The 570,031-nt window shown below is 48.2% G+C and overlaps 12 protein-coding genes and 2 long non-coding RNA genes across 76 annotated transcripts in view; 6 read left to right on the plus strand and 8 right to left on the minus strand.

Annotated features, from left to right (window-relative positions):
* Window positions 1-13,709: 13,709 nt before the first annotated feature.
* Window positions 13,710-179,044, minus strand: RNF216 (ring finger protein 216). Of its 16 annotated transcripts, none has more exons than XM_074034385.1 (19): window positions 178,921-179,044; window positions 165,565-165,677; window positions 162,335-162,452; window positions 161,038-161,173; window positions 151,941-152,074; window positions 139,484-140,155; window positions 138,118-138,194; window positions 130,444-130,546; window positions 129,149-129,313; window positions 124,733-124,847; window positions 121,082-121,221; window positions 116,557-116,607; window positions 114,723-114,860; window positions 112,682-112,830; window positions 111,712-111,790; window positions 49,271-49,368; window positions 39,442-39,664; window positions 18,028-18,097; window positions 13,710-17,081 (listed from the first exon to the last, which is right to left on the minus strand). In XM_074034385.1, the coding sequence occupies exons 4-19, from the start codon at window positions 161,102-161,104 to the stop codon at window positions 16,762-16,764; spliced, it is 2,601 nt and encodes an 866-aa protein (XP_073890486.1). In that variant the 5' UTR covers window positions 161,105-161,173; window positions 162,335-162,452; window positions 165,565-165,677; window positions 178,921-179,044; the 3' UTR covers window positions 13,710-16,761. The 16 variants fall into 16 exon arrangements, 15 of the variants coding, with proteins under 15 accessions (XP_073890486.1, XP_065397702.1, XP_073890485.1 ...); XM_065541630.2 differs by having other exon boundaries at window positions 139,484-140,326; XM_074034384.1 differs by having other exon boundaries at window positions 162,335-162,474.
* Window positions 179,045-179,091: 47 nt separating this feature from the next.
* LOC102138097 (uncharacterized) lies at window positions 179,092-261,184 on the plus strand. 21 transcript variants are annotated; one of them, XR_012432190.1, is made up of 9 exons: window positions 218,461-218,858; window positions 225,929-226,042; window positions 230,744-230,785; window positions 237,052-237,177; window positions 237,858-237,953; window positions 249,042-249,559; window positions 250,503-250,715; window positions 254,864-255,172; window positions 261,004-261,184. XR_012432190.1 is itself a non-coding variant. In XM_074034390.1 (8 exons), the coding sequence occupies exons 1-8, from the start codon at window positions 218,510-218,512 to the stop codon at window positions 261,009-261,011; spliced, it is 1,059 nt and encodes a 352-aa protein (XP_073890491.1). In that variant the 5' UTR covers window positions 218,461-218,509; the 3' UTR covers window positions 261,012-261,184. The 21 variants fall into 21 exon arrangements, 5 of the variants coding, with proteins under 5 accessions (XP_073890492.1, XP_073890491.1, XP_045243799.2 ...); XR_012432196.1 differs by lacking the exons at window positions 218,461-218,858; window positions 237,052-237,177 and adding an exon at window positions 179,092-179,307; XR_012432192.1 differs by lacking the exon at window positions 237,052-237,177.
* Window positions 261,185-274,213: 13,029 nt separating this feature from the next.
* Window positions 274,214-294,956, plus strand: LOC135970080 (putative oncomodulin-2). 4 transcript variants are annotated; one of them, XM_065541637.2, is made up of 5 exons: window positions 274,214-274,414; window positions 289,120-289,187; window positions 290,728-290,860; window positions 292,466-292,575; window positions 294,663-294,956. In XM_065541637.2, the coding sequence occupies exons 2-5, from the start codon at window positions 289,127-289,129 to the stop codon at window positions 294,686-294,688; spliced, it is 330 nt and encodes a 109-aa protein (XP_065397709.1). In that variant the 5' UTR covers window positions 274,214-274,414; window positions 289,120-289,126; the 3' UTR covers window positions 294,689-294,956. The 4 variants fall into 4 exon arrangements, 1 of the variants encoding a protein (XP_065397709.1); XR_012432203.1 differs by lacking the exons at window positions 274,214-274,414; window positions 289,120-289,187; window positions 290,728-290,860; window positions 292,466-292,575; window positions 294,663-294,956 and adding exons at window positions 274,792-275,480; window positions 276,893-278,069; window positions 278,561-280,897; XR_012432204.1 differs by lacking the exons at window positions 274,214-274,414; window positions 289,120-289,187; window positions 290,728-290,860; window positions 292,466-292,575; window positions 294,663-294,956 and adding exons at window positions 274,792-275,480; window positions 276,893-277,276; window positions 278,561-280,897.
* Window positions 294,957-308,317: 13,361 nt separating this feature from the next.
* On the plus strand, window positions 308,318-335,739 carry LOC135970079 (vacuolar fusion protein CCZ1 homolog B). Of its 2 annotated transcripts, none has more exons than XR_012432189.1 (15): window positions 308,318-308,535; window positions 309,812-309,909; window positions 310,002-310,095; window positions 310,387-310,464; window positions 311,170-311,217; window positions 312,161-312,244; window positions 314,618-314,793; window positions 320,147-320,228; window positions 321,815-321,876; window positions 322,806-323,978; window positions 329,111-329,144; window positions 330,082-330,199; window positions 333,153-333,311; window positions 333,617-333,744; window positions 335,398-335,739. XR_012432189.1 is itself a non-coding variant. In XM_065541633.1 (15 exons), exons 1-15 carry the CDS (start codon window positions 308,416-308,418, stop codon window positions 335,451-335,453), a joined length of 1,449 nt encoding a protein of 482 aa, XP_065397705.1. In that variant the 5' UTR covers window positions 308,318-308,415; the 3' UTR covers window positions 335,454-335,739. The 2 variants fall into 2 exon arrangements, 1 of the variants encoding a protein (XP_065397705.1); XM_065541633.1 differs by having other exon boundaries at window positions 322,806-322,917.
* A 251-nt stretch (window positions 335,740-335,990) lies between these two features.
* LOC135969945 (radial spoke head 10 homolog B-like) lies at window positions 335,991-376,408 on the minus strand. The gene is given in 19 exon segments (XM_074036517.1): window positions 335,991-336,315; window positions 338,259-338,288; window positions 338,290-338,452; window positions 342,866-342,959; window positions 344,844-344,972; window positions 348,158-348,301; window positions 349,104-349,208; window positions 354,173-354,317; window positions 355,931-356,045; window positions 361,199-361,256; window positions 361,372-361,548; window positions 362,432-362,552; window positions 363,648-363,733; window positions 365,230-365,403; window positions 369,311-369,379; window positions 370,406-370,481; window positions 371,969-372,307; window positions 372,449-372,540; window positions 376,287-376,408. Coding segments are annotated over 17 exon segments (2,121 nt in total). The 5' UTR covers window positions 372,223-372,307; window positions 372,449-372,540; window positions 376,287-376,408; the 3' UTR covers window positions 335,991-336,134.
* Window positions 376,409-378,982: 2,574 nt separating this feature from the next.
* LOC102126622 (protein PMS2CL) lies at window positions 378,983-399,732 on the minus strand. Of its 5 annotated transcripts, XM_074034392.1 has the most exons (9): window positions 399,609-399,732; window positions 399,231-399,366; window positions 397,564-397,622; window positions 395,803-395,900; window positions 393,302-393,401; window positions 390,105-390,189; window positions 386,971-388,142; window positions 383,213-383,382; window positions 378,983-379,276 (listed from the first exon to the last, which is right to left on the minus strand). In XM_074034392.1, exons 3-7 carry the CDS (start codon window positions 397,576-397,578, stop codon window positions 387,340-387,342), a joined length of 1,101 nt encoding a protein of 366 aa, XP_073890493.1. In that variant the 5' UTR covers window positions 397,579-397,622; window positions 399,231-399,366; window positions 399,609-399,732; the 3' UTR covers window positions 378,983-379,276; window positions 383,213-383,382; window positions 386,971-387,339. The 5 variants fall into 5 exon arrangements, with proteins under 5 accessions (XP_073890493.1, XP_073890495.1, XP_073890498.1 ...); XM_074034394.1 differs by lacking the exons at window positions 393,302-393,401; window positions 395,803-395,900; XM_074034397.1 differs by lacking the exons at window positions 395,803-395,900; window positions 397,564-397,622 and having other exon boundaries at window positions 399,231-399,614.
* A 9,278-nt stretch (window positions 399,733-409,010) lies between these two features.
* On the plus strand, window positions 409,011-417,712 carry LOC102118303 (speedy protein E16-like). Its single transcript, XM_074036518.1, has 8 exons — window positions 409,011-409,075; window positions 409,163-409,335; window positions 410,303-410,521; window positions 412,143-412,361; window positions 413,755-413,813; window positions 415,078-415,163; window positions 417,232-417,475; window positions 417,595-417,712. The coding sequence occupies exons 1-8, from the start codon at window positions 409,011-409,013 to the stop codon at window positions 417,676-417,678; spliced, it is 1,149 nt and encodes a 382-aa protein (XP_073892619.1). The 3' UTR covers window positions 417,679-417,712.
* Window positions 417,713-427,652: 9,940 nt separating this feature from the next.
* On the plus strand, window positions 427,653-432,145 carry LOC135970082 (uncharacterized). The gene is made up of 2 exons (XR_010585532.1): window positions 427,653-427,760; window positions 431,836-432,145. It is a non-coding gene; the product is annotated as an uncharacterized lncRNA (long non-coding RNA).
* A 4,875-nt stretch (window positions 432,146-437,020) lies between these two features.
* ZNF12 (zinc finger protein 12) lies at window positions 437,021-455,226 on the plus strand. 3 transcript variants are annotated; one of them, XM_005549073.4, is made up of 5 exons: window positions 437,021-437,554; window positions 438,747-438,811; window positions 445,535-445,661; window positions 445,910-446,005; window positions 451,057-455,226. In XM_005549073.4, the coding sequence occupies exons 2-5, from the start codon at window positions 438,797-438,799 to the stop codon at window positions 452,910-452,912; spliced, it is 2,094 nt and encodes a 697-aa protein (XP_005549130.3). In that variant the 5' UTR covers window positions 437,021-437,554; window positions 438,747-438,796; the 3' UTR covers window positions 452,913-455,226. The 3 variants fall into 3 exon arrangements, with proteins under 3 accessions (XP_005549130.3, XP_045243821.2, XP_073890500.1); XM_045387886.2 differs by lacking the exon at window positions 438,747-438,811; XM_074034399.1 differs by lacking the exons at window positions 445,535-445,661; window positions 445,910-446,005.
* A 9,146-nt stretch (window positions 455,227-464,372) lies between these two features.
* On the minus strand, window positions 464,373-480,951 carry LOC135970087 (uncharacterized). Of its 2 annotated transcripts, none has more exons than XR_012432206.1 (3): window positions 479,755-480,951; window positions 466,458-466,593; window positions 464,373-465,004 (listed from the first exon to the last, which is right to left on the minus strand). It is a non-coding gene; the product is annotated as an uncharacterized lncRNA (long non-coding RNA). The 2 variants fall into 2 exon arrangements; XR_010585536.1 differs by having other exon boundaries at window positions 464,373-465,008.
* Window positions 480,952-489,512: 8,561 nt separating this feature from the next.
* On the minus strand, window positions 489,513-508,770 carry ZNF316 (zinc finger protein 316). 8 transcript variants are annotated; one of them, XM_045387878.3, is made up of 8 exons: window positions 508,650-508,770; window positions 508,091-508,134; window positions 504,198-504,288; window positions 503,408-503,790; window positions 503,087-503,208; window positions 502,214-502,340; window positions 501,567-501,680; window positions 489,513-493,636 (listed from the first exon to the last, which is right to left on the minus strand). In XM_045387878.3, the coding sequence occupies exons 4-8, from the start codon at window positions 503,760-503,762 to the stop codon at window positions 491,319-491,321; spliced, it is 3,036 nt and encodes a 1,011-aa protein (XP_045243813.2). In that variant the 5' UTR covers window positions 503,763-503,790; window positions 504,198-504,288; window positions 508,091-508,134; window positions 508,650-508,770; the 3' UTR covers window positions 489,513-491,318. The 8 variants fall into 8 exon arrangements, with proteins under 8 accessions (XP_045243813.2, XP_045243809.2, XP_045243808.2 ...); XM_045387874.3 differs by having other exon boundaries at window positions 504,198-504,335; XM_045387873.3 differs by having other exon boundaries at window positions 504,198-504,400.
* Window positions 508,771-522,879: 14,109 nt separating this feature from the next.
* Window positions 522,880-531,496, minus strand: ZNF853 (zinc finger protein 853). Of its 2 annotated transcripts, none has more exons than XM_045387887.2 (3): window positions 530,913-531,496; window positions 529,801-529,918; window positions 522,880-526,106 (listed from the first exon to the last, which is right to left on the minus strand). In XM_045387887.2, the coding sequence occupies exons 1-3, from the start codon at window positions 530,922-530,924 to the stop codon at window positions 524,200-524,202; spliced, it is 2,037 nt and encodes a 678-aa protein (XP_045243822.1). In that variant the 5' UTR covers window positions 530,925-531,496; the 3' UTR covers window positions 522,880-524,199. The 2 variants fall into 2 exon arrangements, with proteins under 2 accessions (XP_045243822.1, XP_045243823.1); XM_045387888.2 differs by having other exon boundaries at window positions 529,801-529,923.
* An 8,044-nt stretch (window positions 531,497-539,540) lies between these two features.
* Window positions 539,541-561,952, minus strand: INTS15 (integrator complex subunit 15). 6 transcript variants are annotated; one of them, XM_005549074.4, is made up of 6 exons: window positions 561,499-561,952; window positions 560,124-560,345; window positions 557,040-557,205; window positions 550,224-550,751; window positions 546,073-546,112; window positions 539,541-540,299 (listed from the first exon to the last, which is right to left on the minus strand). In XM_005549074.4, exons 1-6 carry the CDS (start codon window positions 561,688-561,690, stop codon window positions 540,098-540,100), a joined length of 1,350 nt encoding a protein of 449 aa, XP_005549131.1. In that variant the 5' UTR covers window positions 561,691-561,952; the 3' UTR covers window positions 539,541-540,097. The 6 variants fall into 6 exon arrangements, with proteins under 6 accessions (XP_005549131.1, XP_073890515.1, XP_073890517.1 ...); XM_065541638.2 differs by lacking the exon at window positions 539,541-540,299 and adding an exon at window positions 545,211-545,569; XM_074034414.1 differs by lacking the exon at window positions 560,124-560,345.
* A 1,051-nt stretch (window positions 561,953-563,003) lies between these two features.
* Window positions 563,004-570,031, minus strand: part of ZDHHC4 (zDHHC palmitoyltransferase 4) — a 13,373-nt gene continuing 6,345 nt past the window's right edge. For all 4 annotated transcript variants that reach the window (XM_065541640.1, XM_074034417.1, XM_005549075.4 and 1 more), the window contains 3 exons: window positions 569,165-569,290; window positions 567,329-567,573; window positions 563,004-563,363 (listed from right to left, as the gene is read on the minus strand). In XM_065541640.1, the coding sequence (XP_065397712.1) occupies window positions 563,070-563,363; window positions 567,329-567,573; window positions 569,165-569,290 (665 nt within the window). In that variant the 3' untranslated portion in view covers window positions 563,004-563,069. The remainder of the gene's footprint in view (window positions 563,364-567,328; window positions 567,574-569,164; window positions 569,291-570,031) is intronic.

Raw genomic sequence — 570,031 nt, forward strand, 5'->3', positions numbered from 1 at the left:
GGGAGGGGAGGAGTCCGGCTCATTTCTGCCCACGGAACTGACCTAGAATGACCCTAAGGTCCTCCGAGCCGAGGCTCCGGCTGATTCCGAATTCCATTCATTCTGCAAAATTTGGCGCCTACCACGTGGCCGAGATTTCTGAGGCTGCAGCCAATGAACATGGTAGTCCGATGGGGGAGGCTGGAAGGGCCATTCACGAGATCTCTAGGGAGGAGTTGGTAGGAGCTGCCCAGCTGAAAGGGACAGGGGAATAACGGGGTGAGGGACCTGCCCAAGCCCTGCCCTTTGAGGGGAAGCCAGGCCAGGGGCCGGGGGCATCTCTGGGGTCCCAGGTGAGATGTGGGTCGAGGGAGCCAGGTCATGGTTCTCCAGACCCGCGTGGAGGCCACGAGCATCTTCCGGAGGAGCGGGGACCGGCAGACTCTGGGGCACCCGGGCTCCCCATCTCCTGACTTTTTCACACCTTCAGGTCCCTCCTGTCAGGACAGGTTCTGGAGCTCCCCGGGGCAGGGAGCCGGGGCAGGGAGCCAGGGCAGTAGGTGCAGTTTCCGCTCCTGCCTGAGTCACCTTCGCTGTCTCAGCGATTGTTCATTCACAAGGGCGCAGCCTATCACATGCACTCACACACTTGTGAACTTGCATGCACACAGGCGGCTGAGGCTGCAGTGAGCTATGAATGGCACCATTCTCTGCACTCCAGCCTGGGTGACAAAGCAAGACCCGGTTAAAGAAAAAAAAAAAAAAAAAAGGGAAAAGAGGCCGGGTACAGTGGCTCACACCTGTAATCTACTAAAAATACAAAAATTAGCCAGGCGTGGTGGCAGGTGCCTGTAATCTCAGCTACTTGGGAGGCTGGGGCAGGAGAATCGCTTGAACCCAGGAAGCGGAGGTTGCATGAGCCGAGATTACTCCACTGCACTCTAGCCTGGGCCACAGAGTGAGACTCTCCAAAAGAAAAGAAAAGAAAGAAAGAAGAGACTGAGCTACATTGCCCAGTCCAGGCATGTGGGCGGTCTGGGTCTGGGGGACAGTGGGGCGTGCTCTGTGTCTTAGGGCCCCAGCCCTGGGTGCCCCCCTGCTGTCTGCTGTGACCTCCTCACTTAGGAGGCCTCATTGGGAGGGACCCTGAGTCCTGCTGGGGGCTGTGGAGCTGTCACCAGCCCCAGGAGGACTCGGGCAGGTCCCTCTGGTGGGCGAGGCCTCTGAGCTTCCCAGTGTGTCTCCATGGGACACCACCTGCAGACCTCCTGCCCCAGCTCAGCCCCTTCCAATTCATTATCGAGGGTGGGGGAGGGGACAGGAAGCCCCAGACTCAGCTGGGCCCATTTCCTCCAGGGCCACAGTGGCCTCTCCCAGAGTCACGGGGATGGGGACTGACCTCACTCTTTTTTTTTTTTTGTTGAGACAGTGTCTCGCTCTGTCGCCCAGGCTGGAGTGCAGTGGCGCGATCTCGGTTCACTGCAAGTTCTGCCTCCCGGGTTCACGCCATTTTCCTGCCTCAGCCTCCTGAGTAGCTGGGACCACAGGCGCCTGCCACCACGCCCGGCTAATTTTTTTTTTTTTCAAATATTTATTTTTAGTAGAGATGGAGTTTCACCATGTTAGCCAGGATGGTCTCAATCTCCTGACCTGGTGATCTGCCCGCCTTGGCCTCCCAAAGTGCTGGGATGACAGGCGTGAACTACCGCGCCTGGCCTCTTTTTTTTTTTTTTTTTTTTTGAGATGGAGTCTCACTCTGTCGCTTTTTTTTTTTTTCTGGGACGGAGTCTCACTCTGTTGCCCAGGCTGGAGCGCTGTGGTGCGATCTCAGCTCACTGCAATCTCCACCTCCCAGGTTCAAGCAATTCTCCTGCCTCAGCCTCCTGAGTAGCTGGGACTACAGGCGCCTGCCACCACGCCCGGCTAATTTTTGTGTTTTTTAGTAGAGATGGGGCATCACCATAGTGGCTTCCCAAAGTGCTGGGATTACAGGCGTGAGCCACCATGCCCGGCCCTGACCTCACCTTTTTTAAAAAGTCAAATACTTGGTGCTTGGAATCCCAGCACTTTGGGAGGCTGAGGCAGGAGAATTGCTTGAGCTCAGGAGTTTGAGACCAGTCTGGGCAACATGGTGAGACTCCTGTCTCTGTAAAAACTACAAAAATTAGTCAGGCATGGTGGTGCGTGTCTGTAGTCCCAGCTGCCCAGGAGGCTGAGGTCGGGGGATGGCTTGAGCCTGGAAGGTTGAGGCTGCAGTGAGCTGTGATTCCACCACTGCACTCCAGCCTGGGCCACAGAGCGAGATGCTCTCTGAAAAATAAATAAATAAAGGCCGGGCGCGGTGGCTCACGCCTGTAATCCCAGCACTTTGGGAGGCCGAGGCGGGCGGATCACAAGGTCAGGAGATCGAGACCACGGTGAAACCCCGTCTCTACTAAAAATACAAAAAATTAGCCGGGCGCGGTTGTGGGCGCCTGTAGTCCCAGCTACTCGGGAGGCTGAGGCAGGAGAATGGCGTGAACCCGGGAGGCGGAGCTTGCAGTGAGCCGAGATCGCGCCACTGCACTCCAGCCTGGGCTGGGCGACAGAGCGAGACTCCGTCTCAAAAAAAAAAAAAAAAAAAAAAAAATAATAATAATAAATAAATAAATAAAATAAAATAAAAAGTCTAACACTTTTCTTTCAAACGATGGCTTTTGGGGCTCATCAGGTGCGTGAAGATGGAAAGGGGGCCCGGCAGTGCCCATCTGGGCTCCTTGGGGACCCTGGCTTCCCTGGAGACCCTTGAGCAATGAGCGGTTGGTTGCCTGACCTCCCTGAGTGGGCTGTGGGCACTCAAGGTTGTCTGGATGGGGGAGGGGCTCTGAGACCCTTGAGGGCAGCAGAGGGAGAAGGGAACAGATGGAGTCTCCCAGACAGAGAGGCCTGGAGGGGTGGGGCGGGGCCGAGCATTTGGCATAAAACCCAAGCACCTTAAGGGGGCTATAGCTTAAACTGGGGGGAGGGGCCTCTGTGATGTGCAAATAATTAACACAAAAGCCTTCACCGTGCTCCCCTCCTCATCCCAGGACCCAGGTCTGACCCTCAGGAGGGGAGGAGGTGAGCAAGGGGGGAAACCCACCTTCCAGGGACCCCCAGCTAGTGCCAGGCACCAGGCAAGTGCTCTAAAAGGCTTTATTAATATTATTGTTATTTGAAGAAACTAAGCTAATAAATAGGGTATAAAATCCAAGGGTACCCGGCCGGGTGCGGTGGCTCAAGCCTGTAATCCTAGCACTTTGGGAGGCCGAGACGGGCGGATCACGAGGTCAGGAGATCGAGACCATCCTGGCTAACCCGGTGAAACCCCGTCTCTACTAAAAAATACAAAAAACTAGCCGGGCGAGGTGGCGGGCGCCTGTAGTCCCAGCTACTCGGGAGGCTGAGGCAGGAGAATGGCGGGAACCCGCGAGGTGGAGCTTGCAGTGAACTGAGATCCGGCCACTGCACTCCAGCCTGGGCGACAGAGCGAGACTCTGTCTCAAAAAAAAAAAAAAAAAAAAATCAAAGGGTACCCACAGATATAAACAAAAATCCACAGCTGCCCCGGCCCCAGCCCTCTTTCCTTTGGAGGTAACTGTGTTAATGGGTTTTTATACCCCTCTGGACATTTTTTGTTTTTTGGGACGGAGTCTCGCTTTGTCGCCCAGGCAGTGCAGTGGTGCGATCTCGGCTCACTGCAACTTCTGCTCCCCGGTTCAAACGATTCTCCTGCCTCAACCTCCTCAGTAGCTGGGACTACAGGAGCGCACCACCGTGCCTGGCTAATTTTTTGTATCTTTAGTAGAGATGTTATCCATGTTATCATCATGTTATCCAGGATGGTCTCAATCTCCTGACCTCGTGATCCCCCTACCTCGGCCTCCCAAAGTGCTGGGATTACAGGCATGAGCCACCGCGCCCGGCCAAAATTTTATTTTATTTTATTTTTGAGACGGAGTCTCACTCTGTCGCCCAGGCTGGAGTGCAGTGGCCGGATTTCAGCTCACTGCAAGCTCTGCCTCCCGCGTTCACGCCATTTTCCTGCCTCAGCCTCCCGAGTAGCTGGGACTACAGGCGCCCGCCACCTCGCCCGGCTAGTTTTTTGTATTTTTTAGTAGAGACGGGGTTTCACAGGGTTAGCCAGGATGGTCTCGATCTCCTGACCTTGTGATCCGCCCGTCTCGGCCTCCCAAAGTGCTGGGATTACAGGCTTGAGCCACCGCGCCCGGCCTTATTTTATTTTATTTTTGAGGCGGAGTCTCCCTCTGTTGCCCAGGCTGGAGTGCAGTGGCGCGATCTTGGCTCACTGCAAGCTCCGCCTCCCGGGTTCATGCCATTTGCCTGCCTCAGCGTCCTGAGTAGCTGGGACCACAGGCGCCCACCACCACGCCCGGCTAATTTTTTGTATTTTTCTTTTTTTAGTAGAGACGGGGTTTCACCGTGTTAGCCAGGACGGTCTTGACCTCCTGACCTTGTGATCCGCCCACCTCAGCCTCCCAGAGTGGTGGGATTACAGGTGTGAACCACTGAGCCCAGCCAAAATTGTTTTTAAATAGAGATGGGGTCAGGCTGGGCATGGTGGCTCACACCTCTAACCCCAGCACTTTGGAAGGCCGAGGCAGGAGAATCACTTGCACCCAGGAGGCAGAGGCTGCAGTGAGCCAAGATTGCACCATTGCACTCCAGCCTGGGCAACAAGAAGGAAACTGTCTAAACAAACAAACAAACAAAACATATATATATATAGAGAGAGAGACAGGGTCTTGTTACGTTGCCCAGGCTGGTCTTGAACTTCTGGGCTCAAGCGATCCTCCTCCTGCCTTGGCCTCCCAAAGTGGGTGGTGGGATTACAGATGTGAGCCACTGTGCCTAGCCCTTCCAGAATTATTTTATTTTATTTTATTTTTTTGAGATGGAGTCTTGCTGTGTTGCCCAGGCTGGAGTGCAGTGGCGCGATCTTGGCTCACTGCAAGCTCTACCTCCCAGGTTCACACCATTCTCCTTCCTCAGCCTCCCAAGTAGCTGGGACTATAGGCGCCCGCCACCACGCCCGGCCAATATATATATATATTTTTACTAGAGACGGGGTTTCACTGTGTTATCCAGGATAGTCTTGATCTCCTGACCTCTTGATCCTCCCGCCTCAGCCTCCCAAAGTGCTGGGATTACAGGCATGAGCCACCGCACCCGGCCCTTTTTTTTTTTTTCAGACTTCTAAGGAAAGCAACGCTAAGAAAATATATTTTAATAAATTATTTGGCCAGGCACGCTGGCTCACGCCTGTAATCCCAACACTTTGGGAGGCTGAGGCGGATCACTTGAGGCCAGGAGTTTGAGATCAGCCTGGCTAACATGGTGAAACCCTGTCTCTACTAAAAATACAAAAAATTAGCTGGGCACAGTGGCATGCGCCTGTAATCCCAGCTACTTGGGAGGCTGAAGCAGGAAAATCCCTTGAACCGGGGAGGCAGAGGTTTCAGTGAGCCAAGATCGAGCCACTGCACTCCAGTGTGGGTGACAGACTGAAACTGTGTCTCAAAACAGAAGTTTTGTTTGTTTTTGGACATGGGGTCTTGCTCTGTCCCCCAGGCTGCAGTACAATGGGGCAGTCTCAATCTTGGCTCACTGCAACCTCAAACTCCTCGGCTCAAGTGATCCTCCTGCCTCAGCCCCTGGAGTAACGGGGACTACAGGTGCATGTCACAACATCTGGCTAATTTTTAATTTTTTTGTGTAGACAGGGTCTCGATACGTTGCCCAGGCTGTTCTCCACCACCTTCTGGGCTCAGAGATCTTCCTACCTCAGCCTCCCAAAACGCTGGGATTACAGGTGTGAGTCACCATGCCCGACCCTGATGGATACCTTCATGTTTATTTCTCATATTTCTTCTCGAACAAACATTTCCAGAGCATCCCAGACTCTGAACTGTGGCTGGAGACTGCAGCACAGAGTCAAATGGGCTTCCCGTCTTTCCCAGAGTCAGGCACTCTGGGAAATATGCCACAAGCAGGGAATTAACCCAAGATGGTCAGTCCCTCCAATGAGGAAAAGAGGCCGAGGGACTGCACACGCCTCAGAGCCAGATGTGACAGAACCGGTGGGTTGCGGGGGCACTGAGCGCCTGGTGCTTCCTGCTGCCCCCTCCAGCTCTGGCAGTCCTCATCCTTGTCCTCCCCATCGGAAAGGAACAGTCATTTGTCTGTGGGATGTGCCAGTGTCCCCCGTTCTGAGGCTGGGCGGGCTGCGGAGCTCCAGACATGACCTGCTACCCACTATGGAGCCTCCTGGACTTAGTTCCAGGCTCTGCCCGATCCTCTGAGGGCGCAGCTTCAAAGCCCTGCTTGGGCCTAAGGCCATCCCAGGGCAGTGACTGAGGGTAGACTGAGATATCCCTTGGGCACCAGTCTTAGGGTGCCTGGGCTGGGGGGCTTCAGCTCAGGCCCCCCAGTGCCCGTCCTTCGGGTGAGCGGGTTTCCGCAGCACCGGCCCTTTCTGACCTTACACCCCTGTGCGTCCTCACTGGGGCTCTGGGAAGGTGAAAGTTACACTAAGAGCTGTGCCTATGGTGGCCAGGGAACCCCGCCAGCAGCACGCCTCAGAGGCCTCATCCTAGGCTCTGCTCGCTTCTTCTTTTTTCTCCCCTGCCACCTTTTTTTTTTTTTTTTTTTTTTTTTTCCCAAGACAGAGTCTTGCTCTGTTGCCCAGGCTGGAGTGCAGTGGCATGATCTCGGCTCACTGCAACCACCTCCTCTTGAGTTTAAGCAATTCTCCTGCCTCAGCCTCCTGAGTAGCTGGCATTATGGGCGCCCACCACCACGCCCGGCTGATTTTTGTTGTTTTAGTAGAGATGAGGTTTCACCATGTTGGCTAGGCTGGTCTCAAACTCCTGATCTCATGCTCTGCCCGCCTTGGCCTCCCAAAGTGCTGGGATTACAGGCATGAGCCACCGTGCCTGGCCCTGCTCATTTTCTTACCACAGCTTTCCAGAAATAAAGTGAGGATGGGGCGGGGGAGAGAGAGAGAGAGAGAGGGAGAGAGAGCGTGCGCCACATTCAGAGACAGGAGGGTTCTCAGCAAGAAGAGAACTCAGCTCAGAGCTGAGAATGTCTCAACTCAGCTGTCTGCCTGCTGAGACGTCCTGGGCTCAAGTATCCCCTCACCCCTACGGGGCTGTGACTGCACACATGGGTCACAGTAGAGCTTGGTGTTTGGAGCAGGCTGGGTTGGTGGCTTGTCTTCATCTCTCGCCTGGCGCTGTGCGGGCCTGTGGTTTGCTTTGGCTGCTACCATGTGGAGGGAGAGGTGCTCAGGGCTGGCCCTTGGCAGCCCGGGCTGTGTCCATGCCTGGCCTCTTGGAAGGCCACTGCTGTGATGGAGAGAAGCTGGGGCCAGACCGCTGAGGGCTGAGAGCCCATGGGCAGGGATTGTGGTCTCGGTCAAACCCCAGTTGGCAGCTGACCGCAGCCACCCCGGGGTCCTCAGATATGGCACAGCTGCCTGGCTGAGCCTCAGCAAAGGGAAGCCTTGTGAAAAATAACAACTCAGGGATGTTGTGAGTAGTGGGCTGAGCTGTGGTTTATTTTTTTGAGACAGGGTCTTGCTCTGTCACCCAGGCTAGAGTCTACTGGTGCAATCATAACTCACTGCAGCCTTGACCTCCCAGGCTCAGGTGGTCCTTGCGTCTCAGCCTCCCGAGTAGCTGCTAGGACTACAGGTGCATACCACCATGCCCCGCTTGTTTTTTTGTTTTGGTAGAGACAGGACCTTGCTAGGTTGCCCAGGCTGATCTGTAACTCCTGGGCTCAAGTGTTCCTCCTGCTTTGGTCTCCCAAAGTGCTGGGAATACAGGCGTGAGCCACTGTGCTGGCCTTGGGGTGTGGTTTTATGCAGCCATAGATGACTGAGATGGCTGAGAATCGGGACCTAGGGGAACATACAGGGCAGGGGGATCTGACGGGGGGATAGGAGGGCAGACAGCTCCTGGAAGGCCTGGGAAAGAGATATCAGGGCTGGGCCCTGGAGAAGTGGGGCTGTGAGGAGGGGAGAAGATGGGGCCTGGCGGGGTGTGGGCACTACTCCCAGGTCAGAGGGCATCGGCGGTCTGAGAACTTGCGGGAGGAAGGGCTGCCTCCCAGTGCTCGGTGCCCTGGCTCTCCTCCTTGCTGCCAGCTGGCCGCCTCCTCCTCATGCATCTGCGTGTCCTGGAACACAGGGCACCTTCTGCCTGTCCAGAAAAGCAGGTGCTCCTTGGGGCCTGGCCTGCTCGGCCCTGTGTCCAACTGGTTCCCTGATGCTCCCTGCTGCCATTCCTAGGCCTTTGGGCTTCACTGCCTGGGGTGGCTGTGCTCAGCCCCACCCTGTGATGCCATGGCCTCCCCACCCCTGCCCCGAAGTGCCCCTGGGACCGCTACCTTCAGCTCCCAGGACAGGGCCTGGCCATCCCTGTGGACTCTCCCTCTTCGTGGACACCCATTGGCACCCAGTCTCCTTGGACTGTCTTCTCAGCCTCTCTCAGATGTACCCCCAACTGTCCCCTCTCACCTAGAGGCCACTTGGCAGCGTCCTCCAGGACTCCTGCCCTTGGGGAAGTCTCCGCCAAGGTCAAAGCGTGACTGCGTCCCCAGGAGCTGACTTAAGATCTGGTTCTCAGGAACACCTGGAACTGGCCAGTCAGCATCCCTGGCCCTGGGGTCTGTACTTGGACAAGGGTCAGGCAGTGAGGATGAGGGGCAGGCGGGGATTCTCCTGGAAGCCTTCCCAGCCTCCTGGGCCACCCCAGTGGGTCCCCTCTACTGACTCAGCCTGTTCCCTGCCACCTGGTGCTGGTTTCTCTGTGGCACCTACTAGGGGCCGAGTGCCCTGGGACTGCCCAGCTAAGCAGTGCCATCCAGGTCCGCACCCAGGTGCGCTCAGGGCACGTGCACAGGTGAGCAGCCCGGCACACAGGCACCTGCCAGGTGCGGGTGTGGACTAGGTGCTCCCCGGGGTCCCAGGTGGAGTTGACAGTCTCAGATGACCCTGAGAGGTTGGTCTGGTTAAAGGATTAGGCTTTTATCCCCAAGGAGTCACTGAAAACGTGGGAAGAGACAGCACAGCTCTGTGGGACGGCACAACCACCACCATCACGGCTGCTGTGCCCTCCCTGCCATCCTTGGCCAAGCACTTTTCCTGTCTCCCCCCGCCAATTCTCACAGCCCGAGGAAGAAGATGCTGCGGCGATTCCCACTTCACGGCCAACGCCAGGCCCAGGCGTGCCATGCCGCTGCCAGAGCTCTCGCCACCCCACCTCGGGTGACACCCAGCAAGATGGGGAGCATGGGGCCTGACCCAGAAGCCGGTGCTCACCCAAGTCCCTCTCCTGCGGGTTTAACTCCTGAGGAGAAGCAAAGCCAGAAGTCAGTCCTGGGCCATCTCCGCCAGACATGTGTGTGGATGAAGGGACAGGAGGCGACAAGTGGAACTGATGATCAGACTTCATCCTGACCAAGAGGCACACACAGCCAGGGACTGTAGAAGTGACCATGTCCCCCCCAGGGGTCCTGAGAACAGGACTGGTGGCCTGGCCTGCGTCAGCTTCACACCGGCCTAGATGACTGCAAAAAATTCAAAGAGAAGGCAGATGGAACCTGCTGTGAGAGGTTCTCAAAGGCTAAGAGCTAATTAAACAGCCTCTTTCAGAAGCACTTGCTCCTGTCTTGTAAATGCTCCAGAAAGGAAAAGAAAAGCAGAATGAAAACCTTCATGTCCTCTGGGCGCGGTGGCTCACGCCTGTAATCCCAGCACTTTGGGCGGCTGAGGTGGGTGGATCATGAGGTCAGGAGATCGAGACCATCCTAGCTAACACGGTGAAACCCCGTCTCTACTAAAAATACAAAATATTAGCTGGGCGTGGTGGCGGGCACCTGTAGTCCCAGCTACTTGGGAGGCTGAGGCAGGAAAACGGTGTGAACCTGAACCCAGGAGGCAGAGTTTGCAGTGAGCCGAGATTGCGCCACTGCACTCCAGCCTGGGCGGCAGAGTGAGACTCCATCTCAAAAAAAAAAAAAAAAAAGGAAACCTTCATGTCTGGTTCACTGGTTTCATAAGTACTGTATATATCACAGAAAAAGGTCACACCATGCAGAAATACATTGAGATGTGATCAGCAGTTATCTTTGGGTTACAGAGCATGTCTATTTTTGCTTTATATTTTTGTTTTCAAGATTTTCCTACTTTGCACATAAATTTTCTATTTTTTGTACACTTTTGATTGGCAAACATATTTTGTTTTTAGAGGGAGTCTCGCTCTGTCGCCCAGGCTGGAGTGCAATGGCGTGATCTCAGCTCACTGCAACCTCCGCCTCTTGGGTTCAAGTGATTCTCCCGCCTCAGCCTCCCAAGTAGCTGGGATTACAGGCACCCGCTACCATGCCCGGGTAATTTTTATATTTTTGTAGAGACGGGGTTTATACCATGTTGGCCAGGCTGGTCTCAAACTCCTGGCCTCAGGCGATCTGCCCGCCTCGGCCTCCCAAACTGCTGGGATTACAGGCATGAGCCACTGCGACCGGCTGGCAAATGTATTTTTAAAGACACTTTTACTTTTTTTTTTCTTTTCGAGACAGAGTCTCACTCTGTCACCCAGGTTGGAATGCAGTGGCATGATCTTGGCTCACTGCAACCTCCACCTACTGGGTTCAAGCAGTTCCCTGCCTCAGCCTCCTGAGTAGCTGGGATTACAGGCACCTGCCACCATGCCCAGCTAAATTTTGTATTTTTAGTAGAGACAGGGTTTCACTATCTTGGCCAGGATGGTCTTGAACTCCCGACCTCGTGATCCACCCGCCTTGACCTCCAAAGTACTGGGATTGCAGGCATGAGCCACCACGCCCAGCCGAAAAAGATACTTTTTAAGGATGGAGAAATAAAGGAGGCTGGGTCCGGTGGCTCACACCTGTAATCCAAGCACTTTTGGGAGGTTGGGGTGGACCAATTGCTTGAGCCCAAGAGTTCAAGACCAGCCTGGGTAAATGGTGAGAACCCCCTTTATTTGTTTTTTATTTTTTGAGACGGAGTCTTGCTTAGCTGCCCAGGCTGGAGTGCAGTGGTGCGATCTCAGCTCACTGCAACAACTGTCTCCTGGGTTCAAGTGATTCTCCTGCCTCAGCCTCCTGAGTAGCTGGGATTACAGGTACCCGCCATCATGCTCAGATAATTTTTGTATTTTAGTAGAGATGGGGTTTCACCATGTTGGCCAGGCTGGTCTTGAAATCCTGACCTCAGGTGATCCACCCACCTCGGCCTCCCAAAGTGCTAGGATTACAGGAGTGAGCCACCTTGCCCGGCCATTGAGACCCCTTTACAAAAAATACAAAAATTAGCTGGGCATGGTGGCCCATGCCTATAGTCCCAACTACTTGGGAGGCTGAGGTGTGATTGCTTGAGCCTGGGAGGTTGAGGCTGCAGTGAGCCATGACTGTACTCTGCACTATAGCCTGGGAATGCAGTCTTAGATCTTTTTCTAAGACAGAGTGAGATCTCGTCTCAGAAAGACAGAAAAAAGTAGGCCAGGTGCGGTGGCTTACGCCTATAATCCCAGCACTTTGAGAGGTCGAGGTGGGGGTGGATCACTTCAAGTCAGGGGTTCAAGACCAGCCTGGCCAACGAGGTGAAATCCCGTCTCTACTAAAAATATAAAAACTGGCCGGGTGCAGTGGCTCACGCCTGTAATCCCAGCACTTTGGGAGGCCAAGGCGGGCAGATCACAAGGTCAGGAGTTTGAGACCAGCTTGGCCAACATGGTGAAACCCCGTCTCTACTAAAGATACAAAAAATTAGCCAGGTGTGGTGGTACATGCCTGTAAACCCCGCTACTCGGGAGACTGAGGCAGGAGGATCGCTTGAACCTGGGAGGCGGAGGTTGCAGTGAACCAAGATTGTGCCACTGCACTCCAACCTGGGCAACAGAGCAAGACTCTGTCTCAAAAAAAAAAATAAAATAAAATCATGGAAGACATAAAAAGAACAAATTGGATGCAGACAGAGCTATAGACCTGGAGGCCAGTCCATGACCGTTAAGGGAGAAAAGCAAGAAAAACAAGGTACTAGGCCGGGCGCGGTGGCTCAAGCCTGTAATCCCAGCACTTTGGGAGGCCGAGACGGGTGGATCACGAGGTCAGGAGATCGAGACCATCCTGGCTAACACGGTGAAACCCCGGCTCTACTAAAAAATACAAAAAACTAGCCGGGCGAAGTGGCGGGCGCCTGTAGTCCCAGCTACTCCAGAGGCTGAGGCAGGAGAATGGTGTGAACCTGGGAGGCGGAGCTTGCAGTGAGCTGAGATCTGGCCACTGCACTCCAGCCTGGGCGACAGAGCGAGACTCCGTCTAAAAAAAAAAAAAAAAAAAAAAGAAAAGCAAGGTACTAACTTCTTTAAAACCAAAGGCCCCAAGTCCTGATCAGGCGTGTTGCAATGTGCTGGCCAGCGCCTGGGGAAGGTGGGACGAATACCACCACCCTGGTCACTTTGGATGGAAAAAGGATAGCAGCAGAACGGATACATAGCTTTTATTTATTTACTGAAATTGCAGAAAATTTTATGTTGTTGTTGCAAATATAGAGGAGGAACAGGAACAATGACTGCATGCCATGAACAAATTAAAAATAAACATGAATTGGGTCCGGTGTGGTGGCTCACGCCTGTAATCCTAGCACTTTGGGAGGCCAAGGTGGTCCGATCACCTGAGGTCACGAGACCAGCCTTGCCAACATGGTGAAACCCCGTGTCTATTAAAAATACAAAAAAATTAGCCTGGAGTGGTGGCAGATGCCTGTAATCCCAGCTACTCAGGAGGCTGAGGCAGGAGAATCACCTGGTAGGCAGAGGTTGCAGTAAGCCGAGATCATACCACTCCATTCCAGCCTGGGTGACAGAGCGAGACTCCGTTTCAGAAAAAAACAAAAACGCATTGTTTAGAAGCTGGAAATGTAGGTAACTTTTCGGGGGATGTAGCTTTTCTCTTGAAGCTTTTAGTATACTTTTTCTCAGACATGCGAAAAACAGGTGATTGTTCTATAGAAAGTTGCATATGGCAGGAGACCCCATGTTTTATTAAAGCGAGCTGTGGTCCATCTGCATTTGGAGGTCACAGCTTCCCCTGTGCCCAGGGCCCCCTTCAGATCTAGGGTCCAGATTCCTGCCTGGCCTGGTACATGGCAGGAAGGACTCTGGAGGGGAAGAGGCTGTGCCAACAGCAAGGTTAGCAGGGCCCTGGCACTGCAGCATGTCACCAGTCAGGGAAGGGGCTCAAATGCCATGGCCTATCAGCCCAGGCACCTCCTGTTCTTGGAACCTTGTCCCTTCCTCAGCTGGGTGAGGCTTCTCCTGGTTTACCTGACCTTTAGGTGGGCAGAGACTGGGAAAGGGGCCTGCAAAAGAAACTGACTGCCCTTTTCTTGAAGGGGATTCTGTGCCAAAAACAAATAGACCCTTTGTGCCCAATCTGGGCCTTGGTAGCCGCCCTAGCGGGATTTGCCTAGCAGATCACCTGATCTTCCTCCCTCGCAGGGGAGTGGTGGGGGATTCTACTACTGGGCCTTTCAGGCCTGAATCTGCCAGGACCCAGTCATGAAGGTGCGGATGCTGGTTTAGATCGAATCACTTGGACGAATCTGTCAGCTGCCCCTGTAACTTGCCGGATGGCGGTGTGGAGAGATGAAGCCAGAGGGAGCAGAGCGCACAAACATTTATTTACAAAAAGTCCCAGTTTCATATGATACAGGCTTTTTACACACAGTAGTTGAAACGGAATTATTTTATCTATTTTTACTACCAGAAGGTAAAGAAAAAGTTTAATCGTTTTTTCTATTTTTATACAAAGTGACAGATCATGCATTTTTTTTCAGTTTTTAAATATTTTGCTAAGTGCAAATACTAGATTCCTCTCTCCAGTTTTAAGGCAAGTAAGAGGGGGCTGTGGCTGGGGAGCCTTGTGCCCTGGGGCAAGCCCTGCAGGGGAAGAGGAGGTGCCAGCTGCCTCAGGGTTGCCTGTGGTCTGACCTGCTCTCTGGGCACCGGCACGACCTCCTGCTGGCTGCTCAGAAGACACCCAGTGCTTTTCTCCCATCCCTGGTCCAGGCAGGAGCCTGAGGTCCAGGCCCTGCCTCTGGACAGAGGGGCCTGGAGAGCCAAGGTGGGTGCTCACAGCAGCCCTGCGGTCCCCTGTGCCTGGCTCAGGGAGGATCCTCAGGAATCAGGGACCCTCCAAGGAAAAAGGCAGCAGCTCCTTCCCCACCAGCCCAGTGTGGCCAGAAACAGCTGGAACTCCTCTCAAATGACCCACCCTTGGGGTTTGGCCTTAGGAGAAACATCACTCTGGGTTCCCCCTCCCCTGCCAGGGTTGAGGCCAGCACCTGTCTAGGGCTGTTTCCGCAGCTGCTGCCTGCTCCCTTTGTCCTGCCTGGGGCCCTTGCTGGAGCCACGTGCCTAGGGTGCAGGGCAGAGGGAGCTGAGACTCCCTGGGCCTGAGGTCACCTCCTCTTCAGCTGGCATGTCTGCAGCTGCGCTCTGCTCCCAGAGATCCTCCCTGGGAAAGCACAGGGAGCATATTTAAGGTACTGAAGACAATCCTGTTGCTGCCGCGTGGAGCCTGCCTTTCCAAGGCACTGTCGTTCAGGCTGGTAGCAAAGTTCAGGCAGCCCAACAGGTAGGGGCGCAAGGACATAGCAGCAGGCTGCCCCCAAGCCCAGCCCCCCAACGCACCCTTACCCCATGCCCAGGTGACCACCTGTCTTCAAAGCCTCCATCCTGGGCAAAGGCAGAAAGAATGGGTATCTTAGAATTTTTTTTTTTTTTTTTTTTGAGAGACAGTTTTGCTCTTGTTGCTCAGGCTGGAGTGCAATGGCGCAATCTTGGCTCACTGCAACCTCTGCCTCCCAGGTTTGATTCTGCCTCAGCCTCCTGAGTAGCTGGGATTACAGGCATGCACCACCTCATCCAGCTAATTTTGTATTTTTAGTAGAGACGGGGTCTCGAACTCCCGACCTCTGGTGATCCGCCCACCTTGGCCTCCCAAAGTGCTGGGATTACAGGCGGGAGCCACCGCACTGGGCCATCTTAGATCTTTTTAAACCCACTTTAGTCCGTGAAATACATCTGAGAAGCCAATGGCAGCAAATGATGGTGCCTGCCTGCCCTAGGCACCTCGGGTGGGCCAGGCCCTGATGTAGGAGGTGGCAGGCCACTCCGGAGGCTGACACAGCCCCACCCCAATGGTTGTCGGGCTCAACTGTGTCTGAGGTCTGTGAACTCCAAACCTCTTGGAACCTCATGGTAACATGACAACGCAGGCCACGGGGAGGAGAAAGTGATGGCCTGTAGCCAGGAAGGTTTCAGGCCTCTCATCTCCCAATGGGCCAGAGTGATGCCTTGGGCATGGCTAGAAACCTGGGGCGGGACAGGAGGCGAGGAGGGCGAGTGGGGACATGGCAGGGCTGAGCTGATGCTCAGCTGACCCCATGAGAAGGGAAGTGGCCCTCACATGGGAGGTACTAGACAGCACCCTCTACCTGCCTTCACCAACCACTGAGAACACCCAGGGGAACACACGGGGCAGGGGCAGCACCCAGGGTCACCTGTCTCCCTCAGGAGGCCCACTCCTCCCCCAAAAAGCCAGAGAGGAAAAGCTGCTTATCACCCAGGGTAGCAGAAATGTCTCCCTTAGCAGTTGGGCTGCCTGGCAGGGCCACCAGGCCTCTATCTTAGCTACCTCAAAAGGCTCTTTCGATGGGCCAGCTTCAGAACCATCCAGTGCGCTGCAGCGGCCTGGCCTGGGAAAGGATTTCTCAGTCTGACTTTCCAGAGACTGAGGGTGAGACAGACCGCAACAGAGCAAAACCCCTGCCGCGAGAAGGGTCTGCTGCTGCCTCATCTGAGTAGGTCTAAGAGTGGAGAGAACAGGTGCCCTCAACACTCACTGCAGTGGTGCATGGGTTCTAGATGGGGGGACAGCATCTTGGCCCTCATGGTGGTGGCAGTGCCTCTGTGGGCCATGGTCCCGGCCCCCCACCCTGAGCAATGCTTCCCGGGCCTGCAGGTGTAGCCCCTTCTGCCCAACTGTGGGCCCCTCCAGGGAAATGCTCTCGGCAGCCTTGCTCCCCAGGGGTCCACTCCGAGGAGGCCCAGGTGAGAGTAGCAAGGGCCTGGCCTACGGCCTATGCCATGGACAAGGCAGAAGGGCTGCCACTGGTGGCCTGGGGGGATGGGAGGGGAGGAGCAGTTCACATCGAAGCTCTCTCTGAACTCCACCATTTGGGACTTCATTTTTATTATGGATCTGTCTGTGCTATGTAAGGAAGGCTCATGTGGTTTTAATTCTGAGAGGTTTTTCCCTGGTGTTTGCTAGGAGTAAAAATGAATGCAGGCAAAATATTTCCTCTTGGTCTCTTTCTGTAGGGACTGGAGTGACACAGCAGCCAGGGCCACCATGCTGCCTGCTAGGATGGCAGATCTCTTCAGGAAGGGCTTCAAGGCCCTTTTAACTCTGCCCAGTGGGAGCCAGACCAATCCCATGCAGGCCCCCAGAGGGCCACCAGCTGTGACCACTCTTCTGGGAGCAGTGGCCCTTCTGGGAAAGGGGTGGGAAGAAAACCAGCCTACCCTTCAACCTGATCTAAGATGCAATGGCATAGCCACCAGCCTTGGGGGAGGGGTGGGGGAGGGTTCTCTATACACACTCCCACCCCAAACGGGTTCTGTGCTGCTCAATGGGGGTTCGGGGCCATCAGAAGCGATGCCGCGGCTGGGGGCCAAAGTGCATGGGCAGGTTGTGCTCTAGGGGCATGTGGACGGGACCGAAGTCATAGTTGACCCGCACGTTGGGCAGAGGGGGCACGTATGGGGCTGGGATAGGCCCCATGTTGAGAGGGAAGTTGTTGAACACAGGTCGCACGGGAGGCAGGGGGAAGGGTGGGTGCACAAAGGCGTAGGGCGGCATCTGTGGCTGTGGCAGGTTCTGCGGAACGGGCCTCGGGAGGGCCTCCACCCTCTGCACCTTCTCCACAGGCTTCTCTAGCGGCGGTCCAATGCGTTTGAAGGTGTTCTCTGAAAGGGATATGGGGATTAGTGGAGAAAAACATTAAACCAACCTCAATGGAATCTAGCCTGGGACCAGGGCAGCAACCTCTGGACACAGGAGTGGCTCCACACGTTGATCAAAGCACAAAACGTGGACACCCCTCAAATGCCACTACAAGAAACCAAGGACAAATCTGCACTTCCCCTGGTGTCTTGCTCTACAGTGGCACCTTGGAAGGTGGCATGTCCATCCACCCAGGTCAGCAAAGCATCCTTCAGAGCCAGGGCCTTGATGGGCCATCTCAGTGACTCGTTACATTTTCATTTTTTTTCTTTTTTTTCTAAATAGATGGGGTTTTGCCATGTTGCCCAGGCTGGTCTCAAACTCCTGGGCTCAAGTGATCCACCTGCCTCACCCTCCCGGAGTGCTGGGATTGCAGTTGTGAGCCACTGCACTTAGCCCTTTTTTTTTTTTTTTTTTTAAAAGGAAAAACAGATGGGGTCTTGCTATTTTGCCCAGGCTAGCCCCAAACACCTAGGCTCAAGTGATCCTCCCATCTTTGCCTCCTGAGGAGCTGGGATCGCAGACGTGTGCCAACACATCTGGCTTCACTGCTTTTTAGCCTCGGAAGCGTCAGCTGGGCCTACTTTTTCTTTAGCCAGGTGTGGCCTGTTTGATTCCAGAGTGCAAACCCATCCCTTGGGACTTCCTCACCATCAAGGAGATGCCAAAACTATACTGAAGGCTTTGAGGGCCTTTCCACAGGCCTGAGATGTGGCTGCGCGGGTGGAGTCAGGTCTATTGCCACCTGAGGGACAGCACCCCCTCCTCTCCCGTGCTGGGTTGAGTGCCAGGACACCCAGGGAGGCCAGCAGGAGCCCACATGGCCTGTGGTCCTCTGCTCCCTCGGCAGTGCTGTGCTGCAGGGCGGGGCTGCTGCTCTGTCCTGGGGGCCTGGGGAGGGGCACTTGCCTCCATTCTTTCTTTTCTGTTCCTCTTCAGCCTCCTTCTGAATTTCCTCAATAAGCTTCTCATCATCTTCCTAAAATGCAAGCAATGACAAGGATGAGCCTGCAGTTTCATGCAGTGCTGAGACCCCATGTGACAGAGGGGAGGCCGCCTGTTCCTGGTGGCCATGAACAAGCTCGAAGCCTGCTGCTGGCCACTAAAGCCTGTGCTGCACACCGTTCCTTCCCATTTCTCTGAGCGCCTCTTTCCTTCATCAGCCTGATGGCGTTCCACGAGGAGGCCATCCACAAGGCTGGGCAGAGGGGTCTGAGCATGGCAGGCAGCTGCCTGGTGAGGTGGGGGAGGGTGGAGGGCCTCAATGCACTGAACAACTGCGTGCAAGTGGTGGATATGAGAAGGGTTTGGAGATGGCTGGGTCTGAGTGGGCAGAGCCTGAGAAGTTTCAGATCCCAAGTCCACAAGCGCTGGGCATGACAGCCTGTCTGCAGAGCCTGGAGAAGTCTTGCAGATATCCTCAATTGAGATGGACAAATGTCCAGTCTGGCCCTGCCTAGCCCCAAGGCTGGCCTGGGTTCCTGGGCCAGGCCTCGGGGAGGATGGTCCCCCTCTGATCTTCCTGTCTCTTCTCCCAAATCCCATGCTTGGTAGGCCCGAAATGACAAACACAATTCACACTTGGGTTATACAAGACAGGAACGGAGAGGCACTGTGAGTGCAGGCAGACATGGGAGCTGTGCTGGGAAACTGAGGGGCCACCCTGGGCAAGCCCCAGAGGTTAGGTTTTTGCCATATGCAGCTCCCACACCTCCACCTGCCAGCAGACACCGTGGTGGGAGGACCGGTCTGTTGCCCCAGGACAGACGACCCGTGATGCCTGCTTCATGAGTGCTGCTGACCTTAACCCCTCTCCTCAGTGACCCACAAAGCAGCCTTTAAGTTTGTGGGACTGAAAAAAGACTAAGTGGGCCGGGCGCGGTGGCTCAAGCCTGTAATCCCAGCACTTTGGGAGGCCGAGACGGGCGGATCATGAGGTCAGGAGATCGAGACCATCCTGGCTAACACGGTGAAACCCCGTCTTTACTAAAAATACAAGAAAATTAGCCGGGTGAGGTGGCGGGCGCCTGTAGTCCCAGCTACTCGGGAGGCTGAGGCAGGAGAATGGCGTGAACCCGGGAGGCGGAGCTTGCAGTGAGCCGAGATCGCGCCATTGCACTCCAGCCTGGGGCACAGAGCAAGACTCCGTGTCCAAAAAAAAAAAAAAAAAAGAAAAAAGACTAAGTGGATTGAAAAAACCCACCAAGTGGGTGCCCATCTTTCCTGGCTGGCTGCAGGGCCAAGGGTCTAAGGTGTGGCCCTGAGAGGGCTGAGGCTCACAAGAAGCAGAGTGGGAACACCGTGGCAAACCCCAAACACACCAACTGCCGGCTCAGCACGCAGGAAAGAGAGGGCTGACTATAGGAGGGGCTCTGTTCCCTGGGGTCCTCCAGGAGTTGATAGCAGCCGAGCTGGGCAGAAGGAAGGAGAGGGATGGTGGTCCCTGATATTGTGAAGGGATTAGCAAGTCCCCAAAACGCAAGCAGTCTAATGAAAGCACATTTAGTTTCCTAGACACGGCTTCAGAGCCTAACCATATGGCCAATTTCTTTGCTTTGGGATGAAATATTAATAATGACCACTCTGGATTTTTTCATGCCGATCTGATGACACCCAGAGCAGCAACTGGAAGGAACACAATCCGTGGCCTGCAGGAAGATGGCAGTTCCATGAGGGCTAAGCAATGGACAGTTTGCAGGTTTACTTACTAGGTTATTAATGTCACAGCCGAGACAGAAATCAGTGATTTCCCCACACACAATTGTTTGTGGACCTGAAGGATTCTGAAGTTAGCAATTTCCTTCACTAAAGGTGCACTGAATGCCTACTCTGTGCTAGACACTGATCTAAGTTTACTGGTTAAACTTCAGATCAACAATGAAACAAAGGTAGATAGAATGAGTAAGTAATTAGATAACACATTCCCTTGGTTTGGTGGATGAAAGATTCTTAGAATAGAGTCCCCGGAGACTGGCTCTGTCTGCAATGTGGATGACACTATTCAATTCTCCTACATTCTCTAGGCCTCAGATGCCAAGTGATGGGTTGGACTAAAAGGTCTCACAAGCTTCTTTCCAACTCTGACACTTGGACATAAAGATACTCAAGTATGTTTTCAGCAGAAGCAGCCTCCTTGCTGCTGCCTGGCCAGGTGTTCTGAGCAAGGTGTGAAGAGAGGAGAGGTAACAAAAGTCAAGTTCCCATCATGCATATCAACAGTTGCGAAGTGTCCAAGCACACCATAGAATCGTCTAGAAGGAATCCTGAGGAAGCTGTCTCTCTCCGGGGTTAACATGTAAGAATTCTCTATCAAAACCCCAAGACGAGGTCATCTAGCCTCTTTGTGAACACTTCACAAGGGGGAACTTACTACCCTCAACATAATCACTAAGCGAGTCAACATGAAGGGCTTCCATAACTCAAGAGGGTTGGGTGGGCAGTTTGAAGGCCTCCATGTGAATATCAAGATAGATTCTATCAACTCTCTAGACTGGGAGCTGGCAAGCCTCTTCATTTTGGAGCCAGCGGCAGGCCTCGGAAAAAAGATTAAAAAAAAAAAAAAAGAAACAAAAAAACCCCAACAAATTAAGGGAAGTGATCCAGAAAACTGGTGGGATCACTTGAGCCCAGGAATCTGAGACTAGCCCGGGCAATAAAGTGAGATCCCATCTCTACAAAAAATACAAAAATTAGCCAGGCATGGTGGTGCGAGCCTGTAGTCCCAGCTACTCGGGAGTGATCGTGCCACTGCACTCCACACTCCACCCTGGGTGACAGAGTGAAACCCGTGTCAAAAAAAAAGAAAGAAAGAAGAAAGAAAATTGCGCAGCAGGAGAGCCGTGGGCCTACACCTCTTAGCTAAGTGAGGTCGGCAGGTTCCTGAATATACCTGCGTCTAGGCAGCTCATCTGTAAATGGGCTGCTTTGTCAAGGACTGAATGAGCTCAAGTATGTAAAGGATGTAGCCCAAAGTAAACGGTCATGATTAGGACACAGGAAAACTGAAAAATGACAGGTAGAGAGTTTTAAAAGTTGAGAAGTTTCATAAAGAAGTGGTGCACACTGGGAGACACCCACACTGTTTCTTTCAGGGTTCCTGACTCTGGTCCGTTATTAATCACAACCAACAGGACTGCACAACCACCACTCCGCCTCACCCCAACCTCTGCTGCATCTCCTCGATGCAGTTACACCATCAGTCCCCCAGGGACACTTACGGCCTTCCATGGCACAAGGAGGTACCTTAGGAATCATCCATTCCAACCTCTGTAGCACAGAAACCGAGGTCCCTGAGAAAGTACCTCGTTCAGTGTTATGGCTAGTTGGCGGTGAACTGGGACAAATGCACACACCGGGCCACTCAATGGTCCTTCTGGAGGAAATCCACAGAAAAGATATCCTGAAGGTGTCCCTGCCCCATACAGGGCACCCACACCAGTCAGGACCGTGCTAGACGCTGCAGACACAGTGAGGAGTGTGGCAGCCCTGGCCCTCCTTGTCAGGGCCTCACGTCTCTGCTATGAGCACCGTTCTAGCCAGCACCCCTCTCCGGAATTCCATGTGGACAGAAGTGGCAATTTCACAGCATTAAAGACTAGACACTTGGTGGCTCACGCCTGTAATCCCAGCACTTTGGGAGGCTAAGGCAGGCGGATCACGAAGTCAGGAGATCGAGATCATCCTGGCTAACACAGTGAAACCCCATCTCTACTAAAAATACAAAAAAATCAGTGGAGAGTGGTGGCACGCGCCTGTAGTCCCAGCTACTTGGGAGGCTGTGGCAGGAGAATCGCTTGAACCTGGGAGGCAGAGGTTGCAGTGAGCCGAGACCACGCCACTGCACTCCAGCCTGGGTGACAGAGGGAGACTCCGCCTTAAAAAAAACAAAAACAAACAAACAAAAAAACCAAAACTAACCACTAACCCTTTTTTCCTCAGACTCTCCCCCCCGATACAACAGGATGGACAAGAGAGGCTCTCTTTTGGGTAGAAGAGCTCTGGCCCCCTGTGGCACTGCTGAGGCTGAGAGCATGTAGGCCACTGCCTGATTTTTTTTTTTTTTTTTTGAGACAGAGTCTTGCTCTGTCGCCCAGGCTGGGGTGCAGTGGCTGGATCTCAGCTCACTGCAAGCTCTGCCTCCCAGGTTTAGACCATTCTCCTGCCTCAGCCTCCCGAGTAGCTGGGACTACAGGCGCCCGCCACCTCGCCCGGCTAGTTTTTTGTATTTTTTAGTAGAGACGGGGTTTCACCGTGTTAGCCAGGATGGTCTTGATCTCCTGACCTCGTGATCCGCCCGTCTCGGCCTCCCAAAGTGCTGGGATTACAGGCTTGAGCCACCGCGCCCGGCCACACTGCCTGATTTTTATCACTAAGCTTCCGTGATAAATCCCAGTGCTCCTGAATAAATCCTATTTCAGAACTCCCTCCTGAGGCACCTGCATAGGAGCACAAGCCCAGGTTTCTGATACAGACTGGCCGGGTCTGGAGGACAGTGCAGATAGAATCTTCCCAGCCTGCCATTCAGAATTCTTCTTGGGCCGGGCGCGGTGGCTCAAGCCTGTAATCCCAGCACTTTGGGAGGCCGAGACGGGCGGATCACGAGGTCAGGAGATCGAGACCATCCTGGCTAACGCAATGAAACCCCGTCTCTACTAAAAATACAAAAAAATTAGCCAGGCGAGGTAGCGGGCGCCTGTAGTCCCAGCTACTCGGGAGGCTGAGGCAGGAGAATGGCGTAAACCCGGGAGGCGGAGCTTGCAGTGAGCTGAGATAGCGCCACTGCACTCCAGCCTGGGCGACAGAGCGAGACTCCGTCTCAAAAAAAAAAAAAAAAAAAAAATTCTTCTTCTTGGAGAGGAAGAGGGAGCCTTAGAGTCCCAAGGAAATAAACGCTGCATCCTCACCCTCCGAAGACAGCCACCCCGGAGCTTTTCTTCCGATCCCTCCCTCTATTCTGATCACTCTCCTGATTGACAAGTGGAATCAAGACCCTTTGTCCTTGAGTCCCGTCTTGGGAGTCAAGCCCTTAAGAGTCTAAAGACAATCTGGGGTTTGTATTTCACCCAAAATGGTGGCACTCAGCTACGATGATCTGCAATTTTACCATAAATCATGAGCAACTGTCAGTTATACCTAGATATGGCTTGTTTCAGATTTCAACTGTCTCCAATTGGCTAGAGCCACAGGACACTGTGCTTAGTAACTTTAATAAAACAAAATTTTTTCTTTTTTAAAAAGAAAAAAGTTACACTTTTAGCTAATATGTTAGACTCTAAGGGAAAGATTTATTTCCTTTTTTTGAGACAGTGTCTTGCTCTACTGTCCAGGCTGGAGTGCAGTGGCACCATCATAGCTCAGTGCAGCCTCCACCTCCTGGGCTCAAGAGATCTTCCTGCCTCAGCCTCTCACAGTAGCTCAGCCTACAGGCACCCACCACTACATCCGACTTTTTTTTTTTTTTTTGAGACAGAGTCTCGCTCTGTCACCCAGGCTGGAGTGCTGCGGTGCGATCTTGGCTCACTGCTACCTCTGCCTCCCGGGTTCACACCATTCGCCTGCCTCAGCCTCCTGAGTAGCTGGGACTACAGGCGCCCGCCACCATGCCCGGCTAATTTGTTTTTGTATTTTTAGTAGAGACGGGGTTTCACTGTGTTAGCCAGGATGGTCTCGATTTCCTGACCTCGTGATCTGCCTGCCTCAGCCTCTCAAAGTGCTGGGATTACAGGCATAAGCCAGCGTGCCCAGCCTAACTGGTTTTTTTTTGGTAGAAATGGGGTTTCACCATGTTGCTCAGGCTAGTCTTAAACTCCTGGACTCAAGTGATGCACCCAACCTTGGTCTCCCCAAAATGCTGGGATTACAGGCATGAGCCACCACACCCAGCTGGAAGATTTCTTTCTTAATTTGGGGTGGAAGTTCCTTCCACAATCAGTTTCTCTGACCCATCTGAAATTCCTCAAGAGTGAAGACAGGCCAGATGCAGTTGGCTCATGCCTGTAATCCCAGTACTTTGGGAGGTCGAGGTGGGGGTATCACTTGAGGCCAGGAGTTGAGAGACCAGTGTAGCTAACACGGCAAAACTTCATCTCTACTAAAAATACAAAAAATTAACTAGGTGTGGTGGCACGTGCCTGTAATCCCAGCTACTCGGGAAGCTGAGGCAGAATTGCTTGAAGCCGCAGGTGGAGGTTGCAGCGAGCAGAGATGGCGCCACCCCACTCCAGTGTGGGTGACAGAGCAAGACTCTGTCTCAAAAAAAAAAAAGTGAAGACAATCCCAGGGCTTTGGGAGGCTGAGGCAGCAGCATCGCTTGAGGCCAGGATTTTCAGACCAGCAAGGGCAACAGAATGAGAACCCAGCTCTACAAAATTTTAAAAATTAGCCAGGTGTAGCATATGCTTATAATCCCAGCTATTTGGGGGGCTGAGGTGAGAGGATCACTTGAGCCCAAGAGGTTGAGGCTGCAGTGAGCTATGACTGCACCATTTTACTCCAGCCTGGGCAACAGGGGAAGATCCAACCTCAGGAAAAAAAAAAGTGAAGACAACTGAATTGTAAACTTAAAAAATGGCAAGTTTTAGGCCGGGCACGGTGGCTCAAGCCTGTAATCCCAGCACTTTGGGAGGCCGAGACGGGCGGATCACGAGGTCAGGAGATCGAGACCATCCTGGCTAACACAGTGAAACCCCGTCTCTACTAAAAATACAAAAACTTAGCCGGGCGAGGTGGCAGGCGCCTGTAGTCCCAGCTACTCGGGAGGCTGAGGCAGGAGAATGGCGTGAACCCGGGAGGCGGAGCTTGCAGTGAGCTGAGATCCGGCCACTGCACTCCAGCCTGGGTGACAGAGCGAGACTCCGTCTCAAAAAAAAAAAAAAAAAAAAAAAAAAAAAAAAAAGGCAAGTTTTATCTTATGTTTCGCCACAATTAAAAAGAGGGAGGGGCCAGAAGCAGTGGCTCACGCCTGTCATTCCAGCACTTTGGGAGGCCGAGGCGGGTGGATCATGAGGTCAGGAGTTTGAGACCAGCCTGGCCAACATGGTAAAAACCTGTCTCTACCAAAAATACAAACATTACCTAGGAGCAGTGGCACGCATCTGTAATCCCAATTATTTGGGAGGCTGAGGCAGGAGAAACACTTGAACCCGGGAGGCGGAGGCTGCAGTGACCCGAGATAGCTCCACTGCACTCCAGCCTGGGCGACAGAGCGAGACTCCATCTCAAAAAAAAAAAAAAAAAAAAAAAAAAAAAAAAAAAAAAGAAAAGAGGGAGGGCAGGTTTAGGATTGATTTTGAGGTTAAACATGAGGCCTAGTCCCTCATCAGATACTTCTTGGGCTTGGGCTAAGTGACAGATGGGATATTGAGTCCTTTCTGGAGTCAAGTCCCTCGGGAAACATTCCAGGCATCCGAGCATCACCAGCCTGTGAAGAGGACACTTGGAAAAAGGCCACGCTGCAAATCTAGGACACACTTAGGCTGCTGGGAGAGGGGAAAGACGATGATGAGGTGCCGGGGGCTGAGCTGGATCACAGTACAACTGTCCTGCCCTCTCTGGGGCTGAGTCACAAACAGGAAACCCTGGTGGTAGAGCTGCCTAGATGGCAGGATGAATTCATTTTAAAGCACTGCTGGCGGCCGGGCGCGGTGGCTCACGCCTGTAATCCCAGCACTTTGGGAGGCCGAGGCGGGCGGATCACGAGGTCAGGAGATCGAGACCATCTTGGTGAACACGGTGAAACACCGTCTCTACTAAATATATAAAAAAGTTAGCCAGGCATAGTGGCGGGCACCTGTAGTCCCAGCTTCTTGGGAGGCTGAGGCAGGAGAATGGCGTCAACCCAGGAGGCGGAGCTTGCAGTGAGCCGAGATTGCACCACTGCACTCCAGCCTGGGCGACAGAGCGAGACTCCGTCTCAAAAAAAAAAAAAAAAAAAGCACTGCTGGCTTCTTCAAGAGAGGGTGCTGGCATCACAGGAAGAACTACAACTCTGGGGCTCAAGATCTGGCTTGAGTGTATATGCAGCTCTATCCCCACTACCTAACCTGGAACCCACTCCTTTCCAAAACAGGTTAGGGTGAGAAGCAAATCATTTCTTACTTTTTTTTTTTTTTCTTGAGACAGGGTCTTGCTCAGCCCAGGATGGAGTGTAGTGGCGTGATTATAGCTCACTGCAGCCTTGAACTCCTGGGCTCAAGTGATCTTCTCACCTCAGGCTCCTGAGTAGGTGGGACTACAAGTATGTATCATCATGCTCAGCTAATTTTTAATTTTTCTTATAAAGACGGTGGGGGAGGGGGAGTTCTGTGTTGCCCAGGCAGGTCTCAAACTCCTGGCCTCAAGCAATCCTTCCACCTCCGCCTCCCAAAGTGCAGGGGATTATAGGTGTGAACCACGGCACCTGATCTGATCACTCTTATAAAGTGCCAAGCACAGTGACAACAACAGTAATTAACATGCACTGAGAGCTTACTATGCACCAGTCCCTGTCTACACACCTCACATGGACCTCAATTTCACCACAGCTCCCTGAGTCAGGTGCTACGAACTGATTGCCACATTGCAGATGAGGAAACCCTGGCACAGCCAGGTTGTGACGTTGTGACCCAGGCACTCTAGTCTCAAAGCCTGAGCTGTTAACCACATAAACCCGTTTCTGAATCGGAACTTCTGGCAAACCTGACTGGGGTCCTGAGAACACTGCTGTTAGGCTGGGTGCATGTGTCAGCGGCAACTATTCTAAGGTGTGCTTTATTCCAGAAAGAGTACAGAAACATAAGAGGGTTCCTTCTGAGAAGGGCAGAATTCTAAAACCTCCTTTCTCCCCTTACAAGACATAATAGGGCAAAACAAAATAAAACACTTCTACTCAAGGAAACAAACAGCCAAAAAGCAGAGCAAGGGGCTATGTGTTTTGGAAATTTTTAGGGAACAATCCTCCTTTTCTCATGCTCAGCTTACCCAGAAGTGCATGTGCCATCCCCTGAAACAGCCCACTTGTTGGCCTCTGGTCCCTGGCACTTGGCCTTTGGGATAAAAGCCAGTAGATTCCTCTTGCCCAGAGCGGGAGTGGGGAGCTTGGGAAAGCCCATAAACCTCATTTCTTGAGCCAGAAATCTAAGCGGCACATGGGGGCCCAGCACTGAGGCAAGCAGCTGTAATGCCTCCCTGGGTCACCGGTCTCCAGTGGCCTCTGACCAGGTGCTGTTCTCAGCTCACTGGTTTTGGTCCATCTCAAAGGTGGAAACGAATACTTCAAGATTTCCTTGCCTGACATGTTTTCTCCTGATGCTACCAAGTTACTTGAATCCCATGAGGGTCCCGTGAAATTTTCTGTCCTCTTCTTGTCACAAAAAACTCAGGGATTTGGTTCTCATCAACATAAAAAAAAAATGCCATTATTTCCTTTCCTTATACATACTGATTAAAACAATCTTGGGAAATGCTGAACAAAACACCACAGCTAAAATCACCCAAAATTCCTCACCAGAGATCAATCCTGGGAACATTCTGATATCCTTCCCCTTGGCTGCTTTTATATCCACACCTCACTGTCAAGCCCACTGAGATTCCATTGTAGAAGGTCACGCTCTGCCCCCATGAGGTCCTGCTGCCTTGTACAGATTGCTTACTTCACACCCCCTCTCCACAGGAGGCTGGCAAGGATTTCACAAGAGGACCCCGAGGCTCAGAAGATGCAGAGAGTAGCTGGACCACCAACGTGGGCAGTGTGCTGAGGCCAGGGCAGGAGGTCTGGACTTGTAGGTTCCCAGGCCGGACGGCAGTTCCCAACTGTGTGTGACTCAGGCTGGGTTGGTGGGCTCGCCCTGGACAAGCGTCTATAGAGGTTCACCTGAACCTCTGAGTTCCTGTTCATGCCGTTTGCCCTGGCCACTGGGGGCAGCAGGGGCTGCTGGCTGTGTCTGTACTTGCTGCCACGGACCCCATGACTGACCATGGTACATTCCCCCGAGTGCTGCAGCCTCTCTACCTCATCCTTGGCTTCTGGCATAGGCCTTAAGAAGGACCCAGCTGGCCTGGATGAGTTCTCTCTCTGCCCTCCTTCTGGCCCCTCCTAATCCCAGTGAAAACTTTCAAACAAATCCTCAGCACAGCTCCTTTCTGATGAGCAAGGCCAGGCTGAGGCAAGAGGGAGTGGATGGTGATCAGCGACCAAGCTGTCCCTGGATCAGCAGGGCCTCAAAAGAATAAGCGTAATGATGCGTCAGGCCAGGGTAGAAGTGAGCCCTCTAACCACCTGAGGTCAAGAGTTCGAGACCAACTTGGCCAACATGGCGAAACCCCATCTCTACTAAAAATACAAAAATTAGCCAGGCGTGGTGGTGGGCGCCTGTAGTTCCAGCTACTTGTGAGGCTGAGGCAGCATAATCACTTGAACCCGGGAGGCACAGGTTGCAGTGAGCCAAGATCACACCACCGCATTCCAGCCTGGGTGACATGAGCAAAACTTAGTCTCAAAAAAAAACACCCCAGCACCCCATCGCTGCCCATGGCTACTCCAGAAGGTATACCTATGGACCACAGGAGAATCCAATAAGTACCATGAGGAAGCACACGAATGGCACCATAGTGGGCAGCACACCCCAAATGCAGTGTCGAGGACAAACGTCAAAGCAGAGAGTGAAATGGAGTCTCACTTACCCAGCGGAACTGGAAGAGCATTTTTTTTTTTTTTGAGACACAGTCTTGCTCTATCCCCGAGATTGGAGTGCAGTGGCGCTATCTCTGTTCACTGCAACCTCTGCCTCCCAGGTTCAAGCGATTCTCCTGCCTCAGCCTCCCAAGTAGCTGGGAGTATAGGTGCCTGCCCCACGCCTGGCTAATTTTTGTAGTTTTTTTTTTTTTTTTTTTTGAGATGGAGTCTTGCTCTGTCATCCAGGCTGGAGTGCAGTGGCCGGATCTTGGCTCACTGCAAGCTCCGCCTCCCGGGTTCACGCCATTCTCCTGCCTCAGCCTCCCGAGTAGCTGGGACTACAGGCGCCCGCCACCTCGCCCGGCTAGTTTTTTTTTTTGTATTTTTTAGTAGAGACGGGGTTTCACGGTTTTAGCCAGGATGGTCTCGATCTCCTGACCTCGTGATCCGCCCGTCTCGGCCTCCCAAAATGCTGGGATTACAGGCTTGAGCCACCACACCCGGCATTTTTGTAGTTTTAGTAGAAGGGGTTTCACCATATTGGCCTCCATCCGCCTCGGCCTCCCAAAGTGCTGGGTTTACAGGCATGAGCCACCAGGCCCGGCTGGCAGAGCACTTAAAAAAAAGAAATAAGGCCAGGCGTGGTGGCTCATGCCTGTAATCCCAGCAATTTGGGAGGCCTAAGCAGGTGGATCATTTGAGGTCAGGAGTGTGAGATCAGTCTGATCAACATGGTGAAACCCTGTCTCCACCAAAATACGAAAATTAGCTGGGCCAGCCTGGGCGACAGAGCGAGACTCCCTCTCAAAAAAAAAAAAAAAAAAAAAAAAAAAAAGAAAAGAAAAAAAAGACAAGACATAAGCAGATTGCTTAACAGGGAGGGAGAAGGTTTGTTTCCTTTCCTTGAATTCCTTTGAGCTCAGCAGGGTGCAGAAAGCACTAAGCCCGACACAGAAGACTCTGGCTTGCTGCCTGCTGCATGCAGGTAGGGTGGGTGGGGAGAGGAGGAAGACACAGCAAGAGTCTGGGGGGATGGCGAGGACCCAGCCTCTTCAGAAACTTGCTGCAGTTGAAGATGGGAAGTGAGGTAGAATTTACCAGAGAGGTTTTAATTAAGAAGAGAGAAACAGAACACACACAAAAATCCTCCCTTAGCTTGTCCCTCAACAACTAAGCCCCACAGTTCTGTCCATGCAGCAGGGTATAGACAGGAGAAAACGAAGAAAGAGAAACTATGAGTGATTAAAAAGGGGAAAAGATTTGATTTATTTTCACAAATCAGATATGAACCGTAATCACCAGCTACAGGCTGACAGTTCCCAAAATAGCTGTTTGAGCGCTTGGCACAAAACTGTTCTTGCCAAAGCCTTTACGATCCTTTTGAGCCTGTTTTTTCAACACTTCTGGTTACCAGGGCTGGCTGTCCATGTGCCTGCTGGTCAGCCTCTTGTGACCATGGGGGAAGAATAGGTGGCTTTTCTTCTTCATTGTACTTTTCCTCCCCTTAGAAAGGTGACTGGGAATTGCAAGTCTCGACTGCTGCTTCCCCTCTGAGATTCTGGGGGTGGGTTGGGGCTGGGATCCAGGTCATGTGTGGCCACAGCTGTTGTTAATAAACTTGCAATGATTTCATGAAACGCTTCCAAAGAGCTGAAGATTTAGTTTCAAATTATTCCCAGATCAGCCACAGATCGCCTGAGCAACAGCAGACCCTTAGCCCCCAACCCTTGCTGTCCCCAGCAACAGGAAGTTGGGGGAGGGAGCAGCGGAGCTTGGAGCAGCACATGCTGTGCAGCTGTGGCCGGGACGGGCGGGGAAGCAGGACAGTGTGCTTGGGAGGAGTGGAGACTTCATGGGCTCAGGGCTGGCCCTGGCTTCTGCAGCCACCTCCTCAGGTCAGAGAGGCCCGGCACCCAAATACCACTATCTGGAGCACCTCCCCAACAAGAACATGGAGGTGGGGGCAGAATGTGGCCATGTTTTAAGTCCCGTCAGGGTCAAGTGCTCACCCAGGGGCCTGTTGGGTCTGCTGAAGACAACATGTAGTAACAAGCACCAACAGGCCGTGTGTACTGGACTGTGCTGCCCTGCTTGGGAAAGCCCTCAGTGACGCTGAAACCCTATCTGGGACACTGTTGGGGTGGCAAAACTGCCAGGGCCCCTTTCTACTATTTGCAGCTTCGTTCATCCATGGGGAAGGAGTCCAGCAAGGTCCCCACCCCTCTGCAAGGCTTACCTGGTTCATGGGGCTCAGGGACCCTATGGGCACCTAACGACCATGTATTTGTTGAAGGAGCCAGATATTGGTCAGAAGACCTGGGCTCATATCCTGGTTTTACCAAGCTGGGGGATCCTAGGCTAGTGACCTACACATGATCTCTGTCATCTGCAAAGTAGGAAAGCAGTGCCTCCTGGCCCCATGCAGTAAAAATCACACTGCATAGCACACTCACATGGTGTTGGCTGTGTGGCTATTAAGAGGAAGATGAAGAAACCGAGGTCAGTTTTGATGACAGATCAATGATCACACCCACCCACTCACTTTTTTTAAATTTTAAACACACAATGGTATTTGTGACAGTGACGAGAAATAACAAGCCAAGGCCAGCTGCGGAAGCTGGGTGATGGGACAACCTGGGGGCTCACTTTATTCTTTTGTAGAAGTAAATTTTGAAGGTTAAGGAAAAAATTCTGAAGCCAAAAATCAGTTTCCAACCTAAAAGTCTAAAATACCTTTCCTTACCAGGTTTCTGCATTTCCTCATCAATCCTCCCTTTCATAGCCTTCCTCCCTAATTCTGACAACATCAATGTCCTTCCCCCGCCACTTAAGCCAGGGCCCCAAAGGTCCCCAGGACTTTCTACATGCCTGACCCACCAGGGAGATGCTGCACTGACCTGAGGGGAGAAGGCAGATCTGGACACAAGCTGAGGACAAATGACCCGGGTGAAAACCTAGGCTACCATTTACTGGCCACAGTCTTAAGCAAGTTTCTTCATCTGTAAAACTAGGATGATACATCTGCCTTCGAGCACTGCTACAGAACTGAATGTATTAACATCTATAAATGTTAGGCTCAGTCCACTGTTGGTTTGGAAAAATTAGTATGTCTTAACCAAATGGTTAGGTAATAATTGTACCAAACTAAACTGGCTGTAAAAGTCCTAGGGTTTTATTTGAACTGGGCAAGTTTCAAACTCTTATATTCAAAAGACAAAGACATTGTAGAAAACAATTCTCTGTGGTTTCTCGTAGCCAAAACCCAAGACAAACATGGACTTTGTTTTGTATTGAAAGAGAACATGCTGTTTTGAGTTTTGCCATAGTCTCGAATCCAGACTGCCAGGTGCCTGTTCCTCTCACAATTCGCGCTACCACTCCTGTGGCCAAGCAAGGACCAGTCAGTACATTCATGTTCAGTAAAGTCCCAGGATCACTCTTCCCTTACTGCAAAATAACATCTGTTCACTTATTTGTCAAGAGCTGGCTTTCCACTCTGCTCCCTAATCCAGAAAACTGTGGTTTGCTGTGACTGTTCGCTTCTGGTTTTTTTGCTTCCTAAAAAAGACATCTTCTTTATAAGACTCTTAGTTGAATGCTTTTGGCTTCATTTTGATAACTAACAGGGAAAGTAAGTTACTATTCACCACTTGAGCTCTTAATGTGGAGTGGTAGTTCAGGTTCCCAAGCAATCCCTAGTCATTAACGATGAAAACTCAACTTTCCTCCAAAACCATGAGGGGACAACTCCCTCACTGACAAATAAGAGATTCTTCCTGGCCCTGCTGGTTAATTAAGCCGGAGAACAGGCTTGTGTGACAGTGCATGCTTTGTTTCACTGAACTTCTGAATGGCTTTGTGTTCTCAGAAGCCCCAACAGATGCTGGGTTGGAATTGGATCGGTCTCCTGGTGAGAATCAAGGAAACGGGGCTGATTGCTGTTTTGATGGGAACGGGACAAAAGGAACAGAATCTCCAGCTGTGGCTACCAGAGGAAATTGGAGGGATTTGTATTTGCCTGACCTTCCTTTCAAACTTTATTTTGAGCAAATCTAGAACCTTTCTCAGGTTAGAAGATGATGATCCAACAAGAAAACAAGTCAGTGCATGTGATGGCACCCAAACAAGGGAACAGCACATGAGAAACCCACACCATCAATCCCAGGCATGGGAGGAGGCAGCAGAAGACACAGAACAAGGAGGAGAAGAAAGAAAAACGGCGCTGAGAATAGGCCAGACTGTTAACACCCGCCCTCACGCTAACTCCCACTCTGCCCTTTGTCTCTAGAGATAAAATACTGCCTGTGGAGCTCTTCAGAGTTCCAGCTGAAAAAAAAAAATTATTTTTTGCAGGATTCATGAAGTTCCTAGAGATGGTTGCCTCCCACTGTGCTAGCTGTGGGGGGTGGGGGAGGCACTGAGGAGGTGAGTCAGCAGAAGGGCTGTGCCTGGGAATGTCTGTCACAAAGGGGCACAGCCTGCATGGTGAGCGCTTCCCACTGTGGCTGCACCTCCAGATCACCCAGCAAAAGAAGGATGACTCCGGCTTGGCTTTCTATGTACAAAAAGCCTCCCTTTCTTCTACACATGTCCTCAGTGAGAGGAGGGCAGGCTAGCTAAAGGCTTCATTGGGTCACAAGCTTTGTAATCTGAGTGACTTTTAGGAGTCTCTTATTCCAGCTTCCCACCCAGTGAGGAGCTTGTTCCATGATAAAACGTTCCTGAAATGGAGAACACCCGGTTACCACAGAGGACTCACATCTTTTCAAAACCATGAGTAGCTCTCAGGATTATACATGTCTTTCCCTTTTTTTTTTTTTTTTTTGAGACGGAGTCTCACGCTGTTGCCCAGGCTGGAGTGCAGTGGCGCGATCTCGGCTCACTGCAAGCTCCGCCTCCTGGGTTCACGCCATTCTCCTGCCTCAGCCTCCCGAGTAGCTGGGACTACAGGTGCCCGCCACCGCGCCCGGCTAATTTTTTGTATTTTTAGTAGAGACGGGGTTTCACTGTGGTCTCGATCTCCTGACCTTGTGATCCGCCCGCCTCGGCCTCCCAAAGTGCTGGGATTACAGGCTTGAGCCACCGCGCCCGGCCTCCTTTTTTTTTTTTTAAAGATGTGGTCTGACTCTGTCACCCAGGCAGGAGTGTAGTGCGCAGTCAGGGCTCACTGCATCCCTAACCTCCCTGGCGCAAGCAATCCTCTTACTTCAGCTGGGGGAGGAGCTGGGAAAATAGGTGTGCACCACTACCCCTGGATAACTTTTGTATTTTTTGTAGAGATGGAGTTTTGCCATGTTTCCAAGGCTGGTCTTGAACTCCTGAGACTCAAGAGATCTGCCCGCCATGGGCTCCTGAAGTGCTGGGATTACAGGCATGAGCCACTGCGCCCAGCCCAATTACGCATTTCTTTTTCTTTCTTTGAGATCAAGTCTTGCTCTGTTGCCCCAGCTGGAGTGCAGTGGCGTGATCTCGGCTCACTACAATCTCTGCCTCCTAGGTTCAAGTGATTCTTGTGCTTCAGCCTCCTGAGCGGCTGGGAGGTCCTCCCAGCAACAACCTATAGTGGCTGAGCAGCAGCCCCTTGGCTGGGCCCCACACCCTCTCCTTGGCCACAGTCCCCACCATGCCTTCCTGCCTCCTAGGCCTAGTGTGCTCCATCCAGACATCATTTCTGCTACCACCTGCCCCTGTGGTAACTTGGGTCTGTGACCCCAGCAATCCATGCTGTTTGTTTTCTATGTGAAAATTTTCCCATGTTTCTTTTCCTCCATGTTTTAAAGTGCAGATATATATATATATATATATATATATAAAAATTACTTTTTGTACTATTCTAATGTAAGCATATATAAAAATTGACATATCTCCTATTTTTTGGGATGTTTAAATGGTGTTGCTAAATTTATACAACTTTAAATAACTCAGTGAACAGTTGCAGACAGAACTTTGTGAACTTGTCCAACTGTCTCCTGAGGATAACCTTTTCTTTTTTTTCTTTTTTTTTTTTTTTTGAGACAGAGTCTTGCTCTGTGCCCCAGGCTGGAGTGCAGTGGCGCGATCTCGGCTCACTGCAAGCTCCGCCTCCCGGGTTCACGCCATTCTCCTGCCTCAGCCTCCCAAGTAGCTGGGACTATAGGCGTCTGCCACCTCGCCCGGCTAATTTTTTGTATTTTTTAGTAGAGACGGGGTTTCACTGTGTTAGCCAGGATGGTCTCGATCTCCTGACCTCGTGATCCGCCCGTCTCGGCCTCCCAAAGTGCTGGGATTACAGGCTTGAGCCACCGCGCCCGGCCGAGGATAACCTTTTCTAATTAAGTGGAACTCCCAGATCAAGGACACGCACTACATCTTCTGATTTGTACACCGTAACTGCCCACTATGCCCAATTACAGTGTAGGAGATGCCAACAAATCTGAAAATTACCTACTAGCAGCCAGGTGCTATTTTCATTTCCATTTACTTGATTATTAGGGGTGGCTGTTAGTCAATTCCACCAGATTGTGGCCAGGTAGAAAGGCAAGCAGCTTTTTTTTTTTTTTTTTTTGGAGACAGGGTCTTGCTCTGTCACCCAGGCTGCAGTGCAGTGGCACGAACATGGCTCACTGTAGCCTTGACCTCCCAGGCTCAAATGATCCTCCTGCCTCAGCCTCCCAAGTAGCTATGACGACAGGCGAGCACCACCAAATCTGGCTAATTTTTGATATTTTGTAAAGACGGGGGTCTCACTATGTTGCCCAGGCTATTCTTAAACTCCAGGATGCAAGTGATCCTCTTGCCTCGGCCTCCCAAAGCACTGGATTACAGACATGAGCCACTGCACCTGGCCAGCAAGCAGCTTTTTTCCCTACTTATAATTCTTTTTTTAAACTTCCTCTGTCCATTTTTGAGTTGAGGTGAATAGACCATAGGGAGACTCCTCAGTATAACATCTTCCTCCACAGACATTCTGGCTGGGTCTGTAATGGCTACTACTTCCCATCTTGCTTGCAGTTGGGGAAGCATGTCATTAAGTTCTGGCTGATAGGACTGAAGAAGTAGTGACCTGTTGCAGCTTCTGGAAGCCTAACATTACTTAAGAGACAGGTAAGCAGTCTCTTTAGCCTTACTCCACCCCTTTGCTGCTTGCAATGTGGATTTATCAGCCAGAGCTCCTTTTCAGACAATGACCACATGTGATCTAGGGGTGGCAGAAAAGAATGCTGGAAGCAACTGGATCCTAGATAAGAGGTGCTAGACCGTCCCTGAGCTGTTCACCTCTGTACTTACACACAGAGGAAAAAGACACTTCTGTTTTTCTTTTTTTTTGAGATCCCAAAGTGCTGAGATTACAGGCATGAGCCACTACACGCGGCCCCACTTTTTTTTTTTTTTTTTTTGACAGAGAGTCTCACACTGTCACCCAGTCTGGAGTATAGTGGCGCAATCTCAGCTCATTGCAATCTGTGCCTCCTGGGTTCAAGCAATTTTGTCTCAGCCTCCTGAGTAGCTGGTATTACAGGTGTGCAGCACCATGCCTGGCTAATTTTTACATTTTTAGTAGAGACAGGTTTCACCATATTGGTCAGGCTGATCTCGAACTCCTAACCTCAGGTGATCCACCCGCCTCGGCTTCCCAAAGTGCTGGGATTACAGGCATGAGACACTGCGCCTAGCTTTAATTTTTTTGTTTTAAATGAAATGGGGTCTCGCTATGTTAACCAGGCTTGTCTTGAATTCCTGGGCTCCCGCGATCTGCCCACCTTGGCCTCCAAAAGTGTTGGCATTATAGGCATGAGCTACTGTGCCTGACCCTTTCCCCCAGTTTTTCATGTATCCCTAATCTTTGTTTATGATGTCATTTGCCAGTGAGAATTTATGGTTTTTTAGTCTGGCCTTGATGTAATGCTTCTCTTGATGTAATGCAGGAAACCTTCTCTTCTCCAAGATTACAGAAGCCATTCCCTTCATGCTGCCCTCTCTCTCTCCATGTAGCAGCTAGAGTGACCTTGGAAACATAGCCCCCTACAATGCCCTGAAATGGCTCTAATCACACTCCAGACCTGAGGCCGGCCTCTGGGCCAACGGCTGTCACGTCCCTGTGGCTCTCCACCTACAAACCTCACCTGCTTTCTTTCTGATCCCCAAACAGGCCCTATGTGTTTGATTTCCTTGCCAGCCTTGCTCCTCCTCTAGGTTGCACTGCAAATTACTCTGGCCCCCATCTATTTAAAAGCTGGCCTCCCTCCTCCCACCCGACCATTCTCTATTGCATCACCTGTTCTTCTGATATGGCATTAAATACTCCACAGATTCTTGTAGATTGTATTAGACCATAAGCCCAATGAGGACAGGGGCTTTTCTGTTCAGACTAATTCTGGCAACACTGCACAATTAAGAATTAACAGATAAAGGCTAGGCACAGTAATCCCAGCACTTTGGGAGGCCGAGGCAGGTGGGTCACGAGGTCAGGAGTTTAAGACCAGCCTGGCCAACATGGTGAAACCCTGTCATTACTAAAAATACAAAAATTATCTGGGCGTGGTGGTGTGTGCCTGCAATCCCAGCTACTCAGGAGGCTGAGGCAGGAGAATCACTTGAACCCAGGAGGTGGAGGTTGCAGTGAGCCAAGATCGTGCCACTGCACTACAGCCTGGGTGACAGAGCAAGACATGGTCTCAAAAAAAAAAAAAAAGGAATTAACAGATAAATACACCTATATAATTTCTCCAATGATTTTAAATGGCATTTAAAAAAATCACACATTAATTTCTGTTTCTGGTCTCTATCTTGTCCCTTTGATCTATTTGCCTATTATTATGTTCACCTACGTGTATTAATAGCTTTACAGTAAAAAGTAGTTTCATTTTCAAAATAAGTCAGTTTTTAAAAATCCTACTGAATTTAGATGTGAATTGCATTAAATTTCTAGGTGACTTTGGATAGAGGTGATCTCTCTGTAATACTGAATGTTTTCTTAGAGGACAGGAATGTTTCTCCACTAAACACTACCAAGGCTCCCTTCACTCTTCCCAGTGAAAGCTGAGAAGTGCCATGTGTCACCAGGCCTGCCTCCTAGTGGCCTTGGTCCACTCGCTCCAGGTCAGCAGGGAGCTCACTGTCACATGCAATCGCCTTTTGGTAAAGATGTCTTCTTGCATTATGACATTATTCTGACCAGGTGTGGTGGCTCATGCCTGTAATCCCAGCACTTTGGGAGGCCGAGGCAGGTGGATCATCTGAGTTCTGGAGTTCGAGACCAGTCTGGCCAACACGGTGAAACCCCATCTCTACTGAAAATACAAAAATTAGCCAGGTGTCGTGGCATGTGCCTGTAGTCCCAGCTACTTGGGAGGTTGAGGCAAGAGAATCAGGAAGCATTTGAACCCGGGAGGTGGAGGTTGCAGTGAGCTGAGATCACACCATTGCACTCCAGCCTAGGTGACAGAGCAAGACTCTGCCTCAACAACAACAACAACAAAAATCGTTATTCTTATAGATCAGCTTTGAACAGTGTTTGTGCTTGATTTTAGTTTAAAATAATTTTAAGAATTGATATTTTTTTTTTTGAGACAGACTCTTGCTGTTGCCCAGGCTGCAGCGCAGTGGCATGATCTTGGCTCACTGCGAGCTCTACCTCCCCAGTTAAAGTGATTCTCGTGCCTCAGCCTTGTGAGTAGCTGAGATTACAGGGGCGTGCCACCATGCTTGGCTAATTTTTGTATTTTTAGTAGAGACAGGGCTTTGCCATGTTGGTCAGGCTGGTCTCGAACTCCGACATCAGGTGATCCACCCACCTCGGCCTCCCTAAAGTGCTGAGATTACGGACGCGAGTTACTGCGCCCAGCCAAGTTTTCCTTTCTTTACATATAAAACACTTATAAATAAAAGTACTTAGAACAGTGTCTGACACATGGTAGGTGCCCAATAAACATTAGCTATGACTGTCTCCAGTATCTACTATACCTTTTACTCTCTTAGCTAAGTGCACTGACTAGCAGTTTCAGAACATAGGATTGCTGATGTTATACTTGACTTTATTTTACTACTAAATGTATGCTAACATCTGTATTGAAATTTGGGGTCTAAAAATATTATTAAGGAATCATCTTTGTAATACTGTATTTTTAAAGCTTAAATCAAGAAGAAATATTTGATTTCTTAAATGTCTTTTCACCATCTACAGATACCATATAATGATTTACGTTAATAGAGGTTGTTAATATTAAACCATCATTGCATTTCTGGAACAAACTCACTTAGTCATGCTTTATATTTGCTAATATTTTATTTAGATAATTTAAAATCTAGATTATATGTAAGTCTCATAAGAACATCTATAGTTTTACTTGTTAGGGCTATCTCCATCAGGCTTTGGAATCAGTGTTATGCTGGCTTTGAACAGATACATGTATAAGTTTCCTTACTTTGCTCTGGAATATTTCAGAGGGCATAGAATAATTTTATTTCCTGAAGAATTAAAAGAATTTGCCTACAAAACTGTTAGGGCCTGCTGCTTTGAGCAGCATGAGTAGCAGCTGATACTTTCTCAAATTTTTTCTTTGGTTATCAGTCTATGTAATTTCCTATATTCTTTTCCTAAGTCAAATTTTGTTATGTATATTCAAAATACTTGTCATAAAAATATATTTCTATTTTCTCCCTATAAAGCAATAGCCAGCCATGTGTCTACTTACAGTGGGATCGGTCCAGAGAGAGCACCTTGAACACTCTTGGCAAGGGGCTCCTGGGGAGCGGGGATGTTGGCAGAAATGGTCATATCCATTGATAGAAACTCGACAGAGGTAGCACATCTGGGCACCACAGCGGCAAGACATGCGGTTGCAGCCTTCAGATTTGATGAGGCCAGTCCCACACTTGTGGCATTTTCTAATGCGGGCAGCAGTCATTTTTTCTTCACTGAAATAAGAAAATATAATTTGGAGCTGGGAGGGACAACGAGGAGGAAAAAAATATGGCCATTAAACATTTATTTATTTCCACATAAAATGATCACTTATGGCTTTTTGTGACATTAAGCAGTGAAAAGAGCCTAGGTTTTGGAGTCTGAAAACTGCTTCAAAGTTTTAATTCTATGATCTTTGGTAAATTATTCACCTGCATGGAGACTCAGTTTCCTCATTTTTAAACTGTGAAAACACAACTTTCTCATGGTGTTTTGAGGATTACAGACGAAATATAAAGCACCCTGGCACAGTGCCTAGTAATTGGCATTTAGAAAAGGACTGCCCTATTTGTTATAGGAATCCCTGTAGGCTTAAAATGGAGAGAAAAGGCTGAGCATGGTGGTGCACGCTCCGTTCCGGTGTAATCCCAGAACTTTGAGAGGCCAAAGCAGGAAGATTGTTTGAGCTCACAAGTTTGACACCAGCCTGACCAACATGGTGAAACCCTGTCTCTACTAAAAATACAAAAATTAGCCAGGTGTGGTGGTGCACACCTGTAATCCCAGCTACTTGGGAGGTTGAGGCAGGAGAATTGCTTAAACCTGGGAGGTGAAGGCCGCAGTGAAGTGAGACCGCGTCACCACTGCATCCCAGCTTGTGTAACAGAGCGAGACTCCATCTCAAAAAAACCCCCAAAAAACAAAAAACCACACACACACACACACACACACTGTCAAGGAGACAAAATTTAGATAAAGTGCATTTAGTACTATTACCTTAATGAGTCACCTTAGTAGTACATCTGTTTATGATTTTAGTTACTCAGCAACTGTGAAGACACTACTCAATGTTCTATGACTCAAGGTTCTACCTTTTTTTTTTTTTTTGGGATGGAGTCTTGCTCTGTTGCCTAGCCTGGGGTGCAGTGGCTCCATCTCAGCTCACTGCAACCTCTGCCTCCCTGGGTTCAAGAGATTCTCCCACCTCGGTGTCCTGAGTAGCTGGGATTACAGGCACCCACCACCATGCCCGGCTAATTTTTTTTTATTTTTAGTAGAAATGGGGTTTCACCATGTTGGCCAGGCTGGTCTGGAACTTTCGACCTCAGGTGATCCACCTGCCTTGGCCTCCCAAAGTGCTGGGATTACAGGCGTGAGCCACTGTGCCTGGTCGATTTTTAAAAATTTTTTTTTGAGACTCACTGCAACCTCCATCTCCTGGGTTCAAGCAATTCTCATGCCTCAGCTTTCCAAGTAGCTGGGATCACAGGTGCGTGCCACCACACCACCACACCTGGCTAATTTAATGCCCGGCTAATTTTTGTATTTTTAGTAGAGATGAGGTTTCACCATGTTGGCCACGCTGGTCTCAAACTCCTGACCTCAAGTGATCTGCCTGCTTCGGCCTCCCAAAGTGCTGAGATTACAAGTGTGAGCCACTGCGCCCGGCTAGACTCAAAGTTCTAATGAAAAACTTTTCAATTTGAAAAGCTATGTGCCCAAACACAACTGCAATTTTCTACAGCACAAACCTCCTTTGTAAGAGCACCCTGAGACTGAGGTGTGGCTTTAAGTTGTGGCACTCCAGCTGCCGGGGGCTGGCTGACTTTCCCTGGGAAGCTGCTCAGGGAGAGAAGAGGCTGTAAAAAATTAAGGTTACAGTCTTTTCACGAAGGCTTGGAAAGACGGTCTACTTGCTTGCTCATCCTGGCACTGACATGAAATAATAATGAGTATGGAGGGAGAAGAAAAGGCTCCCCTAAAATGGACAGAGGAATACATAAGGCATGCCTGCAACTCAACATTGCTGAAATGTTCAAACAGCTATTCAACACTGCACATCTACTCAAATCCTTTGCTTCTGCATTTGTAAGTGTACTACTGGATAGGGCCAGAATGGAGTGTTGTTATGGGATGTGGTGACTACCTAGCCAGTAATACAAAAGTGAACAGTGAAACGGGGGAAAAATCATGGTTGATTCCTTCAGAGAAAAGGTGGTTTGGCAACTAGATTCTCAATCAGGCAGGAAACAGCCTCACAGGATGTGCTCCTGGGGCAGGACAGGAAGAGAAGCCGGGGCTGTGACTGTGGTTGCTGACCTTGCGCTCACACAGGAAGGCTCAGGGCCTCCTCTATGCAGTCAGCGACAGCCCGCACTCCTGTAGTTATCTGCGCTCACCACCAGCCAGCGTGTGGCTAACTCCTCTCTGGGAGCCGCGCCCTTCAGATCTTAGCCCATCCCCTTTGTGAGTGTGAGGATGCATGTGTGTATTTATTGTTTTGTTGTGGTAAAATGCACATAAAATTGACTTTTTAAACCATTCTAACATATGCAATTCAGGGATATTTTGAGTATTCACGATGTTATACAATCAATATCACCACCTAGTTCCAAGAGACTTTTAAAACCCCAAAAGGAAACCCTGTACCCATTAAGCAGGCATTCCCCATTTCTCCCCGCCCTGCAGCCCACAACTTGCTTTTGGGCTCTATAGATTGCTATTCTGAGGCTAGGCGAATGCCCATATACCTCTGATATTTCATAGGAATGGAAATCATACATGTGCTTTTGTGCCTGTCTTCTTTCACTTAGCGTGTATGAATATATCACATTTGTTTATTCATCAGTTGATGGATTATTTTTGCTTTTTGGCTATTGTGAATTGTGGTTAAATGAACATTCTTGCACAAATTTTGTATGGACACTTGTTTTCACTCATGTTGGGTGAGTACCGGAGAGTGGAACTCCTGGGTCACGTGGTAATTCTATGTTTAACTTATTGGGGAAAGCCAACTGTTAACTATGGTGGCTGTACTATTTTCTACTACCACCTCAATGTACACTGGTGTCATTTCTTCTATATCCCTGTCAACATTTGTTTTTTTCCACTGTTTTCATTATAGTCATCCTAATAGGTGTGAAGTGATATCTTACCATAGTTCGATTTGTATTTTCGTAATGACTAATGACGTTCAGCATGCTTTCATGTGTTTGTTGGTCATTCGTACATCTTTTTGGATAAATACCAATTCACATTGTTTGCCCATTTTTTTTTGAGACAGAGTCTTACTTTGTCATCCAGGCTGGAGTACAGTAGTATAGTCTCAGCTCACTGCAACTTCTGCCTCCTGGGCTCCAGTGATTTCCCACCTCAGCCTCCTGAGTAGCTGGGAATATAGGTTAACGCCACCATGCTGTTATTTTTAAATTTTTTGTACAGACTGGGTTTCACCATGTTGTCTAGGCTGGTCTTAAACTCCTGGGTTTAAGCTATCTGCTTGACCTTGGCTTCTCAAAGTGTTGGGATTATATGCGTGAGTCACTGTGCCTAGCTGTTTGCCTATTTTCTTTTCTTTTCTTTTTTTTTTGAGATGGAGTCTTGCTCTGTTGCCCAGGCTAGAGTGCAGTGGCGTGATCTCAGCTCACTGCAACCTCCATTTCCCAGGTTTAAGCGATTCTCCAGCCTCAGCCTCCCGAGTAGCTGGAACTACAGGCATGCGCCAGCACGCCTGGCTAATTTTTGCATTTTTAGTAGACATGGGGTTTCACCATATTGGCCAGGCTGATCTCGAACTCCTGATCTCGTGATCCACCCGCATCAGCCTCCCAAAGTACTGGGATTACAGGCATGAGCCACCGCGCCCGGCCTGTTTGCCTATTTTCTGATTGGGTCGTTCCCTTATTGCTTTCAAGATTTTCTATGTGTCTTTGGCTTTGAACAGTTTGACTCTGATGTATTGTGGTGTGGACTTCTTTTGAGTTCATCCTACCTGGAATTCATTCAGCTTCTTGGATGTATAGATTCTTGTTCTTCATCAGATTTGGGAAGTTTTCAGCCATTATTTCTTCAATATTCTTTCTGTTCATTTTGCTCTCTGTTCTCCTTTGGGCTTCCCCTTAATGTGAATATTGGTACATCTGATGAAGTTCTATAGGTCCCTTAGGCTCTATTCACTTTTCTTCATTCATTTTTCTTTCTGCTACTCCTCCAATTGTATAATTTCAACAGCTGTATCTTCAAGATCTCTGATTCTTCGGCCTGCTCAAATCTGCTTCTGAATTCCTCTAATGGAATTCAGCTCAGCTATTGTAATTTTGGGGTACAATATTTGTTGATTTCTTAATTTCTTTCTTTTTTTTTTTGAGATGGAGTCTTGCTCTGTCGCCAGGCTTGTGTGCAGTGGCGCAATCTCAGCTCACTGCAACCTCCACCTCCCAGGTTCAAACGATTTTCCTGCCTCAGCCTCCCAAGTAGCTGGGACTACAGGCATCCACCACCACACCCAGCTAATTTTTGTGTTTTCAGTAGAGACGGGTTTCACAATGTTGGCCAGGCTGGTCTTGAACTCCTGACCTCAAGTGATCCGCCCATCTCGGCCTCCCAAAGTGCTGGGATTATAGGCGTGAGCCACTGCGCCTGGCCAGTTTCTTAATTTCTATCTATACTCTCTACTTGTTCATACACTGTGCTCCTGGTTTCCTTTAGTTCTTTGCTCATGGTTTCACCTGGCTTTCTGAGCATATTTAAGACAGTTGATTCAAAGCATTTGTCTAGTACACCCAATGTGTCCTCAGAGATGGTTTCTATCAACTACTTTTTTCCCTGTGAATGGGCCATACTTTCCTGCTTGCTTTATAAATTATTGTTGAAAACTGGATATTTTGAATATTATACTATGAGAAGAGCCTAGAAATCACGTTGCTTTTTGTAAGGTTTGTGATTGTTTAGTGACTTTTAAAAGTTATTTTTGTAAATTAGCCAAGCATGGTGGTACATGCTTATAATCCCAGCTACTCGGGAGGCTGAGGCATGAGAAATGCTTGAGGCCAGAGGCGGAGGTTGCAGTGAGCTGAGATCTCACCACTGCCACTGCACTCCAGCCTGGGTGACAGGGCGAGACTCCATCTCAAAAGAAAAAAAATAAAAATAAAAATAAAAAGCGGGGCCAGGCGTGGCAGCTCACGTCTGTAATCCCAGCACTTTGGGAGGCAGAGGGTAGATCATGAGGTCTGAAGATCGAGACCATCCTGGCTACCATGGTGAAACCCCATCTCTACTAAAAATGCAAAAAATTAGTCGGGTATGGTGGCACACATGGCACATATCTGTAGTCCCAGCTACTCGGGAGGCTGAGGCATGAACCTGGGAGGTGGAGCTTGCAGTGAGCCGAGATAGCGCCACTGCACTCCAGCCTGGGTGACAGAGCAAGACTTCATCTTAAAAAGAAAAAAAAAAAAAAAAAGAAAACGCAGGGGACAGAAGAACAAGTTAAATAATACCATGGGAAACCAGCCAACTCTAGAAGACATTCTACAGGCCAATTATCCTTACTTTTTTCAGTAAGTGAATGGCATAACACAGTGTGTCGGGAAGAGAGAATATCCTCATTAAAAGAGACTTAAGAGAAATAATTATCAAATGCAATGAATCTCGTTTGATCCTAACCTGAACAAACTAACTGCAGTACACATGTAAAGCTAATTTGAGATAATTAGCAGAACTGTGAAATTAGTACGAGATATCAAAGACTTAAAATTTTAATTTTAGTATCATTAGTGGTCATAAAGGTAAGCGCTATAGAAGAAAAATTTTTATGGGAGAAATGACATGCTGTCAGGGATTTGGATTTGCTTGAAAGTACTATAGCAGTTTAAAAATAAGAAATGGACGGCCGGGCGGGCGCAGTGGCTCACACCTGTAATCCCAGCACTTTGGGAGGCTGAGGCGGTGGGATCACTTGAGGTCAGGAATTGAGACCAGCCTGGCCAACCACGGCCAACAAGGTAAAACCCTGTCTCTACTAAAAATTCAAAAATCAGCTGGGCGTGGTGGCAGGCGCCTGTAATCCCAGCTACTCGGGAGGCTGAGGCAGGGGAATCGCTTGACCCGGAAGGCGGAGGTCACAGTGAGCCAAGGCACTCCAACCTAGTTGACAGAGGGAGACTCTGTCTTAAAAAAAAAGAAGAAAAGAAAGAAAGAGAGGGAGGGAGGATCACTCAAGCTTGGGGGGTCAAGGCTGAGGTGAGCTGTGATTGTGCCAATGCATTCCAGCCTGGATGACAGAATAAGACTCTGTCTCAACGGGGGAAAAAAAAGTTCTGACATTTGGCAGGATTCTGTGGCTCTTTGGTCCCAGTGGGGCTGTATGATAAGGCAAGTTGAAGCCCCTGGAACACCATCTCTCTAAAGAAAACATACCACCAGATTCCTTTGGGCATCTTCAAGACTAGCACCACCATCAAAGACTTGTAAGATGCAGAGGCGATGATTCTCTCATGTCTCTTTTTACTTTTCATTTGGCTTGTACAGAAGAATGGCTCTTGGAGGACAGTGTACTCTAAGCCTCAAAAGATGCTGACTAGATGTGGCTGCTGTTCCAGATGTCGTTTCTCACCAGAACAAACTAACAGCCCTGGCAACTGGTATGCCGTGACTGATTTTGGAAAATGCTTTTCCTGTCTGTTCAATAATCAGAGAACACCAGCAGCCAGTGAGGACCTTGATTATCTGTCATCCAATAGGATAACACACTGTTCTACCACCCGAACGACACATGCAGATAGAACCTGGTGAACAGGAAGTAGCAAGTATGGTAGGATGTATTAATATGCTACATGAATGCCAGAAGGTGAGAGAGATATCCCTTGAATGTAGGAATGTGTAATCCCTATGAAGTTCTGGTGGTCTGGAGGTCAGGCATGTGTATCATGATATCCCTTCCAAAGCTAGACTCATGATAGAAGCATCCTCTATCACTAAGGAAGAAGCCCAACATTTGGGAGGCTGTTTTTGATTTTTGGAGTCAACATATATCACATTTGGATGTTCTGCTCTTATCCACTTACTGCTGATTTAAAAGGCTGCCAGGTTTAAATAGGACCCAGTGATGGGCTATGTGTGGCAGACCAATATGCTGAGTGGGACCCAGTGACAGGAATGGACAGGACGCTCAGAATGAAGGCTGTGCGTTGTAAGTGATTCTCCTTCCAAGAAACATCTCACAGCCTGCTATTGAGTCCTGGAGCAGTTCAGATGCCTGACCACAGGGCTGCATTCCTTCCTGGAGGCCTGAGGAGAAAGTATCTTTGCTGCTCATTTGGGTTGTTTGCAGAATTCAGTCGTTTGTAGAATTCAGTTGAGGTGGTAGGACCAGGGTCCTACAGGGTTGGTGGCTCACGCCTGTGAGCTGGGTTGGTGGCTGTCAGCTGAGGGTTGTTCCTAACTTCTATAGGCTGCCTCAATCCTTGGCTCATGGCCACCTTCATCTATCTTCAAAGCCAGTAACGGGGGGCGGTCAAGTCCTTCTTACGCTTGTCTGACTCTTCATCCCATACTAAGGGCTCTCTGCTTTTAAGGATTTGTAATTAGACTGGGTCTACTCGGATAATCCAGGTAACCTCCCCATCTCAAGGTCCTAAACGGTACAACCAAGGGCAAATCACATGGGCTCAGTTGCCTCATCTGTAAGAGAAGGATAATGGTATCCACCTGTGCTGCATACTTGGGAAACTGCCCAAATTGCCATTGCCCACTTCATTTTCTGAGTACCAAACTCCTTCCATATCCATTATATTTAAACTGGACATAAAGTCACCCAACTACAGGCTACATATGGTGCTTGCCTTGCCCATGTGATAATCTAGACCAATGTGGTACGAGCCGAAGTGAGATATACGTATATAATTACTGTATCACTCACAACATCAAGAAAAGCTGCCTACTTGGCAACTTACCTATTTCCCACTTTCTTTAGGTTTGAGTGTAAATGTGGCCACAATCTAGTTATAATCATGCAGATGAGACCACCACCCTCAGGGAAGGGTAAAGCAGTTAGACAATCTCTTTTTTTCTTTTTTGAGATAGAGTTTCCCTCTGTCGCCCAGGCTGGAGTGCAGAGGTGCGATCTTGGCTCACTGCAACCTCTGCCTCCCTGGTTCAAGCAATTCTCTTGCCTCAGCCTCCTGAGTAGCTGGGACTACAAGTGCGTGCCTACCACTTCTGGATAATTTTACTTTTTTATTTTTTGTAGAGATGAGGTTTTGTCATGTTGCCCAGGCTGGTCTCAAATTCGTGAGCTCAAGCGATCCGTCTGCCTTGGCCTCCCAAAATGCCAGGATTACAGGCCTGAGCTACCACGCCTGGCTGTGAGACAATCTCTGAATAACATCAGGAGACAGATATGCACCCTCAGCTGCATGGCAAGTCTAGATTGTTACGAGAGAGAGAAAGAGATTTTTTTTTTTTTTGAGACAGAGTCTCACTCTGTTGCCAGGCTGGAGTGCAGTAGCACGATCTTGGCTCACTGCAACCTCCACCTCCTGGGTTCAAGTAATTCTCCTGCCTCAGCCTTCCGAGTAGCTGGGATTACAGGCAAGTGCCACCACTCAGCTAATTTTTGTACTTTTTTTTTTTTTTTTTCTCTTGAGACAGAGTCTCGCTCTGTCACCCAGGCTGCAGTGCAGTGGCAGATCTCAGCTCACTGCAAGCTCCGCCTCCTAGGTTCACGCCATTCTCCTGCCTCAGCCTCCCGAGTAGCTGGGACTACAGGCGCCCGCCACCTCGCCCGGCTAGTTTTTTTGTATTTTTGTAGTAGAGACGGGGTTTCACCGTGTTAGCCAGGATGGTCTCGATCTCCTGACCTCGTGATCCGCCCGTCTCGGCCTCCCAAAGTGCTGGGATTACAGGCTTGAGCCACCGCGCCCGGCCTAATTTTTGTACTTTTAGTAGAGATGGGGTTTCGCCATGTTGGCCAGGATGGTCTCGATCTCCTGACCTTGTGATCCACCAGCCTCGGCCTCCCAAAGTGCTGGGATTACAGGCGTGAGCCACAGCACCCGGCCTGCATTTTAATAAGTGAGTATCTGTAACGTGCTCAGCCACGTAGAGAGGACTATACAAGTAATGGTTATTATTATCATAGGTGTATCATTTTGTATTCTGGAGGTGGGCAATTCTACTTAGGTCTCAGACCAACAGTATCCTGTAACACAGACATAAGCAACATCAGTGCAGTCTAAGCTAATTAAAACATGCTGGCCGGGCGCAGTGGCTCAAGCCTGTAATCCCAGCACTTTGGGAGGCCGAGACGGGTGGATCACGAGGTCAGGAGATCGAGACCATCCTGGCTAACACGGTGAAACCCCATCTCTACTAAAAAATACAAAAAACTAGCCGGGCGAGGTGGCGGGCGCCTGTAGTCCCAGCTACTCAGGAGGCTGAGGCAGGAGAATGGCGGGAACCTGGGAGGTGGAGTTTGCAGTGAGCTGAGATCCGGCCACTGAACCCCAGCCTGGGCGACAGAGCAAGACTCCGTCTCAAAAAAAAAAAAAATAAAACATGCTACTCGCTTATTTAGAAAATAAGGAAAAGGGGGACCATCGTTTATTGAATTCACATGTGCCAGGCATTTATATGTTAATTTGTCTACTGAAATAACTCCATGAGGCTGCAGAGATGAGGAAGCAGAGGCTCAGGGGTTAGGTCACTTCCCCAAGATCACTCCAGACTCGGGTGGCTCAAGCGTGTTCTTCCCACAATAGTGTGCCCTCTCTGCCAAAAAGCAGGTTAATGGGGAAGTTGAGAATCAGCCCATAGCCCCTCTGAATTCTGTTACTCACATAGAGGTACGGTACTTGATGTCATCTTTTTCAGCCAGCTCTTCACAGGTGAGGCCATTATGTTCTTTCCAGAGTCCCTGACACTTCCTACAGGTTTCCTGGGGATAAAGGACAGACACAAAGACAACTCCTGGTGAGTGGACACCACAGAAGTTCCTGTTCAACAAAAGGGATATGAAATGAGCTTTACTTGGCTTGAATTATCTCAGGATGCCTCTCCTTTTCAGGGGGGATACTTCTAAAGACATCTTTTAATAGAAGAGGTAAGAGGTGGCAGGGCCAGGTGACTCACGTCTGTAGTACCAGCACTTTGGGAGGCTGTGGCAGGTCAAGAGTTTGAGACCAGCCTGGGCAACACAGTGAGACCCCGTCCCTTAAAAAAAGAGAAAGAGTTGGGGAAGGTGAGGGGAGTGGTAAGAATCATTAGAAGGATGCACAAGGAAAAATTTCTCTCCCTAGATCAAAAGGAAGTGTTGCTCCCATCACCTAATTTGCATAAGGCTTTTTCTAAAATGCTCTGGGCCATGTGAAAAAACCAAAGGAGACGGATCTTGGGCAATCGTGGGTTTTTAAAACACAGTAGCACGAGCTGCTTGGAAGGGCCTGTCTGGATCTTGTTAATCTCTGCAAAATCCTTGTGCCCACATGCTGGCATCCAAAATGCGCTTCTACTGGATTGAAGAATGGCCTACTTCAGTTCATCAGGGGCTCCTAAGGGAGACTTTCCTCCGCTGCCCATCGCTCATCAGCATGGATGTCACACTTAAAAGTTTCACTTCAGACTGGGCACGGTGGCTCACGCCTGTAATCCCAGCACTTTAGGAGTCAGAAGTGGGCAGATCACGAGGTCAGGAGATTGAGACCATCCTGGCTAACTGAAACCCCATTTCTGCTAAAAATAAAAATAAATAAATAAAAAAATTAGCCGGGCTTGGTGGCGGGTACCTGTAGTCCCAGATACTCGGGAGGCTGAGGCAGGAGAATGGTGTGAACCCAGGAGACGGAGCTTGCAGTGAGCCGAGATAGAGCCACTGCCCTCCAGCCTGGGCAAAAGAGTCTCCGTCTCAAAAAAAAAAAAGTTTCACTTCATATATAAACATGCATGCTAAATAATCACCACCTTTATTCTAGGATCCTTTATAGTTTATAAAATGCTTTCATATGTCCAGAAACTATCCCACATCAATAAGAATAATTTAAAGAAATGTTAATCCAATGATCACAGGCGAAAGCCGAAATTATAACACTAATAAGTTATAGTGACAGTGCTGTCAGTCTGGGGAGACAGTGAAGGCTTGAGGAAGTGAAGCCTGAGATCCAAAAGACGAGTTAACAACAATTAGATGGGGCAGCGAAAAGAGATCAACACTCCAGACAATGGACAGCAAGAGAAGACTCTGGCAGGCAAAGCCGGACATGTTCAGTTCCTATGGCTGGACTGCAGACAGTGAGAACGGCCCTGGAGGCCTGCAAGCACCTGACCAGGCAAGGCCTTGAAGGGCATGAGGAGCAGTTTGTTCTTTATCCTATGAGCACTAGGAAGCCACCAAAAGGTGCCAAGTATGGAAGTAACAGAATCAGGTATATCTTTTTAAAAAAATCATTCTGGGTGGAAAACACTGGAGGGAGGAAAAGAGTGAACGTGCAAAAGACAGGAGCTAGTAAAGCCACTCGGGAAACAGGCCACCAATGCCCAGACCAGGGTGGTGGGCAAGGACAGGAAGACAAGGGGACTGACTTGAGAGCAAGGAAGGAAGTATGACTGGCGGGTGTGGAGACGAGCCGCTGTGCCTGGCCCTTTTGTACATTCTGAATTTTATACTATATGTGTACTATCTAATAAAAAGAATTTAAAAAGGGAGACAAATGGAACAGACTGCTGAGGGAGCTCAGAACCTGATCCTTTTGGTGGGATGTCGTAAAAAGGCTCAATCAGGCTGGACACAGTGGCTCACGCCTATAATCCCACACTTTGGGAGGCCAAGGCAGGCAAATCATTTGAGGTGAGAAATTCGAGACCAGCCTAGCCAACATGGCGAAACCCCATCTCTACTAAAAATACAAAAATTAGCCAGGCGTGGTGGCTGGTGACTGTAATCCCAGCTACTTGGGAGGCTGAGGCAGGAGAATCACTCGAACCTGGGAGGTGGAGGTTGCAGTGGGCAGAGATCACACCACTGCACTTTAGCCTGGGCAACAGGGCCAGACTCCATCTCCAAAAAAAAAAAAAAAAAAAAAGGCTCAATCAATGGGCTGGGGTGGGTGGGGCAGAGAGGAACTGAAGGGACATACTTCATTTAAATGCCACTGTTTCCGAGGGATGCGGAAGTGCTCTGGTCCCCCACCTGCATCCCATTCAGTAAACAAAGGTGATACATATTAGTGTGCCTATTGCCCACCAAAACATACAGTAGCACAAACCCATTTTTCTAAGACCTTGTGCCTGACTATTGCAGGAAGCTGGAGGATAAACAACAGCTGGAGAATAGATGAGCTGATGTTTGGCTCCTAACCTCTAAAACAATGCCAACCCAGCCCCTTCCAGGAGTAACAGCTTGAAAACAATACATGGCATTTAGACAGTTTTTAGCATTCCTGGCAATTCCGTTATTAATTCATGGGTCTTCTTCATAAGGGAAGAAACCCCATTTTTGAAGTGAGGCACAGGCCCACAAGGGCAAAATGGCCTGGCCAAGCTGGAGCCAGGTGTGTGTGAGGGCCACTGTGAGGCCCCTTGCCCTGCTCACCCTCTATATCACAGTGCTTCTTTTGTAGGTGAACGTGTGGGTTTTCAGCCAGGGTGCTTCTTACTGAAAAGCCCAAAGGCCCCAGGAGAACACAGCTGAAACGTCTTTTGAAAAGACTATGTAGCACTTTGGGAGGCCGAGGCGGAGGCATCACCTGAGGTCAGAAGTTCGAGACCAGCCTGGCCAACACGGGTGAAACCCTGTCTCTACTAAAAATACAAAAATTAGACAGGCGTGGTGGCTCATGCCTATAATCCCAGCTGAGGCAATCCCTGTGAGGCTGAGGCAGAATTCCTTGACGCAGGGAGGCAGAGGTTGCAGTGAGCAGAGATCGCACCACTGCACTCCAGCTTGGGCAACAGAGCAAGACTCTGTCTGGAAAAAAAAAAAAAAGACAAGACTATGTAGCTAGATACGAAACCTACAATTAAAATAAGGCAAGCAAACAGCAGGCTGCGGAGTTTAACACTTGGAGCTCTCTCTGTGTAGTGTCTTTAAAATGTACTCTCTCTTCTAAGAAGTATAAATTTTACTAAATTGTAGTTCCCTCCTCTCAGGCACAGATAGGCTTTGCTCCTAAACTCAACAAATGCTTACGCATATTAGGAAGAAATGCTCTTGAACGTTTTTTCTTTTCTTTTCTTTATTTTTTTTTGAGTCAGGGTCGCGCTCTGTCACCCAGGCTGGAGTGAGATCTCGGCTCACTGCAACCTCCATGTCCTGGGCTCAAGCGATCTCCCACCTCAGCCTCCTGGGTAGCTGGGACTACCAGTGCTCATGCCTGTAATTCCAGCACTTTGGAAGGCCGAGTGGGGCGGATTACCTGAGGTCAGGAGTTCAAGACCAGCCTGGGCAACATGGTGAAACCTCGTCTCTACTAAAAATACGAAAATTAGCTGGGCATGGTGGTGGGCGTCTGTAATCCCAGCTACTCCGGAAGCTGAGACAGGAGAATTGCTTGAACCCAGGAGGTGGAGGTTGCAGTGAGCCGAGATCGTGCCACTACACTCCAGCCTGGGTGACAGAGCAAGATTCAGTCACAAACAAACAAACAAAGTGCTGGGATTACAGGCGTGAGCCACTGTGTCCAGCATCTTGCATGTTTAACATGATAACCACATTCTTCAATCTGTGGTTTACAAGAAAGCCCCAAAGGACCATTTTGGAAGGCAAAGTACACTTTGACAAGTAACCTCAAAACAAGAAGAACAGTGTATCGTGGCCATCGAGCGGGACCACACTTTCTATCACCTTGTGCCTTTCCGATTGGTGGAAACCGCGGAGTTTACCATCATCCCAAATACAACAAGCAGGCAGGCAGCTCCCGCCCTCTCAGTGGGGAAGGAGCATGCATGTTGGGTAGTTTGTTAACAAACAGCCGCCAGGCCACGTTCTTCATGTCATCAGGGAGGTTGCTGTTTAAGTTTATGATGCCCTTTGGTCCTCAAAATACATTAAGGTGTTTTGACTGTTCATGAGGTCTTCACTTTACAACATAAACACTTCAGTCTTCCTTTATTCATTTTCTGCTGCCTGGATAATGATTAATGAATAAAGCAGAAGATTAAATTCAATTCCAGATGACCTTATCAGGGAGCTGAAATTTCTTCACATAAACACAGCTTTCTCAAGAACCAGTAGACAAATGTATCCGGCCATCACCTCCTCCAAGCCCAGCAAGTGATAATAATCTTGAGACCTTTGGGTCTGTTGGTAAAGAATCCAAAAGAAAATCTGAGCCCACAAGCCAGTCACCGGGTTCTGTGTTTGTTTCCTTGCCTTCCTTGCAAAGCCACCTGGAAGGTGTCCGTCCCTGTGCGCGCTAGATTTCAGTTGCTGACTTCCATCCACCCTTGTCTCAGAAGCAGAATACAGTACAAACTTCTCCCTTACTTTTAAAATGGTTCCTCCAGTGAAACCTGTCAACTAACTCTCTAGGGGAGAGAAGTCACTGACATGCCACAGGGCATTAGGTTGTGGTCAATCCAGAAGTAGCTTCAGAAATTTCAGCCCTCTGTTCTGTCACCTCAAAAAATGGTGAGACTGGGCCGGGCGCGGTGGCTCACGCCTGTAATCCCAGCACTTTGGGAGGCCGAGGCGGGTGGATCACCTGAGGTTGGGAGTTTGAGACCAGCCTGACCAACAGGGGAAACCCCATCTCTACTAAAAATACAAAATTAGCCAGGCATGGTGGTGCATGCCTGTAATCCCAGTTACTCAAGAGGCTGAGGCAGAACAGCTTGAACCCAGGAGGCAGTGATTTCGGTGAGCTGAGATTGCGCCATTGCACTCCAGCCTGGGCAACAAGAGTGACATTCTGTCCCAAAAAAACAAAACAAAACAAAACAAAACAACAATGGTGAGACTATAAATCCCCAGCACTCTTGAGGTAAAAGGCCTGGACACTTGACTATTCGCAAATGCTCAGCGAGGGACCACGGGACCATGGGCTTCCAGGCCATCTGTGTCTTCCAGTTGTCAGAGATTCTGGTCCTCCCCACCCATAGACCCAAATGACATACAGAAGGTCCAGAAAGACACTGATTTTAAGACGGAATCCCTTAAATCTCAGGGGTTTATGCTGGAACCCCTGAGAATCAATCAAGTTCAACAAAATCAAAGATTCAGTGGACTTTCTTTCCTTTCACTAAGGGAATCCAAGAACCTCTAGTTTTCCTAAGTCAAGAATGCACATATGAGCCGAATAAGGCTTGGTCCTTGCCTTCAAGGAGTGCATTCTACCAAGAGAGTTACATACTGGGGCAAATCAAGTACAGCATAATGGAAGTTCAGTGTAACGTGCACGCACACACGGCAGGGGAGCATGCATATGCATGCGGAGGAGAAAGAGGTGAGTCAGACAAGGATTCTTTGAGGAGCTGACATCTTCATGGGATTGACTACAGTAAATGCCATGAGTAATCAAAACCTCCATGCAACCAATAAAGTGCTTCTCCTACTGGGATCTACATCTTAGTGAAATGCTTTTCCAGCAATGAAAGCCATTAAAGCCAAGTATCTGAACCTCAGAACCAGATGCTCAAACCAAACATTTCAACAATGAAACATAGTTCGATAGATTCCTATTTTAATAAGCACAGAAAGTTTTCATCTCATTAAATAAAATTATTTTGGGCCGGGCACAGTGGCTCACGCTTGTAGTCTTAGCACTCTGGGAAGCCGATGTGGGCAGATCACTTAAGTCCAGGAATTTGAGACCAGCCTGGGCAACAGAGTGAGACCCCACCTCTACAAAAAATACAAAAATATATAGCTGAGTGTGGTGGTATGTGCCTGTAGTCTCAGCTACTTGGGAGGCTGAGGTGGGAGGATTTCTTGAGCCTGGGAGGTAGAGGCTGCAGTGAGCTATGATCACGCTATTGCAGTTCAGTCCGGGTGACAGAGACTGCCTAAAAAAAAAAAATTTTTTTTACCTCACTTGAATAAAACAGTATATTTTAAAGTATGATTCATTTCATTACACCCCCCTCTTTTTTTTTTTTTGAGACAGAGTCTTGCTCTGTTGCCCAGACTGGAGTGCAGTGGCACCATCTTGGCTCACTGCAAGCTCCGCCTCCCAGGTTCACGCCATTCTCCTGCCTCAGCCTCCCGAGTAGCTGGGACTACAGGCGCCCGCCACCTCGCCCCGCTAATTTTTTGTATATTTAGTAAAGATGGGGTTTCACCGTGTTAGCTGGGATGGTCTCGATCTCCTGACCTCGTGATCCGCCTGCCTCGGCCTCCCAAAGTGCTGGGATTACAGGTGTGAGCCACCGTGCCAGGCCTCATTATACTCTTTTAAGTTTTCTGTATCGGCCAGGCGCGGTGGCTCAAGCCTGTAATCCCAGCACTTTGGGAGGCTGAGACGGGCGGATCACGAGGTCAGGAGATCGAGACCATCCCGGCTAACACGGTGAAACCCCACCTCTACTAAAAAATACAAAAAACTAGCCGGGCAAGGTGGCGGGCGCCTGTAGTATTCGGGAGGCTGAGGCAGGAGAATGGCGTAAACCCGGCAGGCGGAGCTTGCAGTGAGCTGAGATCCGGCCACTGCACTCCAGCCTGGGCGACAGAGCGAGACTCCGTCTCAAAAAAAAAAAAAAAAAAAAAAAAGGTTTTCTGTATCTGTGTATGTTTTGCAATGTTACAACAGTAGCACACATGTAACCTACAAATAAACACATACGCTGAGGGTGTCCTCTGCACAATTTTTCTGATACGGCGAGCAATAAAATCGTGCATCTGCTGCTCTCAATATTGAAAGGCCATGGAGGAGGCCTGGATAGTGCAGCAATGTGTCAGAATACTTCCATTAATTAATGAGCTTGAGACCAAAGACAGAAAGATGGTTGAGAAGCAACTGGAAGAGTCTATGAAAGAGATGAGGGTGAGACAGAAGCCTAGAAAGACTTCTAGGTTTCTGATGTGGGACACTAGTAAGACTGGTGGAAACACAAACTTAGATCAAGTGGTGCAGGATAAGATCTGAGTAAGGGCGGGAGGTAGAGGCAAGTTTAGTTCCAGACCAGCTTACTTATTCACTCACTTATGTGCTCTTCCAATATTTGCTGAATTTCTGTCATTTGTATGAGACACTGGAGATACAGCAACAAACAAGTTAGGCTCAGATTCTATCTTCATGACGCTTATGTTTTATTGAAAAACACAGATATTAACAGAGACTAGGGGCCAGGAGAGCCATTAGAGGATGTGACATTTAAGCTGAGTCTTAAAGGAGGAGTCAGCTATGTACGGGTACAGAGGGAAGAGCAAGGGTGAAGGCTTCAGGGCAGGAGAGGGTCTGTCTCATGCTGAGAAAGTCAGTATGGCTGGAGCCCACTGGGGGAGAGCTGAGAATGGACCATGGTCACCCAGTAGGACTGAGGCTGTAAGGGAGGAGTTTGGAAAGCCAGGCTGATCAGGTGGGAAATGCAACCATCTGGTTGACATTTCAAAAGATTCTTCTGGCTGCTATTGTTAAAGGGATGGTTTGCTGGGGTTGTAGGACCTTGCAGCACCTCCTTTCTAAACTAAGGCCAAGTAAATAACTTCGAGGGGAACAGGCTCAGAGTCTGGATTTGATTCTTGGTTAGATTTCCGCAATAGTACTCCATAAACAAGGGCACAGCTTACTTCCTGAACCAAGGTGTGCCAACACCAAGCCTGGCAAGGGCAGGTAAGGCTGACCTGCAACGGGGCAACAGCAGCACACCTATATTTTTTTGTTAAGAATAAGAGAACCACATTTCCTGATACGGTTTCAGAAAGGGACTTTATTACTATTATTCTTAATATTTTAATTAATTAATTATTTTTTAGAGACAAGGTCTTGCTCTGTTGCCCAGGCTGGAGCACAGTGGTGCTATTACGGCTCGCTATAACCTTGACCTCCTGGTTCTAGAGGCAATTCTCTTGCCTCTACCTTCCGAGTAGCGGGGACTACGATCACGTGGCACTACAGCTAAATTTTGTTATGTTATTTGTACAGACAGGTATTGCTATGTTTCCCAGGCTGGTCTCAAATTTCTGGGCCCAAGCGATCTGCCCACCATGGCCTCCCAAAGTGTTGCCACAGAGCCCGCCCTGTTTTAATTTTTTTTTTTTTTTTTGAGATGGAGTCTCGCTTTGTTGCCAGGCTGAAGTGCAGTGGTGCAATCTCGGTTCACTGCAACCTCTGCCTTCCGGGTTCAAGTGATTCTCCTGCCTCAGTCTCCCAAGTAGCTGGGAATACAGGCGCCTGCCACCACACCCAGCTAATTTTTCTATTTTTAGTAGAGATGGGGTTTCACAATGTTGGCCAGGATGGTCTCAATCTCTTGACCTCGTGATTCACCCACCTTGGCCTCCCAAAGTGCTGGGATTACAGGCGTGAGGTACTGTTTTAATTTTAATGATTGATTGAGACAGGGTCTCACTGTGTCACCCAGGCTGGAGTGCAGTGGCACAATCTTGGCTCACTACAGTCACGACCTCCCTGGCTCAAGTCATCCTCCCACCTCAGCCTCCCAAGTAGCTGGGACCACAGGTGTGCACCACCATGCCTGGCTAATTTTTTGTAGAGATGGGGTCTTGCCATGTTGCCCAGGCTCGTCTCAAACTCCTGGAGTCAAGCAATCTGCAAGACTCAGCCTCCCAAAGTGCTGGGATTACAGATGTGAGCCACCACGCCTGGCCTGGGGAACATCTTTAACAAAGGTCTAACACTTCTGCTTTCTTTTCACAGTACTAGCCCAATGTTCCTGAAGGCTTAGGTTTTTTTTTTTTTTTTTTTTTTTTTTTTGAAGACAGCATCTCGGTTTGTCATCTAGGCTGGAGTGCAGTGGTGTGATTCCGACTCACTGCAACCTCTGCCTCCAGGGTTCAAGATTCTCATGCCTCAGTCTCCCAAGTAGCTGGAATTACAGGTATGCACCACCATGCCCAGCTAATTTTTATATTTTTAGTAAAGACAGGGTTTCGCCACATTGGCTAGACTGGTCTTGAATTCCTGGCCTCAAGTGATGTGCCCACCTCGGCCTCCCAAAGTGCTGGGATTACAGGCATGAACCACTGTGCCTGGTCCCTGTGGGCTGTTTATTGAAGGGATGGGGTCTCACTGTATTGCCCAGTCAGTGGTGCCAGCATAGCTCGTGGCAGTCTCCTCAGTAGCCTGAACTTAAAGGTGTGCACCCAGCTTGTAGGCCTAGATTTTTTGTTAAAGAAAGAAATGAAACCTGCTAGGACTGAAAATTTACACATCTTCACACAGGGTGCTTTACATCTCAATCTTCACAGCAACTCTACAGGGAAGTACTGGAGCATTATTTCCATTTTTAAAAAAGTAAATACGGCCGGGTGTGGTGGCTCACACTTGTAATCCCAGCACTTTGGGAGGCCGAGGCAGATGGATCACTTGAGGTCAGGAGTTTGAGACCAGCCTGGCCAACATGGTGAAATCCCGTCTCTACAAAAAACACAAAAATTAGCCAGGCGTGGCAGTGCATGTCTATAATCCCAGCTACTTGGGAGGCTGAGGCATGAGAATCGTTTGAACCTGGGAGGCAGAGGTTGCAGTGAGCTGAATTGTGCCACTGCACTCCAGCCTGGACAACACAGTGAGACTCTGCTCAAACAAAAACAAAAACAAAAACAAAAAAGGTAAGAGAAAAAGAAGGCTCAGAGGGTCCAATTAACTTGGTCGAGGTCACAGAGCTTTGGACATGAGTCTGTCTGATCCCAAATCTACTTGCTCTTTCTACTCTAGTCCCACTGCATGCTGACATGGTATTTGCTAGCAAGAGCAGGTCACTATTGACTGGAGAACCCAACGGCATGTGGCTCATGAGACAAACCGAGGTTACAATGGCATCTTGTGTGAGGAGACCAGAGAGGAACAATCAGCAAAGCTGGGTGTGAGCGTCAGGGCATCAAAGGCAGCTGCAGCTGTGCAGGATGCCTGCTTGCCTGGGCTTCCTGGAGAGCTGGGAATGCTAAGTAAGAGGCAGGATGGGATGTAATCAGACCTGAGGATACCCTTTCTTACTGGTAATGATAAGAACCTGCTAATCACAGGGTGATCTCAGACTGGACATATGTGAGGAAGTAGCTGTTCCTGCCACCTTTGGCCAGTTGCACGTCTGGCGGCATAGCAAAAGGAAGTCCATTTTTAGATTTCCATTACTGCCTAAACAGAGACAGGCTCCATGAAAGTGTTCCATAGTCACTCCTTCAACCAACCCCTGGACCCTTACTTATAAATACATGCCACTTACCTCCTCAAAAGTAGCCAGGATCATGGCATTAAGATGTGCTAATGGCATTGCTTGAGATTATCACCATCACTGAAACTGTTCTGGGTCAGTTTTGTTTACAGCAATGCAGGTAACAGAGACAGCTTCTGCACTGAAAGGAATGAAGACAGTCTCACGTTCCCACCTTTGCCCCTTCCACCAGTGCCATTGAGAGCCTTCCATCAGTGCTGCAGAGTGGGATCGGTATAAAACGAAGCCCCTGTCCTTTTAGAGTCTACTCACAAACAGATAACTCTATACTCTGAAGAAGATGGTGAGTACTTCAGAGGAAACTAAAGCCAAGTAAGGGGCAGGTAGTGTTAACAGGGAGGGTGCCATCTGACACTGGTTTGTCAGGGAAGGCCTGTGTGGAGCTGGCACTTCTGCTTGAACCTGAAGTCTATCTGGTAGAAAAGCGTTCCAGGCAGAGGGAATGCAAGCAGGACAGTAGACGGAGCTGGGACAGGAGAGAGAGCTCAGAGAATCAGTTCTCCCTGAGTCAGCACCCACACTCACTAAGCCCTCAATGGCACAAAACGCTGCCTAAGAATGTCCCTTCTCCTCTGGCAACACCTACTCACCAGTTCTCCTTTCAAATACCAGTGGCTCTGGGAAACCCAAATGACCCGGGAAAAGCTGGCATTTGCTCACTGGGCTCCCAGAGCCCTTGGCTTATGCATTGTTACTGCACTTTTAATGGCGTCTTGTATGTCACATCTCTTCCAAAAGCCAGGCGCTCCTTGTGGCAAAGATAATGTCCTGCTGGTCACTATGGACAGGCTTGGCATGGAGGGCTCAATTCATCCATTAAAAAAAAAGTTCACCTGGCCAGGCGTGGTGGCTCACGCCTGTAATCCCAGCACTTTGGGAAGCTGAGGTGGGTGGATCACGAGGTCAGGAGATCGAGATCATCCTGGCTAATACAGTGAAACCCCGTCTCTACTAAAAATACAAAAAAAAAAAAAAAATTAGCCAGGCATGGTGGTGGGCGCCTGTAGTCCCAGCTACTTGGGAGGCTGAGGCAGGAGAATGGCGTGAACCTGGGAGGCGGAGCTTGCAGTGAGCTGAGATCGCGCCACTGCACTCCAGCCTGGGTGACAGAGTGAGACTCTGTCTCAAAAAAAAAAAAGTTCACTTGAGGCTGGACACAGTAGCTCAAGCCTGTAATCCCAGCACTTTGGGAAGCTGAGGAGGGCAGGTCACAAGGTCAGGAGATCGAGACCAGCCTGGCCAACAGAGTGAAACCCCGTCTCTACTAAAAATACAAAAATCAGCTGGGTGTGGTGGCGCACGCCTGTAGTCCCAGCTACTCAGGAGGCTGAGGCAGAAGAATCGCTTGAACCCAGAAGGCAGAGGGTGCAGTGAGTCGAGATCCTGCCACTGCACTCCAGCCTGGGCAACAGAGTGGGAGTCCGCCTCAAAACAAAACAAAAACCCCGAAACAAAAAACAAGTTCACTTGAGTGCCTATTCTGTGCCACATGGGGATGTGATGGAGATGAAGCCAGGAGAATTCCTGACCTGGAGAGGCTTGTAATCAACCACAGTACGTCTCAGGTATCTTCGGATTTCTAGGGCCTAGCGCTAGATTTGAGCGACACAAGGTGCTGAATGTCTCAGGTGGAGGCCGGCAAGACAAAGCACATCTTCTCCATGCAGAGTTATAAATGTATCCCACCCAACTACTGGGACTTTTTTGTACTTTACATGGGCAAGAAAAGCATATCCACATCCTCCCTGAAAGAACATTATTTCCTCCCTATTGGGTCTTATTTATAATTATTCCAAGTAGTTTACGAGAAAATGAAATTATTAATATATACGACCCTTTCAGGTTAATTAATTACAGCTTGAGCCCTAAAGATATGAGTTACTGTCATTCCTTTCTTTGCTCCCTAATGTCTTTCCCCAATTTAATGCATTAAACTACAAAGAGCAGTTATCACCAAACGGCTAATGACCAAATGCTTGCAGATGGTGTGAGAAAGTACTGCATATATTTCAATTAGGATGTTCTTTCTTGATTTTCTCCTATAGTTTCAAGACGTGGAAGCTGGTATCTCTTCAATCAGGATAAAAGGAGCTCACAAAAAGAAAACCCTGAAAATGTGTGCCCAAGAGAACTTCCGGTTTAGAGGGGTCAGGACTGAAAATGCGCAGTCTGTCTGTCTGTGTCCCAGCCTGGCTCTCCCCGACACCCCCAGGGGCTGTGGAAGGCCAGTTGCTGCCCAAGGGTAGGATGCAGGCTTCCCTCACTGGCCAGCATTCTCCTGTGCACTCTCAGAAACAAGATAGTCCAAACTGCCTGGGTCCAGTTCTTAAAGGACACAAAATTCTTTTTTTTTTTTTTTTTTTTTTTGAGATAAAGTTTCGCTCTTGTTGCCCACGCTGGAGTGCAATGGCACGTTCTTGGCTCACACTGCAACCTCCGCCTCCCAGGTTCAAACAATTATTCCTGCCACAGCCTCCCGAGTAGCTGGGATTACAAGCGCCCGCCAACACACCTGGTTAATTTTTCTATTTTTTAGTAGAGACAGGGTTTCACCACGTTGGCCAGGCTGGTCTTGAACTCCTGACCTCAGGTGATCTGGCCGCCTTGGCCTCCCAAAGTGCTGGGATTACAGGAGTGAGCCACCGCATCTGGCCAAGACACACAAAATTCTAACATGAATTAATTCAAATCTGGGAGTGGCCAAGTGAGAGCTCTGGGAAGCATTACAAAGCCTCCCCTACCTCACCCCCTAGTCCTGAGGAAAGGGCTTCTTTGGGGAAGATTTCACGTTGTTCTTAAATTTTTTTTGGTTTTCATATACACCTCATCTACCATTTCTATGTACAGAAGCAGGCTTTGAAAAAATAAATCTTGAAGTCTTGTTTCTGTGGATTAGAAAAGTTGTTTCCCTGAGCCACCAGGATTAGGTGACAAATTGGAATAGGCGAAGCTTTATATGTGGTTTCTGTGCTAATGCTGCCCCCTAGGGATGGAAAGTTACAAGGCACCGAGACATCAGCTTGACTGCTCTGGGAGAGACCACACATAGCTGCTGGCTTTTTACTATACTATGGGGACCAGGGCTTCGAGGACAGAGTGGGAGGGTAAAGTCTTTCTGGAATAAATCAAAGTTCAATTTTATCTTTATCATAGTAACTACAAACAAAACTACCAATTCCCTTATATTATTCAAATACAGGTGACTGTTTCTCTCAAATGGCTGTTTAACAAAATCACTGACACTGCATCAGCAACACCCAGGCAATGGCAGGATGTGGACATTCATATAAAAATTCCAAGACCAATATGTGAGCTCCTACTAAGGACTATGGGTCCTGCTCTGCGGTGGGGACACATGTTAAGTGAAATATATAGTAAGACATGATTGTAAGTGCTGAGGAGAAAAAAAATACAGGAAGGAAGAATTCACTGGGGTGGAGAGGCGAAAATAGTTCACAACTATAAACTGGTGGTCAGGGAAGGCCTCTTTGTGAAGGTGCAGGTAAATGAAGACTTAAAGTCGAGAATTCCAGGCACAGGGAACAGGGAGGAGCAGGGTGGGCAGAGCTGTAAGGAGGAGAGGAGGGTTGGGTTTACAGGCTGCCTGGGGCCTGGGAGGTGATGATAAGGGCTTTGGCCTGTGCCCAGAGTAAACAGATGCTGAAGAGCCTCTGCAATGGCTTTGCATGAGGTTGATTCCCAGAGAACTCCACCTGCAGGGATCCCTTTCACGGGGAGCTCTCAAGCCCTCTGAGCTGCGCCTCTGAAGGTGGGGCCACTCTCGCCTTCCTGCCAAGCTTCGCAAAGCCTGGAAAGCGCAGGAGAGGCGGCTATGACTAAGCTCCTTCCAAAGGATTTGCTCCCTGTAGATGCTCCATACAATACAGGTTGTGGAACCGAAGTTACTATAGCAATGACTTCCTTTTTTTTTTTTTTTTGAGACAGGGTCTTATTCTGTCACCAGGCTGGGGTGCAGTCAGTGGTGCCATCATAGCTCACTGGGCTTAAGCCTAGACTCAAGTGATCCTGCCACCTCAGTGCCCATAGTAGCTGTGATCACAGGCGCATGCCACCATATCTGGCTAATGTTTTGTAGGGACCAGGTCTTGATATGTTGCCCAGCCTGGTGTCAAACTCCTGGGCTCAAAGGATGCACCCACCTCAGCCTCCCATATCCTGGGATTACAGCTGTAAGGCACTGTGCCTGGCCAGCCATGACTTTTAAAACTATAAACTGTGGCCCTTTGGTGGGTTGTAAAGTCATTTCAGGAGATTATGACTAGTGGTTTTTAAAGAAAGCTAAAACAGAAAATACTAGGGCACACTCCATGTGTCAAGTATTTGTTTTATAAAACTACTGTTTCTGTTATACCTACATTTATTTATGTTTGGATGAGGCTTATGGTAATTTATATTTCTTCCTATAGGTTACAAGCAAAAAGTTTAAAAGTCATTAATTTAGAATTCATTCAGAATCAAAGTTTCTTTAAAAAGGCATCCAAAGGCTCATTCTCACAATAGAAGTCCCGGGGATCACTGCCAGGAACTGAAAACCGGCCCCATCTCTAGTTACCCTGGAGGTGACTCTGCTGATGAGGAACAATGCCCGGGAACCAGGGGAACCCCAGCCTTCTCCATCCTGCAGGAGCAGGGCCATGCGTAGGAAGATCTAATAACACATCATTTCAAACTGTCAAATAGAAACACTGCTATCACTTGGGCAGAAACAAGCCAGGCTGACCTTGTCTTTGCTCACTACTTGGGCTACCCCTGGGCTTCCCAGGGTTTTACTGGGAATCCTGGCCTGGCAGGAACAGCCAGCAAAACCAGCTCTTGCCTGCTGGAACTCCGCTGTCAGCATGCCCTGGAAGAGAGGCTGCAGATTCCAGGAAGCTTCCTTCCAGGTAGGACAAAGGCCATCTTGACACTCCTCCTCATGCCCAGGTTGACAACAGCTGGACTTAAAGTGGCTGGACCAGGTCAGGAAAGGAGCCACTGGAGTCTGGGCATGTGGTGGGAAGGAGGAAGTCGAGGCTTCATCCAGAGTCATTCAGCAGAAGTGCTGGTTCCAGGGTACAGCGCAGCTTCCAGTTGAGCAGGTAACTTCGCATTGGTATTTTAGGGTGCCGTGTAAAGATGGCAGGAATTCATGTATCCAGGGATAGAAGAATACAAAACTGTCTGAACTTGGGGTTGATAACACCCCTTTGTGGACATCAGACAGGACATCTTGCAAAGTACTGTTTATATAGCAGGCATAGAAAAGCGGCTGCCCCGGTAGTTTTTCACATTCTCATAAAAATCAAATTCCTTTTCAGAGTAAATAGCAAAGCGGACTTTTTTTTCCTTTCTTTTTTTTTTTTTTTGGAGACAGAGTCTCGCTCTGTTGGCCCAGGCTGGAGTGCAGTGGTGTGATCTCGGCTCACTGCAAGCTCTGCCTCCCAGGTTCATGCCATTCTCCTGCCTCAGCTTCCTGAGTAACTGGGACTACAGGAGCCCACCACCATACCTGGCTACTTTTTTGTATTTTTAGTAGAGACAGGGTTTCACCCTGTTAGCCAGGATGGTCTCGATCTCCTGACCTCGTGATCTGCCCGCCTTGGCTCCGAAAGTGCTGTGATTACAGGTGTGAGCCACCACGCCCGGCCAAGCGGGCTTTTAATCTTTCCCTCCTTGCTAGTAAAATGTGACAAAAAGGGAAGCCTCTCTTGGGGACAGGAGATATGAATTGAGTATGAGGGTCACAGGAGGGAGGAAAAAAGGGTCAACTTGACACAGAAGAATAAAAAATGTAGGTGGGAGACACCCAGGGTGGAGGGCTCAGAAGCAGGGCCAGAGATCCCAGTTCTGAGAAAGAACGCTGTTAGGAAGTAGCCGGGGCCTGCTGTTGCCCTTCCAGGGCTTCATGCCCTTCATTCTCCTGGTTCACAAGGTTCGGGTATTCTAGTCATGGTATATCTTCCCCATATCTTTACTATGGGAAGTAGTAAAACACTATCTCGTTAGCATACTATCCATCCGATGCCTCCAGATGCTACTACTCTCATACCCTCACTCATCCCCACAGGGCTCTTATCCAGCTGAAATCTAGTCTTCTCCCCCAGGAATACAAGCAGTAGCATAAGTGATTTTTAGTTCTGTGAACCTAATACTATAAAGAGCATTAGAGAGTATTTCAACACAGGCAGCTGGCTACAGATGGTCCCCTTGGGGGAAACTATCACACCCAGTCCCTTGCTATGCAGGATAGGCAGGACTGTCTCCACCTGCCAGCCTGAGAGGAATATGGGCGGTCGGGCTCCGGCTATACCTACTAACCACAGTTGCATCTGACAAGATCTCTAAGTGATTCCGACACATAGTAAAATTGAGAAGCTCTGACCTCTTTTGATCCAGGTCTTGGTTTTGCCGATCCTTTGACACCTCTATTTAGAAAAGAAATGACGAGATCTTTAGAAGCCCAATCTTTGCCACTGGCATGCACAGGGAGGCTGACACACTCATTATCCACTCTTTTCAGTGCAGCTGAAAAGACTGGCAGAGTTTACTCAACGCTTATGAAATCATCACTCCATCTTGCCTCAAGTGAAGATTATTGACAGATTTAGCAGTAAGAGACCAAAGATGCTAGAGAGTGAGGTGAGGGGTCTGTCCATGCTTGTAAATCAAGACCTAAACTTTGTATCAAACCTGCCAGATACCATTGTTGAAACTGAGACTGTGTTGGCCAGGCGCGGTGGCTCACGCCTGCAATCCCAGCACTTTGGAAGGCGAAGGTGGGCGGATCACTTGAGGTCAGGAGTTTGGAGACCAGTCTGGCCAACATGGCAAAACCCCATCTACTAAAAATACAAAAATTAGCCCGACATGGTGGTGTGCACTTGTGATCCCAGCTACTTGGGAGGCGGAGGCAGGAGAATTGCTAGAACCTGGGAGGTGGAGATTACAGTGAGCTGAGATCGCATCACTGCACTCCAGCCTGGGCAAGACTCCATCTCAAAAAAAAAAGAAAGTGAGATTGTGGATGGTGCGTTTGGGAATCCTTTTTTTTTTTTTTTTTTTTGAGATGCAGTCTTCGCTCTGCCATCCACGCCAGAGTGCACTGGCACGATCTCTCGGCTCACTGCAACCTCCGCCTCCCAGGTTCAAGTGATTCTCCTGTCTCAGCTTCCCGATAAGCTGGGATTACAGGCACGCACCACCATGCCCAGCTATTTATGTATTTATTTTTACAGAGACAGGGTTTCACCATGTTGGCCAGGCTGGTCTCAAACTCCTGACCTCAAGTGATCCACTTGCCTTGACCTCCCAAAGTGCTGGAACTACAGGTGTGAGCTACAGTGCCCAGTCTGGAAATCACTTTCATAAACAACCTGGATGTGAGATTTTCAGGATCCATTTCCTGCACATGCACTGCTCCCCTGAGATGACACATGCCTGACCACAGTGCTGCTGCCCGACTGCAGAGGACCCAGCCACGTGGAAGTGGGCTCCTCCAATGTGCATGGAGGGGCTGACAAAAGGGGATACCCAGAACCAGAGGAGAGTGCTGAACTGATGGTCGGGTAAAATACAGACCGTCTTTTATTTCCTCTTTTTGCTTATTCTTGGATTTAAATTTTTGGTACAGTTAATCATGTATGAAACAAACTTTAGGAGATTCCATCATTTCACAGAAATATTTATGAGCAAGAAATTAGCCGGGCGCGGTGGCTCAAGCCTGTAATCCCAGCACTTTGGGAGGCCGAGACGGGCGGATCACAAGGTCAGGAGATCGAGACCATCCTGGCTAACCCGGTGAAACCCCGTCTCTACTAAAAAATACAAAAAACTAGCCGGGCGAGGTGGCGGGCGCCTGTAGTCCCAGCTACTCAGGAAGCTGAGGCAGGAGAATGGCGTGAACCCGGGAGGCGGAGCTTGCAGTGAGCTGAGATCCCGCCACTGCACTCCAGCCTGGGTGACAGAGCGAGACTCCGCCTCAAAAAAAATAAAAATAAAAATAAAAAAAAAGAAATTAAATTCTGACCCCAAAGCATGTTTAATTTCCACCCCCACTGGTTCATTAGTTTCTTCATGTCCGACAACCTAAGGTGACCTTTGGAAGCAAAAGTACAACTGAGGTAGTGTAACTGGGTCTTGTAACACAGTATGTTGAAATGTGACTTCCCTCTTTTTTTTTTTGAGTGGTGTTTTCAGCCTTAATCCATAGCCCAAATTCTCAGTTCCAGTTATGTGGCCTACCCGGGAGGAACTTGTCGTGGTGGACACATAAGGAGGCCGTCTGTAGCCTTTTTCAGGGGCGAGGGTCCATCCTAGGAAGGCAGGACTCAAGGTCTGCCCAGGAGGAACCACCATGCCTCTCCTTTCCGTAGGAGTCCTAGAGTGATTTCTGGGAACTACTTGGTTCTGGGAGAGCTGCCGGAGAGCCAGCCTGCTCTGGTGTTTGCTAATATTGTTTTTATTATTTTTTCTCTACAGAAACTGCTCTAAATAACACAGATGGACAACAGGATAAAACCTCACCAGAGGCAACATGCCTTTTGCCAGCCTCCCTAAGCTGCGCTCTACTTAGGCTCAGCAACTGCTCCATGTGCCCATGTGAAGGCTGGAAATCCTAATGAACACAGTGGGGACGCAGCTGCTCATGCGTGAATAGACTTGTCTTTGGCTCAACTCTACCCCAGTTGTAACTGCTCATGCTTTCTATTGTTTTCCCAACTGAATTACACGTGCTAAAAAGACACACCGTTTATCTGTGGCTGTTATGAACTGAACTGTGTCTCCCTCAAATGCATATGTGAAGCCCTCAACTCTGACACCTTGGACAATGACTGTATTTGGAGACAGGGCCTTTAAAGAGGTGATTATATTAAATGAGGCCGATAGGGTGGGTGCTATTCCAATCTAACTGATAGCCTTATAAGAAGGACAGAGAGACACCAGAGGAGCGCACAGAAAAGACCATGTGAAGACACAGCACGAAGACAGCCCACTGCAAGCCAAGGACAGGGGCCTCACAAGAAATGAAACCTGCTGACAACTTCATTTCAGACTTGTAGCTCCAAAACTGTAGGAAAACTGACAGCATATGTAAGCCCCTAGTCTGGTATTTTACTATGGCAGCTGAGCTGACCAAGACAGTGGCCATTGATGACTATCAAGCAGTAGATGGCAGTGGATCAGAGAAGTTCCTGTCCCTTCGTACACACGCTGTGCCCTCTGATCTTCTTCATACGTGTTGGAGACGTTAAGTCCTGATTCTGGGGGACAGATGGAAAGCAGGCTGTAGAGACTGGGACTAAGTCCCAGAAAACCAAGAATGGCACCAATTTATTTTCCATCCAGAAGAGCACATGGCTTCCTGGAAGCAGCTGCCCTTAAATACATGTTTACTTTGGAGGAATGATAATCTTGTAGTTGTATCAGTTACTTTGGTCTTTACTAATGTTTATATAAAAGGATCCCATTCTACAAAAACGCCAAGTTGGAGAGTTATGTTTGTTAAATTTAATAACAAGTGAAGCAACCAGACTTTAGAATGAAACTACACACACATGATGTAGTGCTTGTAGCATCAAGACAACTCGGAGTTTAACCCACTGATGAATTTCAACAGGAGCTGGACTCTGAATTGATGTTCTGGGGAAAAAAAGAGGTTTCCAGAATTCATAAAACACATGTTGAATTACATTTTTATCCACTTACATACATTCTCTTGCTGGTACCCAACGATAAACACTCATCACATAAATACTTAAGTGATCACATAAGCACACTGGTGCTGGTATGGAGCATGAGCCTGGAAGAAAGAAGGCCAGTGAGGAGGCTGCTGTGGCTTCCTGGTGAGCAGCGCAAGGTGGAGGATAGATGTGAGGAAGGACTCGAGACAGGATGCTGTAGAGAACTGGGAGGCAAGGAGCCGGGGCTCTCTGGGACACAGGCAGCACACTCCCAGGACAGTGCTGAGGAGCCCTACTGGGTTCTATCATTTGACCAAGGGGGATGTCCTGAAATTGGAAAATGTACAAAAAAGTGCTGAGATGTCCTGGGTTACGGCTCAGGATCTGTGGTTTATAGGTGTATTGTGTCTTTTTTTTTTTTTTTTTTTTTTTGAGACGGAGTCTCGCTCTGCCGCCCAGGCTGGAGTGCAGTGGCCGGATCTCAGCTCACTGCAAGCTCCGCCTCCCGGGTTCACACCATTCTCCTGCCTCAGCCTCCCGAGTAGTTGGGACTATAGGCGCCCGCCACCGCGCCCGGCTAGTTTTTTGTATTTTTTTTTAGTAGAGACGGGGTTTCACCGTGTTAGCCAGGATGGTCTCGATCTCCTGACCTCGTGATCCGCCCGTCTCGGCCTCCCAAAGTGCTGGGATTACAGGCTTGAGCCACCGCGCCCGGCCAGGTGTATTGTGTCTTAACAAGAGACACGGGGCAGGGGCAGGATGTATCCATCTTTCCACTGACTCAGGGTGAGACGGGGGCATAGGTGCATGGTGTGGGCATTCCCACCACTCTCTGGACCTCCTGAGACCAATGTGTCCTCTACAACACCAAACACCCCACCTGTGGGCAGTATTGCACTGGTCACCAGCACCATCCCAAGTGGGGGAAGTCAGTGGTTACTGAGATTCTTCTATGAAGCCACAGGGTGTAGACCATGGCCTCTGCCTGCCCACTTATCTACCCTGCCTGCTTACGGTAATTAGCGTGGTTCCTGTCAGTGCAGCTGCTGTTCAAGAACAGGCTCGACACAGTGGAGTGGGCTGGAGATGGCTTTGTGGAGACAGCAGTACAGGCCAAGGGGTGAAGAGCAGGTAGGAGGATGGGCAAAAGGATCTGCAAGAACAGACAGGCAGGTGGGGGACTGGCTTAGTTTGTGAGAAGGGAAGAAGGGGCCAGACTAACAAGAGTGACAAAGACTCTAGAAGCCCACTGCAGGTTCCAACTGGGGGTGATGTGAAGAACAGCAAAGCTGGCCTGTCACGTAGGGCAGTCTGCAGGGAAGACAGCAAGTTGCAGGATCAAGTGCAGGAGATCAAGGCCACAGCCCAGAGTGAGGGTCTGCAAGGAATTTCTCCATTTGGCTAGATTTGGAGAATAAAACATCCCATGTCATCACAGAAAATAAGAAAAATATTAAGCCTGAGCAACACAGCATGACCTTGTCTCTACAAAAAATAAAAAAAATTAGCTGGGTGCAGTGGTGCACATCTGTAATTCCAGCACTTTGGGAGGCTGAGGCAGGAGGATCACCTGAGGAGTTTGAGACAAGTCTCGGAAAGACAGGGAGACCTCCATCTCTCTCTCTCTCTTTTTGAGATGGAGTCTTGCTCTGTTGCCCAGGCTGGTGTGCACTGGCACGATCTCCGCTCACTATAACATCTGCCTCTTGGGCTCAAGCGATTCTCCTGCCTCAGCCTCTGAGTAGCCAAGATTACAGGCATGCGCCACCATGCCCGGCTAATTTTTAATTATTATTATTTTTTTACGATGGAGTCTTGCCTTGTCACCTAGGCTGGAGTGCAATGGTGTGATCTCAGCTCACTGCAACCTCCACCTCCCGGGTTCAAACAATTCTCCTGCCTCAGCCTCCCGAGTAGCTGAGATTACAGGCGCCCGCCACCATGCCCAGCTAATTTTTGTATTTTTAGTAGAGATGGGGCTTCACCATGTTGGTCAGGCTGGTCTCGAACTCCTGACATCATGATCCGCCCACCTCAGCCTCCCAAAGCATTGGGATTACAGGCATAAGCCACTGTGCCTAATTTTCGAATTTTTAGTAGAGATGGAATTTCACCATGTTGGCCATGCTAGTCTCGAACTTCTGATCTCGTGATCCACCCGCCTCAGCCTCCCAAAGTGCTAGGATTACAGGAGTGAGCCACTGCACTTAGCCCTCTGTCTCTTAAAAAAAAAAAAAAAAAAAAAAAAAAAAAAGACAGAAAGTAAGTCCAGATGTGGTGGCACACACCTGTAGTCCTAGCTACTCGGGAGGTCAAGGTGGGAGGATCACTTGAGCACAGGAGGTTGAGGCTGCAGTGAGCTATGATCGCATCTCTGCACTCCGGCCTGGGCAACAGAGGCTCTATCTCCAAACAAAACAAAACAAAAAAACAAATGAAAAAAGCCAGCTGGGAATTCTTGGGGAGACTAGTTCAAAAAGAGGTGATGCTCACTCATTTAGAGTTGTGGAAAGCAGGGGTCTTTAAAGCTGAGTTGAGATCGCGCCACTGCACTCCAGCCTGGGCAACAGAGTGAGACTCTATTTCAAAAAAATAAAAAATAAATAAAAATAATAAAATAAACAAATAAAGTAAATGTGGGTACAGAATGGCTACTGGTGAAACTGCTGAAAAAACAGCTTCATATGTAACTACAGCAGAGCTCCCACAATTTAAAAGGTGAATTTTTTAACAATGGCAGGGAAAAAAGTAGTGATTCTGGAATATTCAAATAAGGTACTAACTACTAACAGTCTGTTGTATGCTATTTACTGTGCTAGGCACTTCACAGATATCACCTTATTCAATTCTTATCCTTCTGCACACATGCTAGGTTCTGCACACACAAGAATTAGAGGCCCCAGAGGGGCAAGCTTTCCTGGGCCATATCCCAGGGGAAAGGGGAAGTGTGAGTTTGGCAGGGTATAGTGGCCCATACCCGTAATCCCAGAACTTTGGAAGGCTGAGGCAGGAAGATCACTTGAGGCCAGGAGTTTGAGACAAGCCTGGACAACAAAGCAAGACACTCTCTAAAAAAAATAAATTAAAAAAAGTTAACTGGGTGTAGTGTGCCCACTTAAGAGTCCCAGCTACTCAGGAGGCTGAGGCAGGGGGATTGCTTGAGGCTAGGAGGTCAGGCTGCAGTGAGCTATGATTGTATCACAGCACAGCGCTCCAGCCTAGGTGACAGAGCAAGACCCTCTCAACACAAACAAACAAACAAAGGAGCACGGTCATGAAGCCTGTAGCGCTAACTCTACTCAAATTCTTTTTTTTTTTTTTTTTTGAGATGGAGTTTTACTCTTGTTGTCCAGGCTATAGTGCAATGGCGTGATCTCAGCTCACTGAAACCTTCCATCTCCTGGGTTCAAGCGATTCTCCTACCTCAGCCTCCCAAGTGCTGGGATTACAGGCACGTGCCACCACATCTGGCTAATTGTGTATTTTTAGTAGAGACGGGGTTTCTCCATGTTGTTCAGGCTGGTCTCGAACTCCTGACCCCAGGGGATCTGCCCGCCTTGACCTCCCAAAGTGCTGGGATTACAGGCCTGAGCTACTGCACCTGGCCCTCTTCTTCTTTTTTCTTTCAATTTTTTTTTTTTGAGACGGAGTCTCACTCTGTTGCCCAGGCTGGAGTGCAGTGGCGTGATCTCGGCTCGCTGCAAGCTCCGTCTTCCAGGTTCACGCCATTCTCCTGCCTCTCAGCCTCCCAAGTAGCTGGGGCTACAGGTGCCCACCACCACGCCTGGCTTATTTTTTGTATTTTTAGTAGAGACGGGGTTTCACCATGTTAGCCAGAATGGTCTCGATCTCGTGACCTCGAGATCCACCCGCCACGGTCTCCCAAAGTGCTGGGATTACAGGCATGAGCCACCGCCCCCAGCCACCTTTTTTCTTTTTTTTGAGACAGAGTCTAGCTCTGTTGCCCAGGCTAGAGTGCAATGTGATTTCGGCTCACTGTAACCTTTGTCTCCTGGGTTCAAGCGATTCTCATGCCTCAGCCTTCCAAGTAGCTGGAACTACAGGCCACGTGTGCCACCATGCCTGGCTAATTTTTTTTGTATTTGTAGGAGAGATAGGGTTTTGCCATTTTGGTTAGGCTGATCTTGAACTCCTGGCCTCAAGTGATTGGACCGCCTTGGCCTCCCAAAGTGTTGAGATTACAGGTGTGAACCACCGTGCCCAGCCTCAAGTTCTTTCCATGCCAAAGAAATTTCTTTCTCCCCAGCTATACACCTTATAATTTTATGCAAACTTTTAACACAAAACAAAGCTGACCTTAAAAGTGCTGACGGCAGGTGCAAAAAGTATGATTCTGAACCAAGTCAAGCCCCATTTGTGAGAACAGCTGCTGGGGAACCCCCCTGAGTTGCACCTGCATTGAGTGCTCAGGTCAAGCCACTGGCCTCTGCTTCCTCACAGTCTCCTGTCCATCCTGCCTGCCTGGCTGTGTGACCACCACAGCTCTCATGGGGCTCCTGGCACACACAAGACACCTGGACATTAGAGAGGGCACCAGAGGGGAATACACACACAATTGGGAGGAATGGCTTCCAGCTGAAAAGGCTGGCCCCCTATGTCCCTATTCTTAAGGAATAATGGCATTTCAGGCCTAACAACTGGAAGAGAAAGAAGACTCACAAACACACAGTGCAACCTGAGCCTCGACACAGAAAAGCCACTGGCCTCAGGTTCCAAGCACTTCCTCTCTGGTCATTGTTCCAGGCTAGATTAAAGGCTGGCCCTGGGTCACAGGTATGCGTCCAGCTGGGGCACTTCAAAATGGGACCAGTGAACACTGGACATAACCTCATCCAAGGCCCCTTATTTCCCATAGGGAAGGGTTATTGCTCCTTAAAAACCAAACCAAAACCCACCAACCACATGAAATGAACCTCATAAGAGACCTAACTAGTGGCCTGACCTAAGAGAAATACCACTACAGACCATGTTTTTAGGGCACTCTGATGTATGGTTTACATAGTGTGGAAAACAGAAGTGATTTCATTTTCTAATGGTATTAATTCTACATTGTCCAGGTGTTAATTTTAGAGCAAACACACGTGACTTAGAGACTGCGCAGCACGTGCTTCTGTGACAGCAGCCAAGGAGTTGCCATCTGCTGCTGTCTTTGCTTCTGGACCTTATGTGCTCTACTGTATGGGTGGTCTGGGCAATGCCACCTGCATTCACTAAAGGCAAGCACTGGGTAAATTATCTCTATCATAAAACTGGACTGCTAATCACAGAACCATATTATTTTGGTTTTCTTGCCATTTTCTCAGGCTTTCCTCTATAAAGGGGGAAAAAAAAAGGAAATCTCGAAGAAAAAAAGAATGAAATAAAAGATCCAGGCTGTATTGAAAGGCCACATATACAGCTTTTGGTAGATTATTAATAATAGCAAACCCTCACAAAGGGACCATCCTAAGCACTTTGTGCTTAACCATTTGTCTGTCTTTCACATTTATGTTAGCATCCTCAGATTGGAAAGAAGTGACTAAGAACAGGTCTGGAATTGCCATTCAATTGCTATGAGAGGAGGTGAATACCCTTCCAGTCCTGGCATGACCTCATTCTCCACTTCCTGTGCAGAGTCCTGGGAGTGTTGCTCAGGAAATCCCAGGAATCAGAGTCTGCCCAAGGGGAAAGGTTGTCTATGCAGAGGCCATTAGAGTAACTAAATCAGAATCCAGTAGAAATCAGGGGAAGGGGGATATCTCAAAGTAACGGAGCTAGAAAAACAGCTCTTTGCTCTCTTCTGGGTTCCTGGTTTACATACAAAGCCCCAGCCCTGTTATCACACACCCATACTCTTAACTGGAGCAGGACCAGTGATCTTACCGGGGGTGACCAGATTTTGGGACTGCTCTTGGTATTCTACCTTCTCCTACACACCTCTCTTCGTCTTGGTGGTACTGGGGTTTCCTCCCAGCTCAGAGACGTGCACTCCAATGCCTGTCGCCCCACTGTGGAGCCAAAGGGCCCCGCCTACAGAAATTTGCCAATACTCAGGCATGTGCCCAAATCTAGGTTTACTTCTGAGGCTCTGGGGCCCTCTGCTGACCGCCTGCTGTAACTTTTAGCTCCTCACCAGACCAACAAGAAAACCAGCCTGAAAAATCTTCCCATTTTACTGCCATCTACAAGACTTTCAATTATGTTCTCTGAGCTTCTGCAATGTCAATATATTACCTGCATTTCATAAACAGGATCAGAAGAACGTTAAGGCTGACAGGCCCTGGGCAGGGAACTAACCATCGCCAAGGACTGACCTACGTTACCACCTCCCCAAGCACAGAGAAAAATGAGATTCAGAGATTCATGCCACCTGGTGTCCCCACATGACCTAGTGGTCAGGAGACTGGCTCTAGGCCCATCTGAGCAGTCCACCATGGCAACTTACTAAAGTGACCTTGGGTGAGTGACCTTACCTCTCTCAGCATCAGCTTCCCTATCTATAAAAGGAGTGCTTATAAGGAGACTGGCACTCGTAGTGACCAGTATCAGTTGCTGCTCTGCCATGGCTCCAGTCACAACTGTGCCTCCTGGGCCTGCTACCCTCCAAGCATGCTTCCAGGAAACTCTGCACCGTGGGAGCTAAGGCAGTGAGACAAACTGGAGAGGATGCTCCTCACACAGAAGGTGACAGAGCAGATTTCTGGACACCAGCTCACCAGGGAAGACGTGAGAGCTGGACTGGATATAACGCAAGAGGCAAAGGTCTGCAGACAGCCGAGGAGGCCAAGCCCCTAGAGAGGAAGTGGGGAGCATGGCTGGTTTATCAGTTGCTCTCCAATAACACTGACCACACAGGCACTAGAAATGGCCTCAGCAGAGCAACGAGGAAATTTATGGGAGCCACAAATGTAGAATATTTTATAGGCTACCGAGTAAAGCTGTAAAATTTAAGAGTAGAGAAATTAGATACAGTGGGATGAATAACAACAACAGCTATCGTATATTGAGTGCTTATGGATGAAACATTTTATTTACCAAATCATTTAATCCTCCTAACAACTTTTCAGGAGGATCCTGTTACCCTCGGGGAGGAGAAGGGGGGGAGGCCACACAGCTGACAAGTGGCGGGACAGGCATCTGAACATGGCCATGCTGCTCCAGCCGGCCCCCGCCAAAGGCACTGGACTAAGGGCCTGTTTGTCACTGTCTAGTGACATATTTTGGGGAAATTCTTCAGCCCTAGAATGGTGCAGAACAGGGCAAGCTGTGGCCTGGCCAGCCTCACAAGGGGCTGGGTAGTGAGGATGGAGGCGCTGAATGCACTGGTGCACACACAGATGTATCAAGTGTAATGAGGCTGTTGGTGAGTCCGGGGGAACGCAGTGAAGCCTCTCAGCAGCAAGAGTTCTCACCAGAGCCCCTTGAGGGTCCTCCCTGCCTCACGTTTCTAGAAGCCTAAGTGATCACCAGATGTGCAATTATTTGATAAGGCTTAGCTCCAGGTGCTATGGCAACAGACACAACATCAAAACCACTGAAATCAAGAGTGAGAATAGCCCTGTCATGGAATCTACCATGGAATACGCTGCTGCAGGGAGCAATTAAACAAAAAAAGAAAGGCAGGCACCACTGAGAGAAGAGCGTATCTGTGTGAGTGCTTACATTTTTAACAACTGGCCCTGTGTGAATAAGCATCTTCAGACCCTCAGCAGGACAGAATCCAGCACCCAGACCATCATGCTCTGCCGGGTCCCTCACTGGCCTTTCCGCTAAGTGGCCAGAATCCCTGGGCAGGTGAGCCAGGCGGCTCCACAGTCGGCACAATAGGGACCCTGTATGCAGAGTGAGTCCCTGAGGGTCCTGAGTGTTTCTTGCTGGGATCCTTACACCATCAGTCCTCTGCTACCAGAATAATCATGTGAGAGGCTAAATCTGATCATTTCACTACCCTGTTTAATGACCATGGACAGAATTCCTGCTGCAATCAGGAAGAAGTCCACATTGTTCACACAAGGGATGTGCCCTCCATGACCTGGCCCTGAAGCTTTCAGCCTCCTCACTCGCCCTGGAAACACACACTCCCCTCTACTTTAACACTCTGTGTCCTCTTCCGGAAGATTCTTCATGCTCTAATGCAGCCTTCAAGGTCCAACAGGGAAGTGGTTCCTTCGTCCCTCGCCTCACCGCCAGCCAGCTCTGTCATCATAGAATGCGGTCCACTCCCCCAAGCCCATGTATCCTACCCGAGCCCTCCACGTGGTGGGCTTGTCAGCTCACTGGTTACTCAACACTTCTTTATTTTTTACCACTGAGACAGAGTCTCGCCCTGTCGCCAGGCTGGAGAGCAGTGGCATGATCTCGGCTCATTGTAATCTCCACCTCCCGAGTTCAAGCGATTCCTCCGCCTCAGCCTCCTGAGTAGCTGGGACTACAGGCGCGCATCACTACGCCTGGCTAATTTTTTTTGTATATTAGTAGAGACGGGGTTTCACCATGTTGGCCAGGATGGTCTCGATCTCCTGACCTTGTGATCCGCCCGACTCGGCCTCCCAAAGTGCTGGGATTACAGGCGTGAGCTACTGCGCCCAGCACTCAACACTTCTACTTGGATGTCTAAAAGGCGCCCCAGACAAAAGATGTCCAAAGCACCACTTCTGGCCCCTGGGCTTCCCTGTATCCCTGAAGAACACAGCCACCCACTGGCTGCTCATGCAACAAAACCTAATTCCTCCTTTCTCTTTATCCTCACTCGATCCCCCAGCTGGTCCTTTCTGTTCCGCCTCCAAAATGCACCTCACACCTAACCCATTCCTATCTGGGTCCAGAACCCAGCCTAGGTCCCCTCTGGCTGGACCATGGCAGGGAGCCTGGACTTCAGTCCATCCCATCCCTCACTCCCTCTCATGCTGTTGCCTCCAGCCATACCCCGCAGATACCCCAGACCCTTCCCGCACTGGGGTCTCAGCTCCTGTGTTCTCACCTGAACAGCTTGTCCCCAGCTCTTTGAATGCCTAGCCTCTTGCTTATAATTTGGACAAGTCCTGAAGTGTTTGTGGTTCTTCAGAGACACTGAAGAGCCACCTGGGCCTTTAGCAGCACCTAAATGTTTCTCATACTATGCCTAATGTAGGAACCAACCTACCTCAGGAAATCCAAGCACTTATCTAGGGCCAGAATCTGAATTATCATCTCGTTTCATCTCCCATTATTTACCTGTTTTAGGAAAAAAAGCAAACTTTATTCTGAAAGAGAAAAGTTATCTTTGGCCCCAAACACATCACATTTCATAGCTACACAGAAACAACTGTGGATTACCATGTCCCCAGCAGCTTCTAAGCTTCTGGGAGGAAATCTGTAGCACTGACCCAGTGTGCCTCCCTCTCTAGTTTATTCCAAGGGGTGTTCTCAAACCTCAAGGGCTAGGTAGGACCTGCAGCACCAAGGACGGTGTCTTCTTCCCTCCTTGATTAACCCTACCCACTGACCACATTGACAACCTTTCAACATCGTTCTGGCTTAGGAAGTGTCAATGACGAGTCCCATTAAGTGAAGACGGGATCTGTGTAGCCCCTAATGGTGGAAACCCCCAGGGGTCTTCTACAGAATGCTACAAAGATGACCAAACTCCCTGTGCCACAGCAACCTTAGTGGACAATAGCGTCACAGCCCACTGGCACTCTGGCTCTGTGTGTGCCGCTTCTGTGGCCGGCTTCTGCCTCCTCTCAGGGTGGGGATGATGGAGAAATGCTTGCAGACCTGCCCACCCAGCAGACACAGGCACCTGAGACCATGCAGGCCCACACTGCTAGGAAAAACTGTTGGCTTTCTTTCCCCTTTTCTCAATTGCAAAGTTGGCAGATTCTGTACCTATGTGCTGGCCCACACTGACTTTTGCTCAAATCTAGACTCCAAAAATCCCTATTTTGTTTTGAAATCCTTTGAAATCACCTCAGAGGCTACTTGACCAGGTTACCCTCACACCCGTCCCTCTAAAAGGGCAGCCATGGAGCACATGTCACTACTTAGCTTGGAGGAGCCAATCTCTGGCCTAAAGGAGAGGCAACAGTTTCACTTTTTTTTTTTTTTTTTTTTTTTTTGGAGACAGAGTCTCGCTCTGCTGCCCAGGCTGGAGTGCACTGGCGCCATCTTGGCTTACTGCAACCTCCGCCTCCTGAGTTCAAGTGATTATCCTGCCTCAGGCTCCTGAGTAGCTGGGACTACAGGTGCCCACCACCATGCCCGGCTATTTTTGGATTTTTAGTAGACAGGGTTTCAACATTTTGGCCAGGCTAATCTTGAACTCTTGACCTCAAATGAGCCACCCACCTCAGCCTCCCAAAGTGCTGGGACACTGGCGAGAGCCACTGACATTTTTACTTTTAAGTAAGTAGCATGCACTAGAGTTAGAATAATCATGTGCAACACTTTTGGAAAGAAATTTGAAACTGTCCTCCAAGAGCCTTAAGCAAATGGATTCTCTTGGAATCAAGAGTCCTACTCTAAGGAATAATTCTAAAAAAGAAAAGGTTTTACATATAAAGCTTTGCATTGCATTAACTGTGGCAGCAAAACCAGAAAACACCCATTTCCAACTCAGGGGCAAGTATAGGTAAACCAACACACATCTGTGTGATGGAACGACAGCCATCCATGACAGGGTAACAAACTCCTTAAGAATGCAGAAAGTGCTATGTCATGCTAAGTTAAAAACAAAAACAAAAACAAAACAAACGCAGGGCACAACATTGTATGTAAGGAATGATTATAATTATGTGGTTAAAAAAAACCAAAAACCAAAACAAACAAAAAACCAGACACCAAACCACAAGCTAGAAATGCAGCATCACATGGTAGAAGGAATGAAGATGGGACCAGCAGAATCTGTGTAGTCCTTAGCAGCTCCTGGCCTCTTTGTTTACTCGCTAAAAAAACAGGGAAAACAAAAGACCTTGCTGGATTTTGTTTTATTTTTAAAGAGACGGTCTCTGTTACCCAGGCTGGAATGCAGTGGTACAATCCACAAGTTGGAGGCTTACTGCAGCTTCCAACTCGGGGGCTCGAGCAATCCTGCAGTCTTAGCCTCCCAAGTAGTTGGAACTATAGGTGCACACTACCATACCTGGCTAATGTAAAGATTAAATAAGAAAATTTAAGAGCTCAACACTGGACAGCTGTTATTTTCCTGCAACAGTGCCCAGAGGTGTCTATATCTAAGTGGTGCTGTCAGACTGCTCACCACATCCTGAAGTGGGTCCCGTATCACCTCCATCCTCCACGTGGAGAGACCAAGGCCACAGGCACATAGCATCATGACTTAACCACCTCATCAGAACTCTCTGAACAGATAAGATGTTCTGTAAGTCTCGTGATGGGAGAGAGGCACCAGCTGCGATCCTGGCTCTACCTCTTTGAGTGCATACTTAACCTGGAGCCTCAGTGTCCCCATTGAGAAGAATGAGGGCAATGTCAACCCTTCCCTCTCAGGGTTATTGTGAGGATTAGGAATTGTTAGTGCTCAGCACAGCAGTAGATAATCAATGAGCCATACAATTATCATCAGTGTCTATGGATAAAACCTGTTAAAAGTGCAAGATAAGTCGAGCAGAATTTACAGCCTAGTTGCTATGGCCATCATTACAGAAAAGAGATAAACAAGACATGAATTCTCCAGCCTGCAGAGAGAATAGGGATGGGCATCCCTTGTATCTGGTGAGAAGGCTGGCTACTGCTGAGTTAAGGACAAGATACAGTAGGGGTCTCGGGGCAGGATGTGTGAAGACCAAGGTGGCAGTAAGGTGATCTGTTCTGCCAGTATCAGGTGCTGGTCTGTGATGGTGGGACGGTGGGACCTGTGCTTCCACAAGCTGGGCCTTTTTTTTTTTTTTTTTTTTTTTGAGACGGAGTCTCGCTCTGTCGCCCAGGCTGGAGTGTAGTGGCGCGATCTTGGCTCACTGCAAACTCAGCCTCCCGAGTAGCTGGGACTACAGGCGCCTGCCATTGCGCCCGGCTAATTTTTTTGTATTATAGTAGAGATGGGATTTCACCGTGTTAGCCAGGATGGTCTCGATCTCCTGACCTCGTGATCCACCCGTCTCAGCCTCCCAAAGTGCTGGGATTACAGGTGTTAGCCACCGCACCCGGCCCACCCAGGCTAATTTTTGTTTTTGTATTTTCAGTAGAGACAGGGTTTCACCGTGTTAGCCAGGATGGTCTCGATCTCCTGAACTCGTGATCTACCTGCCTCAGCCCCCAAAAGTGCTGGGATTATAGGCGTGAACCACTGCGCCTGGCCCACAAGCTGAGCCTTCTAAGCTGAGCCTCTGCATTAAAACAAATGCTGATCTTTAAGTTCCTCTTGGAGTTTGTCAGCCCTGGCCTATTCCAGGAAGCACCAGCTAGCTGCTGGCTTCCCCTGGACCTGGCACATGCAGTTCAATGTTCCCTGGGGTTGCTGGAAGTCAAATTTGGCTGATGTCAGGGGCAGCAAAGCCCATCCCATGTAGCCACGTAGCTTTCCCAGTTCCACTTAGGCTATGGTGGCTGTCCCTTGCTGGTGAGAAAAAGGAACTTGACTGATATCTGAACAACACCCGAACAGCAATTCCAGTGGGTGTTAAAGCAATGTCTTCTTCAAGGCACCTCACATACAATTAGGAAAAATAAAACTTCACTTTTATCGAGTTCTTTCCTCTAATAAACCAAATGACATGCCTCATGTTTTTTTTTTTTTAGACGGAGTCTCGCTCTGCCGCCCAGGCTGGAGTGCAGTGGCCGGATCTCAGCTCACTGCAAGCTCCGCCTCCCGGGTTCACGCCATTCTCCTGCCTCAGCCTCCCGAGTAGTTGGGACTACAGGTGCCCGCCACTGCGCCCGGCTAGTTTTTTGTATTTTTTAATAGAGACGGGGTTTCACCGTGTTAGCCAGGATGGTCTCGATCTCCTGACCTCGTGATCCGCCCGTCTCGGCCTCCCAAAGTGCTGGGATTACAGGCTTGAGCCACCGCGCCCGGCCAATGCCTCATGTTTTTAAGATGATGAAAAGAGAGGTCAGTAAAATTTTCCCCAAGAAGGAAAGGGTGCTTGGGAGCTCCTGCATGGGGGGGCTGGGGATGGGGTAGAGTGTTGGTCTGTAGCTCTGTCACCCCACAGGCTTCAGGATGTGCAGGGGGGTGTCAGATTTGAGCAGTTTTTATACAGCATGGGTGGAGGGGTGAAGAGAGTGCCTGGGATTTTTGCTGATGGTGAGCCATGCTCTGGATGAAGGCAGTTCTGCCTGCCCTCAAGCCGCCATCTTGGGTCCTGGTTGCTCACTCTTCATTCTGCCTCTCTGCCTCACTGGAGGCTCATGGCCTCCAGTGATTGGGCTGCACATGGATAATGTCCACCATGGATGGGTGGGCATGGAGGTAGCTCCCCTAGCTGTGGTAGCTGGAGATGGAAAAAAACATAGTGAGCTTCAACAAAACCATCTCCTCCTCTTTGCTCCAGAGCCTCTGATCTCCTCCATCTTCAAAATTAACCTCAGGAGGCCTCTTTCTGGGTCCATGCTCTGTTGGTCTGTGTTCTTTCCTCCTTCCCACACAAGCCCTGGGATGGAAGCCAGGGTGTAAGAGAGGCTTGTTGCATCTTTGGGAGAGCAGGGCTACGGAAATGGTTCTGTTATCTTACTTTCTTAGACGCTAAGGGATACACATTAAACATTCCAACTTTGAAAACAGCAAGCTGGCCGGGCGTGGTGGCTCAAGCCTGTAATCCCAGCACTTTGGGAGGCCGAGACGGGCGGATCATGAGGTCAGGAGATCGAGACCATCCTGGCTAACATGGTGAAACCCCGTCTCTACTAAAAATACAAGAAAATTAGCCGGGCGAAGTGGCGGGCCCCTGTAGTCCCAGCTACTCGGGAGGTTGAGGCAGGAGAATGGCGTGAACCCGGGGGGGGCGGAGCTTGCAGTGAGCCGAGATCACGCCACTGCACTCCAGCCTGGGGCACAGAGCAAGACTCCGTCTCAAAAAAAAAAAAAAAAAAAAAAAAAGGAAAACAGCAAGCTACAAAGTGAACTACATCAAGGCAAATTCTATTACTTTTTCCTCAGCAAACTGAAAAGACAAAGTGGTGAGCTAAAAGTGAGAGGGGAGGGGGCGTAGTGGAAAAGGAAGTAAAACGCCAGAAGCCAACCCGACAGCAGTCCCAGTCTCACCTCCTCTGCTCTCAAACTCCCAGCCACATGGCAAGTCACCAGCAATGCAGATGCCCATCTCAGGAATAATTAAATCAAATTCATCTTGGGAAAAGAGCTTTAAATATCCAAAGCTCCATTAATCCTCATGCCTTGTAATTAAATATGTATCTTAAGAAGGCTGGACAAAAGCAAAACATTTTCAAAATGTGAATTCTTTATATTAGGAGCAGTATAATTCATTTCTAAGTACTGACCTTGTAGAAAACTATGTAAAAAATTCCATGAAGCGCACGCTATAAAAACATGGCAGGAAGAATGTAGATACAATCTCAGTCCATACTGAGCTTTGAAAAATATGTCTGGATAAACATCTTCACGAATTAAGGCTTCACATAATTTAACCAATGATAATCTCTCTTTTTTTTTTTTTTTTTGGAGACGGAGTCTCGCTCTGTCACCAGGCTGAAGTACAATGGTGCAATCTCGGCTCACTGCAACCTCCGCCTCCTGGGTTCAAGTGATTCTCCTGCCTCAGCCTCCCGAGTAGCTGAGACTACAGGCGCCCGCCACCAAGCCCAGCTAATTTTTTGTATTTTTAGTAGAGACGGGGTTTCACCATGTTGGCCAGGATGGTCTCGATCACTTGACCCCATGATCCACCCGCCTTGGCCTCCCAAAGTGCTGGGATTATAGGCATGAGCCAACATGCCCAGCTTAATCTCCTGTTTTTAACTCTTTCTGATCTTTGCTCCTCTGGGTTCTGAGGAACAGCAGCCCTCATACGCACCTTGGGAAAATCCTTGGTTTCTGTTGCACTGGGCCCTCCCTTCTACTTCTTTCCTTGTTACTGAGTGCAGCTTCACATCAATCTTCCAGGGACAGCCTCTCTTTGGTAATCAACCATTAAGGAGATGGGTCATTCCTATATGCTGTGTGTGCCGCATGGAAGTTCCCCAACCCTCCTTTCTAAAATGGAGTGTGGGCTGGGCGCGGTGGTTCATGCCTGTAATCCCAGCACTTCGGCAGGCTGAGGCGGACGGATCACCTGAGGTGAGGAGTTTGAGACCAGCATGGCCAACATGGTGAAACCTTGTCTCTACTAAAAAACGCAAAAATTAGCCAAGCATGGTGATGCACGTCTGTAATCCCAGCTACTTGGGAGGCTGGAGGCAGGAGAATCGCTTGAACCCAGAAGGCAGAGGTTGCAGTGAGCCGAGATTGCGCTGCTGCGCTTCAGCCTGGGTTGACAGAGTGTGACTCTGTTAATAAAATAAAATAAAGTAAAATAAAATAAAATAAAATGGAGCATGCTTCTGCAAACTCTCAAGAACACCACTGCTGCCATGTGGTCTCTGTGGGGGCTTCTGACACCTCTGTCAAAGAGCCCTTACCTACTGCAGCCTCGTTTGCTTCTCACAACTACCCTGAAGGGGGCTGGGACAGAAAACAGGATCCTCATTTCTCTGATGAGGAAAGTCAGAGTAAATGATGTGCAGACAGTCACACAGTAGTGGCTTAGAGTCTGAATGTTATCTGTTCTCTGGTTAAGTGCTTCTTAAACATCAGTGCCTTTAGGAAAGCTGAGGCAGGAAAGCCAAATCTGTACAATGCACACCAGTGTTCCTAAATTGATGTTCTAAATTGTGAGGCTTACTTAGAACTGCACTTGTCAGCTATTTCTTTAAATACGTGTGAGCTGGGTTTGGAAGATTTGTCAAAGAAGTTTTCAAAGGTAGTGCTATTTGTGGCAATGAAATACTACCTAAAAAAGATCTTAAAACAGCGGTCCCCAAAATTTTGGTACCAGGAACCAGTTTTGTGGAAGACCATTTTTCCATCGACAGGGCGTGGAGGGATGGCTTCAGGCATTAGACTCTCATAAGGAGTGTGCAACTCAGATTCCTTGCATGAGCAGTTCACAACAGGGTCCAGGCTCCTGAGAATCTAATGTTGCTGCTGATCTGACAGGAGGCAGAGCTCAGGTGGTAATGCTCACTCACCCGCCCAGTGCTCACCTCCTGTGTGGCCCGGGGATGGGGACTGGGGACCTCTATCCTAAAAGATAAAAGCAGAGCCCTGATTATTCTAATTAGATTCATCACCACAGTAAAGTGAATATTGTAGAAACACCAAGTTCAAAATCAAAATCTAGAAATTAAGGGAACAGTGGGTACCGTGACTCATGCCTATAATCCCAGCACTCTGGGAGGTTGAGGTGGGCTGATCACCTGAGGTCAGGAGTTTGAGGCCAGCCTGGCCAACACGGTGAAGCCCTGTCTCTATTAAAATAAATTGGGCATGGGGTGGGCGCCTGTAATCTCAGCTACTTGGGAGGCTGAAGCAGGAGAATCACTTGAACCTGGGAGGCGGAGGTTGCAGTGAGCTGAGACCGCGTCACTGTGCTCCATATCCTGGGCAACAAGAGTGAAACTCCATCTCAAAAAAAAAAAAAAAAAAAAGAAGAAGAAAGAAAGAAAAGAAAGAAAATAAATTAAGGGGACATGATATGAGATTTTTAGAAATCAAAGAGTCCACTCACATCCACTTTTGGACAAAGATACTGTAGAAAGACTCTCATATTGGCACTTGTGTACCTAAATGACATCTTAAATTTCTAGGTCTAAAAGGCTGTGACAAGCCCCTCTGCCCCTTGTGTAATCCTGAGATTAACAGATCTCATTAAAGAAGAGGAAACCAACACAGAGAAATTAAGTGCCCCCAAATGACCAGGAAATCAAGAATGACAAAAATGCCAGTGTTTTATTTCCAAGCACCCAAGGAAGGACAAGATAAAGGAATCCACTAGCATTTCCAAGGACCTAAAGTTTAAAGGTGCTAAGAGTTTTGCAAACATCCCCTCCTTCAATCTTCAGACAACCCAGTGGGTGAGGTAGAGATCATGATCTCACTATTTTACAGATGAGGAAATCAAGTCACAAAGAGACTGAAGGATGTGCCTAGATTATGTAGGTTGTGTCCAGAATCTCGGACTGTCATGCCACAGTTAATATCTTGTTATACTCTTTTTTCTATTTTCCAGCAGGGAAAAACAGCTGTTCTGACAATTTTCACTTTGTTTGATGGAAAGAACTAGTGACTGCAAATGGAACCAAAGAGGTAATGAGAGCAGTAAATAAACAGTGGACATTTCTGCTCTATGTCCTGGATTCCCACAGTTGGCTGATGGTGACAACAGGCTTTCACTTTGCTGTTAAAAGCACAGAACTGTGTAAAACTGAAAGCATTTGCAAAATGATTAGTCTTCTTTCAATTACTGTTATATTGAGAGAAAAAGCACAGTAGAAAGCTGTTAAAATATAATCAGACAGTAAATCGAGCCAAGGTAAAAACTGTACATAACACAACAGACTCACATATCTGGAAATCATAAACAAGGAGCTGCTCCATTTCAGACAAACCGCATGTCAGGGGAAAGTGCCCAGCTACACCTCTTTTCTATCCTAAAGCTTTTTAAAAAAAATTTAAATGTTCGTATCTCTGTTGACACTAGGAAAAGAAGAACACATACTGCATGTGCTAAGAAATACAGTTTTTATAAACAAAAAGCAAAAACTCCCCACTTGTCAGGCCTTCCCACAGCAGTTTGTGTTTCATGTTAAGTTTTGAAGAAAAAAGTTAAAGCTGCGTGTATTTATCAGCTTTATCCTTTACATGTATACAAAGTGAGCAGAAGGCTCACTCTGCACACCTTACCTTGCTTTACTCATCTGACAGTGTATCTCCTGGAGACTTCCTTATCCATACTTATTATCAGGCTTGTTTTATTTTTATTTTTTTTGGACTGGGATATTTGTAAAACTGTGGGTGACTTAGGATTGGGCAATTCTCAGTTTATTTAGCTTTCTTATTACTGAAAGAGTTGCTCTTAATAAGTATGATACGAAGTCCCAAATGATGATAACAGCTACTAACATTACTGTGCAGAGCACTGTGTTCTTGAATACAAAATTTAAGTCTGAACTCAATGTTGATTGAATGAGAGAAGTGGGAAAAATGTTCACAAAACTAAGTAAAGGAAATATTCCTTTTTCCTCAAGTGAATCTGAGAAGCCTGGCATCTTACTTGGTTCTGCTGTGGCTTCGTGTCTCATAAAAGAACAGGCTGCCGATTCTGTGAAACAAAATGATATCCTATGATATGGCACCACCATCAGTGCCTCGTGAGCCAATGTGGAGAACCAAAAGCACAGGAGGAGGCGGAAGGGGGTCCTGGAGTGCAGCGCTGAGGGTCTGGGCAGATGGATGCTTGAGGGGGGGTGCAGAGGGCAGGCCTGGCTCCAGAAGCTGATATGGCAGCATTTCGGCTGGTTTGTGAGGTATGGGAAAAGTGACAGAAGTTACGCTCAGTTTTTATAACCATGACTCACTCCAAGACTTTCTCAACAATGATCATATTTATAGTATTAAAAAAAAAAAAAGAAAGAAAAGTGAAAGGCAAAACATCCTAAGCTGAGGAGGCAGGGCACCTAGAAACCCACATCCCTTCTGCTGTCAAGTGATCAATGATTTCCCACTTTCTGGAGGCCATTTTCTTAAAAAAACAAACAAAAAAACCCTAGGCTCGTAGTCAAGCAGTTTTCCTTCTCTCTTGGACTTCCTACAAGTTTTTAAAGCATACGAAATGTAGTTTTAGGGCTGTAAATTCATGACAGACTTGAGTAAAATAATTTAGACATGCAGAGTTTAGGAAATAGTACAAGGGCCAGGTGTGGTGGTTCACACTTGTAATCCTAGCACTTTGGGGGTGCTGAGCTGGGTTTATCACCTGAGGTTAGGCATTCAAGACAAGCCCGGCCCGCATGGCAAAATCCCATCTCTACCAAAAATGAAAAAAAAATTAGCCAGGTGTAATCCCAGCTACTCGGGAGGCTGAGGCAGGAGAATCACTTGAATCCGGGAAGCGGGGGTTGCAGTGAGCCTAGACCGCACCACTGCATTACAGCCTGGGTGACTCCGTCTCAAAAAAAAAAAAGAGAAAGAGAAGAGTGAACAGGTAACCCCCATTGTTTGCTGAGTTCACCTGTATTATATTTTACTTACATCTTTAAAGATTTTATGGCCGGGTGCGGTGCGTGGCTCATGCCTGTAATCCCAGCACTCTGGGAGGCCGAGGTGGGCGGATCACCTGAGGTCAGGAGTTCAAGACCAGCCTGGCCATGGTGAAACCCTGTCTCTACTAAATATACAAAAAATTGGCTGGGCATGGTGGTGTGCACCTGTAATCCCAGCTACTTGGGAGGCTAAGGCAGGAGAATCGCTTGCACCTGAGAGGCGGAGGTTGCAGTGAGCCGAGATCATGCCACTGCACTCCAGCCCGGGCAATAAGAGCGAAACTCTATCTCAAAAAGATTTTAAAGACCCTTTTTATTTCCTGTTCCTCTATAAGCCATGTTAGCAATCCTCGGAAGCTAGGTCAATTTTAGTGATTGACTGCTTTATTAAGGTTTCCCAGGTAGTATTAAAGACCTGGAATGTATCAGCCGCTGCAGCAGAATGAAATTCTCCTCTCTCTGCACCATATACCACTTAGACAGGGGAGGAGGCTCCACCTTCACCTCCCCTAGAAACTTCAGCAGCTCCCATCAGCAATGCTTTCCCTGTACATCTGCAAGCATCACATAATCCTACATAGTAAGCAGGACTGGCATTGTATATCCTATTCTACAGAAGAGCAAACAGAAGTCCACAAAAGGAGGGGAAATGCCCAGGGCTAGTGAGAGGCAAAGTGAAGATCTCACCCTTCTCTGTCAATGCTCCTGCAATACAGCCCACACTAGCGCTCATGCCCCCTGACAGTCTGCAGGGATGTAAACATGCATATTCTGCCAGGACAGTTCTGCCACACCAGCCTGACACTTGATAACATGCACATGTGCAAAATGTACACATTCGTCATGGAATTGCGATTTGGGGGCTGAAAACTTACAGATGAGTCAACTTGGACTCCGTGGTTCAGGGCTTATCCAACACGCAGCCGGGAGAGGCTGAAGCGCCACCTTCACACACCCTCTGCAGCACCTTTTCTGCCACTTGCTTGTCTCTTCCCAGCTCACAGGGCCGTGCAAAGAACTCTGTTCTCACGGCCATGTTTTAAGTTCCGACAGAAGCACACCCATTTCTCTAACCTTGTGTGTAGATGGTGAGCCTGGGGTGATCAACGTGAAGAACACTTCTGCTCATGCCAACAGGGTGCTCTGCCAGGTCTACCCATGGTGAAGGGGAGACAAGCCACCTGACACCTCGCCACTCTGGCCGACAGCAGCAGTTGACTGCTAGGACACTGTCTTGTGACCCACTTTACTCCCTGCTCCTTACTTCTTAGTTATAAGCAGTAATTAGTAATGTCAGTGTTCCTGTTCTGGCTGGATTGCTCCAGGCCCATTAATAATACAAGAGCAGGAGCAGATGAATGCGTAAGTGTACAAGAGAGGTTTCAAGGTTAAAAGTAGTAATGGAGGCCGGGCGCGGTGGCTCAAGCCTGTAATCCCAGCACTTTGGGAGGCCGAGACTGGCGGATCACGAGGTCAGGAAATCGAGACCATCCTGGCTAACACGGTGAAACCCCGTCTCTACTAAAAAATACAAAAAACTAGCCGGGCGAGGTGGCGGCGCCTGTAGTCCCGGCTACTCGGGAGGCTGAGGCAGGAGAATGGCGTAAACCCGGCAGGCGGAGCTTGCAGTGAGCCGAGATCCGGCCACTGCACTCGAGCCTGGGCGACAGAGCGAGACTCCGTCTCAAAAAAAAAAAAAAAAAAAAAGAAAAGTAGTAATGGAGAGAGCTATGGTGGGGGCGGGGAAGACAGTGCTGATATCTGCAGAAGAGGTGGGGAGAGGGGGAATGTGTGTGTGAGAGAAACAGGGTATGTGTGTTAGTTTTAAGTCTATTCTTTAAAATGCCCAGCTTCTCTTTAGGGGTAACATGTATGGCAAAACATAACTTCTTAGTGTCCTCAATCAAGTGAAGTACAATCTTCTATCTGGCATGGACACATGGTTCTGGCCACCCAGCAGGGAGTCCATCAGTACTAACACTAGATACTGGAGAGCTACTAGTGTATGAAATTGAGGTCAGAGGAAACTATACCAATATCCTTCAAACATATTTTCGATGTTTAAAATAACTTCTCTTACAGAAGGCAATGCCTGCTTGCTCAGCAGAATTGCTACCTTCCCACTTAATGCTTTTACAGTGAAAGTCAAGACAAGTAATGAAGGACAGACCCTGGGGCCGACAGCCAGGCCCTCCTACTCTAGTGGAAGAGATAGAATACTTTATATTGTTACAAATGCCTCTGCATCCCTACAAATCTCCACGTTTTCAAGGAGGGATTTCAAAAGGTACAATTTCCGACATTCCTACCTAGAGCTTTGCTAAAAAATTGAATGACAGCAAATAAGCCTGCAAATTATGCCTAGAAAAGGCTTAGTATGGCTATTTGAAAAATATTTGCTTGGGAGATGGAAGAGGGAACTATGAATCGAGGCTGGCAGCCAAATGTGAATTCTTTAGTTGTTTATATCTACATTGCCTTCTAAGCAGACAAGGATTTGCCACTAAGCCTTTAACTTGTTCCTCACATACCAAAAGCTAACTGTTTTACATACTAGGAAAGTAACAACTTTATTTGCTGATTTCGCAACCCAAACTAAACATTTTAAAAAAGTGGTCATAGCAACGCTGGGTGAATCAGAACCCATCCTTATTAGTCAGACATACTCTGTGGGAAAAGGCAGCAGTTGGAAGCAGTCTTGAATTCTAACTACTAAAAGCCATACTAATTCCCGTGGGGCTCTGACTTCTGGTCCAAGGTCTCTCACTGGCTGCATCCTGTCCAGCAGTGCCTGAGCTTGCGCTGCAAGCAGGGCCTGTGCAGAAGGCGAGTGAGGAGAAACGCAGAGCTGCTGAGTTCCAGCTCCTTCCACACACCACAAAACCCATCCCTCACCTCCAGCACAAGGCAAGGCACTCCTTTTTAGGTAGTAAAATAAGCCTTCCAACAAACCAGAATAGCTTGGAGCTTGAAAATATACAAGCACATTTTAATAATTACATTTCTATTTTTCAAGTTATCTTAATAAAAACAAAACAAAAATTCTTTTGCTCATGTTCAGACATGACTAAGTTAATGACAATGGTTGTAAAAAAGTGACACACACATCCTCCTCCTCCCTTGACCCTTGGTGAGCATCCCCAAAAGCGATCCACTGCTATCTATTTCTTATCTATCCTTCCAAATAGATTTTATGTCTGTATTAGCAAGCATCTCTTCCTCCTCCCATTTAAGACACAATTGTGGGCATACTGCACCCATTGTTCTACATCTTGCTTTTCTCACTTAATATCTTGGAGACAGCTTCATATTTGCACAATGGGATTCCACGTCATTCTTTTAAATGCTATGGTATATGCTAGGGGCTGAAAAACTACAGCTCGTTGGCCAATCTGGCCCTCTGCCAATTTTTTTGTAAATATAATTATACTGGGACACAGCCACATTCATTTGTTTACATATTGTCTGTGGTTACTTTCACGCTACAAAGGCAGAGTTAGGTAGCTGGGACAGATACCATATGGTCCGCAAAGCTTGAAATATTTACAACCTTGCCTTTTACAGAAAAAGTCTGCTGACCCCTGGTACGGATGTTTACAGAAAAAGTCTGCTGAACCCCAGTATGGATGCTGACCCCTAAGTATGGACCTCCACTGTACAGATGTACCAAAATGTACTGAAATTGTTCCCTGCTGATGGGTATTGCATTGGATATCCTTAAGAATAAAATTAAACTCCTTTAATGCTGAGCAGCTCCAAGACATTTGAGGAAGGAAAGAGCAGGAACTAGCTAGGAAGAAGCCGGCATGAAGAAGCCAAGCTTAAAGAGGGAACTTCAGAGCAAGCTACAACCTCCCCAAGTGTCAATTCCTCTTTTTAGAGGAAGTAAGAAGAGAACTGTAGGTCTTTTGATAAGAGGAAATTCCCCTTTGCTATATCAAAGCTACTCCCTGTGCTTGTGTTGTTCTAAAGTTAGGCAAGACTGCCTGAAGCATACTGTGACCAAATTAGGAAGCAAGAAGGCTGATGTCTCTAAAGCTGGTCACCCATGGCCAGGCTGCCCAGGCACGCAAAGACAGAGATGGACGCAGGTGGAGACTGTCAGGCCAACAAGGAGATGCTATTTGCTTAAAAAATCGACCTTAAAAATGATACTTAATGAAAATTAATAACTGCTCTATAAGATGGAATTCACTTGCTGTTGTTGACCAAAAAAAAGGCTTCTAAGGTTTCCACAAGCAAAGAACATGAGAGCAGCACAGTGAGACGAATGCTCCCAGGCATCATCAGTTTATTCCAAAGGCAGTGAAGGTCTTGGAAAGTGCCAGGGAAATTATACCACTTCGCTCTTTGATAGATTGAGATAGTCAGTTTTACACTATTGAGAAAAGAAGAATCCAGAAAGGTCTTACTAAAAAGGACATTTTGTAAACTTTCCATTTTAGGACTGCCTACCCAATTTATTTGCTGGAATGGTTTTCAAACAAGTATTTCAGCTTCAAAACAAGGTCTAGGTATGCAGTACTTGAATCATTCACACTGAGCTTGCTTCAGCCACTGCTACTCAATGATATTCTCTTTCAGGAATGACTTCTGAGTTAACTTTTGGTTCCAAGCCAATAAGCTCAAAATCTATTCTGACCACCAGCACTATCTGGGTAACGACGTTTGACCTTGAAAATCCTTGCTTTCCTCCAAAACTTCCAGATCAGCAAGATTCTTGGACACAATTTTTATTCCCTTGGCAATGTGCTTAGTTCAGTTCCAGCATGTGCTATGAGATCAGTCAGTCAGAATTAAGGTAAGTTTAAACGACAAAACAAATCTCAGTTCTTGTTTACAGGAAAACCTTCAAGGAAGCCAAGCAAAAGGATGAGGCCCACTTGTGGCTCAATTTGAATACCTGCTTGCCTTGGAGGAGAGATCTGTGTGGTGGCCATGCCCTTCAGCCTGTGGAAAGTACATTCTCTGCAGCTGCGTAGCTTTTGTTGGGCTGGTCTCCTGGTCTGCCAGGGTGCATGGGGCAGAAATCTTACAGCCACTGTCTCAAAGTGTTCGAGGTGTTGTCAAAATAGCTAAGCATTTGCCTACCACCTACCTGTTTTGATTTTGAACATTTATTTATAATCATCTAAAGGACCCATACATTTTATAGAAAAGACAATATACTTTCCAAAGACTCTGGTTAACTGACATGCAAATCCACCAACTAAGAACTGTATTTCTATTAGTTAAGGCTTCTGTGGCTCAACTTCAACTGAGCCAAAATGTACACTAACGGGCCACTGGGGACACAGATGGGTTAGGGAGCTATCCCTGAACCCAAAGTTCATACATAACCAAGAGACAAAAGTTTGGTGACTTCAAGCTACACGAAGTTAGCACTTAACCTATCCACGGTTCTTCTTCATCTGTACAATAAGCAGGTCTGAGTTATATGACCTCCTGGGTCCCACTTATAAATCTAACACCTACAATTCCAAGTCAAGAGTACCAAATACCAATATACAAAACCACCTGCGCAGACCCAGTGCAGCAACTTGTACAAAGGTTTGAACCATGCATTCACACGTCCAGCAGCCAGAGAGACGAAAACGACACGCCAGCCTGTCCTGACCTCACACTCCCCAGTCTGAGGGCCCGGCAGAAGCGCCACATCGCCTTCCTCTCCTGTTTTTTCTTATGGCTGCTGCCACCTCGGAGCCTGGACTAAGAAAGGCTGTAGGCATGGGGTGAGCACGGCTGCGCCTACTGCTGAGAGCGCCTCTCCCTGCCGGTCTCCTTCTCTCTCTCTGCAGAGCAGAAGACTCCGTGGCTATAGACAAGTTCTGTTGTCCTTTTATGGTAGAAAAATGAATTGCTTGCTAACAGTGGTGCCGAGAGAGATGACAGAATGGAAAGTTGTCATTTGTTGTGGTTTTGGCAGCCACAGAATAGTGTTCTCCCCTAGTCATCCTTGGATGGATGGTGCACACCAGGCATTCACAGAGGGAAAAGCAAAACCCCTGGTCAAACTGTTCCCAGATGTGTTCTTCCCTTGCTTTGCCTGTGAACGGATGTGTTTATCAATGAACGGTGTCAAGCCCCATTGTGGAATTGTACTTTTTACAAAATAAGGTATCAAAAGGCTGTTTGTGTTGCACTGAAAGACTAAGCAGAGGTGCCCCAGAAAACATGTTTCCCGTCAGAACGCATCCAAGGAACAGACTTCATTTCCTCACACAACAAGGATGTAGGACTGGGCTGGGCACGGCGGGGACCCCACTTGAAGGAGTGGCTGTGGCTCTCAGCACAACCCAGCAAAGCCTTGATCCCTGACTCCCAGGAGGCATGGAAAGACAAGAAAGCAGTCACCAGCTCCAGACAAATCCAGCCCAAGGGGAAACACACTGACATCCAAAGTCCCTGTGGTGACGAACAGCAGTTGGTACCGCATGGCCTTAAATTGTTTGTATTTCTGTCAGGAGGCCCATGGAAAAAAAGCAGGGCTCTCAGCAGTTGGGAAAACATGTTGCAAAAGGAGAATTAAGCAATTCTCTGTATGCACATCACAGAGAAATTAAGCTGATCTGAGTGAGAGAAATTAAGCTATCCAACATGCCTTCGGCTGGAAAACAAGCCTTTTTAAATGAGTGGGGAAAAAACTTGTGAAGGTTATATGGTTTCCTCCTTATGTAAAGCACCTGAGGACTAAAACAAATTCACTGGCCAGTGGGAATGCAGCAAAGCAGCAACTGCCCAATGATCTACTCCAGGGCAGTCACACACACCAAAGGAAGGAGGAGCAGGCTGGGGCAGCCTCCTAGACACCCGTGCCCAAGATCGTGTCCAATGGCCTCGTGTCGGCCGCTGTTCCCCAAAGCCTCTTCCTTGGCCACTGCCATCCTCGCTTTTGACTACTGCCCTGTGTCTCCCCTCTTGCCCCCAACCTGCCCTTAGAACCAGGTTCCTTCAGGCCGAATCCCACCTAGGCCTTCTGGAAAATGGGAAAAGTAATCACCTGCAACACTGTACGAACGGGCTCCGGGAAGGTTGTAGAAGGACCGCGCGTCACCAGCTTACCTGCAATAACTTGCCATAGTAACTACATGGCCAAGGTGTTCCAATTCTCTTGATATTCTATATCTGATCTCTCCCTCCCTCCCTCCCACTCCCTTTCAAGGATCTACAAAATTCACCCTCCCCCAACCAGTATGTGACCCCACTGGGTCCCTCCATTACCCCAGCAACAGCTCCAAGGAGGGGGATAGAGGAAGTCTCCAGGATAAAATACACCCTCCTTGTTTTGTTCTGTGTTGCAAAGTCCTCAACAGGGTCTGTTTATCATCAAAGTCCTACTTCCTTCTGCTCTGGACACACCTGTCTACTGGCTGACCCTTCACCCAGCTTTGCCTGTGTCATTCTCTGGCCCTGGAGTAAAGCTCTCCCCATCTCCGCCAATAAGACCCCACTACGGCCTGGTTAGGCCCAGACTCAGGTCACTCATGCAGAGCCGCATGTTCCTCACAGCAGTCACCATCACTCTCTCATACCACTGATGGTCAGTTAGGGCCATGGCTGCCCTTTCTCTTTCTTACTCTCTTTGGCACAGAAATGCTCAATACATATTTGCTGAACGAATGACCAGACTTCAACCAAAGCAGAAATCAGCCCACATGTCTCCACATAGGCAGATGATAGGCAGCTGGTAATGATAGTGTTCAGAGAAGATGAAGTGTCAGGCAGGGTGAGGGGCAAAACCTTCATTGGCCTCTTCTGCACTATGGCTGGGCTAAGGATTTTTTATTCTTTTGTTTGTTTAAAGAGATGAGGTCTATGTTGTACAGGCTGGCCTCAGCCTCCTATGCAGCTGGGACCACAAGTGCACACCACCACTCCCAGCGTGGGGAAAGATTTTGATGGAGTCCAGAGACAGAAGGTGGAGAAAGGAAGAAAGAATCTTCACAGCAGTTTAAGGGCTTAGGATGCAAGGGTGTTCGCCTGGAGAAGACAGAAGCTAGGAGCAGAACAGGTTAGGTCAGAGTGGCAGGTACTGGCCTTGAGGGTGAAAAGTAGGTTTTTACGGGAGGCAAGAAGGCCTTGAAGCTAAAAGGGCTGTGGGAACATGAAATGTTTTTAGCAGTGAAGTCTAATAGAGCAGGGGAGAGAAGGGCAAAAGGACAAGCTGTAGTCAAAGATGAGAGGAAGAAATTGTGATCTATTTCACTCTCTTTGGGCTAGAATCTGGATCAGCTTCTCAGACACAGGCAGCTTTTGAAACTTAAAATGCTTTTCATACAAGCTTCTGATGGGAAATAAAACTGAAAAAAAAAAAGTACTTTTATGAGGCTATGGGGATTTCATCTGAGAAACTCTCTTAGCCTGTTTCTTTTTGAAAAGCAAATGCCAATCCTTGTTTAAAAATCTTCAGTTTTCGGCCGGGCGCGGTGGCTCAAGCCTGTAATCCCAGCACTTTGGGAGGCCGAGACGGGCGGATCACGAGGTCAGGAGATGGAGACCATCCTGGCGAACACGGTGAAACCCCGTCTCTACTAAAAAGTACAAAAAAACTAGCCGGGCGAGGTGGCGGGTGCCTGTAGCCCCAGCTACTCGGGAGGCTGAGGCAGGAGAATGGCGTAAACCCGGGAGGCGGAGCTCACAGTGAGCTGAGATCCGGCCACTGCACTCCAGCCTGGGCGACAGAGCGAGACTCCGTCTCAAAAAAAAAAAAAAAAAACTTCAGTTTTCTAGAAGTCACAGAGTTTGGGCTAGAGAGACACTTAAAAGGTCATCTGGGGTTTCTTCTGGTTGCAGCTGGACTGCATGTAAGCAGTTGTCCTACAGCAAGGAGGATCTGTTACAGGCTGTACAATACTCTCAACACAGAACCCCAGGCTTCCTGGGAACCCAATTCATTGGATGAAGTCTAGCGAGCTGTCTTAGATTCTTTTATACACACACGCACACATATATACACATGCATGCATGCTGGAGTGCAGTGGCACCATCATGGTTCACAGTAGCATGGATCTTCTGGGCTCAGGTGATCTTCCCACCTCAGCCTCCTGAGTAGCTGGGACTACAGATGCACAGCACCATGCCTGACTAATTTTTTTTTTTTCTATTTTGTGTAGAGACGAGGTTGTGCTTTGTTGCCCAGGCTGGTCTTGAACTCATAGCCTCAAGTAATCCTCCTGCCTCATTCTCCCAAAGTGCTGGGATTATAGGCATGAGCCACCGCGCTGGCCTCTTGGATTCTTCATAGGTAGTTTAAGTCTGTTTTCCCAGATAAGTTGGAAAACACCAGGTCCCTACCACTTATATAGAAGAATCTTGTGCAGAGAAACTACACAGGAAGCCTTTCCTCCTCTAGGATGAAGAACCCTTTAACCTTCCCACAAAAAGCTGTTGACATTTTCCTGTTATGTTACACATTTTCTCATCTCTTAAAAAAGTGAACAAGCCACAAAACAGAACATTTGAATAAGTGTCTTTCCAGTCCCCAAGAGTGAACTGGAAAGCAGCAAAGCAAATCAAAACACTGAGAGCACAGATAAAGCTAACACTGGAGAGAGCTGGAGTTTTGACCTCTTTTTTTTTTTTTTTTTTTTGAGATGGAGTTTCGCTCTTGTTGCCCAGGCTGCAGTACAATGGCTTGATCTCGGCTCACCGCAACCTCTGCCTCCTGGGTTCACGCGATTTTCCTGCCTCAGCCTCCCGAGTAGCTGGGATTACAGACATGCACCACCACGCCTAATTTTTGTATTTTTAGTAGAGACGGGGTTTCTTCATGTTGGTCAGACTGGTCTTGAACTCTCGACCTCAGGTCATCCACCCGCCTCGGCCTCCCAAAGTCCTGGGATTATAGGCGTGAGCCACTGTGCCCAACTTTGACTTTTTTTTTTTAAACTAACTGTTTATTGTAGAAAATTTTAAACATATACAAAAGCAGAGGATATAATGAACCCTATGCATCTGTTACCGTGTTTAATAATGATCGACTCATAACCAATTCTAGCTTATCTATACCCTACCTGTTCACTCATCCCCCCTTCTCCGTATAATTTTGAAGCAAATCCCAGATTACAAATAATTTCATTTATAAGTATTTCAGTTTGTATCTGCAAAAGATAAAGACTCTTGAAACTAATGCAGCATATCAAAATCACACCTAAAAACACAAATAACAATGAGAAACCCTAGATTGGACTCCTGATGCTGTCAATTCCTAGCTGTGTGACTTTGAGCAGATACGGAGTAAAAAGCCTCTAAAACCCAGGAAGAGTTTTATTAGCAAATACCTAGACCTCAGCCTGTTTTAACTATGATGCCAAACTCCCTGCTCAAGCTATTCTTCCCATACTGACCCTGATGACCTGACAGAATTGCACACTAGCTTTTTGTTGTGTTCCTCACCCACAGCCTCAGCAGATTGGATTTTGTTTCTCATCACTGCTCTGCATTACCAAGGAGATTCGGAGTCCATCTTCTCAGGGGACATTAGCATGTTGTACAGAAACAGAGCACGAACTGTTACTTAGTTTCAGAAGAGATGGCAGGGACTGCTCCCTTAGCCTGTTACACTGGACATGAAGGGCAGCAGGCTTTCTGGGGCTAGGTGGTTGATTCCACTTATAATGATGTACTGGCCACAGATACAGACACACATTTTCTAACTGTGCTCTATGGGAAGGCCATGTGGCCTCTGGGGACTGGAGATGTGACACAGACCCTCTGTATTCTTTGTCTCAAAGTCAAGAAGACACTGACGAATAAAAGGCCTTTTACACTCTTGGCTACATTGCAATTGGAATCTGACCTTGAATTCAAGAATAAACACAAGAAATTCCACCCAACGGCAGCTTCAGCTCAGGCTTTGCTCTCATCTTGCTCGATGTGCTGAACACTCCTCTTTGCTACTGTTCCCCTTCTCCACATTCCCCGCCCTGACACAGACACCCACGGGGACAGAGGGTGTTTTCATGCTTGTGGTATTACCATAGCAACAATTTCTCCTCTACCTGAAAGGCTGGAAACCCTGCAGTGCTCTGTGCTGAGAATGCAAAGAGGGAACACTATCACTCTGTACCTCAGCACACACCACAAGTCGCACATGTGCATTCACACACAGCCCCTTCTCAAGGACATCACAATGAGATCACGACAACAAATCAGGATGCTGACACCTAGCAACACAAAATCAGTGCAACGACAAAAAGGAGGCAAAACATTTCTTATAAAGAGGTATTTTGTAGGTTATCAATTCTTGAGGGATTTTTAATGTGAAATTTCTAACACGGATCTCTCCTTTGATGAGGCCACAGTCACAGAAAAATGTCATTAAATTATTTTAGTAAAATATACAAAGGAACTTAATAGGTGGTGTGTGGTTTCTAGAAAGAGGGCCGCTCCAAGCTTCTGATCTCCACAGGCTGTGACAAGCCTGAGAAGCAATGGCTAACTGGTACACAAAACCACAAAACAGAGCCACCTTATTTTAATAAAGTACCCATACAAACTCGTTAAAAATCCACAGAGAATCTTTTTCTGTAATTACTACAGACAATGTGTTTTAGTAGAGACTAAAAACAACAACAAAGAGACAAGTAGGTGTGTCCGTCCACTTCAAGGACAGTCCAAGGTGAGCAGCCCTGGCCTCCAAGCCTGCTTGCTGCTGTGGGTGGGCAGGATGACCAGTACCCTCCCAGTAGGACAAAAACTCATGCCCAATGCACCATGAAGACAAACCCTGGATTTCCATCTCTCCACTGTAACTAATTCGGAGTTCTCCAGCATAGTGTATCGCCGTCTTTGTTTCTAGGCCCTTCCTATACCCATTTCTTTTGAATGTCAACCCTGAGATTCCAAATCTTCTGGGTACGAATAAGAAATCAACATGAAACCTGAGAGGAGGGGCACAGCAGTGCTGCGGACCGAGAATGCAGACCCTGAGAGTGGGAGCAAACCCACGACAGCCTCCCCCAGCACGTGGCTCTGCCCAGGTTGCACAGGGCCTTTCTCTGAACTTGAACAACATGGACTAAAGGAGAGCTGTCATTTCTTATAGAATGTATTGGTTAGCAAAAATATCAGCTGGAAAAATCTAGCCCCTTTACATGGCAGGACACTGGGGAGCTGGTAGAAATGAGCTCAGTGGTGAGTGATGAGTCATCTTCTGCTCCCCAATGGGATTTTCCACCGGCCCACTTTAGGGGAACTCCATGCTCTTGTGGAAGCAGGTGGACAAAATTGGAGGCAGTTCCTCCTTTCTAGGATCTCCGTTCATCACCTGAGGCTGCACATCTGCACACACCGTCCCCACTGGGCAGCTACTACTTCGTGACACAAAGTGCCAGGCACTGGACTTGGCGCTTCACCCATGCTGTTTCCATTGGTTTTTCACACAAGCTCTGCGAAGTAGGTGCAACCATTCTTATTGTACAGGGAAAGGAAATGTGGCTTAGAGAGATCAAGTATTCACCCCAGGTCACAAAGCTAGTGAGCGGAGGAGATAGAGTTAAAGCATAAGTGAGTTTAATGTCAAAATCCCTTGTCTTAGCCACTGAGCTATACCGTTTCCCTCACTGTGATGCAGCAAAAGTCACGCATTTCCCTGCTACTCATGGCCTCACAGCACCCAGTGCTGTGCAGAGCTGCACATCAATGAACACTTCTCACATAAGGACTTCAAAAGAATTCTTGAAACAGAAAACTTACTATGAAAGCCCAGCTAAAGCCGTGTCCCAAACAATGCCTCTTCATATGAATGGAACAGGAGGTTTGTGATTGGTCTCCTGAGAAGGTGGAAACACTAACCCACAAAGACAACTCAGGACCAGAAGGGAGCCCCAGGATGTTGTCTGGGACAAGGAAAAGCCAGGCCCATTTCCTAAGGATCAGGGAGGTCGGCAATACCTGAGGCCCCAGGTCACTGCTGGGTCCTCAGAGCCCATGCTGACTCTAGACTTCCTTGGCTCTGAAATGCAGGTGGGTGTGGGCTCTACCACCTGCCGGGGGGTCAGCATTTCGAGGGGAGAAACCTGAGGGGCTGCAGCAGCCCTGCAGAGGGAGTGGGAGTAGCAGCATAGGCCGTGTCCACTCACAGCTCCCAGCCTCCTCCAAGGCAGGCCAAGGGGAGAGGCAGGTGCTTCTACCATTAGCGTCTGACATGAAGGATAAAGGAGCTGGAATACAGGGGAAAAAACTATTTCCGTAGAGTCAAGCAGAAACAAAAATAAAGTTTTTGTTCATATTGGTGTTTTGGTTTAATGCATACGTATTCTTACCTTTCCCTATTTCGGGTTGTCAGCTCTCTCCCTTCTGAATAATCACTGAAACAGCAAGCATGGTATTTGACTCTTAATGGGAAGGCAGGGTGGGAAGAGAGGCAAGCAACATTTGCCTTTTATTATTTTTGTTCTTTAAAAGAATCTCACAAACACATTTACTCTATACTGTATTTACTGTGCTTCAATAGCAGGTAAGGGAAGAGGATGTGCTTGCGTGTGTAATTAACCAAAATCTTCCCAGGATCAAGAAGTCTGTGAATAGATTCACTATGCTTTCAAATTTTAAAAAGTGAAATTTTAGAAAGTGAAAACTGACAAAAGTACTCAGACACAAGTAGAGTTAAAAATCCTGAAGCCGCCTTGCTATGACGCCAGCCCTGCTCAGTACTTGATGGAAGGGAGGCTCACAGGGATGGTGTCTGTGACCCACTCTGAGGCTGTTTTAAGGCCGGGAGGCTTCCCTTTGGGTTCTCAGCTCTGCCATTTACCGTTACCTGACTTTAAACCAGTGTCTATTTTGTAGGGCTGCTGTGGGGACCAACATGAGCTGAGAGCTCTGTCAGGCACCCTACATGATATACCTGTAAGGGAGAGTCCTTCTGTGGCCTGAACCTGAAGCTCTTCAGAGCGACTCATGTTGAGCTCTGAAGGAAGTGACTCACCTCGGAGGAGCAAGGGCAGGTCACATTCCATGATGAGGAATTCTCACACCACCCTCCTTCATATTTGACTCACATTATGCAGCATGGACTTCCACTCTAGTAAATGAGTCCTCATTTGTGGGCTTAAAAATCTTTTTGTTACCCAGACATTTGGTTCCTGTCAACGCTACTTCCTGAATAAAGGTCTTCCCTGATAGTAGGAACAAGTGGCCCAAGCTTCATTCATCTCTAGATAAATGTAAAGGCCTGTGCTCAGCACAGGAGTCAGCTGACTGGCTGGGCCCCAAATTAGAGTGCTGTTAATAAGTGCCAACCACCCGCCATCACAGCTGGAGGTGCCCTGGCACTGATAGCTGGTCCACACTCATTTACATTTTCTTCACGCAGCCATGCAGCTACTGTAGGCGGCTGCAGATGCCTGTTTTTTAACCAACAAACTGGTTCATTGCAGATGTGAATTTTGGTTGTACTTCATGGCTGTAAAGCTAATAACAGCAAATGCTACAAAGAATACGATGGGGCCTGGAAAGGGCAGAAAAACATAAGCAGGGAAGGAAGTTGGCAGGTAAGAAAGGATAAATAAATACAAGTGACACTGGGAAAAGATGGGTTGTTACACAACCACACACACATTCGCAGTTTCCACGAAAAGACTCCACACCAGATGTTCTTCAGTTACTCTGATTAAACTCTCACCACCTGATGGTCTCTCATCCTTAGCACTTGCTTCATGAGTGGGCCTAAACCTCCGCCTCGTGGCCCTAAGTTTCTGGAAAACTTGACTTACATACCTGTGAGTTTATAAAGCAAAGTTATGACTGTGGCAAGGCAGAAAAGACTCAACAGTCAAACTTCTGACTCTAAGAATATATACTCCAGAAGCATCACTTTCAAATCTCCTTTTATGTAACAGTCTTCAGTCCCACACCAAATATACCCAATTCATTTCTAAAAGCAGCACGCTGAAAACAAACTAATGAATTATCTGAGAACACACAAGGGAGCTGAGAGCCTTGACAAAAGCATTCCATCATATCAATGAAACAAAGACTCTCTCCATTTCATCAAAGATATAGTGTCTTATTCTTCAGGGATTCCAGAGGAATGATTCCAGCCATTCAAATCCTCCTCCAGAGAGCACATTAATATAAACGCCTCATTTCAGAACGACAAGTTTCTGAAAAGCCAACTGGAATTTATATTACTGGCAAATACATTGCAATGAGAAAGCAGGTGCCCTTACTCTCACACGGATCAAAATTAGCCTGTGGCTCATTTCTTAAATATCGGGAATCCTCAAAGATTAGCGAATGCTTTAGCCATCTTGCTAGAAAGAATGGCATAAGGAGAATTTGCACAATTAAGAAAGGTAAAAGTGTATGCGTTAATAACATGGACATCTTAGATGAAGTCTAAATGCATATAGTGGTTTGCTTTAGTACCTGAGCCTAAAAGAACTGTGTCAATTCTGCTTACAAAACAGGGTTTTGCTGACACACACTTTTCAAACACCCATGAGGAAGAAAACCCTTTCCTCACGGAGCATCAGTGCCACCTAGTGGCAACTCGTTCCACAGCCCACAAATAAGGACACAAGATTTAGGCATAAACAACTCCTCATCCAAAGGACAAGGTGGGACTTCTCTCATTCCGCTGGTAGTCACTGAGCCAGCTCCACCAGGCTGTCACTGCCTCAGGTCCCCATGTGATCACATTTTTCACTTTACTTTCCATAATGGGCCAAACACATAACCCTTACCCTAACATTAGAAACTAAAATGTGAATGCTATTATCCGTAGGTGAAAGTCAAGTTCTGAAGCATATTGTAATCGATCATGTAATCATAACACACATTCTCTCCACTGCAAAACATTGCTGAGGGGTATAAAAAGATGTGAATAAATGAAAAGACATACTTTAAACTTAGCATGGCCCAGCATTTCAAAGCTAATAATTTCCCTGATGGGCACCTTGCCCTCCACCTCTTTCCTCCTTTTGCTGCTCATTTCAGACTCCAAATTCTTCTTCTAGCCTAGATCTAGTCACTGATCTAGGGTCACCGATTTATGGAGCACCTATTATGTGCCAGGAATTGTAAAAACACATACACATTGGATGTCTCCCCTAAAATCTTAACATGTCTGAAACAAGAGTAACCTTCCCTCCTGAATCTTTTGGATTCCATTTCCGGTTTTGTAAACAGCATCATCAACTACATAGTGGCCTACACCAGACAAACCTGTGAGGCCTCTGACCTTCTCCCCACCTTTACATGCAGCACATCACCTTCTAATCCTCTACGTCTCAAATCCGCCCCTGTTCTCCACCTCCAAGGGCAGTTATGGTCGTTAGGATCTTTATCCATTAGGATGTGCTAGGTTATGCTGCTGGAACAAACTCAAACCTCAGTAGCTCAAAACAGAGACTTTCTTCTCACTCATGTTGCATATCCCTTTTGGCAGAGGGAAAATAAAATGAACCATATGCCCTTTTAAAAAAAACCGCAGTAGGCTGGGTGCGGTGGCTCACCCTGTAATCCCAGCACTTTGGGAGGCCGAGTCAGGCAGATCACCTGAGGTCAGGAGTTCGAGACCAGCCTGACCAACACGGAGAAACCCCGTCTCTACTAAAAGTACAAAATTAGCCAGACGTGGTGGTGCATGCCTGTAATCCCAGCTATTCAGTAGGCTGGGGCAGGAGAATTGCTTGAACCTGGGAGGCAGAGGTTGCGGTGAGCTAAGATCATGCCACTGCACTCCAGCCTGGGCAACAAGAGTGAAACTCCATCTCAACAAAAACAAAAACACAACACAACACAACTCAACCCAACCCAACACCACTTTGAGAGGCCGAAGCAGGCAGAGGATCATCAGGTCAGGAGATCGAGACCATCCTGGCTAACACGGTGAAACCCCATCTCTACTAAAAATACAAAAAATTAGCCGGGCATGGCAGCAGGTGCCTGTAGTCCCAGCTATTCAGGAGGCTGAGGCAGGAGAGTCGCTTGAACCCGGGAGGTGGAGGTTGCAGTGAGCCAGGATTGCACCATTTTACTCCAGCCCGGGCGACAGAGCGATACTCCATCTCAAAAAAAAAAAAAAAAAAAAAAAAAAAAGTGTGGTAAAAACACGATACCAAATCTACCCAATTAACACATTTTTAAGTGTATAGGATCTATTAGCAAAATTTTCTACAGTTGATCTCTAAACAACTTCATCTTGCATGACCGAAACTCTCCACTGCACAGACTCTCCACTTTGCCTTCTCCCAGCCTCTGGCACCCAGGGTTCTACTTTGTGCTTCTATAAGTCTGACTACTTTAGATCCTGCATTTAAGTAGAATTGTGCAGTATTTGTCCTTCTGTGACTGGCTAATTGCACTGAGCACAATGTCCTCAAGGTTTATCTGTGTTGTAGTATGTGCCAGGAGTTTCTTTTCAAAGGCTGCATAATATACCACATTTTAATCATTCATCTGTTGAACATGTCAGTAAGTTGCTTCCATCTCGTGGCTACTGTGCACAATGCTGCAATGAACATAGGAACATGCTGAGATCCCTTCTCAAAGGATTTCAATTCCTTTCCATAGGCTGCCTTTTCACTCTGTTGATGGTTTCCTTTACTGAAAGCATTTTAGTAGTCTCACTTGCCTACTTTTTGCTCGTTACCTTGTTTTTGGTACTAAACTCAGGAAATCATTGCCAAGACTGATGTCATGAAGCTTTCCAGCTATGTTTGCTTCTAGTTTTTATAGTTTCAGGTCTTACACTTAAATCTTTAATCCATTTAAAAAGTTGATTTTTGTGTTACGGTATGAGATATGGTATCAGGGTCTAATTTCATTCCTTTGCATGTGGATATTCCGTTTACAGCGCACCATTTATCAAAGACTACCTTTTCCCCCAGTGTGTGTTCTTTGCACCCTTGTTGAGGATCAGCTCATCATAAATGTGTGCACTGTATTATGTGAGCACTGTATTATGTTCCATTGGTCTACATGTCTGCCTGTTTAAATTACTGTAAATTTGTAATGTTTTGAAGTCATGAAGCGTGAGGCCTCTAGCTTTGTTCTTCTTTCTTAAGACTGTCTAGGATATTTGGGATCCTTTATGGTTCTATATGCATTTTAGGCGTGTCTTTCCATTTATTTATGTCTTCTTTAATTATTTCAGCGATTTTTTATAGTTTTCAGTGTATAAGTCTTTCCCTACTCCTTGGTTAAGTTGTTCGTAAATATTCTAACTTTTCTGATGTATTATAAATTAGATTTTCTTAATTTCTCTTTTTGGAGTGTTTGTTAGTGTACAGAAATGCAACTGATTTTTTTTTTTTTTTTTTGAGACAGAGTCTCGCTCTGTCGCCCAGGCTGGAGTACAGTGGCCGGATCTCAGCTCACTGCAAGCTCCGCCTCCCGGGTTCACGCCATTCTCCTGCCTCAGCCTCCGGAATAGCTGGGACTACAGGCGCCCGCCACCTCGCCCGGCTAGTTTTTTGTATTTTTTAGTAGAGACGGGGTTTCACCGTGTTAGCCAGGATGGTCTCGATCTCCTGACCTCGTGATCCACCCGTCTCGGCCTCCCAAAGTGCTGGGATTACAGGCTTGAGCCACCGCGCCCGGCCGCAACTGATTTTTATGTGCTGATTTTGTATCCTGCACCTTTGCTGAATTTATTAATTCTAACAAGGTTTTTGTGGAAACTGCAGATTTTTCTACGTATAAGATCATGTTATCTGTGAACTTACATGGAGATGGACGCTTTTGCTTTTTCCTGCCAAACTGCTCTAGCTAGGGCTTCCAGTGTTATGTAGCATGGAAGTAATGAGAGTAATGTCCTTGCTGTGTTTCTGATCTTAGTAAAAAAAAAGCTTTTCAGCGTGTATTTTTTTTTTTTTTTTTTTGAGATAGAGTCTCACTCTGTCACCCAGGCTGGAGTGCAGTGGCACAATCTCCGCTCATCGCAACTGCAACCTCCACCTCCCTGGTTCAAGTGATTCTCCTGTCTCAGTCTCCCAAGTAGCTGGGATTACAGGCGCACGCAACCATACCCAGCTAAATTTTTGTATTTTTAGTAGAGACAGAGCTTCGCCATGTTGGCCAGGCTGGTCTTGAACTTCTGAATTCACGTGATCCACCTGCCTCGGTGTCCCACAGTGCCAGGATGACAGGTGGGAGCCACCATGCCTGGACAGTGTGTTCTTTAGTTCTCATATTTTGTGAATTTTCTTGCTGTTTGTGATTTCTAAGTTTATCACCTTGTGGCTGGAAAAGATACTTGGTATGATTTTGATTTTAAATTTGTTAAAACCTGTATTATGATCTAATATTTTCTATTCTAGAAAATGTTCCATGTGCAATAGAGGAGAAAATGTGTTTTCTGTTCCTGTTGGCTAGAATGTTTTGTATGTGTCTGTTAGGTCTATAATTTTATTCAAGTCAGCTGTTTCCTTACTAATGTTCTGCCTGGTGGTGCTAACAATAATTGGAAGTGAGGTATTGCAATCTCCTACTATTTTTGTGTTATTTTTCCCTTCGGTTGTCAATATTTGCTTCACATATTTGGGTGCACCGATGCTGGGCGCATATATGGATGGTCTCCAACAATGGTTTAATTTACACTTTTTGACTTTACTGTGGTATGAAAGTGATACACATTCAGTAGAAACTGTAATTCAAGTACCCATACAATCATTCTCTTTTTCACTTTTAGTACAGTATTTAATAAATTACATGAGATACTCATACTTTTATTCTAAAATAGGCTTCCTGTGAGATGATTTTGCTAAATCGTAGGCTAATCTAAGTGCTCAGGCTTTTGTTTTCATTTTTTCAGGAGCTTGCAAGCTCTTGCTGCTTCTGGTGCCTGTCTGAGGTACCACAGGCCCTGTGGAGCTGCTGTAAGCTGCCCAGCTCTTTTTTGGCCTCAGGAGCTCCAAGGCATCTAGAGTACGTTGGGTTCTGCCAGCACTGAGTTGGGTGAGACAGAAGCCAGTCCCTCAGGCAGCCCCTTGAGAACTCCAAATGCTGGACACATGCTCTACTCTTCCCCTGGACCCAAAAAGCAGCCTTCTAGGTACACTGGACCGTGCCTATTGTACTGTGGGTCCTCTGGGGCAGTACAAGCCACCCAGCACCTAGCTTTCTCTTGTTCTCCGCAGCCCCCAAGGACCTAGACCATGCCAGGTCCCATCAGTGCTCCATCTAGTGAGAAAGAAACCAGAGTCTTGGGTGGGCTCCAGAAAACCTAGAATGTTGGACTCACGCTCCAACTCCTTCCCTCCAAAGAGAAGCAGGGAGAGGGCAATGAGGAGTCAGTATGTGCTAGTTCCACCATCCCATTTGTCCTCAGTGGTCCCCAACCTGTACCTTGAGCAGCCTCCTGAGAGGTCTGAATATTAGATATATGTTCCAGTCTTCTTTTTCCTCCCCATAAAGATGCCAGGAGTTGGGAGTTCCCTCCCAATCACACGGTGCTGTGCCAGGGGGAGGAGCTCTGGAGAGCCAGCATCACAAATTCCCCAGTCTTTGATGCAACTGGTTTCTGGATTTCTCACAGAGAGAAATGGTCCTTCCATTGTTGTTGAAATGGTATCTCTATGGGAAAAAGAGGGTCTGGGGCTTTCTCTTCTGTCATCTTGACATTATCCCACATGACATGCCTTTATGGTTTTTTCTGCAAGTGATCTAACTACTCACATGTTTCATTGGCCACAAGAAGATACATGGCTACCTCTAAGTTCAGCAGGCCATGTATATTCCTCCCACAGATAGAAACTAAAATATATGTGGTGTTCCTATCTGGGATGTTAAGAGCCCCTGGGAAGCTCTCATCAACATTCCAAGATGACGCTCACTAGATGCTGTTCCAGACTCATTTGTGTCCTCAGGCTTTTATTTTTTAGACTCTTTTCTTTTAAAGACAGGGTCTTACTCGGTTGTCCAGGCTGGAGTGCAGTGGCACAATCATGGCTCACTGCAGCCTCAACCTCCTGGGCTCAACTGATTCTCCTGCTTCAGTCTCTTAAGTAGCTAGGACTATGGGCACACACCACCGCTTCCAGCTGAGTTTTAAAATTTGTTTTCTAAAGACAGTGTCTCATTATGTCGCTCAGGCTGGTCTCGAACTCCTGGTCTCCTCAGTGATCTGCCCGCCTCAGCCTCTCGAAGTGCTGGGATTATAGGCATGAGCCACTGGGCAATAAATGCAGCTGCTTTTAAATGTCTTCAGGATGGGCGTGGTGGCACATGCCTGTGATCCCAGCTACTTGGGAGGCTGAGGCAGGAGAACTGCTTGAAGCCAGGAGGCGGAGGTTGCAGTGAGCTGAGATCATGCCACTGCACTCCAGCGTGGATGACAGAGTGAGACCCTGTCTCAAAATTTTAAAAAAAAAATGTCCTGAGAGAATAATGGTCTCTTCTCTTCTTTGACCTTCCCAATTGTACATAAGGACTTTCACTGGGAGACCTTATTTGAAATCTTACCAGGAAATGTAGTTCCCAGCTCCTTCTAAGCAACTCACGAAGACCCAAGAGGCGGTATAGTGCTGTACATTTCTCACCTGGACTACTCAATAGGCAAGTAGATTTCCCTGATATTTTACCTCTCCCCACCTTAGGACAGTGTGCTGCATGGGCCTGCCCCTGCTCAGCTTATGAGCCTCCTTCACACTCCTAGCACCAGTAAGCGTCCACACTGCTGCCACTCCTGGGCATTTCTCCATCTCCACTCCACCCCCACCCTTTCCATCCTTTGGCTACTTCCTCCCTATCTGCTGTGTCTTAGCGCAGGCATCACCTCCCCAGGCAGTCCAGCACCTGACCCACTGGAAGCACATAGGGAGAGGCCAGCACTCTGCTTTCTTATTTTTATTTTTAATGTTTTTTGAGACGGAGTCTCGCTCTGTTGCCCAGGCTGGAGTGCAGTGGCTGGATCTCAGCTCACTGCAAGCTCTGCCTCCCGGGTTTACGCCATTCTCCTGCCTCAGCCTCCTGAGTAGCTGGGACTACAGGAGCCCGCCAGCTCGCCCGGCTAGTTTTTTTGTATTTTTTAGTAGAGACAGGGTTTCACCGTGTTAGCCAGGATGGTCTCGATCTCCTGACCTTGTGATCCGCCCGTCTCAGCCTCCCAAAGTGCTGGGATTACAGGCTTGAGCCACCGCGCCCGGCCTAGCACTCTGTTTTCTTAGAGTTGCAAGATGCCAGCGACTGTTGGGACAATTGTTATAGCAACAGCCTGGGGTGCGAACATATAAAATGGCCAGAAATATTAATGCTGAAAACAAAAGAAATAAAGTTTTGATCCATTAGTTTAGTTTCTTCTTCCTTTTCTAATCTCCACCTTAATTTCTTTACTTTCCCCAAGGCAAAGATATTGCAGTGTTCAACTCTCATCACCCAATTTTAGAAAAATGGCTTAGAACGTATTTGTCTAGGTGGATGCTAATATTCACTAAAAACTCTAAGTGGCTTCTAAATAGTTGACAAATTTTAAGACACTCTTAGTTCACAGAGTAGGTGCCAAGTTAAAGGGAAGAAAGATCTGCAACAGTAATGCGCCTAGACAGCTCTGTTCCCACCTGACACAGTCAGTTCTTATGAGGAGAAACAGTCAAATGAAAAACCTACCAGATGTGATGGAGATGCCACTATGATGCCCAGTTCTTTAATCAAAGAAGCGTCATCTGGACTTTGAAAATGGCAAAAGGTGTGTGTGTTTGTGCGGGGAGGGGTAGCAGGGGGTATGTGAGCATAGGTCGTAAAGAGAGCAAGCAAGAAAAATGTTGACACAGTGGAAGAAAAACTAAACACTTCCCACTTTACATTATAGTATCTGTCCTAAAGAAGATGATATGAAACAGGAATCCAGAGCTTTGTAACTGGAGTGGCACGAGTGGCTGCCATCTCAGTAACCATGTCAACCGTTACTCACAAAGTACTCATCCTCATTTGCTTATGAAAGGAAAGCACTCAAATCCTTCTTATACATCAGCAGTCAGGTAAACAGCAGATATCTGGGCCATGAGGGCAGCCCGTAATACCATAATATACATCTAGAAAAAAATTTGCCTCCCTACCTTTCGGCAGCGAGGATTAGGACAGCTGAACCTCTTCACATCACTGTCCAACAGAGCAGGAAAGCTACAGGAGGGGCACCTACAGTCAGAACAGCAGAAGTGACATTACTTCAAATATTAAAGACTGACTTGGTTCCAGCTCCATGTGGCTATTCATATGAAGATGGAGTTTTGAGCTGGACATTCACATCCCCTTTATACTTGTTAGTTTTCCTGAAAACACAGATTGAGCCTCTTCTTTGTGCTGGCTCTTATCAGGAAACATAAACACCACCTGTGGTCCTGACTCAATATAAACCACTCAATAAACACAGCCTAATCTTAGTGAGAACTCCTTGCATATACCGATTTCCCTCCAGCCCAGGGCACCATGATTGTATCTACAGGCCAGAAGATCGGGGGTGCCAAGATATGTAGACAGAAGTTTGAGCTGCAGGCCAGGCGCAGTGGCTCACACCTGTAGTCCCAGCACTTTGGGAGGCCGAGGTGGGTGGATCACTTGAGGTCAGGAGTTGGAGACCAGCCTGGCCAACATGGCAAAACCCCGTCTCTACTAAAAAGACAAAAAAAAGCTGGACGTGGTGGCGCACACCTGTAATCCAGGCTACTTGGGAGGCTGAGGCATGAGAATAGATTGAACTCGGGAGGCGGAGGTTGTAGTGAGCTGAGATTGTGCCACTGCACTCCAGTACTCCATAACTGGGTGACAGAGTGAGATTCCATCTCAAAAAATAAAAAGAAGAAGTTTGAACCGCAGATTTTTCCATTAATAGAATTACTGGTTACTCAATGGTTTTGTGGTGTAAAAAATAAAAATAAATAAGTAAAATTAATGATAATCTTATTTCTCAGCAAGAAATGCCAAAAAACCTGGAAGATATACTCAATTTTCATCATCTGATGCAAGTGCCCAGGTAGTTTTCACAATGGGGAAGGGGTGGCAGATGGCACGCTCTGCCTGAGAACAAACCTGACAAGCTCGTCGGCGTAGGCTGCTGCAACCTCCTCCTCGGCTTTTCGTTCATAGTACTTATATAGGATGGTCTGGGGGAGCACCTTCTCCAGCTCACTGGTTGGGAACGAACACGTGCAGCTGCCTTCCATGCAGCTGAGCTCCGACTAGAAAAAGGCGAACAGGCAAAAAAGAAAAAAACCAACACCGTTTGTAGAAAAATAAAAAGCGTCAGTGGTTAAAAACATAGATCCTGAGACAGTAGAGCAAAGATCTCTCTGCCTGTTCGTCTCTGAGAAATCACAATTAAATCACAAAAACCATGAAACAAAAATCCAGTACATTTTTGATATCACTAGAGGACCTCTATCAGCCCAAATCACAATCCACAGAGATTGAAAGTGGAGCAAGGGTAAATGGCTTAGCAGACCAGAGAGAGAAGCCCATAACTTAGGGTCTGAAAAGGAGATGCTGGAGAGAAGTTGGTCCCCTCTACAGATATTAGAAAGCTGGAGACCCTCTGGAAAGCAGAGCTGAGTGGTGGGGAGGGGTGGGGACTCAAAGTAATAAACTGAAAACAGGGAGATGGGTGGAGCCTCTAGTTCCTACCCCCTTCAGAAGGAACTGGCTGACTCTGAGAGAAATGAAGAAGATCTGAACAGCTGGACCACAAGGCTCTGGCCTGGGAACCAGTCATAGAGAAGAGCAGAGCTGAGGGGGCCTGAAGTCAGAGTCTGAAATGAAGTCTGCATAATGAACAGAGAATTCTCCAGCCCCTTCCTCCCACTCAGTTTCAGAATATTGGAAAATGGACTCACACACACGAGGTAGGAGGCAGACTGAATCACCCCAGGGAAGAGACTTAAGGGCCATTCAGGTTCATAATATAAAAGTTAACTGGCTCCTAGGCACCTAGAGTCAAACCCACTGCTCTATAAGCCCCACTACTCACACTGCTTTCCAACAGCTCTTTAACATGAACAAAAAGTGTCAGACATGAGGAATGCATCCCACATGAAAGACAGACACCAAAGAAAACAAATGGAAAAAGACAACATCTTAAAAACAGCCAAAATTTATGAGGCATTTACCATGTGTCAAAGAGTAAGTTTATTAAATTCATGACCTCATTTAGCTTTCAAAACAATACTATGATTATTTCCATTTTACAGAGGAAGAAACTGAGGTTTAAGGCATTTAATGTGCTCAAGATCACAGAGCTTGTATGGCTGACGGGGGGCATGGCCCAATGCATTCTGCTTGACTCCAAATGTCATGCTCTTTGAAAAAACAGAAACTTTATTTATTTATTTATTTTTCTGAGACAGAGTCTCGCCATCACCAAGGCTGGAGTGCAGTGGTGTGATCTTGGCTCACTCAGCCTCATGAGTAGCTGGATTACAGGCACCCACCACCACACCTGGCTAATTTTTGTATTTTTAGCAGAGATGGGTTTTCACCATGTTGGCCAGGCTGTTCTCAAACTCCTGACCTCAGGTAATCCACCTGTCTTGGCCTCCCAAAGTGCTAGGATTACAGGCATGAGCCACTGTGCCCAGGCAAAAAGTCATCTTCTTAATCACTGTGTTAACTTTATATTGCTGCTGGAACAAAATACCACAAACTTAGTGGTGTAAAACAATGTAAAATTCCTATACTGTGTTTGTTATGGTGATGTCCAGAGAAACTGACTTTGGAGAGAGAAACATGATCTTGTGCAAAGTAAGTTATGTTATTTTAACATATATTTAATCCAATAGGCTGCAAGGTTCTCTCTTTCGGAGGTAAGCTTCCCTCTGATTATGAATAAGAAGATGAGTGAAGCCGGTGCTCCTCTGCAGCTAGGCATGGGGGCGTGGAAGAATTCTACTGCTCCCTGAAAAGAAATCTGCTGTGCTTAGAGAACCCACATAATCACACACAACAGGTAATGCCCATAAGCACATCAGCAAAATTCCACCTCACCCTGAAAGAGGCACTTACACTTATCTATCAACATGGTCTCCTTAGACTCCAGGAATGTGTCCTATATACATGGGACATATTACACAGTTCTTACCTTTCCAGATCCAAAGACTGCCTCTTGGGCATATCTGATGAGACACTCTTTGCAGAACAAGTGAGCATCTGCACACTGCGTCAGCTCCTCGAATGGAAATTCCCCATAGCAGCAGCGACACTCAATCAGTTGGCCGTCCTGCAGGCAGTCAAGAAACACACATGAAATGTCCTGCACTTAAGCAGAGGGAGAGCCTTGTCTCCCATCCTCATCTCTCTCCCACCCCCCAAACAAATTCTGAGGTAAAAAGCAACCCATTTTAGAGGCCATAAAACAATGATATGTTGTTTCGTGCTATATAAATTCAGCTCAAGATACTAGCACAATAGTAATCCATACCTAAAACAGCGACGTTTTCATGGGTTTTGTCTGGTATTCTTTAGAGTAATTCTTTGTATAAAGTTATCATATTCAATCCCATGGTGCAAAGGGACTAGAACATCTGCACTCAGATGCTAATGTGATTATAAAAAGCAAGGATAAGGAACACAAGAGATATTAACCAAAATGCTTTCAAAAGTTGAATTTTGTTCTTGTCATAAGGACTGGTCGTATCCAAGTCTGAGCTTTATTTTAAGGGACTACTGAAGCTAATTAAAGCAGCAATCTCAAATAATGTACCAAGCTATTGACTCCTTTTATTAACCACAGCAACTGATCCAATCAGCAACTGATCCAATCACCAACTCATTCTTTTTTTTTTTTTTTGAGACAGAGTCTCACTCTATCGCCCAGGCTGGAGGCGCAATCTCGGCTCACTGCAACCTCCACCTCCCAGGTTCAAGCGATTCTCTTGCTTCAGCCTCCTGAGTAGCGGGGAATTACAAGCGCCCACCACTACGCCCAGCTAATTTTTTGTATTTTTAGTAGAGACGGGGTTTCACCATGTTGACCAGGCTGGTCTCGAACCCCTGACCTTGTGATTTGCTCACCCTGGCCTCCCAAAGTGCTGGGATTACAGGTGTGAGCCACCGCATCCAGTGCCATTCTTTTATTTATTTTTAATTTTTATTAGAAATGGGGTGTTGCTATGTTGAGCAGGTTGGTCTCAAACTCCTGGGCTCAAGCAATCCTCCCATCTCAGCCTCTCAAAGTGCTGAGATTACAGGCATGAGCCATGATGCCCGGCCACCAGCCCATTCTTAATACCACATTAGAAAAGGTCACTAGCCAGGTGTAGTGGTTCACACCTGTTCCCAGCACTTCGGGAGGCTGAGATGGATGGATCATCTAAGGTTAGGAGTTTGAGACAGCCTGGCCAACATGGTGAAACCCCGTCTCTACTAAAAATGCAAAAATTAGCTGGACATGGTGGCACATGCCTGTAGTTCCAGGTACTCGGGAGGCTGAGACAGGAGAATCGCTTGAACGCAGGAGGCAGAGGTTGCAGTGCGCTTCAGCCTTGGTGGCAGAGCAAGACTCCGTTTGAAAAAAAAAAATAAAGAAAGAAAGAAAGAAAGAAAAGCTCCCTGTATGAGGGCAGTAGACACCATACAGAAACCCATCTTGCCCTGAGGTTAGACATACCTCTTTCTTTTAACTTTAAAGTGATATCTAAGTTGTAAACTTTCCTTTATGAGTCTATCTAATGACCGTCAGGTAATGATTTTTAATGGGAACATCTATTATCTCCCCTTCAATTCTGATTCAGTGTGGTGTAAGAGTGACTATACTAGATCATGTATCTGACTATAACTTGGCTGAACTGCAAACTCAGCAAATCAACAGGAGGTTATCCAAAAACAAATTTGCCATCAAAAATGCTGACAAAACATGGTAAGAGAAAACAGCCCATGAAAATGCCCAGAATAAACAAGGTGAGATTTCAAACTACCTTTTGATACTGTTCTTCATTCATCTGCAGGGCAAGCAAAAAGTCTTCATGCTGAAGAACAAAAAAAGGACACACTCAGACACAAATTCAGTAAAAATGACACTAACCATTTAGTATTCATTTCCATAAACATAACTCCAGTATTGTGATCTCTTCAATTACACAGGTTAGCAGTTCAAAAAGTTACCTGTGAATAAATTGTAAGTGGATCAGAGAGCTAGAAAATACAGGACAATTTTTCTTAAGCATGACTCAAAATGTAGAATAAATAAGGGAAAAGGCTGACACACAAAACACTTTGAATAGCAAAGAATAGCATCAACAAAAACAAACTGAACAAATGAAAACTAAGTTTGGCTGGGCGGGATGGCTCATGCCTGTAATAGCAGCACTTTGGGAGGCTGAGGCGGGCAGATCACCTGAGATCAGGAGTTCGAGACCAGCCTGACCAACATGGAGAAACCCTGTCTCTACCAAAAATACAAAATTAGCTGGGTGTGGCGGCGTGCGAATGTAATCCCAGCTATTTGGGAGGCTGAGGCAGGAAGATCACTTGAACTCGGGAAGCAGAGGTTGCAGTGACCTGAGATCGCGCCATTGCACCCTAGAGTCTGGGCAACAAGAGTGAAACTCCGTCTCAAAAAACAAACAAAAACTGTTTGACAACAGACTTCGTTGGCGAGGCTGTGTGGTAGTGGGCACCCTTACACATTACTGGTGAAAATGCAAAGCAGGACAACCACACTGGCGGGACACTGGCACAGAGTCATCAATGCCACTTCCAAGAGTCTAGCCCAAAGATGCACCTGGGCAGAAACAGGGAATGATGTATGTATAAACTTATCATGGCGCTATTTATAATCACGAAAACCTGGAAACCCTAAACGTCCATCAACAGGGGAATGACTGAATAAACTGTGGTATTACATAAAATGGTATACCAGCCAGTTTAAAAAAGGAAAGAGAGGCCGGGCGCGGTGGCTCAAGCCTGTAATCCCAGCACTTTGGGAGGCCGAGATGGGCGGATCACGAGGTCAGGAGATCGAGACCATCCTGGCTAACACCGTGAAACCCCGTCTCTACTAAAAATACAAAAAAAAACTAGCCGGGCGAGGTGGCGGGCGCCTGTAGTCCCAGCTACTCCGGAGGCTGAGGCAGGAGAATGGTGTAAACCCAGGAGGCGGAGCTTGCAGTGAGCTGAGATCCGGCCACTGCACTCCAGCCTGGGCTACAGAGCAAGACTCCGTCTCAAAAAAAAAAAAAAAAAAAAAAAAAAAAGGAAAGAGAAAAACCCCTATGAATTGCCACAGAGTGATTGCCAGGATGCATGGTTAAACGAAAAATGCAGTCACAGAAGAGTTCTTCACCATTTGGGATTACATTAAATTATTTGTGAGACAGCATCTCACTCTGTCACCCAGGCTGGAGTGCAGTGGTGTGATCCTGGCTCACTGCAGCCTCAACCTCCCAGGCTCAAGAGATCCTCCCGCCTCAGCTTCCTGAGTAGGTGGGACTACAGGTGTGAGCTACTACGCCTGGAAAACTCTGCTACTATCTGGATAAGAAAGACGGGTAAATAAAAATAGTATACATATTTGTTTTTCCATAAATAAGGAAAAATAAACCAAAGACTAACAATAATGGTTATATATAAACGAAGTAGGGGCCAGGTGCAGTGGCTCATGCCTATAATCCCAGCACTTTGAGAGGCCAAGGTGGATGGATCGCTTAAGGACAGGAGTTTTAGACCAGTCTGGTCAACATGGTGAAACCCTGTCTCTACTAAAAATACAAGAATTAGCCAGGCATGGTGCTCGCGCCTATAATCCCAGCTACTCAGGAGGCTGAGGCAGGAGAATCCCTTGAACCCGGGAGTCAGAGGTTGCAGTGAGCCGAGATCCTGACACTGCACTCCAGCCTGGGTGACAGAGCAAGAGACTGTCTCAAAAAACAAACAAACAAAGGAAAGTGGGAGAAAGGGACAGGACAAAAGCTAGATTTTTCTGAATATTCCTTGTTTTATAGTTTTGACTTCAGAACTAAATTTTTTTTACAAAATTAGATAAAAAAAAAAAAAACCAATTCTCTAAAAGTTCAAAATAAACAGAAAGAAAGAAACTTTTTTTTTTTTTTCTGAAATAGAGTCTTGCTTTGTTGCCCAGGCTGGAGTGCAAGTGGCACGATTTTGGCTCACTGCAACCAATCCCGACCTCCCAGGTTCAAGCAATTCTCGTGCCTCAGCCTCCCAAGTAGCTGGGATTACAGGCAGCTACTTGGAGGGATTACATGCCCAGCTATTTTTTGTATTTTTAGTAGAGACAGAGTTTTGCCATGTTGGCCAGGCTGGTCTTGAACTCCTGGCCTCAAATGATCGCCTGCCTTGGCCTCCTAAAGTGCTGGGATTACATGCATAAGCCACCGTGCCTATAAACTTGTTTATCAACTTAATGGCATAAGCACCAAGACATATTTCAAGCGACTTTAAGATATTTTAATTTTATATTCTCAGATATAATCTGACAAGAATAATGTTATTAATGTCATTAAGAACCAAGACTTTTAGCATCAGAGAAAAGAAAATAAAGTTGGCAAGGCATGGTGGTGTATGCCTGTAACCCCAACAATTTGGTTGGCTAAGTTGGGAGGAAGGCTTGAGGCCAGAAGTTCAAGACCAGCCTGGACAACATGGGGAAACCCAGGCTCTACAAACAGAAAAAAAGTTAGCCAGGTGTGGTGGTGTACACCTGCAGTCCCAGATACTCAGGAGGCTGAGGTGGAAGGACTGCTCAAGCCCGGGAGGTTAAGGCAGTAAGCCATGAATGTGCCACTGCACTCCAGCTTTGGTAACATATGGAGCTCCTCTGTCAAAAAAGAAAAGAAAAAAAAGCGAAGAAGGCACTTTGGAGAAATTGTTGAGTCCAGGTGAGAGAAAGCAGAAGTTGGAACGGGGTCATCTTGCTGTGCCCAGAAGCAGAGACACTGTCAGAGACTACAGGAGTCGGGTAAGAGAGACTAACTTGAAGGGGCAGCCACTAGTCAGAGACGGGACAATGTGAGTATCACCAAGAATAAATGACAATGAACGGCATTCATCAATTTGCTAATACTTTAAATACTTATCTGATAAGATTGGTGATATTAATGAATGTCATTCTGTAACAGATGGATTAAGATAATAAATTCTAATTTCTGCTTAAAATCTAGAATTTTGGTCAAAAATAATCACTTCATTCATTTTTGAAAAAATGCCTGCCAAATACCTAATTTTGAACAATCACAGTTTTTCTGTCACTTTTTTCCAAGTAAAAAGTGGCCAATGCAGCTGCTTTGTGTCTCAATTGCACAAGCACTTTCCTCATACCTGGATATAAGACAAGCTTCATATCCTGGGATGTGGCGGAAGCACTTTATGAAGACTTCATTTTATTACACAGAATATTGAAAAGATGTTTTCAAGGGTCAAAATTTGGTAAAATAATTTTTACTGCTTTATCAAACACATTTTTAGGTGAAACTGGTGTGTCTTAAAAATGTAAGCGCATGGTGGTGAAGAAAACAAAGATTATGAGGATGGCTCTATGCCACTGGTCTGATTCATGCCAAGGCACCACTGCTTTGCTTCTGCTGGTACAAATTCAATATGGTGAAAAAGCAAATACAGCTGACCTTGATCAACAGAGGTGTGAACTATGGGGACCCACCTATGTGCTCATTTTCTTCTGCTTCTGCCACCCTGAGACAGCAAAACCAGCATACCCCTCCTCCTCAGCCTACTCAACGTGAAGACCATGAAGATAAAGACCTTCTCATGCTGACCCACACTACCATTTAATGAATACTAAATATATTTTCCTTATCATTTTCTTAATAACATTTTCTTTTCTCTAGCTTACCTTATTGTAAGAATACAGCATGTAATACACAAAACATACCAAACGTGTTCATCGACTGTTACGGGTAAGGCTTCCTGTCAACAGCAGGCTGTTCACAGTGAAGTTTTGGGGCAAACATTATATGCAGACTTTCAACTGCACAGGGGGAAGCACTCCTAACTCTCATGTTGTTCAAGGGTCACTGTAATGTCTTAGTATAGTTATAAGAGGTTTGACCTTGTAGACCCCCAAGAGAGTCTTGGGAAACCCAGGGATCTCTGGGTCACACTTTGAGAGCCACTGGTTTAGAAGATACTTATTAAACAATCAATATATACATTCCAGCTGACTTGCACATTTGATACTGTATTAAGAAAAATTAAAGAACGAAATGGAACTGAGGCTGGTGGAGGAGGTAAAATAGATACACAGAGCTCCAATTAAAATTTTCTAACATAAAGCTGATTTATGAAACCACAAACATAAGTATTATGACAAAACCCAGGTTTTTTCTTTTTAAAAACTTTGCATATATCCAAATTCACCACTCTGAAGAAAAGGGAAATCTTAAAAGACAGTTTTGTACTAACTAAACCCTAAGAGCAAACCAGAATCCCAGAAACACACCCCAAGACCAGAGCACATCTTCCTACCTCTGCCATCTCTTTGATTTTCTGCTCATAGAACTCCTGCTCTTGTTGCACAGCTGGAAGGAGAGCACGCCGGTCATAGGACCTACAATGTCGTCGCTTATTTTCAAGAAAGAACATCCTCTTTTCTATTTTTATGTCACCTAGAAGATATATGACAATGCAAAAGCATGCAGACAACTGTGTATTAGGAATCTGGGCCAGCCATGTCCATTCTTCCCAGCCTCATCCTCCCTCTTCTCTCTGGTGGTTCGTTTCATGACTTCTCTATCACAGTGTACCATTTGGGAAGACTGGGTTTCTTACCATTTGCCAACCTACCATCCATTTTTTGACCTTTCTGGTTCTTTCCCTCTCTTTATGCTCCAATTGGAAGGCATCTCCTATTCTGTCACTAGTGTACTATGTGATTATACCACAATTTATTATCTATTTCACTACTGAGGACATTTGGGTTTACTGTTTTGGGTTAATCTGAATAGTGCTGCTTATAGCCATGTGTTGGTGAATGTATGTCCGCAATTTAGCTGGGAATTGCTAGATCATGGGATAGGCTTACTTCCAGCTTTAGAAAATAATGCCAGTGTTCCTAAGTGGTTGTACCAGTTTACACCCTTCCTCTATCAGCAACGCATGTGAGTTCCAGTCTCTCCATGTCCTTACCAACACCTATCCTAGGTTTTTAATTTTAGCCATTCTGGTGGGTGCAAATGTGCTGTATGTTTTTCAACCATTTTTATTTTGAAAGCATTCAAATATACAAGGGGCTGAAGGAATAGTACCTATATTCACAACAATGTATTATGAGAATAAAAGACAGCAGAATGACAAATATCAGACATGTAATTGATCTGTTTAGGTTTTGTATTTCTTTTGTTGATTTGGCAATTTATGATATTCTTTTTGGAGACAGAGTCTCGCTCTGTTGCTCAGGCTGGAGCACAGTGGCACATTCACAGATAACTACAGCCTCAACTCCAGGGCTCTGGCGACCCTTCCACCTCAGCCTGCTGAGGAGCTGGGACTATACAGGCAGATGCCACTACGCCCAGCTAATTTTTTTGTATTTGCCATGTTGTCCAGGCGGGTCTTGAAGTCCTGGGCTCAAAAAATCCACCAGCCTTGGCCTCCCAAAGTGCTGGGATAACAGGTGTGAGGCACAATGCCTGACCAATTTATGTTTTTCTACAAAACTTTATCTCATCCAGATTTTCAATGTACTCTTGTCTGTTCTTGGTAATCTCTTGATTTTAACATTTACTATCTGCTTCCTAATACATTTTATTTTGATTCTCCTTTTCTCTTGCACCTTTTCATGTTTTTTAAAATTCAAACCTTTTCTTCAGTAAACCAGTTTTTGGGGTCAAGCGCAGTGGCTCACGCCTGTAATCCAAGCACTTTGGTAGGCCAAGGAGGGCACATCATCTGAGGTGAGGAGTTCAAGACCAACCTGTACAACATGGTGAAATCCCGTCTCCACTAAAAATACAAAAATTAGCCAGGCGTGATGGCACACACACCTGTGACTAATCCCAGCTACCTGAGAGGCTGAGGCAGGAGAATCGCTTGAGATTGGGAAGCAGACTCCGTCTCAAAATTAAAAACAAAACAAACAACAAAAAAAGTTTTTGGTATTATGAGAATGGAAAAGCACATGTTTAGAGAGTAAGCTTTGAAGCCAGATTCCCAGCTCAGCTACTCGCTAGCTGTGTAACATGTGCCAAGTTACTTAACCTTTCTGTGCTTCAGTTTTTTTCTATAAAATGATAATAACGGCACATACATCTCATAAGGCTATTTGAAACATAAATGAATTAATCCATTAAAGCACTTAGAAAAGTGACTGGTACATATTAAGTTCTCGATAAATGTTAATTACTATAATTATCAATGCTAGAAATTAAAAAATGTTTTCAACCTCTATTTTTCTTTCATCTTTACTCAGTTCTTTTTGTACTCATGTTAATAAGATTTATTTTCAGTCCTTTATTTTTAAAAATAAATGCAATTAAGTCTACAAACTTTCCTCTAATGTATTTTCCTGTATGACCATAAAAAGGACAGAGGAGGGAGACCCTGTCTCACTCTTTGAGTCAAGCAATTATAGCCCAAAGAGCAGTGCTTAGATGGAAAACAAACTGAAAAGGAGAAAAATGGGATGCCTGGAACAGATGAGAGATTTTTAGCCTGTGTCCTTATAAAAAGCTGTTAAAAAAGGCTAAGTGTGAATCATAAATGTTAAACTATTAACATAAATCAAGTGTATTTTTTATCTCATGCTTCCAGGGTCCTTAAAGATTACCTGATAAGTAAAATTTAAGAATCACATCTAAATTAAAGCGCTATACTAGAACAAGGGACTGAATCAAATAAAATGAAGTTAACAGGGAAAACTGTGAGATGCAGCGAAACTGAGAGAGGTATATGACCTGACAGCAATGTGGGTGAAAAGGCCAAGGTTGAATGTGAGCAGACCTCATGTGGAGTATGATGTCCAGTCTTCTACACCCCAACTTTCAAAGAGACCCTGACAAGCTAGAGAAGGGCACGTAGGGACAGGGAGAAGGGCAGTCAGGCTGACAAAGGGGCAACAGCCAGAATCTGTCTCTCCACAGGCAAGAACTACAACCATGGCAAGACATTTCAGGAAGTACACGCTGACTTAATACAAAGGAAGAACTGTCTAAAAGACGGAGCTGACCAACAAGGGAGTCAACCATCTTGCAAAGCAGCACTTTCTCCACCACTGAAGTCAGAAACAAACGCTGTATGGCTATGTACAAGGATGCCTGCTCTGAACTGTGGGTAAATTTGGCTGAATGAAAAACCACCTACACAGTGCCCCTAGTTCTACATTCTGCCACAGGTCAGGAGAATGCCATGTCAGCAGAGCACTGCTCCACAGATTGGCTTGGGAACCTCAGGAGTCATAACCTAAGCAATTTGCTTTTAGATCCTGAAAATTTCATAGCAAATACAAATACTTTCCAGCTTTATAGTTACCTGAGTTCCCACTTAGTCATACCTGAAATCAAGTGTGGTAACTAAGTGCACACATAACAGAAAGGGATGATCTCTAGAAAAGTTGTAGTAACTCCTTTACTGGGTAGAAGCAACTCAGATAAAATCTGAGTTGGTATAAAACTCAAGTTTACATTTCTGGGGATGAGACCTGAAGTAACCTCTTTGAAAGGGTTTTCAGCAGTTATTTCATCAATAAGAATGACAAAATTTTGGAGAAACATGTGGCTACTGGCCATTCTCTCAGTGGCATAAGTGACCCTCCGCAGTAAAGCCTCATTCACAAGTCTGGGCAGTTTTCACCTAACAACACAGCCAATTCTCATCAAACCTTCAAGACCAGTTTTTTCCCCAAGCTTAAAAGCATACTCAAATACTTTCTCACACATGAATTTTCTACCACACAAAATTTTCCTGCCATGGTTTATCGTAAGTAGGAAGGAAGAGGCCAAAAAGTGCAGCCACTTTCTAAAAATGTCAATGTGCTGAAAAAATAGTTCCTGTCAGTCACTCCTCGGACTGGCATGGCCAGATGCTCGGCAGACACCTGTAGCACGGCCTCCTTCACTGACTGTGAAGAAGAAAAGGTACCGTGTTGCAGCTACACACTGCCAGCAACACAGTTTGCATTACCTTGTTCAAACTTGAAATCGATGTAAGAATACTGGTTCATTTCTTTTCTCTTCTTCCTTTTTCCACTGGTTTCTGGTGATAGCTCCTGCCATTTTTTAATGGCATCAGAAAAGGCCTAAAAATTGAGAAAGCGAAAGGTGACTTCTGTAAATGGAAAATAAGAATACACGAGACAGGCAATCCCTAAATGTCATTTTAACACGGTTTCAGCTTTCTTCCCAGCATGGCTAACAATAGGTAGTGGCGGCCGGGTGCAGTGGCTCATGCCTGTAATCCCAACACTTTGGGAGGTCAAGGCAGGCGGATCCCTTGAGGTCAGGAGTTCGAGACCAGCCTGGCCAACATAGTGAAACTCTGTCTGTACTAAAAATACAAAAATTAGCCGGGCATGGTGGTGCACACCTGTAATCCCAGCTACTCAGGGGAGGCTGTGGTAGAAGAATCACTTGAACCTGGGAGGTGGAGGTTGCAGTGAGCCGAGACTGCACTGCTGCACTCCAGCCTGGGCGAAAGAGTGAGACTACGTCTCAAAAAAAGAAAAAAAAAAAAAAAAAAAGAATTAGTCAGTGGTAAATAGGCATTTCTTTATTTTCATTTTCTTTGACTTTCATAAACTGGTACAGTGGTGGAAGCAAAACACTTACTGACAGATTAAAGAGTAAAGAAAAACTGTTGGCTGGGTGCTGTGGCTCACACCTGTAATCCTAGCATGGCAGGAGGCTGAGCGGGGCAGATCGCTTGAGCTTAGGAGTTCAAGGCTAGCCTGGGCAACATGGGGACACCCCATCTCTACTAAAAATACAAAAAGACAGCTGGGAGTAGTGGTCCACAGCTGTAGTTCCAGGTACTCAGAGGCTAAGGTAGGACAATCACTTGAGCCTGAGAGGCAGGGTTGCAGTGAACCATGATTGCACCACTGCACTCTATCCTGGGTAACACAAGAGACCCAGCCTCAAATAAAAAAAAACTGTCCAAGCTGTCTTTGAATAAGTACAGGTTAAATCACACGACAATGGGCTGGTGAGTTCCATTCTGTAGGCAAATCTTCCATGTTGTTTCCCTGGTCAATGCTCCTCTTTATTCTCCCCTAACCTGCTTCCCCCATGCTCTTCTCTGCCTGCACCTATACGCACCCCACCCTTCGAAAGCATGCTGGAGTTCAAAATCCTTCCACTGGTGAGGATCCCTTTTCTTTCCTACCTTCAGCTTCTCCTTCTTAGATTTTCCTTATCAGGATTTAAATGTGTTGAAGCCAGGGCGGGCGCGGTGGCTCATTCCTATAATCCCATCACTTTGGGAGGCCAAGGTAGGTGAATCACCTGAGGTCAGGAGTTTGAGACCAGCCTGGACAACATGGCAAAACCCTGTCTCTACTAAAAATACAAAAAATTAGCTGGACGTGATGGCATGTGCCTGTAATCCCAGCTAACTGGGAGGCTGAGGCAGGAAAATCGATGAACCTGGTAAGCAGAGGTTGCAGTGAGCTGAGATTGCGCCATTGCACTCCAGCCTAGGCGACAGAGTGTAACTCTGTCTTAAAAAAAAAAAAAAAAAAAAAAAAAAGGTGCTCAAGTCTGCCATCCTAAAAAAAAAGGAGGGAGAAGGGGTACCTGATTTGAACAGGAAGGAGGAGTGTGTGAGGTAAGGCCATCCTGCCTGGAAGAGAAGAAGGAAGAGTGGGAGCCTTTCAGGAAGACTGGGTGGGACTCTTGAGTGTGGCAGGGGGTAGGTGGCCTTAGGGCTCATGTCCTGTGGCTACGTTGTTAGGGTGCAGGGCAGGCTGGGGTCCAAGCCTGGGCGGCATGAGAAGGGGGGGTGGCTATGATGGCAGTGTTTGTCTGAAACTCCTGCTGAAACTTAATCCCCAGTGTGGCAGTGTTGAGAAGGTGATCTCATCTCTCTTTCAATGCCAGCCCCTCTTTTGTCCTCTCCTCTTTGTAGAGAAATTTATCAGAGGAGCTGTTTATCTGCTGTTTCACCACCTCACCCTTATGACCACAAGCTTTCCAGCTGTCTCTAATCTGGCATCTACCCTGCCTTTGCACTTACTAATCTATGCTTATTACTGAGTGGCCAAGTCTACAAGTCTACCATTTACATTTTAGTCCTCATCTTGCACAAACTCTTAGCAGTATTTAATAACAGGCTGGGCATGGTGGCATCCCAGTGCTTTAGGAGGTTGAGGTGGGAGGACAGCCTGAGGCCAGGAGTTCAAGACCAACCTGCACAATCTAGCAAGACCCCATTTCTACAAAAAATGAAAAGATCATCCAGGTGTGGTGGTGCACACCTGTAGTCCTAGCTACATGGGAAACTGAGGCAGGAGGATGGCTTGAGCCCAGAAGGTCAAGGTTGCAATAAGCCATGATTGTGCCACTGTACTCCAGCCTGGGTAACAGAGACCCTGTCTCTAAATAACAATAACAATGATGATGATGATAATACAGACTGCTCCAGTCTTTCAACTTCCTCCTTCCTGTCTGCCTGCCTCCTCCGCTTGCTCTTCACATGTCAGCAATCCTCTCTTCTCACCTGGTATCTCTGGGTACCTCATCCTGGCTGGTGAGATTTTCCATATGCTGATGACTCTCAAAGTCTTATCACCATAAAACCCAAGGAGATACACACACAAAAAAATTCCTATCTACAGTCTGTATTTTCCAAACTTTTTAGTCCATTGAACCTCCCAATGAATTATTTTTACTTAAGATGTCTCACAGGCCCTTCTCAGCACACTGGCAACCAATGTTTCCCAGATTGAATTCATGATTATTTCCCTCCAAAGCAGATGTTTATACTAGTTCTCACCCCCAATAAATGATACCAACATCTTCCACAACCCCTTTCACCAAACTCCTACCTGGGTCTGTGATTAAATGTTCCTTGCTCAGGGAGGCCCTTCTGGAGACCCTTGGTCTACTTTAGGTTGCCTCCTGTTTTACCCTTTCAAAGCCCCTCTATTTTTCTTTCAGTCTTTTTTTTGGCCAGGCGCAGTGGCTCATGTTGGTAATCTCAGCACTTTGGGAGGCTGAGGCAGGCGGATCATCTGAGGTCAGGAGTTGCTGACCAGCCTGGCCAACATGGTGAAACCCCATCTTTACTAAAAATACCAGCCAGGCGTGGTGGTGAGCATCTGCAGTCCCAGCTGCTCAGGAAGCTGGGGCAGGAGAATCGCTTGAACTGGGGAGGCAGAGGCTGCAGTGAGCCAAGATCGCACCACTCCACTCCACCCTGAGCGACAGAGCGAGACTCCATCTCAAAAAAAAAAAAAAAAGAGGTGGAAGGGGGTTGGCCTAGACCTCAGCATGAGCCACAGTCCTTGGCTTGGTTCTTCCCTTCCTCCAGGTAAGGCCAATGAGTATTTTAACCACTACAATAACTCCATGTTTGTCCTTTGGACAAAAGAAACATCATAGTGTTCGCTGAGCATCACAAGAATTTCAGTAGAATAGAATTTAATGGCAGTAAGGGCGAATGAGGAGTAAGCCAAGGTCTCTGCTGGCGCATGCACTTCTGTTCTGGCCACAGCTACAAAGTGGGCACCGTGTGCTGTCCTTCATGGAAGATGTCTGTGTTACCACCACGAACCAGCACGCTTCTCACCCTTAACAAAGGCCTTTAAGTGCTATCTATTTTAGGATCCTGGGGGGAGAACGGTGGGAGCTGTCAGTAGCTGTCCATTCTCCTCTGAGAGGGCAATGCTGTGTTCCTGGACTCTTTACAGACTTTACGTCCTATCACTGATAGCATAACTGAGCCATCTGGGGGATGGATGGTCATGTGACCTGTCCCAAGTCAGAAAGCAAATCAGGAAGGAGCAGGATTAGAACACATCTTTCATACTCCTGCATTCCACACTAGAATGTATTACCTTCCAGGATTTTATGGTCAAACCAGGACTTCTCTGCTTCTCATCTATCTATTATTTCTTTTCTTTTTTTTTTTTTCTTTTTTGAGACGGAGTCTCGCTCTGTCGCCCAAGCTGGAGTGCAGTGGCCGGATCTCAGCTCAATGCAAGCTCTGCCTCCCGGGTTTACGCCATTCTTCTGGCTCAGCCTCCCGAGTAGCTGGGACTACAGGCGCCCGCCACCTCGCCCGGCTAGTTTTTTTGTATTTTTTAGTAGAGACAGGGTTTCACTGTGTTAGCCAGGATGGTCTCTATCTCCTGACCTCGTGATCCGCCTGTCTCGGCCTCCCACAGTGCTGGGATTACAGGCTTGAGCCACCGCGCCCGGCCTCTATTATTTCTTTTCATTTAACCCTTCATGATCAGCAAATACCTATCTATTTATCTTCAGCCTAATTCCTTAGCAATCATAAACCATCCCAATTTCCACAAGCTGGACTGTTCATTCTGTTATCATGGGAAGATGTAGCCAAGAGGTGTGACCCCAAGAGGAAGACCAAGTAGAGCACCTTTCGGGTGATTGCATAGTGTCCTTTGAGCTCGTGCAGCGCCCACTTGATGTCCTGACTACTGAGCATTTTGAAGTCGGCCATGAGGAGGTCAGCAGCTTGGATGAAGCAGCGCTGGTCAAGAGGAGTCAATTTAGAATAGTCAAAAAAGTCTATTTTAGGCAACTGAAATGAGAGAGAAGCATAAAATCAGAGGCCAGGCAGTACATTTCCCATGTAAGGGAAATCATTTTAAGAATTACATGTGTAGAAAAGAATAATGTTTGTTCTAATTACTCTATAAGGAAGTTACCAGCCCTATAAGAGAGATGAGAAAATGGTGGCTCAGAGAGGTTAAACGAACCTGTCTGGAGTCGACAGACTAGTTTTACTAGTTATAATTAGTAAAGAAGTATAGTTGGGGATTTAAACCAATCTTTCAGCCATTCTTTCCACAACATATTTACACACAACTATTTTTTTTTCTATTATAGAATACGTAAGAGAGACAGTCAAAGAATCTATGGGGAGTTGGAAGATCAAGCAACGGATCTTAATAAAGTTAGTTCTCAACCATACTTTACCATGTAACACACTAAATGCCAGTTTGGATCACAAATAATGACAATGATTAAAGTTTTTAAAAACCAAGCTGTTTACATCTTGATATGAGACCTGGTTAAACAGATGTATAGTATACACTGTATACAAATCTCACATCAAAAGAAAAAAGATATTCAACTCTAGGTAATGATCTGCATGCTGATGTATTTACAGGGAAGTGTACTGATGTTTTTGCAATTTACTTTGAAATGCATTATAATGAAATGAAACATAACAAAGATGTGCTGATGGACAGACAGAGGACATATATATGATAAAGAGGATACAGTAAACTGTTAACTTTTTAGTAGCACCAGTGGTAGGGATATAGGTGATCGACGTAAAATATTTCAACTTTTCTGTAGGTTTGAAAATTTTCATAATAAAATGTTAAGAGTCCTGGCCAATTCTGGTTTTGTTTTAGGAATTTGCTTTGTAGGATTAAAGATATGGAGGATTCGTTTAATTCTTTGTGGGAAAAGGAAGATAAGAAGAATTACAAGGAAAGATAGAAGTTAAAGACAGAATTCAAAGTGGCTCAGAATGGGAGATCGCACTGAAGTGTAGACATATTCTGAAATCCTATGTCCCTCTGCTAGTCTTTAAAAACTTGTCCCAACAAAGCACTTTCTTCCCATACAGATAACAACAACAATAACAACAAAGCAGAGCATTTCCAGGTAGCGACTGCAAAGCAAGAACACCACACTTGCCTTTGTCTCATCCTGGCTGGCCAGCAGACTGCTACTGGGATTTATGATGATTCTATCTTCTCTCTTTGGATAATCTGGGTTTTCCAGAAGAAAATTACAAAGTCTGCAAAAACAAATGATGTTACTTTCATACTGCTTCCAAACCCCACACCTGCCCATTGCCTCAAATGCAATGTTTGAAGAATATAGTCCTTAGTCACACATTACAACTGGCCTAACAAGAAATTAAAATGTCCAGCCCAGAAAAACTAAACAGAAAAATAAACAAACAAGTGCATTGAATTCCTATCTTTGTGGAAGATAAAAAATTTAAAAAGCAACGAACATACTGATTAAGGCAAACTCCTCTGAAGTTTAGGTATCAGTTGTGTGTTAATGTAATGAAGTCACTGAAACTATTATTGGTTAAACTACGAAATTGGACAATTTGTAAGAAAAGTAGCTACTCTTTTGTCAAGAAAACTATGAACAAGAAAGAAGTGGAAAACTGTGTATTCACATTTACAATAAAAAATAGTCTGCTAAGAGATGTAATAAATAAATGAAATATAAAAGATCTTCTGTTAATTCATTAATACTTTTCATATCCCTCTGGTAACATGAATCTCTAAGGTAATATAAAGCTCTATGAGACACTGAGTTATACTCGGTTTATTTAGCTAGCTGTTAAGCTAGACTGATGAATAGATCATGTTTTCCTATGAACAGACACTCTTCACACCAAACCCATTAGCTTTGTCTATTATCATCATGAAATACTTCCAAAGTAAGGATATATAGAGTGAGATAACACACATTGATGTATCACCACCCAGACCCAACAAATATTAACTATTCAGGCTCTTCACAGCCAAATCAGACAACCACCTTGGAATGACTGCACAGTACTGAAGATAGAGTGAGTGGGGTACAGCTCTAGCCACATTCAGCAGCAAGGAAGTTCCTTTGCTCAGAGGTTAATGGGGACTTCCCCTTTTCTCTGTTCTTTCTCTTGCTCCAGTAGATTCCTAGGATGAACCCCTAGGTACTATACCTGCAGTTCTCACACACCTCCTTTCTACTGATTCTCTTTTGCCAGATGTCAATAGTAAGGCCTATAATAGTAGGACAGGAGGTCTGGCAGAAAGAAGGCAGAGAAAAAGTGCCCAGCTCTGCCTCTTTTTCTCACCCAGGTGCCAGTGTTTGGGGACTGGTTTGGACACGTTCGTTTATTCTGCAACCCCCGCCGGGGACCCATGTCAAAGCACTCTCGCTCATCCTGACATCTCAATGCATTTTCCTTTGCCATTACTTCTGGGAGTCCCATATACTTTTTGTCTCTAAGCTCCCCGCTTCCCTACCACCACAGCCTGCCCAGTCTATGGAACACAATGCCAGAGGCCCAAAGAGAGGAAAAAAAGCAGGAAACTCCTATTACAGAGGGAGACAAGAATTCAGAGTACATTTTCCTTTAAAACCATTGTCATCAGTGGTAATTCTCTGTCCTAGAATTCACTGGTGTGCACTGAGGTTATGCAAACCTTTGAAGGCTGACCTGAGAATTAGCCACCAGCAAAAATCCTGTCTGTAGGGAAAGGCCTGAGTTACAGACAACTCATTACATGTGCATATTTGACGCGGCGACAAACTAGACATGAACTAGCTTTAAAATGGTCTGTTTTCACGTTTTCTCAAGTACATGATACATAAGTACACCTCTACATGAAATACAGGTGGAACAGTAGATATGATTTCTTAAAAAAAAAAAACACATGTTTGAGAGGTTCATCTCTCCCCATTTTATATTTTCAACAATATTAAGAACTTCAAATACTGAAATGCTACAGATATGAAGTTCCACACGGTAGATATCAGAAGCTCTCACTATAAACTGTCAAAATTCATTTCTAGTTTAATCCTTTCATTATGCTTACCAACAGAGCTCTTCTGGAGGTTAAGGGACATTTAGAGGCCCAGAAAATGAAGGATAAAGTTTTTCTTCTACAGAAACAAGTGGTATTCTCTAATATCTGCACCCTGGGGCAAAAGCAGAGGGGAAGCCTGTTGGACTTCAATCTGCCTACCTCTTCATATGATGTCATGCTTGAGGTGATCTGACATGCTAGCGGATCTAGAGAAGGCACTCCTGCAAAGTAAGCCAGGCTAGTACTCCGACCTTTCAACCCTTAGATAGTTGTTGCTGCCTTCATCCAACTGAAGTTGACCCCACGTGAGTGAAAGGTCTAAGTTAACCAGCCAGAGTAGATTACCTGCCATGTGGTTCTCTAATGAATAGGCCCTTCCTGCTTAAAATGCCCAGATGGTTCCATCTGAAGGTCATTGAAAGATGCACATAAAGCAACTGAGACTGGGCTACAACAAAATCCCAGCCTGCTCAACTCAGCTTTGGGCCTTATTTCCAGTTTCCATTAACATTTTAGTTTAGTTGTGGAATTAACATTGTCCTAGGAGCCCAGAGACTAACGGAAAGGAAAGCAGTGTCAGGAAAACAAGATTGGCTTGAAAAGATGCAATACAATGACGGTACATTCCCTTGCTTTTCGGAATTTTTTTTTTTTTTTTGAGAAGGAGTCTTCTCTGTTGCCCAGGCTGGAGTGCAGTGGCACGATCTCGGCTCACTGCAAGCTCCACCTCCCAGGTTTACGCCATTCTCCTGCCTCAGACTCCCGAGTAGCTGGGACTACAGGCGCCCGCCACCTCGCCCGGCTAGTTTTTCGTATTTTTTAGTAGAGACGGGGTTTCACCGTGTTAGCCAGGATGGTCTTGATCTCCTGACCTCGTGATCTGCTCGTCTCAGCCTCCCAAAGTGCTGGGATTACAGGCTTGAGCCACCGCACCCGGCCTCATAAGAATTTTTATGTGTTTAAGGATCAATGTTTGTTTCTGAGTGACACAAAAAAGCACAGAGGGTCAGCAAGTCCCTAAAAATAAGTACACGTGTGAGACTCAGGAAGTAGAACAGAACTGTAACAGAAGGTGTCAATTTGATTACAGTTTAGTGATTTTTATAGACAATCTTGAAGATATACTTAAACATGATGTTCATTTGCAGAAGGAGAGAAAAACATTGAAGTATTCTTCAATTTCTATGAGGTTAAATTATTAAAAAATACTATAACAGGCCAGGCGCGGTGGCTCACGCCTGTAATCCCAGCACTTTGGGAGGCCGAGGTGGGCGGATCACAAGGTCAGGAGATCGAGACCACAGTGAAACCCCGTCTCTACTAAAAATACAAAAAATTAGCCGGGTGCGGTGGCAGGCGCCTGTAGTCCCAGCTACTCAGGAGGCTGAGGCAGGAGAATGGCGTGAACCTGGGAGGCGGAGCTTGCAGTGAGCCAAGATCGCGCCACTGCACTCCAGCCAGGGGGACAGAGCGAGACTCCGTCTCAAAAAAAAAAACAAAAAACAAAACTAAAACATGTTATCTGGTATTCAAATCATTGTTCTTTAAATGAGCTAAATTTATACTTTTCTGTACCATTTACATTTTCTGTAATGAACAAACCAGTATTACATTTCATAACCAGGAAAACATTAACCAAAACAAGAAAAAAAGGAATTCAAAGAGAAGAGAGAAGTAAACAATTCACATGCAAAGGAAATACAATTAATAAACAAATATATGAAAAAAACAACCAATTATCAAAGAAATGTCACTTATGCTACTTTATGCCTACCCTAGTTAACTACAAAAAATAACATAACTCAGTCTTATTGAAGAGTTGTCAAAGCAATTCACACATACAAGTTGCTTTTTAGGTGAGTGGAAGTCTACGAGAAAAGTTTTCATTGTAAAAATGTAGTCATTGCTGCTCATTTTTCCTGTAAACCTAGAAGTGCTCTAAAAAATAAAGCTTAGTGGCCGGGCGCGGTGGCTCAAGCCTGTAATCCCAGCACTTTGGGAGGCTGAGGCGGGCGGATCACAAGGTCAGGAGATCGAGACCACAGTGAAACCCCGTCTCTACTAAAAATACAAAAAATTAGCCGGGCGCGGTGGCGGGCGCCTGTAGTCCCAGCTACTCAGGAGGCTGAGGTAGGAGAATGGCGGGAACCCGGGAGGCGGAGTTTGCAGTGAGCCGAGATCGCGCCACTGCACTCCAGCCTGGGCAACAGCGTGAGACTCCGTCTCAAAAAAAAAAAAAAAAATAAAGCTTAGTAATTTAAAAAATGTAGTTATTATTATGCCACTTAGAAATCCAAAAAGAAAGTATTTCAAAAGCTAGGAGGGGAAAAAACTCCCCCACAAACAATTCTCCTGGAAAACAGCAAACATAGCCAACAGGAAGGTGGATGCCAGGGCGTGGGGCACGTAGAGTTCAGGAGACAAGCAGGAGAATGTTCACAGCTACATTATTTGTGACAGTCAGAACTCAAATCCCTATCAAAAGTAGATGGAAAATTTCATTGCTAAGTGGTATATGAAAAATATGTAAACTGTGGTTCTACCCAACATGAATAAGTCTCACAAACATAATGCTGAGTGAAAAGAAGTCAGACGCAAAAGACTATAGACTACACAAAATCGTTATGTAGTGTTCAAAGAGGATAGCAACATTCTATTTCTTGAAGATTTCTGGGTCGTGGTTACATAAGTGTTTGGTTTGTGATAAATTATTGAACTGTGCATCTTTATTTTCTTCATTTTTCTTTGTGTATATCATATTCTACAATAACCAAGTTTAAAAACTATACACAATAAATATGTGGAAAGGCTTGAGATGAGTGAGTAGCTGGCATGTAAATAACAAAATGGCTTTTTTTCCTCACTGTATGGAAGGTTAAATACCCAGGCAGAGTCTCTTGTTGAAAAATAAAAAATGCTTTAAGAGTTTGGGTAATCCAAGCTGGGTGAGGTAACACATACCTATAATCCCAGCTATTCGGGAGGCTGAGGCAGCAGAATCATCTGAACATGGGAGGCAAAGGTTGCAGTGAGCGGAGATCATGTCATTGCACTCTAGCTTGGGCGACAAGGGAAAAATTCTGTCTCTCAAAAAAAAAAAAAAAAAAAGAAAGAAAGAAAGAAAAAAAAAGTTTGCCGGGCATGGTGGCTCACGTTTCCCAGCACTTTGGGAGGCTGAGGCAGGGGACTAACTTGAGGTCAGGAGTTCGAGACCAGCCTGGCCAACATGGTGAAACCCCATCTCTACTAAAATACAAAAATTAGCTGGGCATGGTGGTGTGCGCCTGTAATCCCAGCTACTCGGGGGGCTAAGGCAGAAGAATCACTTGAACCCAGGAGACGGAGGTTGCAGTGAGCCAGGATCACGCCACTGCACTCCAGCCTGGGCAAGAGAGTGAGACTTCATCTCAAAAAAAAAAAATAAATACATAAATAAATAAAATAAAAAAAGTTTGTATAATCCAAAAACTTCAAGACAGGAATCTAAAGTCGTTTCAAACTGACACTGCCCTTGGGGACTTGAAAGAAGCAAAAACAATCCTCTCTAAAGAAACCAACTCTATCAAGAACTCAAGACATGAGCTTAGAGTCAAACTTAGAAAATACACAAGAAAATGAGGCACAATGGGAGCCAGCAGGAAGAACAGAATAAGATTCCCAATAAGATTCCCAAGAACTTAACACATCAGAACAATCAAACTCACAAAGAAGCGATGATTATTGTTTAAAGAAATAAAAAAAGATTAAAAATGTAGGCAAAGAGCAAAATTCTAGGAAAATAACCAAGAAAATTAAAAGCTAAAATATCATAACTGAAAAACAGTAACACAGTGGACGAGTTAAAAGATTACACTCTGCTGAAGAGAAATTTGTGGGCTAGAAGACACCTGTGAAGAAATCGTCCAGAATGCATCTCAGAGACAAAGAGGTGAACTTAGAGACATGGAGATTGTGGGAGAAGAGTTACAGAAGACAGGAAACAGCTACAAAATTTCCAGAACTGACAACATCACCAATCTATGGCCTGGTAGTATATACTCTTAATGGTTTTGCTTTACTGAGAAGCATGTTAAGTAAAATTGATAAAGATTAAGGGAAGGCCAGGTGAAGTGGCTCACACCTGTAATCCCAGCACTTTGGGAGGCTGCGGTAGGCGGATCACCTGAGGTCAGGAGTTCAAGATCAGCCTGGCCAACATGGCGAAACTCTGTCTCTACTAAAAATACAAAAATTAGCCAGGCGTGATGGCGCATGCCTGTAATCTCACCTACTTGGGAGGCTGAGGCAGGAGAGTCACTTAAACCTGGGAGGCGGAGGCTGCAGTGAGCTGAGATTGCACCATTGCACTCTAGTGTAGGCGACAGAGTGAGACTCTGTGTCAAAAATAAATAAACAAGTAAAAATCTGATGACAGTGGTTGCCTCTGTACAGAGGTGGGATCAGACAAGGCCACTACTGGCTCCAACAGTGTCATTGTACAAATTAGAAAAAAGTACCTACATTGGGTTAAGTACCTGGAAAGGGGTCCTTCCTTCTCAGCCTCAGCAGGGAAGAAACTCACCTGCACCCCTGACTGAGAACTACAGTATAAGATAGGAACTTTGAGGAAAGGTGTTTAGTGAACTATTTTAAGTTTACCACCAGGCTGGGCACAGTGGCTCACGGCTGTAATCCCAGCACTTTGGGAGGCCAAGGTAAGCAGATCACGAGGTCAGGGGTTCAAGACTAGCCTGACCAACATGGTGAAACCCTGTCTCTACTAAAAATACAAAAATTAGCCGGGTGCGGTGGAGCACGCCTGTAATGCCAGCTACTCAGGAGACTGAGGCAGGAGAATTGCTTGAACCCGGGAAGTGGAGATCGTAGTGAGCCAAGATCACACTACTGTACTCCAGCCTGGGCAACAGAACAAGATTCCGTCAACAACAACAACAACAACAACAACAAATTACGACTATTTCACTTCTGCAGATCAGAAGGAGGGGAAAGAGTATATTTTTCATTTTATATTCTTCAGGAAAACTTGTATTTTTAAAAAGCATATTTAAGACTTAAAAAAAAATTTTTTTTAAACAGAGACAAGATCTCACTCTGCCTCCCAGGCTGGAGTGTAGGAACGTAACATAGCTCCCTGAAGCCTTGAATTCCTGGACTCAGGTAATCCTCTTGCCTCAGCCTCCCAAAGTGCCAGGATTAAAGGTGTAAGCTATGTGTCTGGTCTATATTTATCCTTTTTATAATGAAAATTAAGAAATGCTTCTATGTATTTCTCCAGAGTGGTTGCAGAACACTATGTTACAATTGTAGGGAAGAAAATGTCTTAACATCTTGACTAAAACACAGGTAGTATCAATCTCAGAAACAACTCAGCATCATAATTCTGTAACCATGCAGTATTCCATAAAATCCAGAAAACAGTCTGTATATCACTAATGTCAGAATGAACAAGGTCATTAAAAAAGACATACCAAGTGAAATAAGCCAGTCAGAAAAGAATAAATACATGAGGCCCTGATAGCAGTCAAATCCATATAGAAAGAAAGTAGGATGGTGGGTGCCACTGGCTTGGGAGGGGGATGCGGAGTGAGTGTTTAATGGGGACAGTGTTTCATTTTGAGAAGAAGAAAGAGCTCTGGAGATGGATGGTAGTGATAGTTGCATACTTAACACCACCAAATTGTATATTTAAAAATGATTAAAATGGTAAATTTTATATTATATATATTTTACCACAACCACTATCACAAAAAAAGCATGGTATTATACTTACACATTCAGATCATAATAATTCTTCAAATGAATTATTTCCTCAATAAACCCATTTGCTACATCTGGAAATCTTGCTTCCTAGAAACAAATAAGAACATAATTTATATTTCATTCACTAGAATGGTTTCAAATGCCAATACAAGACAGATGGCAAAAGTGTAATAAAATGACTAAAGACTAGAAAAGGGCTTTGAAGCAGGTCTGTGTGTGTCTTCAAAGTCAACACTAGTTCTCAGATTCATCTGTCTACATAGAAGATTAGGTCTAGAAAGGTCTTGAGAGATCTCATTCTCTGTCCCCATTTTACAGATCCATTCTTCATTGTTTCAACAAATACTGAGCATCTCTGTCTAGACAAAGGGAATCAAAACACAAATAAGTTACAATCTTATACCAGCCCTCAAGCAGCTCACAACCTCATGGCTAGATAAAAACACCTGGGTGGCTGGGCGCGGTGGCTCATGCCTATAATCGAAGCACTTTGGGAGGCCGAGGCAGGCGGATCACCTGAGGTCAGGAGTTCGAAACTAGCCTGGACAACATGGTGAAACCCCGTCTCTACTTAAAAAAAACACAAAAATTAGCCAGGCGTGGTGGTATGCACCTGTAATCCCAGCTACTCAGGAGGCTGAGGCAGGAGAATCGCTTGAACCCAGGAGGCGGAGGTTGCTGGGACTACAGGCGCATGCCACCACACCAGGCTAATTTTTTGTTTTTTCAGTTGAGACAGGGTTTCACTGTGTTAGTCAGGACGGTCTTGATCTCCTGACCTTGTGATCCACCCACCTTGGCCTCCTGAAGTGCTGGGATTACAGGCGTGAGTCACCATGCCCGGCCCTTATATTACTCTTAATATCACCACTAATAGAACTTTGTAGGATGACAGAAACATTGTCCTCTATGCTTGATGATGAGGTAAGCTGTTAGCCTCATGTGGCTACTAAGGCTAAGATGTGACTGGTGCCACGGGAAAATGTTATTTAACTGTAAGACATTTAAATGTAAACTGCCACAAGGAGCTAGTAAGTGCCATATTGGACAGCATAGGTCTAGGTAATTCAATAAACCTGCTTTAAGGGTTTCCATTTGGAGTGAACTCAAGGAATTTGAAAAAAACGAGGAACTGCAGGTATGACAGCACCAGGCCACCATGATATGCAGTTAGAATCCCAGAGAGCTTCCTGAAGAGTTAAGTATAGTAAAGGAACCCCGATTCCATTTTCACATCTTCAGAGTGTCTCTTTTCTGTATATCTAGATATATACTTCTTAGAAAAATAAAGTCCACGCATACAACCTTTTTTGCAATAAAAAAAAAAGAAAGAAACTCAGTATATGTAGTGTCTGCATTTACTTGATAAAACTTACCGTTTCTTTCACTAATAGTTCAACAAGTTCTTGATCTACCTCTGCAGCTTCTTGCCCCCAAATGTTTTCCAAATTGGGCTCTTCAGATTCTTGCATTGGAAAGGCTGGACCTGGCTCTTCATCATCAATTGCTAACTGTTGGTCTTCAAACTCTCCTAGAGGATGGGCAGGCTGAGGAGAAGAGGGGCCTGAAATCCCACCTTGCTGGGGTTCTGGCCTTGGAAAAGCTGGCCCCGGGAATTCATGCTGAAACAACAAGCGGCCCAGTTCTGCTTCAGGCTGCCGTTCCTGAGGAACAACTTGGTTTGTTATTTCACGGGGCTGTTGGTTCAGAGACTGGAAGTAAGGATGATCTAACCAGCAGTCTTCTTCGATGGCCTGATCATCTGCTAGAGCAGCTGACTCTCCTGGATTTGATAACAGCTCTGTCTCTGAGTCTTCGGATGACTGGTTCTGAGTTTCTAAAGGATCGCTTTCTGTGTAAAGAAGGCTACTTTCTTCCAAGATGATGACTTTCTGCTCTGATCTGGGGTTGACAATGTCATTTGCTGCTTCGTTACGACTCGGTCCAGGCTTGGGTTCTTTTTCTATTTGGCCACTTGGCTTAGTGAATTCAGAGATTCCAGGAGGCCCAAGATCCAGAAATTCACCGTAGTCATCCTCAGAATCATCCTGTGCCCCAGAATCAAACAATGGGTTGTTACACACTGAAAAATAGCTGCTCTTATCTGATTCAAATGCTGCTCTAGACTTTTTAGGGCTTTCTTCTCCCAACCTTTTCAGATCTTGCCACTGGGCAGCTGGTTTGATGAGATTGGGTCGTGATCTCTGAGGTTTATTTGTCTAAGAAAAAATGAAATTTTAATAATTCAATTTCTTTCCTATGCCTATCCCTCCTTATGTACTTATATTGAGCTTCCGAGATAGGATAGGAAAGAAACAAAAACACCCTCCCCCTTAACAATACCTATATTTATATTTATCTTAACATTGAAATTTGATTACACTATGTACTATCTGTAAGAATCAAAGTAGTCATTCATAGATTAAAGCTTGAGATAGAGTTTGAATTATAACTTATTTTTACTTTTCAGACAGAGTTTTCCTCTGTTAACCCAGGCTGGAGTGCAACGGTGCGATCTCAGCTCACTGCAACCTCTGCCTCCCAGGCTCAAGCAACTCTTGTGCCTTAACCTCCCGAGTAGCTGGGATTACAAGCATGTGCCACCATGTCCAGCGAATTTTTATATTTTTAGTAGAGATGGGGTTTCACCATGTTGGCCACGCTGGTCTCAAACTCCTGGCCTCAAGTGATCTGCCTCCCTCAGCCTCCCAAAGTGCTGGGATTACAGGCATGAGCCACTGAACCCGGCCCTGAATTATAATTTAATCTGAGACCACTAAAACAAAAATAACTCCACAGCAGAGAAAACAATGAAAGAATGCTAACACATCAGAAGAATAAGAAATGTTCAAAAAACATATAAAAACAATCTAAATCTCATTAGCAACCAGCAAAATGAAAAATTAAAACAAGACAGTATTTTTTTCCCTGTAAAAGTGGCAAACTTTTAAATTAGATAATACCAAGCATTGGTGAGGATGGTGAAAATTCTTTTTTTTTTTTTTTTGGAGACAATCTCGCTCTGTCACCCAGGTTGGAGTGCAATGGCGTGATCTCAGTTCACTCCAACTTCCGCCTTCCAGGTTCAAGCGATTCTCCTGCCTCAATCTCCCAAGTGGCTGGGATTATAGGCACACACCTCCAAACCCAGCTAATCTTTGTATTTTTGGTAGAGACAGGGTTTCGCCATTGCCAGGCTGGTCTTGAACTCCTGACCTCGGATGATTGGCCCACCTTAGCCTCCCAAAGTGCTGGGATTACAGGCGTGGGGCACCATGCTTGGCCATGTGTGAAAATTCTTATACTATCATTTACTGCTGGTGAATTTAGGAGAGAAATTTGGCACTATTTATTAAAATAAAAAACGTAGCCCAGGTGCGGTGGCTCACACCTGTAATCCCAGCATTTAGGGAGGCTGAGGTGTGTGGATCACAAGGTCAGGAGATCGAGACCATTCTGGCCAACGTGGTGAAATCCCATCTCTACTAAAAATACAAACATCAACTGGGCACGGTGGTGCATGCCTGTAATCCCAGCTACTCGGGAGGCTGACGTAGCAGAACTGCTTGAACCAGGGAGTCAGAGGTTGCAGTGAACCGAGATGGTGCCACAGCACTCCAGCCTGGAGACAGAGCGAGACTGCGTCTCAAATAAATAAATAAATACACAAATATATAAATATAAATAAAAAATGTGTATCTGTCACCATTTTTTCATAATGTTCTATAAACCCTTATCTATCTAAAAAGGGCATATACAAGAATACTCAGCATAAACAGAAAAAAGCCTAGAGACATTCTGAAGTTTGTCCCTGAGTGAACGGTTAAATAAACTATTACTTATTTGTGCTACAAAATACTCTACAACTGACCCCTACCAAAAAAGAGGTAGCTCAATCTGTACTGAAATGGAAAGCTTCGCTAAGAAATGCCATTAAGTGAAGAAAAGCAAGCTGCAAAATCATACACAGAATGATTCCATTTACTTAAAATACGTCAATAAGACACAAACAAAATCATTTCTAAAAGTATGTGTATGTACACACATGTATATACACATCGATACATACAAATTCAAAGAAAAGACCTGGAAGGGTACATGCTAAACTGGTAACAACAGTTCCTCTGGGAAGTCCCTAGAAGAAAGGAGATGGTTCATCTCAGGCTTTAGGGTGGGTCCCTGAAGACTATGCCACTGAAGTAAAGGGGCAAGTTGGAAATACTCTGGACCTCCCAGGGACTGAATCCCAGTGTGGAGAGTTTAACTCCCTCAATGTGAGGTGCTGGTGCTCTTACTCTTCAAGAAACCAATTAAGGTCCTCTTTAGAGAAACATAACATCATATAGAATCCCAAAATTTTCGTATGCAATGACTTACACTCAATCAAAAATAACTAGGCATACAAGAACTTAATGCGCAACAGAAAATCAGAACAAGAGAAGTAACAGACAACAGAAACAAATATACAGGGACTTCACACAGTGAAGTTATCAACATGAATTCTAAAATAACAGCATGTTTAGGGAAATAAAGGACTAGCTTGAGAACTGTAGTCAAGAAGTAGAAGAATCAAACGCAAATTCCAGAATGGAAAAATACAATAACTAAGGTTGGATGGATATATAGTATTTTAAGTAAATATAGTTGAAGAGAGAAATTAGTGCATTAAAAGCCAGGTCAGAATAGCCATAGTAAGGCATAGACAAAATGGACAATTACGTAAGAGACCACGTCAAGAACAAAAAGGTCTTCAAAACATGTAACTGGAGTTGTAGAAGAGAAGAAGCTGTTTCTTTGGTACAGGAAGAGGAAGGAAAACAAGGGAGGGAAGGGAAGGAGGGGGACACATAATGGTTAGTTCAAATAACCATTTGAACTAAAAAAGGGATAAAACGTAAGGAGTCACAGATGAAGAGGAAGTAGGACAGCCGTCTGTTTTCTTTAATTCTATAGAATATATTCAAAACCTCAAAGAATACACTGGTTCTGAAGACTCTAACAAACAAACAAACAAAAAACAACCCTCGAAGAAATAAACAAAACTTCTGGGCCAGGTGCAGTGGCTCACGCCTATAATCCCAGCACTTTGGGAGGCCGACGTGGGCGGATCACAGGGTCAGGAGTTCAAGACCAGCCTGGCCAACATAGTGGAACCCCGTCTCTACTAAAAAAGACAAAAAATAAGCCAGCTGTGGTGATGGGCGCCTGTAATCTCAGCTACTCAGGAGGCTGAGGCAGGAGAATCGCCTGAACCCGGGAGGCGGAGGTTGCAGTGAGCCGAGATTATGCCACTGTACTCCAGCCCAGGAAATAGTGTGAGACTCTGTCTCAAAAAAAAAGAAAAAAGAAAACTTTGGGCCAGGCACAGCTGGCTCATGCCTATAACCCCAGCACTTTGGGAGGTGAGGCAGGTGGATCACCTGAGGTCAGAAGTTTGAGACCAGCCTGACCAACATGGTGAAACCCTATTTCTACTAAAAATACAAAATTAGCTGGGAGTGGTTGTGCATGCCTGTAATCCCAGTTACTTAGGAGGCTGAGGCAGCAGACTTGCTTGAACCTGGGAGGCAGAAGCTGCTGTGAGCCAAGATCACACCACTGCGCTCCAGCCTGGGCGACAGAGCAAAACTCCCATCTCCAAAAAGAGAAAAAAGAAAAGAAAAGAAAAGAAAAGAAAACTTCTAAACTTTTTATGAAGTCAGAATCATGTTTATATATATAAAAAAAATCTGTCAAGGATATCATACGTACACACAAACCTATAGGCCAATCTCCACTTATGAGATCTACACAGAAAACATTAATATTTGCAAAAGGAATCCCCAGCAGCACATTACGACTACATTACAACGCCACAACCAAGGGGAGTCTTTTCAAAGACAATAACTTACCAACTAAGAGGTCAAGGAAGAAAAACATGACAATCTCTGTAAGATGTTGAAATCAAATGTAACAGAATCCTACATTCACTTCTAAAAAAATTTTTTTAAGCCAAAGTAAGTAACTAGTTCCTTAACATAACTAAAAAAATGGTATCTCAAGCAAAAGGCACCATTAATGAAAAAACATTAAAAGTATTCCCATGTATGTCTGTGGCCATTCTTGTTCTTCTCTATCAAAACTATTAAAATTTTTGAGGAAGTACCATAATATAATTAGACAAGTCAAAGAAGTATGAAAATTGGAAAGATCAGATGCAAGTTTTCAAGAAATTAACAGTCAACTGAAAAATCACTGTAGACAATAATGGTAAGGTGATTGACTATAAAATTAATATAAAAAACAACAAGGGTTGGGCATAGTGGCTCACGCCTGTAATCTCAGCACTTTGGGAGGCTGAGGCAGGCGGATAACTTGAGGTCAGGAGTTAAGAGAGCAGCCTGACGAACATGGTGAAACCCCATCTCTACTAAAAACACAAAAATCAGTCGGGCATGGTGGCACACACCTGTAATCCCAGCTACTCGGGAGGCTAAGACAGGAGAATCGCTTAAACTCGGGAGGTTGCAGTGAGCCAAGATTGGGCCACTGCACTCTAGCCCGGGTGATAAAGCGAGACTGTCTTAAAAAAAAAGTAACAAGAACACTTTTACTCTCCACTTTGGAATGAAGAATGGCCTGATGCTAGAGTCACAATAAAGACAACTGAGATCCTTACACTATATTTGTTGTAATTTTGTCCTTTGACAGGTCTAGCAACCCAAAGGGACAGAGACTGATGATCTTGAGGTAACTCAAGGAACACAGGAAAACAGCTAACTCCCTTTTCTGGAGAGTAATGTTTTTCTCACGGAGCTGCAAGGGTTGGAAGTCCTTCTCAGGCCTGAGCTCTGCTGTCTTTTTAGCACCTGATCTCTCTGACTTTGAGGGTATCAAGGTTAGGCTGCACTGTGAGAGAGCGTTTGACTTTGCAGTACCTAGGGTTAATCTGGGCTATGGCGGGGCACATGACTTTTGGGAATGTGAGGGCTCACAAAACACTGGCAAGAACTGTATTTTTTGCTCCCTCTTTGCAGAGGTCTTTATGGCTTGAGTCAAGCCCCCAAGATTATGGCCAGACAGAAATGTGGGTGCCAACTCCATTTGCTGCTAGCATACAGGGGTGCAGTTTAAAGCTAACCAATCCCAGCTGTGTTGAGTGCAGGGAGGGTATAAACTCAGGCTTTTGGAATCTGTGGGTATGTGGATTCCTTTTCTTGCAGGCTTAGGTGAGGGAGGCCTCAGGTGTCTGACTGTGTCAGACAGAAACTGGAAAGTTATTGGCTACGTTGGACATCTTGGAGCCAAAGCCATCCCGGTCCTGAGATATACAAGGTCCAACATAAAAACAGCATCCCTAATTTCTAAAAATTGGAGTACTCTACCTTCTGGTAGTCCTGCCTTTTCATGTATAAAACTTCTGGCCCTAGAAGCTACAAATAGTTACAAAAGTGGCAAAACTTTACCAAAAATAATTCAGAATTATGATGACCATGATGTGGAATGTTCCAGATGAAAAAGAGTGTTCATCCAAGAAATTCACTTGAATCCTAGGCCTCCAAATTACACGGAAAGAACGAGATTCTTACTGACATTCAGAGGCCTCAAAGAGACAACAGGATTCTAAAATAGCTTTTTTGAAAGATTCACTGCAAAAAGCTAATGAAAAACTAGAAATGCAAAATTACCTCCCATACCAAAGACAGATAAACTAATGTAATTCCCACCGCTCTCATTTTACCTGAATACTGCATCTACTCCTGAATATTCACAGTCTACTAACTTTGAGTTGCCCTTCTTCTCTGAAAAAAACAGCTACAACTGTTTCCTTATAAAACAGAACAAACTGAAAATATAGCACGTAATTCCTGACTTACATGCTATGGATAAAAACAGGCCATAGTTTTAAAATGTCCTAAACCTGGGGAAGATTTTCAAACATTTTTTAAAGAAATCAGTGTCTTAATTATAACTTATGACCCTAGGATACCTGACTTTTACCAGCTAACATACATTGGTGGGACCAGGGGAAGGAGAGGGAGTAAAAACGGATAAAAGCAGCAGAAGCAGAATGTTATTTTCCTGAGGATGATATTCAGGACCTGACAAGTACCATCCAGTCTACTTATGGGCCATGCAAAGCCTGAAATATCAGAAGTGACCTTTAGAAAGCCATTCCCAAAATATTTCAGCTCTATGGTGTTATCTGAAAGCAAAATAGATGCCCCTTTATAAATTATGACAGATTCTAAATTTTGTCTGTTTTTTAAAAATTAGAGACAAAGGCAGACACAGGCCATGCGTGGTGGCACACACCTGTAATCCTAGCTACTCTGGAGGCTGAGGCACGAGAATCACTGAACCCAATAAGTGGATGTTGCAGTGAGTCAAGATTGCAATACTGCACCCCAGCCTGGGCAACAGAGGGAGACTCCATCTCAAAAACAAAAACAAACAAACAAAAAAAATTAGATACAGGGTCCCAGGCTGAAGTACAGTGGCACAATCATAGCTTACTACAGCCTTGAATTCCTGGGCTCAAGTGATCTTCCTGCTAGGCCTCTCAAAGCACTGGGATTACAGGTTTTGAGCCACTATGTCTGGACTGACCTTTAAGGTTAAGGAAACAAAAGTTACCTATGAGGTCAGGGTTCACGGTGACTGGTATGGCAACTCCCTAAATTCCTATGCTCCATGAAAAACCAAACTGTTGCTAAGCTCCCTACCAACAGGGTGTATCAGGCAAATATCAGACCCCTCCCTAACTCCGATTTACAACCCAGAAACCCACTACAACTCTTATTGGGACAGAAGACTGGCCTTACAAACATCGTTTTCTGATAAATGACTACATACAGATCTTAAACCAGTTTCTGCCAGCTTATAGAGCTGCACACAAACTGTCTTTGTGCCCTACAGTTCACCTTTTGAAGGAAAAAGCCAAATTCCACCTCATTTTAATGCTGAAACTCCACCCCAGGGAAGCTCTGGTTAGTCTTTGGCAGCCCTGAAGTCAGTAACTGATTAAGAAACTCATCAGGAAAGCTAAATTCCGAGTAGCTGGGATTATAGGAGCTCACCACCATGCCCAGCTAATTTTTGTATTTTTAGTAGAGACGGGGTTTCACCATGTTGGCCAGGCTGGCTTTGAACTTCTGACCTCAAGTGATTCGCCTGCCTTTGCCTTCCAAAGTGCTGGGATTACAGGCATGAGCCACCACACCCAGCTACCATCTAGTCTTAACTGGGCCTTTACCTTTGCCTTTTTTTGTTTGGACAAATTAGTATAGTGTTTAGATCTAAGATTTGTAAATTGTCTACCTTTTTTCATCTGGGAGTCACCTCTGTGGAAGTGCCAACTAAGAGGTGCCAGGTTAGCAATTGCTTGGGGGCACTGTAACAGGTGATTGAAGGACTGATGGTCTAAAGAGGGGATAGAAACTATGTTGACTCTTAAATGACATGGTTTGAACTAACAGGGTCCACTTACACATGGATTTTCTTCACTTGCAACACCCAGTATCTTCCCTAGCCAACTCAGTGTGAAGACCACACAGATAAAGACCTCTATAATGATCCACTGCCACTTAATGAACAGTAAATATATTTTCCTTAGGATTTTCTTGTTTTTTTTTTTTTTGAGACAGAGTCTCGCTCTGTTGCCACCCAAGCTGGAGTGCAGTGGCCTGATCTTGGCTCACTGCAACCTCTGCCTCTCGGGTTCAAGCAGTTCTCTGCCTCAGCCTCCCAAGTAGCTGGGATTACAGGTGCCCACTACCATGCTGGCTAATTTTTGTATTTTTAGTAGAGACAGGGTTTCATCATCTTGTCCAGGCTGGTCTTGAACTCCTGACCTCATGAGTCTTGAACTCTTGGCCTCGGCCTCCCAAAGTGCTGGGACTACAGGCGTGAGCCACCCTGCCCAGTTTATGATTTTCTTAACCTTTCCTCAGCTTACTTTAAGAATGCAGTATATTATATATATACACACACACACACATATATATACACACACATAATATACTAGTTAGTATATCATGATTAAGCATGTTAATCAACCATGTAATTGGTCAATAGTATGCTATTAGTAGTTAAGTAGTTATTAAGTAGTATTAAGCAGTTAAGGCTTTGGTCAACAGTATGCTATTAGTACTTAAGTTTTTGGGGAGTCAAAAGTTATATGCAGATTTTAAATTGCACAGGGGTTGGCACCCCTAACCACTATGTTGTTCAAGTGTAAACTGTATTTGAAAACTGGCAAATAAAGAATCTTAATGAAGGTTGTAAGATCTGCTTCTCTGTCTCTCCGTGTCTATATATGTGTTATGTGTGTGTGGTATTTCTCTACCAAAATATATCACAGAACTCTAATAACTGGTTTAAGGAAAAAGTAAGCACTTCAATCTTTTATCAGAAAAACAGAATCTAACTCCAATGCCTTTTAGTTCACATGACTTGGATATTTTTGGTAAGAAAGACCATTTGGAAAACAGCTGTGTGTCTTCTGATCAGCAAAAATGCCCACGTATTTTTTTTTTTTTTGAGACGGGGTCTCCCTCTGTCATATAGGCTGGAGTGCAGTGGCACGATTTTGGCTCACTGCAACCTCCATCTCCTGGGTTCAAGTGATTCTACTGCCTCAGCCTCCTGAGTAGCTGGAATTACAGGCAATGTGCTACCATGCCTCGCTAATTTTTGTATTTTTAGTGAGATGAGGTTTCACCATGTTGGCCAGGCTGGTCTCGAACTCCTGACTTCAAGTGATCCACCGTGCCGGGTCTATATGGATGTTTTTTATATTCCAAGATTATATAAAGCTCTTAGAAATCTGATATGTCTTGGTATATATGCTATCAGTCATAATTTTGGTTTAGAAATAACTAAATTTCCTTGTCAACTGTGTCACTATAATGAACTCATCAGGTTTTTAACTGCAGCCATTTTAAGTCTTGCTGTCCATAGTTATTTTGTTCTGACATTTTCTGAAAGCTCTCTGCAAGCAATTATAATCCGTAAGTGCTGTGTCTTCAAAGATGTATATGCGAAAAATGAAATGAATGCTGACAAATACAGGTTTGAGTTCACACTATTGGACTAAATATTCAAAATTCTAATGAAGAAACTAATGAATTTGTGTAACTGCTAACCAAGATCAAACAGCAAGAATTAATTACATGAGACTGAATTGATTAAAGAAGAATCATGGGTTTTTATGGCTTCTTTATTTGAAACACTGCTGGTTCTTTTAATGTTTTGTTTGCCAGATTTAAGGAAACTTTTTTCTTTCTTTTTTTTTTTTTTTTTTGAGACGGAGTCTCGCTCTGTCGCCCAGGCTGGAGTGCAGTGGCCGGATCTCAGCTCACTGCAAGCTCCGCCTCCCGGGTTCACGCCATTCTCCGGCCTCAGCCTCCCGAGTAGCTGGGACTACAGGCGCTGCCACCTCACCCGGCTATTTTTTGTATTTCTTAGTAGAGACGGGGTTTCACCGTGTTAGCCAGGATGGTCTCGATCTCCTGACCTCGTGATCCGCCCATCTCGGCCTCCCAAAGTGCTGGGATTACAGGCTTGAGCCACCGCGCCCGGCCGGAAACTTTTTTCTTTTAAGGTTTTTATAGCTTATCGCAATTTGGTATACTTTTATAATAAAAATGAAAATATTTGCTTTTCCTCCCAACAGGTTCCTTCCAGAATTTGCAAACTATTCATGAGTATTCTTATTTTTATGGCAATATCATTATTTGCATAAGTTCAATAAGAATCTGTCCTTTTAATAAAAGGACACAACTGGAAACTGGTTATGTTACCAAGGCTTTGAATGGAATGCCACATTTCAATACGTGCAAACAATGCCTGGCTTTAAGCGTTCCCTGCCTTACAGTGAGTAAATCTGTCTCTTCCTGGCAGGCTCAGGAACCTCCAGATGTTGGATACAGCAGGCAAAGACTAATGTCTGTCCTGGTTTGGCTTCCTAGCAGAGACATTTTTTATAGACCAATTTGAGATTCCTCGTCAAAATTTCCAGCAAAGGAAATTTAAATATGTGCTTTCAAATACGTGGTTAGTGAGGCAAACTGGTCTTACTGTGATTATCTTTGGTAGAAATGGGAGTGACTGTAGAGAGAAAAATTACATTTCAAAAGAAAACTCCAGTATGCCTGTTATTTAGATTGTAGCCCTGTTTATTGAGTTTTTATTATCTACCAGTACATTGCACTGAATTCTGAATTTTTTTTTTTTTTTTTTTTTTTTTTTGAGACGGAGTCTCGCTCTGTCGCCCAGGCTGGAGTGCTGTGGCCGGATCTGAGCTCACTGCAAGCTCCGCCTCCTGGGTTCATGCCATTCTCCTGCCCCAGCCTCCCGAGTAGCTGGGACTACAGGCGCCCACCACTGCGCCCGGCTCATTTTTTGTATTTTTAGTAGAGACGGGGTTTCACCGTGGTCTCGATCTCCTGACCTTGTGATCCGCCCGCCTCGGCCTCCCAAAGTGCTGGGATTACAGGCGTGAGCCACCGCGCCCGGCGTGAACAACCAATTTCTTAAACAGGGCAGTTTAAATCTTCAATGGGTATCATAATGAATTTCTCTCTGCTTTAATCCTTATACGGGAAAGGTGGTCTGAAGCAGCCTGATGTTAACTAATCAGTTATTTTTCTCTTTTGTCTCCTTGTCCCAGCCTGACAAGAGAAGTAACTTTGAAAGGACTTTGCTTCTGCTCTCTTTAGTCCTTCTCTGTCTATAAAGCCAACCACTTTTGCTCAGCTCAGAACACCTACTGAATTTTATGGAAGAAAGTGTTGTTTGGTTCTAGAACCACAATAAAGCCAACTGGGATCTTTAAACAAAAACAAACAAACAAACAAAAAAAAGGGCAACAGACTTGTAGTTTAAAAAACACAGTTTAAAAGTACAATGAAAGGGCCGGGCGCGGTGGCTCATGTCTATAATCCCAGCACTTTGGGAGGCCAAGGTGGGGAGGATCACAAAGTCAGGAGTTCGAGATCAGCCTGGCCAAAATGGTTAAACTCGTCTCTACTAAAAATACAAAAATTAGCCAGGTGTGGTGGCAGGCACCTGTAATCCCAGCTACTCGGGAGGCTGAGGCAGGAGAATCGCTTGAAATCAGAAGGTGGATGTTGCAGTGAGCCGAGATCACGCCACTGCACTCCAGTCTGGGCAAAAGAGCGAAACTCCGTCTCAAAAAAATAGAAGTACAATGAAAGAAAAGATGTCATTCACAAAAGCAACAGAAAATATAAAATAACCAAGAAAAACAAAAAATGTTTAAGATCTATATTAAGAAAAATTCAAAATGCTTTCTGGCTGAGGAATATAAAAGAAGTCTTGACTACATGAAAAGACAAAATTTGTTCTTGGTTAGAAAGAGCAGGATCATAAAAATTGCTCTATAAATATAACAGGAAGATTTGTTTTGGATTAGGCAAACTGATTACATATATATTTATATTTTGGAATTTAAAAGGTTGATTGTAAACTCCATATAAAAATTTAAGTGCGAGAATATCCAGGATGATTCTGAAAAATGTGGGATAATATGGAGAGAATAAGGCCAATCCAACAGTAAGATACACCATAATGTTGTAGCAATGACAACAGTGCAATCTGGTGCATTAATAGTCAAATGGAACAACGGTGCAGATAACTCAATCCAGAAGCAGACTGAAACATACAGCTTCTAAATCTAAGGGTACCTGAGGTAGAATGGAAAAGAGGTTCTCAGAACGAGTACAAGAGGTGCTCTCAGCTGTTCCACAACAAGGCCCACAAGAGTGGCTGAATACTTAGATCACCAACTTGCAATAATAATGTCACAATGTAAGTTTAAAGAAAACTCACTTCTGTCAGGATGACATCATCATCCAGGTCCTCTTCTTCATGCTGCTGAGGAGCTGGGGTGACCAGCATTGGAATCCCTTCCTCATCTGAAGAGTCAGATATGGTGATGGGCCCATCTCTGAGATTGATCCACTCTACAGGAAAGCAGAGAACACTGTTACTGGGAGGCTGGCAGTATCACATCCAACCCTTTAAGTTTGTCCTGACAAGGGTACAGCCTAAAGTCAACTTCATGGCTACTACTATAACGTACCTCCTTAAGCAGCCCACGCACTTAGGCATTAAGAGCCATGTTTCTATGCTGACTTTTGCCAATAACACATTTTGGGAACTGCTAGAGAACATCTGACAATTACTATGCTCAAGATTATAACTTTTTCTCACACTAGGTTGGAGAAATCTGTTCATAAAATTTTCTGGACTGCCAATTTCTTTAAAGTGAAATAATGGTCTCCCAATCCATCTCTATTCCTCCCGGGAATATGTGGCTATTTTATTTAAATTGTTTGGTTTGAAAAAATTATCACTCAAAAATAGTAAAAGTTTAATTATTTAAAATTTTGAAATTTGCTCATCTTAAACACAAACTTTAAGAATCATTTAGGCGAACCTATTTCAATGCTTTAGTCAAGCACCCATTTAGCACCTATGACAGTCAGCAATTTAACTTTCCAAGTTTCCTTTAAAATATATAATCTAACCATCTAGATGCAGTAATTCTATTCAAGGTCTTTATTTCCTTTTATCAATTTGAAAACAGGCCATGTTTGATAAGAATTACCGGGTAACACAAACTGGTATTTTTTCCTGTCTAGTTCCATAGGAATATCGAAGGTTAAATTGGACAATTTAAAAAAGCACTGGCTGGGAGCAGTGACTCACGCCTGTAATCCCAGCACTATGGGAGGCCAAAGTGGTTGGTTCATGAGGTCAGGAGTTTGAGACCAGCCTAACCAACATGGTGAAATGTTGTCTCTACTAAAAATACAAAAATTAGCCGGCCGTGGTGGCACACGCCTGTAATCCCAGCTACTCAGGAGGCTGAGGCAGGAGAATCATTTGAACTCGGGAGGCAGAGGCTGCAGTGAGCTGAGATCGCACCACTGCACTCCAGTCTGGGTGACAGTGAGACCTCGTTTCAAATAAAAAAAAAAAAGTCATTAAGTGACCTAAAAGAATGGAAGAAGAAAGAAGAGAGAAGAAAAGAAAGAGGCATCTCATCACTGCAATTTCTGAAATTCTTCCATTAAAGCTGTAATGTTTTTCTTTTGTGTGTGTGTTGTGTGTGTGTGTATGTGTGTGTGTGTGTGTGTGTCTGGGACAGGGTCTTGCTCTATCACCCAGGCTGGAGTACAATGTTGTGATCATAGCTCACTGCAGCTTCAACCTCCTAGGCTCAAGCAATCCTCCCACCTCAGCTTCTCAAGTAGCTAGGACACACTACGATGGACAGTTAATTAAAATAAAATTTTTTTGGCCGGGCGTGGTGGCTCAAGCCTGTAATCCCAGCACTTTGGGAGGCGGAGACGGGTGGATCACAAGGTCAGGAGATCGAGAACATCCTGGCTAACACCGTGAAACCCCGTCTCTACTAAAAAAATACAAAAAACTAGCTGGGCAAGGTGGCGGGCGCCTGTAGTCGCTGCTACTCGGGAGGCTGAGGCAGGAGAATGGCGTGAACATGGGAAGTGGAGCTTGCAGTGAGCTGAGATCCGGCCACTGCACTCCAGCCTGGGCGACAGAGTGAGACTCCATTTCAAAAAAAAAAAAAAAAATTTTTTTTCTTGTAGAGATGGAGTCTTACGATGTTCCTATACTGGCCTTGAACTCCTGGCCTCAAGTGATCCTCCCACCTCGGCCTCCCAAGAAGTCACTGGGATGATAGGCATGAGCCACCATGCCTGACTTAATTGTGGATTTTTAAGGATGAGGATTTGCCAAGCTCCTCATTCAGCCATTTCAGAAGACACATGTATGGGGGATCATTCTGAAGAGATACTGAGCAAAGAAAAGCTCTAGACATTGGTACATGAGGCACAGGAGTCAAGAGAGAAAAGATACACCACTGAAAATGGCCATAGTGAATAAGACCCCTGCATCCACAGGAAATTGTAGATTCCTCTCTTGAAGACCTGACCCAAGAAAAAGACACACAATCTTGGTGTACCCAATGAAAAAGTTGGTTTAGGTTGGGCACGGTGGCTCACGCCAGTAATCCCAGAACTTTGGGAGGCCCAGACAGGCAGATCACTTGAGGTCAGGAGTTCAAGACCAGCCTGGCCAACATGATGAAACCCCATCTCTACTATAAATACAAAAATTAGCCCGGTGGGGTGGCATGCAACTGTAATCCCAGCTACCTGGGAGACTGAGGCAGGAGAATCGCTTGAACCTGGGAGGTGGAGGCTGCAGTAAGCCAAGATCATGCCACTGCACTCCAGCCTTGGTGCTAGAGCAAGACCCTGTCTCAGGCAAAAAAAAAAAAAAAAAAAAGAAAAAAAAAAGGAAGGAAAGACAGGAGGGAGGAAACTGAAGGAAAGGAAGGAAAGGAGAGAGGAGAGGAGGAGGAAAGGAGGAAAGGAAGGGGAGGGAAGGGAAGAAAAGGGAGGGGAAGGGAGGAAGAAGGGAGGAGGGGAGGAAGAAGGGAGGAAGTAAGGGAGGAAGGGAGGAAAGGAAAGGAAGAAGGAAGGAAGGAAGGACAGAAGGAAGGAGGGAGGGAGGGAATGAATGAACCTATCACCTTATAATGAAGTCCAGTGTTTGACAAGATACCACACAACATACCACATGTAAGGTTCCAATTAGCTTTTCAAAGTATAACAACACAGCATGCTCTACAAATCAAGTGTACAGCTCTATGAATTAACACAAAAGGGACATCTGTGTATAATCACCACCACAAGGTCAGGAAATATTTATAGCACATTAGTAGCCTCCCTGTGCTTCTCCCAATCTCTGCTCTCCTTCATCCCCAAAGGGAGGATTTCTAATTGCACAGATAAGTTTTGCATGTTTTTGAGTATATATTCTGTGTCTGGCTTTCTTGCAAATAATGTCTGAGATACATCCATATTGCATGCTGCTATAATTCTTTGTTGTATATAATCCACTATAAGAATACAACATAAATTACTCCTTCTTCTGTTGATAGACATTTGAGTACGTGGCAGTTTAGGCTATCGTGGATAATACTATTATGAACACTCTTGTGCAAGTCTTTGGTGTACTCATTTTAGTTGCATACATTCTAGGAGTGGAAATGCTGAGTCATGGGGTAAGCATATGCTCCATTTTGGCAGTTAACACTAAACAAATTTTCCAAATTATACCAATTTACACTCCCATCTGCAGCGTAGGATAGTATGCTGCTTCACGTCCTTATGGGAACACAACCATGCTCATTCATTTATATACTGTCTATAGATTCTGACATGGTTTGGCTGTGTCCCCATCCAGAATCTCACCTTGAATTGTAATCCCATAATCCCCACGTGTCAAGAACGGGACCAGGTGGAGGTAATAGGATCATGGGGACTGTTTCCCCCATTCTGCTCCCATGATTGTGAGTCTTGAGGTATCTGATGGTTTTATAAGCACTCGCATTTCCCCTGCTTGCACTCACTCTATCCTGCCTAAGAAGGTGCCTGCTTCTCCTCTGTCTTTTGCCATGATAGTAATTTTCCAGAGGCCTTCCCAGCAATGTGGAACTGGGAGTCAATTAAACCCCTTTCCTTTATAAATTACCCAGTCTCAGGCATTTCTTCATAGCAGTGTGAAAGTGGACCAACACAGTTGCTTTCAGGCTACAATGGTATAGTTGAATAGTTGCAACTGAAACCACATGGCCTGCAAGGCTAAAATATTAACTTAGCTCTTTAAATTTGCTGAGCCCTAGTTATATTGGCTCACTGCAACCTCTGCCTCCTGGGTTCAAGCGATTCTCGTGCCTCAGCCTCCCAATTAGCTGGGATTACAGGCTTGCAACATCATGCCCAGCTAATTTTTGTACTTTTAGTAGAGATGGGGTTTCCCCATGTTGGCTAGGCTGGGTTTGTTTTTGGTTTTTGTTTTATTTTGCAACAGGGTCACTCTCTGTTGCCCAGGCTGGAGTACAATAGCATGAACCCAGTCCTCCGCAGCCTTGACCTACTGGGTTCAAGTGATCCTCCCATCTTGGTATCCGAAGTACCTGGGACCTGGTGAACCCAACACCACCATACCCAGCTAATTGTCTTATATTTAATTTTTGTAGAGATAGAAATCTCACCATGTTGTCCAGGCCGGTCTCAAAATCCTAGGCTCAAGTTATCCTACCACTTTGGCCTTCCAAAGTGCTGCGATTACAAGCATGAGCCACTGCACCTGGCTGAGCTTTTTACTTCTTGTCTAATGTATCTTAGGCCACAGTTTTCTTCAAAACATGGCATTACATGTATCTCATAAATATAAGAGGCTATATTTTCATTATCATGTAATTCAAAATAATCTTCTAATTTTCATTGTGATTTCTTCTTATACTGGGTGCAGAATCCCACCTAAGTTTATTACATTTTTGACAGCTTTCTTCCAATCTTCTATATTCATACAAGTGTGTGTGTGTGCTTGCTCTTTCAGTTACTGAAACAAGTCTTAAAAATCCCCACTATAATGGTGTATTTGTCCAATTCTGTTTTTAGATTTGCCAATTTTTGCTTTATTTTTCTATCATGTTACAAAGTATACAGGGATTAGCACTATTTTATCTTCCCAGTGTACTGAAACTTTTATCATTATGAACTCTATCAATGCTTCTGGCTGGAGTTTCTATCAATTTTATCAGATATTACACAGATATATCAGCTTTTTTTGGGGGGGGGTATGTGTGTGGCCATTTGCATGATGTACCTTTTTTCATTCCTGACAAAAACTTTTTAAATCTTTATTTTACCTTCATTTTTAAGCCTATTTCCATTAGGTATAGAATCATAGATGAGTAGGCAAAAACACTATTTAGCAATTAAAAAGGAATGAATTACTGATATATGCGACAACAGGGATGAATCTCAAAACATTACCTTTTTTTTTTTTTTTTGAGACGGAGTCTCACTCTGCCGCCCAGGCTGGAGTGCAGTGGCCGGATCCCAGCTCACTGCAAGCTCCGCCTCCCGGGTTCACGCCATTCTCTTGCCTCAGCCTCCCGAGTAGTTGGGACTACAGGCGCCTGCCACCTCGCCCGGCTAGTTTTTTGTATTTTTTAGTAGAGATGGGGTTTCACCGTGTTAGCCAGGATGGTCTCGATCTCCTGACCTCGTGATCCGCCCGTCTCGGCCTCCCAAAGTGCTGGGATTACAGGCTTGAGCCACCGCGCCCTGCCTAAAACATTACCTTTCACAAAAGAATTCAGGTACAAAGAAAACATACAGTATGTATAATTCCATTTATATGAAATTACAGAGTGAAAAAAAGCAGATTAGTAGTTTCCTTAGGCCTGGAGTGGGGTAAGAACTGACTGCAAAGAGGCACAAGGGAATCTTTTTGGAATGATAGAAAATGTTCTATATCGTAATTCAGGTGGTATATTCATTTGTCAAAACTTACTGAACTATACACTTCAAAAAAAAAACTACAGAGGTTGATGCATAATAAAAATTATTAATGTTGGCCAGGAGCAGTGGTTCACGCCTGTAATCCTAGCATTTCATAAGGCAGAGGCAATTGGATCACTTGAGCCCAGCAGTTCAAGACTAGCTTTGCCAGGCAACATTGTGAGACCCTCTCTTGTTTAAAGAAAAAAAAAATTAATGCAGCTAATAAAAACAAAACTTTATACACCTGAAAAAAGTTCTCATGATGGGTGCAGAGTAAACATACTCGTCTAACAAAACACATCTCCAAAGTCAGTAATTTTCCAAAAGGAATTAGTTGTTCTTAAAGAAACTGTTCAAGTATATTTAAGATCCAATTAAAAAACAAAAACCAACTACAACATTAATTGGATATACATGTACAGAAAATTTTGAAATGATCATAAATACAAGTTATAACTAAGATTAAAAATTGCCTGAATCCAATAAATTATGGTTACAATCACTACCAAGTTAGAATACACTATTAATAAAACCCTGAAAATTAGTCCTTCTTTTGTACTCATAATTTGCATAGCTTGAGCAATTTTATTACTCTTGACTTATTTACCTAATAAAATTTGCTCAATTTTAAATGCTCTGAAAGCCAAATACACAGTTGACTCTTGAGCAACACTGATTTGAACAGTGTGGGTCCACTTATTTGCAGATTTTCTTCCACTTGTGTTACTCCTAAAACAGCAGAACTGCACAAGGCTTTCAGGAGCCTATCCCTTGCACCAGTGTGCCCTGAATGTGAGATGTGGAGTCAAAGGAGATTATTTTGGACCTTTAAGATTTAATGACTGCCCTACTGGGTTTTGAACTTGTGTGGGACCTCTCGCGCCTTTCTTTTGGCCAATTTCTCCCTTTTGGAACAGGAGCATATACCCAATGTATGTACCCCCAATTGTATCTTGGGAATAACTAACTTATTTTTGACTTTACAGGCTCATAGGTGGAAGGGATTAGACTTGTCTCAGATAAGACTGAACTTTTGAGTTAATGCTGGAATGAGTTAAGACTTTGGGGACTGTTGGGAAGGCATAATTGTATTTAGCAATGTGAGAAGGACAAGACATTTGGGAGGCGCTGGGGCAGAACAGTATGGTTTGGATCTGTGTTCCTCTCCAAATTTCATATTCAACCGTAATCTCCAATGTTGGAGATGGGGCCTGGTGGGAGGTAATAGGATCATGGGGGTGGTATTTCATAAATGATTTAGCACCATCCCCTCTGGTTGCAACAGTGAGTTCTTGTGAGATCTGGTTGTTTAAAAGTGTGTGGCACCTCTTCCCCAATCCCTCTTATTCCTGCTCCAGCCATGTGAGACAAGCCTGCTTCCCCTTCTCCTTCTGTAATGATTTTTTTTTTTTTTTTTTTTTGAGACGGAGTCTCGCTCTGTCACCCAGCCTGGAGTGCGGTGGCCGGATCTCTGCTCACTGCAAGCTCCGCCTCCCGGGTTCACGCCATTCTCCTGGCTTAGCCTCCCGAGTAGCTGGGACTACAGGCGCTAGCCACCTCGCCCGGCTAGTTTTTTGTACTTTTTAGTAGAGACGGGGTTTCACCGTGTTAGCCAGGATGGTCTCGATCTCCTGACCTCGTGATCCGCCCGTCTCGGCCTCCCAAAGTGCTGGGATTACAGGCTTGAGCCACTGCGCCCGGCCCTTCTGTCATGATTGTAAGTTTCCTAAGATCTCCCCAGAAGCAGAGGCCACTATGTTTCCTATACAGCCTACAGAATTGTGAACCAATTAAACCTCTTCTCTTTCTTTATAAATTACCCAGTCTTGGGCATTTCTTTACGGCCAGTGGAGAACCAACTAATACAAGGACCAACCCCTCTTCTTCCACCTCCTCTTCAGCCTACTCAATGTGAAGATAATAAAGATGAAGACCTTCAGAATGGTCCACTTCCACTTAAGGAATAGCAACTATATTTTCTTCCTCTTCCTTATGATTTTCTTAATAACACTTCTTTTCTGTAGTTCACTTTATTATAAGAATACAGTATACAAAACATACAATATATAACACGTGTTGACTGTTATCAGTAAGGCTTCTAATCAACAGTAGGCTATTTGTACTTAAGTTTTGGTGGAGTCGTTTTTCTTTTTTTTTTGAGACGGAATCTTTGCTCTGTCGCCCAGGCTGGAGTGCAGTGGCGCAATCTTGGCTCACTACAACCTCTGCCACCCAGGTTCAAGCGATTCTCCTGCCTCAGCCTCCCAAGTAGCTGGGACTACATGCATGCACCACCACGCCCAGCTAATTTTTGTATTTTTTAGTAGAGACAGGGTTTCACCATGTTGGTCAGGCTGGTCTTGAACTCCTGACCTCGTGATCCACCAGCCTCGGCCTCCCAAAGTGCTGGGACTACAGGCGTGAGCCACCACGCCTGGCCTGGGGGAGTCATTTTTCTAAAGTCAAATGTAATTTACTCTCTACTAGAAAAATCATCTTTGTAAACACAAAATATTATCAACGGGAGAAAACAAAACCAGTATAACCTCTTCCATGGAATTTATAATTGCAAAAAATGAACATCAGGGTTCTACACCTCAGCATGAATTTTTTCCTTTTAGCCCAAGTGTAAATGTGAATTCGAACTTAACAGGAAATTTCATACACATTTAAGAATGTTATAGAATAGCAAGCACTATTCCCTTTAAAAAATCAATAAAATTCCCCAAAACTTTAATAACTGTAGAACAGGCCGAGCGCAGTGATTCATGCCTATAATCCCAGCACTTTGGGAGGCTGAGGCGGGCAGATCACCTGAGGTCGGGAAATCAAGACCAGCCTGACCAATATGGAGAAACCCCATCTCTACTAAAAATACAAAATTAGCAGGGCGTAGTGGCACATGACTGTAATTCCAGCTACTCGGGAGGCTGAGGCAGGAGAATCGCTTGAACAGAGGAGGTGGAGGTTGTGATGAGCCAAGATTACGCCACTGCACTTCAGCCGGGTAACGAGCGAAATTCCGTCTCAAAAAAAGAAAAGAAAAAACAAAACAAAACAAAACAAAACAAAACTGTAGAACAAAAAAATACATGTTCCAAAATTCCCCTCAAGGTTAAGCCAGAATACTCTGGCAAAAAAGAAATTAAGGATCATGGGAGGACAAGACTGGTTCAATAACACCTGTAGTATTTCAGGTCATAAAGGCCTAGTGGAGCACTCCTTTATAATCAACACACCTTCAAAAACTGATGCTGACACTCTCTCTTAAGACTCAATGACTGCACATTAACAGTGTCTTGCCAGCAAATTAATAGCTTATTAATCTCGTTGTAATGAACGAGTCTTATACTTCATTCATACCAGCAATATCATTATCTGATATAATTCTAGTCTAGTCTTTTTATATCTAAAAATGAAATGTCCCTGGATTCTAAATGGTACAAAATAGGATCATTTCAAAAGACAGAGCTGTGATACTAAAATAAAAAGCCACAGGGAAAGAGACAAAGTGAGAGCAAACAACTTACCTTGTCCCCGATGGCAGTGAAAGTTGTTCAAGTGAATCACCTCTTCATTGCTGTTTCCCTCTGCCATTTTCAAACGCAGACCTGCACATATGGGACTGCTAATATCTAAACATGGTGACCATCTGTTTCAAAAGGTCTGAAAAGGAAGCAAAGAGGAACAGTAAGAAAGAGGGAGTATCAAAACTCTTGCCATGTATCTGGCCAGGGAACATCTGAAGCTTATGCTGAAAACATTCCTTAAGAAAATATATCCTAGGGCCGGGCGCGGTGGCTCACGCCTGTAATCCCAGCACTTTGGGAGGCCGAGGCGGGCGGATCACAAGGTCAGGAGATCGAGACCACGGTGAAACCCCGTCTCTACTAAAAATAGAAAAAAATTAGCCGGGCACGGTGGCGGGCGCCTGTAGTCCCAGCTACTCAGGAGGCTGAGGCAGGAGAATGGCGTAAACCCAGGAGGCGGAGCTTGCAGTGAGCCGAGATTGCGCCACTGCACTCCAGCCTGGGCGACAGAGCGAGACTCCGTCTCAAAAAACAAAAAACAAAAAAAAAAGAAAATATATCCTAGGAAGTAGGTCAAAAAAAAAAAAAAACCCACAAAAACTCAAAACGTATGTCATTAAAACATATTTTTAAAATACACATATTAAACAGACAAAGTACAGACAGAGAATTCATATCTTGATACAAATATGTTAACAAAGAAATGAGTTAAGGGTATTAACAGGCAATTCACAAAAAAGAAAACACAGAAGACGCTCAACCTCACTAATAATCAGGGAAAGGCAAATCAGAAAATGAATTATGTTTCAGCCAGATGCAACGGCTCATGCCTGTAATCCCAGAACTTTGGGAGGCCGAGGCAGGAAGGTCACGAGGTCAGGAGTTCGAGACCAGCCTGACCAACATGGTGAAATCCCAGCTCTACAAAAAATATAAAAATTAGCCAGGCGTGGTGGCAGGCATCTGTAGTCCCAGCTATTTGGGAGGCTGAGGCAGGAGAATGGCATGAACCCAGGAGGCGGAGCTTGCAGTGAGCCGAGATTGCACCACTGCACTCCAGCCTGGGCAACAGAGCAAGACTCCATCTCAAAAAAAAAAAAAACAAAAACACCCCACGCACACGCACACATGGCCAGGCGCAGTGGCTCACACCTGTAATCCCAGCACTTTGGGAGGCCGAGGTGGGGGGATCATGAGGTCTGGAGATTGAGACCATCCTGGCCAACAAGGTGAAACCCTGTCTCTACTAAAAATTTTAAAAATAATAATAAATAAATAATAAAAATACAAAAATTACCAGGGTGCGGTGACGGGCGCCTGATATCCCAGCTAGTCGGGAAGCTAAGGCAGGAAAATCACAAGAACCCGGGAGACAGAGGTTGCAGTGAGCCAGGATCACGCCACTGCACTCCACCCTGTGCGACAGAGAGAGATTATCTCAAAAAAAAAAAAAAAAAAATTACAATTACAATATGCATAAGAATGACCTCAGCAACTTCAGGACAGTGACTATTTCTGGGTAAGGGAGAATGAAAAGGAACTTGAACTTGAGTTACATATAACATTTTTTTTCTTTTATTTGAAGATATTTAAAGCAAACAAGGCAAAACATGAACATATGTTAAATCTGGGTAGCAGACGTGAGTAGTAGACTTGCATTTTTGAAATCCATCCCTCTCTTCCTTCAAAAAGAGGTATCATGGTGTTAAAGCCAATACATTACATCTCCACGGACCAGCGATGGAACAGAAACACAGAAGTTAGTGATGGGGCTAAAGCTGCAGAACTATTGAACTCTGGGAATAGGAAACAGAAATATTTGGGAAATGGACTCATATGAGAGTAATGGGGACAAAAAAATAAATAAAAAAACAATCTATGTCTATTACGGAAAGAGAAAAGGTGGGTACCAACGAGGGAGTGGGTAGATTAACTGTTAAGTGACATGAAGGAACCTTTCCAGGCTAAGTCATGCTCTATATATTGACTGTGGTGGTAGTCACCTGGATATATGCATTTGTCAAAACTCACTGAACTATATACTAAAATGGAGAGATTTTAATTATATATCAGTAAAGATTTCTTTGAGGGCTGGGAGCGGTGGCTCACACCTGTAATCCCAGCACTTTGAGAGGCTGAGGAAGATGGATCACTTGAGGTCAGGAGTTCGAGACCAGCCCTGCCAATGTGGTGAAACCCCATTTCTACTAAAAATATAAAAATCTGCCAGGCGTGGTGGCAGGCACCTGTAATCCCAGCTACTTGGAAGGCTGAGGCAGGAGAATAGCTTGAACCCAGTAGACAGAGGTTGTAGTCTTTTTTTTTTTTTTTGAGCCAGAGTCTCTCTCTGTCATCCCCGCTGGAGAGCAGCTGCACAATCATGGCTCACTGCAGCCTTGAACCCCTGGGCTCAAGCAATCCTTCTACCTCAGCCTCAGAGTAGCTGGGACTACAGGCATGTACCACCATGCCTAGCTAAATTTTAAAAAAATTTTTTTAGGGACAGGGTCTCACTATGTTGTCCAGGCTGGTCTGGATATCCTGGTCTCAAGCATTCTTTCTGCCTTGGCTTCCCAAAGTGCTGGGATTACAGCTGTGAACCACCAAGCCCAGCCTGTAGCAATAAAGATTTTAACAAATAAAACAGATGGCTGGGTGTCATGCCTGTAATCTCAGCACTTTGGGAGGCCAATGCAGGCGGGCCACTTGAGGTCAGGAGTTGAGACCAGCCCGGCCAACATGGCGAAACCCTGCCTCTACTAAAAATACGAAGAATTAGCCAGGTGTCGTGGCAGGCGCCTGTAATCCCAGCTACTTAGGAGGCTGAGGCAGGAGAATTGCTTCAACCTGGGAAGCAGAGGTTGCAGTTAGCTGAGATCGTGCCATTGAACTCCAAGTTGGGAGACAAGAGCAAAAACTCTGTCTCAAAAGAATAAATTAATTAAAAAATAAAACAAAACAAAACAGGTAAGTATCCATTCAAGCCAGCAAGGGTGTGGTGAAACTATACTGTCTACTGAACAGTAGTAAAAATAAAACCACACAAAAATATGTCATAAGGTAAAACATTAAAACTGCAAAAACTACCAGAGGTAAAACAAGTATAAAAATAGACTCTTCAGGCTGGGCGTGGTGGCTCACACCTGTAATCCCAGCACTTTGGGAGGCTGAGGAGGGCGGATCACTTGAAGTCAGGAGTTCGAGACCAGCTTGGTCAACATGGCAAAATGCTTTCTCTACTAAAAATATAAAAATCAGCTTGGTGTGGTGGCATGCACCTGTAATCTCAGCTATTCAGGAGGTTGAGGTGAGAGAATCACCTGAACCCTGGAGGCGGTGGTTGCAGTAGGCCAAGATCACGCCACTGTACTCCAGCCTAGGCAATAGAGCAAGACACTGTCCCCTAAAAAAAAGACTCTTCATAAGAAGCAATTAACACCAAAGTAATAAAATATGATCTTTTATTACTAGCAGAGAAAAAATATAATAGTAGAAAAAATAGAGTAAATAATAGTAGAAATAATAGTAGAATAACAGTAGAAAAAATAGAGTAAATAGAAAAAATTAGAGTAAATAGAAAAAATAGAGTAAATGGAAAAAATAGATTAGAGTAAATCTACAGAGTAAAAAATAAATTAGAGTAAAAAATAAATAAATTAGAGTAAAAAAAATTAGAGTAAAAAATAAATTAGAGCAAAAAATAAATTAAATAGAAAAAATAGAGTAGTAGTAGAGAACAAATAATTGTAAACTTCAAATTCTATGATCCTTTATTTTTCAAGAGTAAGGGCAGGGGCTGGCTACAGTGGTTCATGCCTATAATCCCACCACTTTGGGAACCCAAAGCGGGACAATCGCTGGAGGCCAGAAATTTGAGACCAGCCTGAGTAAACTTGGTGAGACCCCATCTCTACAAAAAACTGAAAAAAATTAGTTGGGCATGGTGGCACGTATGTGATCCCACTTACTCGGGAGGCTGAGGCTAGAGGATTGCTTGAGCCCATGAGTTCCAAAGTTACAGTGAGCTATGACCAACCCACTGCACTCCAGTCTAGGAAACAGAGCAAGACTCTCTTTAAAAAAAAAAAAAAAAAAGTAAGGATGGGATAAAACAATTTTTACACTTTCAAAGACTAAGAGAGTTTACCTCCCACAGATACTCAAAGAGCTATTAAAAAAATGAACTTTAAGGCCGGGCATGGTGGCTCATACCTGTAATCCCAGGACTTTGGAAGGTCAAGGCCAGTGGATTGCTTAAGGTCAGGAGTTTGAGACCGGCCTGGGCAACATAGTGAGGACTATCTATACTAAAAATACAAAAATTAACTGGGTGTGGTAGCAGGTGGGAACCTGTAATCCCAGCTACTTGGGAGGCTGAAGTAGGAGAACTGCTTGAGTTTGGCAGGGGGAGGTTGCAGCGAGCTGAGATCGTGCCACTGCACTCCAGCCTAGGCAACAGAGTGAAACCCCATCTCAAACAAACAAACAAACAAAAAAATTAGGCGTGGTGGTGCACACCCATAGTACCAGCTACTCAGGAAGATGAGGCAAGAAGACGGCTTGAACCCAGTAGTTCGACACTGCAGTGTGCCACCATCATGCCACCGCACTCCAGCCAGGGTGAGAGCAAGACCGTGCCTCTGAAACAAACAAAAAGCATGAAAAAGAAACGTGGGGCCGGCATGGTGGCTCACATCTGTAATCCCAGTACTTCCAGAGGCCGAGGCGGGCAGACTGCCTGAGCTCAGGAGTTTGCGACCAGTCTGGGCAACATAAGTGAAACCCCGTCTCTACTAAAATACAAAAAAAAAAAAAAAAAAAAAAGTAGCCAGGTGTGGCGGTATGCACATATAACCCCAGCTACTCGGGAGGCCGAGGCAGGAGAACTGCTTGAACCTGGGAGGCAGAGGTTGCAGTGAGCCGAGATCGCACCACTGCACTCCAGCCTGGGTGACAGAACAAGACTCCATCTCAAAAAAAAGAAAAAAAAAAAAAAGAAATAGAAACACGAATCCTGGCTGGACACAATGGCTCAAACTTGTAATCCAGGAAACCAATCCTTGGGAGACCAAGGTGGGAGAATCACTTGACGTTAGGGGTTCAAGACCAGCCTGGGAAATATAGCTAGACCCTGTCTCTACAAAAAATAAAAATAAAAAAATTAGCTGGGCGGGGTGGCATGCACCTATAGTTCTAGCTACTCAGGAGTCTGAAGCAGGAGGATCTCCTGAACCCAGGAGTTTGATGTTGCAGTGAGCCATGAGTATGCCACTGGATTCCAGCCTGGGTGACAGAGACATGTCTCAAAAAACTAAAACAAAAACAAACAAACAAAAAAACCCTTGAGTCTAGAGAAATGAGTGGTGCTCTAAACTGTGTCACGCTTGGCCTCCAAATTCCTATACCGAAGCTCTGACCTCCAATATAATGGTATTTGGAGACGGAGTCTGTGGGAGGTGATTAGAATTAGATGAAGTCGTGGAGGTGGGGCCCTCATGATGGCTGGGCACACTGAGAAGAAGAGATACCAGAGAGCTTGCTTTTTCTCTCCATCATGTGAGAACACAGGCAGAAGGCAGTTGTCTGAGATCCAGGAAGAGAAATAACCAGAATCCAACAATGCTGAAACTCTATTCTCAGACTTCCAAATTCCAGAACTGTGAGAAAATAAATTTGTTTTAAATGTCACCCAGTTGATGCTATTTTGTTAGTCTATGGTATCAGCTGGCTTGAGCTGACTAATACAGGTGGAATTACAGAAACAACACATATAGCACAGAAAATAATGACACAGGGTCTTAATTTCAGGAAACGAATGTCTGTGGCACAACTTTTAAAAAATGTTTAAAAGGTGAAATTAAAATGCTATACAACTATAGAGGGTGCAGATGTATGTTTAGAGTGTGTATGTTTAGAGACTGATATTCACCAGATAGTTGTACAATGATAATGTCCTTGGGTCTTGTTCCAGAAGCTAACAGACAGCATAAAATTACAAGCCAAAATGAGGATGCTGCTATGTATGAGCCATTTTTCTTATTCCTTTACATGCATAACACATCTAATCCTAACAACATCCCTATAATCCTGGCATGATTATTCACCTTACTTTACAGAGATTTTGGTTCTGGCCATGACAAAGTATTAATAGCCTGTAGTGGACCAACTCTTTGCCTCTTCTTACAAATCCACTATAAAAAGACCAAATATATAAAACACATCTTTGAAGGCAATGGAGAAAACCCAGCTGGCAGGATTTCAGGGGCTCTGATCCGTGAAAAATGAGAAGCACATTAGGACAGGACACATTTATCCTGCATTTTTTGTCTCCTGAAGGCACTTCCCAAATCTTAACTGTGAAAAAATGGACCTGAGGCAGAAACAGCAATTTCAATGGGCTGAGGAGTTGAAGGTCGGAGTTTGGGGCTGCCAAAGTAGCTGAGACTTAAGGGACAAAATTCTAGCAAGGAAAAATCCACTGAGAAAGAAATCTCCAAAAACCAGAATAATAACCTCCTCACCCCCCCGACTAAGTTGCTGACCTATGCTACATACATGCAGGACTAGACTCCCCAAAATCCAATAGCAGAAAAGCTAAAGAGCTGAGCAGAGATCTCAGCAAACATGTATTGTTGAGAGGGGTTTTTTTTTTTTTTTTTTTGAGATGGAGTTTTGCTTTGCCATCCAGGCTGCAGTAATGGTGCAATCTTGGCTCACCGCAACCTCCGCCTCCTGGGTTCAAGCCAGTTTCCTGCCTCAGCCTCCCAAGTAGCAGGGACTACAGGCACGCACCACCATGCCCAGTTAATTTTTGTATTTTCAGTACAGAGGGGATTTTGTTATGTTGGCCAGGCTGGTCTCGAACTCCTGACCTCAGGTGATGCACCTGCTTTGGCCTCCCAAAGTACTGGGATTACAGGCATAAGCCACCACTCCCAGCCTGTTGAGAGAGATTAAAGGTCAAGCCCAACTAAAGTGGAGGAGTGCTGGTAAACACCGAGCTTTCATCTGAGATCCTAGGAAAGCCAAATCTTAAAGGTTAAGAGCAAAATGAAAATAGACTTAATACAGACCAAACTACGACAGGATCAAGATGATCTGCCGGTACTCTAATTTGCACACCTAAAAAACTTAAACCACAATGGAGGAGTATCATTTGGAACCTTCAGTTTTTTCAGTCATAACGTCCAGACTTTGATTAAAAAAAAAAAAAAAAATTTCCAGGTGCGGTAGCTCATGTCTGTAATCCTAGCACTTTGGGAGGCTGAAGCAGGAGGATCACTTGAGCCCAGGAGTTTAAGACCAGCCTGGGAAATATAGTGAGATCTTGTCTCTATTAGGGCAAAAAAAAAAAACAAAACAAAAGGCCAGGCCCAGTGGCTCATGCCTGTAATCCCAGCACTTTGGGAGGCTGAGGCGGGTGGATCACCTGAGCTCAGGAGTTTGAGACCAGCCCGGCCAACCCGGTGAAACCGTCTCTACTAAAAACACAAAAATTAGCTGGGCGTGGTGGCGCACGCTTGTAATCCCAGCTACGAGAATCGCTTGAATTGGGGAGATGGAGGTTGCGGTGAGCCGAGATGGAGCCATTGCACTCCAGCCTAGGCAACAAGAATGAAACTCTGTCTCAAAAAAATAAAATAAAATAAAAAATAAAATAAAACAAAACCACAAGGAAATTCTGGGAAGACAGTGGTAGTAACAGCAGAATAGTCTTTGCATAGCCTCAAATTGTCACATAGTAACAGAAAAAATTCCATGGACAACAGTTACAAAAAAACTAGACGAGAAAGAATCTCCACAAACACCAAATTACGGAAAACACAAAATTTAAATGTGCTTCTTGCTCTGTCACCGAGGCTGGAGTGCAGTGGTGTGATCTCAGCTCACTGCAACTTCCATCTCCCAGGTTTAAGCAATTCAATCCTTTTCTTCCTCTCTGAGAAAATCTCAATTTTCTTTGCCTTCCTAGGAGAAAGCACTGTGCCTCTCCAGAGGCAGTAAGCCCCAGATTGGGGCTTCTCATTAAACGTCTACAAAGAATTAATAGTCAGATAATATCAGTATTTTCTCAACTTATAAAATGTGAAGTTATAGATACCATCAAAATAGATAGATACCAAAACCAGGTTAGCAAAGTTTTACAACAGAACTTTCTGGCATTGATAACTGAACAAAGGTATTCCTTTTTTCTTTTTTAGACAGTTTCGCTCTTGTCGTCCAGGCTAGAGTGCAATGGCATGATCTCGGCTCACTGCAACCTCTGCATCCAGGGTTCAAGCGATTCTCCTGCCTCACCCTCCAGAGTAGCTGGGATTACAGGCATATGCCACCATGCCTGGCTAAATTTTGTATTTCTTAGTAGACACAGGGTTTCACCACGTTGGCCAGGCTAGTCTCGAACTCCTGACCTCTGGTGATCCCGCCTCAGCCTTCCAAAGTGCTGGGATTACAGGCATGAGCCACCATGCCTGGCCCCAGGTATTCCCATTTTTAAAACTGACATATACCAGCCTAAGTTTGGGTCTCTCATTTGAAATAATGATACTGATGTTATTTATAAGTAGCATGATACTTAAAAGAACAGTTCTGGTATCAAATTTGAACTGCATCTAATTTAAGTTCTTTTTTTCCCCAAATAAGATTTTTTTGTTTTGAGATGGAGTCTCCCACTGTCACCTGGGCTGGAGTGCAGTGGTGCAGTCTCAGCTCACTGCAACCCCTGCCTCCTGGGTTCAAGCGATTCTCCTGCCTCAGCCTCCCGAGTAGCTGGGATTACAGGTGCCCACCACCACACCCGCTAGTTTTTTGTATTTTTAGTAGAGATGGCATTTCACCATGTTGGCCAGGCTGGTCTCAAACTCCTGACCTCGTGATTTGCCAATCTTGGCCTCCCAAAGTGCTGGGATTACAGGCGTGAGCCACCGTGCCCAGTCAGATTTTTAAAAAGTATTTTGAACACTATTTTCAAGCCAAATGTCTTTTTTTTTTTTGAGACAGAGTCTTGCTTTGTCACCCAAACTGGAGTGCAGTGGCACGATCTCAGCTCACTGAAACCTCCATTTCCCAGGTTCAAGCAAGTCTCCTGCCTCAGCCTCCCTGAGTAGCTGCGACGACACATGCGTGCCGTACTGGTTAATTTTTGTATTTTTAGTAGAGAAGTGGTTTTGCCATGTTGGCCAGGCTGATCTTGAACTCTTGACTTCAGGTGATCTGCCTGCCTTGGCCTCCCAAAGTCCTGGGATAACACGCGTGAGTCACCGCGCTTGGCCTCAAGCCAAATTTCTTATCTTTCCTTTGGCCACAACTGGCTTCCTTCAATTTTACACTGGAAATCAAAGGGAGATGTGGGTCATTTTACAGCTAATTTAGTTGAAATGTCAGGCTTGTAGTTAAGCAGATTACTAGTAACTGTTTAAAAAAGTCCTCATGAGTGGCACACCAGTGGCCCCAACTTGTGAGAAGAAAAGAAGTCTGATGATGGAATTTCTCCTCTTGACTAAATGCAAGTCTCTGTATCAGGTCATGTAACTCTCTGACACTCAGTCTCTTCATCTGGGCTTCCGATCATACTGCCTATGTTTAAATCTTGGTTTCACCATTTAGTCAATCAGTGGCTCCAAATAAATTGTTCAACCTCCTGGGCCAATCTCCTCATTTGTAAAATGAGAATGCAGTTGTTTTAAAATTAGTTGCGGGTAGGTAGACAGGCATGTACCCAAGTCCCAGCTTGACTGTGGAAGCTGAGGCAAGAGGATCCTTTGAGCCCAGGAGTTCAAGGCTGCAAGCGAGTTATGAGAGCACCACTGCACTCCAGCATAGGTGGCAGAGGGAGAACCTACCTCCAAAAAAAATTCATTAATTTAAAAAAATAAAAACTTTTGGCTGGCGCCGTGGCTCACACCTATAATCCCAGCACTTTGGGAGGCCGAGGCAGGCGGATCACGAGATCAGGAAATTGAGACCATCCTGGCTAACATGGTGAAACCCCCCTGTCTCTACTAAAAACACACACACACACACACACACACAAATTTAGCCGGGTGTGGTGGCGGGCGCCTGTAGTCTCAGCTACTCGGGAAGCTGAGGCAGGAGAATGGCGTGAACCCGGGAGACGGAGCTTGCAGTGAGCCAAGATTGCGCCACTGCACTCCAGCCTGGGCGACAGAGCGAGACTCCGTCTCAATAAATAAATAAATAAAGAGCGAGACTCCGTCTCAATAAATAAATAAATAAATAAAAATAAATAAAAACTTTTTAAAAACTAAATCAGTTGAATTACATAAAGTTTTAGCATAGTGCCTGACATATACTAAGTGTTACATTATGTTATTTTTTTAACTGCTACCTGAGAAACAGAAAAATGGCAATATCTATTCTTATATTATAAGGCTATGTTGAAAAATAAGAGAAGCCACTTTGTATATGGTAAATGCCATCAAAATAGGAGCACTGTAATCACAAGTACATAGGAAATGCAGTGTTTATTAATAAAATACAGTTCAAGGGGAAAAAAAAATCTTTATTTTCCCATTCCAAGTTACTTTTTTTTTTTTTTGAGACGAAGTTTTGCTCTTGTTGCCCAGGCTGAAGTGCAATGGTGCAAACTCAGTTCACTGCAACTTCCGCCTCTAGGGTTCAAGCAATTCTCCTGTCTCAGCCTCCCAAGTGGCTGGGATTACAGGCATGTTGCCACCATGCCCAGCTAATTTTGTATTTTTAGTAGAGATGGCATTTCACCATCTTATGCTGGTCTTGAACTCCTGACCTCAGGTGATCCACCCCCCCCGACACTCATCAAAGTGTTGAGATTACAGGCAAAAGCCACCGTGCCTGGCCTCTTTTCTTATTTATAGTTGTATTTTCAATGCCTAGCACAGTTGTTGAATGAGTGGCTCCAAAACCTTCTTCCTCTGTCAAAGACTGGAGCTGTTATTCATCGTGGCTATAGAACCAGAGTCAGGAAACATGGCCTAGGCAACAATTAGGATTTTCTTCAGTTATCAAGCATTGCCCATTACAGATAATATGGAAAACAAGGAAGTCAAGAAGAAAAGAGAATCACTCATGGTTCTCTCACCCAATTTTCTGGTTTTCAAAATCTCACCTTCACTGCCTCGTGACCAGAATGCTTAAGTCTGTCTTCTACAAATCATTTTCTTCTCCTTGTTCTATTCAGGTTGCTTCTCCATTTTTCCTTATGTATATGCTCCTAAACTACTACTGCATGATCCTGGGGCTCTGTAGTGCCCCTGGCTCTCCAGAATACTTTCTGTAAATATGTCTGCCACTTCTGCAACAGATTTGGGGGTTATTAAAGACTTTCAAATTTAATGAGTTAATCCCTTTGACTTTCCAGAAAAAAGTGGGCAAAGCAGGCCAGGCATGGTGGCTCACACCTGTATTCCCAAAACTTTGAGAGGCCGAGGTGGGTGAATTATTTGAGGTCAGGAGTTCGAGACCAGCCTGGCCACCATGGTGAAACCCCGTCTTTACTAAAAATACAAAAACCAGTCAAGCGTGGTTGCAGGTGCCTATAGTCCCAGCTACTCAGGAGGCTGAGGCAGGAGAATTGCTTGAACCCAGGATGCAGAGGTTGCAGTGAGCCTAGACTGTGTCACTGCACTCCAGCCTGGGTGACAGAGAGACTCCGTCTCAAAAAAGAAAGAAAAGAAAAAGTGGGCAAAGCAGAGCTAGTCACAGGCGGGAAGATGACATGCCCATGTCATACCAGGCCTCCACAATACCTCTTCCTAGCATGTTTTTAAAAATGCCTATAAACAATTGTTTTTCATTCAAATACCATTTGCTCATCCTAACCATTTTTTGGATATCCATCCTAAGCCTGTACTAATATAATCAATATTAAATCAATACAGAAAAAGTTTACTGTCAGATCCCCATATCCAGATGTGAAAGCTGTGGATACGGAGAGCTGACTGTACTACAGCATTTTATATAACAAGAATTGGTTATGCATCATCGGGAATACATCAAAAGAAACTCTCGGCCGGGCGCGGTGGCTCAAGCCTGTAATCCGAGCACTTTGGGAGGCCGAGACGGGCGGATCACAAGGTCAGGAGATCGAGACCATCCTGGCTAACACGGCGAAACCCCGTCTCTACTAAAAACACAAAAAATTAGCCGGGCGAGGTGGCGGCGCCTGTGGTCCCAGCTACTCGGGAGGCCGAGGCAGGAGAATGGCAGGAACCCGGGAGGCGGAGCTTGCAGTGAGCTGAGATCTGGCCACTGCACTCCAGCCTGGGCGACAGAGCGAGACTCCGTCTCAAAAAAAAAAAAAAAAAAAAAAAAAAAAAAAAGAAACTCTCACATGGATTTTTGTTTCAAAGAACTCAGAGCCCCATCAATCAGAGAATAAAGTTACTAGAGCAATAAAGAGACTATAGGGGAAGGGCAGGTAGCCAGGGAAGGTTGAGCAAGAATAGCCATATCAAGCCAAAGTGAGAGCTGTGTCAGATTTGGGCTTATCCTTTAAAAGCACAGCAGCCCCCAACTCTACTAAAAAAAATACAAAAATTAGCTGGGTGCGACGGCACATGCCTGTAATCCCAATTACTCTGGAAACTGAGGCACAAGAATTGCTTGAACCCAGAAGGCAGAGGTTGCAGTGAGCTGATATTGTGCCACTGCACTCCAGCCTGTGCGACAGAAGGAGACTCTGTCTCAAAAAAAAAAAAAAAGAAAGAAAGAAAAGAAAAAAGAGAAAGAAAGAAAACAAAAGGCACAGCAGCTTTCACTTAGGGTTCCTGGGCCCAGAGACATCAGGTAAAAAGTCTGAAAACCCTGCTGAGAGATCACACAGAAAGCCCTGACACTACATGCGGAGGGAAAGAGCCAGCTGAGACCAGTCTTCCAGCCGTCTTTGACAAGGCATGTGAACGAAGAAGCCATTATGGAAGCGGATGCTCCAGCTCTGGCCACCTCTAAGGATAGCATGTGGACCAGAGAAAAATGGCCCAGGTCAGCACTTCCCAATTCTCCTGACTCATAAAACTGTCAACAAACAAAATTACTCTATGAAGCCAGTGAGTATCCAGGTGGTTTGTTATGCATCAACAGATAACTGAAACAGAGCTCAGATTTTATTTTCTAGCCAACGGGAAGCAACGCAATGACAGATGTGCTTCAGAAAAATCAACCTGGCTGCAATGCGTAAGATGGCCTGTAGGAGACAACTGGTGCCAGGAAACCCAGGAAACAAGAGCCAACAGTACCTAGGGGGAGGAAAACAGTATCTACAGGGAGGAAAACAATACAAGACACTGATTGCAGAGTTAGAGTCGATGGGATCTGTGTATGTCATTGGCCATCAGGGCAAGAAGAAGGAATCAAAGTTGACCTAGATGCTGAGATCAGGTGACCATAGGATGGTGATGCTATTAAGGAAGAACAAAGCAGATGATGAGTTCAGAGAAAGAAAATGAAAATTGTGTTAACTTTAATAAGTGGACAAAATAACTACAGTAAAATAACATCCATGATTATGGATATAAATATGCAAACAATTAGTCTAGAGTTTAAAAATTCTAAGAATCCTATTATCAGTGCATTTTTACAATAGGAAAGGTTTTAAATCAAAAATTAAACTCAATATCTTCAGTGGGCGGGCTAAACAGTTTAACATAAAACATCAAGATTTTCTTCATCCTCATGGGTGGAGGGTAAAATCAATGTTTTCAATGATCTTTTTAGAACTGAATCTTCTGTGACCAAAGGACATGCTTCTGCTTCTAGCCCAAGTACTGCCTTGCAGGCTCCAACCACAAATCTCACCGTGGTGGAACCAAAATCCTTACCATGGCCTACAAAACGCTACCATCACCTGACCTTGCTGACATAGCGGGCCTTACCTTTTCCCCCCGCATTCACCACTCCGTAGTAGCAATGGTTCAGTTCCACGATTTGCTTCTTCCTTCCACTGCAGGCTCTTCCCCAGCTGGACTACTCTTCTTCACTGTCTCTTGGACCAAATTAACTCTATTCGGTTCTTTGCTTTCTCCTCAGAGAAAAACTGTTCCTGACTATCCCCTAGATGTTCCTCCCTAGTTCAATCACACAACGTACCTCATTTCTTCAAAGTACTTACAACAATAATTTCATATACTTATTTAGGAAACTGTGTAATTTCTGTCTCCTCTGCTAAAACTTAAGTTCCAAGAAGGCAGAACCAAAGTGTTACTTGATCCCAAAGCCCCAGGACGTAGCACACTGGATGGCACATAGTAGATGCTCTTCAATAGTAGATATACTTTCAGAATAAATAGCACTCACTAATTATAGCAGGATAATTACTGGCACGAACTCTGGGTCCAAACTGAGTTCAAGTTCCAAGCTGACCCTTACAAGTTTTGAGACTAGATATTTTTCAGTACCTCAGTTTCTTTTTTAAATTTTATTACTATTTTTGAGACGGAGTCTTGCTCTGTCAGCCAGGCTGGAGCGCAATAGCACGATCTCGGATCACTGCAATCTCTGCCTCCCGGGTTCATGAGATTCTCCTGCCTCAGCCTCCCGAGTAGCTGAGATTACAAGCATGCGCCACCACATCTGGCTAACTTTTGTATTTTTAGTAGAGACAGGGTTTCATCATGTTGGCCAGGCTGGTCTCGAACTCCTGACCTCAGGTGATCCGCCCGCCTCAGCCCCCTAAAGTGCTGGGATTACAGGCATAAGCCACACCATGCCCGGCTACGTTATTATCTTGGACAATAATGCAGCTATAATGATGACATCAGGTATGAGAATGAATTATGTCTCTAAAGATCTAAAATATAGGAGAGCCTATAATTCTGTAAACACATTAAATAGTAGCTCGTAGTAGAGTTAGTGACAGAGGGACAGCTAGCAAACACCAGCTCTCTCAACTACTCTATTCATTAACTTTTAGTCTGTCTCACTCACACCTAACCCTTCTTTAAGATTTCTCCACCAGGGCTTCAGGGATTCTCTTCTATTAGCTGCTGCTTCTCTAATCAGGGTAAAAATCTAAAGCCTCCAACGAGGTTTGCCAGGGGGTGCAAAATCTGGCCTAGACTCTCCAGGCATTTCCTGAAACCCACCACTACTCCCCATACCCCAGGCGCAATAAATTATGAAATACAAAATCAAGGCAAAGCCAGGCCATTTATTAGCCTTCTTCCTCAAAGCAAGCAGACTAAATTGAGATGTTTCATAAAATCTTCCCGTTCCTCTCTCCCTTCTCAGCGTGTAAAGAATGTTCTGCAAGAGCACGGTGGCTCAAGCCTGTAATTCTTGCGCTTTGGGAGGCCGAAGGTCACTTAAACCCAGGAGTTGGGCAGCAGAGCCAGACTCCGTCTCTTTAAAAAAAAAAAAAAAAAAAAAAAAAAAAAAAGGCCGGGCGCGGTGGCTCAAGCCAGCACTTTGGGAGGCCGAGACGGGCGGATCACGAGGTCAGGAGATCGAGACCATCGTGGCTAACACGGTGAAACCCCGTCTCTACTAAAAAATACAAAAAACAGGCCGGGCGCGGTGGCTCAAGCCTGTAATCCCAGCACTTTGGGAGGCCGAGACGGGCGGATCAGGAGGTCAGGAGATCGAGACCATCCTGGCTAACATGGTGAAACGCCGTCTCTACTAAAACATACAAAAAACTAGCCGGGTGAGGTGGCAGGCGCCTGTAGTCCCAGCTACGCGGGAGGCTGAGCCAGGAGAATGGCGTGAACCTGGGAGGCGGAGCTTGCAGTGAGCTGAGATCCGGCCACTGCACTCTAGCCTGGGTGACAAAGCAAGACTCCGTCTCAAAAAACAAAACAAAACAAAACAAAACAAAACAAACAAACAAAAAAAACCAAAAAACTAGCCCGACGAGGTGGCGGGCGCCTGTAGTCCTAGCTACTCGGGAGTCTGAGGCAGGAGAATGGCGTGAACCCGGGAGGCGGAGCTTGCAGTGAGCCGAGATCCGGCCATTGCACTCCAGCCTGGGCGACAGAGCGAGACTCCGTCTCAAAAAAAAAAAAAAAACTTAGACGGCCGTAGTGGCGCACGCCTGTAATCCCAGCTACTCGGGACGCTGAGGCAGGAGAATCACTCGAACCTGGGAGGTGGAGGTTGCAGTGGGCAGAGATCACACCACTGCACTTTAGCCTGAACAGAGCCAGACTCCGTCTCCCCCCCCCCCAAAAAAAAAGCTCAATCAATGGGCTGGGGTGGGTGGGGCAGAGAGGAACTGAAGAGACATATTACATTTAAACGCCACCGTTTCCGAGGGACACGGATGTGCTCTGGTCCCCCACCTGCATCCCATTCAGTAAACAAAGGTGATACATATTAGTGTGCCTATTGCCCACCAAAACATACAGCAGCTCAAACCCATTTTTCTAAGACCTCGTGCCTGACTATTGCAGGAAGCTGGAGGATTAAAAACAGCTGGAGAATAGATGAGCTATGTTTGGCTCCTAACCTCTAAAACAATGCCAACCCAGCCCCTTCCAGGAGTAACAGCTTGAAAACAATACACCAAACTTAGTTTTTAGCATTCCTGGCAATTCCATTATTAATTCATGGGTCTTCTTCATAAGGGAAGAAACCCCATTTTTGAGGTGAGGCACAGGCCCACGAGCGCAAAATGGCCTGGCCAAGCTGGAGCCACCTGTGTGTGAGGGCCACGGTGAGGCCCTCTGCCCTGCTCACCCTTACATCACAGTGCTTCCTCTGTAGGTAAACATGTGGGTTTTCAGCCAGGGCGCTTCTTACTGAAGGGCCCAAGGGCCCCGGGAGAACACAGCTGACACGTTTTTTGAAAAGACTATGTAGCACTTTGGGAGGCCGAAGAAGGGATCACCTGAGGTCAGAAGTTCGAGACCAGCCTGGCCAACATGGTGAAACCCTGTCTCTACTACAAATACAAAAATTAGCCAGGTGTGGTGGCACATGCCTGGAATCCCAGCTGAAGCAATCCCTGTGAGGCTGAGGCAGAATTCCTTGACGCAGGGAGGCGGAGGTTGCAGTGAGCAGAGATCGCGTCACTGCACTCCAGCCTGGGCAACAGAGCAAGACTTCGTCTCAAAAAAAAAAAAAAAAAAAAAAAAGAACAGAAAAAAGAACGTTCTTTTTGCACGATCGAAGTACCGGGGACAACTGCTAGCCAGGTCCTCAGGGACGCACAGAGCCCTGGCAGATTTGTCAGAAATTTCTGTAACCCGTACGCCGCGCACGCTCCAGGATTGGTTGCAAGTGGCCCAAAGTCTTGGATCCCTGGTCCCGTTACACCGGGAGCCGGGCCACCTCGACGCGGGGACAGCGGCCTCGCTCCCTGCCCAGCGCCCGGGCACCCGAGCCGGGCCAGCCCCCAGCGCCCCGTAGAAGGGTTTGACGCACTTGCGGCGCCCTCGCGAGTGCCCGGTGACAGTCGCCAACTTTCGCGGAACAACACCCGCTCCAGATGTGAGGGGAGAGGTGGAAAAACGCCGCCCGCCTGGGCTGGGGTTCACAGGGACCGGCCGCCTCCCGCCGCTTCTCCAGGCCGCGCTCGGGTGCACGGACCCCGCCTCCGCGGCGACCTCGGGCCCGGGGGAGGGAAGCGCGGTCTCCCGGGCTATCGCCCTCGCGCAGCTGACCCAAAGGGCCGGCCCGCGAAACTTCGCGAAGAGGCGGGAGGGGGTCGCCCAGTCGCTCAGCGCCTTTGTCGCTCCCGCCTCGCCTCCGCACGGGGCTCGAGACGCCCAGCCCAGTCCTTTGGCCCGATCCCGCCCGGGCCTCGGCCCGCGCCCCTCAGCTCGGCGGCCCTCACGGCCCGCGCCCCCGCCCCCACCCACGGAGCTCCACGGAGGCGTCCCGCAGAGAGGCCGCCTTGCCTCACAGACCCGCCCAGGAGCTCAAGCGCGCCCCGCGACCGACACTCACTCGCCACTCAACTCGCCGGCTAGCCAGGCGGGTTCGGCGGCCTTCGGTACCGCGCCGCTTACTCTTCAGAAGCCACAGCTGCGAGCTCCGTCGCTGCCGCTGAGGCAGCCGCTACACTCCTTCCGGTCCTGCCGCGGCGTCACCTCGCGCCTGCGCACAGCGCCCCCTCCCGACTAAGGACAGGAAGAACCATAGAGGCACTCCGGGTGCTGTGGAGGAGGGACCCGGGGGCTCACCACAGAGAGGGCCGCCTAGCCGCGCCTGCATCCGGGCTCTCCGCCTGCGGAGACTTGACTCCCCCACGAGGCGGAAGGATGAAAGGAAAGGAGACCACCATCCCGGACCCCACAGGAGCCGCCATCTCCCTAGAGCTTAAAAGGGTATGGGGTAGGTGGTTGTGGACGTTTACTCGATATCTACTTATTTGCCCTAATTCTTTTGGCAAGCCATTCATTCATTCTGCAGATATATTCTGTGGATTTCCTGTGGGCCACGCACTGTTCTAGGATTTGGGGAAATTAAGAGTAAAGTGGGTCCCGTGGCTGGGCACAGTGGCTCACGCCTGTAATCCCATCACTTTGGGAGGCTGAGGCGGGCGGATAACTTGAGGTCAGACGTTGGAGACTAGCCTGGCCAACGTGGTGAAACCCCGTCACTACCAAAAATAAAAAAATTAACCGGGTGTGGTGGCGGATGCCTGTAATCCCAGCTACGCAGGAGGCTGAGGCAGGAAAATCGCTTGAACCTGGGAGGCAGCGACTGTAGTGAGCCAAGATGGCGCCACTGCACTCCAGCCTGGGCAACAGAGCTACACTCCATCTCAGAGAAAAAAAAAAAAAAAAAAAAAGTACAATGTGTTCCTGGCCTCAGGAAGTTTAGGTTTTAGTGGGCAAGTGAATAACTGACTAAAAAACTGCTCCTGCTGGGCACAGGGGCTCATGACTATAATCCCAGCGCTTTAGCAGGCCAAGGCGGGAGCATCGCTTGAGGCCAGGAGCTCAAGACCAGCCTTGGCAACATAGCAAGATCCCTACTCTTAAAATAATTGCTGGCCGGGCGCAGTGGCTCACGCCTGTAATCCCAGCACTTTGGGAGGCCGAGGCAGACAGATCACTTGAGGTCAGGAGTTCGAGACCGGTCTGGCCAACATGGTGAAACCCCGTCTCTACTAAAAATACAAAAATTAGCTGGGCATGGTGGTGCATGCCTGTAATCCCAGCTACTAGGGAGGCTGAGGCACAAGAATTGCTTGAACCCAGGAGGGGGAGGTTGCAGTGAGCCAAGATCATGCCACTGCACTCCAGGCTGGGCAACAGAGTGAGACTGTGTCTCAAAAACAAAAATCAAAAAACAAAAAACAATTGCTAAGTACACCTTCAAGTAGAGATGTCAAGTCAGTAATTAGATAAATGAGTCTGGGCTGGGCACAGTGGCTTATAACTGTAATCCCAACACTTTAGGAAGTGGAGGTGGGAAGATGGCTTGAAGCCAGGAGTTTGAGATCATCCTGGGCAATAGAGTGAGACCCCATCTTTACAAAAGTAAAAATTAGCCGGACATGGTGATGTGCACCTGTAGTCCCAGCTACTCAGGAGGCTGAGGCAGGAGGATTGTTTGAGCCCAGGAGTCCGAGGATCAGTGAGCTATGATTGCACTATTGCAGTCCAGCCTGGATGACAGAACAACAGCCTGTCTCGAAAGAAACAAACAAAAACAAAACGGAAATGAGAGTAACAATAGTCTTGATGCGGCAATTAGTGTTCCTTCTCTAAGACAGTAGAGCGTGGTTTATGGGGGCTTGCATGGGACAGAAAAAGACCACTATTCACAGTGCTTTAGGGCAGCAGTGTCCTGAGGGAATAGTCATGTTTCAGTGAAGTAGAAATTGAAGGGCTGCTTACAGAACAGGATGGGGATTTAGGGATCTTACAGATGTCAGGCCCTGAGTTAGAGGATGCAGTGCATGGGAGACGTTAGACGGTGAACAGGAGAGAGAGCTTAAGATAGACACTTATCTGAGATGAGATCCTGGAATAATCTGGAAGGCATCTAAAACAAGGGCATTGGCCTTGATGAGCTTATTCTCCATGCTGGTCCTCTTGGGGGAGGTGGATAATCGCTGTCAGTTACAGCCTCCTTCTTAGGACGGTCCTCATAAGCCCTTTGAGATGTTGGAAGAAGGCAGTATTGGAAGCAGAGCTTGGTGATCTTAGCAGGAGTGCAAGGTTCTTTCCAGACCCCTCAACCCCTCTGTGGTTGGTGTCACATCCAAGGCAGGTAAGCTCGAGTAACCTCTCTGAGTCTGGAATTTTTTTTTTTTGAAACGATGTCTCGCTCTGCGGCCCAGGCTGGAGTGCAGTGGTGCAATCTTGGCTCACTCCAAGCTTTGCCTCCTGGGTTAATGCCATTCTCCTGCCTCAGCCTCCCGAGTAGCTGGGACTACAGGCACCCACCACCACACCGGGCTAATTTTTTTTTTGTATTTTTAGTAGAGACGGGGGTTTCACCGAGTTAGCCAAGATGGTCTCAATCTTCTGACCTTGTGATCCGCCCGCCTTGGCCTCCCAAAGTGCTGTGATTACAGGCGTGAGCCACTGCACCTGACCTGAGTCTGAAATTTTTTATTTGTTCAGGCTCTTTGGAGACTCTGACTCAGACATGATGGCAATGAGAAGAGATACTTTATTTTTATCTTTATGTATGTATGTATGTATGTATGTATGTATGTATTTATTTATTTATTTTTGAGACGGGGTCTCCTTCCATCGCCCAGGCTGGAGTGCAGTGGCATCATCTTGACTCACTGCAACCTCTGCCTCCCATGTTCAAGCGATTCTCCTGGCTCAGCCTCCCGAGTAGGTGGGACTACAGGCACCCACCACCACACCTGGCTAATTTTTAAAGTATTTTTTGTAGAGACGGGGTTTCACCATGTTGGCCAGGCTGGTCTCGAACTCCTCACGTCAGGTGATCCGCCTACCTCAGCCCAAAGTGATGGGATTACAGGTGTGAGCCACCATGCCAGGCCTTTATTTTGAAGTTTAATTTAAAAAAACATTAATAGATAGTCAGGTGTGGTGACACACGCCTGTAGTCCCAGCTACACAGGTGGCTGAGGCAGGAGAATCACTTTAACCCAGGAAGCACAGGTTGCAGTGAGCCGAGATCGCACCACTGCACCCCAGCCTGGGTAACACAGCAAGACTTCACCTCAAAAAAAAAAAAAAAAAAAAAAATTTATGGAAACAGAGTCTCGCTTTGTTGCCCAGGCTGGTCTCGAACTCCTGGTTCCAAGTGATCCTTCCGTCTTGCTCTCCTAAAGTGGTGGGATGGCAGGTGTGAACTGCCACGTCTGGCTGGGAATTTTTTATTTGTAAAATGGAAATTTTAAGATATTATCTATTGCCCAGTGTTCTTGCAAGGATGAAATGGGATCATGTGTGAATTCAGAAGCTCTCGTAGGAGTTATTTGTTTACATGTTGTTCGTGTCTTAAGCATTTTCGGAGTCATAAAGACAATTATCTCTGCATATTTCCCAGTGAGAGTGAGAGGAAGCTATTCCCTCCTTCTAGGTTGTCTGGAATCATTCTACTTATTTTTGAAGTCTCTGGCTTTTTTTTTTTTTTGGGGGGATGGTATGGAGTTTCACTTGTCGCCCATGCTGGAGTGCAATGGCATGATCTTGGCTCACTGCAACCTCCGCCTCCCGGATTCAAGTGAGTCTCGTGTCTCAGCCTCCCAAGTAGCTGAGATTACAGGTGCCCACCACCACATCCGCCTAATTTTTGTATTTTCAGTAGAGGCAGGGTTTCACCATGTTGGCCAAGCTAGGCTCGGACTCCTAACCTCAGGTGATCTGCCTGCTTTGGCCTCCCAAAGTGTTGGCATTACAGGTGTGAGCCACTGTGCCTGGCCCTATTTTTTTTGGGGGGGGGTGGGTGGTGGGGTTGGGGTCTCACTCTGTCACCAAGGCTAGAGTGCAGGGACTCAATCAATCATTAGTTCATTGCAACCTTGACCTCCCAGGCTCAAGTGACTCTCCCACCCCAGCCTCCTGAGTAGCTGGAACTGCAGGTGTGTGCCACCATGCCCGGCTGATTAAAAAATTTTTTTGTATAAATGGGGTCTCGCTATGTTTCTCAATCTGGTCTCAAACTCCTGGTCTCAAGTGATTCCACTGCCTCAGCCTTCCAAAGTACTGAGATTATAGGCTTGAGCCACCGCACCTGGCCTGTTTTTGTTCATTTGTTAGTTTGTTTGAGACGGAGTTTCGCTCTTGTTGCCCAGGCTGGAGTGCAATGGCATGATCTCGGTTCACTGCAACCTCTGCCTCCCAGGTTCAAGTGACTCTCCTGCCTCAGCCTCCCAAGTAGCTGGGATTACAGGCATGCGCCTCCACACCCAGCTAATTTTGTATTTTTCATAGAGACAGGGTTTCTCAGGGTTGGTCAGGCTGGTCTTAAACTCCTGACCTCAGGTGATCCACCCGCCTCAGCCTACCAAAGTGCTGGGATAACAGGCATGAGCCACCGTGCCCGGCCTGTTTTCTTTATCTTAATGTTAACCGGCACCAAGAATCAGAAAGGGTAAGATAGCTACCTGCAGAGTAAACTATTGTCAACAAGTGATGTTTTGCTGTTTTCCTGGGAAGAAGCATGGAAGTTCCATCTATGAAAATCCATATGATCTATGCTGGCTGTAATTCCGTGCAGTTACGGCCAAAGGCATGCAACATGCACTCACCCCTTGAGCCTGCCAGAGAGCCAAGGCTGTAACTCCCCGCCCCATGAGTCATCACAGCATGGCTTCGTTGCATTTTCTGGTTACAGTTAGTTTAATGTGCATCTGACCTGTGAAATCATGGATGGTAATGGAGGACCGCCGTTATTCACAATTTGTCCATTATCATTTTGTTCCCAAGAACTGTCATCAGCCATATCTACATGACGGTGTGCTGGTGGTGTCATAGAGGACATTATTCCTGAACTCTGCTTTCAGAAGCAGTAATTTCCTGCCATTTTGGCCCATTATTTGTTAAAAAAAAAAAAAAAAATCAATGTTATTGAGGTGTAATTTATATGTGGTACTAGGCACCCCGTTTAAGTATATGTTTCTATCAGTTTTGACACATTTATACACCCTCATAACCCCCCACAATCAAGATAGAGATCAATTCCATTACCCCAAACTGTTCTCTCCTGTTCCTTCCAGTCTATCCATAACCCCCATCCCTGGTGCTAGGCAACCACCTGCTTTTGGGCACCTGCTTTTTGTCACTTTATATTATTTATTTGTTTGGAGATGGAGTCTCGCTCTGTCACCCAGGCTGGAGTGCAGTGGTGCCATCTGGGCTCACGGCAACCTCCACTTCCCTGGTTCAAGCGATTCTTCTGCCTCAGCCTCCTGAGTAGCTGGCAGCCCTCACCACACCCAGCTAATTTTTTGTATTTTTATTTTATTCTATTTTTGTTATGGAGTCTCACTGTGTCGCCCAGGCTGTAGTGCAGTGGTGTGATTTTGGCTCACTGCAACCTCCATCTCCCAGGTTCAAGGGATTCTCTGCCATCTTCTCGAGTAGCTGGGATTACAGACATCCACCATCGTGTCCAGCTAATTTTTTAATTTTTAGTAGAGATGAAGTTTTGCCATCTCTACTAAAAAGATGGCCAACTAAAGTTGGCCAGGCTGGTCTCGAACTCCTGACCTCAGGTGATCTGCCTGCCTTGGCCTCCCAAAGTGCTGGGATTACAGGCATGAGCCACCCACCGCGCCTGGCCCTTTTTCTCATTTTAGACTAGAATTTCTCTTTCTGTAGTTTCACATACATGGGATCATATGGCATGCACTCTTGTGTCTGGTTTCTTTTGCTCAGCATGTTTTCTGTTTTCTGAGACAGGGTCTCACTCTGTTGCCCAGGCTGGAGTGCAGTGGTATGATATTAGCTCACTGCAGGCTTGATCTCCCAGACCTAAACCGTCTTCCTGCCTCAGCCTCCTGAGGAGCTGGGACTACAGGCACGCATCACCATGCCTGGCTAATTTTTTTTTATTTTTAATAAGGAAGAGGTCTGGCTATGTTGCCCAGCTGGTCTCAAACTCCTGAGCTCAAGTGATCCTCCCACCTCAGCTTCCCAAAGTGCTGTGATTACAGGCATGAGCCCCGTGCATGTCCTCTGCATGCTTTTGAGATTCCTCTATGTTACGTGTATCGGTAGTTCATTCCTTTTTACTGCTGAGTAGTATTAAACCACAAGGATATGACACCGTTCATCCATTCACCAGTCGAGGCACATTGAGTTTCTTTCATTCTGGGGCAGTTATGAATAAAACTGCTATGCACACTCATGTACAAGTTGTTGGGTGAGTACATGTTCATTCTCTAAGTGTGGAATTGCTAAATCATATGGTAAGAACCAAGCTGTTTCCCAAACTGGTACATCAGTTTACTTTCCCCCTGGTGCTGAATGAGAGTCCAGTTGCCATTCTTGGTATCTCTAGTCTTTAATTTCAGCTGTTGTAACGGATGTGTGATGGTATATGATTGTGGTTTTGATTTGCATTTCCCTGGTGGCTAATGATGTTGAGTATCTTTTCTTGTGCTTATTGGCCTTTTGAATATCTTCCTTTTTAGACACAGCATTGTCTAGGCTGGAGTGCCGTGGCATGATCATAGCTCATTGCAGCCTTGGATTCGTGAGCTCAAGCGATCCTCCCACCTCAGCCTCCTGAGTAGCTGGGACTCCAGGCACATGCCGCCACTCCTGGCTAATTTATATGATTTTTTTTTTTTTTTTTTTAGAGATAGGGTCTTGCTATGTTGCCCAGGCTAAACTTCTGGCCTCAAGCGATCCTCCCACCTTGACCTCCTAAAGCACTAGGATTATAAGCATGAGCCACTGTGCCCAGCCCCGGCCTTTTATATACTTTCTTTTGTGAAATTTCTGTTCAAATTTTTAAAATCCCATTTTAAAAATTGAATTTTTTTTGTCATCTTATAGTTGACTTGTAAGAGTTCTTTTTATAGTTTGGATACAACATTTTAGTATTGCATACATTTCCTCTTCGTCTCTGGCTTACTTTTCATTTCTTTTTTTAATTTTGTTTTTTATTTTTTATTTTCCAAGGCTGTCCTATGCCATTCTTTCCTTTCCTTTCCTTTCCTTTTTCCTTTTTCCTTTTTCCTTTCTTTTTTGAGACATGGTCTCATTCTGTTGCCCAGGCTGGAGTGCATTGGTGCAATCTCGGCTCACCACAGCCTCAGCCTCCGAGGCTCGAGCAATCCTCCCACCTAGGCCTCTCAAGTAGCTGGGACCACAGGCGCGCACCACCACACCCAGTTAATTTTTATATTTTTAGTAGAGATGGAGTCTCTTGATTTTGATGAGAGCAACATAGTGAGTACTGGGATTACAGGCGTGAGTCACCATGCCTGGCCGAATTGTACATTTAAAAATAACTAAAAGAGTCTGGGTGCAGTGGCTCATGCCTGTAATCCCAGCACTTTGGGAAGCTGAGGCGGGCGGATCACAAGGTCAGGAGTTCGAGACCAGCCTGGCCAACATGGTGAAACCTCGTTTCTACTAAAGATACAAAAAATTAGCCAGGCGTGGTGGTGGGTGGAGGGCGCCTGTAATCCCAGCTACTTGGGAGGCTAAGGCAGGAGAATCATTTGAACCCGGGAGGCAGAGGTTGCGGTGAACCGAGATCGCACCATTGCACTCTAGCCTGGGCCACAGGGTGACACTCTGTCTCTAAATAAATAAATAAATAAAAGAGGCTGGGTGTGGTGGCTCATGTCTGTAATCCCAGCATTTTGGGAGGCTGAGGTGGGTGGATCACCTAAGGTCAGGAGTTTGAGACCAGCATGGCGAACATGGTGAAACCCTGTCTCTACTAAAAATACAAAAATTAGCCACGTGGTGGCGTGTGCCTGTAATCCCAGCTACTTGGGAGGCTGAGGCAGGAGAATTTCTTGAACCAGGGAGGCAGAGGCTGCACGGAGCCGAGATTGCACCACTGCACTCCACCCTGGGTGACAGAGCCAGACTACACCTCCAAAAAAAAAGTTATTATTGACTACAGTCACCCTGTTATGCTTTCAAATACTAGGTCTTATTCATTCTTTCTATTTTTTTGTTCCCTTTAACCATCCCCACCCCCTACCCATCCTCGTACTACCCTTCCCAGCCTGTGATAACTTTATGTCCTTCTACTCCCTATGCCCATAAGGTCAATTGTTTTGATATTTAGGTCCCACAAATAAGTGAGAACATTCAGTGTTTGTCTTGCTGTGCCTGGCTTATTTCACTTGACATAATAATCTCCAGTTCCATCCATGTTGTTGCAAATGACAGGATCTCAATCTTTTTCATGGCTGAGTAGTACTCCATTGTGTATACATAGCACATTTTCTTTTTTTTTTTTTTTTTTTTTTTTTTTTTTTTTTTTTTTGAGACGGAGTCTCGCTCTGTCACCCAGGCTGGAGTGCTGTGGCCAGATCTCAGCTCACTGCAAGCTCCGCCTCCCGGGTTCCCGCCATTCTCCTGCCTCAGCCTCCCGAGTAGCCCGGACTACAGGAGCCCGCCACCTCGCCCGGCTAGTTTTTTTTTTTGTATTTTTTAGTAGAGACGGGGTTTCACCGTGTTAGCCAGGATGGTCTCGATCTCCTGACCTCGTGATCCGCCCGTCTCGGCCTCCCAAAGTGCTGGGATTACAGGCTTGAGCCACCGCGCCCGGCAGCACATTTTCTTTATCCACACTGATCATTGATGGACACTTAGGTTGCTTCTAAATCTTGACTATCGTAAATAGCACTGCAATAAATACGGGAATGAAGACATCTCTTTGATACACTGATTTCCTTTCTTTTGGGTATATACCCAGCATTGAGATTACTGGATCTTATAGTAGTTCTACATTTAGTTTTTTGAGGAACCTCCAAACTGTTGTCCGTGCTGGTTGTACTAAGTTACATTTCTACTAACAGTGTCTGAAGGTTCCCTTTATCCACGTCCTCGCCAGCATTTGTTATTACCCGTCTTTGGATAGAAGCCATTTTAACTGTGGTCAGATGATATCTCTTTGTAGGTTTGATTTGCATTTCTCTGATGATCGATGATGCTGCATACCTTTTCTTAAACCTGTTGATCATTTGTATGCCTTCTTTTAAGAAATGTGTATTCAAATCTTTTGCCCATTTTTATTTTTTTATTTTTGTTTAGACAGAGTCTTGCTCTTTCGCCCAGGCTGGAGTGCAATGGCATGATATCGGCTCACTGGAACCTCCACCTCCCACTTTCAAGCGATCCTCCTGTCTCAGCCTCCTGAGTAGCTGGGATTACAGGTGTGTGCCACTACACATGGCTAATTTTTGTATTTTTAATAGAGATGGGGTTTTGACATGTTGGCCAGGCTGGTCTAGAACTCCTGACCTCAAATGATCCGCCCACCTCGGCCTCCCAAAGTGCTGGGATTACAGGCGTGAGCCACCGCGCCCGGCCAAATTCTGGTTCTTATTACTCCACCGATATAGGAAGAGGAAGGCCCAACACTGTTGCTTAAGCAGCAGTAGTTAAGTAAGTAGAATTGCTGAATCATATAGTGAGGACCAAACTGTTTGTTCCAAAGTGGCCATAGCTTCTCCTGAGCAATAGTGTTTTTAAAATAATGCACTTTATATGATACTAGTATTATTTGCATTCCTGTGAAAACAGATAATTGCTGAAATGGGCCAGGCGCAGTGGCTCACACATGTAATGCCGGCACTTCGGGAGGTTGAGGCGGGTGGATCACCTGAGGTCGGGAGTTCAAGATCAGCCTCGCCAACGTGGTGAAACCCCGTCTCTACTAAAAATACAAAAATTAGCAGGGTGTAGTGATGCATGCCTGTAATCCCAGCTACTCGGGAGGCTGAGGCAGGAGAATTGCATGAACCCGGGAGGTGGAGGTTCCAGTGAGCTGAGATTGTACCACTGCACTCCAGCCTGGGTGACAGAGCGAGACTCCATCTTAAAAAAAAAAAAAAAAAAAGAATGTCCCCCAATCAGCAGTAAAATTTTGTAATTTTATTCAATCTAGATCTGTGAGTACCTGTCTTTTAAATAGTCTGAATGATGAGATTGGCCTGGTGCGATTGTTTGTGTTTGGGGCTGGACTGGCCACTTTCTTTCTAGGACATCATCTTGAGAGAATGACTGACTGACAAACTGGGATAATTCAGATTTGGGACTTCGCAGACACTTTCTCAAAATTGAACAAACTGAAACTATCACTTCAAGGAAAATAACTGTGTAATGATAACGTTTGAGCTTTCAAGAGAAGATTAGAATTTTAGAAAATTTATATCCACCACTGGGAGCTTCGCAGTCTCCCATTACTGGAAAACGTTTCTGATGTGATGGGTGGTGATAGTAATGAACATGATTTTCTGATATTTGATGAAATGCATCAACATTTGAAAAAGCTGCTGTGATCTTGTGATATAATAAGAAATGTGTATTTTGGTCTTTACTCCAGGCCAGAGCTCCTAAAACACGTGTAATTTCCTAAGTGGTAAGAGCAATAGGATCATCTTTCATCATAAATTTGGTTTTTGTCCCAGGCTCTTGCAGTGGCTCCAGGGAGGACCGGGTGTGGTGGCTCATGCCTGTAATCCCAGCACTTTGGAAGGCTGAAGCTAGTGAATTACCTGAGGTCAGGAGTTCAAGACTATCCTGGCCAACATGGCGAAACCCTGTCTCTACTAAAAATACAAAAAGTAGGCTGGGCGTGGTGGCTCAAGCCTGTAATCCCAGCACTTTGGGAGGCCGAGATGGGCGGATCACGAGGTCAGGAGATCGAGACCATCTTGGCTAACTCGGTGAAACCCCGTCTCTACTAAAAAATACAAAAAAACTAGCCGGGCGAGGTGGCTGGCGCCTGTAGTCCCAGCTACTTGGGAGGCTGAGGCAGGAGAATGGCGTGAATCCGGGAGGCGGAGCTTGCAGTGAGCTGAGATCCAGCCACTGCACCCCAGCCTGGGCGACAGAGCGAGACTCCGTCTCAAAAAAAAAAAAAAAAAAAACAAAAAGTAGCCGGGTGTGGTGGCGTTCACCTGTAATCCCAGCTACTCGGGAGGCTGAGGCAGGAGAATTGTTTTAACCCAGGAGGCAGAGGCTGCAGTGAGCCGAGACTGTGTTCCAGATTGGGCCACAGAGCAAGACTGTCTCAAAAAAAAAAGAAAAAAGAAAAAAAGCAATAGCGCCAGGGAGATGCAGGTGAAATGAGTTTCTTTTGTTATTCATAACAAGCCCCTTTCAACCACACTTGAGGTTATGCTGATCGCCAGGGGACCCAACCATGTCATTAGAGGGCTGGAGGTTGGGCTAATCACAAATGCCCCAATGATTTAACCAATCATGCCCAGGAAATGAAGCCACCATAGGAAAAAAAAAATTGGGGGAATGGGATTCAGAGAACTTCCTGAGTTGGTGAACGTGCCAAGGTGCTGGGGGGCGGGGGGCGTGTACCCAGACGTTGCCGTGAGCTATGATGGGGCCACCGCACTCCAGCCTGGGTGACAGAGCGAGACCCTCTCTCTACAAAAAATAGAAGAAGGCATGTAATCTCAGCACCTTGGGAGGCCAAAGCGGGAGGATTGCTTGAAGCGAGGAGTTCAAGAACAACCTTGCCAACATAGTGAGACCCCCATCTCTATTAATATAAATAAATAAAATTTAAAATAAAAACTGTAAGAAATTGGCCAGGCACAGTGGCTCATGACTATAATCTCAGCACTTTGGGAGGGAGAGGTGGGTGGATCACCTGAGGTCAGGAGTTCGAGACCAGCCTGGCCAACATGGTGAAACCTCGTCTCTACTAAAAATAAAATTTAAAAAATAGGCCGGGCGCCATGACTCACGCCTGTAATCCCAGCACTTTGGGAGGCTGAGGCAGGCGGATCATAAGGTCAGGAGATCGAGGCCATCCTGGCCAACATGGTGAAATCCTGTCTCTACTAAAAATATGAATAATTAGCTGGGTGTGGCGGAATGTGCCTGTAGTCCCATCCACTTGGGAAACTGAGGAAGGAGAATCGCTTGAACTCTGGGAGGCAGAGGTTGCAGTGAGCCAAGGTTGTGCCACTGCACTCCAGCCTGGGCAACAGAATGAGACTTTGTCTCAAAAAATAAATAAATAAATAAATATAAATAAAAATAAAATAAATAACCGGGCATGGTGGAGTGCACCTGTAATCCCAGCTATTTGGAAGGCTGAGGCAGGAGAATCACTTGAACCCAGGAGGTGGAGGTTGCAGTGACTGCACCACTGCACTCCAGCCCGGGTGACAGAGTGAGACTCCATCTAAAAAAATAAATACATAAAAATTTAAAAAATAAAAATTAGCCAATCTGGGTGCAGTGGCTCACATCTGTAATCCCAACACTTTGAGAGGCCAAAGCGGGTGGATCCCTTGAGGCCGGGAATTCGAGACTAGCCTGGTCAACATGGCAAAACTCCGTCTCTAGTAAAAAATACAAAAATTAAGGCCGGGCACGGTGGCTCACGCCTGTAATCCCAGCACTTTGGGAGGCTGAGGCGGGCGGATTACAAGGTCAGGAGATCAAGAACATCCCGGCTAACACAGTGAAACCCTGTCTTTACTAAAAATACAAAAAATTAGCCGGGCATGGTGTCGGGCACCTGTAGTCCCAGCTGCTTGGGAGGCTGAGGCAGGAGAATGATGTGAACCCGGGAGGCGGAGCCAGCCTAGGTGACAGAGCAAGACTCCGTCTCAAAAAAAAAAAAAAAAATTAGCTGGGTATTGTGGCACATGACTGTAGTCCCAACTACTCTGTAGGCTGAGGCAGGAGAATTGCTTGAACCCTGGAGGCGGAGGTTGCGGTGAGCTGAGATGGCATCAGTGCACTCCAGCCACACAGCGAGACCCTGACTGTAAGGAAAAAAATTCTGGGTCCAGCTGACACGTATGTATCAGCACTAGCTGGAGCAGAAGTTCAGAACTGCACAGTGGGCCGGGCGTGGTGGCTCATGCCTGTAATCCTAGCACTTTGAGAGGCTGAGGTCAGGAGTTCGAGACCAGCCTGACCAACATGGTGAAACCCCGTCTTTACTGAAAATAAAAAATTAGCTGGGTGTGGTAGCGCATGCCTGTAATCCCAGCTACTTGGGAAGCTGAGGCAGGAGAATCGCTTGGACCCAGGAGGTGGAGGCTGAGGTGAGCCGAGATCGTGCCATTGCACTCCAGCCTCGGCAACAAGAGTGAAACTCCGTCTCAAAAAAAAAAAAAAAAAAGAACTGCACAGTGGGCTGGACCATGAGGATGGTAAAAGAGTCTTCTGCCAGGTTCCTAGAGTGGACTCAGCTGTGCAAACAGAGACATGGGCAGTAGGTTGTTACAATAAGAACCTCCCTCCCCCATCATGCCTTCCCTGTATCTATGCAATTTACAATGTGACTTTGGCATGCCTCCCAAAAGCGGTGGGGTCTGTATCTTCCTTCCCATTGAATCTGGGCTTGCCTTGTGACTTGCTTTACCAGTGGAATGCAGCAGAAGGGATGCTGAACTACTTCCGGGGCTCGGGTTTGGTTTGGTTTTGTTGAGGCAGGGTCTCACTCTGTCGCCAAGGCTGCAGTGCAGTGGGGTGATCTTGGCTCACTGCAGCCTTGACTTCCTGGTCTCAAGTGATGGTCTAACCTCAGTCCCTCAAGTAGCTGGGACTACATGCTTGTGCCACCACTCCTAGCTGTTTTTGATTTTATTATTTTATTTTTTTTTAGACGAAGTCTCACTCTGTCCCCAGGCTGGAGTGCAGTTTCATGATCTTGGCTCACTGCAACCTCTGCCTCCTGGGTTCAAGTGGTTCTCCTGCCTTGGCCTCCTGAGTAACTGGGATTACAGGTGTGTGGCACCACTCCCGGCTAGTTTTTTGTATTTTTGGTATAGACAGAGTTTCACCATGTTGGCCAGGCTGGTCTTAAACTCCCGACCTCAGGTGATCTGCCTGCCTCGGCCTCCCAAAGTGCTGGGATTACAGGCGTGAGCCACCTCGCCTGGCCAGAGAAACTGATACTCTTTTGTAATAGTGTTTGGCCCCAATATTCTTTGGAATCTGAAGTTTGCTATTGAATGAGAAAGCGGGAAGGAGTTCCATGTATTCAGGCTTCTATGTTGTTTTTCTAAGCAGGGTTGGGCCAGGTTAGTTGGTTCCAGGTGATCCTCTGTGGTGCTGTTTGGCCCTAGTGCTCTTTGGAGTCTGGGGAGGTTTGACCTTTAAAAATCCAACTGCTGGCTGGCCGGGCGCTGTGGCTCACACCTGTAATTCCAGCTAATCGGGAGGCTGAGGCACAAGAGTTGCTTAAACCTGGGAGGCAGAGGTTGCAGTGAGCTGAGATCACTCTACTGCACTCCAATCTGGAAGGCAGAGCAGGACCCTGTCTCAAAAAAAAAAAAAAAAAGAGAGAGATTATAAATTCGAGTTGCAGAGTTACAGAGGTACTGTTTCTTTCTTTCTTTTCTTTTTTTTTTTTTTTTTTTTTTGCTCTTTGTAGCCTCTGCCTCCCAGGTTCAAGTGATTCTCCTGCCTCAGCCTCCCGAGTAGCTGGAACTACAGACGCCCGTCACCACACCTGGCTAATTTTTATTTTTATTATTATTATTTTTTTGAGACGAAATCTTGCTCTGTTGCCAGGCTGGAGTGCAGTGGCATGATCTTGGCTCACTGCAACCTCCACCTCCCGAGTTCAAGCAGTTCTCCTGCCTCAGCCTCCTGAGTAGCTGGGACTACAGGTGCACGCCGCCACGCCCAGCTAATTTTTGTATTTTTAGTAGAGACGGGGTTTCACCGTGTTGACCAGGCTGGTCTTGAACTCCTGACCTCAAGTGATTCACCCACCTTGGCCTCCCAAAGTGCTGGGATTACAGGTGTGAGCCACCATGCCCAGCCTGGAGAAGCATTGTTCCAATGAAGGTAAATGACATGGAGGTCCAGGTTCCCTATTTATGTAACTTATTTTGCCCTCTGGACAGAGGCTTTATGTAGAATATGCTATCTCCATTGCATAATGGATTGCTGCTTTGCTTATTCAACATTATGATTTGATGGTTCTGGTAACGCACAGCTGCAGTCTGGTTGTCTCTTGATGCCCCATGGTCAAGTGCTTAGTCTCTTCCAGGACCCTGTGGCATGCAAAGAGCTGCATTTTTTTTTTTTTTTTTGAGACGGAGTCTCACTCTGTCGCCCAGGATGGAGTGTGGTGGCGCGATCTTGGCTCACTGCAAACTCCCTCTCCTGGGTTCATGCCATTCTCCTGCCTCAGCTTCCCAAGTAGCTGGGCCTACAGTCACCCACCACCACATCCGGCTATTTTTTCGTATTTTTAGTAGAGATGGGGTTTCACTGTGTTAGCCAGGATGGTCTCGATTTCCTGACCTCGTGATCCGCCCACCTCGGCCTCCCAAAGTGCTAGGATTACAGGTATGAGCCACCGCGCGCCCGGCCAAAGAGCTGCATTTTGAATCATAAATGTGCTAAAAAATGGGGCTTTGTTCTATAATCCTCAGCATCTCCACTGTGGCAACAGCCTTTCTTTTCTTTCTTTCTTTCTTTCTTTATTTTTTTTTTTGAGACAGAGTCTTGCTCTGTCGCCCAGGCTGGAGTGCAGTGGTCGGATCTCAGCTCACTGCAAGCTCCGCCTCCCGGGTTTACACCATTCTCCTGCCTCAGCCTCCCGAGTAGCTGGGACTACAGGCGCCCGCCACCTCGCCTTAACAGCCTTTCTTTTCTTTCTTTCCCTCTCCTTTCCTCCCTTCTCGTACCCCCGCTCCCTCCCTTCCACCATCCCTCCCTCCCTCCCTCCCTCCTTTCCTTCCATCCTCCCTCCCTCCCTTCCTTCCATCCTTCCATCCTTCCTTCCCTCCCTGCCTTCCTGCCTTGCTGTCTTCCCGTCTTCCCTCATTCCTCCCCTCCTTCCTCTTTTCTCTCTTTCTTTCTTTCCAGACAGGGCCTCACTCCGACTCCTAGGCTGGAGTGCGGTGGTAAAATCACGGCTCACTGCAGCCTCCACTTCCTGGACTTAGGTGATCCTCCCACCTCAGCCTCCTGAGTAGCTGGGACTGCAGGCATGTGCCACCACACCCAGCTAATTTTTTGTATTCTTTGTAGAGAAAGGATTTCCCTATGTTGCCCAGGCAGGTCTTGAACTCCTGGGCTCAAACTGTCCTCTCATCTCAGCCTCCCAATGTGCTGGATTACAGGCTGAGCCACCATGCCCAGAGTTGCAGCTTTTCTATTAGTGCTCGCCAGAGACTCCACGTACCATTGTTATCTCTAGCACCGTGGCATCTTCCGTTGGTATATGTGGCACCGTGGGATATACCACATAATGTGGCTTTAGGCAGCGGGGCCATCTGGAGCACACCAGAACCTGCTGCAGAGCTCTCTCTCAATCAAGGGAACACCAAAAAATGCTATCCTAGGCTGGGAGCGGTGGTTCATGCCTCTAATCCCAGCACTTTGGGAGGCCGAGGTGGGTGGATCACCTGAGGTCAGGAGTTCAAGACCAGCCTGGCCAACATGGTGAAACCCCTGTCTCTACTAAAAATGCAAACAATTAGCTGGGCATGGTGGTATGCACCCAGCTACTCGGGAGGTTGAGGCAGGAGAATCGCTTGAACCTGGGAGGCAGAGGCTACAGTGAGCCGAGATCACACCACTGTACTCCAGCCTGGGCGACAGTGCAAGACTCTGTCTCAAAAAACAAAAACAAAATCAAATGCCATCTGGAGCCAGGCATGGTGGCTTACACCTCTAATCCTTGCACTTTGGAAGGCCAAGGCTGATGGATTGCTTGAGGCCAGGATTTCAAGGCCAGCCTGGCCAATATAGCAAGACCCTGTCTCTATTTTTTTTAAAAACATACTGCTGACCTAGAAGTCTAAAAGAAAAATGTTTTTTAAAAAAACACCATAAATAAATAAATAGATAAATACAACTGGCCTACTGCGGTGGCTCACGCTTGTAATCCCAGCACTTTGGGAGGCCAATGTGGGCAGATCATTTGATGTCAGGAGTTTGAGACCTGCTTGGCCAACATGGCGAAACCCCCATCTCTACTAAAAATACAAAAATTACTCGAGCGTGGTGGTGGGTACCTGTAATCCCAGCTACTCTGGAGGCTGAGGCAGAAGAATCCCTTGAACCTGGGAGGTGGAGGTTACAGTGAGCCAAGATTACACCATTGTATTCTAGCCTGGTGACAGTGAGGCTCTGTCTCAAAAAAAAAAAAAAATGTCTTGCGAGAACAGGGAAAGGAGACTGGCTTGGAGTTTTTATGGTGGTTGGTGGGTGTGACTGGGTGAGGGTTTGTGTGCGCTCAGGGGCTTGTGTGGTTTAAACCTCCCATTGGTGGCAAAGGAGGGAGCACTGAGGCTTCTTATCAACTTCCCCAGGTGTCAGTCACAGGGGAAGAGGGAAAATGATACTTAAAAGCCTTCAGCACTATGTAAGATTTGGCCAGGCGTGGTGGCTTACATCTGGAATCCCAGCATTTTGGGAGGCTGTGGCAGTTTGGGAGTTTGAGACCAGCCTGGCTAACATTGTGAAACCCCATCTCTACTAAAAATTCAAAAATTAGCCGGCGTATTGATGCATGCCTGTAATCCCAGCTATTCGGGAGGCTGAGACAGGAGAATTGCTTGAACTTGGGAGGTGGAGGTTGTAGTGAGCTGAGATCACACCACTGTACTCCAGCCTGGGTGACAGAACTAGACTCCATCTCAAAAAAAAAAAAAAGATGCTTCAGTCTCTTTTGATCTTCCTGTGCCCGCTTTATGGTTCCTGGAGCTGCTCATGTTCAGATTTGCCATGAGCGTTGCTCCCCTACATCTGAAGATGCAAAGATCTCTCTCCTTCCTTGTCACCTAATCCTGCTGGCTCTCTCAGGCTCATCTGCAGGAGACCCCACTCAAAAGTAGGGTCTGGCCGGCCATGGTGCCTCATGCCTGTAATTCCAGCACTTTGGGAGGCTGAGGCAGGTGGATTACCTGAGGTCAGGAGTTCAAGAACAGCCTGGCCAACATGATGAAACCCCGTCTCTACTAAAAAATACAAAAATTAGCCAGGCGTGGTGGCGGGCGCCTATAACCCCATCTACTCGGGAGGCTGAGGCAGGAGAATAGCTTGAACCTGGGGGTTGGAGGTTGCAGTGAGTCAAGATCATGCCACTGCACTCCAGTCTGGGTGAAAGAGTGAAACTCCATCTCAGAAAAAAAAAAAAAAGTGGAGTCTTGTTCAGAAGATATGTTTGCATGATTTCCATGAGGAATGCAGGTGCCCTGTCCCTTTCTTCCTAATGCTCACTGCGTCTTTTTTTTTTTTTTTTAATAGATTTTACTTTTTTAGGCCAGTTTTAGATTCATAGCAACATTGAGCAGAAGGTACAGAGAGTTCTCATATGTTCCCTGTCCCTGCTAATAGCCTCTCCCATTATCATCTTCCACCAAAGTGGTACATTTGTTACAATTAGGGAACCTATACTGACACATCATTTTAACCCAAAGTCCACAGTATGCATTAGGGTCTGTCTTGGTGGTGTGCATGTCACGGGTTTGGAACGATGTGTCATAACATGCATCCACTGTTACAACTGTCTCAGAGGAGTTCGCCTGCCTGAAAAATCCTCCGTGCTCTGCCTCTTCGGTCCCTCCCTTCAGTCCCTGGCAACCTTTTGTTTCCAGTCCCTGGCAACGGTTCCTTTTACTGTTTCCATAGTTTGGCCTTTTCTGCATGTAGTATAGTAGGAATCATACAGCATAGAGGCTTTTCATTTTTTTTTTCCTTGAGACAGGGTCTCGCTCTGTCACCCAGGCTGGAGAGCAGTGGCACCGTCATAGCTCACTGCAGACCTAACATCCTGGGCTCAATTGATCCTCCCGCCTCAACCTTCTGAGTAGCTGGGACTATGGGTATGTGTCACCATGCCTGGCCAAGTATTCTGGATTTTTTTTTTTTTTTTTTTTTGAGACGGAGTCTCGCTCTGTCGCCCAGGCTGGAGTGCAGTGGCCGGATCTTGGCTCACTGCAAGCTCCGCTTCCCGGGTTTACGCCATTCTCCTGCCTCAGCCTCCGGAGTAGCTGGGACTACAGGCGCCCGCCACCTCGCCCGGCTAGTTTTTTTTGTATTTGTTAGTAGAGACGGGGTTTCACCATGTTAGCCAGGATGGTCTCGATCTCCTGACCTCGTGATCCACCCGCCTCGGCCTCCCGAAGTGCTGGGATTACAGGCCTGAGCCACCGTGCCCGGCCTTTTTTTTTTTTTTTTTGAGATGAAGTCTCACTCTTATCCCCCAGGCTGGAGTGCAATGGCGCGATCTCGGCTCACTGCAACCTCCGCCTTCTGGGTTCAAGTGATTCTTCTGCCTCAGCCTCTCGAGTAGTGGGATTACAGGCACCTGCCACCACGCCTAGCTAATTTTTGTGTGTTTAGTAGAGATGGGGTTTCACCATATTGGCCAGGCTGGTCTCGAACTCCTGACCTCAGGTGATCCATCTGCCTCGGCCTCCCAAAGTGCTGAGATTACAGGCGTGAGCCACGTGCCCTGCCGTGTTCTGGATTTTTGTCATCCTGATAGGTTTGTAGTGGTATCTCATTATTTTAATTTGCGTTTTCCCAGTGACATATGATATGAAGCATCTTTTCATCTGCCTATTTGCCACCTGTGTATCTTCTTTGGAAAGATGTCTCTTAAGGTCTTTGGCCCATTTAAAACTCAGGTTGTTTTCCTGTTGTTGAGTTTTAAGAGTTCTTTGTATATTTTGGTTAATAGTCCTTCTTTATCAGCTATATCTTTAGCAAATATTTTCTCCCAGTCTGTGGCTTGTCTTTTCATTCTCTTGACAACATCTTTCAGAGAGAAGAAATTTTTGAATTCAATGAAGTCCAACTTATCAATTCTTTTTTTTTTTTTGAGATGGAGTTTCACTCTTGTTGCCCAGGCTAGAGTGCAATGGCACGATCTCAGCTCACCGCAACCTCCACCTCCCGCGTTCAAGCGATTCTCCTGCCTCAGCCTCCCAAGTAGCTGGCATTACAAGCATGTGCCACCACACCCGGCTAATTTTGTATTTTTAGTAGAGATGGGGTTTCTCCATGTTGGTCAGGCTGGTCTCGAACTCCCAACCTCAGGTTATCTGCCCGCCTCAGCATCCCAAAGTGCTGGGATGATAGGCATGAGCCACCACGCCCGGCCCAATTCTTTCTTTCATGAATCCTACCTTTGGCGTTGTATCTAAAAAGTCATTGTCAAATCTGAAGTTACCTAGATTTTCTCCTATGTTACCTTCTAAAATTTTTATGGGTTTGAGCTTTACATTTAGGTCTCTGATCCATCTGAATTAATTCTGTGAAGTGTGTAAGGTCAGAATCTGGATTCAGTTTTTTGCATGTGGATGTCCAATTGTTCAGCAACATCTGTTAAAAAGACCATCTTTGTCTTTGCTCGCTGTATTGCCTTTGCTCTTTCGTCAAAGATCACTTGACTCTATTTATGTGGGTCTGTTTCTGAGATCTCTATTCTATTCAATTGATCTTTTTCTTTTTTTTTTTTAAGAGACAGTGTTTCAGCATGTTGTCCAGGGTGGTCTCATTCTACTGACCTTAAGTGAACCACCTGTCTTGGCCTCCCAAAGTGCTGGGATTACAGGTGTGAGACACCATACCTGGCCCATTGATCTGTTTATCTATTTTTTCACTAATATCACACTGTCCTGATTACCGTAGCTTTATAGTAAGTCTTGAAGTACCATAGTACTTTATCAATGTCTCTGTGCAATTCCACCACTGTTTTTTTTCTTTTTTTTTTTTTTTGAGACGGAATTTTGCTCTTGTCGCTTAGGCTGGAGTGCAATGGCGCAATCTCAGCTCACTGCAACTTCCGCCTCCCTGGTTGAAGCAATTCTCCTGCCTCCGCCTCCTGAGTAGCTGGGATTACAGGTGCCTGCCACCACGCCTGGCTAATTTTTGTATTTTTAGTAGAGACAGGGTTTCACCACGTTAGCCAGGCTGGTCTTGAACTCCTGCCCTCTGGTGATCCACCTGCCTCGGCCTCCCAAAGTGCTGGGATTCCAGGCATGAGCCACCGCGCCCGGACTAGTTCTACCACTTTTAACTTCGTGTATTTTGATGCTTTTGTTAGTTGCATATACATTAAGGATTAATTATGTGTTTTTGGAGAATTGACTCCTTTATCATTCTGTAATGTCCCTCTTTTTTTTTTTTTGGACACAGGGTCTCATTCTGTCACCCAGGCTGGAGTACAGTGGTGTGATCACGACTCACTGAAGTCTGGAGCTCCCAGGCTCAAGTGATACTCCCGTTTTGGTCTCCTAAGTAGCTGGGACTACAGGTATTCACCACCGTGACCAGCTGATATATATATTTATATTTATTTATTTATTGTAGAGTCAGGGTCTTGCTATGTTGCCCAGGTTGATCACAAACTCCTGGGCTCAAGCAATCCCCCCACTACCTTGGTCTCTTAAAGTGCTGGGATTATTGATGTGAGTGCCAACACCTGGCTCTAATGCCCCTCTTAAGCTCTGATAACTTTCTTGGCTTTGAAGTCTTTTTTGTTTGGTATTATCTTGGTTTAGCTTTCTCCATGTATTTATTTATTTAGAGACGGCATCCCGTTCTGTCACCCAGGCTGGAGTGTAGTGGTCCCATCTTGGCTCGCTGCAACCTCTGCCTCCCGGGTTCAAATGATTCTCCTGCCTCAGCCTCCTGAGTATCTGGGACCACAGGCACACACCGCCATGCCCGACTAATTTTTGTATTTTTTCAGTAGTGACGGGGGTTTCACCATATTGGCCAGGCTGGTCTCGAACTCCTGACCTCAGGTGATCTGCCCGCCTTGGCCTCCCAAAGTGCTGAGATTACAGGCGTGAGCCACCACACCTGGCTGACTTTTTTAAAAAACACCTTCTACAAAGCTTCTGGATAGTTTTTGCATTTTATTATGCCTTGTAATTTTTTCCCTGATAACTGGACATAATTTATCGGTAAAAGGCGCTGCTATAAATAGACCTGGGGGAAAGTGGTGGGAAGTGTGGTGGGAGGAGAAGCCTCTGTAATAGTCCTCTGAGCAGGTCTGAATCTTTGTTTTAAATTATTATAATTTTTTTTTAAGATGAGGTCTCACTATATTGCCCAGGCCGCTCTTCAACTCTTGAGCTTAAGCAATCCTCCCACCTCAACCTTCCAAAGTACAGGGATTCTGGGCATGAGCCTTTGTGCCTGGCCAATTTTTTTTTTTTTGAGATGGAGTCTCGCTTTGTCACCCAGGCTGGTGTGCAGTGTTGCGATCTCAGCTCACTGCAAGCTCCTCCTCCCGGGTTCACGCCGTTCTCCTGCCTCAGCCTCCTGAGTAACTGGGACTACAGGAACCTGCCAGCACGCCCGGCTAATTTTTTTGTGTTTTTAGTAGAGACGGGGTTTCACCTTGTTAGCCAGGATGGTCTGGATCTCCTGACCTTGTGATCCGCCTGCCTCGGCCTCCCAAAGTGCTGGGATTACAGGTGTGAGCCACTGTGCCTGGCCGTGCCTGGCCAGATCTTAGTCTTTCAGTGAGCCTGTGCCTCTGGAATGGACTTCGTAAGTGCTTATTAACACCCCCAACTCACCCGCTTAGGCGGGACAGGATGGGTCCCGGGGCTGGGGTTGGGTTTTCCTTTTCTCCAGGTGGACGGCTGGGGCCAGCTGGAGTTGGGGATTTTCCTTCCCCCAGGTCAGGTAGGCGCTGATGAAGCCCCCCAGGTTGGGCTGTGGTTAAGTAGTTTCTCCTGAGGGTTGACCTTGTTAAGAACAGAAAGCTGGGCTTGTCTCTTTTCCCCTCCCCTTGCTGGAGGCACGAGGGGATTTTTCTCTAATATTCACTCTGAGAACCTGGTTGAGCCCCTGAAGGGGCTCACAAGAGCACAGGGCGCCCTGTCTTGGTCCTCTCGGTTTTTTTTTTTTTTTTTTTTGAGATGGAGTTTCGCTCTTGTCGCCCAGGCTGGAGTGCAGTGGTGCGATCTCTGCTCTCTGCAAGCTCCGCCTCCCACGTTCACGCCATTCTCCTGCCTCAGCCTCCCGAGTAGCTGGGATTACAGGCTCCCGCCACCACGCCTGGTTAATTTTTTGTATTTTTAGTAGAGATGGGGTTTCACCGTGTTAGCCAGGATGGTCTCGAACTCCTGACCTCGTGATCCGCCCGCCTTGGCCTCCCCAAGTGCTGGGTTTACAGTCGTGAGCCACCGCGCCTGGCCCTGCTGGGAGTTTCTATGTCTCAGGCTTCTTCAGCGGGTACAGCAATTCAGCTCCTCAGCCGCTCTGCTCTTCCCACCCCTCTTCACTGGGCCCCATGTGGGGCTTCTGCCCGTGGGTTTCTACTCAGGTAAGTTGTAATTCTCTGTATCCTCCTGTCTCTCCAATTTTGCGGCTGGGAGTTTGCCCTGTGACCGACCTCCGCGGACAGATCTCAGAGGAGTTGTTGACGTTTCAGTTTGTTCAACTATTTACTTGTGAACTCAGCGAGGTGACTTCCAAGATCCTTCTGTGCCAAACTGCAAGTCCTGTCTGGCTGTTTGTAGGCACTTGGTCCACCCGTATGTGAAACTGTAGGTTTGTGGGGATTTGACAAGGCATGGTGGATTTCTCCCCCATGACCCTTGATAGTTTTGGTTGGTTCTTGATGGAAGTGGGGATATTTAAATGAGCCTGTGAAATATGTTCCTGTAACACGAAGATGTAGTTTTTTCAGGGCCAGGTATGGTGGCTCCAGCCTGTAATCCAGCACTTCGAAAGGCTGAGGCAGGAGGATCAGTTGAGGCCAGGAGCTTGAGACCAGCCTGGGCAACATGGCAAATCCAGTCTCTTTTTTTTTTTTTTTGAGATGGAGTCTTGCTCTGTTGCCCAGGCTGGAGTGCACTGACGTGATTTTGGCTCACTGCAACCTCCGCCTCCCGAGTTCAAGCTATTCTCCGGTCTCAGGCTCTGAAGTACCTGGGATTACAGGCATCCACCACCATGCCCAGCTAAGTTTTGTATATATATGTATGTATGTATGTGTATGTGTGTGTATGTGTGTGTGTGTGTGTGTGTGTATATATATATATATATTTTTTTTTTTTTTATTGAGATGGAGTCTTACTCTGTCACCCAAGCTGGAGTGCAGTGGCTGGATCTCAGCTCACTGCAACCTCCACCACCTGGGTTCAAGCGATTCTTGTGCCTCAACCTCCTGAGTAGCCAGGACTACAGGCACGTGCCACCATGCCCAGCTAATTTTTTTGTATTTTTAGTAGAGACAAGGTTTCACTGCATTGGCCAGGCTGGTCTTGAACTCCTGACCTCAGGTAATCCTCCCGCCCCGACCTCCCAAAGTACTGAGATTATAGGCATGAGCTAGCACGCCTGGCCCCCCGTCTATTTTTTTAAGATTTTGTTTTGTTTTGTTTTGTTTTGTTTTTGAGACAAGGTCTCACTCGCCCAGGCTGGAGTGCAGTGGCTCAGTTAAGACTCACTATAGCTTTGACCTCCCGGGCTCAGATTCTCCTCCCATATCAGCCTCCTGGGTATCTGGGAGTGCAGGCATGTGCCACCATGCCTGGCTAATTTTTTGTAGAGACAGGGTTTCACCATGTTGCCCCAGGTGGGTCTCAAACTTCTGGGCTCAAGTGATCCTCCTGCCTCGGCCTCCCACAGTGCTGGGATTACACGCATCAGCCTCCGCTCCTGGCCCCCATTCATCTTTGAAGCACAGCCTCCAATGCCCCCTGCTCTGTTGATCTCAGCTTGAAGCATGTTCCCAAGGAGGCTACTGAGATATCCCCTGTTCCCGAGTTCATGGTTTTGAATTAGACCACGATGCATCCAAAAGGTAGAGCCGGTATCAGGATGAGGTACCGAACCTCCCCACATCCCATGTTTACATTTCATATTGTTGCCCTCTGCCCTGGAGAACTTCCTTGAGGCCAGGAGTTGGTGTCAGGAGACTGCAGACAACATATTTCCCTTTTTTTTTTTTTTTTTTTTGAGATGGAATCTCGCTCTGTCGCCCAGGCTAGAGTGCAGTGGTGCAATCTCGGCTCACTGCAAGCTCTGCCTCCCGGGTTCTAGCGATTCTCCTGCCTCAGCCTCCCGAGTAGCTGGGACTCCAGGCGCCCGCCACCACACCCGGCTATTTTTCTGTATTTTTAGTAGAGACGGGGTTTCACTGCATTAGGCAGGATTGTTTTGGTCTCCTGACCTCGTGATCCTCCTGTCTCAGCCTCCCAAAGTGCTGGGATTACAGGCGTGAGTCACTGCGCCCGGCAGATATTTCCCCTTTACAGCCCCCAGCTGATAAAAGAGGAAGTCATTTTTGCACGCCGACCTCAGAGGCAGAGAATGGTGCAATCTCACGAAGACATGTTAAATAAATGAGGAATTCTTGCCACAGCTCTGTGGTCTCTGATATCAACATCTCTACGTTCATCCCTGGCCAACTCTCTCTTCCTCGATCAATCAAAAAATTATTTTTTATTCCTAATGACATAGGACAAAGCCTCTGATTAAATCAGCCAAAAGCCCAGCAGCCCAAGTGGATATTCCCTGCTATCTTGTTGGTATCAAAGTTCCATTGTATTTCCAAGCAACAACAAAAAATAGGTACAAGGCTATGAAAGCTATCTGAATGGTAAAAGACTTTTTTTGTTTGTTTGTTTCTGTTGGGTTTCGTTTTAATCTAAGAGGTTGGACTCAGTGCTGTTGCCACTTGGCTCCAAAGCACCGTAATTCTGAGATTCTCTGTTGCTATAGGGATGAGATGATATGATTCAAATGCACCACATGTTCTGTTGCTAAGGTAATTACAGGCATCCTCACCCTTTCCATCAGGGCTGGCTTTGCCATGGATGAACTGAGCATGAGGTCTCGGGTACAGACAGAGAAGGAAAAATAAGCTTTGTGTGGGAAGTTTTAGAGGAAGTTTGCCATTTATTTTCTTTTTCTTTTCTTTTTTTTTTTTTGAGATGGAGTCTCACTCTGTTGTCCAGACTGGAGTACAATGACGTGATCTCAGCTCACTGCAACCTCTGGCTCCTGGGTTCAAGTGATTTTCCTGCCTCAGTCTTCCAAGTAGCTGGGATTACAGGCATGTGCCACCACAACCAGCTAATTTTTTTTTTTTTTCACCATCTTGGCCAGTGCTCGAACTCCTGACCTCAGGTGATCCACCTGCCTCAGCCTCCCAAAGTGCTGGGATTATGGGTGTGAACCATTGCACCAGCCAGAGGAAGTTTTTAAAAAAGAAAAAAACATATACTTGCTGTTGCTGCTTGACCTGGGTGACCGCACGGTGACAGCCAGCAAAGTGGACAGCATGATGACTTGTGTCTTCAGGGAAGTGGCCAGTGACGGCTGTTTCACAGGGACCTAACGGTCTGATGGACGAATGGCTTGCCCAGAGCCACTGGCTGGCAGAGAGACCCAGAAAATGTGGGTGCTCCGGGAAGAATCAGAACCTTTCACATTTCCAGACCAAGGGGGAAGGGGATTGAGTAAAAAGAGACATGAAGGAACTTTCTGGGAGCATGGACACTTCTGCATCCTGATTGGATTTCAGTTACATGGGTGTCTAAACCCATTAAACTGCATACTTAGGCTCCATGTGTTCGCAGACAATGTAATTTCATCAATAAAAGCAATCCTTCAGCCCTTTTAGGATGAGAAGGGAGGTGAGGGATGGGCGATGAGGATAGAAGTGGGAATGTGATGATCCTCCCGCCTCAGCTTCCCAGTGTGCTAGGATTACAGGCGTGAGCCACCATGCTCGGCCTGTTTACTGATTATTTTAAGACAGTCTGACTCTGTTGCACAGGCTGGAGTGCGGTGGTGTAATCATAGCTCACTGCAGTCTTGAACTCATGGTTTGGAGGAGGTTTGCTCAAGCAATCCTCCCCGCTCAGCCTCCCAAGTAGCTGGGACAACAGGCACACATCACCATGCCTGGCTAATTTTTAAATTTTTTGTAGAGATGGGATGTCGCTATGTTGCACAGGCTGGTCTGGAACTCCTGGCCTCAAGTGATCCTCCCACCTCAGCCTCCCAAAGTGCTGGGATTGCAGGCCTGAGCCACAGCGCCCCACCAAGAGTGGAGTGTTAAATTACGATTGTCTCCCCTCTTATTAACAGTTTCAGTTACCCGAGGTCAACCGCAGTCCAAAAATACTAACTGGAGAAAAGAGTTAGTATTTTTGCTTCAGACTAGGCAGAGAGAGAGCAGCCCTCTCCTGTCTCTGGACGAGCCTGTTTCACATGCTAGAGAGCTGGCTTAGCATTTGCTACAATGTGCGTTTCCTGCTTGTTGGGGACAGGGCATGAAGCTTGGGCTTGGGTTTCATATACATGACCCTGCAGGGGCCTCTGAGGATGTCAGTGCCAGCCTCACCCTCCTTTGCCCTCAGTCCAGGCCGTCTGAGTTTCTTGTCCTCCTTCCTTCCAGGACTGGGACATAGTGTCCAGAGGGCACAGCATTGGAGTAGGAGTTTGGGAAGCAGATTTCTCATCCTTTCCTGATATGGTTAGGGTTTGGGTCCCCACCCAGAATCTCATCTTGAATTGTAATCCCATAATCCCCAAGTGTCAAGGTGGGGTAATCGGATCATGGGGGCAGTTTCCCCCATTCTGCTCTCGTGAAAGTGAGTGAGTCTTGAGGTATCTGATGGTTTTATAAGCACTGGCATTTCCCCTGCTTGCACTCACTCTATCCAGCCTCCTGAGAAGAAGGTGCCTGCTTCTCCTTTGCCTTTTGCCATGATAGTAATTTTCCTGAGGCCTTCCCAGCAATGTGGAACTGTGAGTCAATTAAACCTCTTTCTTTCATAAATTGCCCAGTCTCTGGTTTATTTCTTTTTTTTTTTTTTAATTTTGTTTGTTTGTTTTTGAGTCCGAGTCTCACTCTGTTGCCCAGGCTGGAATGCAGTGGTATGATCTCAACTCACTGCAACCTCCGCCTCCTGGGTTCAAGTGATTCTCCTGCCTCAGTCTCTGGAGTAGCTGGCATTACAGGTACCCGCCACTATGCCTGGTTAATTTTTGTATTTGTAGTAGAGATAGGGTTTTACCATGTTAGCCATACTGGTCTTGAACTCCCGACCTCAGGTGATTTGCCTGACTTGGCCTCCCAAAGTGCTGGGATTATAGCCGTGAGCCACTGTGTATTTTCTTTTCTTTCTTTCTTTTTTTTTTTTTTTTTGAGATGGAGTCTTGCTCTGTCACCCAGGCTGGAGTGCAGTGGCGCGATCTCGGCTCACTGCAAGCTCTGACTCACGGGTTCACACCATTCTCCTGCCTCAGCCTCCCGAGTAGCTGGGACTACAGGCACCCACCACCACACCTGGCTAATTTTTTGTATTTTTAGTAGAGATGGGGATTCACTGTGTTAGCCAGGACGGTCTTGATCTCCTGACTTCGTGATCCACCTGCTCGGCCTCCCAAAGTGCTGAGATTACAGGCGTGAGCCACCGTACCTGGCCTTCGGGTATTTCTTTATAGCAGCGTGAGAATGGACTAATACACTACCTGGTCACTAACTTACTGAACATTGACTAAACAATCTGGGCTACAGTTTCCGCAGGAGCAGAACAGGGTTAGTTGCTGTCAGGGCTACCACGAGGGGACAAAGCTCACTGGAGGTGTCCTGTATACAAATGTGAAATAGGTGCTCTGCAGAGGAGACAGGAGGCTGCCTTATGATGTAAACAAACAAACAAACAAAAGGCTAGGGGGGTGGTTGTTGGTGAAAAAATATTGGCAGCCACCAGGCAGAAGCCTCCATGGCTTCTATTTTTGGGGAATGAAGAAATTCATCTTGGTGGCTCACACCTGCAGTCCCAGCACTTCGGGAGTCTGAGGCAGGAGGATTGCTTGAAGCCCGGAGTGCAAGACCAGCCTGGGCAACAGAGTGAAACCCTGTCTCTACAAAAGATACACAAATTAGCCAGGCATGGTGGTGTGTGCCTATAGTCCCAGCTACTTGGTAGGCTGAGGTGGGAGGATCTCTTGAGTCCAGAAAGTCGAGGCTGCAGTGAGCTTTGACCGTGCCACTGTACTCCAGCGTGAGCAACAGAGTGAGACCCTGCCTCTAAAAAGTGAAAAGGAAAACATTGTAAGATAAAAATGTATTATTTATCTGTAATATATAATATGTATTATAGGCCCAGCACGATGGCTTACTCCAGTAATCCCAGCACTTTGGGAGGCTGAGGTACACAGATCACTCGAGGTCAGGAGTTCAAGACCAGCCTGGCCAACATGGTGAAACCCCTTCTCTACTAAAAATACAAAAAAATGGCCAGGCACAGTGGCTCACACCTGTAATCCCAGTACTTTGGGAGTCTGAGGCGGGCAGATCACCAGGTCAAGAGATTGAGACGGTCCCGGCCAACATGGTGAAACCTCATCTCTACTAAAAATACAACAATTAGCTGGGTGTGGTGGCGGGCCCCTGTAGTCCCAGCTACTCGGGAGTCTGAGGCAGGAGAATCGCTAGAACCTGGGAGACAGAGGTTGAAATGAGCCAAGATCACGGCACTGCACTCCAGCCTGAGCGACAGAGCAAGACTGTCTCAAAAAAAAAACAAAAAAACTTAGCCAGGTATGGTGACACATGTCTATAATCCTAGTTACTTGGGAGACTGAAGTGGGGAGATCACTTGAACCTGGGAGACAGAGGCTGCCCTGAGCCCAGATTGCCACACTGCACTCTAGCCTGGGTGACAGAGCGAGACTGTCTCAAAAAAAAAGTGGCCGAGCACAGTGGCTCACACCTGTAGTCCCAGCACTTTGGGAGGCTGAGGCGGGCAGATCATGAGGTCAGGAGATCAAGACCATCCTGGCTAACACAGTGAAACCACGTTTCTACTAAAAATACAAAAAATTAGCCGGGCGTGGTGGCAGGTGCCTGTAGTCTCAGCTACTCAGGAGGCTGAGGCAGGAAAATGGTGTGAATCCAGGAGGCAGAGCTTGCAGTGAGCCGAGATCGTGCCACTGCACTCCAGCCTGGGCGACAGAGCAAGACTGTCTCAAAAAAAAAAAAAAAAGATTTGTCTGTTACATTTATATATGATATAAAATATACGTTTATAAACTATATGATATAAAAATCTTTATATATAAAAACATTTTATATATTTATATTTTATATAATATGTAATATACAAACCATATTATATAAAATATATTTTGTAATTTATATAGTTTTGTATTTATATATTTTTATATTACATATAAATATATGCAATGTATTACATATAAATAACATATTTCATATTACATATGCATATATATAATATATATGTATATATTTTTGAGACAGAGTCTTACTCTGTCACCCAGGCTGGAGTGCAATGGTGTGATCTCAGCTCGCTGCAGCCTCCACCTCCTGGTTGAATCAATTCTCCTGCCTCAGCCTCCTGAGTAGCTGGAATTACAGGTACCCGCCACCACACCCAGCTAATTTTTGCATTTTTAGTAGAGACAGGGGTTTCACCATGTTGGCTGGGCTGGTCTCGAACTCCTGACCTCAGATGATCCACCTACCTTGGTCTCCCAAAGTGCTGAGATTACAGGCGTGAGCCACCACGCTTGGCCTATTTTATATTCATATTTTATGTATCCATATTTTTATATTTACATACAAATGTATTATTATATTACATAAATATATGTATCCATTATATATATATATAAAATATCAAACCATGGAGACAATGTTAAGCATTTTCCCAGTACATGGCCCCTGATAAAATGCCATTTTTCCTATCGCTATTTTTGTCGCAGCAGAGACTGGGAAACAGGATGGCACAGAAGACCTGGGATGAGCCAGTGCAGTTAACAAGGGGAAGCACATGAATTGGAAAGTTCAGTGAGCTCTTGTTTAGATAATAGGATCCATACATCACCAGTGATATGTTCCTTCATTCTCTTGTGATCCATGGATTCCTTCTCCCTCTCTTCCTTTCCTCCCTCCCTCTCTCTGCATTTGATTTGTAGAAAAAAGTGCAGAATTTCTTACACCCTGGATTTTGCAGATTGTCTCATTGTGGTATCATTTGACATATTTTTCTGCTGCCCTTGTGTGTCCTGTAATTTCTTAATTAGATCAAGAGGCGTAGATTCAAGTTCTTCTTTTTTTTTTTCCAGGATTACTCATAGGTGATGTCGTGTACAGCCATATAGATGGACAAGATGTCTGGTTTTCTTTTTTTTTTTTTTTTTTTTAAAGATGTCAGCAGTCATTGGTGATCATTACCTAAGGGTGTTTTTGTCTGTTTGTTTGTTTTTGAGATGGAGTCTCGCTCTGTCTCCCAGGCTGGAGTGCAGTGGCACAATCTCTGCTCACTGCAGCCTCTGCCTCCCAGGTTCAAGTGATTCTCCTGCCTCGGCCTCCCCAGTAGGTGGGACCAACGATATTAATAATCATATTACATGTGAATGTCTTAGTATGATTTTATATGATTGCATAGTAGCAGGATGATACTTTATGTTTTACATCGATTTATTACAACATAGGTTTATTCTGCTTTTCAAGGAAATGGAAAAAATGAACTTCTATAAGCGCAGCAATATATATATACATATATATTTTTTTTGTTTTGTTTTTTTGAGGCAGAGTCTCACTCTGTGGAATGCAGTGGTGTGATCTTGACTCACTCTAACCTCCACCTCCTGGGTTCAAGCAATTCTCCTGCCTCAGCCTCCCGAGTAGCTGGGACAACAGGCATGCACCACCACGTCCAGCTAACTTTTGTATTTTTATTATTTCTTATTACTTTTCTTTGAGATGGAGTCTTGCTCTGTCACCCAGGCTGCAGTGCAGTGGCACAGTCTTGACTCACTGCGCAACCTCTGCCTCCCAGGTTCAAGCAGTTCGCCTGTCTCGGCCTCCTGAATAGGTAGGGCTAGAGGCGTCCACCACCAGACTTGGCTTATTTTTCTATTTTTTTTGGTAGAAACAGGGTTTCACCTGTTGGCCAGGCTGGTTTTGAACTCTTGACCTCAGGTGAGGTCTGCCTCAGCCTCCCAAAGTGTTGGGATTACAGGTGTGAGCCACCGTGCCCAGCCAATAAGCAGGGCAATTAGAGTCCCTTGTCTCCAGCCTTATACAGCATATCCAGGCAGCTCTTACTGCTTATTATTTATTTTCCCATCCCTAGAACAGCAAAGGTTTATCCTCTGGTGAAATGGAGAAAATGAATACATTAATTTCAACACTATGCATAGTTTAACGCAGGTGGGAGGGAACTCGTGGTTAATATCACTCGTCTGTTTCACTTCTTCCGCTGGCATTCCCTGCATCCTATCTTTTCCCTGTGGTAGAGACCTCTGGTTATTTCTCAATATCTGTTCTCTCCTTCTAATGCAACAGAGCCTTCAATTTTTAGCTAGGGAACGTTGCCTTCCCAGAATGAAGACTCCATTTTCCAGCCTTCTTTGTAGATGGAGGTGGCCGTGTGACTGAGATCTGTTCAATGGGATATGAGCAGAAGTGACTTGTGCCTTTTCCGAATCAAGCTCTTAAAAGAAAGGGCATTCGGGCTGGGCACGGTGGCTCATGCCTGTAATCCCAGCACTTTGTGAAGCTAAGGTGGGCAGATCACTTGAGGTCAGGAGTTCGAGTCCACCCTGGCCAACATGGTGAAACCCTGTTTCTGCTAAAAACACAAAAATCAGCCAGGCATGGTGGCGGGCACTTGTAATCCCAGCTACTTGGGAGGCTGAGGCAGGAGAATTGCTTGACCTCAGGAGGAGGGGGTTGCAGTGAGTTGAGATTCCACCACTGCACTCCAGCCCGGGTGACAGAGCGAGACTCCATCTCAAAAAACAAACAAACAAAAGTTGGGGTGGGGGGCATCCTATCCCCTTCCTTTTCCCGTCTTGCTGCTGGCTGAAATACAGATGTGGCCATCTTGAACCATATCTGCTCTAGGGATGGTAGAGCAGTTTGTTTGTTTGTTTGTTTTTGAGACAGTGTCTTGCTCTGTTGCCCAGACTGGAGTGCAGTGACATGATCATGGTTCATTGTAGTGCTTTGACCTCCTAGGCTCAAGCAATCCTCCCATCTCAGCCTCCCGAGTAGCTGGGAGTACAGGTGCATGTCACCATGGCTGGCTAATTTAAAAAAAAAAAAATTTTTTTTTTTTTTTTTTTTTTTTTTTTTTTTTTGAGATGGAATCTCGCTCTGTCGCCCAGGCTCGAGTGCAGTGGCACAATCTCGGCTCACTGCAAGCTCTGCCTCCCGGATTCACGCCTTTCTTCTGCCTCAGCCTCCCGAGTAGCTGGGACTACAGGCGCCTGCCAGCACGTCTGGCTAATTTTTTGTATTTTTATTAGAGACGGGGTTTCACCGTGTTAGCCAGGATGGTCTTGATCTCCTGACCTCATGATCCGCCCGCCTCGGCTTCCCAAAGTGCTGGGATTACAGGCGTGAGGAAAAATGTTTTTTAGAGATGATGTCTTACCATGTTTCCCAGGCTGGTCTTCAGCTGGGCTCAATTGATCCTCCCACCGTAGCCTCCCAAAGTGCTGGGATTACAGGTGTGAACCACCAAGCCCAGCTAGAGCACTAATTTAGGAGTCTAGTTTTCTGACTCCTTCGGAGCCACATGGGTTTTTTTCATGAGAAATAATCATTGGCGATTTTTCTTTTTTTTTGAGGTAGTCTCACTCTGTTGCCCAGGCTGGGAATTAGTGGCATGATCTTGGCTCACTGCAACTTCCACCTTCTGGGTTCGAGCAATCCTCCTGCCTCAGCCTCCCAAATAGCTAGGACTACAGGTGTGCACCACCGCATCTGGCAATTTTTTTTTGTTTGTTTTTGTTTCTTTGAGATGAGTCTCACTCTGTGGTCAGGCTGGAGTGCAATGGCGCGACCTTGGCTCACTACAACCTCTGCCTCCCAGGGTTCAAGCAATCCTCCTGCCTCAGCCTCCCGAGTAGCTGGGACTACAGGTGCTAATTTTTGCATTTTTAGTAGAGTCTGGGTTTCACCATGTTGGCCAGGATGGTCTTGATCTCTTGACCTCATGGTCTGCCTGCCTCGGCCTCCCAAAGTGCTGGGATTACAGGCGTGAGCCACCACTCCCGGCCAATTTTTGTATTTTTTAGTAGAGACAGGCTTTCACTATGTTGCCAGGGTGGTCTTGAACTCCTGGTCTCAAGTGATCCACCCACCTCAGCCTTCCAAAATGCTGGGATTACAGATATGAGCCACCATGTTCGGCTTTATCAGTAATTTTTAGGGCCCTTTTATTGTGGGGACTCTTGACAGCAGGTTTATCCATGTCCTAGATAATAGAGCTGCGTACGTTTCCAGCTCTCGTTCTGTAATTCGAATTGGAATGTTCCCCTTCCCATTCATTTTATAGGAGTTTTCATGTTATCTTGATATTAGAAGATGATAGCTGTGAGAGTTTTATTGTCTCTTACTAGGGAAGAGAGGAAAAAATAAAATTAATAAACAAAGATTTTATCTTTGGAAAAATAAACTAGTGATAGACAAATCTTTGGTGACGCTAATCAATATTAAAGAGAAACAAATTGTTGGAAAACTCTCTAAAAATAGATCTAGGAATTTAATTTGTTGTTGTTGTTGTTACTGTTTCATAGCAACCATGAATTTATTGGGAAGGAAAACTTTTTCTTTTTTTCTTTTTTTTTGGAGTGGGAGTCTCAATTTGTTGCCCAAACTAGAGGGCAGTGGCGCCATCTCTGCTCACTGCAATCTCTGCCTCCTGGGTTCAAGCACTTCTCCTGCCTCAGCTTCCCTAGTAGCTGGGATTACAGATGCCTGCCACCACACCCAGCTGATTTTTGTATTTTAGTAGAGACAGGGTTTCACCGTGTTGGCTAGGCTGATCTTGAACTCCTGACCTTGTGATCCACCCGCCTTGGCCTCCCAAAGTGCTGGGATTACAGGTATGAGCCCCTTCCCCCAGCTTATTATTACTTTTTCTTGAGACAGGGTCTTGCTCTGTTGGTCAGGTTGGAGTGCGGTGGCGTGATCAGAGCTCACTGCAGCCTCAACCTCCCAGGTTCAGGCGATCTTTCTATCTTGGCCTCCCAAAGTGCTGGGGTTACAGGTGGGAGCCACTGTGCTAGCCTTTGTACCACTATAAAATAAAGCCTGGCCGGGCGCGGTGGCTCAAGCCTGTAATCCCAGCACTTTGGGAGGCCGAGACGGGCGGATCATGAGGTCAGGAGATCGAGACCATCCTGGGTAACACAGTGAAACCCCGTCTCTACTAAAAATACAAAAACTTAGCCGGGCGAGGTGGCAGGCGCCTGTAGTCCCAGCTACTCGGGAGGCTGAGGCAGGAGAATGGCGTGAACCCGGGAGGCGGAGCTTGCAGTGAGCTGAGATCCGGCCACTGCACTCCAGCCTGGGTGACAGAGTGAGACTCCGTCTCAAAAAAAAAAATAAATAAATGAAATAAAATAAAATAAAATAAAGCCAGCCCTTCATATTTGGAAGGGATTGGTTCCAGGACACAACCCCTTTGTATTAGTTCATTCTCATACTGCTATGAAGAACTACCCGAGAGTGGGTGATTTATGAAGAAAAGAGGTTTAATTGACTCACAGTTCTGCAGGCTGTACAGGAAGCATGGCTGGGGAGGCCTCAGGAAACTGACAATCATGGCGGAAGGTGAGGGGGAAGCAGGAATGTCTTACATGGGCCAGAGCAGGAGGAAGAGGGAGAAAGACGGGAGGCGCTACACACTTTTAAACAACCAGCTCTCGTGATAACTCACTCACTGTCATGAGTACAGTATGACAGGGGAAACCTACCCCCATGATCCAGTCACCTCCCACCAGACCCACCTCCAACACTGGGGATTATAATTATTTGTTTTTTCCTGAGACGGAGTCTTGCTTTGTTGCCCAGGCTGGAGTGCAGTGGTGCAATCTCAGCTGACTGCAACCTCTGCCTCCCAGGTTCAGCAGTTTTCCTGCCTTAGCCTCCCGAGTAGCTCAGATTACAGGCATGCACCACCACACCCAGCTAATTTTTGTATTTTTAGTAGAGACGGGGTTTCATCATGTTGGCCAAGCTGGTCTCAAACTCCTGACCTCAGGTGATCCATCCACCTTGGCCTTCCAAAGTGTTGGGTTTACAGGCATGAGCAACCGTGCCCGGCCCCAAAAGGATTATTCTAAAAAGAGTCTACACTCACAAGATTTGTAAATGAGTCATTTTTATGGAGATTATTTCTACTGTTTATTTGTTTTTTTTTTTGAGATGGAGTCATGCACTGTCACTCAGGCTGGAGTGCAGTGGCACAATCTCGGCTCACTGCAAACTTTGTCTGCCGGGTTCATGCAATTCTCCTGCCTCAGCCTCCTCAGTAACTGGGATTACAGGTGTACACCACTACACCCGGCTAATTTTTTGTATTTTTAGTAGAGCCAGGGTTTCACCGTGTTAGCCAGGATGGTTTCGAACTCCTGACTTTGTGATCTGCCCGCCTCGGCCTCCCAAAGTGCTGGGATTACAGGCGTGAGCCACTGCGCCCGGCCTACTGTTTATAATTCTCTCTAGAACCACACGGTAGAAACCGCAGGTAGAAATCTACCACAAGGTAGAAATCTGCTACAAGGTAGAAATCTATGTAGTTGAATGTGCAAAGGACTCCAATTCCTGATGTCCAAACCTGATGCAGGAAACCAGATACAGAACCTTTTACAAAGACACAAAATCTTTTTGTAGAAACAAAAGGAAAAGCCAGCTGGGTGGCTGGGCATGGTGTCTCATGCCTTTAATCCCAGCACTTTGGGAGGCTAAGATGGGAGGATCCCTTGAGCTCAGGAATTCAAGACCAGCTTGGGGAACACAGACCACATCTCTACAAAAACGAACAAAATTAGCTGGGCATGGTAGCATGTGCCTGTGACCCAAGCTCCTCAGGAGGCTGAGGTGAGAGGATTTCTTGAGCTTTGGAGATCGAGGCTACAGATCACACTACAGCATTCCAACCTGTCTCAAAAAAAAAAAAAAGCAATCCCATGTTATAAAAGAAAAGGATTGTTTTTCCTCCCACTCAAAAAAGAGCGTGATTAACTGGGCATGGTGACATATGCCTGTAGTTCCAGCTACTCGGGAGGCTGAGGTGGGAGGATCACCTGAGCCTGGGGAGGTTGAGGCTGCAGTGAGCTGTGATCATGCCACTGCCCTCCAGCCTGGGCAACAGAGTGAAACCCTGGCTCAAAACAATAAAATACCATAAGCTGGATCTAAGAGTAAATTTTAAAAAGTCTCAGTGGCTGTGTCCAATAATTCAAAATAGATTGATACGAAGCTTACTGTTTAAACATGTTAATAACTAAAATGATCATTGGTAATTTTCAAATAAAATCACATAGAAACATTCAGTGTCCCCCTCCACGATACATTAAACCATAAGGAATATCAATTTTAGACAAGTATCATACTTGTTTGTTTGAACTTTACAGGCAATTCCATTAACCTTGTAAAACAGGAATTCTAATTTACTAAGTTATATAAACTAGGATATCCCAAAGTTTTAAACAATAACTTCAAAGGTACAAATGGTCAAGCATACAAAAAGCATCATTTTAAACTTTATTAAATTTTTTTTACTCTCACTTTGTAACTTTTGAATACATTTATTTTTTAAATTATTTTATTTTGTGATGGAGTCTCACTGTTGCTCAGGCTGGAGTGTAATGGCATGATCTTGGCTCACTGCAACCTTCGCCTCCTGAGTTTAAGTGATTCTTCTGCCTCAGCCTCCTGAGTAACTGGGATTACAGACACTCACCACTGCGCCCGGCTAATTTTTGTATTTTTAGTAGAGACAGGGTTTCACCATGTCAGCCAGGTTGGTCTCAAACTCCAGACCTCGTGATCCGCCTGCCTCAGCCTCCCAAAGTACTAGGATTACAGACGTGAGCCACCGTGCCTGGGCTTTTGTTTGTTTGTTTGTTTGTTTGTTTTGAGACGGATTCTTGTTCTGTCACCGAGGCTGGAGTGCAATGATACGATCTCAGCTCACTGCAACGTCCACTCCCAGGTTCAAGTGATTCTCCTGTCTCAGCCTCCTGAGTAGATGGGATTACAGGTGCCGGTCACCACGCCAAGCTTTGTATTTTTAGTAGAGATGAGACTTAGCCATGTTGGCCAGGCTGGTCTCAAACTCCTGACCTCAAGTGATCCACTTGCCTTGACCTCCCAAAGTGCTGGGATTACAGGCGTCAGCCACCACGCCCGGCCTATAGGTAAAATTTTTTTTAAAAAAGAGATGGGAGTCTCACTGTTTCCCAGGCTAGAGTGCAGTGGAGCAATCCTGGCTCACTGCAGCCTCGACTTCTGACCTCAAGTGATCCTCCCGCCTCAGCCTCCCGAGTATCTGGGATGACAGGAGCAAGCCACCATGCCTGGGTCCCAGACATCATGTTTATGCAGGGGTTCCTCCAAGGTAAATATTTAGATGGGGTACCTCTCACTCCTTGCCTATGAAATGGAAATCATGACATCTGTTTTGGGGACTATCGTGAGGACTGAAGCATAGGCCTTAATATAAAAATAAAATTTTTAGCCAGGCACTGTGGCTCACACCTGTAATCCTAGCAGGAGGATTCATTGAGCCCAGGCGTTCAAGTCTAGCCTGGGCAACATAGGGAGACCCAATCTTTACAAAATAAAAAATAAAAAAAATTAGCCCGCATGGTGGTGCAGGCCTGCAGTTTCAGCTACTGGGGAGGCTGATGGGGGAGGATGGCTTGAGCCCAGGAGTTGGAGGCTACAGTGAGCTGTGATCGTGCAGCTGCACTCCAGTTGGGCGACAGAGCCAGAGCATAGTCTTAAAAATTCTCGGGTAGGCGTGGTGGCTCACGCCTGTAATCCCAGCACTTTGGGAGGGCAAGGTGGGCGGTTCACCTGAAGTCAGCAGTTCGAGACCAGTCTGGCCACAATGGTGAAACCCCATCTCTACTAAAAATACAAAAAATTAGCTGGGCATGGTGGCGGGTGCCTGTAATCCCAGCTAATAGGGAGGCTGAGGCAGGAGAACCGCTTGAACCCGGGAGGCAGAGGTTGCAGTGGGACAAGATGGTGCCACTGCACCCCAGCCTGGTCAAGGAGCGAAACTCCATCTCTAAATAAAAATTCTTACGATGAGCTCCCCAGGCAACAGACTCTAGGAAGGAGGCGCAGTGCCAGACCCAGGTGGGGCTTCCGAGTTCGGGCCAGCCATAGCCCGCCCCACACGATGGAACAGGGCTTGGGGCAGATCAGATCAGACACGTGGGGCCCATGAGGGCCACCCTTGGCCATGGGGGACGTGTAAGAGGGCGCATTCACCCCCAGCTCTGTGTCACCAGAGCCACGGCGCCATTCCTTGCCAGCCCGTGGCCACATCCCATGTGACTGCAGCCGCGGCTGTGGCTGGAAGTGCAGCGTGGCCTAACCGGAAGCATGGCGTCGTGGGGGGTTCTGGGAGTTGTAGTCCCGGGGAGTTCTTTTACGCAGTGTTTTGGGGTGCGGGACTGCAATGCGCGCACTTCTGGACCCCAGGCTGTTCCCACGGCGACTGACACCTCAGACACACGTGGGAGGGGCGGCGCGCTGGCTATGGGGCTGTGCTGAGTGCGCGCGAGCGTGGCCGGCAGCCACCTGCTACAGAGCCAGCACTGCACTGGGGTCCTGGGGCGGCTCCTCCCGACGTGTCCGCGGGTTGTCAGGTGCTGCCGAGTTGGGCTGGGGGACGCTACAGGTAGTGGGTGCCGAGCAGCGGCTGGCCCCTTATCTCACTGCCCCTCCCCGCAGCTCTGCCTCCTCGGACCCCACCGTCCCTTGGAAGCTCGCGCAGGGCACCTGTCGCTGTGACCACCTGGACGCAGGTGAGATGGGGGCTCGTTCTCTGCACAGGGGACCCCACTCTTCCCCAAGAGTGGGTTTGTTGCCGTCCCTTCCCCTGGAGCTTCTCTGCCCATCCAGTTCCCTGAACTCCACTGCACTCCGGTGCCTGGGTCTCTAGGGGGAAGAGGGGGGCTGTTGGGGAAAGTCCCCGTCTCTTGCAGAGGGTAACCCCCTTCTTTCTCTCCAACCTGGCTCATAGACCTCCAATCGCAGCCAGTGGTGGGCACTGAGCTAGGAGGGAAACGAAGGCAGGGTGTGGAGGGGTTATTTCAGGCGCCTGGGCTCATTCAAAACATATTGAGTACCTGGGTCCAATCTGGCGGAGCAAAGAGCTGGGGTCCCTCGTTGGATGCAGTCCTACGGAGGTGTTGGTCACGTTAACGTGGGGGCGATCCAGGGGTAGGGGCCCTGTCAGTTACCCCAACTATCAGGATGCATGGACACCCAGGGGAGGGAGGGTCAGTTTCAACTGGGGAAGGAGTGACTTCAGGTCGGACTTAAAGAAAAATAAGATGTTGCAGATGAAAGGGCAATAGGGTCTTTCAGGACCAGTGAGGAGCATCCCTAAGGGGTAATGATGGGTGACACTGAGGACTCGGCACGGGAGGCACCCGGGGCCGTGAGGCTGGGGGCGGGGTGGGGGGCTGACTGGCAGGGTCCAAGGCTGGGGTCTCCCTCTTGCTCCAGCTGCAAATGCAGTGCTTGAAGGCAGAGGCACGATCATATTTGGGTGTTGGTCAAAGCATCCCTGCAGGAAGTAGAGTTATGAGGGTTGGACCGAGGGTGTGAGAAAATTGAGTAGGGAGATGTGAGACGCCTGATGAAGGCCAGACAGTGCCAGCACCTCTGTTGCAGACTGGAGAAGGCGGCGGCAGCTGCGCCAGTTCCATGTAGACTATTCTTTTCCAGCCCTTGGTGAAGAAAGGTGAGCAACACTCGGGGTGGTGTGAGGTGATGGAGTTAGCGGAGGATGTCTGTCTTTGATGCTTTTTTTTAAGATGAAACTGACTTGAGTTGGGGAAAGAATGAAACTGGTACTGTAGTTTTAAATCTTGATAAGACCAAATGTTTTTGTGGTGGTGGTTTTTCTACCACGAGTTTCCCTTGGGTCTTATTGGAAGAGGTTTTTCTTTTCTTTTGAGACCGAGTCTCACTCTGTCACCGAGGCTGGAGTGCAGTGGCGTTATCTCAGCTCACTGCAACCTCCACCTCCCGGGTTCAAGCAATTCTCCTGCCTCAGCCTCCTGAGTAGCTGGTATTACTGGCAGGCGCCACCACGCCGGCTGATTATTGTATTTTTAGTAGAGACAGGGTTTCACCATGTTGGTCAGGCTGATCTCGAACTCCTGACCTCGTGATCCGCCCACCTTGGCCTCCCAAAGTGCTGGGATTACAGGCGTGAGCCACCTTGCCCGGCCTGAAGGAGGTTTTTCATATGACATGTCCGTAATTCTTTTTTGCTATTTTTGATTAGTAATATTAGAAGAGATCTAAATACATAGCAAAGTAAAAGAAAAAGAAACCTTTGTACTCATGATCCAGATTGAGCAGATGTCAAAAGTTTACTTCATTCTAAGCCGAATGGATGTGGGGGAAAAAAAAAGTATGCTGGGTTCAGATTTTCTACAGAACTAAAACCTCATAAATACTGTTGACCCTTTGTACTCTCCCTCACTGAGATTAAACTGAAACTTAAAATTGCTATATATCTTTTATTTGCGGGGGTTGAGTCTCTTTTCACCCAGGCTGGAGTGCAGTGGCCCGATCTGGGCTCACTGCAACCTCCGCCTCCTGAGTAACTGGGATCACAGGCGCCCACCACCACACATGGCTAATTTCTGTATTTTTGGTAGAGACGGGGTTTCCCCATGTTGGGCAGGCTGGTGTTAAACTCCTGACCTCAAGTGGATCACAGGTGTGAGCCACCCCCCCGGCCAACATTTCTGTATATCTATGTTTTGGTTTATTTACTAGACAGGAGTGTAGCCATAATCAGTGTAAGATTGCTTTGTATGTTCATCGCCTTTGCCTGTATTTCTTTCGGGGTTGTCTTTTTCTTATTTTTAGCATTTTTTTCATATATTTTAGATATAAATTCACTTTGAGTGGTGGACATTGCAGAAATCTTGAGTAGAATGTAATACATTCCTGACGTTTCTCCAATGGCTGTATTTTTTAGGATGGATCCACTTAATGTTGAGTAGTTTATTCTGGTTTTGTGTTTGCCAATTTTAGTAATTTATATTTTCTAGGAAAGTGTCCCATTTAATTTTGAATTTGTGGCAATTATTTATAGTAATCTTACAATTATAAAACTCGACCATTGCCAGGCGCTGTGGCTCACGCCTGTAATCTCAGCACTTTGGGAGGCCAAGGCGGGTGGATCATTTGAGGTCAGGAGTTGGATACTGGCCTGGCCAACATGGTGAAACCCCGTGTCTACTAAAAATACCCCAAAAAAAAAATTAGCTGGACAGTAGCGGCACACGCCTGTAATCCCAGCTATCAGGAGGCTGAGGCAAGAGAATCGCTTGAGCCTGGGAGGTAGAGGTTAAGTGAGTCAAGCGTATGCCGCTGCAGTCTCATCTGGGCAACAGAGTGAGACCCTATCTCAAAAAATAAAAAAAAAATCAAACCTTGACCGTATCTGAAATTGTCTTTTTCATATCTTCTCTTGCTCAATTTTGCCTGGATTCTGGTCGATTTTATTAATCTTAAATACAAGCCAATTATTTTATTAGTTTTAATAAAACCTTTCCAAGAATTAAGCTTTTTCTTTTTAACTTATTATTGTAGTCCTGATATATGTATTAAATAAAAAGTGAAACGTAATAACATTCAGCTGAGGTGGCTAGCATGGAAAAAAGAATAGGGAGCATCCACCCCCATTTGTCCAGTCTGTGTCTCCCAGAAAAAGACATTTAAAAAGGAAAAAAAAGCACAAACCCCCAAAGATAAAAGCATATGAGGAGACATTAAGAAGAAGAGCGGAATACTTACTCTGTTTTATGGAATAAAGTGTTTTTCCACTTAAAACAAAAAAATAGAGCAGGTTAAAAAAGAAATTTCTGCCACAAATGTATCACCTGAATCTAATCATGAGATATTAAACCTAAATTGAGTAATGTTCTTTTTTTTTTTTTTTGAGACAATCTTACTCTGTTGCCCAGGCTGGAATGCAGTGGCACTGCCTCGGCTCACTGCAACCTCTGCCTCCCGGGTTCAAGTGTTTCTTCTGCCTCAGCCTCCCCAGTAGCTGGGATTACAGGCACCCACCACCACACCCGGCTAATTTTTGTAGTTTCAGTGGAGACAGGGTTTCACAGTGTTGGCCAGGCTGGTCTTGATCTCCTAATCTCAGGTGATCCACCTGCCTTGGCCTCCCAAAGTGCTGGGATTACAGGCGTGAGCCACCACGCCTGGCCTGTTTTATTTTTTTAATAGAGACAGGGGTCTCGCTATGTTGCCCAGGCTGGCCTTGAACTCCTGGGCTCAAGGGATCCTCTCGCCTTGGCCTTCCTGAGTGCTGGGATTATAGGTGTGAGCCACCATGCCTGGCCCCAGTGGTTTTAATGGTAGCCCAAGTACATGCAGATTTGTAGTTATTTAGAGATCTCTTGCTGTGCATACCTGGGAAAATGCACCTAACATCTGCTGGCCATGTATAAGACAAACCATGTGACTATCAAGACCCCAAGGCTAGCTGGGCGTGGTGGCTCATGCCTTTAACCCCAGCACATTGGGAGGCTGAGGCAGGCAGATCACCTGAGGTCAGGAGTTCAAGACCAGCCTGGCCAACATGGGGAAACCGTGTCTCTACAAAAATACAAAAATCAGCCAGGCATGATGGCAGGGGCCTGTAATCCCAGCTACTTAGGAGGCTGAGGCAGAATCGCTTGAACCCAGGAGGCAGAGGTTGGAGATCGTGCCACTGCACTCCAGACTGGGTGACAGAGTCAGATTCCATATCAAAAAAACAAAACAAACAAACAAAAAAAAACACCCTAAAGCTCTCAGAGATACCCAGGAGCTGGCCCTGCCCCCTCTCCTTCTGGGTAATGAATGCCAGCCATGCCACAGCCCTGGGATGGCGTCTAGTACGAGGGGCTTCCTGCCCGCACAAAGCCTCGCCCAGGTGCCGCTCGTGTGTGCTCTGCCACCTTGTGGTGGGACGTTTTTCATCAGCCCTGAAGTCCCTCCAGCCGCCTGCACAAATGTGGTAAAATGTTAGTATTTGGAAGATCTAGATGAGAAGGGTATTTGGAAATTCTTTGTACTATTCTTGAAACTTTCCTTTGAGTCTCAAGTCACTCAAGTAAAAAGTTAAAAAGCTAAAATCACGGCCGGGCGCGGTGGCTCACGCCTCTAATCCCAGCACTTTGGGAGGCCGAGGCGGGCGGATCACGAGGTCAGGAGATCGAGACCATCCTGGCTAACACGGTGAAACCCTGTCTCTACTAAAAAAAAAAAAAAAAATGCAAAAAATTAGCCGGGCGAGGCGGCGGGCGCATGTAGTCCCAGCTACTCGGGAGGCTGAGGCAGGAGAATGGCGTGAACCCAGGAGGCGGAGCTTGCAGTGAGCCGAGATCGCGCCATTGCACTCCAGCCTGGGCGACTAAGCGAGACTCTGTCTCAAAAAAAAAAAAAAAAAAAAAAAAAAAAAAAAAAAAAAAAGCTAAAATCATTTATTGGAAAGGATTTGTTTAAACCACCTCCCCAAAAAAATTTGGTTTGTATTTAAAACTAATAAATTAGACAAACTTCAGTCTGCACTGATCAAGGGAGAATAGAAATAAGCTATTTTTAGAATGGAAGACAAGATCATTTCAGATACAGTAGATTTTCTTTTCTTTTCTTTTCTTTTTTGAGACAGAGTCTTGCTCTGTCGCCCAGGCTGGAGTGCGGTGGCACGATCTTGGCTCCACCGCAACCTCCATCTCCCTGGTTCAAGCAACTCCCCTGCCTCAGCCTCTGGAGTAGCTGGGATTACAGGTACACGCCACCACGCCCGGCTAATTTTTTTGTATTTTTAGTAGAGATGAGGTTTCACTATGTTGGCCAGACTGGTCTCGAACTCCTGACCTCAGGCAATCTGCCCGCCTCAGCCTCCCAAAGTGCTGGGATTATAGGCGTGAGCCACCGTGCCTGGGCTTTTTTTTTTTTTTTTGAGATGAAGTCTCACTCTGTTGCCCAGGCTGGAGTGCAGTGGCATGATCTTGGCTCACTGCAACCTCCACCTCCTGGGTTGAAGCAGTTCTTCTGTCTCAGCCTCCCTGAGTAGATGGGACTACAGGCATGTGCCACCATGTCCAGCTAATTTTTTATTTTGCAGTTTTAATAGAGACAAGGTTTTACCATGTTGACCAGGCTGGTCTCGAACTCTTGACCTGAGGTGATCCACCCGCCTCGGGCTCCCAAAGTGCTGGGATTACAGGCGTGAGCCACCGCGCCTGGCCAGTAGATTTTTAAAAAATGAGATGTTACTATAAATCATTTAATGGCATAAATCTGAAATTAAGTAAGACATATTTGTAGAAAATTGTAAATTGCTAAAATTGACTGACATAGAAAACCCGAATGAACCACTTCTACACATTGCAAAAGTCTTGAAGAGAGTTTGATAAAATTCCTAAAAAACATATAGGCCTGGTATTTCTTTGGGAATATTTTCAAGTATGGATTCATTTCATATTTAGGGGTTTAAATATTTGTTTGCATTCTTTTTATTTTCTAATTTTATTGTTTTTTGAGTTAGTGGGATCTATGCAATGTATATATTTTTGTTTTGATATTCAGGTTTGCTTTTATGCTTGCTTTTTTTTTTTTTTTTTTTTTTTTTGAGATGGAGTTTTACTCTGTCACCCAGGCTGGAGTGCAGCAGTGCAATCCTGGCTCACTGCAACCTCTGCCTCCTGGGTTCAAGTGATTCTCATGCCTCAGCCTCCCAAGTAGCTGGGATTACAGGCATGCACCACCATGCCTGGCTAATTTTTGTATTTTTAGTAGAGACAGGGTTTCGCCATGTTAACCAGGCTGGTCTCAAACTCCTGACCTCAAGTGATCCACTTGCCTCAGCCTCCCAAAGTGCTAGGATTATAGGCGTGAGCCACTACACCTAGCCTGTAGTAATTTTCTATTGTTGTATGATAGATTGCCACTCATTTGGTGACTAAAACCACACCCACTTACACAGAGTTTGGGAGGTCAGAAATTCTGGCGGCCTTGCCTATGGGTTCCACACTCCAGGTAGCCCCTGGCTCAAAGGAACGTGTAGGCTGGGGCTGGGCTTTTAGCTGAAGGCTCTGGGAAGAATCTGCTTCCAAGTGCATTTAAGGTGGTTTGCAGAATTCTGTTTTAAGACTCAGGTCCCTGATTCCTTGCTGGCTGTCAGCTGGGGGCCACACTCAGCTCCCTAAGCCCACCAGCTTGCTTTCCAACGGGGTCCCCCATTTTTTTTTTTTTTTTTTTTTTTGAGACAGAGTCTCGCTCTGTCACCCAGGCTGGAGTACAGTGGTGTGAGCTTGGCTCACTGCAACCTCTGCCTACCGGGTTGCAGTGATTCTCCTGCCTCAGCCTCCCTGGTAGCTGGGATTACAGGCAGGCGTCACCACACCTGGCTAATTTTTGTATTTTCAGTAGAGACGGAGTTTCACCATGTTGGCCAGGCTGGTCTCAAACTCCTGACCTCAGGCGATCCACCGTCTCGATCTCCCAAAGTGCTGGGATTAGAGGCGTGAGCCACCGCACCCAGCCGGTCCCTCCATTTTCAAAGCCAGAAACAGCATGGACTCCGTCTTGTGTTCCAGGCTTTCTGACTTTCCCTTCTGCCACCGATTGGTTTCTCTCCATCGGGGTAAAGGTATCCTGCTCATGTCTTCTCTTCCCCCTGTAGAGGTGGGGTGTTTGTTGACCAGGCTGGTCTCAAACTCCTTGGCCTCAAGCGATTCTCCTGCCTCAGCCTCCCAAAGTGCTGAGGTGACAGGTGTGCTAATGTTTTCATGTGAGCCTCACTGCGTCATTGTAATTTCGGGTTTTCCTCGTGTCTTTGCAGAAGCTCAGGATCGGACTTTGTCAGGAAGGTGGGTCACTCCTCTCAGCACCTCAAGCTTGTTTCTACCCCGGTCCCGAGAGCTGCAGAGGCTGGAGTTTGAGTCCCCACCTGAAGGTAAGTTCTCAGTAGGGGAGCGGAGCCTTGGCAGCCAAGTGGATTTGTGCAAGTGTTAGAGGCCCAGGCATGCCGGAAGTAAAACATTCCTGTGAAGAAGAACTTGGCAGCAGGGAGCAGGAATCTGCTTTGGAAAGCGAGACCCCAGTTCTGAGACCTCTTCACATAGCTTAGGGCTGAAGCCGGAGGGCCACGTGGAGGGTGGCAGCTCCCAACGTCCGTGTACCTGGGGCCGGGCACGGTGGCTCTTGCCTGTAATCCCAGCAATCTGGGAGGCCGAGGTGGGCGGATCACCTGAGGTCAAGAGTTCGAGATCAGCCTGACATGGCAAAACCCTGTCTCTACTAAAAATACTAAAATTAGCTGAGTGTGGTAGCAGCTGCCTGTAGTCCCAGTTACTCGGGAGGCTGAGGCAGGAGAATCGCTTGAACCCGGGAAGCGGAGGTTGCAGTGAGCCAAGATGACACCACTGCTCTCCAGCCTGGGCAACAAGAGTGAAACTCCATAAAAAACCCAAGGTCCATGTACCTGAAATGGCCCCAGCCCGCTTGGGGACAGAGTAAACCTGGGTGGTCACGTCAAGGGATCATCTAGGTTTCAATTGAGTGGAAGCCTTGCTAGGAAGAGAAAGAGGATCTTGCTTTAGGGAGTGCAAGTTTGCGGGCTCAGGGCCAGAGCATGTCCCTGGTTCTCAGAGGACAAGCCCGGCCCACGCTGTCTCTGGATCATTTGCAATTCCCATCATCCTCTCCTGCCTGTGCAGCCCGAGCGTCCGCTCTGCCCATCCCACTGGCACCTCCGGACCTGGCTTCTACCACGATGGAACCAGGGGTGTGCAAGGGAGAGAACACAGTCATAGCTTTTTAGTTTCTGTTTCTGGTTGGGCCAGTAAAGCCCCTTCCTCATCCCTCTTTTCCACTTAGCAGTAGAGACAGAAACTAAAAGCCATGGCCTCAGGCTGCTAAACAAAACCAAAACAACAACAAAATAAGGTGGGTTGAACAAGCTTGAGTAAATAAACTCTTACACTATGTCAAGCCATAGAATTTGCTTCCTTTTTTTTTTTAGTGACCGATTTTGGCTTTCTGCAACCTCCGCCTCCCGGGTTCAAGCAATTCTCCTGCCTCCGCCTCCCGAGTAGGTGGGATTCCAGGCGCCCACTATCATACCTGGATAATTTTTGTATTTTTGGTAAAGATGGGGTTTCGCCCTGTTTGCCAGGCTGGCCTCAAACTCCTGACCTCAGGTAATCCACCTGCCTTGGCCTCCCAAAGTGTTGGGATCACAGGCGTGAGCCACCACACCTGGCCAGAATTTGCTTTCTTAACCTGAGTTTTTTGCTTCTCCTTCTCATGTCAAAGACTAAACAAAATGGGTGTGAGAGAGACATTCAGAACTGCCAGGCTCAGTAGAGGGCGAGCTGGCACTCACGCCCAGGGCTCCCGAGCACCAGCCAGGGGCTTCTTGCACTGTTCCACAATCATGGCTAAGACTTGCCCCGTCCCACCTTCTCCACCTTCAGCCCTCCCCATGGCTTTCCTTTCGCCAGGGGAAGGACATTGATAGGAGCCCATGAGGAGAAAACCCAGTAAAATGCATGTATATTCTTATGAAATATTTGCATATGAAACAGCACCAGTTTATTGTTGAAGAAATTAGAAAAAATACGTTAAGAAAAAAATCCTCAGCCGGCCGCGGTGGCTCAAGCCTGTAATCTCAGCACTTTGGGAGGCCGAGACGGGCGGATCACGAGGTCAGGAGATCGAGACCATCCTGGCTAATGCGGTGAAACCCCGTCTCTACTAAAAAAATACAAAAAACTAGCTGGACGAGGTGGTGGGCGCCTGTAGTCCCAGCTACTCAGGAGGCTGAGGCAGGAGAATGGTGTAAACCTGGGAGGCGGAGCTTGCAGTGAGCTGAGATCCGGCCACTGCACTCCAGCCTGGGCGACAGAGCGAGACTCCGTCTCAAAAAAAAAAAAAAAAAGAAAAAAATCCCCCCAGTGAGGTGGCTTATGCCTGTAATCCCAGCACTTTGGGAGGCTGAGGCAGGAGAATCACTTGAGCCCCTAGGAGTTTGAGACCAGCCTAGGCAACATAGTGAAACCCTGTCTCCAGAAAAAATACAAAAATTAGCTGGATATGATAGTATGTGTCTGTAGTCCCAGCTACTTGGGAGGCTGAGGCCGGAGGATCACTTGAGCCCAGGAGGCAGAGGTTGCAGCGAGCTGTGAATGTGCCACTGCACTCCAGCCTAGGTGACAGAGTGAGACCCTATCTGAAGAAATAAAACCAACCAAACCAAAATCCTACCATGCAAAGATAATCATTGTTAATATTCTGTGTGTTTTGTGTTTTCTTCAGATTCTTTTTATTTTATTTTTTGAGATGGAGTTTTGCTTTGTTGCCCAGGCTGGAGTACAATGGCGCGATCTCAGCTCATGGCAACTTCCGCCTCCCCGGTTCAAGCAATTCTCCTGCCTCAGCCTCCCAAGTAGCTGGGATTACAGGCATGAGCCACCATGCCCGGATAATTTTGTATTTTCAGTAGAGATGGGGTTTCACCATGTTGGTCAGGCTGGTCTCAAACTCCTGACCTCAAGTGATCCACCCGCCCTGGCCTCCCAAAGTGCTGGGATTACAAGCTTGAGCCACTGTGCCTGGCCCAGAATTTTTTCTTTATAGATGTATGTTTACAAACTTATTACATGTGCTGTAGTTTGTAGTTGATGTATACAAACAAGAAACAGGCCAGACACAGTGATGCATGCTTGTAATCCCAGCACTTTGGGAGGCCAAGGCGGGAGGATCACTTGAGGCCAGGAGTTCAAGACCAGCCTCGGCAACATAGCAGGACCCTTACTCTACAAAAAGCATATATGTATATGTGTGTGTGTGTATATGTGTGTGTGTATATATATATATGTAAAGTGTTTTAGATGGAATCTCACTCTGTTGCTCAGGCTGGAGTATGGGGTGCAATCACAGCTCACTGTCACCTCCACCTCCGAGGCTCAAGCAATTCTCCTGCCTCAGCCTCCCAAGTAGCTGGGATTACAGGGATGAACCACCATGCCTGGCCTCTACAAAAAATAAAAATAGGCCAGGCACGGTGGCTCATGCCTGTAATCCCAGCACTTTGGGAGGCCAAGGCGGGTGGATCACCTGAGGTCAGGAGTTGGAGACCAGCCTGGCCAACATGGTGAAACCCTATCTCTAGTAAAAAAACAAAAAATTAGCTAGGCGTGCTGGTGTGCGCCTGTAATCCCAGCTACATGGGAGGCTGAGGCATATGAGAATCACTTGAACCCAGGAGGAACAGGTTGCAGGAAGCCAAGATTGCTTAAAAAAGCCTCCCAAGTAGTTGAGATTACAGGGACAGGTCGTAGGGAGCCGAGATTGTGCCATACCACTGCACTCCAGGGCGACAGGCGGAGACCCCATCCCATTAAAAATGTTTTCTTACAATATTTTTGGGGGGATGGAGTCTCACTCTGTCACCCAGGCTGGAGTGCAGTGGTACGGCACGATCTCGGCTCCCTGTGACCTCTGCCTCCCAAGTTCAAGAGATTATCCTGCCTCAGCCTCTTGAGTAGCTGGGATTACAGGCACCTGCCACCACATCTGGCTGAGTTTTGTATTTTTAATGGAGACGGGGTTTTACCATTTTGGCCAAGCTAGTTTTGAACTCCTGACCTCAGGTGATGCACCTGCCTCAGCCTCCCAAAGTGTGGTGACTACAGGCGTGAGCGTCTGTGTCCGGCCTGTTTCTTCAGAATAAATTTCTAATAATTACATTTTTGGGTAATGGGTGGGGGTTGTAGTAAATTGCACATTGATTACTGAGACACAGATACACATACTCATTAAGAAAAACTCCAGTCGGTCATGGTGGCTCACCCCTGTAATCTCAAGGTTTTGGGAGGCTGAGGCAGGCAGATTGCTTGAACCCAGGAGTTTGAGACCAGCCTGGGCAATACAGTGAGACCCTGTCTCTACCAAAAAAGTTAAAAAATCAGCTGGGCATGGCTGGGTGCAGTGGCTCACGCCTGTAATCCCAGTACTTTGGGAGGGCAAGGTGGGTGGATCACGAGGTCAGGAGATCGAGACCATCCTGGCTAACACGGTGAAACCCCTTCTCTACTAAAAATATAAAAAATTAGTCAGGTGTGGTGCGTGCACCTGTAGTCCCAGCTACTTGGGAGGCTGAGGCAGGAGAATGGCGTGAACCCAAGAGGCAGAGCTTGCAGTGCGCAGAGATCGTACCACTGTACTCCAGCCTGGGCAACAGAGCGAGACCCTGTCTCAAAAAAAATATATATATATATATATTAGCTGGGCATGTGACACACCTATAGTCCTAGCATCTCGGGAGGCTGAGGTGGGAGGATCACTGGAGCCTGGGAGTCCAAGGCTGCATTGAGTCATGATTGTATCGCTGTGTTCTAGCCTGGGCAACAGAGTGAAACCCCATCTCAAAAAACAAAACAAAAATCCAAGTCAGGCCTCACAAGAGTGAGTCCCTGTGACATTTCCAAGGTGAAGGCTTTGCTCTGATAATGGGGACCCTTCAGAGAAGGTTTTCTCCCACCTGTGCCCGCAATGGGTGGGGTGGGGGGTGGTCCCAGCAGTTGATCAGGAGCCCCTGGACAAGCGTGGCCTCTCACATCCTCTCTCCCCATCCCGACATCTGCCTTCACAGGTGTCTGCTTTCCCACAACAGCAAAGAAGAACCATGGCCCAGGTGAGTGTGGCATCTTTCTACTGCGCTTTTTCAGCAGGGATTTCGGATGCTGATAAGAACATGACTAATAAAGGCTGGGCGTGGTGGCTCACACTGGTAATCCCAGCACTGTGAGAGGCCAAAGTGAGCAGATCACCTGAGGTCAGGAGTTCGAGACTAGCCTGGCCAACGTGGTGAAACCCTGTCTCTACTAAATACACAAAACTATGGCCCGGTGCGGTGACTCACACCTATAATCCCAGCACTTTGGGAGGCCGAGGCGGGCGGATGATGAGGTCAGGAGATGGAGACCATCCTGGCTACGGTGAAACCCCGTCTCTACTAAAAATACAAAAAGCTAGCTGGGCGTGGTGGCGGGCGCCTCTGGTCCCAGCTACTTGGGAGGCTCAGGCAGGAGAATGGCATGAACCCAGGAGGCAGAGCCTGCAGTGAGCTGAGGTTACGCCACTGCGCTCCAGCCTGGGCAACAGAGTGAGACTCTGTCTCAAAAAAATAAATAAATAAAAACAAATAAAAATAAAAATACAAAATTAGACAGGTGTGGTGGCAGGTGCCTGTAATCCCAGCTACTCGGGAGGCTGAGGCAGGGGAATTGCTTGAACCCAGGAGGTAGAGGTTGCAGTGAGCTGAGATCGCGCCATTGCGCAATCGCGCCCAGCCTGATGCTTGTAAATTTATATCTGACATTCCTGTCACTTTAAAAAGGCAGGCAGAGGGCCAGGCGCAGTGGCTCACACCTGTAATCCCAGCACTTTGGGAGGCCAAGGCAGGCAGATCACGAGGTCAGGAGATCAAGACCATCCTGGTTAACACTGCAAAACCCCGTCTCTACTAAAAAAACAAAAAATTAGCCGGGCGTGGCGGGCACCTGTAGTCCCAGCTACTCAGGAGGCTGAGGCAGGAGAATGGCATGAACCTGGGAGGCGGAGGTTGCAGTGAGTCGAGATTGCGCCACTACACTCCAGCCTGGGCGACAGCGAGACTCTGTCTCAAAAAAAAAAAAAAAAAAAAAGGCAGGCAGAGTACATCTAATATACGACTTGTGTTGTCTGTTTTAGACAACTGTGTCTACTTCTCAGGGGAAATACAGCTCTTTCGGGCATTTAAAGATATATTTGATCTTTGTATGCGAGATGTAGCAGACCCATTCCTCAATAACAACCACCTTGAAAGAAACACCACAACAAATCTCCTGCGAGTTTTCTTCCCCTCTGTGTAAACAGCAGGTATTATGCCAAAGCTGCCGTCTGTGGTTCTGTTGGTTTGGTTTGAGGATGCAGAACACTCAGGCCTACAGAGACAGCCTTGTGTGGCGCCAAGTGACCTGGATGTAACACTGCATTACCTAGAGGAACGAATGAACGAACTGCGTGTTCTTGAAATGACCTGCCATGTCTACCGCCACACCACCCGGAACGTGCCTGATCTCGTCTGAAATTGCTTGCCATGATGGTTTTTATTTTTTAAATTAAAAAAAATTTTTTTTGAGATTCAGAGTCTTGCTCTGTCACCCAGGCTGGAGTGCAGTGGCACGATCTTGGCTCACTGCAACCTCCCCTTCCTGGGTTCAAGTGATTCTCCTGTCTCAGCCTCCTGAGTAGCTGGGAATATAGGCGTGGACCACCACGCCCAGCTAATTTTTGTATTTTTAGAGATGGAGTTTCATCGTATTAGCCAGGCTGGTCTCGAACTCCTGACCTCAGGTGATCCGCCCCCTTGGCTGCTAGCTCTCTTTGCATGTAAGTGACATCAGTGTTTTCCATCAGTCTGGAAGCTTTCTCCTTCTTCCGCTCTTCACCCCGGGTTCTAGGAATGTGTGAGTGTGGAGTGCACTGGTCAGAAGTTCTAATTCAAGTTCTAATCTTGAAGTTGTAAGAGCCAGAAATCTAACTAGAAGTAGGTTAGGATTTAAAAAACAAAAAGTAATTCTAGAACTTTGGGAAGCTGAGGCAGGAGGATTGCTTGAGGCCAGGAGTTCAAGAACAGCCTGGGTAATGTGGCAAGACCCCGTCTCTACAAAAAATACAAAAGTTAGCCAGGCGTGGTGGCACATGCCTGTATTTGCAGCTGCACGGGAGGCTAAGGTGGGAGGATCACTTGAGCTTAGGAGGTCGAGGCTGTAATGAGCTGTGATCATGCCTTTGGACTCCAGCCCGGGTGACAGATGGAGAGCCTGTCTCAAAAAAAAAAAAAATCTATAAGGCAGCACACAAGCCTTGGGAAGAGCAGGTGTGCAGTCGGGCTCCAGAGGCATCTGGCAACCCAGGTATCGCCAGGAATCTTTCTTGTTCCCTGTTCTCTGCTTCTGTGACTTTCTTCTCAGGCTGACTTTGTCAATGTGGCCAGAAATAGCGTAGCCACAGCTTGTCTCCTGACAGCTGCAAGTTCTGCCGCAGTGAGGGACTGAACCTCCTTTCACTGATCCAGTTTGAAAGCTCTCTGGGGAGGATTCCATTGGTCCAGCCTGGCTCAGGTGTATTAGGCCCTCTGTCCGGGCAGCTGTGCACAGGGCAGGAAGGGGTTGGTCCCAGAGGAAGATGAGGCCTCGTGAACTTTACCACTGTCCACTCCAGGAAGGAAAATGCTCACAGAGCCTGGGTTTCTTTGTGCTTTGTGAAGCCAGGGATGTCTGGGTGTTTCACACCAGAAATGTCTCAGAGCAGTAGAAGAGGCTAGAACAAGGTGGCGAGCCACACCTGCCCTGTCTGTGAAGCTGGACGTTTCACTTGCTGTCTTCCTTGGAAGCACTATTTTTTTTTTTTTTTTTTTTTTTTTTTTTTGAGGTGGAGTCTCATTCTGTCACTCAGGCTGGAGTGCAGTGGCGCAATCTCAGCTCACTGCAACCTCCACCTCCCGGGTTCACGCCATTCTCCTACTTCAGCCTCCTGAGTAGCTGGGACTACAGGCACCCGCCACCACTCCCAGCTAATTTTTTTGTATTTTTAGTAGAGACGGAATTTCACCATGTTAGCCAGGCTGGTCTCGATCTCCTGACCTTGTGATCTGCCCGCCTCGGCCTCCCAAAGTGCTGGGATTACAGGAGGGAGCCACTGCACCCGGACAGAAGCCACTGTTTTGTAGGAAGCCGAGTGCCACTGGAAATGACTCCCTGTTAGGGCAATCTGGGCACTAAAGATGACAATGTACCGTTTCAACGCTGTCTGTCCAGCACTTTTGTAGTCTCTGTGCTTTTCATATGTTATTTCATGAATAAACCCATGAGAGGCATATCTATAGAAATTACATATTTACATGGCAATTATATATTTATATAGAAATTATATATGAATAAATTACATAGAAATTACAAAGACATGTATTAACTATGTAGACATTGTATATGTATAAAACTAGACATTGTGTCTATATATACTAGATGTGTATGTAAACTACATTAACTCTATATTCATATGTATGTACATGTACATATACTATAGCTCATGCCTGTAATCCCAGCACTTTGGGAGGCTGAGGTGGGCAGACCACCTGAGGTCAGGAGTTCAAGACCAGCCTGGCCTCATGGCGAAACCCTGTCTCTACTAAAAATGCATAAATTAGCTGGGTGTGTGCCTGTAATCCCAGTTACTTGGGCGGCTGAGGCAGGAGAATCACTTGAACCCAGGAAGCAGAGGTTGCAGTGAGCCGATACTGCACCACTGCACTCCAGCCTGGGCAACACAGTGAGACCCCCACCCCCCCCCAAGAAAAAGAAAGTCATTGGCTTCAGCAGCCTTTAGCCCTTGGTGATAAGTTTTCTAGAGATCGGAGTGTGGAAGAGAACCCAGGCTCCTTAGGGTGATTGGAGATCTGGGCTTCTTTGTGGATTGCCTCTCCCGCTCCCACGTAGCTCCTGGTCCCTGCTGCTGCCCCCGGGCTGTGCCCTGCTTCCTGACCCTCCTCTGCACATGCTTGTCCCACCGTTGGGGACGCTTTGGGTCACCCATTTGCCTATGAGCATCCCTCACCACCCCAGCAGCATGTGTCCGGTGTGCCCACTGCAGCCCTTTCTACCCAGCATCCCCCCTTGAGCTCCACCATAGTGACAAAAGCACCCCAACCCTCACTTTTTTTTTTTTTTTTTTTTTTTTTTTTTTTGAGACAGACTCTTGCTCTGTCATCCAGGCTGGAATGCAGTAGCGCGATCTCGGCTCACTGCAAGCTCTGCCTCCCGGGTTCAAGTGTTTCTCCTGCCTCCTGAGTAGCTGGGATTACAGGTGCCCGGCACCATGCCCAGCTAATTCTTTTGTATTTTTAGTAGAGATGGGGTTTTACCATGTTGGCCAGGCTGGTCTTGAACTCTTGCCCTCAAGTGATCCACCTGCCTCGGCTTCCCAAAGTGCTGGAATTACAGATGTGAGCCAACCTGCCCGGCCTCAAATTATCTAAACTAAAATTCATTAAACAACATAGTGAGACCCCACCTCTACAAAAAATTTAAATAAAATTAGCTGGGTGTGGTGGCACATGCCTGTAATCCCAGCTACTCAGGAGGCTGAGGCAGGAGAATCGCTTGAACCCAGGAGGCGGAGGTTGTGGTGAGTCAAGATGACGCCACTGCACTCCAGCCTGGACAGAGAGAGACTCTGTCTCAAAAAGATCTAAGACCAGGGGCAGTGGCTCACACCTGTAATCCCAGCACTTTGGGAGGCTGAGGCGGGCGGATTACCTGAGGTCAGGAGTTCGAGACCAGCCTGACCAACGTGGAGAAACCCTGTCTCTACTAAAAATACAAAATTAGCCAGGCGTAGTGGTGCATGCCTGTAATCCCAGCTACTCAGGAGGCTGAGGCAGGAGAATCGCTTGAACCCAGGAGGCAGAGGTTGTGGTGAGCCAAGATTGCACCACTGCACTCCAGCCTGGGTGACAAGAGCGAAACACGCTCCAAAAAAAAAAAAAAAAAAAAAAACTCTCTATCTCTATATGTCTATATATAATATATAGATATAATAGATAATATCTATATATTATGTGTATTATATATACCCTCATATTTTCTTCTAATAGGTATAAATTAAAAATGTTTAAATGGGGGTCTTTAATTCATGGAGAGGGGATGGGAGGGGTGAAGGAGGCCAAGCCCTGTTCTGCATCTGTGGAATCCCTTCTCTGCATTTCTCTTGCTGTTTTAATTTTGAGCATAGCTTACATTGAGGATTAGAATCGTGCGCTAATTTAGCTCCTGCTATCCTCCCGTCTGGCACCTCCCACCTTTTTTCCACATCAGATCATCTGTAGTTCCCCTCCTTAAATACCGTGAGATGCGAGTCCCCATTTCCTACAGGCGGAAAAAAAAACAGGCACTTCTACGCACGCTCTCTCCCTCTCCCGCACACACCTTACACCCTGCATTTTCATTCTCTTTGTGGCTCCTACCAGACTTTTCCGTGCCTCCTTTGCCCATGCCAGGCCTCTTGCTAGGAATATCCTTCAGACCTCAGATCACTCTGTTTATCTTTCGTGATTCTGCTCGCCTGTGACCTCCTAGGAAGCTTCACTTGACAGTACGTTGGATCTGGCTGCTGTCTTCCTCGTGTCCATTCTGTATGTAACCACATGTCTACCACCGCCTACAGCGTAGTCTTACGGTACAGCTCTCTTCATGTGTTCATCTGCAGCAACACTTCTAAGCACCTGTAGAACAGGAACGATTTTGTGTTTAGCCCTTGACCCCAAGCACCTGGTAGAACACCGGCAGCGTGCCAGGTCCTTGAAAGGTGCTTGATTGTTGAAGGAATGAAGAGATCCAGTAGGAATGAAGAGATCCAGTAGTGAGATTTTTTTTTTTTTTTTTTGAGATGGAGTCTTACTCTGTTGTACAGCCTGGAGTGCAAGGGCAGGATCTCAGCTCACTGCAACCTACGCCTCCTGGGTTGAAGCGATTCTCCTGCCTGAACTTCCCTAGTAGGTGGGATTACAGGCACCCACCAGCACGTCCAGCTAATCTGTTTTTTGTAGAGACGGGGTTTCACCATGTTGGCCAGGCTGGTCTCAAATTCCTAACCTCAAGCAATCTGCCCGTCTCAGCCCCACAAAGTACTGGGATGACAGGCGTGAGCCACTGCACCCGGCCGAGATATTTTTTCTAATGATGTTTTTGTTTTCTCTTCCACAAAGTGTAGTACAAAGTTAGGGGCGTGCTCAGCTTGCTACCTAACCTAACATGGGGAGAGCTGACCTCAGAAGGTGGTAAGAGCAATCTCCTCTACGCCTTTGCCATGGTACCCAGTGCCAGCCACTCCACATTCATCAGCCATGTGCTGTCCCAGGGGTCACTGTCATTCGGGGACATGGCTGTGGGCTTCACCTGGAAAGAGTGGCAGCAGCTGGACCTGGAGCGGAGGACCCTGTACCGGATGTGATGCTGGAGAACTACAGCCACCTGCTCTCTCTGGGTGAGGAGGACTTCCCCGTGGTCCTCGGGTTACATGAACTCTTTTTCTTAGTTGTGTAAAACTGGGGAACTGCTCACACACTAAAAGTGCTAGGCTGGGCATGGTGGCTCATGCCTGTGATCCCAGCATTTCAGGAGGCCGAGGTGGGAGGATTGCTTGAGCCACAGGTGCAAGACCCGATCTATACAAATTAAAAAATGAGCCAGGCATGGTGGCATGTGCCTGCAGTCCCAGATACTTGTGAGTCTCAAATGGAAGGATCACTTGAGGTCCGAGTTCAACACTAGCCTGGGCAACAGAGCAAAACCCCATCTCTACAAAAAAAAATTAAATTAGTTGAGGGTGGTGATGCATGCCTGTAGTCCCAGCTATTTGGGAGGCTGAGACGGGAGGATCATTTGAGTGCAGGAGGTTGAGGCTGCAGTGAACTGTGATTGTGCCATTGCACTCCAGCCTGGGCAACAGAGCAAGACCCTGTGTCAAAAATAAAAGTGCTTGGCCTTGGGTTTCAGTGGTCAAAGAGTCTCGATCCCATTTGGGGTCCTTGTGAAGTTACCGGCCAAGTGAAACAGCTCTTCTCTGGCTGAGACGCCACCGTTTGTTTTGCAAGCTGAACTGTCTGCTTGCTTGGAAGGCCCAGCTGGCTCAGCACAAATCCTTTAACTGTTTCTCCCGAACAGGGTGTCAAGTCAGCAAACCAGCTGTGATCTCCAGTTTGGAGCAGGGGAAGGAGCCATGGATGGAAGAGGAAGAGATATGGACATGGAGCTTCCTAGGTGAGTGGGTGGCCTGCAGGGGGCCACGGGATGAGGCTCCTGGAATTCTACAAAGGAGAACTTATGGATGTTCTCGTTTTTTGTTTTTTTTTTTTGTTTTTTTTTTTGTTTGTTTGTTTGTTTTTGAGATGGAGTCTTAGTCACCCAGGCTGGAGTGCAGTGGTGTAATCTCAGCTCACTGCAACCTCTGCCTTCCAGGTTCAAACCATTCTCCTGCTTCAGCCTCCTGAGTAGCAGGGATTACAGGCGCGTGCCACCATGCCTGGTTAATTTTGTAATTTTAGTAGAGACGGGGTTTCACCATGTTGGTCAGGCTGGTTTCAAACTCCTGACCTCAGGTGATCCACCTGCCTTGGCCTCCCAAAGTGCTGGGATTACTGGCGTGAGCCATGGCACCCTGCCGGATGTCCTCTTGTTTCAGGCAACTGGGCTTAAAAGCCTGGGATCTTGGCTGGGCGCGGTGGCTCACGCCTGTAATCCCAGCACTTTGGGAGGCCAAGGCGGGCGGATCATGAGGTTAGGAGATCGAGACCATCCTGGCTAACACAGTGAAACCCCGTCTCTACTAAAAATTAGCCGGGTGTGGTGGCACGCATCTGTAGTCCCAGCTACTCGGGAGGCTGAGACAGGAGAATCGCTTGAACCTGGGAAGCAGAGGTTGCAGTTAGCCAAGATTGCGCCACTGTGCTCCAGCCTGGTGACAGAGCGAGACTCATCGCAACAACAACAACAACAACAAAAAGCCTGGCATCTTTGCAAGCAGCTGTGGACATTTGGCCCTAAACCCTGAGATGCCTCAGTGATCCTACCACCTGCACACATCACTACACGATTCCTTTCCTGTCCTTGGGTTTTAGAGAAAGGCGCATTCTATTTTTTTTTCTTTTTTTGAGAGTGTCTGGCTGTTGCCCAGGCTGGAGTACAGTGGTACAATCTTGGCTCACTGCAATCTCCGCCTCCCAGGTTCAAGCTGTTCTCCTGCTTCAGCCTCCTGAGTAGCTGGGATTACAAGCACGCACCACCACCATGCTCAGCTAATTTTTTTTTTTTTTAAGTGCAGATGGGGTTTCACTATGTTGGCCAGGCTGGTCTTGAACCTCTGACCTCAGGTGACCCTCCCACCTCTGTCTCCCAAGGTGCTGGGATTACAGGCATGAGCCACCGCTCCTGGCCTTCTTTTTTCTTGTTTTGAGAGACGGTCTTGCTTTGTCACCCAGACTGGAATGCAATGGAGTGATCGTAGCTCACTGCAGCCTCCAACTCCCGGACTCAAGCGATCCTCTTACTTCAGCCTCCTGAGTAGCTGCTACTTCAGATACATGCCATCACACTGAGCTCTTTTTTTTTTTTTTCATTTTTGTAGAGATAGGTTCTCCCTATATTGTCCAGGATGGTCTCAAACTCCTGGGCTCGCACGATCCTCCTGCCTTAGCCTCCCAAGTAGGTGGAACTACAGGCATGAGCCATATGCCTGACCGTCTATTTTCATTTGTCCTTTGATTCTGCTTTGCTGTCCCCACTAAGACCTCGATTGCTAAGTCTTCCTGTAGAATCTTCCGTATTTTCCCTGTGGTTATAAAACAGGCTTTCTCCTGTGTTCAGAGATTCATTCATCTGCCCTTTGTTAAAACAGCTATTACTTTGTGCCATTTGTTGTTCTTTTCATCTTTTTCTTTCACTGTGAAATGCCTTAAAAACATGTTTGCTACACGTATAATTTAGTCCCCATTCTCTTCTTCACACCCACAAACTGGTGAAAGCTATTCCTGTCCTTTAGTGTACTTAATGACTTTATTTATTTTTGAGATGGAGTCTCACTTTGTCACCCAGACTGGAGTGTAGTGGCGCGATCTTGGCTCATTGCAACCTCCGCCTCCCGAGTAGCTGGGACTACAGGTGCGTACCACCACACCTGGCTAAGTTTTGTATTTTTAGTAGAGATGCCATTTCACCATGTTGGCCAGGATGGTCTTGATCTCCTGACCTCGTGATCCGCCCACCTCAGCCTCCTAAAGTGCTGGGATGACAGGCATAAGCCCCTGCGCCTGGCCAACTTGATGACTTTAAATCACTGCTGTCTCCCTCCCAGCTCACCTTCGTGTGGCATTGGTTCATGCTGATCACCAAGTTTCTGCTGTAAAAAACGAAGGGGCTGGGTTATTTGGAGTTGGCAGCATCTTTTCTATTAAACGCTCATTCAGGGGCCAGGCATGGTGGCTCACGCCTGTAATCCCAGCACTTGGAGAGGCTAAGGCAGGCAGATCACATGAGGTTAGGACTTCGAGACCAGCCTGGCCAACATGGTGAAATCCCGTTTCTACTAAGAACACAAAATTAGCCGGGTATGGTGGCGTGCGCCTGTAGTCTCATCTAATCGGGGGCTGAGGAGGGAGGTTCACTTGAGCCCAGGAGGTTGAGGCTACAGTGAGCTGTGGATCCTCCAGCCTGGGCAACAGAGCTTGACCCCATCTCAGAAAAACAAAAATCAAAGATCAGCTAGCACCAGTAATGGAATCAGAAATAATTAAACCCTCCAGTCATGGCAGCTGTCACCTGTAGTCCCAGCACTTTGGGAGGCTGAGGCTGGAGGATTGCTTGAGTCTAGGAGGTCGATGTTGCAGTGAACTATGATCACACCACTGCACTTCAGCCTGGGCGAGACCCTGTCTCTTTAAAAAAAAAAAAAAAAAGAAAGAAAGAAAGAAAGAAACTTGGCTTATCTTCCATGTTTTTTAGTAGAGATGGGGTCTCACGATGTTGCCCGGGATTGTGTTGAACTCCTGGGCTCAAGCGATCCTCCCACCCCGGCCTCTTAAAGTGCTGGGATTACAAGTGTGAGTCACTGTGCCTGGCCGATCTTAGAGGTTAATGTCAGCTTTGTCTACTTCATGCATCTGGTTACTCTACTGTCCAGCCTGGTATATGACCTTTTATATGACTTTTACATTCTTCTTTCAAGACCGTGTAATATGGCTCCATTCTGCCTAATGGGCTGTACTCAGTATAACCCCACGGGGAGAAGAGCTGTTATTTCATTTGTCCATGTTTCTTCAAGAAGCTCTGGGGGACACTCCTTTAATCACTCTTTGGATCAGGACAAGGATTCTTTGTCAAACATTTGTTCAGGACACTGCTAATTAATTGATGATCCACACCGAAATTACTTGGGGAACTTTAAAAATACCCTTGGCTGGGTCTCACGCTAGAAATCTGATGGAGATGAACAGGTGGTCTTCACCTCTCAGAAATTCAGCAGTTCAGCTCAGGAATTTTTTTCTTTTTTTTTTTCTGAGACAGAATTTTGCTCTTGTTGCCCAGGCTGGAGTGCAATGGTGCGATCTCGGCTCACCACAACCTCCGCCTCCCAGGTTCAAGTGATTCTCCTGCCTCAGCCTCCCTAGTAGCTGGCATTACAGGCATGTGCCACCATGCCTGACTAATTTTTTTTATTTTTAGTAGAGATGGGGTTTCTCTATGTTGGTCAGGCTGGTCTTGAACTCCCGACCTCAGATGATCCGCCTGCCTCGGCCTCCCAAAGTGCTGGGATTACAGGCGTGAGCCCCTGCACCTGGCCATGAACTTTTTTTTTTTTGAGAGCGAGGCTTTCTCTGTCACCCAGGCTGGAGTGCAGTGGTACAGTCTTGGGTCACTGCAACCTCTGCCTCCCGGGATCAAGCAGTCCTCCTGCCTTAGTCGCCCAAGTAACTGGGATTATAGGCATGCGCCACCATGCCTGGCTAATTTTGTATTTTTAGTAGAGATGGGGTTTCACCATGTTGACCAGGTTGAGTCTTAGACTCTTGACCCCAGGTGATCTGCCCACCTTGGCTTCCCAAAGTGCTGGGATTACAGGCGTGAGCCACTGCACACAGCCGGGAACTTCTAAACAGAGGAGTGACTCCCTTGAGTCGGACATGAGCCTCAGAGGTGAGGCAGCAGGTAGTGTCTTTGATTTAAAATGTAAATGAAGATACACCAGGTGTGGTGGCTCATGCCTGTAATCTCAGCATTTGGAGAGGCTGAGGCAAAAGAATTGCTTGAGGCCAGGAGTTCGAGACTAGCCCGGTAACATAGCAAAACTACATCTCTACAAAAGAAGAAACTAGGCATGAGCCACCGTGCCTGGCTAATTTTTATAATCCCAGCTAATTGGGAGGCCAAGACAGGAGGATCACCTGAGGCCAGAAGCTCAAGACAAGCCTGGGCAACATAGTGAGACCCCCATAGCTACAAAAACAGTTTTAAAAACTAGCTGGACATGGTGGCATGCACCTGTAGTCCCAGCTACTTGGGAGGCTGAGGTGGGAGGATCGCTGGAGCAAGGGAGTTTGAGGCCGCAGTGAGCCATGATTGCACCCCCATTCTCCAGCCTGCATGATGGAGTGAGACCCTGTCCCCAAAACAAAAACAAAGTGGTAATACAGGCATCAGGAGACAGCAGGGAGTCTGACTCTGAGGCCAGGATGGCTTGTGTGGACTCTAGTATTCTTCTGTTGGACATCATAAAGATCCTTAGGTCCATGTGAGGATAAGTCACTGCAGAAAATGCTGCTAGCTCTAAGAAAATTCCTTTAACAATAAAGACCTCGTGGTGGCTCATGCCTGTGATCCTAGCACTTTGGAATGTCGAGGCGGGTGGATCACCTGAGGCCAGGAGTTCGAGACCAGCCTAACCAACACGGTGAAACCCTGTCTCTACTAAAAATACAAAAAATTAGCCAGGCATGGTGGCGGGTGCCTGTAATCCCAGCTACTTGGGAGGCTGAGGCAGGAGAATCGCCTGAACCCAGGAGGCTGAGGTTGCAGTGAGCTGAGATTGCACCACTGCACTCCAGCCTGGCGACAGAGTGAGGCTCCATCTCAACAACAACAAAAAGGACCTCATGCTTTGAGAAAATCCAGTTGGTATACGGAATGAAAGGGAGCATAGGTCAGGAGAACATAGGAAGTGTGGATAGTGAAGGCCTCGTGTAACCTGGGCCTCAAGGGAGGGACCGGGCACTTGGTTTTACTACTTTCTGGGACAGAGTTTCCCTCCATCACCCAGGCTGGAGTGCAGCGGTGTGATCATGGCTCACTACAGCTTCAACCTGCCAGGCTCAAACAATCTTCCCACCTCAGCTTCCTGAGCAGCTCCGATTACAGGCAATTAGACTTGAAACCACAAAATGAATCCTCCCTTCAAGCTTTTCCTCAATACTTTTGTGATACAATACTCCAAGATTAACAAATTTATGGCCAGGCATGGTGGCTCACGCCTGTAATCCCTGCATTTTGGGAGGCCGAAGCCAGCAGATCACCTGAGGTCAGGAGTTCAAGACCAGCCTGGCCAACATGGTAAAACCCTGTCTCCACTAAAAATACAAAAATTAACTGGGCATGGTGGCCGACACCTGTAATCCCAGCTACTCTGGAAGCTGAGGCAGGAGAATCACTTGAACCTGGGAGGCAGAAGTTGCAGTGAGCCAAGATCACGCCAGTACACTCCAGCCTGGGCAACCGAGTGAGACTCCGTCTAAAAAAAAAAAAAAAAAAAGTTTGTGTTATTTTTTTCTAGAAGTTTGGCAAGTTTTTACCCAGCCAGATAGCCAACAGAAACACCAAGACCAACATTTGAGCCATACGTTCCTAGACAAGAAAGACTGGACCCGAAATGAGCTTCATGAATGTAATGAACTAGGAAAAAAACTCCATCAGAGCCCAAACCTCGTTCCATCAAAACAGCAGGTCCACACAGGTGACTTGTGTGGAAAGAGTCTGATGTGTAACCTGGACTTCACTCCTAACGCCTACCTGGCGACGAGGAGATTTGAGTGCGACGGCGGTGGAAACTTGTTCCTCTATTCGAAAGTTGAAACTCCACCTTTAGGAGCGAATGCACGCGGACGTCTCCAGTGTGGAAGTGCTTTAAGCTGTGACGAGGGATTTCCTGCAGCTCAAGGAGCCAGTAGTGAGAAACCCCACGCATGCACCAAGTGTGGGAAAGCCTTCTCCTGCAGATCGGCCCTCATGGTGCATCACGGGGTCCACACGGGGGAGAAATCCTTTGCGTGCAGTGAACGGGGGCGTGGTTCCAGGGAGAAAGTTTGCCCCGACAAACAGGGACTCAAACAAAGGAGAAACCCGGTAGAGACGGCAGAAGGGGTAAAACAATCTTCCAGAGGGCAGGCCTCTGTGTCCCGGGGACAGTTCACGCGGGAGCAAAGCCTTACAGGTGTTCCGAGTGCGAGAAAACCTTCTCCCACAAGTCGCGCCTCATCGAGCACCGTCGCTCCCACACGGGGGTGAAGACCTACGGCTGCAGGGAATGCGGGCGGTCCTTCTCCCGGAAATCGTGCCTCCTCATCCACGCCAGAATCCACACAGGGGAGAAGCCCTACGGCTACAGGGAATGCGGGCCGTCCTTCTCCCGGAAATCGTGTCTCCTCATCCACTCCAGAATCCACACGGGGGAGAAGCGGTACGGCTGCGGCGACTGCGGAAAGGCCTTTTTCCAGAAGTCCTACCTCATCCTGCATCGGAGGACTCACACCAGGGGAAGCCCCATGGCTGAGCCAAGTGCGGGAACGCCTCCTCCTAGAACTCCTGCCTCCTGCCGCACAGGCGGACCCACATGGGGAGGAAACCATACCAGTGCTCCGACTGCGGAAAGACCTTCTCCCAGAACTCCTGCCTCCTGCCGCACAGGCGGACCCACATGGTGGGGAAACCGTACCAGTGCTCCGACTGCGGGAAGACCTTCTCCCAGAACTCCTGCCTCCTGCCGCACAGGCGGACCCACATGGGGGGAAACTACCAGTGCTCCGACTGCGGGAAGACCTTCTCCCAGAAGGCGAACCTCATCCGCCATCACCGGATCCACACGAGGGAGAAGCTGCACGGGTGAAGAGGCCGCGGGGTCATCACAGAGTCACAGCACGAGGTCGCCGAGCCTCTAGGAAGGACATCCCCAGGGAGACAGCCCTCAATCGAAACCCGACGCCCCCCTAGCCAGAGGTCCCATATCGGGATGACATTCTACCACTTTGGTGGCTTAAGAAAAGCATGGTCAACCTGGCGTGGTGGCTCATGCCTGTAATCCCACTACTTTGGGACACTGAGGCGGGTGGATCACCTGAGGTCAAAACCAGCCTGGCCAATATGGTGAAAGCTCAGCTCTACTAAAAGTACAAAAAATTAGCCGGGCAGTGTGGCAGGCGCCTGTAATCCCAGCTACTCTGGAGGCTGAGGCAGGAGAATCGCTTGAACCCTGGAGGTGGAGGTTACAGTGAGCCGAGTTCGCGCCACTGCACTCCAGCCTGGCGACAGAGCGAGACTCTGTCTCAAAAAAAAAAAAAAAAAAAAAATACAATGGACTCTGGGGACTCGGAGGCAAGATTGGGATGGGAGTGGATAAAAGACTACACATTGGGTACAGTGTAGGCTGCTTGGATGACAGGTGCACCAAAATCTCGGAAATCACCACTGAAGTTGCACCACTGCACTACAGTCCGGGCGACAGAGCGAGACTCTGTCTCAAAAAACAAACAAACAAAACAAAACAAAAAAAAACAAAAGACAAAATTAGACGTGGTGGCACGCACCTATAATCCCAGCTATTCGGGAGGCTGAGGTAGGAGAATCACTTGAACCTGGGAGGTGGAGCTTGCAGTGAGCCAAGATCATGCAAATGCACTCCAGCCTGCGCAGAAAGAGAGAAACTAAAAAAAAAAAAAAAAAAAAAAAAAAAACTGTCAAAGAAGAACCACAGATTCACCGCTGAATTCTACCAGATATTTAAAGAAGCACCAATGCAAATTCTTCTCAGACTCTTCCAGAAAATTAAAGGGGAAGGGATTCCTCCAAAGTCTTTCTACAAGGCCAGCATTACCCTAATATGAAAACCAGACAAGAACACAACACAGAAAGAAAACTACAGACCAGTATCCCTGATGAACATAGATGCAAAGATCCTTAACAAAATACTAGCAAACCAAATCCAGCAGCACATTAAAAAGATCCTTCACCATGATCAAGTGGGATTTATCCCAGAGATACAAGGATGGTTCAACATTTGCAAATCAATAAATGTGATGCATCCCATCAACTGAACAAAGGACAAAAACCATGTAATCATCTCAAGAGATGAGGAGAAAGCATTTGAGGAAATTCAACATTGCTTTATGACAAAACTCTGAAAAAAGTAGGCATAGAAGGAATGTATGTCAACTCAATAAAGGCCACATGTAACAAATCCACAGCTAACATCACACTGAATAGGGAAAAGCTTAAAGTTTCTTCTCTTGGAACTGGGACAACATATAAATGCCCACCCTCACCACTCTTATTCAATAGTACTAGACGGAGGTCCATAGTCCTAGACGGAGCAGTTAGTCAAGAGAAAGAAATAAAGGGAATTCAAACTAGAGAAGAGCCGTCAAATCATCCCTGTTTTAAGACAACGTGGTCTTATATATAGAAAATCCTAAAAGCTCCACTAAAAAACTTTTTTTTTTTTTTTTTTTTTTTTGAGATGGAGTCTCCCTCTGTCACCCAGGCTGGAGTGCAATGGCACAGTCTCAGCTCACTGCAACCTGTGACTCCTGGGTTCAAGTGATTCTCCTGCCTCAGCCTCCTGAGTAGCTGGGATTACAAGCACGTGCCACCATGCCCAGCTAATTATTGTATTTTTAGTAGAGATGAGGTTTTACCATGTTGGCAAGGATGGTCTCGAACTCCTGACCTTGTGATGTGTCCACCTCGGCCTCCCAAAGTGCTGGGATTACAGGTGTGAGCCATCATGCCTGACTCTAAAAAACTTTTAGAACTGATACATTTAGTAAAGTTGCAGGATATAAAAATCAACAGACAAAAATCAACATTACTTCTGTATATTGACAGTGAACTAGCTGAAAAATAAATGGAGAAAGCAATCCCATTTACAGTAGCTATAAAAAAATACCTACGAGTAAATTTAACCAAGGAGGAGAAGGTCTCTGTAAGGGAAACTCTAAAACACTGGTGAAATAAATTGAAAAGGACACACAGAAAAACGGAAAGATACCTTATGCTGATGGATTGCAAGAATTCATACTGTGAAAATGATCAGACTACCAAAAGCAATCTACAGATTCAATGCAATCCCTATCAAAATACCAATTCTTCACAGAAATAGCAAAAACAATCCTACAATTCATATAGAACCACAAAAAAAAACCCAAATAGCCAAAGCAGTCCTGAGCAAGAACAAAGCTGAAGGCATCACACTAAATGACTTCAAAATATACTACAAAGCTACAGGAATTAAAGCCTCATGGCACTGGCATAAAAACAGATACAAAGACCAATGAAACAGAACAGAGAACCCAGAAATAAATCCGTACATCTACAGTGAAGTCTTTTTTTTTGAGATGGGATCTCACTCTGTTACCCAGGCTGGAGTGCGGTGGTACAGTCTCAGCTCTCTGTAGCCTTGACCTCCTCAGGCTCAGGTGATTCTCCCACCTCAGCCTCCCAAGTAGCTAGGACCACAGGCATGTACCATCATCACACCAAGCTATTTGTGTGTGTGTGTGTGTGTGTGTGTGTGCGCGCGTGCACACGTGTGTGTGTATTTTTTTGTAGAAACAGAGTTTCACCACGGTGCCCAGCCTGGTCTCAAACTCCTGGCTCCAGCAGTCCACCTACTTCACCATTCCAAAGTGATAAGATTATAGGCGTGAGCCACTGTGCCTGGCCAGTGGATGCATTTTTGACAAAGGCACCAAGAACATTCATTGGGGAAAGGACAGTCTCTTCAATAAATGGTAGGAAAACTGGGTATCCATAAACAGAAGGATGAAACTTGATCCCTATTTCTCATCATATACAAAAATACATTCAAAATGAATTTAAGTCTTAAATGTAAGACCCAAAGCTATGACATTACTAGAAGAAAACACAGGGAAAACACTTCAGGACATTGGTCTTGGCAAAAATTGTATTATAAGACCTTGGCCAGGTGTGATGGCTCACATCTGTAATCCCAGCACTCTGGGAGGCTGAAGTGGTCAGATCACTTGAGGTTAGGAATTCGAGACCAGCCTGGCCACATGGTGAAACCTGTCTCTACTAAAAATCTAAAAATTAGCCAGATGTGGTGGCGCATGCCTGTAGTCCCAGCCACTTGGGAGGCGGAGGCAGGAGAATGGCTCAAACCTGAGAGGTAGAGGTTGCAGTGAGCTGAGATTGCACCCCTACACTCCAGCCTGGGCAACAGAGCAAGACCCCACAGGTTCTTTGGGTGGTCTCTGAATGTCATACAACTCTTATATATTTTATTTAAAAATTGTTTTGACACAAAGTCATGCTGGGTTGCCCAGACTGGAGTGCAGTGATAAGATCATAGCTCACTGCAGCTTCTAACTCTGGGGCTCAAGCAATCCTCCTGCCACCTCAGTCTCCCAAGTTGTTGGAACACAGGTGCCAGCCACCACACCTGGCTAATTTAGTTTGGTTTTGTTTTTTTAGAGATGGGGTCTTGCTATGTTGCCTACGCTGGTCTTGAACTGCTGGCCTCAGGCAATCTTCCTCCCTTGGCCACCCAAAGAGATGGAATTACAAGCACGAGCCACTGTGCACAGCTGAGATTTTTCAACTTAGTCTTTTTGTACATGTGATATTTTATTCATAGAATCCATAAATGGTAGGGAAATTTCTGAGTTCAGAGCAATACATATAATATAAAACGTGATATATAGACTAGAGTTTCTTAGCCGTACTGGAGGGGCTGGCTTTAGGTGATCCATGGACTCCCTGAAATTGGGGACACCAGTGGAAATATGTATGAGCTCATGGGCAGATTCCTGTGATTTTCAGACTTCAAAATGTCTCTTGGACTCAAAGATGCCTTAGGGCAGAGGACATGTGTATCCCCAGTATAGAATCTCGGACAGTGAATGTCAGTGAACATTCGGCAGAAAAGCTCTGCCAAATTCAGTGCTCTGATGTGACTTTTTCATCAAGTCAAGGTTCCTGGGATCTCTTGTACATGATCATCTCACTCTTGTAAGGTTTCATCGTTTCTGCTTACCCTAGTTTTATTTCCCACCCTGTTCCCTCTCCCACCAGACTGGACTCTGAAATGGGCATGTACAGAGAAGAGGAGACCCCACCATGCCTCAGGCTTTGAGTGGAGAGGACACAGCCTCTGCTGGGACAGGGAACAGAGGGATGCGGAGACCCTGAAGATGCTTATGGACAGTGGTCGGAGGTCGGGACAGTGGCAGGAGATACCTTTCACTCAGCATCTCCAGGACAAGAGATCAGCCTGGCAGTTACATGTGTTTTTCTTCAAACTGGTTGCCAGGTTGGAATGGCCAATGACATCAGAGATTCCAACCTTCCTGACTGGAAGGACCAGACTCCGTGGGTGCCTGGGAGCTGAAGTGGACAACAGTATCTTCTCAGAGCTGTTCTCCACTCCTGACTTCTCCCAGCCTCGAGAATTCATAACACACTCTTCTGGCTCCTAGCAGAGTCCAGAAAAAGGCCTTGGGCAGAACAGAGACTCTGTCCATGGAATGGGACAGATTTTGGGAAAAATCATTACCATCCTGCTCGCCGAGCATAAGGAGGAGAGCCCCCAGGTGAGCACCTCAGGGTACCCCCTCTGGGAGGTGGGGGATGATGAAGTGTCGGGACCATCAGGTGAGGTGACTGGAGGAAGAAGAGGTGGGATAGGATTGACTAAGACAAAGGAAGGGGGCCAGGCATGGTAGCTCACGCCTGTAACCCCAACACTTTGGGAGGCCGAGGCAGGCAGATCACCTGAGGTCAGGAGTTCAAGACCAGCCTGGCCAATATGGTGAAACCCCATCTCTACTAAAAGTACAAAAATTAGCTGGGCGGTAATGATGCGCACCTGTAATCCCAGCTACTCGGGAGGCTGAGACAGGAAAATCGCTTGAGTCTGGGAGGAAGAGGTTGCAGTGAGCCGAGATCGCTCTATTGCACTCCAGTTTGGAGAAATTCAGGCTGGGTTCTGTGGCTCACACCTGTAATCCCAGCACTTTGGGAGGCCAAGGCAGGAGGATCACTTGAGGCCAGGAGTTTGAGACCAGCCTGGCCAACAAGGTGAAACCCTGTCTCTACTGAAAGTACAAAATTGAGCTGGGCATTATGGCAGGCACCTGTAATCCCAGCTACCAGAGAGGCTGAGGCAGGAGAATAACTGGAATCCAGGAGACAGATGTCGCAGTGAGCTGAGATTGCACCACTACACTCCAGCCTGGGAGACAAAGCAAGATTCTGTCTCGAAACAAACAAACAAACAAACAAAAAACGGAGGGACTCAGAGAGCCAGGGACCAGGGAAGGACGTGAGGAAATGTTCTGAGGACAGAGAAACGGAAGAATGGGGAGGGGAAGGAGCGGCACGTGGGGTTGACAGAGGACAAAGTCAGAAAGATGGCTTGGAGAAGCCGGCAGTCTACAAGGCTGGGGAGGATGGAGAGTGGTTTGGGGTTAGGGGTCGGGGTCTAAGGTGATCAGTTGCAGAAGCATTACACGGTGGTCTGGTTTCTTTACTCAGCCCCTGGGGTAGATCCCAGACCCTCACGCAGGTCCCTTTGCTGGAAAAGGAAGAGGGAGTGGTCAGACCAATCTGAGGAGGAGCCAGAGAAGGAGCTCGCCCCTGAGGAGACCTGGGTGGCGGAGACGCTGTGTGGCCTCAAGATGAAGCTGAAGCAACGGCGAGTGTCGTCCGTGCTCCCTGAGCACCAGGAGGCCTTCAATAGCCAGCTTGGTAGGAGGACACCCCAGAGAGCACCTCCAATCCTATTCTAAAAAAGAGGAAATTTCCAATAACCACTCTTTTCCAATGGGAAAAATATGCCCCCAGTGGGTGAGCTCTCCATCTGGGAGGACTCAGAAGTGATCACTCATGAGGGACGCTTAGGAGACGATAGAGGATTAGGCTAGACTTGATAAAGGTCGGTGCTTGGGATATGAAAGCTTGGTTTTGGGCCAGGTGCGGTGGCTCATGCCTGAGATCCCAGCACACTGGGAGGCTGAGGCAAGCGGATTGCTTAAACTCAGGACTTTGAGGATGTAATGAGCTATGACCGCACCACTGCACTCCATCCTGGGTGACAGAGCAAAACCCTGTCTCAAAAGAAAAACAAAGCCCAGGTGTGGTAGCTCATGCCTGTAATCCCAGTACTTTGGGAGGCCAAGACAGGTGGATCACTTGAGGTCAGTTGTTCGAGACCAACCAGACCAATATAGCGAAACCTCATTTATGCTAACAATACAAAAATTAGCCAGGCGTGGTGGTGCACGCCTGTAATCCCAGCTACCCGGGAGACTGAGACAGGAGAATCGCTTGAACCTGGGAGGCGGAGGTTGCAGTGAGCCGAGATCACACCACTGCACTCCAGCCTGGGCCACAGAGCAAGACTCCGTCTCAATAAGGAAAAAATAAAAAATAAAACATAAAGAGTTTGAGGAGCTACAGAGAGGGGAGACCAGAGTTATTTCACCCTGGGCTGTAGTCATCCTTGTTGGAATCTGACTTCATTCATTCCATGGAATTTGGGAAGGGGGTGTATATGGAATAAATGTGTCTGGGATAGCTGCATTCAGCATTGCACACCCCCAACTAGGGAAATGGATCACCTTCTCAGGACAACTTGATCCAGCTGCCTGCTTGGGGTCAGAAGTAAAGACTAACCAGGACCTCCACAAGAAGTCCCGTCCCCTGGATACAAACAGGGGGAGGGCGGTGGCAGCACCTGGCTTCTTATTGCATGCAGATGTCAGCTGGCCACGTGAAGCCCCATTTCACCACCTTCAGAGGCCATCTGCCAAGCGCATCTATTCTAGATCCTACAGCTGTGATCACACGCACTGAGTGGGTGTGAAGAGCTGGGCGTCCAGGACTTTCCAGCCCAACCCCGCAGGGTCTTTCTTCTTGGCCCCAGTCTCTGGCTTCTGTTAATGTGGCTGCGAGGACAAGCTCTCTCTCCCCGCATACAGGACTGTCACGCCATCCACGTGCAGTGTGAGGTCAGCCTTTCCTGGGTGGTTGAAGAATCTGTGCGAGTTGACATTATTATATTATATTAAAGCATAATTGTATTAATTGAATTTCAGTAGAGACTGTGTGGCTCAGGCTGGAGGGCGGTGGCTCTTCACAGGTGTCATCCCACTGCTGATCAGCTCACGAGCTTTGACCTGCTCCGTGTCTGACCTGGGCCGGTTCACCTCTCCTTAGGCAACCTGGTGGTCCCCTGCTCCTGGGAGGTCACCAATTAATGCCAAACTCCTGGGATCGAGCGATCCCCTCACCTCAACCTCCCAAGGAGCTGGGACTACAGGCATGAGCCATCACACCCAGCACAGTTGACATTTCTTGTGTGCACCCAGAAATGTCATCCTGGTGACCAAGGAGAGAATATGATGCCCCCTGTTTATAAGAGCCCAGTGCCCACGCTATAATGGGGTTACCAAGTGTCTATCAGTGCTCGGACAAAAAGTCTTCCATGAGAAGGAGTGAGGCTCAGCCGGGCACAGTGACTCAGCTCTATAATCCCAGCACTTTGGGAGGCAGAGGAGGGAGGATTGCTTGAGGCCAGGAGTTTGAGGCTAGCCTGGGCAACACAGTGAGAACCAAGCCCCCACACACACCCCCCAAAAATTAAAAAATTAGCCTAGCATGTTTGCAAGTTCCTGTGGTCCCAGCTACTCAGGAGGCTGAGTCGGGAGGATTGCATGAGCCCAGGAGGTCAAGGCTGCAGTGAGCTATGATAACATCACTGCACTGCAGCCTGGGCACCACAGCAAGACCCTGCCCCTAAAAAAAAATTAAAACATTAACAATAAAAATAAAATAAAGATCACTGGGGCAGCTTAAAATTCAGGTTATCCCTGTAGTCAGTGCTACAAGGCATTGACCATTAGCACTGACCAGTGTCTTCAAGAAGCTTCCATCGACCGGGCGTGGTGGCCCACGCCTGTTATCCCAGCACTTTGAGAGGCCTAGGCGGGCGGATCACGAGGTCAGGAGATCAAGCCCATCCTGGCTAACACGGTGTAACCCCGTCTCTACCAAAAACGCAAAAAATGAGCCGGGCATGGTGATGGGCGCGTGTAGTCCCAGCTACTCAGGAGGCTGAGGCAGGAGAATGGCGTGAACCCGGGAGGCGGAGTTTACAGTGAGCCGAGATTGCACCACTCCACTCCAGCCTGGGCGACAGAGCAAGACTCTGTCTCAAAAACAAAACAAAAAGAAGCTTCCATCAGAGGCTGCAAAATGGTACCCACAGGCCAAGCCCAGCTGTAGATTGCCTTGACTGGCCCATGAAGAGTTTGAAAATAATTGTAACTAACTGCCAATATTCAAACATTTGGAGATTTCCTGTGAAAAAACAATCTGCATTTTCCAATTCTCTGGCCACGCGGAGCCCACATTCGGGCCTAGTAAGTGCCCAGGAGCTGGGCTACAAATGCAGCTACCCCTTTAGAGTTGGCCTCGATGCCCACAGGCCTCTCTTCCGGGGGCCAGGTCTGCTCAAGCCTGTGGACACCTCACCAGCCCTGCTGGAAAAGTGCAATTCCCAGAGTGCGTTCTGACCAGGAAGGACTCCTCAGAGCTCCTGAGGAAGGCATGGGCCTCTGGCCTGAGGCTCACTGCAGCTGTCCCAACGCTGCCACCACCTCCGGGCTGTGGTTTTGTCTTGTTTTGTTTTGTTTTAGAGACACAGTTACACTCTGTGATCTAGGCTGGAGTGCAGTGGTGCAGTCATAGCTCACTGCAGCCTTGAACTCCGGGCCTTAAGTGATCCTCCCGCCTCAGCCTCCTGAGTAGCTGGGACTATAGGTGCCCACCACCACATCTGGTTCAGTTTTGAATTTTTTTATAGAGATGTTGCCCAGGCTGGTCTCAGACTCCTGACCTCGAGCAATCCTCCTGCCTCCACCTCCCAAAGTGCTGGAATTATAGGCTTGTGTCACCCCACCTGGCTAATTTTTATTTGCCTATTTATTTTTGAGACAGGGTCTCATTCTGTCACCCGGGCTGGAGTGCAGTGGCACGAGCATAGCTCACTGCAGCCTCAAACTCCTGGCCTCGAACGATCCTCCCACTTCAGCCTCCTGAGTGGCTGGGATTACAAGTTCATGCCTCAACACCTAGCTCATTTTTAAGTTATTTGTGGAGATGGGATCTTGCCATTGTTCCCAGGGTGGTCTTGAAGTCCTGGCCTCCAGTGATCCTCCTGTCTTGGCCTCCTAAAGTGTTGGGATTACTGGTGTGAGCCGTTGCACCAGACCCTGGTGTGTCTCTATGAGCGACTTCCCCACACATGACCTCACCTGACCCTCAGAGGAACCATCCAGAGATAGAAGGGACAAGGTCATTACCTGCGGAGGGAGAGCCCTTGGGCCGGATAAATGGCGCAAGGTATGGGCTGAAGCTTCCCTTGGGAGGGAAGGGACATAGGTCATGGGACAAGGTGATGTGGCCTGGACACTGTGGGGCACTTTCTGATCCTGGGTGAAAGTAAGGACGTAGGAAGGATGGGAGCGTGGAGTAATAGCAGAGTGGGTGAGAGGAGAAAGTGGAGGCCCAGCCTGAAGACGGAGGGGACAATGGTGGGAGGTGATGGGCAGTGGAGATGCCAGCCTGGCCCAGCTGGGACTCAGAGCCGTGGCAGCGGCGCCCCCTGGTGGCCGTGAGGACGCCTGCTTCCCCTTCCCTGGGGGTTTGATGGCACCATCATGGCAGAAATGATTCAAAGCTGAGCAGGTGCCAGGCACCATTCAATGTGCACAATACGTGGGTGTTTCGCTTTTAAATTGTTTATTTAAGAGATTATTTTTAAAAATTAACAGGCAATTTCCTTGGGTCTTGAAGTCATAATTTTTCTTTTTTTTTCTTTTTTTTTTCCTAAGACAGAGTCTCATTCTGTCGCCCCGGCTAGAAGGCAGTGGCGCAATCACAGCTCACTGCAGCCTCGACCTCCTGCCTCCCAGGCTCAAGCAGTCCTACCACCTCAGCCTCCCGAGTGGCTTGGACTACAGGTGCACACCACCACGCCCGCCCAATTTATACATTTTTTGTAGTGACAAGATCTCACTGTGTTGCCCTAGCTGGTCTTGAACTCCTGCACTCAAGTGATCCTCCCGCCGCGGCCTCCCAAAGTGCTGGGATTACAGATGTGAGCCGCCACGCCCAGCCTGCGTGGGTGTTTCTACAAAATCGTAAGTATCTCTCACAACAACCCTGTGATTGCCACTATTATCACTGTCCCTTTTCACAGCCGAGGAGACCCAGGTGCTGGGAACTGAGGACAGTGATATATCCTATGCCGGTGCTATACTGGGATTTGAGCAACCCAGGCCCAGCCCAACCCACTTCAAAAACAAAAGTAGGCCGGGCACAGTGGCTCATGCCTGTAATCCCAGCGCTTTGGGAGGCTGAACTGGGTGGATCACTTGAGGTGAGGAGTTCGAGACCAGCCTGGCCAACATGGTAAAACCCTGTCTCTACTAAAAATACAAAAATGAGCCAAGCGTGGTGGTGGGCGCCTGTAGCCCCAGCTACTCAGGAGGTTGAGGCATGAGAATTGCTTCTTGAACCTGGGAGACAGAGGTTGCAGTGAGCTGAGATCCTGGCATTGCATTCTAACCTGGGTGACAGAGCAAGACTCTGTCTCAAAAAAAAAAAAAAAGTAGATCCAGCAATTCCACTTCTAGGTAGATGCTCCAAAGAATTGAAAGCAGGGATTCCAGCTGATATTTGTGGGATTTTTTTAACCTTTTTTTTTTGAGATGGAGTCTCACTCTGTCCCCTAGGCTGGAGTGCAGTGGCTAGATCATAGCTCACTGCAGCCTCAGCCTCCCAGGCTAAAGCAATTCTCTTGCCTCAGCCTCTCAAGTAGCTGGGACTACAGGCATTCCTCACCATGCCCAGCTAAGTTTTTTGTTTTTTGTAGAGATGGGGACCTGCTATGTTGGCCAGGCTGGTCTCAAACTCCTGGCTTCCAGCAATCCTCCCACCTCAGCCTCCCAAAGTGCTGGGATTACAGGCATGAGCCACTGTACCCATCCTTAACAGATATTTGTACACCCATGTTCATAGCAGCATTATTCACAATAGCCAAGAGGTAGAAGTAACCCAGGAGTCCACCTACCAATGAATAGATAAACAAAATGTGGTCTATCCACACAATGAAATATTATGCAGCCCTAAAAAGGAAATAAAATGCTGACACCTGCTGCTGCATGGATGAACCTTGAGGACATAATGCTCAGTGAAATCAGACAGTCACAACTGGGTGCAGGGGCTCCCACCTGTAATCCCAGCACTTTGGGAGGCTGAGGTAGGAGGATCACTTGAGCTCAAGAATTCAAGACCAGCCTGAGCAATACAGTGAGACCTCATCTCTACCAAAAAATTTAAAAGCCAAGTGTGGTGGTGTGTTCCTGTAGTCCCAGCTACTAGAGAGGCAGAGGTGGGAGGACTGCTTGAGCCAGGGAGGCGGAGGTTGCAGTGAGCAGAGATCATGCCACTGCACTCCAGCCTGGGGGACAAAGCAAACCCTGTCTCAAAAAAATTTAAAAAAAAAGAATAAGAAGAAGAAAAGAAAGTAAGGGAAGGAAGGGAGGGAGGGGATGGGAGGAAATAAGTCAGTCACAAAGAGGCAAATATGGCCAGGTGCTGTGGCTCACACCTGTAATCCCAGAACTTTGGAGGCCAAGGTAAGTGGATCACTTGAGGTCAGAAGTTTGAGACCAGCCTGGCCAACATGGTGAAACTCCATCTCTAATAAAATACAAAAAATTAGCTGAGTGTGGTGGCGCACACCTGTAATCCCAGCTACTTGGGAGGCTGAAGCGTGAGAATCACTTGAACCCAGGAGGCAGAGGTTGCAGTGACCCAACGTTGCGCCACTGCACTCCAGCCTGGGTGACAGAGTGAGACTCCGTCTCAGAAAAACGACGAAAAGGCTGGGCACAGTGGCTCATGCGCTTTGGAAGGCTGAGGCAGGCGGATCACCTGAGGTCAGGAGTTCAAGAACAGCCTGGCTAACATGGCAAAACCCCGTTTCTACTAAAAATCCAAAAAAATTAGCCAGGTGTGGTGGTGCGCTCCTGTAATCCCAGCTACTCGGGAGGCTGAGGCAGGAGAATCGCTTGAACATGGGAGGCGGAGGTTCCAGTGAGCTGAGATCACGCCACTGCACTCCAGCTTGGACAACAAGAGCAAATCTCCGTTTAAAAAAAAAAAGGCAAATACAGCATGATTCCACTTATATAAGGTACCTAGAATAGTCAAACTGATAGAGACAGTAAAAAAGTGAAATACTGGTTATCAGAGCCTGGGGGTCATGGGGATGGAGAGTGAGGGTTTAATGGGGACAGTTTCAGTTTGGGAAGATGGAAGAGTTCTGGAGATGGATGGTGGTGACGGTTACACAATATTTTTTTTATCTCTCTCTTTTTTTTTCTTTTTTAAGATGGAGTCTCGCTCTATCACCCAAACTGGAGTGCAGTGGTGTGATCTCAGCTCACCGCAACCTCCGCCTCCTGGGTTCAAGCAATTCTCTTGCCTCAGCCTCCTGAGTAGCTGAGATTATAGGTGCGCACTGCCACGCCCAGCTAATTTTTGTATTTTCAGTAGAGATGGGGATTTGCCACGTTGGCCAGGCTGGTCTTGAACTCCTGACCTCCTGCCTGCCTCGGCCTCCCAAAGGGCTGGTGTTACAGGCGTGAGCCACCATGCCTAGCCCGGTTGCACAATATTTTTGATGTAGTAAATGCCACTGAATTGTACCCTCAAAAATAGCTAAAATGGCAAATTTTATGTTACGCATATTTTACCACAATTTAAAAAAAAAAAAAAAAAAAAGCAAGTGTAGGATCCCCTCCCAGCCGGGGCTCTGGCCCTTCGCTGGCCCCACAGTGGAGGAAGGTGGACACGCACTCATTAAGGTGGACACGCACTGACCAGGATTTTGAGCATGGGGTTTTCCCTTCTATAGCCCTGGCCCTCAACCTTCCGTGACAATCGGCTTTCCTCTCTCATGTGATTTGACTTTCCCAGACTGGAACATTCGCTTTCCGTTCGCTTTACTGAACAACTCCTGGACATCCAAACTCTCTCTGTCCTCCGTCTCTCTTCCCTGAAGCTTCCTCGGCACACAGCACACCTAGGCAAGCCTGGGTGGGTACAGGAGTGGTTCACCCCATCCCTGGAACAGGCTCAGACACTTTCGGGCATAAAGGCCCCCTCCCTGGCTTGATGGTCAACCTGTGCCCAGTGTCACACCCATCAAATGACTTTGTATTTCCCAGCTTCTCTTCCACCCCCACTCTCTTGGGAGAGGTCAGGCCCTTCCAGCCCAGAGTGGGGGTCAGCGTGGACCTGGGATTTGATGTATACTCTAAGCTTGGAGGAAAAAAATGATTAAAAAGTCCCCCAAGGGCAGCAGGAAATCGGGCTCTGGACCCAGATGCATTTGTGACAAAAGGGATTAGACTCTCTTTGCAGCTCCTGTTAAAATCAGCCGCCGCGTCCATGGGTTGATCCAAGAATTCTCTGCAAAGTCTGTAAAATTCCATCCTTGGTCTTGCTTGCTTTAATGACAGTCTGTCACATGTTTGTCCTAATGTGTTCCTTCTCAGCCTGATTTTTTTAACAAACTGGCAACTTTGAAATGTAAAACAGTGAAATCTAGAATTTTCTCCCAGAGAAAAGTTTTCCAGAGAGAACTTCACACACACACACACACACACACAAACACACACACGCCCATTAGTTGAGAACCATATGCTAAGAGCAACTATGTTTACAAAAGAATAATGTCTTGGCTGGGCATGGTGGTTCATGCCTGTAATCCCAGCACTTTGGGAGGCCGAGACAGGCAGATCACTTGAGCTCAGGAGTTCGAGACCAGCCTGGGCAACATGGTGAAACCCCATCTCTACAAAACAAATTATCCAGACATGGTTGCACGTGCCTGCAGTCCCAACTATTCAGGAGGCTGAGGTGCCAGGATTGCTGGAGCCTGGGAAGTGGAGGTTGCAGTGAGCCAAGATTGCACCACAGCACTCCAGCCTGGGAGACAGAGTGAGATGCTGCCTCAATAATAATAATAATAATAACAACAACAACATCTTGAAACATCCATTTCTGCCTCTTTCTTGCCTCGGAGACAAAAGAGTGAGCCAGGTTGCAATTTTTTTTCCCCATTCCTCACTCCTGGCGGCAGCCAGGCCACTGGATTCTGAGCTCCTTGTCTCCAGGGAGTTAAGATGGACATGCCAGAGTCAGCTTGCTTCAAGTCTCAGCTCTACATTTGCTAACTTTGGGTAAATCATTCAAGCCTCAATTTCCCCATCTGTAAAACAATGAAGATTATCAATGTAACTGCATCCTACATGGAGTGGACAGCAGACTACATGGGTGTCTCGAGACCAGCAGAGGCAACATAGTCTTGCTCTGTCACCCAGGCTGGAGTGCAGTGGTGCGATTATAGCTCACTGCAGCCTCGAACTTCTGGGCTCCAGTGATCCTCCTGCCTTAGCCTCCAAGTAGCTGGGACTACGGGCATACGTTATCACGCCCCACTAACTTTGTAACTTTTTTGCAGAGATGGGGTCTCACTGTGTTACCCAGGCTGGTCTCAAACTCCTTGCCTCCAGCATTCCTCCTGCCCTACCTCCCAAAGCAGTGGGATTACAGGCGTGAGCCGCTGTGCCTGGCTAATCTTTAAATTTGTGGCAGAGACAGGTGTCACACGATGTTGCCCAGGCTGAGTCTATATTTTCATACGGTCATTATTCCCCATGCTGAACTTAGAGGCAAAGTCTTATTATTATGGTTGTAGTTGAGAAAACCTGGGCTCAGCAAGATAACAAGGTTCCTCTGAGGTCAGCCAGTTTATAGCACATCTGAGTTGGGACTGGAATTTATTCCCCCCGACAAATCTCCTGTTGTGTACAGGGTGCTGCCTACATAATGCAAAATATCCACAGTAAATTACAGAGAGGTGAGGCTGTAGCTGTAGTCTGCATGACAAAGCAGTCTTTAACATACACACACACACACACACACACACACACACACACACACACACACACATTGCAGTGATCATCACGCACAGTATTCCCCTGTGAGAGAGAGAGAGTTGGCTTTTAGGTTGAAAATAAGCTTGATTTTTTCAGAAAATATTATTGATTCTCTGAAACAAGGAACATTGTCAGATTGCTTTGCCAAAAAGAGATTCAGACAATTTATTTTATTTTATTTTATTTTGAGACAAGGTCTTGCTCTGTTACCCAGGCTGAATGCAGTGATGCAATCATGGCTCACTGCACCGTCAACCTCCTGGGCTCAAGTGGTCCTCCTGCCTTAGCCTCCCAAGTAGCTGGGACCACAGGCATGCACCACCACACCTGGCTAATTTTTTATTTTTTTTTAAGAGATAGAGCCTCACTATGTTGCCCAGGCTTACCTCAAACTATTGGGCTCAAGCAGTGCTCCCATCTCAGCCTCCCAAAGTGTTGGGATTACTGGGATTACAGGTGTGAGCCATAGCACCCGGCCTCAGACACATATGATGAAATCTCCAAACTGCTTCTCTATAAAGGACAGACAGTGACTCGAGAACGTGAGCTTGGCTGGGTGTGGTGGCTCACGCCTCTAATCTCAGCACTTTGGGAGGCCAAGGCGGGTGGGTCACTTGAGGTCAGGAGTTCGAGACCAGCCTGACCAACATGGTAAAACCCCATCTCTACTAAAAATACAAAAATTAGCCCGGCATGGTGGCAGGTGCCTCTAATCCCAGCTACTTAGGAGGCTGAGGCAGGAGAATCGCTTGAACCTGGGGGGCGGAGCTTGCAGTGAGCTGAGATCGTGCCTTTGTACTCCAGCCTGGGCGACAGCGTGCAACTCTGTCTCAGAAAATAAAAGGAAAATAAAAGAAAAAAAAGAACGTGAGTTCAAGGAACCGGACTCTCACGCCATCTTGTTTCCGCCCCGGGCGTTTATTTGCTTGTTTATTTGTGTTTCTTTTCTCCTTCACCAGAAAGCTGACTTCACGAGACCGCGAATCTCCGTCGCTGATCGATGCTGCATATTCAGCATCTTGGAGAATGAGGTTGGTGACGTTAATGAAATCCCGCCCAGCAGGGCCGACCCACAGAGAGCCTCTTTGTGAAGAGCGTGCTCCTGAACTCCGCTCCAGAACCAGCTTTGGAAAAGAAAAATCTGAAAAAATTGACCTCAACTAAACTGGTCCAAATCCATGAGCATAACCGAATCTTTCCTTATGCACTCTCCCCTTGGCCCACGTTTAATTTGGCTGCTGATGGTCGTGTTTGTTTCAGTGAGGGTGTCACTCTACCCTGGGGGAAGATTTGGGTTCTGTGGGTTGATGTTATTTTATTTTACTATTTCATTTTATTTATTTATTTTAATTTTATTTTTTATTTTATTTTATTTTTTACTTGAGACAGGGTCTCACTCTGTTACCCAGGCTGGAGTGCAGTGGTGGGATCAGAGCTCGCTGCAGCCTCAAACTCCTGGGATCAAGCGATCCTCCTGCCTCAGCCTCCCGAGTAGCTGGAACCATGGATGCATGCCACACACCCAAGTTTTTTTTATTTCTGGTAGAGACAGGGTCTCGCTATGTTGCCTAGGCTGGTCTCCAACTCCTGGACTCAAGCCATCTTCCCACCTCAGACTCCCAAAATGCTGGGATTGCAGGTGTGAGCCATTAGATGTCGTGATTTAAAACAAAACCCGCTTCTGCGTTTGACATGGGGCCTTTCACTCATGCTCTGGCCCTCTGCCGTGGTGCTGTGGTTCTCATTCTGGGATTTTTATTCCCTCCAACGTGCCTTCCTCTGGTGACATCTATAGGCAGCTGCGTAATTCATGCCCACAAAACAGGACAAACCGAGGAGCCTGGAGCAGCCAGGGTTCCTCTGGAAATAAATATTCTGTATTCTGTTGCATGCACACATATATGCACTTTTTATTTTATTTTATTTTTTTTTTTTTGAGGTGGAGTTTTGCTCTTGTTGCCCAGGCTGGAGTGCAATGGCATGATCTCAGCTCACTGTAACCTCCTCCTCCTCCTGGGTTCAAGCGATTCTTCTGCCTCAGTCTCCTGAGTAGCTAGGATTACAGGCACCCATCACCACACCTGGCTAATTTTTTTTGGTATTTTTAGTAGAGATGGGGTTTCATCATGTTGGCCAGGCTGGTCTCGAACTCCTGACCTCAAGTGATGCACCCACCTCGGCCTCCCAAAGTGCTGGGATTACAGCCATGATGCTTAGCCCATATTTTCTTATTATCAAAAACCCTAATACTTATTATAGCCTCTAACCCACACTTCCCCTTCCAGGAACTTGAAACGTTTACAGAAACTGTGGACATCTCCCCTTCTTGCCTTAAATACCTACAACTGTACAAAACACGTGAAACAGCAGTTTGTTTTCATTTTTGGGAAGGGTCTTTCTCTGCTGTATAGGCTGGAGTACAGTGGCACAATCAGGGCTCATTGCAGCCTCATCCTTCCAGGCTCAAGCGATCATCCCACCTCGGCCTCCTGAGTAGCTGGGATTACAGGTGTGAGCCACCATGGCTGGCTAATTTTTATATTTTTTGTAGAGATGGGGTTTCATCACATTGCCCAGGCTGGTCTTGGACTCCTGAGCTTGAGCGATCTGCCCACCTCAGTCTCCCAAAGTGCTGGGATTATAGGCGTGAGCCACCAAAAGCTTTAATTTTTTTTTTTTTTTTTTTTGAGATGGAGTCTTGCTCTGTCACCCAGGCTGGAGTGCAGAGGCGCCGACTTGGCTCACTGCAACCTCTGCCTCCCCATTTCAAGCGAGTCTCCTGCTTCAGCCTTCTGAATAGCTGGGATTGCAGGTGCGCACCACCACGCCCGGCTAATTTTTGTATTTTCAGTAGAGATGGGGTTTTGCCATGTTGGCCAGACTGGTCTCAGACTCCTGACCTCAGGTGATCCACCCACCTCGGCCTCCCAAAGTGCTGGGATTACAGGCATGAGCCACCACACCTGGCCCACTGCTCCCTTTTGACCAATAATTTGGGAATGTGATTTTAAAAAAGCTGTAATTCTTTATATAGCCTTTAACTCACCCTTCCAGGAACTTAAAATGTTTTATTTTTTTCTTGAGACAAGGTCTCAGTCTGTCACCCAGGCTGGAGTGCAGTGGTGTGAACATGGCTCACTCAGCCTTGATCTCCTGGGCTCAAGCAATCCTCCCACCTCAGCCTCCCGAGTAGCTGAGACTATAGGCATACATTGTCACGCCCGGCTAATTTTAGTATTTTTATTTCCTTGTAGAGACGGGGGGGTCTTGCTGTGTTGAAGCTGGTCTCTAACTCCTACCTCAAGCAATCTTCCCACCTCAGCCTCCCAAAATGTTTTAAAAATTGTGGAGACTTCCCCAACTTATGGCCAAGATGGATTAACCCTCTGGCCTTAAATACCTACAAAACTGTACAATACCTATGAAAAGGGAGTTTTTCGACACCAGTCAATAGGCGGCACTGAAGACCATGATCCCTGGCACAGGAGAAACCAATGAGGCAAATGTTTCCAGGTGCCGCGGAAGGAGGGCAGCCGGGCAGAGCCCAGTGGTCTCCCTGAGTGCAGGAGACAGAGCTGAAAGTGTGAGCAGGCCTGGCCAGGTGCGGTGGCTCACACCTGTAATCCAAGCACTTTGGGAGGCTGAGGTGGGTGGATCATTTGAGGTCAGGAGTTCGAGACCAGCCTAGCCAACATGCTGAAAACCTGTCTCTACTAAAAATACAGAAAATTCAGCTGGGCGTAGTGGTGCATGCTTGTAATCCCAGCTACTCAGGAGGCTGAAGCACAAGAATCACTTGAACCTGGGAGGTGGAGGTTGCAGTGAGCCAAGATCACGCCACTGCCCTCCAGCCTGGGCCACAAAGTGAGACTCCGTCTCCAAAAAAAATAAAAAAGTTGGAGCAGGCCAAAGCAGCTGGAATTTGCAGGATGGAATCCCGCGGGAGAGATGTGCAAAAAAACAAAGTCTGGCGCTTTGCGAAGGATACCTCTTGACTGGAGCTCAGTTGGGTCAGCTCATGCACGGGAGGAAATTACCCAAGCAAGACCAGGGGAAAGAATCACACAATAGAAACAGGCAGAATCATTCCAAAGTCCACAAAAAGCTGGGAACCGTTCGTGTTCCCAGCAGGCAAAGTGAAAAGCCTCATAATACCTGGGGCATTGAGTCACGCGTTCAGAGGGGCATTGCCTTCGTGGGGTGGCAGAATTGGCCCCAGACTAAGGGTTGCTCTAGTTTTGCAAGTCTCAAAAGGATCACACGCCTGGGCACGGCGGCTCATGCCTGGAATCGCAGCACTTTGGGAGGCTGAGGCAGGCGGATCACCTGAGGTCAGGAGTTTGAGACCAGCCTGGCCAACTTGGTGAAACCCCCTCTCTACTATAAATACAGAAATTAGCCAGGCTTGGTTGTGCGCACCTGTAGTCCCAGCTACTCGGGAGGCTGAGGTGGGTGCATCGCTTGAACCCGGGAGGCAGAGGTTGCAGTGAGTCGAGATTGTGCCACTGCAGTCCAGCCTGGGTGACAGACTGAGACTCCCTCTCAAAAAAAAAAAAAAAAGGAAAGAAAAAGGATTATGCTATTTCCAAGTCACTTAACCATGTCCCAGAACAAAGCTCAAGAATATATTTTTTAAACAGAAGAATATTCAGCGCCCAACCAGGTAAAATTCACAATACCTGGTATCCAGTAAATACCAGGGATGGCAGGAAGTGTTGGCTCACACTTATAATCCCAGCACTTTGGGAGGCTGAGGCAGGAGGACAGCCTGAGGCCAGGAGTTCAAGACCCGACTGGGCAACATCATCTCTACAAAAGTAAAACTAAAAAATTAGCCAGGGGAGGTGGTGCACACGTGTAGACCCAGCCAGTTGAGAGGCTGAGGTGGGAGGATCACTGAAGCCCGGGAGGTTGAGGCTGCAGGGAGCTATGGTGGCACCACTGCACTCCAGTCTGGGCGACACAGCAAGATCCTGTCTCTAAAAAATAATAATCACCAGGTATGCCAAGAAGCAAGGATTATACCCCAGGAAGAAGAGAAAAACCAATGAAATGAAATGACAAAGATAGAATTAATAGATTAAAACAGCTACTATAACTGTTTGATATGTTCAAGAAGGTAAATGAAAATATGAGCACATTATGGGTAAGTATGATGGCTCACACCTGTCATCCCAGCACTTTGGGAGGCTGAGACGGGCGAATCACGAGGTCAGGAGTTTGAGACCATCCTGTCCAACAAGGTGAAACCCTGTCTCTAGTAAAAATACAAAAATTAGCCAGGCATGGTGGCACATGCCTGTAATCCCAGCTACTCAGGAGGCTGAGGCAGGAGAATTGGTTGAACCTGGAGGGCGGAGGTTGCAGTGAGCCAATATCGCCTCATGGCACTCCAGCCTGGGCAAGGAGAGCGAAACTCCGTCTCAAAAGAAAAAAAAAGAAAGAAAAAAGAAAACTCACTGGGCGTGGTGGCTCACACCTGTAATCTCAGCACTTCCTGAGGCCGAGGCAGGTGGATCACTTGAGGTGAGCAAGGTCTCAGAGCCCCAGCACCAGGAAGTGGTCGATTGCAGGGTTGGTAAAAAGAATTTACTGACATCAGGCTGGGCATGGTGGCTCACATCTGTAATCCCAGCACTTGGAGAGACCAAGGTGGGTGGATCCCTTGAGGTCAGCAGTTCAAAACCAGCCTGGCTAACGATGGCCAGGTGAAATGTAGCAATGGTGTAACCCCATCACTACTAAAAATACAAAAATTAGCTGGGCATGGTGGTATGGGCCTGTAATCCCACCTACTCAGGGGGCTGAGGCATGAGAATTGCTTGAACCCAGGAGGTGGAGGTTGCGGTGAGCCAAGATCACACCACTGTACTCCAGCCTGGGGCACAGAGCCAGACTCTGTCTCTCAAAAAAAAAAATAAATAAATAAAATAAAAATAAGAAAACTGATGTTCTAAGAGATTAAGTCAATTTCCCCAGGTCAGACAGCTAGAAAAGCCAAAGGCAGGATGGGATCTCCTGTCTCCTGAGCTTCTTTTCTATCCATTCAAGGTCATATCTAGATAAGAACATGAGGGTTTTTTAAAATTATTATTTTTTGGAGACAGGTTCTCGCTCTGTTGCCCAGGCTGGAGTGCAGTGGCACAATAGTAGCTCACTGCAGTCGTGAATTCCTGGGCTCAAGGAATCCTCCCACCCCAGCCTCCCAGGTAGCTGGAACTACTGGCAGGCACTACCAGGCCTAGCTAACTTTTTAAACGTTTGTAGACATGGGGTCTCACTATGCTGCTCAGGCTGGTCTGAAACTCCTGGCCTGCAGCAATCCTTCTACCTCGGCCTCCCAAAGTGCTGGGATTCCAATCGTGAGCCACTGCACCTGGCCAACATGAGAGTTCTTGAGGCTTTGGAACAATCCTCTGAATTCAACTCCGACATCTGTCCCAGGTCTTGAAGCTTTTTTTTGTTTGTTTTTTTGAGACAGAGTCCCGCTCTGTCATCCAGTCTGGAGTGCAGTGGCGCGATCTCAGCTCACTGCAAGCTCCGCCTCCCGGGTTTACGCCATTCTCCTGCCTCAGCCTCCCGAGCAGCTGGGACTACAGGCGCCCACCACCACGCCCGGCTAATTTTTTGTATTTTTTAGTAGAGATGGTGTTTCACCATGTTAGCCAGGATGGTCTCGATCTCCTGACCTCGTGATCCGCCCACCTCGGCCTCCCAAAGTACTGGGATTACAGTCTGAGCCACCGCGCCCGGCCAGTGTTTTTTTATTGGATGGTTTTTCCTGGGGTCTGAATCTCATGGGGACGTCTGACCAATAGAGGGAGACCCCCGCCCCGCCAGAGAACCCACATCATGGACAAGTGCAGACAGATAAAAATACGGGACCCTGGAGCCAGAGATGCCGCCTCTCTCATTATGTGCGGTTTAGTTGCAGTTTCTCCTTAATTAACTCACTTAAGTCTTCATTAAATGTTGCCTCCAGCTCATCCGTAAGTTGAGACGGAGCCGCTCACATTTCTTGTTCATGAAAAAATCAGCGTCCTGTAGCATTTTGTTTCTTTTCAGCTATAGCATTTCACACGTGCCTAAGCAGTTTGGGATATGCAGATCCCGATATGTATCTATATCTGTATCTATATCTATCTATATATCTATATATATTTTTGCCCCTGCTCAAAAACTGAAACATTGATTTAGTGACCACAGAGTTGGCCAGATAGCAAAAACAGCAAGAACAGGTTTTGGGTGAAAACTGCTGGAGAACTTCTTGGCAAGAAGTCCTCAAATGTGGTAGCCTGGAGGTGGCTCACTAATGCTGACACCAAATGTGTGTGCCACAGGTGATGGTGGTTATAATTGTGGCTGGTTTTTAGCAGGATGGGACGCAGGTGAGCTTTAAGAATCCCAGTTCTGGCTGGGCGCGGTGGCTCACGCCTGTAATCCTAGCACTTTGGGAGGCCGAGGCGGGTGGATCACCTGAGGTCAGGAGTTCAAGACCAACCTGACCAACATGGTGAAACCCCGTCTCTCCTGAAAATACAAAATTAGCCAGGCTTGGTGCTGCATGCCTGTAATCCCAGCTACTCGGGAGGCTGAGGCGGGAGAATGGCTTGAACCCAGGAGGCAGAGGTTGCGGTGAGCCGAGATTGCACCATTGCCCTCCAACCTGGGCAATAAGAAACGAAACTCTGTCTCAAAAAAAACAAAAACAAAACCCAGTTCTTGGGGAGGAAGTTGGCATAGAACCATCTGGGTCATGTGATCGACACTTCCACTGTGTTTTCCAAAGGAAATTTACATTCAGGAAGGAAAACATGTTGAAGAGTGGAAGGAGAGCCAAGAGAGTTGCTCAGTACTTGAGCAATGCATTTGTTATTCCGAGGAAAGTGAGTTTAGCGGGGAAGGAGGGTTCCAGTTCCTCCCATGCCCTCGCCAATGCCTGGCATGGGTCAGCCTTCCTCATTCTGGGCACTTTCATTAATGGGTATTGGCATCTCATTGTGGTTTTATTTATTTATTTGTAATTTATTGTTGTTGTTAGAGATGGGAACTCGCTATGTTGCCCAGGCTGGTCTCAAACTCCTGGGCTCAAGTGATCATCCTGCCTCGGCCTCCCAAAGCATTGAAGTTGCAAGCATCAGCCACCACACTCGGCCTATTTTTTTAATTAAAAGAAAATTTTAGAGACAGGGTCTTGCTATGTTGCCCAGGCTAGAGTACAGTGGCTATTCACAAGCACGAACATTGCACACTACAGCCTCAAATTCCTGAGCTCAAGTGATCCTCCTGCCTCAGTCTCCTGAGTGGGTGGAACTACAGGCGTGTGCCACTGGGCCCTCATGGTGGCTTGAATCTGCGTTCTCTAATGATGAATAACGTTAAGCATCTTTTCCTATGCTCATTTGCTGTCCATATTGAAAATTTGTTTTAAAGATAGGATCCATACGCCAGCATGTTTGTATTGTGAAAGATGATAAAGTCTCAGGACCCCAAACTCACTCTGCCAAAGAGAAAGTCAAGCTTGGAAACAGTCGTGCAATGCTGCTTTCCCTTTTGTTCCCAAGCAGAGAGCTATATTTTCTTTTTTTCTTTATTTTTGGGGACAGAGTTTCATTCTCTCACCCAGGCTGGAGTGCAGTGGCGCAATCTCGGCTCACTGCAAGCTCCGCCTCCCAGGTTCACACCATTCTCCTGCCTCAGCCTCCCAAGTAGCTGGGACTACAGGTGCACACCACCATGCCCGGCTAATTTTTTGTATTTTTAGTAGAGATGGGGTTTCACCATGTGAGCCAGGATGGTCTCGATCTCCTGACCTCGTGATCCTCCCACCCTCGCCTCCCAAAGTGCTGGGATTACAGGCGTGAGCCACCATGCCCAGCCACAGAGAGCTATATTTTCATAACCCCGTGTTCTAGCCTCATGCATAAGCCAGGTGCCCACCATGATAGAAGTTTACATATCTTCCCAGATGGTCTCCCTCACAAGTTGCTCACAAAGTGAGCCCCTAATTCTTTCAGGATACATCTGCCCCTATAAACTAGCCCTAAAAGCAAGTTCTGCTAAATCTCACACTGACGATGTCAATTACCAGCTTATTTTCACATAGATAGGACAAGCACAAGACCATAAATCATCCTTCCACCTATCCTGAGATAAATGCAGCATGGCCCCATTTCCCCTACTCCCTCTTTGCACATGTTTACTTTATCTTATGTAAAGTGTACATTTACTGAGCTGAAGATGAATGCAGCATAAACTCTTTACTCCTTTTCACATGTTTATCTTCTGTAAAATGTAGATTCACTGGGCTTAAGATGAATGCAGCACAAACTCTTTACTCCCGCTTTTCACATGTTTATCTTATGTAAAATGCAGATTTACTGAGCTCAAGATAAATGCAGAATAAACTCTTTACTCCTTCTTTTCACGTGTTTATCTTATGTAAAATGTAGATTCACCGGGCTTGAGATGAACACACCATGGACTCCTCTACTCCCTCTTTTCACATGTTTAATCTTATGTAAAATGTAGATTTACTGAGCTCAAGATGAATGCATCACGGACTCTTTACTCTCTCTTTTCGTGTTTATCTTATGTATAATGTAGATTTACTGGGCTTGAGATGAGCACACCATGGACTCCTCTACTCCTTCTTTTCACATGTTTATCTTATATAAAATGTAGATTCACTGGGCTTACGATGAATGCATTACAGACTCTTTACTACTTCTTTTCAAGTTTACTGTCTCTTACGTAAAATGTAGATTTACTGAGCTCAAGATAAATGTATCGTGGACTCTTTACTCCTTCTTTTCACATGTTTATCTTATGTAAAATGTAGATTCACTGGGCTTGAGATGAACGCATCACGGAGTCTTTCCTCTACTCCCTCTTTTCACATGTTTAATCTTACATAAAAAGTAGATTCTCTGGGCTTGAGAGGAATGCACCATGGACTCCTCTACTCCCTCTTTTCACATGTTTATCTTATGTAAAATGTAGATTTCCTGAGCTGGAGACAAATGCCTCGTTGACATGTAAAATGTAGATTTATTGATCGCCAATCAGAGCCTTGAGAGAATGTGACCATTTGCCTCTCTGCCTACCCTCCCTTCCTTTATCCCTCCTGCTTGCTCTTTCCCCTTTAAATAGTGAAGTTCCCAAACCCTCTCTGGAAACGCACAGGTCACAGATGCTCCCGTGGCTGGTGTTCCTCCCCGGCATGTCCTCAAACTGCTGCATCAACCTCAGTCAATGGGGACTCCTGCCTCAGTCCCTTTTTCAGTTAATATTATGTTAATGGGAAAGATCTATTAGGGAGAGAGAAATTGATGGCACGGGAGAGGGAGGGGAGAGTACGTGGAGAGATGTGCTTGAGAGGGTGGCAGGAATGGAATCCAGTTTAGATGGTGGAGGGGCTGGCGTTAGATAGGATGTGGATGGTTCTTTTTTTTTTTTCCTCGAGACGGAGTCTCGCTCTGTCGCCCAGGCTGGAGTGCAATGGCACGATCTCAGCTCACTGCAACCTCCACCTCCTGAGTTCAAGCTATTCTCCTGCATCAGCCTTCTGAGTAGCTGGGATTACAGGCATGCATCACCATGCCCAGCTAATTTTTTGTATTTTTAGTAGAGACAGGGTTTCACCATGTTGGCCATGCTGGTCTCAAACTCCTGACCTCATCATCTGCCTGCCTTGGCCTCCCAAAGTGCTGGAATTACAGGCGTAAGCGACCGCACCCGACCTGATGGTTCATTTTATAGCTAAGGCAGGAAGGCAGAGTGAGTGGATGCAGAGGCTGGGAGAGGGACGATGTCGTCTAGAGAACTTGGGGACACTCTCCAGTCGTTACTAGTTTCTTAGTTAAGGAGAAGGCAAGGTCATTGGCTGAGGATGAAGACATGTTGGGGTTTGAGAAGGAGATCAGGAATGCAAGAATGATCTGGGGAACAAGGGGGGAAAAGAGGAGGCCAGGTGCTGTGGCTCACGCCTGAAATCCCAGCACTTTGGGAGGCCGAGGCAGGAGGGTCGCTTGAGCCCGTGAGTTCGAGACCAGCCTGGGCAACATGATGAGACCCCCGTCTCTACAAAAAATAAAGCATTAGCCAGGCATGGTGGTGCGCGCCTGCGGTCCCAGCTACTGGTGACGGGAGATGCTATGGTGGGGGAAATCACTGGAGCCCAGGAGGTTGAGGCTTCTGTGAGCTGTGATGGCACCACTGCACTCCAGCCTGGGTGACAGAGGGAGACCTTGTCTCAACAAAAAAGAAAAGAAAAAAAAAAGAAAAAAGAAAAAGGAGGAAAAATGAACTAAGGAAATAGGCTGGGCACGGTGGCTCATGCCTGTAATCCCAGCACTTTGGGAGGCCGAGCCAGGCGGATCACCTGAGGTCGGGAGTTTGAGACCAGCGTGACCAACATGGCGAAACCCCATCTCTACTAAAAATATAAAATTAGCCAGGCGTGGTGGCGCATGCCTGTAATCCCAGCTACTCGAGAGGCTGAGGCAGGAGAATTGCTTGAACCCAGGAGGCGGAGGTTGCGGTGAGCCTACATCGTGCCGTTGCATTCCAGCCTGGGTAACAAGAGTGAAACTCCCTCTCAGAAAAAAAAAAAAGAACTAGGGAAATAGAGTCTGATTTCCTGGCGGGCATTTTGACTGTCATGAGACATTTGACTTGAAAGACCTGCAGAAGGCAGCAGGCAGCGGCTGTGGTTTGATACCATCGGACATGACCTGGGATTCCCATTAACCAAATTTGGTGTCATCATGACCCAGTCACCGGATCTGGTCACCCTGAGCCCCTCTGCAACTGCTTCAGGTGTTTCCTGGCCAGTGCGGGCACCGCCGAGCAGTGTGATTCACAAATGCCTGCATTATTCATGTTTTCGATCTACGCTAATGAGAACCTTGCCCAAAAGGCTAAATTATTAAGCACCTGGGTGTGGTCTTCAAGCATGCTGTCTAGAAAACCGGGACATGCTGAATTTTCTTGCTAGTTTTGCTTCTTAAAAAAGTTGAGCTTTTACTAACGATTCATAATTGCTCCCCAAATGAGAGCTGGTGATGCTAAGAGGCATCAAAACCCTAGAACGTGGAGGAGAAAAGAGAACCCCAACTCATTAGACAGAGAGCAGCAAACCCCTTCTGAACTGGAAGCCACTGCTTTTTAGAACACTGTGAAGGTCATTTCTGGCGGCCATACCATTCCCATAGCTTGTCAGCCAAGGTGGTTTTTTATTAGGCTGGTGCAAAAGTTACAATTGCAAAATTATATTATAATTGCAATAATTGCAAAAACCACAATAATTTTTGCACCAACCTAATTAATAAACATGAATCACCTCTCGCGATGGAGGAATTCAGGAAATAAAACATGCTCCGCTGTGACCTAGATGTCCCAGAGAACTGTTCTGGGCTGTTCTGGACTGTTCTGGACTGTTCTGGACTTGGGCAACCCACACCCTGTGCATTTAGAAACAGTGAGTTTAACTGGGTATTTAATAGATAACAACAATACTGAAATCTTTTGTTATTTTATTCATTTTCAGAAAAGAAAATGCATATACACATCTAGATGTAGGTCAAATATGCCACACTCTTGGTAATAGTGTAGTTGTCTTCATTTGGATAAAGATTTTAATCACTTCAGTCCCATAATTTCAGGGCAGTTTAAAGTTTATTCATGAATAATATAGGTATTTGTACAAAAGTCCAGTATTTTTCTGCCAGGTGCAGAGGCTCATGCCTGCAATCCTACTGTTTGGGGAGGCTGAAGAAGGAGGATTACTTGAGGCTAGGAGTTGAACACCAGCCTGGGCAACATAGCAAGACCCCCATCTCTACAAAAAAAAAATTTAATTAGCTGTGTGTTGTGGTGTGCGCCTGTAGTCCCAGGTCCTTGAGAGGCTGAGGTGAGAAGGAGCCATTGAGCCCAGGAGTTCAAGGTGACAGTGAGCTATGATTGTGCCACGACACTCCAGCCTGGGCAACAGAGTGAGATGAAGGACAGAAGGAAGGAGGAGCGAGGAGGGAGGGAGGGAGGAAAGGAGGAAGGGAGGGAGGAAAGAAGGATGGAAGGGAGGCAGGGAGGGAGGAAGGGAGGGAGGGAAGACGAAAGGAGGGAAGGGAGGGAGGGAAGGAAGAAAGGAAGGAAGGAGGGAAAGAAGGAAGGAACGAAGGGAGAAAGGGAGGGAGGGAGGGAAGAAGGAAGGTGAATTTCCTTCCTCCTTGACAGGATGGGAGGGATTGGAGTGAAAATTAGGTTGACTTATTATATTAAAAAATTAGGTTGACTTATTTGATTAAAAATCAAAATTGTTTGATTTTCTCACATCTGACCTGTGTACTGAGAATTTAAATCCACTCAACTCCCAGTAATTACTGCTAAAACCATTTGGGTGAATTTCTCTGTAGCCTTTTACTGATATGTGGTGAATTTGTATTGTGTCAATTTAGCAAAACTGGGACTGCATTTCCTAAAATTCCCCTCCCTGCCTAGTTCCAGTTTACTGTGGGTAAGAAGACATATCTGTGGAGGTGGAGGTTGGCACTGGCTGCCATGTAACCCGCTCCCACAATTGTGTAAGGTCCAGTCGCTGTAACCGCCGTCCTGTGTCTATAAATATATATTTTCCAATTTACAAAATACATTAAGCATAGTGCCTGTTTCACTTTACTATATATGGTGGATATTTTTCAATATCATTAAACAGACTTCTAGACTATCCTTTTATTTTTTATGGCCTGTCAATTAACAAATCCCCACACATCGGACGTTGAGGTGATTTCCAATTGCTAAGAGAAACAAAATCTTTGTGTCCATCCACAATAGTTAGTTTCTTCGTTTTTCTTGCAGTTCTTTAAAAAAAAAATTCCTCCTCTGCCTTCTGGCCTGTATTGTTTCTGATCTGAAGTCTGATGTCACTGGGCGCGGTGGTGTGCACCTGTAATGCCAGCTACTCAGGGCCCAGGAGTTTAAGACTGAAAGGAGCTGGGCACATTCCTCAGCCCCGGGCTCAAAACTCCCTGAGCCCAGAACAAACACCACCTGGAAAGTCTCCCATAAGGAGACAGCCGTTCAAGGTTACTGAAAGCGTGAGAGCCAAAAGAATTTCTTTGTTCCCCTGCAACTTTCGGGCTATAAAAAGCAAATGCTCGCATTGTCCGTGGCCCTCTTGTATACTGTGAAACGGAGGGACCAAGTTCGAACTTGTAGTAAAGATCCTTGCCGCTTGGCTTTGACACTGGACTCTGGTGGTCTTCTTTGGGGAACAAACGGTCTGGGCATTACATCTGGGGGCTAGTCTGGGATTCCCCAAGCCCACCAGACCCCTGGTCAACGGATCTGCTAGGATCGATCTACTGATAGGTGAGCTGGCTCGTCTCCGTTTGTCTGTCTGTGTCTGTGTGTCTGTTCTAAATCTGAATCTGTGACTCGCGAGGTCTGAAACTGGAGCTGGCACAGTCCTGGCGGACGCGCTATAGGACGGCCAGTGGAGGCCAGTGGGAGACGTCCCCTGGCTCTCATCTGATCTAGCTGTCTCTGACCCCGGTTCCCAGCCGCGCGCATGCGGTCTGAATTGCCCCGGTTCCCGGAATTCCGAAGCGCGCCTGCGACTAGATATCATTAATAAGTCAGATCAGATTTCCTTTACAGGGATTCTAATCCACATTCCTTTACAGGAAGAGACACAGAAAGTAAGAATGAGTGAGAGAGAGACCATAAGAGACGGGAGAGGGAGAAAGGGAGAAAGTGAGAAGGGAAATCGGAAAGAGAAAGGGGAGGAAACGGCAGACGTGGAGAGTCAGAGAGGGAAATCAGAAAGAGAAAGAGACTGAGTGTAAAGGAGAGAGGACACGGGATGACAGATAGAGGGAGAGAGCAGGCGGACGGGAGGCGGCCGCCGCACCCGGACCCGCCCCCCGGGCTGAGTCGCGGGAGGGAGCAGGCGGAGGGGAGGCGGCCGGCACTCACGAGCCCGCTGAAAGGGAAAGTAACTTTGAAGGGCCGGCGGGGCGGACGCGAGGGCACACTTCGCGGACTAGCCCCCGCCCCCCCCAGCCGCCTGACTCCACGGTGGCTTTACCCCTTTGGGAAATAGGACCCCCAGATAACACAGGAATCCCCAAGCTCCAGTACTGGCCATTCTCCACCAGTGATCTGTATAACTGGAAGACTCAGAGTGCTCGGTTTTCAGACAACCCCAAAGATTTACTGGCTTTACTGGATAGTGTCATGTTCACCCACCAGCCCACTTGGGATGATTGTCAGCAGCTCCTCCGAATCTTGTTTACCATGGAAGAGCGAGAGAGAATACAGGTAGAAGCTAGAAAGCTGGTCCCGGGGGATGACGGTCAACCGACTGCCAACCCTGACCTCATAAACGCGACCTTTCCTCTGACCAGGCCGGCGTGGGACTACAACATGGCAGAAGGTAGGGGACGGCTACACCTTTATCGCCAGACTCTAATGGCAGGTCTCCGGGCAGCTGCTCGCAAGCCCACTAATTTGGCTAAAGTATATGCTATTCTACAGGGAAAGACAGAGAGCCCAGCTACCTACTTAGAGAGATTAATGGAAGCTTTTAGACAGTACACCCCCATAGATCCAGAGGCTCCAGGAAGTCAGGCAGCTGTTGTAATGTCTTTCGTAAATCAGGCAGCCCCAGATATTAAAAGAAAACTCCAAAAATTAGAAGACTTGGAAGGAAAGCAGATTCAGGACCTCCTTCAGATAGCCCAGCGGGTTTATAATAACAGAGATACTCCAGAAGAAAGGCAATTTAAGGCCACTGAAAAAATGACCAAGGTCCTGGCAGCAGTAGTACAGAAAGAACATCTACAGCCAGAGTATACCCAACCTAGGCAGCCCCCCAGGCATGATAATCTGAGAAAAGACCAATGTGCCTACTGCAAGGAGGCTGGCCACTGGGTAAGAGACTGCCCCAAAAAGAAACAACGAGGACAGGGACCTCCTAGGTCTACACCCATACTAGTCACTCAAGATGAAGACTAGGAAAGACGGGGTTCGGATCCCCTCCCCGAACCTAGGGTAACTTTGCAAATGGAGGGGTCCCCGGTCTAGTTCTTGGTCGATACGGGAGCACAGCACTCAGTCTTAGTTAAAACTAATGGGAAATTATCCTCCAAGTCCTCGTGGGTACAAGGGGCCACAGGAGTTAAGAAATACCCATGGACAACACAAAGAACAGTAAACCTCGGAGCCAAGAATGTAACCCATTCTTGAAAGCCCCTGTCATCCCTGAAAGCCCCTGTCCCCTATTAGGGAGAGACCTGCTAACTAAAATGGGAGCACAGATCCATTTCCTCCCTGAAGGGCCCATCGTGACCAACTCCCACAATCAACCCGAGTCCGTCCTGACTATAACCCTAGAAGATGAGTACCAGCTCCACCAGGAGCAAACGGCCCCTGACCAGGACATAGCAACCTGGCTCCAGCAATATCCAGAAGCTTGGGCGGAAACGGGGGCTTAGGACTAGCAAAACACCGTCCTGCCTTATTTGTTGAACTTAAACCTGGGGCAGACCCCGTGCGGGTATGCCAATACCCGATGCCCCTAGAGGCCAAGAAAGGAATTGCCCCGCATATCCGCCGGCTCCTTGACAAAGGGGTCCTTCGCTCATGTCACTCACCCTGGAATACTCCATTGTTGCCGGTACAAAAACCTAATAGTGGAGAATACAGACCTGTACAAGACTTAAAAAAAATCAATAAGAGGATTGTAAACATACATCCAACTGTGCCTAACCCATATACCCTCCTGAGTACCCTAAACCCTAAACATCAATGGTACACTGTTTTAGATTTAAAAGATGCTTTCTTCAGTTTGCCTTTAGCTGCTCAGAGCCAAAAGCTCTTCGCCTGCGAGTGGAATGACCCTGATAAGGGCATAAGTGGCCAACTAACATGGACCAGACTGCCACAAAGATTAAAAAACTCTCCTACCCTGTTCAATGGAGCCCTCCATGAAGACCTGGGATAACTTTCCTGCCCCCAACGACCTTAAACCCTGCCTCGCTGCTGCCCAACCCAGACCTGGACGCCCCACTCCACGACTGCACCGAGATACTAGCTCAGGTGCATGGAGTTCGAGAAGACCTGCAAGACTGCCCACTTCCTGACGCCGACCTCGTCTGGTTCACTGATGGGAGCAGCTTCATACATCAGGGCCAGAGGTACGCTGGAGCAGCAGTAACTTCAGAGACTGAGGTAATCTGGGCGGAACCCCTGCCCCCGGGGACATCGGCCCAGAAGGCCGAACTGATAGCGCTCACCCAAGCTCTTACCTTAGGGGCGGGAAAAAAGCTGACGGTATATACAGACAGCCGATATGCTTTTGCAACGGTGCATATACATGAGGCCATTTACAGGGAGCGGGGGTTACTGACAGCTAAAGAAAAAAAGATAAAAAACAAGCAAGAAATCCTAGCCCTGCTAACAGCCGGGCTGTTGGCCTTTTATGGAGGCCAGAAAAGTTAGCCATTGTGCATTGCCCGGGACATCAGAAACTAACTACTCCAACTGCTCAAGGCAACTTTCTAGCGGACCAAACTGCAAGAAAGGTGGTGAAGGCTCCCAGCCAACTCCTTGCACTCCAGCTCCCTGACCCGGGCCCCCGGGACTTGCCATATTTCCCTGATTATTCAGAACAAGATCTCCAGTGGATTGACAAGCTTCCCCTGAAACAGATCCAGAATAGGTGGTGGACTGATACTAATGACCAAACCATCCTACCAGAAAAATTAGGACAACAAGTGTTAGAACACATCCACCGAACCACCCACCTAGGTGCTCGGCAGATGATAGACCTGATCAGACGCTCTAAGCTCAAATTCAGGCATACAGCGGAGATGGCCAGCAACATTGTGACAAGTTGCAGAGTCTGCCAGCTTAACAACGCCTACCCCCAATCCCAGGCTGCATCGGGAACAAGGCTCAGGGGAACCAGGCCCGGTATCTACTGGGAAGTAGATTTTACTGAAATAAAGCCAGGAAAATACAGGTATAGGTACTTACTTGTCTTTGTAGATACTTTTTCAGGGTAGACTGAAACATTCCCCACCAAGAAAGAAACTGCTCAGGTTGTAGCAAAGAAAATCCTGGAAGATATCCTCCCCAGGTATGTCTTTCCCATCCAGATAAGGTCAGATAATGGGCCGGCCTTTGTCGCTAAGGTAAGTCAGGATTTGACTTCCATCCTTGGGACAAATTGGAAACTACATTGCGCTTACAGGCCCCAGAGTTCAAGACAGGTAGAGAAAATGAATCGGACCTTAAAAGAGACCTTAACTAAATTAACTATGGAGACTGGCGCTAATTAGGTGGTCCTTCTCCCCTACGCTCTGTTCTGGGCCCATAATACCCCTTACAGACTAGGCCTTACCCCTTATAAAATTATGTATGGCAGACCCCCACCCTTAGTTCCCAGCCTAAAAGATAATCTGCTCAAGTCTGAAACAGAAAATGTCTCTGAACTCTTATTTTCCCTACAAGCCTTGCAGAAAATTCATCAAGAAATCTGGCCCAAGCTGAAAGAACTATATGAGACCGGTCCCCCGCCAACACCCCATCCATACCAGCCAGGAGACTGGGTCCTGGTCAAGCGACACCGACAAGAGACCCTAGAACCCAGGTGGAAAGGACCACTCCAGGTACTCCTAACCACACCCACCGCCCTAAAGGTAGAAGGCATCGCGTCGTGGATCCACTACACCCACGTCAAGCCGGTGGACCCAACCTCCGACCTCCTGGGACCAATCACGGCGGCGGCTGAAGCACCGGACACGTGGACTGTGGACAGAGCTAGAAACAACCCCTTAAAACTCACCCTGCGCCGGCAGCATAGCTCACTGCAAACATACAGTTAGGTGGTCTAACCCTAACGTTAGTCACCCTAGTGGCTGCTGGAGAAATCACAAAACCAGCTCTTAATCCCTTTGTCTGGAGATTCTGGCTTTATGAAAACCGAACCCCCCCTGGGCAACCTCATAAACCCGGGAAATTATTGGCCAGTGCTGATTGCCCCTCCTCAGGGTACAACAGCCCAATTCTACTAAATTTTACTGGTTTCCAAATAGCCAAACCTTGACACTAATAATATGCTTTGAGTTTGATCAGACTAAATACAATTGTAAACACTATTGGTGGCACCAAAATGCCGGCTGTCCTTATAACTATTGTAACATCCATAGACCCCGTTATTGGGGAGAGAGAAAACAGTTAGACCCTAAGTGGCCCTTCCATCGCAGACGGGATAGAGACTTTTCATATACATGGATAGTTAGAGACCCCTGGAACTCCCGCTGGACCACGCCTCAACATGGGGCTGTATACTACTCCCCCTCCTCCACATGGCCTAGCAGTCACCTCTATCTGTGGCGAGGCCTAGTGCAAGTACTGCCCCTGGTCCACGGGAATATCCAACGACAGGAAAACAGACTAACACAAGACTTACGTCCTTTCTCCTGGTTAAAGTTATTACAAGAAGGACTAGAACTTGCTAACCTTATAGGACTTCACAGCCTGTCTGGCTGCTTTCTGTGTGCCACTCTAGGACGTCCACCACTAACCGCTGTCCCTCTGTCATGAGGATCCTCTACCTTTGCCCAAGCTAACAACCTCCGAAACCTCTCATATGCTCCTATCCTAAACGTGCCCCTATACCTAAACCCCAGTCAGGAGAAGTTTCCCTACTGTTTCTCAGAAACCAATTCCAGCCTCTATAGCATCACTGCAACGCCCCCTAATATCACCTTAAGGGCTCCATCAGGCATATTCTTCTGGTGTAATGGAACCTTATCTAAAAACCTACCTAGTCCCTCTGTTAACCTACTGTGTCTCCCTGTCACATTAGTTCCCCAGTTGACTCTACTAACTGCTGGCAAGTTCCTAAGGTATACCGGTAACAGGACTAGTGCTGTCATTCACCCAGACCCTAGACCGAGACCTGCACAAGCCATATTTCTCCCCCTCATTGCAGGAATCTCCCTCACCGCATCCTTCATTGCGGCCAGACTGGCGGGGGGAGCCCTAGGTCACACCCTCATAGAAAGTAACAAGTTGTACCAACAATTTGCCGTTGCTATGGAGGAGTCGGCTGAGTCCCTTGCCTCCCTTCAGCGACAGCTCACGTCCCTAGCTCAGGTAACCTTGCAGAACCGGAGGGCCCTAGACCTACTCACTGCAGAAAAAGGTGGTACATATATATTTCTAAAAGAAGACTGTTGTTTCTACATAAATGAATCAGGACTTGTAGAGGACCGGGTCCAACAGTTACGCAAGTTAAGCACTGAAGTAAAAACACGGCAGTTTGCTTCAGCTGCAGACCAATGGTGAAATTCCTCTACGTGTTCTCTGTTAGCCCCCTTCCTTGGACCCCTGCTAAGTCTACTATTTCTGCTTACCGTAGGACCTTGTGTTGTTAACAGAATTTTACAATTTGTTAAGGTGAGATTTGACACCGTACAACTCATGGTCCTCAGAGCCCAATACCAACCTGTAAACGCTGAAACAGAATCAGATTTATAAGACCCAAGATTGGCTCTAAAGATACCTAAAAAGAAGGGGGGAATGAAAGGAGCTGGGCACATTCCTCAGCCCCGGGCTCAGAACTCCCTGAGCCCAGTACAAACACCACCTGGAAAGTCTCCGATAAGGAGACAGCCGTTCAAGGTTACTGAAAGTGCGGGAGCCAAAAGAATTTCTTTGTTCCCCTGCAACTTTCGGGCTATAAAAAGCAAACGCTCACATTGTTCGGGGCCCTCTTGTATACTGTGAAACGGAGGGACCAAGTTCGAACTTGTAGTAAAGATCCTTGCCGCTTGGCTTTGACACTGGACTCTGGTGGTCTTCTTTGGGGAACAAACGGTCTGGGCATTACAAGACAAGCCTGGGCAACATAGCAAGACCCCATCTCAAAAAAAGAGAGAGAGAGAAGTCTGATGTCAATCTTATCTTTGTTCCTCTGAACATATTGTGTCTCTTTTTTCTGGCTGCCTTTATGATCTTCATCTTCTCTTTATCACTGGTTTTAAACAATTTTATAATAATGTGCCCTTTATACGTGTTGGCTTTGTCTCCTCCTCCTTTTACTTTTTGCCTCAAAAAAAAAAAAATTAAAGAGATAGGTGTCATGCGCGTCCGTGTGAAGAGACCAACAGGCTTTGTGTGAGCCACATGGCTGTTTATTTCACCTGGGTGCAGGCAGGCTGAGTCTGAAAAGAGAGTCAGCGAAGGGAGGTAAGGATGAGGCTGTTTTATAGGATTTGGGTAGGTAAAGGAAAATTACAGTCAAAGGGGGGTTGTTCTCTGGTGGGCAGGAGTGGGGGTCACAAGGTGCTCAGTGGGAGAGCTTTTTGAGCCAGGATGAGCCAGGAAAAGGAATTTCACAAGATAATATCATCACTTAAGGCAAGGACCGGCCATTTTCACTTCTTTTGTGGTGGAATGTCATCAGTTAAGGCGGGACAGGGCATTTGCACTTATTTTGTGATTCTTCAGTTACTTCAGGCCATCTGGGCGTATACATGCAAGTCACAGGGGATGCAGTGGCTTGGCTTGGGCTCAGATGCCTGACAATAGGGGTCTCACGCTGTTGCCTAGGCTGGTCTTAAACTCCTGGCTTCAAGCAAACCTCCCAAAGTGCTGAGATTATAGGCTTGAGCCACCGCACCCTGCTTGACCTGGGATATCTCTCCCTTTTTCGTCATGGGGATAATAATATTTCACAGAGGGCTGGGCGCGGTGGCTCAAGCCTGTAATCCCAGCACTTTGGGAGGCCGAGACGGGCGGATCATAAGGTCAGGAGACCGAGACCATCCTGGCTAACATGGTGAAACCCCGTCTCTACTAAAAAATACAAAAAAAAACTAGCTGGGTGAGGTGGCGGGCGCCTGTAGTCCCAGCTACTCGGGAGGCTGAGGCAGGAGAATGGCGTGAACCCGGGAGGCGGAGCTTGCAGAGAGCTGAAATCCGGCCACTGCACTCCAGCCTGGGCGACAGAGCAAGACTCCGTCTCAAAAAAAAAAAAAAAAAAAAAAAATTCACAGAGTTGTTACCACGGTTAAAAGACACGACATCATATTGGTGAACTGGGCAGTGTTGTACAAACCTGATGTGAACAGGGCAGGCTTCATGGGTGTGAGACCTCTAGTCTTCAGGGTCCTGCACTTAGCCTGCACACTTGATTTAATCCGCTGAGGCACTCACATGGAAATTCTTTGAACAAGAGGACTTGCATTTCTTTTTTCTTTTCTTTTCTTTTTTTAGAGATGGGGTCTTGCTATGTTGCCCAGGCTGGAGTACAGTGGCAATTCACAGGCACAGTCCCACTACTGATCAGCACAGGACTTTTGACTTGCTCCGTTTCCAACCTGGGCTGGTTCACCCCTCCTTAGGCAACCTGATGGTCCCCTGCACCCAGGAGGTCACCATATTGATGTCAAACTTAGTGAAGACACCCAGTTGGCAGAGTGCACTGCAGCCCAGAACTCCCAGCTCAAGCAATCCTCCTGCCTCAGCCTCCAGAGTAGCTGGAACTACAGACACCAGCCACGGCGCCCGTCAGGACTTGCATTTTCACTGTGCACCGGAGCCCACAGATTACAGAGCCAACAGTAATTAGGGGACTTGTGCCATTTCCACACCCATAGTAGATCACGAGGGATGCATTTTGCCCTGCTCCATGGGTAATCAAAACTGTAAACCCAGGAGAGGTCAGCTCTTGTAGACAGGGGCTGTGTGCTCTTGGAGATCCCCCATCCTTGTTATTCATTCATTCCATTGGGAAACACACAAGCTGTCCTTTTCAGGCAGCCCTAAAACACTTTACCGTCTTCGTTTGTAAACAGCAGTCACTTTGACTGACTCATGAAGGAGCTTGTCCCAACCCCCAAGTGTAAACTTATTTAACAAATGATTGCTTAGTCTGTGAGTGGGAAAGGAAATCCAGTCCTAGAGAAGTATCTCATTCATAAATAAACACGCCCGTAACTCTAGATCCCACCCCATCCCCCATGTCACCGTGCAGAGACAGCTGGATGCAGACATTCAGATTCAGAGCCAGTTCATTCATTGCACAAATGTGTTCATTGAATAGTTACACTGTGACAAGGAATGTGCCAATGAACGACCAAAGATAAAAATGGACAATGGAACTGGGCGCGGTGGCTCACACCTGTAATCCCAGCACTTTGGGAGGCCAAGAAGGGAAGATGGCTTGAGCCCAGGAGGTCAAGGCTGCAATGAACCACAATCGCATCATTGCACTGTAGCCTGCATGACAGAGCCAGACCCTGAATCTACAAAAATTAAATTAAAAAATGAAGGCTGAGCGCAGTGGCTCTTATTTGTAATCCCAGCACTTTGGGAGGCTGAGGCGGGTGGATCACTTGAGGTCAGGAGTTGAAGACCAGCTTGGCCAACATGGTGAAACCCTGTCTCTACTAAAACTACAAAAAATTTGCTGAGCGTGGTGGTACACACCTGTAATCCCAGCTACTTGGGAGGATGAGGCAGGATAATCGCTTGAATCTGGAAGGTACAGGTCTCAGTGAGCCCAGATCTTGCCATTGCACTCCAGCCTGGGCAACAAGAGCAAAACTCCGTCTCAAAAAAAGAAAATTTTAATTTAATTTAATTTAATTTAATTTAATTTAGAAATTAGCCTGGGGTGGTGGCAGGTGCCTCTAGTCCCAGCTACTCAGGAGATTGAGGCAGGAGGACCGCTCAAGCCCAGGAGCCTGGATAATTATTTAGTTATTTCCATTTTTTGTAGAGATGGGTTCTTGCTATGTAACGCAGGCTGGTCTCAAACTTCTGGGCTCAAGCAATGCTCCTGCCCCGGCCTCCCAAAATGTTGGGATTTCAGGCATGAGCCACCGAGTCCAGCCCTGCTTGGGTTTTTTGAAAACCCACCTGGCTAGGTTGGAGGTGACCCCGAGTGGATAAAGGTTAGGAGTCCACTATAGTTGTTTCCCTTCCCAAAAGAGATGCTGGAGGCTTGGGCTCGGGTAGTGACTGGTCCGTGAAGAGAAGATGAAGTTGAGAGATATTTAGGAAGTGACATCTGTTGGGAGAACATGGAAGTGGGTCCACTGTGCTCTCAACCAGCCCCATCATACATGATGGAAGGAGGGTCTCCCATGCATTCAACAGTTTCATCCCCACAATGGCAGCCAGGCTGGGCGCGGTGGCTCACGCCTGTAATCACAGCACTTTGCGAGGCTGAGGGGGGCGTATTACTTGAGGTCAGCAGTTGGAGACCAGCCTGGTCAACACGGTGAAACCCCGTCTCTACTAAAAAAAAAAAAAAAAAAAAAATTAGCTGGGCATGGTGGCAGGCACCTGTAATCCCAGCTACTCGGGAAGCTGAGGCAGGAGAATCGGTTGAACCTGGGAGGTGGAGGTTGCAGTGAGCTGAGATCACGCCACTACATTCCAGTCTGGGTGACAGAGCGAGACCCTGTCTCAAAAAAAAAAAAAAAAAAACCGGTCTACTTCCACATCTTCCTCCTATTCTTTCCTGGGAGCAATTAGGAATTGGTGGCCAAAATAATGAAGACTACGGAATCAACGTTTACAAATTGTTTATATATATATGTGTGTGTGTATATATATACACACACACGATATACATATACATCACATTACATAACTATGCAAATATGATAAACAACATATTATGCATATGCAACGTATGTCATATGCATAACATGATATGCAACATAAAATACATAATATGAAATTTACCATCTTAATCATTTTTCTTTTTTCTCTTTGGAGAGACAGGGTCTCACTCTGTTAACCAGGCTGGAGTGCAGTGGTGTGATCACAGCTCACTGTAGCCTCAAACTCCTGGGCTTAAGCGATCCTCCCACCTCAGCCTCCCAAGTAGCTGGGACCATAGGTGCACACAACAGTGCCTGGCTAATTTTTTTATTATTGTTTTGTAGAGATGGGGTCTTGCTTTGTAACCCAGGCTGGTCTCAAACTCCTGCCTTCAAGCAATTCTCCCGCCTCGGCCTTCCAAAGCGCTGGGATTGCAGACGGGCGCCACCGCACCCGACCCATCTTAACCCTCTTGAAGTTCAGTGGCATTAAATATATTCACATTGTGCAACCGTCACCACCATCCATCTCCAGAACTTTCTCATCTTCCCAATCTGAAACTCTGTCCCCATTAAACACTCACTCCCATTACCCCTCCCCCCAGCCCTGCTAACCACCATTTTGTCTGTCTCTGTCAATTTGAATATTCTAGGTACCTCGTATTAGTGGAATTATACAATATTGTCTGTTTGTGTGAATCAATCTCTCTCTCTCTCTCTCTCTCTATATATATATATATATATATATATAACTATATATATATATATATAGATAGTTTTTTTTTTTTGAGACAGAGTCTTGATCTGTCACCCCGGCTGGAATGTAGTGGCACAATCTCGGCTCACTGCAACCTCCACCTCCCAGGTTCAAGCGATTCTCCTGCCCCAGCCTCCCAAGTAGCTAGGATTACAGGCGCCCGCCACCATGCCCAGATAATGTTTTGGTATTTTTAGTAGAGACAGGGTTTCGCCATGTTGGCCAGACTGGTCTCTGACTCCTGACCTCAGGTGATCTGCCCACCTCAGCCTCCCAAAATGCTGGGATTACAGGCATGAACCACCACTCCTGGCCTGGTCTCTGGTATCTTTATTTTCTATCAGAAAAATAGCATGAACAGAAAAAGTATCTTGGTTTAACCCATATGCTACTTTGATTTAAATGAGCAGATTTTTAAAAAATGTTGTATCTCTGTGGACAATTGTAAAGACTCCCAAGAAAAAGAAAGGGCTCAGCTAGTTTCTATGGCAACTTAATGTCAGAAACCTAATTCAAAACTCTCAAGACTTATTTTCAGAAACTTTCTTTTTATTTATTTATTTTTGAGACAAGTTCTCGCTGTGTCGTCCAGGCTGGCGTGCAGTGGTGCAAGTATAACTTGCAGCAGCCGTTACTTCCCGGCCTCAATCCATCTTCCCACCTCAGCCTCCTGAGCAGCTGGCACCACAGGCATGCGCCACCATGCCTAGCTGAATTTTTTTTTTTTTTTTTTCGAGACAGAGTCTTGCTCTGTCATCCAGGCTGGAGGGCAATGGCACGATCTCAGCTCACTGCAACCTCTGCCTCCCAGGTTCTAAGCGATCCTCCTGTTTCAGCCTCCAGAGTAGCTGGGATTACAGGTGCACACCACCACGTCTGGCTAATTTTGTATTTTTAGTAGAGACGGGGTTTCACCATGTTGGCCAGGCTGGTCTCGAACTCCTGACCTCAGGTGATCCGTCTGCCTTGGCCTCCCAAAGTGCTGGGATTACAGGTGTGAACCACTGCGCCCGGCCTACTTCATTCTTTCTAATGGCCACATAGGAAGTCATTGCATGGATGTACCATAATTTGACAAATTCCCGACTAAAGCCCATTTTAGTTGTTTCCAATTTCAATAGTGCACTCAAAGCTATAACAAAGACTTCTGTGTCGCCCAGGCTGGAGTGCAATGGCACAATCTCAGTTCACCGCAACCTCCACCTCCTGGATTCAAGCGATTCTCCTGCCTCAGCCTCCTGAGTAGCTGGGCTTACAGGCTGCCATGCCCAGCTAATTTTTGTATTTTTAGTAGAGATGTGGTTTCACCATGTTGGTCAGGCTGGTCTCGAACTCTTGACCTCGTGATCTGCCCGCCTCAGCCTCCCAAAGTGCTAGGATTACAGGTGTGAGCCAGTAGTCAAACTCTTAGAAGCAGGAAGTACAATGATGGTTACCAGGAGCTGGGAGGTGGGGGAACAGGGGAGTGGTGGCAGCTCAATGGATACAGAGTTTCCATTTTTCCAGCTGAATAAATTATAGCGATCTCTCGGTCAATAATGCACCAAGAGTTAACACTATTGTACTATACATACACTTACAAATGGTTAAGATTATATATTTTATGGAATGTGGTTTTTACCACAATAATTAAAAAGAAGAACCTAGCACAGTGCTGGCCATATAAAGGGTCAATAAATGTTTGCTGAAAATTAAAAAAAAAAAAAGGCCGGGCGCAGTGGTTCACCCCTGTAATCCCAGCACTTTGGGAGGCTGAGGTGGCAGAATTACTTGAGCCCAGGAGTTCGAGACCAACCTGGGCAACGTGGCAAAACCCTGTCTCTCAAAAAAAATGTATATTTAAAAAATTAGCCAGGCATGGTGGTGTGTGCCTGTAGTACCAGCTAGTTGGGAGACTGAGGTGAGAGGATCACTTGATCCTGGGAGGTCAAGGCTGCAGTGAGCTGAGATCATGCCACTGCACTCCAGCCTGGGCAACAGAGCAAGACCCTGTCACAACAGAAACAAAATCTTGAGTTGTCTAGTCCTGGCCTCAGCCTCAGAATATTTTTTTCCAAACATGTTAGTTTTGTGGGTTGGGAATGCTGGCTTGATTTCCTCCTTTTTGCCTTTTGAGTGTGTGCAATTTATGGTATAGCTGGGAAATGTCAAAGTCAAGACATTTGTAGGAAAATCACATCACTTAGCCCCATCTCCTGTGCCGGACGAGTCCTGTGTGTGCGCTTGGTGACAATGGCTTTGAGTCTGTCAACTCCAGACTGAGGTCAGCTTTACACACCCATAGTTTCCAAAGTTGAAAACAGGCCTGCCTCAAACGGTACCTGCTAACATCTGGGGAGCCTTTTCAGCTTACGGAGCACCCCTGTATGTGTTTGTCTTAGTTCAGGCCACCATCTCCACCTTACCAGGCATCCAGAACCTTCTCCACACTTTGCCAACAGAGTTCGTTTGCAGAATTGAAACCTTAGTTAAGGTTCATTGAGGTTTTTTTTTGTTTTTTGTTTTTTTTAATAATCGGCTGTTCCCACCCACATTCCCTTGAGATATAAATAGAAAAAAAAAAAAAAGGAGGTTTCATGAGTAAGACAAGACATTTGAGCTACATCCACTTGATCCTTGAAAAGGAAATCTAAGAGGTTGTAACTATCACTTTTTCTAGCCTATATAAGGTAGGTCAGCAAGGTAGCAAAAGCCCATCTGTTGTTTTGCTCCTTCAGCTCTTTTTCCTGATTCTTCCTGGGGGGGAACCTAAAACGGTGAGTAACTGGTGGGCCCACCAGACCCCAGACTCTTCTTCACTGCGTGCATTCGTATTAGGCTTAGGTGCTTAGACTCCTCTTTTCCCATGGCTTTGACACCTGGAAGGATTTTAGTCTCTGGGAGACGGGCTTTTCCTCCATCTGCTTCCGCCTTTCGGGACAGATAGCAGGCCTTCTTCCGCAGAATGTCCGCAAGCGGCCGAACTGTATCCCTTCCCCCGTGGAAATTGCAACATTGCATCTCTCGGGCTGGTGTAGGAAAATGCCAGTGCATTTGTAGCATGGTTTGTAGCTGCCTGTGGAAATGACTGATTATGTCAGTATAATTTTTATAAGAAAACGATTGAATCCTTCTTTAGGTCATGTATTTTTGTTTTCATTTCTGGCATATATTCAAAAGAAGGTTCTGAGATAAAAAGGGCTGGGGTCTTTTTGGTATCTGGTTTTAATTTGGATATTCTGTCCCATCACTTAATACAAAACCATGCTTATCACATTTAAAAAATTCTAGACAGGCCTGGCTCGGTGGCTTATGCCCGTAATCCCAGCAATTTGTGAGGCCGAGGTAGGCAGATCACCTGAGGTCAGGAGCTCAAGACCAGCCTGGCAAACATGGCGAAACCCCATCTTTACTAAAAACACAAAAATTAGCCAGGCGTGATAGTGTGCACCTGTCATCCCAGCTACTCAGAAGGCTGAGGCAGGAGAATCACTTGAGCCCAGGAGGTGGAGGTTGCAGTGAGCCGAGATGGTGCCACTGCACTCCAGCCTGGGCAACAGAGTGAGACTCCATCTCAATTGAAAAAAAAAAAAAAAAAAAAAAAAACTAGACACACATGCAGTTTCAGTGGGCCTGAGAAGATATGTTTGCCCTGGATGTGCATGTTCCTGCTTGTGGCTTATCGTATCTCGTTTATTCTGTGTGAGTAGGTAGAAAATGAGCATCACGGACGTGCTCAGTGCTGAGGACATTGCAGCAGCCCTCCAGGAATGCCAAGGTAGAGGGGACATGGGGTGGGATGGGATTTCCTCACAGCTTTGCACCTTCAGCAAAGCAACACAAAATCAAAATATAGGCCAGGCAGCCAGATGCAGTGGCTCACACCTGTAATCCCAGCACTTTGGGATGCCGAGGCAGGTAGATCACAAGATCAGGAGTTCGAGACCAGCCTGGCCAAGATGGTGAAACCCCATCTCTACTAAAAATACAAAACAATTAGCCGGAGGTGGTGGTGGGTGCCTGTAATCCCAGCTACTTCGAAGGCTGAGGCAGAGAATTGCTTGAACCCAGGAGGCGGAGGTTGCAGTGAGCTGAGATCGCACCACTGCCCTCCAGCCTGGGAGACAGAGCAAGACTGTCTCCAAAAAAAAAAAAAAAAATGTAGACCAGGCATGGTGGCTCACATCTGTAATCCCAACACTTTTTGGAGGCCAAGGTGAGAGGACTGTTTGAGCCCAGGAGTTTGAGATCAGCCTGGGCAACATAGCAAGGCTCCATCTCTACAAAATAAAAATAAAAACTAGCAGGGCATGGTGGCATGTGCCCGTGGTCCCAGCTACTAGGGAGATTGAGGTAGGAGGATCACTCAAGCCCAGAAGGTTGAGGCTGTGGTGAGCTATGATTGCTACACTGCATTCCAGCCTGGACGACAGAGTGAAACTCTGTCTCTAAATAAATAAATAAGAGGTTGGCTGGAAAATTCGTGGAATCGGAGAAGAAAACTGCTATTTATTACATAACTAAAATTATAAAGATCTGGGATCTGAGCACACGATTACAATTCTGTAAGACAAAAGAAACTTACAAAACACATGAAAGCAAGAAATTACTGAAGGGCCAGGTGTGGTGCTCACACCTGTAATCCCAGCAGTTTGGGAAACCGAGGCTGGTGGATCACTTGAGGTCAGGAGTTCAAGACCAACCTGGCCAGCATGGCAAAACCCTGTCTCTATTAAAAATACAAAAATGATCTGGGCATGGGGGTGCACACCTGTAATCCCAGCAACTCGGGAGGCTGAGGCAGGAGAATCACTTGAACCCGGGAGGCAGAGTTTGCAGTGAGCCGGGATCACACCACTGCACTCCAATCTGGAGACAGAGTGACTCTGTCTCAAAAAAAAAAAAAAAAAAAAAAAAAAGAAAGAAAGAAAAAAAAAAGAGAAAGAAACCGCCAAAGGCCATTTAGCCTGTTGAAATCCAGTGATTGCATTTCCCCCTACCAATTAGACCAGGTATGTTGTGGGCTGGGCTACACAGCCTGTAAAGTGGGCCAGGGGGAGGGGGAGGCACAGAGAGGAGGAAGGAAAAGGGAAATGGACAAAACCAAGTGGAGGAGGGAAGGCTGGGGCAGAGGGGACATGGGATGCCATCACAGAGCCATCAAGTCTCGGCTGTTCCAAAATCTTGGACCAGTTGAGCGTCCCCGTAGCTCAGGGATATTGTTGAAGTATTTTTAATCATCTGTGTTTTTAGTACCTTGGCCCCAGTATAGAATGTGATCCAATGAGTGTCAGAATAACCCATTCTCTATTCTTCAGACCCAGACACTTTTGAACCCCAAAAATTCTTCCAGACGTCAGGCCTCTCCAAGATGTCAGCCAGTCAGGTGAAGGACGTTTTCCGGTTCATAGACAACGACCAGAGCGGGTACCTGGATGAAGAGGAGCTTAAGTAAGCTTTGTCCTGAGTCTGTCTGGTACCCAGCGCTGCTGGGTGGCCCTGGGGTGCAATGGGGGTCAGGATGCTGAGTATTTCTTCAATGGCCAGCCTCAGTGTTGGTCATTCAGCCAAGCATCATTAAAGTAAAGGACATGAGTCAGTTGACCACACATCTACCCAGGCAAAGCCCTCAACACGGGCAGTGAAGACTGCAGGTGCAAAGATTCTTTTCTTTTTTTTTTCTGAGACAGGGTCTCGCTCTGTCACCCAGGCTGGAGTGCAGTGGGATGATCTCAGCTCCCTGCAGCCTCCGCCTTCCAAGTTCAAGTGATTCTCATGCCTCAGTCTCCCAAGTAGCTGGGATTACAGGTGCATGCCACCACGTCCAGCTAATTTTCGTATTTTGAGTAGAGATGGGGTTTCACCATGTTGCCCAGGCTGGTCTCAAACTCCTGGCTTCAAGTGATCCTCCTGCCTTGGCCTCCCAAAGTGCTGGGATTACAGGTGTGAGCCACAGCACCCAGCCGCAAAGATTCTTTGGTGTAAGAGATTTCCTTTGGCAAATGGATTTTAAAAAACTAAAACTTTGGCTAAACGTGGTGGCTCACGCCTGTAATTCCAGCTACTCAGAAGACTGAAGCACAAGAATCGCTTGAAATCAGGAGGCAGAGGTTACAGTGAGCCGAGATCGTGCAGCTGCACTCCAGCCTGAGTGACAGAGAGAGACTCTGTCTCAAATAAATAAATAAATAAAAATGAAAAACACTAAAAGCTTAAAAATGGGCCAGGCACTGTGGCTCACACTTACAATTCCATCCCTTTGGGAGGTTGAGGTGGGCGGATTGCTTGAGTGAGCCCAGGAGTTCAAGACCAGTCTGGGCAACATGACAAACCCTTGTCTCTACAAAAAAATACAAAAGTTGGCCGGGCGTGGTGGCTCAAGCCTGTAATCCCAGCACTTTGGGAGGCTGAGATGGGTGGATCATGAGGTCAGGAGATCGAGACCATCCTGGCTAACACAGTGAAACCCTGTCTCTACTAAAAAATACAAAAAAAAAAAAAACAAAAAAAAAAAACTAGCCGGGCGAGGTGGCGGGCGCCTGTAGTTCCAGCTACTTGGGAGGCTGAGGCAGGAGAATGGTGTAAACCCGGGAGGCAGAGCTTGCAGTGAGCTGAGATCCGGCCACTGCACTCCAGCCTGGGCGACAGAACAACATTCCGTCTCAAAAAAAAAAAAAAAAAAAAAATGTTAGTGGGGCATGGTGGGAAGCACCTGTCATCCCAGTTCCTTGGGAGGTTGAGGCAGAAGGATTGATTGAGCCCAAGAAGTGGAGGCTGCAGTGAGCCATGATGGTGTCACTGCCTTCCAGCCTGGGTAACAGAGCAAGACCCTGTCTCAAGAAAAACCCAAAAACCACACCAAAACAAAAAAAAACCCTTAAAAATGAAATGCCCACCATTGGTTTCTACAGCTTAAGGAAACCTCTGCTTGCTAAGACCTTGGCTAATTATTGCAAGTGCTGGAAACAGATGATTTACTTAAAGGAAAAACAAAAGTGTAAACACAGAGATGCATGATCTTTCAGAAAATCCCCATGGATCCTTATTCTCCTGTAGGTTTTTCCTCCAGAAGTTTGAAAGTGGTGCCAGAGAACTGACCGAGTCAGAAACCAAGTCCTTGATGGCTGCTGCGGATAATGATGGAGATGGAAAAATTGGAGCAGAGGGTACGTCCGCGCCTGTACGTAGCATAAAACACTCTAGCTCAGGAAGCATCCGTGAGAGCTTGGGCTGTGAGATCCAACCGATGTGGCTTAAAATCTCCCTTTCTTAACCTTACTGAGCCTCAGTCTTCTCATCTGTAAAGCGGGACTAAAGTAAGGATGCACATGATGTGTGTAAAAACCCTGGCATAATGCTCGGCAGGTGCTATAGAAGCTGGTCACACTGGTCATTGTCTAGGAGCTGCAAAATATCCTTCACCTGACTAGAGGACTAGCTAGCCACCTGGCCAGTTATTTGCAAGATGCCGTAATGCACCTGCATATAGCACAAGGAATTTCCACCAGTGGGGTTTGAACCCCTCAGAATAAGGGGAAGATTTACATCCTCAGACCAGGGTCCACTGGCATGCGTAGGAAGGCCTCTTTGTTTTCAAGGGTTTAGACAAATATGTTTTATTGGACATTAGCCCGCCAAGTGGATAATATTAAACAGAGAACAAATAAGCCAACCTCATTTACTGCATCTTCCGTAGGCAGAATCCTAGGTTCGAGCTTTAGAATACACTAGCACAGCTGTAGGACTATTTTCACTTGCTTTTGTCACGTTGCTAGCGTGCTTTTTAGCTACTTTGTGCCTGCCAACTCAGCAGAACGTATGGTGGTCCTTCTGGTGGTGCCAATTTGAAGTTTAAAACTGCTACATTAGATGCTTATTTAAAAAAAAAAAAAAAAAAAAACCCGTTCAAAATTATACCACTATCGCTTACTACACGGGAGTTAATGCAGATAGATAGCTCATAAAAACAGATTAGGTAAGGGGGGATTGACTTAATTAAACATAACCACGGGCTGGGCGTGGTGGCTCAAGCCTGTAATCCCAGCATTTTGGGAGGCCAAGGCGGGCAGATCCCCTGAAGTCAGGAGTTCAAGACCAGACTAACCAACATGGTGAAACCCTGCCTCTATTAAAAATATAAAAAATTAGCCATGTGTGGTGGTGGGCACCTGTAATCCTAGCTACTCGGGAGGCTGAGGCAGGAGAATCGCTTGGACCCAAGAGACAGAGGTTGCAGTGAGCCGAGATCATACCATTGCACTCCAGCCTGGGCAACAAGAGTGAAACTCTGTCTCAAAAAAAACAAAAAAGATAAACATAACCATGAAAGATTTCCAAATAAAGCTTACCAATAAATATAAAGCAAATCCCCAGTTTTTATATCAATCTGTAACATCCATACCTTGTTATTATTACTATTATCCTTCTTTTAGTAACAGAAACTTTCGGAGGTAGGTTCAATGGAGGAGAGTCAGTTCAAAGTCCCACCCTATCAAATATATCCTAAAAATGCAATACCCAGCTACAGAATAGAGAAAGGAAACCTCCCCTTGCTGTCTGAAATTGACCACACAATAAGTTAAATGTTCACAGATGGTCACAGGTAATTACACTGAATTCATTCATTCATTCAAAATGAACGAATAGAAGTCATGGGCTTGACAAGTTCTAATTCAAAGGCCTCTATTGCAAAGGTAAAGTTGTTTGTTAAATAAGATTATTCGGAGAAATGGAACCCTGTGGACTCCCTCAAGATATAGTCATTGATACCCAGGTCTCCTCTCCTCTCCTCCCCTTCCCTCCCCTCCCCTCTCCTTTTTTTGAGATGGAGTCTGGCTCTGTCGTCCAGGCTGGAGTGCAATGGCATGATCTCAGCTCACTGCAACCTCCGTCTCCCGAGTTCAAGCGATTCTCCTGCCTCAGCCTCCCGAGCAGCTCAGATTACAGGCGTGTGCCACCACACCCAGCTAAGTTTTGTATTTTTAGAAGAGACAGGGTTTCACCATCTTGGCCAGGATGGTTTCAATCTCATGACCTCATGATCCACCTGCCTCGGCCTCCCAAAGTGCTGAGATTACAGGCGTGAGCCACTGTACCCGGCCGGTTTTTCTTTTGTCTCCTCCAAGGGGCGCCATGCCCATCATCTGACAATTTTCTTCACTTCCTTCCCTCTTTGGAATTCTCATTGGCCACGGCATGTCTGTAAAGAACCAAGCCACCTCCACTGACCCTCTTCTCACCTCTTCTGTTCTAGAATTCCAGGAAATGGTGCACTCTTAAAAGCCCCAGTGTCTGGAGAAAAGACAGAAAGGGATAATCACCTGGAAGGATTCCAAAGCCCTGGGAATGGGGAACCCCACATCCTACCCCTACCTAATTTGTTAATTTCCCGGAAACCTTCTGCAGTTTGCTCATTGTTTCAGCGAGGTCATGAGAGAGTCGCTCACGACGTTCTCGGTGGTGGATATGCCCTGACGACTTCTGTAAGCCCCCATCCCCCAACAGGCAATGCCTCTAAAAATCACCCAATAAAGACAGGCTTGTCATCTGCGGATGTGTGGGCGTGTTTTTTTCTCAGCACGACACTCAAGCAAGCTGGGACCAAGGGCTTTTCGTCAGATTTCTGGTCCCATCAAGCCTGAAGCGGGCCACGCTGGTGTTAACGCTTGAGCAAACAAGGAAATCACGTTTTGGAGGATTTTTTTGGTTGTTTCTTCAAAGTTACAAATAAATGCCATTGTCATGGTAGGATTTTTCTCAGCAAATCTTCTGACACTGAAATTAAAAGAAAGGGATTTTAGCCAGCATAAAATCACTCTTTTTTTTTTTTTTCTCTTTTTTGAGACAGAGTCTCACTCTGTCACCCAGGCTGGAGTGCAGTGGCTCAATCTTGGCTCACTGCAACCTCTGCCTTCCGAGTTCAAGCTGTTGTCCTGCCTCAGCCTCCCAAGTAGCTGGGATTACAGGTGCACACCACCACGCCCGGCTAATTTTTGTATTTTTAGTAGAGATGGGGTTTCACCATGTTGGCCAGACTGGTCTCAAACTCCTGACCTCAAATGATCCGCCTGTCTGGGCCTCCCAAAGTGCTGGGATTATAGGCGTGAGTCACTGCGCCTGGCCAATCACTCTTACCGGTGTGTTTTCTGCCATGTGTTAGTTAGAAAGCCACTTTGCTTTTAATTAAGACAAAACAGAACACGTGTCTGTAGCGGTCTGTAAAGCTCAGGAGAGACTTGCATTTCCAGGTTAGTACAAACAGACCCATTTCCTCTTTATTATTTATTTATTTATTTTGAGACTAGGTCCGGCTCTGTCGCGCAGGCTGGAGTGCAGTGGCATGATCTCAGCTCACTGCAACCTCTGCCTCCTGGACCCAAACCATCCTCCCACCTCTGCTTCCTGCGTAGCTGGGACTACAGGCATGCACCACCACCCCCGGCTAACTTTTGTACTTTTGGTAGAGGTGAGGTCTTGCTATGTTGCTGAGGCTGATCTCGAACTGCTGGGCTAAAGCGATCCTCCCACCTCAGCCTCCCAAACTGTTGGGATAACAGGCATGAGCCACCGCACCTGGCCTTACTTTTCATTGTTTATTTATTAGTGATGGTGGGGGCGGGTCTTGCTATGTTGCTCAGGCTGATCTCAAACTCCTGGGCTCAAGCCATCCTCCCACCTCAGCCTCCCAAAGTGTTGGGATAACAGGCATGAGCCACCGCACCTGGCCTTACTTTTTATTGTTTATTTATTAGAGATGGTGGGGGAAGGTCTCGCTATGTTGCTCAGGTTGGTTTGAAACTGCTGGTCTCAAGCCATCCTCCCACTTCAGCCTCCCAAAGTGCTGGGATTGCAGGTGTGAGCCACCACAGACCTATTTTCAAGTCTTTTTTCTTCTTTTTTTTGAGACAGTCTCACTCTGTCACCCAGGTTGGAGTGCGGTGGCATGATCTCAGCTCACTACAACCTCTGCCTCCCAGGTTCAAGCGATTCTCCTGCCTCATCCTCCCGAGTAGCTGGGATTACAGGTGCCTGCCACCACGTGCGGCTAATTTTGTATTTTTAAAGACAGGGTTTCACCATGTTGGCCAGGCTGGTCTTGAACTCTTGATCACAGGTGATCCGCCCGCTTAGGCCTCCCAAAGGATTCCAACCCAATCTTAGGCATGACCACCATACCTGGCCATCTTCTTCTTTTTTGAGAAACAAGCTCTCAAAAAAAAAAAAAAAAAAAAAAAAAGAGCGAGCGAGGGAGAGAAACAAGCTCTCAGAGAGGCTCACCTGCTCTCACCCATCCTCTGACAGCTCCCCCTTCTCTTAGCCACTGGTTTCCTGGCTCTAAGGCGATTCACCTGAGCCCAGTACACCTAGACTCGCCTTGGCATTTGAGGCTAGCCTCCGGGGTTCTATGACAAGGGCTGTCATGAGGGCTGGGCAGTCTCAAGCCAGGAAATTCTCACCAGGCTGGTTTCCAGGTGGCACATGAAAGCTCTTCTCTCTGGCTAACCCTGCAAGTGGAGGACTCCTGGGAACAATTGAGGCATTTTCTGGAGAGCTGGTGTAAAAGCTCACACTTTTTACTAAACCCTCCACCTCACAAGAGGTCCGGGGCTCTTCCGGATTGCTTCTGGCACACTAACCAGCTTAGTGGTTTTTGAACTCTGTTTTCCGGAAGGTCATGTTAAATGTAGTTCCTCAAAGTATGGGGCACATACTAGTAGGGGGCCTCAGGATGACTTTAGGGGGACAGGGACAAACTATTTATTTATTTATTTTTACAGTATCACTCTCAGCATAGTGACTTTTTGTTTTGTTTTGTTTTTTTGACTCAGAGTCTCGCTCTGTTGCCCAGACTGGAGAGCAGTGGTGCGATCTCAGCTTATGCAACCTCCACCTCCCAGGTTCAAGCAATTCTCTTGCCTCAGCTTCCCGAGAGCTGGGATTACAGGCGTGCGCCACCATACCTAGCTAATTTTTGTATTTTTTGTAGACATGGGGTTTTGCCATGTTGGCCAGGCTGGTCTCAAACTCCTGGCCTCAAGTGATCCACGTGCTTTGGCCTCCCAAAGTGCTGGGATTACAGGCGTGAACCACTGCACCTGGCTGGATTTTCAATAGGTAGAATTATAGTTGGTTACTCACAAATTTTATCCCTTCTACTGTTTCAAAAGTACAATGTAAATGGACAATTATTTTTGTCCATTTCAAATAACATTATACTACTTTTTCATTCTTCCAACCTGATCTTAGGGACTCATTTCAGAGTCTCTCTCAACAGCCAATAAGTAGCAATAATGAAGCACTATCTCTAACACCCAAGAAGTGCCAGGTGGTACACTTACATGAAACCTGATAATCTCGTCTATACTCGTACTGAATTTTAATTATGTTATTTGGATTCTGAGTATGCTCTGCTGGGGTTGAGGGGGGATTTACTCCACCTGTGCATACAAGTAAAACTCTTTGGGGATTAGAAAAAAATTTTTTAGAGATGGGGTCTTGCTATGTTGCCCAGTCTGGAGTGTGGTGATGCAACCATAGGTCACTGCAGCCTCCAACTCCTGAGCTCAAGTGATTCTCCTGCCTTAGCCTCTCAAGTAGCTGGGACTACAGGTGGTTGCCACTGCACCCAGCTAATCTTTGTATTTTTTGTAGAGACAAGGTCTTGCTATGTTGCCAGGGGTGGTCTGGAAGTCCTAGCCTCAAGTGATCCTCCCACCTGAGCCTCCCAAAGTGCAGGGATCACAGGCATGAACCACCACAGCCGGCCTCTTTGCACATCTGAGCATATTCATTAATTAGCACTTTTTTATTTAGTTGTTATTTTTCTAAGTTTGCATTTTGTTAAAAAAAAAATAGCATTTCCAAGTCTTTGATGGGAAGTATAATTTGAAAATAATTTTTTTAAGTTACCCGAGTTGAGTCATTACATAAATTTCATACAGATTTCCTATTGAACATGTATCTCACAATGAAAAGAATAAAAGGAGATGTAGTAAAATGGTAATACTAGTTATCGCCAGCTGGGAGGAGAACAGAACAGTGAGAGAAGACTGGAGCCTTTATAAAAGTGCAGCATGGGCCAGGTGCATTGGCTCACGCCTCGGCCTCCCAAAGTGCTGGGGGCTGAGGCGGCTGGATCACCTGAGGCCAGGAGTTAGAGACCAGCCTGGCCAACATGGTGAAACCACGTCTCTACTAAAAGTACAAAAATTAGCCAGGTGTGGTGGCAAGAACCTGTAATTCCAGCTACTTGGGAGGCTGAGGCAGGAGGGCAGAAGAATCGCTTGAACCCAGGAGGTGGTGGTTGCAGCAAGCTGAGATCACACCACTGCCACTCCAGCCTGGGTGACAGAGACAGACTCCATCTCAAAAAAAAAAAAAAAAAAAAAAAAAGCAGCATGGTAACCAGAGAAAATGAAGGAAAAAAGTTAAATTTAAAATTTTAAAAAGACCAGTCTGGACAACATAGGGAGACCCTGTCTCTACAAAAAAAACTTAAAAATTAGCTGGGTGTGGTAGCATGCCCTGTGGTCCCAGCTACTCGGGAGGCTGAGGTGGGAGGATCCCTTGAGCCTGAAAGTTGAGGCCACAGTGAGCCATGATCATTCCACTACATTCCAATCTGGGTAACAGAGCGAGAACCTGTCTCAAAAATAAATTAATAAAATAAAATAAATAAAATGAAAAGAGATGTAGCGTTTGCCCAATTATTATCACTAAACCAAAGTAGTAATAAATTCTTTTTTTTTTTTTTTTTGAGACAGAGTCTCGCTCTGTTGCCCCCAGGCTGGAGTGCAGTGGCGTGATCTCGGCTCACTGCAACCTCTGCCTCCCAGGTTAAAGTGATCTTCCCACCTCAGTTTCCCAAGTAGCTGGGATTATAAGCGCCCGCCACCATGTCCCGCTAATTTTTGTATTGTTACCATATCGGCCAGGCTGGTCTCAAACTCCCAGTCTCAGGTGATCCACCCGCCTCAGCCTCCCAAAGTGCTGGGATTACAGGCATCAGCCACCGCACCTGGCCCAAAGTAGTAATAAATTCTGATTTCAAAAAAATCTGTCATGCCACGAGTGTGTCCCACACGCAAATTAATGAAAGCTTGGCACGCCGTTCTGTTCCCAAAATTTCTATTCATTGTTTGACTCGTTTGTATGTCTTTTTATATACTGAAGGAAAATGTTAAATATAACATACCCAAAATGAAATCAAAACTCTAGAGAAAATTATAACAATCCAGAAAAGGGATTGACAAACATACAGCCAACTTTATCTTTGTGCTTGCCTTCTCTATTTTTACCTAATTTGCAGATGACCACAGGTCTGCCTCAAGAGAGCTTGTTCTCAGCACCAAACAGATGCAGGCTGACTTTGCTGTTGCTGAGACAGAGTTTCGCTCTTGTTGCCCAGGCTGGAGTGCAACAGTGCAATCTCAGCTCACTGCAACCGCCACCTCCCGGGTTCAAGCGATTCTCCTGCCTCAGCCTCCCGAGTAGCTGGGATTACAGGCATGCGCCACCACGCCTGCCTGATTTTGTATTTTTAGTAGAGACGGGGTTTCTCCGTGTTGGTCAGGCTGGTCCCCATCTCCCGATCTCAGGTGATCCGCCCACCTTGGCCTCCCAAAGCGCTGGGATTACAGGCGTGAGCCACTGCGCCCGGGCATATGCTGACTTTGAAATGAAAGTCTATGGCCAGGTGTGGTGCCTCACACTTGTAATCCCAACACTTTGGAAGGCCAGGGTTCAAGGATCACTTAAGCCCAGGAGTTTGAGACTAGCTTGGGCAACATAGCAAGATCCTGTCTCTACAAAAAATGTAAAAGTTAGCTGGGTGTGGTGGCGCAGCTGTAGTCCCAGCCATTCGGGAGGATGGCTTGGCCCATGGAGGTGGAGGCTGCAGTGAGCTGTGATCGCACCACTGCACTCCAGTCTGGATGACAGACCAAGACCCTATCTCAAAAAAAAAAAAAAAAAAAAAAAAAAAGGAAAGAAAAAAGAAAGAAATGAAGGTCTAGAATGCAATGTAGGTCACAGAGCTGAAAAAATAAGCATCCTGTTATTTTCCCTAATTGCTTTATAAAATAGGACTGGAATTGTGGTTTTCATTTTGACTATATTTACTTATTTATAATTTTGGCTTATAGTTTGGGAGAGTAGTTCATATTTTGGTAGAACATGATTTTTGTTTTTGTTTTTGTTTCTGTTTTTTATTTGAGATGGAGTCTTACTCTGTCACCAGGCTGGAGTGCGGTGGCACGATTTCGGCTCACTGCAACCTCCGCCTGCTGGGTTGGCAATTGTCCTGCCTCAGCCTCCCAAGTAGCTGGGATTACAGGCGCCTGCCACCACATCCGGGTAATCTTTGTATTTTTAGTAGAGACGGGTTTCACCATGTTGGCCAGACTGGTCCTGAACCCCTGACCTCAGGTGATCCACCCACCTTGGCCTCCCAAAGTGCTGGGATTACAGGCGTGAGCCACCACACCCGGCCTGTAAATACTTTAGTATTTTATAAATACTAAGTATTTTAATATTTAGCACTACTACATAATTGCACAAATCTGTAATTAATTAGCATTTTGTAATAGTTATTTGCTAAGTACTGCTACTCAGTAAATATGTTAGCATTTTGTAAGTAGTCATTTGCTAAGTACCGCTACACAGTAAATACTTCTGTATTTTGTAAATAGTCATTTGCTAAGTACGGCTATTCAGTAAATGTTTTAGTGTTTTGCAGGTAGTCATTTGCTAAGTACTGATACTCAGTAAATATGTTAGCATTTTGTAAGTAGTCATTTGCTAAGTACTGCTACACAGTAAACACTTCCGTATTTTGTAAGTAGTTATTTGCTAAGTACTGCTATTCAGTAAATGTTTTAGTATTTTGCAGGTAGTCATTTGCTAAGCACTGATACTCAGTAAATGCTTTAGTATTTTGTAAGTAGTTATTTACTAAGTAGTAGTACTTAGTAATGATGAGCACTCAGGAATCCAATTGCAAGCAAAAACCTATCTTATATCTTCTGCTCATGCTAAGGTATGGGGTTACTTTGCAGACACTAAGAAGACAGATGAAATTAGAATCACTAGGATGGTTTCCACCTGGCCTGTTAATTTATTCACTGGAAAGACTCTTCATTTGCATATGTTTTCACGGGTTTCAAAAAGTCAACTTTTTTTTGGTGGCGGGGGGATAGATTTTGACATTGTTTTCCTAGGGGTTCTACAATGAATGTAAACCTATTCACCTTAAGTTATCATGTTTTTGAGACAGGCTCTTACTCTGTTGCCCAGGCTGGCCTACAGGGGAGCGATCATAGCTCACTGCAGCCTCAACCTCCCCAGGCTCAGGTGATCCTCCCACCTCAGCCTCCCGAGTAGCTTGGACTACAAGTGCATGCCACCATGCCCAGCTAAGTTTTTTTCATTTCTTTCTTCCTTTCTTTCTTTCTTTTTTTGTAGAGATGAGGTCTCACTATGTTGCCCAGGCTGGTTTCCAACTCCCGAGCCCAAGCGATTTGCCTGCCTCAGCCTCCCAAAGTTCTAAGATTACCGGTGTGAGTCACTGCACCTGGCTCTTAAATTATTTTTAAATCATAAAGTATTTCAAACATAAGGAGAATATTGAGCAACATAATACCTGTGCACCTGCCACCTTACTTTATCAAATTGTGGTATTACTTGTGTGATGGCTTTTTCATATGTCAACTTGCTTAGGTTTTAGATATATAATTAGGGTGGGCCATGAGACAGTTGGCCTGGGACTTGAAGGGTGGCACGAAGCAGTAGCCATAGTACTTTACTCTTGGGAGGCCAGTGCTGGTGGCCATTCATCTGGCCAGGCTGGTCTCGAACTCCTGACATCAGGTGATCCACCCACCTCGACCTCCCAAAGTGCCGGGATTACAGGAATGAGCCACCATGCCCAGCCAAGACCTGTAATTCTTGACATGTATTACAGGATTACATAATTGCACAATATCTGACATTAACATCTAAAATTACATTCTTATATATAATATACATATATAAATATATATTTTCTAGTGGTTCTGCTTCTCCAATTGAACCATGACTGATAGAAATTGTGCCCATTTGAAATTTTTGAATAAAAAGGGTCACAATTGGGAGGCCGAGGCAGGTGGATCATGAAGTCAAGAGATTGAGACCATCCCAGCCAACATGATGAAACCCTGTCTCTACTAAAAATACAAAAATTAGCTGGGCGGAGTGGTGCGCCCCTGTAGTCCCAGCTAGTTGGGAGGCTGAGGCAGGGGAATCGCTTGAACCTGGGAGGCAGAGGTTGCAGTGAACCAAGATTGCGCCACTGCGCACTCCAGCCTGGCCACAGAGTGAGACCCTGTCTCAAAAAAAAAAAAAAAAAAAGTCACAAGGCTGGGCGTGGTGGCTCACACCTGTAATCCCAGCACTTTGGGAGGCACAGGAAGGAGCATCACTTGAGCCCAGGAGTTTGAGACCAGCCTGGCCAACATGGAGAAACCCTATCTCTACCAAAAATGCAAAGAATGTGGGCATGGTGACGCACACCTGTGGTCTCAGCTCCTCAGGAGGCTGAGGCAGGAGGATCACTTGAGCCTGGGAGGCAGAGGTTGCAGTGAGCCGAGATCATGCCACTGCACTCCAGCCTGGGCGACAGAATGAGAACCTGTCTCAAAAAAACAAAACAAAACAAAACAAAACAAAACAGATTTTTTGAAGCTCCTTCACAAGTGATCTCAGGAGGAGATGGAAGTCAAGGACAATTTTAACTGCAGGAGAAAGATGTACCCTCACAGTAGAGGTCACCTCTGACTGACACAGTGTCTCTGGGCTCTAAATCAACAGAGAAAAGATTGGTCACTCAACTCACTGGTCTGATATTTCTGCCAACAGAATAGGATGAAGAGGCCCTTTGTCTCAGAGCTGTACATTGCACCCAAACCTTTACCCCGCAGCTGCTTCTTAGAGCTCAATGCTGAGCAGAGCAGAGAACTCACTTGAATGTCAGATCAGCCTGTGGACTGAGCTCCATTCATAGGATATGCAGTAGCTGAGCTCTGAAGGATGAAAGCCCATCTCTGACGTCTGTTGCCCCCTCCTCCCCATTCCCTGCCTCCTCCATTCATTCATTCAACACACATTTACTCTGTCCTGTGACACAGGCACTGTGTTAGACAACGGGAACCAGAAGATGACTCCAACAGAGTCCTGGCCTCAAGAAGTTCACTTCCCTTGACAGTAAGGAGGGCATGGCAGCCCACACCTGTAGTCCTAGCTATATAGGAGGCAGAGGCAAGAGGATCGCTTGAGCCCAAGAGTTAGAGGCTGCAGTGAGCTATGATCATACCACTGCACTATAACCTGGGCAACAAAGCAAGACCCTGTCTCAAACCTATATATATATATGTGTGTATATATACGTGTGTGTGTATATCATGTATATGTATATGTGTGTATATATGTGTGTGTGTGTATATATGTGTGTGTATATATATACACACACACACACACCCCCCCTTGATAGGGAGGAGACAGACATATGTGACAACCTATGTCCAGAACCACCTAGCCTGGAACTGCGACTTTCTTTTTTTTTTTTTGTAGACAGAGTCTCACTTTGTAGCCCAGGCTGGAGTGCAGTGGCACAATCTCGGCTCACTGCAAATTCCGACTCCCAGGTTCAAGTGATTCTCGTGCCTCTGCCTCCCAAGAAGCTGGGATTACAGGCGCTTGCCACCATACTCGGCTAATTTTTGTATTTTTTTTTTTTTTTTTTTTAGTAGAGATGGTGTTTCACCATGTTGGCCAGGCTGGTCTCAATCTCCTGACCTCAAGTGATCTACCCGGCTCGGCCTCCTAAAGTGCTAGGATTACAGACGTGAGCCACCGTGCCCGGCCGGAACTGTGACTTTCTACTTGGAATTGAGCTTCCTTTCCAACACCAAAATGTGTCTTTCTCACAGCTCATTCCATTGTAACTTCGAGTTCGCAAATTCTTTGTGCAAAACATCTAACTTCTATTTCTGTAACTGAACTTGATTTCAATTCCCATTGTGCTGGGTGTCAGAATCTTAATTATGTCAGGTAATTAAGCAACTTCTTCTCCCTTCTTACCATAGACTAGGGGAGAGAGTCGAGGCCCCAGATGGGACTGCAGTATTCTCAGTCCGAACCGTGAACAGAGTCACCCTCAATCCTCTCTACTCTTGTGGTCTTGAGGGGCCACTGCTACCTCCTCCTGGTCCTGACCTTGAGGCTTCTCAGCACTGGCTTTCTCTGAATTCCTTCTGTGCACAAGTGAATTATTCAGCTTCTTCCTGAACCAATAAGGATTTCTCGCCCAGGTACTCCTGTTCCATGGTTACTCGACTGTTACTGCACCATGCTTGACCCCGAGGGGAACTCTGCGAAGCTCACCACCTCCCCCAGTTTCCCAAGGGAGAAGGACACACGGACCCTCTCCTCTGAGACCTCCAAACCTGCGTGGGTGTCTGTCATAACTACCACCCCTGCCTCGTACCCGTGCACACCCCAGGACTGTGTCAGGAGAGGCGGATGCGTTGATGTCTAAGCGTTCTTGCATCCTTAACTTGGAAACCGGAAAAGCATGTTCTTTTCTTTGATCTCTGGATGTTTCATTTTGTTTTTTTGTCATCTCCATCTTTCGATGCCTCATGCAATGAATTGTGTGTGGGAGGAAGGGAGAGGCAAACATGTACAAGGACACAGAGGTATCCTGGGAGAAACTGTGACTCTTACTATAAAATATGAATCTCACTTCTTTAGCACCTTGTACTTTATTTATTTGTATTTATTTATTTTTATTTTTATTTTTTTTTTTGAGGCAGAGTCTCACTCTGTCACCCAGGCTGGAGCACAGTGGTGCAACCTCAGCTCACTGCGACCTGCGCCTCCCGGGTTCAAGCAATTATCCTGCCTCAGCCTCCTGAGCAGCTGGGACTAGAGGTGCTTGCCACCACGCACGGCTATTTTATTTATTTATTTATTTATTTATTTATTTATTTATTTATTTAGTAGAGACAGTGTTTCACCATGGTGGGCCTCAAACTCCTGACCTCAAGTGATCTGCCAGCCTCGGCCTCCCAAAGTGCTGGGATTACAGGCATGAGCCACCACACCTAGCCAAAACATGGATGTCTAATGGGATAATTTCAAGCACTAGAGCAAGCGAATTGGAAGAATCAATGGCAAGGAGCAGTAGCAATCGTTTATGAAATCATGATGATGTGCTGGCAGCTGATGCACACTCACAGTCCCACTTAATTCTTCAAGTGAAATTCCCACTTGGGAGGAATTTACTATGAGCCATTTTCCAAATAAGAGATAGAGACGAGAGAGTCTCTACCTCTTCTTTGGTGCGAGGAGATTGGTGCAGTCGGTGAACGGCAGAAGTGGATATGCACCCAGATCTGTCTCAAGTCCAAACTCCAACTCATCACTTCCCTAAATGTGGTCTATTCTGCCAGGTTGGATAAGGGAAGTGGTTCTGCTTCCAAACTTAATATGTGACAGATGAGGCAACCTAAACCAAAGTCTTCTTGAGTTTGGCCAAACCATATGCTGCTAAGGCTCAAATCCAAATAACCGTAACAAGCCGTCCCAACTATGCCACAACCCACATGACTCAAAGGCAAGGGAATCCCAGGCGACAACGTCCAGGAACAGGCACTCTGGGGAGTCTGCCACCTCTGATCCTGCTCCCGTGGCACACACAGTGCCCCATCTGCCTCCAGACCTGCGCTGAAGAAATGGGGGGAAGGGGCAGACTTTGTAAATGTAGGTGATCCAATGGTCACTTGAGGCCTCTCAAACAGGGACTCTGTAGATGATGTTAATGGGCCAGATGGAATGCACATCTGCCCCTAAATGTGTTTCTTTTTTTTTTTTTTTTTTTTTTTTGAGACAGTGTCTTGCTCTGTTGCCCAGGCTGGAGTGTAGTGGTGCAATCTTGGCTCACCGTAACCTCCACCTGCTGGGTTCAAGTAATTCTCCTGCCTCAAGCCTCCCAAGTAGCTGGAACCACAGGCATGTGCCACCATGCCTGGTAATTTTTTGTATTTTAGTAGAGACAGGGCTGGTCTCGAACTCCTGGCCTCAAGTGATTCACCCACTTTGGCCTCCCAAAGCGCTGGGATTACAGGCATGAGCCACCGTGCCCAGCCTTGTTTCTTTCTAAATGAGACTTCCTTTGTGTCTTTACATTTCCTTCTACAAAAAAACTATGCCATGTGGGCACAGGAGCTTATGCCTATAATCCCAGCACTTGGAGAGCCCAAGGCCAGTGGATCACTTGAGCCCAGGAGACCAACCTGGGTTAACATAGTGAGACCCCAGCTCTATGAAAAATTAAAAAATTAGCCAGCCATGGTGGCACGCACCTGTGGTCCCAGCTATTCAGGCGACTGAGGTGGGAGGATCTGTTGAGCCCAGGAGTTCCAGGCTGCAGTGAGGTACGATCTGGCCACTGCACTCCAGCCTGGGCAACAGAGCAAAGTGCTGTCTCAGAATAAAATACTTTTTAAATAAACTAAAAACTCAATGGGCCAAGTGTGGGTGGCTCACATCTGTAATCCCAGCACTTTGGGAGGCCAGGTGAGGCAGAATAGGGAATGTGGGTAAGGTTAACCTTAACCAAGGGTTAAGGCATAAACAAAAGAACAGCAGGTGCAGCCAGTTCTAGGCAGGATTAGGCAGCGTAGAGGCCACGTGCTCATTCCGTCAATCAGACGCTGATTCAGTCAGTCAATCAGAGTGGGGTGGGGTGTCAGACTCTGATTGACGGGGGAGGCGGGGGGTGTGTGCCACAAGTCTCCACTGCAACCTCTGATTGGTCACAGGCCAATCCTTCAGAGGGTGTAACCAATTGGAGGCCTCTAACGGGCACCTAGGGACGTTACCTAATTCTTCTAGCTTAATAAAAATCCTAATGAGGGCTATTGAGCCGTTTGCTCTATCTTGCTCCTGCTCCGTAAATTGTACTTTCGCTTTAATAAATCTGTCTCCTCCTTACTCGGGTTTGTTTTTTGTCTTTCGTTGCCTTGTTTTTTTGTTACTTTATTTGTGCATTTCGTTCAATTCTTTGTTCAACACGCCAAGAACCTGGACAATCCATGGTCAAGACCTTCCATCCAGTAACAGAGGCAGGAGGATCCCTTGATGCCAAGAGTTCGAGACCAGCCTGGGCAACAAAGTGAGACCCTGTCTCTATTTTATTTGTATTATATATATATATATATTTTATAACTATCTGGGCATGGTGGTGCATGCCTGTGGTCTCAGCTACTCCTCGGGCTGAGGTGGGAAGATCGCTTGAGCCCAGGAGTGGGAGGCTGCAGTGAGCTATGATGGCACCACTGCATTCCAACCTGGGTGCCAAAGCGAGATCCTGTCTCTAAATTAAATTAAAAACAATATCACCAAAACAACAACAGGTTGGGCGGTGGTGTCTCACGCCTGTAATCGGAGGACTTTGGGAGACCCAAGTGGGAGACCATTTGAGGTCAGGAGTTCGAGGGCAGCCTGAGCAACATAGTGAGACTCCACCTCTACAAAAAATAAAACTGGCCTTGGTGGCGAGTGCCTGTAATCCTAGCTACTTGGGAGGCTGAGGCAGGGGGATCGCTTGAGTCCCGTAGGTTGAGGCTGCAGTGAGCTGAGATCGCGCCACTATACTCCAGCCTGGATGACAAACTGAGACCCTATTAGAAAAAAAAAAAAGTGCCCCGCTCACTTTTTCCAGAAACGCGCAGCCCTCGCCTGTAGCCAGGAGAGAACGCCGCGAGCCAGCAAAACACATACTCCGCCAGGAAACGGACAAGCCCACCCAGGGGTGCCAGAAGAGGACACCGAGCTGCAGGTTCTTCTTCCGGGCTGGCGGCGAGCGCTTCCGGGGCGGCGGCGAGGGAGGCGGAAGTGCGGTGTCCTGGCAGGTGGCTGTTGTCTGTGGGCCGACCGTGGGAGGCTCCCGAGGTGGGGGCCGGGTCGGGATGGCTGCAGCGGCGGCCGGGGCCGGGAGCGGGCCCTGGGCTGCCCAGGAGAAGCAGTTCCCGCCCGCGCTGCTGAGTTTCTTCATCTACAACCCGCGCTTCGGGCCGCGAGAAGGAGAGGTATGCGGAGTGGGCGGCGCGCGGGGTCAACGGGCCCGAGGGGCGGGCGGTGTCGGTGCCCCCGGGGAGGCGGTCCTGTGGTTCTGCCCACCTCGAGCGGCACAGACCTAGCCTGCGTTGCGTCAGGTGCGAGTCCGAGCCAGGGACTGCGGCGGGGACCTGACAGCAGGCAGGGATCGCTTCAGGTCCTGGGTCGATGCCTGTCTATGGAATAAAGCCCTGTCGGGTCTGTCACTCCACACCCCAGGTTGAGGCTGTTTGCGCTTTGCTTTGCGTCACTTCTGGGAAATAAACATTGAACTTGGCTTTGTTAAGTGGTTAGTCTCCAGCTGGAAGCGTGGAAGCAGAGTGGCAGACGCTAGCCCTCAAGCGATGCAAGCTTGGAGGACCCTGTAAAAGTTTTCTGCCAAATGAGAGAGAGAGAGAGAGAGAGAGAGAGACAGAGAGAGAGAGACAGAGAGAGAGAGACAGAGAGAGACAGACTGTAATCCCAGCACTTCCGGAGGCCGAGATAGGACTATTGCTTGAGGCCAGGAGTTCCAGACCAGCCTGGGCAACATAGGAAGATCCCCATCTCTTACTCACCCCCGCAAAAAAAAAAATCGAAAAATGAGCCAGGAGTGGTGGAACGCACCTGAGTTCCAGCTACTCAGGAGGCTGAGGCCAGAGGATCGCTTGAGCCCGAGTGGTTGAGGCTGCAGGAGAGCTGTAATTGCGCCACTGCACTACAGCCTGGGCCACAGAGACCACATCTCCAGAAAAAGAAAAAAAAACTTGTTAGTTCAAATGCCTGGGACCTGGCTGGATTTAATTTTCAGGGAGCTGTGTGTCTGTAGATGTGCACACCTTTATTTCTTACAAGCATTGGTGTATTACAAATTAGCACTAGGAAAGAAATCTAGAGACTGAGTTTTCATAGAAATTACCTGGTGCTGCTTCAGATATAACGTGACTTATTGAATATCGAAACTGCCTTTCTGGCTGGTGGGCAGTATTTGCACATGACGAGATAATTCCTGTTTTTCTTATTATTTTTAGTAATAGAGACGAGGTCTCACTGTGTTGCCCAGGCTGGTCTGGAACTCCTGAGCTCAAGTGATCCTCCCGCCTCGAGCTCTCAGAGTGCTAGAATTACAATACCTGTGTTTCTAAAACTGGTCTTTGTTTTGTTTTGTCATTAGCATGTGTGACACAAGAGGTCGACATTGAACTTAGCGTTTTCAGTAGCTAAGATGAAATGTTTATATTAATGTGCTTCTGTTTCTTCATGTTTCAGGAGGAAAATAAGATTTTATTTTATCATCCAAATGAGGTAGAAAAGAATGAAAAGATTAGAAATGTCGGATTGTGTGAAGCTATTGTACAGTTCACAAGGTAATACCTTTAAGTGTGCCTTTTAGAGTTCAGTGAATTCTTAAAACTTCTGCTGGAGAATTGTCCCAAACGTATTTTTTTAACCTTTGTAGGACCTTTAGCCCATCAAAACCTGCAAAATCTTTACATACCCAGAAGAATAGACAGTTCTTCAATGAACCAGAAGAACATTTCTGGATGGTCATGGTATTTACATACACAGTGTATCTTTCTGAAATTGTACGGTGAAGTTATGGGTGATCTTTACTATTCAGAGTTTGGGAAAGTTCTCTGGCTATTGCGTCCAAGTAACATTAAAATAAAATTGGTTGTAATTTTAAAATCAAGTTCTTCCTATTTGCTTTATTTGTTCTTGGGGCTGTTTTAAGAAGTTGTGTTTCTGGTGCTATAGCATGTTCAAAGTTTTTAAATTAAGGCAAAATAAAAACCATGGTATAATGAATTCATTGTATAATTTCAGTTTATCAAACTTTGCAGGTTGTTCGGAATCCTATAATTGAAAAACAGAGTAAAGATGGAAAACCAGTTATTGAATATCAAGAGGAGGAGTTGTTGGTAACGTGTCATTATTTATTTATTTTAAATGTATTACTGAGTATGTTGAATCCCTCAATTGGTCGTATTGAAACTCGGTGGCTTTTGCGGAAGTTTCTCGGGGTATATAGCAAAGGTTTATGTTTATCGTTTACATGAGCACAGTCTTTTTAAAATGTATATGTACCCTATCTCACTAATACCTTCTGCTCTTCATCTACATTGAAAGCCCTCCTAAAGTAAGGCTTACTAAGTCACAAATTAGAATTTAAACACTTCTGGCTGGGAACAGTGGCTCACACCTGTAATCCTAGTACTTTGGGAAGCCGAGGCGGGCAGATCACTTGAGGTCAGGGGTTCAAGACCAGTCTGGCCAATATGGCGGAACCCTGTCTCTACTAAAACTATAAAAATTGGCCAGGAATGGTGGCGCACACCTGTCATCCCGGCTACTCAGGAGGCTGAGGCAGGAGAATCACTTCAACCAGGGAAGCAAAGGTTGCAGTGAGCTGAGACTGCACCACTGCGCTCCAGCCTAGACAACAGAGTGAGACTCCATCTCACAAAAGAAAAAAAAAGTAAACACTTTTTCAGCACACAACTATTGTGGGACCAAGTTGATAAACATTATACCGTTTGGCCAAGAGTCAGTGTAGCTTTGCCATCTCTCCAATAGACATTGTTTTCCCTCGAATTGAGATCTGTGCTGTGTTTTTGTGTCTGCAGGACAAGGTTTATAGTTCAGTGCTACAGCAGTGCTACAGCATGTACAAGGTAAGCCTGGCATTCGTTTTGAACCGAGAGTCCAACCAGTTACCCCTGTTTATATAGGCTCCAGGGTTGTTTAAAGAGAAATGTTTCAGTGACTGCAAAGTGACTGTGTATTTCTCTTAGAGAAGAAAATAATGAGGCCTTGGAAACAGGTAGTGAGGTTTATGCCCACATTTATTCAGGGAGTATTGAACTCCCTTCTCTCTCTCAGCCTCAGAGTGGGAATGTGTCCCCACTGATGAAAACGTGTGTCTCTGTCCTCAAGGAACGTACAGAATGCAGATAATTTTATGATTTAAACATTTCAGTGAGGCAGGGCACAGTGTTATCACACCTGTAATCTCAGCATTCTGGGAGGCTGAAGTGGGAGGATTGCTTGAGCCCAGGGTTCAGGACCAGTCTGGGCAATATAGCAAGACCCCATCTCTACAAAAAATGTTTGTACAAGTTAGTCAGGTGTTATGGTGCATACCTGTAGTCCCAGCTACTTGGGAGGCTGAGGTGGGAGGATCGCTTGAGCCTGGGAGGTCGAGGCTGCAGTGAACTATGATTGCGCCACTGCACTCCAGCCTGAGTGATAGAACAAGATTCCGTCTCAAAAAAAAAAAAGGATAAAAATGGTGATTCCGTTCATTGAAAGAAAACTGAAAAATAAAAATTTGGGTGATATTATTTATATAAATTGAAACTTCAGGGTGAGTTGAAATTTTTGAAAGATGCCCAGAGCAATTAGGCAGTTTCATATATAAGACAGCATCACTTAACAGTATTTTTTTGTAACTTATATTTTTAACTCAGCTTTTCTCATGTAAATATTTTTTCTGTTGAAAAGAACTGGGAGATTTAATGAGCTGAATTAATAATCTAAAGGAAAAAAAGAACTTGTTCTACTGAAAAAGTGAGCATAGGAAATCGATTTTTTTTTCTGCCGTCTTTTACCTCATAGCTTTTTAATGGAACATTTCTGAAAGCCATGGAAGATGGAGGCGTCGAGCTTCTGAAAGAAAGATTAGAGAAATTCTTCCATCGGGTAAGTACTTTGAATTTAATTTATAACTTTAGTGAGCATTCAGCAGATTTTTAGAGAAATATGGACAGACAAGTTCGTTTCTTACGTACAAAAAACCCAGAACTTGAAAGTGGCAAAGAGCCTGAGACAGACCGTCGTAAAACTGGAGCAGCGAGGAGGCGCGTGAGGCGAGGAAACGCGTGAGGCGTGCACTCTGGACCCTCCCTCCAGCTGTAAGGCAGAGCTTCCTGCGTTTCCCCGGGGCTCTTAAAGAGTCCTGGAGTCATCTTCGGCCTCCTTGTGTTTTACCTGCATCTGTCCTGGGCTTACTCAACAGCCGTCTTTTGTGTGAGGGATCAGTTGATCTTTTGTGTGATGGATTGGTTGATACGGAAAACGTGATTATTGGAGTTGCACATTGTTAGGGATGGGCTCTGTTTACTGAACAGGCATAAGCTGTGTTGCTGCAGGAAGAGTTACTGAGTTACTGGCTGTGGGACTGTGTCAGATGAGCCATTAGGGACTTGTGTCCCAAGTGCTGTTCTTCCATTGTGATTGAATTTTGCATATTTCACCCGACCTTGTCAAGCTCAGTTTATCTTTTTTTCAAAAGGAAACAAAAAAAGAGGGTCTTGTCCTGTCTGTTTTGCCCAGGCTGGTCTCAAGCAATCTTCCCTCCTCGGCCTCCCAAAGTGCTGGGGTTAAAGGCATGAGCCAACTCGCCCAGTCCAGTTTCCCTTGAAGAAACAATTCTCTTTATTTTCTTCTGAAAATACCTTCTGTGTCTATTGTTGAGTTCAACTTTTCTCTCTAAAACAGCTTTCATAGCTATTTTCGAATTTTTTGTTTCTCTGAATTACTTCTTTGTTTTGTCATTTTAATGACCACAATTATCCACTCGCATATTATCTCCTGGTTTCTGTTCTTGTCCTCATTTCTCTCTTACACGTCAACATATGGATACAACTGTTGTCCTGACTACGTATCATTTAGACGCGATTTTAGTTAAGATGGCACTCTTGGCTGGGCGTGGTGGCTCATGCCTGTAATCCCAGCACTTTGGGAGGCCGAGGCAGGCAGATCATGAGGTCGTGAGTTCAAGACCAGTCTGGCCAACATGGTGAAATCTCGCCTCTACTAAAAATACAGAAAAACTGGCTGGGCGTGGTGGCACACGCCTGTAATCCCAGCTGTTCTGGAGGCTGAGGCAGGAGAATCGCTTGAACCCAGGAGGCAGAGGTTGCAGTGAGCTGAGATTGCACCACTTCACTCCAGCCTGGGCAACAGAGCAGGACTCCATCTCAGGGGGGAAAAAAGATGGCACTGTCTGTAGTATTAATGGATAGATCCCTCATTAGGTTAATCTAATTTGAAGGGCACTACTATAAGGAATTAAATACTTTTTCTTTTTTTTTTTTTTTTTTGAGACAGTCTCACTCTTGTCACCCAGACTGGAGTGCAGTGTGTGATCTTGGCTCACTGCAACCTTCGTCTCCCAAGTTCAAGTGATTCTCCTGTCTCAGCCTCCCAAGTAGTTGGGATTACAGGCTACCACGCCCAGCTAATTTTGTATTTTTAGTAGAGACGGGGTTTTGCCATGTTGGCCAGGCTGTTCTCAAACTCCTGACCTCGAATGATCTGCCTGCCTTGGCCTCCCAAAGTGCTGGGATTACAGGCATGAGCCACCACACCCAGCCAAGAATTAAATACTTTAAAGTGCTAGCTGGGCACAGTGGCTCATGCCTGTTCCCAGTGCTTTGGGACACCTAGACATGAGAATCACAGAGGCTGAAAGTTCAAGACCAGCCTGGGCAACATAGCAAGACCCTGTCTATACCCCCCAAAAAAAACAAAAAAATTTTGGGCCAGGCACGGTGGCTCACACCTGTAATCTCAGCACTTCGGGAGGCCGAGGTGGGTGGATCACGAGGTCAGGAGATCAAGACCATCCTGGCCAACATGGTGAAACCCTGTCTCTACTAAAAAATACAAAAACATAGCCGGGCGTGGTAGCAGGTGCCTTTAGTCGCAGCTACTCAGGAGGCTGAGGCAGGAGAATGGTGTGAAACTGGGAGGCGGAGCTTGCAGTGAGCCGAGATTGCGCCACTGCACTCCAGCCTGGGCGACAGAGTGAGACTCCATCTCAAAAAATTTAACTTTAAAAAGAGGTAAAACACAATACTGAATAAACATTAACTAGATATGTTTGAACTTTGTATCTTGGAATTGGTACTGAGTTCACACTTGGTTACCCATGTTTTTGCCATGGCCTCATTGTTGCGCTGTTTGCTAGTGTGTAATTGTACCATAAATATGAGTCTGACATAAGATTATCAAGGAGCATTATATTCAGTGTACTCTTAGTAAATTTTATGCCTTACTTTTTTTCCACAGTATTTGCAAACGCTACATTTGCAGTCATGTGACCTACTTGACATTTTTGGTGGAATCAGCTTCTTCCCATTGGATAAAATGACTTATTTGAAAATCCAGTCCTTTATTAATAGAATGGAGGAAAGCCTGAGTATAGTCAAATACACTGCGTTTCTCTATAATGATCAGCTCATCTGGTAGGTACACCCCGAGGCATGGTATTAAAAGAAAAAATTGAGATAATAAAAACAGCAGTGACTGGATTGATGGCAGGTTGTCAAACAGGAACTTGTAGGGGGAGGCTGGGTAGGAAGCATCTTCATAGATACTGTCAAAATAAAGCAGTGATTATTTAAAGCAGAACTAGGGTCATTTGGGTTAAAATTTCCAAGCAGAGGAGTTTAAAACTGGTTGCATGAAAGATGAAAGGCGGGCCGGGCGCGGTGGCTCACGCCTGTAATCCCAGCACTTTGGGAGGCCGAGGCGGGCGGATCACGAGGTAAGGAGATCAAGACCATCCTGGCTAACACAGTGAAACCCCGTCTCTACTAAAAAATACAAAAAACAAGCTGGGCATGGTGGCGGGCACCTGTAGGCCCAGCTACTCGGGAGGCTAAGGCAGGAGAATGGCGGGAATCCGGGAGGCGGAGCTTGCAGTGAGCCGAGATTGCGCCACTGCACTCCAGCCTGGGCGACAGAGCGAGACTCCGTCTCAAAAAAAAAAAAAAAGAAAGATGAAAGGCTGGGTACAGTAGCTCATGCCTGTAATCTTAGCACTTTGGGAGGCCAAGTCGGGCAGATCACTTGAGGTCAGGAGTTTGAGACCAGCCTGGCCAACATGGGGAAACCCTGTCTCTACCCAAAATACAAAACTTAGCTGGGCGCGTTAGCACATGCCTGTAATCGCAGCTACTCGGGAGGCTGAGGCAGGAGAATCGCTTGAACCCGGGAGGCAGAGGTTACAGTGAGCCAAGATAGCGCCACTACTCCAGCCTGGCAACAGAGAGAGACTCAGTATCCAAAAAAAAAAAAAAAGAGAAAATGTTCCTATCAAGTAAGGTTTAGGAATCCTATTTTTCTTTTGGAGTTTTTTCCAAAATGACAAATGTGAGAAGCGGAATTTTTGTAGCTTTTTTTTTTTTTTTTTCTTATAGTGACGGGGTTTATTGTGTTGGCCGGGCTGGTCTCAAGCTCTTGGCCTCAGCGATCCACCCGCCTCGGCCTCCCAAAGCGCTGGGATTACAGGCATGAGCCACTGCACCTGCTTTCTTTTAAAGAAGCTACTGTTCTTTTTTTAAATCTAAGAAATCCAAAGTGTTATACAAACCAGGAAATTACCTGCTATCGTCAAACTGTTTGTGTCCTGCAGTAGGAACAAGGTGGTCACAAGACTGCCTAGCATACGTGACCCCTGAGAGCTGGATGGCAACCGAGGCCGCGCACTTTTGGCCTAGAGTAGGTGGACAGAAGCCGTGGAGGCGTAGCAGGGAGTGGCCGGCCCTCCCGCAGCTGTTCCAGGACCCTCAGGTTTTATGTTTCCATTGACTATAGCCCACTTTCTTTTTTTTTTTTTTTTTTTTGAGACAGAGTCTCACTCTCTTGCCCAGGCCGGAGTACAATGGCACGATCTTGCTTGGCTCACTGCAACCTCCACCTCCTGGGTTCAAGCGATTCTCCTGCCTCAGTCTCCTGAGTAGCTGGGATTACAGGCACGTGCCACCATGCTCAGCTGTTTTGTATTTTTAGTAGAGGCGGGGTTTCACCATGTTGGCCAGGCTGGTCTTAAACTCCTGACCTCAGGTGATTTGCCTGGATTGGCCACCCAAAGTGCCGTGATTACAGGTGTGAACCTCCGCACCTGGCCTAGCCCCGTTTCTTAGTTAGGGGTGTGGCCATATTTTACTACTATAACGTGAGGTCAGCTAATAGAAAAGGCCAAACTAGTTCCCCTGAAATTTACCTTCCCTGCCAAAATCTTGTAGCTCCATTTTAAGGAGAGAAACAAGTTACTGTAAAGAAATTTGAATCCAGTTAATAAACAACTTGGTGGATTTCCACATGAACTTTGTTATCTCCTAGGAAGACAACACAAATTTCTGGTGAAAACCCACCTACTTTTTTTTTGAGATGGAGTCGCTTTCTGTTGCCCAGGCTGGAGTGCAGTGGCATGATCGATCTTGGCTTGCTGCAACCCCTGCCTCCTGGGTTCAAGCAATTCTGCCTCAGCCTCCTGAGCAGCTGGGATTACAGGTGCGTACCACAACACCCAGCTAATCTTTTTGTGGAGATGGAGTTTCACCGTGTTGGCCAGGCTGGTCTCGAACTCCTGACCTCAGGTGATCCGCCTGCCTCAGCCTCCCAAAGTGCTGGGATTACAGGTGTGAGCCACCGTGCCCAGCCTCCACCTATTTTTTAATTTGACAAATTGTTTATGGGGCAACCTTCTGCTGTACTGACTCTGCTGCAGTTGCTTTCTGTGTGATACGCACACGATGTTAGTAAAGTGAAATACTGCCGTGGAATGTAGGAGATGGGAGGATAGTTGTGCTCCTGTAGCATCAGATCTGCAGAGGGAGTGGCTCCTCCCCAGGTGAAAATGACAGGAGGTACTTGCAAGTGACATGCATCCACGGTGATAGGGAGATGTAGTGTGACAAGCCGGAATCCAGCAGCAGTGGCCCATGGCCTTGTCTCCACCGAAAAGAGAAGAGCAGCTGAGATTCTGATCTCTGGGACGGACACAAGCCCTGCCGTGGGTGCAACCTCCTGAGAGTGAGGAAGAACGAAAGAGCGGAGGGTCCTCCAGGAGCTCATTCTGGGAGACGCTGGAGCCAGAGTGACTAGCAGCGTTGGCCCTTGGAAGCCTGCAGTCACAGGACAATCTGGTGCCCAGCTCCGGGGATCCTGCTGGCATTGTCATCTTGGAATAGCATCCGAGGGGTAGAGCAGGGCACAGCTCTGGTGGCTGCACAGAACTGTTCTGTTGTCCTCTCCCCCACGAGCACACTGGAGGTGTCAGTCCCAGGAAGTAGCAACAAAAAGAACCTTCAAGAAAAACAGCATGTTACTCCAGTTGCGATCGCTTCCACCTGTCATCCCAGCACTCTGGGAGGCTGAGGCAGGAGGATCACCTGAGACCAGGAGTTGAAGACCAGCCTGGGCAACATAGAATGTATCTCTACAAAAAATGCAAAAAAAAAAAAAAAAGCTGAGCACTGTGGTGCGCACTTGACAGTCCCAGCTACAGAGACTACAGAGGTTGAGGCCGGAGAATCACTTGAGCCTGGAAATTTGAGGTTGCAGTGAGCTATGATAGCACCACTGTACTCCAGCCTGGGTGACAGAGCAAGACCCTAAGAAAAAAACAGCACGTTTTGACGGAATTGCTCATTTAAATGCCAAGAAAGACTTTTAAACCAGGTGCGGTGGCACATACCTATGGTCCCAGCTACTGGGGAGGAGGAGGCAGAAGGATCGCTTGAGCCAGGAGTTACTTGGAGACCAGCCTGGACAATATAATGAGGCTCTGTCTCCACCAAAAAGGGGGAAATAAAAGAATTTGTCACAAGCAGAGTAAATATTACCCTTATGTATTTACTTAGTATATTGTTTTGATTTTTTTTTTTTGAGACAGAGTCTCACTTGCTCGGTCGCCCAGGCTACAGTGCCATGGCGTGATCTCAGCTCGCTTCATCCTCCGCCTCCCAGGTTCAAGCGATTCTTATGCCTCAGTCTCCCAAGTAGCTGGGATTAGAGGCGCGTGCTATCAGTCCTAGCAAAATTTTGTATTTTTTAGTAGAGCCGGTGTTTCGCCATGTTGGCCAGGCTGGTGTTGAACTCCTGACCTCAGGTGATCTGCCCACCTTGGCCTCCCAAAACCTGCTGGGATTACAGGTGTGAGCCACCACGCCTGGGCACCTTCAGGATATTTCAGTGATCTTGAATAGAAAACCCCCAGATCCAGCCTCACTGTCTGTCTGTCTCTCTCCTTTTAAAAAACTGATTCCAGAGTCTGATGCCGGCTAGTTTCTCTGTGCTTTCTCCACGTGCTGCTCCTTCCTGCCTCATTTCAGATTAGACGGTTTGCCTGAAGCTTGTTTTTCTCCTCCTCCTTTTTCTACACCGAGATGCGGAGAATTAAAATCCATGTACATTTCTGAGACCTAGGATCACGTTCCCTGTCTACAGCACACCCATATTTTCCCGGGGAACTAGGGGAGAGAATGTGGGGTTACCGTAAAACCCAGGAAGCTAAGAGACACCTGCTGCTAAAATGAAACAGTGTGGCTTTGGAGGTTTCCTGCATAATCCTACATGGAATTCAACCAGTCCGATCCCTTGTGACTTTTTATCTCAAATGGCTTGTAAAATACAAGACTACGTAGGAGTAGCCTTTTGCAGGTTAGGATGAAGTTCCAGTGCCTGGACTCCAGTTTAACTCTTTGCCTTCCTGAACTTCGCAGTCAGGAGGTGAGCCTCTTGATACAATGTTAAAGAAAAAAGCACCGGTAGTCGCAGCTACTCAGGACGCTGAGGTGGGAGGTTCGCTTGAGCCTAGGAATCGGAGGCTGCAGCGAGCTGTGGGCGCACCACTGTAATCCAGCCTGGGCGACAGACAAGACTCATCTCTTGAAAACTGAAAAAAGATGAGGCCAGGCACAGTGGCTCACATATGTAATCCCAGCACTTTAGGAGGCTGAGGCAGGAGCACTGCTTGAGTCCAGGAGTTTGAAACTAACCTGGCAACATAGCAAGACGCCCATCTCTACATAAAGTAGAAAAATTAGCTGGGCATGGTGGTGCACGCCTGTAGTCCCATCTAGTCTGGAGGATGAGATGGGAGGACCACTTGAGCCCTGGAGGCTGAGGCTGCAGTGAGCTGTGATCGTACCACTGCACCCGGCCTGGGTGACAGAGCAAGATGTTGTCTCAAAAAAAAATTTTTTTTTTAATAAAAAATGAGCTTTATCCAGAGCTTAAAATTTTTTGGAGAAGTTTGACAAAGTATACCACGTAAATTCAGATTTACCTCAGTGCTAAGAATTATGTTAGGGAAAAGGAAACTCATTTTGATCTCAGGTAGAAAAATAGATTGTTTTGAGTTTTATGTAGCTTTAGACTTTAAAAAGTTAGAATTTATTCTGTGTCACTAAAAATGACTTGAAAAAAATTTTTTTTTTTTTTTTTTTTTGAGGCGGAGTCTCGCTCTGTCGCCCAGGCTGGAGTGCAGTGGCGCGATCTCGGCTCACTGCAAGCTCTGCCTCCCGGGTTCCCGCCATTCTCCTGCCTCAGCCTCCCGAGTAGCTGGGACTACAGGCGCCGCCACCAGGCCCAGCTAATTTTTTTGTATTTTTAGTGGAGACGGGGTTTCATTGTGTTAGCCAGGATGGTCTCGATCTCCTGACCTCGTGATCCGCCTGCCTCGGCCTCCCAAAGTGCTGGGATTACGGGCTTGAGCCACCGCTTTTTTTTAAATGAACTTTATCACAGCAGTGGAAAGACGGAAGACAATTCCAAAACGTTTAACCCAGTGCTTTTCTGATGTTCCAGGAGTGGATTAGAACAAGACGACATGAGAATTTTATACAAATACCTTACCACCTCCCTTTTTCCAAGGCACATGGAGCCTGAGGTATGATGGGGACCATCGCTGCACACACTTACTCACATCCAGGGACACAGAGGGGGCGGGTGGAGTGCGATGGTGGTGCGTGAGAGCGTTTCTGATCATTGCTGATGTATATTTTGTCTTAGTGTGATATTTATGTCGTTGTGTATCAGTTAGCACAGAAAACCACATGCAGCTCTCCAGTGTGTGACATTCAGATGTGATACAGAAAGCATCGTTTTGTGTGGGTGCGTTGGTTTTTTGTGTGTGTTTTTGGGTTTTTTTTGAGACGGAGTCTCGAACTTTTGCCGGGGGTGGAGAGGTTCAAGCGACTCTCCTTGCCTCGGCCTCACAAGTAGCTGGGATTTACAGGCGCCTGCCAACACGCCCAGCTAATTTTTTTGTATTTTTAGTAGAGACGGGTTTCACTATGTTGGCCAGGCTGGTCTCGAACTCCTGACCTCTTGATCTGCCCACCTTGGCCTCCCAAAGTGCTGGGATTACAGGCATTAGCTACCGCACCCAGTCCAGAAAGCATGTTTTTAAGAGGAGTGAGTCATTGAGTAGAGGAAAAATTGGATTTTATTTTTCTTTTAATTTATATATTTTATTTATTTATTGAGACAGAGTTTTGTTCTTATCGCCCAGGCTGGAGTGCAATGATGCAATCTCCGCTCACTGCAACTCCACCTCCTGGATTCAAACAATTCTCCTGCCTTAGGCTCCCAAATAGCTGAGATTACAGGTGTCTGCCACCACGCCCAGCTAATTTTTGTATTTTTAGTAGAGATGGGGTTCCACCATGTTGGCCAGGCTGGTCTCAAACTCCTGATCTCAGGTGATTCACCCTCCTCAGCCTCCCAAAGTGCTGTGATTACAGGCGTGAGCTGCCGCTCCTGGCCGAAAAATTGGATTTTGGATCGGGTTCTAGGAACCTTTAAAATGCCAGTGATCTTTAAAACAGTCGACCTGTGTCGTCTTCTCCTCTATCAACATGAGACCAAATTTTCAGTAGATGTCTTAGTGCCGACCTGGCTTTCCACTCTAGTACTGAAATTTCCCGGTTTTCCCAGAGAACTTGTAAATGATATTACTGTGTTCTCCCGAAAGTATTTTCAGAGCTTAACACACAAAAATCATTGGGCTCAGCTGAACTCACTCTCTCCGCTTGTTCGTTCCCTCCCTCTTGTCCTCCCTCTTTTTTTTTTTTTTTTTTTTTTTTTGAGACAAGGTCTCACTGCGTTGACTCGTCTGGTCTCAAACTCCTGGGCTCAAGTAATCTGCCTGCCTCGGCCTCCCAAAGTGCTGGGATTATAGGCATGAGCCACCTCACCTGGCCAAAAATTGAAAACCTAGCCGGGTGTGGTCACATATGCCTGTATCTTGAGGCTGAGGTGGGAGGATTGCTTGAGCTCAGGAGTTCAAGGCTACAGTGAGTCATTATTATGCCGCACTGCATTCCAGCCTGGGCAACAGAACAAGATCCTGTCTCTAAAAGAAAAAGACAAATAGTATGGAACCAACTAGTAGATAATGAATGCTGTTTTTCAAAGCTTGGAAAATAAATAAAAAGTCTGATAAGTCATTCTCAACATTAAATTTATTTGCAGTTAGCAGGAAGGGATTCTCCAATAAGAGCAGAAATGCCAGGAAATCTTCAGCACTATGGAAGGTAGGACTTCTGTTCTTTGATTTAAGATACTGGGTTTTCTTTCTTCCTTTTCCTTTATTTTTTTCTTGACTCAGAGTCTGGCTGTGTTACCCAGCCTGGAGTGCAGTGGCAAGATCTCGGCTCACTGCAACCTCTGCCTCCCAGGCTGAAGCAATTCTCATGCCTCAGCCTCCCCAGTAGCTGGAACTACAGGCACAAGCCACTATGCCTGGCTAATTCATTTTGTGTTTTTAGTAGAGACATGGTTTCATCATGTTGGCCTGGCTGGTCTTGAACTCCTGACTTCAAGTGATCTACCTACCTTGGCCTCCCAAAGTGCTGGGATTACAGGTGTGAGCCACCATGCCTGGCCTATTATCTTTTTGGTAAAGATAATATGAACATTGAAATATCTTTGTGCCATCTGATTGACAGTAACCAACAAGGAAAGTTTATGTTTCCAATGAGTTAAAACTTACTTTAGCATACCCCGCCAATTTTTTTTTTTTTTTTTTTTTTTTTGAGATGGAGTGTCTGTCGCCCAGGCTGGAGTGTGGAGTGCAGTGGCACAACCTCAGCTCACTGTAGACTCCGCCTCCCGGGTTCAAGCAATTCCCCTGCCTCAGCCTCTAGAGTGGCTGGGATTGCAGGTGCCCACCACCACGCCGAGCTAATTTTTGTATTTTTAGTAGAGACAAGGTTTTGCCATGTTGGCCAGGCTGCTCTTGAACTCCTGACTTCAGGTGATCCACCCACCTCGGCCTCCCAAAGTGCTGGGGTTATAGGCGTGAGCCACCAAGCCCGGCCAGTGTATTCTGATACGGTGTTATCCAAATAGCACCTGGCATCGAAAGCAACTGGTGAATATTAAGTAGGAATGTGTTCTGTTTCTAGATTCCTGATTCTAATTCACCTCATTGAATCAAGCCATGTCTGTTCTTGCTTTTAAGATTTCTTACCGGACCCTTGAACCTTAATGATCCGGATGCAAAATGCAGATTCCCCAAAATTTTTGTAAATACAGATGACGCTTATGAAGAGCTCCATTTAATTGTTTATAAGGTAACAACTTTTTTCCCTCCAGCGTTACTGATTAATACTGAAGTCGATCTTTCTTGTACGTGTACACGAGTGCGTATGCAAACCTCTTAAATGTTTCTTGGAAAAGATGTTGGAAGTTCTGATTATGGTAAAACTCAAAATGGGTGTTCTTCTAGAGTAGTAAGTTTATTTTCAGCTCCTTTTAAACAGTTTTGTTATTAGTGAAAGAGGAACTGTTTAAGATGGTGATTCATAAACGTGTGAAGTCCCACGTGCTCTCAAACCAAAGGCTGTCAGAGGTTGGTGCTCCCTGTTCTCGAAATGGCTCTAGATGGGGGCCGTGGCCACGTGTCTGTGCATGTTGCTTTTGCTCTGATTTTAAGGCTATGGGCTTGCTAATTCCATAAGGATCGTATTTGTTTCTGTCAGGACATCATCTTGTAAGGATATGTACTCAGGTTGTGTTTCTAATTAAAGGCAGTTTTTGGTTCAAGAAAGAAGTCGAGCATGCGTATGTGCTTCTCTTCTTTCCTGCCTGAGGCTGCGGAGAAGTTTTCATTCATAAAGGCTCAGAAATGATGCTGTTGGGGAACAGGAAGGAGCGGGGTGTGTCAGGATGAGGGAGTCCTGTCCGTCTCTGGAAGGTAGACGGGACTTGTCAGCCACGCCTGATGGAGGGCGGTGCCGGAACAGGCCTGGAATACGAGTGGCAACCCTGTGCTAAGGCAAAGGACCCACAGCCCTGCGGAAGCCCAGAGAAGCTCCTGACTTGGAGGAGGGGTCACCTGAGTTGTCAGAGTGGGGACTGGGCCTGGAAAGGTGGGGAAGTGAAGTGTGGCAGAGAGGCCAGTCAGCCTCCCCTTCCCCAATCCTTAAACAGATAGGCCCGCGGCTGAGCATCCATCCCTGGCTGATGGTCTGTTTAAAGAAAGGAAAGGGTCTGTTTAAAGAAAGGAAACAGTCTGAAGAGACCCCGAGTGGCTAACGTGGATGTCTGCCCCTGAGAATGAGGCCCTGCTCATTCTGGCATTTCTGTCTCCCAGACGGAACTGAGACCTTCATCCTACTCTGAGTGAAGCCTGGTGAGCCTTCTCGTTCCCTCATTGTTAAATATGGCTGCAAAAACAAAAGTAGAGGTCTCAAAAGAAACAAAAATGATTCCGAGGACAGACAAGAACTTTAAAAAATTAGTATCCACTAATTAGAAGAGTTGTATCTATTAATAAAAAATTGAAATGGGCCAGGTGCAGTCCCAGCACTTTGGGAGGCCAAGGTGGGAGGATCACTTGAGGCCAGGAGTTGGGAGGCCAGCCTGGGCAACATAGTAAGACCGTGTGTCGACAGAAAAATGTTTAGAAATTAGCCAGGCGTGGTGGTGCTCGTCTGTAGTCCCAGCTGCTCAGGAGGCTGAGGCAGGAGAACCACTTGAGCCCAAGAGTTGGAAGCTGCAGTGAGCTATGATCACACCACTGCATTCTTGCCTGGGTGACAGAGTGAAACCCTGTCTCAAAAATAATGAAACTGGCATCAACAGTTTCATATCTAGCACCAGACATTATGTGACAGTGGAAGAGAGACTTTCAGAGTTCTGAGAGAAAATGAATTTGAGCATAGAGTTCTTTGCCATGCCAAGCTGTCAACCACAGATGAGACAAAAGGAAGACATTATCCTGGGCACGGTGGCTCACGCCTGTAATCCCAACACTTTGGGAGGCCGAGGTGGGCTGATCACCTGAGGTCTGGAGTTCGAGACCAGCCTGGCCAACATGGGGAAACCCTGTCTCTACTAAAAATACAAAAAATTAGCCGGGCATGGTGGCACACGCCTCTGTAATCCCAGCTACTCTGGAGGCTGAGGCAGGAGAATCACTTGTACCCGGGAGGTGGAGGTTGCAGTGAGCTGAGATTACGCCACTGCACTCTAGTCTGGGCAACAGAGCAGGACTCTGTCTCAAAAAAAAAAAAAAAAAAAAAGTTAAATATGAAAAGCCTCAAAAAGTTTACCCTCATGCACCCTTCCTCAGGGTGTCACACAGGGTCATCTGTCAGCAGAATAAGTGAACAAACCAGGAAAGAACAGTTGGGAATCCAGAGCAGTAGTTCTCACGCATGAGACGGTACAAGGAAATCTTGGGGTGATCAGGCTCTTAAGGTCTGCTGGCAACACCCCAACCCCAGCACCTCTGTGACCGAGCAGGAGGAGGGAGGGCTCCAGGGTTCAAGCCGCCAAAATAAAAAGATGTTTCGTTCATCACGTGGCGTGCTTGAGAGAGTCAAAGTTGGGCTGTGACAGAGGCAGGGAAGGGGAGATTCCAGGAAGAGCCTACAAAAAGATGTGGTCGAAAAAGCAAACCAAAATGTTGGAGGTGTAATTTAGAGCATGAATTGGAGTAGGAAGAATGTCCATTTGTGGATCAGGCGAAAATTCGAGACCCCATCTCAAGAAAAAAATCATTCCCCTTTGAATGACCCAGGTAATGACTCTGAAATCTCCATAAGCCTGGTGTGTAATATGCTGTTGATTGCATTTCTGCTTTTAGAGTCAATCTATAGACATAATTTGGGGCGTGATAATGGGATTGTCGTTGTGTTAAAGGGTCCTTAATCTTTTTCTTAATGACTTTGAGATACAATGCACGTACCGTACAACTCACCCTTGTACACTTAAAATGTACAATTTAGTGATTTCTAGTTGCAAAGTTCATGAGTCTCCAAGACCATCCTCACTTCTGACACCAGCTGCGAGTTTGGGAGTCCCCATGACCACCTTTAGGGTAAGAGTTCACTAGAAGTACTACAGGACTCAGAAAAGGCTTTCTACAGCAGTACGCCCGAGGCAAAGGCCATGTGTTCCAGAACCCCCAGGGGGTGCCTGAAACCAGGGACAGTACCAAACCCTTCACATACTGTGTTTTTCCTGTACATACATGCCTGTGATAATAATGTTTAATTTATACATATTCAGTACAGTAAGAGATTAATAGCAATAATAAGGCCGGGCACAGTGGCTCACACCTGTAATCCCAGCACTTTGGGAGGCCGAGGCAGGCAGATCACTTGAGGCCAGGAACTTGAGACCAGCCTGGCCAGCATGGTGAAACCCTGCCTCTACTACAAATATAAAACTCAGCCAGGCATGATGGCATGCACATGTAATCCGAGTTACTCAGGAGGCTGAGTCAGGAGAATCACTTGAACCTGGGAGACGGAGGTTGCAGTGAACCAAGATAGTGCCATTGTACTCCAGCCTGACAGAGTGAGACCCCATCTCACAAAAAGTAATAGTAATCATGATTGGACAATAACAATACACTGCAATAAAAGTAATGAGAATGTGGTTTTCTTCCCCCTTACCACAGTATTTTATTACACTGTCCCTCACGTGACCGAAACCACGGGAAGCAAAACCAGGGATAAGGAAGAATATACGCACAGCTGTGGTTTATTATGGTGAAAGAAGAATACAGGTTAAAATCAGCCCAGGGAAGAGGCACATGGGGCAGGGCCCAGGAACCACCAATGGAAGGACTCCATTTGCTTTAGGTTTGTTTGGTTTTTTGGGTTTCTAGATTTTTGGTTTTTGGTTTTTGTTTTTGAGATGGAGTCCCGCTCCGGTGTGAGCTTCCGGCTGTCCTCTCCCGCTGGGGTCATGCGGACAGCACAGTGCCTGTTTCCCCATCGAGGATGTATGGCAGTCTCTATGGAGTGCTGCCATCCAGGGAAGCTCACCTGAGCCTCGAGATCCAGAGTTTTTACTGGGGATTGGCCACAGAGACACAGCTGGCCCTGTGTGACCGGCCTTAGTCTCCAGCCCTCCAGAGGTGGAGCGGGTGCTGTACGGGCTTGGGCTGTAAGGGATATTGGCCTGTAGTTTTGTTTTCTTGTGATATCTCTGGGCAATGCTGGCCCGATAGAAAGTGTTGGGAAGTGTTCCCTCCTATTTTTTTGGAAGACAGTGAAGCACTGGTGTTAATTCTTCTTTCCATGTTTCATAGAATTCACAGTCAAGCTCTCTGCATCTGGGCTTTTCTTTGTGGGAAGTTTTAAAGTTAATTAACTGTGCGTAGCATTCCATTATTGGAACACTAAGCTTGTGGGAGTTATTTATATCCTGCTGAAGGTCATCGCCAAGGTCTCATTTTTCACAGAAAAGATTTACAGCCTCCAGCATAAATGGGTTAATCTCTTTACTTGTTAGAGGTTTATTTTGATTTTGTTTCTTCTTGAGTCAGCTTTGGTAGTTTGTGTCTTTCTAGGAATTTGTCTGCTTCAGTTTGATTTGATTTGTCGGCATGTGGGTTTTCATGGTATTACAGGTAAAGCCAGATATTCCTTCATTTTTCCTGTAAAGTCAGTAGTGATGTCTCCTCTTTCATTCCTGGTTTTAGTAATTTGAGTCTTCTCTGTTTGTTTCTTGTTCTACAGTCTAGCTGAAGGTTCTTCATACTTCTGGAATCTTCACAAGAAAAAAGGAAAAGGTTTTCAATGTTGGTCTTTTCACAGAACTAACTTTTGGTTTCATTTATTTTCTCTATGATTTTTCTCTATCGAGTTTGTTTCTGCTCTCATCTTTTAGTATTTCCTTCCATTTGCTTTAGGTTTCTTTGTTGGTTTTTTTTGAGACAGTCCCACTTTGTCACCCAGGCTGGAGTGCACTGGCACAGTCTCGGCTCACTGCAACCTCTGCCTTCCAGGTTCACACGATTCTCTTGCCTCAGCCTCCTGAGTAGCTGGGATTATAGGCGCACACCACCACGCCCAGCTAATTTTTTTGTACTTTTAGTAGAGACGGGGTTTCGCCATGTTAGGCTGGTCTCAAACTCCTGACCTCAGGTGATCCACCTGCCTCCGCCTCCCAAAATGCTGGGATTACAGGTGTGAGCCACCGCACCCGGCCCCACTTGCTTTAGGTTTAGTTGACTCCTTTTGTCCAGGATCTTAAGACGAAAGGTCAGGTCACTGATTTGAGATCTTTCATCTCTGAGACAGGATCTCGCTCTCGGAAGTGGGAAGAGGTACTGGGGCAGGTGGGAATGTGATTTCAGGAGCGGAGGCCTGTGGCTGGTGGAAGGCGGCCAGCGGAGGAAATAGAATGGCTGTAAACCGTAGAGGAGGAGGGGGGAAGGCAGATGAGGGGTCACACGTGTCATGACATGAGCAGGAAGTAAATACGATGTCTAAAGAGGATACGCTAAAGAGTTAGGATAAGCCCGTTGTCTAATAACAGTTTAAAGTGGTTGCCAGGGAGGAGAGCTCAGAGAAGGAAGTCTGTGGCTTTCATCGTCAGGCTTGATAGGCTTGATGTTCTGTTGAGCCTTTTTTTTTTTTTTTGGAGACAGAGTCTCGCTCTGTCGCCTAGCCTGGAGTGCAGTGGCGGGATCTCAGCTCACTGCAAGCTCCGCCTCCCAGGTTCACGCCATTCTCCTGCCTCAGCCTCCCGAGTAGCTGGGACTACAGGCGCCCGCCACCACGCCCGGCTAATTTTTTTGTATTTTTTAGTAGAGACGGGGTTTCACCATGTTAGCCAGGATGGTCTCGATCTCCTGACCTCGTGATCCACCTGCCTCGGCCTCCGAAAGTGCTGGGATTACAGGCGTGAGCCACCGCGCCCGGCCTGTTGAGCCTTTTTTAACCATAATTGCTTTGATAGATGTTAAACATTTTTGGTTATCGGTGGTCCTGGTTGTTGTAGGTTGCTATGTCTAATGTCATAACTGCAATTATTTGCTATAATTAAGTGAGACAAGATGATATCCATTTACTGTCTTTGTAAACTTGTGTCAGTGGAAATTGTCAAAGAATAATTGACAGTTTCTGCCAATTCTCTCTCTGGAATATACACAGAGAGACGAAAACCGTGAGCCCCTAAGTCCCCATCACACAAGTGAGTAAGATTCTGGTTTTGTTGCCTCTCCGTGTTGTGTTGTTGGGTTTGCAAGAGCATTTTAAGTCCTCACGTCAGTCCCGGACACTTCCCTGTGCTCTCTGATGAGGACGTCTGTGGTCACCTCCCCACAGGCACCGTCACACCTGACAAGGTGCACAGCGCTCCTCTCGCATCACGGAATGGGCAGCCTGCGTCCAGATGGCTCTGGTTGACTGAAAAACATCTTTTTACCATTGATTTGTCCCTGTCGACTTTGAACAGATTGTGATTATATGAAAGTCTCCTTTTTTCTACCGTTTCATAACCTTAGGTTTGTTCTCTTCCCAGGCCATGAGTGCGGCTGTGTGCTTTATGATCGACGGTGGGTACGCGCCTTCGTCTCATTTCAGCCTGACTAGGCTTTTTGTACTTTGCTGCGTCCTGTTCTTATATGTTTTGGGGGTTTCAGTTGTTTGGGGGTTGTTTGAGATGGGGTTTCACTCTTGGAGCGCAGTGGCACGATCGTAGCTCACTGTAGCCTCGACCTCCTGCGTTTAAGTGATCTTCCCATCTGGGCCTCCCGGGTCGCTGGGACCTGCCAGCCCACACGGCCGCACCCAGCTAATGTTGTTGTTGTTGTTGTTTAGACAGGGTCTCGCTGTGTTGGCCAGGCTAGTGTCAAACTCCTGGGCTCAAGTGATCCCCCCACCTTAGCCTCCCAAAGTGCTGGGATTTCGGGCGGGAACCCCCACACCCAGCCCATTAAATGATAAATGTGTTGTCGTCAGCAATGTAGAGGCACAGAGAGGAGCCTGTTCCCCATCTGGGACCCCCCTGGCTCCTGAACTAGCCATTGCTCGTATTTTTTAAGTCCTAGTCGTCCCACTAGTCAGCAGAATGTGGGCATCTTTCTGTGCCCCGCCGACCGCGAGCTGGAGACAGCGGTGGCACCTCTCCCGGGGGGCTCTGAGGATGGAATGAGGTCGTGTGTGCGAAGCACCAAACAGCACCTGGCCCGTGAGTGCTGTGGAATGTTAAATACACACACGACCTTCTGAGGCGTTTCTGGGGTCGGCAGCCGTTTACCACCCCACAGGGTGCACCTCAGTCACCGTTCCACAGTGAGAGGTCTTTGCCTTTTTCCATCTGAAACGTAAGCGGTTTTCCATCTTCTGTTTCTCTTGTATTTGAGGAGCAGGAGGGGCCTGAGCGTTTCATCGTTTGCTTTCCCAGATCAGTGACGTTTTCGTTTGAATACAGTTGTTCAGCATCGGACAGTCACATGAATCTTACCGGTTTGTTTTGTCATGACTTGCCAGCCTCTATCCAGCCAACGCTGGATTTTTGCCGAAGACTGGACAGCGTCGTCGGGCCCCAGCTCACGGTGCTGGCCTCTGACATCTGCGAGCAGTTTAACATCAACAAGAGGATGTCTGGGTTTGTACTTGGCTTTCTGTTCACGTTCACGCATTGAGCGGCTTTTAAAACACGCGTAGTTTTACTTACAGATGTGGGTGGTGGTAACAGTCCTGTGCTCTCGTGGAATCTAGAGAACGGTGATACGTGCCATTCAGGCCTGTCGGAAAGGGTCCTGGGGAAGCCGACCTGAGTTTTTCTGCCCCGTGATGGCAGCTGGGGCTGGGTCTTCTGTTAAATACCTTCCCTCAGCTCCCTGCTGATTGGAACATCCCATTTCACTGGCCCAGATGGTTACGTTCACATGGGCAGTAGTCAGCATGGTTTTGGTGTGCGCAGACTGAAAGCATTTTGCCTCTCGTTGTGTGAAAATGTGTAGGGGAAACTGGCTGGGATGTGGGGCATTGGGCCTGGGTACTCAATGTGGCAGCCTGAAGGGTCTACACTGAGAGAGGCGGGATTCGCTCCTCTAATTCTCTAGACACTGAAACGTCCTTGAATTCTTCCTCCCTAGCTTTTGAGACAAAGTCTCACTCTGTCGCCCAGGCTGGAGTATGCAGTGGCCTGATCTCAGCTCACTGCAGCCTCCGCCTCCCAGGTTCAAGCGATTCTCATGGCTCAGCCTCTCGAGTAGCTGGGATTATAGGCATGTACCACCATGCCGGGCTAATTTTTATATTTTTAGTAGAGACAGGGTTTCACCATGTTAGCCAGGTTGGTCTTGATCTCCTGACCTCAAGTGATCCACCAGCCTCAGCCTCCCAAAGTGCTGGGATTACAGGTGTGAGCCACAGCACCCGGCCTTCCCTATCTTTTCTCAATATAAAATAGTTATTATAAAGTGAAAAGTGAGGTCATGGAAAGCCCTTTGTGAAGTTGAGTCCTGCTTTTAAATGGGCTCTCTACACATTGGAGAAGTTACTAAAATGCTGTGCATTTCTGCATAAGCTCATGTTCTTAGTGTTCATACGTTGTTGTTTTGGGTTTTCTTTGAGATGGAATCTCACTCGGTCGCCCAGGCTGGAGTGCAGTGGCACGATCTTGGCTCACTGCAACCTCCACCCTCCCAGGCTCAAGTGATTCTCCTGCCTCAGCCTCCAGAGTAGCTGGGTGCCATCATGCCTAGGTAATTTTTTATTTTTGTAGAGATGGGGTTTTGCCATGTTGGCCAGGCTGGTCTTGAACTCCTGACCTCAGGTGATCCACCCACCTAGACCTTCCAAAGTGCTGGGATTATAGGCATGAGCCACCATGCCTGGCCAATAGCTTACATGTTGACAGTGCTGCTGAATCATTGAATTCTTTGGCCATGAAAGTACCAGGTTTTCCTTTGTGAAGGAGGCATAGTGAGTTAAATCAGTTTGGATCATGCAGGTTATCAACTAACAGATGGAAAGACCATAGAGAACGTGTCACCTGTTGTTTTTGTTTTTTTGTGGGTTTTTGGAGACAGGGTCTCCTGCTGTTGCCCAGGCTGGAGTGCAGTGGCGCAATCATGGCTCACTGCAGCCTTGACCTCCCACGCTCTAAGTGATCCTCCCACCTCAGCCTCCCGGCTGTAGAGCTAGGACTAGAGGTGTGGGCCACCACGCCTGGCTAATTTTTATATTTTTTGGTAGAGACAGGGTTTTGCTGTGTTGCCCAGGCTGGTCTTGAACTACTGGGCTCAGGCAATCCTCCCTCCTTGGCCTCCCAAAGTGCTGGGATTACGGGCGTGAGCCACCGCTCTTGGCCCCACAGAGTGTTTTGAGGATAGAAGCTTACACCCGATTTAAGTTCCTTGTCTATGCAGACGACTAAATTTGCAACTCTTTCCAGTTTTTCTTGTCATTGTACTTTCCTTAGCCTTAGGGAGCTACTGAAAACAAAATCTGGTTTTATAAGAAGTTTCTTTTCATGTTCCTGGAAACTAAATCCTCCACGTTCTTTTTTGCCTAGATGTAGAGTATTTCAGTAGTACCCCACTTGTCCGGAGGTCGGATTTCCGGCACCCCCAGCCCTCCAGAACATGGCTGCGAACCCCGAAGCAAGCAGAGGAGGCTTCTGAGCCCGGGGCGGGGCTGTGCTCAGGCTCCATCCCAGGCCCAGGGTGCGCATTGAGGGTGCAGTGAGGGGAGGGGAGGGGCCCTGGGAGGGGTGAGGCTCAGCTTTTCCCACTAGGTCCTGGAGGAGGTCACAGACGCTGACCTGGGAGGCAGTGTCACAGCATTGTCTAGTCAGTTTAGGAAATAAAAAGGTATATCCCATTTAAAATGTTCATTAGACTGCAGTGGAAAAGGCGACTGTGTTTTATGATGATTTCCACTGGGGATGATAGGAGGAAAAGCTTTGTTACATACATATTGTCGTAGGCTTCGGTCACAAGGCAGGTTCACTTCCACGGGACGCTCCTTCCCCGCACTGGGGGAGGAATGAGATGTTACTCTCCTAACGCAGGGTCGGCAGCCTTTTTCGGTAAAGGACCAAATAAGAAGCATTTCAGACGTCCCGGGCTGTATGTAGATGTATGTGTTACAACTACTCAGCTGTCATTTTGACAGGAAAGCAGACAATACATGAACGTGTGGCGATGGCGATGCTCCCGTGAAACTTTGTTTAGAAAAAGAGGGCTGGGCCGGGCGCGGGCACTCAAGCCTGTAATCCCTGCACTTTGGGAGGCCAGGGCGGGCGGATCACAAGGTCAGGAGATCAAGACCATCCTGGCCAACATGGTGAAACCCTGTCTCTACTAAAAATACAAAACTTACCCGGGCATGGTGGGAGGCACCTGTAATCCCAGCTACTCAGGAGGCTGAGGCAGGAGAATCGCTTGAACCCAGGAGGTGGAGATTGCAGTGAGCCGAGATTGCGTCACTGCACTCCAGCCTGGGTGACAGTAAGACTCCATCTCAAAAAGATTGTAAAAAAGAATCTAGTTGTATTGTTTGGTTATATCCATCCAGGGTATTACCATCTTTGTGACATGTTTGTACAGGTCTGAGAAAGAACCCCAGTTTAAGTTTATTTACTTCAACCACATGAATCTGGCCGAGAAGAGCACAGTTCACATGAGGAAAACGCCCAGTGTGTCACTCACTTCCGTGCACCCGGATTTAATGAAGATTCTCGGTGACATCAACAGTGACTTCACCAGGTGATTCCAGCCACTTCTCCAATCAGGTGTCCCCTTTCTAAGAAAAAAGACACGGAAAGTCCCTTCAAAGCCAAATGACCCAGAGCCCTTTCCATGGGGTTCAAGCTTGAACCACCTTCATGGGCGCCACTTCCAGACACACACTTGGGAGCCCCTAAGTCACCGGTTCCCTCGCCCAGGACTCCCTGAGCCTTTTAAATGCCACGTGCGTCCGTTCCATTTCCTGTTCTCGTTTTGGAATGCTTGCTTTCCCCGTCTAGCCATGTGAATAACGAACGGCGCGTTCTGAAACTCTTCTCTTGCAGAGTGGATGAGGATGAGGAGATCATCGTGAAGGCCATGAGTGATTACTGGGTTGTTGGAAAGAAGTCTGATCGGCGGGAGCTCTATGTTATTTTGAATCAAAAAAATGCAAACCTGATTGAAGTAAACGGTAAGTAGGATTTGGTATTTCAGGAGAATTTTAATGCTGCTGATATGGAAAAGTTGTTTTTTCACTGTATTAAACCTGGTTAAAAAATAGAAACATGAGAAATAGAACAAATGTCTGCTGAGATTGTAAGCAGGTGCCTCTCAACATTTTCAACATTTGGTCCCTTTTCTCTTTCTTGGAAAACTGACGGGACTTTCCTGTAGCACAGGAAACTTGACAGTGGCCCAAAGAAAATTATTTTCTACAATCTAAAAAATAATAATAATAATAACTTTACTGTGCATTAAGAAATGTCCCCTTTTTGGAGACAGGGTCTCACTTTGTCACACAGGCTGGAGTGCAGTGGTGCAATCATAGTTCACCACAGCCTCCAACTCCTAGGCTCAAGCAGTCCTCCCACCTCAGCCTCTCGAGTAGCTGAGCCCACAGGCATGTGTCACCATACCCGCTAATTTATTTTATTTATTTTTTTTGAGACGGAGTCTTGCTCTGTTGCCCAGGCTGGGCTCAAACTCCAAGCCTCAAGCGATCCTCCGGCCTCCCAAAGAGCTGGGATTACAGGCGGGAGCCACCTTGCCCAGCCCCAAATGTCCTTTTTTAATATCCTGTGATATAAACGTATCTTTTGTAGGGAGAAGAGGCCAGGTTCATGGGGCCGTTTACAACGATCCCTCTGAACACCGGCAGCATGATAAGGCATTTTCTCCTGCCCTCCCGCCAAAGTGGCCAGCCGTGCCCACCTCACGGGGTGACCCGGCAGCTGCTCTGCTGACAGCTCGGCTGCCCTGGAGAGAGGGGACCGCACCGCGGCAGAGCTGCCCCCTTGGGCGATGCCCCACATGTACACTGTGTGGAAATTCAGTGTAAGCGTCTTTTTTTCCCCTTGTATCTTCTCGGGCATACTACATTTTTCTATTATTAACACTTGCATTAGTAATTGTGTGCATTAGAAACATCAGTTAATACAAGCCTGATCCAAACTGAATTCAATAAGACCAAAATCCCGACACGTCTGCGGGGCGCTGGGTCTGCAGCTCAGGGGCGCTGTCAGTTTCTCTGTTGTTCCATCAGTTCTCCCAGGATGACGACAGCGCCAGCCTCGTGCTTCTAACCCCCTCCCCGGGTGTCCTGGGCACTTTGCCTGCAGTTCCTCAGGCTGGGCAGCAGTGTTATATGCTCAAAACTACTGAGGCCTGGTAGCTTTCTTAGGTGGTTTTCTCCCGTCTTGTTAACATTTCTTGGCTGGGCACAGTGGTTCATGCCTGCAGTCCAGCACTTTGGGAGGCCAAGGTGGGTGGATCACCTGAGGTTAGAAGTTCAAGACCAGCCTGGCGAAACCCTGTCTCTACCCAAAAATACAAAAATTAGCCGGGCGTGGTGGTGTGCACCTGTCGTCCCAGCTACCTGGGAGGTGGAGGCTGCAATGAGCCAAGATCACACCAGATCACACCACTACACTCCAGCCTGGGTGACAGAGTAAGACTCTGTCTCAAAAAAAAAAAAAAAGATTCTTGCCTAGTCTTCTGGGATTTAAGGTCAAAATCAATGCAAATATCTATTGCTAATTTTACCCAAGAAGAATTTAATTATATGTCACATAACCTTTTAAGTAAGCGCCTCTTCCCTCCTCACTGTTGTCTGTCGGTTTTGCAGAAGAGGTCAAGAAACTCTGTGCAACGCAGTTCAACAACATCTTCTTCTTGGATTGACTGACGGCTCACCGAAAGCGTATTTAAAAGACACTCGGCAAACATTTGGGCATATGCAAGTTACTGGTCATATGACAGACTGCATTCAGGACAAGGGAAAAGCAATACTTGCTTTGAAGAATCACATTTCTACTCAGTCTCCTGATCTCCTGAGGTTTTTAGATTTTAAATATTTATGTGGGATTAATTAAAGGTAGTTGAGTATATCTCTATCATTCCATTCTTTTGACATTATGTGAATATTTTACTAGAAAATAAGATTAATAAATTGTTAAAGTTTTTAAAATTCTGGTTTTATGTTGAGTCTCCTGCTGCCTATTTGTAGATTACACCAGCCACCAGGTCCTTGACCCAGGCTGGAATGCAGTGGCTCACGGCACCCTCAATCTGCAATCCTCCCGCCTCAGCGTCCCAAGAAGCTAGAACCACAGGTACACACCACCACGCTCGGCTAATTTTTTAATGTTGCAGAGACAGGGTCTCACTATGTTGCCCAGGGTCTCACTATGTTGCCCAGGCTGGTCTCAAACTCCCATAATCCAGCCGTGTAGGAAACCTGAGATGCAGTGGGCCAGGCGGTATTTTAAAACACTGCAACGAGTACAGTGCTAAGAACTGTAATGCTCAGGAAATCTTACAGCACGTGCCGTCCTAAGCCTCTGTGTGTGTCCTCGTGGCTCGCTACTTTTTCTTCTTCTTGCTGGTGATGGTCTTGCTGGATGGGGACACGGTCACGTCCTCCTTGGGAGGGTCCAGTGTGAGGTGAGAGGATGACATGTCCACCGGCTCCTTGATCACCATGATGTCCACCTCATAGTCTTGTCTCTTGGCTTCTTCCTCTCTCAAGATAAACATATTCAGCCTGAAAGCAAACATGAGAAGGTGGGAGCTTTTTTCAATCCGCCTCAAAACCGCAAAAACAGTTTGATGCTATTTGTAGTATACAGCCCTTCAGACCTGCATTTCAGCAGCGTGTTAAACAGAACTAAGCTGCTACGCTTTGCCTGAAATAACTGATGCCATGTCGACACAGTCCAAAGTAAACTTTTTTTTTTTTTTTTTTTTTTTTTTTTTGAGACAGAGTCTTGCTCTGTCGCCCAGGCTGGGGTGCAGTGGCCGGATCTCAGCTCACTGCAAGCTCCGCCTCCCGGGTTTAGACCATTCTCCTGCCTCAGCCTCCCGAGTAGCTGGGACTACAGGCGCCCGCCACCTCGCCCGGCTAGTTTTTTGTATTTTTTAGTAGAGACGGGGTTTCACCGTGTTAGCCAGGATGGTCTCGAACTCCTGACCTCGTGATCCGCCCGTCTCGGCCTCCCAAAGTGCTGGGATTACAGGCTTGAGCCACCGCGCCCGGCCGACACAGTCCAAAGTAAACTTTTCATGTATCTATGAAAAGAAAAATTATTTTTTGAGACAGAGCTTCACTCTTGTTGCTCAGGCTGGAGTGCAATGGTGCAATCTCGGCTCACCACAACCTCTGCCTCCCCAGTTCAAGTGATTCTCCTGCCTCAGCCCCCTGAGTAGTGGGATTACAGGCTTCCACCACCACGCCCAGCTAATATTTTGTATTTTTAGTAGAGATGGGTTTCACCAGGTTGGCCAGGCTGGTCTCAAACTCCTGACCTCAGGTGATCCACCGGCCTCGGCCTCCCAAAGTTAGATATGTGTGCGTGTGTGTGTGTATACATATATAATATTATATATAATTTTGAGATAGAGTCTTGCTGTGTTGCCCAGGCTGGAGTGCAGTGGCACAAACACATCACTGCAGCCTCAACTCCCAGGCTCAAGCAATCCTCCTGCCTCAGCATCCAAAGTAGCTGGGACTACAGGCGCCTGCCACCACATCTGGCTAATTTCTGTATTTTTTGTAGAGATGAGGTCTTGCTGTATTACCCAGGCTGGTCTCAAACTCAAGTGATTCCCCCTGCCTTGGTCCCCCAAAGTGCCGGGGTTACGGGCATGTGCCATGATGCCCAACTCGTTTGGGGATTTTATGGAGGGTCCAATATGTAGACCCGATTAAGTCACTGGCTATCAGTTATTGAACTCAAGCTCCAGCCCCTCTTCCTTCCTGGGAGGTTGGGCTGGAGCTGAAAGTCCCAATCCGCTAATCTCCTGGTTGGTTCCCTGGCAACCAGCTCCAGCAAGAAGCTATCGAGGGCCCCTCCCCTGGCCCCCAGTCATCTCATCATACAAAAGCCAGTCATTACCCCGACAGTCCACAGCTATTGAAGCTCTTGGGGCAAGAACTAGAAAATGGCTGCATGCAGTGACTTACCCCTGTGATCCCAGCACTTTGGGAGGCCAAGGCGGGCGGATCACTTGAGGTCAGGAGTTCGAGACCAGCGTGGACAAGTTGGTAAAACCCCGTCTCTACTAAAAATACAAAAATTAGCCAGGCGTGGTGGTGCATGCTTGTAATCCCAGCTACTCAGGAGGCTGAGGCAGGAGAATCACTTGAACCCAGGAGGCAGTGACGGCAGTGAGCTGAGATCGCACCACTCCACTCGATCCTGGGCGACAGTGAGACCCTGTCTAAAAAAAAATAAAAAACTAGAAACTAAGACCAAATATTAGAACCAAAGATGCTCCCATTACCCCATTTACTCAGGAAGTTACAAAGGCTTCAGGTGCTCTGCCAGGAACAGAGACCAAATACTCATTCCTTTTTATGTCAAAGACGCCCTTAGGAAATTATAGGCTTGTCCGGAAAGCACTTGGTCCTGATGCATTCTGGCAGCTACAGAACACAGGATGGAGAGCGAGCAGCTTGGGAAGGAGCGGAGGGACCTCGTAAGTTACCTTGCTTCCAGTTCGTCGTCTTCCATCTTGGGGGGCCCATGCTGTGCTGCATAACCTCTCTTCCCTTATTTTCTCCTTGATAGCTTCTTCACGTTTATACGCGTGAAAGAGCGTGTTCACAAAGAAGACGTACATACTACTGACCCATGTGTTGAACTCTTCCTTTTGATCATCCTTGGGTCTCTCGTATTTCTCTGGAATAGAGTTTCATGAAGCTGAACATGAATGCAATCCTGCTGTAAACTGGGAGTCTGCGTGCTTTTTCTCTTTCTGGCCTCCCTGCGGTGGGCCCCCTGCTCCTCGGCCAGGAGAGGGGAGAGGAGAAAGGACGCTGCTCCCATGACTGCCTGAAACAAGGCAGGGGCTCAGTAGACCCTGGCTGGGATTATCAACCTTCCCTTTGAGTTTCCTGCTGCCTTGGTTTTTTTTGGAGACAGAGTCTCACTCTGTCGCCCAGGCTGGAGTGCAGTGGCGTGATTTCAGCTCACTGCAACCTCCACCTCCTGTGTTCAAGTGATTCTCATGCCTCAGCCTCCCAAGCTCCCGAGTAGCTACAGGCATGCGCCATCACACTCGGCTAATACTTGTATTTTTAGCAGAGATGGGGTTTCACCATGTTGGCCTGGCAGGTCTGGAACTCTTAACCTCAGGTGATCCACCCACCTCAGCCTCCCAAAGTGCTGGGATTACAGGCATGAGCCACTGCACCTGGCCACCTCTTTTTTTTTCTAAATATCTTAAGAATGTGGGTTTTCTGATATTTTAATTTTCCATGTTTTCAAGAATAATAAATCCTTGTTTCTTGTTTCTTGCTTTTTTTTTTTTTTGGAGACAAGGTCTCACTCTATTGCCCAGGCTGGAGTACAGTGGCATGACCATGGCTCACCGAAGCCTGGAGGAACTCCTGGGCTCAAGTGATCCTCCCATCTTAGCCTCCCTGACAGCTGAGAATGGAGCAATGCGCCACACACAAGGCTAATTTTTTTAGTTGTGAGACAAGATCTCGCTCTGTCATCCAGGCTGCAGTGCAGGGTCACCATCATGGCTCACTGCAGCCTCCATCTCCTGGGCTCAGATGATCCTCCCACCTCAGCCTCCCAAGTAGCTGGGACCACAGGCGGGTGCCACCACGCCCAGCTAATCATTGTTTTTGTTGTAGAGACAAGGTTTCGCTATGTTGCCCGTGGCCTCAGATTCCTGAGCTCTAGTGATCCTCCCATCTGGGCCTCCCAAAGTGCTGGGATTACAGGCGTGACCCACCGCACTGGGCCTAGGTCTTGGGGACAAACTATTCGACATCTTGTATTTATTCAGAGTTTGAAACCCCTTTAAGACAAGGATAGCTGTGTACCTGAGTGAATCCTCTCTCCTGGAGAACTAGACAACCGGTCACTCAGGCAAAAGGAAGTTCCTAGTAGTTACAGTTACCCCTCTCTATCTTTCTTGTCTAGGCTAAAGAATCTCTAAATCTTAAATTACCATAATGTTTTCCATCTTTTTAAGCAATTCCGGTTATCCAGTCACTTGGAAGATTTTAAAATTCAGAAAATCAAATTATATGCAATCCAGGACTCTAAGGTCGGAACAAGACTGAGTGTGAAGGAAGATTCCTTTTTTTCGCTTGGAGACAGGGTCTCGCTCTGGCACCCAGGCTGGAGTGCAGTGGTGCAATCATGGCTCACTGCAGCCTCAAGCTCCTGAGTCAATCCTGCCTCAGGCTCCCAAGCTGCTGGGAGTACAGGAGTGTGCCACCGTACCTGGTGAATTTTGCTTTTTTTTGTAGAGACAGGGGCTTGCTATGTTGCCCAGGCTGGTCTCAGACTCCTGGGCACAAGTGATCCTCCTGCCGTGGCCTCCCAGAGTTCTGGGCTTACAGCTGTGAGCCACTGTACCTGGCGGCAACATTGTCTTATGTTCATTCATGAACTCTCAACTAGACACCTACAAGCTGGAGGACAGTAAGTCACAGCTGCCACATGCAACAATCAGATGAAATGGTACTGGAAGAGATGCCACGTGGGTCAAGGGGGTCCTTGACAAGAGACAGGGCAGGAGCCACAGGCCTGGTGAATGGCACACCAGACTTAAGGAATGACCAGAGAGATCCAGGGCAAAATCCAGTTGGAGCTGGAACTAGAGATAATCAGATCAACAGGAAAGCACATTAGCTGGGGTTCCACTTCCAGTTCTAGTTCTGTTCCAGGAACTGTGCATCTTGTTACGGCACTGCAGGAACGCCCTGTCTCTGCTGGGATGCCGAGCTCTGCAGGAGAAAATGACACAACCCAGACTCGCACCAGACGGAGAAGAAACCAAGGACATCGAGGGGTCGCAGAGGCCGAACGCGAAGAGTGTTTCAAGAAGCTGACGGTTTTCCTGACTATGGAGAGATCGGTTCAAGAGATGGCAGGATTCCTGGGGGTGGCAACATGGAGGCACTGCTGATGAAGAGGGGCCTTCAGTGGCCTGGGGAGGGCAGTGCCACGTGGAGCAAGCTAAGAAGACACAGGAGAGGTCCTGGAGAAGGTGTTACATGTATACAGCTCCCTAAGATGCATCAGCAAAGGGAGCAGGGAAGGAAAGTGGGATCTAGAGGGGAAGGTGAGGGAAGAGATTTTCCTTTTCTTTTTTTTTTTTTTTTTTTTTTGAGACGCAGTCTCACTCTGTCACCCAGGCTGGAGGGCAGTGGTGTGGTCTCAGCTCACTCTGTCGCCCAGGCTGGAGTGCACTGGCATGGTCTCGGCTCACTCTGTTGCCCAGGCTGGAGGGCAGCGGCATGGTCTCAGCTCACTCTGTTGCCCAGGTTGGAGGGCAGCGGCATGGTCTCAGCTCACTGCAACCTCTGCCTCGGGTTCAAGCAGTTCTCCCACCTCAGCCCTGAGTACCTGGGACTACAGGCGAGCACCACCACACCCAGCTAGTTTTTTTATTTTTAGTAGAGATGGGGTTTCACTATGTTGGCCGTGCTGGTCTCGAACTCCTGACCTCGGGATCCACCCGCCTCGGCCTCCCAAAGTGCTAGGATTACAGGCCTGAGCCATGGCGCCCAGCTGAGAGAAGAGATTTTCCTAACTGGGCATATGGAGCACATGTGTGCCGATGGGAACAATCCATTAGAGGAGGAGTGACGGGAAATGACAGGCACTGTAGAGCCGATACACAGGGGAGGCCTCGGAGAGGACAAGGGCCTGGGATGGAGCCTTTAAAAGTTCACCACTGAGTGGGTGGCCGGCCAGAGAGAGACACCGTCAGAAAAGGGGGAAGGCCAGGCACGGTGGCTCACACCTGTAATCCCAGGGCTTTGGGACACCAAAGCGGGTGGATCGCTTGGGCCCAGGAGTTCAAGACCAGCCTGGGCAACACAGCAAGACCCCATCTCTTTAAACAAACAAACAAAAAAAAAAAGGCCAGGCGCGGTTGGGCTCCTACCTGTAACCTCAGCACTTTGGGAGGCCAAGGCGTTCAGACCCAGGAGTTCTTGGATCCAGGAGTGCAAGACCAGCCTGGGCAACATAGCAAGACCTCACCTCTTTAAAAAAAAAAAAAAAAGGCCAGGCATGGTTGGGCTCACAACTGTAATCTCAGCACTTTGGGAGGCCGAGGTGGGCAGATCACTTGAGGTTAGGAGTTCGAGACCACCCTGGCCAACATGATGAAACCCCTTCTCTACTAAAAATACAAGGCACAGTGACAGGTGCCTGTAATCCCAGCTACTAGCGAGGCTGAGGCAGGAGAATTGCTCGAACCCAGGAGGCAGAGGTTGCAGTGAGCTATGATGGCACCACTGCACTCCCGTCCGGGTGACAAAGTAAGACCTTGTCTCCAAAAAAAAAAGAAAAAAGGGGGAAACACCAGGGCTTGTTTAATCATGGAAACAAGGCCACATGCAACTGGCAAGGCCAGCAAAGTGACAGCGGAAAATTCCCATGACATTGATCATCATTGGATGACCCTGAGGAAAGGAGAGGCGTGAGGTTGGAAGTTCACGCAGACAGGGCTGAGGAGTCAAACCAGAAGGGAGGAAGTGCAGTCAGCAGAGAGAGAGGCCTCGAGAGCCATCTTCCCAGGATAAAGGAAAACATAATGAAAGAGGAGGATGAGGAAGTGAATAAGAATTGTTTGTTGGTTTTAATTTGAGCACCTTTAAAACTCAAAGAGAGTGAGACCCTGGAGAGAGAAAAGTCGCCTGGAAGAAACAATACAGTCAACAGCAGCAGACTCTGAGATGGGCGTGCGGGTCCCAGGGGAGGCCCAGCTGTCCCATCCCCGCCTCTGCCCTCACAGACTGAGTCAGCACCGCAAGGTCACGCCTTGAACTTGAACTCCAAACCAGGGTGGAGAAATGGAAGCAGCTATACCAGCCTCATTGTTTAAAAAGACAGTTGTGCTGGGTGTGGTGACGCCTACTTGTAATCCCAGCTACTCGGGAGGCCCAGGTGGGAGGATCACTTGAGCCCAGGAGTTCAAGACCAGCCTGGACAACATAGCGAGACTCTGCCTCTAGGAAAATAAAAATTTAAAAAAGATGGTTGTAAAACTGTCTAGACATTATGTAATTCATAAGCAACAGTTTGTAAATATTAAGGTTCTATCATTGAAACACTCACCGCTCTCAGATGAAAAAAAGGTGACCCCTTTTCCAGTAGATTGAAAATTCATTTTGGAGACTCTTTCATCACTTAGAGACTTCTTGATCTTGGGCTTTTACATTTTAAAAAAATCATGAAGCAAAATGTTACTTTTACATCATTGTGGGCTTAAAACTACTTGTTTACACTATAATTAGAAAATTATTAATGAGGCTGTTCTCCTTGAGCTAATTTGCCTTTCATTTGGTTTTTTTTTTTTTTTTTTTTTTAGAGACAGAGTTTCACTCTGTTGCCCAGGCTGGAGCACAATGGAGCGATCTCAGCTCACTGCAGCCTCCACCTCTCGGGTTCCAGCGATTCTCCTGCCTCAGCTTCCCTGGGTAGCTGGGACTACAGGCATGCGCCACCACACCTGGCTAATTTTTGTATTTTTAGTAGAGACAGGGTTTCACCATATTGGCCAGGCTGGTCTCAAACTCCTGACCTCAGGCGACCTGCCCACCTCGGCCTCCCAAAGTGCTGGGATTACAGGTGTGAGCCACGCACCCAGCCAATTTGACTATTTTTAACCTGAATAAAATATTTATACTATTATGGAAATGAATAACAGAATTATTGTATTACTGAAAGGCTCTCAAAAAAAACAAGATAAAAACCCCAAAAACTTGAAAATGTCCCCTGGGTCTGTTGGCACAGTATTTATTGTATAAAAGTTAACCATAGATTCATATATTAATGGCTTTAATTATTATTATATTTTTTGAGACAGAATCTCGCTCTGTTGCCCAGGCTGGAGTGCACTGGCAGGATCTCAGCTCACTGCCACCTCTGCCTCCCGGGTTCAAGCAATTCTCCTGCCTCACCCTCCTGAATAGCTGGGATTACAGGCACCTGCCACCAGGCCTGGCTAATTTTTGTATTTTTTAGTAGAGACAGGGTTTCACCATGTTGGCCAGGCTGGTCTCAAACTCCTGACCTCAAGTGACCCACCCACCTCTCCCAAGGTGCTGGGATTACAGGCGTGAGCCACTGCGCCGGCCCTGACGCCCACATTTCCACCTCCAGCTGGAGTTTGCCCTTGAACTCCAGTCTTGCCTCTGGCTGTGCTACTTGGGCCTCAATTCAGGCACCTTAAGCTTAACTTGTCCAAAATCAACCACTTAATTTTGCTCCCCAAACTCAGCCCCCTGCCTCCGTCTTCCACATCATCTTAAATGGCCACTCTATTCTTCCAATGCTCAGCCAAAACATTGTGGACTCATCTTTGCCTTCTCCTTCCCTCTCAACCCCCGCAGCCTTCAAAACACCTCAGACCTCAGCCCACCTTAGTCCCAGTCACCATCGCCTCCCACCGGGATGGTTCCAAGAGCTTCCACACTGGTTTCTCAACAGTGAAGCCACAGAGCCTCCTGACGCCTCTGCTCAGACGCTGTCCCATCCCATCCCACCTCACCCAGAATAAACGCCAGGGCCCCACCCCGGTCAGACGCCCTTCCTGTCACTTAGACCTCATAAGTGGGAAGAAGCAGCGCTTGCGGTAACCGGTGCTAATTCTGGAGTCAAACTGCCTGGGCACAAACACCCGCTCCACAACTTACTGCTAATGCAGCTGTGGCCAAGTTATTTAACCTTCCTGGGCCTGGCTTCCCTCCTAGAGAGAACTGCAGTACCTGAAGGTCATCGGGACGCTGAGCTGGTCCCTGGGGACGGCTCGGCGCCAGGTAAACACCCAAAAACCCTATTAGCGCTGTTCACCTGCTGCTGTGTCCCCTCCTCCCTGCCGTGCCCCCTCCCCCCTGCCGTGCCCCTCCCCCTGCCGTGCCCCTCCTCCCTGCCGTGTCCCCTCCTCATTGCCGTGTCCCCTCCGCACTGGAACGTAGTGTCCATGAGGGCGTGGGTTTCTGTTCGGTGCCAGGCCCCCAGTGCATGGTAAAGAGCTCTTAACAGAGCGGGCACTCGGTACCGGGTCTCTACACGGTTAGTTGCCAAGACAAACCTCTGATTTCCTTATTTTGTTAACATCAGGCCAGAGCTCTAACTTGCTGGAAGATGACCTGGCACTGTCAGAGTGAGCAGCATCCGATTCGTGGCTCAGGACCGCGCTGGGACTCTTGCTCTGGGCGTCCTACGCAAGAACAAACACAAGCGTCAGAGGGCTTCTGGTTTCCACAGAGATCCACACAGGCACACACATGTGCACACACACACATTATGTTAATGCGGTATAACTGATTTACAATGAACTACACACGAAGTGTACCCTTGGATGTATTTTCACATGTCTATACCTGTGAAACCATCGCCTCAGTCAAGACAGTGAACAGAATCAGGCACAGTGGCTCACGCCTGTAATCTTGGCACTTTGGGAGGCCAAGGTGGGCAGATCACCTGAGCCCAGGAGTTTGAGACCAGCCTGGGCAACATAGTGAGACCCCATCTCTAAAGAAATAAATAACAGGCCAGGCACGTTGGCTCATGCCTGTAATCCCAGAAGTTTCAGAGAATGAGGCGGGTGGATCACTTGAGGCCAGGAGTGTGAGACCAGGCTGGCCAATACGGTGAAACCCTGTCTCTACTAAAAATACAAAGATTGGCCGGGTTTGGCAGTGCGCACCTGTAATCCCAGCTGCTTGGGAGGCCGAGGCAGGAGAATCACTTGAACCCAGGAGGCAGAGCCTTCAGTGAGCCAAGATTATGCCACTGCACTCGAGCCTGGGCAACAGAGCAAGATTTTGTCTCGAAATCACACACACACAAACACCCCCCCACACCCATCTACACACACCCACACTACATCCCCCCACACACACCCACACACACCCACACCCCCACACACACCTACACCCCCCCACACACCCACACCCACACCCACACCCCCCCACACACACCCACACCCCACACACACCCACACACACCTACACACACACCCCCACACACACACCCACACACCCCCACACAGTCCCACCCACACACACCCCAACATTCCCACATCCACACACACCCTCACACCCCCACACACACCCCCACACACACACCCCTACTCACACCCACACCCACACACAGTGAACTTCTAGGTACCCAGCCTGACGCCCGTCGTGGACGTGAAGGCTCCTCCACGCTGGCGACCTGGAATGCAAACTACTCCCAGCCCTGTGTGAGTGCTTGAGCTTCCTCCCCTTCTTCCCGGCGGCCCTTCCCTTAGGTCCCAGCTGTTCCCTCACACGCGCGCGCACTCAGCTGACGGCTCAAGGACAGCCTTCTGCCCGTCTCTGGAGCTTACTGTCCCTCTGCACAGCACACTTTCCTCTGTGGGACAAAATTCTACCTCTGCCTCCCCACGACCGGAGTGTGCGAAGCTACCGTGAGCTGAGCAAGAAGGATCAGCTTTAGTAAGTTTGAAGCTGAGCCTCTATGATCTCTAAATCACTCTCCCAAACTGTTGGTCAAAAGGGAGCAGTGATTGCCTTGGACCCTGACATGAACGTTCAGGTTCCAGTGTACTTTGAGTGAGACGGGGTTTCACCACGGTTGGCCAGGCTGGTCTCGAATTCCTGACCTCAAGTGATCCGCCCACCTTGGCCTTCCAAAGTGCTGAGATTACAGGCGTGAGCCACCGCGCCTGGCCTGGGTGTCCATCCTTGTGAGCAAGCCCTGGGGACCTGTTTAGCATCCCACGCACACTCAGGAACTGTTCCCCGACAGATCTGCTCTTGAGCAGGCCTGTCCACTGTTAGAAACACCGGATCCATGTAACAAAACATCTCCTAGTAAAATATCTCTGATTTCCTTTTGAGATGGAGTCTTGCTCTATCGTTCAGGCTGGAGTGCAGTGGCGCGATCTTGGCTCACTGCAAGCTCCATCTCCCAGGTTCACGCCATTCTCCTGCCTCAGCCTCCCGAGTAGCTGGGACTACAGTCGCCTGCCACCATGCCCGGCTAATTTTTTTTTTTATTTTTTAATTAGAGACCGGGTTTCACCATGTTAGCCAGGATGGTCTCGATCTCCTGACCTCATGATCTGCTGGCCTCAGCGTCCCAAAGTGCTGGGATTACAGGCGTGAGCCACCACGCCCGACAATACCTGTGATTTTCTCATGTGTGGTCTAGTGGCCCACCCAGCATGTCGGTATGCACTGTGACCTTCATTATGAAATCTGCTGTGGCTAGGAGTCCACTTTCTGGGTCACGGCCAGGAAACTCATTTTCCCAAACTTAAAAAAAATCTGTACACACTTCCAAAATGTGAAAAAGACATGTTGGCCGGGCACGGTGGCTCATACCTGTAATCCCAGCACTTTGGGACACTGAGGCAGGAGGATCACTTGAGCTCAGGAGTTTGAGACCAGCCTGGGCAACATGGCAAAACCCCATCTCTACAAAAAAATACAAAAAGGCCAGACACAGTGGCTCAGGCCTGTAATCCTAGCACTTTGGGAGGCCAAGGCGGGTGGATCAACTGAGGTCAGGAGTTCGAGACCAGCCTGGTCAACATGGCAAAACCCCGTCTCTACTAAAATATAAAGAATTAGCCAGGTGTGGTGGCACATGCCTGTAATCCCGGCTACTTGGGAGGCTGAGGCATGAGAATCATTTGAATCCAGGAGGCAATGGTGGCAGTGACCTGAGATTGTGCCACTGCACTCCAGCCTGGGCAACAGAGTGAGACTCTATCTCAAAAAAAAAAAAAATTAGCTGGGTGTGGTGGCACAAGCCTGTAGTCCTGGCTACTCAGGAGGCTAAGATGGGAGGAGCGTGTGAGCTCAGGGGGTCAAGGCTGCCGTGAGCCGTGACTGCACCACTGCACTCAAGCCTGGATGACAGAGGGAATTCCTGTCTCAAAATACATAAAACAAAATTTCAAAAGGAAAAAGGAAAGACTCCTTAAATTACTTTCTGGAAGGGTTAGTAAAACCAAGATAGTTTTGATGATGGTTTAACCATTCCAGAATAAAGTCATTCCTTTCTCTGTCTTTTTTTTGAGGCGGAGTCTCGCTCTGTCGCCCAGGCTGGAGTACAGCGGTGCGATCTCAGCTCACTGCAAGCTCCGCCTCCCGGGTTCACGCCATTCTCCTGCCTCGGCCTCCCGAGTAGCTAGGACTACAGGCGCCCGCCACCACGCCCAGCTAATTTTTTTCTATTTTTAGTAGAGATGGGGTTTCACCGTGTTAGCCAGGATGGTCTCGATCTCCTGACCTCGTGATCTGCCCGCCTCGGCCTCCCAAAGTGCTGGGATTACAGGCGTGAGCCACCGCGCCCGGCCCTCCTTGCTCTGTAATTCTAAGATTACCTAATTCTAAGACATTGTGTTACCTGATTTAGTATTGTATAAATAGTTTCCGGTTTATTTCCAGACACATCATCAGTTGGAACATTCGCATAGGATTTAGTCATTTGGTCAGTAACACAGATGAATGCAAAGCTTAAGAGAGCTTCAAAGAATTCCAGGAAAACCAGCTGAAATAAAAGAAAACACAGAGTTTCCATCATTCGGACACACCTGGAGACAGAGCATTGATAGACTGGCGTTCATTATTTCCTGACATCTGAATACGCACACGTTTGCACACAGACATGCAGACACGTGCACACAGACACATGCACAGACACGCACACAGACACACACACACATATATTCTGTACTTGTGTTCAGACTGCTTTCAATCAAATCTTGGTTCTTAGACTGGTCACAGTGGCTCACATCTGTAATCTCAGCACGTTAGGAGGCTGAGGCAGGAGGATCGTTTGAGCCCAGTAGTTTGAGACCAGCCTGGGCAACACAGTGAGACCCATTCTGTACAAAAAATTGTTTTTAAAAAATCCGCTGAAGGCCCGGTGTGGTGGCTTACGCCTGTAATCCCAGCACTTTGGGAGGCCAAGGCAGGCGGATCACGAGGTCGGGAAATCGAGACCACCCTGGCTAACATGGTGAAACTCCATCTCTACTAAAAAAAATACCAAAAAAAAGAAAAAATTAGCCAGGAGTGGTGGCGGCACCTGTAGTCCCAGCTACTCGGGAGGCTGAGGCAGGAGAATGGCGTGAACCCGGGAGGCAGAGCTTGCAGTGAGCCGAGATTGTGCCACTGCACTCCAGCCTGGGCGACAGAGCAAGACTCCGTCTCAAAAAAAAAAAAAAAAAGTGTAAACGAAAAGGCTAATGAAAAAAAGAAAAAAAATCTTGGTTCTTTGTTATTGGTATCCATGGCAAAACCAACAGCCTGAATTGGATCTGTACCGTTTGTGACAGCTGTTTACAAACCTCAGGTTCAAAGCTGCTGTCAGTTCCATCATATATGAAAGGATTATCCTCTGCTATGACCTCCATAAATATAGCTGCTAATTCTTTATTTATCATTTTAAAGTCCTGTAAAAAAGGAAATCAAACCATAACTGCCTATAATTGTAAACAGCTACATATTTTAATGTCAATTTATGTCAATACAATAATTAAGAAAGTGTACCAGAAATTAATATCTTTTTTCTTTTTTCTTTTTTTTGAGAGACGGAATCACTCTGTCGCCCAGGCTGCTGTGCAGTGGTGCAATCTCAGCTCACTGCAACCTCCACCTCCTGGGTTCAAGTGATTCTCCTGCCTCAGCCTCCCAAGTAGCTGGGACTACAGGTGCACAACACCACGTCCAACTAATTTTTGTATTTTTTTAGTAGATTTCACTATATGTTGGCCAGGCTGGTCTCAAACTCCTGACCTCAAGTGATCCACCTCCCTCAGCCTCCCAAAGGGCTGGGATTACAGGCGTGAGACATTGCGCCGAGTCATAAATTAATATCTTAAAGACTGATAATTTTGAAAAGCATTCTGGATTAACATTGGTATGTATGGCCAGGCATGGTGGCTCACACCTGTAATCCCAGAACCTTGTGAGGCTGAGGTGGGAGGATCACTTGAGCCCAGGCATTGGGGATCAGCCTGGGCAACAGAGCAAGACCCTGTCTCTACAAAAATTAAAAATGTAGGCCGAGCATGGTGGTGCATGCCTGCAGTCCCAGCCACTCAGGAGGCTGAGGTGGGAGGATCACTGAAATCCAGGAGTTTGAGGCCACAGTGAACTGTGATCACAACACTGCACTCCAGCCAGGGTGACAGAGCAAGACCCTGTCACACACACACACACACACACACACACACACACACACCCCTCTCTCTATCCCTTCTCTAGCACCTCCAAAATAACAGTAAAGTATTTTTTGGCACAGAACAGGACATAGAACATGGGAGAACAGGTGTGAAATATGAACACAATGCTGTAGGATGAAAAGCACCTGGGGAAACAATGTACTGCACAACAAAACCGGTTTTACCACAATTGACATGAAGAAGAGTTACGCTCTTCGCATTGGTTAAAGTCACAGTTTCCAAGAACAATGCTGTAGGATGAAAAGCACCTGGGGAAACAATGTACTGCACAACAAAACCGGTTTTACCACAATTGACATGAAGAAGAGTTACGCTCTTCGCATTGGTTAAAGTCACAGTTTCCAAGAACAATGCTGTAGGATGAAAAGCACCTGGGGAAACAATGTACTGCACAACAAAACCGGTTTTACCACAATTGACATGAAGAAGAGTTACGCTCTTCGCATTGGTTAAAGTCACAGTTTCCAAGAACCTATCAATAATCGATAATGTTAATAATGTTAGGTGGCTCACACCTGTAATCCCAGCACTTTGGGAGGCCGAGGCAGGCGGATCATGAGGTCAAGAGATGGAGACCATCCTGGCCAACATGCGGAAACCCCAGCTCTACTAAAAACACAAAATAATTAGCTGGGCATGGTGGGTGCCTGTAATCCCAGCTACTCGGGAGGCTGAGGCAGGGGAATCACTTGAGCCCAGGAGGCAGAGGTTGCAGTGATCTCAGATCGCGCCACTGTACTCCAGCCTGGGTGACAGAGCAAGATTCCGTCTCGATAATAATAATGTTAAGTGAGGAGTTACTGTACCCAAATGTTCAGGTTTCAATATTATTTTAAAAAATCACTCATATCGATCAGCCTCGGTAACACGGCGAAACCCCGTCTCTACTAAAAATACAAAAATTAGCCGGGCGTAGTGGCAGGCACCTATAATCCCAGCTATTTGGGAGGCTAACGCAGGAGAATCACATGAGCCCGGGAGGCAGAGGTTGCGGTGAGTTGAGATTGCACCACTGCACTCCAGCCTGGCGACAGAGTAAGACTCTGTCTCAAAAAAAAAAAAAAAGTAAAAAACAAAAACGTTAAGTGAGGACTTACTGTACTCAAATGTTCAGGTTTCAATATTTTTAAAAAAATCACTCATACTGACCAGCCTGGGCAACATGGTGAAACCCCATCTTTACTAAAAATACAAAAATTAGCCTGGCATGGTGGCAGGTGCCTGTAATCCCAGCTACCTGGGAGGCTGAGGCAGGAAAATCCCTCGAACCAGGAGGCAGAGGTTGCAGTGAGCCGAGATCATGCCACTGCAGTCCAGTCTGGGAGACAGAGCAACACTCTGCCTCCAAAAAAAAAAAAAAAGCAAAAAAACAAAAAACACAAAAACACACTCATACTAAGAACCAGGAAGATCTCAAACTGAATGAAAAAAGAGAGTCCACAGATGCCATCGCTAAGACGACAGGGATGTTACAATTGACGGACAGAGACTGTAAGACAGTCATCACAAAAACGCTTCAATGAGGCTGGGTGCGGCGGCTCATGCCTCTAATCCTAGCACTGTGGGAGGCCGAGATGGGTGGATCACCTGAGCTCAGGAGTTTGAGACCAGCCTGGGCAACATGGTGAAATTCTGTCTCTACTAGCTGGGCGTGGCGGCGTGCACCTGTAATCCCAGCTACTCGGGAGGCTGAGGCAGAAGAATCCCTTCAACCCAGGAGGCGGAGGTTGCAGTGAGCCCAGATCATGTCACTGCACTCCAGCCTGAGCGACAGAGCAAGACTCTGTCAAAAATAAAAATAAAATAAAAACTTCAATGGGCAATTACAAACATACTTGAAACAAACGAAAAACTGAAAAGGGCCAGGTGTACTGGCTCACTCCTGTAATCCCAGCACTTCAGGAGGCCAAGGCAACAGGACTGCTTGAGCCCAGGAGTTCAAGATCAGCCTGGGCAACATGGCAATAACACGTCTGTACAAAAAATAGAAAAATTAGCTGGGTATGTTGGCACACATGTAGTCCCAGCTACTCAGGAGGCTGAGGTGGGAGGATCACTTGAACCCAGGAGGTCGAGGCTGCTGGGAGCCAAGATCGCACCACTGCACTCCAGCCTGGGTGACAGAGCGAGACCCTCGCTCAAAACAGCAAACTATTTTCCCACAGTTACACACTAGGTTACCATCCATTTTTCTTATGTATACGACGTTACGAAATTTGTAAAAACTCCTTAGCATTAGTATTCGATTCTGTTTAATCATTTGTATTCCCACAAGTACAAATTAAAAGTATCATGGAACAGGCCAGGCACAGTGGCTCACACCTGTAATCCCAGCACTTTGGAAGATCAACGCAGGCGGATCACGAGGTCAAGAGATCGAGACCATCCTTGCTAACACAGTGAAACCCCGTCTCTACTAAAAATACAAAAATCAGCTTAATATGGTCATGCACGCCTGTAGTCCCAGCTACTCGGGAGGCTGAGGCAGGAGAATTGCTTGAACCCAGGAGGCAGACGTTGCAGTGAGCCGAGATCGCACCACTGCACTCCAGCCTGGCGAAAGAGTGAGACTCTGTCTTAAAAAATATATATATATCATGGAACAAAAACAACCAATAGTATGAGAACATTGTATAAATAAGATGTTGTCACTATTTTCCCAAGTAATAACTTTTGAAAATTCCATTTTCAATAAACTGTAATTGTTTTAAATGACATTGATCCTCCCCACTTCCTTTTTTTTTTTTTTTTTTTGAGACAGAGTTTTGCTCTTGTTGCCTAGACTGGAGTGCAGTGGCACGATTTCAGCTCATTGCAACCTCTACCTCCCGGGTTCAAGCAATTCTCCTGCCTCAGCCTCCCAAGTAGCTGGGATTACAGGCTCCCGCCACCACACCTGGCTAATTTTTTTTTTGTATTTTTAGTAGAAACGGGGTTTCACAGTGTTGGCCAGGCTGGTCTCAAACTCCTGACCTCAGGTGATCCACCCGCCTCAGCCTTCCAAAGTTCTTCCTTTGTAAAAAGATTTCAGTTGGCTTTATTGCTGTTCTAGGATCAGGCAACACGCTGGTCCATCAAAAAGAGTAAGATGTTCCTCCATTTTCCTTTTTTGTTTATTGGGGGAATTTTTGGGGACAGGGCCTCCCTCCGTCAACCAGGCTGGAGTGCAGTGGCATGATCACAGCTTACTACGGCCTCCCAAGTAGCTGGGACTACAGGTGTGCACTACCACGCCCGGCTATGTTTTTTTCATTTTTTGTAGAGAGGGGGATCTCACTGTGTTGCCCAGGCTGGTCTTGAATTCCTAAGCTCAGGTCACCCTCTTGCCTCGGTCTCCCGAAGTGCTGGAATTACGGGCATGCAGCACCGCGCTCGGCCCCATCTTCCTTTAAATAGCCGGATCTGCGTGAATAAACATACCGTAGGCCAGTCAGGCGCGGTGGCTCACGCCTGCAATCCCGGCACTTAGGGAGGCCGAGGCAGGTGGATCACCTGAGGTCAGGAGTTCGAGACCAGCCTGGGCAACATGGTGAAACCCCGTCTCTACTACAAATACAAAAATTAACCGGGCGTGATGGTAGGCACCTGTAATCCCAGCTACTTAGGAGGCTGAGGCAGAAGAATTGCTTGAGCCCAGGAGGTGGAGGTTGCAGTGAGCCAAGATCGCCTCATTGCACTCCAGCCTGAGTGACAAGAGCAAAACTCTGTCTCAAAAAAAAAAAAAAAAAAAAAATATATATATATATATATATATATATATATATTTTAAGACAATGGCCCATGGCATATATAAATTTATATGGCCAAGCTGGTCTTGAACTCCTTGATCTCAGGTGATTCACCCGCCTCGGCCTGCCAAAGTGCTGGGATTGCATTATATATATATATATATATATATATATATATATATATATATGCCATTGTTATAGGCCATAGGCCATTGTCGTGCCCTAATCTGTGAGCACATTGGGCAGGTGACGGCTGTTTCTGTTCCTTCCACGACCACAGACCACTGTTCTGCCAAGAGACTCCGTAAACATTCAATGGTTCTGAAAATCCAGCCCAGATCTTCACCTGATTATTTGCATATCATAGCTGGAATATCTTGCCTCTCTTTACTTAAAATCAAAGTGCCTGTAAATAGAAAGCCAGTATTGAACTTAGGTGGTTACTTTCAGCATCCAGAGGAAGTGTCTCATCTTCATCGTAGGCTCGTGGGTAGGCGCTGCGTGGGGTCTGCAGTAAGCTAGATAAATCTCCCAGCACTTCTTCATGTAATTCATAGAGTAGAGCGTCCGCTGTTGCTCACGGAATTGCCTAAAAATACAATGGTCGAAAAATGATTACAGATTTATATTTTGAGGGAAAAAAAATAGCAGTAAATACACTCCTATTGTTTTTCTTTTTTTCCAAGACAGAGTCTTGCTGTTGCTCAGGCTGCAGTGCTGTGGCACGATCTTGGCTCACTGCAACCTCCGCCCTCCAGGCTCAAGCGATTCTCCTGCCTCAGCCTCCAGAGTAGCTGGGATTACAGGCATGCACCACCACGCCCGGCTAATTTTTTGTGTTTTTAGTAGAGACAGGGTTTTGCCATGTTGGCCAGGCTGGTCTTGAACTCCTTGACCTCAGGTGGTCCACCCACCTCGGCCTCCCAAAGTGCTGGGATTGCAGGAGTGAGCCACTGCGCCCAGCCCAGATTTATATTTTGAGGAAAAAAAAAAAAATGGGGCCGTAAATCGAATCCTATTGGTTTTGTATTTACCTTTTATCTGGCAGGCATTTGGATGAATGTTCTCAGTCATCAGTTTTGTAAAACACAAGAAGAGCGATGGGCTTCTCTTTCTGTGATAATGATCAAGAAATACAATAATTACTTCTCCAAAAGAGGGAAATTAATTCCCTTCTCCTTGAGCACAGGCTAGACTTAATAATTTCTTTCTAATGTATAGAGTATAGAAAGGGAAGGCTGGAGTCAGTGGTTCACACCTATAATCCCAGCATTTTGGGAGGCCAAGGTGGGCGGATCACTCAAGGTCAGGAGTTCAAGACCAGCCTAGCCAACATGGTGAAATCCCATCTCTACTAAAAATGCAAAAAATTGACTGGGCTTGGTGTTGGACACCTGTAATCCCACCTACTTGGGAGGCTGAGGCTGAGGCAGGAGAATCACTGGAACCCGGGAGGTGGAGGTTGCAGTGAGCCGAGATTGCGCCACTGCACTCCAGCCTGGGTGACAGAGCAAGACTCCATCTCAAAAAAATAAATACATAAATAAAAGATTTTTTAAAAAAAGATATAAAACCACTTTTGCTGTAAGAAAGACATGAAATTCTGACATAAGAAAAGTTGGTTGTGATTATTTGTTTCTGCATTAAAAACCCCAAGAGATATTTGCAGTATTGAACAGATTCAAATATGAAGGGTTTTCAAAGTTTTGATCTAGTATCTCATGGCTTTGTGGTTAATATTTGTAGAAAGACTGTGTTCTGAGTCCTTCATTTCAAGGGTATTTAAAAAAAAAAAAAAAAAAAAAAAAAGACTGCTGAGGCTGGGCATGGTGGCTCACGCCTGTAATCCCAGCACTTTGAGAGGCTGAGGCAGGTGGATCACCTGAGGTCAGGAGTTCGAAACCAGCCTGGCCAACATGGTGAAACCCCATCTCTACTAAAAATACAACAACAACAACAAAAAAAATTGCCAGGCATGGTGGCACATGCCTGTCATCCCAGCTACCCAGGAGCCTTGCTTGAACCTGGGAGGCAGAGGTTGCACTGAGTCAAGATTGTGCCACTGCACTCCAGCCGGGGCAACAGAGCAAGACTCCGTTTCCAAAAAAATAAAAATGACTGCTGAAGAAAAGAGGACATTATGACAATAGTACAATCTAGCCATGCCCCGTCCCCCAACGGGGGTCCAGAAATAGTACTTACTGGAATTCTTCGTGATAAATGTGGTACGCCAAATGCAGGAGGTAATTCAAAAATGTTCTCAGAAGTATTGTTGTAAATGGAGAATGGATTTCTTCATCTGGTATGTCATTACTGGCTAAAATAAGAAAAATGGAGAGGATGTCTGATATTTGCTAGAACCTTCCATATTATTTGCTCCTGGTATACAATTCGAAGAACTGAATATGAGAGAGTACTTATTTCAAAATGCTCTGAACATGTATAAGCATCCAACTAAAAATTTAAAACTCCGTGAAAGCCAGGCACAGTGGCTCACGCCTGTAATCCCAGCACTTTGGGAAGCTGAAGCAGGCAAATTGCCTGAGGTCAGGAGTTTGAGACCAGTCTGGGCAACATGGTCAAACCCTGTCTCGACCAAAAATACAAAAAATTAGCCAGGTGTGGTGGTGCGCACCTGTAATCCCAGCTACTAGGGAGACTGAGGCAGGAGAATTGCTGGAACCCAGGAGGCAGGACTTGCAGTGAGCCAAGATTGAGTCACTGTACTCCAGCCTGGGCAAAAGAGCAAGACTTCGTCTAAAAAAAAAAAAAAAAAAAAGTCAATCTGGTTCCTTTACAAGACGAGGTATCTTGTCCCACTGTTTTCCAGAGTAGTCTGAGACACAATCTGATGAATGATGCTAATTCTAAATGGATTTTAAGTATGTTTCAAACACTAAACTTTGACGTAAATGGGCATTTTTTTCTAATACTTTATTTTTCAAGTGGATAATTTGAAGCTTGCAGCTCTGCCTCCCAGAATTTGGCTGAAAGAAGTCAAACTTCCAAAGTTGTTAAAATTTATCACTTCAACTTCCTAATTTGAAATCAAGACCAATCCTAAGACTACTTAGGGCCTTTTCTAGACTCTTCCAAGCCAGTGCTGATTCTCCCCTTTTTTTTTTTTTTTTTGAGAACAGTGTCTCACTCTGTTGCCCAGGCCTGAGTGCAATGGCGTGATCTCGGCTCACTGCAACCTTCGCCTCGTGAGTTCAAGCGATTCTTCTGCCTCAGCCTCCTGAGTAGCTGGGACTACAGGCATGTACCACCACACCCGGCTAATTTTTTGTATTTTTAGTAGAGATGGGGTTTCACCGTGTTAGCCAGGATGGTCTTAAACTCCTGACCTCATGATCTGCCCACTTCAGCCTCCCAAAGGGCTGATTACAGGTGTGAACCACTGCGCCCAGCCTTTTTTTTTTTTTTTTGGTTGTTGAGACAGTCTCACTCTGTCACCCAGGATGGAAATCTTGGCTCACTGCAACCTCCACCTCCCAGGCTCAAGCGATTCTACTCCTGCCTCAGCCTCCCACTAAGTAGCTGGGAATACAGGCATGAACCACCACACCTGGCTAATTTTTGTGTTTTTAGTAGAGACAGAGTTTCACCACATTGGCCAGGCTGGTCTCAAACTCCTGGACTCAAGTGATCCATCTCGGCCTTCCAAAGAGCTGGGATTACAGGTGTGCGCCGTGAGGCCTGGCTGTCTCCCCATCTCTGACCTGACAAGTCAGTGCTTTTTCACTGTAGATCGGTGGTCGGGGGGAGAGAGGGAGGCAAACTTTCTGTAAAGGGCCGGAGAGTAAGTATTTTAGGCTTGGTGGACCAGACAGTCTACACCACAACCCCTCCGCGGTGGTGCTTTGGGGTAAAGCAGCCACAAACATGTGAGCAAATGGGCATGTCTGTGTTCCAGTAAAGCATGATTTAGGGGAACCGGGGCGGACTGGATTTCACCCTGGGACCATGCATGGCTGGCCTTGCTTTTGTAGGTGACCTCGTACTGTTGCTGTTACGTCACGAGACTGTCTCTTCAAGTACCTTGTAATCACGGGGGGAACAAGACCACGTGCTGATTACTGGAACACTCTTCTCCCAACCTGGGCCTTCACCACTCCCTCCGCATTTCCTAACTGCTTTCCAGGTGACACTGTGATACTGTCCTTTAAATCAGCGGTCCCCAGCCTTTTTGGCACTAGGGACCGATTTCATGGAAGACAATTTTTCCATGAATGGTGGGAAGGGGTGGGGGGACTGTTGGTTTCAGGATGATTCAAGCACATTCGAATTACTGCACACTTTATTTCGATTACGATGACACTGTAATACATAATGAAACAATTCTACAACTCACCATCATATAGACTCAGTGGGAGCCTGAGCTTGTTTTCCTACAACTAGGGGTGACGGGAGACAGCGACAGATCATCAGGCATTAGATTCTCCTAAGGAGCGTGAACCTCCATCCCTCGCCTGCCAGTTCACAGGAGGATTTGTGCTCCTGTGAGAATCTAACGCCCTGCTGATCTGCAGGAGGTAATGCCAGCGATGGGGAATGGCTGTAAAATCAGATGAAGGTAGGCTGGGTGTGGTGGCTCACACCTGTAATCCCAGCACTTCGGGATTACCTCAGCGGGCGGATCACAAGGTCAGGAGTTCAAGATCAGACTGGCCAACATGGTGAAACCCCATCACTATTAAAAATACAAAAATTAGCCGGGCATGGTGGCAGGCACCTGTCATCCTAGCTACTCAGGAGGCTGAGGCAGGAGAATTGCTTGAACCTGGGAGGCAGAGGTTGCAGTGAGCCGAGATTGCGCCACTGCACTCCAGCATGGGTAACAGAGTGAGACTCTGTCTCAAAAAAAAAAAAGATAGAAAGAAAAACATGGGTATATGTACATCGATAGTTTTTTCAAGAGTTTGGAGCTTTTTGTTGTGAAAATACACACTTACTCCACATACAGTCAGGCTCCTGGGTCTCACGCACTGTATAAGTTCTCTCTCTCTTCCTCCTTCTCCTATTTCTCCTCCTCCCCTCTATCTCCCCCACAATCTTTCCCCAACTTTAAGCACCTTTAGGCCACAGAATGTGTCTTATTAAACTAGGCTAGTAACCAGCAGAATACCCATCACACACAAGAGACTCCCTTTTTTTTTTTTTTTTTTGAGACGGAGTCTCACTCTGTGGCCCAGGCTGGAGTGCAGTGGTGTGATCTCACCTCACTGCAACCTCTGCCTCCCAGGTTCAAATGATTCTCCTGCCTCAGCCTCCCGAGTAGCTGGGACTACAGGCGCCCGCCACCACGCCAGGCTAATTTTTTTGTATTTTTAGTAGAGATGGGGATTCACCATGTTAGCCAGGATGGTCTCGATCTCCTGACCTCGTGATCCACCCACCTTGGCCTCCCAAAGTGCTAGGATTACAGGTGTGAGCCACAGTAGCTGGCCTTTTTTTTTTTTTTTTTTTTTTTGAGGCGGAGTCTCGCTCTGTCGCCCAGGCTGGAGTGCAGTGGCGCGATCTCGGTTCACTGCAAGCTCCGCCTCCCGGGTTCCCGCCATTCTCCTGCCTCAGCCTCCCGAGTAGCTGGGACTACAGGCGCCGCCACCACACCCGGCTAATTTTTTTGTATTTTTAGTGGAGACGGGGTTTCATTGTGTTAGCCAGGATGGTCTCGATCTCCTGACCTCGTGATCCGCCCGTCTCAGCCTCCCAAAGTGCTGGCATTACAGGCTTGAGCCACCGCGCCCGGCCTTTTTTTTTTTTTTTTTGAGACGGAGCCTTGGTGTCACTCAGGCTGGATTGAGTAGCACAATCTTGACTCACTGCAACCTCCGCTTCCTGGGTTCAAGCAATTCTCCTTCCTCAGCCTCCTGAGTGGCTGGGATTACGTGCGTGCACCACCACGCCCAGCTAATTTTTGTCGTTTTAGTAGAGATGGGGGTTTCATCATGTTGGCCAGGCTGGTCTCAAACTCCTGACCTCAACTGATCCGTCCACTTCAGCCTCCCAAAGGGCTGGGATTACAGGCCTGAGCCACCATGCCTGGCCAAGACTCCCTGAGATTTGTCAAACCCAGGCCAATAGTCAGTTACTGATTCAGAAGTGGGCAAATGACCCTATTTGGCTCTGTGAAGTGAAAGACCTTTTTAGAGAGCTTCTATCAAAAGTTCCTCCTTTTCTTCTAGTTAGTATGGTATGCGGATGTGAAGGCTGGAACCACAGCAGCCAACTTGCAATCACGAGGGAAGAAAAACACAAGGGTGAAAGTGACATGGTGGGAGGTATTGTGGATAGATGGAAGAGAAATCCTAACAGCTCTGAGATGCTGAATTAAACCAACCTTGAAGCCTACAGTATTCTGTATTACACATGGCAGACAACAGTAGATTGTCTGTTACTGGCAAACTAAAACCACCCTCTTACACGCACGCACACACACACACACACACACACACACCCCAAAAACTGATTAAATAACCACTAAATATACAGGAAATTAGTGACCACTGAAAATATTTTGCTGGGCACAGTGGCTCATGCCTGTAATCCCAGCACTTTGGGAGGCAAAGGCGGGAGGATCACTTGAGACCAGGAGACCAGCTTGGCAAATGTGGCAAAACCCCTGAAACTACTTTTAAAAAAAAAAAAAAGAGCCGGGCGTGGTGGCGCACACATGTAATCCCAGCTACTCTAGTGGCTGAGGCACAAGAATCACTTGAACCGGGAGGCGGAGGTTGCAGTGAGCCGAGATCGCGCCACTGCACTCCAGCCTAGGTGACAGAGTGAAACTCTGTCTCAAAAAAAAAAAAAGAAAAAGAAAAAAAGTCATGTAATCACCTTAGCAAAACAGTAAGTTATCCTATATAAAATAGATAATGCAATTTAATAGAGAATGACATGCCTTTTGTCTAAAAGAGTTCTGTAGATGGATGGTGATGGTGGCACAACAATGCGAATGTACTTCATGCCACTGGACTGTGCACTTAGAAATGATTCAGATGGTAAATCTTATGTGTACTTTACCACAATTAAAATTAAAAAGGTATCTAGAGTGCCTATATTTACCACAGACAAAATAGACCTCAGAGAAATAAAAATTACCAGGGTTGGCCAGGTGTGGTGGCTCACACCTGTAATCCCAGCACCCTGGGAGGCTGAGGTGGGCAGATCACTTGAGGCCAGGAGTTCGAGACCAGCCTGGCCAACAAGACGAAACCCGGTCTCTACTAAAAATACAAAAATTAGCCAGGCATGGTGGCCTGCACCTGTAATCCCAGCTACTCATGAGTCTGAGGAAGGAGAATCACTTGAACCCGGGAAGCGGAGGTTGTACTGAGCTGAGATCGCACCACTGTACTCCAGCCTGGGCAACAGAGCAAGACTGCGTCTCAGAAAGAAAGAAAATTAGCAGGGTTAATAGGAAATTACGTGATGATCAAAAGAGCCAGAGCACCAATGCATAATGACCCTCCACGTGTGCGCCCCGAACAACAAACTTCAAATATATGAAGCGAAGTTGACAGAACTGAAAGCAGAAATAGACAAATCTGCAATTATACTGGGACATGTCAATGGCTTTACATCATTTCAATGGCTTTCCATCATTGTTTGAAATGCAATCTTCCCAGGTCTGTACTCACCGTGCCATGTTTCTTGTTGGAAACCCATTCTCCGTCATACACGGCTCCACTGGCGTGATAAAACTTGCCACGTCCATGACAATGTCCGTTTACAAACTCCCCTATGTATTCATTTCTCAAGGGATACTGGGAACTGGGGATTCTCTTTAGAAACCACATGTGTGTTCCAAAGCCATTCTGAAAAAAAGCAGACGGCCATGAGACATGCGCAAAGCAGTTTCTGTCTTTACCCGAATCCCCTCAAAATTATGATAAATGCAATGAAAACTGGAAAGGGCAAAGAACTTGGACTCTGCAGCCGCACAGACTTGGGTTCAATTTCAGCTCAGCTGCTTATTAACGAGTCTTTCGAACTAAGGCAAATGATTTAAGCCCTGTAAGTTCCTCATCCGTAAAACAGAAATAACACCTGCCTCTCAGCTTAGATACAAAGGAGTTCGAGACCAGCCTGGCCAACATGGTGAAAACCCGTCTCTACTAAAAATACAAAAAAAAAAAAAAAATTAGCCGGGCCTTGGTGGTGGGTGCTTGTAATCTCAGCTACTTCAGAGGCTGAGGCAGGAGAATTGCTTGAACCCAAGAGGTGGAGGCTGCAGTGAGCTGAGATCACGCTACTGCACTCCAGCCTGGGCAACAGAGCAAGACTCTGTCTCTAAAAACAAACAAACAGGCTGAGTGTGGTGGCTCATGCCTGTAATCCTAGCACCTTAGGAGGCTGAGGCATGCAGATCACTTGAGGTCAGGAGTTCGAATCCAACCTGGTCAACATGGTGAAACCCCATCCCTACTAAAAATACAAAAACAACAATTAGCCAGGTCATGGTGGCGGGTGCCTGTAATCTCAGCTACTCCAGAGGCTGAGGCAGGAGAACTGCTTGAACCTGGGAGGTAGAGGCTGCAGTGAGCCGAGATTGCATCACTGCACTCCAGCCTGGGCGACAGAGAGAGAGACTGTCTCAAAAAAAAAAAAAAAAAAAAACCCGAAAAGACATAATACATGTGTTGAGAATCGGTGGAGTGTCCACCTCTGGGTATAAACTGCTCCCCCGCCCGGGCGTACCTGGAGGCCCCTTTCCCACCGCCCGGTGTACTCTTCGTTGGCGGTCAGCCACCTCATCCTCCCCTCCCCGTGGCGCATGTTGTCTTCCCACTGGCCTTCGTATATATTTCCAGATTTATAACTAGGATGAAAGAAACCGAAGAAAAGCAATCAGTTACCTCCTACACAATGTTTACCTTTAAGACATTCTTTTAAACACTCCCCTTGAGCTCCTTTGAAGAAATCTACCCCTTGTACCTATACAATCTTCTCTGTATTTAAATTCAGGCTGGGCGCGGTGGCTCACGCCTGGAATCCCAGCACTTTGGGAGGCCGAGGCTGGAGGATCACCTGAGGTGAGGAGTTCGAGACCAACCTGACTAATAAGGAGAAACCCCCTCTCTACTAAAAATACAAAATTAGCCAGGCGTGGTGGCGCATGCCTGTAATCCCAGCTACTTGAGAGGCTAAGGCAGGAGAATTGCTTGAACCCAGGAGGTAGAGGTTGCGGTGAGCTGAGATTGCACCATTGCACTCCAGCCTGGGCAACAAGAGCGAAATTCCATCTCGAAAACAAAAACAAAAAACAAAAATTAGCCGGGCATGGTGGTGGGCACCTGTAATCCCAGCTACTCGGGAGGCTGAGGCAGGAGAATCGCTTGAACTCAGAAGGTGGAGGTTGCAATAAGCCAAGATCATGCCACTGCATTCGAGCCTGGGCAACAGAGTGAGACTGTCAAATAAATAGATAGGTAGGTAGGCAGATCCATAGATCGATAGATAGATAGGTAGGCATGAGGTCCTAAGGGAGCAGAAAGAGTCACTTTATTAAACCTTCTGACTATTTAATAAGGTGACAAAGTGGGTAAGAGCCAGGTTTTTAAAATCTTTTAATAATTCCCTATTGTATCATGATTAGTTAATATTTGGCCAGTTTTTGAGATGGGATCTCACTGTGTCACTCAGGCTGGAGTGCGGTGGTGCGATCATGGCAGGAGAATTGCTTAAACCCAGAAGGTGGAGGTTGCAGTGAGCCGAGATGGCACCACTGCACTCCAGCCTGGGTGACAGAGCGAGACTGCGTCTCAAAAAAAAAAAAAAAAAAATTCACTATGCTTAGAGAGAAAATGTTCTGCGCAACTTTTGCACCTTACTTTTAAATATCCAAAGTGAACATTATTTGGGCCCACAAACACTTCTTTGCCCATACCCCAAGCGCGGCCATAGTCATACCTACCATCTTATTCCCCAGCCCTTTTTGATGTTTTGCACCCAGTCTCCCTTGTGCCAACACATACCCTCTTGATTGTAATAAATGGAGCCCTGAAACAAATAATATCATCTTCATAACCATCAAACCTCACGACACAAACGCTTTGTCAAATGTAAGGATATCAACTTAAAAACTAGAACCTACACAGAGGTCAATGCCATATGTAAGCAAGACATATATCCTGTTATTTTTCTGTTTTGCTGTCAAGAAAATGGTAAAACTGCTACACAAGGGGAAATGAGATAATGTCACAAATCAATTTCTCCTTAATAAAGTGCCTTATTGGCCAGGCACGGTGGCTCACGTCTGTAATCCCAGCACTTTGGGAGGCCAAGGTGGGCGGATCACAAGGTCAGGAGTTCAAGATCTGCCTGGCCAACATGGTGAAATCCCGTCTCTACTAAAAATACAAAAATTAGCCGGGTGTGGTGGCACATGCCTGTAATCCAGCTACTTGGGAGACTGAGGCAGGAGAATCGCTTGAACCTGGGAGACAGAGGTTGCAGTGAGCCCAGATCGTGCCACACTGCACTCCAGCCTGGGCAATAGAGCGAGACTCCGCCTCAAAATAAAATAAAATAAAAAGTGTCATATTACGGCACAGAATGACTGCACTCATCATATTCAAGTCTATTCATTATATCCAGTAACTATTAGTCAATTAAGTACCTAAAGAAATCCTGTCTGTTGCCACTTGGAGTGAACAGTTGAGCCTTCCATGTAACAGAAGGTCACTCTCTCCTAGGCACCAGAACCATTGTTGTTTTAGCCATTTGGACATCCTACTCATTTTACTGCCTCCAAGTGTAAGTGAGCATAGTGTACCCTTTGTTTGATCTACACTGAAAAGCCTCAGAAGGCTTTTTCACAGGTTTATCTGTGTGTGTGAGAGACAGAAACAGAGAGAGAATGTTTCTATCTTCTCTCTCACGATCAGGCAAACTCATTCCTTCCTGCAGCCATTCAGATGCTGCTGTCTGGAAGTCACTGTGCCCAATCCCTCCAATATGGCTCAAGCAATCTGTGTAAGCTAACACACACACACACACACACATAACAACAACACAACTCAATAAATAGCCTATTGAAGCCTGCATATGTCCAGGCACAGTGGCGCACGCCTGTAATCCCAGCACTTTGGGAGGCCGAGGCGGGTGGATCACTTGAGGTCAGGAGTTTGAGACCATCCTGGCCAACATGGCAAAACCCTGTCTCTACTAAAAATACAAAAACTAGCTGGGCGTGGTGGTGCACACCTGTAGTCCCAGCAACTCGGGAGGCTGAGGCAGGAGAATTGCTTGAACCCAGGAGGCGGAGGTTGCAGTGAACTGAGATCGCGCCACTGCACCCCAGCCTCGGTGACAGACTCCCTCTCAAAAAAAAAAAAAAAAAAAATTAATAAAATGCTTAATTTACACGATGTGAATTTCACCTCAATAAACAAAAAGTGAATATGCCCTGGACAGCGCCGCTAGCCCCTACCCCCTTCTGTCTCCATGTGGCCGCCCAGCCCCTCCCCTGCCCTCCACGGAGCCGCCCCGCCCACCTTCCCATGCCGCCTGCCATTGCACCAGTGGCCGATGTAGGACACGCGCTGGGTGCTGCACTTGAACATCCCGAACCCGTTCCTCATGCCGTTGACCACTTCGCCTTCGTACATGCTGCCGTCCGGCCACGTGTACACGCTGTGGTTCATCGGGACGTTCTTCACAAAGTCGCCCTGAAGCAGAACGGCCATGGGGTGACAGAAGGAAGCGCTGGGGGCGGGGGCGGGAATCCCTAGTCCTGTGGGCGGTTCCAGGAGCTGCCTGACCTCTGACTCTGTTCTTGCCTCTCTTGTGGACACGCACTGAACATGCCCCTCGCATTCTCTCTCTTCCTTGTCTGCATTTCCCATCCTCTCTCATCCGACCCGACCACTGGGCGGAAGCTCAGGCAGGAGGAAATATCTGGGAGTTTGCAGGTCGACCCAGCTCAAAGGAGCGAGCAGGTGACGTTGGAAAGTCACTGGCTTCCAATCCTGACCCGGGGAACTTCGAATTCTTAGAACCCACCTTGGCAGGGCGCAGTGGCTCACGCCTGTAATCACAGCACTCTGGGAGACCGTGGGGGGAGGACTGCTTGAGGCCAGGAATTTGAGGCCAGCCTGGGCAACGTAGGGAGACCCGTCTCTAGAAAAATATTTTATTTATTTAATTTGTTTTTGTTTTTATTTTTGAGACAGAGCTCACTCTGTTGCCCAGACTGGAGTACGATGGTGCCATCTCGGCTCACTGCAACCTCTGCCTCCTGGGTTCAAGCAATTCTCCTGCCTCAGCCTCTAAAGTAGCTGGGATTACAGGCGCCCACCACCACGCCCTGCTGATTTTTTTGTATTTTTAGTACAAATGGGGTTTTGCCATGTTGGCCAGGCTGGTCTCGAACTCCTGAGCTCAGGTGTTCCATCCGCCTCAGCCTCCCAAAGTGCTGGGATTAACAGGCGTGAGCCATCATGCCCGCCTTTTTTTTTTTTCTTTTTTCTTTTTTTTTTTTTTGAGAGGGAGTCTGGCTCTGTGGCCCAGGCTGGAGTGCAGTGGCCAGATCTCAGCTCACTGCAAGCTCCGCCTCCCGGGTTTACGCCATTTTCCTGCCTCAGCCTCCCGAGTAGCTGGGACTACAGGCGCCCGCCACCCCGCCCAGCTAGTTTTTTTTTTGTATTTTTTTAGTAGAGACGGGGTTTCACCGTGTTCGCCAGGATGGTCTTGATCTCCTGACCTCGTGATCCGCCCGTCTCGGCCTCCCAAAGTGCTGGGATTACAGGCTTGAGCCACCGCGCCCGGCCTTTTTTTTTTTTTTTTTTTTTTTTTTTTTTTTGAGACAGGGTCTCACTCTGTCACCTAGGTTGGAGTGCAGCGGCACAATCACAGCTCACTGCAGCCTCGACCTCCTGGGCTCAAGTGATCCTCCCACCACAGCCCCCCAAATAGCTGCACTACAGGCGTGTGTGTGCCACAAGCCTCACTAATTTTTAAATATTTTGTGGAGATGGGGTTTCTCTATGTTGCCCAGGCTGGTCTGGTCTCAAACTCCCAGCCTCAAGTGATCCTCCCACCTTGGCCTCCCAAGTAGCTGGGACTACAGGTTCGTGCCACCAAGGTGCAGTGGTGCACGCCTATAATCCCAGCACTTTGGGGGTGCTGAGGTGAGAGGATCTGTTGAGCCCAGGAGGTTGAGGCTGCAGTGAACTATGACCACTGCATTCCAGCCTGGGCGACAAAGCAAGATCCTGTGTCTAATGGAGGAAAAAAAAAAAAAAAACCCCGCTCGAAGGAAGTGAATTCACTGTTCCCTCCAGGCTTAGTGATGACTGGGGAAGTCCCTCTTTCTTTTTTTCCCCAAGAGGGAGGATTGCTCTTGTTGCCCAGGCTGAGTGCGATGGTGCAGTCTCGGCTCACTGCAAACTTTGCCTCCCAGGTTTGAGCAATTCTCCCACCTCAGCCTCCCGAGTAGCTGGGATTACTGGCGCCCACCACCACGCGCAGCACATTTTTGTAGTTTTAGTAGAGACGGGGTTTCACCATATTGGCCAGGCTGGTCTCAAACTCCTGACCTCAGGTGATCTGCCTGCCTCGGCCTCCCAAAGTGCTGGGATTACAGGCATGAGCCACCGCACCCGGTCAGACAATCCCTCTTTCTGCCACAGGTCATCAAAATATTCTGTAAACAAGTCAGTCAACAGCCTGCCCCAGGGGCACCTGCTAGGGAACCCGCTCTGCCCAGGACATCTGAGTGGGCAGCAGGCAGCACCTGCACACCACGCAGCAGCGTCGGGTCCTCTTCCAGGAACCCGAACTCCCTGGAGGCAGCCAAGTCAGCAGAGAAAAGGGGCAGCACAGCCTGGCCTGACCACTAGCCAGGACCCATGAGGCCAGCCGGCCTCTGAGGATGCTTCTAGGAGACCCCGGAGTCCTGCCCAGAAGCCCCCGACTGCGCTGGAGTGGGGATCTGTGCCTGCAAAAAACGACCTCCCCACCTGCCGAGAGTTTCCCGAGACAATGAGGCACAGGGGGGTTCTTGGTAAATCGCCATTTAAAGACCAGAAATTGGCCCGGCGCGGTGGCTCACGCCTGTAATCCCTGCACTTTGGGAGGCTGAGGTGGGCAGATGACCTGAAGTCAGGGGTTTGAGACCAGCCTGGCCAACATGGCGAAACCCCATCTCTACTAAAAATACAAAAATTAGCCGGGCGTGGTGACGCGTGTCTGTAATCCCAGCTACTCTGGCAGGAGAATTGCTTGAACCCAGGAGGTGGAGGTTGCGGTGAGCCGAGATCCCGCCACTGCACTCCAGCCTGGGCGACAGAGCAAGACTCTGTCTCAAAAATAAAATAAAATAAATAGAATAAAATAAGGACCAGAAACCTTGCATGTCAGTCGCTGTCCCATGGGAAGGGAGCTGGCATGAATCCAAGGTGGGGGCCCAATCCTCAGGCTCCCCTGGAACTTGGAGATCCTCCTCGCCCCGCCAGTGAGGGCCAGTCCCTCCCTCTCTCTCCCTGCTCCTCTCACCGCCCAGCTGCAGTTGGCTTCCCGGCCCAACTTGACTCCATCATTGCCTGGGTGTTATTTGAATAAGTGCATTATGCGCATGTGTTTTAAATGTCATCATTACCATTTATAAACACCATCTGTTAGCAACTCTGCATTTGAGAATTTTAGAATAGCATTTCAGGCGCTCACTCACTTTGTGGGTGGGAATTGAGCCTGGTACAATCCCTTGGAGAACAATTTGGTCCTTGCAGTCCGTTTAAAAATACACATTCTCCTCAACCCTGCAAGACAGGTGAAATGAACGCCACATAATGGAATACACGCAGCCAGTAAAAACAGATCTGCATCCATGGATATGGTTTCATCTCAAAATTAAAGGTACAGGCCAGGTGCGGTGGGTCACGCCTATAATCCCCAACACTGGGAGGCCGATGTGGGAGGATCGCTTAAGCCCAGGAGTTCGAGACCAGCCTGGGCAACACAGCAAGACCCTGTCTCTAAAAAAAAAAAAAAAAAGTAAAAATAAATTAGCCGGGCGCCGTGGAGCACACCTGTAGTCTCAGCTACTCAGCAGGCTGAGCTGAGAGGATCGCTTGAGCCTGGGAGTTTGAGGCTGCCGTGAGTCATGATCTCACCACTGCACTTCAGCCTGGGTGACAGAGCAAGACCCCATGTCAGATTAACTAAGTAAATGTGCCAAAGAGAGTGTGTAATAAACTGTGTGTGTGTGTGAAAAGCAAGACAGGCTACAGAAGGTCCAGGCTGCCGTGAGTCATGATTGCACCACTGTACTCCAGCCTGGGCAGAACAGCAAGACCCTGTCTCCAAAAAAAAAAAAAAAGTAGGACAAGCTGCATACATATTTGTGTGCTCTCTGTGCTGAGAAGGCGTGGAATACCTCTAGAACACACAAATGGAACCAGTAACAATTCCTTCTGGGTCCGGTGCTGTCATGAATTACTAGATCCTCTGGTTTTGTGAATTTCTCTTAACCTATATGCTGAATTACATCCACGAAAACAGTCTGTTCAATTGTGGGAAACTGATTGTTCCATCCAACAATCACAGTTTAGAACTATAACTGGTTATATGCCTCACCTCGCATTTTAATCCATCGGCCCAAATATAAGTCCCTTGTCCATGCATGAGTCCTTCTGAAAACATACCCTTCAAAACAAAGCAACGACAAATGCTTAGAATGCAGCTGACATTTGAGAAGGGGTCTGGTTCTGTCACCCAGGCTGGAGTGCAGTGGTGTGATCATAGCTCACTACAGCCTCGACCTCCCAGGCTCCAGCAATCCTCCCACTTCAGCCTCCCGAGTAGCTGGGACTACAGGCATCCACCACCATGCCCAGCTAGTTTTTGTATTTTTTGTAGAGACGGGATTTCACTGTGTTGGCCAGGCTGGTCTTGCAATCCTGAGCTCAAGCAACACGCCCACCTTGGCCTCCCAAAGTGCTGGGATTATAGGCAGGAGCCACCGCGCCTGGCTGGCCGCTGATGATGGTCTCCCACAGCTGCCTTATCCCAGTTTCCCGTGTGTGAAGATGCTTGTCTGCGCACTCAGCAGCAGCTGCGTCCTACTGAGTCCTACTTTGAGCTGGCTCCACGCTGGGATCCATCCTTCTCTAAAAAGGATCTAAGAGGTCCTCATCTTCATGACCTAAGGATGACCTCAGCTACAAAAATGTGTTCTCAACTGGGTGTGGGGGCTCACACGTGCAATCCCAGCACTTTAGGAGTCTGAGGCAGGAGGATCACTTGTGCCCAGGAGTTCAAGACCAGCCCTGGCAACACAGCAAGTCCTTGTCTCTACCAAGAAAAAAAAATTTAATTAGCCAGGCGTGGTAGTGCACGCCTGTAGTCTCAGCTATTCAAGAGGCTGAGGAGGGAGGATCCTTTGACTCCAGGAGGTCAAGGCCACAATGAGCTATGACTGTGCCACTGCACTCCAGCTTGGATGACAGTGAGACCCTGTCTCAAGAAAAAATAAAATAATCAGGAAAAGAAACAAATCTAAAATAACTTGTATTATACTGAGCATTGTAATCAGGGTTCAGAATAAAATCAGCATGAAGAGCTTCCAATTTCTTTTGAAGCGTCAGTGGATTTTACTGAAGATTTGCAAATCTCTGACCATCACCCCACACCTTCCTCCCCCTCCTGCAGGTTCTCAAACGCGCAACTCACACGATAGGTACAACCGCCTTGAAAGACTGCGAAGCCTTTTCCCTCGTACAGCCCACGAACCTTCTCCCCTTCATAGCTACAGAGAAATAAAGGGAATTCAAGGTAATGAACAATGTGAATACACCCAGGTGACAGTGGGTTAAAATATATAACTACGTAATGGGAAGAATGAAGTCGAAAATATACACACACACACACACACACACACACACACACACACACAGCTAGAAAGTGGAATAGGTCACCAGGGGTTTCAAGGTGGGATGAGGAATGAAAGAGTTTGGGGTTTTGTGTTTTGTTTTGTTTTGTTTTTTTTCGGGTTTTATTTCGAGACGGAGTTTCACTCTGTCATTCAGGCTGGAGTACAGTGGCGTGATCTCGGCTCACTGCAAACTCCGCCTCCCGGGTTCAAGTGATTCTCCCGCGTTCAAGTGATTCTCCCGCCTCAGTCTCCTGAGTAGCTGGGATGACAGGCGCATGTCACCATGCCCAGCTAATTATTGTGTTTTCAGTAGAGAGGGGGTTTCACCATGTTGGCCAGGCTGGTCTCAAACTCCTGACCTCAAGTGATCCACCCACCTCAGCCTCCCAAAGTGCTTGGATTACAGGCTTGAACCACTGGACCTGGCCTGGAGTTACTATTTAATAGATGGTTGTACAATACTGTGAATGTACTTAATGCCATTGAATTGCACACTTAAAATCATTAAGATAGTACATTTTGTTATATATGTTTCACCACAATAAACTCTCTCTCTATATATATGCCATGGGGCTCTACATTTGCCACTTGAGTGATGCGCTTACTAGAAGCCCAAATCTTAGCATCACACAACATGCCCTTGTAACCTGCACATGTAAACCCCTAAATCCAAAATACAATAATTTTTTTTTTTTTTTTGAGACGGAGTCTCGCTCTGTCACCCAGGCTGGAGTGCAGTGGCTGGATCTCAGCTCACTGCAAGCTCTGCCTCCCGGATTTACGCCATTCTCCTGCCTCAATCTCCCGAGTAGCTGGGACTACAGGTGCCCGCCAACATACCCAGCTAATTTTTTTGTATTTTTTAGTAGAGACGGGGTTTCACCGTGTTAGCCAGGATGGTCTCGATCTCCTGACCTCGTGATCCGCCCATCTCGGCCTCCCAAAGTGCTGGGATTACAGGCTTGAGCCACCGTGCCCAGCCCAATAATTTTTTTAAATACATAAAATTACCTTCAGGCCAGGCACAGATTATGTCTGTAATCCCAGCAGTTTGGGAGGCTGAGGCAGGTGGCTTACCTGAAGTCAGGAGTTCGAGACCAGCCTGGCCAACATGGTAAAACCCCGTCTCTACTAAAAGTACAAAAATTAGCTGGGTGTGATGCTGGGCGTCTGTAATCTCAGCTACTCAGGAGGCTGAGGCAGGAGAATTGCTTGAACACGGGAGGCGGAGGTTGCAGTGAGCCATGATCGCACCACTTCATTCCAGCCTGAACGACACAGTGAAACTCCGTCTCAAAATAAAATAAAATACACTGCCTGACTGGCAGTGTGATACCCTATGGCACCCCCATTAAAATCACCTCTCCATGATGAGTTTGGTCAGAATGGACTCTTCGTATTGGGTGGCATCTTCATTCTGCTGAACGTTTCGGGGGTCTTTTTTGGGTTTCGCTTCGTTAAGCTGCATTCCCAGCAACGGGACGCCAGCTGGGGACATCTCTTGCCTAGTGGTGTTGCCATCTTGTTTGGAAAAGTCTAGATTATCAGAGAGAGATGAGGGAGAGCGGGCCGACTTGTTCCCTCTTTTGTCTGTTTTTTTCTTTTCTTTCACCATTGCCTTGGGAAGATCCAATGGTTACTTGAATCAAATGATTCCTTTGGTTCAGAGCTGCTCGTTTCAAAGCACTGATGAGTTTTATCTGAAAAATAAAAATTACATCTCCAAACACTTGGGGTTTTCATTTGTAGTTAAAATTTTAGTTTTACAACACAATGTCATTATCATTCCCCTGCCAAAGTCTGAAAAATTAGTTATCAGGGCCGGGTGTGGCGGCTCACACCTGCAATCTCAGCACTTGGGGGAGGCCGAGGCGGGAGGATCATGAGTCCAGGAGGTCGAGATCAGCCTAGGCAACGTAGTGAGACGCCCCTTCTGTAAAAAAATAAAAATAAATTAGCCAGGCGTGGTGGCACATGCCTGTAGTCCCAGCTACTCGGGAGGCTCAGGTGGGAGGACTGCTTGAGCCTGGGAGGTCGGGAGATCACACCACTGCACTCCAGTCTAACAGAGCAAGACTCTGTCTCAAAAATCATAATAATTACAAGTTTCAAGCACCATCAGTTTATAAATATACAACCTCAACACTGCATTGGTTGTTCCCAAACTTTTTTTTTTTTTTTTTTTTGAGACAGAGTCTCGCTATGTCGCCCAGGCTGGAGTGCAGTGGCCGGATCTCAGTTCACTGCAAGCTCCGCCTCCCGGGTTTACACCATTCTCCTGCCTCAGCCTCCCGAGTAGCTGGGACTACAGGCGCCCGCCACCTCGCCCAGCTAGTTTTTTGTATTTTTTTAGTAGAGACGGGGTTTCACCGTGTTAGCCAGGATGGTGTCGATCTGCTGACCTCGTGATCCGCCCGTCTCGGCCTCCCAAAGTGCTGGGATTACAGGCTTGAGCCACCGCGCCTGGCCCCAAACTTTTTTTATTTTTGAGACAGAGTCTCACTCTGTCACCCAGGTTGGAGCACAGTGACACAATCACGGCTCACTGCAGCCTCAATCTCCCATGCTCAGGCAATCCTTCCACCTCAGCCTCCCAAGTAGCTGGGACCACAGGCATGCATCACCACACCTGGCTAATTTTTTGTAGAGACAGGGTCTTGCTATGTTGCCCCAGCTGGTCTGGAACTCCTGAGCTCAAGCAATCCACCTGTCTCAGCCACCCAAAGTGCTGGGATTATAGGTGTGAGCCACTGCACCTGGCCCTAAAAATTATTTAAGTTGGAACCATTGTCTAGCATGGTTTCTTGAAAGGTATCCCTACACATGAAAAAGGCTACTTAACCTCTCAGGTCTTGCATGCAGCCAATTCACACTTTAAAAGCCCCTCTCCCGCCGGGTGGTAGCTCATGCCTGTAATCCCAGCACTTTGGGAGGCCGAGGTGGGCAGATCACGATGTCAGGAGATCAAGACCACCCTGGCTAACACGCTGAAACCCCATCTCTACTAAAAATACAAAAAAATTAGCCAGGCATGGTGGCACATGCCTGTAATCCCAGCTACTCAGGAGGCTGAGGCAGGAGAATCTCTTGAACCTAGGAGGTGGAGGTTGCAGTGAGCCGAGATCATGCCACTGCACTCCAGCCTGGGCAACAGAGTGAGACTCTGTCTCAAAAAAAAAAAAAAAAAAAAAAAGCCCCTCCTTATAGGTCAGCATTGTAAAGTGTGCAAGAGCTGGATTCAGGGTCCTGCACTGTCCATTACCAGTTCTGTGGTTTTTTGCGCAGGCTGGAGTGCAGTATCGCTATCTCGGCTCACTGCAACCTCTGCCTCCTGGGTTCACGCCATTCTCCTGCCTCAGCCTCCTGAGTAGCTGGGACTACAGGCACCCGTCACCACGCCCGGCTAATTTTTTTTGTACTTTTAGTAGAGACAGGGTTTCACCGTGTTAGCCAGGATGTTCTCAATTTCCTGACTTGGTGATCCGCCCGCCTCAGCCTCCCAAAGTGCTGGGATTACAGGCGTAAGCCACTGGGCGTGGGCGCCTGGCCCACTTCTGTGTGTGGGTTTTTTTTTTTTGTTTTTTGTTTTTTTCCCAGACAGAGTCTAGCCCTGTCATCCAGGCTGGAGTGCAGTGGCAAGATCTCAGCTCACTGCAACCTCCGCCTCCTGGGTTCAAGTGATTCTCCTGCTTCAGCCTCCTGTGTAGCTGGGATTACAGGCGCCTGCCCCGACACTCAGCTAATTTTATTTTTAGTAGAGATGGGGTTTCACTGCGTTGGTCAGGCTGGTCTCAAACTCCCGACCTTGTGATCTGCCCACCTTGACCTCCCAAAGTGCTTGGATTACAAGCGTGAGCTTGTAACCCACCGGTTTTCTTTTCTTTCTTTTTTTTTTTTTTTTTTTGAGATGGGGGTCTTGCTACGTTTTGCCCAGGCTGATTTCGAACTCCTGGCCTCAAGCAATCTTCCCACCTTCTCCTCCCAAAGTGCTAGGATTGCAGGCATGAGCCACTGAGCTCGGTCAAGTGCTGTGTTCTAAAGCAAGTTGCTTAATCTCCTCTGCCTCACAAATAGAAATAACAGTACCTTGTATCATAAGAATTAAATCGATGACACACAGAAAAATCCCTAAGTACAGGGTACAGAGTAAAGTCAATAAATTGAGTGATTATCTCGTCCCTTTCCTGTTTTCAAACTTGAAATCATTGGATTCCTACTCCCTCTAGCACTGCCATCGATTGAGCGCCTCTCATATGCGAGACAAGCAAGGAACCGTGTGCTGGAGTGGCGTGTCCAGCGCATCGTTGCTTGAGCTGTATTTCCAGTGCGTCGTTGCTCGAGCTCCGTTTCCAGCGCATATCTTTGCTTGTCTGGCATATGAGCTGTGGTGCAGGGTTTCAAAGCCATAGTTCACGACTTTCCTAATCTGGCCCCACCGAAAGCACCCTGGTCCATCAGGCAGGATGCATAGGTGAGCCATGTGGTGAAGGCCAGGTCTCATCCCTTTTCATAGGCCCGACGGCTGCAGTGAGCCCTTCTTGCCCTCTTCTTCCTGGATGCCATCCTCTGGCCACCCCAGCCTCCAGCTGAACCCACCTCCAGCCTTCTCTCTTCCTCCATTATTTATTTACGGAGACAGGGTCTCGCTCTGTCCCCCGGCTGGAGTGCAGTGGTGCAATCTCGGCTCACTGCCACCTCCGCCTCCCAGGTTCAAGTTATTCTCCTGCCTTAGCCTCCCAAGTAGCTGGGATTACAGGCGCCCGCCACCACTCCCGGCTAATTTTTGTATTTTCAGTAGAGACGGGGTTTCACCATGTTGGCCAGGCTAATCTCGAACTCCTAACCTCAGGTGATCCTCCCGCCTCGGCCTCCCAAAAGTGCTGGGATTACAGGCCTGAGCCACCGGGCCCAGCCAAGCTTTCTCTCTTCCTTCAAACACTACCTTGCTCCTTCACACCCCCGACCACTGTCTCAGTGAAGCTGCAGTTGGGTCACCTAGCCCAAGCTGCTCTCACCTCTAAATTTAGAGGGGCCTTTACTACGAGCTTTCCTTTTTTTTTTTGAGACAGAGTCTTGCTCTGTCACCCAGGCTGGAGTGCAGTGGCCGGATCTCAGCTCACTGCAAGCTCGGTCTCCCGGGTTTACGCCATTCTCCTGCCTCAGCCTCCCGAGTAGCTGGGACTACAGGCGCCCGCCACCTCGCCCGGCTAGGTTTTTGTATTTTTTAGTAGAGAAGGGATTTCACCGTATTAGCCAGGATGGTCTCGATCTCCTGACCTCGTGATCCGCCCGTCTCGGCCTCCCAAAGTGCTGGGATTACAGGCCTGAGCCACTGCGCCCGGCCAAGCTTTCTCTCTTCCTTCAAACACTACCTTGCTCCTTCACACGCCCGACAACTGTCTCAGCGAAGCCGCCCCTGGGTCACCTAGCCCAAGCTGCTCTCACCTCTAAATTTAGAGGGGCCTTTACTACGAGGTTTACGGTCCTCTGTCAGTGACCTACAAATAAGTGAACTACAAATCAAGCCAATTTCGTTTCTCAGTGCGTGTTTCCTAATGTTTCCTCTGTTCTCCTGGGCTTAAGGAGAGGCCATCTCTCTCCCCTGTCTACGGTGAGGCGGGAAGAACGGGCTCCCTGCACTGGTCGGCCCGGCCTAGGCCCTCCTCGCCCATCACGCACGTGCTCGGGTCCTGGGAGGCCGCGTCAGTCCGGCCGGCCGGGAAGGAGCAGGACCCGGTCGCCACCGCTGTCCCGGCTACGCATGACCGCGGCCTGGGGCGCCCACCTCGCTCCAGGAGCCCAGAGGCCTCGCCGGGCTCCAGCGAGGTGTTGCAGGGCTCTCCGCGTCCCAGAGCCGGCTCTGGTCTCCAGGGAACCGCGGACGCCACCTGGCGCGGCCTGTGCTCTTAAAGGGGCCGCGCGCCAGCGCCAAGTAGGTGTCCCGCCCTTGCTGGTCCTGAGGGCCTAGGGGAAAGGCTGGGCGCTGCACGCAGCAGGCCAGGGGTTTCCCAGCTCTGCTATCTGCTTCTTCATAAAATAGGAATAACGCAGGCCTTAGTTTTCCCATTGCTGCCGTAAACAAATTACCAAAAATTTAGTGGCTTGAAGCAACACAAATTTATTATCCTACAGTCTGTAAACTAGGCCCACAGTGCTGGTTCCTTCCAGAGGCTCCGGTGAAGCATCCGTTTCCTTGCCTTTTCCAGCTTTTCCAGAAGCGGTCCCCAACCTTTTTGGCACCAGAGACCGGTTTCACAGAAGGCAATTTTTCCACGGATGGGGGTAGGGAATGGTTTCAGGATGATTCAAGCGCATTGCATTTACTGTGCATTTTATTTCTATTATTATTACATTGTAATATATAATTAATTCTACAACTCACCATCATAGACTCAGTGGGAGCCTGAGCTTGTTTTCCTGCAACTAGACGGTCCTATCTAGGGGTGATGGGAGAAAGTGACAGATCATCAGGCATCAGATTCTCTTAAGGAGTGTGCAACCTACATCCCTCGCGTGTGCAGTTCACAATAGGGTTTGTGCTCCTATGAGAATCTAATGCCCACCGCTGATATGACAGGAGGTGGCGCTCAGGTGGTAACACCAGCCATGGGGACTGGATCTAAATACAGATGAAGTTTCGCTGGCTTGCCTGCCCCTAACCTGCTGTGCGCCCTGGTTCCCAACAGGCCATGGACCACTACTGGTCTGTGGCTGGAGTGCTGGAATCCCTCTTCCAGAGGCTGCTTGCAATCCTTGACTAGTGGTACCTCTTTCCATCTCCAAAACCAGCAAGGCTGCCTCTCTCTGGCCAGCAGGGAAAGGTCTCCACCTTCAAAGGACTCACCCAATGGACTGGGCCCACCCAGACAATCCAGGATAATCTCTCTACTGCAAGATCCTTAACTCGGCCAGGCAGTATGGCTCACACCTGTAATCTCAGCACTTTGGGAGGCCGGGGCAGGTGGATCACCTGAGGTCAGGAGTTCAAGACCAGCCTGGCCAGCATGCAACACGGTGAAACCCTGTCTCTACTAAAAATACAAAAATTAGCCAGCTGTGGTTGTGAGCACCTGTAATCCCAGCTACTCAGGAGGCTGAGGTGGGAGAATCACTTCAACCTGGGAGGCAGAGGCTGCAGTGAGCTGAGATCACGCTATTGCACTCCAGCCTGGGCAACAGGAGCGAAACTTCAAAAAAAAAAAAATTCTTCAATCACACCTGCCAAGTCCCTTCTGCCATGTGAGGCAGCCTGGTCACAGGTTCTGGGGATTAGGACACAGCTGTCTTGGGGGCTGTAATCCTGCCACAGCTGCCAGTCTGCAGAGTTTGTAAGTGGGATCCTGCAGACGCCAGCACAGTGCCAGACACGATGGCACAGTTACTACTGTACTGCCTCCTCCATCCAAGGGATTCTGAAGCAGGAAGGGGAGCCCTCTCTTCCTTGAAGCCCAGTCTGGGGAAGGGGTGGGGCAGCGGGGGAGTCACATCCATCCTCACTGGGCCCCCAAGAGGACATCTTTACTTCCATTTTCAGCCCAGTTCAAACAGGACAAGGTTCCATGAAAACGACTTGAAAAGACAGACAGGGATTCTTATATTCCCAGAACCACTCAAGGCCAGTAACTGGAATGTTCTATAGTTCACACCCTGAGGAACCAAATCACAGCATCAAATTATGGGAAAATCAAACTCTTTTTGCTCCCCTGCGAGGACAGCACTTTGCTACCTTGGCCGCACAGAGGAATGTTTAAAAATAATGACCCCTGTCCCATCCAGTCATTGTCTTCCAGCCAGGCAGAGAATCCCCCTTGTTTAAAAATTTAATGTGAATCAGGACTGAGAATCACTAACCCAAAAGGACCCTAATTTTAAATTTATGAAATTAAACAAAGATGAATTTAATTATTGTTAAGGGTTGAAAGTTATACACTAAACTATGTCCAGCCAGAGCAGAGGGCTGAGTGACTTCCACAGCGGTTTGTTTTGAGACGACGTCTCACTCTGTCGCCCAGGTTGGAATGCAATGGCACGATCTTGGCTCACTACAACCTCCATCTCCCGGGTTCAAGAGATTCTCCTGCCTCAGCCTCCCGAGTAGCTGGGATTACAGGCATGCGCCACCACTCCTGGCTAATTTTGCATTTTTAGTAGAGGAGGGGTTTCTCCATGTTGGTCAGGCTGGTCTCAAACTCCTGACCTCAGGTGATCCGCCTGCCTCCGCCTCCCAAAGTGCTGGGATCACAGGCATGAGCCACCACGCCCGGCCCAAGTGTTCTTATTTTTATAAAATATGTTCCTGCCTGGATACACACACACACACACACACACGAGCGCATGCAAACAGAGAAAAAAAATTTGCAAGCAATGCTCCATCTGGTTTGAAAAGGTTCTCAAGATCACTTTTAAATGGGTCTGATGTGTATTTTTTTTTTTAAGTAGCAGGTTCATTTGAAAACAAAAAAGGTTAGTGAAGACTCTGTCTTTCAAAACATAAAAATCTGCAATAAAACCGATGATTCCATACAGTGACTACTGTCAGTTCTGCGAAATGACACCCAGGTTGGCTACGTGTCTCATGGTTGGCCTTCCATGGGGACAGTTTCGGGGTGGTCCATGTGGGTGATCAGTTTCTTTATCTCGCTTGTGTTAAGAGCAGTTCCAATCATCACCTGAGGACGAGACACAATGGTTCAACGTTTTAAAAGTTTTTTTGACATCAGAATGGCAGTTCTTCAGAAGCACTGTTGTCTAAAATGAGACTGGACAAGATTACAGCTCAAAAACCACCTTCTCTGAAAAACCTTCCCCCAGAGAAGCCTAGGTTCTAGATCTCAGCCCTCCACCTTTCTGTGACATCAGGTCCCTTGTGGCTGCTTCGAGGTGGCACTGCCTCCACTCGACACGACCACACCTGTCCCGAACGCAGCCACTCTCAGCGGCCACCCTGCCCTCTTGCCCTGGCAGGTGCAGCAGCCTCCCGGCTGGGCTCCCCGCCCCACTGCGAGCCCTCCAAGCCGCTCTCCACTCAGCAGCCAGTGATTACGTCTAAAGCGCTGTCAGGTCATGTCGTTCCGCTCCACGGCTTCCCCCTCACCTGAACAAAAGCCCCCGTCTGTCCCTGACTTGGCCCTCACTGGGCTGTGCCTGCACCCCCACCTCCAAGCACGAATGCCTCCCTTCCTCACCCCAGCTGCACTGCTACTCCCTTCCTCTTGCACATCAAGCAAACACCTGCCTCAGGGCTGCGGCACTGCCGGGACCCTCTCCCCCAGTGGGTGCAGGCGTCACTCCCCCTCTGTTGAGCTCCACCCTGCTGCCCTGGCAGGGTACTCTAGCCCTGGCCCTGCTGCCTCCCTGCCATGGGTCCTCTGACAGGAAGGAGAGGAGACAAGCCTGAAGCGCTCTGTCGCCTCCCTTCTTCCTGTAGCACCGAGGGCTCGCCATGTGCCAAGCACAGTCGGAAAGCGGCGACAGCAGTGACAGCAGTGACGGCAGGGTTCCACCAGGTCGGAGGAGGACAGATAACCAACAAGTCAACAGAGAACCAAGACAGACGGCGCCCAGGAGAGGGGGCCTGCTCAGGTGTGGGGAGGGGGTGAAGGGTGAAGGTGGCAAACCCAGGTAGAGAGGAGCGTAGGGAGAACAGGTGTAAGGCGGGGAGGAGACTGGGCGAGTGTGGAACTGGAAGGCGGCTACATGGCTGGAAGCGTGGTGGGGAGGAGATGGGGCTGGAAGGGTGGGCAGGGCTCAGAGCAGGGGCCTCGTGGGCAGGCAGTGACAACACCGGAGACGGAGGAGTAGGCCAGGGTGGGAGGGAAGCAGCAGCCTGTGGTTCCCCGGGCCCCGAGTCACACTAAAGACTCAGGACGTCAAAACTGACCAGCTGTGAGCTCAGCGCCACACTCTCACTCACAGACGCCAAGACTGGAAGGTCCATATTAGGTCTTGTTTTTTTTGCGAGGCAGGGGGTGGTGGGAAACCCTGTTGCCCAGGCTGGAGTGCAGCAGTGCGATCTCAGCTCACTGCACCTCCGCCTCCATGATTCAAGCAATTCTCCCGCTTCCGCCTCCCGAGTAGCTGGGATTACAGGTGCTCGCCACCACACCCTGCTAATTTTTGTACTTTTAGTTGGGGTGGGGTTTCACCATGTTGGCCAGGCTGGTTTCAAATTCCTGACCCCAGGTAATCAACCCACTTCCACCTTCCAAAGTGCTGGGATTACAGGTGTGAGTCACTACACCCAGCCCATATTAGGTCTTTATCAAAGCAACACTGTGGCTAGAACTCAGACTCTGGGCCCTCTTCTAATTAAATTCTGCCTTTGAGTCATTTCATCTAATCTCATGGCTGTAAGTTACACCTGATGCTCCCACAGCAGGCTCCATCCCACCCACTCCCCACGTGGCCCCCAGCTGCTGCTCTCCCCAGCTGCCCCAGTCAAGGCACCCCTTCCAGTCTGTTCTCTCTCCAGCAGCTGCAATCATGGGACTCCTAGTCCGTTCTCTCCAGTGGCTCCCGCCACACACAGCACAGACCCCAGGGTCTAGGCATGACCGGCAATGCTCTACGTAGCTGTCCTCTGGTCGCCGCTCTGCTCACTCCCTTCCCCTCTCCAGGGACACAATCGGCCTCTGGCTTCAGTCTTCCTACTTCCTCCACTTGGAAAGTTCTTACCCAAGAGGGCTCCAGCCTACTTTTTTTTTTTTTGAGACAAGGTCTTACTCTGTCACCCAGGCTGGAGTACAGTTGCGTGATCTTGGCTCACTGCAACCTCGACCTCCCCGGCTCAAGTGATCCTCCCACCTCAGCCTCCTGAGTAGCTGCTGACTGCAGGCACCCGCCACCACGCCTGGCTAATCTTTTAATTTCCCCACCTTTTAGATGGCAGCTGAGATGCCACCTGCCCAGATGCCGTTCCCTGACCACCATCTCACCTGGTCACCATGTTTTTCTGTAGTCATTTCCTGTCCCAAAATGCTGTTTTAGGCTGAGCGTGGTGGCTCACGCCTGTAATCCCAGCACTTTGGGAGGCCCAAGCGGGCAGATCATGAGGTCAGGAGATCGAGACCAGCCTGACCAACACAGTGAAACCCCGCCTCTATTAAAAATATAAAAATTAGCCAGGTGTGACGGCACGCGCCTGTAGTCCCAGCTACTCTGGAGGCTGAGGCAGGCGAATCGCTTGAACCCGGGAGGTGGAGGTTGCAGTGAGCTGAGATCACACCACCGCACTCCAGCCTGTTAGCAGAGCAAGACTCCGTCTCAAAAACAAACAAACAAACAAAAGCACTGTTTGAATCTGTTGGCTGTGCTCACTGGCATCTAATGGGTGTCGTTTATTTGTGGTGATGTCTGTTTCTCCCCACTGTCCGCTCCACAGGGGCAGGGGCCGCAGCCGCCTTGTTACCTCTCTGTCCCCAGCGCCTGGAGCAGGGCGGCGCCACAGCAGGGGCTCAAGGAGCATCTGCTGAATAAGTAAAGGAATGGCATCCTGGCCTTTCCCAATGGCCAGCTGATACAGAGTCACTTTTCTTGGACATCAGGCTACTCCCCACTGCAGGCGTAGCCCCTGCTACCACCTTCCAACACCAACCAGAGCAGCGGCAGTGGTGCCACGTGCAACGACAACCACAGCACCCCGTGAAGCACCTGCTGCCTCGATGACTCTGCAGAACCTTGTCTAATGTCGCCGAGTCCTGGCAGCAGCAAATCTTTATGTACTAGTGTTGTTAGGACCCCTAAGGTCCATAGATGAACAAGGAGCCTCAACCACTAACTGTGTTAGAGTCAACGAAAGCTCTGAGATAGAATACTGGCAGGCAGCGGTGGCTCATGCCTGTAATTCCAGCACTTCGGGAGGCTGAGGCAAGGGGCAAAAGGAGACCATGTTTCTACAGAAAATTTAAACATTAGCTGGGCGTGGTGGTACGTGCCTGTATCACAGCTACTCGGAAGACAGAGGCAGGAGGATTGCTTCAGCCGGGGAGGTCAAGGCTACAGTGAGCTGTGATTGTGGCACTACACTCCAGCCTGGGCGACAGAGGGAGATCCCGTCTTAAAAAAAGAAAATACTTTTTTTTTTTTTTCTTTGAGACACAGTCTCGCTCTGCTGCCCAGGCTGGAGTGCAGTCGTGTGAACTCGGCTCACTGAAGCTCCGCCTCCCAGGTTCTCACCATTCTCCTGCCTCAGCCTCCCAAGTAGCTGGGACTACAGGTGGCCACCACCACACCCGACTAATTTTTTTGCATTTTTTGGTAGAGATGGTGTTTCACCATGTCAGCCAGGATGGTCTCGATCTCCTGAACTCGTGATCCTCCCGCCTCGGCCTACCAAAGTGCTGGGATTAGAGGCTTGAGCCACCGCGCCCGGCCACGAATACTGTTTAACTGAGGTAACAAAAGAGCAATAAGTATGAGTTCAAGGTCCCAGAGAATGCAGACTACATAGATGCTCAGCTATGATGTTCCACGTAGCTCTGTGTAAAATGACTCCTGGCAATCACAAGGGCGTTTAACAGCCTTGACCAACTCAGGAGCTGGGCTGAGACCTTCCTCAGACTGCAAGCTGGAGCAGCTGAGCTGACAGCCGGGCTTTCTTTACTCACCGACTTCCGACAGGCTCTGGAGGCAAACATCTGCTTGACTTGGGACGGCCGGCACATGACCCCAGGGCTGTCGCTTAGCAAAAAGATCAGTTCATCGATGTCCTGGGGTCCGAAGGTCCAGTTTTTACTAGTTGGCAAGGAAATCAATTTAGCCCTTTCAGTCACTGGAGCTAAAAGAATACAATTTTGAGAAAAACCCATGACTTGAGAGACACATTTCACTTGAAAGCTACCTAGAGTGAACATCTGAGGCTGGACACGGTGGCTCACGCCTGTAATCCCAGCACTTTGGGAGGCCGAGGCGGGCGAATCATGAGGTCAGGAAATGGAGACCATCCTGGCTAACACGGTAAAACCCTGGCTCCAATTAAAATACAAAAAAAAAAAAAAAAATTAGCTGGACATGGTGGCGTATGCCAGTAATTCTAGCTACTCGGGAGGCTGAGGCAGGAGCATCGCTTGAACCAGGGAGTCAGAGGTTGCAGTGAGCCGGCATCACGCCACTGCACTCCAGCCTGGTGACACAGAGTGACTCCGTCTCAAAAAAAAAAAAAAAATCTGCTCTATGAATACTTATGGAAAAATACATATATACATATACACATATAGACACACATATAAACTATTAAATCTCTTTTTTGAGATGGAGTGTCGCTTTGTTGCCCAGACTGGAGTGCAGTGGTGCGATCTCAGCTCACTGCAACCTCTGTCTCCCAGGTTCAAGCGATTCTCCTACCTCAGCCTCCTGAGTAGCTGGGACTACAGGCATGCACCATCAAGCCCAGCTAATTTTTTTATTTTTAGTAAAGACGAGGTTTCACCATGTTGGCCAGGCTGGTCTTGAACTCCTGACCTCAAGTGATCCACCTGCCTCGGCCTCCCAAAGTGCTGGGAATACAGGCGTGAGCCACCGCGCCCGGCCTACTTCATTCTTTTTAATGGCCGCATAGGAAGTCACTGCACGGATGTACCATAATTTGTCTGTCAAATTCCCAACTAAAGCACATTTCGGTTGTTTCCAATTTCAATCGTGCACTCAAAGCTGCAACAAAGACTTCTGTGCATAAACCTGCTCATCTGTGGGTGCATTTCCGGGAGATAGACACTAGAGGGAGAATCACATATGTACTTTTTGATGGGAAATCTGAGAAAATGCACATTGCCACCAGTGGTGTCTAAGAGTATCTATTGGCCAATACTGGATATCAACCCTTCTAATCTCTGCCAGGCCGACCCCTGGGTCCTTTGCTGGGTGGCTTCAACATCTAATGTCATTAGATACTATCTTAGTCAATCCGGACAAAAGACAGACACCACCCCTAACCTTCACACGAGAAACTGACACTGTCACTCTCAGTCCCACATAAGTAAATGCGGTGAAAACGGATTTTCCACAGTATCAGTGCTGTAACTGTAAGAAATGACTCTGTTAAAGCAGACGTTTTAAAGCAGACTCTGTTAAACCATGGACGTTTTCTGGTTCTCACCTGGTGGCCTGAGCTGAGGATGAAAGGAGCTGAGATTAGGCCGGGCACGGGCCTGTAATCCCAGCACTTTGGGATTAATGCTCACGCCTGTAATCCCAGCACTTTGGGAGGCTAAGGTGGGCAGATCATTTGAGGTTGGGAGTTCAAGACCAGCCTGGCCAACATGGTGAAACCCTGTCTCTACTAAAAATAAAAGTATTAGCCGGGCGTGGTGGTGGGCACCTGTACTCCCAACTACTTGGGAAACTAAGGCAGAAGAATAGCTTGAACCCAGGAGGCAGAGGTTGCAGTGAGCTGAGATCGTGCCAGTGCACTCCAACCTGGGTAAAAGAGCGAGACTCTGTCTCAAAAAAAAATAAAGGAGCTGATATTGTTGTTTCTTTCTGTAAGTGCTCCAGGAAGACCTGGTCCCATGTCACCATGCTCGTCACCATCACAATCAACCACAGGGGAGAGTCTGGTGAACTGTGAGACCTCCACATGGCATGGATTACTGAGCCCACATTTCCTATTGTGAGGGGCTCCACACAGAGCTCAAATCCAAGTCATAACCAAACCAATCCCCAAATCTTATCTTCGAGGGTCTGTCTCCTGGTACCAATTCCATATCAGTCAGGGTACAATCAAGAGACAAAAACCACACCAGCGATTTTAACAGGGATTCTTTTTAAAAAAAAAAAAAAAAGACAGGATCTTGCTCTGTCACCCAGGCTAGAGTACAATGGCATGGTCATAGCTCATTGCAGCCTCAAACTCCTGGGCTCAAGTGAGCCTCCTGCCTCAGCCTCCTGAGTACCTGGGACTACAGACGTGCAGCAGTGTACTTGGCTTTTTTCTTTAGAGATGGGGTCTCATTTTTTTTTTAGAGATGGGGTCTCATTATATTGCCCAGGCTGGTCTCAAACTCCTAGCCTCAAGTGACTCTCCTGCCTCAGCCTCCCAAAGTGCTAGAATTACAAGGTGTGCACCACCATGCCAGGCCTGAGGAGGAAAAATGTATAACAAAGCATTACACAAACTAGTAAAAGGTGGTTAACTACTATGCTAATAAATACAGGAATGGAAAATGCTACTACCTCTAAGGAAGAGGGAGAGTCCTCAGAAAAGGAACTCTTTTTTTTTTTTTTTGAGATGGAGTTCGCTCCTGTTGCCCAGGCTGGAGTGCAGTGGTGCAATCTCGGCTCGCCACAACCTCCGCCTCCCAGGTTCAAGTGATTCTCCTGCCTCAGCCTCCCGAGTAGCTGGGATTACAGGCGTGCACCACCACATCCCGCTAATTTTGTATTTTTAGTAGAGACAAGGTTTCTCCATGTTGGTCAGGCTGGTCTCGAACTCCTGACCTCAAGTGATCCGCCTGCCTCCGCCTCCCAAAGTGCTGGGATTACAGGTGTGAGCCACCCGTGCCCGTCAGAAAAGGAACTCTTGTAAGAGGCCCCTCCCCACTCAGGCTGAGTTTCAGAGTGAGTGATGACACAGGAACTCCTGCACCGCAGGAGGGAAGGGAAAGGACATCCCAGAAGCATCCCAGATACCAGCACAAATACCACCTCCCCTGGCGCCGATCCCAGGCTCTCCCGGGAATTGTCTGAATGTGCCCTGGTCCCAGTACACAGATAATCTGCTCAAAAGCTGGTGCTGGCCTAAAAGACCCAAGTCTTCCATGTCTTTGGAGTCTATGTCCTGCCACAGAGAACAGTATCTGGCCAGGCGCAGATGCTGGAATTACAACTGTGCACTACCGTGCCCGGCCAATTTTATTGTAGAGACAGGGTCTCCCTATGTTGCCCAGGCTGGTCTTGAACTCCGGGGCTCAAGTGATCCTCCCTCCTCGGCTTGGCTTCCCAAAGTGCAGGGATTACAGGCGAGAGCCACCGCACCCAGCTTCAAAATACTCTTAAGAAAAAACTTCACCTGGCGGGGGGCAGTGGCTCACGTCTGTAATCCCAGCACTTTCAGAGGCCGAGGTGGGTGGATCACCTGAAGTCAGTAGTTCGAGACCAGCCTGGCCAACATGGTGAAACTCCATCTCTACTAAAAATACAAAAAATTAACCAGGCATGGTGGTGCGCACCTGTAATCCCAGCTACAGCTACTCAGGAGGCTGAGGCGGGAGAATTGCTTGAACCCGCGAAGTGGAGGCTGCAGTGAGCCAAGATTGCGCCACTGCATTCCAGCCTGGGCGACAGAGCGAGACTCTGTCTCAAAAAAATAAAAAATAAAATAAATAAAAATTTAAAATAAAAGTAAAAAAGTAAAAAATTAAAATGTTACCTTATCTCTTTCCTTAGTTCATCTTCGGCTGCTTGATTTTCTCCAGGGCAAATCTTTGCCCTAAACTTCCTATAATTCTGTTCACCTTCACTTTGCTGTGTTTCACGATGTAACTGCTTTATTTGTTTAGCTAAAGAATTCATAGAAAAGTCCAGGGCCACAACATTCTTATTACTTTTTTTTTTTTTTTTGAGATGGAGGCTTGCTCTGTCACCCAGGCTGAGTGCAGTGACGCGATCTCGGCTCACTGCAAGCTCCGCCTCCTGGGTTCACACCATTCTCCTGCCTCAGCCTCCTGAGTAGCTGGGACTACAGGCGCCCACCACCATGCCCCCCTAATTTTTTTGTATTTTTAGTAGAGACAGGGTTTCACCGTGTTAGCCAGGAAGGTCTCGATCTTCTGACCTCATGATCCACCCGCCTCGGCCTCCCAAAGTGCTGGGATTTACAGGCATCAGCCACCGCACCTGGCCCCTTCTTATTAATTTTAACGGCTACATCAACCTGAGAGGCTGACACGTTCTGAGTATTTACTAACTTTTGACGAATGTCAGAATTGGAAAGAATTTCTTCTTTTTTAAAACGCTTTGTGTTTGGGGATGCGAGATTAGTTGGCTGAGGCGAAACTCGAAATTTACACGCTGTGTCTTCCTGGTTTGGATGGCAGTCCATATCTGAAAAGGAGTCGTCAGTTTCAGGCGCTTTCTCATGAGAGTCCGCGTGTTCCTGTGAGCCCCTGTCCTCTGGGGAGCTGGCCGCACACTCGCTGCTGCAGTGACTGCCCGTGTCTGGGATGCTGAACCCCTCAGAATCCACGGAAGTGCTGCCGTGCCCCGAGTCCTTCTCCACCTCCGCTCCGTCCGTAGGGTCCCTGGGTCCCTGACCGGAACTCGTTGCCTCTTTCTGAGGTCTCAGGAAGCCTCTGTCAGAGATGGCATCTGAAGTGCTAGAAGATGGCGTACCCCTTTTCTGTCCTGGAGGGCTCCTTCTTGCTTCTGGAGTCTTTGGGCTGTGAGGCTTGTTCTCCGTTGTGTGATGAAGAGAAAAGGCCTCTCGCAGTCTGGATATGGACACGTCCCTTTTTTCTTCTCGAGTCCTTACTGAAGGGGAATGATCCTGCTTTTCTCCCAGGGGCTTTTCCAAATCCGCTGCATGCATTTTTACTAAGTTACCTAAGCAAACGTGAACGGAGAAGAGGGTCAGGGACTATCCTGAAATGGTGAGAGGACGTGCTAATGTGAACAGATACTTCACAAAAGAGGAGATCTGCATGCTAATTACACAAACACGGTTCAATGTTCAAAATAAAACTATAATATGGGCCGGCCAGCACTTTGGGAGGCCAAGGCAGGTGGATCACGAGGCTAGGAGTTTGAGACCAGTCTGCACAACATGGCGAAACCCTGTTTCTACTAAAAATACAAAAATTAGCCGGGTGAGGTGGGGCACATCTGTAATCCCAGCTACCTGGGAAGCTGAGGCACGAGAATCCCTTTAGCCCGGGACGCAGAGGTTGCAGTGAGCCAGATGCTGCCACTGCTCTCCAGACTGGGTGACAGAGCGAGACGGTCTCAAAAAAAACAAGAAACAAAAAACAAAACAAAAAACCAATACAATAAGACATGACCATATAACTCACCAGAATGGGCAAAATCAAAAAACAACAAATTCTCACAAAGATCAGGATCGAGGGGAATGACTGAATGCCTCTGGTAGGAATGAACCTGGTATAGCTGCTTTGAAAAGCTCTCTGGGAATACCTCCTAAATCTGAACGTATGCACACCTGCAACCCAGCATAGTACTCCTATCAGAAGTGCCTATCGGCCGGGCACAATGGCTCACGCCTGTAATCCTAGCCCTTTGAGGTCAGGAGTTCAAGACCAGCCTGGCCAACATGGTGAAACCTTGTCTCTACTAAAAATACAAAAAAAATTAGCAGGGCACAATGGAATACACTTATAATCCCAGATACTATGGAGGATGAGAATGAGGCAGGAGAATCACTTGAACCTGGAAGGCGGGGGTTGCAGTGAGCCAAGATCACTCCACTGCACTCCAGCCTGGGCGACAGAGTGAGACTCCCTCGCAAAAAAAAAAAAAGAACAACAACCTATGCATGTTCGTCAAAAGACATGGATAAGGATGTTCATGACAGCATTCTTCATTATAGCCCCAAACTGGAAACAATTCAAATATTCACAAATTATGGTATCTGACTATAATGGAACACAGTATAGCAAATGAAAAAACGAATCTTGCCACATGACTTGGGTGAATCTCACAAACAAAATAATGAGAAAGAAACAAATCACAGAAAAGGACAGACTGAATAACTTCAAATTAAAAACAGATTAAACTATACTGTTACAGTTTTTTTGTTTGTTTTGAGACGAGTCTCGCTCTGTCACCCAGGCTGGAGTGCGATGGCGCGATCTTGGCTCACTGCAAGCTCCGCCTCATGGTTCACACCATTCTCCTGCCTCAGCCTCCCGAGTAGCTGGGACTACAGGTGTCCGCCACCACGCCCGGCTAATTTTTTGTATTTTTAGTAGAGACGGGGTTTCACCATGTTAGCCAGGATGTCTTGAACTCCTGACCTTAACTTATCCGTTCACCTCAGCCTCCCAAAGTGCTGGGATTATAGGACGTGGATGGTGAAACCCTGAGCAAGACTCTGTCTCCAAAAAAAAAAAAAAAAAAACAAACTTACATGACCATAAATTGTTCTCTCATTCCGGTCAGAGCAGAGCTGTATAATTTCATTTTATTCTTTTTTTTTTTTTTTTTTTTGAGACAGAGTCTCGCTCTGTTGCCCAGGCTGGAGGGCAGTGGCACAATCTCGGCTCACTGCAAGCTCCGCCTCCCAGGTTCATGCCATTCTCCTGCCTCAGCCTCCCGAGTAGCTGGGACTACAGGCACCTGCCACCACGCCCAGCTAATTTTTTGTATTTTGTTTAGTAGAGACGGGGTTTCACTGTGTTAGCCAGGATGGTCTCGATCTCCTGACCTTGTGATCTGCCCGCCTTGGCCTCCCAAAGTGCTGTGATTACAGGCGTGAGCCACCGCGCCCGGCCTCATTTTATTCTTCGAGGCATTAGTCACTAGTTGTACTGAAATGCCAATGGAACTTACCTGAATCAACAGAAATGTTAAGAACAACAAATGGATACTGATGTCGATTATACATGTGGTAGACTTCGTTCACAAGTCTGGAGACCTGCACAAAATACAAGGAGGAGGAAAGAATAAATGACAAATGTTCCCGGCCCCCCCACATTCTAACAACATACTATTCTAACCAACCAGCATGTTCTCAGAAGGAGATTCTTTTTTTGTTTTAATGAGACAAGGTCTCGCCTTGTCACAGGCTGGAGTGCAGTGGAGCAATCATGGCTCACTGCAGCCTCAACCTCCCAGGCTCAAGTCATCTTCCCGCCTCAGCCTGCCATGTAGCTTGGACTACAGGCAGGATTTCTTTTTTCTTTTTTCTTTTTTTTGAGATGGAGTCTCACTCTTGTTACCCAGACTGGAATGTAATGCCGCGATCTTGGCTCACTGCAACCTCCACCTCCAGGGCTCAAGTGATTATCCTGACTCAGCCTCCAGAGTAGCTGGGATTACAGGCACACGCCACCACAATCAGATAATTCTCGTATTTTTAGTACAGACAGGGTTTCACCACGTTGGCCAGGCTGGTCTCGAACTCCTGATCTCAGCTGATCGGCCCGCCTTGGCCTCCCAAAGTGCTAGGATTATAGGCGTGAGTCACTACACCTGGCCTGAGGATACATCTTTTAACAGCTTTACTGAGACGTGACTAACATGGAATAAACTACACATATTTAAAGTGTGCAATTTCACAAATTTTGACATATACACAAACACCTGTGAAACTATCCCCACAATCAAGATAATGAATATATCCATCACCAAAAATTTCCTCACAACTCATGAAGTGATATTTCACTAACCACAGATTCCTAAAACTGAATCTTTTTCCAACCTAAAGTTGCTCTACGAGAAATTCTAGTGAAATGTAGGCACAGCTTAAATATTCATAAAACACATTCAATGTACATAGAAATGTATTTATGACATTAAAATGTCATTAGAAATAAACCAAAATATCACATTAAGTATTAATAGTTACAATTAATAATTATGAATCCATCACACTATAGGTTAAAAAATTTAGAAGTTTAGCAAATTACAAGCAAACTCTAAAGCATCATTAAAAAACAAGGGCCAGGAGCGGTGGCTCACGCCTGTAATCCCAGCACTTTGGGAGGCCGAGGCAGGTGGATTGCCTGAGCTCAGGAGTTCTCGAACAGTGAAACCCCATCTCTACTCAAATACAAAAAATTAGCCAGGCATGGCAGCATGCGCCGGTAATCCCAGCTACTCAGGAGGCTGAGGCAGGAGAATTGCTTGAACCTGGGAGGTGGAGGTTGCAGTGAGCCAAGATCACATCACTGCACTCCGGCCTGGGCGACAGAGCGAGACTCTGTCTAAAAAAAAAAAAGGAAAAACAGAAAATATTACTGAGGTATAATGTTGTGTTGCTAAGATACAAACTCAAAAAACCCATGTAATCATATCAAGATGATCGGTTTACACTTGAGGCAGAAGTAATATGAACCCTTATTTTCCTAGGAAAATAGAAAGAAGAGAAAATATAGAAATCTACAGAAAATATAGAAACCATGTAATCAGTCTATACTGAATGGTGACACAGAATGTTATAAAATATTTAGTTTCTTCAAATAGTTTTAGTTTTTACAATAATAAATATACTGGTGATTAACAAGTGTTTATATATGTATGTATATATACACACAACATATATAACGTACATATTCACAAACACACTCACGTATATGTAATTTTAAAAACTATACACAGAGGCCAGGCACGGTGGCTCACACCTGTAATCCCAGCACTTTGGGAGGCCAAGGCAGGCAGATCATGAGGTCAGGAGTTCAAGATCATCCTGGCCACATGGTGAAATCCCATCTCTACTAAAGATACAAAAAATTAGCCAGGTGTGGTGGTGCGCACCTGTAATCCCAGCTACTTGGGAGGCTGAGGCAGGAGAATCACTTGAACCCAGGAGGTGGAGGTTGCAATGAGCCAAGATCGCGCCATTGCACTCCAGCCTGGGCGACAGAGCAAGACTCTGTCTCAAAAAACCAAAAAAAAGGCCGGGCGCGGTGGCTCAAGCCTGTAATCCCAGCACTTTGGGAGGCCGAGACAGGCGGATCACGAGGTCAGGAGATCGAGACCATCCTGGCTAACATGGTGAAACCCCGTCTCTACTAAAAAATACAAAAAACTAGCTGGGTGAGGTGGCAGGCGCCTGTAGTCCCAGCTACTGGGGAGGCTGAGGCAGGAGAATGGCGTGAACCCGGGAGGTGGAGCTTGCAGTGAGCTGAGATCCGGCCACTGCACTCCAGCCTGGGCAACAGAGGGAGACTCCGTCTCAAAAAAAAAAAAAAAAAAAAAAAAAAAAACCCAACAACAAACAAACAAAAAAAAACCCAACAAATAAAACTGTACACAGATAGATACGCTCCTTGACTTATGATAGGGCTATGCCCTGATAAACCCATAAGTTGAAAATATTGTATGTCAAAAATGCCTTTGTGATAACCTATCTCAGCCTTGCCTCAGAATACTTACATTACTCTATAGGCAAAATAACACAACACCTATTTTATAATAAAATGTTGAATGTCTTCTGTAATTTATTGAATACTATACCGAAAAAAAAAAGGTTACATAGGTATTTGAAGGATGATATCTAAGGCAAAAATAACTTTCGCAACAAGGTAAAGTAGTAGAAAAATACAGATTTTTTTTGAGACACAGTCTCACTCTGTCACCCAGGCTGCAGTGCAGTGGCACAATCTCGGCTCACTGCAACCTCCGTTTCCCAGGTTCAAGCGATTCTCCTGCCTCAGCCTCCCATGTAGCTGGGATTACAGGCGTAGGCCACCACACCTGGCTATTTTTTGTATTTTAGTAGAGACGAGGTTTTGTCATGTTGGCCAGGCTGGTCTCGAACTCCTGGTCTCAAGCAATCCACCCACCCAAAGTGATGGGATGGCAGGCATGAGCCACTGTGCCCGGCCAGAAAAATCTTCAGTTGAAACATCTTAAGTTGGGAGCCATCTGCAGTAGACTTCTGTAAATGCCCAAAATAAGATAACATTAAAGCCATGTTTCTCAAAGTCCTGAGTTCCATGTTATCTGCCTATTATCAGAAAAAAAGTTATCCATTAAAAGTCAAAGGCATAAAGGATAAACTAATACAAAAAAATTGTAAATACCTTTGCGGGGTCACAAGGCCGCCGGTTGATAAAGAAAAACTGTCTGTCTGTTGAACTCCTTCCAACTCCATGCGCGCATTGTGAAATGAAACCTGAGATGCTATTCAACATTAATATGGTGAGGACAGGATTCCAGAGTGAAAAGGATTAGAAATACGATCACATGGCAAATTCTTAAAGTGAAATGAAAACAAAACCCCAGGTGACGAAAGCGTCATTATTGCAGTGCATTATTGCTGTGCTCCAAATCTTGATGAGTCATCAAAGAACCAGACCTCCTGGAATGCTCTGAAGCTCCTACAGTCAAGCAATGCACCACAGGCGATGCAGTGGGTCCAACACTGATGTGTTGCAGCTCTCCTTATCCTTCCTGATAAATCCTCCGTAAGAGGAGTGGGTCTCGCTTCAAATGCATTCTCAGAACCTCCGTACTGCCGCTCCTGGTTTGTCAATGAAGTCTAACCACTTGTGCTCAGGATTCTGCCCACATTCCCCCCCCTTTCACAATCTCCTGGTTAGGAAGCTTGTATCTCACGTCTTGGTAAAGCGTTTGCTTCACATGAGACCCACCCCGGGGACACCGGCGTTTCCGGAAGAACACCACCTTCACACGAAGACACGAAGCTCCGTGTTTACAATCTCAGGCATAGGCCAAAAGCAAGTGGACGAGGAATAAGAAATATAGATCTAGGCCGGGCGCGGTGGCTCAAGCCTGTAATCCCAGCACTTTGGGAGGCCGAGACGGGCGGATCACGAGTTCAGGAGATCGAGACCATCCTGGCTAACACGGTGAAACCCCGTCTCTACTAAAATACAAAAAAAATTAGCCGGGCGAGGCGGCGGGCGCCTGTAGTCCCAGCTACTCGGGAGGCTGAGGCAGGAGAATGGCGTGAACCCGGGAGGCGGGGCTTGCAGTGAGCTGAGATCCGGCCACTGCACTCCAGCCTGGGCAACACAGCCAGACTCTGTCTCAAAAAAAAAAAAAAAAAAAAAAGAAATATAGATCTAAACGCAAAAAACAAACAAAAAGAAATAGAGATCTTAGGCTGGGTGTGGTGGCTCATGCCTGAAATCCCAGAGCCTTGGGAGGCCAAGGTGGGCAGATCACCTGAAGTCAGGAGTTCAAGACCAGCCTGGGCAACAAGGTGAAACCCCATCTTCACTAAAAATACAAAAAATCAGCCGGGCCTGGTGGTGCACACCTGTAGTTGCAGCTTCTCGGGAGGCTGAGGCAGGAGTATCGCTTAAACCTGGCAGGTGGAGGTTGTAGTGAGCCAAGATCATGGCACTGACCTCCAGCCTAGACAACAGAGTGAGACTCCATCTCAAAAAAAATATACACACACACACACACACACACACACACAGATATATACTTTTACATATATAGAGATATTGTATATATCTATATATATTTTAATATATCCATCTACATATATTTTTATATATATCTATATGTAGATATATATATAAAAATAAAGAGAGAGATTTCTCTTTTTACAGGACCAATCCTACTTATGGAAGTGTCTGTTTTCTTATGCTAAAACTAATGACACTAAACTGCCTTCATCACTGGCCAGAAAAGTCAAAATCATTTAAAATGATAAAATAATTTAAAAGTTAGTCTAACTAAACAGAGCCTTAAAAAAGACTAACTCAACAGAAAACCACCTGAAATGTACCAGTAACTGGGAACATGGTTTGAATTAAGTAATTGAGTCCTTTGTATAAATCATCTTTCTTAGCAATAGCACTGCTCACAGTTTTATAAAGGACATAAAAAACTATTATCCCTAGCCAGGCGCGGTGGCTCACGCCTATAATCCCAGCACTTTGGGATGCCAAGGTGGGCGGATCATGTAAGGTCAGGAGTTCGAGACCAGCCTGGTCAACATGGAGAAACCCCTGTCTCTACTAAAAATACAAAATTAGCCAGGCGTGGTAGTGCGTGCCTGTAGTCCCAGCTACTCAGAAGGCTGAGGCAGGAGAACTGCTTGAACTCAGGAGGCAGAGGTTGCAGTGAGTCAAGATAGCGCCATTGCACTCCAGCCTGGGCAACAGAGTGAGACTCTGTCTCTTAAAAAAAAAAAAAAACAGGCCGGGCGCAGTGGCTCAAGCCTGTAATCCCAGCACTTTGGGAGGCCGAGACAGGCGGATCATGAGGTTAGGAGATCGAGACCATCCTGGCTAGCACGGTGAAACCCCGTCTCTACTAAAAAATACAAAAAACTAGCTGGGCGAGGTGGCGGGCGCCTGTAGTCCCAGCTACTCGGGAGGCTGAGGCAGGAGAATGGCATAAACCCGGGAGGCGGAGCTTGCAGTGAGCTGAGATCCGGCCACTGTACTCCCGCCTGGGCGACAGAGCAAGACTCCGTCTCAAAAAAAAAAAAAAAAAAAAAAAGACATGAAACTATTAGCCCTAAAATCACTATCTTTAAAAAAAAAAAAAACTCTCAGGATAAAATCTTTAATTGTAGTTCTCTTGCCAGCAATCTACTTACTAAAAAAGATTATGCAGAGCATCCGAACAGCTCAGACCATACTCTTCACACACGGAGTCACTAGGGGGCAGCTGAACAAAAGGAATGAGGCTTTGCAACTAAAACAAACAAATTCACATTTACTTCCTAATAAAGACAGAGCGGACTTGTTTTCTTTCCTAGTCAAGCTATCCACATTACGAGCACAAAAAAATTAAAAGAATCTTTTCTTTGTTTTGGTTTTTGAGACAGGGTCTCCCTCTATTGCCCAGGCTGGAGTGCAATGGCTCAGTCATACCTCATTGCAGCGTCAAACTCGTGGGTTCAAGCCATCCTCCTGCTCAGCCTCCCGAGTGAGCAGCTGGAACTACATTAACATTCATTCACATTCATTAACATTCATTAACTTCAATTATACACAAATACAAATATTATACCCTAATATGCAATAGTACGCATGATATATGTGACATATGTATTTCAATTACACACAAGCACATATATACAGTTTGCGTGTAAACACACACACACACACACACACACACACACACACACACACATTTATGCCTCAGTCTTCTTGGTCCAAAAGTCAGGATTTTACTTAACAGGGAAAAACTACATACCTCCCACTAAGATCAAGAACAAGATATTAATAAAATGCTCATTATCTACAATTAGAGAAAACAATTAGAGGAATATAAGAAAAAGTAAAAGTGCTCAGGCACGGTGGCTCACACCTATAATCCCAACACTTTGGGAGGCCGAGGCGGGCAAATCACCTGAGGTCAGGAATGAGACCAGCCTGGACAACATGGTGAAACCCCATCTCTATTAAAATAAAAATTAAAAAAAATTAGTTGTATTATTAAGGTCAACTTAATAGTACAAAGATATCAGTTACCCTAAATTACTTTATAAACATGCAATCTCAATAAAAATACCAAAAAGCTTTTTCCTGGAACTAGATAAGCTGACACTACAGTTCACATGAGGTGGAAGAAAATCAAAAACAGCTCAGGGAAAAACACCATTTGGACATGGATAAAAGTGGATCCAGGCCTTGAGACCATCCTGGCTAACACGGTGAAACCCCATCTCTACTAAACAAAATACAAAAATTAGCTGGGCGTGGTGGCGGGCACCTGTAGTCCCAGCTACTCCAGTGGCTAAGGCAGGAGAATGGTGTGAACCCAGGAGATGGAGCTTGCAGTGAGCCAGGCACTCCAGCCTGGGTGACAGACCAAGACTCCGTCTCAAAAAAAAAAAAAAAAAAAAAAAAACTGGGTCCAGGCCAGGCATGAGCCTGTAATCCCAGCACTCTGGAAAGCTGAGGCAGAAGGATCGCTTGAGGCCAGGAGTTTGAGACCAGCCTAAGCAATACAGTGAGAATACATCTCTAGGCCAGGAGCAGTGGCTCACGCCTGTAATCCTAGCACTTTGGGAGGCCGAGGCGGGCAGATTGCCTGAGCTCAGGAGTTCAAGACCAGCCTGGGTGACACGGTGAAACGCAGTCTCTACTAAAATACAAAAAAAAATTAGCCGGGTGTGGCAGCGTGCACCTGTAGTCCCAGCTACGCGGGAGGCTGAGGCAGGAGGATCGTGTGAGCCCAGGAGATTGAGGCTGCAGTGAGTTGTGATCACGTCTCTACACTCCAGCCTGGGTGACAGAGCAAGACCCTATCTCAAAAAAAAAAAGAAAAAGAAAGTATGAATTCTTACAAACCTCTGAAAATTCATCATAAAATAAAGTAGTGGAACATATACACAAGCAGGAAAACTCACCTGCAATGTGTTCATTTTCTGCTGCTCTTGGAAACGTGCAGAGACTGTGGCTGGTAGACCTAGAGGGGGAGAAGCAGGTCATTGAAGTCATAAGTGCTCTGGCTTGCAAAGGCAGGAATCTCCTGCGTAAGAACCACGAAAGAAAGCTCAATAGGCTAACACCCTGTGAACACTCAGCCTGCAAACACTCAGAAGGGCCTAAAAAAGTGATACAGGGTTTCGCCATGTTGGCCAGGCTGGTCTCGAATTCTGGCCTCAAGTGATCAGCCTGCCTCGGCCAACATGGCGAAATCCCCTCTCTACTTAAAAATAACAAAATAATTAGCCAGGCGTAGTGTCACATGCTGGTAGTCCCATCTACTCAGGAGGCTGAGGCACTAGAATCCTTTGAACCTGGAAGGTAGAGGTTGCAGTGAGCCGAAACCACACTGCTCCACTCCAGACTGGGTGAGAGACACTGTCTCAACACACACACACACACACACACACACACACACACAAGAGTGATGGGGAAGCATGCACTTATAACTTTGTAACTCTAAGATAATCAGGTAAGAGTTAGACTTTCATGGGTAACATGACTCCTTTTACAAACAGTCTGCCATCATCAAATACAACATGCAAAAAGAAAAAAAAAATCCCATCATACGGCTAGTGTTTTTTGTGGTTTGTTGAGACAGGGTCTCAATCTACCACCCAGGCTGGAGTGCAGTGTTGCATTCACAGCTCACTGCAGCCTCGACCTCCTGGGCTCCATCTCCTCCCACCTCAGCCTCCTGAGTAGTTGGGACCACAGGTGCATCCCAGCATGTGTGGCTACTTTTGTATTTTTTGTGGAGTCAGGGTGTCCCTATGTTGCCTAGGCTGGTCTCTAACTCCTGGTCTAAAGGAATACTCTTGCCCTAGTCCCGCAAAGTGCTGGGATTACAGGTGTGAGTCACTGCATCCGCCCACATTTCCTTATTGTCTCTTTAAACTGCTTAAAATAAAAAAAGCCATAGGAATTGACTATGTGAGCTCTCAGAAAGGAATGTGTATAAAATATGGCTTTGTTTCTAAATTATCTAACTGAATTTGGTTATTGCTGCACCTAACAATCTTCTATTAAGAAAACTAGGATACGGGAGAAAGAACACTGGCCTGGGAGATAAGACTCCTGAGTTCTACTATGAGCACCTCTACCCACAAAGCCGGTGACCTGGTCAAGTCGTCCACCTGCTAAGGCCCAGGCTCTTCCCCTAGCAACTGAGGCAGCAAGAGAGAATCCCTGCAGACTGTTCCTGCATTACAACCATTCTCCAGGGCAGATCTAAGGGGGGAATCAGCAGACACTTAAATGAGAGAACAGAGGTGCTGACAGACGTTTAGAGGCGGTCGAAATCTGGAGCACGGAGAGGAGGAGGAAGGGCTGTTAGGGGTTAGTGGGGAGTGGAGACGACGTCCGCAGCTGAGGCTGGTGACACCCTACACGTCCCCGTAAGCCTCGTCCTCCCAGATCTTCCCATGCAGCGCCTGTTCGGTGCAGCCGGACCCTGCCCTCAAACCGAAACACACGTCTCTCCTGCAAGCGATCGGGACCCTCCCCCTGCCCCATACTCTAAGGTCCCCAACGCACGGTGACTTTACCCAGGCCCTTCTCGCTCCAGGCCCAAAAACCCAAGACCTACCCGCCTGGGGCTCCGCAGCCTCTGCCCCACGGCTCCCGAGAGGCCGGGGCGGGCCTGCTGTCGCGCGTCTGCTCGCGGGGTCCCCTCCTCTCCACCTCACCAAGGCTGTTCTGCTCCCGACGGGCCCGGGCCGGGCCTAGGGGCAAATCCAAGCGGGTGTCCTTCCCGCGGCCCAGATCCGCCTCCCTGGGGCTCACCGTACAGCAGCGGCCTGGGCCAGGCCGCCGAGGACACACACGGGCCAGGCCCGGGTCCCACCGCCCCTTCGCCTCCGCCACCTCCGCCACCTCCCGCCCGGCCCCTGTGGCCCCAGCGCCGCCGACTCCGGGGCTCACGCTCCGGGATCCCCGCTCGAGCCTCCCTCCGGCCCGCGCGAACCCTGCCCCGCACAGCTCCGCGCCCGCCTAGGTGCTGGCCCTGGCGGTCAGCGTCCAGCCCCGCAAGCTCCGCGATTTCCGTCCACTGGAGGCCAAAGCCTGGGAACCAGAGCAAGCAGCGACCTGAGGCGGCACAGGAAGCGAGGGCAGTGTGGCGGCGGCGCGCATGCGCGAACCTGCACACAGAGAACAGTGCACACGCACAGGAGTGCACCGGAAGTCCGCCTCCCAGGGCCCGCCGCTGGTCGCAGGACAAGTACTGGACTCTATTTCCCGTGAGCCTACGCGCTCCTCAAGTTTAGGGGCTGTTTTAAATGTCTCTACCTCGCCTAAAGGTTAAGAAGCTCTAGGCTATGAGCTTTGGAATCCCTGAACTCTGGACTGAATTTCGCATTTGTCTTTACTCCCTTTTAGGGTCAAGTCCAGGGCTGCCTGACTGGGTCCTGGAGCCCAAGGCCTCTGGGTTAGAACCGAGTTTCCCATAACGAGAAGGAAAGGAAAGGGAGTAACATGGTCACTGCGCTGAAATGCTAAGAGAAGTTTCACTCAAATACTAGGACAGGATAAATGCCCAGCGATGCTTTCCAAGGAAGAAAAAGAAAATAGAATTTGTGGCCGGGCGCGGTGGCTCACGCCTGTAATCTCAGCACTTTGGAGGCTAAGGAGGGCAGATCGCGAGGTGAAGAGATAGACACCAGCCTGGCCAATACGGTGAAACCCTGTCTCTACTAAAAATACAAAAATTAGCTGGGCATGGTGGCGCGTGCCTGTAATCCCAGCTACTCGGGGAGGCTGAGGCAGAAGAATCGCTTGAACCCAGGAGGCGGAGGTTGCAGTGAGCCGAGATCACGCCACTGCACTCCAGCCTGGTGATGGAGCGAGACAACGTAGCTTTTCTAGATCACACAGCGAATGCCTAAAAACTGTAGAGAAATCAGGAAATACACACACAAATCGAACGAAGAAAAGAGATGCCTGTGATCTTACCTTCCCCAGGAGGATTATGTTTAGGGTTACGTTATGTTGACCAAAAAGGGTCAAAGTCTGTAAAGAGTTTTATTCTAGGCCTGTTTGAATGACCATGGCTGGTGACACAGCCTCAGGGGGTCCGGAGAACGTGAGCCCAAAGTGGTTGGGTTACAGCTTGGTTTTATACATCTCAGGGAGATAGCAGTTACAGGCAAAGACATCAATCAATACATGGGAGGTATACATTGGGTCAGCCAGGAAAAGGTTTCAGGTCACTAGTAGATTCAAAGATTGGCACTTGGTTCAGAGTTAAGCATTGGCTGAACAGCTGGAAGACTACATAAAGAAATGGGCCATTGCAGTGGCTCATACCTGTAATCCCAGCATTTTGGGAGGGGGAGCTGGGAGGATCCCTTGAGGCCACGAGTTCAAGGACAGCCTGGGCAACAGAGCAAGACCCCCACCTCTACAAAAAAAAAATTATCCAGGTGTGGTGGTGCCTGCCTGTAGTCCCAGCTAGTCAGGAGGCTGAGATGGGAGGATCGCTTGAGCCTGGGAAGTTGAGGCTACAGTGAGCCATGATGGTGCCACTGCACTCCAGCTTAGGCAACAGAGAAGAAAAGAAAGAAAGAGAGAGAAAGAGAGGAAGGAAGGAAGGAAGGAAGGAAGTGAAAAGAAGGAGGAAAAGAAAAGAGAAAAGAAAAGCGTGAGTTAAGATAATCAGGATTGTGGAAACCAAGGTTCTTGTTATGTAGGGGAAGCCTCAGAACAGGCTTCAGAGAGAATAGGTGATAAATATCTCTTATTGGATCTTAAAAGGTGTCAGACTCTCCAGAAGAGACCTGGAGTCTTTTCTGTAAGGGAAGGAGATTCTCTACAGAATGCAAATTTCCCCCGGAAGAGATGGCTTTGCAGGACTATCTTAAAGTGTGTCAAAGAAAATATATTATAGGGTAAAATACTATGATTTCCTTCAGGGACTGCTATCTGTCATGTGGTGCTATATCAGAGTCTGTTGGAGTTGGGTATCTTACTGATACAAACAGCCTGTTTTGTCAGTCTTATGACCTGTATTCTAATGCTAATGTTGGTCAGCTGTGCCTAAACTCTGACAGGAGGAGAGTATGACAAGGTATGTCTGACCCTCTCCTTCCCGTCATGACCTGAATTAGTTTTTCATGTTTATTTTGGATCCTGTTGGCGAACAGCGGAGTCCGGTCAGTCAGTTGGGGTTAGAATTTTATTTTTGATTTACAATTAAAATGTCAATTTTCAAAAATGGGATCATAAGGACAATGATTCATCACAATTTTTTGGTGAAATCTAACAGTGTTCTTGCCCAGTTGTTTCATAAAAACTGGTAAGGAAAAGACTAAAAATAAATTCTTCTGAGGCCAGGCACAGTGGCTTACACCTGTAATCCCAGCACTTTGGGAGGCCGAGGTGGGCGGATCATGAGGTCAGGAGATCAAGAGCATCCTGGCCAACATGGTGAAACCCCGTCTCTACTAAAACACAAAAAATTAGCTGGGTGTGTTCGTGTGCCCCTGTAGTCCCAGCTACTTGGGAGGCTGAAGCAGGGGAATCACTTGAACCCGAGAGGCGGAGATTGCAGTGAGCCAAGATCACGCCACTACACTCCAGCCTGGCGACAGAGCTAGACTCCATCAATCAATCAATCAATCAATCAATTCTTCTGTTAACCTAGAATATTCTCTCCACAAATTCAGAAAATAAAGAAAACAATTTTATTATTGAATAAACATTAAACCAGACTGTGATGCCCATCACAGGTGATCCATTAATGAGATGCAAAGAGAAATAAAGCCTCCTTTTTTTTTTTGATACAGAGTCTGACTCTGTTGCCCAGGCTGGAGTGCAGTGGTACAATCTCAGCTCACTGCAACCTCTGCCTCCCCCGTTAAAGTGATTCTCCTGCCTCAGCCTCCCAAGTAACTGGGAATACAGGTGCGTGCCACACACTTGGCTAATTTTTTGTATTTTTAGTAGAGACAGGGTCTTGTCATGTTAGCTAGGATGGCCTCGAAATCCTGACCTTGTAATTCGCCCGCCTAGGCCTCCCAAAGTGCTGGAATTATAGGCGTGAGCCATGGCACCTGGCCAAAGCCTCCTTTTTATATAGCCCGGCAGATACAATCCATTGCATACATGCTCTCAAGATAAACAGTAACTCATCCTCATGTAAAAGGACTTGCTATGCAATTTTTTTTTTTTTTTTTTTTTTGAGACAGGGTCTCATTCTGTCATCCAGGCTGGAGTGTAGTGGTGTGATCTTGGCTCACTGTAACCTCCATCTCGTGGGTTCAAGTGATTCTCGTGCCTACGCCTCCTGAGTAGCTAGAATTACAGACATGTGCCATCATGCCCAGTTAATACTGGTATTTTAGTAGAGACAGAGTTTCACCATATTGGCTAGGCTGGACTCAAACTCCTTCTTTCGATTTCTGTGTGGTTTCAAGTGATTCGCCCGTCTCAGCCTCTCACAACGTGCTGGGATTACAGGTGTGAGCCACTGTGCCTGGCCTGCTATGCATTCTTAAACGCTCATTCTAAATTCACCTGGAAATCAAGGTGGCCATCCATGCTAGTTAATTACCTGTATCTGATGAAAAAATAAAACTTCTCATATCTCCTTGACGAGCAGGTAGTAACAGCTCAAGGTGCCTAGGCTAAACTCCCTAGGCAACAGGAGGATAGGGACACTACCTTCCTCGAGGTTTACATTTCAAAGACAAGACTCTCAGGCTCTTAAGAAAAAAAAATTCCTGGGTTGTGGCCGGGCGCCATGGCTCAGGCCTGTAATCCCAGCACTTTGAGAGGCCAAGGCAGGTAGATCACCTGAGGTCAGGAGTTCAAGATCAGCCAGACCAACAAGGTAAAACCCTGTCTCTAATAAAAATACAAAAATTAGCCAGGCATGGCGGCAGGTGCCTGTAGTCTCAGCTACTCAGGAGGTTGAGATGGGAGAATTGCTTGAACCCGGGAAGTGGAGGTTGCAGTGAGCCAAGATCGTACCACTGCACTCCAGCCTGGGTGACAGGCGAGATTATGACTCAAAAAAAAAAAAAAAAAAATTCCTGGGTTGTAACTGGGTTGCAATGTTGGCAAGAAGTTCATTTACCTTTTTAAAAGATTTAGATACATATCAAAGGCACAAAAATTATTTATATTACAAGGTTTATCAAGGAAATACTCTTTAAAAAGGAGAGGAGAGGCCAGGCACGGTGGCTTACGCCTGTATTCCCAGCACTTTGGGAGGCCGAGGCGGGTGGATCATGAAGTCAGGAGATGGAGACCATCCTGACTAACACAGTGAAACCCCATCTTTACTAAAAATACAAAAAAAAAGGCCAGGCGCGGTGGCTCAAGCCTGTAATCCCAGCACTTTGGGAGGCCGAAACGGGCGGATCACGAGGTCAGGTGATCGAGACCATCCTGGCTAACACGGTGAACCCTGTCTCTACTAAAAAATACAAAAAACTAGCCGGGTGAGTTGGCGGGTGCCTGTAGTCCCAGCTACTGGGGAGGCTGAGGCAGGAGAATGGCGTAAACCCAGGAGGCGGAGCTTGCAGTGAGCTGAGATCTGGCCACTGCACTCCAGCCCGGGCGACAGAGCGAGACTCCATCTAAAAAAAAAAAAAATACAAAAAAAAAAAAAATTAGCGGGGCATGGTGGCGGGCACCTGTAGTCTCAGGTACTCAGGAGGCTGAAGCAGGATAACAGTGTGAACCCAGGAGGCAGAGGTTGCAGTGAACCAAGATCACACCACTGCACTCCAACCTGGGTGACTGAGCAAGACTCCATCTCAAAAAAAGAAAAAAAAAAAAAAAAAAAAAGGAGAGGAGAAAAGGTTAATTTACCTTTTGGCCAAATAAGATAAATTTACTCTTTTTTTTTTTTTTTTTGGAAAACCCATACAGTGGGCCGGGCGCGGTGGCTCACGCCTGTAATCCCAGCACTTTGGGAGGCCAAGGCGGGCGGATCACAAGGTCAGGAGATCGAGACCACGGTGAAACCCCGTCTCTACTAAAAATACAAAAAATTAGCCGGGCGCGGTGGCGGGCGCCTGTAGTCCCAGCTACTCAGGAGGCTGAGGCAGGAGAATGGCGTAAACCCAGGAGGCGGAGCTTGCAGTGAGCCGAGATCGCGCCACTGCACTCCAGCCTGGGCGACAGAGCGAGACTCCGTCTCAAAAAAAAAAAAAAAAAAAAGAAAATCCATACAGTGAGGGCTGGGCACGGCGGCTCGTACCTGTAGTCCTAGCACTTTGGGAGGCCAAGGCAGGCGGATTGCTTGAGACCAGGAGTTCGAGACCAGCCCGGGCAATATGGTGAAACCCCATCTGTACTACAAGTACAAAAATTAGCTGGGCATGGTGGTTTGCCCCTATTGTCCCAGCTGCTCTGGAGGCTGAGGCACGAGAACCGCTTGACCGTGGGAGGCAGAGATTGCAGTGAGCCGAGATTGAGCCATTACAATCCACTCTGGATGACAAGAGCGAGACTCTGTCTCAAAAAAATAAAAAGATAAAAAAAATAAAAAAAACCCAAAGAGCCTCTTTTCCATCTCCCCGCCACAGAGTTGTCTTCAGTAATTTCATTCGCTTTTTTCCTCAGGGTTTCCAGGGTGTCTGGGTCCCAGAAGGGGAAGTTCTCTTCAAGGTACAGAAACCATGACTCCGCAGAGAACCGCAGAGACGGCAGCACGACCAGAGCCCGGTCAGGTGCGGGGAGGCTGCAGGGCTGAGACTTCCGCTGCAGGGCTGAACTTCCGCTGCAGGTCTACTTATTCCCATCGGCACCAATGCCGCTGGAGGGGGTCATCCAAAGGAAGCGGGGGCGCGGCTTGGAGGCTGTTTCAGAAGGTCCCACTGAGCCGAGGACTCAAGGCCTGGCCACAGCCCTCCCAAGTGAGGCCCAAATCATATTTCACCACGCTCAGAAAACCTTGTCTGCTCATTTCAGTCCACAGCGGCTTTGCTTTATGATCTCTCTTGCACTGTCCAACCAAGAAAGTTCCAAACCTGAATGGATTCCAGTGAGGGAGTTAAATCAGGCCCCACCTCAGTTTCTGAACTACAATCAATAGGGCTGGGTCCCAGCATCTGCATCTTAATGTTCCTTCGTGTCATCCCGAAAGGCTGGTATTTGCAAATCCTTTTGGGGAGCGAAGAGTTTTTTAGAGACAGGCCTCACTCTGATGCCCAGCCTGGAATGCAGTGGTGGGATCACAGCTCACTGCAGCCTTGAACTCCTGGCCGCAACAAATCCTCCCACCTTGGCCAACCAAAGTGTTGGGATTACAGGAGTGACCACTGTGTCTGGCCAGGAAAGCCCTTCTGTTTCACTTGAATGATATTTCGGCAGCATACCTACAGCCATTGTTGTATGAAACTGCATCATTGCAGGAAAAGAAAAGGTCAGAGGTGGCTGTTTTGCTTTTTTTTGAATGTATCAGACCAAATCTGGGCTAGTCTTTTTTTTTTTTTTTTTTTGAGACGGAGTCTGGCTCTGTCACCCAGGCTGGACTGCAGTGGCCGGATCTCAGCTCACTGCAAGCTCGGCCTCCCGGGTTTACGCCATTCTCCTGCCTCAGCCTCCGGAGTAGCTGGGACTACAGGCACCCGCCACCTCGCCCGGCTAGTTTTTTGTACTTTTTAGTAGAGACGGGGTTTCACCGTGTTAGCCAGGATGGTCTCTATCTCCTGACCTCGTGATCCGCCCGTCTCGGCCTCCCAAAGTGCTGGGATTACAGGCTTGAGCCACCGCACCTGGCCTTTTTTTTTTTTTGAGATGGTGTCTCGCTCTGTCACTCAGGCTGGAATGCAGTAGCATAATCTCGGCTCACTACAACCTCTGCCTTCCAGGTTCAAGTGATTCTCCTGCCTCAGCCTCCCAAGTAGCTGGGATTACAGATGTGCACCCCCACACCCGGCTAATTTTTTCTGTATTTTTAGTAGAGACGGATTTCAACATGTTGGCCAGGCTGGTCTCGAACTTCTGACCTCTGGTGATCTGTCTGCCTCGGCTTCTTAAAGTGGTAGGATTACAGGCATGTGCCACCGTGCCTGGTTTGCCCATTTTTTGACAATGTGTCAACATCACGTAAGATGGGCACTGCCTCAGTGTAGTGTGTCTAGACAAGGTGGCCAGAAGAGAGAGGAATATGCAAACCAGGCTTGAAGATGAGTTAAATCAGAGCGTTTCATTATTTAGCCAGGCATCGTGGCGGGTGCCTGTATCCCAGCTACTTGGGAGTGGTGGGCTGGAGAATCACTTGAACTCAGGGTGCAGAGGTTGCAGCGAGTCAAGATTGCACCATTGCACTGCAGCCTGGGCAACAAGAGCAAAACTCCGTCTGAAAAAAAAGAAGCTGTGAGTGAGTCCCACACGGCTTCCTAGCGGGCTGCGGCTCTCCTGGGAGTCTCTCGCTCATGGGAAAGGCACAAACTGAACGAGGAAGCAGATCCCAGTGCTGTGGAAGTCTCATCGTTAGGAAGCTCTGCTTTTCTAGAGTTCAAATTTGCATTCATGACCCTTTAAACCGTCAGAGCTGGGTGGGTCTTTCTACAACAAAACAGTTTGCTGTCTCTCTCCTGGTTAAAAGGCTTTCAAAGATTAGAAGATCAATGTTCTGACACCATTAAAATTTCTCTTTTGTGGAATGAAACGCTCTGATTTAACTCATCTTCAAGCCTGGTTTGCATATTCCTCTCTCTTCTGGCCACCTTGTCTAGACACACTACACTGAGGCAGTGCCCATCTTACGTGATGTTGACACATTGTCAAAAAATGGGCAAACCAGGCACGGTGGCACATGCCTGTAATCCTACCACTTTAAGAAGCCGAGGCAGACAGATCACCAGAGGTCAGAAGTTCGAGACCAGCCTGGCCAACATGTTGAAATCCGTCTCTACTAAAAATACAGAAAAAATTAGCCGGGTGTGGGGGTGCACATCTGTAATCCCAGCTACTTGGGAGGCTGAGGCAGGAGAATCACTTGAACCTGGAAGGCAGAGGTTGCAGTGAGCCGAGATTATGCTACTGCATTCCAGCCTGAGTGACAGAGTGAGACACCATCTCAAAAAAAAAAAAAAAAGGCCAGGTGCGGTGGCTCAAGCCTGTAATCCCAGCACTTTGGGAGGCCGAGACGGGCGGATCACGAGGTCAGAAGATCGAGACCATCCTGGCTAACACGGTGAAACCCCGTCTCTACTAAAAAATATAAAAAAATAGCCGGGTGAGGTGGCGGGCGACTGTAGTCCCAGCTACTCGGGAGGCTGAGGCAGGAGAATGGCGAAAACCCAGGAGGCGGAGCTTGCAGTGAGCTGAGATCCGACCACTGCACTCCAGCCCGGGCGGCAGAGCGAGACTCTGTCTCAAAAAAAAAAAAAAAAAATTTTTTTGACACAACGTTTTGCTGTGTTGCCCAGACTGGAGTGTGGAGGCCAGATCATAGCTCACTGCAGCTTCTAACTCCTGGGCTCAAGCCATCTTCCTATCACATGAGTCTCCCAAGTAGTTGGCACACAGGTGCCAGCCACCACACCTGGCTAATTTGGTTTGGTTTTGTTTTTTTAGAGATGGGGTCTTGCTATGTTGCCTACACTGGTCTTGAACTGCTGGCCTCAGGCAGTCTTCCTCCCTTGGCCACCCAAAGTGCTGGGATTACAAGCACGAGCCACTGCACAGAGCTGAGATTTTTCGATTTAGTCTTTTTGTACATGCGATATTTTATTCATAGAATCCATAAATGGTAGGGAAATTCCTGAGTTCAGAGCAATACATATGATACAAAACTTGATATATAAACTAGAATTTCTTAGCCGAACTGGAAGGGCTGGCTTTAGGCAATCCATGGACTCCCTGAAATTGGGGACACCAGTGAAAATATGTGTGAGCTCATGGGCAGATTCCTATGATTTTCAGACCTCAAAATGTCTCTTAGGGCAGAGGACGTGTGTACCCCCAGTACAGAATCTCGGACAGTGAATGTCAGTGAACATTCGGCAGAAAAGGTCTGCCAAACTGAGTGCTCTGATGTGACTTTTTCATCAAGTCAGTGTTCCTGGGATCTCTTGTACATGATCATCTCACTCTTGTAAGGTTTCATCGTTTCTGCTTACCCTAGTTCTTTCCCACCCTGTTCCCTCTCCCACCACACTGGACTCTGAAATGGACATGTACAGAGAAGAGGAGACCCCACCATGCCTCAGGCTTTGAGTGGAGAGGACACAGCCTCTGCTGGGACAGGGAACAGAGGGATACGGAGACACTGAAGATGCTTGTGGACAGTGGTCTGAGATCGGGACAGTGGCAGGAGATACCATTCACTCAGCATCTCCAGGACAAGAGATCAGCCTGGCAGTTACATGTGTTTTTCTTCAAACTGGTTGCCAGGTTGGAATGGCCAATGACATCAGAGATTCCAACCTTCCTGATTGGAGGACCGGACTCCGTCGGCGCCTGGAAGCTGAGGTGGACAACAGTATCTTCTCAGAGCTGTTCGCCACTCCTGACTTCTCCCAGCCTCGAGAATTCATAACACACTCTTCTGGCTCCTAGCAGAGTCCAGAAGAAGGCCTTGGACAGAACAGAGACTAGGTTCCGTGGGATGGAACAGATTTTGGGAAAGATCACGACCCTGCTCCCCGAGGATAAGGAGGAGAGCCCCCAGCCGAACACCTCGGAGTACTCCCTCCAGGAGGTGGTGGATGATGAAGTGTCGGGACCATCAGGTGAGGGGACTGGAGCAAGAAGAGGTGGGACAGGATTGACTAACTCGAAGGAAGGGAGCTGGGTGCGGTGGCTCGCGCCTGTAACCCCAACACTTTGGGAGGCCAAGGCAGGCAGATCACCTGAGGTCAGGAGTTCAAGACCAGCCTGGCCAACATGGTGAAACCCCGTCTCTACTAAAAGTACAAAAATTAGCCAGGTGGTAATGGTGCGTGCCTGTAATCCCAGCTACTTGGAAGGTTGAGACAAGAGAATCACTTGAGCCTGGGAGGAAGAGGTTGTAGTGAGCCGAGATCGCGCTACTGCACTCTGGTCTGTGTGAAAGAGTGAGACGCTGTCTCAAAAAAAAGAAAAAAAAAAAAGGGTCAGAGGTCAGGAAGGAGAACCTGAGGAGGGTGTGTGGGAAAAATGGAGAAACTCAGGCCAGGTGCAGTGGCTAACACCTGTAATCCCAGCACTTTGGGAGGCCAAGGCAGGAGGATCACTTGAGGCCAGGAGTTTGAGATCAGCCTGGCCAAGATGGTGAAACCCCGTCTCTACTAAAAATACAAAATTGAGCTGGGCATTATCGCAGGCACCTGTAATCCCAGCTACCAGAGAGGCTGAGGCAGGAGAATAACCGGAATCCGGGGGATGGATGCTGCAGTGAGCTGAGATTGCACCACTACACTCCAGCCTCGGCGACAAAGCAAGATTCTGTCTCGAAACAAAAAAAAAGGAGGGACTCAGAGAGCTAGGGACTAGGGAAGAACATGAGGATGTGTTCTGAGGACAGAGAAATGAAAGAATGGGGAGGAGAAGGAGCGGCACATGGGGCTCAGCAGATAAGACAGACAGAAGGAAAGATGGCTTGGAGAAGCCAGCAGTCTGCAAGGCTGGGGAGGAGGGAGAGTGCTTTGGGGTTTGGGGTCGGGGTCTAAGGTGATCAGTTGCAGAAGCATTACACGGCGGTCTGGTTTCTTTACTCAGCCCCTGGGGTAGATCCCAGCCCCTCATGTAGGTCCCTTTGCTGGAAAAGGAAGAGGGAGTGGTCGGACCAGTCTGAGGAGGAGCCAGAGAAGGCGCTCTCCCCTGAACCTGAGGAGACCTGGGTGGTGGAGACGCTGTGTGGCCTCAAGATGAAGCTGAAGCAACGGCGAGTGTCGCCCGTGCTCCCTGAGCACCACGAGGCCTTCAACAGCCAGCTTGGTAGGAGGACACCCCAGACAGCACCTCCAATCCTGTTCTTCTAAAAAAGAGGAAATTTCCAATAACCACTCTTTTCCAATGGGAAAAATATGCCCCCAGTGGGTGAGCTCTCCATGCGGGAGGACTCGGAAGTGATTATTCATGAGGGACGCTTAGGAGATGATAGAGGATTAGCTAGACTTGATAAAGGTGGGCGCTTGGGATAAGAAAGCTTGGTTTCAGCTGGGCACCGTGGTTCACGCCTGTAATCCCAGCACTTTGGGAGGCCGAGGCAGACGGATCACAAGGTCAGGAGATCGAGACCATCCTGGCTAACACGGTGAAATCCATCTCTACTAAAAATACAAAAAATTAGCCAGGCCTGGTGGCAGGCGCCTGTAGTCCCAGCTACTCGGGAGGCTGAGGCAGGAGAATGGCGTGAACCCGGGAGGCAGAGCTTGCAGTGAGCCGAGATCGTACCACTGCACTCCAGCCTGGGCGACAGAGCGAGACTCCGTCTCAAAAAAAAAGGAAGAAAAAAAAAAAGCTTGGTTTCAGGTCAGGCGCTGTGGCTCACGCCTGAGATACCAGCACATTGGGAGGCTGAGTCAAGGGGACTCCTTGAACTCAGGACTTTGAGGCTGCAGTGAGCTATGACTGTACCACTACACTCCAGCCTGGGTAACCGAGCAAACCCTGTGTCCAAAGAAAAACAAAGCCCAGGTGTGGTAGCTCATGCCTGTAATCCCAGTACTTTGGGAGGCCGAGATGGGTGGATCACTTGAGGTCAGTTGTTTGAGACCAACCAGACCAATATAGCGAAACCTCACTTATACTAACAATACAAAAATTAGCCAGGCGTGATGGTGCACGCCTGTAATCCCAGCTACTCGGGAGGCTGAGACAGGAGAATCACTTGAACCCGGGAGGCGGAGGTTGCTTTGAGCCAAGATAGCATCCCTGAAGTCCAGTCTGGGTGATAGAGTGAGAACCTGTCTAAAAAAAAAAAAAAAAAAAGAGAAGAAGAAGAAGGAAGGGCCCAGAAGGAGCATGTGAGGAGGGTGTGTGGGAGGAATGGAGGTACTGAGGCAGGGTGTAGTGGCTCACACCTGTAATCCCAGCACTCTGGGAGGCCAAGGCAGGTGGATCACTTGAGGCCAGGAGTTTGAGACCAGCCTGGCCAACGTGTTGAAACCTTGTCTCTTCTAGAAGTACAAAAATGAGCTGGGCATTATGGCGGGCACTTGTAATCCCAGCTACTTGGGAGGCTTAGGCAGGAGAACCACTGGAACTGGGGAGACAGAGGTTGCAGTGAGCCGAGATCGCACCACTACACTCCAGCCTAGGCCACAAAGCAAGACTGTGTCTAAAAAAAAAAAAAAAAAAAAAAAAAAAGAAGGGACTCAGAGAGCCAGGGACCAGGGAAGGACAAAGTCTTCTGAGGACAGAGAAATGGGAGAATGGGGAGGAGACGGAGCAGCACATGGGGCTCAGGAGAGGAGACTGACAGAAGGAAAGATGGCATGGAGAAGCCAGCAGTCTGCAAGGCTGGGGAGGATGGAGAGTGCTTTGGGGTTTGGGGTCGGGGTCTAAGGTGATCAGTTGCAGAAGCATTACACGGCGGTCTGGTTTCTTTACTCAGCCCTTGGGGTAGATCCCAGACCCTCATGTAGGTCCGTTTGCTGGAAAAGGAAGAGGGAGTGGTCGGACCAGTCTGAGGAGGAGCCAGAGAAGGAGCTCTCCCCTGAACCTGAGGAGACCTGGGTGGTGGAGACGCTGTGTGGCCTCAAGATGAAGCTGAAGCGACGGCGAGTGTCGCCTGTGCTCCCCGAGCACCACGAGGCCTTCAACAGGCTGCTTGGTAGGAGGACACCCCAGAGAGCACCTCCAATCCTGTTCTTTCTAAAAAGAGGAAACTTCCAATAACCACTCTTTTCCAATGGGAAAAATATGCCCCCAGTGGGTGAGCTCTCCATGCGGGAGGACTCGGAAGTGATCATTCATGAGGGACGCTCAGGAGATGATAAAGGATTAGGCTAGACTTGATAAAGGTCAGCGCGTGGGATAAGAAAGTTTGGTTTCGGGCCAGGCGTGGTGGCTCACGCCTGAGATCCCAGCACGTTGGGAGGCTGAGGCAAGAGGATTGCTTGAACTCAGGACTTTTTTTTTTTTTTTTTTTTTGAGACGGAGTCTGGCTCTGTCGTCCGGGCTGGAGTGCAGTGGCCGGATCTCAGCTCACTGCAAGCTCCGCCTCCCGGATTTACGCCATTCTCCTGCCTCAGCCTCCCGAGTAGCTGGGACTACAGGCGCCTGCCACCTCGCCCGGCTAGTTTTTTGTATTTTTTAGTAGAGACGGGGTTTCACCGTGTTCGCCAGGATGGTCTCAATCTCCTGACCTCGTGATCCGCCCGTCTCGGCCTCCCAAAGTGCTGGGATTACAGGCTTGAGCCACCGCGCCCGGCCAAACTCAGGACTTTGAGGATGTAATGAGCTATGACTGCAGCACTGCACTCCAGCCTGGGTGACAGAGCAAAACCCTGTCTCAAAAGAAAAACCAAGGCTGGGCATGATAGCTTATGCCTGTAATCCCAGCTACTCGGGAGGCTGAGACAGGAGAATTGCTTAAACCCGGGAGGCAGAGGTTGCAGTGAGCCGAGATCGTGCCACTGCACTCCAGCCTGGCCCACAGAGTGAGACTCTTTCTCAAATTATTTATTATTTGAGATTAAAATTATTTATTAATAAATTAATAAATAAATAAAAATAAAAATCTAATAAAGAAAAACAAAATCAATAAACAAAGACAGCGGTTTCAGCTATGCCCTCTGAAATTCAATGTCTCTTACTAACTTTTCTAAACCTAAGTGTCTCCATCCATAGTGGGGGACACTTAGGGGGACCAAGGCCATGATCACACCCTGATGTGACTGTCTCATGAGGAAATGATGGGAATTCCTTTATGACTCTGCAGCGGTCCCTCCGGGTCTGCTGGGAGGGTGTCCTGGCTTATTCCCAGCCCTACATCCTGTAGATTCTCACACCCAGGGTCTCCTTCGGCCTCTTCCCAGGGGAGTCTCAGAGCAGGAGCCTCTCTCCCTTGCCCAGTGAAAGTCATTCTCCCCTCTCCCATCCCCCTCTCCCGTGGCCACAATCCTGAGACTTCCCCCCGGGAGGCACACTTCTCCTCGCTGCCCTGCTGCTCCCACGGAAACCCTGCCCTGCTTCTCACGCTGACATCTGCTCTCTAATCACAGAGGATCCTGTCATTAAAAGATTCCTGGCCTGGGACAAAGATCTGAGGGTGTCGGACAAGGTAAGGTTGTTCTCCATGTAACTGTGCTCCTGTTCTAATGCACGGCCTGGGGGAGGGCACCGCTTTCAAACCCACAGTTCTCCCTCCACCACCTCCCACCAGATACTCCTACAGTCTTTGTGTGTGTGTGTGTGTGTGTGTGTGTGTGTGTGTGTGTGTGTGTGTGAGAGAGAGAGAGAGAGAGAGAGAGAGTCTTGCTCTGTTGTCCAGGTTGGAGGGCAGTGTCTTGATCTTGACTCACTGTAGCCGACGCCTCCCAGGTTCAAGTGATTGTCCTGCCTCAGCCTCCAAGCAGCTGGGATTACAGACGTGAACCACCACGCCTGGCTAATTTTTGTGTTTTTAGTAGAGACGGGGTTTTGCCATGTTGGCCAGGTTGGTCCTGAACACCTGACCTCAGGTGATCCACCCACCTTGGCCTCCCAAAGTGCTGAGATTACAGACGTCAGCCACTGTGCCCGACCAGCTCCCACAATCTTGAGTCTTGGCACCCACACATTTTTTTTTTTCTGAGAGTCTAGCTCTGCTCCCCAGGATGGAGTGCAGTGGCATGATCACAGCGCACTGAAGCCTCTAATTCCTAGGCTCAAGCAATCGTCTTTACTCAGTCTCCTGAGGAGCTGGGACTAGCACATGCCACCATGCTCAATGAATTTTTGAAATCTTTGTAGAAACAGAGTCTTGCTATGTTGCCCAGGTTGTTCTCGAACTGTTGGGCTCACGTGATCCTCCTGTCTCCACCTCTCAAAGTACCGGCATCACAGGCTTGAGCCGCCACTCCCAGCTGTTCTTGGTCTTTTTATGATTTGTCAGCATCTCTCTCAGGACTCTGCTGGTCTCTTGCCAAGTGAATGAACAGCCCATCTCTCCTACGGGTCCTCTGGGATCTGAGCCCTGGGCCACAGTCTGGCCGCAGTCCTGGAGCTCCTGGCCCCTCTACTCTCAGCTCTTTGGGACACTTCTCTGCCTGGCACACAAAAGACCCTCCTGACACCAGCCCACCTAGACACACCCCCTCCAAAGATCCCATCTGGAGCCCACCATCCTGGGAGCATCACCGAAAACCCTTCCTCCGGCTTCTCAGATTTGCATCCAACCTTCAAATATCCCTCCAACCCGCCATTTCCAAATAAGTACAGCTACCCCAACACTGAGGTCCCTTCTCAGAGGTGCAGCCCTTCCCCAGACCCTCATTCCCCCTCTCCACAATCTTCCTCTTCCAAGATGTGACCTCTCCCTCTCTGTGTTCGTTTGTCTCCATCAGTATCTCCTGGCTATGGTCATAGCATATTTTAGCCGGGCCGGCCTCTTCTCCTGGCAATACCAACGCATTCATTTCTTCCTGGCTCTGTGAGTGGTTTGCTTCCTCCTATCCATCAATATCCAATGCCCTGGGACAGCGGGGGAGGTGGGATTCCAGCCTTTCATTTATCCTTTCACCTGTTTGTCCTCTTTACTCTGTGTACAAAAAAGACAGGATTATACTATCTTGTTCTTAGAGTGTTGTTTCTAAAAACAAACTCAGGCTGGGCGAGGTGGTTCATGCCTGTAATCCCAACATTTTGGGAGGCCAAGGCAGGCGGATCACCTGAGGTCAGGAGTTTGAGACCAGCCTGGCCAACATGGCCAAACCCCGTCTCTACTAAAAATAGAAAAATTAGCCGGGCACGGTGGTGTGCACCTGTAATCCCAGCTACTCAGGAGGCTGAGGCAAGAGAACCCCTTGAACCCAGGACGGGGAGGTTGCAGTGAGCTAAGGTTGAGCCACTGCACTCCAGCCTGGGTGACAGAGTGAGACTTTTTCCCAAAAAAAAAAAAAAAGCCAAAAAAACAAACTCCAACGCTGGTGTACAAATAAAAGAATAAAACAAAAGGAACCATAAACCACTCCTAAGGGGAGAAGAAAAGGGAAAAGGAGCGGAGGAGTGGACATGACACTTCCCCCAGAAGCAGCCTTTCTGATTCTTCTCTCTCTCCTTCCCACATCAACTGCAAACGCCATCGACCTCCTCCGGGTTCCCATGATGGAGACCACAGTTCAGGTCCCCCCTGCATCACTCGAATCCACTGTCAAATGCTCCCTGACAGGGTCTCCTGGAGTCTCTCCCCAAGCCAGGGGGCTTCCTAGTGCAGCCTGAGCATCTTTCCAAAGCACAACGCCCTCACTGCCCACCTGAACAACTGCCTTAGCTGATGTCTTTCTAAATCGAGGCCAGGGTCCACAGTGCCAATTCCACCCTCTCTACAATCTCTACAACCACACTGGCTTGCCATTTTGGTGTTTCCTGGCTTGGCTTCACTGCTCCTTCCAAATGCCCTCCACTGACTTTGCGTTTGTGTTTTCTGTCTGGGTGTCCCGCACACATGTGGTTCTGAAGGGAAGGACACAGTCCTTGAAGTCAGTTCACCCCACAGCCTCTGTCGTGCCTTCCGTCATCTTCCAACTTCGGCATGCCCGTAGCTCTCCAGTTACATCCTATGATAATGTGACATTGGGATTAGGTCATCTGCCCTGATTTCTCCCAGTCTCATTAGACTAGATGAATGTAGAAGGCAGGGTCCTGGCAAAATATCAATGTATCCAGTTTCTTTTATTTTTTTGAGACAGACTTGCCCTGTCCCCCAAGCTGGAGTGCAGTGTTGAGATCATAGCTCAGTGCAGCCTCTATATCCTGGACTCAAGCGATCCTCCCACCTCAGCCTCTTGATTAACTCCGACTACAGAGCTGTGCCACCACACCTAGACAGTTTATTTATTTATTTATTTATTTATTTATTTACTTATTGAGACAGAGTGTTGCTGTGCCCCTCAGGCTGGAATGGAGTGGCTCAATCTCGGCTCACTGCAACCTCTGCCTACTGGGTTCACACAATTCTTATGCTTCAGCCTCTTGAGTAGCTAGGACTAATGGGCGTGCCATCGCACCAGGCTGATTTTTGTATTTTTAGTAGAGATGGGGTTTCTCCATGTTGACCAGGCTGGTCTCAAACTCCTGGTCTCAAGCGATCCACCTGCTTCAGCCTTCCAAAGTGCTGGGATTACAGGCATGAGCCACCATGTCCAGCATATTTTTTATATTTTTAATAGAGATGAGGGTCTTGCTATGTTGCCCAGCCCCATCTCAAACTTCTGGCTTCAAGTGATCCTCCTGCTTTGGCCTCCCAATGTGCTGGGATTCTAAGCGTAAGCCACCACTCTTGGTCGCCAGTTGGGTTTTTGTCTCCATCCTGAAGGAGTGGGAGACGCCCTTCAGCAGGTCTCTGTCCAGCAGAGCCCTCTGAGGAAGGCGTGACTCTCTGCAGGGTGGGTGTCAGTCCTGAGCGGAGGACGGTCCCCTGCCCTCCTCTGGGAAGCTGACCTCAGCCGGAGGTATCTCCTGGTGGTGCCCCTAAGCAGTAACCTGATTTCTGTCCCCAGCTACCTGGCCAATGACATGGAGGAGGACAGCGAGACCCCCAAACAAAACATCATCTACTTCCTGTACAGGAAGAACCGCTCTCAGATACCCTGGTTCCGTAAGCGTCGGTTCCAGTTCTTCCGTTCCATGCGCTGGAGGGCCGGGAAGACCCGCTCTCAGAAAGCCTTGTTCCATAAGCTTCGGTTCCAGTTCTTCCGTTCCATGCGCTTCAGGGCCTGGGTTTCCCTGGAGGAGTTGGAGGAGGTGGGTGGGGCATGGGGAGGTGGAGATGGGGAGGAATCGGGTGGGCTGGAGGCTGGAGGAGGGCAGGGAGGGGTATCCTAGCGAGTCCCCATCTTCTCAAAGGATGTTTGTTTTTCCAGATCCAGGCTTATGACCCAGAGCACTGGGTGTGGGCGCGAGATCGTGCCACCTTTCCTAGAGCTCCAGGGACCATGAAGGCCTGAGGTCATCGGCCTGAGAGAAGGTACATCTGCTTCCTCTGGGGCAAAGGAAGACTATTGGGGTCTATTTCAGAAATCTGAGGAACCCAATTGCTTGATCCAGCTTCAAGCCTGGGCAACGTGGCGAGATTCCCTCTCCACAAAAATAACAAAAATTAGCTAGGCGATGTGGGAGGCATCTCTTCTCCCAACTACTCAGGAGGCTGAGGCGGGAGGATCGCTGGAGCCTGGGAGCTCGGGGCTGCAGGGAGCCCTGATCCTGCCACAGCACTCCAGCCCGGGCGACAGAGTGAGACCCTGACTCAAAAATAATCACAAATACTGAGTTCGGGGAGCTTCATTATGATTGACGCACTTGAGTTACCGATTTGGGTTGAGGGTTCAGTGGAGCTTTGGTTTACATCTTGTGCAGCTGACCACGTTGAGCAGAGCATGAGACTTCATCATGAGGAGGTAGGATGATAGATTAGGCTTCTGGACTTGTGGTTCGTGATGTTGTCACATTGGAAACGGATCTAGCATGGTTACAAGTTTAGCTCTGAAGTGACACAAAAGCCCCAGCTGTGATGAGGTCCAAAGCCACATTCTCTGAAGGTGCCCTACTCCCTGGGCAGACCCACCCAAAGTCCTTGCTATGAAGATCACTGGGGCTGACCTTGGGTGTACTGAGTGAGTTTTGGAGTCAGGGTCACCAAAGTCTAAGTATCACAGTTGAACACAATGGTTCAGAAGCAGGGTATAGAATGAAAGGTAGGAGATAAAATTGCATTTCCCAATTGCTCTGAACTCTAGTTAGACTTGACATGGGACATGAATAACCTTCCTGTCTAGAGAGCTGCTTCCCTGAAGTGTGACTTCTCTCTCTCACTTCCAGAACACCAGGCCCAGGGAGATGCGGATTTTCAGCAAGAACTTTATTCCAATGCTAATGGGAGACACCACGAAGGAGGACAGCAGCCATTTGTGCAGATCATCTAGAAGAACCTGGACTGTTCTAGAAGGAGCTGAATACAGTGATCACGTTGTCCTCTTAGGACCGGGGGGGGGGGGGGGGATGGGGGGAGCTACTTCTAGGAATCCATAGAGAACAGTGCGAAACCAGGGGTGTTTCTGGTTCCACCCCTTCCTGCGGCACCACCTCCCTTTTGATATTGCTGAATTCCAACCTCCCTGGGGCCGAACCTGGAGGTCCTGTTTCCTACGGACTTGGCTGCCGCAGTCCTGGAGCATTTGAAGGCACACGGCAGACACTCAGATTGGCACAGAATTCTTTGTGAAATATGAGTGCCATAGACCGTAACAGATAGCTTCATGCACATTATGCATTTTATTGGTTTGTTTGGAAAATGCGGGCCACTGAATTATTAACAGGTTTATTTCAAATAGTTTGGAAATTGTTGTACTTTTTAAAACATGCAGTTCCTGTATATTTTTAGATGAGAGTTATAGCTGTTATATATACATAAAGATAACTTTATTTTCATTTTAAGAGAGAATCCTTTTTATCCTAAATCGTTTATTATCTTTAAATTGTTTTCTGTATTATTACATGTACCTCTGGGGCGAGTACACTTTTTATCTATGATACTTACATAATAATCTCTCCTATTTATAGCTATTGGTAGTTCCCCTAAGTTCTCATCACAGAATTTTTTATTTGCTGTTTAGACTTACGATTGAATTGTCAGAATTCAGTTGTGATTTTTAACATGTCTTAGATATATATATTAACATGTCTAATATAGACTATATATTTTATTGGTTTATTTTGATAAAGATGGGCATAGAATTATTACTACATTTGTTTAAAATATTTTGAAAATACTGGTATTTTTGAATAGACATTGTTCCTATAAAGTTGTGAGATGGGTGTTATAGCTGATATAGATACATAAACACAATTTTGTTTTCCTTTTTAAGAGAGAATTCTTTTTATGCTAAATCTTTTATCTTTAAATCTTTGTATCTATTATTACTTGTGCTGCTGAACGGAGCATTCTTTTTATCTATGATACTTAATATATGTATTACACTTATAGCTACATGATAGTTCCCCTAAATTCTTGTAAAAATAAATTTTTATTTGATATTTAGTGTACGTTTGAAATGTGAGAATTCAGATGTAATTTTTTACCTTGTATTGGCATGTTTGTATGTTACTTTAAAGAGGATGTGTGTTCTAAAGGAGGACATGAGCTGTGCGTTTTCAAGAGAACAGTGCAGTGCGTCTCTTGGGGAAACGTAATAAAGATGAACTTTTCTCACCTTCACAGCAAGTGTGATCATATTGGTCTGGATTGATTATTTGCTGTCGAGTGACATTTTTCCTTAATGGGATTGTGTTATTTGAACATATTAATTAGCTCTGGAAGATAATCCTGCATTTGTTTTGTAGAAAAAAACAAGGCTGGGTGCAGTGCTCACACCTACATTCCCAGCACTTTTGGAGGTCATGGAGGGAGGATCACTTGAGGCCAGGAGTTTGAGGCCAGCCTCAGCAACATAGCATCAACATCTATTTTTTTTTGAGGCGGAGTCTCGCTCTGGAGTGCAGTGGCGGGATCTCGGCTCACTGCAAGCTCCGCCTCCCGGGTTCACGCCATTCTCCTGCCTCGGCCTCCCCAGTAGCTGGGACTACAGGCACCCACCACCACGCCTGGCTAATTTTTTGTATTTTTAGTAGAGACGGGGTTTCACTGTGTTAGCCAAGATGGTCTCGAATTCCTGACCTTGTGATCTGCCCGCCTTGGCCTCCCAAAGTGCTGGGATTACAGGCGTGAGCCACCGCGCCCGGACAACATCTAGTTTTTAAAAGTTATTTTAAAAAGAAAAATAATAGAAGAGAAGGCCGATCCCAAGCTAGAGGTTTTGTTTGTTTGTTTGTTTGTTTGTTTGTTTGTTTGTTTTGGAGACAGAGTCTCGCTCCGTCTGCCAGGCTGGAGTGCAGTGGCACAACCTCGGCTCCTTACAACTTTCACCTCTGGATTCAAGCGAATTCTCCTGCCTCAGCCTCCCAAGTAGCTGGGACTACAGGCACCCAACCGTACGTCCGACTAACTTTTGTAAAAATAGTAGAGATGGGGTTTCACCATGTTGGCCAGGCTGGTCTCCAACTCCTGACCTCAAGTGACTCGCCCGTCTCAGCCTTCCAAAGTGCCGGGATTACAGGCGTGAGCTACTGCGCCCAGACCCCAAGCTAGAGTTTTAAAGCAGGAAATGAGGGAAAGATACTGAGAGAAGAAAAATCAGGTGGTAAGAAAACTCTAAAGGTGGCAGGACAGGGTGGCTCACGCCTGTGATCCCAGCAGGAGTTCGAGACCAGGCTGGCTAATGGGTGAAACCCTGTCTCTAGTAAAAATACAAAAATTAGCCAGGCGTGGTGGTGCACACCTGTAATCCCAGCTATTTGGGAGGCTGAGGCGGGAGAATCACTTGAACCTGGGAAGTGGAGGTTGTAGCGAGCAGAGATTGCACCACTGCACTCCAGCCTGGGCAACAGGGCGAGACTCTGTCTGCCCCCTCGATACACACACACACACAAAAACAAAAAACAGTCCCTGCAACAGTTAAAGCTGTTAAAGACAGGCAGTCTGCCATGCAATTCTTCGTGATTTTTCTTTTTTCTTTTTGGAGTCTTTTTTTTTGGGGGGGTCTTGTCCTGTTACCCAGACTGGGGTGCAGTGGTGCGGTCATAGCTCACTGCGGCCTCAGACTGAAGCTCAAGCGATCCTCTTACCTTGCCTCCCAAAGTGCTGGGATGACAAGCATGAGCCACCACACCTGGCCCGTGTGATGCAATTCTGATGTCAACTCCCTGATGTCACATCAAAGGCCACAGGTTAAGGCCATAAGCCCCCACTAGGCTGCCCTCACTTTAGACGCAAGCTGCAAGCTTTGGTGCCCTCAGACCACATGTACTTCTCACCAACTGGCTACAAATTTGGAGATTCCCACAGTGGCCTCAGATTTGATAATTATAACAACTCGCAGAACATGATACTTTCTCTTTTTCTTTTTCTTTTTTGTTTTTGGGATGGAGTCTCGCTCTGTCGCCCAGGCTGGAGTGCAGTGGTGGGGTCTTGGCTCACTGCAACCTCCGCCTCCCAGATTCAAGCGATTCTCTTGCCTCAGGCTCCCGAGTAACTGGGATTACAGGTGTGCGCCATCACACCCGGCTAATTTTTGTATTTTTAGTAGAGACGGGGTTTCACCATGTTGGCCAGGTTGGTCTCGAACTCCTGACCGCAGGTGATCTGCCCACCTCGTTCTCCCAAAGTGCTGGGATTACCGGAGTGAGCCATTATTCTCAACCAAGCATGATACTTTCTTTATAGTTTCATATAAGAGGAACACTGACAAAAGTTAAGACCGGACAAAAGCAGAGACACACAGTGGAAACTCTGAGAGGATCCCAAAGATTACATTTCTGTGTCCTCAGGACGCATCACCCTCTCAGCACATTGATCTGTATCACCAACCAGGGAAGTTTGCCTGGGCCTCCACGTCCAGGGATTTGATTCCAACGGCCTGGTGACTCAATCATTGGCCAGACAGTGGAGTCATCCTCCAGCCCCCCAGGTCCTTTCGGCACGTCGGCCTGATACCATGTGGCTCAAAGTCCCCACCTTCAAATCACATGATTGGTCGTTCTGGTGTGGTTGACCAGAGTCAACCACAGGTCCTCTGGTTGGCATGAACTCAGGTGTGACCCTGGGGGGGTCACCATGAGTAACAGACATGTCCATCAGCCAGGAAATTCCAAGGATTTAGAGGCTGTCTCCAGGAATCAGAGACAAAGGCCAGAAACCACTGGGAAAAGAAGAGCAGGGAAGTGTCCGACCAGCAAAGAGACATATAAATTCCTTTTTATATGTCCACATAGATAATGTATGTAAAATAGATATTTAATGTATTAGTGTATTAAATATAGAGATTGCTTTATAAATATAAATATGACATATTTATATATCTTATATATATAAATATTGTAAATATAGGGAGAAATACATAAATATTCCTCTTTATTTGTTTATTTTTGAGTTGGAGTCTCACTCTGATGATCAGGCTGCTCTGATGCCAGTGGCTCAATCTCGGCTCACTGCAACCTCCACCTCCCAGGTTCAAGCGATTCTCCTGCCTCAGCCTCCGCAGTAGGTTGAAATACAGGCACCCACCACCACGACCGGCGAATTGTTGTATTTTTAGTAGAGATGGGGTTTTACTATTATGACCAGGCTGGTCTCGAACTGCTGACCTCATGTGATCCACCTGCCTCGGCCTCCCAAAGTGCTGGGATTACAAGCGTGAGCCACTGCGCCTGGTCAAACTCCTCTCTATATTTATATTTATATTTATAAAGGAAACACATGTGCTTGTGGTGGTGGTGGGGAGGGGGGTCTTGGGCTACCATAACAAAATATCATAACTAGGCGGCTTAAATAGCAGAAATTCATTTTCTCACAGTTCTGGAGGCTGGAAGTCTAAGACCCAGGCACCATCAGAACTGATGTCTGTGGAGGCCTCTCTTCCTGGATTGCAGGTGGCTGGGCAAACAGCAATGTCTGTCTCCGGCTCTGGGAGGCTGAGAGACATCCCCAGTCTGGAGAAAAGCAGTACAGGCCGGGCGCGGTGGCTCAAGCCTGTAATCCCAGCACTTTGGGAGGCTGAGGCGGGCGGATCACGAGGTCAGGAGATCGAGACCATCCTGGCTAACATGGTGAAACTCCGTCTCCACTAAAAAATACAAAAAACTAGCCGGGCGAGGGGCGGGCGCCTGTAGTCCCAGCTACTCGGGAGGCTGAGGCAGGAGATTGGCATGAACCCGGGAGGTGGAGCTTCCAGTGAGCCAAGATCACGGCCACTGCACTCCAGCCTGGGCGATACAGGGAGACTCCGTCTCAAAAAAAAAAAAAAACAAGAAAAGCAGTACAATCCTTCTCAAGTGTGGACCCAATGTCAGAACAGCAAGGGAATCTTTAGAACACCGCTGGAATATGTTGTTGAGAGAAATGAAAGAAATGAGCAAGCCCCCTTTTAATGGGAGTACGCTAAAGGGGAGGTTCAACTGATGAGACCATGTCAGCATTTCTAGAATGACTGAGAAAGTGCCTCCAGGACTTGGTCGGGCACGGTGGCTCACACCTGTAATCCCAGCACTTTGGGAGGCCGAGATGGGCGGATCACAAGGTCAGGAGATCGAGACTATCCTGGCTAACACGGTGAAACCCCGTCTCTACTAAAAAACACAAAAAATTAGCCGGGCGAGGTGGCGGGCGCCTGTAGTCCCAGCTACTCGGGAGGCTGAGGCAGGAGATTGGCATGAACCCGGGAGGTGGAGCTTCCAGTGAGCCAAGATCACGGCCACTGCACTCCAGCCTGGGCGATACAGGGAGACTCCGTCTCAAAAAAAAAAAAAAAAAAAAAAAATCCTCTCCAGGACTTGATGTCCTGGGACCCTGAGGCAAAAGGTGTCACGTGGTCCTCAGCACCAACTTCATATCTCAGAGTGTCCCCAGATAGCTCCAGAAAACTCCACAAACGGCCGTAGGCTCTGATATTTACCCCTCCCAGTTAGTAGAGGCAGACATCCAGGTTTTCTTTTTTTTTTTTTTTTTTTTATGAAGTTTGCTGTCGCCCAGGCTGGAGTTCAGTGGCTCAATCTCGGCTCACCGCAACCTCTGCCTTCCGGGTTCAAGCAATTCTTCTGCCTCAGCCTCCCCAGAAACTGGGATTACAAGTGTCTTACCATCACGCCTGGCTAATTTTTGTATTTTTAGTAGAGACGTGATTTTGCCATGTCGGCCAGGCTGTTCTTGAATTCCTGACCTCAGGTGATCCGCCCACCTTGGCCTCCCAAAGTGCTGGGATTACAGGCATAGCCACCACACCCGTCTAGAGTTTCAATAACAAAGATGTGGTTCAAGAAGAAAAGGAAGACATGGTTTGTAGATGATAGGAGCTGCGTGAAAAGAGGCCAATGAAGGGCAGGACATGTAGCTGTCTACCTACTCCTGGGAAACCAGCCAGGAGCCTCCCGCAGCGACTTTAGCACAGGCGGCCAGGAAAATCTGCATTAACCTGAGCCCTGGGCCTAAGAGAGGACAAGGCCTTGACTATTTCTACAGACTCACAAGACGCAATCTCTGTGGTCCATGTCCATGGTGTGATCTGGAAAACAGGGCCTTCTAACAGCCAACGACAAGGAAATCAAATGTGCTACAAACAGAAATACTGACATTGATGTGGGCCATGGCGAGGCCTAAACATATGACTGTAGTCAGTCCATTTCCAAGGTCGTCAAAGGGGTAACTCTAAAATAACAAATTTCAGACACCATGGCCCAAATAGCTGCACGGGGTGGGGAAGTCCTCCACATGCCTCTGCTTCCTTCAGTACCTCTTTAGGAAATAAGCCGAGGCACTTTCCTGGGAAATTTCCTCTTCTCTTCTCTTTAATTTTTTTTTTTTTTTTTTTTTTTTGAGACAGAGTCTTGCTCTGTCACCCAGACTAGAGTGCAGTGGCATGATCTCAGCTCACTGCAACCTCTCCCTCCCGAGTTTTAGCAATTCTCCTGCATCAGACTTCTGAGTAGCTGAGATTACACGTGCGTGCCACCATGCCTGGCTAATATTTGTATTTTCAGTAGAGACAGGGTTTCACCATCTAGGCCAGGCTGGTCTTGAACTCCTGACCTTGCGATCCACCCACCTTGGCGTCCCAAAATGCTGGTGTGAGCCACTGCCCCCGGACTTATTTTTTCATGTTTTTGGGATGAAATTTCGCTCTTGTTGCCCAGGCTGGAGTGCAATGACACAATCTCGGCTCACTGCCACCTCCTCCTCCCAGGTTCAAGTGATTATCCTGCCTCAGCCTCCTGAGTAGCTGGGATTACAGGCACCCACCGCCAAACCCAGCTAACTTTTGGTATTTTTAGTAGAAATGGGATGTCATCATGTTGGTCAGGATGGTCTCAAACCCCTGACCTCTAATGATCCACCCGAACTGGTTTCCCAAAACGCTGGGATTACAGGTGTGAGCCACTGAGCCCAGCCCCTCCCATACCTCTTTTGGCCAAGGCAGTACAATTCAGAAGAATCTTGCCAGGGAAGACTGGTAAATGGACGTCAACGTGATGCCTATGGCTCCTAGTGGATTTAGATACCTCCTGGTGCTCACTGATACCTTTACCAGTTACGTGGGGGCTTTTCCATGCCAGACTAAAAATGCAGGAGATCACTGATCAACCTTCAACTATTTACTAGCAGAACACGGAGGGGACTGTGCAGTCACCAATACCTGCTATTGCACTTGGATAAACACCTCCCAGGAAATAGAAGAAGAGAAAAGAAATAGTCAAACAAGCAGAATGGCTGCATTCCTTTAACTAGAAGGGTCCATTAGTGTGTTTTCATACTGCTATAAAAAACTACTGGAAACTAGGTAATTTATGAAGAAAAGAGGTTTAATTGACTCATAGTTCTGCAGGCTGTACAGGAAGCATAGCTGGGGAGGCCTCAGGAAACTGACAATCATGGCAGAAGGCAAAGGGGAAGCAGGCACGTCTGGCTATGGTGGAGCGGGAGAGACAGAGAGCGTGAAGGGGGAGGAGCTACATGCTTTTCAACAACCAGATCCCACTAGGGCTCATTCACTATCACGAAAACAGCAAGGGGGAGTCGGCACCCATGAGCCAATCACCTCCCACCAGGTCCCTCCCTCAACACTGGGAATTACAATTTGACATGAGATTTGGGTGGGGACACAGAGCCAAACTATAGCAAGGGTAGTTCAACCACTGAGATTTATTTGTTTATTTATTTAGAGATGGAGTCTCGCTCTGTTTCCTAGGCTGGAGTGCAGTGGCACAATCTTGGCTCACTGCAACCTCCGCCTCCCGGGTTCAAGCAATTCTCCTGCCTCAGCCTCCCGATTAGCTGGTACTACAGCACATGCCACCATGCCTGGCTAATTTTTGTATTTTTAGTAGAGATGGGACTTCACCATGTCGGCTAGGCTGGTCTCCAACTCCTGAGCTCAGGTGATCTGCCTGCCTCGGCCTCACTTTTGCTAAGATTACAGGTGTGAGCCATGGTGCCTGACCAACCACTGAGATTTAGAAAGCAGTCGAGTCCAGGCTGGGCACGGTGGCTCAAGCCCGTAATCCCAGCACTTTGGGAGGCCAAGGCATGCGGATCACAAGGTCAGGAAATCGAGACCATCCTGGCTAACACAGCAAAACCCCGTCTCTACTAAAAATACAAAAAGTTAGCTGGGTGTGGTTGCGGGCGCCTGTAGTCCCAGCTACTCAGGAGGCTGAGGCAGGAGAATGGCGTGAACCCGGGAGGCGGAGCTTGCAGTGAGTCGAGATCACGCCACTGCACTCCAGCCTGGGCGATAGAGCGAGACTCCATCTCAAAAAAAAAAAAAAAAAAAAAAGAAAGCAGTCGCCTCCACTATACCACACCTCACCTGGTTTCTGTTTGGGTGAGGGAAAAGGGACAAGATGGAGGAAGGTGAACAAGATGGAGCAGTCCCTATTGTTTCCAGGTTCTTCATCACAGATTTTCCCGTGCCCGGGAAAAGAACCAAATCAACTGAGCATGCGCAGAATGACGTCAAGCGGGGGACACCGAAATTCAAGAAGCCATTCCTACACACACGCCCCAAACTCCTCCCCTTCCAGCTCCCAGGCATAAAAGTCCGCTGCCTGCAGGAGCCGGTGTGACTTCTTCGGCCCCCGCATTTGTGGACCGGAGAACATCACCCGAGAGCGCCGGCGCGACTTCCCTGGCCCCCCACACCTGAGGACCAGAGAACCTCGTCCGAGAGTGTATGCATATTTGCAATAAAAGACTGCCACTTTCTTATGTACTTTGGCCTCCTGTTTAATTACTTAGCTCTCCTAAATTAAATTAAATCAAAACAGTTGGTGCAGAAACCCGACCTGGGAGGAGACCCTTCCTCAACATCCCCTAGGGGTCTGAGGAACCTCCTCCCCAGCGAACCGGCTCCCAACCCAACCAGCCACCAACACCGAACAAGTGTTCCAGCTTTCCACTGGTGCCGCTCTGAGAATTTCTTCTTCGGTGAGTACTCCCCTTTGTTAACCATCTCCGTCCGTTTCCGTGTCCTTGGCCTAGAGTCGTGCGCACACCCAAGGACGTAGCCACCCTGTGGCGCAGTGAGGCCTTCAACCCGGAGACGTCCGTCTTGAAGTCCCTCAATTCTCCGTTAGTGGCTCCAGGAGCCCCCGGTCTCTAGCAGCGGCAAAGGACGCTTTACCACTGCGTGAGGTCGGTTTCCATTTCTGGTGGTTAAACAATGGGAACCTCACAATCCAAAATCCCTAGGAACACCCCCTTAGGGTGTCTCCTCCAAAACTTGGAAGCCTTACATTTAACCCAATATTTAAAACGAAAGCGGCTAATTTTCCTTTCCACTGTGGCATGGCCGCAGTATAAATTAGACAACCAATCTCAATGGCCACCACATGGCACACTTGACTATAACATTCTATTAGATCTCTCTAATTTCTGCCAAAGGCTTGGAAAGTGGTCAGAGATTATCTATGTCCAAGGCTTTTGGGACTTGCGCTCTCGCCCAGACCTGTGCGCCCAGTGTTCAATGGCCCAGGTCTTGTTAGTTAAAACCCAGCCCTCAGCCTCCATACCACAAGCAGAGGAAGATTCTACTTCCATCTCAGACGAGGCCGACGGCGGGGCACCTCCCTCCCAACCTCTCATCCCCTCCCCAGCTCCAACATTACCCTAATAATGCCTTTGTGTACCCATAATCAGGGCCCCAATCCACCTTCCCCGGTGTTCCCGGTGCCGGTTGACCCTCAGGTGTGGGATACATCTACCCCAGTTGTTGCTCGACATCACTTACCAATCCTTATCCACCTGAAGGACTCCACCCACTTCCCATCTCGCCCTCAGTTCTCTCTCCCACTGCGTCACCGGCAAGGAATCAAACCCATCATTGACCGCTTACTTCAACAGCAGATTTTAATCCCCACCCATTCTCCATGCAACACCCCCATCCTCCCTGAAGCTCAAACACAACACATTTTAAGAGATATTCACAACTCTTTACACATTGGACACCAGGCCCTATACAACTTTCTAAACCCCATCATTGAGTGTCCATCCCTTCTTTCTCACCTCAAGAGAATTAGCCAACAGTGTTTAATCTGCCTAAAAGCAAATGCTCAAGGGGGAATACGCAACGCCCATCCAAGTCATCAGCTTAGAGGACATCAACCCGGAGAGGATTGGCAGATTGATTTCACCCACATGCCTAGGCACAAAAGGCTTCGTTACCTACTCACCCTGGTAGATACCTTTTCAGGATGGATAGAAGCCTACCCCACCACAGGAGAAAGTGCATCCATTGTAGCCTCCATTCTCATAGAACAAATCATTCCTCGTTTTGGGCTTCCCCGGTCAATCCAATCTGATAACGGCCCGGCTTTTATTTCCAGAGTGATCCAGCTAGTGACAGATTCTCTCAACATTACTTGGAAGCTACATATTCCATACCATCCCCAGTCATCCGGAAAGGTTGAACGGGCAAATGGACTCATCAAGCAACAACTAACCAAACTTTCCATAGAGACACATCAATCGTGGGTAACCTTGCTTCCCCTTGCACTTACCCGGCTACGAGCTACACCTAGAGGCCCCACAGGCCTCAGTCCTTTTGAACTAGTATACGGGCGCCCCCTCGCACTACAAGAACTCCCTAGCCTCCCCACGCCATTAGCACCCTACCTTCCATACCTTTCTCTCTTAAGACACTTACTTAGAGAACACGCTGAGAGGTCACTTCCCCACCCTACACAAGGAAATTTGGAAGCCCCCTCAGCCCTTTCACCAGGCAACCAGGTTTTACTCAAGGACCTGCACGCAAAAGGCCTTACCCCTAAGTGGAAAGGTCCATACACAGTAATCCTTACCACTTCCACAGCAGCCAAACTCTTAGGCCACAGTTCTTGGGTCCACCTTACTCAACTAAAAAGAGCCCCGCCCCCTCAGACTCAGTGGCAGTCCACTGAACTGTCACCCACCCGTCTGAGAATAACCAGACTTAATACAAGCTAAATGAGCTATGCTCTTCTGAAATTCTCCCGCTTTCTCACTATTCTCCATCTCAACTTAACTGAATTTCCCCTCATAGACCCTCTAGAAACCTTCCTTCCCGACCCTTCCCCCGACCAGTAGGTTTCCCAACTTTTTACTCTCATAGAAGACCTAGCTTGGTAAGGTGCCCTTTATGATTTCAGCAATGTTGAACCTGCCCTCTACACCTTTGTTACCACTATTATGGTTCACTCTAATTATTCCTGCTAGCCTTACTAATCCTAAATTTGTATGGAGATTTTCTATAACTGAAACCTGGTCTACTGGCAACCAGGCTCACTCACAAACGCAAGGCACTGCAGATTGCTGCCCCCAGGGCTGTCAAGCTGCCCTCCTCCTTAACTTTCAGCTGAGTTCTGTTGGCAACTACGACCACCCAGTCATATGTTTCTTGTACGACCAAACAGAGTATAATTGTAAGAACTACTGGCAAGAAACCAACCTGGGCTGTCCATACAACTATTGCAACATGCATGAGATAGGTTTAATGTGTGCAAATGGCATTTGCACCCCCAATGATCGACCTTTTGTAAGAAATAGAATATCAGGAGGATATATTCTTACTATTAAGGATCCCTGGGACCCCCGGTGGGCTCAAGGAGTTAAAGGTGGACTATATGCAACATCTTGGTCCTCATATCCCACCGCAACCCTCCAAATAAAGAGAGTATATGTGCAACAAGTACCCGCCCCTAAGAGTAAACAAGTAGATCCTCCTAAGAGTGTACAGGCCCTACAAAATTTAACCTCAGTTGTAAAATCTCATGAACAGAAAATACAGAAGCTGTTAAGCCCCCCAAACTCCCCTAACAATGAGGACCCATTCTCATGGCTAACACTTATTCGCCAGGGACTTGACTTAACCCAGGCTGCTGGAGTAAGGAACCTCTCCCACTGCTTCCTTTGCGCTGCGCTCGGAAAAGCTCCCTTAGTGGCAGTCCCACTACCAACCGCCTTCAATATCACCACTGACTCTACCAGCTCTTCTCAAGCAACATCCTTGCCTCAAGTCCCATTATACCGTAATCCACAGAGTCAAACCCTTCCTTTTTGCTACTCTACTCCAAACTCTTCGTGGTGTGATCGCACACAAGCTCCCAGCAGGACCCAGACGGCCCCCGTTGGTGGCTACTTTTGGTGTAACCAAACTCTATCTAAAACTCTTAACCATGCCTCCATCACCCAGTCCCTTTGTGTTCCAGTATCTTTAGTGCCTAGCTTAACCCTATATAGCGAAGGAGAATTATCTGAACTAGCTTCCCAGCTCAGCTCCAGCAATAACATCCAAAAGCGGGCTGTTTTTCTTCCCTTAATTATCGGGGTTTCCCTAGCATCGTCTCTAGTAGCCTCAGGACTTGGAACAGGGGCCCTCACCCACTCGATTCAATCCACACAGACCCTCTCCACTCAGGTCCAGGCAGCCATAGAGGCTTCAGCTGAAAGCTTAGCCTCTTTACAACGTCAAATCACCTCAGTGGCCCAGGTAGCAGCACAAAATAGACAGGCATTAGATCTTCTTACTGCTGAAAAAGGAGGAACGTGCCTTTTCCTAGGAGAGGAGTGTTGCTACTATGTAAATGAATCAGGCCTGGTTGACACCAATGTCCAAACATTAAACAAAATCAAAAAGGAGCTTCAACAATTTAACGCCCCCTTAACCCCTGGACCACCGGTATGGCTGCTGCCTGTAGTACAGCAGATGCTTCCATTCCTAATTCCCATACTAATCCTCTGTCTTATGTTATGTCTTGCTCCCATTCTAATAAAATTTCTCCGAGCCAGGGTCCAAGAGATCACCCGAGTCACCTTCAACCAAAGGCTTCTGCATCCCTACACCCAACTGCCAACCTCAGAACCTAACTACGCCCCTTAACAGCAGGAAGCAGCCAGACAGACCACGGCGCCCTAAATTCTTATAATCAATAAGAGGTTGGACTGTTTGGGTGAGGGAAAAGGGACAAGATGGAGGAAGGTGAACAAGATGGAGCAGTCCCTATTGTTTCCGGGTTCTTCATCACAGATTTTCCCGCGCCCGGGAAAAGAACCAAATCAACTGAGCATGCGCAGAATGACGTCAAGCGGGGGACACCGAAATTCAAGAAGCCATTCCTACACACACGCCCCAAACTCCTCCCCTTCCAGCTCCCAGGCATAAAAGTCCGCCGCCGGCAGGAGCCGGTGTGATTTCTTCGGCCCCCGCATTTGTGGACCGGAGAACATCACCCGAGAGCGCTGGCGCGACTTCCCTGGCCCCCCACACCTGAGGACCAGAGAACCTCGTCTGAGAGTGTATGCATATTTGCAATAAAAGACTGCCACTTTCTTATGTACTTTGGCCTCATGTTTAATTACTTAGCTCTCCTAAATTAAGTTAAATTAAAACAGTTTCTTCCTTTGTCAGGGCTCGCGGTCACTGTTCTCCTGGTACTTTTCAGTCCCATATATTTAAATTGATGGTAAGTTGTCTGTCCTCCAGGCTCCAACACTTCTACCTTCAACTTGTGTTACGACAACAATGCGAGCCCTTCAAGCAACTCTGGGTGACCCCAAAACTCACTTGAACTCAGCAGTCCATGAGTTTCAATTCCTCTAACTTTAGGGGACTCAGTGCCCCTGGTCAGCATGAAGTAGATACAGAAGCATGACCTCCATCCCTAATCCCTCAAGAATGAGGGGTGGAAGGTGTCAGCAGGCGGGTGGGGGTGCGGTCTGTAAATCTGTAACTGCATCAGACTAAATCTAGTTCAACTTTTTTTTTTTTTGACGGAGTTTTGCTCTTGTCACCCAGGCTGGAGTGCAATGGCGCGATCTCGGCTCACTGGAACCTCTGCCTCCCGGGTTCAAGGGATTCTCCTGCTTCAGCGCACCACTACCCCTGGATATTTTTTGTATTTTTAGTAGAGACGGGGTTTCACCATATTGGCCAGGCTGGGCTGGAACTCCTGACCTCTTGATCTGCCCGCCTCAGCCTCCCAAAGTGCTGGGATTACAGGCGTGAGCCACCACACCCCACCCTCATTTCAACTTTTATGTAATGTAGTTGGCAGTTGTTTTTCAATTGCCACGGATCCACAGGTTGAAGGTCATATACTCTGAGCATGACCAGATTAACCAAGCATGCAACCATGAAGTGGAACCTAAGTGCTCAGATTGAGGAGCTGGGACCCATTTAAGAACCGGACACCCTGTGGCAGAAGCCAGGAACCAATCAGATTGAGTTGTGGTGTCATGCCCATGGCAGGATCCAGTCAGATCACAGCTCCCAGCATTACTTCATTGCAAGATCCAATCAAATCACACCTCCTTACCCTATGCGGATAAAACCTGACACAGCCCCCAGCTGGGAAAGGGAGATTTGAGCATTTCCTCCTGTGTCCTTGCTAGTTGACTTACAAAAAAGCTTTATTTCTCAAAATCTGGAGCCATGGTATTGGCCTCTGTACACATTGGGCAGCGAGTGCATTGACTGCTCAGTAACATATATGTGAACTATGTGTGAACTTGAATTTCCAAAACATTTGATTTGGTTTCAGTAAAAAAATACTTTTCTAGCACATTAAAGCAATAGAAGTTCCATTTCTCTTTTTCCTAAGAATTTGGGTAAATTCAATTTATATAAATACATACACACCTCTACAAGCCAATCAGAACAGTGAACCTTTAAAAACTCTATATCGTGGCTCATGCCTGTAATCCCAGCACTTTGGGAGGCTGAGGTGAAAGGATTGCTTGAGCCCAGGAGTTCGAGACCATCCTGGGCAACATGGCAAAACCCCATCTCTATAAAGAATATAAAAATTAGTTGGGTATGGTGGTGCACACCTGTAGTCCCAGCTAATTGGGAGGCTGAGGTGGGAGGAACACCTGAGCCCAGGTAGGTTGAGGCTGCAGTGGTCTGTGATCGCACACACTGCACTTCAGCCTGGGTGACAGAGTGAGACCCTGTCTCAAAGACAAACAAACTAACTCTGTATCTACTTTAATACCATTTAGAGGCGGAAAAACATTAGACACTCACGCAATCAGAGGTAAAGACCTTTCGAAATTACAGACACATAGACATACAAAGAAATAGATCTTAGAGCTTCACTTCTAAAATTTCACACATGGGTCAAGAGTGTGGGGAAAAGAAAGAAAGATCAGACTGTTACTGTGTCTATATAGAAAGAAGTAGACATAAGAGACTCCATTTTGTTCTGTATTTGAGATGCCGTTAATCTGTGACCCTACCCCCAACCTTGTCCTTGCAAGAGACATGTGCTGTGGTGACTCAAGGTTTGATGGATTTTGGGCTGTGCAGGATGTGCCTTTGTTAAACAAGTGCCTGAAGGCAGTTTGCTGGTTAAAAGTCATCACCATTCTCTTAATCTCAAGTACCCAGGGACATGTACACTGCGGAAGGTCGCAGGGACCTCTGCCTAGTAAAGCTAAGTATTGTCCAAGGTTTCTCCCCATGTGATAGTCTGAAATATGGCCTCGTGGGAAGGGAAAGACCTGATCGTCCCCCAGCCTGACACCCGTGAAGGGTCTGTGCTGAGGGGACTAGCACAAGAGGAAAGAAGGCCTTTTGGCGGTTGTTGGCAGTTGAGATAGAGAAAAGCATCTGTCTCCTGCCCGTCCTTGGGCGATGGAACATCTCGATGTAAAACGCGATGGTATGCTCTGTTTACTGAGATAGGAGAAAACCGCCTTAGGCAAAAGGTGGGACTTGCTGGCGCAATGCTGCTAAAAGGTTTATGGAGATGTTTGCATATGCATATCAAGGCACAGCATTTTCCTTTAAACTTATTCATGTCACAGAGATCTTTATTCATATGTCTTACTGCTGATTTTCTCCCTACATTGATCCTATTATCCTGCCACTCCCTTATCTTTAAGATGGTAAAGATAATTATCAATAAATACTAGGGAACTCAGAGACCGGTGCCGGCGTGGGTCCTCTGTATGCTAAGCGCCGGTCCCCTGGGCCCACTTTTTCTTTCTCTATACTTTGTCTCTGTGTCTCATTTCTTTTCTCAAGTCTCTTGTTCCACCTAACGAGAAACACCCACAGGTGTGGAGGGGTAGGCCACTCCTTCAAAGAGTAAACACAAAAATGCAAAAAACTCACCCTTCCAGATATCAAAGAGCTCTTCTCCTCCCAGTGGGCATGAAATTCTTAATTGATTTCAGCTCAAAGTAAACAGACAAATAGAATAACAAATCAGACTCTGTGGTCTCTCATCCAATAGAGACTAAATCTCTGCAAACATTGATCTCATTACAGAGATCACCATGTGTTCAGACCATAAAACCAAATTCCTAGCCCAGCGCGGTGGTTCATGTCTGTAATCCTAGCACTTTGGGAGGCTAAGGCGGGTCTGTCACCTGAGGTCAGGAGTTTGAGACCAGTCTGGCCAATACGGAAAAACCCCGTCTCTACTAAAAATACAAAAATTAGCTGGGCATGGTGGCATACACCTATAGTCCCAGCTACTCAGGAGGTTGAGGCAGGAGAATCACTTGAACCTGGGAGGCAGAGGTTGCAGTGAGCTGAGATCGTACCCCTGCACTCCAGCCTGGGTGGCAGAGCGAGACTTTGCCTCGAAACAACAACAACAAACAAATTACCAACAGTGAAGCTAGCACTGTAAACAAACCCAAACCAAAGTAAAACACAGAATTGGTAAATGGGGAAATTACTGAAAAATGAGAAGCCAGCAAATTTCTATTGGCACTTTGGACTCATTCCTGGGAGCGAAGAAAAGATTCACCTGGGCTTCAACCATTCATGAGGCACTCCAATCCTGAGGTTTTCCTGGCTCAGTCATGTGATTCCATCGGCGACTTCTCTGAAGACCTGGAAAACCTTAAAACATGAAAGTAAAATCATGACTCTTATACAGATATACAGAAATGAACACATGCTAAAGATTTTATTTAATTCAAGAGGAAATCGGCAGATATTACAACTGGTTCAAAAGAGAATCTGAGGACTGGACATGGTGGCTCATGCCTGTAATCCCGACACTTTGAGAGGCTGAGGTGGGTGGATCACTTGAGGTGAGGAGTTTGAGACCAGCCTGGCCAACATGGTGAAACCCCCGTCTATACCAAAAATTCAAAAATTAGTCGGGCGTGGTGGTGTGTACCTGAAATCCCAGTTACTTGGGAAGCTGAGGCAGGAGACTTGCTTGAACCAGTGAGCCAGGATCTCCCCACTGAACTCCAGCATGCACAACGGAGTGAGACCCTGTCTCAAAATTAAAAAAAAAAAAAAAAGAGAGAGAGAGAGCGAATCTGAGAAACAGACATATTTGCAGATCAGGAATATTGAAATGATTATGTAAATGGAGAAATGCAGTCAAAACTGGATTTTCTCTAGTGGGGATTGTCGGAAGTCAACCAACTTCCACTAGACAGAACATAACTTGCATCAATTACCTACAGTTTTCAAAGAGGTGTAAAGTACCTCAAAGATAATCAACAGGGTTGGAATCAAGTAACATGGCTTTCTAATGTGCTTCGTTTTCCATTACAACGCAAATTTCTTCTTCTGCTTGCCTCATCCTCTTCAGGAAGTAGAGTTCTGGGTAATTTTTTTCTTCTTTCAATTCTGTACATATTCTCTGAGTTTTCTAGCTATCACAAATTCAAAGTGATTTGGAAAAGCTGGAATTCCTTTTTTCCTTGTTGGGGCGAGGATGGTATTCTGTCCCAGGCTAATCTTCTATTATTTCATCCATGGGCTCTATTTACTAATGTTTTCGTTAAATGTGTCATTGTAATCATAAGCTAGTATGATGCACCCTCTTGTTCCACTTGTCATGGTTGCACATGGACATTGATTTTAAGCCTTGAGCTCTCGGGTAAGGCAGGACTGCCCCGGGCACAGTCTACAAGATGCTACTTGAAGCAGAGACTTTCTAGACGTTCCCTTAAAGATAGTCAAGACATCCCCATGAAGACGTTCCCTTAAACTAAGGAGAAATTTGAGTCTGGGATACCGGGTTGCCAGTTCTCTTAGCATAGAGCCTTTCAACCGCTAGACCAGATAGAGACATTTAAGACGGTTCCTAAATTTGGGGAGCGCATAGGCTCATGGGAAATAGAGTCACTGTATTTATCCTGGGACCTGCGGTGGGTCCCCGGAGGCGGACTTCCGATGCATTCCTGCGCGTGTGCACCCCGCTCTGTGTGCGTGTTCGCGCATGCGTGTCGCCGCCGCACTGTCCTCGCTTCCTGTGCGTCCCCAGGTCACCGCTCGCCCTAGTTCCCAGGCTTTGGCCTCCGGTGGGCGAGAATCGCGGAGTCTGCGAGGCTGGGCGCGGAAGACCCGGGCCGGCACCCAAGCGGGCGCGGGGCTGTGCGGGCCAGGGTTCGCGCGGGCCAGGCGGAGGCTCAAGCGTTGATCCCCGAGCACGACCCCCGGAGCCGACGGCGCTGGGGCCCGAGGGGCCGGCCGGGCGGTGTCGGCGGCGGAAGCGAAGGGGCGGCGGGACCCGGACCCGATCCGTGTGCGTCCTCGACGGCCCGGCCCCGGCTCCGCAGGACGGTGAGCCCCAGGGAGCCGGATCTGGGCTCCAGGAGGGACGCCCCGCCTGGATTTGTCCCGTAGGCCCGGCACGGGCCCCTCGGGAGCAGAACGGCCTTGCTGAGGTGGAGAGGAGGGGACCTCGCGAGCAGACGCGCGCCCGCGACAGCAGTCCCGCCCCGGCCTCTCGGGAGCCGTGGGGCAGAGGCTGCGGAGCCCCAGGAGGGTAGGTCGTGGGTTCGCGGGCCAGGGGCGAGAAGGGCCTGGGTGAAGTCACCGCGTGGCGGGGACCTTAGAGTGAGGGGCAGCGGAGGGTCTCGATCGCTTGCAGGAGAGACATGTGTTTGGGTTTGAGGGTTTGAGGGCAGGGTCCGGCGACGACGAGGCTTACAGGGACTGGGCGGGGGGGTGTTACCAGCCTCAGCTGCGGACGTTGTCTCCACTCCCCCCTCACCCCAACAGCTCTTCCTCCTCTCCCTGCTCCAGATTGCGACCGTATCTAAACGTCCGTGAGCACCTGTGTTCTCTCATTTAAGTGCTGATTCCCCCTTAAGTCTGCTCTTATGGAATCATACATTGTAGCACAGGAATAGTCTGCAGGGATTCTCTTGCTGCCTCATTTACTAGGGGAAGAGACTGGGCCGTAGCAGGTGGGTGACTTGTCCGAGGTTTTGTGTGTGGAGCTGCTCATAGTAGAACTCAGGAGTTTTATCTCCCAGGCCAGTGTTCTGTCCCCTGTATCCTAGTTAAGTGAGAGTAAGTTCAATAAAAGATCCTTTTGAGCAGCCCACTGAAGTTCCTGCAAATAAAGACCTAATCATGCCGAATGTATTCCTTTATTTAGGGCATCCTGTGGATTTTCTGATCTTTATTTAAAAGACTAATAGATGAGTATTACAGAATTCCTTTTTTGTTGTTTGTTTTTGAGACGAGTTTCGCTCTGTTGCCCAGGTTGGAGTGCAGCGGCGCGATCCTAGCTCACTGCCATTTCCGCTCCCAGGTTTAAGCGATTCTCCTGCCTCAGCTTCCCGAGTAGCTGGAATTACAGGCACCCGCCACCATGCCCGGCTAATGTTTGTATTTTTACTAGAGATGAGGTTTCACCATGTTGGCCGGGCTGGTTACCAGTATTCCTTTTTAAATCTTACATTTAATGATGGCAGATTATTTCAGTAGGATCCAGTATTCATTCACCATGACAATCTCATCCACTCAGTCACAACGTAGCCATGTGAGAGTTACAAATGTGCAGATGGGTCCTCCTCCTGATCATTTTCCAGTCCCTTCTGAAGGCTTAAAGGGACAGTCTCCCATAGGATGCCCTTCATGGAACTTTCTATATAGGTTTTAGGCGGGAGATGACTGCCTTGGCAGGCGAGACCTCTCGTAACTTCATGTTTTGGGTTTTCCTTCCCCAGACCTGCCTCCGCTTTCACAGTCCTCCAGATTTTTCCAAGAGCAGCAGAAAATGAATAAATCCCTGGTGAGTGTTTCTGTTCGTGTATTTATTCTCTACTCTGATTTACAATACACCTTAGGAGGAGATTAAGGGTTCAAATTTTAAAATGAGAAAGTAGAAATAGATATAAGATTTGGTCAGACAAAACAGTGTAGCCATCAGCACCAGGCCTTTTTATCATATTCATATGCGCAGATAGCGTGATCCTTAAAGAGTTCTTGAAGCCAGAGTACTAGCCTCTCATGTTCTCGCCATTTATCACAAAAAATGATAAATACCATCCATTCCTTGACTTACATTGACCGTAAGCAAAATCACTTTTGTTTTTGCATGAATTTTAAAGATTCCTTTGAGATCATTATCAGCAGCCTTCCTAAATAATAACTCTTGAACCACTGCAATTCTTGCCTCTTTTTTTTTTTTTTTGAGACTGAGTCTTGGGCTCTGTCGCCAGGCTGGAGTGCAGTGGCGCTGTCAGCTCAATGCACCCTCCACCTCCCAGGTTCAAGTGATTCTCCTGCCTCAACCTCTCCAGTAACTGGGATTACAGGCACCTGCCACCACACCCGGCCTTTTTTTTTTTTTTTTTTTTTTTTTTTTAAAGTAGAGACGGGGTTTTGCCATGTTGGCCAGGCTGCTCTCGAATTCCTGAGCTCAGGTGATCCACCCGCTTTGGCCTCCCAAAGTGCTGGGCATGAGCCACTGTGCCCAGCCCGTAATATTTCTAGTAACTAAAACAGTGTTGTCTCAAAGGTAGATTTTTTTCTTTTTTTTTTTTGAGACAGAGTCTCGCTCTGTCGCCCAGGCTAGAGTGCAGTGGCACGATCTTGGCTCACTGCAAGTTCTGCCTCCTGGGTTCACGCCATTCTCCTGCCTCAGCCTCCCCAGTAGCTGGGACTACAGGCGCCCGCCACCACGCCCAGCTAATTTTTTGTATTTTTAGTAGAGACAGGGTTTCACCGTGTTAGCCAGGATGGTCTCGATCTCCTGACCTCGTGATCCGCCTGCCTCGGCCTCCCAAAGTGCTGGGATTACAGGTGTGAGTCACCGCGCCTGGCCAAAGGTAGATTCTTTTTACTGTTCTATCCTTTGCAGAAATGGCCTTCTCACCCTTAAATTAGTCTCCCTAAATAGTTCTTTCTTTCTTTTTTTTTTTTTTTTTTTTTAAAGATGGAGTCTCACTCCGTTGCCCAGGCTGGAGTGCAGGGGCACTATCAGCTCACTGCAACCGCTGCCTCCCGGGTTCAGGCAGTTCTCCTGCCTTAGCCTCCCAAGTAGCTGCGATTACAGGCACCTGCCACCACTCCCAGCTAATTTTTCTATTTTTTTTTTTTTTTTTTTTTACTAGAGACGGGGTTTCAGAAGTACTTGGGCCAGGCTGGTCTCGAACTCCTGACCTCAAGTGCCAAGTGATTTGCCCACCTTGGCCTCCCAAAGTGCTGGGATTACAGGTGTGAGTCACCATGCCTAGCCATCTCCCTAAATATTTATTTCCCTTAGTTTATCTGGGTTGCACAGTAGAAAGGACCATAATAAATCTCTGGCATAGATGCCCATTTTATCCCATAGCCTGTGGTCTTGGTCCTGTCCCTATCACTCCCCTAACCTTGTTAGAGTAAATGTTGCCAGTAGTCTAGCACACGCTCTTAGTGCACATTTGTGTCTTTGCCTTGGCCCACTCTGCAGTTTGCTCTGTCAGTTTCAGTGCCATTTCTCTTCTTGCCTGCTTCTTGAAATTGATGATTTCTTTGGTCTTCTTCATGTGTTAGTGTCCACTCTTGGCTCATGACTCTGTACCTATCTGATGTCACCCTCCTGTGCTTCTGACCACCAGCTCTGTGTTGGTTTTCCCACATAGAACTGGCCAGCCACCTGCTCAGCATTTCTTTGGAGTGGGTCCAAAGGACCCCTCAGGGTCATAGATGCAGCAGGTTCAGAATCATTATTTGGAGCCCCCCACCTATGCCTTCTCTTGTTCCTATTGGTTCATTGTTCCATCGTCCAGCCTGTAGCCCTATCGAGAAAGATGGGATTCTTTCTAAACTTGTCCATTTTCTGACCTCGTGATTGTTTCGGTTTGTTAATGTCACATCTAGATGGTTTTTTTTTTTTTTTTTTTGAGACGGAGTCTCGCTCTGTCACCCAGGCTGGAGTGCAGTGGCACGATCTTGGCTCACTGCAAACTCCACCTCCCGGGTTCATGCCATTCTCCTGCCTCAGCCTTCCGAGTAGCTGGGACTACAGGTGCCCGCCACCTCGCCCGACTAATTTTTGTTTTTGTATTTTTAGTAGAGACGGGGTTTCACCTTGTTAGCCAGGATGGTCTCGATCTCCTGACCTCGTGATCCGCCCACCTCGGCCTCCCAGAGTGCTGGGATTACAGGTGTGAGCCACCGCGCCCAGCAGAATCTAGATGGTTTTTATCCTGTCTCGTATCCCCTCTCCGCTGTCGTTAAAATAGCTTATTTTTTGGTTTCTCTACTGTCGTAGAGATTTTTTTTCTATGCCGCTACTTTCCTCCACGAGCCCAGGCATATTGCATTTCCCATATCGAGTATTTCTGCTAAAGTTTTCACCATATCATGCTTCTCCCATGGGAAAAGCACTTGCGAGGCTCCCAGAGTGGCTACTACGAAAATGAGGTTGCCTCAAGCTGGGATGAGGAAGACTGTGGGTAAAGCAGGCTTGAGAAAAGGCCAGAATTAGGTTTCAGATGTTTAAAATTTGGGCTGTGTTGGTATGCAGTGAGTGGCAGCATCAGGAAGGCAGGTGTGTGTGTGCGCGCACATGTGTGTAGTTTGGGAGCTGTGTTAGTATGCCATGAGTGGCAGCATCAAGGCGGCAGGTGTGTGTATGTATGTGGAGTCTGGGAGACGAATCTGGTTGTGTGTGTTTGTGGAGTTTGGGAGATGAATCTGGTGCTCTCCCATGTGCAGTCTGATAGAGAAGTGGGGACTGGGAAGGTGCTACTGGTCAGGCTAGAGGGAGAACCAGGAGTGTGCAGTTTCTAAAGCCAAGGGAATGAGAAGCTTCAGGGACAGGTGATCAACTGTGTCAAATGCTGTTAAGAGTCCAGCCCAAGAAAGACTGAGAAATAGCGCTGGTGATTCTGTCAAGAATGAAAAATAGTTGTTGCCCTTGGAGTGGGAATGGACTGCGGGGCCTCGAGTCAGCTAGAGGGGACAGAGGTGCAAACAGCTGGAGGCGTCCCAGGAGGTGGTTAGAGAAGAGGGTAGACATAGCATCCCTGTTTGCTTCTTTTCTCAGGGAAATAGCTCATCAGCCAACAGTGAGGGGTGAGGGCCGGGTTTTGGGCCGGGTGTGCAGCTCCTTCCCGACCATTGCACACATGCTCAGCCAGCCGCGAGGACCATCCTTTCCTTCTGTTTGAAATCCCATCTCATTTCCTGCCATGTAAACATAACATCCTACTCTTTTGGGAGCTTGTGTCATGATACTGGTGCTTCTCAGCTGAAAGCGATTAGAGCAGCGGCCAGTCTACCACGCAGACACCTGCTGTTCTGGGGCTTCAGGAGTCCCAGAGGAAGCGCGCCCTCCTTGCTTGGCTCTGTGACCTTCTCCTCAGCTAGCATTTTGTCTTTTTTTTCTTAGACACCAACAACATCATTTCTCTTGGGGTTTGGGATATGATTTTAAGAGGCACTTGTTTCTCTCAAGGTGCTTATGTTCTCCTTGGAGGAGGTAATTCGTGGATATAATTATGGGAGATGGTGGGAGTCGTTCTGGTCAATGCCTGGGAAACTCTGAAGTGATGATGAAGTAGAAGTCTGATTTAAAATGCATCCTCAGCCGGGCATAGTGGCTCACACCTGTAATGCCAACACTTCGGGAGGCTGAGGCAGGAGGATCACTTGAGCCCAGGAATATGAGGCTGCAGTGAGCTATGATTGTACCACTGCACCCCAGCCTGGGCAACAGATCAAGATCCTATCTCGAATGAATGAATGAACAAATGAATGCACCATCAAAGTATTGTGATTCAGTCATTCAAGGAAGGGATTTGCCAGCCCTGGAATAATTTGGGTTAGTGGCAGAGGCTTGTAAAGACACTCAGGAGACCAGCATTAGCGGCCTGAGTAGGAGTCCTGGAGGGCTGGTGCGATTTTTGCTTCCTTAGAATTTGAACTTCCTGTTAAGGGACTGAGGGATGGGAATGCAGATAAATACCCAGATGGACCCAGGAGCCCCCAATGCTGGACTGAGTTGTGGTTTTGTCCTACAGAGAATTCCAAGCCTTCTAATTGGGAAAGCGTGTCATCTGTTGAAAGGATGAAATTAATAGAGACTGACAATGTGAAAAACAAGAAAGGCAGTGGGGGGTTGAGGGGATTGAGTCAAGGATACTCAAGGGTGTCTAGCTGAAATGCCAGAAAGAGGAGGACTCTCCTAGCTAAGGGGATTCTAAAAAGAATTAAATATTAGGAAGATCGCTTAGAATCTCTTAATGGAAAGACTCAAAAACAAATACATTATATACAATCTATAGGACAGAAGTGTGACTGAAATGGTTTGCTTATTTCTAAGTATGTTTTTGGTCAAGATTGTGTCCCTGGCATATTTTTATTGTAAGAGGGATTCTGGTTTACAATAGAGATTAAAAAAAAAAGAAAATAAAAAAATAAAATAGAGATTTTATATGTTCACAGTTATTGTAGTCATAGATACATGTGGTCTCGTTACTCCTCTACTTTCATTTGTTTGCTTTGCTTTTGTGACTTCTCCTGAGCTGATGACTTTCATCCCATTTTTCCTCTTATGAGTCCTTCTGGAAAGTCCTTTGCCCGTTTTCAACCATTGCACAGTGACCATCCTGACAGATACCAGGTGGACACACTAAGCAGGGGTCTACCACTTGCATAAAGGAAACCAGGCTTATTTCCTAAGAAATAAACAAGTTGCTATTGCTCAGCAAGGCAGGGCAATGCCATACGTGAACTTCCAGACTCCCCTGATCCTCATCATGGCAGGCAACGTCTGAACAAAGTGTGCACAGAGTTTCTGGAAGCTCAGCTATTGCTCTCCAGGAGGTTCTCATCACCTGCTGGGACAGTCTTCCACCTGGATTCATCTGGCTGGGGTGGGACCCACTTCTTCCCCCAGTGTGTGTCCCATCAGCAGCTGGATGCTCTCAGCCCTGATCCTTCCCAGGCCAGCCAGGCCTGTCTGTGGATACCGCTGTATCTAGAGCTGGGAGAGAATGGCATGGCGTCTCAGGGAGTCAGTAAACCCCATCTTGCACTCACGGATCATTCCACATATAAAACCTAAGATGTTCAGTCAACATCAGGAGTTTGTCATCATCTTACATAGCTCTGAACATGACATAGCCTTTCCTTCCACATCTTCTATACCATTCCTGCTACCATATTTTCTTGAAATCATCTCAGCCTCTTTATTCTTAACACACAGATACTGTTTTACGATTCTTTCTTGCCAGTTACATAAATAACCACATAACCTTCAGTTGTTTAAAATTCTGTGTTTTATGGTTAATTTTCTGTCCTAATTTGGAAAGTGGTCAGAGGCACCGTAGAAAGTCGACAATAACAGTAGATTTCATTGATAAGTATGTGTTTTATCCAAAAAACTATGCTAAGTGCTTTTTGTGGACTAGTCCATTTCATACTGGTATTATGTATAGGTAGCATTATTCTCTTTATTTTAGAGGGGTGATATTAAAGGAAACAGTTCTGATGGCTAGTGTGAGTACTTGTGAATGGGACACTTTATTCAGAAGATACACATTTCTAGATGCGGTTTTGACAGTTTCCAGGTCAGCTGTCTGTTCCTCCTCAGGAATATTCCTTTCTCCTAGAACGTGTACCATGGGAAGAAAGGAAATTTGGGGTTCCCAGCTGGGAATTAGGAAAACATGGTGAACCAAGCTATTACTGATAATTCATGTAGCAGGCTGCATTCTGAACTGCTGTAGGCTTGGTAACTCGGCAGTAAAATACAAAACTAGAATGTGTGTTGCCCAGCCTGTTGGTTATTTTGGTAATTGTGGCAAATACTGTGGGTTGGTTTCAGTAGTAGCCATAGGAGGAGCAGGTTTGAACAGGAACAGCAATTGAATTTTAGGGATGTTGAGTTTGCCATCTCGGACGTATGTTTCTGGAATTTAGGAGAGAGGCTTGGGCTGATGATGTAAATTTGGAAATTGTTGGTGTATAGATGGTAATTAAATTAGCCAGGAAGCAGGTGGGCTCACCATGAAAGCAGCAATTATAGACAGCAAAGAGAAAAAGACTCAACACAGCCGTAGGGCCCACAGCATTCAGGATGACTTGCAGTAGAGGAGGAGCCAGCAAAGGGCTGAGAAGGAGTGACCAGGGAGGTAAGAGGAGAACCAACATTATTAATGTTCTGGAAGCAAATTGAAGAATATGCAAAGGAACAGGGTACATCCTGGGGTTCTGTGAGTGTCCCCAGGCCTGTGCTCCTCAGGGGTGAGATTCGTGCCTGCTGGTGTTAAGAGTCCCCAGCAGCCAGGATTGTTGCTGGCTCACCATGCAATCCCAGTTGTTTTTTTTTTTTTTTTTTTTTATGTATACCGAATGAACCTCAGAACAGTGTATTTCTGATATGTTTGTTTTCCTTCGACAGTCGGTAACATAAAATAAAGGTATACAATGTTCATGGTTAATTCTGCCAGTGAGCATGGTAAGATCTTGTCCCTATGTGCCTCTTTCACGTCACCCAATTCCAATCACGGTGCCATTTCAGGGGCCAGTGTCATTCAAGGATGTGGCTGTGGACTTCACCCAGGAGGAGTGGCAGCAGCTGGACCCTGAGCAGAAGATAACTTACAGGGATGTGATGCTGGAGAACTACAGCAATCTAGTTTCCGTGGGTGAGGATAGCTTGCTTTCTCAGTTGCTAAAATACATGGGATTTCTCACAAATTTAATGACTTTAACTTAAAATTTGATGGGACGAATGTGAGTAATCTGTTTTGGGCACCAGGCAGGGCATTTTGGTCTTGATTTTCCCCGTGAAAAGTTCTGATTTTGATAAAGCACAAATGGCCTTTTCCCCGTGTGACAGAGACCCTGAAGCCAACCGGCTGGGCTCAAGTTCTCTTTCATTTCTCATTAACAGGGTATCACATTATCAAACCGGATGTTATCAGCAAGTTGGAGCAAGGAGAAGAGCCATGGATAGTAGAAGGAGAATTCCTACTTCAGAGCTATCCAGGTGTGTTAGTGGAGGCAGTGAGGAGATCGGTAACTTGGGAGTGTGTTTCCCAGGGATTTTTTAATGGTCCCAAACCTTCAGAAGTGACTAGAGATAGTTGCTTATATGCTCTATGAATCTAAATCTCACTCCCAAAGCCTTCTTCCTTCCCTGTAAGAACTTACATTGATGGAGCTTTTCTGTGCTTGCCACTCCCCGGAATACAATTCTAGTCACATCCGTTGTTCTCTTAAACTTTGGGTCTTTGCTTGCTCTTCTAGCATTTTCAGAAGCCATCATCATGGATTATATTTTAGGTGTTAATAAGTCTGACATTTAAAAAAACTTATGTGATTCTTGTGTTCTTTGTAACTTCTGGGTTTTTTTATCTTTACCGTGCAGTGCCCGAGACTTGTTTCTGGACCCTGTTCTACTTTGTACTTTTCTTTCTTTGAGGTTAGACTCCAAAGTCCCCATCCTGTGCCTAAGCCAGTGGAGTCTGCCACTTGACATGTGCACCTGTACTTCATTGGACAGTGCTGCTCATTCCTGAGACCCAGCCCTCCTGAAATTTGGTGACTGCAGTACCTGGGTCTCCCTCTTTAACCAAGTGCTCGTTTTCATCTTGTTTCTTATTTTCTGTTCTGTTCCCAATGCCTTGAATGATACCCTGTCATGGCAGGTGCTTAGTAAGTATTATATACATAAATGAAGTCTGGTTTATGCTTCCACCACCTCTAGAAATGTCTTTAAAGGGTCTGTTTCTAACTACTGTGATTTCCTCGCATTATGAGTTTCTCAAAGGGTGCCTCCAGTGCCAAGTTGTTAGGGTTTGTTTTTTATTTTATGTTGCTCGCACCCGGGATGACGTCTCTACCACCCAAGTCTGGGCTTTTCTGTGATAGCAGTTACAGAGCTGCTCTTGTTCTCATCAGTCCTGGAAACTGATCATGACCTATTCCGAATTATAATTACTAATCACCTTTCCACTTCCCTTTATTTACTAAACTATACTAATCTCTTCTTTTTCTATAGTGGTCCCTGTGAAACCACTGAAATTCTCATCAGATATTACTAATCTCTCTGGATTACTGGATTTTGTCCAGTGTGAAATGTCTTCAGTTGTCCTCTGTATATCCTCAGTTTCCTTTGAGTTAATGTAAACAAGGACTAGATTCTCTCATGCCTGGATTACTATGAGTCCTAGTTGGATGTGCAGTATGTCTTCATCTAAAGTTTCTAGTTGCTATCACCGCTGGCCTCACAAGATAAGCCTATAGCTGGTGATATCACTGCTAGCCTCCCAAGATAAGCCTATAGCTGGTTACATTTTATTTCCTAAAGGGAATTTAATTTCTTGTCCTTTAAGGATCTCAACAATATTGGCCCTGTATTGCCTGGAAAAAGTAATTTTCTGTTGTTCCCCAAAACTCTCACTAAACTCCATTTGGTCCACACTCCTAATGTCTTCTCTTCATGAGACTATTGTCCCTACAGCTTTACATTTCCTTAGGGTGTGCTTTCTTTCCCCAGATAACACATTCTTTAAGTCTGATCTCAAATCTTCAACCCCTCCCTGAAGTTTTTCCTTCCTGACTTTTATCATGACTTCTGTATCTCCCTTCCCCCACCTTCAGTTTCACCCAGGGGTGATATGATAAAGAAGTGAGTCTGATTAAGTAATCTGTTATTTGATAGTGTCTATGTTTTGCTTGAGCTGTTTTGCTCTTGGATCATAGTCCTGCAAGGAAAAGGGCATGTTATCCCTTGATGTAATGTGTAACATTGAGAGACATTTATTTCTTTCTTTGATTATCTGAGAAGCCAGACAGGTGAAAGAACTTTCTTGTCCATCCATTCAGAAATAATTTGCAGGCAGTTATTTCTGAATATGCATGCCTGGGCCAAATGTAGTGGCTCACACCTATAATCCCAAACCTGGGAGGCTGAGGTGGGAGGATCGCTTGCGACCAGCCTGGGTAACATAGTGAAACCCTGTCTCTACCAAAAAAAAAAAAAAAAGAAAAAAGAAATAATACATGCCTGGGTCACATCCCCATATATTTTGCAAGTAATGGAAAAACACCTATATGATTCAGATTAAGAATAGCTCATCTGATTTTTATTCAGAGGTTCAAAGGAAATAGGACCATCCTTCCTAGGTGAAAGGTTGTGGTTAAGAGAACAAGGGCTGGGTGCGGTGGCTCATGCCTGTAATCCCAGCACTTTGGGAGGCCGAGGGGGGCGGATCATGAAGTCAAGATCATGAAGTCAAGATCATGAGACCACCCTGGCCAATATGGTGACACCCTGTCTCTACTAAAAATACAAAAATTAGCCAGGCCTGGTGGCACATGCCTGTAATCCCAGCTACTTGGGAGGCTGAGGCAGAAGAATCGCTTGAACCCGGGAGGCGGAGGTTGCAGTGAGCTGAGATCGTACCACTGCCTCCAGCCTGGGTGACAGAGCAAGACTCCGTCTCAAAAAATAAATAAATAGGCCGGGCGCGGTGGCTCAAGCCTGTAATCCCAGCACTTTGGGAGGCCGAGACGGGCGGATCACGAGGTCAGGAGATGGAGACCATCCTGGCTAACACGGTGAAACCCCGTCTCTACTAAAAAATACAAAAAACTAGCCGGGCGAGGTGGCTGGCGCCTGTAGTCCCAGCTACTCGGGAGGCTGAGGCAGGAGAATAGCGTAAACCCGGGAGGCGGAGCTTGCAGTGAGCTGAGATCCAGCCACTGCACTCCAGTCTGGGCGACAGAGCGAGACTCCGTCTCAAAAAAAATAATAATAATAAATAAATAAATAAATAAATAAATAAATAAATAAATAAAAAGAGAACAGGGCTGCATGAAGTAATTAAAACTCAGCATTTTACATGGAGTGCTGATGTCCCAATGCAAGGCTGTCACTTTGTACTAAAATGATTCTGTAGACAGTATTCTCAACTTCAAGGGGAAATGGAATTAATTGAGGTGAGAAAGGATTTGAGAAGTGTTTTTTTTTAAGCATGGAAATCCCCTACAAAGGTAGGTTTTGAGAAGATGAAGGCAGGAAGTCAAGCAAACTGAGTGAAACAATAAGGGTGGAGACTGGAGGTGAAATGCGCTGGGCATTGATCAGACACACAGTGATCTTAGCATAAGGCAAGGATGCCTTAGATCGTGACCTGTCTCTGCCAACTTGATGTAACATGAGAAGGTATAAAGTGAAGACCCACTTCCTCCAAAACACCTCTCTACTTGGATGTATCTTAGGACCCTCCTTGTGCAACAAATAGCTTGCTTTTCCTGCAACAGAATATTTTTGGTAGATGACTGTCATCCTAGCTTGGAATCATATAGTGATCCCAGGTGGCAAAAAGTATTGTTTCTCAGATTTTTTTCTTGTTGGGTCTCTTGATATTTTGGCAGTGGGTTCAGAGAAAGCACAGGTTATAGAGGATACGGTTGATACCGTTTCACTGAATGTGCATGATAGCAAGTACGGTAGTCAGGTTCATCCAGACACTTCTAAGATAAGTAAAAATAAAATTGCTATTTTAGGAGCATGGTAAGGGATCTGATTTGTTTTGGCTTGTTTTGTTTTGTTTTGTTTTTTGAGAACAGATTCTCACTCTGTTGCCCAGGCTGGGGTGTAGTGGCGCCATCTCGGCTCACTGCAACCTCCGCCTCCTGGGTTCAAGCGATTCTCCTGCCTCAGCCTTCTGAGTAGTTGGGACTACAGGCGCCCACCACCACGCCTGGCTAATTTTTGTATTTTTAGTAGAGACAGGGTTTCACGATCATGGCCAGGCTGGTCTCGAACTCCTATAACCTCAAGTGATCCGCCTGTCTTGGCCTCCCAAAGTGCTGGGATTACAGGCATGAGCTACCATGCCTGGCCAGGGATCTGATTCGTAAGGTTTGTACACTAAATGCTACTCAGGAGTGGGAAAGCACTCACATTGAGAATTAAGTGATGGTAGTATGTCAGGGTGGGACTGGCTTAAGGAAATGGTCAGGAGATTGAAAGATGGGAAGAATAATTGCTAAGCTTATCAAGCATGTGTTTTGTGCCAGATGCTGCTCTGAGCACTTCATTAACTGCTGCAATCTTACAACCACCTTCTGAGGTAGGTGCCATTATTTCCATTTGGCAGGTGAAGGATACTGACTACAGGGAATTGCTAAGTAGCTTGCTCTAGGCCACCTCACCAGAGTTCATGATATTAAATATACTGTTCAAATAGGAACAAGTAGAATGTCATGGTCAGAATGAGTTTAGCATTCAATCATAGCATCATTAGAATAGTAAAGTTTCCAGTTGATCTCATTGCTATCCTCACAAGAGAAGTCTATAGCACTGCGGACTCTTTTATATTTCCTGTAGGATATATATATATTCCTGAGATTCTTCATCCAAGTGAAACAGAATTACAGGGCGAATGCCCTGGTTATAGGGCTCTTCCGTTAAACATGAGGAGATTTAGTTTATTCTACTACGTGGAATGAGGAAAGAAGCCAAAATAGTTTGGAAGGATGTAGTCTAGTGAAAATGCTACCACAAAAATCTTAGTATACAGTGCTAACGCCTTCAGTTGTAATCTCTCTCAACTTGGTATCAAGTGATATGGTATAAAGTACAGCTTTCCCGCCCCCTAAAGAAATCCCTGATTGAATACATCTTTTGACCCTCCTTGTCCAATAGCACTCCTCATCGCTCTGTCGGTATCTACCCCGTCAGCCATTCATCCAGCATTCTTCGCCTACCAATCATTGTTCTGTGCTATATTTTATCTTCTATACCCAGTTTTGAACAAAATATAAAGTAGATCAAAAGCGCATGTGTTTTTGTCAGTTTACTTCCCTCTTTCTGCATTCCTAGAGGGGTGTGTGTGTGTGTGTGTGTGTGTGTGTAATTTTAAGCAAAAAAATAAAGGAGAAAAGTACACTTGGAATTATTTTCATCTGTTCATGAAGCTAGCATCTACTCACAATGAGATGCTTGTGCACAAATCATATGAGTCTCATTCCATATCTCATATATAGGAAGATGTACAAAAGTTGGTTAATTTTGTCTCTCTTTAGATGAAGTCTGGCAAGCTGATGACCTAATAGAGAGAATCCAGGAAGGCGAAAATAAACCTTCAAGACAAACTGTGTTCACTGAGACCCTAATTGAAGAGAGAGGTAATGTTCCTGGTAAAACTTTTGATGTAGAAACGAATGCTGTTCCTTCAGGAAAAACAGCCTATAGAAATAGCCTCTGTGACTCCTGTGAAAAGTGTTTAGCGTCTGTTTCAGAATATATTAGTAGCGATGGAAGCTATGCAAGAATGAAAGCTGATGAATGTAGTGGATGTGGGAAATCGCTCCTCCATATTAAGCTTGAGAAAACTCATCCAGGAGATAAAGCTTATGAATTTAATCAAAATAGGAAACCTTATACTCTAAACGAAGAAAGTCTTTATCAGAAAATTCATATTTTGGAGAAGCCTTTTGAATATATTGAATGCCAGAAAGCCTTCCAAAAGGACACTGTTTTTGTTAATCACATGGAAGAAAAGCCCTATAAGTGGAATGGATCTGAAATAGCCTTTCTTCAGATGTCGGACCTCACTGTACATCAGGCATCTCATATGGAAATGAAGCCCTATGAATGCAGTGAATGTGGGAAATCCTTCTGTAAAAAGTCAAAATTTATTATACATCAGAGGACTCACACAGGAGAGAAACCTTACGAATGTAATCAGTGTGGGAAATCCTTCTGCCAGAAGGGAACCCTTACTGTGCATCAGAGAACACACACAGGGGAGAAGCCCTATGAATGTAATGAATGCGGGAAAAACTTTTACCAGAAGTTACACCTCATTCAGCATCAGAGAACTCACTCAGGAGAGAAGCCCTATGAATGTAGTTACTGTGGAAAATCCTTTTGCCAGAAGACACACCTCACACAACATCAGAGAACACATTCAGGAGAGAGACCTTATGTTTGTCATGACTGTGGGAAAACCTTCTCACAGAAGTCAGCACTTAATGACCATCAGAAAATTCACACAGGTGTGAAACTCTACAAGTGTAGTGAATGTGGGAAATGCTTCTGCCGCAAGTCTACTCTCACGACCCACCTGAGGACCCACACAGGAGAGAAACCCTATGAATGTAATGAGTGTGGAAAATTCTTCTCTCGGTTGTCATATCTCACTGTACATTATAGAACTCATTCAGGAGAGAAACCCTATGAATGTAATGAATGTGGAAAAACCTTCTACCTGAATTCAGCCCTCATGAGACATCAGAGAGTGCACACAGGAGAGAAACCTTACGAATGTAACGAATGTGGAAAGTTATTCTCCCAGTTGTCATACCTCACTATACATCATAGAACTCATTCAGGAGTCAAACCCTATGAATGTAGTGAATGTGGGAAAACCTTCTACCAGAACTCAGCCCTTTGTAGACATCGGAGAATACACAAAGGAGAGAAGCCCTATGAATGTTATATATGTGGAAAATTCTTCTCTCAGATGTCATACCTCACTATACATCATAGAATTCATTCAGGAGAGAAGCCCTATGAATGTAGTGAATGTGGGAAAACCTTCTGCCAGAATTCAGCCCTTAATCGACATCAGAGAACACACACAGGAGAGAAAGCCTATGAATGTTATGAATGTGGGAAGTGCTTCTCTCAGATGTCCTATCTCACTATACATCATCGAATTCATTCAGGAGAGAAACCCTTTGAATGTAATGAGTGTGGAAAAGCCTTCTCTCGGATGTCATACCTCACTGTACACTACAGAACTCATTCAGGAGAGAAACCCTATGAGTGTACTGAATGTGGGAAAAAATTCTACCACAAATCAGCATTCAACAGCCATCAGAGAATTCACAGGAGAGGGAATATGAACGTAATAGATGTGGGAAGGCTTCTCTGAAGTCAGACCTCACTTTATAACAGAGAACCCTTTCAAAATAGTGAATCAGAAACTCCTGCCTGAAGTCAAACACTTTGTACATCAGAGAGCTCACACAGGTTACTGTGGACATCCCCTTGTGTGTTGGACTCATAATCTGAAGACTCACAGAATGGAAACCATGATTGTAACAAGACCACATGGTATAACAATACTAGACTACAGACAAGTGAAAATTTATAAATATTAAGAATGTATATACACGTCGCCATGGATTGGAACTGTTTCGCATATCAGGGAATTCATAGCCAAGGGGAAATCTATCAATATAAGGAATGTGGAAGACAGAAACCTTTGGAAACTGTTAATACTAAAAGATGCATTTCTGATACAACAGCAAATTTGAAAAGAAAAAAAAAAGAAGATTCCTGCTGTGAATAAACATACTCCTTGTGTAAATAGAAGCTGTAACGTCATCAGGATAGCTAGTTATGTCAGTAACCTTAAATTCATGTAAGCAGTTCCCAAAGAACATAGGATTTATGTTTGGGGTAGAGGGTTGGTTGTTTTTATCACATTACCTTACAGGAATTGTATGTTCACTTTGAATCATGTTTGAAAAAAAAAACTGTATCCTTATTAATTTTGTAATTCATATGGTCAGAGTATTCTAAACAACACTAGGTTAATATCATTTCATAGGTATAAAGTATACTTTTTCTTGCACTCTTCTCTAGTATGTAATGCATTTGATCATTCTTAATGAATAATATCAGCCCTAAAGGACCAATGCTTTTATCATGTTTTCAACAGTACCTGAGTCAGCCAGAGAGATAAATATCCATGTATAAAAATAGATAGAAAACTTTGTTTAGGTAATTTAAAATTGTTAATGCACAGTTCTCCAGGAGTGAGAAAATCAATCATTGCACTCTATACCGTTTTAAGACATACGTAAAATATTCCCATTTGTATCTATTGTTTCTTTCCTACTTTTTTTTATTTGGACACTTACATAACAGTGCACAGCACGATGCTGTGTAACATAGGAATTAACTGTGTTTTCATTTGATATCATAGTGCTTTTAAACCTTGTGCTCTACTCCTTCCTGTTACTGAATGAAATAAGAACACATTCTAATAAGGGTTTGTGGCAGGCATTGCCGAGTGACTTTCTTAGTCACTCCCTTCTCACTCCACTGGCTGAGTCTGGTTATCCATTTATCCTCAAAAGGACGTAAGATAAATCCTGATTAGTTTTCACCAATGACACTCCCCTTCTCGTTGCCAGCAGTTGGTTTACAGTGGTCACAGGGCCCAATTCTAGACATAAAACAAACGATATACCTGACAGACCATTTCCAGAAAAGGTTTTCTCAAACGCCCAAGAATTCAAGCAAAGGGAAGTGGAATATTTTGGTGAACAGTAACTTGTCTGGATGTGGTGCCTGGTAACCGTCTTTCAACAATGGATTATAGTTTCATCATGGCCTGAGCGGAAAGACCGAAAGACCCTGAGACCTGGATGATGTCTTTGAGCCACTAAACCAACCAGCCTTGTAGCCACTCCTCCTTTGGACTGTTTCTTTTGTGAGAGACTAAACTTATTTTTAAGCCAGTTGATTTAGGATGCTCTGTTACTAATAACTGAAGACATTCTAATTGGTACAGACTTAAACCTTTATAGGAGTTACACAGTTCAGAAGTGGACTTTCGGTAAGTCATTTATTTTAAGCTGTTGATATAGAGATTTATTTTCTGTAAATTTTGACGTAAATAGTTTGAGCATTAGAAATCAAGTTGAAACAATTAAATGTATGCTTCCTTGAACTGTCATATCGTTGACTTGCAAAATTCACCTTTGGAACGTGACACAATGTTAGGCATACCTCCTTTTTTCTAATACATGGGATAAATTTTGTTTGAGAGAATTTAATTTATGTGATTCATCTATCACTGCTACAGTGTTAGCTGACAACATATAGTATGAGGTAAGGATCTAATTTTGTTTTCTCTCACATGATGACTTGATAGCTGATCATCTGATTTATTTACTGCTTTACCACTGAGCTGAAATGCCATGTTTTTCATTTATTAAAAACACACATGGCTCCTGTTTTTGTTACCCAGCACTTTTTGTCCATATTCTTCAAGATGATTGTGAGTATGGTACATAACAGGAATTACATCTGGTAAGTTGTATAGTTTTATGTAGGAACTCTATATTCATAGCATATTTGTAGAAATGATACCTACAGAGGTTTCCCACACTGGCGTGTCGTTACACCTTAATTGTACAATATGCATTTTCAGTAAAACATTTGAAAACTTTAAATGGCTTGGCATTTTCTTCTCCTATGGATTGCCTGCACATTAAAGGTTCTGGTACATATATAAGTGGTCCTGAACTGCCTCTTCAGTAACATAGTCAGTGTTCATAGTAACATGTTTATAGTTCAAAAGATGCCAATGTTTTCATAAATTAAGAGGGATTTTTGGCCCATCTTAAAATGAAGCCCACCAGGAAATACATTCTTAAAATTATGTTGCCTTTTTCTTCCTATCACAGAGATAACTACATCAAAAATAAATTGCTTTTCCCTTCATTGACTATAAAGTGTATGTTTCCTGCCAAATTGATGCACTAGCACGGGCTGCTGGCTTGTGATACCACAAGCCTGGAGGTACTGTGGAAATAAGGGCAGTGTTTGAGTCCAGAGAACTAAGGACGTGAATGGGGCCCTTCTGTGGGAAAGGTCATGGCAGACAGAACAAATCTTAAAGAGCAGTTGAATTGTTATCTTTTCCCCTATACATTCACGGTCCTCTGTAGTATGCCCAGCAAATTATAGCCCACCACAGTGCCTTCATAAGCTAGGAGAGCAGCTTGGTGCTATGGGAGCACGTAGGTTCCATTAGAGCATCCTCTGCTCACTTCCAAAGCCAGTCATGGCCAGGCGCAGTGACTCACGCCTGTAATCCCAGCACTTTGGGAGGCCAAGGCAGGTGGATCACGAGGTCAGGAGATTGAGACTATCCTGGCTAACATGGTGAAACCCCATCTCTACTAAAAATACAAAAAAAAAAATTAGCCGGGCGTGGTGGTGGGCGCCTGTGGTCCCAGCTACTCGGGAGGCTGAGGCAAGAGAATGGCGTGAACCCGAGAGGCGGAGCTTGCAGTGAGCCGAGGTCCACCACTGCACTCCAGCCTGGGCAACAGAGTGAGACTCCGTCTCAAAAAAAAAAGCCAGTCATTGCTGCGACTGGAGACTTTTTTTTTTTTTTTTTTTTAAAGACAGACTGAGCCTTGCTCTGGCATGATCTCAGCTCACTGCAAATTCTGCCTCCCAGGTTCAAGCGATTCTCCTGCCTCAGCCTCCCAAATAGCTGAGATTACAGGCTCTTAACACCACGCCCAGCTAATTTTTGTATTTTTAGTAGAGATGGGGTTTCACCTCGTTGGTTGGGATGGTCTCGATCTCTTGACCTCATGATCTGCCCACCTCGCCTTCCCAAAGTGCTGGGATTACAGGCATGAGCGACTACGCCCAGCGGACTGGAGACATCTGAAGGAGGCAGTGCTTACTGTGATCATGTCAAGTGGCATCCTGAGGGTCAGTCAAGGAGGGCGGTCTCATTCCAGGCAGTGGCAATAGGGGATTTTTTTCTGTAACACACTCCTCCACTTAAACCCACCCAAGAGGAAGAAACAGGAGGATTAGGCCTTCTCCCTGCTACTCATTCTCAGCCAGGATTTGCAGTATCTAAGTAAAAATTCAGGAAAGTAGTCAGACACATGAGGAATTGGGACTAAGAGACAGTACACAATACCCTCTACATGAAAAGGCCTAACGTAATGAAATACAGGCATCCAGACAAATTTTAAAATGTTCTTAATACATATCTTTTTTTTTTTTTTTTTTTTTTTGGAGATGGAATCTCACTGTGTCACCCAGGCTGGAGTGCAGTGGTGTGATCTCAGCTCACTACAGCCTCCACCTCCCAGGTTCCAGCGATTCTCCTGCCCCAGCCTCCTGAGTAGGATTACAGGCACGTGCCGCCACGCCTGGCTAATGTTTGTATTTTCAGTAGAGATGGGGTTTCACCATATTGGCCAGGCTGGTCTTGAACTCCTGACCTCAAGTGATCCACCCATCTTGGCCTCCCAGTGTGTTGTAATTACAGGCTTGAGCCACTGCGCCCAGCCTTAATACGTATCTTTGAAGAAAAATATAAAGATGAATGGGGTGTGTGTAAAAATATAGTTACCAAAAGAAAGGTATATTGTTGAGCATGCATAATCGACATGAAGGAAATAATAGATGAGACTGATAGAAGCGATACACTCAAAGAACAAGTTAGTAGGTTCTGTTTTAATGGCAAATATTTCTTCCAGGGCACCAGAAGAAATAAATAAACGGAAAGTGAAAAATCAAAAACTGAGATGTAGCAGATAGTAGAAATAACCATATACTAGGATTCCCATAAGAAAAAGAGACAACATGCAAGGAAAACATATGAATTAAAATTTTCTTGTAATTAAAAAAGAATGAAAGACCTCAAATTGGAAGAGATTGATGTGGTGCCAAATGGAAAAATAAAATCTTGTTCCATCCTTTTTTTCATTCATAACCTAAATGATTTTATCAAATGTTGTACCTGCAAAACCAGCACTTCTAACTGCTGCCCCGTCATTATGATGAAATTCCTTATATGTACATCCTTATGTGAATGAACTTCCCTGGCACATATAAACTGATGGTATACATTGCATAAGGCATAGATATTAATTTTTTTTGTTTTGTTTTTGAGGCACAGTCTCGCTCTGTCACCAGGCTGGAGTGCAGTGGCACGATCTCAGCTCACTGCAAGCTCTGCCTCCCGGGTTCAAGTGATTCCCCTGCCTCAGCCTCCCAAGTAGCTGGGATGACAGGCACACACCACCACACCCAGCTAATTTTTTGTATTTTAGTAGAGATGAGGTTTCACCATGTTGGCCAGGATGGTCTCAATCTCACCTTGTGATCTGCCCGCTTCGGCCTCCAAAAGTGCTGGGATTACAGGCATGAGCCACCGCGCCCGGCCGACATTAATTTTAAAAGGTACTGCCTAGTCACTTCCTTAGAGTGGGTGTCATTTTATAGCACAAAATCTTTTCAATTACCATTCACATCTTCACCAGTATTTACTATATGTACCTGTAATTTTTGCTGTTCTGAAGGATGTGAATGGGGTATTTTGTTGTTTCAACTTGCATTTTCTAACCATTATTTTCAGGTATAGATTATATCCTTTTTTTTTTTTTGTATACTACCCTTTTATTAATTATTTGCTGAATATCCTCATATATTCTACTTGTTGGTTTTACTTTAGATTAAGCAAATTTTTCTTTTCCTTTTTTTTTTCCTTCCTTTTCTGAGACAGTCTCACTCTGTCGCCCAGGCTGGAATGTAGTGGTTCGATCTCAGCTCACTGCAAGCTCTGCCTCCCGGGTTCACGCCATTCTCCTGCCTCAGCCTCCCGAGTAGCTGGGACTACAGGCACCTGCCACCACGCCCAGCTAACTTTTTGTATTTTTAGTAGAGACGGGGTTTCACCATGTTAGACAGGATGGTCTTGATTTCCCCACCTCGTGGCCTAGGCCTCCCGAAGTGCCGGGATTACAGGCATGAGCCACCATGCCTGGCTGCAAATTTTTCCTTATAGACTGGAATTTCTTCATAACAAGATTTGTGAGACATCCTAGGTGAACATCCTTAACAGAGATAAGTAAAATGTGATACAAGCAGTAGAAAGCTGTGAGCAGTCAGAAGTAAAATGCTAGACGGGCATGTAGCACATTTGATAAAAATCTCTTAGATACGAGTGGGAAAATTGATAGAAGATTTAGTGTAACTAAACAAAATGTCAGAATTTCTCATACATACACACACATCTATTACATAGGTTTACAACACTACTTAACATCGTCAATTTCATGTATTGCCTATGGGGGAGGGAATGAGGTGGGGTCTGGTATGAAGAGGAAAGAAAATCAGGTAAAATAGAGGGGTTGGTCTGAATCTACTGTTGCTGTAACTGAGTATCTAAGACTGGGTAATTTATAAAGGAAAGACATTGATTTAACCGTTCTGAAGACTGGCAAGTCTGAGGTCTAGGGGCTGCGTCTGTTAGCAGCCTTCATGCTGGTGGTGACTGCGGAGTCCTGAGGGGCAAAGGGCCTCACACTGTGAGGGGGCTCATGAGAGCCCACCTGGCTTTTTCTAGTGATCACTCACTCACTCCTGATAACCCATTAATCCATTAACCCATTAATGCATTAACTTCTTCATAGGGCAGAGCCATGAGGGCTCACTGGGTCATGAGGACCCAATCTCTCTCAAAAATGCCACCTTTAGTTCTGTAGGGGACAACCATTCAAATCATAGCCAGGTCCTCACAGAAGCCAACGTTGATCACGCCTGGAATCCCAGCACTCTGGGAAGCCAAGCTCTGTGAATCACTTGAGGTCAGGAGTTCAAGACCAGCCTGGCCAACATGGTGAAATCCCGTCTCTACTAAAAACACAAAAATTAGCCAGGCATGGTGGTGCACGCCTATAGTCCCCGCTACTTGGCAGCGTGAAGCAGGAGAATCGCGTCGCTTGAACCCAGAGGCAGAGGTTACAGTGAGCTGAGATTGTGCCACTGCACTCCAGCCTGGGTGACAGAGTGAGACTCCATCTTTAAAAAAAAAAAAAAGTAACCAATGTTGATAATAAATACTCTGTTCAGTTCTAGCCAGATTTTCATGGCTCAGGTGCCTAAGCGAAGTCTGTGCCTTTTTTAGCAGCTTTGCCCTGGGCCAGCCTTCATGGAAAATGGTTGGGCTGCTCAAACTGCTGGACACGTCCTCACTTTGCTGAACAAATACTCCCATCTATGAGTATCTGCATCGCATGACAGAACTCTGTAACAGACTGCTAATTGCATGACAGTGTTCCCCCTCTTTTGTAGGATTCCCCCTTCTTCAAGTTTCAGCTGGGCACTAATGAGATTTCTTTTATTTTTATTATTTTAGAGGCAGACTTACTCTATTTCCCACCACTGGAGCACAGTGGTGTGATCATAGTTCACTGAAGCCTCAAATTACTGGGCTCAGGTGATCCTCCCCACTCAGCCTTCCATATAGCTGGGACTTCAGGTGTGTGCCACCACGCCCAGTTTTTGTTTTGTTTTTGGTAGAGAAAGAGTCTTACTATGTTGTTCAGGCTTTAGCTGGGGAGTTCATTTCTCCACTTTCCTCTTAGCTAGCTGTGGCCAGGTGACTCGGTTTTGGCCCTCAGGACATGAGGAGACAGCTGGACAAATGGACAGGTAAGATGGGAGAGCAAAGCCTTAGGATGTGACAGAGTTGCCTAGATGCCTGTCAGGACCAGAGCGGGGGGAAGATGACAGAGACAACTGTCCGGGCAGATATGATACCTGCCAGCCATTTGCACAAATGGGGCCCTCATGACACTGTCACCAGTGGGGTTGGGTGGAATTGTTGCATCACTTGCCACAGGTGAGGTGGCCAAAAAGCCAGTGTGCCTTCTCCATCCTCTCTCCCTTTCTGCTAATGAGGAGACTGACCTTGGAAACCTTATGAAGGAGAACTGAGAAGCCACTGACAGAAAAACTGAAGTCCCTGGAAGCCACTCTCTGAACAAGAGTGCTGATTTTGGACTTGGTGTGATTGAAAACTGAAGTTCTGTTGTGTGAGCTGTTAACGTTTGCATTTGTTAAGAGGAAATAACACTCAAACAATGGAGAAGGCATCCAGCAAATGCCTCTAACTTCAACAAAAAATTCCTCCTCCCCCATCTGGAAGCTGCAAGTCTCTGGGTAAAGCAGGTAGGTAAAAAAAATCAACCTCTAGGGCATTCAAATTAGGTGCCTCCTTCCCCAAAGAAAGCTAGAAGGGTGACAATTGGAAGGAAGATGAGAAGGAAGATGAGGCAGGCCTGGGGCCCCAGGAATGCTCAGTGGGGCATGGTGATGTCCCTGGGGTCGGGGAGAGCAGCTGGAGTGACCCCCCCAGTCTCTGGTCATCAAGGGATTGTTCAAGCCAGCTGGATTGAGTGGCCCCCCTCAGTGGGCAGTTCATTGAGGTTAAATGTAAATGCAAATTTAATCACAATCCCTACAGGCTTTGGAAAGAAGAGCCTGGTGAGTCTATTCTAAAGGTCATCTCTGAGAATGAATTGCAGGAAAAGCCAAAAAGTTTGAAAAACAGGATTGTCCTTCGATGTATTGAAAAGATGATAAAGCAAGAGGAATTGGAACATGATCTTCTTTCGCATAATTATAAAGTATTCATGGTTCAGTAAAACAGAATAAAACTCAGAATTAGAGTATGGTCACACACCACATAACATTTTGATCAGTAATGGACCAGATATACAACAGTGGTCTCATAAGATTATAATACATTTTACTGTGCCCTTTCTGTGTTTAGATACACAAATGCGACTGTGTTACCGCTGCCTAGCATATTCAGTACAGTCACATGCTGTTGAGGTTTGTAGCCTTTTTTAGCAGCTTTGCCCTGTGCCAGCCTCCATGGAAGGCCATACCATACAGCCCAGATGGTAGGCTTTACCATGTAGGTTTGTGTAAGCACACTGACATTCACATTTCTCAGAATATAGCCCTGTTAAGCAAAGTGTAACGGGACTCCCAAGCTATGTCTAAGCAGGACTAAAACTGTAAATTAGACACAAACCAATAAAACCGAGCTGCTGACAACTCCCGAGTGAAACCAAACAAAAAAAAGGCTCTACAATGACCCATTACGAACTCCCGACAACTGTCATTAGCCTTTCTTAGATTGAATGTCCTTCCCCGGTAAAATCAAGATGGGCCAAAAGGATGGCGGAATGAATGAATGAATGAATGGGCACCCAGAGAACTTCCAGCTCTCAGGGTTTGCAGCTTCTCCTTCTACAAAGATGTGAGAAAGAGTGCTGAGCACACAAAAAGCAAAGACACTACTAACAATGACCTACCCCATGATAAAAATACTATTTCGGATGGGAGCGGTGGCTCACGCCTGTAATTCCAGCACTTTGGGAGGCTGAGGCGAGTGGATTATCTGAGGTCATGAGTTCGAGACCAGCCTGGCCAACATGGTGAAACCCCATCTCTACTAAAAGAAAATATATAAAAATTAGCCAGACGTGGTGGCAGGTGCCTGCAATTCCAGCTACTCGGGAGGCTGAGGCAGGAGAATCATTTGAACCCGGGAGGTGGAGGTTGCAGTGAGCTGAGATCATGCCATTGCATTCCAGCCTGCAGGACAAGAGCAAGACTTCATCTCACAAAAAAAAAAAAAAAAAAAAAAAGGACTTCAAACCAGGGACAAAGAGATGGATTTCTTAAATGGTGTAAGAACAACTAGTAATTCATTGCAAAAGTAAAGATGACATCCATACGTGAATCCAGACCTTGTCAAGAAAAAAAGGCAATGCATAATCTGATCAATTAAAAATGACATTTGATGTGAAGAGAAAGAATACTTAATATACAACTAATTTCCACAAGAACATTTTCTGCTCTGGATTCTTTTTTTTTTTTTTTTTTTTTGAGATGGAGTCTCGCTCTGTCGCCCAGGCTGGAGTGCAGTGGCCGGATCTCGGCTCACTGCAAGCTCCGCCTCCCGAGTTCACGCCATTCTCCTGCCTCAGCCTCCTGAGTAGCTGGGACTACAGGCGCCCGCCACCTCGCCCGGCTAGTTTTCTGTATTTTTTAGTAGAGACGGGGTTTCACCGTGTTAGTCAGGATGGTCTCGATCTCCTGACCTCGTGAGCCGCCCGTCTCGGTCTCCCAAAGTGCTGGGATTACGGGTGTGAGCCACCGCGCCCAGCCCTCTGCTCTGGATTCTTACCAATAAGAAATGACATTACAGTCATCCCTTAGTATCCATGGGGGGATTGTTTCCAGCACCCACTGTGGATACCAAACTCTGTGCACACAAAAGTTTCGAAGTTGACTCTTTGAAACCTGTATACAAAGTTGGCCCTCTGTATCCTCAGGTTTGCATTCTGTGAATACTATAGTTTTGAGCTGTATAGGGTTGCAGATGTGGAACCTGCAGATAAGGAGGGCCACCTACTGGGGGGAAAAAAAAAAAAAAAACTACTTACAAGTGGACCTGCTCAGTCCAGACCTGTGTTGTTCAAGGGTACCTGTATTTCCTTATTACACAGAAATTTACAGAGCAGAAAGCAGCTGCTAAATCATTTTCTCAAAATCATTCTTGCCCCCAAATCACTGTGGCTAACTAAGACTTCTGAATTATACAACTTCTTTTTAAAAATGTATCCTGTCATCACAGCACTTTAGGAGGCCAAGACGAGAGGATCACTTAAGCCCAGGAAATCAAGACCAGCCTGGGCAACATAGACACCCCATCTCTACAAACAAAAACTGTCCTTCTTCAAAGTCAGGATGCCTTGTAGCTCCAAGTCACAGAAAAATCTCAACTCCAACAGGCTTACACAATCAGAAAAATTAATTACCTCAAATGCCTAATCCAGAGCCACCTCAGTGTGGGTTAAATCAGTGTTTCATACCATCAGTGGCCAAGCTCTTCTATCTCTGCTCATCAGCCTCCAACTACAGCCCTGGGCCACAAGACGCAACCAATGGATGTATTCAGAATGGCGATGTGATTCAGCTCATGTCTCTTTATCAATGATAAATCCTTTCCCAAAAATCATACAGAACACTTCCCTACACATCCTAGAGGTCAAGGCTTGGTCGTATGCCCAACCCAAACAATCCCTGTTGCGGAGGCGAAAACAGGCCCCATCAAGGCTTTCATGTAACAAAGCAGCAGAGAGCAGTCTGCCCCCTGCTGCAAGGAAATCCAGGTAGAGGAGGGAGAACGAATGAGAGCACAACAGCTGCCACCCTGTTGGCAAATGGTTCCTGGGCTCCTACCGCTTGGGCTATGCCATGTACCTCTGGAGGCACCACTTAGAAATGTGTCAGTAGAAAGAGAAGTGCGTTTTCTTTATACAATACTATTTTCACTATCAGTGTAATGAGCACTACTGTTTGCACCTAGTTCTTAACACAAGCTTGAGTTGTTAATGGTATACCCTGCCTTTGCATTATTTCTTTTTTTGTGATAGGGTCTTGCTCTGTTGCCCAGACTGGAGTGCAGTGGCATGACCACAGCTCACTGCAAACCCAAACTCCCAGGCTCAAAGATCCTCCTGCCTCAGCCTCCCAAGTACCTGGGACCACAGGTGGACACCACCATGTCTGGCTAATTTTTCAACTTTTTATAGAGACAGGGTGGTCTCGCCGTGTTGCCCAGGCTGTTCTTGAACTCTTGGGCTCAAATAATCCTTCTGTCTCAATTTCCCAAAGTGCTGGGATTACAGGCATAAGCCACCATGACCAGCCTTTGGTTACGTTCTGTTTTTATTGAAGTGACTAAAACCCAAAACAGTTGAACACTTTAAAAGGTACTCTTTGGCTTCTTTATTGACAAGCAGATCAATAACCACGAGTAGAGCTATTTATATATGCCAAGGAACAGTAACAGAATTGCTAAGTGCTGCAGTTCTTCTCCAAAACTTTTTATTATAAAATTTGTCAAACACAACTCTTTTAAGAAAAACAGCCATGTGCCTGCCAGGTCGACACTTGCTTCAATTTTGCCATTTTCGCTTTATCTATGCATGTATCTTTTTCCTGAACCACTTCAAGGCTGCAGACATCAAGCCAGTTCATCTTTCCATATTCAGCACGTTTGCCCTTGAAAAACAGTGCCTTCACCTTTTCTCTCTTTTTAAAAATGATGTCAGCGGCCGGGCGTGGTGGCTCACACCTGTAATCCCAACACTTTGGGAGGCCGAGGCAGGCGGATCACGAGGTCAGGAGATTGAGACCATCCTGGCTAACACGGTGAAACCCCATCTCTACTAAAATACAAAAAATTAGCCGGGTGCAGTGGTGGGTGCCTGTAGTTACAGCTACTCAGGAGGCGGAGGCAGGAGAATGGCATGAACCCGGGAGGTGGAGCTTGCAGTGAGCTGAGATCGCGCCACTGCACTCCAACCTGGACGACAGAGCCAGACTCTATCTCAAAAAAACAAACAAAAAGATTTCAGCTCTTTGAAGAGACCTAGCCAGGTGTCTTCTAAATGTCCCATATTCTGATTTGTATTCTCAAACTCTATCTTCAAAAAGATAGAGTTGTTCCTCTATCTCCTGTATTTCCTGAAAACTAAAAGTTAGGTTGAAACACTTGATTCAATTCAGGTGAAATATTCTGGCCAAAGTACTACCAGAAAATGCAACTACTTTGTATTGTATTTCATCAAGAGGCACATAATGTCACTAACATTAATAATCTTTTGCTCAACTGGTCAAAGTGGGACAATCGTTGATTGTAAAGGCACCTTTCTTTCCACATTCAGTGACGTATCTGCAGGTGATACTCTGGCACTACACAAGCATCCTGTTTCCCTCACATCTAATGATTGTAGCATCCATTGATCAGTGCCTAAATGCACTAAGGGTTGCAAATTAGTGGCTTTTCAAAATCTGTCATTCCATCTGCATTTATTAGCTGACATTATTCTATAACAAGTAGCTTTCCATGACGAGATAAACGATTGATCCTACTAAAAGGACAGGGTGAAAATCTAATTCCTTCCCTCTAATTAAAAAGTAAGGAGTTTGTGTGAGATCCACCACCAATCATGGAAATGCCTTTAGTCTCTTTTTTGCATCACTACGGACTTCAAATTTTTTTTTTTTTTTTTTTTTTGAGGTGGAGTTTTGCTCTTGTTGCCCAGGCTGGAGTGCGATGGCACAATCTCGGCTCACCGTAACCTCTGTCTCCCAGGTTCAAGCAATCCTCCTGCCTCAGCCTCCTGAGTAGCTGGAATTACAGGAATGCGCCACTGTGCCCGGCTAATTTTGTATTTTTAGTACAGACGGGGTTTCTCCATGTTAGTCAGGCTGGTCTCAAACTCCTGACCTCAGGTGATCCACCCGCCTCAGCCTCCCAAAGCACTGGGATTACAGGCGTGAGCCACCCCGCCTGGCCTTTTTTTTTTTTTTTTTTTTTTTGAGATGGAGTCTCGCTCTGTCACCCAGGCTGGAGTGCGGTGGCGTGATCTCGGCTCACTGAAAGCTCCGCCTCCCAGGTTCACACCATTCTCCTGCCTCAGCCTCCCGAGTAAGTGGGACTGGCCCACCACCACGCCCAGCTAATTTTTTTTGTATTTTTAGGAAAGATGGGGTTTCACCATGTTAGCCAGGATGGTCTCGATCTCCTAACCTCGTGATCCGCCCGCCTCAGCCTCCCAAAGTGCTGGGATTACAGGCGTGAGCCACCACGCCCGGCCAGAATTTTCTTTATTCAGAATGTTATTGTCAGTTACTGTTATTGTTTTTGTTCACCAAAGCGCTTCACGTTTGACCAGGGGAGCCCCTTCTAGTTATAGCTTCTGTTCGCGTTTTCACATTACTGTGAATCTTTGAGTGCTTCCCTGGTTTCTGACCCAGGACATTCCAGGCTTACCTTGGGCACTTCAGGACCCAGACCTAGACCAGCTGTTGCTCTAAGGAGTCCTGGTTCCTTGAATGGCCATGTTGAGGGCTGAATTTGCTCATCACTACAGGGTAACCATTGGTTCTGGGCCCTCCCATGAACAGACCTAGGAAATAAATGTTTTTTAAAAATCATGAGTGATATTTTCAATATGTATTCATCATTATGGGGAGTTTTACATAACTACTTCGAGTTGTTATAGTCATCTCTTAAAGTGGACATTTTGGTCCCCCCCAGTAACTTTCACAGTTTATTGTTGCTTTATCCTAGAACTATTTGAATCTATTCCCACAAAATAGGTTGGAAATAACACCAATATTACTAACGTGGAAATTAATGAGTGACACCTGTCATTTTTTTAAGTTCTTTTTGTCTCAAAACAGAAAAAAATCCCCCTAAGGAAGTGCTCATAATACTGCATTTAAAGGTCTATTGAAAGAATGAGCTCTTCTGCTTAGTGAAGTTACCCATTTGCTATAAACTTCAGTTGATTTCTTCTTCGCTTTCAATTTCAAAATGTGCTTTTGAGTATGTAAATTACTTATATTTATCCAAAAGTCAAAACTTCACAAAAAGGTATACTTGAAGAAGCCTCGTCTCCATCTTCAGCCCCGCCACCCTGTTCACGCCTATCTCCATACGTATTCATTTTTTAGTTTGTAACTTACTCTTCAGGTTTGTAGTTTGTAGTTTATACTTATTTGCAAAATATATGTATTACATAAAATATATTGGCCAGGCACAGTAGCTCATGCCTGTAATCTCAGCACTTTGGGAGACTGAGGCAGGAAGACCGCTTGAGCCCAGGAGTTCAAGACCAGCCTGGGCAACATAGCGAGCCCCATCTCTACAAAAAATTTAAAATTAAAAAAAAATAAACATATGTAATAGAGAAATATATATACAAAATAGCTATTTAAATACATATTATTTCTTCCCCTCAATTCTCACACAAAAGACAGCAAGCCACATAGTTTTCTGTACTCTGCATTTCTCAATAACATATTGTGTACTTCAAATTTGTCATACATGTCACGTATCAAGTATACTGTACTATTAAGATACAAAGAGGCCGGGCACAGTGGCTCATGCCTGTAATCCCAGCACTTTGGGAGGCCAAGGCGGGCAGATCACTTGAGGTTAGGAGTTTGAGACCAGCCTGCCCAACATGGAGAAACCCTGTCTCTACTAAAAATACAAAAATTAGTCAGGCACAGTGCCAGGCACCTGTAATCCCAGCTACTCCTAAGGCTGAAGCAGGAAGAATCACTAGACACCGGGAGGCAGAGGTGGCAGTGAAGCGAGATTGTGCCATTGCACTCCAGCTTGGGCAACAGAGCGAGACTCTGACTCAAAAACAAACAAACAAACAAAAAGATACAAAGAAACACTGGAGGCATTTCGTGTGGTAGATCTGTTACAACAGTTCTTAAGCTATGGAGAGAGATTTCCTGCTGACCACTCTGTGGAGTTCCACTGTGTAAATCAGACACAGGCCATGTACGTATGTTGTATGATTCTCACTAACAAATGTACCCATCTTTCCTCAAGTACTCAAATGTCTAATACTGTCAGCCTGCGGCAGCAACTTGTTTTTCAAAAGCTTTTATATTCCAACAATGGTCATTAGCATTAGATGTATCACATATTACATTTTCTAAATTTGGTACCTGAAATGTGACTTCTAGTATTACAGTATTTGTAGAGAAAAAAAAAAAAAGTATCTCAGCCAGGCGCGGTGGCTCACACCTGTAATCCCAGCACTTTGGGAGGCCAAGGCGGGTAGATCACAAGGTCAGGAGATTGAGACCATCCTGGCTAACATGGTGAAACCCCGTCTCTACTAAAAACACAAAAAAATTAGCCAGGCGTGGTGATGGGCACCTGTAGTCCCAGCTACTTGGGAGGCTGAGGCAGGAGAATGGTGTGAACCCTGGAGGCAGAGCTGGCAGTGAGCCGAGATCACACCACTGCACTCCAGCCCGGGTGACAGAGTAAGACTCCGTCTAAAAAAAAAAAAAAAAAAAAAAAAATTAGCCAGGTGTGGTGATACGCACGTGTAGTCTTAGCTACTCAGGAGGTTGAGGTGGGAGGATCACTTGAGCCCAGGAGGTCGAGGCTGCAGTGAACTATGATCGTGCCACTGCCCTCTAGCCTGGGTGACAGAGTAAGACGTCTTCAAAACAAAGACCAAAAAAACCAAAGGCAGTGGGAATGTTCTGTGTTATCAATGGGGAAGTGGTCACATGAGTGTAACCATTAGTCAAAACTCATCAGATCCTGCCCTTAACCCACGTTATTTTACTGTGTATAAATCATGCCTCAAGGACAGGTGCAGTGGCTCACACCTGTAATCTCGGCACTTTGGGAACCTGAGGCGGGCAGATCACTTGGGGTCAGGAGTTTGAGACCATCCTGGCCACCATGGTGAAACCCCATCTCTACTAAAAATACAATAATCAGCCAGACGTGCTGGCACATATCTGTAATCCCAGCTAGTTGGGAGACTGAGGCAGTAGAATCACTAGAACCCAAGAGGCAGAGGTTGCAATAAGCTGAGATTGCACCACTGTACTCCAGCATGGGCAAAGAAGCAAGACTCCATCTCAAAAGGAAAAAAAAAAGAAAGAAATATATGCCTCAATAAAAAAGGACAAGGACAGGCACAGTGGCTCACGCCTGTAATCCTAGCACTTTGGGAGGTTGAGGCAGGAGGATCACTTGAGCCCAAAAGTTTTATTTATTTATTTATTTTATTTTATTTTTTGAGACGGAGTCTGGCTCTGTCGCCCGGGCTAGAGTGCAGTGGCCGGATCTCAGCTCACTGCAAGCTCCGCCCCCCGGGTTTACGCCATTCTCCTGCCTCAGCCTCCCGAGTAGCTAGGACTACAGGCGCCCGCCGCCTCGCCCGGCTAGTTTTTTGTATTTTTTAGTAGAGACGGGGTTTCACCGTGTTCGCCAGGATGGTCTCGATCTCCTGACCTCGTGATCCGCCCGTCTCGGCCTCCCAAAGTGCTGGGATTACAGGCTTGAGCCACCGCGCCCGGCCGAGCCCAAAAGTTTTTTTTTTTTTTTTTTTTGAGATGGAGTCTCGCTGTGTCTCCCAGGCTGGAGTGCAGTGGCGTGATCTCTGCTCACTGCAAGCTCCGCCTCCCGGGTTCAGGCCATTCTCCCGCCTCAGCCTCCCAAGTAGCTGAGACTACAGGCGCCCGCCACCACGCCCGGCTAGTTTTTTGTATTTTTAGTAGAGACGGGGTTTCACCATGTTAGCCAGGATAGTCTCGATCTCCTGACCTCGTGATCCACCCGCCTCGGCCTCCCAAAGTGCTGGGATTACAGGCTTGAGCCACCGCGCCCGGCCCGAGCCCAAAAGTTTTAAACCAGCCTGGACAAGATGGTGAGACCCTGACTCTACAAAATTTTTTTTAAAAAGTAGCTGGGTGTGGTAGTACACACTTGTAGTCCCAGCTACTCTGGGAGGCTGAGGCAGGAGGATCTCTTGAGCCCAGGAGTTGCATACTGTGGTGAGCTATGATCGTGCCACTGCACTCCAGCTTGGGCAACAGAGCGAGAGACCCTGTCTCATAAAAATAAAGAAAGAGAGGCTGGGCGCGGTGGCTCAAGCCTGTAATCCCAGCACTTTGGGAGGCCAAGATGGGTGGATCATGAGGTCAGGAGATCGAGACCATCCTGGCTAACCCGGTGAAACCCCGTGTCTACTAAAAAATACAAAAAACTAGCCAGGCGAGGTGGCGGGCGCCGGTAGTCCCAGCTACTCGGGAGGCTGAGGCAGGAGAATGGCGTGAACCCGGGGAGGTGGAGCTTGCAGTGAGCTGAGATCCGGCCACTGCACTCCAGCCTGGGCGACAGAGCGAGACTCTTGTCTCAAAAAAAATAAATTAATTTAAAAAAAAAAAAGAAAGAAATAGAAATAAAAATAAAAAAGGACACAGAAAAAGAAAAAGGGGGCCAGGCACGGTGGCTCATACCTGTAATCCCAGCACTTCGGATGGCCGAGGTGGGTGGATCATGAGGCCAGGAGTTCAAGACCATCCTGGCCAACATAGTGCAACTGTCTCTACTAAAAATACAAAAACTAGCCAGGCATGGTAGCTCCCAGCTACGAAGGAGCCCGAGGCAGGAGAATGGCGTGAACCCGGGAGGTGGAGCTTGCAGTGAGCCGAGATTGCGCCACAGCACTCCAGCCTGGGCGACAGAGCAAGACTCCTTCTCAAAAAAAAAAAAAAAAAAAAAAAAAAGTATCTCTATCTCCTAAATTAATAGATGTCCCCTCAGTATTAATTCTCTGCTTATATCTGAATTTTTCCTGAAAGCTTGCATGCACAGCAAACATAGTTTTACACCAGTATCAATCATCTGACGTGTAAATGTGCTGGAACTTTGTAAATGCTTTTATATTTCTGTTTTGTTGGTCTTTCCCTGTGATTTATGTGAAACACACCATATTTGATTTATTGGTAGATACTAATATACAAGCTGTTCTCAGGGGTCTCTTCCCATTTGAGTTTTCTGTAATTTTTTTTTTTTTTTTTTTTGAGACAGAGTTTTCGTTCTTGTCACCCAGGCTGGAGTGCAATGGCATGATCTTGGCTCACCACAACCTCCGCCTCCTGGGTTCAAGTGATTCTCCTGCCCCAAACTCCCAAGTAGCTAGGATTACACACAACCACCACCATGCCCGGCTAATTTTTGTATTTTTAGTAGAGATGGGATTTCCCATGTTGGCCAGGCTAGTCTTGAACTCCTGACCTCAGGTGATCCACCTGCCTCAGCCTCCCAAAGTGCTGGGATTACAGGCGTGAGCCACCTTGCCCGGCCAGTATTTTCTAAGATAACACAAAATGTTCCCATATCCATTTCATTTGTGGAGAAGCCTCCAGCCCCTATATCTTGTGTTTTCTGATGCCAACTAATGATTTAATTTACACAGAAGGAGACCCCTACATTATTTACATTCATAAGGTTTCTACCATGAATTTTGGTTTGAAAAACAAATGGACTTTACACATGAGGATTTCCCACATTTGTTACAATTCAGGGTATCACTCTTGTGTGGGCGATGACTTCACACAGGATTTCCCGCATGTATTGCATTCATATAGCTTCTCCCCTGTGTGAGTTCTCTGATGACTGATGAGGTTTGACTTCACATAAAACATTTTCCCACATTCATTACACTCAAAAGGGTTCTTCCTGGTATGAGGTCTCTGATGCACAAGGTGTGATTTCATACAGAAATACGTATCACATTTGCTACATTGATAGGGCTTCTCTTCCATGTGAGTTCTCTGCTGAATGGTTAAGGGTGACTTATAGCAGCAGGATTTCCCACGTTTATTACATTCATGGGGTTTCTCCCCTGGGTGTGTCCTCTGATGTTCAATGAAGTGTGACTTCTGGAAGGTTTTTCCACATTCCTTACATTCATGGGGTTTCTTGCGTGGTGTATGTTTGATGATATTTAGTGAAGTGTGACCTCTGGTACGCGTTCCCACATTCTTTACATTCACAGGGTTTCTCCCATGTATTTATTCTCTGATGCTGACTGAGGGCTGACTTCATATAGAAAGATTTTCCACATTCATTGCATTTTTAAGGCTTCTCCCCATATGAGTTTTCTGATGTACCGTCAAGGTAGATTTATGGCGAAAAGTTTTCTAACATTTGGTACATTCATAGGGTTTCTCTTCTCAGTGTGTTCTCTGATGATCAGTGAGGTTTGACTTCACAGAAAAGGCCTTCCCACATTCATTACGTACATGAGGTCTCCTTCCTGTGTGAATTCTCTGATGAATATTAAGATGTGACTTCAGGCCAAGTACAGTAGCTCATGCCTGTAATCCCAGCACTTTGGGAGGCTGAGGCAGGCTGATCACTTGAGGTCAGGAGTTCGAGACCAGCCTGGCCAACATGGTGAAACCCTGTCTCTACTAAAAATACAAAAATTAGCTGGGTGTGGTGGCGGGCACCTGTAATCCCAGCTAGTTGGGAGGCTAAGGCATGACAATCGCTTGAACTCAGGAGGTGGAGGTTGCAGCGAGCCAAGATCACGCCACTGCACTCCAGCCTGGGTTACAGAGTGAGACTCCATCTCAAAAAATTAAAAAAAAAAATATGTGACTTCAGATACAAAGATTTTTCACATTCATTATATTTGTAAGGTTTCTCTCCAGTATGAGTTCTCTGGTGTTTAACTAGGGTTGTAAGGACTTCCTACATTCATTACATTTATGTAGCCTCTCCCCTGTGTGAGTTCTCTTATGTTTAGTGAGGGCATCCTTGTTGTAGAAGGACTTCTCACATTTATTGCATCCATAGGGTTTCTCCCCAGTGTGAGTTCTCTGATGCACAATGAGGGCTGAATTCATAGAGATTTTCCACATTCACTACATTCATACGGCTTCTCCCTGGTGTGAATTTTCTGATGTTTACTGAGACTTGACTTCACACAAAAGGGTTTCACACATTCATTACACTCATAGGGTTTCTTACCTGTGTCTCCTCATGTATAATTAGCGGTGATTTATAGGAGAAGCATTTCTCACACTCAATACATTTATAGGGTTTCTCTTCTGTGTGCTTTCCCTGATGTACATTTAGGGTTGACTTATAGTAGGACTGATTTTCCATATTCATTAAAAAAAAGTTTTTTTTTTGACATGGAGTCTCGCTCTGTTGCCTAAGCTCGAGTGCAGTGGTGTGATCCTGGCTCACTGCAAGCTCCACCTCCTGGGTTCACGCTATTCTCCTGCCTCAGCCTCCTGAGTAGCTGGGACTACAGGCGCCCACCACCATGTCTGGCTAATTTTTTCTATTTTTAGTACAGAGAGGGTTTCACCGTGTTAGCCAGGATGGTCTCGATCTCCTGACCTCGTGATTCACCCACCTCAACCTCCCAAAGTAGTGGGATTACAGGCGTGAGCCACCACGCCTGGCCAACAAATTCATTACATTTGCAGGGTTTCTCTCCTGTGTGTTTTCTCTAATAATCAGCCAATTGTGACTTCTGGAAGGAAGTTCTCCTTCATTCAGTACATTTGAAAGGTTTCTCCCCGTATGTGTTTTCTGATGTTTAGTGAGGTTTGGTCTCACATGGAAGGATTTCCTACATTCCTTATAGTCATATGGTTTCTCCCATGTTTAAGAGTTATCTGTTGGTGACTGAAGTTTCATTTTGCTTAGGATTTCCCATTACACTGATAGGGCTTCTCCCCTGTGTGAATTCTCTGATGGACTCTTAGGACTGAGCTATGAGAAAAAGGTTTCTTACAGTCACTACATACATAAAGCTTCTTTTCTGACTGAATTATCTGGTGATTAGTGAGGGCTGACTTCACTAGGGTTTTACCACATTCATGGGGTTTCTCTTCTCGATGTACTATCTGAGAGTTGATGGGTTGTAATTTCTGAAAGGTTTTCCCATATTTATTCCTTTCACATGGTGTCTCTCTTGTGCATGTCCTCTGATGCTCAGTGAGGTGGGACTCCTGGCAAAAAGATTTCTTGCAGTGACTACATTCAAAAGTTTTCTCTACCGTGTGAGTTCTATGAGGCACAGTAAGATGTGGCGTGTGACTGAAATTCTCATTTTCATTAGCTCCATGGGTTTTCACCCCTGTAGTAACTTTCTGATGTCTGAAGAAGGTTGACTTCTCACACTCATTAACTTCAGAGTGATTCTTCCTTATGTGAGTTTCTGGATGAACTTTGGGAGTTGACGTGGCACTGACATTTTCTCCATGCTCCTTATAATCATCGGGTTTCTCTCCTGTTTGAGCTGTCTCTTGTGTGATGATGGCTACCTTCTCAAGGAAGACATTTCCATGTTCGTTATCTTCCAAAGGTGGTCTCAAAGCTTGAATTTCCTGATCCTCAGTAAGGTCCTCACTATGACTTGGTGACTTCCCACTTTGGTTATATTCAACAGATTTCTTTCCAGTATGAGTGTTTTCCTGATTACTACCAAAAGGCAACTTCTCACTTATATTAATTTCATCAGCATTATTACTGGAATAATTTTTGTCACCAATACTTGATTCTGAAACATATTCAAACTCATTCCACATGAGTCAAACTGACAGGCTATTTTTCTTGAAGAAACCTGGTTTGCACCCAGATTAAGAGTTTTCCCAAAAACGTATTCCCTTTTCTTAGTCAGTGTGCTGTTACTGAGGACTGAAGTGTACCACAAATATTTATCTCGATTTTCCTGGCTTTCCTTTATCAGGTCTCTTTAATTTCTGGACTTCTAGAAATGAGAAAAATTAAGTATACATTAAAAATGTTGGCCGGGCGCAGTGGCTGACACCTGTAATCCCAGCACTCTGGGAGGCTGAGGCGGGCGGATCAAGAGGTCAGGAGATTGAGGCCATCCTGGCTAACACACTGAAACCCTGTCTCTACTAAAAAATAAAAAAAATTAGCTGGGCGTAGTTGCAGGCGCCTGTAGTCCCAGCTACTCGGGAGGCTGAGGCAGCAGAATGATGTCAACCCAGGAGGCGGAGCTTGCAGTGAGCCGACATCTCGCCACTGCACTCCAGCTTGGGGCGACAGAGCGAGAATCCGTCTCAAAAAAAAAAATGTTAACACATTTCCTATGTACGTGTGATTTATATCATGGATTCTCTATTTTCAGGCCCAGGCTCCTGGGATGAAATCCCAAATATGTATTTCACCTTGGTTCCAAAAAATAAAAATGAAAACTGCCTGCAATAGTGGAAAAGGGAGGGAAAAACTAGCGAGGAACACACATATATTTGCTATTTTTAAAAACATGACCCTCAAAACTGAAAAGGCGAAATTATTAAACATAGGAAAGAATTAACTGAGGGAAAAGCATGACAGAAAAATGAGGTCAGACCAACGGAAATCATGAGCAGGAAATGGAGTGAAAAGGAGTGTTTGGAGACATGGCTGTTAAGGAGAAATACCACAGGATGGCTGAGATGTGAGAGAAAACAGATGACTAAGGCCTATACAGATAGGCCGGGCACGGTGGCTCACACCTGTAATCCCAGCACTTTGGGAGGCCAAGGTGGGCGGATCATGAGGTCAGGAGATCAAGACGATCCTGGCTAACACGGTGAAACCACGTCTACTAAAAATACAAAAACAAAATTAGCCAGGTGTGGTGGTGGGTGCGTGTAGTCCCAGCTACTTGGGAGGCTGAGGTGGGAGAATGGCGTGAACCCGGGATGCAGAGCTTGCAGTGAGCCAAGAACACACCACTGCACTCCAGCCTGAGTGACAGAGCGAGACTCCATCTAAAAAAAAAAAAAAAAAAACCTGTATAGATAAAGCCCACTATCTACGTGCCACTATCTATGTGCCAACAGATAAAATAAGGTTTATATTAGTTTAAAGTATCTTTACAAAAATCCACAATAAATATCTTCTAAAATATTCATTTCCAAAGACAAGTCACAAGTCTAACAGAGATTCTTACATTCAACTAGCTTGCTTTTCAGCTTTGGCTCTGCAAAAAACTCAGTTATCCTCCAGAAAATGTACCCCCCTACACACACCACTTTTTCAAATCATGCCCCTTAAACTACATTTTCTTAAAAACTTGAGGCTGGGCGCGGTGGCTCAAGCCTGTAATCCCAGCACTTTGGGAGGCCGAGGCGGGCGGATCACGAGGTCAGGAGATCGAGACCATCCTGGCTAACACGGTGAAACCCCGTCTCTACTAAAAAAATACAGAAAAAAACTAGCCGGGCGAGGTGGCGGGCGCCTGTAGTCCCAGCTATTCGGGTGGCTGAGGCAGGAGAATGGCGTAAACCCGGGAGGCGGAGCTTGCAGTGAGCTGAGATCCGGCCACTGCACTCCAGCCCGGGTGACGAGACTCCGTCTCAAAAAAAAAAAAAAAAAAAAAAAAAAACTTGAAAGCAGGCTGGGCATGGTGGCTCACTCCTGTTAATTCCAACACTTTGGGAGACCAAGGTGGGTGGATCACCTGAAGTCAGGAGTTCGAGACCAGCCTGGCCAACATGGCAAAACCCCATCTATACTAAAAATAGAAAAATTATCCAGGCGTGGTGGCGGGCACCTATAATCTCAGCTACTCGGGAGGCTAAGACAGGAGAATCACTTGATCCTGGGAGGTGGATGTTGCAGTGAGCCAAGATCACACCACTGCACTCCAGCCTGTGTGACAGAGTGAGACTCCACTTCAAAAAAATAATAATAAAATCAATGACCTCATCTTCTACCTTTTTAGAAACCAGAAAAAGAGCAAATTATACCGAAGTAGTCAGAAAAAAGTAATAAAAGAACAGAAAACAATAAAATGGAGAACAGAAAATCAAAAATCAATAATATATATATATTTTTAAATAAATCAATAAATGTTTCAAACCTCTAGCTACACTGATGAGAGACAGAGAAGAGGAGCAGGCAGCACCCACGAATTATCACCATCAAGGATGTTATCACATCTAGTGATAACATCACTAGAAATTCCACAGATACAAGACAGGGTAAGAATATTAGAACAAGTTTGTACCAGGTGAACACTAATATTTAAAAATCAAACATAATTTATGATACTAACAAACAGATAAGGAAAACCATATAATTTTATCAATAGATGCAGAAAAGGATTTGACAAAACACTGATTCCTGATTTGAAAAAAAAGAACTTTCAACAGTTTAAGAATAAAAGGAGGCCAGGCACGGTGGCTCACGCCTGTAATCCCAGCACTTTGGGAGGCCGAGGGGGGTGGATCACAAGGTCAGGAGATTAAGACCATCCTGGCTAACACAGTGAAACCCCATCTCTACTAAAAATACAAAAATTAGCCGGTGTGGTGGTGGGCACCTGTAGTCCCAGCTATTCAGGAGGCTGAGGCAGGAGAATGGCGTGAACCTGGGAGGCGGAGCTTGCAGTGAGCTGAGATCACGCCACTGCACTCCAGCCTGGGCAACAGAGCGAGCCTCCGTCTCAAAAAAAGAAAAAAAAAAAAAAAGAATAAAAGGAAATTTTCTCAACCTAATAAAAAGCACCCATGAAAAACCAACAGCTGCCATCACAGTAATGGTGAAAGACTTAGTGCTCTCCTCCTAAAATTAAAATAAGAAAGGCAAAGATGTCCCATCTCATTTCTGTTCAACATTATATGGGCGGTTTTCGTCAATGCAATAAAACAACAAAAAGTCATACACATTAGAGAAGTAAAACTATAAATGACATGATAGAATTGTCCATGTAGAAAATCTTGCAGAACCTATAAGAAAGCTACTAGAACTAGTGAGTTTAATAAGGTTGCAGGATACAGTATAAACATACAAAATCTGGTATTTCTACATACTAGCAATGAACAATCATAAATTGAAACTCAATACCATTTACAAGAGTATCAAAAAAAATGAAACACTTAGGGATACATTTGACAGATGTGCCAGACCTGTGCCTTGTAAACTACAAAACAATCCTGCAGTAAGTTAAAGACTTCAATAGACGTAGAAATAAAGAGGTCCATTCTCCCCCAACTTATCTACAAGTTCAATTCCAACCTTAATCCTAAATGTTTCTTTGTAGATATATACAAGCTGGTTCTAATTTTTTTCTGTTTTTTTGATAGAGTTTCACTCTTGTTGCCCAGGATGGAGTACAGTGGCACAATCTCATCTCACTGCAACCTCCACCTCCTGGATTCAAGCGACTCTACTGCCTCAGCCTCCCTAGTAGCTGGGATTACAGGTGCATGTAACTATGCCTGGCTAATTTTTGTACTTTTAGTAGAGATGGGGTTTCACCATGTTGGCCAGGCTAAAACCTCAGGTGATCCGCCCGCCTCGGCCTCCCAAAGTGGTGGGATTATAGGCGTGAGCCATTACGCCCGGCCCTAAAACTGATATGGAAATACAAAGGGCTTCTACAGACAAAACCCAGGGTTTTTATGGGCACAGGATGGGGGGGCGGGGTGGGCCATGAGTGGTCTGGGAAAAGGCAACATTCGAGCAGGAAAACAGGGATGTAAATTCTCACTTTGGACCACGGTGTCAGGCTTTTCGGCTTGAGGGTGGGGCCCTCGCCAGGGACATGCCCTCTTCTGCCCAGAATTTCCCTGCCTCCTGTCCCTACCACTACAGAGGGCATAAAATACTCGGGAAAGACTGGCGGAGTAAAAAGATGAGGGAGTCAAGGATGGACATCTAGACATAAGCCATGAGAATGAGCAGGAGGAAGACACAATGAGGGGCACCAAGAAATCTGAGCAGCAGGAATAAAGCCACAAGAAGCATGTCACAAGACACCAGGGAGAGGGGCCTTTCTAGAAGGTGAAAGCAGTTCAATGCCAATGCAGCAGAATATTCTAGGAAGGCCAGGTTGGGAAAACATGCACTGCGGTTAGGCTTTACCAGGACGTCCCGGGCAGGTGGCAGGGAAGTGGCAAGATTACACAAAGCAGACTAACATGCGAATGAATGAACAGATACCTGTACCCCAATGCTCATAGCAGCATTATTTACAACAAGGAAAAGGTGGAAACAGCCTAAATGTCCATCTGCAAATGAAGAGGTAAAGAAAATGTGGTCGATCCAGACAATGAATAAAACCTGAGTTCTACCCTCCACTTCCAACAAAGAACAACTGCAGGCAACAGGGAGGTTGATTGCAAGGTTCTTTGCTCCATAAAGATGTTCAGACATTTTTTCAGACTCCAGGAAATCTTTCTGTCCCAAGAGTAACTAGTTCATTTCTTTTGGCGGCCAGTGAAAATGAAGTGCAGATTAGGAAGATAAAAGACAAATCAGGGCCGGGTGCAGTGGCTCATGCCTATAATCCCAGCACTCTGGGAGGCCCAGGCAGAAGGGCTGCTTGAGGTCAGGGGCTCGAGACCAGACTGGCCAACATGGCAAAACCGTCTCTATAAAAAATACAAAAATTAGCCGGGTGTGGTGGTGAGCACCTGTAGTCCCAGCTACTCGGGAGACCGAGGCATGAGATTTGGTTGAACCCCAGATGTGAAGGTTGCAGTGAGCCAAGATCATGTCACTGCATTCCAGCCTGGGCAACAGAACAAGACTGTCTCAAAAGAAAAAGACCAATCTGCCACTCCCCTTTGACGACTGTAGGATCACATGACCACAGGGATCCGCAGCTGCCTCTGCCTGCTGCTCAGCTGCCTCACTCCCCATTTACCCTGAAGTAGCTTTCTAAATGTCCATCTGAATCAACGAATTTTATAAAAGCCAGCAAATCCCCTGGAAAACGAAAAAGAATCTACAAAAAGAAACTCACCTGGGGTTTGTTCATTCTCTGATGCTCCTCTAAGAGCATGGAAACCTGTTCTTCAAATAGTATACCTGAAAAAAGGGGGAAGAAACAGAATGAGCGATCTGGCAGCTCTGCACCCGCCTAATTCTCCTAAAAGCACCCCCGTCCGCTGGGTAACCTTGACCCTGCAGAAGGAAAGGAGGGAACCACATCCCCGCATCCCTTTTTGACTCCAATATGACTCAGTGGAGCTTAAACCTGCAATGTTTCCCATTGCTTTAACAATTTTTGTCTCACTTCACAAACACAAACATTTAAAACAGAATTGAGTAGGCCAGGCAAAGTGGCTCATGCCCATAACCCCAGCACCCTCGGAGGCCAAGGCGGGAAGATCACTTGAGGCCTGGAGTTTGACACCAGCCTGGGCACTGTTCGCTCAGTCTGGCCCCTGCTATCACCCTCTGCCCAGCTCCCTTCCTCTGTTGGGTCTTTCAGGGCTTCCTTCCTAAGCCCAGGCCCCTCCGCACCACACGCTCCTCTTATGCGTCTCTCGGCCCCTTTTCTGAAGCCCTGATGGGCCTCCCTTCGGAGGAGGGGTTGTCTTCCCGCTGAGATTCCTGTCCCTGAGCCCCCTCCTTGTCAACGCAGTGGAGCCGCTCTGTCCAGCAAAGCCTAGGGGACAACTCAATTTAGCAAGAACCTTGTTCGAGGCCCAAGTCCGCCTGTGGGCGCGCACGGTTCCCAGAAGCTGCGGGATGCAGCGCCCGGAGGCCCCAGGCGGGAGCCAGGCGGCCCACGAGCTGCCCAGACTCAGCGGGCCCTGGCACCGGCCTCACGCGAGGCACCGCGGAGGAGGGCCCACGGCGGCGCGCGACAGCCGTGACCCTGCCCCCGCCGCACCTGCTGGGCCGACAGCGCACCGCCGCCGCCGCCGCCAGTCGAGGAAACCGGAATGCGGCCCCGGCGGCCCCCTGCTGCGGGCGGAGCACCCCGCCCCCGCCCCCGCCCCCGCCCCCGCCCCCGCCCCCGCCCCACCTAGGCGCGGAGCCCAATCCCATGCGGGGAAGGCGGTCCCAGGGGCCAGGGCTGCGACTGTCCGGACGCGCCCTGCGCCCGCTCCGCAGTCCCCAGGCTCACCCGCGGCCCTAGCACGACCCCGCAGGCGAAGTGCACGGAAGCCCCGCGAGGGCACAAGCGCCTGCGCAAAGCCCGCCAGGCTCTGCCGCGACACAAGCCTGGCCAGGAAGCTCCGCCCATATGGGGGCGGGGACTGTGCGGGCCCTATCCCTTCACCCTCCACCTTCACACCCTCTCCCCATCCCCTTCACACCCCACCTCTACAGCGTCACTCTCTCCCCCATCATCCCCACCTTCACATCCCCGCCCCCGCCCCTTCACCCCCCACCTCCACATCCCCTCCCATACAGGCAGTGGCTCACACCTGTAATCCCAGCACTTTGGGAGGCTGAGGCTGGCGGATCACCCGAGGTCAGGAGTTTGAGACCAGCCTGGCCAACATGGTGAAGCCTCGTCTCTACTAAAAATACAAAAATTAGCCTGAGTGTGGTGGTGCACGCCTGTAATCCCAGCTACTGGGGAGGCTGAAGCAGGAGAATCCCTTGAATCCAGGAGGCAGAGGTTGCAGTGAGCTGAGATCGCACCATTGCATTCCAGCCTGGGCGACAGAGCAGGACTCCATCTCAAAAAAAAGGTTGGAGCGGGTTGAGGCTCTGCAGTTCAGCAAGGAATTGTCATTAGCTGGGGACCGCCCCAAATCTAATGTCTCTAGGTCTACATGTCACCTTTCTCCAGTCAATGACCCATTTATTCAAACATGTTTATTATGCAGATAATTATTATTTTTTTTACTAGGCACTGTGCTGGTCCATGGGGAGAAAGAACAACAAAAAAAGAACCTTCCTTGTTGGATCACACTGTCTCTTGGAGGAAACAGTCATTCAATCAGTAACACACATAATAATGTAATAACCGAAGCTAAGAACTATGAAAGTCAGAGCCCACAGGGGACTATGAAAGAACAGAACAGGGATTGGGAGGCCGAGGCAGGCGGATAGCTCGAGCCCAGGAGTTCGAAACCAGCCTGGGCAACATGGCAAAACCCTGTCTCTACAAAAAATACAAAAATTAGCTGGTGTGGTAGTGCACACCTGTAGTCCCAGCTACTCAGGAGACTGAGATAGGAGAATCACCTTATCCCAGGAGGTGAAGGCTGTAGTGACCTGAGTTCGCACCACTATACTCCAGCCTGGGGGACAGTGGTGGGGAGCTGGGCACAGTGGCTATGCCTGTAATCCCAGTACTTTGAGAGGCAGAGACAGGTGGATCACTTGAGGTCAGGAGTTCAACATCACCCTGGCCAACATGGTGAAATCTCATTTCTACTAACTCCACTAAAAATACAAAAAATTAGGCCGGGCGCGGTGGCTCACGCCTGTAATCCCAGCACTTTGGGAGGCCGAGGCGGGCGGATCACAAGGTCAGGAGATCGAGACCACGGTGAAACCCCGTCTCTACTAAAAATACAAAAAATTAGCCGGGCGCGGTGGCGGGCGCCTGTAGTCCCAGCTACTCAGGAGGCTGAGGCAGGAGAATGGCGTGAACCCGGGAGGCGGAGCTTGCAGTGAGCCGAGATCGCGCCACTGCACTCCAACCTGGGCGACAGAGCGAGACTCCGTCTCAAAAAAAAAAAAAAAATATATATATATATATATATATACAAAAAATTAGCTGGGTGTGGTGGTGGGTGCCTGTAATCCCAGCTACTCCGGAGGCTGAGGCAGGAGAATCGCTTGAATCTGGGAGGTGGAGTTTGCAGTGACCCAAAATCATGTCACTGGACTCCAGCCTGGGCAACAGAGCAAGACACCATCTCAAAAAAAAAAAAAAAAATAGAACAGAGAAATCTAAATTAGATTAAGGGAACAGAGAAGACCTGAGAAACAGATACTTAGGCTACACTCTGAAGGATGCTTTGCCATCAAGGGCCTTTTCTGCTGCAAATGTAGAAACCCAACTGAAATGAGCTTACGCCAAAAAAGTAAAACTATTGTCTTTAAGTAACGTTAAAAGTCCGGGATGGCTCTTGCTAGCTTCAGACACAGCCAGATCTAGGGGCCCAAACAGCAACATCAGGATGGCATTTAGTTCTGTCTCTTGGCTGGTTTGCTTCTTTCCCTTGTGTTACCGGTTGATTGTGCCCCCCAGCAGCCCGCCCCCCACCCCCCAGCCCCCCCACCCCCGCAAACAAAAACAAAAGATTTGTCAAAGTCCTAACTCCCATTTCAGTGTATCAGAATGTGGCCTTATTTGGGAATAGAGTCATTAGAGATGTAATTAGTTAAGAGTAGGGTGGATCTGGCTAGGCACGGTGGCTCATGCCTGTAATCCCAGCACTTTGGGAGGCTGAGGTGGGAGGATTGCTTGAGCCCAGGAGTTCGAGACCAGCCTGGGCAACATAGTGAATGAAACCCCATCTCTATAAAAGATACAAAAATTAGCCAGGCTTGGTGGCGCATTCCCATAGCCCCAGCTACTCAGGAGGCTGAGGCAGGAGGATCGCTTGAGCCCAGGAAGTCGAGGCTGCGTTGAGCTATGACTGTGCCACTGCACTCCAGCCTGGGCGACAGACGTGTTCTGTTCCTCCCTCCTTATTGAATTCCTATTACCTGAGTGTGGAGATTCTTGTGTCAATCCTCCGTATCATTATTTCTGCCTCTTCCTCTTTTTTGCTCTGTATTTTAAGAGAGAAACTTTATCTGCTGTTCTTTCTTTTTCTTTCGGGCCATTATGTTTAATTTCCAAGTTTTTTCTTGTTCTCTTCATTTCTCTTTTTCCCACCATCCTGTTCTGATTTTACACAGGCAATATCTTCATGAATCTTGGAAGATACTGTTTTTTTTGTTTTGTTTTGCTTTGTTTTGTTGTTGTGTTTTTTTGGTTGTCATTTTTTTTGAGACGGAGTTTCGCTCTTTTTGCCCAGGCTGGAGCACAATGGCGCGATCTCGGTTCACTGCAACCTCCGCCTCCTGGGTTCAAGCAATTCTCCTGCCTCAGCCTCCTGAGTAGCTGGGATTACAGGCATGCGCCACCATGCCTGGCTAATTTTGTATTTTAGTAGAGACGGGGTTTCTCCATGTTGGTCAGGCTGGTCTTGAACTCCCGACCTCAGGTGATCCACCCGCCTCAGCCTCCCAAAGTGCTGGGATTACAGGCGTGAGCCTCCACACCCAGCCGATACTGTTTTTTAATTTTTAGTTTTTGTGGGTACATAGGCAGTGTATATATTTATGGGGTACATGAGATATTTTGATATAGGTATGCAATGTGAAATAATCACAGCAGAGCCGGAAGATGCTAAATTTTTTTAGTCTACACTGGAAAGAAGGAAGATACTAATTTTCTTTTTTTTGAAGACACAGTCTCGCTCTGTCACCCAGGCTGGAGTGCAGTGGCGTGATCTTGACTCATTGCAACCCCACCTCCCAGGTTCAAGTGATTCTCGTGCCTCAGCCTCCCAAGTAGCTGGGATTACTGGGGTGTGCCACCACGCCTGGCTAATTTTGGTATCTTTAGTAGAGACAGAGTCTTGCTATGTTGCCCAAGCCTGGTCTCAAACCCCTGGGCTCAAACGATCCGCCCACCTTAACCTCCCAAAGGGTTGGGATTACAGGCATGAGCCACCACAACCAGCCTTGTTTGCTGATACTAAAATCTAAAATTAAAAAGTTGGCTCTGGAGTGTATTCTGAAAATGACTACAAACCTCTTGAATAAAGAAGACAGAACTGGGCTGGGCGCGGTGGCTCACGCCTGTAATCCCAGCACTTTGGGAGGCCGAGGCAGGCGGATCACGAGGTCAGGAGATCGAGAACATCTTGGCTAACACAGTGAAACCCCGTCTCTACTAAAAATACGAAAAAAAAAATTAGCCAGGCATGGTGGCGGGCGCCTGTAGTCCCAGCTAATCAGGAGGCTGAGACAGGAGAATGGCGTGAACCTGGGAGGCAGAGCTTGCAGTGAGCCAAGATCGCACCACTGCACTCCAGCCTGGACAACAGAGTGAGGAAAAAAAAAAAAAAAAAATCTGTCTACAGAAGAATTTCACACTTCTAAGAGACTCTTCTTTCATTTTATACTTTGTTACTAATATGGATAATTCTATTACATGGGTAGGATTTCACCCAATCATAGCGGGGTTTTTTGTTCTGTTTTGAGATGGGATCCTGCTCTGTCACCCAGGCTTGAACGCAGCAGCGCGATCTCAGCTCACTACAACCTCCCTCTTCTAGGCTCAAGTGAGCCTCCCACCTCAGCCTCCCAAGTAGCTGGGACCACAGACGCATGCCACCACACCCGGCTGTTGTTTATTTTTTTGTAGAGACAGGGTCTTGCTTTATTGCTCACGCTGGTCTTGAACTCCTGGGCTCAAGGAATCCTCTCACCTCTGGCTCCCAAAGTGCTGGGATGACAAAACCTCACACCTGGCCTCATTGCTGTGTCTTTAAAACTAGATCCTGCCGGGCGCGGTGGCTCAAGCCTGTAATCCCAGCACTTTGGGAGGCCGAGACGGGCGGATCACAAGGTCAGGAGATCGAGACCATCCTGGCTAACACGGCGAAACCCCATCTCTACTAAAAACACAAAAAATTAGCCGGGCGAGGTGGCGGCGCCTGTGGTCCCAGCTACTCGGAAGGCTGAGACAGGAGAATGGCGGGAACCCGGGAGGCGGAGCTTGCAGTGAGCTGAGATCTGGCCACTGCACTCCAGCCTGGGCGACAGAGCGAGACTCCGTCTCAAAAAAAAAAAAAACAAACTAGATCCTTTGGTTCATGTTTTAACTTTTCAAACATGTGATGGCTCTCCAGGGGCTGAATATAAAAGTATTTGTGCTTTAAAAAAATAATAATGACCATGAAATTTTGTGACATTCTTACCGTTGAGAATTGGGGTCTGTATCCCACCCTTTGAATCAGCTCCAGTCAGTAGAGTATGGTGGATATGGTGGTGCACAACTTCTAAGATGAGGCCATACAGCTTCTTTTATTTTATTTTTTATTTTTTGAGAGAGTCTCACTCTGCAGCCCAGGCAGGAGTGCAGTGGTGTGATCTTGGCTCACTGCAAACTCCACCTCCTGGGTTCAGGCAATTCTCCTCTCTCAGCCTCCTGAGTAGCTGAGACTACAGGCATGCACCACCACTCCTGGCTAATTTTTGTATTTTTAGTAGAGACAGGGTTTCACCATTTTGGCCAGGCTGCTCTTGAACCTTAAGTGATCTGCCCATCTCAGCCTCCCAAAGTGCTGGGATGACAGGCGTGAGCCACTGCGCACGGCCCGAGGCCATATAGCTTCTGCCTCGTATGTGGGACATGCTCAGATCTCAGGGCCACCATAGAAGAAATCCAAGTACGCTGAGGAAGCCACGCCACACAGGAGGACACCTGTGTGCATGCCAGCGGACAGTCCTAGTTGCCAAGTTACTGCAGCCCCAATTACAGGTGCATGATGCCAACTGCTAAGTCCCTTCCCTGCTGAGGTCCTAGAAGTGAAGAAACAGGGAAAGAAAGCCAGCCCTGCTGTGGCCACCTGCATTCCTGATCCCTGGAATCTTTGCACATTGTCAAACGGCTGTGATAGTAACCCACCAAGTGTGTGTGTGTGCTTTGGGGGAGGTGTCATTTGTAACAGCAGGCAGAACTGAAACAGACAGCTTCCACCCCACTACATGCCTGCAGCAACAGAGCCTGGTTGAACAGGCTCTTGTATGCGACCATCATGCTTGCAGTAGCCTGGTCTTTGCACGGCTACCTCTAGAGCAAATTCGGAAATGCCCTTAAGCATGCTGGGGTCACATGTCATTCAAACCTGGGGCAGATGACTGAACCTCTCTATGCCTCGGTTTCTTCATCTGCAAAACGGGAACGACAATAATATTTTGAGAACTAAATGGAATTAACTCATCTAAAGCCCTCAGGACAGAGTCTGGGACACACGTGTTAGCGGCCATTATTATCTGTCCTGGAATCTCTCCCTGAGAGGGGACAGGGCAGGGAGGAGGACAAAGGGGAAAAGGAAAGAGCCCCGAGTTCCTGGGTCCCCAGAAGCAGCAGCGACCTCAATGCCCAGTCCCTGGAGAGAAAAGGAGCTCTGGGCCTGCAGGAAGGTGCACTGTCCTGGCTGCCTCACTCCCCCAGTTTACCAAGGGCTGCCCCACGTCTCTTCATGGCTAGCACCTCCTTAAATGCAGGTAGCTCAGACAGAGGTGCTTCTGCACCAAAGTGTTTCCTGATATGCGTCCCACCCTGGCCTGTCTTTGCTGAACACTGGGCAATCCCCCTTCCTGGAGCTGGGTGCAGGTCCTGCTCAGAAGGGGGTGTGATGAGCTACAGCTTAGAGGGATTCAAACCATGGCTTTCACACTGCAGATCCTGACCCATCATGAATTGAGATTGGCTTTAAAGAAAATGAAATAGATGGAAAGAGGTGGAATTTTAAAACGCAGTAAAGGTAAGTTTTGGTGCACTAAGTGTGTGTATCACATACGCACACTCAGGTTCCATGATGGAAAATGGGTTTCTCACTGTGGATCACGAGTCAGAAGTGTTCAAATTCACTGAGTTAGAGAATTTGCTTTTGTTTTTGAGACAGGATCTCACTCTGTTGCCCCGGCTGGAGTGTAGTGGTGGGATCTTGACTCACTGCAGCCTCGGCCTTCCATGTAGCTGGGACCACAGGTGCATGCCACCACACTCAGCTAACATTTTTTAATGTTTTGGTAGCAATTTCACCATGTTGTCCAGGCTGGTCTCGAACTCCAGGGCTCAAGGGATCCACCCGCCTCAGCCTCCCATAGTGCCGGGATTACAGGAGTGAACTACCGTGCCTGGTCCTAGTATGTATTTTTATAATCAGGAAAAAAAAAAAAAAGAGAGCAAAGATCATAAAGCTTTATTTAATAGATATAACCCAGTAATTCAAAATACTTTATTCCATATGTAGCCAATTAGAGAAAGAAAAAAAGGAGATAGAAGGAAATGTTGGATGAGTTAAGTGAAAAGATCAGGACAAAAGGAATCAGAAAAGAAGGTTGGGGAAACAGGCAAGGGAGAAAGGACGTAACAAAGGTAGGTGGAGGGAAAAATGATGCTCAGGGTTGAGGGACCCCTCTAAGTGCCACCTTTCGTGACTCACATTTCACAGGTCACTAGGGTTTAACTCCTCCTTGGCAATAAAGGGTGTCTACTTCTTTTTTCTATGACCATTGGATGGGGGGGTAGTAGGTATTTTTCTCCCTATAAACTTTTTTTTTTTTGGTAAGTATTTGGCTGGACAGTCAATTTTAAGTTGTATCGGGAAATCTTTTTTTTTTTTTTTTTTTTTTGGTGAGATAGGGTCTTGTTCCGTCACCCAGGCTGGAGTGCAATGGAGAGATCATAGCTCACTGCAGCCTCTGCCTCCCAGGCTCAAGCAGTCTTCCCACTTCAGCCTCCAGAGTAGCTGGGACTACAGGCATGCACCACCACACCCAGCTAATTTTTGTATTTTTTATAGAGACAGAGTTTTGCCATGTTGTCCCAGCTGGCCTCGAACTCCTGAGCTCAAGGAATCCACCTGAGCTCAAGGGACCCACCTTGGCCTCCCATAGTGCTGGGATTACAGGCATGAGCCACTACACCCAGCCTCATTTCACTTTTCTGAATAGACTATAAGATCCTCAAGGGGTTGCATTTTTAAACTAGGTCTTTGTATTTGTCTGCCACTCAAAAGTCTGTTTCAGACATGGGGTCTCAATACGTTGCCCAGGCTGGCCTTGAATTTCTGGTCTCAGGAGATCCTCCCAAGTAGATGGGAATACAGATGCATACCACCATGCCCAGCTTTATTTTTTTTCTATTGAAATGTTAGGTTGCTCTGGTCGGGCACGGGGGTTCACACCTGTAATCCCAGCACGTTGGGAGGCCAAGGAAGGCAGATCACAAGATCAGGAGCTCGAGACCAGCCTGGCCAATATGGTGAAACCCCATCTCTACTAAAAATACCAAAAAACTAGCCAGGCATGGTGGCACATGCCTGTAATCCCAGCTACTCGGCAGTCTGAGGCAGGAGAATTGCTTGAACCTGGGAGGCGGAGCCAAGATCTCGCCACTGCACTCCAGCCTGGGTGAGAAAAGAAGTATTAGGTTGCTCTGTTCTGATGCCTCCAGATCACATTTGATTACAGCAGTTCTTATTTTTCAGACCCATAGAGAAAGGACAGGAGGGTCAGATCGGATCGTGGGTTACAATGTGATAAGAATAAAGAAATCAACAAATCAGCTTTAAGGAAGGCATTTTGGGGCCCTGGAGATGTGCACCTTGCCCTGGTACTGGAGCAGGTGAGCCCTGGATGAGCCACATGGTGCAGGGGCCTCTGAGAAAAGGACTGGGAATGTGTTTGGATCACCAGGAAGGGCATCTGGCCCCTCACTCTGGCCTCCAGAAGCCTGGCCAACACCTTCACAAACAGTAATGGCCCAAGACAGGTGTTTGCACTACATCAAGTGTGAAGAGGGTGAGGGCCACCAAGGAAGACGGTGAGCATGGGCAGCACAGGGCCACACTGACCTGGGGCTGACTCCTCATGGGCCATCCTAGGACCGATTCTAATTTCTTAAAAGAGAAAATCTTTTAAAAATATTTGCAGAAGCAAGTTGGACCTGAGGCCGCGCAAAGCCTCCCCGACGGGTTCCAAGAAGTGGCAACAGCATGGAGTCCAGTCAGAAGCTCAGTTTGTCCACTCTTTATTAAAGCCAGGCCCTCCTGCCAACGGCTGCAGGACAGCTGCTGGGGCCCAGGAGGGGCAGGGACAGCAGATCCTGGCCATATAGGGCTAGAGCTGAGATCCCAGAGCCCCCCAGCCCACCTTGCCATTAGCCCTTTCTGAGACTCCCGTCCCAAAGGGAGAGGAGAAACCCAGGGCTGAGGCCATTACCCAGCACCCCGATGCCTCCCTGGGACCCCTGCTCTCCTCACCACCCCGCCCCGCAACCTCACCCAGCCAGGCTAACTGACCGCCACCACCCAGGCCCTCTTCCCACCCACCAACTACCGTGCCTCCTACCCGCCCCCAGCCCAGGCAGCCTGGCTGCTGCGCTCAGCCCCCAAGGCCATGTCTACACTAACGTGGAAGGAACTAGGTCTATAAGGAAATGCAGCTGCACCAAAAATCCGTTTCCTGGCCCCACTCACAGTGGCCCCAAAAGCATGAGGGGAGGGGGGGGCTTCACATGAACTACACCCCAGCTGCCTGCCCAGTGGCTTCCATGGGCCCAGTGCGGAGGGTGGGGCGCCCACCAGGCAGGGGCCTTGCATAGTTGGGTGCCTGGTTTGTCACTGAGCCACGGCTCAGGTCCACACCCCCCAGAGGTGGACAGCCACTGTGCAAGCTGCCAGGACACGGGTGCCTCCACTAACCAATTTGTGAAATGGGACTCTAAACAGAAACACTACTTGTTCTAGTGTAATGACAGAAGCAGAGTTAAAGGGACCTGCGGGTGTCCTAGGGCCCTAATTATGGGATGTGGGGGAAGATCCTTCAACCAACCTCAGTCACTCTAAGTGAGCGCTGGGCTCCGAGGACGGAGCGTCTGCCTATTCCGGGAGACGGGCAGCCCAGGGAAGTGAAAGCTGGGGCTCAGGGCTGCGAGGGCCTCGGGCGCCCAAAGATGTCTGAGTTTGCCACCTCCGGCTGAAAGAGGTGAAAGTACCAAAGGACTGAGAGAAGCAGAGACCAAAACCGAACCGGTGCAGCGGGCGCCCGGGTGCCCTCTGTGTCCGTGTGGAGAGGACAGAAGGCGGCTCGAGAATAAGGCTTCAAACTCCCTCAGGACCCTGTCAACACCCGCGACCCGTCTGCCTGGCCGTAAGTTTGGTATCTGGCTTTATTCTTCTCCTAGATTCTTTAGGCCATACGAGAGGTGGAAATAAATATCTGCAGACTACAAGTTTCAAGTTTTCCCATTGGAGCTCAGCCTTTTGGAAACCTACAAGGCCTCCCCTCACCTCGCGCAATTAAACCTTCGGATGACCGCGAGGCCCTAAATCTCCCACTGAGGAATGGGAGGAAGTGGTCAGCCAAACCCACCGGCCTCCCAGGCATCTCGCTGGCCCACCTGGGTGACTGGACCCCACCCTCCCGTGGAGCAAGGGCTTTCCCCTCCCTCGCCGCCACAGCCGGTTGCAAACGCACAAGTCCCTTGCTCCCTGGGCCACCGAAGTCGGAATCCGGGTGAAATAAATAGCATCGCCCGCCAACTACCGCCCTGCTTCACAGCCCGGGCCCACCCAGGGGATATCGCAGTCTCCGTGGGGGTGGCGCCCAGGCCTCGCTGCCTCCGCGCTGCTCTTCTCTCCAGAGCTCTCCACGGCTCCACGGCTGAGCTCACGGACCCGGCGGGCAAGAGACCCGGGGCCGCAGGGCGGGGGCTGAGGGAAGGCACCGCACCCAGGACTGGGACCCTCAGCCTCCCGGGGCCCGAGGAGCGAGGGGCCGGTGGCCCTGCAGGCTGCGCTGCCGTCGGCCCCGGGCCCCTCACAGGACGCCCTCCCTGTAGGCGCCAGAGGGCCCGGCAAACGCGGCCTGGTGCTCCGAGCCGAAGCTTGTGCCGCCCGCGAACTCCAGCAGGGCGCTGCCGCGCTCCCCCGGGCCGACGCTGGACGGCCCCTTGGCGGCCGCCTCGGGCTTGGGCGCGGGAGCTGGGGCCGAACCCGAGCCCGGCGCTGCGGCGGCGCCGCGGTGCGTCTTCATGTGGGTGAGCAGGTGCGAACTCTGCGAAAAGCGGCGGCCACAGTTGGCGCAGGCATAGGGCCGCTCGCCCGTGTGTGTGCGCTGGTGCGTGACCAGCACCGAACGCTGCGAAAAGCGCTTGCCACACTCTGGGCACGGGAAGGGACGTTCGCCCGTGTGGCCGCGCCGGTGCTTGGCCAGATTGGAGCGCTGTGCGAAGCCGCGGCCGCAGTCGGCGCAGCGGAAGGGCTTCTCGCCCGTGTGCGTGCGCCGGTGCCGCTTGAAGTCCGAGCTGTGGCCGAAGCCCTTGCCGCAGTCGGGGCAGCGGTGCGGCTTCTCCTCCGCGTGAGCCCACTGGTGCCGCGTCAGCGCCGCGCTCTGACCAAAGCGCCGGCCGCACTCTCCGCACGCGTAGGGCCGCTCCCCGGTGTGCGCGCGCCCGTGCGCTGTCAAGTGCGCGCGACGGCTGAAGCCCGCGCCGCACACGCCGCACACGAACGGCTTCTCGCCGGTGTGCCCGCGCACGTGCGCCGCCAAGTGCGAGCCGCGGGCGAAGCGCGCGCCGCACTCGGGGCACGGGAAGGGCCGCTCGCCTGTGTGCGTGCGCCGGTGGCGCGCCAGGTGCGAGCCGTACACGAAGCTCTTGCCGCAATCGGCGCAGCGGTGTGGCCTCTCGCCCGCGTGGTAGCGCTGGTGCTTGGCCAGCGCGGCCCGGCGCCCGAACGTCTTGCCGCAGTCCGAGCAGATCCACGGGCTCTCCTCCTCCGCCAGCGCGGCCGGCGCAGGCTCCGCGAGCAGACTCCCGACGGCAGGCCCGAACGCGCGCAGGCCGCCTCCGCCGCCCCCGGCCCCGCCGCCGCCGAAAGGGTCGCAGGCCAGCCCGGTCCCCTCCACTAGGGAGAGCGGGCCCCCCAGGGGCGCCGGGAGCGGGCGCCCGTCGACCGGCAGCCGCTCTCGGAAGTCGGGTAGGCCCAGGAGCGGGAAGCTGTCCGGGTGCAGCCAGGACTTGGGGTGCACGGGGAAGTGGAAGCCCAGCGGGTGGGAGGAAGGGCCTTCGCCCTCTCCCAGGCCGTTGCCCAGCTCCAGGAAGCGCCGGTCCGGCGCGGAGTCCGCCTTGCCGCTGGGGGTGGGCGCCGCCACCGCCGCCTCTTCTCTCTCTTCGGCCGCGGCCTCCGCCTCTCCATCCGCTTCGCCAGCTTCAGGTCCCCCCGGTCCCTCTGGCCCAGGGTCGGTGTCCTCCGGCCCCGCGGCGGCCGCCGTCTCGCCGGGCTCCCGCCGGGGGCCGTCACCACCCGGCTCCGCACAGCCCCCGCCGCGTCGGTGGCGCTGGAAATCGGCGCGCAGGCGGAAGGCCTGCCCGCAGTCGGGGCAGCAGTGCGGGCGGTCAGCCGTGTGCACCGCCTGGTGCCGCGCCAGCGCCGAGCTCTGGCTGAAGCTGCGGCCGCAGTGCGGACACGGGTAGGGCCGCTCGCCCGTGTGCGTGCGCTGGTGCGTGACCAGGTAGGAGCGGCGCCCGAAGCCCGCGCCGCAGAAGGCGCAGCGGTAGGGCCGCTCGCCCGTATGGATGCGTCGGTGCGTAACCAGGTGCGACTTGTAGACGAAGCGCTTGCCGCAGTCCGGGCACGGGAAGGGCTTCTCGCCGGTGTGCGTGCGCTGGTGGATGGCCAGGTGCGAGCGGTACACGAAGCCCTTGCCGCACTCCTCACAGCCGAAGGGCTTGACGGCCGCGTGGTAGCGCTGGTGCTTGGCTAGCCGCGAGCGGTGCGGAAAGACCTTGCCGCACACGTCGCACGTGGTCTCGGGCCGCCCGGCCAGCGGAGCCACTGAGGCGGGGAACGCCCAGGGCGACAGCAGGTTCGCAGCCGGCTCCCGGCCGTGCAGGAAAGGCTTCGTTTCAGAGCCGTCGGCCAGTACCCCAAGGCCGCCTTGGTCGGGGCCCCACCCCTCTGGAGTCTGCGCCGAATCCGAGTCGTCGGGGCCCCACGTCCCAGGCACGTCCCCCACGCCGTAGGCCGCCGACCAGAGCCCTGGGGGCTCGTTCTCCTCCTCAGCCACCTCCGCCAGGAAGTCCTCGTCGTCTTCCTCATCGTGGTCCTCTATGTCGTCCGTCCAGAACCAGGCTCCTGAAGACGACAAAGGCAGGCCAGAAGAGAGAGGTAAGTGAACTTGACAGGAGCCTTTGGAAGGTTCCTGCCCCGAGAAATCAGGGCTTCTGAGACATCACCAGCAGGACCTTCCTTCAGTAGGACAGGGCACTTCCTTTCGCCAAGTGAGTGGTTGCCCATGCCCCACTGCCAGTCCTGAACAGGCACAGGACAGGAAAGCCGCCGCCCCCAGCTAGGAACCTGGGGACACGCAGCACACGAAACTGTCCCTCCCAGGAAAGCCAGGGCTCCCGTCCAACATCTCTTCCAGACCGCAGGCTCCCTCCAGAGCTTGCCACCTGCTGAGGAATGGGGCAAACTCTAGCACGGGGTGAGACCCAAGCAGGGATCCTGTGCTGAGAAAACCAGGTGGAGACGCTGGGGCCGTTTTCCCGAGAGCTCCCCCTCCCTGGCTTCCCTGGAAGACAGCGCAGCCTGCGGCCCCCTCCACAGAGAACCTGCCTTTGTCAGCGCTAAGCTTTTTTTTTTTTTTTTTTTAAAAAGACGGGAGTCTCACTCTGTCACCCAGGCTGGAGTGCAGTGGCTCGATCTTGGCTCACTGCAACCTCCGACTCCTGGGTTCAAGCAATTCTCCCGTATCAGCCTCCCGAGTAGCTGGGATTATGGGCTCATGCCACCACGCCTGGCTTTTTGTTTGTTTTTTAAAGCTCACTGCATCCTCCACCTCCCAGGTTCAAGCAGTTCTCCAGCCTCAGTCTCCCTAGTAGCTGGGATTACAGGCGCACACCACCACAGCTGGGTATTTTTTGTATTTCACCATGTTGGCCAGGCTGGTCTCGAACTCCTGACCCCAGGTGATCTGCCCGCCTCAGCGTCCCAAAGTGCTGGAATTACAGGTGTGACCCACCACGCCTAGTCTTTTTTAAATTTTGTTTTGTTTTGTTTTTTGAGACGGAATTGCGCTTTTGTTGCCCAGGCTGGAGTGCAATGGCGGAATCTTGGCCCAACGCAACCTCCACCTCCCAGGTTCAAGCAATTCTCCTGCCTCGGTCTCCTCAGTAGTTGGATTACAGGCGTATGCCACCACGCCCAGCTTTTTTTTTTTTGCTTTTTTTTTTTTTTTTTTTAAAGTAGAGACAGGGTTTCTCCATGTTGATCAGGCTGGTCTCAAACTCCTGACCTCAGGTGATCCGCCTGCCTCGGCCTCCCAAAAGTTCTGGAATTACAGGGGTGAGCCATCGTGCCCAGCTGTTTGTTTTATTTTTGAGACGGAGTCTTGCTGTGTCGCCCAGGCTGGAATGCAGTGGCATGATCTCGGCTCACTGCAACCTCCACCTCCCAGGTTCAAGTGATTCTTCTGCCTCAGCCTCCTGAGTAGCTGGGACTACAGGCGCCTGCCACCACGCCCGGCTAATTTTTATATTTTTGGTAGAGACAGGGATTCACCATATTGGCCAGGCTGGTCTCGAACTTCTGACCTTGTGATCTGCCCGCCTCAGCCTCCCAAAGTGCTGGGATTACAGGCGTGAGCCACCGCACCTGGCCACTTTTTTTTGTATTTTTAATAGAAACGGGTTTCACCATGTTGACCAGGCTGGTCTCGAACTCCTGACCTTAGGTGATCCACCTGCCTTGGCCTTCCAAAGTGCTGGGATTATGGGTGTGAGCCACCACGCCTGGCCTGTCAGCTCTAAGGTTTGCTCAGCCTCCCCCATTCAGACCCTTTCCCACCAAGCTGCACCCCTGCCCTCTCCCTTTGGCCCTCCGAGGCACCTGTGTGGGCAGCAAAGAGCATGTAGATGGAGCTGGCTTGGTGGGGCGCCTATTGATGGCTGATACACCTAAGACACCATGACACACCCAGGAGGGAACTAATGTCTGTGGAGCAGGCACTAAGTCACAGGGAACACAGGGATGACACCTGGCCTGTGGCCCCATATGCACCTTCATGGACCCTGCCCGGTGTCCACCCCACAGTCTCAGCATCTGGAAGGTTCCAGCTCCCACAGCTGGTGTGAGAATCTCGTCCTCACCCCACCTGGGTCCCCTGCCAAGGCACTGGCCCATTTCAGCCATCACCTAGCTGGATAAACTTAGACCACTGAGTCCTGCCCTAGGGGGGAAGTCGGAGCCCAGGAGGTCCCAGTGCGCCTTGGGTGGCCCCTCATGTCGCACGCTGGCCCCTACCAGGCTGCATGGCCTTGGCACTGCCTTGTCCCACATGCATTCCACATGGGGACCTAGAGCCTCAGGAAAACACAGACCCACACAGGCCTGGCTTCACTGTGAAAAAACAGGCATCATAGAAAAGGGTCAGAAAATGGGTTACTTCATCTTTCCCATTTCATGATACTTTCTCGGTTTACTATTATAGTAAACGTAAGCTTGAAATAAAAAGGTTTCTTGTCACTAAGTTGAGTCCACCTCGAACTGCCACCCACAGCCACTCTGTGCACAGAGCAGCAAAGAAAAGCCCAGTCCCCATCAGTGGTCACCCTTTCCCGTTTGGCAGCAACGCTCCCCAGGTCCGGGAAGGCTGCTGCACCCCAGCCCTAAGCCCCAACCCTACAGGGTAGGGAGGCTGGCAGAGAGCTGGAAAGGATCTGACCCTCAGGCTCTGATGCAGGTCTTGGGTTTAGAGATGCCTCCAAACGGGGAAGGTTCAAGCCTAGGAACAACTACGATTTTGTAGCGAGATGCATCAGCAACCAGCCAAGACTCAACGAGCATTTACTGTACAATAAGCCTCAAAGAACTGGACTCCCAGGCCAAGTGCGGCCTTGCCCACAGAAGTCTCAGCTGCCCACAGCTGGGAGGCTCCTCCCAGTACCTCTCCCTTGATCCTCAGTGCAGCAAGGAAGCCTCTCACTTGGGGAGGTAGGCAGGGAGCCCTCCTCCCAGTGGGCTCTGTAGAGAGGGCACCTCCCACCAGCTCTGGAGCTGGCATGCCGCCTGTCCAACAACTGGGACAAGGGTGGGCCACACTCCAGCATATGGCATGGTGATAGGCCACCACTGACACCGAGTGTGGGACAGGAAGGGCATCCAAGTCCCTGGGAAGTCTGAGCTGGCTGCACTCTGAGGGGAGCTCCCAGGAAGTAGCAGGGCCCCTGGGAAGGGTCCCAGAGGGAGACCAGCCTGCCCCAGGCCAGGCTCTGTCGAAGTGGATGGGAACATCCTTGACTGAGGGTGTTCAGCCAACAGGACTCCAGGGACATGGCCCCAAGGGTGTTTGCTGGCTCTCAGATCCAAAGCCCTTTTTCAGATCTAAGTGAGGCCTCCTCACAGCTCAACTCATCAGACCCAAGACTGGAGGCTGACTAGGAGGGGTTGGCACATGTTTCTCAACAGCTGGAGGGCACTGGGGCACGAAGCATGTGACAGCAGCCCAGGGTGCCCAACACACCTGCTTCCTCCAGAACGCAGGGGACAGCGGAGGAGAGGAAACTCTGGGGCTGGCGGTCCCTCTCCCCTGCACCTCACCTTTAGGCCTGAAGACTCTGGCCTAGCAACATTCAGCTAGGCTTCCAGGAAGATCCCGAGGGACCACAAGGCTCAGCGATCAAAAGCAGAGGCCGACCAGAGGCTCAAAGTTAGCTGTCTAGGGAGGGAGAAGCTTTCAGAGTGTAGCCACAAGGACCTTCACAGCCTGTGTCCTGAACTGGGAACACTAAGATCCCCCTCCCATCCAGCGGCAGGTGATAAGAGCTGATGGAGGGGAGACCACCCCAGCAGGTTGGGTGCCAAGGGAATGAATGAAAGGCCTCAGGGCTGGGGTTGGGGCTGTCACAGGAACTATCTCCCCCACCTCCCTCCACAGGCACCAGCATCGGGCACAGCTACTCCCTAGCATGACTGGCGTCTTTAGAGGCTTCCCTTCAAATCTTAATGCTGAGATGTTCCTCAAGGGCTCACTACTCCACTGCACCCACCACAGTAACCCTCCTGCAGGCTGAAGCCCCACATCTGCTCAGTTCCATCAGGACAGCAGGGGCCAGGCCAGGATGCTACACCATCTCTCCCTTGGCTTCACCTCAAAAGGCAGCTGGAGGGCCTGGGCTCTGCCTGGGTGTGAATTCTACTCCTATGACACACTGGCCATGGGACCTTGGGCAAGGCCTTAAATCTGAGTTTCCCCATCTGTAAAATGGGTCGATAACAGCACCAGTGGATAAATCCACTTGGTGGGACTACTGCAAGGATGAAATGCACATCCATAAACACCTGCTACGCAGCTGCAGAAGCACCTCCCAGGGTCAGGTGGTGCTGCTGCCACCATGGGTCCCTGCAGATGCCGAGGCCCCTGCTGTCCATCCCATGCTTTCTGTTGGTCATCGCTCAAGTTGTCCCCCAAATGTCAGGTGATGCTCCTTTCCTGCCATCAGGCCCTGGTGGCCACAGATCCCCACCAAGGCCTTTCCTCTTGAGGCTGGGCCACAGTCCCTAACCCTAGACAGGCCCCTGGCCAGCCCTGTGCCCCGGGGGCAGGCTGCCTCCTGGACTGCACAGGAGGGGCGGGGCACCCTCCAGCCCACACTAGGGCCTTCCTGCTCACCAGTGGCTGGTGCAGTGCCAAGGCCCTCAGGGAGGCCCTGGATGCACAAAGATCCCTAGGGAGGGTGGTCATCAGCATCACCAAAGCCGAGCATTGACCCAGAATCCCACCAACACAACTGCAGCCTCTCCAGCTTCTATCCCCAGGCCCTGGTTTAACTGTGCAGGAGGCAGTGGTAATCCCAGGGGCCAGCCAATGTCCCCAGCAGCAGAGCCCCCGGAACACGTCCGGTAAGTGCCTTGCCCTGGGCACAGGGTGGGGGTCCTATGTAGGACACTAATCACAGGGGCTGTGGGGAAGACAGTGGCCCCACAGCCACATGCCTGACCCAGAAGACACGGTCCCAACCTGGCATGGGACGCCACACACATCTCACATCACTCAGGGATGCTGCTCAGTGTAGCCCACACACATCACCCATGGCAGCAGGCGCCACCATCTACAACTCCCACCCCTGGGCAACCTCTGCCCATCTTGGAGTTTGGAACCTGCCCTCCAGGCCCAACCTGACCTGGGCCCCACGGTGAGTCTGCAGAGTGAGCTGACTGAACAGCCCCGCTTCTCTCCCTCTGACAACCCATCCGCTAAGGCCTGGCCTGGAGTGCAGGCTGTGGAAGTCAGTTCCGAGTGAGGCCAACACCTGCTCCCTCCTCTCCCCCGGCTGGTGCAACTTTCTCTATCCAGACACAAACTCCAGATGGCCTCAGAGAGACCCTCCCTCATGAGGGGCAGCAAAGGGAGGAGGTGGACAAGGGTGACACGCCCAAGTTCATAGGCATTAGCAGCCCGCCTTTCTGCAAAATGTCAGGGAGACGAGGGTGGCACTGGCCCCACACATTGGTGCTTGGGGGAGGTAGGGCTCTCGGGCACAGCTGCTGCACTGGGATCTGAACCAGCTGCATGGCCCTGGCCAGGCTGCCAGGTCTGTAAGGAGGGGGCCTCCTCTGAGGACAGGCAGTGGTCCTGCCCCTCACTGGGGCAGGTGACCTCAGAAGGGTCAGTCTGCAGTGGCTGAGGGGGTCCATCTCAGAGGGTGGAGGGGCAGCCCCACAAGTACAAGGTTGGCCTGCCAGGCCAAGGCCACTGGCAGCCACGTAAGGCCTGCAGGCACCCACAGCCACAATTTTCTCCAGGCACATTCTTGCTCCGGTGCAGACCAGAGCCGGCAGAAAACAGGGTTCAACCAGGGTGGGGATCTAAGCCAGGTAAGGAGAAAGGCAGGGCAGGGGAGGGGCAGGAGGGGAAGCGTGGGGCTGGAGCATGGCTGAAGGGCAGGTGGGGGCTTCAGCAGCCCTCAGGAGGGGTGGGTCCTGATGAGCGCAGTACCAGAGCCCAGATGTCATTGTGGCCCAACTCATTAAGGAGCCCAAGAGAGGGACACATTTGGCTCTTGCAAGACTCCAGTCTAGGAACAAACTCTGTCAGCCTGGGCACAGTCAGCCTCTGTCCTGCGCCAGCGATCTCAGCCAGCTCAGCCCACCAGAAATGAATGCAGGGGAGGCAGGGGGCACTGGGGGAGTGGGGAGCACCAGGGGAGGGTAGCCACTCAGTACACAGGCTATGGGTCACATTTCAGAGGCCGCCCTTACACACCCACTCAGGGCCAGGGGCATCCCAGGCCTACCAGCCCCAGCACGATGAGCAGCCGCAGGGGGCGCAGGGGGCACTGGCACAGCCAGCCCCAGGGAGCTTGCAAACCCCAGCCAGGTGCACAGGCCACAAGGGTCCTGTCGCCTGGACTGAAAGGGAACCACTCAGGCTCAAGCCTGCACAAGGCTCTACCCCTAACCCTCCAAGAGGCACAGAGAACAGGAGCACAAGTAGACCACATGCTGAGGGACGGGCCCCACAGGCCTGTGTCCCCTTCTCCTCCTGAGAGCGTCACCCACATCCCACACTCATCCCGGGGCAGCAGTGATCTTTCTTGCTAACCAGAACACTCCTGACTGAAGCCTAGGAAATGTTCCAAGAGGGTCCCCAAGTGTCTGGAGAATGGCGGCAGGAAAGGCCTCCTACAATGACACAGAGAGGAGGCTTCCATGATAGTTCAGCTCTGTGTCCCCACCCAAACCTTATCTCCAATTGTAATCCCCAAGTGTCATGTCAAGGGAGGGACCTGGTGGGAGGTGATCAGATCATGGGGGCCATTTCCTTCATGCTGTTCTTGTGATGATGAGGGAGTTCTCACGAGATCTGATGGTTTTTTGTTGTTTTTTGTTTTTTGTTTTTTTTTTGAGATGGTGTCTTACTCTGTCACCAGGCTGGAGTGCAGTGGTGCAATCTTGGCCCACTGCAACCTCCACCTCCCGGGTTCAAGCGATTCTTCTGTCTCAGCCTCCCAAGTAGCTGGGACTACAGGTGCACACCACCACACCCAGCTAATTTTTATATTTTTAGTAGAGATGGGGTTTCACCATATTGCCCAGACTGGTCTTGAACTCCTGACCTCGTGATCTGCCTGCCTCGGCCTCCCAAAGTGCTGGGATTACAGGCGTGAGCCACCACACACCAGTATTTTCATTTGAAAACACATCTATGCAGTGCTCTGAGTCTACCCATTGCCCCTCCTGACTGGCATCACCCAGCCCCAAACCAGACACCTGTGGGGCAGGGGCCTCTGCAGAGCTCTCTAAGGCTAGGAGCCCCTCAGACACCACTAAGAACCTCCACGCAACTGACAGTGTGGCATCCTCCAGTGGGAACCTGAGTTGAGTTCAATTTCTTCAGATGAGTAAAGGGAGCCTTAGAGTTGAAGGAGCAGAGCCAGAGCTGGGCCTGAGGCTTCCAGGAAAATTCACCACCCTGAACGCCTTCTGCACCCATCACTCCAAAACCTCCTCTCCAGAATGCCCCAAGCTGCCCACCCCGGTCAGAATCCTTCCCACGGTGCTCCAGGGAGAGCAAGGGAGACTGCGGGGAGCCTTTTCCCAGACACGCGGCCAAGTGGGCGGAGAAGCAGGAGGACCAGCTAGCACTGTCATCAGAAGGGCCTCCGCGACGGCGTGCTGGGCTCCTGCGCCTGCCCTGGCTCAGCCGACCACCTGACAGCTGGCCCCTCACATGCAAAGAAATTCACGGGCTCCAACGTGGGACAGGGAATCATTTTTAAAGGTTCCTAGGAGGAGCCTCTAGGTTCTCTAAGGACCTTATAGCCCTCGGACCTCTCTGGAACTTGAACCACCAGAAGCCAGGCAGCAAAGGCAGAGGTTGGCACAGGCCGGCCACCCCCATATCCACGGAGCCCCCTCCATACCTCACTCCTCAGCACAGATGGTCAGAGGCACAGTCAGAGGCACCAGGTACCAGGTCTGCAGAGAGCTCGGTGAAGGCCAAAGTTTGACAACAGCTCCGAGAAGCTGTCGGCACAAACCACGAAATTCCATCCGCGCTCACCTGTGTAGACACCAGTGACGATGTCTCCTTCCTCAGGTCGGGGGCTATCTGGGACCCAAGGTTCTTCCCCTTGTTCCAGTCGGAAGATCAGATCAGGCTTGGGGATTGGGTATCCTGCCAGGAGAACAGACAACGGCTATAGGCAGCTCCCGTGGGCCCTCTGCTGCCCTATGGCCCGTGCTGCGCCACCGCTCAGTGCCCCTCCACCTCCACCTTCCCAGCATCAGCCCTCCCCACCCCTCCCTGCTCCGAAGGGTCCAGGCATTCCCTTCCCTCTGAACCTTTCCCTGTCCTCCCCTGCTCTCCTCCCACCAAGCCCCCCCAACACCTTCACCTGCAAGATGCCCACATTCTTCCTCCTCCCTCTCCCTCCTCACCCCCAGAGGCTTCAGGGGCCATGCCACAGAGACCAGAGTCAGACTGCCTCCACAGACGTATCACCTGGCTCAGGGCGCTGCCTGGCCAGTGACATCCCCCACCCCACCCCAGAGGCCATGAGGTCCTAGGGCTTCCCTGGGAGGTGGACTGGGCCCAGCATCCACCTTTGCAAAGACCCTGGGATTCGAAAGCCCCCCCTGTCAGACAGCTAAGCCCCTGGCAGCCATCACACCAGGCTGCCTCTTGGGGACTAAAGGTCCCATCCTTACCCAAGGACACCAGAATCCCATAGTTCTCCTGCATGACTTCCTGATAGAGGCCCCGCTGGTCTGCTTCCAGCCTTTCCCACTCCTCCAGGGAGAAGTACACAGCCACGTCTTCAAATGTCACCAGCCCCTGGGAAACAGAGCCCCAGGTGAGAAGCTGAGGGAGCCCTTTACAAAGAGCCACGGATGATTGAGGCCACTGAGGCCCTCCAGCGTGGGTGTCAGGGGGACATAGATGCCCAGATGGCACTGAGGGCTTTCAGGTCTTGCCGCAGCCCTGGAAAGCAGGGGCCAGATCCCAGCCAGAGAATGGGGACTCAAGCTAAAGAGGCTGAATGACCCAGCTCCTAGGGCAGAGCTGTGGCTCATGCAGAGGTCAGGAGACAATGAGCCCTGCCCCCAGTTCCCCTCTTCATGCAGTGTGGCTCAAGCCGGTGCAACGGCCACGTCAGCCATGGAGGGCCCACTCCTGTGTGGACAAGCAGGAGCAGCTAAACTGAGCGTGGGCACTGGCGCCTGACCTGTCTGGGCAGCAGGAACCCAGACCCTGGACATGTGACAGGCACTCCAGGTGCGGGAGCGGCCAGCCTTGGGGGAGAGCCAGGCCTCTGAAGTCGCTGTGCAGTGCCGTTGAGTGGGTGGCAGCCAAAGGGATCAGGACAACCCAACGCTCAGGAGAGCAGGACCACACCCCTGGGCTTGGGGCTGGACACCCAGCCGCTTCCTGTGGCCCCCTCCCAACTCAGGGCCAGGGCCCAGCCTGGGGACCCCAGTGCCATGGCCGCTGCCAACATATGTCTCCAGACAGCAGGTGCCGAGGCCCCAGGGGGAACCCTGCCTAGGTTACCCAAGCCTCAAACGGAGAGGGCAGCTCACCTGAGACCCAGCCATCAGCAAATCATCCTCGTCCTCCTCCTCCTCCTCCTCCTCCTCCTCCTCCTCGTCCTCCTCCAGGTCCTCATCCCTAGGAGTGGCTGGAGCCCGGGAGGGCTGCAGGCCTGCGGGGAGAGATCTCTTAGGGCCAGCTGCCCTGAGCCCCCAGCCTGCAGGGCCAGGAGCCCCGGAAACACCCTCACTGCAAAGCCGGGCTTCAGCTCCACCCTATCGGCCCAAGAGCCCTCCTGACTTGACCAGGTCCCTGGCCTGGTCCACCTCAGCCCCATTCACCTCCTCCGCAAGGATGGCTGCTTTTCTTACCCTTTTCCTGAAGAACTGGGGACTTGGCATCACCACCATGGCTAAGTCGCTCCTGGGTCCCCAATGCCAGATGCTGCTCCTCTGCCAGCACCTCCTTCACGTCCTCCTCCTCCACGTCCGCCTCCACCTCCACCTCGGCCACCTCCTCCACCTGCATGTCCTCCACTACCTCTGCCACACCCTCCTCCTCCTCTTCCACCACTATCTCCTCCTCCTCTTCTGCCACCTCCTGCGCCTCTTCCCCCTTTTCCTCCTCCTCCTCCTCTTCCTCCTGGTCAGGGTCGCACTCTGCCCCGTCCTCTGCCCGCTCCAGCTGGGCAGCTGGGGAGTCGGGAGTCGTGTGGAGTGCCGCCATCCTCCCTGGGAGTGAGCCTCCGCGTGGCCTGAAACGCAGATGGACGCCAGTGATGCGCCGCTCCCAGCACACCATACAGGCCCCCTCACAGGGTCGCCCACAGCCTGGCAGGGGCGCAGGGAGCAGGACTGACTCCTCCTGTTATGTAGTTGAAGGCAATGGAGATGAGGGAGGACCAGGCCTTCCCACAGTCTTCCCCTGCACCACCAAGACATTCCGTACCCAGAAAGGCTGCCCCAGGAGCCCCTCCGCGTGAGCCCTAGGATGCCAGTCTCAACTCCTTTTCACCAAGAACTACATGCCTGGTGTGAACTGCTGCTCTTTCCTGGAGTAAATCAGCCATTTCTCCCAGTCTTTATCCACAAGGAAGCATCACACAGCCCGAGGATGGCCCGTGTTTAGCCAGAAGGATACTGAGAACAAAGAGATGCTTACCTGGTCCTCAACACACATGAACCAGGCCAGCAGGGAACGCCAACAGGTCTCAGCACAGACAGGCTGCAGGCACTTGCAAGGCACGACGGGGCTGGGAGGAGAGACAGGTGCCGAGAAGCCAGCAGGTCAGGCTCCCTCCTGCAGGACATGGGAGAGTGGGGGCTGCGAGCCAGCGTCACCTTCATGTGCCCTCAGCCCTCGCTCTGTGAAAAGTGCAGTGCATGGTAGACACACAGCTCATTGCCAGACCATCAGGAGGACAGGAAATGCCTGTGACATTTCAAGTTTGGGGATCAGAGACTCTTAAGGGCTGACTTATCAAAGTCCCAGAGGCTACAGGGTCCTACTCTCTTACTGACATCAGGGACAGCTCAGCCCAGAAGCTCAGGGGAGAGGCAGCCACACTGACACAGGGTCCAGGGTCCAGGGCCATGGACACGGCAGGACGGGATCTGCTGGCCCTGGGACCCCTGGCCCCTCCCCACTGCGTGTCCTTCACCAGCCCCTGTGGGGTCCCGAGGGCAGGGCAGAGTCACAGAGTTGATGAGTCCATTTCGGTGGCTCCTTTCTGGGTATAAACCTGAGACCCGGCCCGTCACCCAGGATACACACTATCAGTGTCTCCGGCCTGAACAGGGCCATTTCCACAGCAAGCCAAGCCCAGAATCCAGGGGCTGAGGCCATGAGCCCCAGAAGCATCCTGGAATGTCAGGCCACTTGGCCACACAGAGCACTGGGCCCCCCCTAGTTCATCCAGCTCGAGCAGTGGACACTGTCTGCCACAGAACTCCTAAAACAAGACTGAGTGGCCTTCATGAGAACAGTCCAGACCACCACACCTGGTGTTCTTACAGACACAGGAGAAAGCTGCTCCGTGATTACCTCTCCCTCCGTAACCCATCACTTCTCTATCAATTAGGCAGCTGTGTTAGGCCATTTCTGCATTGCTGTGAAGGAATACCTGAGGCTGAGTAAGTTATAAAGAAAAGAGGTTTCATTCACTCACAGTTCAACAGCCTGCACCGACAGGGCACCAGCATCTGTTTCTGGGGAGGGCCTCAGGAAGCTTCCACTCATGGAAGGAGACAAAGGGGCAGCAAGAGAGAGGGAGGAAGCTCCACACTCTTTTAAAACAACCAGATCTCTCATGAACTGAGAACTCCCTTATCACCAACGGGATGGTGCTAAACCATTCATGAGGGATCCGCCCCCATGAGCCAATCCCCTCCCACCAGGCCCACCTCCAACACTGGAAATCACGCTTCAGCGTGAGACTGGAAGGGGACTGATGGAGCCTAGATGTTTGCCCCGGCCCAGATCTCATGCTGAACCGTAATCCCCAATGCTGGAGGTGGGGCCTGGTGGGAGGTGACTGGATCATGGGGACAGGCCATCCCCTTGGAGACAGTGAGTAATGAGTGCTCGCTCTGAGTTCACAGGACATCTGGTCGTCTTTAAGTGTGTGGCGCCTCCCCACTCACTCTCTCTTGCTTGTTCCTGTTTTTGCCATGTGACATGCCTATTCCCCCTCACCATCCACCATGATTAAAGGCTTCCTGAGGCCCCCTAGATGCCAGGCAGATGCCAGCACCATGCTTCCTGTACAGGCTGCAGAACCATATGCCAATTTCACCTCTTCTTTATAAATTAGCCAGTCTCAGGTAGTTCTTCACAGCAACGCAAGAACAGCCTGACACCTGGACAAACACCCAAACCATAGCAGCGGCGCATACTCGTTTCCTGAACTGCTTTGAGCAGCTGCTTTAAAATCCACACTGCTTTAAAAGCCAGGAAGCTCTGAGCATTCACACAGGCCCACCCAAGTCAAGGGCTGGGACACACAGGCATCCAGAAGCCACCTCTGTCCCAAAGGTCACTTGTGCCCCCTCAGTGGCTCCAGCCCCCTTTCTAGTTTCAGAATCACTGACCCCCAAAGACTCAAGTCACAGAACTATGCCTGGGAGCGCCACCCCAATCTCCAGCCTCTCCCAGAAGCTGGCCTTCTCAGTGTCCACAGCTCTTTGGCGCGTGAAGACGCCTGAAGTGTGGAAACGCATGCTCTGCGTGTTATGCTAGCCACCTCCAGGAGGACACGGCCTTGCCCAGCACTCAGGGCGCTGGGTACACTCAGCAACGGTTTCCCAACCGCCACCCACTTGAGGCCCAGAGGAGGGCTTTTCTCTTTCAAGCCTCAGGCCGCAGATTCAGGCTGGGCCTAGGTGCCATGCCAAGCCCGGCAGAGCTGTCTCCTGCCTGGCCACCACCTGAAGCAGCAACTTTCAACTCCCAGAGCCAGGCCACCAATATGAGGACACAACAGAAGAACACTTCATGGCTTTAGAATAAAGTGGCTGCATGTTCATCTCATCTCAGGCCCTATGTGTGCTATTCCCCATCCCCGGAACTCTCTCCCCCTCTTCCTGAGTGATCTTCTGAGGCAGCCCCCTGGGTCCCAGTGGTGATACAGTTCCCTGTATTTCTTCCCTCGAAGCACCTACCACATCTTAAAACTACACTTATGAGACTGTCTTACCATCTCTCTCCCTGCGTATGGTCAGCTCCAGGGCGGCAGAAGCTCCCTTCGCTCATGTCTGACTCCCCCGACACCAACACTTAAGAAGCATTCACTTACTAAAAGAATGTCTAAAGTCGCCAGCCAGTGTGATGGACACAGGATTTTTAAAACTCAGCATTTTGGCCCTACTGTCCTGTTCCAGAACAGGCTGACCACTGCTGGTTGGTGAGACCCTTACAAATCCCCACCCAGAAGCGGTGGGGAGTCTCTGCCTCCAAAGAGGACACCGAGTTCTTTCTCCCAAGAAGTCCACCCACGGATGACCAGAGAAGGTGGAGGACCAGCTCCTACAGAGGTCAGAAACACAGCCAGACATCGTCCCCAACCCAAGATTCAGAACAGAATGGTTTGCAAACCAGACCACAGCGGGCCGGGCAGTTTAGATTCCAGCAACTCTCCCTGGGTTATCTCTGCCTCCCCCAGACCCGCACTCTTTCCCTCCTCTTGCCAGCCTGCCAGTCCACTGTAAACACTGCTCACCTCTCCCTCGGCATCCAACTTTGGGTCAGAGGCCACAGGGGGCCTCCTCAGCATCAATCCCAAACCAGAGGCCACAGGGGGCCTCACCAACTTCATCCCAAACCCTCAATTCTCAAACTCCCGACCTCAGGTGATCCACCCGCCACGGCCTCCCAAAGTGCTGGGATCACAGGCGTAAGCCACCTCACCCGGCCCCAAACCCTCATTTCTACCAGGCTACTGCACTCTAGGATACGGTGCTGCAGCCAACATTTAGAATGGGAGGTGACAAGATATCTTCCAAGAGAAAAAGGGAGGGAGACAAGGACAGGAAGAAGAGAAAAAGCTTGAAAGTGGATAGAAACTCTCCACAAAAGCTCCAAAGCCAGGGAAACTCAACTCGGAGAGTGGGATATGTGGGGCTGTGCTTGTGTCTAGCCCTCTTCATTCCCTCTGGGTGGCCCCCACTGCCCTCAGCGCCTTTCGGGTCTTCATGCCCTCCTGGAAGACTTCCTTCCCCCACCACCACAGTACTCACTGTCTGTCCTCGGATTCTGGATCCCCCTACTCTCCTGGGTTTGCTCCTGGTGCAGGTTATTTCCATGGGGGCCATCCCAGGTCCCCCAGGGTAACCCCCTCACCACCCCACCTGGCTCCCCAGACCTGCCCACACTTGTTGAACCATACCAAGCACCAAGGTCTCCCCACACAAGCAGAGCTGGGGGCCTCATCCTCCTGGTATCTGCACTTCCTCTTGCCCATCAGGTCCTCGACCAAAGCCCAGCCCCTTTCCTACCTCTGCTGCCACGCGGGACAGCCCAGACCCCATCCAATCTCAGGGATGGGTGTCCCTACCCACCTGCCGGCAGCAGAAGACAGACGAGCAGGCCACCGGGGCTCCTTCTGCAGATGAGGGAAAGCCCAGACAAGGCCCCCAAGGTCACAAAGCGGGCTCCTGGGGCGACGGGCCGGGCGCCTCCCGCCCCCAAGAGGGCGTCCGGAGCCGCCTCCTCCTGCAGAGACCCAGACGGTGACAGCCCCTCCTGGATGGGTGTGTCCTGGGGGCGGCCGCGGCCCAGCCCCTGCCGCTACGGCCGAGAAGGCGTGGGCGAGCACCCCGAGGTGTCACGCGTGGCCTCCCGGGCCTGCCCCCTCCGCCTCCTGCCTGAACCGGCCCCGGGGGTCCGCAACGCGCAGGCCCGGACGGGGGTCCGGGAGGCGGGGGCGCTGCCGCTGAAGGCCCGACCCGCGCTCCGCTCCGACCCCGCAGGATTCGGCCCCGCCGCCTCCCCGCGGCCGCCCCGCGCCGGGCGTCGAGGGCCAGCCCGGCCCCGCCGCCGCCGCCCCCGAGCGCAAGCCCGGCCCGCCCGCACCTGCCGCCTGCGCCGCCGCCCACCGGCCCCACGAGACCCACTCACCGCGCGGGCCGGGCTGGCCGAGCCGCGGGCCGGACACCGGAGCCGGGGCCTGCGGGCCGGCGGCGGGCCCCGCGCTACACAAAGTGACGGCCCGGGAGCTGCGCGACGGCGGCGCGTGGGCACCGGAAGTGCCGCCGGCCGGCCCCGCCTCGCCCGCGCCCGCGGGGGGAGGAACTTCCGGTCACGCGGGGGCCGCGGCGCGGAGCTGGGAAGCGCGGGTGGTGGAGGTTTGCCCAGCTGGGCCTCGGACCGGGCGTGCAGGGAGGGGACGGGAGCGCCCTCGACATTTGTGGGGCGCCCACGACCTCGCCCCGCTCCTGGACACCCCGGCCAGGTCTGGGAGGTGACCCCGAGGTCACGCCGCCTAACCCTTCCCCGAACCCCAGCCCGGCCTCGTTCATCAGGGGGCGCCCGCTGAGGACCAGGCCTCGCGCTGGGGCCCCTTCGCCTGTCCACGGGGCCTGCCCCGGACCCCAGGACGGTGGAGGGAAGCGGCGACCTCTGTGGTGGGGAGGAGGCCAGGTGTCCACGACTCCGCCAGACCCCCGGGCCCTCGCTGGGTGAACGTCTTGTGGGCGGGGAGGGAGGAGGGACAGGCGGGGTGAACGTCTTATGTGTGGGCTGTGGCGGTTGAGTGCGGGAGGAGACGGGTTGTGGAGCCCGCACTCGGAGGGACATGGGGTCACCGGCAGAGAAGCGATGTCCAGGCAGAGGGAATGGCCATTGTAGGGGCAGAAGTGACAGGCGACCCCAGGAGCCCAGGGAGGGATCGGTGCCCTCAGCGGCCACCCCCAGGCCCTCACCCCCAAGCCTGTCTGCACCTACTCCCAAGAGGTGCAGCTGGGGTGTCAGGATGAGCTCTGGCATCGGTGGAGTCCAGGGTCTGTCTTCCACCAGGAATGGTGTGGCTCAGGCCCCTTCCCCAGCTCCCAGCCCGCTTGCTCCATTGTTCTTGGTGTTTTCTGTGGGAACCTCAGGCCTGACTGGGCAAGAGATAGAGGAGGACTCGGCCAGGCGCGGTGTCTGTAATCCTAGCACTTTGGGAGGCCTTGGCGGGCGGATCACGAGGTCAGGAGTTCGAGACTAGCCTGGCCAACATGGTGGGTGAAACCCCACCTCTACTAAAAATACAAAAATTAGCCGGCTGTGGTAGCGCACACCTGTAGTCCCAGCTACTTGGGAGGCTGAGACAGGAGAATCGTTTGAAGCCGGGAGGCGACGGTTGCAGTAAGCCAAGATTGCCACTGCACTCCTGCCTGGGTGACAGGGTGAGACTCTATCTCAAAAAAAAAAAAAAAAAAAAATAGTAATAAGATAGAGGAGGACTCAAACCTTAGTCCTACAGAGGGGTGCAACCCCAGCCCCTTGAATCAGACCCCTCACAGTGATGTTGCCTGGCTCTTGGTGTTTTAAAATGTCTTAATAGAATAACATTTTAAAATAAGGAGTCCCACTCTTGTTTAAAAAACAAAATTTAAAAATCAGGTTCTAATGCAGGATCTCACACCTATAAATTAAGCACTCTAGGGGGCCGAGGTGGGTCACACCTGTAATCCCAGCACTTTGAGAAAATGAGGTGGGAGGATCGTTGAACCCAGGAGGTCGAAGCTGCAATGAGCACTGGTCGAAGCACCGGTGCACTCCAGCCTGGGCAACAGATTGAAACCCCATCTCTAATAATAAATAAAATTTGAAAAATCAGAAGTTCTGGCAACACAAGGCCCCTGGTTTGTAGGGCACCAGCCAGTAGGGCCTGAGAAGTAACCAGCTTCTGTGGGTGGGACTGAGCTTGGCCATGGTCCTCAGTGCCCATCACTCCCTGTCCCCTTCCTCCCGGCCCATATCTGAATGACACTGCCTGACTCCCCTGTGGGTATCTTTTAGAACCCTGATCCCTAGATTAGACCCTTCTCCACCCTACCTGATCTGTCAGGTTCAGTAGGAAGGTGCAATTGCCCCCAGGCGGTTCCCAGGAAGGGCTCTGACTATAGGACAATTAACAACCAAAAGCAGTGTTGCCAGGTGATATGGTTTCGCTGTGTCCCCACTGAAATCTCATCTTGAATTGTCGTTCCCATGATCCCCACATGTTGTGGAAGGGACCCGGTGGGAGGTAATTAAATCATGGGGGCAGTTCGCCTCATGCTGTTCTCATGTTAGTGAGTTCTCATGATATCTGATGGTTTTGTAAGAGGCTTTTCCCTTTTGCGCCACACTTCTTCCTGCCATCATGTGAAGAAGGAAGTGTTTGCTTCCCCTTCCACCATGATTGTAAGTTTCCTGAGGCCTCCCCAGTCAAGCGGAACTGTGAGTCAGTTTTTGGTGGTGGTGGTGGGATTTTTTTGGTTTTTTTTTTTTTTTTTTTGAGACGGAGTCTCGCTCTGTCACCCAGGCTGGGGTGCAGTGGCACGATCTCTGCTCACTGCAACGTCCACCTCCCGGGTTCAAGTGATTCTCCTGCCTCAGCCTCCCAAGTAGCTGGGATTACAAGCACCTACCACCACGCCTGGCTAATTTTTGTATTTTTAGTTGAGATGGGGTTTCACCATGTTGGTCAGGCTGTTCTCAAACTCCTGACCTCATGATCCGCCCACCTTGGCCTCCCAAAGTGCTGGGATTACCGTCATGAGCCACTGTGCCTGGCTCTGTGAGTTAGTTAAACCTCTTTCCTTTATAAGTTTTCCAGTCTTGGGTAGTTCTTTCTAGCAGCATTAAAATGGACTAATACACCAGGTAAAGGGAAGCAGCTGGAATGTGAAGGCACCAGGCCTTCCAGCAGGAAAGGGCAGGATGTTGTCAAACCTGGAGGGAGGTGGAGATATAAAGATGGGGACACTGTGGGCACTGTGATTATGGAGGGACAGTGTGGCGGGGAGAGAGTACCCCAACCCTGCCCTCCTGCACCCTGTCACTTCCCAGTGCTGCCCATTGCCAAAAACCACCTGTAATGTGGATGGCAAGGGACCCCAGGGGAGGAGGGTGTGTAAGAGAGAGTCAGCAGCTCCATCCCAGCCTTAGATCCCTCTACCCTGTCAGGCAGGGACCCCGAATCACCCCCGCATCTCCTCAGATCTCCTCTTGGTCTGTCCTTCCCTCCCCTCCCCTCCCCTTCTTTTCCCTTCCCTCCCCTCCCCTCCCCTTCCTTTCCCTTCCCTCCCCTCCCCTCCCCTCCCTTCCCCTCCCCTCCCCTCCCCTTTCCTTCCTTTCCCTTCCCTCCCCTCCCCTCCCCTCCCTTTCCCTTCCTTTCCCTTCCCTCCCCTCCCCTCCCCTCCCCTTCCCTTCCTTTCCCTTCCCTTCCCTCTCCTCCCCTCCCCTTTCCTTCCTTTCCCTTCCCTCCCCTCCCCTTCCTTTCCTTTCCCTTCCCTCCCCTTCCCTCCCCCCCCTTCCCTTCCTTTCCTTTCCCTCCCCTCCCCTCCCCTCCCCTTCCCTTCCTTTCCCTTCCCTCCCCTCCCCTCCCCTCCCCTTCCCTTCCTTTCCCTTCCCTCCCCTCCCCTCCCTTTCCCTTCCTTTCCCTTCCCTCACTCTGTCACCCAGACTGCAGTACAGTGATGTGATCATAGCTTCATTGCAGCCTTGACCTCCTAGGCTCAGGTGATCCTCCTGAGTAGCTAGGACCATAGGCACGTGCCACCATGCCTGGCTAATTTTTTAAATTATTAGTGTTTGTAGAGATGGTGTGTCCCTATGTTGCCGAGGCTGGTCTCAAACTCCCAGGCTCAAGTGATCCTCCCACCTCAGCCTCCCAAAGTGCTGGGATTACAGGCGTGAGCCATCTCGCCAGGCCCTACCAGTGATTTTTGCTTCTTGCTCCAACAGCGCTGCTGAGGGGCTGAGGAGACAGAGAGGAGAGGAAGGAAGCTGGTGGGGCTTAGGTGTCCTTGGCTTTGGGGAAATGCTAGACCAGGCCTGGGCCACCTGAGGATGCCTCTGACCTGAGGACAATTGGTTTTCATAAATTGTAGTTCAGTTGGACCTTCTTGTCACTCACTACTGAACTCAGTCTTGATAGATTTCCCCAGACTCACTTGAAGAAGGAAGTAATGAAAAAGCAGGCCAGGATTGGCTCATGCCTGTAGTCCCAGCACTTTGGAAGGCTGAGGCAGGAGGATAGCTTAAGGCCAGGAGTTTGAGAGCAGCCTGGACAACATAGCAAGACCCTGTCTCTACACAACATTTTTAAAAAGTAGCTGGGTGCAATGGCTCTCACCTGGAATCCCAGCACTTTGGGAGGCCGAAGCAGGAAGATGGCTTGAACCCAGGAGTTCAAGACCAGCCTGGGCAACATAGTGAAACCCTGACTCTACTAAAAATTTAAAAATTAGTTGGGTGTGGTGGTGCATGCCTGTAGTCCCAGCTACTCGGGAGGCTGTGGTGAGAGGATTGCTTGAGCCCAAGAGGTTGAGGCTGCAATGAGCTGTGATCACACCACTGCACTCCAGCCTGGGTGACAGAGGAAGACTCCGTCTCAAAAATAAAATAGGCCAGGCGCAGTGGCTCACACTTGTAATCCCAGCACTTTGGAAGGCCAAGGTGGAAGGCGGACAGATCACGAGGTCAGGAGATTGAGACCATTCTGGCTAACACGGTGAAACTCCGTCTCTACTAAAAATACAAAAAAATTTAGCTGGGCCCGCAGTCACAGCTGCTCGGGAGGCTGAGGCAGGTGAATGGCATGAACCTGGGAGGCGGAGCTTGCAGTAAGCTGAGATTGCGCCATTGCACTCCAGCCTGGGCAACAGAGCGAGAAGCGAGACTCTGTCTCAAAAAGTAATAATAATAAAATAAATAAAATAGCTGGCCACGGTGGCTGACACCTGTAATCCTAGCACTTTGGGAGGCTGAGGCGGGTGGATCACCTAAGGTCAGGAGTTCAAGTCTAGCCTAGGTAACGTGGGGAAACTCTGTCTCTACTAAAAATACAAAAATTAGGGGCCAGGTGCAGTGGCTCACACCTGTAATCCCATCACTTTGGGAGGCTGAGGTGGGCGGATCACCTGAGGTCGGGAGTTCAAGACCAGCCTGACCAACATGGAGAAACTCCGTCTCTACTAAAAATATAAAATTAGCCAGGTGTAATCCCAGCTACTCGGGAGGCTGGGGTGGGAGAATCGCTTGAACCCGGGAGGTGGAGGTTGCAGTGAGCCGAGATCGCGCCCCTGCACTCCAGTATGGGCAACAGAGCGAGACTCCGTCTCAAAAAAAAAGTTAAATCATACCCTTTTTGTACTAGTACAATTTCCATGTCAGTCATGTATCTATGAGCAGTTGGTGGGATTGGGGCTGGGGGAATACCCAAGCATACTCATGAAACAGTTCCTGGGGTATCGTCTGCCTGGCTCCTGCCCATCCTCCACAGTGGGTGCTGGCAGTGAGGAGGGTGCTGGCCCACCCAGTGATTGGCGTGAAGCTTGTTCTGGGTTTCAGCCTTCATGTGTCTCACTGGCAGGGACACAGGGTATGTGAAGAGTTACCAGGCATCAGGAGCATTTGGAATTCTGTGAGGCCGAGAGCATCTCCATTCAAGTACATGGGCTTTGGGCCTGCCCCATATCTGCACAGACCCACCTGCAGGGACTGAACCATGACTGGGCAGAGCTCCCCTCCACTCGGCTCTTAGGACTTCCTCAGCCGTCTCTTCCCACAGGAAGCCCTCCTGGGCTCCTCCTGAGCTCTCACGCCAGGGGCTGGCAGGGAGCCTGGTACAGAAGGGTGCTGATGGATGCTCCCACTGAGCCTCTATGTGCCTGGAGTGGGCTGAAGGCAGTAGTGCTGCTATTAAAACCACAGCTGAGGCTGGGAGCGGTGGCTCATGCTTTGTGTTAGTCAGTTATCCTATTGCTATAAAGAACTGCCATAGACTAGGTAATTTACAAAGAAAAGAGGTTTCATTGGCTCATGTCTCTGCAGGCTGTACAGGAAGCATGGCTGGGGAGGCCTCAGGAAACGTACAATCATGGCAAAAGGTGAAGGGGGAGCCAGCACTTCAAATGGCGGCAGCAGGAGGAATGAGAGAGAGGGGAGGGGTGCCACACACTTGTAAACAACTAGATCTCACAAGAACTCACATGACGACGGCTCCAAGGGGAATGGTGTCAAACCATGAGAAATTGCCCCCATGATCCAATCACCTCCCACCAGGTCCCACCTCCAACACTGGGGATTACAATTGAACTTGAGAGGCTGGGCGTGGTGGCTCAGGCCTGTAATCCCAGCACTTTGGGAGGCCAAAGCGGGTGGATCACCTGAGGTCAGGAGTTTGAGTCCAGCCTGGCCAACCTGGTGAAACCCTGTCTCTACTAAAACCACAAAAATTAGCCAGGAGTGGTGGCAAGTGCCTATAATCCTAGCTACTCAGGAGGCTGAGGCAGGAGAATCTCTTGAACCCAGGAAGTGGAGGTTGCAGTGAGCTGAGATAGCGCCATTGCACTCCAGCCTGGGTGACAGACTGAGACTCCATCTCCAAAAATAAATAAATAACAACTGAACATGAGATTTGGGTGGGGACATGGATCCAAACCATATTACTCCTATAATCGCAGCACTTTGGGAAGCCAAAGTGGGAGGATCACTTGAACCCAGGAGTTGAGAACAGCCTGAGCAACATAGTGAGACCTCGTCTCTACAAAAAGTAGAAAAACTTAGCCAGGTGTGGTGGTGCAAGCCTGTAGTCCCAGCTACTCGGGAGTCTGAGGCAGGAAGATCACTTGAGCACGGGAGGCTGAGGCTGCAGTGAGCTATGATGGTGCCACTGCACTCTAGCCTGAGCGACAGAATGAGACCCTGTCTCAAAAAAAAAAAGAAAGAAAAGAAAGAAAACAAAAAGAGAAAAAAACAGAGCTAGACAGTAGTTAAAATGGTAAAAACCGATTTTATTCAGGAACTATTGCAATAGGGAAAAGAGACCTCAGTATAGAACTGGGCTCAGTTCCGAATACAGCAGGGACAAGTGGAGACTTCCACCCTAGGAGCAGGTTGGAGGGGAGTGGGTGGGTGGAAAAATACGAAGGGGTGGGAGGTTCTGGTTGAACTGACTCCCAGGATCCTGGCTGAAGGTAGGCAAGAGTGATCAGACGGCACCCGGCGGGTGGTGGGCGAGGAGGGATTTGATCAGATATCAAGGGTGGAGATTCTGGCTAAACTGACTTGACAGGATTTTTGCTACAGCTGGGCAATGCAGAGACGGGCACAGACACTCAAAGGTCAAGGCTGAGTGGAGAAGAGGCTCCAGGGAGGCTGAAGTCCGGTCAAGGAAAGAGAAAGACTGTTTCCAGCCCTGTGTGCCTCCTCGTCGGCAGTTGAGACCCCACTGCTGCCTGCTCCTTCCCATTCCATTGCGGGGACCTGGACTTGATCTAGCCCTGGACACACTTTTGTGGGTGCCAGGAGGGAGGAATCTGCTCCTCCTTTCGGCCCCCGACAGCCCCCAGCCCCAGGGGCCACTCACTCCCAGCATGCCTTGCAGCTGCCTGGGTGGGAGATTGTGGTGGACTCGGAGCTGGGGCAGGGAGGACAAGCTGCTTCTGGAAGGGCAATGGGCAGAGGGTGACCTGGTCTTTCACGGTGGTGTCAAGGACCACAGAGCCAGGCCATATTCTCCCCACATTAACTTTCCCAAAGAGATCAGTTTTCTGCTGAACAATAATTCCCATTTATTGGGAATTCCTCATGCCTATAATCCCAGCACTTTGTGGGGGACTGAGACAAGAGGATTGATTGAGCCCAGGAGTTTGAGACCAGCCTGGGCAACATAGCAAGACAAAACATTGCCTCTACAAAAAATTTAAAAATTAGAGGCCGGGTGCAGTGGCTCACGCCTGTAATCCCAGCACTTTGGGAGGCTGAGGCAGGCGGATCACCTGAGTTTGGGAGTTCAAGACCAGCCTGACCAACGTGGAGAAACCCCATCTCTACTAAAGAAGCAAAATGAGCCGGGTGTGGTGGCGCCTGCCTGTAATCTCAGCTATTCGGGAGGCTGAGGCAGGAGAATTGCTTAAACCTGGGAGGCGGAGGTTGCAGTGAGTTGAGATCGTGCCATTGCACTCCAGCCTGGGTGACAAGAGCGAAATTGTGTCTCAAAAAATAAAATAAATTTAAAAATAAAAATAAAAATAAAGTAGCTGGGCACGGTGGTGCACACCTGTAGTCCCAGCTACTCAGGAGGCAGAGACAGGAAGATCACTTGATTTTGAGCCCAAGTTCAAGGCTGCAGTGAGCTATGATTGCACCACTGCATTCCAGCCTGGGCAACAGAGAGTAAGACCCTGTCTCAAAAAAAAAAAAAAAAAAAAAATTCCAGTGACCAGAGCTTAACTCTGTCACCTTGAAGTCTTGTCATCTCTCACCTAGTTTCCTTAAACATGGATGGCTTCCTGCTGTCCATCGGGACCGCGTGACACACCCCCATCCACTTTGGCAAGTCACAACCTTCCCCACCGCCTGACGCTTTTCATGGCCACCACGGACTCCCCACAGGGGCAAGAAGTTCCAGCCACAGGACCACTGAGACCCCTGGATTTGCCCCCAGCTCCCACTTCAGGCTCTTGCTCAAGACAGACGTCCCCTACCACCACTGCATCCCCCTCTCTGGCCACCTTTCAGGCTGGGCTGAAATACGACCTGTCCCCATGCAGGCCAGGGAACTCCTCTTTCTGTCATCCCTCAATTCCCAGTCGGTGACTCTCAGGCTGCACCTCACGGTTGGGACTTGGCAGGGGGGCCTTGCCGTACTCCAGGCCTGATGCCATGAGCTGAAGGCCCTGGCTGCCATGATAGCCAGTGGCACGGTGCAGGAGCTCAAGCTGAGGCTAAAGTGAGAGATTGCCTTCCTGGTGCTCCCGCCCACCTCTGTTAGCCACCCTCCAGTGCCCTCCAGGGAGGGAAAGCTGCCCACTACCAGGCCAGTCGCTGGCTGGGCCGAGCAGCAACATCCATGTGGGTATCTGTTTTTCTTATTCTTGCCGTTTCCTGCTCTCTCGGCGTGCACAGGCCCAGGCAGGCCATGTCCCTGGGGCAGGCTGCCAATCACCTCCCTCCTCTTTCCTCCTGCTCACATAAGCAGCAGGGTGGCAGGTGGACCAGCCGCTGACATAGGCCTGCTTGTCCTCCCTCTTTCCCTAGGCCACCTTCTGTTGGCAGGCTGGGAGCCCTTCATGGGGGAGGTGTTGGGGGCATCCTCTGTTTTCAGGGTTTTGTTTCGTTTGTTTGTTTTTTATTATTATTATTATTTTTTTTTTTTTTTTTGAGACAGAGTCTCGGTCTGTCGCCCAGGCTGGAGTGCAGTGGCGCAATCTCGGCTCACTGCAAGCTCCGCCTCCCGGGTTCACCCCATTCTCCTGCCTCAGCCTCCCGAGTAGCTGGGACTACAGGCGCCCGCCACCGCGCCCGGCTAATTTTTTCTATTTTTAGTAGAGACGGGGTTTCACCATGGTCTCGATCTCCTGACCTTGTGATCCATCCGCCTCGGCCTCCCCGTTTGTTTGTTTTGAGACAGAGTCTTGCTCTGTCGCCAGGCTGGAGTGCAGTGGCGCGATCTCAGCTCACTGCAACCTCCACCTCTTGGGTTCAAGTGATTCCTCTGCCTCAGCCTCCCAAGCAGCTGGGACTACAGGCGCCCGCCACCACACCTGGCTAATTATTTTTGTATTTTAGTAGAGACGGAGTTTCACCATGTTGGCCAGGATGGTCTCGATCTCCTGACCTCGTGATCTGCCTGCCTCGGCCTCACAAAGTGCTGGGGTTACAGGCGTGAGCCACCGCGCCCGGCCAGAATTGGACCCAGTTCTATACTGAGGTCTCTTTTCCCTATTGTTTCTGTTTGTTTTTGAGATAGAATCTTGCTCTGTCGTCCAGGCCGGAGTGCAGTGGGGCAATCTTGGCTCACTGTAACCTCTGCCTCCTGGGTTCAAGCAATTCTCTTGCCTCAGCCTCCCAAGTAGCTGGGATTACAGGTGCCCGCCACCACACCCAGCTAATTTTTTAATTTGTAGTAGAGATGGGGTTTTGCCATGTTGGCCAGGCTGGTCTCCAACTCCTGACCTCAAGTGATCCACCCATCTCACCCTCCCAAAGTGTTGGGATTACAGGCATGAGCCACTGTACCCAGCCTGTTTTGAGTTTTTGATGAAGTGGGGTTGGGTTCCTTTGTCTGATGTTCCTTGTGTTTCCAGCCCACCGGGTGCCCCGTGGGGAGGCAGGCGATTGGCAGAACTTATTGTATCTCGAATCCCACCCATTGTGTCAAAAAGGGGCATCAGCCCAGAGGCGGTGGCTGGCACCTGTAATCCCAGCACTCTGGGAGGCTGAGGTGGGAGAATCGCTTGAGCCCAGGAGTTCGACATCAGCCTGGACAACATGACAAGACCCCATCTCTACAAAAAAATAATAAAAATAAGCCAGGCATGGTGGTGTGTGCCTGTAGTCTGAGCTGCTCGGGAGGTTGAGATGGGAGGATCCCTCGAGCCCAGGAGTTGGAGGCTGCACTGAGCTATGATTGTACCTGCACTCCAACCTGGGCAACAGAGTGAGACCCTGTCTCAAGAAAAAAAAAAAGAAAGAAAAAAAAAGGCAGCCAAAGGTAACAACCACTCACCCCCTACAAACAGGTCCCTGTTGCTACCTGATGGGGGAGTGGCCCCAGCCCAGCCTCCACTTGCCAGAATTACACCATGGGTCTCAGGGCAGGCTGCTGGGCAGCAGACCTCGACACACGAATTTCTGAGTGAGTGATGCATTAAGGCCATCATCCCAGAGGGTGCTGGAGTAAGAGAAGCGGGTCAAGGAAGGAGAGAAAGCCAAGTAGAGATGTAGCCTCCAGCAAAATCCTGTGAGGCCGGGAATGGTGGTTCACACCTCTAATCCCAGTTCTTTGGGAGGCCGAGGCGAGTGAATCACCTGAGGTCAGGAGTTCAAGACCAGCCTGGGCAACATGGTGAAACCCCGTCTCTACTAAAAATACAAAAATTAGCTGGGCGCAGTGGCACCTGCCTGTAATCCCAGCTACTCAGGAGGCTGAGGCAGGAGAATCACGAACCTGGGAGGCAGAGGTTGCAGTGAGCCAAGATTGCGCCATTGCACTCCAGCCTGGGTGACAGAGTGAGACTCCATCTCAAAAAAAAAAAAAAAAGAAAAGAAAAAAATTAGCCAGGTGTAGTGGCACACCTATAGTCCCAGCTACTCAGGAAGCTGAGGCAGGATTGCTAGAGCCTAGGAGATCGAGGCTGCAGTGAGCCATTGTACTCTAGCCTGGGTAACAGAGCGAGATCCTGTCTTAAAAAATATATAAATATATAAATAGGCCGGGCGCGGTGGCTCATGCCTGTAATCCCAGCACTTTGGGAGGCCGAGGCGGGCGGATCACAAGGTCAGGAGATCGAGGCCACGGTGAAACCCCGTCTCTACTAAAAATACAAAAAATTAGCCGGGCGCGGTTGTGGGCACCTGTAGTCCCAGCTACTCGGGAGGCTGAGGCAGGAGAATGGCATGAACCCGGGAGGCGGAGCTTGCAGTGAGCCGAGATCGCGCCACTGCACTCCAGCCTGGGCGACAGAGCGAGACTCCGTCTCAAAAAAAAAAAAAAAAAAAATATATATATATATATAAATATATATATAATATATACATATATATGTGTGTGTGTGTGCAAGGGATGTTTTGATTGGATCCCACAGGCAAACTCGAGTGTGAGTCACAACTCAGAGCCGCCCTGAACAAAAACAGGAAAGCTCAGACTGCATTCTCCTCCTGTGCCTGTCTTAATGGGTCCAGGGCCATCCTGGGGAAGGTAATTCTCAGGTGCATCCAGCTCTCTGCACAGGTGCATCAAGGGGCTCCATGCAGCAAGGCTGGGCAAGGTGGCTCATGCCTGTAATCCCACCACTTTCGGAGGCCGAGGTGGGTGCATTAGTTGAGGTCAGGAGTTCGACACCATCCTGGCCAACATGGCAAAAGCCCCGTCTCTACTAAAAATAATACAAAAATTAGCCGGGAGTGGTGGTGCGTGCCTGTATTCCCAGCTACTGGGGAGGCTGAGGCAGGAGAATCGCTTGAACCCGGGAGGCGGAGGTCGCAGTGAGCTGAGATCGTGCCACTGCACTCCGGCCTGGTCAACACAGAGAGATTAGAGTCTCTAAATAAATAAAGACAGAAAAGAATCAAGGACTCTCAGGGCTGGGAGGAGACTCCAGGCCTCACGACGCTCCTTCAAGTGGCTGTGCAGCAGGGCGAGCTCAGCACCATCACTCCAGACTGCAGCTGGGCTGAATTTTGTGGGGGAGAAGGAAAGGGTCTTGCTGTTTCCCAGACCGAAGTGAAGTGGTACCGTTTTTAGTAGAGATGGAGTCTTGCTATGTTGTCCAGGCTGGTCTCAACCTCCTGGCCTCTAGTGATCCCCCCACCTCAGACTCCCAAAGTGCTGGAATTATAGGTGTGAGCCACTACTAAGCTGGGATCCCAAAGCTGACCTTCTCAAGCATCCACCCTCGGGTCCTTGGCCCTCCCATAAGGGTCTCACTGAATAAGTCCATTACCCAGCCAAGGGCCTCAGGCTGGAAGTCTGGTCTGGGGTGAGCAGGATTGGGTAATGGGCCTGAATAGTAAGTTCCTTGCTGGAGAGCAACCAGGAACATTTTCCTTGAAATGAACCCCAACAGCCTGGGTGACACAGTGGAGACCCCATCTCTAAAAACAAAATTAAAACTTAGCCAGACATGGCTGGGCGCAGGGGCTCACGCCTGTAATCCCAGAACTTTGGGAGGCCAAGACGGGCAGATCACAAGGTCAAGAGTTCAAGACCAGCCTGGCCAACATAGTGAAACCCCATCTCTACTAAAAATAAAAAAAATTAGCCAGACGTGGTGGTGGGTGCCTGTAATCTCAGCAACTCAGGAGGCTGAGGCAGGAGAATCACTTGAACCCGGGTGGCAGAGATTGCAGTGAGCAGAGATTGTGCCACTGCATTCTAGCCTGGGCAACGGTGCGAGACTCCATCTCAAAAAAAAAAAAAAGTAGCCAGACATTGTGGCATGTACCTGTAGTCCCAGCTACTCAGGAGGCTAAGGTAGGAGAATTGCTTGAGCCCAGGAGTTTGAGGCTGCAGTGATCAAACCACTGCACTCCAGCCTGGGCAACAGAGCAAGACCCTCTCTCAGAAAAAGAAAGAAAGAAATGATCCTTTGGCCAGGCACAGTGGCTCACACCTGTACTCCCTGCAGTTTGGGAGGCTGAGGTGGAAGGACTGCTTGAGACTGGGAGTTTGAGACCAGCCTGGGGAAGGGTGAGACCTTGTCCCTACAGGAAAAAAGAAAAAAAAATTAAAAATTACCCAGGTGTGGGCCGGGCGCGGTGGCTCAAGCCTGTAATCCCAGCACTTTGGGAGGCCGAGGCGGGCGGATCACAAGGTCAGGAGATCGAGACCACAGTGAAACCCCGTCTCTACTAAAAATACAAAAAATTAGCCGGGCGCGGTGGCGGGCGCCTGTAGTCCCAGCTACTCAGGAGGCTGAGGCAGGAGAATGGCGGGAACCCGGGAGGCGGAGCTTGCAGTGAGCGGAGATCGCGCCACTGCACTCCAGGAGCCTGGGCAACAGCGTGAGACTCCGTCTCAAAAAAAAAAAAAAAAAATTACCCAGGTGTGGTGGCTCATGCCTGTAATCCCAGTGCTTTGGGAGGCTGAGTTGGGAGAATCAGTTGAGCTCAGGAGTTTGAGAACAGCCCAAACAACATTAAAAAAAAAAAAAAAGAAGAAGGCCGGGCGCAGTGGCTCAAGCCTGTAATCCCAGCACTTTGGGAGGCCGAGACGGGCGGATCACGAGGTCAGGAGATGGAGACCATCCTGGCTAACACGGTGAAACCCCGTCTCTACTAAAAAATACAAAAAACTAGCCGGGCGAGGTGGCGGGCGCCTGTAGTCCCAGTTACTCCGGAGGCTGAGGCGGGAGAATGGCGTAAACCCGGCAGGCGGAGCTTGCAGTGAGCTGAGATCCGGCCACTGAACTCCAGGCTGGGCGACAGAGCGAGAATCCGTCTCAAAAAAAAAAAAAAAAAAAAAAAAAAAAAAAAGAAGAAGAAAAGAAAGAAAAAAGGAAAGGAAGGGAAGGGGAAAGAGGAAAGAAAGGAGAAAAGGGGGACAAGGGAAAGGAAGGGAAGGGAAGAGAAGGAAGAAAGAAAGGAAGAAAAGAAAGCAAGCCCTATGGAAGACACAAAACCCAGAGGTGAAAACACCAAGACAAGGACATTGTATTTCTGCATTTTAATTTATTTTTCGTTTCTGTTTCTCACTTACCAACACATGTGTAAAATGTAGCAGGTGTGTTAGTAAAGGAGAAGCAGCTGGGGAGAGAGGGGCAGGAATTAAGCAGCCACATGTGAAGAGTCAGGTCAAGCAGGAAGTGACTGGGGACAGAGGTGACGGGCAGTGTCCTCCCTGCCCCACCTTCCCACAAGGCACCAGCAACTGCTGCAGCTCACAGCCCCTGCCCCAGACGATTTGGTAAACGTAGTAAAGAGCATTGCTCCCAAACCTTGTCTCAGACATTCTTCCCCCAGCCCCAGCCATGGCGCAGGGTCTGCTCAGGCAGCCCTCCAAACCCCCATAGCCTAGTGCAGGAGAAATCTGCCCCGGACTCCCAGTGCCGGCCCCTGGGTAGTATCTGAGAAGCATGAAGCTGGTGGAGTCCAGGGGGCCACAGTGGGGCTACCTCGGAGCTCCTTCTGGAGGACCCTCCTTCCAGACCCTGGAAAACTCTAGCAGAAGGCCCTCTGCTTCAGCCACAGGCTCTTATTCCAGAGGACATTAATGCAGCCTGGGGGGACTGGGGGACCTGGCAGCAGAGGCCAAGAACTTGCCTCCGATGCCCGCTGGAGCCCCCTGGTTCCCTGGAGGGAAGGTTTGACCTTCCACCCGGAGCAGGACTTCCTGGCTTGGATTTGCACATTGATCCCGTGAGCGCTCTGACCCTGTGTTGATGAACACAGGCGTTTTCATCAGAATTATACCCACCCTGATGAATTTCCATCTTGGAAAGTATTTTCAAGGCAAATGCCACTGAGGACGATTCAATGCCTTGCTCAGTTTCTACATAGTGCAAACAAGTTTGCTTCTTCCCCGAATTTTTCCTTGGGATCATTTTCGCCAGGATCGAAGCTTTTCCATGTGTGTCTCACCACGTCTTTGATCCCCTGGTGGGTATCCAGTCCTCGGCCAGTGTCATTAATCGTCTCGCCACTGGGAGTTTTTCCTCGTTCGTAGTAAGTCCAGTTTTCCCGGAGCGAAAATTTTTGGCAGGCCCCTCCAAGGGCAGACAAACGTGTCCCGCGTGCTGTTTCAGTCCCAGTCCACTTCTGTTTTGGCGGATGGTTTTTTTCTGGCGGTGAATCTGTGAACCTGGCATTTTCTCAGGGAATCTGGGAGATGATGATGATGATGATGGTGGAAGCTTTTTATTCCAGGGATATTCCAGGATGCCTCCAGCGCCCATGAACCCGGGTCAAGGAGCTTTTCAGGTGGAGGCGGATAGGGGGTCCCCTCCTGGCCAGGCAGCCCCGATCGCGGCTCTCACAGCGCCTTGTCTGCGGGCGCAGTGGCCGTGGCGGCCTGCTCTGCACGGGCTGGGCCACCAAGGGCTGCGGGCCGCGAGGAGCGCAACAGGCCGAGGCCCCTGGAGCGGCCCGCGCCGTGCAGCTGGCGCTCGTGGCGGCGGATCTGCACCTTGTGTCGGAAGCGCTCGCCGCAGTCCTCGCACACGTAGGGCCGCTCGCCCGAGTGCGTGCGCCGGTGGCGCAGCAGGTTGGAGGAGACACTGAAGCGCTTGCCGCAGTCCCCGCAGGCGTAGGGTCGCTCCCCAGTGTGCGTGCGCTGGTGCTGCACGAGCGCCGAGCTCTCACTGAAGCGCTTGGCGCAGTACGAGCAGGCGTAGGGTTTCTCACCCGTGTGGATGCGCTGGTGCGTTACCAGGTTCGAGTGCTGCGAGAAGCCCTTGCCGCACTCGCCGCAGCGGTGTGGCCTCTCACCCGTGTGCGTGGCCTGGTGGCGCACCAGGTCCGTGCTGCGGCTGAAGCCCTTGCCGCATTCCCCGCAGATAGTCGGTCGGTCCCGGGCGCGCCGTCGCCGCCGCTGCCGTGCGGGAGTCAACGCCGCGCTGCCTGCCGGGCCCGGGATGGCCACCACGGCCGGCGCTGCCACGGCTGGCAGCACCATGAGCTCCTGCAGCACCACGTAGCCCGGGGGAGCCACCACGACCGCGGCTGGAGCCCCGGGGACTGCCGCTCCGCCACCCCCTGCGGCTGGCACCAGTTCTAGCTGCAGCTCCGGTTGCACCGGGGTCAGCTCCAGCTGCACCTCCTGCTGCTGGGCGCCCAGCTCCACCGGGGTCAGCTCCAGCTGCACCTCCTGCTGCTCCAGCTGCTGCTGCTCTAGCTGCTGCTGCTGCTCCAGCTGTTGCTCCAGCTGCTGCAGCTGCTCCTGCAGTTTGAGCTGCAGCTGCCGCTGCTCCTGCTGCCGTTCCAGCTCCTGCTGCCGCTCCAACTCCTGCCGCTGCTGCTCCAGCTCCTGCTCCGACCCCAGGTCCACCGGCATGAGCTCCAGCTCCACCTCTTCCTCCTCCTCAGGCTCCAGGGGAGGAGGTTGCAGTTGTTGCTGTTGCAATTGTTCCTGCTGCTGTTGCAACAGCTGCTGTTGCTGCTGCTGCTTTAATTGTTCCTGCTGCTGCAGCAGTAGCTGCTGCTGTAACTGTGCCTGCTGCTGTTCCAGCAGTTGCTGCTGTAACTGTGCCTGCTGCTGCTGCAACAGTTGCTGCTGTAACTGTTCCTGCTGCTGCAGCAACAGTAGCTGCTGCTGCTGCTGCTGTAGCTGTTCCTGCTGCTGTTGAAACTGTTGCTGCTGTAATTGTTCCTGCTGTTGTAGCAGCTGCTGCTGTTGTAACTGTTCCTGATGTTGCTGTAACAGCTGTTGCTCTTGCACTTGCTGCTGTAGCCGTTCCTGCTGCTGCAACAGCTGTTGCTCTTGTGCTTGCTGCGGCTGTGATGGCTCCTGCTGTGGCTGTAACGGCTCCTGCTGTGGTTGCAACTGCTCCTGCTGTTGCTGTAACAGCTGTTGCTCTTGCACTTGCTGTGGCTGCACCTGTTGCTGCTGGTGCGTTAGCTGCAGTTCAGGTTTCAGTTCCTGATGGTGCATGGATTGGTGTTTTTCCTGCTGTAGTTGAGATAGCTGTTGTTGCCCGTCCTGCTGCGGCTGTTGTTGCAGTTCTAGGTGTGGTTGCGGCTGTTGCAGTTGCTCCTGCTGTGGCTGTTGCTGCGGTTTGGGCTGCTGTTCTAACTGCTGCAGTTGCAACTCCTGTTGTCCTGGCTGGGTTTCCTCAGCGATTTCACTGGCCCCCACTGGGGCCAAGACTGCTGGCCGCTGTGGACTGCTGCTCCCCTCCTGAGGCTCTTCCTCCTCCTGACTCTCACTCCCACCACTGCCACCTGTGGAAGAAATGGCAGGAAGCCAAGAGAGAAAGATCTACAGGAAGCTCTCTGGTCCAGACCCCAGGACCTGCCCCTTACCTGCCCTCAAAGATACACTAACACACTCTTAGCAGGAGCCCAAAAGTGCTGGATCAAGTAACAATAGCAGCCCAGCAGAAACTGAAATGCTGCAGGGGCTGGGGGTGGCTTGGAAATGTGCCCAGGTGGCCGGGCATGGTGGCTCATGCCTATAATCCCAGCACTTTGAGAGGCCGAGGTGGGCAGATTGCCTGCGCTCAGAAGTTCGAAACCAGCCTGGGCAACATGGCGAAAGCCTGTCTCTACTAAAAATACAAAAAATTAGCCAGGTGTGGTGCCTGGTGCCTGTAATCCCAGCTACTCAGGAGGCTGAGGCAGGAGAATCACTTGAACTCAGGAGGTGGAGGTTGCAGTGAGCCGAGATCATACCACTGTGCTCCAGCCTGGGCCATGTCGAAAGAAAGACAGAGAAAGAGCGAAGGAAACAAGGAAGGAAAGAGGGGGGGAAGGAAGGAAGGAAGGAGGCCCAGGGACTGCTGGTGACCTCCCTCTGGACCCCAGCTCCCTGATCCCTCCTTGGAGCTTCCCTTTACGCAGGGCCCATGCTCTGCTCTCGGCACTGACACCAGCAGGGGTGCCGGGGGCTCCCTGACCATCCTGAGAAGTCTCTTGTGCTTAATCACCCTCCAGTAGAAACCACTGAACCAGTTCAGCATGGGGTTGGTTCCAATGGCCAAGCCACCAACCCCATGCTGAACTCCGACCTCAGTTACAGCCACACCTTAAATAAATAAAACTCTCCTTCTCTGTAAATAATAAATAATTTATATAAAGCTGCCTGGAATTGTCACCGCAAATAGTTTCCCAACATCACCAAAGTGTCAAAGAGACCACTAAGTTTCAGGCGGGAAGTCCTCAGTTCAGAACCTAACTCTACCAGTCGGCAGGTGTACAACCTCCTGCAGGCTCACAGCCCTGTCTATAAAATAGATCAGTGATACCCACACCATCTGCTTAAACAGTACAACGAGAGCCCTGGCATAGTCCCTGGAACCTGGTAGGTGCCTGAAAATTCCCTCTCTCTGCAGGTTAGGATTGGTTTGCAAAGTAACAAAAAATACCAAGGAGACTGGGAGTGTTTGAGATTGTCATTCCTGAATACAAAGGACTAACTAAGCTGGGCGTGATGGCTCATGCCTGTAATCCCAACACTTTGGGAGGCATAAACCTGGGAGGCCCTGCGCAAACAGCACCACTCCGTTACTACGCTTCTCTTTCCACACCATGTCCACCATGAGTTTCTCATTTTGAGTATTACTATTGTGCTATTGGAAAATCTCAATTCTTCTTCCTATATGTGACCTGAGGAGGCATTTTCTATTCCCAAATCTGATTTCAATATCTCTTCTCCCTATAACATCATATGTTTTCCATTTTGTAATGGAAGGCAATGCTTTCTGGCCACTTTTCCAGGAATATGTTAATTTAATAAAATCAAAGGATGGCTGGGCGCGTTGGCTCGTGTGTGTAATCCTAGCACTTTGGGAGGTTGAGGCAAGTGGATCACGAGGTCAGGAGATCGAGACCATCCTGGCCAACATGGTGAAACCCCATCTTTAATAAAATGCAAAAAATCCGGGTGTGGTGGCGTGCGCTGTAGTCCCAGCTACTTGGGAGGCTGAGGCTGGGGAATCACTTGAACCTGAAAGGCGAAGGTTGCAGTGAGCTGAGATAATGCCACTGCACTCCAGCCCAGTGACAGAGCGAGACTCCGTCTCAAAAACAAATAAACAAAAAACAAAAACAAACAAAAAAAGAACCAAGGGACATGGTGAAACCCTGTCTCTACTAAAAATACAAAAATTAGCCGGGCATGGTGGCATGCACCTATAGTCCCAGCTACTCGGGAGGCTGCAGCAGGAGAACTGGAGAACTGCTTGAACCCAGGAGGTGGAGGTTGCAGTGAGTCGAGATCCAGCCACCACACTCCAGCCTGGGCAACAGAGCAAGACTCTGTCTCAAAAAAAAAAAAAAAAAAAAAAATTTCCACCAAGGGAGATCTACATGCATATAATTTCCTCTAGTAAAATATTCCTAATAACCTTTGGTTTGGCTAATGGATCCGTGAGTGTGCTTTTCATAGACATTCACATCAGCTGGGGGGAAGCACATGGTGGGAGAAGACAGGGTGAAAACTGTCCCCCCAGCAAGTCCACTGGTGGGAGAAGGGGTACTCCCTTCTCCCACCCCTTCTGGGAGCAACAAGACAGATTGTACCTGTGTGAATCTCCTCTTTGCTGGCACAGTCTTGACCACAGGCCACTCTGACTCCCTGGGGCAGCAATTTCAGGTTTTTTTTTTTTTTGGAAACAGGGTCTCACTCTTGTTGCCCAGGCTGGAGTGCAGTGGTGCAATCTCAGCTCACTGTAGCCTCAATCTCCCAAGCTCAAGCGATCCTCCCATCTCAGCCTCCCAAGTGGCTGGGACTATAGGCATACACCACCATGCCTAGCTAATTTTTTAAATTTTTTGTAGAGATGGGGTTTTGCCATGTTGCACAGGCTGGTCTCGAACTCCTGAGCTCAAGCGATCCACCTGCCTCGGCCTCCCAAAGTGCTGGGATTACAGGCATGAGCCATTGTGCCTGACCTCAGCATTTTTAACAAAGGCATTTTAGTGACCATCTAGTTCAATGTTGTCTGACATGTTATACCTTCTCAAAGTTTCATCAGCTAAATGTACAAGTCAGAAGGGTCTTCCTTTCTTCTTCTTTTTTTTGAGACAGAGTCTTGCTCCAGCTCTGTCGCCCAGGCTGGAGTGCAGTGGCACGATCCTGGCTCACTGCAACCTCTGCCTCCTGGGTTCAAGTGATTCTTCTGCCTCAGCCTCCTGAGTAGCTGGGATTGCAGGCACCCACCACACTCAGCTAATTTTTGTATTTGTAGTAGAGACGGTGTTTCACCATGTTGGCCAGGCTGGTCTCAAATTCCTGGCTTCAAGTGATCTGCCCGCCTTGGCCTCCCAAAGTGCTGAGATTACAGGAATGAACCACCACGCCTGGTCAGAAGGGTCCTTTTTGACTCCACACGTCCCCATCCCACCCCTTCAATTCCTTTGGTCCTTTTCAAGCTCTGTCCCGCCCTGCCCCAGGCCCTCACTCAGCACCCTTAAAGCACAGAATGGAAACTGGCTCTCATGAGTGTGGCCACCAGAGAAGGTTTGCCGAGAGTGGGTCCCAGAGGAAGAGGTCTTGGAAGGAAGCCACAGAGCCAACATCCGGGGCAGGAGGGGCAGAGGAAGAGTGCCTAGCAGTACTTGAATGGGATCTGGGAAATTGAGTGGAAATTGACTCAGGAGCTGGAGCCAGGTGTGGTGAGGATGGTGGAGGCCCCCTGGCTGCCAGGAAACACAGCAATGAGTTCCAGCCAGCATGCACCTGTGAGTGTGAGTCCAGTCAGCACTCATGTGGTGACTGGGGAGCCCCTCACCAGCCTGGCCTCAGCCTGCCTGACACAGCCACCTTGGAAAATCTCAAGGCAGAGCTGCTGGTGTTACTCAATGCAGCTGAGGTTGGCTAGTGTGAGTCTGTGCAGGCTGCCCACCACTCTTGAGCCTCTTTCTGCCATGGCAGGCAGGTATGGGGCTCTGTCAAGGGATTCCCCCAGGCCCTCACCTGAGAGGGTGTCAGGCCCTGGGCCCCCATCTTCAAGACATCGAAGTTCCAGCACGAAGGTCTCGGTGGCTGGCCCCACCTCCATCCTGGCGGTCAGACCCGGATTCCCGGGAGTCGGCTGTGCTGAAAGGAAGGAAGCGGTTTAGATGGGCGGGAGTGCTTTGAGCTCCTGCCAGGTGCCACAGGCCCCCAAAGGCCCTCCACCTCTGCCTCAGGCCACCTAGAGTGGTCAGTTCCACCCCTGCTGCAACTACAGGACTTTCCAGGCCGCAGTGGGGAACCGGGAGTGCCGGCGGCCCGGAGGTTCAGGGCTGGGGAGGTGGCAGCCAGCAACGGAGGCTGTCACCTGCACAGAGGCAGAGCTGCCTCTCCTGACTTTTCACAGGGGGATAGAGAGTGGGGTAGCCCCACTGAGACACAACTGTGGGTGTCAGCCCTTCACAAGGGAGGAAAGCTAGAGTCACCAAAGGGACATTTAGAGTGGGGAGCTCTGGGGCCTAAGAGTGACTGTCCATCAACATCCTTCCTGCCTCCTTTTTAATAGTTTGTTTTTTTGAGACAGAGTCTCATTCTGTCGCCCAGGCTGGAGTACAGCGATCTTGGCTCACTGCAGCGATCTTGGCTCACTGCAACCTCCGTCTCCCTGGTTGAAGCGATTCTCCTGCCTCAGCCTACCGAGTAGCTGGGGCTACAGGTGTGCGCCATCACACCCAGCTAATTTTTATGGTTTTTTTTATATTGTGGACGATGTTGCCCAAGGCTGGTCTCGAACTCCTGGCCTCAGGTGATCCTCCTGTCTTGGCCTCCCAAAGTGTTGGTTGAGTGAGCCACCGCGCCTGGCCCCTTCCATTCTATTGCCTTCCTGGCCTGCTCTGAGAAGGCCACCAGCAGGCCACGTGTGTCAGCTGCTACCCCAGCTCCCAGGCAAGGCAGGTGTCCAGAGCACTGTCACCCATGGCCTGGCCCTGTGCCCAGGCGCCCCTGAGGGTCCACCCTGGCCCGTGCAGAACGGGCCCCTCTCCCCTAAACAGGCCGACTTGCGCCATCCAGTCCAAACTCTCTCAAGGGACGCGTCCCCGGTGGTCCAGCGCCAACGATCCCCTGGGCCTCACCTGGTGGAGCATTTCCTGCTCCCGGGGCAGCCTCTGCACTAGGGAGGTGTGGTCAGCAGAGGCTGCGAGGTGAAGGCCACGGCGTGCAGCCGGCTCATTCCGGAGGCACCTCCATCCAGAAAGAGCCGGGACGCGCAGGGCCACCCCGGGGACTTTCTGGGCACTCCGGAGCGTCCACGCCGTCTGGGCTGCCTAGGTCGCCCTGGGCCAAGGGAAGGGGCCGAGAGGAGCGGCCGAGCAGAAGTTGGTGGAGACTCTCCGGCAGGGGTCGGGGCGGGAGGCAGCGCCCCGAATCCCGCGCGGGGCTCAGGGCCGGCCCCCCGGGACCATCGCAGGCAGCGGGATCCAGGCCGGCGCCCGGGGTCGGCACCACGGGGTGGCTCCGCCTGGGGTCGGCGGCGGCCAGGCGACGCGGGTCCGCGGGGGCTACAGGTGCCCGGAGCCTGCGGGCGGCCTTTGCCGGGCCGCGCGGTGGCCGGGGCGGGGGCGGGGGCGGGGCGGGCGCCGCGGCCAGGCCGGGTCCCCCTGGGCTCGCCCGCCCGCCCGGGAGTGCGTCCGTTCGGGCCGCTGGCCGGGCCGGGGGCGGGGGCGCGGGGGTTGGCACAGGAAGTCCCCCCGGCATCCGCATCCTGTCCCCCGCCCCTGCCCGCCCGCCGCGCCCCCGCGCCCCGGCCCCCGCCGCCGCCGCCGCCGCCGCCGCCGCTCTAGGCAGCCGCAGCTCGGTGGGCTTAACCCTTCCCGGCCCGGCCACTCACCCGGCCCAGGGGACACGATGCGGCGGCCCCTGGGGCGTCCCGGGCCGGCCGGTGCCCAGCGCAGCGCGCGCTGTGCCGCATCCCTGCTGCGCGTGTCCGCGCGCCACGGTTGGCGACTGTCACTGCTTGGGTGTCTGGGTGGGGGGTACCCAGCCTGATCCCTGCCACCCCCTAGAGGGCAGGCGTGGCCTCGGGGAGCCCCTGCCGGGGTGCAAATTGTGGCTAATGAGCACTCAATTCGATGGCACTCGAAGAGGGAGTAGGCGCCATCCGGGCCCGGCCTGAGCAGGCCCTGGAGAGGCCACCCGGGTGCGCACCGTGGAGCCCTCCTCCTGGACCCCTGGGCTGGGGAGGGCAGGCCAGCAGGGAGTGTGTGCCTTCCTCCCCCTGTTCGGGGACTGTGACCCGCATAGATCAAATGAGGCCACCGTGGAGAACTGGCAGAGCTGGAATCCTCCCTCCCAGCGCCCCTGCGGTCTTTCGCTGACCACAAGGCTGGTTGGTGGTCAGGCCTCCCACCTCCCCCACCCTCTCCTCTCCTCCTTCCTGACTTGGCAAGCGGATTCCTGCCTGGGTCAGGGGTCTTCTCCAAGGGAGGCCTTCCCTGACCCTGTCTTAATGTTCCACCACCTAACTTTCCTGTCCTCGGGGCACAAACCTCTCTAACCTGGAGAATTCACATTCACATTGGGATGCTCAAATTCTTTAGAAAAACCCAGAGATCTGGGGGCAGGGCATGGTAGTTCACGCCTGTAAACCCAGCACTTCGGAAGTATCACTTAGGCTGGTAGTTTGAGACCAGGCTGATCAACACAGCAAGACCCCATCTCTACATAAAATGTTTTGTTTTTGTTTTTTTTAAATTAGCTCGGCTACTAAAAAGTAGCCTGTAATCCCAACTACTTGGGAGGCCAAGGTGGGTGGATCACTTGAGCCCAGGAGGAGGTCGAGGCTGCAGTGAGCTATGATCGCTCCACTGCACCCTAGCCTGGGTGACAGAGCGAGACCCTGTCTCCATCTAAAAACAAGCACACATGCTGGGCGCGCTGGCTCACGCCTGTAATCCCAGCACTTTGGGAGGCCGAGGCAGGTGGATCACCTGAGGTCGAGAGTTGGAGACCAGCCTGACCAACATGGAGAAACTCCATCTGTACTAAAGATACAAAATTAGCCGGGTGTGGTGGCACGTGCCTGTAACCCCAGCTACTCGGGAGACTGAGGCAGGAGAATTGCTTGAGTCTGGGAGGTGGAGGTTGCGGTGAGCCTAGATCACGCCATTGCACTCCAGCCTGGGCAACAAGAGTGCAACTCCATCTCAAAAACCAAAAACAGGCAAACAAAAACAAAAAAACGAAAGATCTGGTGACTGGCCGGGCGCGGTGGCTCAAGCCTGTAATCCCAGCACTTTGGGAGGCCGAGACGGGCGGATCACGAGGTCAGGAGATCGAGACCATCCTGGCTAACACGGTGAAACCCCGTCTCTACTAAAAAGTACAAAAAACTAGCCGGGCGAGGTGGCGGGCGCCTGTAGTCCCAGCTACTCAGGAGGCTGAGGCAGGAGAATGGCGGGAACCCGGGAGGCGGAGCTTGCAGTGAGCTGAGATCTGGCCACTGCACCCCAGCCTGGGCGACAGAGCGAGACTCCGTCTCAAAAAAAAAAAAAAAAAAAAAAGATCTGGTGACAAAGATTGCTCCTGGGGTGCAGCAGGAATGCCCCCCTGGCGGGGGGACAAGAGCCCTCAGGGTGCACCGCCCCCTCCCTTCCTCCTGTTCCTGGGCTCACACTGCTGTGGCACAGGTGGCCACCTTGTCCTGTTTTTGGAATCTCTCTGGCCCCCGCAGGCACTGGAGTTTGAGGCTTCCCCTCTGGCCCTTGCTTGAAAAGGCTGCACTCTGGTGGCTTCCGCCCCAGGCTAGAAAAAGTGCAGTAAGAACCTGGCTTTGGAGACAGAGTCATCTAGGGTCATGGGACCTTTTTGCAGCCAGGTAACTGCAGGTAAATGACTGCCTTGCATCTGTGAAGTTGAGATGGCAGCCTGCTAAGCAGGATAAGGATGAGCAGATAGGGTGAGGAGGATATGGCCAGGAGTATAAGATCAGAGCAGGTGTGTACCTGCCTCCTCTAGCCTCCTGCAAGGCCTCATGCCCTGAGGGGCCCCTCCCCGCTCAGGTCTTTAAGCTGGCTTCTTTCTGATAGGATTTACACATCCTCAGGGCTCTCCCATCTTAAAAACATGCTACCCTGGCCAGGTGCAGTGGCTTATGCTTACGCAGTGGCACTTCAGGAAGCCAAGGCAGGAGGATCATGTGAGCCCTGGCTTTGGAGGCTGCAGTGAGGCATGATCAAGCCACTGCACTCCAGCCTGGGCGACAGAGCAAGACTCTACTGGCCAGGCGCGGTGGCTCATGCCTGTAATCCCAGCATTTTGGGAGGCCAACGTGGGCGAATCATGAGGTCCAGAGATAGAGACCATCCTGGTCAACATGGTGAAACCCTGTTTCTAATAAAAATACTATATATATATACATATATACACACACACACACACACACACACACACACATATATATATATATACACACACAGTTGGGTGTGGTGGCGCATGCCTGTAGTCCCAGCTACTCGGGAGGCTGAGGCAGTAGAATCGCTTGAGCCCAGAAGGCGGAGGTTGCAGTGAGCCAAGATCACACCACCGCACTCCAGCGTGGTGACACTGTGAGACTCCATCTCAAAAAAAAAAAAAAAGACTATGTAAAATATAAAAGAGCTACCCACTTCTCCTTCCTGCCCTTGACAGTCAACCTTCCTTTGCCATATCCCCATCTGCCCATCCCTCCTTCTCCTCTCTGACCTGGCCTCACCGCAGCCAGGCAACTTCCCATGATATCACCAGCAACGTCCATGTCACTAAACCCTCATCATGTTTGGCCTCTGGACAGCGTTGGACACTTCAGCCATGCTGTCCAGGGAGAAACACCTTGGTTCCCCTTCCTCTTGGCTCCTTCTCTGACACCTTGCAGGCTCTGCTCCCCTCCCTCCCGCTCGTTGCTCACCTGTGCACCAGAGAGGTATCCCACCATGTCCACAAACAGTTCCTCCCACTGAGCTTTTTGTTGCTGTTTGTTTTTGAGACAGGGTCTCACTCCCATTGCCCAGGCTGGAGTGCAGTGGCACAATCACAGCTCACTGCAGCCTCAACTTCCCAGGCTCAGGTGATCCTCCCACCTCAGCCTCCCAAGTACCTAGGACTACAGGGATGCACCACCACACCTGGCTAATTTATTCTTTTGTTGAGATGAGGTCTCCCTATGTTGCCCAGCTTCGTCTTGAACTCCTGGCCTCAAGCAATCCTCCCACCTCAGCCTCCCAAAGTGCCGGGATTAACAGACATGAGCTACTGCACCCGGCTATTTTATTGATTGACTGATTGATTTAGAGATGGAGTTTTGCTCTGTCACCCAGGCTGGAGTGCAGTGGGACAATCTCAGCTCACTGTAACCTCTGCCTCCCAGGTTCAAGTGATTCTCCTCCCTTAGCCTCCCCGGTAGCTGGGACTACAGGCATGTGCCATCACACCTGGCTAACTTTTGTATTTTTAGTAGACGGGGTTTCACCATGTTGGCCAGGCTGATCTCAAATTCCTGACCTCAAGTGATCCACCCTCCTCAGCCTTCCAAAGAGCAGGAATTATAGGCACGAGCCAGCATGCCTGGCCCCAGCTAGAATCTTTTTTTTTTTTTTTTTTTTTTTTTGAGACGGAGTCTCGCTCTGTCACCCAGGCTGGAGTGCAGTGGCCAGATCTCGGCTCACTGCAAGCTCTGCCTCCCAGATTTACGCCATTCTCCTGCCTCAGCCTCCCGAGTACCTGGGACTACAGGCGCCCGCCACCTCGCCCGGCTAGTTTTTTTTTTTTTTGTATTTTTTAGTAGAGATGGGGTTTCACCATGTTAGCCAGGATGGTCTCGATCTTCTGACCTCATGATCCGCCCGTCTCAGCCTCCCAAAGTGCTGGGATTAGCGCCCGGCCTAGAATCTTTTAGTAAGCCTTCCCACATCTTCCTTTGGAGCTATAAATACCTTCCAACTCAACTTTCCACCTAGTCAATCTGGTCAGGAAAGTATTTGCTTCACTGTTTCCTTAGGGCATTTCTTCAGGGGTTTCCTCTCCGCAGATCCACACTGGGCAGGATGCTGTCCAGGCTGCTGCTGGCTGTCAACCTGGGACCCCCCATCACCATCTTTCCGGGATTTGCCTTTGTTAGCCTCACACTAATCCCTGTTCTCACACCATGTCTGTCTCTTATATTTTATTTTTTGAGTCAGGGTCTTGCTCTGTTACCCAGGCTGGAATGCAGTGGTGCCACCATGGCTCATTGCAGCCTCGAACTCCTGGGCTCAAGTGATCTTCCTGTCTCAGCTTTTCTTTTCTTTTTTTGAGACAGTCTTGCTCTATTGCCCAGGCTGGAGTGCAGTGGCACAATCTCAGCTCACTGCACCCTCCACCTCCCAGGTTTAAGTGATTCTCCTGCCTCACCTTCCTGCATAGCTGGGATTACAGGTGCCTGCCACCACACCCAGCTAATTTTTGTATTTTTAGTAGAGATGGGATTTTGCCACATTGATCAGGCTGGTCTTGAACTCCTGAACCTGTGATCCGCCCGCCTTGGCCTCCCAAAGTGCTGGGATTACAGGTGTGAGCCATTGCGCCCAGCCCTGTCTCAGCTTTTCTTTTTCTTTTTTGAGACGGAGTCTCGCTCTGTCGCCCAGGCTGGAGTGCAGTGGCGCAATCTCGGCTCACTGCAAGCTCCGCCTCCCGGGTTCACGCCATTCTCCTGCCTCAGCCTCCCGAGTAGCTGGGACTACAGGCGCCCGCCCCTGCGCCCGGCTAATTTTTTCTATTTTTAGTAGAGACGGGGTTTCACCATGGTCTCGATCTCCTGACCTTGTGATCCGCCCACCTCGGCCTCCCAAAGTGCTGGGATTACAGGCGTGAGCCACCACGCCCGGCCTCAGCTTTTCAAAGTGCTGGAATTACAGGTGTGAGCCATGGTGCTTGGCCAAAGTCTTTATTCTCACATTAGATTGGCTATGGATTATAGATTGGTAATTGTTTCCCCTCAGAATGTTAAAGACAATTTTTTTGCGTTTTTTTTTTTCTGAGACAGAGTCTCACTCTATCTCCTAGGCTGGAGTGCCATGGTGTGATTAACAAACAGTTTGTCTTTTAGCTTCCAGAGCTGCTAGTGGAGAAGTCCAGTACCATTTTGATTCTTGATTCTTTGAGCCTGAGAGGAAAAGCTGGTGGGCCAGGAGCAGGTGCCTTGAAAAGGAGTGGAGTAAGACAGAGCTGCTCCCAGACGGCAGCTGTGGGGTGGCAGGAAGTTTGTCTCCTCCTGGAGATGATGGAAAAGGTTTGGATTCTGTTCTGGGGAGGAGCAGCAGACTAGGGAGACACACCGAGATTAATGCTCCAGTGAGCATCGATGATGCTGCCCTTCATTTTGATGGAGCACCTTCTCAAGTGTCCTTCCCTAGAAATACTTGCATTCTCTGAATAGAACAAACAGGAAAATAAAAATAATAAAATTTTAAAAAACAGAAGCATGCATTGGCAGTGACCTAGTGTGCAAATGTCAGGTGTTACTCTTCAGGTCAAATACCTAATAAATGCCATAAAATGTTCCAGGACAGGGAAGTACATTGCACGAAAATAATCAGCCAGGCCTGGTGGCTCACGCCTGTAATCCCAGCAGTTTGGGAGGCCGAGGTGGACGGATCACCTCAGTCCGAGGTCAAGAGATCGAGACCATCCTGGCCAACATGGTGAAACCCCGTCTCTACTAAAAATACAAAAATTAGCTTGACGTGGTGGCGGGCACCTGTAGTCCCAGCTACTTGGTAGGCTGAGGCAGGAGAATCACTTGAACCTGGAAGGTGGAGGTTGCAGTGGGCCAAGATCACACCACTGCACTCCAGCCTGGTGATAGAGTGAGACTCTGTGTCAGAACAACAAGAAGCAATTGGGGTTCAAGCATTTCTCCTGCCTCAGCCTCCTAAGTAGCTGGGATTACAGGTGCACACCACCACACCTGGCTAATTTTTGTACTTTCAGTAGAGACAGGGTTTCACCATGTTGGCCAGGCTGGTCTTGAACTCCTGACCTCAGGTGATCTGCCCACCTTGGCCTCCCACAGTGCTGGGATTACAGGCGTGAGCCACCGCGCCCAGCCATTTTTCTGTTTTTGTTTTCTGAGACAGAATTTCACTGTCACCCAGGCTACCATGCAGTGACACAACCTTGGCTCACTGCAGCCTCCACCTCCTGGGTTCAAGCGATTCTCCTGCCCCAGTCTCCTGAGTAGCTGGGATTTTGCAGGCGCCCACCATCACGTCCAGCTAATTTTTGTATTTTTAGCAGAGACAGAATTTCATCATGTTGCTCAGGCTGGTCTCGAACTACTAGCCGCAAGTGATCCGCCCACCTTGGCCTCCCAAAGTGCCGGGATTACAAGTGTGAGGCACTGTGCCCAGCCCCAGGTTAAATTTCATCCCTGCAAGGTAAGCTCCATCTTTTAATGCTCCATGTTTGCAGTTTCCATCTCTCACTTCAGGCTAGGAGAGCCAGTGACATAGTTCCTGATGTTTGCTTCCTCCTGCAGTCCATTAAGGGAGGACTCCAAGCAGACACCTTCCCTTTTCAGTAGGAAAAAGATCCCTGAGGGCTGTTTTGTACCTGAGGGAAGAAATGTGACCCAAAGCAAATAGACCAGAAGCAGGCTGGGCGCAGTGGCTCACGCCTGTAATCCCAACACTTTGGGAGGCCGAGGCAGGTGGATCACCTGAGGTTGGGAGTTTGAGACCAGCCTGGCCAACATGGCGAAACCCTGTCTCTACTAAAAATACAAAAATTAGCCGGGCGTGATGGTGGGCGCCTGTAATCCCAGCTACTTGGGAGGCTGAGGCAGGAGAATCACTTGAACCTGGGAGGCAGAGGTTGCAGTGAACTGAGATCACACCACTGCACTCCAGCCTGTGTGACAGAGTGCAACCCTGTCTAAAAAAAAAAAAAAAAAAGGTGGGGCACGGTGGCTCACGCCTGTAATCCCAGCACTTTGGGAAGACGAGGTGGGCGGATCACAAGGTCAGGAGATCGACACCACTGTGAAACCCCGTCTCTACTAAAAATACAAAAAAAATTAGCCAGGCGTGGTGGCGGGCGCCTGTAGTCCCAGCTACTCAGGAGGCTGAGGCAGGAGAATGGCGTGACCCCTCGAGGTAGAGCTTGCAGCGAGCTGAGATTGCGCCACTGCACTCCAGCCTGACTGACAGAGTGAGACTCCGCCTCAAAAAAAAAAAAAAAGATCGGGAGTGCTCTATGCCTGCTGACCTCAGCTGCCTGGCTTAGCTGGGGACATGGGTGTCCAAGCTGTTTCCATAAAAAGAAATGACTAAAAACTACCATGACCATGAGATTGGGAAGCAGGCCAGGTGCAGTGGGTTAGGCCTGTAACCCCAGCACTTTGGGAGGCCACGGTGGGCAGATAGCTTGAGGTCAAGTATTCAAAGTCAGCCTGGGCAACCTAGCAAGACCCCATCTCTGTAAAAAAAAACCCAAAAAATTAGCAGGGCGTTGTGGTGCACACTTGTAGTCCCAGCTACTCGGGAGGCTGAGGCGCCAGAATCGATTGAACCCGGGAGGCGGAGCTTGCAGTGAGCCAAAATTGCGCCACTGTACTCCAGCCTGGGCGACAGAGCGAGACTCCGTCTCAAAAAAAAAAAAAAAAAAAAAAAAAAAAAAAATTGGGAAGGAAATGCCTGCAGTTGGAAGCAACATTTATGAAGCTGTTAAAAATACATTCCATAAAGTCTACATGACTGTTTAGAAAAATTTATTTGAACATATGAAAGGAAAATTTAGACACCCCCAATAAAACTGAGAAGTTCCTTTCCGAGGTGAGGGGAATTCCTGACAGCTTCCCTGAGCAGCGCTGCACATAAGCTTGTGGTCACTACGCAGCCTGGGCTCAGCTCACGGGGCTGCGGAAAGAGCCCACTTTTTCTGGCGGGGACACATCGTCTTCACAAGGAAAGAGGCCAGACACATGGGCCTGCACCTGTGGTTCCTCCCGTCACACTCCTCGCCACACAGGCTGTGTGTCTGAAATGCGCAGAGAACAGAGGCTCCCAGGTCCGGCATGTTTTAAAAACGCCCGCAGCAGGCTCTCAGCAGAGGCTGGACTCTTCCCTTCACCATCCAATCTGGATGTCGAAGAATGCGACCGACTGGACTCCGTGACACCGAGACGGTTCTGCCGGCGGGGAGGGGCCACCCGGCCACTTCCCCGAGGTTCTCTTCTGGGGGACCGGCCACCCCTTCCTTCTCGGAAGGCTTCGTCCAGCGAGGGCACAGAAGGCACACGCAGGCCGGCCTAGCGGATGGGCCTGAAGGGAAACGTCACGCCCGAGATGAAGGTGTGCCCGGGGTGCGTGGGCAGGGCGGGGTGGGCAGCAGGGTGGGCCGGGACGGCCCCGTAGCCCAGCGGGGGCGTGTGGATGTGGGGGTAGAACCCTGGGGGGAGCGCGGCGTGAGGCGACTGCTGCACGGGACCCGAGATCACCAGCTGGAGGAGGCTGCGAACACAAGGAGAAGCGTCAGGGCGGGCGGACGCCGGGGACTCCGCAGGTGCGCACGGCTGGCTGACCCCGAACCCCGCACCCCACCGGGGAGAGGCACCGACACAGGCACGGACCACCCGGAGGTTCAGGCTGTGGACGCGGAGCAGCAGTGGCAAAGCCAGGACCCCACAGGCGAGGATGCGTGGGAGCGGGCTCTGCACGGGGCCTACGGCCCACGGAGCTCCGGCCACAGCACTCCCGGGCGCACAGCCCACACAGGCGGCCTCCATGTCAGCCTCTGCAGCTCTCTGCTGCGCTGGGACACACAGGACAGCTGGCCACAGTCTCCTCAGAGCCGCGAATGACCACGCCCTACCTGAATTCCAAGTAGAAGCCCCAGGAAGCTGGCCTTGCAAATGACTCCGAAATTCGGAGTCCTGAAATCCAGAATGAGTCCGGTGCGGCCCCCTTGGGGACGCCCCAGGCCTGGATCCAGGACCTCCGGGACTCGCCCACCTCCCACCCCGCCCCGCGCAGCTTCAGATCCCCCCACCCTGCCCAGCACCCAGCACCGGGGCTCTGAGAATAGCTGCACGCACGCTCTCCCCATCCGCCACCGCGCTCCCACCAAGGCCCCTGAGCCCCAGAGGCCTGGACCTCCCATGCTGGTGGTACAGCACACCACGGCCCCCACTTCCTGGAATCCTCCTCCCCGCAAATTCAACCTGACTTTCCAACACCGGGGCCCTTCCCAGACTCCCGAGTTTCTCACGCCCTTGCCTTCTAACCACACTCTCCCCAGGATTATCCCCCAACCCCCCAGAACTCCCTGGCTTGGCTCATCACCCCCAGCTCCCCCAGCCGAGGCGAGGCCTGCCCTGTCCTGTGTCAGCCGGAAAGGACCAACTCCCCATAGGTTCTCCCCAATCAGAACCTCTCTTGGCCGGGTCTGGTGGCTCACGCCTATAGTCCCAGCGCTTTTGGAGGCGGACTGCTTGAGGCCAGGAGTTCAAGACCAGACAGAATACAGTGAGACCCCATCGCTACAGAAAATAAACTAAAAATTAGCTGGGCGTGGTGGTGCACACCTTTAGTCCCAGCCACTCAGGAGGCTGGAGGCAGGAGGATTGCTTGAGTTCAGGAGTTCAAGGCTGCAGTGAGCCGTAAGCCATGATTGTGCCACTGCACTCCAGCCTGGGAGACAGAGCGAGACCTGACTCAAAGGACAAAAAAAAAAAAAAAAAAAGGCCCTCTGGGGCCCTCCCAGCTTCAGGTCCCAGGCCTCCTCCCTACCCTTGCTTCCCCCGTTGGAAGCTTCTGCTGCAGACAGACGGGCTCTGCTCACCCGTCTCCTGACCTGCCCCAGGATCTCGCTCCGGCTGGGTCCCGTGTCTGCAGCACCTGCGCTGGTCTCTCCTAACACCAAGGCCTGCCTGCCGGGTTCTACTCACATCCCGTCCCTCAGCCAAGGCTCCGTCCCTGCACGTTGTCCTAACTGGGTCCCACAGCAGCCCGTTTTCCCAGCCATTTCACCCTTCTGACAGCCCTGCCTGCTCTCCTTCTACTCCCCCGTGCTCTGTCAAGGGGCTGGTCTGTCACAGACTGAACCCCCAAGCTCCACAGTACAAAGGCTTGGACCCAGGGCCCCCAGGAGGGGTTCAGGCAGTAAACAAAGTATGTGGAGGGCTAGTGCATTTAGTGCCCAAAGCGCTTCTGAGCCCCTTTTCTTTCTGTTACTACTACTAAATAACTCTGGGTAAGTAATTTAGCAAGAGATTAACGAACCCAAGGAGGAGGTACTGCAGAGGCCAAATTGTGGTCATGTGATGATTTGAACATGTACACACCCTGCCAGAGATAGAAAGCACTTCAAGAAGTTTCCAGTCTATTTAGAAAGACGATGAACACAGAGACTGTCAGAAATCTAAGAGGTAGGCCAGGCATGGTGGCTCACACCTGTAATCCCAGCACTTTGGGATGCCGAGGCAGGCAGATCACCTAAGGTCAGGAGTTCGAGAACAGCCTGGCCAACATGGCGAAAACCCGTCTCTACTAAAAATACAAAAATTAGCTGGGTGTGGTGGTGGGTGTCTGTAATCCCAGCTATCCGGGAGGCTGAGGCAGGAGAATCGCTTGAACCCGGGAGGTGGAGGTTGCAGTGAGCCGAGATCGTGCCACTGCACTCCAGCCTGGGTGACAGAGCAAGGCTCTGTCTCGGGGAAAAAAAAAAAAAAAGGAAAGAAATCTAAGAGGTATTCCAGGCAACCCCCTGTCCTTCCCCAACAGCCATGCCCGGCCTGCCCCTGGGAGGTCAGGGCTCCCCAGATCTGTGTCAGAAGAGGCAGCCACCAGCTCCTCGGAAGGAATGGAGTCAGAGGCTCCAGAGCAGGACCAGCAGGGGACTGCTGAGAAGTTCCAGGGGGGCTCTAATGTTGACCCCGAGTTAAAAGACTTGGACAATACAAAGGATTTGTATCCTGCTGTCTTTTAAATTCCCTGAAGAAAACACTAAAATGTTAAATAAAAGTGGTGGACAAAGAAGGGAACTATCACAAAGGGATTCCTGCAGGAGGGGAAAGGTGCCAGCTGATACCAGCAATGTCCTCCGATGCTGTGGAAACTTCTAGAACCCAGACCAAAAAAAGGAAAAAGAGGCCAGGTACAGTGGCTCACGCCTGTAATCCCAGCACTTTGGGAGGCTGAGACAGGGAGATCACTTGAGGTCAGGAGTTCCAGACCAGCCTGGCCAACATGGCGAAACCCCGTCTCTACTAAAAATACAAAAATGAGGCATGGTGACGGGCACCTGTAGTCCCAGCTACTCAGGAGGTTGAGGCAGGAGAATCACTTGAATCCAGGACACAGAGGTTGCAGTGAGCCAAGATCACACCACTGCACTCTAGCCTGGGCGACACAATGAGACTCTGTCTCAAAAAAAAAAAAAAAAAAGAAAAAAGAAAGAAAGAAAAGGAAAAAGAGGAGAGGAAGAGTGTGGGCCCCTGGGAGAGGTGGCCCTGTGATCTCTCTGTGCTGCTGTTATGACACCTCAGGCAGGACAGTCTCATCCCAGAGACTGTTGCCTTCTGCCCCCTCAGGCTTTGTACCCACCCAGACAGCTGCCCCAGCTCCTCCCTTGCAGAACCTGGCAGAGTAAGTGTGGCACGGATGGGAGTCCCCAACCCTCATACAAGATGCAGTTCCTCTGCAGGCTGTGGACCAGCATCCGGCTGAACCCCGGACTCGAGTTATACATGTCTGTCTCAGCCTGCGAGCGCTACCCAGCGCTCTGCCGCTGGACCTGACACAGCCAGTGGGCCAGGCCAACGCTACGTGCACCCCCAGGGCTGCCGAGCCGCGTGCTGCCCCTTTGTCCACACTGCTCGCCAACACCTACCCCTGGAAGCCTGCTTCTCCTCGCTAAAGACCAGTGTGAGGGCTCCGAAGGAAGAACATTACTAACCCCACCAAGCTCACTTTGTCATTTCTATTAACTCTGTCCATGTGCACAGGAGTTCTGCTTTCCACCATTCACATTGCCTCCCCAGCAGTCAGTTGCCATTTTTAGCAGATGCATTATGTTCCATCCTCCTGATGTATCACAACTCATTTACTTAAGTATCACCACGCTGTAGGACAAGTTGTTTCCAGTTCTTTGCTAGTTAGTAACTGCATCTGTACTAAACATTTTTTGTGCATACAAAAATCAGTCTGCTGTGGTGGTACACACCTGTAGTCCCAGCTACTTGGAAGCCTGAGGTGGGAGGATGGCTTGAGCCCAGGACGCAGAGGCTTGCAGTGAGCCAAGATCATGCCACTGCACTCCAGCCTCTGCAACAAAGCAAGACTCTGTCTCAAAAAGAAAAAAAAAGCAGCTGACACTTACTAGATATTCACTACAGGCCATGTACTAGTTTAAGTGCATTCTGTGTTTTCACTTTTTTTTCTTTTAAGAGACAGGGTCTTGCTCTGTTGCCCAGGTAGTATGGTGGTGATCACAGCTCAGTGCAACCTCAAACTCCTGGGCTCAAACAATCCTTGTCTCCGCCACTCGAATAGCTGGGATAACAAATGCATGCCACCATATTTGGCCAATTTTTTTTTTTTTTTTTTTTTTTTTTTGAGATAGAGGTTTGCTCTTATTGCCCAGGCTGGAGTGCAATGGTGCAGTCTTGACTTACTGCAACCTCTGCTTCCTGGGTTCAAGCAATTGTCCTGCCTCAGCCTCCCAAGTAGCTGGAATTACAGGCGCCTGCCACTTGGCTTTTGTGTTTTTAGTAGAGATGGGGTTTCACCATGTTGGCCAAGCTGGTCTCAAATTCCTGACCTCAGGTGATCTGCCCACCTTGGCCTCCCAAAGTGCTGTGATTACAGTTGTGAGCCACTGTGCCCAGCCTTTTTGTTTTTTTTGAGTCTGGCTCTGTCACCCAGATTGGAGTGCAGCAGCACCATCTCAGCTCACTGCTATCTCCGCCTCCTAGGTTCAAGTGACTCTCCAGCCTCAGCCTCCCAAGTAGCTGGGATTACAGGTGCACACCACCATGCCTGGCTAATTTTGTATTTTTAGTAGAGATGGGTTTTCACCATGTTGGCCAGGCTGGTCTCAAACTCCTGACCACAAGTGATCCACCTGCCTTGTTCTCCCGAAGTGCTGGGATTACAGGTATGAGCCACCACATCTGGCCTTTTTATTTTTATTTTTTAGACAGAGTTTCACTCTATTGCCCAAGCTGGAGTGCAGTGTCACACTCTTAGCTCACTGCAACCTCTACCTCCCGGGTTCAAGCGATTCTCCCGCCTCAGCCTCCCGAGTAGCTGGGATTACAGATGTGCACCACCATGCCCGGCTAATTTTTGTATTTTAAGTAGAGACGGGGTTTCACCACATTGGCCAGGCTGGTCTCGAACTCCTGACCTCAGGTGATCCACCCTCCTCAGCTTCCCAAAGTGCTGGGATTACAGGCATGAGCCACCACGCCCAAGCCCTAGCCTGTTTTTACTCATTTACTCCTCACAAAAATCTTACAGTGAGAAGCTGGCGGAGGCAAGAGGAACATGAGGCAGGTCCCATGGTTTTCTTGATGTTACAGATGAGGACTTCAGGCAGAAGGCAGGGAAGCTGCCCAAGGACGTGTGGACTTTTGGAAGTGGCAAGGCCCGGATTCTCTCCAGAATCTGACCACAGTTCCCACTTTTCACCTGACGACTGCATTTGCGGAGGTCTCCACGTGGCAAGGAGTGGGATGACAAATTCACAAACACCACTGCGTCTCATCCTCACTACCACCCTGTGAGTCAGGGAACAGTATCACCCCCATTTTACAAGGGGGTAAGCTGAGGCACAGAGACAGGTCAAGAGACTTCCCGAGCATCACAGCCAATCCCAGACAGGGCCACGCTCAGAACCCAGGTCCGTGCCACCTGATGGCCAAGCGCTGGCAGAGTGCTCTAGGGCTGTGGCTCAGCCAGACTTCCCAAATGGTTGTGCAGTTCACAGTGTCACCAACAGAGGGCCCCCTGCGCCACACCCACCACTCAACAACTCGACAGGTGCACGCTCACTAGGGACTGGCCTCTTTCAGGGACTTCCAGCATGATGACCGTTTTTCGGGTTTACTTTCTACTTGAGTTCTGTTCACGGGCGTTATCTGATCGTATCCACGCCCCACTTCTCATCATGTCCTTACCGGGCTCTCCCCAAAGAACCCAGGACAAAGGGGTTCACCCTGTCTTGCCTCCCTCCACCCTGCCCCAGCAAGCTGGCCCAGCTAGGAGTCTTGAGGATACTTACTTATTATGGGGTAGCCTGGAGCACAAGGTTCTCAGGTCATCTGCAATTAAGGACATATAAGATTAACAAACATACTGGAGATAACATGGGGAAATACACACTGGTATTCTTTGTAAGGATGCTAGCAAGACAGCAAGAGTGCCTCATACTACATTTCCCTAGTGTCATTTAGAAACTGAGTCCGGCCGGGCGCGGTGGCTCAAGCCTGTAATCCCAGCACTTTGGGAGGCTGAGACAGGCGGATCATGAGGTCAGGAGATCGAGACCATCCTGGCTAACACGGTGAAACCCCGTCTCTACTAAAAAAATACAAAAAACTAGCCAGGCGAGGTGGCGGGCGCCTGTAGTCCCAGCTACTCGGGAGGCTGAGGCAGGAGAATGGCGTGAACCCGGGAGGCGGAGCTTGCAGTGAGCTGAGATCCGGCCACTGCACTCCAGCCTGGGGGACAGAGCGAGACTCCGTCTCAAAAAAAAAAAAAAAAAAAGAAACTGAGTTCTAGCCGGGCACCATGGCTCATGCCTGTCATGCCTGTATTCCCAGCACTTTGGGAGGCCGAGGCAGGTGGATCACCCGAGGTCAGGAGTTTGAGAACAGCCTGACCAACATGGTGAAATCCCATCTCTACTAAAAAATAAAAATTAGCCAGGAGTGGTGGTGGGCACCTGTAATCCCAGCTACTCAGGAGGCTGAGGCAGGAGAATTCCTTGAACCTGGGAGAGGGAGATTGCAGTGAGCCGAGATCACACCACTACACTCCAGACTGGATGACAGAGTGAGACCCCGTCTCAAGAAAAAAAAAAAAAAAAGAAAAAAAAGAAGAATCTGAGTTCTCCTTGTATTCAATTTTTGCTTTAAAAAATCCATTCCCTGGCCGGTCACAGTGGCTCATGTCTGTAATCCCAGCACTTTGGGAGGCCGAGGCGGGCGGATCACCTGAGGTCGGAAGTTTGAGACCAGCCTGACCAACATGGAGGAACCCCGTCTCTACTAAAAATACAAAATTAGCCGGGTGTGGTGGTGCATGCCTGTAATCCCAGCAACCTGGGAGGCTGAGGCAGGAGAATTGCTGGAACTCGGGAGGGGGAGGTTGCAGTGAGGCGAGATCGTGGCACCGCACTATAGCCTGGGTGACAGAGTGAGACCCCATCTCAGAAAAAAAAAAAAAAATAGAATCTGAGTTCTCCTTGTCTCCAATTTTTGCTTTAAAAAACCCATCCCCTGGCTCAAGCCTGTAATCCCAGCACTTTGGGAGGCCGAGACGGGCGGATCACAAGGTCAGGAGATCGAGACCATCCTGGCTAACACGGCGAAACCCCGTCTCTACTAAAAACACAAAAAATTAGCCGGGCGAGGTGGCGGCGCCTGTGGTCCCAGCTACTCGGGAGGCTGAGGCAGGAGAATGGCGGGAACCCGGGAGGCGGAGCTTGCAGTGAGCTGAGATCTGGCCACTGCACTCCAGCCTGGGCGACAGAGCGAGACTCCGTCTCAAAAAAAATAAAAAATAAAAAATAAAAATAAAAATAAAAAAAATAAAAAACCCATCCCCAAACAAAAGATGGCACTTAGGAAAGGAGGCAGCCCTGCTGGCAATTTGTCAGATGGCTGGAAAAAGCCCAGAGGCTGGGCTCTCCCTGGGCAATCAGGCACCCAAGGCAATCTAAGAGCAGCAGTAAGACGGGAAACCCACGGCCATCCCCTGGCACCACAGGCAACCTTTTGAGTGAGGCAGTTGCTAAAACGCAAACCCAAGCATATCATTAGCACCATATCATTCTCCAGGGAGAGTCCAAGGACTGAAATGCAGGATAATGAAGGAACCTCAGAACAGGCCATGAGGCTGGCACAGTGGCTCCTGCCTGTAATGTCAGCCCTTTGGGAGGCCTAGGCAGGAGGATCGCTTGAGCCCAGGTGTTTGAGACCAGCCTGAGCAACATAGCGAGACTTCATTTTTACAAAAAATTTAAAAATTAGCCGGTGTGGTGATACGCACCTGTAGTCTTAGCTACTCAGGAGGCTGAGGTGGGAGGATCACTTGAGCCCAGGAGGTCGAGGCTGCAGTGAGCTATGATCGTGCCACTGCCCTCTAGCCTGGGTGACAGAGTAAGAGCTCGTCTTCAAAACAAACAAAGACCAAAAAACCCACAGGCAGTGGGAATGTTGTCTGTTATCAACGGAGAAGTGGTCACATGAGTGTAACCATTAGTCAAAACTCATCAGATGCTGCCCTTAACCCACGTCATTGTATTGTGTATAAATTATGCCTCAAGGCCAGATGCAGTGGCTCACGCCTGTAATCCCAGCACTTTGGGAGGCTGAGGTGGGAGGATACTTGAGGTCAGGAGTTTGAGACCATCCTGGCCAACATGGTAAAACCCTGTCTCTACTAAAAATACAAAAATTAGCCAGATGTGCTGGCACATACCTCTAATCCCAGCTACTTGGGAGGCTGAGGCAGTAGAATCGCTAGAACCCGGGAGGCAGAGGTTGTAGTGAGCCGAGATCGGGCCACTGCACTCCAGCCTGGGCAAAGAAGCGAGACTCCATCTCAAAAAAAAAAAAAAAAAAATATGCCTCAATAAAAAAGGACAAGGAAAGGTGCAGAGGCTCATGCCTGTAATCCTAGCACTTTGGGAGGCTGAGGCGGGAGGATCACTTGAGCCCGAGTTTGAAACCAGCCTGGACAAGAAAGATGGTGAGACCTTGACTCTACACATTTTTTTTTTTTTTTTTTTGAGATGCAGTCTCGCTCTGTAGCCCAGGCTGGAGTGCAGTGGCGCGATCTCGGCTCACTGCAAGCTCCACCTCCTGGGTTCATGCTATTCTCCTGCCTCAGACTCCCAAGTAGGTGGGACTACAGGCACCCGCCACCACGCCTAATTTTTTTTTTGTATTTTCAGTAGAGATGGGGTTTCACTGTGTTAGCCAGGATGGTCTTGATCTCCTGACCTCGTGATCCGCCCACCTCAGCCTCCCAAAGTGTTGGGATTATAGGTGTGACCCACCGCACCCAGCCCAAAAATTTTTTTAAAAAATTAGCTAGGTGTGGTGGTACACACTTGTAGTCCCAGCTACTCTGTGGCTGAGGCAGGAGGATTGCTTGAGCCCAGGAGTTGCAGACTGTGGTGAGCTATGATCATGTCACTGCACTCCAGCTTGGGCAACAGAGCGAGTGTCCCCATCTCATAAAAATAAAGAAAGAGAAATGGAAATAAAAAAGGACACAGAAAAAGAAAAAGGGGGCCGGGCACGGTGGCTCACGCCTGTAATCCCAGCACTTTGGATGGCCAAGGTGGGTAGATCACAAGGCCAAGAGTTCAAGACCATCCTGGCCAACATAGTGCAACTGTCTGTACTAAAAATACAAACATTAGCCAGCTGTGGTGGCGCATGCCTGTAGTCCCAGCTATTCAGGAGGCTGAGGCAGGATAATTGCTTAAACCCAGGAGATGGAGGTTGCAATGAGCCGAGATGGCACCACTGCACTCCAGCCTGGACAATAGTGGGGGACTCCATCGCAATAAATAAATAAATTAAAGTAAGATAAAATAGGCCGGGTGCAGTGGCTTAAGCCTGTAATCCCAGCACTTTGGGAGGCCGAGATGGGTGGATCACAAGGTCAGGAGATCGAGACCATCCTGGCTAACACGGTGAAACCCCGTCTCTATTAAAAAAAAAAAAATACAAAAAATTAGCCGGGCGTGGTGGTAGGCGCCTGTAGTCCCAGCTACTCGGGAGGCTGAGGCAGGAGAATGGCATAAACCCGGGAGGCAGAGCTTGTAGTGAGCCGAGATCCGGCCACTGTACTCCAGCCTGGGCGACAGAGCGAGACTCTGTCTCAAAAAAAAAAAAAAAAAAAAAAAGATAAAAAAGAAAACGGGTTCCTCGAAAGGAAAGTTATCTAGGCTCTCAAGGAGTCCCCAGTCCTGGGCGACACTAAGACCTCCCATCTGTGGGATGTTAGGACCCTGACGGGGTAAGCAGGGAGGGTGGAGTGCAGGGGGCGCCGCTGGGGTACCTTCCTCCCCTGTGTTCACTAGGAGGAAAAGAAGTCCTAAATGAAGCAAAAACAGTGTCTGTCCAGGATCCCCTCTTCCTTCTGCAGGGCGGTGGTGTCCCCGCACCAGGAGGCCTGGGCCAGGGAGGCACCCACCTCTCGTGCACAGCAGAGCTCCTGAGGCCATGGCCACCTGCAGAGCCTGCGCCAGCCGGTCCAGCGAGAGCTCGATCTCCTGGGAGGCGTTGAGGGGGTTCAGTTCATCCGCCAACCTGTTGATCTCCTCCACCAGCGGGACCATGTGGTCGAAGAGGACCAGCCCCAGGCGCCCGTACAGATTCTTCTCGGTCAGGTGCAGCTGCAGCGTCATGAGGACCTGCAGGACGCTGAGGTGGAGTTTCGAGTACAACAGGTGGGAGTCTCTGTCCATCCCCACGCCTGGGTCCTTCGTGACCTTGTTGCTGACGTGGCCATTGGATAAGGGGGGCTTCTTTCTCCTTTTGTAAGCCAGGGGGGCCTTCACGCACCAGCGGATCAATCCAACGAGCGGGGTGAGCTCTAAGAATCCTATTGGCAGATTGGCCGCAATCGGAGTATTTAAAAAAGTGATGAGAATCAACCGTGGGTCCTCAAAAATCCAGGTGACAATCATTTCAAGCAAGTCCATAGGTGGGATGAGGTCATCTGCGAATAAAGACCATTAGGTCAGGAGTGCTCTTGGCCTCAAGGACAGGGAGAGAGGGAGCATGACCCCAGGGCCCACGGAACTGCCCGCCTGATGGTCCGGATCACGCCTCCTGGCTTAGCTACCTTCTGTCTCCTTTCCTAGGACGTCCACTCCAGGGGGACTGGGACTCTCATCTCAGTCACTGTCACATCCCAGTGCCCAGTCACATCAGTGGAGCAAGGGAGAGGCTGCAGAACTACCTAAGTCTACAATTCCCTGGAACTCCACCATGCTTTGGAGAAATGTCCTCCTGCATGTTAATTTAGATAAAATTCCACGCTTTTTCTATCCCACACTGCCACACATCACCCCTTCCCTCCTAAGTATGTGTCCTCCCTGTGCTCAGTGTCTCCTGTATGGGGCAGTGACAGCAATGGTGGCCTTCAGGGACCAGCTCAGAATCCCATCAGTCATCTGGCAGCTGCCAAGGGCTGCCCCAACCCCAAACCTGGAACCCTCATCTAAGCAACCCTAGGAGATATGATCCCTGAGACCTGGCAGGCTCTGTGGCCTAGACAGAGAAGAACAGATGGTGACACTTAGTCTGGGCTTCCTATGAGCCCAGCACAGGTCTCAACGCTCTACACAGACGAACGCGTCTAACCCGGCACAGGTCTCAACGCTCTACACAGACGAACGCGTCTAACCCGGCACAGGTCTCAACGCTCTACACAGACGAACGCATCTAACCCAGCACAGGTCTCAACACTCTACACACATGAACGCGCCTCACTCGGCACAGGTCTCAATGCTTTACACAGACGAATGCATTTAATCCTCCCTCTACCCCAGCGGTTAGTCTCATGCAAAGGACAAGGAAACTGAGGCACAGTCATGTCAAGTGATTTCCACAGGATTCATTGAAAGTATGTGGCCCAGGCTCACACCTGCAATCCTAGCACTTTGGGAGGCCAAAGTGGGACGATCACTTGAGTTCAAGAGTTCAAAACCAGCCCTGGAAACACAATGAGACCCAATCTCTACAAAAATTCTTAAAAATTAGCCAGGAGTGGCCGGGTACAGTGGCTCAGGCCTGTAATCCCAGCACTTTGGGAGGAAGGGGCGGGTGGATCATGAGGTCAGGAGGTCGAGGCCATCGTGGCTAACATGGTGAAACCCTGTCTCTACTAAAAATACAAAAAAATTAGCCGGGCGTGGTGGCAGGTGCCTGTAGTCCCAGCTACTCAGGAGGCTGAGGCAAGAGAATGGTGTGAACTCGGGAGGTGGAGCTTGCAGTGAGCCGAAATCACGCCACTGCACTCCAGCCTGGGCGATAAAGCTAGACTCCGTCTTAAAATATATATATATATATATATATATATATATAGCAGGAAGTGGTGGTGCACACCTTTATTCCCAGCTATTCAGGAGGCTAAGGTAGGAGGATCATTGAGCCTGGGAGGTCAAGGTTGCAGTCAGCTGTTGTTATCCCACTGTACAACAGCCTGAGCAACAGAGTGAGATCCTGTCTCAGGAAAACAAACACACACACACACACACACACACAAAAGCGTATGGCCCAGATCTGACCTCAGCAGCCTGGCTTTTAATCGGGAGGCTGTACTGCACATGTGGGGCTTGGTGTGCAATGCCCTTAGGCTGGCTGTGTTCACAGGAGTGGGTCCTCAGCCCCCTCTCTCTGGGGCTGTGCCTACCATCTGAGATGATTCCTGCCAACTGTTGGGAATATGAACAGCCCTGCCTACCTACTGTGGTGAGACAATGGCTACAGCGGGGAGCAGCTGCTGTCCTGTGCGCCACCTTTTTTTTTTTTTTGAGACAGAGTCTCACTCTTGTCGCCCAGGCTGCAGTGATCTTGGCTCACTGTAACCTCCGCCTCCCAGGTTCAAGCAATTCTCCTGCCTCAGCATCCTGAGTAGCTGGGACTATAGGCGCCTGCCACCACACCTGGCTAATTTTGTATTTTTAGTAGAGTTGGGGTTTCGCCATGTTGGCCAGGCTGGTCTCGAACTCCTGACTTCAGTGATCCACCCACCTAGGCCTCCCAAAGTGCTGGGATTACAGGAGTGAGCCACTGCGACTGGCCATGTGTGCAGCCTCTTGATTCCACAGAGATGTTTCTGTCTGGGCAACGCCAGGGTCATATCCACCTCTCCAGTGTATCCCTGCCCCGAGATCTGAGCTGAGGGATCTCCAACAGCCTGTAGGTAATGCGTGTGTGTGCACACACACTTGTGCAGGTGTGCCCTCAGCATACACGTTGGCGTGTGCACTTCGTGAGTCCTCAGTCTTTAGGATCCCAGTTAGGGTCTCTAGAGTCCCGCGTTTTCAGCACCATTCCCGAAAGGGGGGATATTATTATGTGGGTATCTTCCTTTTTGTGCTTTGAAGACATAGCCTCCCCCAAGAATGCTCTCCTGTTACCAGAAGTGCCCAAGATCAGCTTCAATCACCATTCAGATGGTGACTTCCAGGGCCACCGCTGTGTGGCAGTGACTTGAGAAATCATCAACTCCTCAATGGACTTCCTGGCTTAAGAGAAAAACACTGTGTTTCAGATCTGCTCTGCTGTGTCAGTGGCATTCCCTGAATATTCTTTCCTGTTCCATATGCTAACTCATCCCTTCCCAATGGCAAGGCCAATTTCTGTACTCATTGGCCTGGAATAACCAATGACATAAAAGGTAGGTCGGGTGCGGTGGCTAATGCCTGTAATACCAGCACTTTGGGAGGCTGAGGCAGGGAGATCACTTGAGGTCAGGAGTTCGAGACCAGCCTGGCCAACAGGGTGAAACCCTGCCTCCACTAAAAATACAAAAATTAGCCAGGCATGGTGGTGCACACCTATAGCCCAAGCTATTCAGGAGGCTGAGGCAGGAGACTCGCTTAAACCTGGGAAGTGGAGGTTGCAGTGAGGGGAGATCACACCACTGTACTCCAGCCTAGGTGACACAGTAAGACTCCATCTCAAAAAAAAAAAAGGCAACTATGATACCATAGCTGGGTTCAGTGAAATCTTTCTTACTGGAAGATGAAAGGCCTGAATACCTCTCCCAGATGTTAACAGCTCTTAGGAAGCCTTTGGAGGAGAGAGCTAGGGGAAATCCCACTGCAGCGGCATGGCCCTGCTCCCCACGACCTGCCTCCCATTCCACAGGCAAACTGCTAGGAAAAGGAGAGTATGAAATTAGCATCTGTGGCTGTGCACGGTGGCTCACGTCTATAATCCCAGCACTTTGCGAGGCCGAGGCGGGCGGATCACGAGGTCGGGAGATTGAGACCATCCTGGCTAACACTGAAACCCTGTCTCCACCAAAAATACAAAAAAGTAGCCGGGTGAGAGGCTGAGGCAGGAGAATCGCTTGAACCCGGGAGGTGGAGCTTGCAGTGTGTCAAGATGGCACCACTGCACTCCAGCCTGGGCGACAGAGCAAGACTCCATCTCAAAAAACAAAAACAAAAAAACAAACAACAAAAAAAGAAATTAGCATATAAATATGGCATGCGCTTACATGTTCACAATATTGCCACACAAACTTTCTCAAGAGAGCTAAAAAGCTGGGCGCGGTGGCTCATGCCTGTAATCCCAGCACTTTGGGAGGCCGAGGCGGGCGGATCACAAGGTCAGGAGATCGAGACCACGGTGAAACCCCGTCTCTACTAAAAATACAAAAAATTAGCCGGGCGCGGTTGTGGGCGCCTGTAGTCCCAGCTACTCGGGAGGCTGAGGCAGTAGAATGGTGTGAACCCGGGAGGCGGAGCTTGCAGTGAGCCGAGATCGCGCCACTGCACTCCAGCCTGGGCGACAGAGCGAGACTCCATCTCAAAAAAAAAAAAAAAAAAAAAAAAGAGAGAGCTAAAAAGTCTAACAACAAGAAAAAGGTGGCCGGGCACAGTGGCTCACACGTGTAATCTCATTACTTTGGGAGGCCGAGCCGGGTGAATCACCTGAGGTCAGGAGTTCAAGACCAACCTCGCCAACATGGTGAAACACCGTCTCTACTAAAAATACAAAAAGTAGGCAAGTGTAGTGGCACACACCTATAATCCCAGCTACTCAGAAGGCTGAGGCAAGAGAATCGCTAGAACCCAGGAGGCAGAGGTTGCGGTGAGCCAAGATCATGCCACTACACTCCAGCCTGAGCAACAGAGTGAGATTCTGTCTCACAAAAAAAAAAAAAAAAAAAAGGACAGATAAAAGAAGGCTCGGCTGGGCGTGGTGGCTCACACCTGTAATCCCAGCACTTTGGGAGGCTGAGGCAGGTGGATCACGAGGTCAGGAGTTCGAGACCAGCCTGGCCAATATGGTGAAACTTCATCTCTACTAAAATTACAAAAATTAGCTGGGCGTGGTGGCGTACGCCTATAGTCCCAGCTACTCAGGAGACTGAGGCAGGAGAATCGCTTGAACCCAGGTGGCGGAGGTTGCAGTGAGCTGAGATCACGCCACTGCACTCTAGCCTGGGCGACAGAGGGAGACTCCATCTCAAAAAAAAAAAAAAAAAAGAAGTCTCAAAAATAGTCAGGAAAGTCGGGTGCTGTGGCTCACGCCTGTAATCCCAGCACTCTGGGAGGCTGAGGCGGGTGGATCACGAGGTCAGGAGTTCAAGACCAGCCTGGCCAACAGGGTGAAACCCCGTCTCTACTAAAAATACACAAATTAGCTGGGCGTGGTGGCGCATGCCTGTCATCCCAGCTACTTAGGAGGCTGAGGCAGGAGAACTGCTTGAATCAGGACCCGGGAGGTGGAGGTCGCGTGAGCCGAGATCACCCCATTGCACTCCAGCCTGGGCAACAAGAGTGAAGCTCTGTCTCAAAAAAAAAAAACAAAAAAGAAAAAAAAAAGTCAGCAGGCTGGTGGCAGACCAATACTGGACTGAATAAAAATGACAGATGCCGTTGAAGGCTTTCAAACTGCTGGTTTGGCTATCAACCCAGGAAGAGAGAGAGACTATTTGTCAGCCTTGTGAGCAGCAACAGCCAAGGGCAGAGAAGGATGAACCGAAAACAGCAGCAGAAAAGCAGGTTTTGTCAGCCAGGCCTGGTGGTGTGTGTCTACAGTCCCAGCGACCCGGGAGGATGTGGTGGGAGGATCACTTGAGCCCAGGAGTTTTGAGGCTACAATGAGCTATGACTGCACCACCGTATTACAGCAGCCTGCGCAACAGAGCAAGATTCTCTATCCAAAAAAGTAAAATAAAGAAAGTAGGGGGAAGATAAAAAGTCAAGTCATATGTCCAGGCAGTGGGTCACATCTCACCAGAGAGCAGACCCTCGCTTTCTGGGCTGCCTGCCACTTGGACCACTGCACCTCAGGCAAATGGGGATCACTAAGAATAGCTCCCCCTTTGCAAATTGCACACATCCAGGTGGCCCACACCTTTAGCTTTTAGCCTAAATTAAAAACACACATTTCAGGCCGGGTGCAATGGCTCACACCTGTAATGCCAACACTTTAGGAGGCCGAGGTGGGAGGATTGCTTGAGTCCAGGAGTTCGAAACCACCCTGGGCAGCACGGTGAAACTCCATCTCTACAAAAAAATATAAAAAATTAGCCAGAAATGGTGGTGCAAACCTATGGTCCTGACTACTCAGGAGGCTGAGGGAGAAGAATTGCTTGAGCTCGGGGTTCAAGACCAGCCTGGACAATATGGCGAAACTCCGTCTCTACAAAAAATACAAAAATTGGCTGGGCGTGGTGGCATGCACCTGTAGTCCCAACTACTCGGGAGGCTGAGTGCGGGGGGAGAACACTTGAGGCTTGGGGGCAGAGACTGCAGTGAGCTGGGATCACACCTCTGCACTCCAACCAGAGTGACAGAGTGAAACCGTCTCAAAAAATAAAAAAATAAAAACTCAGCTGGGCATGGTGGCACATGCCTGTAATTCCAGCAGTTTGGGAGGCCAAGGTGGGTAGATCACTTGAGGTCAGGGGTTTGAGATCAGCCTGGAACACAGTAAAACCCCATCTCTACTAAAAACACACAAAAAAATTAGCTGTGAGTGGTGGCGCATGCTGGCTGTAGTCCCAGCTACTCGGGAGGCTGAGGCAGGAGAACTGCTTGAACCCGGGAGGGGGAGGGTGCAGTGAGCACAGATCACGCCACTGCACTCCAGCCTGGGCAACTGGCTCCATCTCAAAAAATAATAAAAATAAAAATATACATTTAAGAGACAAAATGGCCAAAGCATTCACTGGACACTTCACCTGGGTATTCAGCAGAAAATAAAACTAGCCATTGATGGAAGCTTCTTTCATAGAAATAACCTGTTTCAAGTTTACCTGATGACAGGTCATAGAGCGCGGTAACGGAGGTGATGAACTGGCAGCAGAATCTCGGGCTGGCACTGAATATCTGCTTCAGCGTCTGAATGGATCCCGGCACCAAACAGCAGTAGTCATCCACGAGGGCCTTGGCTAACCTCACACAGTAGACCACGGGCGTCCGCTGGAAAGAAGCCACACAGTCCACGTAACTACAGATGTCGTGAGTAGACCAGCAACTATGCACACACGGTGAATACCATCAGAACTGGCAGAACCACTTCCAAGATGAAAAAAAGATGTTGATGGGGCAGGGTGCGGTGGCTCGCGTCTGTAATCCCAGCACTTCGAGAGGCCGAGGCAGGTGGATCATCTGAGGTCAGGAGTTCGAGACCAGCCCGACCAACATGGTGAAACCCCGTCTCTACTAAGAATACGAAAATTAGCCAGGCGTGGTGGGGCACGCCTGTAATCCCAGCTACTCGGGAGGCTGAGGCAGGAGAATCACTTGAACCTGGGAGGCAGAGGTTGCGGTGAGCCAAGATCACGCCACTGCACTCCAGCTTGGGCAACAACAGCAAAACTTCGTCTCAAAAAAAAAAAAAAGTTAAAGGCTTACACTGAAGCAGTGGTGGGCAATCTAAAGCCCCCTGACCAGGCTGGGCATGGTGGCTCATGCCTGTCATCCCAACACTTTGGGAGGCCGAGGTGGGAGGATCACTTGAGCCCAGGAGTTCCAGACGAGCCTGGGTAACAGCAAGAACCCATCTCTATAAAAAATAGAAAAAATGGGCCAGGTGCGGTGGCTCACGCCTGTAATCCCAGCACTTTGGGAAGCCAAGGTGGGCAGATCATGAGGTCAGGAGATCGAGACCATCCTGGTGAACACAGTGAAACCCCGTCTCTACTAAAAATAACACACACACACAAAAATTAGCCAGGCGTGGTGGCAGACGCCTGTAGTCCCAGCTACTCGGGAGGCTGGGGCAGGAGAATGGCGTGAACCCGGGGGACAGAGCTTGCAGCGAGCAGAGATCGCGCCACTGCACTCCAGCCTGGGTGACAGAGCGAGACTCCAACTAAAAAAAAAAAAATTGAAAAAATTAGGCGGGTGTGGTGGCACACACCTGTAGTCCCAGCTACTCGGGAGGCCAAGGCAGGAGGATGGCTTGAGCCTGGTAAGGTTGAGGCTGCAGTGAGCCCTGTGGTCACACCACTGCACTCCAGCATAAGCAACAGAGCAAGATCGTCTCAAAAAAAAAAAACAAAAAAAACCCAACACCTGACTGGGTATGGTGGCTCACACCTGTAATCCCAGCATTTTGGGAGGACGAGGCAGGCGGATCATGAGGTCAGGAGATCGAGACCATCCTGGCTAACACGGTGAAACTCCATCTCTACTAAAAATGCAAAAAAATTAGCCAGGCACCACTGATGGTGGGCGCCTGTAGTCCCAGCTACTTGGGAGGCTGAGGCAGAATAGCGTGAACCTGGGAGGCGGAGCCTGCGGTGAGCCGAGATCATGCCACTGCACTCCAGTCTGGGCGACAGAGCAACACTCTCTCAAAAAACAAAACAAAACAAAAAAACCATCCCACAGACCAAATTTGTCCCACCACCCATTTCTGTAAACAATATTTCACTGAGACGTGACCATGCTTATTTGTTTGCCTACTGTCTAAAGCTGTTCTTGCACTAGAAGGACAGAGTAGCTGTGAAAGAGGCTACAGGACCTGCAAAGCCTAAGACAGTTCACTATCTCGCCCTTTACATACAACATCTGCCGGCTCTTGTTTTACAGTTTACTTAGGAAACATCATTTCTGCCTTCAGGTGAGGAAATGACAACTTTTGTAACCCTACAGGATCCCAGGTGAGACGCCACAGGTAAAAATTAACAGCTGCTATCATATTGAAGAGATTCAGGAAAGTCTGTGAACTGTCACATGATGAAAAGGTTTGTTTACAGCAGTACTTGCTGAATTTCTCTCAAAATCCTGTTCTTAGGCCGGGCATAGTGGCTTATGCCTATAATCCCGGCACTTTGGGAGGCTGAGGCAGGAGGATCGCTTGACCTCAGGAGTTCATGACCAGTCTGGGCAACACGGTGAAACCGTTTCTACAAAAAATACAAAAACTAGCCAGGCATAGTGATGTTTGCCTGTGGTCCCAGCTACTTGGTGGGCTGAGGTAGGAGGATCACTTGAGCCCAGGAAGCAGAGGTTGTAGTGAGCTAAGATTGCACCACTGCACTCCACCCTGGGGGACAGACTGAAACCTTCTCGCAAAAAAAAAAAAAAGAAAAGGAAAAAAAAAAGAAAGAAACGAGAAAGAAAAAGAAAAAAAAACACGACCTAATTAAAAAAAAATTTTTTTTTTGAGACTGAGTCTCACTCTGTCACCCAGGCTGGAGTGCAGTGACGTGATCTCAGCTCACGGCAACCTCCGCCTCCCATGTTCATGATTCTCCTGCCTCAGCCTCCCAAGTAGCTGGGACCACAGGAGGGAGCCACCACGCCTGGCTAACTTCTGTTTTTTCAGTAGAGACAGGGTTTTACCATGGTGGCCAGGCTAGTCTCCAACTCCTGACCTCAAGTGATCTGCCCCCTCCTCAGCCTCCCAAAGTGCTGGGATTACAGGTGTGAACCACTAAGCACGGCCTAAAAGAATAATTTAAACAAACAAACAAACAAACAAAAATTCCAGAAATCCAATTCAATGAGAATTCCAAACAGCAAACTCCTCAATTCCTCTTCAGAGACTCTCAGGGTCAGACTCTTTTTTTTTTTTTTTTTTTTTTGAGACAGAGTCTTGCTCTGTCACCCAGGCTGGAGTGCAATGGCACCATCTCAGCTCACTGCAACCTCTGCCTCCTGAGTTCATGCGATTCTCGTGCCTCAGCCTCCTGAGTAGCTGGGGTTACAGGAATGTACCATCATGCCAGGCTAATTTTTCATTTTTAGTAGAGACACAATTTCACCATGTTGGTCAGGCTGGTCTCGAACCCCTGACCTCAAGTGATTCGCCCACCTCAGCTTCCCAAAGTGCTGGGATTACAGGCATGAGCCACTGCACCCGGCCGAGGGTCTCTCTTGAGCAGTACCTGAAGCCAGGAGGCGGCACACTCCAACACCGGGATTCGACACACAGCCACCGCCATGGAGACCAGTTTTCCCAACAAGCTCATCCGGCTGTCATCGGCTTTGTTCCCTTGAGGGCTGAAAAGGGATGAAAAAATAATCTGCCGAACAGAGTCCTTGGTTTGCTCCTGGAAATAATTGCACATGATTTCAAGAAGTTGAAGCTCCTGAAGTGAATTCAGTCTCTGCAAAAGAAATCCAGGAAAAGCGTTAAGAAATGTGGCTGTAACGTACTTATTAACTCGTACGTTAAAAAAAACAGGAAACAGACTCGGCGCGGTGGCTCACGCCTGTAATCCCAGCACTTTGGGAGGCCGAGGCGGACGAATCACAACGTCAAGAGTTCGACACCAGCCTGGCCAACGTGGTGAAACCCCGTCTCTACTAAAAATACAAAACTTGGTCGGGCATGGTGGGTGTGCGCCTATAATCCCAGCTACTCAGGAGGCTTAGGGAGGAGACTCGCTTGAACCCGGGAGGTGGAGGTTGCAGTGAGCCGAGATCGTACCATTGCACTCCAGCCGGGTGACAGAATGAAATTCCGTCTCCAAAAAAAAAAAAAGGAAAACAGGAAAAAAGTTTTTTTCCCCGTAGAACTTTTCGCCCTTTGTAAAGCTCGGGTGTCAGGGAGATCTTTGCTGTTACTCTTAGAAAAAAGTCATATAGGCCAGGCGTTGTGGCTCACACCTGTAATTCCAACACTTTAGAGGCCAAGGAGAGAGAATCTTGAGCCCAGGAGTTTGAGATCAGCCTGGGTAACACAGGGAGGCTCCAGCTCTACAAAACATCCAAAAATTAGCTGGGCATGGTGGTGGTGCATGCCTGTAGACCCAGCTACTGAGAAGGATAAGGCGGGAGGATTACTTGAGCCCAGGAGTTCAAGGTTGTAGTGAGCTGTGATTGCACCACTGCACTCCAGCCTGGGCAACACAGTGAGACCTTGTCTCACCACACACAAAAAAAAAAAAAAAAAGAGAGAGAGAAAAAAAAGAAAAAGATGTAAGAGGAAAGCTATACAGATCATTATACATCCTCCTGGAGGGCTCAGGACGAGCCTCTCGGTAACAGCCCAACAGACTTCTAGAGAGCGGGCAGTCCCCAGTTTGTCCCTTTAACATCAAGACTCGGCTGTCACACGCCCCGCAGACTGGACAGGCAGCTGAGCAACACTGCAGGACCCGGAGAGGGGTTTGCGGGCTGCTGCAGGAGCGAGGCCAAGCGCGAGCGCGGGGCTCCTGGACGTGGGGCGCCCGCGGCTTGACACAGCCCTGCATCGCTGGGGAAAAGGCCCGCCCGCCTGCCTGCGGCGCCCGGGCACCCGACCGTCTCGGGCCGCACCTTGGGCTGCGCGCTGCGCTCCTTGGGCACTTGGAACACGAACTCCTCCAGCAGCTCCACGGGGCCCTTATCCACGATGGGCAGCGGCGCGCTCTGCAGCTGGCTGCTGAAGTAGATGTCCAGGTGGTACAACACCTCCTTGGCGGCGCTCAGCGCGTCGCGGCGCAGCAGCGAGTGGCGGATGTCGCTCATGGTGCGGCCGCCGCGGCCCCCGCGCCGAGCGCGTCTCACTTCCGCCCGGGGCCCGGGGCTGAGCCGCTGCCCGTGGAGACAAAGAGGCGCGACACGGGCCTGGGCTGCGGCACCCGCCCGCTTGCCCGCCTGCCGCTGCCTGCTCCCTGCCTGCTCAGGGTGCCATCACCGCTGCCGCCGGCCAGCGGGCGCCCAAAGGTCCGACTGCGGCGCCGCCAGGAGCCGCGGGAGCCGCCGCCGCGCAGCCGAACGGCGGCCGAATGCCGGGCACGGAGACGGCGGCCCGCAGGGGCCAAGCGCAGGCCTCGGCCCAGGGGCGCTCTCGGGAGGGCGCCCCCTGGCGGCGCGCGCGGTGAGGGGAGTGCCGCGGTCCCAGGTGGACCCCGCCCCAGGCCCCGCCCCCAGAGCCCGCCCAACCGCCAGTGCGGGCCCGCTCTGTCCTTGCCCAGGCTCCCGCGCGGACTCTGCGTTGCGTTCAGAGCCGCCGCTGGTTGATTTCACCATGCTTTCCACCAGCAAGGATGCGGGGTGGTGCCGGGCTTTGGCTTGGGCCAGCGGACTTGGGTTCCCTGGCCGCCCCAGCTACCCGTCTTCATGTTTCCATCTGTTCTCAGCTGGGGAGCTACGGGGGTAGATGGCTGGAAGGACCCCTGCCCCTGATTCCCATTTCCCCGCCTCTCTGGCTGCGGGCTCCTTGCCTAGCAGGGTGCAGAACACCTGCCACCTGCACTTGAGAGCCCTCCCACTCCAAAGACCTTCCGCACCAAGACCTCATTTCTGGCAGTCATCTCTCCTCCGAAATAGGTGGCAGTTCACTTTCACAATATTTAAACTAGTCAGAAAGGGCTTGAATGTGGACAGAGGAGGGCAGGCCGGAGGCCTCGCATGCAGGAATGTGCCTGGTGTACAAGCCCATACTGGCCAGAAGGCAGGCCTGGGTGAGGACACTGTTGTTGAGATGAAAATCCCCTGGGGGAGAGAGGAGAATAGAGGGGGGCATAAAAGAAAGCACAGCCAGGCACAACGTGCAGGCGCCAAGTCGAGACCCTCCTGCATATCCGGCAGGTCAGAGACACGGCTGCAAGCCCCTCCTGTCCACATGCCCAGAGTTTAGAGACACCAAGGTCTCAGCGTCACCTGGAATCTCTGAGAAGTCCTCTCTTGATTCCCTTGACACCAAGACTTCAGAGGTGCCCGGTTTCAAAAGAAGATAAGCAAGGGGATTCCTCAGTCAACACCCATTTTCCCCTCTCTCCCTTGCCCACTGGTAGTGATTTATAAGCACAGTAGAAATCAAAACAAACAAGCCATGCTTGGAAAACGAGGATCCACATGTGTAAATAAACGGGAACTACAGCTCAAAGGCAGTCACACACTTGTCATTCTTGTTTCTTCCTCCCATGACATGGAAAGGCAGGTAGAAAGATCTCTTGAAGGTTGCTCCGAAGCCCGTGGGAGTGAATGTTCCGGTGGACTTGGGGCTCTGCTGATGGAGGCCAGGCCACAAGGGGACAACGCTGGCACCAGGCCCAGTCACCTCTGTACCACTCATTAGTAGTCTGATTGGTGGCCGCCAGGTACAGGGCAAAGCACAGGTAGCCACCCAGGAGGAAGCTCAGGACCACGACAAAGCCCAGCATGAAGACAATCCGTGGAAAAGTCAGGAAGAGGTACTGGGGGCAGAGAAAAGGCAGTGATTTAGGCAGCTGGACTGTGACATCCGAGAGAGTGAAAACCGGCCAACCCTGGGCCTGCCACAGCCACCAGCGCTGCTTCCTCAGCCCACCTACCTGTGTCCAAATGTGACAAACTGAACATAAACAGCACTGAGAAGCAGCCCAGGAATTATCCCAGTACATACAAGTTTCCTGTGGGATGAAGGAAGTGTTCACACTGAAGGAAAAGGGGAAGTTTACTCAGGAAAATGTGCTATTCCAGTTAGCTATTTATAAAATAAATGCAGACTTCATTCATCAAAATAAAATCCGGATAGACAAAAGAGATCAATGTCTTTCTTAAAACAATACAACCCCAAAAATAGATGTGCAAGGATATTCATTGTATCATTGATTTTATCAACCCCTCTTCCGAAGTTTTTTTCTTTTCCTTAATAAATAGAAACAGGGGCCGGGCACAGTGGCTCACACCTACAATCCCAGCATTTTGTGAGGCCGAGGTGGGCAGATCACTTGAGGTCAGGAGTTCGAGACCAGTCTGGCCAACATTGTGAAACCCTTCTCTACTAAAAATACAAAAATTAGCTGGGTGTAGTGGCACATGCCTGTAATCCCAGCTACTCAGGAGGCTGAGGCAGAAGAATTGCTTGAACCCAGGCAGTGAAGGTTGCAATGAGCTGAGATTTTGCTACTGCACTGCAGCCTAGGCAACAGAGCAAGACTCCGTCTCAAAAAATAAAAATAAAAAGGCTGGGTATGGTGGCTCACGTCTGTAATCCCAGCACTCTGGGAGGCCGAGGCAGGTGGATCACAAGGTCAAGAGATGGAGACCATCCTGGCCAACATGGTGAAACCCCGTCTCTACTAAAAATACAAAAAAATAGCCGGGGGTGGTGGTGGGCACCTATAGTCCCAGCTACTCAGGAGGCTGAGGCAGGAGAATGGCATGAACCCGGGAAGTGGAGCTTGCAGTGAGCCAAGATAGTGCCACTGTACTCCAGCCTGGGCAACAGAGTGAGACTCCGTCTCAAAAAAAAAAAAAAAAAAATTGGCCGGGCGCGGTGGCTCAAGCCTGTAATCCCAGCACTTTGGGAGGCCGAGACGGGCGGATCACGAGGTCAGGAGATCGAGACCATCCTGGCTAACACGGTGAAACCCCGTCTCTACTAAAAAATACAAAAAACTAGCCGGGCGAGGTGGTGGGCGCCTGTAGTCCCAGCTACTCGGGAGGCTGAGGCAGGAGAATGGTCTAAACCCGGGAGGCGGAGCTTGCAGTGAGCTGAGATCCGGCCACTGCACCCCAGCCTGGGCGACAGAGCAAGACTCTGTCTCAAAAAAAAAAAAAAAAAAAAAAAAAAAAAAATTTAAAAATCAATAGAAACAGGGTCTTGCTATGTTGCCCAGGCTGCTTTCAAACCCCTGGCCTTGAGTGATCCTCCTGCCTTGGCCTTCCAAATTGTTGGGACTACAGGTGTGAGCCACTGCACCCAGCCAAGAAACAAGTTAACTGTCCATCCATCAGGAAGGGTAAACTCTGGGATGGTCACACAATGGGAAAACAAGGAGCCATTAAAAATGATGTCAATTTCTATGTACTGATTGTGAAAAGATTTAACATATTGACTAATGAGAAAGACAAGATGCAAGGATTACACTGTGATCTTGTTTGGGTAAAAACAAAACTGACTCCGTAAATGGTGTATGACCATAGGAACTGCGCTGCTTCAAGTTTTGTTTTTGTAATAAGCAAAATGAAGAATTTAGAAAGTTTAGTATTTTTGAAAGTCACAAGCAAAGAGAACATTTAACAAAACTCCTGATGGAGGAGACTTTCTAGTTGAAGTTACAAAGAAAAGAGATTTGATGAGAAAGAATGTCTGAACTTTTCTATACCAAAAAACCCAAAAAAACCCAAAACCCCATTCCCAAGATCCAAAAGATCCACAAACAAAAAACCAGTATAACAAAAGATTAACTGTCATTATCATATAAAGGCCTCAAATCAAGAGTTATTCTGGGCCAGTCACAGTGGCTCACACCTGTAATCCCAGCACTTTGGGAGGCCAAGGTGGCAGCACTTGAGCCCAGGAGTTCCAGGTCATAGTAAGCTGTGCTGGTACCATTGCACTCCAGCCTAGGTGACAGAGTGAGACTCTGTCTCAAAAAAAAAAAAAAAAAAAGTTACTATATGACCCAGCAGTTCCACTTCTAGGTGGAATTTACCCAAGAGAAATATAAACATAAAACATATGTTTTTAAACATAAAACATAAAAACATAAACATAAAACATGTTTTATAAACAAAAACATGTCCACACAAAAAACTTGTACATGAATGTTCACAGCAGTATTATTTAAAAATAGCCAAAAAGTGAAAACACCGAAATGTCCATCAACTGATAAACAAATAATTAAAATTCAGTCTATCCATACAATGGAATACTATTCAGCCATAAAAAAGAATGAAATATGGCCGGGCGCGGAGGCTCACACCTATAATCCCAGCATTTTGGGAGGCTGAGGTTGGTGGATCACTTAAGGTCAGGAGTTCAAGACCAGCCTGGCCAACATGGTAAAACCTCTTCTCTGCTAAAAATAGAAAAATTAGGCAGGTGTGGTAGCTTGGGCCTGTAATTCCAGCTATTCAGGAGACTGAGGCAGGAGAATTGCTTGAACCCGAGAGGCAGAGGTTGCAGTGAGCCGAGATCGCACCATTGCACTCTAGTCTGGGCAATAAGAGTGAGACTCCATCCCAAACAAACAAAAGGAATAAAGTAGATTCGTGCTACATGAATTAACCCTGAAAACCTTGTGCCACAAGAAAGAAGCCAGGGGAAAAGACCATATATTGCACAATTCCATTCACATGAAGTGTCCAGAAAAGGCCTAACCCAAAAGACAGAAAGTAGATTAGTGATTACCTGGGTCTAGGGCAGGAGGGAATGGAGATGATGAAATGTTCTGAAATTAGACAGTGGTGAGGGTTGCACAAGTCTGTGAATACACTCATACCACTGTGGTATACTTTAAAGGGTGAATTTTATGATATGTGAATTTTTTTTTTTTGAGATGGTGTTTCGCTCTTTCACTCTTGTTGGCCAGGCTGGAGTACAGTGGTGCAATCTCGGCTCACTGCAACCTCCGCCTCCCAGGTTCAAGTGATTCTCCTGCCTCAGCCTCCCGAGTAGCTGGGATTACAGGTACTGGCCACCACGCCCAGCTAACTTTTTTGCATTTTTAGTAGAGACGAGGTTTCACCACGCTGGCCAGGCTGGTCTTGAACTCCTGACCTCAGGTGATCCGCCCACCTTGGCCTCTCAAAGTGCTGGGATTACAGCTGTGAGCCACCATGCCTGGCCCAATATGTGAATTTTATATCAGTTTAGAAAAAGGAAAAACTTCACATTTGTTAGTTTCTGAGACAAGGTCTTGCTCTGTCACCCAGGCTGGGGTGCAATGGTGCAATCTCGGCTCACTGCAACCTCTCCCTCCCGGATTCAAGTGATTCTTGTGCCTTAGCCTCCCGAGTAGCTGGAACTATGGGCATGTGCCACCACACCCAGCTAATTGTTTGTATTTTAGTAGAGATGGGGTTTCATCATTGTTATCCAGGCTGGTCTCAAACTCCTGAGCTCAGGCAATCTGCTTGCCTTGGCCTCTCAAAGTGCTAGGATTACAGGCATGAGTCACTGCACCGGCCCCGGCTCATTTTTGTACTTTTTGTACAGACAAGGTCTCTACAGGAGACCAGTTATTCAATCATCTGCTGATGGACATTTGGATGTTGCCCAGGCTGGTCCTGAACTCCTGGCCTCATGAGATCCTCCCACCTCGGCCTCCAAAAGTGCTGGGATTACAGGCGTGAGCCACCGCGCCCCACCTAACTTCATGCTTTTACTGGGAAAATAAATGTCCTTTTTGCAATTCTGAAACTTGAAGTCAGAAACCTACAGCATAATTACCTGAATAAGGAAGACCGTGTCCATAACATGGAGGTGTCCAAGGTCATCGACATAAGTCTCCTGGTATAGATCCGACATCACCACCAAGTGGATCAGAAAAGTGGTGCTCACAATGGCGACGGTGGCAGCCGAGGCCGTCAAGGTCAAGAGGTAGATGAGGAAGTACCTGATGTTCCAGGCCCCGATGCAGTTGTTCACCCAAACACAGTGATGGTCGAAACGGTGCACACACCAGTTACACACACCTGCACAGAAACGAGGGGGCATGTGCTGGGATGGTGCTTGATGAGACAAGGACGCCACACACCTGCTGAGATTTTCACATTCTGACCACTGGATGTATAATCAGAGGGAAATGGCACTGCTTAGTTCCAAACTAAGCTTTTGGAAGTGCAGTGTCCAGTACAGGAGCTGCCAGCCAGATGTGGGTATTGAGCACTTGCAATCTGGCTACTAGAAAAATCTGAGGTGGTGGCATGGACCCGGGGTCCCGGCTACTCAGAGGCTAGGCGGGAGGATCATTTGAGCACAGGAGGTCAAGGCTACAGTGAGCTATGATCGCACCACAGCACTCCAGCCTGGGTTAACAGAGTGAGACGCTATCTCAAAAACCAAACCAAAAAATGGAAAGGACATTTTGTCAATATTGACAAATTTACATTTGTTTTTTACTACAATATTCCTTTGAATTCAGTGTAAATATGGAGGCAACAGAAGAGTTAGTTAATTTACTTGACTTGGATAGACATGTTTTAAAACTGATGTTCCTGCTTTAAAGTCAAGTCAATTCTTCTGATTAAGATGAATCATTATGTCAACGTAGACATGGATGGTAAAGGAAAATGATTTTTTTGGTACCAAATTCAGATATTGGAAAACTTTTAAGAATGTATGGATATAACTTGCACCTGTGAGTCTACTTTTTCAACTGTACATTTTATTAAAACTAAATACACAAGTATTTCCACATGAAAATTTAGTGTCCAAATCAAGACGTGCTGTAAATGTAAAATACACACCAGATTTCAAAGGCTTAGTAGGAAAAAGAGAATATAAACTACCTCATGAAAAATTTTTTACATTGATTACATGTTAAAATGATATTTTACATATATTAGGTTAAATAACATACTGATTAAAACTGTCTCCAAGCACAGTTACATTTTGAAAAACATTTTTAAAAACTGTTTCTATTTATGGCTTTTTTTTTTTTTTTTTTTGAGACAGGGTCTTGCTGTGTTGCTGTGGCTGGAGTGTGGTGGTTTAACCATAGCTTACTGCGGCCTCGATCTCCTGGGCTCAAGTGATCCTCCCGCCTCAGCCTCCTGAGTAAGCCAGGACTACAACTTTTGTATTTTTTGTAGAGGTGGGGTTTCCCCATGGTACCCAGGCGGGTCTTGAACTCCTAGGTTCAAGAGATCTGCCTGCCTCCCAAAGTACTGGAATTCCTGGCATGAGCCGCTGCGCCTAGCCACATTCTATTTTTGTTAGACAGCACTGGTCTAGAATCTTGGGCCCTCCCCAGAAGACTAGGCTTTGTAGGACTGAAATCCACAAACACAACATCCACAGAAACACCTTCTGGGGAGCATGTCCTCCCATGTGGTGAGAGAAGGGCTGTTATGCCCGGGGATGAGGACTGTCTACTACATAGGAACACAAGACCTGACCCTCACTCATCTGAAAGAAACCATTATCTCAACTCTACAAGTAATGGCCACACCACGTCTGGGGGTGAACTGGCTCTTCTTTTAGATTCAGGAAACAGTCCCTCACAGACAAAGCCCGCACATGTGCTGTTGGGGGTGCCGCTGGAGTCATGAGAACCACACTCACTGCAGTGCTTGGATCGAGCTGGTTTCCTTAAAGCACAAGTAGAGCACCTCACGTTCTTTGGAAACATCACTTCATCAAATTCATAAACATGAAGAAATAATAATTCATTTGCTTTTGTTATAATGCCTGGGAAAAGTAAGGACATATGTCAGTTTCGTGCAATATGGTGGACTGGATGGTCACAAAACCCGTCCTGATAAAACACAACTGAAACTGCTATCTTTAATATCTTAAGCAATTCTTTTTTTTTTTTTTTTTTTTTTTTTTTGAGACAGTCTTAGTTTGTCGTCCAGGATGGAGTGCAGTGGCGGGATCTTGGCTCACTGCAACCTCTGACTCCCGGGTTCAGGTGATTCTCCCACATAAGCCTCCCAAGTAGTAGCTGGGATTACAGATGTGCTAACGCACGCCTGGCTAATTTTTTGTTTTTTTCTTTGTTAATACAGATGGGGTTTCACCATTTTCGCCAGGCTGGTCTGGAACTCCCGACCTCGGGTGATCCTCCCACCTAGGCCTCCCAAAGAGGCTGGGATTACAGGCATGAGCCACCACGCCCAGCCGTGCAATTCATTTTTAATAACAGCTTTATTCAGATATAACTCACAAACCTAATTCACCCATTTAAAGTGTACAATTCCGCCAGTGCGGTGGCTTAGGCCTATAATCCCAGCACTTTGGGAGGCTGAGGTGGGTGGATCACGAGGTCAGGAGTTTGAGACCAGCCTGGACAACATGGTGAAGCCCTATCTGTACTAAAAATACAAAAATTGGCCAGGCGAGGTGGTGCACACCTGTAGTCCCAGCTACTTGGGAGTCTGAGGCAGGAGAATTGCTTGAACCTGGGAGGCGGAGGTTGCAGCAAGCCGA

This window comes from Macaca fascicularis, chromosome 3 (assembly GCF_037993035.2).
Source record: "Macaca fascicularis isolate 582-1 chromosome 3, T2T-MFA8v1.1".
Lineage (NCBI taxonomy): Eukaryota > Metazoa > Chordata > Mammalia > Primates > Cercopithecidae > Macaca > Macaca fascicularis.

Coding starts and splice junctions, on each gene's coding strand:
- INTS15 (XM_065541638.2), bottom strand. CDS start 561,690: ATGAGCGACATCCGCCACTCGCTGCTGCGCCGCGACGCGCTGAGCGCC. Junction 557,206..560,123: donor GTGCCGCCTCCTGGCTTCAG/GTACTGCTCAAG, acceptor GCTTCTTTCCAG/CGGACGCCCGTGGTCTACTG. Junction 546,113..550,223: donor AGCTCTGCTGTGCACGAGAG/GTGGGTGCCTCC, acceptor CCTTAATTGCAG/ATGACCTGAGAACCTTGTGC.
- LOC102126622 (XM_074034392.1), bottom strand. Junction 393,402..395,802: donor GCTCTGCATAATCTTTTTTA/GTAAGTAGATTG, acceptor AATGTTGAATAG/CATCTCAGGTTTCATTTCAC. Junction 390,190..393,301: donor GGCCTTGTGACCCCGCAAAG/GTATTTACAATT, acceptor TATTTTGTGCAG/GTCTCCAGACTTGTGAACGA.
- ZNF12 (XM_005549073.4), top strand. Junction 445,662..445,909: donor CAGCAATCTAGTTTCCGTGG/GTGAGGATAGCT, acceptor TCTCATTAACAG/GGTATCACATTATCAAACCG. Junction 446,006..451,056: donor CCTACTTCAGAGCTATCCAG/GTGTGTTAGTGG, acceptor GTCTCTCTTTAG/ATGAAGTCTGGCAAGCTGAT.
- LOC102138097 (XM_065541634.2), top strand. CDS start 218,510: ATGCGCGCACTTCTGGACCCCAGGCTGTTCCCACGGCGACTGACACCT. Junction 230,786..237,857: donor AAAGAAGAACCATGGCCCAG/GTGAGTGTGGCA, acceptor TCTCCCGAACAG/GGTGTCAAGTCAGCAAACCA. Junction 237,954..250,502: donor ATGGACATGGAGCTTCCTAG/GTGAGTGGGTGG, acceptor TTCTTTACTCAG/CCCCTGGGGTAGATCCCAGA.
- ZNF853 (XM_045387887.2), bottom strand. Junction 526,107..529,800: donor AGGGCCTGACACCCTCTCAG/GTGAGGGCCTGG, acceptor TTTCTTCCACAG/GTGGCAGTGGTGGGAGTGAG.
- RNF216 (XM_065541629.2), bottom strand. CDS start 161,104: ATGGCAGAGGGAAACAGCAATGAAGAGGTGATTCACTTGAACAACTTT. Junction 121,222..124,732: donor CGATTTCAAGTTTGAACAAG/GTAATGCAAACT, acceptor TATATCTTCTAG/GTGACATAAAAATAGAAAAG. Junction 116,608..121,081: donor AAATCAAAGAGATGGCAGAG/GTAGGAAGATGT, acceptor TTTGTTCTTCAG/CATGAAGACTTTTTGCTTGC.
- ZNF316 (XM_065541654.2), bottom strand. CDS start 504,382: ATGAAGGTGACGCTGGCTCGCAGCCCCCACTCTCCCATGTCCTGCAGG. Junction 503,791..504,197: donor TCATGTGTGTTGAGGACCAG/GTAAGCATCTCT, acceptor TCTGCGTTTCAG/GCCACGCGGAGGCTCACTCC. Junction 503,209..503,407: donor CCCAGTTCTTCAGGAAAAGG/GTAAGAAAAGCA, acceptor CTCTCCCCGCAG/GCCTGCAGCCCTCCCGGGCT.
- LOC135970080 (XM_065541637.2), top strand. CDS start 289,127: ATGAGCATCACGGACGTGCTCAGTGCTGAGGACATTGCAGCAGCCCTC. Junction 289,188..290,727: donor AGCCCTCCAGGAATGCCAAG/GTAGAGGGGACA, acceptor TCTATTCTTCAG/ACCCAGACACTTTTGAACCC. Junction 290,861..292,465: donor CTGGATGAAGAGGAGCTTAA/GTAAGCTTTGTC, acceptor ATTCTCCTGTAG/GTTTTTCCTCCAGAAGTTTG.
- LOC102118303 (XM_074036518.1), top strand. CDS start 409,011: ATGACATCAGAGATTCCAACCTTCCTGATTGGAGGACCGGACTCCGTC. Junction 412,362..413,754: donor GGCCTTCAACAGGCTGCTTG/GTAGGAGGACAC, acceptor CTCTAATCACAG/AGGATCCTGTCATTAAAAGA. Junction 413,814..415,077: donor ATCTGAGGGTGTCGGACAAG/GTAAGGTTGTTC, acceptor TGTCTCCATCAG/TATCTCCTGGCTATGGTCAT.
- LOC135970079 (XM_065541633.1), top strand. CDS start 308,416: ATGGCTGCAGCGGCGGCCGGGGCCGGGAGCGGGCCCTGGGCTGCCCAG. Junction 310,096..310,386: donor AACATTTCTGGATGGTCATG/GTATTTACATAC, acceptor CAAACTTTGCAG/GTTGTTCGGAATCCTATAAT. Junction 314,794..320,146: donor TATAATGATCAGCTCATCTG/GTAGGTACACCC, acceptor CTGATGTTCCAG/GAGTGGATTAGAACAAGACG.